General features: G+C 38.7%; 2 protein-coding genes across 2 annotated transcripts; both read right to left on the minus strand.

Moving 5' to 3' along the window:
* Positions 1-6460: 6460 nt before the first annotated feature.
* Sema3e (semaphorin 3E) lies at positions 6461-253072 on the minus strand. The gene is made up of 17 exons (XM_059256475.1): positions 252958-253072; positions 113095-113255; positions 96957-97016; positions 93743-93862; positions 59872-59965; positions 47382-47501; positions 46129-46271; positions 44484-44598; positions 44001-44070; positions 41166-41310; positions 38653-38875; positions 35744-35835; positions 30436-30477; positions 30067-30233; positions 25866-25933; positions 23587-23726; positions 6461-7990 (listed from the first exon to the last, which is right to left on the minus strand). Exons 1-17 carry the CDS (start codon positions 253070-253072, stop codon positions 7538-7540), a joined length of 2328 nt encoding a protein of 775 aa, XP_059112458.1. The 3' UTR covers positions 6461-7537.
* A 304561-nt stretch (positions 253073-557633) lies between these two features.
* LOC131905637 (non-POU domain-containing octamer-binding protein-like) lies at positions 557634-558476 on the minus strand. The gene has a single exon (XM_059256476.1). The coding sequence runs from the start codon at positions 558366-558368 to the stop codon at positions 557634-557636; it is 735 nt and encodes a 244-aa protein (XP_059112459.1). The 5' UTR covers positions 558369-558476.
* Positions 558477-576716: the final 18240 nt, after the last annotated feature.

Here is a 576716-nt window from a genome sequence, read left to right on the forward strand (position 1 = left end):
TGCTCATCCGTCATCTGTGTGTTCACACATCCTTTTCCTCAGTTTAAGCAACACACTTTCTGTCTTTAGCTTGGACTCACGGATAAATGAACTGAACACTCTATAGATTGCTACAAGTAAATGCACATTTTCATTGATTGCTGTTGTACTCAAATGCTTTGTTCATTCATTTAAAATCATTTGTGCTGTCTGACTTGATAGGATGGGACAGTGTGCCCTTTACATGAGAGAGCATCATTTATGATCTGCATTCCCTCCTCATGCTGAGTCTTCACTTTGAAAAAGTCATTTAACACCCCTGTGTTTTTGTGCTACAATCTATAATTGGATGGATTATATAATAGACTTGTTCTTGAACTTTGGGTCAATGATTCCTTTAATAATTAATAAGAGCCATGTAGACCTTACTCTAGAATAAAATTTAACTATAATTTCAGAATATTCATGAATCACTTCATGACAATTATGGTCTAATAGACTAATTTATTCACGATGCAATTAGTGAGTTAATGTCCATGACCGATGGCCACACTAAGTTCAGGGACAGGGGAGAACAAAGCATTGTTGCTGCTGTTAAGAAACTTTCACAAAAAGAGCAGTGGCCACATGTAAAGCTTGACTACAGAGGATCATGGGGTCATGCTGCACTGCTGCCTTGCTTGGTGAGAGGTGGAGTGGGGGTTTGAATAAAGATGATCCCCATAGACTCATAGGGAGTGGGGTTATTGGAAGTATAGCTTTGTTTGAGTAGATGCGGTCTTGTTGGAGGAAATGTGTCATAGGGGGTGGGCTTTGAGGTTTCAGAAGCTCAAGCCAGGCCCAGTGTCACTTTCTCTTCCAGCTGCCTGTCAATCCAGATGTAGAATTCTCAGCTACCTCACCAGCACCATATCTGCCTGCATGCTGCAGTGTCTCCTGCCATGATGATAATAGACTAAACCTCTGAACTATAAGCCAGCCCCAATTAACTATTTTCTTTTTATGAGAGTTGTTATGGTCATGGTGTCTCTTCATAGCAACAGAAATGTTAACAAAGACATGTGGGTAGAAAGGTTTATGGTAAGGCTTTGGGAAGGATAACCAAGCAGAAAGAAGAAATAGAAGGAAGGATGGGAAAGATGTGTGGAAGGAGTAAAGATTGACATGAGTTTAAATGTCATTAAGTCAGAAGAAAGGGTGAAAAGAAGTTTAGGAGTTTGAGCTTCATGTCCACAGCGTAGAAGCTATTTCATGGGCTTGGGGGCAGTGAGACAAGATCCAGTTTGTGCTCTAAAACAAAGGCTGCAGCTATGGGTAGGGAAAGCATGAGTAAAGGTCAAGGAGGAGAGGTGTGACACAAATCCAGGGAAGGGGCGGTCTGAAGGAAAAGAGCTCAGAGAAGTGGGACACACAGGACATCTCAGAGAGTTCCTGTTCTTTTGTGCAAATGTCCATGTGTAACTTCTCTCCTGGAGTCTGGAATCTATACATGATGTTGGTTTCCTCATTCAGTACCACATCAGGTAGGTAAACACAACTACCTCAAAGGGGTCTCAGGTTGTTTCATAACATTAAATGTAGCAGACTTGGAAAATACATGTAGCCTGGGAAAAAGTTGATCATGAATATAAAATATTTATTGTTTTTTTTTTGTTTTTTTTTTTTGTTTTTCGAGACAGGGTTTCTCTGTGTAGTTTTGCGCCTTTCCTGGAACTCACTTGGTAGTCCAGGCTGGCCTCGAACTCACAGAGATCCACCTGGCTCTGCCTCCCGAGTGCTGGGATTAAAGGCGTGCGCCACCACCGCCCGGCTAAAATATTTATTGTTTTGACTACTACTTATGCTTTGTTATTTATCTCCAAATTCTACCTTGACTTTACCAACTCTTGAGTCTTTCAGGAAACACACTGTGAAGTTGTGTTGCCTATAATCTTAGCACTTGGGAGGCAGAGGCAAGAGAATTAGAAGTTCAGCAGAGAGGATGAAGACTTTGAGACCAGCCTGGGGTCACCTTGTCCTGGTGCCCCCTTTTGGTGGAAACCTCCTACCCCACCAGAGGGCAAGCCAGCTCCATGAACCTCAGGTAAGACTGCTTCTCCACCTTTCCTGTGCCTGCCCAGCATGATCCCAACCTCCTGTCCCCTCCTAGTCTCCATGTCCTCTGGCAGAAACCTCCTATGCCCTTCAGAGGCCAGGCCAGTGTCCTGACCCCCAGAAGCCAGACAAGCATCCTGAACCCCACAAACCAGGCCAGCTCCCTAAAAAACAGACAGAAGCCTCTTACAACTCCAGAAGCCAGGACAGCATCCTGAACCAGACCTTTGGCCAGATCAGAAGCCATGTACATAGCCAGAACTCCAGCCTCCAACTTGGTGGCAACCCCTTGGTGGACCAGAGGTCATTCAGGACATCAGAAGTCCAGCCTCCAACTTGGGAGAAGAGCTTCTACTCAACCACAGGCCACTCCAGCCAGAAGACTAGAGTGGAAACAGAAACCGAGGAAGAAAACACCATTCCAACATAGACAAACCCGGAAACTCTCACCTAGACCCATAATCACTTCAAATCCAGATGCCTAGATATAAGTATAAGAACAAAATCAACAACAGCCAGGGCAATATGTCACCACCAGAACCCAGCTATCCCACTGCAGCAAGCCCTGAATATTCCAACACAGCTGGAGCACAAGAAAATGACCTTAAAACCGACTTGATGATGGTCACAGAGGCCCTTTAAGAAGAAATCAATAAATCTCTTTAAAAATGTCAAGAAAGTCAAGAAACAAACAGTTGAAGGAGACCAGCCTGGGCTATGTGAGACCCTGCTCCTGCCCCTATTGCCCAGGAAATGGTGTCTACCTTCATACTTTGGCATGTGGGTACCAAAAATTTACAACATTTATTTAAAAGATTGTCTTTTGTTCACACCTTCGTTAGAAATTAGTAGTATAAGGGGTGTGGCCTAACTTTATGGCTCTCTATTGTGAATTTTTGTTCTAATGTCACTGTTTTGATGGCAATGTCAGGCAAATTTGTAGACTCTAGCTTGATGTTATGTTTTGAATTAAGTAATGTATGTTTTCTTTTTTGTTTGTTTGTTTTTCTTTTGGTTCAAAATGGTTTTAGCCACCAGGAACATGATGGTTATATTTATTTGTTGTCAACATGACAGGATCTAGAGTTCACTTAGAGACAAGACTTCAGGCACACCTGTGAGAGGTTACTTAGGTTAGATAAGCCTGATGTGAGTGTTGGCTTGAGTTTCACAGCTGCAAGGGCCTTCATTGTCCTAGAAGTGCATTGAACTTACACCTAACTTGTCCTGTGTGGCTCAGGACACAACTCAGATCTGCCCCGCTGGGTTGCAGGTCTCTGCTTTGTGCTAGGGTACTTGCAGAAAACTGTCCCCCAGGACTGGCCCAGTGATAGTGTTGTAGGAGGTTGGAGGATGGATAATAATGAAGCACCTTGACTATGAAGGCTGATGTGAGACCGAGCCACATCCGAACATCACAGCAATCTACCATGACCTAAATACACTCAACTGCTATAAACATGGATTAATGATATCTTCTTCTTGGAAAAAAATGATAATTTATCAGGAAGAACATTGAATTCTACTCTAACTTGAAGAAAGCCCTTAAGCTGGGCATTGCAGCTCACATCAGGCTATATAAAAGAAATGTGTTCATCTGGGAAAGGAAGGAAGGAAGTGAGGAAGGAAAGGAAGGATGGGGGAAGAGGGGAGGAAGGGAGGGAGGGAGCAGAGGGGAGAGGGAGGAAGGAAAGGAGGGAGGGAGGGAAGGAAGAAAGAGAAAATACTACTCAGATAGCTTTTAATATTTTGGAGAATATTTATTTCTTTTTCATCTAAGCTGAACCAAATAGAAATTCCATTTAACAGTACAGACTTTGTGTAGTGTAGGGTGGTGGATCGACGTGAGGGTCATGGAGACTCACAGTCAGTCACTGGTCCCTGTAGCCCATCACCAGGTGATGATGAGTCTCGGAGCTTACCATCGGTGGAAAGAAACAATACGGCACATGCTTTATAGACTCTGCCAAAGAGACAAGAGATACCACAAGACAACGACACTCCAGGATTGTGTTCTAGCTCAGAGCTAAGTCATTCTATGTATAATGAAAGCCAATATGTAAAGCTGTCCTCCCAAGACAATAAGATAACAAAATACCAGTTTATATTAATGCTGCTACAAGCAAAAGAGAGTTTATGGTGAATATAACATTTATATCTGATTCAAATCAGCAATTATTGGCCTGAAAAATGAGGAGTAGATTTAATAGGAACCGGTGACCCCTCTTCATCACAGTGTGACATTTACCTGGGACGTAAAGGATCTATATAGCATTAAGTACTCCATATGTTTGACAGGCCAAAGATACATTTCTAAAGACAACAGCTGTTGTTTCTCTCATGCTTAAGACTAACATTCAAACTGATCTGCTATACTGCACAAATTTTTACAAGTATTCATAATTACTATGAAGATTTACAAAGCTCTACACCCTACAGCAATTGCTAAATGCCCGGTAAAAGCGCCCGACTGATTTAGCCAATTGTGAAAAGGAAGACACTTAGTGTAATGTATAGTATAGATCACATACATTCTGTTCATTGAAACTCACAAAACCAATGTAGACTTTTAATCCTCTGCTCTGCATTTATTAGAATTATTTCTATTTTTCTTTCCTGTTGCAAAATTGAAAATTTCTCCTTGAAACATTCAGTATTTAGTGCAAAAGAAAAAAGGTAGCATTGCAGAACATTAGGCATGGAAATGACTCCCAAAGTCATGACATCTCCTTTAAGTGTGGGCCTCCTGATGTGTCTGGAGCTGTCGCTAAGTAGGTAGCATTATGTTGAGGGAGAGGGCAACTCATTTTATGGTACCCTGGGCTCTGGAGAAGCAGGAGACTGGCCATACAAAGGGCCCCTTTGAAACAAGGCTGGGAGGTTAGAATCCTAGGTCAGCTGTGTGCTTTGAGGACATGTGTTCTTGGTCAAGGTCATGTCTGGGTAGCTCAAGGTTAGCTCTTATCACCTTTGACAGAGTCATACAGATAAGGTGCCTGAGTTCAAGGTAGGCATGTCGCTGTTTCTTTCAATGGAATTCTTTTCAAAGGAGAGTCTTTTTGAATTCTAACCCCGGGGCCATCAAAAGGCTAGCAATGCTTATGGCAGGCTTTAGACTTTTAAAATCACTTAGCAGATTTGTATCCTGTTGGTTTGAACTTTGAAAGGGGCTAGTGATTTGTCTTAACACTACTCAGAGGTCTATGAGCCAGGGTGGTGAACAGAGAGAACCAGAGACAGTGCTACCTGTGTTGTCCTTGGAAACTGTGCTCTCTCTCTCTCTCTCTCTCTCTCTCTCTCTCTCTCTCTCTCTCTCTCTCTCTCTCTCTAGTTGTCTTAAGCTGCTACCATAAACAGGTATGGAGAAGCATGTATAATACATGAATATAGTCCATATAAACACACATTTATATATCATAGTGTTCTCCATAAGTTTGGAGCCAGGCCCTCAACATTTTGTCAGATCTCATTTTAATCGATATATTTTAAAACTATCTTTGGATTGAACTTATTTTCCCAGAACAACCTTTAGTCATTTAATTTAATTTTTTTCTGATTAATGTCTTATTTTAGTCACATAGTCTTCATGTGCATTTAATAATTGAATTGTTTAAAAAAGTGTTTGAATTCTTAGCTCACAATGTCATCATTTTCCTCTTTAACTGCCTACCAGCGCATTAAGATTAAAATGCACTTATGTATATCTGCTTTACTTCATTTTATTATTCAACATGGATCTAAGAGAAAATCTTCCCCTTGTCTTTAATTTTCTTAGTGGAAGAATTGTCTTAAAATTTTTTACATGTATTTGTCTGTCCCCTTGGAATATTCCAGACATACATGTTCCTTAGGAACTAGTGAGCTGTGTTTATAGTTTTAATTCCCCATCTCTCTCCACTTCCTTGTATTCCTGAAATACAGTATTTTAAAAAGCTTCCAAGTCAAGCTCTTTTTCAATTACTATTGGTGGACAACAATGACCCCCAGTGGATTCTGGGGGCAATAACATGTGAACTTTTCAGAGGAGGCAAATTTTCTCTTTACATTTTAGAAATTCTGTACTTTAAAAACCACTGTGGAATATTTGTGTGAGTAATACTCATCTTAGAGTGAAAAAGAAATCCATTAGAAGTTTTCAACACTTTATATTCTTAATTATATGGCATACTGAGACAGCAGACCTCAATATTTAAATGTAATGTCTGAACAGCTATTCTTGAATGCTTTTTTATGTACTTGCTTTACTCTTATTTACCTGAAAAGTCTCCTATTTTAGAAAGGTAACTCTGTAAAATACAAAGAAGAAAGATTTCAAGAAATAAACATTCTGAAAAATATAAATTTTGGTAATATTTATAAGACAAAGATAATGATTCTCTGAAGATTTCAGTAGTTAAATGAATCAAGAAGCAATTTTTGTTCATAGAAAATGAGAGGAAAATGCTTCGACAGTTCCTTTACAGGAAAGCGCACTTCCAGTATTTCGGGTCTCAGGGAAGGGTTGGCAACAAGCGAGCCTTTTACGATTTAAAAGCTCGAATGCTGCTAATATCTTCACTGTATTGTGAAGTCATGAACTATCTACAAGCATACTATTTCCATATTAAACCATTGTATAAGCATTATGGTTTTTCTTGCTTAGTTGAGTTTTCTGAAGATGAACTAGATGTATCTGCTCGTACAATTTTTCAATTCTTTGCGGGGCGACTGCAAAAACAGCTCTATAAGCGACTATGCCTTCTTCTACCACAAGAGGGCAGCACAGACCTTTTGATTAGAATTCTACTTTCATGGTTGACATTATTTGAAATACCTTTCTGAGAGATTATCTTCCTTCCACACTGGAGTGAAAATTAAGGGCTATGTCTTGTTTATAAAACAGAAGTATTTAATACAGTTTAGTGAATGTCTCATGGAAGGAACAAGTTTCAGAACTGCGGGCCGCAGGTTGCTTTTACGGTTGGTTTATAGCAATCACAACACAACTACTCAAAACACATGACTTAAAAAAACCCGCCACAGAACAGGAAGTTCACAGGAGAATCCTAAAGTGTCTGATATTCTGAACATTCACCTTAGGGTTACAAGGAAAACTCCAGAAAGATTAAAGCTGACTTAGTTTTACATTTTTTTGATTATGAAAATCTATAACTTTTTCTTTAATATTATAATTATATTAAATATTCCAATGGTGAAATAATTTCCCTGAAAAGCAGCTCAAACTCAAAATTACAGCCACGATCATGTGTTGATAAATACAAAGTGAAGCCTTTGAAGCAATACACTCGCTTAGGTACTGGTACTGTGCGCGGTTTGTACAGGAGGATGAGGATGCAGAATAACTTAAAACAGCTTCCCGCCTCTGAAGCACGGGAAAGGCGTCCCTGCTGTCCGTCTGTCCCATACGTCTCTTCCCTTTGAAGGTCTCCGGGCTCGGCCCCTCGGCAGCCGGCAGGGGGCGCCCTCAGGAGTCCAGCGTGTGCCTGGGCAGGCGGAAGTGCTCGGGTTTGGAGCGGAGCCCCTTTTCCTGCGGGTTGGCGTACTTCCACTTGGAGGGAGACATTTTGAGCTTTTTCCTCTTCTTATCTGTGCACCACACCTTTTCGCAGTATTCTTCCACTCTCTGGAAGTTGCTGTAGCCAATCAGCTGCAAGAACTCCTTGTACCAGGGTTTCGTGCCCTGCGGCAGACTGCTTAAGGGGGGGCAGGGCATCTTGTGATGCCTTTCCTCCTCGTGGTCCTTGTGAAACATCCCCTCCACTTTCTGCTCTTCCACTACCTCCAGCGTGATTTTACGCACAGTGTGGACAAAGCTATGCTCTACTGTCTGGCAAAAATAGGTGCCCGCATCTGATTTGCGCACTCTGAGGAAGAGTAAACCCAGGTCCATCTTCACCACTCTGTCGTCTGTCTTCACCTGAAAAACACAAAAACAGACAAGTAAATAAACAGGTGGCAACGGAGTATTGTGTAGTTCAGAAAACATCAGCCTGTGTCCCTTTCATTACTTATTTCTTTTTCTCCTTCATGATCACACCACGCGATTAGGACGGTCTGCAAATGTGCTAAGTAATTAAATGAGTCCCGTGTACGTGTCCTGCCCCTATTTACATCGGAAGCTACATTTATCAGTGACATTGAGGTTATTTCTCACCAATACAATAAAGAACTATGCGCATGCGCATGAGAGAGCGTTCACCTTAATGAATCTGAGAGAAACAATCCACATCAGTATAGCAGTGGACATTACAGTGGAGTGAAAATTTGACCTTTTTTTTTTTTTTTGACATGTCAGCCAATAACACCTCCCAGGTTCCTCCGTGGGGTTCTACACTCCCATCATAGTGACTGAATACTCAGAAGGGCTCTCTGTCTAAATGCTGGGATTCTGTCATTGTCTCTTCTAAACGGCCTTAATCAAGCAGTTCAGTGAGCAACACGGCATTCCTATAAGACTGTTTATTAACAACTATTAAAAGCGCTGGGCGCTGGTGGTGCACGCCTTTAATCCCAGCACTCGGGAGGCAGAGCCAGGCGGATCTCTGTGAGTTCGAGGCCAGCCTGGGCTACCAAGTGAGTTCCAGGAGAGGCGCAAAGCTACACAGAGAAACCCTGTCTCGAAAAACCAAAAAAAAAACAAAACAAAAAAACAACTATTAAAAGCAAACAAACAAAATCCAAATTCCATTAAAGGAATCTGTAGTTTAGGGTAAGTTTTAAGATATGCTTAATGACCAAATAACTCCTTTTTATGCATTGGACATATTTAATTATGCATGTTATTTCTATAAATAGATACATACATAATTCAGAAAAGAAAGTCACAGGAAGGATTTCAATGAGTAGCTCATACTTGGTCGTCAATACCTGTATTTAATGAGTATTTTATTTGATATTGGATAGAACTAGCTTCAAATACTGGCATGGCTATTAAGTCAGTGACTGAAGGCCTTTATGTTTATTTTCTGCCTTACTTTCCTTCCTAAAAGTGGGAATAATCCAGTGACTTGAGACTGCTGTGAAGGTTGTATGGAGTTACATGGTCTCTGTTCTGTACCAGGCTGTCCACAGTTAACTCTGCCTTACATGTGTGGATGCTCCCAGGTAAGACAAACATATGTGTTCCTCTGATGTCCGTGATTTTATGATAATGGTAGATGGACAGTTCAGAGCATACCAGAAGACTTCCCCGTGATAACACCAGCTCAAAGTTGTTTCACCTTTGTTGATTCAAACAAGTTGCAGAGGCTACAACCACTGTAATGGTGACCATTTGTAGCCTAGTACAAGGTCCTAGCAGGGCTACTGGCCTCTGTTCTTCCCAGCCTTGACCAGAGTGGCATGGCAGAAGAGCATGTGGATGACTCCAGAGTGGAAACTGGGTCACTCATGCAAGAACAACATGGTGTTGGTACTTTAATCAGAATTTACACCCTGCGTACTTATGGAAATTTTAAGTTCTGAGGCTTCCAATTGGCAGTTTTTTCTAGTCATGTGTAGCAAATGAGAAGCTTCAGAGAGAAGCAGTTGAGACAAAAAAGGCTCCATATACTTTTCATCCCTGACTCTCTTCATTAGGCAGGACTGGGCTCTGGTGGGGAGGATGTAGCTGCCATTAACCCAAGGACTCCTGTGAGGCATGAGAAGACGTTCTAGCCAAAGGCGTCTTCTCTGCCTATGAATAGACTTGTTATCGTGACAGCTAGTGAGGAGAACATTCTCCGCACTGCCCCTGCCTACTGACACATTTTATATACAATTGAGACAGGGGGTTAATATCTAGAACATATTTTTAAAACTATAGAAAATAAATACCAAACATCCAACAAAGAGCCGATGAACTCTGAAGGGACTTAGTCGTGCTACTCCAATGCTAGACATGGATACAGCCTCGGTTCAGCTGTGAGTCTTCCCTCCAATGCACATCTGTTTCAGCCTGTGACTGTGGTACCCCTTGATGATACCAACCCAAAGGCAGCCTCCGTAGTTTTTAGTGTGAGTGTGTGTGTGTGTGTGTGTGTGTGTGTGTGTGTGTGCGTGTGTGTGCTATTATCCTGCCCTGATTGTCTTCAGTTCTTTTTCTGTCTTTGTCAGATGTCAGATGAGTATTTCCATGTACTTATGACCTTTCTATTTCTTTGTATCAGCCAGATTCCCTAAAATGGTACACATTATACATAGATATTCCATTGTCTTTATGTTAATTTAATTAATGCTAAGATTTATATTATTCTTTAACAACTTTGATTCACTAATTTTCCATTCAAGCAGCCCCCTCCATTTGCTATCTTTCCCAGTTCTGATAATTACATAACTATTCATACTCCTACCCTCTACTGATGAATATTTATATCTGTCTACATATCCATCATCCATCTATCTATCTATCTGTCTATCTGTCTGTCTATCTATCTATCTATCTATCTATCTATCTATCTATCTATCTATCTATCTATCTTTATCCATTGGTCTATCATCTATTTGTCGAACGATTGATCAGTCTATCATCTATCTGTCTACCCTCATAGACAACTCACCACAAACCCTCCTCAGCATCATTTCTTCAGTGGTAACCCTGACAACCATGCTTTGCCCTCACTGTTTTTGTTGCTGTGTTACCCCACACTTATCTCTCTGAGACAGACTTCCCCAAGTCTCCTTTCTCTCCATCCCTTCATCGGGTTCTCCTTGACAGCATTTTGAGACTCCTGCTCTCTTCAATGTCTAGGAGGATTTTCTAGGTCCTGTAACATCCCCTTCTGACAGACAGATGGAATTGCATACACCAGGCCTCCACCTTGTCCTGTAGCACAACATCTCTCCTTTTTTTCCATCATTTTATCTTCATCTCCTCTCTACACTTGAACACATGCAACGTTCTGTGCACATACATGGCAGTAATTTCCTTTGGCCTTCCTTCCTTCCTCCCTCCCTTCCTTCCTTCCTTCCTTCCTTCCTTCCTTCCTTCCTTCCTTCCTTCCTTCCTTCCTTCAAACCATGCACCCACAGACACCTACAGTGAGCATCATCTGCTGTCTTCCTACTGTCTCCCATGAAAGCGAATGACACATGAGGAAATACAAAATTGTCTAGCATCTATTCTGTTACTTATGAAAAATAAAGTGAAATCTAACTAGGGGTTACTTTTGTTCAATGGAACTAGGGGTGTACTTTTGTTTAATTTTTGATATATGATATTATAAAGTAGTATTTCGTTCATAATCAGAAAATCAAGTTTGAGAAGCACTACATTATAGGCATGTGAAATCCAGAATCCAAAATGAATGAAATGAAATGAATGAATGAATGAATGAAATTCAGAATGTCACAGAAACATGACAGTTACCATGGGAATTGTTCTACATCAGTTATTTGCATAACAGTAACAATTCTAGTCTCATAATTTCGTTTGCCCTTCCTGGTTACAGTGAATTCACATTTTATCCTCAGAAATAAGGGTCATTCTAAGTCCCAGTATCCATTATGTAGACTAGAGGGCCTTAAAAATTGAATTTGCCTTCTATGGATGATGGACACCTAAAACTAAAAATGACTTAAAAACTTATATTTGCATTCTTTCCAGGATTTAATCCTTCTACTTTAGTTATGTTGGGTACATCCAGCATCAAATCTTGATCACAGGATTATTTTCTACAACTGTGCCTTTTGTCTGCAGTCCATATTTTTGTGGTCAAGAAGATGGTACATAGTACATCACTCTATCAAATGCTCTCCTGGGTAATCTATATAGACACAGAATTCTTACTGAAATTGGTTTTACTATTCTTCACCATAAGGATTGATTCAGGATGTGCCATAATATCAAATAAAGAAGCAGTTGAACCGAGAACTGTGCACATCTGGGAGCTGGTCAGGAGGAAGCTGTGGCTCCCATGTGTACTAGACACACGATCCCATGCTTTGCACTGGAAAGGGACAGACATGGGCCTTGAATTGGTTTGATGCAGAATACATCTAGCAACAAAATCAATTTAGTCAAAAATCAAGACAGTCTATTATTTTATCTCACCTGTGTTTGATATAAACAGTGATTGACTAACAAAAAATATATCTGAAAAGATAAAAGTAAATATTTCTTTACTAAATCATGTTCTAATATAACCTGTTGTATGACAGAGATGGTTGCTAACTAGAGAGTGAACTGCTTATTGTCATCTCTGGGGAAGTTTAGCACTACACAGGGAACAGATGTGAAAAAGGAAAGTTTTTGTCTAACATAAGAAGACACTGAAAGTCATCAGGATTAAGAATTCGAATTTGCGGGGGGTGGTGGCACATGCCTTTAATCCTAGCACTTGGGAGGCAGAGCCAGGTGGATCTCTGTGAGTTCGAGGCCAGCCTGGGCTACAGAGTGAGTTCCAGGAAAGGCGCAAAGCTACACAGAGAAACCCTGTCTCGAAAAGCCGGAATAAAAAAAAAAGCATTTGAATTTGAATTTGAATTTGAGTGACCAACATAAAGCATCCGGGACCGGCAAAGCAGCTCAGGGAATAAAACTGCTTACCATCCGAGATCGGTGGCCTTGGTGTGAGTGCTGCCACCCAAGGTAGAAGGAGAGAAAAGACTCTCAAAATTGTCTTCTGACCACCACATACATGGTCTCACTCACACAAAGACATCATACACCATGCAATGTGGACATGCACACACACACACACACACACACACACACACACACACACACACACACATACATGGGAATGTGATGATAATTGTTGTGGGATATTTGTACACTGAGTGAAGATACATTACTCTGACAGGATTAATAAACAGCTGAACATCCAATAGCTAGGCAGGAGGTATAGGCAGGACTTCCAGGCAGAGAAAAGGAAGTAGGAGATGAATCTAGGTTCAGAAGATATGCCAAGGAGACATGGAGGGAGTTGCCAGCCAAATGTGGAAGATAGCATGAGCAGTACAGAGAGATGAGGTAACGAGCCATGTGACAGAACGTAGATTAAAATAAATGGGTTAATTTAAGTTATAAGAGCTAGTGGGACAAGCCTAAGCTATGGCTGAGCATTCATAATTAATAAGAGGTCTCCATGTTATTGTGAGCTTGCAGTTCAAGGAAAAACTCTAACTACAGATAATGATGGTAACAAATGATTTTAAAACCTCAACATATGAAGAGGAAATTCGAGACATCTGTATTAGAATAGATTGCTATCTAGAATGTGCAAATAAGCCAAGTCTACATAAGGAAAATAATAAGAAAATTCACAGAAACAGGCAATTCAAAGGAGAAACTCAAGTGTTTAGTAAGTACTCAAGTTCACATTTAACCTTACTTGGGATTTTAGAAATGCACATTTTGGGCTGGGTGTGGGACCGGCCTTTAATCCCAGCTCTCAGGAGGCATCTGCAGGAGGGTCTCCGAGTTCATGGCCAGCCTGGTCTACAGAATGAGTTCCAGGAAGCCAGGACTACACAAAGAAACCCTGTCTCAAAAAAGCATAAAATGAAGTAAACAAAGAGAAATAATTGCACATTTTAAAGATATTATATTATGTCATAAGAGAGAGAAATATTAGAGAAACAGATCATTTCAAGTATTGGTGAGATTGTGGAATCAGGAACCCTCAGTGCTCCAGAGTGCATGTGGTACAGGAACTCTGAGAGCAAGCTTTCAATAGTCACAGAAATGAACAATGCTGACAGCCTGTCATGCAGAAGCTCACACTTGGGTCTATTGGGGTTATTTGCAGAAGTGACTGTTATTATATAAATAGAAGCTACAATGGCTGGGCACTTACAAGATGTTAACTCTCCACCAGGATGAGAGATCCATCATATCAAGGATACAGTATAAATCATGGTGCAGAGTTTTCAAAGAAATAAGAATAAGACATATGCATCGATAGTTTTACTTTTAGAGTCCTTCATCCCCAAGATATCAAATAGCTGTTTATAATGCAAATGCAGAATTACACTCCTCCCAATCATTTCAATAGATACATTGGGAAGAAGGTAAGAGTGTGGAGAAAGGTGGTCCAGGAACTAAAACCAAACAAAGAAATTTTGCAGAAAATCACAGCAATCTGTCAATAGTTAAGCAGGATTAACTAAATTATCTAACTGAAGAGAAAATCAAGAATCAAAAGCAACAAAATAAAACAAGAGAGACAAGGAAAAAGAACTCTATGGTTTCTTTTTTGTAATCAGTAGTTTGCTTTGGCAAACAAATGAACGAAATTGGTTTCTGAGCTCTGTTCAGACCCCAGCATACATAAGCATAGGAACACAGGCACTTGGACACCCTGATCAAAGTAAGTCTTAAAGGGATGTCATTAACTGTCCAGAGACAAGACTATCAGAACAGAGGAAAACTAAGAGGAGAGAGGTGAAAGTTCACACATAGAAATGCTCGCTCGAAAAACCAAAAAAAAAAAAAAAAGCTCAGCCCCGGGAACTGTCCATCTGTCCTAGAAGTGCACTTAACACTGGGATTCCTAAGGGCCAAAGGAACAAGGAACATATGAGCAGTTCTAAGGTTCAGAATGTCTTTAAATACTTTGAGAATTACTCTTCTGGCAATTCTATCCTCCCTGGTATTGAGTCCTGTGGAGATCTTCCCTTCCCCATATCTCATGAAATGAGAGACGTCAGAAAATGGTGAAGAAAAACACATAGAGCCATTATTTCAATGCAGGTGAAGGTGAAATGCCCAAGTGCAGCCCAACAGAAGCAGTGCTGTGGAGCTCAAACTACATGCTCACATGTACAGCTCTCTGCAGGCTTATCTCCACACAGGTTTACTTTTCTAGACCATGTGAGCCATATTCTTGAATAGAGTGGTCAGAAAATGAAGGGAATTGGTACACTTTGCTGTTCACATGTCTGCAGAGGGCTTGCAGCATGGCCATGCTTTACTAGTCACATGTGTCTGCAGAGGGCACACTGCATGGCCATGCTTTGCTATTCACATATCTGCAGAGGACGCACTGCATGGCTATGCTTTCCTGTTCACATGTCTCCAGAGGATGCACTGCATGGTCATGCTTTCCTGTTCACATGTCTCCAGAGGGCCTGCTGCACAGCCATGCTTTGCTGTTCACATATCTGCAGAGGACGCACTGCATGGCCATGCTTTGCTGTTCACATATCTGCAGAGAACGCACTGCATGGCCATGCTTTGCTGTTCACATATCTGCAGAGGGCCTGCTGCACGGCCATGCTTTGCTGTTCACATGTGTCTCCAGAGGGCCTGCTGCACGGCCATGCTTTACTAGTCACATGTGTCTGCAGAGGGTGCACTGCACGGCCATGCTTTGCTGTTCACATGTGTCTGCAGAGGGCCTGCTGCACGGCCATGCTTTGCTGTTCACATGTGTCTCCAGAGGGCCTGCTGCATGGCCATGCTTTACTAGTCACATGTGTCTGCAGAGGGCGCACTGCACGGCCATGCTTTGCTGTTCACATGTGTCTCCAGAGGGCCTGCTGCATGGCCATGCTTTACTAGTCACATGTGTCTTCAGAGGGCCTGCTGCACGGCCATGCTTTGCTGTTCACATGTGTCTCCAGAGGGCCTGCTGCACGGCCATGCTTTGCTGTTCACACGTCTCCAGAGGGCCTGCTGAACGGCCATGCTTTGCTATTCACATATCTGCAGAGGACGCACTGCATGGCCATGCTTTCCTGTTCACATGTCTGCAGAGGGCACACTACATGGCCATGCTTTGCTATTCACATATCTGCAGAGGGCCTGCTGCATGGCCTTGCTTTGCTGTTCACATGTGTCTGCAGAGGGCCTGCAGCATGGCCATGCTTTCCTGTTCACATGTCTGCAGAGGGTGCACTACATGGCCATGCTTTGCTATTCACATATCTGCAGAGGGCCTGCAGCATGGCCATGCTTTCCTGTTCACATGTGTCTGCAGAGGGCCTGCTGCACGGGCATGTTAGCTGGTTTCATTAAATCCTGAAACATGCTGATCTGAGGGAGAAAACACACATATGTCCCTGCTTCCATAGATACAGGATGATATAGTTCATACCCAAGGATTCTCAGTGTTATCGTGGAAAATTAACGGAAAAGAGATTCCATCCAAAGCTCTGGGATGAATTTTACTTCTAGAATTCTCATTTCTATTCTTAAGAGAATCCATTCTCTATTCATAGAATGGGAACTATGTGGAGTCTTTTACCCTTTCATCAAAGTAAGCAAGCTAAACGACTAATTATGTCTGAACCAGAAAAGAGTTGGGACATTTGATATTATGAAGTTTTCTTTTTTCATTGAAATAAGTTCCCAATGTTTACTGACTGCAAACATTATTAGTTTTAAAGTGATGAATATTTTTAATAGGCTAAAAAGGAAACACCAAAATTACTAAACAAATGTTTCAAATGAGGCAATAGTTCCTGCACTTTGTGTTGTGAAAACAAGAAAAACCAAGAACCCTGATGTGGAAACAAACCCTACACGTTCCATGCATTTGTGTAAAGACAGAAGTACAGGCTTCTGGGTGCCATCGATCCCGGATATTTCTTGTCCTTGGTTAGCACTGATAAAGGTCAGAAGAATGGGTCACTTAGCAAACAAGATGGCAGACAAAAAATGGAGTCTTACTCTGTAACTGTTTCTCCTTTCAATGACATAGCTTCCATATCAAAGGTGGAACTTGTGTCCCTGTCCTCACGGGAGCAGCCATCTTTACAGGTCTTGTGCACAGTGTCCCTGTCCTCACGGGAGCAGCCATCTTTACAGGTCTTGTGTACAGTGTTCCTGTCCTCACGGGAGCAGCCATCTTTACAGGTCTGGCTGTGTAGTGTTCCTGTCCTCACGGGAGCAGCCATCTTTCAAGAGTTCATCCAATACAGGAGCAATGAACTCTTCACACAGGTGGAAGGAGCAGCTGACTGCTGGTAAGCAGGACTATTACATTTCTCAGTGGGACTGAAGTGACCTGATGAATTTGTATGGCTTAGTGGCTGTGCTTTTGGGATGATATTAAAACAATATTGGGAGTAAGGTGCAATTCTAGATTGGAGATGATATAATTTTGTGCTTTCTCTTGAAATTTACACAATAAAGACACATTTGTGCATTATTTAAAATTGACACAATGTTCACAATTAGCTATATTGAAGTCAGACTATTTCCAAAACATACTAACATGTATTTCCCTTTAAACTGAAAATTCACAATGGTAAGATCAATAAGAAGAGCAGGGGAATGCTTCCTCTATGGTCACCAACAGAGAAATTATATGAAATGTTGCATTGATCTTATGGACCAGGTGTTTGCTCTTCTGCTACATACTAAACTGGGATGAGAATGATGGGTTTATGTAGTTGGTCTTCAGAATGCCTCCAAACTTCCCCCAATAAATTTATGACAGTTCAACTCACTACTGAAAGCCAATCTCCTTACAGTATCATTCAGACATTTTATGAGTAAAGAGCAAAATCCACAAGATGGCACTTCAAACAAGTTGTTCACACTGTTGCTTAGTTCTAGTAAGAATCCATTATGATGATGTTGTAGGGTTCACCAGACAGTGAGGAGATGTTTTTTTCTAATAGGTCTTTTTCTTCAAAATACAAGGGTACCTTTCACAATGATACTTGTTGGGTAAGGTTTCAGTATATCAGAGTTTTCATCAAGCCTTTAAATCTAGAACATTTTTTTTTCCGTAAAGAGCTATGTAGTCAATACTTTGTTCCTTATGAATTATGGTCTCTGCTGTCACTATTCCTGAATTAATGAACATATAAATCTTAGTGAATAATGTATGTTAAAATATCCCCCATTTACTGAGTTCTAAAATATAATGTTTATGCATTTCAGAGAAAGACAATATTTCAATTGTACAGGTAAATATTTTAACAAGAAATACTTTTTTCCCTAATAATGTTAGGACTGAAAATTTGCAGTTATTTGGGGGCCTTATACATTCAAGTATGTAAAATTGTAGGAATTAGAAATCAATAAACTAGGGAATAGTGGTGATTTGGATTTCCTTATAGAAGTGTTGTTTTCAACCAGAAGAAAATAACAATTTACGTCCTTTTCAAGTTTGGTCTGTTGTTTTAAACAAAAATGGTATGCAAAAACATATGTGTCCACCAAATTTAATCAATGACAGCAGACCATTGGAACAGCTAGCCTTCATCTGTGGATGAAATCACACTATCCACTTAAATCAACTATTGTCCGTCCCCCATTCAGAGGAAGAGACATCTTTGTTTCTGTCTTTTTGGTTGGGATCTAGCCTTAATGGCAGAGCCATCTCACCAGCCCAGTCTTTGCCTGTTTTGGAACCCAGCTTGTCTCTTTTCTCTGGGATCAGTTTCTCTCACACATGTTCTTTATCTCGCTTCACCAGTTAGCTGCACACCCCACCCCCCTCTGGCTACTTCCTTTCAACTATAAACAGAGCCAAGCCCCATATTTCAAAAGAAACAAACTAAAACTCATGGTTAGCCTTGTCTCCCAGTTTCTCCCTCTCTCTTGTCTCAGCTTTTGGTAGAGCTCACTGCACGGACTGTTTCCCATTCACCACAGATGCACGTGTCCCTACTACCGGATGGCTTCTTCCCCAGAGATCCCACTATACTGTCCGTGCTAGAAACTGAGTGTGTGTTTTCTGCGTTTGCAAACGATGTCTCTGATTCCCATATCCTACCCAATTTCTTTTCCTAGGTTTAACCATATCCCAGTCCAGTGTTTCTGCCTCTAATTACTTAAGCTATTGTACTCTAAAAGTACTTGCAACTTAATTTCATCTCCATAATGCATGTAGTAATGCTGACTTTCTCAGAGAAATCTTGGAAGTTTTCCATTGGTTACTGTGTCTAAAAGCCTTAGAACAGCACAGGGCACACAATAAGCACTGAATGAATGATAACTATAATCACTACCTGTTTTCTGTTTCTTTTGGAATCTGTCATCTAATTTTCTCTAACATGTATGGTTTTCCTTTCTTCATAGTTTTAGCCCCCATTCGTCCTTAATTGTTCATTCAGATAAGCTATGCAAAGGGAGGGAGCACTGTCCTCTGCCCCATTCCCTCCCAAACTGGCCCCAGTCTGTACTTAAACCAGAGTAACTACACAGTCCGTGAGCTATTACAGAAATACCCATCCCTCTGCGCATCAGGGGTTTGTTTTGGTTTTTGTTGTTGTTGTTGTTGTTTTTCCTACAAGGGTTCATCACCAGACTACTGCAGGCGTTAAAAGTATTAATGGAAATAAATGCTTAGGATAGTGAAAAATACACAGGCTCACAGGACAGCAGTTTTATGGTAATGCAGAGGCCCTCTTTTACCAAAAGACATGAAGAATGAAAACCCATTACTGCATATACTGCATAGCAATGATTCCTGATATCAGAGCTCAGACTGGGGCAGATTCAAATTACAGCAAGCCTCTTAGATACGTGAACATGAAGAATAACGGCTTCGTCACCTAAGCTGAAGCTCCCTGCTTGAGTGTTTGTAAGGATTACACTGGTAGATGTCAATGTCTGAACCTCTGCTATGAGCTGTCTTCTCCCTGCTCTTCCCCCCAAGCGTTTGAAAGTGTGTTTACATTCTGATTTCAGAAGATTTTCTCATTTTTCAGAACATTTAGTAGAACGAGGCCTGGTCCTGAGTTTATTTTATTAGGTGTGAGTTATTACACATTCTGGGTTTCAATTACTTTGATTATAGAACTATGTTTTAGAATGGTTGTAATAGACTATACAGTCCTTGATACCGAGACAATGGATGACTGTAAACTGACATCAAGTCAGGGATTCCTGAGTTTAAACACAGGGTATATCATTGGCTGTGCACAAGCTATAACCTTCTCAACTTTACTTTCTGTATGCGAGAAGAGAAGAACCACATCCACTGCTCAGGTGAGAGATCCAGCAGTAACCAGGAAGGCACCTAGCATAGTCCTGTGTGTGGTGGGTTTACAATAAGGAACAACTTCTATCAAAAGAACTCCAGGGCTCTTGTCCTCAGCATACGACAACGTTATGTCTAGCAACCAATATATGTAACTGATTCACGGAATATTTAGTATGCCTATAGCAACTGTTAAAAAACATATTTAACTATGGAAAATGTCCTATGAAGTACAAAGAAGAGCATATTTTAATAAATATTTACAGATATAATAAAATGTGTAGAGATTGTTTCCACATGGTGTATTTAAGGAAACAGGAAACTCTAAGATGTAAAGTTGAGAGAACTGCCAGTACCCAGGGGTTAGAAGACAGCCAAATGAGATTTTAGATGTTGTACGGCAATCCAGGAGAATAATACGATCAGATATTTTCTCCAGATGAACATGCCATCTGTGAACACCACCACAAGATTTAGTATAGCAGGTACATATAGACACTTGAAAAAGGCATAATTCCTAGAATCAAAGATTTCAGTTTAATAGAAGGGAGAGGTTTATACCCTATGGTCTGCCAAACTTCTTACAGTTTATGAAGTGAGGAATAAATTTTGACTGTTATTGCCTAGAGTACTGTGCACAGCATCCTCAAAGGAGCTAAGAATTTGCTAAGTAGAATTAAACATCCTTCATTATGTCTACATGTGGCAATATGATTACTGTATGTCTCAAAGTAAATGAGACATAGAAATGATAATGAATGCAAATGAACCTTGAACGGAACTCAGGACTTTCTAAGTCATTCTGCTTCAGTATAGAATATATACATCTGGCCTCTGATGCAGTCAGCAATTTTCTTTTGCTTTAGCTTGTGAATAATTAAATGCATATATTGCTGTGTCTATTGAAACCATTAACAATCCGACTGTGCCGTGATTTTCATGCAGAGAGTAAATCCAGAATCCCATACATCAGTAGCTGTATCAGTCAGTGAAATTAGGATACAGTTGGCAAGAAGAGAGGCAGAAGCAGCAAGGTGGTAAAGGAGCTCAGAGCTGAGCACTGATGGATGCTCCATGTCGGAATGACTTCAAATGGGGTAGATTGCAGTCAGTTCCAAATGAGAAGCAGAGCTCACTGAGTGAAGAAACCTACTTATGGAAGAATCACTTCTGTCTTCTGAAGCCTGGGACTGCAGCGACTGTGGACTGTTCCCAGGTCCCCTCCTGCCAAGTGTCACAGTGGAATTTAAAAAGCCATTTCATGTCACATTTGAGAAGTGGAAGTGTACTGGCAATAAATAAACAGCTTAATTGAGTGCAGTATCCTGCATTAGCTTTGCTGTTACATTGCCATGAAAACTTAGGAAAGCTCTGCTTTCCTCATAAACTGCCATATTATCCCTAAGCCTTAGCGTGGTAAAGCTCTTTCCTTTTTCTGTTTTGAACTTTTTTATCATACAGTATATTTTGATCATGTTTTCCCCTCACCAGGTCTTCCCCACCTTCCTAACCACCCAACTCTATTCTTCTCTTCTCTCTCCCCCTCTCTCCCTACCCCTGCTCCTTTCCTGTCTCTCAAAAAAAAAAAAGAGAGAGAGAGAGAGAGAAATAACACAAAAAATACATTTTTTTTTGTTTTTTTGTTTTTTCCGGATCTGAGGACCAAACCCAGGGCCTTGCATTTGCTAGGCAAGTGCTCTACCACTGAGCTAAATCCCCAACCCCACAAAAAATACTTTTAAAAAATCAATTAACTAAAACAAAGCAAGGCAAAATGCCAAAACAAAGCTGGATGTAGTGGCTCAGGCCTTTAATCCCAGCACTCAGGAGGCAGAGACAGGCAGATCTCTGAGTTCCAGGCCAGCCTGGTCTACAGAGTGAGTTCCAGGACAGCCAGGACTACACAGAGAAATTTTATTTCAAAACAAAAAAGGCCAAAACAAAATAAAAAAACAAGAAACATGGATTTGGTTTTGTGTTGGCCAACTCACCCCGACCATGAGGCCTGCCGAGATTGATCTACCCAGTGACACTCCATTGGAGGAAACTGGCTTTTTTTCTGCCCATAGTTACCAACTGCAAACAGCTTCTTGGTTTGGAGTGGGTCTGTGTCCACTTCCTGCTCTCAGTGCTGGGACTCCATCTGGCTTGAACCTGTACAAGTTTTCTTATCTAATGAATATTCAAGGACCCAGGATTTATAAAATTTCATCATCTCTCAAGTGTACAATGTGACTACAGACTAAACATGTTAGATTTTTATTTTCACCAAGGCCTAAATAGAAATATTTTGGGGAATTGGTAATTTTAACTTCATGGACAGATTTAATCTCCAGTGAAAAAATGAAGTAGTCATTTCCAGTGATCATCTATCAGACACACACTTACAGCTCTCCTCTGTGCACGAGGCAGGGCTGTAGGCACCTTGTCACTTCCCCAACTTGAAAACTTCCCTTTTATCGAAGGCCATCTGTGCTATATTCAGCAAGATCTTCCTGCTGCTTTGAATAGTGTTCTTGCTACGTTACAGTTCCACTTGTGAAAATAGAATTGGAATCCTTTAATAAGTATCCATGATCTCCCTTTTCAAAGGCTCTACATCCTGGACACAGCCAGCTCCCTCATCTCTCCTTCCCATTCCTGTAATGGCCTCCAGGCCATTCCAATGTGCTTTAATGCTGCCTCTCTGTCTCTCAAAGTAGCAAAGTCACCTAATCCTTAAGTGACCTCACAAATTCAATCTTCAAAGCTCCTCAAAATGGGGAGAGTGTTGAGGTTTGCCTTTGTTCCCAGTTGATTAGAACCTGACGTCAGTGTCTTGAATTTGATTAAAAGCTTTATTAATATTGATGCCACTGTTATTCTTATATGTTAATAACTTTGCTATTTCTCAGTAATACTGCCTTGGTAGATATAGTTTAAGATTTTGCCATGGCATATACCATGAAGGTGTAAGAACTTGCAGCAGGAAATACATGAAATATCAATCTCCATAATTTAAAGTATCAATTCATATGCTCATATGAAATAATCCTTTGAAATATGAATAGGTTTATAAATATGTTTATATTATAAAATTTTATTGTATATAAATCATACTTTAAAAAGAAAACTGATTTTTTTTTTTTTTTTTTCGAGACAGGGTTTCTCTGTGTAGTTTTGCGCCTTTCCTGGAACTCACTTGGTAGTCCAGGCTGGCCTCGAACTCACAGAGATCCACCTGGCTCTGCCTCCCGAGTGCTGGGATTAAAGGCATGTGCCACCACCGCCTGGCAGAAAACTGATTTTTAAAAATTGGGTGTGTATGTGTGTCGACATGCACATCGGTATGAGTGCATATACAGGCCAGAAGACATCCTGGGTTTCTTGTCCCTCTTCATGGTGGGTTTTTGAGACAGGTACCTTCACTTGCCTGGAGACTGGCGAGCAGGCTAGGCTGGCTGGATCCTAAGCCCCAGAGAATCACCTCCCTTCCCTCCCCTCCCAGCGTTGGGATTTCAAGCCCACATCACCAAGTTTGGGTGTTTTATGTTCCAGAAATTGTAAGACATATTTAGCTCCATGTGGTTTCTTTTTAAACACCCAATTCATGCATTTTCTGCTCCCATGCTCTAGGTAAGACACCAAGTGTGAATGTGTGGCCATGTGTTACCTCTTCTCTTCTCATCTCGCGTCCTTTCTGTACAAACCATATGACTTTTGCTTGTAAGGACCGTGGGGTGCACTCCAGCAGAGTGCTGTTGCTCTCTATGCTGTAAGCCAGCCTCTCTTCAGTCCTGTCCAAAGCGTCTCCTACAGCAGAAAGGCAACAGCATCAGTCTCCAGGCTGGAATGTTATTGCTAAATGGTTTTTGTCTTTTAATTGTATTCAAGTCCTGCAGCAATGCAAATAACTCTTTCCTGGTTGCTACTTTCTGCGCAGTCATTTAAATTAATTATTTAGAAGGCCACAGGAAAACTTGGGGATTAAAAGGCAAGAAGACCATGAAGTGGGATAGGAGGTGGCCCTTGGGAACTTGGTTTCAAAATATGGAGCTGTGAGGACAGTGATTAAGTCAGTGGCAATGTTCTCTGGTAAGGCTGGGGCAAGGTGTGAGCAGCGCATGTTCAAAGAAAGCATCAGCTGATGTCCCTAAGACTTTTTGCCTTCACTTCGAAAACTGATCTATAAACTCCCTACAATTAAGAGCACACTTTCTCTTGCCAATACTTCCAGTATCTGGAGTTCTTGCACTGAATCCAAAGTTTGTTTGGATCTAAAAAGAAATAAAACAAACAAACAAAAAAACCCAAAACAACAACAAAAAACTCTGGGCTACAAGTTCTAACAGTAGGCTTATCCTCTGTTGACTTTCCACAATGGCACTCATCACCCAGCTGCTTCTCAGAGACCCCAATAACAAAACAGCTTTGTCATCGTCCATTGTGATGCAACCCAAAAGGTCATTTTTTCCCATTTTGTTTGACTTTCCTGTTTTTGCCTAAATTTGAAGATAGCTAATATCAGTTCTAAAATCACTCTGCTATAGCAGAAGAGGGGACAGTTTTCATCTGTTCTAAACCTTAGTAATTGAGATGATATATGTTAAATCATACACAGTAAAAATAAATTTGAGCTGGCAGTGGTGACACATGCCTTTAATCACAGCACTCTGAAGACAGAGTCAGGAGGAACTCTGAGTTCAAGACCAGACTGGTCTACAGAGAAGGTTCTAGGAAAGCCAGGGCTACACAGAGAAACCCTGTCTCAAAACACACACACACACACACACACACACACACACACACACACACACACACAGCAAACAAACAAACAAAAAACAAAAGGGAAAAATAAATTTGAAATAAAGAGTTATATCCTGGAAGTCACTGCCACCAACCACTGGTGGTCTTAACCTTTCTCAGCCTTTGTTGTAGAATACTATTTTAAGGTGTGCTGGGGATGTCTTTCTGTATGCTGTGAATGTGTTGGTCTGATTGATTGATAAATAAAACGCTGATTGGCCAGTATCCAGGCAGGAAGTATAGTATAGGAGGGATAAGCAGAGAAGAGGATTCTGGGAAGTAGAAGGCTGAGTCAGGAGACACTGCCAGCTACCACCATGAGAAGTAAGATTTAAGTACCAGTAAGCCGCAAGCCATGTGGCAACTTATAGATTAATAGAAATGGATTAATTTAAGATATAAGAACTAGATAACAAGAAGCCTGCCACGGCCATACAGTTTATAAGTAATATAAGTTTCTGTGTGTTTACTTGGGTCTGAGTGGCTGCAGGCCTGAGGGAGACTGGAGAAAACTCCAACTACAAAGATATGTTACTTTTATGTTGCATTTGTCTAACTCTGTGAAGCTGTATTATTGAGCCTATCTAAAACATCTCATGATCTAATAAAGAACTGTACAGCCAATAGCAAGGCAGGAGAAAGGATAGGCAGGTCCAGCAGGGAGAAAGACTATATAGAAGTAGCCAGAGAAGGAGGACTCCAGGGGCCAACCACCCAACTACACAGCAAGCCACAGAATAAGAGTAAGATTTACAGAAGTAAGGGAAAGCCCAAAAGCATAAGGTAGATGGGATGATGTAAAGTTAAGGAAAGCTGGCATGAAACAAGCTAAGCTAACGTCGGGCATTCATAAGTAAGAATAAGACTCCATGTGTGATTTACTTGGGAGCTGTGTGGCAGGCCCCCCAAAATAGAATAACAAAGAACAATAAGCCTTGATGGCTAACATCAGATTATGTTAGTGATGCTATCTGAAATCAGCTTTGCTAGTTTTGTCAATGACCATACATCTCATTTTAAATATATGGGAGAAAAATAGATACATCCAGGACAATGTTCCAGGAAGATGACACACTTAAAGAAATGTGCAGTCCATCTTCAGCATGCATTGGGTAAATCATAACAATCAATTTTTCTAAGGATTACCGACAAACTGTTGTCCAAAGCACTGCTGGGCAGCATTACCATGCCGCACATCCTGCCTGCGGAACCGTCTGTAAGAAAAAAAATTAGGATATTCTGAGATTTCAATTTCCTGGATTTTAAAATACAGCCAACCACACTAAAGATTCCAGCAAAATTCTGTTGTTGGAAAAAATCATCTGTTATATAAAAGTAGCACAAAATCCAAGCTTTACACTTTTCTTATTTCCAGAGAGTATTTTCAATGGTTAAAAGATCTATATAACACTATTCTTTAAATGTTTATATAAGTTTAAATTCCAGATCTTCAAATAGTAATTTAATAAATTTCTCTTTACAGTTTGTTAAACATGTAGTTCAACAAGAAACTTCTAGTCTGTAAAGGGATGACAAGTGGTGTGCATAGTCAAGAACAATAGGAATATTTATTTGAGTAGAAAATGTAACAAAACCCCTACACATAATGAAGTGCAATGAAGAAAAAGATATGTGAATCCAAATATTTTAACTTACTAGGTTCTCAAGTTCTCATTGTTACTCTTCTTAAGTCTCTTCACTGTCTTTAAAAATGACAGTGGAATGTTAGTCAGAGGGTGAGAGTTTTTCTCACACAGGAAAAGCAAGAGGAAAAGATGTTATCAATCAAATTTCAGGGTTATGTGCTACATACAGAATAATACTTGTTTCTTTTTGTTTTAAACGGATTAGAAAACCTTACCAAAAGATGCAAAATTTTACAAAATGAGAGTTAGAACTCCCCATGAGGATCGTTGCTCTGAGCTAGACTGAACAGAAACTTACAGTGAAGGGAAAGGTGGGAATTTCCAGGCCATGTTCTAGTCTAGTGAGGACAGCTAGTTGAGTCACCTCAACTGCCAGAGTGGATTCCACCTCAAGTGAGCATTGCTTCACTCTTGGACCCTACGTCTGCTGGACAAGGGAGCAGGGATCAAAAAGAGTAAAGGAGGAAATAGTTTTCATGTTGCAGAGATGACGTTTTATTGGAATTGTTATACTAGCCATATAAAGATAATAGAAACAGCATTCTAGATCATTCTAGATAAGCAACTTGAAAGGCACATAAACAATTCAAAATTTTATTCAAAATAATTAGAAACATGCATTTATGAGAAGGTTACATCTTCCAGCAAGCTCTCAGTTCCTCTTATAGTACTCCAATGTTGTTGTCTTTTAGGTCAGCGTTAAATAAAACATGTGTTATGATCAGGACAAGAACGCTTGATCAAAGAGGCCTTGCCCTCGTGAAGGCTGAATATTTTTCTTATATTCCTTACTTCTTAGAAATATGTAAAGAGGACACTGGAAATAGACAAAAGGAGAGCCAGGGGGAGAGGGGAGCCAGATTTGTGGATTACAGTGTATTTTGGAAGGTCATTTTAAAGAAGTGGCCAGACTGTGAACTACAGTCTTTCCCCCATTGACTCATTTTCACTCTGTGAGAGGAAAAAAAATGTTTATGTAAATGACCAGTTTTTTCTCCTGGCTTCTCTTCGGGTCTGAGGCAGAAATGATCCCTATAAAAGCAAACTGTTTCCTCTCCATGTGCTGGAACTTACCCCGGAGCTTCTCCTCCAGGAGTGATAATGGCTGAAAAGAATTTGACACGGTGAAAGATTTCTAGTACCCTGCACTGAGTTAATTCATTTATAAGCATGGCTTCATACCCTGGCATCTCATCTCTTACTGCCTATTATTTTGTACATTTTCCTATTTTTTTTGAAATTACTATTTTAACCTCTTTTGAAAAATTATCAACTTTGTGCTCTGGAAGTATCTTTGTACACTTGTGCTATTCTCCTTGGTCAATAAAAGATCTGAATAGGTAGAGGCTAGGCAGGACTTGCAGACAGAGAGAACTCTGGGAAGAAGAAGGATGGAGTGAAGGAGTCCTGAGGAGATGGAGAGAAGGAGGAGATGAAATTGCTGTAATGAGATAAGGTACTGAGCCATGTGGTAGAAAATAGATAGAAATATGGGCTAATTAACATTGTAAGAGCTAGTAAATAACAGGCCTAAGCTATCAGCTGGTCATTTATAACTAATAATATATCTCAGTGTGGTTTTGGGGAGCTGATAGAACAGAGCTGACTGCTGGGACACAGAAGTACCCCACCTACAACTTTGTTGTTGCGTACTTTTAAAAGATGCACAACAAATGAAGAAATATTAGCTCTGGAAATTGCTTAGTTAAAACAGCATTGCTGTTGTATGCCTGATAAAGAGCCTGCTAGTCAAGTATAATATCACAAAACTCATACACGTTTGGTGCAAAGTTTGAAAACATTTTTATAATGGCTAATGACAATACATCAGTAAGCCTTATATTTGTAAAATGTCCTTTTGTGATGTGACTAGAGATGACGATAAAGGAGTGTGGAGAAACATTTGATGGTCTTTGTCTATAGGTACACACCCTGATTTCAAAAGTTTAAAGGAAGAGTGTCTTTGATGAGATAAATGTATTTATCTTGATTTATTTGCTACACAGTATTTGGCATACATATTTGGCAGTATCTCGGGATAGCTCATAAGTCAGTTAAAATTAAATTTAAGCAAAAATTTAAAACCTACTAGTATTACATCTTTAAAATATTCCTTTCAGATGAGCTCCCATTCTTGCATTCACTCCTGAGCTAGTAAGTGTCATGGCTCCTCCTGAACACTGTATGCCTTTGCACAATTAATCACCTTCGTCAACTAGAGCCTCCCTCAACTCTGCTGTCACAGTAATGCTCAGCTATAGAATGCAATAAAACATTATGTACACTGCACTTGGTCAAGTACCTAAAGTGCTCAGAAATGACCTGCCACCGGCACTGTTTTCTGTTCTACTCTCCACCCGAGGCCTTGGTTTCCTGCAGACAAAGGTCTTCACACCCCAAGTACAGTGTGCACGCAGGTGAAAAAATCTTCCTCAGCATTTAAAAGAACTACAGCTATAGTCTTCAAGAATGGGTTTGAATACCGATAAACATTTGTAGAAAAATGAAATGATTTGCTCACTTGTTCCATGCAGTTGGTAAATTATTTTGCCCACACTTCTCTGAAAGACTCACTCCGTCTTTGGTTTATTATATCCTGTCTTTAAACCCTTCTTAGAATGTTAATTTGCTAGAGACAAATTAATAAAAGTTTTGAATTAATGAAGGCTTTTGTGTTTGCGTGTGTGTGTGTGTGTGTGTGTGTGTGTGTGTGAGAGAGAGAGAGAGAGAGAGAGAGAGAGAGAGAGAGAGAGAGAGAGAGAGAGATTTTGTGTGATTCCAAAGGGATTATTATACTGATTTAGATTTAATTTGATTCAAAAATATATTTGGGAAAAAATAACCCAAAATTAAATTGGAATAATTGGAATTCTTACAAATATCTTTTCTGAGGAAATTTTAGATAGTTCTGTGTACTGCTTTATGTATTCCTTGTGAGAAAAAAAAACACCCTGCTTATTATATAAGATTTTTTTTCTTATTTATTGTCCTAAAATGTGTACAGCCTCACATAGCTTGAGTGGAAAAATGGAAAAACACCCTTCAAAGTGTTTTGTGAGCCTAAACTTCTGTTTAAAGACAGCTTGGGTTTACTTTCCCTTGCAAATGGCAATGATTTCATAGAGCTATAGACATTAGAGTTCAGCGGTCTCTTGGTACCTTTCATTTGTGCTGAATTAAGTCACACATTTCATTAATTACACAGGTCATGCGTTTGCCTAGGAGTTAAAATATTCACTTTCAAAATGACACAAATGAAGACCATCTGCTGGTGAGGACATGGGAAACTACAGGATGTGTTCTAGGATTTATTTGTTTATTTTCTTTTTAAGTCTCTGAATCCTTCAAGTGTGGTGGCTTGCCATTTCCATGTTTTAAGTTTATCTGAACTTCATTATGTCTTGCAGGGAAAAAAAATAAAGGAGGGGGGAGATTTAATGCAAAGTGAGATAAAAAGCAAAAGTCCAAAAAAAGTACACCAACCAGTTCAGCTCTGGTCAGTGTACATGATAGTGCATTACAGGGATTTGCAGAAAAATTTCAAGTTGTGAATGCCTATATTTATGATCAGAATATAACTAGGGAAACTTGTTAAAAACAGCTTATTTTCGTTGAATGGGCACAAAAAGGAAAAAATAAAAGACCCCCCCCCCCCATGATAGCTTTTCTGAACAATGGAAATTCCCACCAGGATGACATACCTCTTTGCATGTGCACCTGTTGGGTAGTACCGGGAGCAGGATATGCCGTCCCAGGCACAGTAAGGGTCTCGAGCCAGGCAGCAGTCTGCACAGGCACTGCCGTACCTGTCGCAGTGATGGAATCTGACCTGAGCCACAGCCGTGGGTGAGCCAATGTAGAGCTGTTGCTGTAGGAAGCAAGGGGCTGTTAGCAGGTGTGACTTTGCAGAATTCACTAAGATAGCGCCGTGATAATATAAAATAAAAAATAGAGTGATAATATAAAATAACGAATAATAGGCTTTCCATCTATAAATCCTGTGCTAACATCCTTGAATGCTTCGGTTTCAACCAACAAACAGAAAAAACCCAGGCATGTAAGCAACTTACTCTCTTTGAAGAGATTTCCATGGAAATGATAGGAACTGGATCCTGAAATGAATCAAAATGTTTTCTTTTCAGTAAATATCAGAATAGCTGCTTAACAAGAAGTCAAATAGTTATCAGTAGTTCCATGCTTGCAGCCTATATCTTTTGCTTTAGTAAACCAACATGTAAATCCAGTTCAATTAAAACACACTTTTTAATTATTTTCTAATGACGGTGCAAAACTGCACATACAAGGAACAATGGGTAACCCACTTGACCTAGTCTTTGTCTTTGGAATAAATAGTAATTGCTTTGAATAATACTTGTGGTTCATAAACCCTTATATCTTTAAAATAATAAAGCAGAATTTTTACTGAAGTATTTAAACCCCTAGAAGGAAATTAACTACATTTTATAATATTTGTTACTCCTAGTAAAATATGTTTTTTAATTATTTGAACTCAAGCCTGTATTGTCTCCAATAGGAATGACCATAGTGAGTCACTGTACAAAGTTTGACCATGATGAAAAACCTAATTTTCTTAGGATTACAGTAGAGGACGGACAATGCATGGTACAGTACTGGGAGCCTTCAGGTTAGGTTATCAATTCTGCTTAATAGTTGAGCCTCTTTAATGAGCATACAAAACAAACACTCTAAATTAATCCTAGAAGCAGAGGAACATCAGGCAGATGGAACTCACTCAGGAAATAGCTACCCTTTGAGGAATTAATTTTTAAGATATTGGTTATTATGACAATTTTTAAGTTACTTTTCAGATTATTTATTGAGTGCATGTCCTTGTGGCATGGTGCATGTATGGAGGTGGAGGATTGTGTGAAGACCCACAGAAGTTTCTTAGTGAGAACTTATTCAGAGTCCAAGAATCTGAGCTTGCTTTACCCAGCAGGGCTGCATAAAGGGGTGATTTGACTATGGGCATGGGTATCAGGTGTTTGGAAAGGTCTATACTTGGCTGTGTGGTGTGCTTTGATCTTGCAAGTGGGAGCTCTTTTGCCCCACCCATTAGTATTGTTATAAAAAGTCCTTTTTAATAAATGGAAAAGGCTGTCAGATATTGATCCAGGCCCTCCTGAAGCTACCCTGTGTTCCTGTCTTTCTTCTTGTCAACTAGGTCTCTCTTTCTATCTAGTATTTTCCTATCCTTCTCTCATAAGAATCCCTCAAAAGGTAGGAGCTGGCCTCCCACAGATGGTGCCAGAATGTGGGATTTAGGTACAAAAGATAAGAGGGGGGGCACCATGAAACAGGGGAACATGTCCAGTTATGAATTAATGAATTAAGCTGAGGCAGTGGCATCCTGTTCTTCAGGAGTAACATTTTAAATATAAAGCAGAGTAGTTAAAGTTAGGCTGCAGCAAGTATCTCTCTCTGTCTCTGTCTATGTTTCTCTGTTTTTCTCTAAAGTTGTAAAAAAGTTTCGGTGAAGTTTAGAGAATATAAGATTTAGGTCTAGGGATATGGTGAAGGTTTAATAAGAAAGCCACTTAGGGTAAGAGTAGTTTTCCCCCAAGCACAGATGGGACCTGGGATATAGAAAGCAGGAGTCGGGCTGCCCCAGCCAGGCCTCGGCAGCTGAGACTTGCGGGGTATCATAGAGTAACAGGTGCTGAGCGAGGCAGAGCAAGCAGCAGGGTTCTGCAAGCTTTCTGCTGAAAAGAAGCCATGGTGAGGAGCAGAGCAGAGATGCTGTGGGAGAGTTGAATGGCTTCTGGCCAACAGCTTAGAGAGTGCAGCAGAGATTTTGGACCCCAGCCAGAGTCCCCTGCAGCCAGAGCTTTGCAAGAGATGCCCAAGAGAGTGCAGGCAGAGAGTCGAGCAGGGCAGCATCCCCCCAGGGTGGAACAGCAGCAGAGGTAGTGCTGTGGACCCAGGGGAAACTGATGGCTGACAGAACACCCAAGTGAGACACGCTGGAACTCAGGCTGAGCTCCCAGCGGCAGAGTGAAGTGGAGCTGTGCAGTTAGCAGCATTTGGCTATGGCTTGTAGCAGTGGGAGGAACCTTAAGCCCATGTGGCATGAGGCAATTGAAAGCCCTTTAGCCTCAGGATGCAGGGGTCCTTGGCATATGTGCTGGTTATGGGAGGTACAGACAGACCAGGACTGTGAATGCCAGGAGCCAACAGCCTTGTAGTTTCTATTTGGTGGCTATAGGAAGCTCTCTTTTGAGAGGACTCTGCACCAGCCAGCTATTGTGAAGCTAGCAGCTTTTGCCCTGGAGCAGTTTCACCTAGGGAAAAGCTAACTGAAAGAGCTTCTGTAACTGAAAATGAGGCTTCAGAGACGCTGGTTTGAACTGAGTTGATTTATTGTGTTCAGGGGATATTTGGATATGGGACTCCTCATATTTGAAACTGTTTGCCTAAGAGTCATTATGACTCTGACAGTTATATAAAGACCTCAGGGCAGCTGATGAGCCAGACTCTGATCTTGGGCTGTCAGTTGAACTTTAAAACTGGTGTCAAAACTGACTTTGAACTTCAAACTTCAGAAGTGGAACAGTTTTGATTTCACCTACAATTTTAACTATGGTGACTCATGATTCATGTACTCTCTGTCTTGTTAGAGGAAAATGTAAATAGTTCTGTTAAGAAATTGTTGAATATTTGCTAAAGTTTGTAAAGTGTAAATAATTCTACTGAGAGTTTGCTTTTGGATGTAAATTTGTAAGAATTGTAATTGTGTATAGTAATATTCATGCTAGAATTATATTAACCTGTTGATATTGATGAACCATGGTTTGGTGATGCTAAGGGAGTCTTTAGGTTTGATGCAGTTGCATCAGGAGTTTACTGGTTTATTTGATGTGGTTGCATCAAGAGTTTATTGATTTAAAAAAGGGCTTGGTGCAGCTGAGGCTGTTAGACCTCTTAGACTCACTCAAAAAGGACATTCCATCTTGGTCATCCTCTACTCCTTTACTGGGAGGTGTGGCAGCCCTAAAGACTAGGAGTATTACTGTGGTTGTTCCAGCTACTTGGAAGCTCTTAGGGGACCTGATTTAGAGCTGCATAGAGTTAAGCTCTGTACCTTCCTCTGCCAGAGACTGGTAGTCAGAGATGGGTAAGTCCTTCTTGCTAGCTGTCAACCTAACACAGAGTACACTTGATGGAAAGTGTATCTCAATGACAGGTAAGGCTGAGTAATGAAGAAGAAGATGACCTAAGACAGACACAGTATATCTGAGGGGTCTGAGAGGCCCTTTACAATATTAAGAAGGGGGAGCTATGGAGACTCACAGTGGTTTCCTTGTGAGAACTTACTCAGGCTCTGAGAATCTGAACTTGCTTTACCCAGCAGGACTGCATAAGGAGATGATTTGACCACAGGCATGGTTACCAGGTATTTGGAAGGTTCTACATTTGGCTGTGCAGTGTGCTTTGATCTTGCAAGGGGAAGATCTTTTGCCCTGCCCATTGGCATTGTTATAAAAAGCCCTTTTGAATAAATGGAAAAGGCTGTTGGGTATTGATCCAGGCCCTCCTGAAGCAATTCCTGTGTTTCTGTCTTTCTTCTTGTCAACTAGGTTTCTCTTTCTATCTAGTACATTCTTATCCCTCTCTCATAAGAATCCTTCAAAAGTTGGGAGCTGGCCTCCCACAGAACTGTTTCTGGGAATCTGTGCTCTCCTTCTACCATGTGGGTTCCTGGGATCAAACTCAGAACATGAGTCTTGGTAGCAAACTACTTTCCCGGCTGAGACATCTCTCCCACCTTATCAGTTTTTTGTCTTGTTTTGATTTCCTTCTTTCTTTGTGGTTTTTGTTTGTTTGTTTGGTTTTTTTTTTTTTTGTGTGTGTGTGTGTGTGTGTGTGTATGTAACATTTTAAACAAGGAAATACTTTGCACATGAGGGCATTATTCATTTGTTTATCTAGGTAACAAAAGAGTTAATGTGGAAAGATACATTAGTACGTACTGATAATTAGAGCTATTGTCCCAAATGTTAAATTAAATATTGCATAAAGGCCCACAATGAAAAATAACAAGTGTATCTGCTATAATTGAGACAGAAGGAAGGTTTACCCAGCACTAGGGAAATCCACTCTTAAGGATAGCAATGACAAAATATCTTACTCTCCATTAATCAATTCTTTCCACTGATATCATTTATACTCATATATGGTCAGTCATCATCATTTGTAGATTCTGATTTGCAAAATGTCTACCTGCTAAATTAGATTATAATCCTAATATTAATATCTAAAGTGTATGTTTTCTTTTTCACACAAGCACAGAAAGAGAGCACAAAGAAACTGAAGTGTCAAATGTCCACATCCCTAGCTAGGTCAGCATGGTGGCTTTCCAAATCCTTCAGTCTTATGGTTTAGATAAGTGTCCACTTCATGGACTATTTAGTACCATTTTGTTTCATTTCATTGGTAAGCTTTTTGATGATGTTTTGGTGCTTAACATGTGTTCAAGCATGGTACTGATGTGCTATGAACTGTTTCACAAACTCAAAACAGCTGCAAAACATCTTAACATCCTGGGTGATGTAAGACTTGGGCTCCATTTGGACATGAGTTACAATGATATTGACAGTGAGCTCAGTAATGTGTCATCAACAATGTAGACTGAGATGCTTTAAACAGAAACACACACAAAGCAAGGCTGGAATTATTCTGGTGAAAACACCATGATCAGAAATTTACAAGATCCTCTTAGGCAGAAATATGAGTCAAGGTTGAGGAATAGGCTTAAACGTGAGATCTGTTTCACTAATAAGACTGTATGGTATATATTTACTCATTATGTTAGAGATCCATATACATAAATATATTTTTCATAAACTTGTTTTATCTTAAATTTTGCATATGATTTTCCATTTTTTCTTTTCTTTGTTAATTTCTTTGTATAATTAATATGCTATAGTTAAACATAGTGTACACCTCCTGCCACAATGTATACTATTTGGAATGTGTCACTTAGTGTTAGTGTCAGTAACGTTTATGCAAGACATGAGTCTTCACCAGTGGTTTTGGAAGTCATGTGTGAAATACATGCTACTTCTTTATGACACAGATGTTGGATATTGACATTTTCTTCTATTACAAGCACATTGGCATTTCTGAATATTCTGACCACGAGAGAGAAGCATTAGATTTTGAATTATTCTTCACTTCAATTTTCTCTGAATTCAATACACACTTATTAGACAAAAAAATATTCTGAAACTGATATAACATTTTTTTCTCCTTACTTCTGGCTTTGATTGTCTGTGGTGGGTGAATTTGGGCTGTATCATTCAGCTAAGATTACAAATGTATGTATGTATGTATGTATGTATGTATGTATGAAATTACCTTAAATATCTGAAGTTCCTCTAGAATGACTTCTTCCATCCACTCTGTTTCTTGGTTGTAAATTGTGATCACTTTCAGCACAATTCCTGTATCTGTGAAAAAGAAAAATAGGTAATAATCAAAGTGGAGTGAGGATCCAGTCTTCAAATGGGACTGAAAATATGATGCACAAAACATGCAATCACTGTCAGCTGAAAATCACATGCCTACTTATACATTAATAGCTTCAATTAGCAAAGAGCAATTTTGCATGCCAAGCTTAATTTTTAAATGATAAACCGATTTTTTTTTCAAATAGTTTGGTCAATACAAAAAACAAAATCATAGATTCAAAAATCAAACTGCCATATTTTAGAAGTTTCTTTTGTGATGCATCAAGTAAGAAGATAACTCTGCCTAAGCCTCATGCAGGGTTAGAATTGTGATGTACTTTTAGCCACAAAAGGCGAAAATTACTGTTTTGTTTCTCTTTGATGATATTGAACACAGGGCCTACCATATTCTAGGCAAAACCCCTACCAATGGGCTATATCCCAAGACCTATGTATACTAGTTTTTCAAATATCTGGTTTGGAGTCAATATAAAAGTGCAATATATGTTAACTTAGGCCCTAAAAGATATTTTTTAGTTCCAGATATTCTCTGATATAATTTGTTCTTTTAGATCAGTGGTTTTCAATCTGTGGGTCATGACCCAATTGGGGTCACATATCGGATATCTTGTACATCAGATATTTACATTATGACTGATAACTGTAGCAAAATTACAGTTATCAAGTAGCAACAAAATAATTTTATTGCTGGGGGCTACCACAACATAAGGAACTGTATTAGACGTTATCAGCATCAAGAAGGTTGAGAACCACTGCTTCAGATTGTTTTCTCTGAATTTTTTATTTAAGGGAAATTGGCTACATCAATAAAGCAAGACTAGGTATATCCATATTGAAATTGGGAAGGATGGGCTGGGGAGATTGCTCAGTATGGAAATTGATTGCCATGTACATGGGGATGTGGATTCATCCTCAGCACCCTTGTAACAACCTGGACACAGCAGCATACCCAGAGGCCTTGTGCTGGGCATGCAAAGACAGAAAGATACCTGTGGCTTGCTGGCCAGCAAAGTCTACCCCTTACGGGAAGACTAATTGTTGGTTTTCAACTACTCAGCTTCCATAACTGCCTGTTGCTTCATAAACCTATTACTAGTTTAGATTTCCATTTTAAGTTTTGTTATTCCTGATATTCTGAGTTTGTTCTATCAGCTTATAATTAGGATAAGAAATTAATTTACACCCACACACAACTTGATATGGTTAGAAATAATAATTCACAAAATATATTAGGTTTTTGGAAGTATTAATCCATGAACTATGAGATTTGAGCAATTTATCAAAAATTATCAAATCCTATATATGAGTTAATAAAACTAGATTATAATTAACATGAGAGCAATCACCTTCATTTTTCTATTAACTAAAAAGAATAAAAATTGTTCCATTTTAGAAATTAAGCAGTTTACATGATGACATCAGACAAAAGCAAAAATGTAAGCTGATTTATTCATCTAGAAGCAGTGAGTGTGCAATAATGACTGTAGTCAAAAGTTTTCCTGTGTTCCGCCTATTCCTGTAGCCACTTGGACCCAAGTAAACACACAGAGGCTTATATTACTTACAAACTGTATGGTCTAATGGCTCAGGCTTCTTGCTAGCTAGCTCTTTCATCTTAAATTAACCCATTCCTATTAATCTATATGTTGCCACATGGCTGAGGCATTATCAGTCTGCTGGCATCTTGCTGCTCCATTGGTGGTGGGCTCCCATCTTCCCCATCTTGCCTTTCTCTTTCCTATCTCTCTCCTTGGATGTCCTGCCTGCCCCTAAGCTGCCTTGTCATAAGCCAAAGCAGCTTACTTTACTTTACTTACAAATGGGAACAACATATATTCACTGTGTACAGAAAGATATCCCCCAGCAAATGATAGCCAAATATTGCATTAGAGCCCATGCTGGGCAAATATTGGGGGGGAATTATTACTTAGCTTTTTCCAATATGTTTTTCATACATCTCTTATAGCTTAATTTGTTTTGGAAGACTGCCGCACAATATGACAATATCAATGAGTTAAATATGATGTAGATGATATTTCCTGAATGTTATAAAATAGCTTTGATAAATCAAATAAGAAAACAGTTTTCAGAGGGTTAAATGTCTACTGTTTTCTATGACATTTAATATAAAATACTTTAACCGTTTTAATCACACTTCAGTCTTGCTTTTGGAAATTCCTCTTTTTTTAATGGTCAGAGATCACCATGTGTGAACTAGTGATCAGGTAATTTTAGGTTTCTTAGAGAGCTCTGATTCTTATATAATATTGAACTCACAGAGCACATTATTAACCTTATTAACAGTGATAAAATACAGCCTACACTGTGGGTCTATTAAGTTATGTTTAATGTTTCTTTGCTTAAATTTTTCAGAAAACAAAAAGCAGTAGACCAGAGAAGCATGAATAGTTCTTAGCAATACATCCTCCTCCTGGCATACCCAGGTCAGGACCCCTGGCAATGTCCTGTTTGAAACTCCATAGGGCAGAATGCTTAAGGATGCTTCTTAAGATAATTGCTGTGGCCAGTACTGTGCTGTGCGTGCATGGAGAAGAGGATTTTAAGCTAAAGCACCACACAGAATTTGTTCTTCATAACACTGGGTGCTCCACAATTTGTAAGTTTCTTCCCACAAGTAAGACTTAATGTGGCGGCATTAATTGAATCCATAAATTCATTTGGTCATTGTATCTTTAGCAGTGTGCATATAGGCTAGTGGAACAACATGGTAATTGCTGACTGATAACAGTTACCTAAGGGCAAGCTGAAATGTATCAATGCTTTCTGTGTCTTTACCTGTCCCAATAAACAAGACATCGTACTGGCCGTCCTCAGCCTCCACCCGGTCCACCGCTAGTTGCTTCAGATTGTATTTTCCATCCGTTTTTACCAGTATTGGCTTTTTGTGAGCAGGTTTTATGGGCTGGTACATTAGTGGATGAGTTCTTGCGAATCGAATGGCATCATCAGGGTAGTCTTTGGTGGTTCCATACTTCCCTCCATTCACTTTGCTGGCACACTAAAATGCAAGTGGGTTAGTTCACTCTTTCTCTCTTCAACCTGAAGAGCAAATGCATCACCACCAACAAGAAGAGTTAGAAAAGGCAAATAGGCTTAAGCAATCAACTATGCATTCAGTAGTACATAGGAGCTCCACATCTATTGTTGCTGAAATGGATTCAGTGCTAAAATTTTCAAAAGAAAACTAAATTATTTTTAAAATGCAGCATTGAAAAGACACAGAGAACACTGAAATCCAGAAAACTAAAAATATATACAATACAGGACAATTTGAGGACAGCAAATAAATGCAACAACATGAATGATCAAAATACATTCTATGGTTTTGAATTTTGTTTTCTATTTGAAGCAAAATTTCAAACTGAAGAATCTGTCATTTGCTGTTGACATAGTTTAGTGGTAAAGTGCTTGGCTAGCATACATGAAGCCCTGGATCCAATCTATAGCACCTCAAAGAAAAAAGAAAAGAAAGGAAAAAAGGAAGAAAAAATGAGAAAAGAAAGGAGAGAAAAGAAATACAGAAGGATGTATCAATCATCAGAATAACACATTTCTTTTGGTAATAAATCTCTAAGGTTTAGGATCACAGCCTAGTAAGAGGTATGCAAGCGCTGGAGAGGTGAGACATGAAGGACTCCATGTCTAAAGACAGCCTGAGCTACAAAGTGAGACCTTGCCTTAAAAATAAATTAATTAATAAATGGACCATAATTGTACTAAATAGATCTCTCTTTATTGAAACCACCATGTTAAGTGGTGATGTCTGCTTTCTGGCTGCATAATTCCAGCATGACAGTATAGAGAGTTACTCAAATTCTATCATCACTAATTAAGTGGACAACAAAACCTCTTTGTATTGTTCTGATATAATCTGTATAAATTTGTATTCTTTCTTATGTATCTGCAACCGATCAAATGAAAAACTAGTTGCTTGCCCTCATGTGTTGCAGTTCTTAAGACACTGATGTTCAAATCACAACCACAGAGCACCCTGAGACATTCAGCCTGGAATCATCACGCTGAGCTTTGCTTTCTAACAACTGCCTCTCATTCTCACATGCGTTCCTCTAGAATCAACATCAGTTGTAACAATATCTGAATTTTTTTTTCTAGTTTGAAGTAGAAATGCAGTATTTAAGTAGCCAGGTTCTGTAAAAGGGGCATTTATAATTGTTTGTTTTCTAAAGTCGGTCCATATGCCTAAACTTGGCATGAATTGTGCACTGGGGTGCACTTGCATGGTACATTATTGGAAACGTTTTAGACTACCTTGGAAGAAATTCAACAACCAGTCACTTCCTCCGACCTCCTCTAAGGCCATGTGGTTTCAAGAAGCATTTTCAGCTAAGCCACAGGAGTGGATTTTCCCATTTAAATTGCAATTTCAAGCAAAAGAGTGAAATAAAATATACTTTATGTCTTACTGGGAGTAATAATTTTAAGCCAGTGCGAGTGATTATCACGATAAAGCTTTACACTTGCTAATGGAGGTGAGGTTTGCTTTCATTTGGAGCTTTGGCTCTACAAAAATGGTTTCTCTATGACTTTGTGGTAATCATGGAATCAGTGTAGGCTCACAATCTCACCAGATGCTTGTTAAAGTGAAGATATGGCCCTCCATGACAAGCTAAATGTTTGCACACTGTGACTCACATAAAACACACAATGGTAAACCTTTTCCAACCTAGTTGCATATGGGATCCATGATCTAAATCTACACCATCATCTTCATTATTGTCAGTTTTAGACATGTCCCAATCAAAAGCATAGAAGTTGATATAAGTTAGAGTTTTGGTAGTAACATTTCAGAGGCAAATGATAGAATTTCCTTTGCTCTGCTAATGGAACAAGTTGAGAGAAGATCTGTCCTGGGGAACACAGAAGTGAACATAGATATTAAAATATTAAAACTGGACATGACTTTATTGTTTAAAAGTGACATGTGATACTAATTCTCCTCACAAGGCTGGAAGAAAACTATATATATTATGCCCATTTTAATAAATATTTTTATGCTTTCCAGTACTCCTCAAATTGAAAGTTCAGTTGGAGCTACTTGGCTGGAGTATCAGTGGGAACATACTGTATAATGCTGCTTAGATGTGACTATTCACGGTTATATCCTTTGCATTAAATAACTAGCATAAAACTCCACATGACACTGTTCTTTCTTTACTCTTGGAACATTCTTATAGATATGAAATTCTTAAATACTCTAGCTGCAAAGATGGAACATGTGAAACAAAGACTTCAAACGTAAGAGCAATATGTCGACTGATTGTACTTACAGAACCAGGCCTCGGGTAAGGGACTTTTCCTTCATATAGTGACCAGTGGTATTCAGGGCCTTCTTTATGTGCATATGGACCATTAAAGGCTTCCCGGATACTTGACATGTGATAGACACATATAGCATGGCCTCTAAATATATTGCTGAAAAATAAAAATTACAAATCTAGACGTAACTAAGAGTTCACTTGGTCAAACGCCCCAATATATGTATATTAGAATTAAAACTTGAGTAAAAAGCAATTTCTTAAAGCATAGATAGTCTAGAAATCTTAACTATTACAATAATTTAAGTAATGAAGTTTAAAGAGTTTCTATTCCTTTATTTCCTATTTTCTAAATTTGTAAATGACATTAGAAGGATGGAATTGTGCAACTTCACTTTGTAATTGTTGGGTCCTATGGTGTGTTCTTGTGAAATACATAAATAATGAAATGAAATCTTGAATGATTTCACTTCATTATTTATGTATTTATCAATTCTTTGAGAAAGGCAGACACTACAGTGTTAGAGCAGCATCAGAGGCCAGCTTCCAAGGGTCTGTCCTCTCATTCCACCACGTGGTTCTAAAGATCAAACTTAGATCGTCAGGCTTGGCAGCAAGTTCCTTTACCTGCTGAGCCATCTTGTCAGGCCCCCTTTTTTATATCTTTTTAAAGATTATTAGCCATTTGAATTGATCACTTTAAGGGAATGTTTCTATGTCATTACATCTGGAATGCAGCCAGTGACCCTTAATCACTATGATGCTTGCTGCTAATTTTACTACACATTCTAGCTGCATTTTAGTGGGTTTGCTGGGAGCCTTTGCACTCCTTTTTAGCATGGTGTCCTTTAAATATTAGAACATTTGTTAAACTCTCCATTAAAGTCACTGAGTTCTTCAGTGATGGGAAGATTATATAAAACCTCATATGTAGCAGTGATCAAAATAATTTTTGAAATGGTAAGATATCCTTTCAGAGGATAAAGACCATTGTTGAATATGTTACTAGGGACATCTGCAATCACATTTAGTGAAAACATATTGTTATAGTTCTTGAACACAGAGCCATCATTTGAAAGAAGTATGCCCTTTCATAGCCTCCACATTATGTGAATTAAAATAAATGATGTTTGTGAAGGAGCTTTAGTAAAATGTAAAGTCTATGTAAATGTGTTTCCTGCACTCTGGGCCAGCTGTAGAACAGCAGTCATGTTACTGTCTTAGGACATCAATTCACACATTTTTATAACACACCTTGAAGCAATTGGAAATGCCTGGGATACAGGGAAAACTAGACCATCTCAGCTGAGGTGGCCATAAACCTTTGATCACCATTCTACAAATATCAACCTGCATGGCAGGTACAGCTGGGAGCTTTTTTCCCCTCTCAGATTTATATATAAATTGAACAAAGTTGAAATCATGGAAGGAAATCATGTCTTTGATTTCTCTGAATGATCCAATATGCTATCATTTAGGAGATTAGCTTTTAAACTGATCATTTTAACGAATAGAAAATACAGATTACCTCATAGATCAAATTTATCATTCAAGAATTACCACGTGATACAAAAAATCATTTGCTGGCATAAGAAAAATGAAGTAAAAGGAGGCTATCTGTGTATTGTGGTGAATACCAATATATATTAACTTTTTAAATTTATACCAGAATATAGTTAATAGAAAGAATTGTTCCCATGTTCCATTGTTCCATCTGTGGAAGAAAAGGTCTGGTTAAAACAAGATACTTGTTCATAGAGCTTTTAGGTGTTGTAATTCATTAAAAATCACCTGCTGAAAATCTAAACAAAACTGTGGGAAGACTTGAAGTAAGCACCAGCTACAGGTTAGACTGCACCTTCATGTTAACACATTGATGATGAGAACTAGTAACATCAGTCTATCTCTGCTGAAATGCTGAGGTCTTTCCTTCTTTATTCTTGGTGCTATCACTTTCCTTTTGAAAGACACTCAGGGAATTATGTATATAAACTTTCAACTGAAATCAGTCCTATGAATATTTCTTATTTCACATATCAATGCATGTAAAATATTACTTTATAGTACTCTTCCATAGATATGTAAAATGAAAAAAATGTAAAGGGGAAAGTGACATATATCTCAGCTTTAAGCTTGAACCCCACATTTCACAGCTGGGGAGCAGATGACAAGCACGTGTTCATTATGAGTCTCCTTAGGAGGAAGACACAAGAGAAAGTGTGAGGACTTATTCCTGACTAAGGGCTCAGGAGCATTTCTTGGACATAGGTGGCAAGTATCAAAGAACTGATCTAAACTGATGTTGGAAGGGCAAGTCATGTCCAGCAGTAGCAGTGAATAAAGGGGGCAGGGGAGACCCAAAGCCAAGAACTACCGAGGTAAACGCTGAGCTCTGTCAAGGTGTTATAGCCATTGGAGAAGCCAGAGAGAAAGTACCCCAAAACTAGTGCTGAAGAGTTACTAGAGCACTTTGAAAGCCTGGATTAGAAATTTTCATCTGAAAAAATCAAATAATTAACCTAGACTTGACGATATGGGAGTGCTAGCTTATAACTCAACCATTAAAAACGTCAAATAGTTGTACACGGTAATGAAAGAGATTGGGGGAGCGAGCAGTTGCAAGAGGATGGTGGGACGCTATGGACAAAACACTAAGGCTAGCCCAGGATTGTGCTCTGATGAGTGAAGGCCAGCAGCAGTCAGGGGAAGCAAGAGAGACTGGACACTTAGAAAGAACAGAGGCTGGGAATGAAGCTGGGGTCGGTCTCTGAGATATGGGCATCATGAAAGGTACTGCACTGAGACAATTTTTCTTTTATAGTGTTTTATTGACTATCAATTTCTCACCTGGTAGTGTTAAACAGTCCAAATATCACTGGATTCTTAGGATCTCTGGTAGGCAGTAAAAACACATCCTCTGAAAGATTGAAAGACCATTCCATCCGTTAGTATTTTAACCTTCTTTGCATGTGAAGAAAACATATTTACATAAAACAGTTCAGAACTATGTATTTTAAGACCTGATTTCTCATTCTACAGCTGTGATCAGAACAGAACGAACCATTGCTCTGCTCTGGGTGGAGACTTCTCTGAGCGACAGAGAAGGACCGAGCAGTGCTCCTCTACAGGAGTGAGATGAGTCTCTCTGTCATGCAACTCTTCTGTCCTACGAGGTAACTGGGTCAAAGTGAAAAGACAGAAACCTGCCTTTGGTCTGAAGAGGTCAAATACTTTCAGCAGACCTTTTCTCCACATATACCCGAGAGAGAGACAGGAATAGAGGAGTGTGCACACAGAAGAGGAAAATGTAGACCCTCCAGAAATAGTTACCCAGCTCATCAAAATATGTATCGATTCCATTCACTCCTGGTACAGAGCAAACCAGCCTCGCTTTAAGGAATGTGCTCCACTTGTTCACCAATATCCTCTGTCCTCCCACATCATTCTGGGAAAAATGAAATGGACAAATGAATACTTAAAAGAACATTTACAAAGCACGGTTTAACGTGGTAAAATGGGCAGATAGTTTTGTTGTTTGCTTGTGTGTGTGTGTGTTTGTGTGTGTGTGTGTGTGTGTGTGTGTGAACATTTAGAAAAATCCTCAGATAATATTACAAATAATTTTCTCTCACTTCTCCCTTGCATTGCTTTAACAGGGGAGTGCTTTTTGTAAAGATTATTTTAATTTTTAGTTTCCTATGTGGAGAGTGGACACCGAGCCTATGCATGAGCACCACGTGTGTGCTGTGCTGCAGAAGCCTGAAGAGGTCGTCTCATCCCCAGGGTTGGAGTCCCAGGTGGTCCTGAACTGTTTAATGTGGGTGCTGGGAATTGAACTGAGCTCCTCCTCAAGAACCACAAGTGCTCTTAGCTGCTAAGCTATTTCACCAGCCCCTCAGTGTGGTGCTTTACCCAAGCACTCTCAATATATTTTCTAGCTATTACACATATTAATATGGATGTGCCTCCTAGATGAAGTACTGGCTTTATAATGTAGTAATCTTGCTTATTACTTGTCCATACATGCTATACCTGTCTCAAGAATTTGGATGGATCATATCTTTTCTCCCCTTGGAAAGAAAGTTTATGAGGCAAAGCATGGTGGCTAATATCTGTAATCCCTGCACTTAGGGGTCAAAGGTCATTCTCAGCTGTATATGTGTATGTTTATATACTATGTGTGTTATTATTATTAAATATGTTCCTAAATCGTACTGGTTTTGCTTTTTTTTTTTTTTTTTTGTTCTTTTACTACAGAACTGATCAACTGAATTTTCATACCCAGGTATATAAAGGCCCAAATAGATTATAATAAAAATAAAAGATGAAACTAATAAAAACTTGTTAAATCAAATTTAAAAATACTATCGAATTGGGCCAATGTGATGGCTCAGAAGGTTAAGGCACCTGCAACAAAGCCAGAGGATCTAAGTTCAATCCCCAGGACCCACATGATGGCAGAAGAGAACATACATCTAACATCCATGAACATGCATGACATGCGTGAACAGTAACACACATACACAGATATGCACACATAAAAATGAGCAAATACATATAATATTTCAAAAATAGAACAAACTTCTATTCGGAAAGAAATGCTAACTGTAGACTATTTCCTAACATGGCTTTGAAAATGAGAAAACTCATCAAAGGCAAGCCTCTTTTACAGTGAAACTGTCATTAGAATGAAATTACAGACATAACACAGGAAGCTTGGTTTAGTAAATATTGTGTTAAGAAAGTCTACAGAATACTTTAAAATATTTAAAGTGGAAAATTCCTTGAGAACACATCGTCAGATAGGTAGGGAAGGGGTGCAGATTGTGGAAGAGTCCAGGGAGATGAATATGATCAAAGCATGCTGTAGGAAACTCTGAAAAGAACCAATAAGAAACATGTGTAAAACTGTAACAGAGGCCTGCTATACACTGTGAAGTGGGCAAGTGTAGAGACACAGACACGCCATCCTCACCATGCACAGCCGCCCCACGCGGGCATAGATCGTGTGGGCACTGTTCTCCGCTTCCAATGCCTTCTCAGTAAAAAAGAAGTACATTTTGTTGTCATCCCGGTCTTCATTATCAGGGATCATATACGAACCTACAAATTTTGGTTCTAAGGACAAAATATAAATGAAAAAGAAAAAAATATATATATAATGGTGTGATAACAAAGTGACTTTGATAAATTATTTATTGTTAAAGTCTCATCAGTTTGTGTAAAAAGACAAACCATCTTGAAAGTTTTATAGAATTATTGAAAATTAGATAACTTTCCTCATTGTATGGCCAAATCAATGGATATTTAGAAAATGCAATTTAAACAGAAAACAATTTTAACAGTACATGTTGCAAACCGAGTGCATTTAGTGACAGTAGAAACTGGAGGGATTACAAAAGCAATCTCTATGCAGTTCTTCTCAATCTATAGAAAATAAATGTACACTAAGTTCCATATTTAAGTTTAAAAGCATATTGTTATTTGTTTTTAATTCATGTGTAACCTTACCCAATAAACCTCATGGAAGACCTCTTATTTTTAAATGAGAAATTGAAGCTCTTATGTTTAGAGTCTAAAGAGTCCATTGATGCAGTGGCAAGCAGTTTAAAGATAACATGTGTGCATGCGGAAGCTTAAGCCCATGCTGAAAATGATGAAAACACTCACTATAACATGGTGTTTTCACTCGTAGATCTACCAGTGTGCGACAAAATAGAAAACTTACTCATGTGCATGCGTGTGTGTGTGTGTGTGTGTGTGTGTGTGTGTGTGTATGTCTGTGTCTGTGTCTGTGTGTCTGTGTGTAACTACAGTTATGTAGTATACAGACTCTGGTTAGGGAATAATGAGTGATCCTCCTAAAGTTTGATTTGTCTCTAAAGTGCGACATGACCGTATTAAAACAAGCAAGGCCCACAATGACTGCAGCAGCAAGGATGCCAGTTGTGCGTCTTTACTTTTCATATATTCAATTTGCTTGTTTCATTTAGCTCTTTATTTATTTATTTATTTATCTAAGGACGGCTGTAAATAAACTTATTGCATAATTAAGGCAAATCGTTTTATATATGAAATGACAAACACATATACGTATTTTGGACTCAAGAATGCGATAGTTACAAAGACCATTTTGTGTTTATACTTTAATTATCAAGATCGCAGACTTAGCTGCGGACTGTAGGCTTGTTTTCCGCTCTGATTTCCAAGCCCTTGTCTCATTTCTACCTTTCAGCAGTCGTTCGTCATCATGCTCTGTGCGAATATGGCCGAGCTTCCCCAGACTGCGGAAGATCGCAGAGTCTCTGCCCCAGTAGTCACTGTAGAGTCCAGTAAAGAGTTCGCTGCCTGCACAGGTGCACGGGGAAAAATAAGTCAATGTCTATTGAAGGTGAAGCAGAAGCCATTGTTACGTCAAGCATACCGCTTTAACACACATCCAACTTGAGGCCGTCAACGTTTTTAGGGGAAGAAGGGATGCAACTCCACAGCAGTGTGTCAAGTCCAGTTTGCCTCTTAGCTGTGAACTCTGAGCCTCATTTCCTTTCTGAACAGGAAAAGGAGCAATGCTCTCAGTCCTAAGAGAAAGCCACCATGGGTGGGGTGGGGGCACTAGTGGATGCTGAGACCTTCGGGGGGAGGGGGTATGACACTGTGGAGGCTGAAATGGGGGTGGGGGGCACTGCTGGATGCTGAGACCCATTTGGTGATGTAGCCGGGGTTCATCTTGTTTTACAACATTTCTTTCAACCTTGATACAACTGTGATACAACTGTGTCACGTATTACAGTGGGTCAGTTAACTCAAGTGCTTCTTAGGTCAAACTTGTTGCCTTTAACATGATTTTGCCATGGGAAGTACAAAGTCTGGTGACATCGTGTCTACTCCAATTGGTTGTCTAATGTGTAAATTTATAGCCAGTCAGAGGAGACTGGTAAAAAGAGCTCAAGAGTCTGGAGTCAGCAGAATGACTGACCTTAGCTGCAGCACCAGGAGAGGCCACAGACTTAAAACAGGTCCTGGGATTATTCAAATTTATGTAGGATCTTGAGAAATTACAATGTGTTTTTAGAGAAAGAAATAAAGACATTAGTAGCTTAGGAGGAGAGGACAAAATTCTTTTTAAACAGATAGAAACTGTGAGGGCATAACCTGAGCCTCAGAAACGTTATCACCTATGAAGCATGGGGCCTTTGAATGTTCTTTCCTGTAACTACAGAGTGTAATTGGTGTGCATCAGTGGGCCCAGGAGGCCCGCCAGGGTAATGCCCAGCCTCACTGTCCTGCTCTGTCTCTGATGAACCAGAAGTTCCCGGCAAAGAAGCAAATAGTCACAGTAGATCTCTGGAAATAGGAACCTCATTTAGAGTGGTCAACTTATTTCCTTAGTGTGTGCCCAGAACTCTAACTGGGTTTGAAAATAAATACAGAGATGATGATTCTTGAAAAAATACATTACTGTTTTTTTCTTTCTGTATGTATATGTTATATACACAAATATATACATACATATGCAAGTGTGTGTTCACTCAGGAGAGGCTGCAAATGTGTTTGCCAGTATGTGGAAGTTGGAGGTCAAATTTGAATGAGATTCCTCATGTGTCTTCCTTCCTTCTTCCTTCCTTCTTCCTTCCTTCCTTCCTTCCTTCCTTCCTTCCTTCCTTCCTTCCTTCCCTCCTTCCTTCCTCCCTCCTTCCCTCCCTCCCTCTCTTTCTTTCTTCCTTCCTCCCTCCCTCTCTTCCTCCCTTTCTTCCCTTCCTTCTTTCCTTCCTTCCTTTTTTCTTTCTGTCTTTCTTTTTTTGAGACATGTTCTTTCTCTGGGATCTGGAGCTCACTGATTCAGCTAGGCTAAATGGCTAATGAGCCCTATGGCCTCTCATCTCTGCTTCCTAGGCACCTGAATTAGAAAGAGTATGCCATGCTGGACTGTTTAGACACTGAGACTCAAACTGAGGTCCTCAAACTCGGGCATAAGCCTTTATTAACTCTACCCTCTCTTTAGGCCCTGCTGATGCTTTTCTGAATCCTGAAAATTCAGAATGTGTTCCTATGTGCAAACTTGTGATTTAAAGTCTTTCATATAAGAAAACTCACAATAATTGCCTTTCTAATTTAATGTCACTTTATGCCATCAGTTTTGGAATTAAGATGAAAATGTTACCACTATAAAAATTTGACCAAATAAATTAACTCAATTTAAGGAAAGTGGAGATACTGCTTATAACTTCATTTTTTAGATTTGTTTCAGAATCTCTAAAGTTTTTTGTCTAGCATAAAATCTTCAAAACTTTTTTTAAAAATTCAAATTATCACACACATTTGTATGGTATAAAGTTTGAAAAGTGTCAACTGAGTTATATAAAAGGGAATTTATAAAGATGTTTATTTCTAATAATAGTTAACTATTTAGTCTCAAAAATAATTGCTTTATTATACCAGTTAGAAATAGGTTAATGAGACATGCATAAATCAAATGCACATTTTTAAAAGAAGCATTTACCATTATTATTGCAATATACTAACTTTCATTTTTTTGAAAATATCAAATATAAATGAGACATTTTTCTGGTTATAAAACCCACAATGGAGGTTTAAAAACTATATAGAATATAAATAAATTATATGTCTTCTGGCAAAAGAATTCACTTTTTTGTTTAGTATGGTGATTTATTTTAAATTTCACATTTCCCGGCTGGATAGACGGCTCAGTGGTTAGGAGCACTGTCTATTCTTCCAGGGGGCCCAGGTTCAATTCCCAGAACCCACATGACAGCTCACAACTGTCTGTAATTCCAGTTCCAAAGGACATGACACCCATGGCAGAACACCAGTGCACATAAAAATCAATCAATCAATAGTTTCACATTTGCACTCTACAACAAAAGCAATATTTATTCCTTGTTATGTACTTAAAGATTCAGTTTTCAACTAGGCAAACAAACATAATTTTCAAATGCTACTTTGAAACAAACTAAGTAGAAACTTATTGTGTGGAAATTAATTTGATTATTGTCTTTTTATTAATTCATCATTTTTTAGCCAGGACTTAAGTATTCCTGTGAAATTATTTTCTTGGCCTATATGCAGGACAATAATCAAAATCCACAATAGTTGGACAAGTATTGTTGGTAATAAAAGCAGCTCCCAAATCTAGCTGAGAACTTTCTCGTTAGGACCATGCTGTTCGTTCTTGATATATATTTATAAACTTGTCAAATTTGCTTTCGATAGAAGAGCAGCTATCTTTTCTCAAAATGGTACAGCATGTTTTGCTTTATTTTCAGGGGGACAACTGTCTGTCTGTCTGTCTGTCTCTATCTATCTATCTATCTATCTATCTATCTATCTATCTATCTGTTTAATACAGCACATCTTCCCACTTTTAATTCCTTCCACCTCTCTCCCACATCCTTTCTCAAATTTATGTCATTTTCTTCTGTAATTATCATTGTTTTATATATGTGTATGAACATATGTGTGTATATGGCTTCTATTGAATACATTTATTATGGACCATATATTCATGAGTATAGGGCTGAGCATTTGAGCATAGGCAATCTATCAGGGGACTCACCCTGCACAAAACTGGCTCCCTCTCCCTCAGTAGCCATCAACTGCTTATAGCTAACCCTATAACCTACAGCAGTGACCAGCCCAACAGGATACGTCCAACAGTACAAGAGTGGCACTAATATCTTGGGGATAACTAACAGCTGTCGGATTAGACTTGAGATCTGCTCAGTTGGAGGGAGCTCATGCCTATAGATGTAAACCTTGGCAAGAACTTGTGGACAGAGAGGTCACAGACCTTAGAGAGGAAAGTGTTGTTACCATTTTGCTAAACTGACATAGTATCCAGCTGTCTCCTAAATGCTCATCCTAATCCCCGTAGATCAGCGCAGCTCTCACCCCTCACCAAAAAAAAACATCTTCCTGCCATGGACAGAGACTGTTATAGAAACGCATAACTGATCTAAGTGCAGAATTGGTGACTCTGAAGTGCCAATCCCCATTTGTGACATCTAGAAAGGATCAGAGAACATTCCCGAAACAGGGCAGAAAGATTGTAAAAGCCAGAGAACACTGAGAACTGCTGTAAAATAAAATCTTCTGGACATGACAGTGACGTTGCACATCCCTGAACTCTCTACAGCTACAGCTGCTTGGGTAAGTAAGAGCATCCCAACAGCAGCACCCCAGTCAGCATCCTACCATGGATGCAGGGAGAGCTCCCAGGACTTCACTTGGAGAGTAGACCTTTTCATAAAGCAAGCAAGAAAGGGAAAAACAAATGAGCTGAATGTTCACAGTCAGCAGATCAGGGTGAAAAGTGGCAAGTGCCCCGTTCACTCCTCTCAACTCGGCTTTCTCTTTGAACAAGAGAGCAAGTTTTAACAGTGTAGAGATCTGTTGTGTTCATATCATCTATCAACATACAAAGAATGAGAGTTATGATACTCAGGAAATAACATAAAGACAAAGATATAGAATATCCATTAAATTATAACTTGGTAAGTTTTATAAATACTTATACATATTTATGGATGGAGAAAAGAGAATTTTTGAGACAAATTCATTCAGTGGTTAGCTATGTAAACCATTTCCTGGGATTCAGTCTGCCCTGTTTAAAGGGGCTTGAGAATCATAAGCTATTATTATGGAAATGCAGTCTTCTTACTCCTGTCCACATATCTCACCTCAATCATTCCAATTTAGAGATTTGTTGCAAAGATCTGCCTGGCTTGATCTAGGCCGAACAATGCCCATGTCAGCCAGTAGATGGCAGCCGTAGGATAGCGAATAATGGCCTGTCTTGGCAGGTTGTCTACTCCAAGATGATCTATTTTCAGTTTTACCCAATTTCTCTTTTTGTAGTTAGATGAAAGAAAATACTTCATAAAAACTCAAATAACTAAATGTAAACTTTACTATTTAAACTTCAAAGGAGCTAGCCAGGTGTTAAACACCATAAGCTATGGAAACTGAACCAAATGTGTTTTGGTCGGGCATGTTAGCTGTTCCTCAGAAGAAGTTTCTGCTTTCATGTATTATTTCAGTGTGGGAGAAAAAAAAAAACAAATCAAGCTCTAATACATAGGTACTGTGTGCTTGGAAAACCATTTCTCAAAGGAAAATAAAAGGAAGATAATACACTAACAATAAACATAAATAAATTAGAATTCAGCTTTAGGTACAATTAACACCTCATAGTAGTAATTAAATGAGTGAAACTATTCCATGTCACAGTAAAGAAAATAAGTATTTAAAGAAAATAAATATTTCCTTAAAAAACACTTCTTTAAAATTATAACTATTTGGTGTCATTAAATTTTGAGTCAATATTTTGCTAAATTCCTGGAATGAAACAACAAATAACATCTTGATAAATCTTATTTCCCAGTTTTAAAAAGGAAAAAGATTCATATACAGGGTAAAATTTAGGGTTTCAACGGTAAGTGCAGACACATCCATAGCCTTATATTTCTATGAACACAAATGTATTATCTTAGACAATGTTTTAACTTGTTTCCGATATATTTTGATGTTTTGAATAAAAACAAGGTGATGTTTGTGCCAAATAATGTCTTTAATTACTATAAAACTGGATTTGAATGGTAAACAATGTTGTATTAATTTTAGGTAGCTAACTAGTTATAAATGAACATAAGATACATGTTTTTAGGGCATTTTGACAGGGGAATAAAACTTATCACACTCAATAATAAGATTATAGTTGAGATAACTCTGCACTGGAAACAAGCTGTGCCCAGCTCTGAATCTTCCACTTGACCCTGAGAAAATTGCCATTGTCTTAAAGTACTGGTTCCCTATTGGAAACAAAGGAGTCTCATCACTGCTCACTTTACTTCTGTTTGTATGGCTACTGCCCAGTTCCCCACACAAACTTCCATGGCCATCTGTTTCCACCATGGAGACCTGCTTACCTAAAATACAACAATATCATCTTGCTGTGTTTCTATTGGCTCTTTATGTACTTGACCTTATACCCTACTAAAATATGGGTTACTGAAGATGCTCAATAAGCATTTATTGAATCAATGGACAGCTAATTAATTAGTAGTCAAATGTACCTAAGCAGCCCTTCTGGTGTTAAAGATGCTGTGAAATATAATAGAAAGTACTCAGAATAAGATTGAATTTATTTTTACATTTACCTTTAAAGATGTAAATATTTTGACCATTTCATCCACAAGTGCCATATTTACATCATCCTCATCCTTTTAGCTCGAGCCTCAAATCCTCTGTGCCTCTCCTCAAATTCATTGATTAATTTTTTGAATAATCGCAGGGAAAAACTATCAATTGATAGGAACCTACCAGGCATTTATATAAATAAAGGCATCCTTGAATTTTTATTTTTATCTTAACATTAACAATAATTAAGAACACTAAATATGAATATTATAACAATGTAATTATTAATGATTACATTAATGATAACTTTATAATTATAAATCATAAATCCATAGATTCCATTTTTTTCTAGCATTTGCCCACAGTAGTTACAGCCTCAAGGCCCTGCTGCTATCACAAAGCTGTGTATATAATAAACTGCTTCCAAGAAAGAAAAAAAATGATTATTCTGAGTTATATAAAAAAGTTAACAAATCCACCCTAAGTTAATTTCAAGGTAAAATATGCAATAAACACTTTTCTATATAGCTTCATTTATATAATAGTATTCTATTTGTAGTTTTAATTAAACATAATACACCTTTAGTATTTTAGGAAACTCATCAATCACTTAGTTAATTATTATATATCCTCTGAATTTTTATTCACTCTGTAGGAATACATATTTTAACTTGTTAGTATGAGCAATTCACAATAATTATTTGTAAACTTCTTATTTTATTTTACTCAAATGTTTCTCCTATTTATGTTATGCATGCATGCTCTAGGATTTATAATAATATTAAATGCATCTGCTTTGTGAGTAAGTGAGCGTCCATACTAAAAGGACCCATAAACAGTGTGATGTCATTAGGTAGCTAGTTGTTCGGGCACTTTGCTTTCTTGTCTTGCCAGTTGACTAGCTTTAATCATTAATGTTAAGGAGGTGGTTTCTGGGGCAAAAACATAAAAGAAAAGTGTGTTCATTTGCTGACACAAATGACCATAGCTGTATTTTCTTAGTGGCCAGCCAGTGACATCAATCAATACAGTCATGGTCAATTAAATTCCTAAGGAACATGATGGGAACCCAAGCTTGGAAAGCAGGGATATTTTTTGGGAGACACTGAGTGTTTCTTTTTCCTTTTCTTTCATTTGAGGAAATAATTATAATATAAGTGAAGTATTCAAATAGCTCCTTGGAGACCCTCAGTCATGGCCAGACGCTGCAGTAAGCATGTAGACAGTGGGCATTTTGCCAATGTGAGGGAGCAGCAGTCATGAATAAGATATTCTTTAGGGATGGCAAAGTGGTAAGCGAGTAACTTGAAGTCTGTTTCTATGCAATTGGGGTGAATTTAAGAAATGAATATTCATTCCTAGCTGCCCCTGATATAAATATACTCATTTCAGGAGAAATGATTACTTATTCTTAAATGCGTTGCCACTAACAACTGGAAACAATCACTTATATTTTCCTGATATGCTCTTCAATTATTTTCTGTTCAATCAATATTTATGTTTAATTCATAGAACTAGTAATTGCGTATATATTCCCAAATAATCATTTTTTTTAAACCAAAGTTCACAAAAAATTCTAATGTTCACAGACTTTGTAGTTTTTTTTTTGCTGAAAAACTCACATGGGATCATAGATGCCTAAAAATTTTATTTTGAAAGTATCTTAAAACTTATTATTGCGTATGCTGTGTGTGTGTGTGTGTGTGTGTGTGTGTACATGGGAATGGGAATGGGAGTGTATGCTACATGTGGAGATCGGAGGGCATTTCTCTTACTATGGGATCCACAAATCAAACTAAGGTCACCAGGCTTGTGTTGCAAGCACTTAACCTGCTAAACCATCTTGCCAGGCCCAAAGTAAAATTTTTAACGGTGGCTATTTACTGAAATCAAAAATTAAGTCTTTGACTTGTATCCCTAAGAATGTTCTAATAAGAGTTAGCACATTCAGAGCTGGGAAGACGGCTCTGTGGGTTAGAGCAGTTGCTAGGCAGGCATAAGGACAGTAGTTTGGATCCTTGGCACCCATGCAAAAAGCTCTGTGTCCACACACATGCCTCGTGAACCCGAGCTGTGAAGATTGGCGACCAGTCTAACTCCAGGTAAATGAGAAACTCTCTGTCAAAGGAATAAAGTGGAAAATGTTAAAGAAGAACAACCAATCCTCCTCTGGTGCTACACATATGGGAAGAGGTGCGTGGAGGCACACACACACACACACACACACACACACATACACACACACACAGGGAGAGAGAGAGAGAGAGAGAGAGAGAGAGAGAGAGAGAGAGAGAGAGAGAGAGAGAAGGTGATCCTTTTCGAAAGAAACATGACCCAGCAAACTGGTTTCTCTAAACACTTTCTCCTTTCATCTTGCTATAGTGTAAGCATTTCTAGTGTAAGAGAATTACAATACACCAGAAATTCTATCAAAATTAATTGGAAAATAAAGTATAAAAACTTAAGTATCCAAAGGATTGAAGAGAAAGTAGAAGACAGCTAGCCTAAGGTGTATTTCATCACACATAACAGATGAAAAGAGAGAAAATATATGACACAAAGAAAATATTTCACGAATTTTGATTCCACAGACCACCAAGTAACATGCTCGCTGTTTTATTTTACTAAACAAGTCAGTGCTAAGCTCCTTCTGGCTATTAGAGAGCCACAAGGAAGTGACATAGAGTTTAGTACAAATCTCAGGGTATCCATGGCTTTTAAAGCTAGGGAGTACTTAGCAGTTATTAAAGTAGCTTTAATCGAATATTTGTGAGTACCCCAGGGGAAGAAATGGGCTAAATACACACACACAAAAATTGTACTTGAGGCATGAGCTTCTACATGTAGCACCAAAACAAATCAGGTCTCGGTGACATTGAAGGAGGAAGGTGTACTAATGTTTGACCTCAGTTTAATTGGCTTCTGATCATGGGAAATATGCCTCCATATGGCTATCACTTTGCTCTTGAATTCTTTTTAACATAGAAGCTGTTACCATTTCATTCTAAATCAGATATAAATTTAATAAAAGCATGCATATTGAGTTCTTTCATTTATTAAATATTATTATTCAGCTTTACTCCAGAGAATCTTAAATAATGTGAATTATTTAACTGAAATTATAATTGAATCCAAAGCTAAGAAATAAACAGTCATGTTGGCTCACACTAATGCCAGAACTTGGGAGGCAGAGACACAAGTGGGTCTATGTGAGTTTGAGACCAGAGTGGCCAACATATCAGCTTCCAGGCTGGCCAGGGCCACATAATGAGACTCTGACTCAGTAAATAAGGTTAAGAAATACAATAAAATATTTGCTGTTTTGGAAGAATGTTTGAGTTGGGGAGTGGAAACACAGAGTAGAGGAGGGAAGATAGGCAAGGGAAATAACACTGGAGGCCATCTGAATACATCATTGAAAGCTCCTGCTGGAGAAGCTCCCATGTATATACAGAGCACATGCTCCCGTTAGTGATTATGAGAGTATGCACAAGGCCTGTGCAAGCTCAAGGCAGACACAATCCCATCACTGAGGGAAGAGGAGGACAGGAAGTCACACCCCTAGAGGAGGAGGTATTGATGATTGATCACTTCCCAGTAGAAGATCACATATCCAAAAATATATGGGCAACACCAAATGGACTTGATAGGGACTAAAAAAGGGGGGCAAACTTGGGTGGTTTGAGCGGGGGACTGTGTTCTGGGAGGAGTTGGGGGAGGGTGAATATAATCAAAACACACTGTGTGAAATTTCTCAAAGAACTAATAACATTTTTTTCTTCTTTGAGGCCTCAGAGTCTTATGAATATTGCTATCAATGTGAGTGTTTTCTCATTAAGTTAGTCTTCATGGGAATAGGTATTATAATTTATGTGACATACAATGAACGAAGACACAAAGAATAATGATGAAAAGATGGTCAGTCATCTTTGTGGGGGGTCTTGTTTTAGCCCATGAGAACAGAACATGCATGTCTATAAAATACCACATTGATACATCCTTCTCTGTCAGAGTAGGCAACATCAAACTTGCCAAATTCCTAGTCAGGTAGCTCCATTTTCCAGCTAGCTTTTCTAGTACTTTTTCAACTGAGTGAATTATTTTGACTTCCTATCATGTAAAGAACTGTGGCTCACATAGATTATCAGGTTTCCAGTCCAGTGGCTACAGCTTTCCACAGTGAGTAAACGATTTCTCCAAAGTACTTTGGGATGAGAGAGAATGGAAAAATATGAAGAATTATATTTTCTTTTCTCTTTGGATGGATTGTTCTATAACTTTTGTGTTTAGCTTGGAGAGCCATTTTTTTTATTTGATTTCTCTTCTGAATAAATAAAACAGCCCACAGATGGCAAGCACCTCACATTTCAGCACAGGGGGATTCAATCTAGTAGTTCAATGAAATTCACTTGGCAATGTCTATCCAGTAATACTCCCCCTTACTTCAGCTTTAAATTCCAGACTCCATGAACAAACAAGCTCCAGAAAGACCGAGTCTGCAGTGACATAGACAGCTATGGAAATGACTATTTTCACCATTTAAACAAAAGGTTTAAATGATCAGTTCTTCTCTTCCAAAAGTTTGTGGATTTCACTGTACAGGAATTCATACTATGTAATATCCAAACTCCAATATCTTTCTAATAAGGAAAATATCTCAAAATTTGATTTTTGTTTGCCAAAGTTTCCCAGTCTGTACTCCATCCAGACATTCAGTTTATCAAATGTATGCATTTTAATTCAGATCCTGCCAATTTCTGTGGTGGAATGTCTAGCAATTATGGATATAGTATTCACCAAGAATGTTATTACTAATGTTGTGATTACTACTGTCTAAACTGTTTTAACAGTTCTGTTTTTATATTTAAGGTCTCTTCATACTCTACACACACACATACACACACACACACACACACACACACACACACACACTACATCTTATGCACAGATTTATAAAGGAGCTAAAATATTTTAAAATAGTCATTTTATTTTAAATTATTTATCTTTAAAAGTGCATATTTAGCCAAGTCAACTTACTCTGTGACATTTTCATTTTATAACGTTTTAAATTATAATGCTATGTCAAAGTTTACATGATCCAGAACCATAATCCAGACAGAGAAGTGTGGTGAGCAGAACACAAGACCCATCAAAATATGGGAAAACGTGAAGAAAATGAATTCTCCAGTGTACTGTCTGACTCAAACACAACATATTTTACTTTTCTTTTTCTTTTTTCTTTTTTTTTTTTTTTTGAGACAGGGTTTCTCTGTGTAGCTTTGCGCCTTTCCTGGAACTCACTTGGTAGCCCAGGCTGGCCTCGAACTCACAGAGATCCACCTGGCTCTGCCTCCCGAGTGCTGGGATTAAAGGTGTGCGCCACCACCGCCCGGCCATATTTTACTTTTTTATGCTTAATTTTAATTTTATGTGTATGGGTATTTTGTCTGCATGTGTGTCTGTTTATGTGGGTGCAGTGGCTGTGGAGGCCAGAAGAGGGTGTCAGATCCCCTGGGGCTGGCTTTAGAGAAGGTTATGGGACAATGGGAATTGAACCTCTGTGTTCTGCAAGAGTAGCCAGTGCCCTTAAACTCCAAGCCATCTCTCCAGCCCTTCAGTGTACATTTTAATTAAACATCAGCAAAGTAGTCTAAATTTTTTCAGTTTACTTAGAATATGGTCTCTACAACTTGTAGTTAGTCCTTTCTTCAAAGAGAAATGATCATTGATGAACAATTATATCGTAATAATAGTATCTTGTGCATAGAGACCCTCTGAGCTTCTCAATACTGAGAACACAGAAACACTCTTAGCACACTTGTTAGGTATCAAGAATTGCTTTCATTTATTTTATATGTAGAACGTCTCATGTATTCATATTGTCACAGTTCAGAAGTACTTCAACAAGCACATCATTTCCAATTCTAACTAATACAGAAAAGCATGCTTCTTTATTGTGGCAAGATAGCTCTCTGGGCAACTCATTTAATTAACCTGAATTAGACAGCAATGTCTTTCCGACAGTGTGGTCTTCCTGCATTGTTCCAATGCAGGAACTTAGTGCTGGTTTGAGCTGGTCAGCTCTATAGTCTATAGTCTAGCTTAAGAAGGATTTAGATGAACGGACACGAGGTGTCTCAGCAGTTAATGTGCTTGCCTCCAAACCTGATGTCCTGAGTTAGTCCTCAGCATCCACACGGTGGAAGGAGAGACTTGAGGCCTGTGTTTCGTCCTCTGACCTCTGCACACACGCATGTGTGCATGCGTACGAGCACATACACACACACACACACACACACACACAATCACTCTTTCACGTATTCACACTTTTGTTTTTCATTATGAGACATAAGTACTTATGGCATCTGTAGTTATTTTAGAGTCAAATTACCAAAGATAGCATAACTTGAAATCCAGTGTCATTTCTGTAGATATCACCTGATAGATTGGGCAAGGCAAAGTGTATAAAGAAATGTCAAAGAATGTACTGAAGTTGAAAAGTTAAAAAATACATTTCAAATCACCATGGCTACCACCTGATGTCTGTGGCAAAGATAATTACCAACTAGAGTGGAGACGAAGGAGGAGCTGGGGTCAAAAGGACATCTGCCCCTTCCTCTCTCAGACCTGTGTGCCTCCAAGTGAAACAGGGGTTCCTAGAAAGAAAACAGAAAGACACTGTGAAGGTGCCGATTGTGATAAGAGTGTAATTGCTCAGATGAAATATAGCAAAGTTCGGTGACTAACTTCATGGTCTCATCAGGACTCCAGTGACAGCACAATATTTAGTTACAAGTTTAGTTTTATACATAAGCACAGGGGCTTGGCAGATCCTAGTAGAGGCTCATGGTTTTCAGAGACTATGAGGGGATGAGAGAAATTAGCAGGTTTTATCAAGCAATTACACTGAGATGTGCTGACTAAATAATTCAAGGAAGAAACATGATGAAAAGCGGTATAAAAGAAATTCAGTGATAAGAGCAGAATTGGGGTTTATATCCCTAGTATTCCTTATTAACGTTTAAAATTTACTACCAATAGTTTAGAATATTTATTTTAATAATTTTCATCATGTTATTTTTAAGTATTCAATACTGACAATTTAAACTGATTAGTTCATAATTATTCAATGTACATGCATGAGTTAATGTCAATATCTTATTCACTATTTCATTTTTAATATCTGTTTTCACAGTAGTAAGATGCTAAATAAAAACATTTCTGCAAAAATGCTATTAGACTATTGGCCTCTATTTCATGCAGATAATCACAGAAAATTTCTCTGAACATTCCTGATTTTAAATTTCTCACTTTTTTTTTTTATATATAATCAACATTCGGCACTTCTGCAATAAGTGGTTTGGGTACAAGAAAGGAAAGCAGCAATAATAATCACTCGGAAATATCTTTTAGGAATAGGGGATTTGCAGTAGAACATTTCTGATACTGAAAGGTGTTCAGCCCAACTGAGAGCCATGGACGCCCGGCACCCGGCAGCTGCCTCCTGAGTGCTGGGATTAAAGGCGTGCGCCACCACTGCCCGGCATGGGTCTGCTTCTCTCCAGGTTGATCGTGATTTACCAGTTACCTGGTTACCTACCATGTTCTGTCCTGTACTTGACCTTTTCTCTCTTTGTGAATGTCCAACATGACTATCCTAACTTTTCCATTTCAGACCCTTCCAGTACACGCTGAGCTCATTTGACCCCTGTGACCATCTGGTTTTGTCTTTGAATTTGAACCGTTGTAGAAGAGCCCAGGGGTGTGGCTACTGTGCCCAGCATCATGGTTTCTTGTTCAGCTGCTGTACATGCTTAGAAGACAGTAGAGACGGTAGTAAGTTGAAGGGTGCCTCTGCTAAGTTTCCGTGGACAGTAATTTTCAGAGGTATGAGAAAAAAGAAAAAGAAAGGCCAGTTGAGCAGGCATTGCAGATCTAACAAACTAATGTTGCGGCTGAGAGTTTCATACAAATTTGCAGAGGAAACCAGAGCACTCCGTGCAAGAGAGCAACTGTGTGAATGTGGTCTTTGCCTGTCCCTCCAAGTCATGTCACTGGGTGAAGTGTTAGAAAACAGAGAACAAAGAGCATTTACATTTTAAAGGTTACAGAAAACAAACAAACAAAAAATAAATACTGGGTGTTTGCTAAGGTCAGACGTTTTTATAGCTTAAAAACTCTGCAATACTTATCTTCTATTCTAAAGTTGCTAATGGGGTTATTTTATCTAACAGACAGTATTAGACACCAGAACACAAATATTGAAAGTGCAAGTATAAGAAGAACAATGCTGATTTAATCTAGGAAGAATCATACAGTGAATTTAAACTTTCAAATGAGTGAAAGAAATAGAAAATGCAAAAAAAAAAAAAAAAAAAGCCATCGAGAGATTCCTAGAGTTTGTGGAATAGGAGTTACATGGAGGAAATGAAGTCAATATTTCTTTTAAAATTTGCAAGTTTTCTTTAGTGGAAATCTTTGCTTAGACTCCTGGAAGCTAACACTGAATTGTAGATTTCAGCATGTGTCTGAGGTATCAAGTTTCTGATAGATTCCTCCCTTCATAAAGATAAATTGGGTCAAAAGAAACCTAATTCCACCAAGAAGCCCAAAGCCCTGACACTTTGAAAATCATTTGGTTAACGGCTCTTCATCCTGGAATGTCAGCCCTCCTCTGTGAGGCACATGGGTACATCACATACCTCTGTCAGAGTCTGTGAAAAGGCGTACACTCATGACATCAAATTCCACATCAAGAACATGTGAACATTAACACTGAATCCTAATACAGTCTTAGATGTCAATACCTAATGTCAGACAACACTCAGGGGGACCTTGACTAAAATTCCCCCTTTCTCCTGGGGATTTCACACTATTTGATCAGTGGCTAAACCTGGATCAACAGTGTCCATTCAAAAATAATAAACAAATTAAGTTTTTTGTTAGATTTCACCTTTCTAAAAAAAGTCTATATTTTTGGTATCCTAAAAGTTGACACACTTTATCAATCCAATGTTAAAAATAGGCAGGCTTGCAGCTGCAACTTCCAGTTTGCAGTCCATCAGTGAAAATGTCATTGTTGTTTGTTTGGGGGATTTTTGTTTGTTCCTTTGCTTGCTGCTCAGAAAGTGTGAAGTATTCTTGCAGAATTATAATATGGGTGCTACCAATACTCTTTACATTAATTATAATATGTCTTTAAAAATAATATATCTGCTTTCAACTTTATTCTTGAGCTACAGAACCAGATGAAGTGGTAACAATATCTTCACTAGTCTTTTGTGATGAGGGCTATTATAATGTATTTATTAAATAATTGATAGCAAAAGCAAGCTAAGAATGGGGTTTATTAGAATGACCTGCGGTCTGAAGTGTGGCTCTGATCATAGGCAACGTTGTCTGAATTCATTATTTCAGTCCCTCATCAGTTAACATCATCAGTGGCTTCATCGCAACCTTTCAGCTGCCTGTGACAAATGTATGGGTGGCTGTCAGACATTTTGCCTAAGCAAGTTATCTGTGATCACAAGCTTTCTGACAGTTTAGAGTAGTTAACAGCTAAAGTAGGAATAAATCAGAAATAAAATTGTCACATGCAAAATCAATGATGCTTTATGACATAAAACAATTTCTGTGTGTGGTTAAGGATAAATAACCCTAGAGAGAGTTTTCCTCTTTTATGGACACACTGAAAAGAATCCAATTTTAAACTCATCAGTCTGCTGGTAAGAAGTATAAAGTTTCTAATAAATAAACCAGGAGAAAGATAATATAAGATAGCTAATCCCATTGGTTCTACTATTAATAGAAATGCCACAATTTTGTTCCAATTTTATACTTCTCTCAGACTTTTCATTATGTCTTCTGAAATAACACAGTTGCAATCAATTTGCAGTATGTGTCTCAATATCTTTGCTATAACTGAATCACAGATACTGTAACAGGCAAAAAACTAAAAATGGAGACTGAGAATTCTTGTCTTAAATCCTAGACTATAGAAGGCATTTTACAGACGGCATCAGTTTAAGGATTTTGAGATGTGGAGACTACCCCGACGATCCAGGTAGATCTAATATAATTACATAGGCCCTTACAAAGGAGATGTGATGATAAAAACAGAATTAGCCAATGAAATTCACAATAGGAAAGGCCTGCCAGTGCTTGTGTTGAAGATGGAAGAATGGGGACAGCATCAAGCGACACTGGTGATCTCTAGAAGCTCTTAATGACAATGAAGTCAGTTCCCCTTTGGGCAGTCCTCATGGCTTCTCGACTTTCACCTAGCAAGATTCATTTTAGGTTTTTCACTTAGAGAACCATGAGTTAAACAATATGGTGATTTGTGCCATGAAACACATGAATATTTGTTACAATAGCATAGAAAAGTAGTAAAGCTCCCAAGAAGACAGCGGTGCTTGCCTGTCTTTTTGTCCCCCTACACTCTGTGCTCTAAGAATTAGTCTTAATAATTTTCTCTACACCATGGACATTGCAAACCAGAACAATAAAACACATTCTTATCAAGATCCGTGTTGCTGTCTGTTCAATCCTTCAAACATCTTTGCCTCTGTTAGACAATGACATCTGTATTTTGCCAGAACTATTGCTTACCCGTGCTTTCCCATTGCTCCATTTACCTTTATGATGTCCACAATCTAGCCTGATGGTTCCTATCCCTTCAGTGGTCTGACCTGGAGGCCCAGTAACCTTCACCTACACCACAGATGCATATCTCCATCATCCTATGTAATTGTTCACATGCTCTTTTGACCTAGTTTAGCATCTCCTCCCCACGTTCTTCTGTGAAATTATCCACAATGTGAAAAGTATTCTTTGATCCACACAGTGCTCAAGATTTGGACACTTTATTATTAAAAGATAACGAAGCATTCCTTTCCCTTCTGTCTATTTATCAGCCCTTGTGTCTTTGTGTCTAGCATCCTCTTACCTATGTGTCTAGTTTCAATGTTATTAAACCTAACCTCACAATGACAGCTAAGAGATTATCATGGATGACTAGTGATACTCATGACTACAGTGACAATAGGGGAGTCAAGAAGGAGAAAATAGATCAATGGATACTAAGCCACAGTGGAATACAAGTAGTAAGTTCTGGAGTCCTATTGCACAACAGGGGACCATTGATAGTGATGATTTATAACATAGTTCAACAAAGCTAGAAGAAAGAATTTTGAATGTTCTCACCATAAAAAAACAATAAGTATTTGAGGGAATACACACCTTTATCCTGCTTTGTACAGTTCACAATGTATTGCTATGGAATGTTGTTCTGTATGCTGTGAATGTGTGTTACTCTGATCGGTTGATAAATAAAATGCTGATTGGCCCGTAGCCTAGCAGGAGGTATAGGCAGGATAAGCAGACAAGGAGAATTCTGGGACAAGGAAGGCTGAGTCAGGAGTCACCAGCCAGACACCCAAGAACCAAGATGACAAGGCAGAACCGAGAAAAGGTACCAAGCCATGTGGCTAAACATAGATAAGAATCATGGGTTAATTTAAGTGTAAGAGCTAGTCAATAATAAGCTTGAGCTAATGTCTATACAGTTTTTAATTAATATAAACCTCTGTATATTTATTGGGGTCTGAGTGGCTGCAGACCAGGTAGGACACAGAAAAACTTTCAGCTATAATGTATGGCCATATTGATATCACACGATATCCTTAAATATGTCTAATTTTACATTTATGTACATTAATACTTTAAAGAACAATAAAACAAATGTATGTGCAATCATCTACATTCAGGAAAGGAAAAGCAACGTTAATAAAGAATTTAATTTAAAAGTTTAAAACAATGAAAACAAAACTGTCACTAAAAGGCATAATTTTGGGCAAGCCCATGAAACTGGCAAGTATCTTGTTTCCCTAGCAATTTCCTTTAAAATCCTTTTGAGCAACCATTTCTCCTATCTGCCGACAACCTGACACCTTAAATACAAAATCAGCTTTCACCACTTATGTTCCTATGTAGAAGATGCTTCTTCAAGTTTTCTGCATGTTAATGCCTAAGCCTGGTACAGTGATGGAACCACACACAATGATACCACTTTATTGTCATCAAACTTAAATACAGTCATCTTCTACACTCACTGTCCCTTTCTTAGCATTCCTGCCTGCTCTCTGTCACTCACTGCTTCATTCGTTGGGTTTATCATCCGGATTTTAACACATCTTCTCAGACAGTCTACAGGACCACCTGTCCTTTCTCTGCTCGACTGAGGAACATTTCCCTCTGAAATGTGAATTTCTTCCTATCAGCTCCTAGTTTGAGCTCTCCTGTTGACTTCACACTCACTCCAGAGTACGGCCTGAAGACCTCTGGCTGGAGTCCTTCTTCTCCTCTATCATTTTCTCTTCTAGTTGTGAACCAGCTGTCCTGAAGGACTTGCCAGTTTCTAAGGATCTCTTTTTGAGCTTGACAACGTAGTTAGGGTAATAATGCCCATAATATATGTTGATCTGAAATTAGATCATCTGTACATTGGGCCATGCTTAATGTGACTGTCTATAAATGTCTAGAAATATGGCTCTATTCTTCTCTGCTTTAATAGATATTGGCTTTCATAGTGTTACTAGATTGCTAAATCAATGAAAGAACACATAGATATGTTCTCCCTTGTCCCAGGTATTGAACAAGGATAATATATTTTGCATGTGTTTTTACAACTTGTAATGGCTCTTTCCAGAATATATTGTTTCAAGTGAATAGAAAATGACCAAATTACTAATGACAGCTATTAAAATGAAATTAAAGATGTAAGATGGAAGAATTGTAGAGATTGCTTGCTTTACCCATATAGACTCTGTTGAAGACAGCAATAGTAACCAAATCTAATATGAGTGTAACTGGAGTGATTTTCACTAATGGAACCCTCCTCTCTCCTCCTTCTCCCTCTTACTTTCTCTCTCTCTTCCTCTCTCCCTCCCCAACCCTCATTCCCTCCTTCCTTTCTTTTCTCTGAGTCGAAAGCATTCTTTTAATATTGTGAGTGTTTATCAAGACTGCTGAAGACCTGCGTATATTTTTACCAGATGACTGATGTAATGGTAGTTTATGTATTTTAATTGTTCTTTTGGACCATGACCTTAAAGCAGATGCCATTTTAGCCTGGTTAAGTTCTGTATGACAGAAACACAAACAGGTATGGGTCATCTTAATTCCCTCAGACTCAGTATAATAATTTCAAAGAAAGAAAACAATAACCATAGGCCATAGAGAACTAATTGTGGTTTAAACAGGTAGTTTCCAGATTTTAATTGCTTTGCTGGTATTAGTCAAGCTTACTTCAAAATCAACTATATATAAGAATTTCTAAAAATTACATTATTTGCTATTGTTGTTGTAAAAGCAATGTTTACATATATAGCACACAATAAAAATACATACAAATAAGAAAGTAACATGATGTTCTTTTGTGAAATGGAATGTAGTCACTAAAAATACCAGAGTCCTTGGGTCATGGTGACATTGTCAGTGACCCCCAAGCAATCAGGTTCACGGTTCAAGCAATGTGTAACTCCAGAGTTTAACCTTATTGAGCACGTTGCTCACTACTTACACTGGATTTCCATTATTTTAACAGCTGGAGCTCAGCCTGAGTGGGTAGTCTAAATTTACAAGGCATCACAGTATTAACATGTGGACTATTTTGTGCTTTAGTGTGATAGGGGCAATTTTTTTTATTGAGTCTTCCCACCATTAAAAATAAGCAGGATATCTAGTTTAGTAATGTGAGCATATACACCTCAAAAAATATTTCTAAATGTAGGTGGTAGGTGTTTGCAGAACGATTTTTCTTTTTCAAACTTGCAGCAGGCCTGAAGGCTGTTTGTTCTCAATAACTGTAAGTCACTACATGACAGATGCTAAGTATAATACCAATTAAGTAAAATGGTTTCAGTTAATAATTAAGTTTTTTCAAGTCATACTATCACTTCCCTGGAGTGTCACTTGGATATTCTCAAAAAAAATGTGGGGAAAAAACTAAAGTATCACAAATACAGGAGAAAACAAACATTCTTTTCCAGTTATTGCTAATTTGGGCAGAAAGCGGTTGGATATCTGAAGTTCCTTACATACCTGCAATTTTGATTCAGTACTGCCAGTTATAAAAGTTGCAACTTGCCCTTCATGGTGAGTATTTAATAATGTGTATCACAAGTTAATTTCTATTGTGTCTCTGCCATTTGTTTTTGTCCTTTTGCCATGAAACTCAAATCCTAAGAAATATTTGAAATCTTTCCCGAGAATAAAGAAGCAAGTAGGAAAAAGAAGAAATGGAGCTGAAAGTAAATGTTTTGACTTTAAAGTTAATAGTTCTGCCTATTGATTCCTTTCTTTAATATTTTCTTCATAGGTAATTCTTGATGTTCATATAGCACTTTCAAATGCAGGAAGTGCTTTGCATACATTACCCTGTTCTTTCCTCAAAGTAAGCAATGAAGCCAGACAGAACGGCTTGTAAACAGCATTACATTTCCGCAGGAACAAGAAGCAAGGGGAGTCTCTGTAGTGACCTGGGCAGTATCTTCTAATTCTATACCCATGTGCATTTCAGTTTTACTCACTTCTGCAATTGTAAACAAGAGGGGGTGTGTGTTTGTGATGTTGAACATATGCATCAAGAGGTACTTAATGCATAATTGAAGTTAGAAATGTATATTAAGTTTTCTTTCAATGAAGAAAATATTTATCTCATTTGTCAGATGCTTCTTCAAATATCTATATTTAATTCAATATTTTGGGAAGAGCTTAGAAAGTGTGACTAAAATATTTTAAAGGCATTCATCATATACATGTAATACATCTAAGTAAATTTCCTGATTTTAAACGAATAGTCACTTAAATCCTACTGTCTGCCCAGCAAATCTAACCCCTGGGACGGCTCTCAGGTCCTTTCTTTGATTCTACGTTTTTTTCTTCCTGACTCTCCATCCAGTCAGCACAGGATCAGCATATTACAATTAACTGATAAATTCTTTCTTTGATAATATTTCCAGTTTCTGTATTACAATTTCCGTGGGAAACTGAATCATATTATTCCTTTCTCTATTGAGCCATGAGAAATTATTCATCTAAAGGACTTCCGTGGTACCCTGCAAGGCTTTTCTGGGCCACTTTCTGCAGCATCCCTGCTACCTTTCCTGTAGCATCCTTCCTACTGCTGTGTGGCTGTCCTAATGGATACGTTACCACATCTTTAACTGTTTCCTATGCTCCAAATATTCTATCAACATTGATTTTAGGAAGAAGGAGGCATGTTGGTCCTTTCAAGGTGTGTCAAGGAACAGTGACTATTTAAACACAGCAGGACCAAAGTTTTATTGGCACAATGATGTGTATATAAAGGGGTACCTTACTCAGTGAGCCTATCATAAATACTGACCTCATAAGTTTGCTGTGGAAATGAATAATGTATTCTTTGTGTATATATATATAAAAAAAAAAAACCTTGCCTTATCCCAAGTAAGCAATTAGAAACCAAATCACAATCATTATTGGATAATGATAGGGACCATGATTATTGCATTAAAAATGATATTAAAACTCAAGAAATACGTATTTGGGGAAGTTGCTTAAACTAATATAGTCATAAAGGGAGTTGATGGTCTCATAGCTTCCAGAGAAGATACAGCTGGCCCACATCTGTCCCAACTTTGACTTTTGCCCTTACCTCAGGTTTACTGATCTCAAATGCTTTCTATCAACATTCTATAAGCCCTTAAGCTTTCTTCAGCACACACAAAATATTATAGTCCTTAAAATGCTTTCCTGTTAGTTTACAAATCTTTTTTAAATTAGCAATTATAGAAGCCTTTGGACAAGAATGCTCACAGAAACTATCCACTTCCTGAAACACTCCTCTAAACATTTCTTTTTTTTTTTTAAAGATTTATTTACTTATTATGTATACAGTATTCTGCTTGCATGTATGCCTGCAGGCTAGAAGAGGGCACCAGATCTCATTACAGATAGTTGTGAGCCACCATGTGGTTGCTGGGAATTGAACTCAGGACCTCTGGAAGAACAGCCAGTGCTCTTAACCTCTGAGCCATCTCTCTAGCCCCTAAACAACTTCTTAGAGTATAAGTACCTTCTTATTTACCATGAGACACTTGGAAAAATTAAAATATTTTTATGTATTCTTCAATATGTTCACACTAATTTTCACTTCACTATCAGATACTATAAATTAATTTAACCTCTACATACACAACAGATTAGAAAAGTCACTTATAACCATAGGATTTTGCAATTTTCGAACCCAACATTAATATATATCTTATTATCTTTAATTCTAAAAACTATTTTTATCCTCATGACATTTTCATTGCATGCTAGTATTTCAGGGTGACTAAATAAACTGGGATCCCATAAGGATAATAACTGTGACAGATAGTAGTAAGAATAAACAAGCCTAGGAATATAGGCAAATATGGGTGATACTTGAGAAACTAGCCAGTAGGTCACATTTTTTAGACTTATAATTAGGGGAGGGGCTTTTCTTGGGGAGAGAGGAGGAAGGGCAGTACAGAAAGAAGAGGGAAGAAGAATAAATATATTAAGAATGTTTGAAGTAGTCATAGGCAACCATTATTCTATATTTACTAAAATTACTTAAATATATGTATATATATATATATATATATTTATGCATTTATGTGTGTACATTTTTCCCATGAAGTTGAACCACTTGAGGATATAATGTTCCTCTACAAGAACCACAGACTACCTACCAGAAACCCCTATGCTAGGCACAAGAAACCATCTTCACAGTTTTTAATAAGGAGAATCCAAGAGACTCCCCAAACAATATTAAGCTACTGCTATTACCCTGGGTTGCCTTCCTGAAGTAGTAAGTTCTTAGTGTTGAATAGACCATGCATTTTGAACTCGGGACCCAGGAATTGAGGTAGATCTGCCCTGAAAGCCTCCTTCCTGAAGATTGGCTTCATGCTACCAGGAGGTGCTACGCAAGCTGAGAAAGAGGACTGTAAGCAATCCTACCCAGCTGTGATGCCTACAAACCACAATGACGACCAGCACAACAAGATTTTCCTGATGCAGCAACAGTTGTTGTTGGTTGTTTTTGCTCTTTGGGGGGCGGGGGGGGGATGCCACCCAGCTCCCAAATAAATCACACACAGAGGGTTATTCTTATTTATAAATGCCCAGCCTTAGTTGGATTATTTCTTGCCAGCTTTTCTTAAATTATCCTGTTTACCTTTTGCCTCTGGGCTTCTTCCTTTTCCTACTTCTGTAATCTTACTGTCAGTCTTACTTTGTGGCTGGCTGGGTGGCTGGGTGGCTGGCGCCTGATGTCCTCCCCCCAGATCCCTCTTGCTCTTTCTTCTCTCTTCTTTTTTTCTTCTTGCTGCTCCCAGATTTCTCCTTCTATTTATTCTCTCTGCCTGCCACCTCTGCCTATCCTTTCTTCTGCCAGCTCTTTATCAGACCATCAGGTGTTTTAAAAGTAACACAGCTTCACAGAGCTAAACAAATGCAACAGAAAAGAATGCAACACATCTTTGCATCATTAAACGAATGTTCCACAGCACAAACGAATGTGACACACCTTACAATAGTATTCTACAACAAATGGTGGTGGTAACCAGCAGCTGTCTAATTGGGCCGATGCCTGCTCAACAAAAAGAAGACCATGTCTATAAACCTAGCCAGCTACCCAAAGCTGGTGGGAGCACAGATCTTAGAGAAGAACGAACTACGGCCACTTTTCTAAGCTAGTGGAATTTTTTCCAACATAGTATTTTTATCGATTATTTTGGAATTTCATATCATGCATCCCAATCACATTTCCCAGTCTTCCCAGGTCCACCCCACACCCTTGTGACCCCCCAAAGAAAAAGTAGAAGAAGAAAAAAGTCCAGTTTGTGTTATCCATATACTCACTGGAGCATGGTCAGACTCCCGGTGGCCAGCCCCTTAAAGAGAACTGAGTCCTTCCCACCCGCATCAACACCAGAAGCCCTCAGCTGTGGAGAGCCACACTTCAGCAGCCTCATCAGGATGTTCAAGAGTTTTCTTCAATGGTTTTCTATCTAGGCTGCTACTTGGAGGGGGAGAGGGTTGTCACAGAAGCCTTCTGTGACACTCTTTCTCAACTGTGAGTGTGCAGTCATCAATACCACCGCAGAAGTCGTTTTCTTGCCCGGTACAGTCAGCGGAAGCACTGACAACGGACATCCGTATGGTCTGTCATCAGCGTGTGCCATGGACCTCAGTGTGGATTCCAGTGGCAACACACCACGTCGATCAACACGGCTTCAGGCAGCAGCAGGCTGCAGCACAGACCACCGACATTCACGTGACCTTCGGTGGTCTCACAGGCCATGGACATCAGCACCGCCCCTGCTGCAGCAGGACCATGAACCCAGACATGGTTCTCGGCAGTAGCACTGATGTGAACATCAGAGTAGCCTCCTGCGGCAGCACGGACTGCAGACGTCCACCTGGCCTCCTTCAGTAGCAAGGGCCTCAGACATCCACATAACCTCAGGGTTCAGTACGGGGTTCACCAGAAAACAATCCACTCTCCATCTCCGACATTCTGTCCTTGCTCAGAACTAGGGAGATTGTGTGGCTGGGCAGTGTGTTCGGGGACAGAGTCTGTGCAATCTCCAAGCTCCTGCACCGCACCCCGTCAACCTTACTCAGCAAAATGTTCCCCCTTCCACTGCAGCCTTGTCTCACGCCTGTCACCGCCACAGAGTCTCCAGTTCCATTTCTCTGCACTGCGCACTCACTGCTCTGTTCCCACCTCTTTCCCACATCTCCATCGCACATTGGTTCATTGTAGTGGCGTTGGAAACTGCAGTGTGCCACACAATATATTTTTTGCCCAAACAGCACTACATGCAAATAATAATTGCAAGGAGTCGTTGGTCTGGTTCAAAGTTTCTGTTTTCTGAAGCATCATAAATACTGGACCATTGCTGAGACTGTCTCAGAGAGCCTGTTGTTGCCCAGAGTCAGGGTGATGTGGCCCGGCAGGGTATCCGGGGGCAGGTTCCGTGGAAGCTCCTGGCTGCCACACACCTTCCCACCCTGTCCATCTCCCAGCAGGGCAAGCAGAATGGGCTCCAGCCACAGCGGTTCCACAGCCCTAATCAGTATTGACCTTTTCCTGCAGGAGCTCGAGGCTGCTGCACATCTTGTCTTTGTGCCAGCAGCTCCATGCACATCAGGTATGATCTTTGTGTTTTCAGCCTGCCCCTGTGAAGGGTGCACAGTCGCCATCTCCTCTGTGGGTGCAGCTCTGCTTCACCATTTTTCTTTCCAGTTTCATAGGTCCACTTTTTGAAAGCATCTTTCAGACTTGCTTTTTTTTTTAAGGTTGCTCCGGAACTACTGAGGGCTTTGCAGACGTCTTTTCCTGTCACTATGTCACCCTTCATAGCCTCCCTGGGTCCCTCAGACCTTGTGGAGCTCCAAGGCAGGTGCTAGCAGACACCGCCATCTTCGTTTTTCTCAAATCACTGGTATAGTTCTTAACTGCAGTCTAAATACTTACCTTTATAAGCACAGATAAAACAAAAAAGTTTCTCGTTGAAGCAGAAGACAGGACTAGTGAAGATACAGAAGACATTGTATTGATTCATTTACAACACAGTCTCTACACTGAAGTTTCAGAGAACATCACAGAAGGAGTTGAAGGGAATCTCACCAGACCCCACCTCTGGATGAAGAACTGCAGACAAGTGCTGAGAGAGGGAGAATTAGCCTTTCCTGGGGAAGAGTCCTCTAAATGATTATCCAATACCAGGGATCAACCAAAAAAATATACATACAGGCAACACTAAAAGATTCAATAGTTATGTTTACATATTTATTCATGTGGGTGTGTGTGTATAACTATAATAATTAAAGAAAGGTTCATAAATTTGTGAGGGAGCAAAGTGGGGTGGTAGTAAGAGGGATTGGAGAGAATGAGGAAGAAGGGAAAATGACGTAATTATATTTTAATTAAATAAAAATAAACTTTAAAAAGTCATAATTAAATATCTAATTTTGAGATTAAGAAAATAAATACATTTTTAGTTACTTGAAACACCAACTCAGTTTTCTTTTGATTATATTACCACTATGCATCTGATTCAGTTATCTTATTATCATCTATGTTTGATTTTGGAAAATGACTAACTAATGGGATAAAAAATCCATCACATATAGCTAGCCAGTCCATAAGGACTTCTGATCTGCTGCTTGGGTTGAAACAAAAACATCATTTCACAATAAGCCTCCTACGTAGCTTATCTGGATTCCCTTTCCATAAACAAATCACTCACTATTTGAAGCAGGTCTCTATACACGCAACAGGGGAAGAAAACAAACTTTGATTATAACCAGCATCACGGTCCAATCGTCATCATTTCGTCTACTAAGTGAAATGCCAAGCACATTAGCAATTACAATGAACTGTTTTTGAAGAGTTGTAGATATATGGTTACTGTATACATAATTTTGTAGAAATTATAGTAGTTATGAGTTTTTCAATTTAGGTATTCAATTTCTCTATTGACACAGTATATTGAATAATTGAGTTATAGCATGTCTGTTTTTAACTAAACATAAGATATATAATGACATTAACATATGTATAATAAATGCATTTACATCTGCATAGCTATGTATAAGATTAAATCATTTATAGATGTTAATTTATAACATAATATAGGAGAAATATATAGGAAACTATGAATAAACACATACTTTCAAAATGCTGATGATTTGATAAAGTTATTCAGACACGTACACATGGCAAGCAAGGATTAATCTTAGCTCCAGCTGAGTTGCCAGATCTGGATATTGTCTTCTGCCTGCTTTCCCTGGGTACCTTCCCTTAGTCTGACTGCTCTGCTCTTGTTCTGGCCATGTAGAGTGGAGCAAAAATCAAAATTCTGTTTGGAGGACAAAGATGCTTTTTATAAGATGATGAATATCTGCTTCTCATGAGGTCATACCCTTTTTAGTATGCAGACAGCCTTCTGAACAGCCCCCCAGTTCTGCACTCTCTGTCCCCCTTTACTTGGGCACGTTTGAAAACTCCTCAAGTCTGTGAGTGCTACTATTGCACTGAGTCATACCCAATCACAAAAGATCACAGTCCTGTGTGGGGAAGAAAGGGCTGCTGGTAAAAGGAGAAATAAATCCGCCATCTGTGCAGTAGGCACTGGACAGCTGCATGGAAAAGCATGCTTTCTGTAACAGCCGACTCCTCATTCAGCCTGGCTGAAACCACAGAGCTTCTGGACATAATAGTGTCAACAAAGAAAATCTGAAAAAATAGGGTGAATCGACAAAGTTGTTCATAATACTCAGAGGAGCCTCGATTAAAGGCCGCCTGGCTTTTTCTCAAGGAAAGAAGAAATATATAGAACAAGACTATGCCTATATTGAGCTTTCTTATTCTTGCATCAAGAACATTATTCCTGAAGTATTCTTGATCTTGAAAAAAATTAAATAATGTTTTCTAATATTAAGATTCCCACATCACAGCCAAAGTCTGTATCTGAAGCGAAAAACTATGCTATATGGTCTGAAATTGAATCTGAGCATGTATTTCCAAACTTTCTGTTTCAATTCCTCATTTTACCAAACCATAAGTAATGTATTTTAGTACAGAGAGAGCATAATAACCTCCTTAACATACTTCATTTTAAAGATTTATGTTCTTCTATATACTTATCTCTCTATGTATTTCTGTCTCTTGCCATATGTATGTACATATATATCTCATACATCACATGTATATATAAAAGAGAACATTATATATAATGGAATTACATTACACTTTGAACAGGTGACCAGGATCTTTCAGTAGAATGGTAAGTGGTTAAAGAACAAACAGAATGCAGAGTAAACCAGAGCAGGCTTTCTTTGGGCCACCAACCAGCTCCCCAGTCATGACACAGAGACTTAATATTAGTTATGAATGCTTGGCCTTAGCTTATGCTTGTCCCACTAGCTCTTATAACTTATTAACCTGTTTCTCCTCATCTACATTTTGCCTCGGGGCTTTTTACCTTTATTTCATTCTTTATGTCTTACACCATGTCTGGCTGTCAGCTGTCCGGATGCTGGCCCCAGGAGTCTCCCTTTCCTGCTCCCTCATTCTCTTCTCCCTCTTTTCCTGCCCCTGGATTCCCCCTACGTATTCTCTCAGCCCCACCTACCCCACATCTGCCTAGCTATTGGCCGTTCAGCTTTTTATTATACCATTCAGGTGCCTTAGGCAGGTAAGGTGAAACAACAACACACCTTTACATAGTTAAAGTAATATTTCACAGCAGTAAACATCTTACCAAATGAGCTCTCCACATTAGGTTAGGTTTTCTTTTTTCTTTTTCCTTTTTTTTTTTTTTTTTTTTTTGGATTTTATTACCTCTTTCTAATTGTTTTTATTGGCCATTCAGTTCTTTATTAGACCATCAGGTGTTTTAGACAGACACAGTATCACAGCTTCACAGAGTTAAACAAATGCAATATAAACAAAAGTAACACACCTTAAAATAATAATCTACAACAGAGAAAGAAGAAAAGAAAAGAAATCCTACATTGTTACAGGGTTTTACATAATGTTGAATGCTTTCTATATTCTTGGAGGAGGTCTGGCTGGCTGTCATGGATTCTACCATGAAGTCTGGTTACTGCGTTGTAACTTGGCTTTTTTTTATTTTTTATTTTTTATGGGGTTTTTTTTTATGCCGAATGTCGTTTATTGAAGGGGGGAGGAGGTCTTACAGGCTTACAGCACAATGGGAGAACCCCGGAGGACAGAAGTTCGCTACAGATGTTTTACAATCTTGCATCTAAGCTCAATATGCAGCACACAAGGAACTTCCCTTAAGCATTCAGGAGGGTGGAACCCGGCAGGGAATTAGCATAGAGAGAATATCACAGCTTGGTGCTGATATAAAAACCTACATACGGACCAATGGAATCGAATTGAAGACCCTGACATTAATCCACGCACATATGAACACCTGATTTTTGACAAAGAAGCCAAAACTATACAATGGAAAAAAGAAAGTGTCTTCAACAAATGGTGCTGGCATAACTGGATGTCAACATATAGAAGATTGCAAATAGATCCATATCTGTCAGCATACACAAAACTCAAGTCCAAGTGGATCAAAGACCTTAACATAAATCCAGTTACACTAAACTTAACAGTAGAGAACGTAGGAAGTACTCTTGAACTCATTGGCACCAGAGATCACTTCCTAAACATAACACCAACAGCATAGACACTGAGCACAATTAATAAATGGGACCTCTTGAAACTGAGAAGCTTTTGCAGGGCAAAGGACACGGTCAATAAGACAAAAAGACAGCCTACAGAATGGGAAAAGATCTTCACCAACCCCACATCTGACAGAGGATTGATCTCCACAGTATATAAAGAACTCAAGAAACTAGACATCAAAATACTGAACAATCCAATTAAAAAAATGGGCTAAAAAGCTAAACAGAGAATTCACAAAACAAGAATCACAAATGGCTGAAAGACATTTAAAGAAATGCTCAACATCCTTAATCATCAGAGAAATGCAAATCAAAATGACTCTGAGATACCACCTTACACCTGTCAGAATGGCCATGATCAAAAACACTAATGACAGTCAATGTTGGAGAGGATATGGAGCAAAGGGAACACTCCTCCACTGTTGGTGGGAATGCAAACTTGTACAACCACTGTGGAAATCAGTATGGTGGTTTCTCAGAAAAATTGGGAATCGAACTGTCTTTCCTTAGGTTAGTTTTTCAGATCCAGTGAACTTCGCTACTCCATGCACAATACTGGACTGTTATGCAAATGAGCACTAAATTCTTTCTTCAGAGCACTTCATAAACAAAGTGCTTTCCTATTTTTTCTTTTCTTTCCTTCTTTTTTTAATTTTTTATTTTGTTGAGACAAGGTCTCCCTATGTAGACCTGGCAGGTATCGAATTACTCACAGAGACCTGTCTACCTTAGCCTCTCAAGTGCAGATATTAAAGGTGTGTGCATCTATGCCCAGGTTATCTTCCTTTATTTTTATCACAAATACTAAATATAACTATTTAAATGTACAATGATTCTGCAAAGAACATCAGAGATCAAAATTGTCCCCTGGGTTCAACAGAAACCAAATTCAAATGTTACAATGAAGGCCTCCATGTAAACAGCTCCCAAGATAAAGTATTATTTAAATAAAACTGTCATGTGAACAATAATGATTAGAAGCTATTTCTGGCCCTGAGGTTGGGTAATTTGGTTTGAAAGGAGTGGTAATATTCTAAGATGCTTTAATGAAGAAATAAAAAGGCAAGTTTGTTAAGATTCAATATTAGGAATACTTTCTGTCTGTGTGCTAAGATTTTATATACAGCATTGTTATTAAAACAAGACAAGCAATTTTATCCTGGGTTTACAAGTAAAGTTTCACAGTTTCTGATTTATTAACAAAGATATCCAAACTCACACACCTACTAAAAGGTAGTTCTTATTCACAAGTATCTTAACCACACATAAGATAGCCTAGGAGAAGAAATAAGTCATTTCACTATAAACAGAGATGAAGGATTAGAGAAGCATCAAGAAATACAGGTTGCCTACCTAGCCAAACCGTAGGACTAGATTAACAAGGGGAAGAAGAGGGAAGAAGACTGAGGAGCTGCAGGGCAACCAGCTTGGAAGGGACACGCCTGTGTGAAACAAGCATTTTTATTTCTTCCACCCAGGGCACAACAGCAAGTCCTGAATATGTGAAGAGACTTACTCATTAGCAAGGTGAATTTGACATCAGAAATAGTGCGGGAGAAAGTGTGTCAAGCTGATGGAACAGTCCAGGACAATAATGATTCTAATATGAAAAAGAAAAGAGAGATGGGTTGGCAGTCAGATTCAGTGGGCTCAGGGTCATTGTGGAAGAGGGTGTGGAAAGACTGTAGGGACAGGAGGTGGTGGATGAAAACACTGCTCCTTTAGAGAGTGTTTCCAGATATGATAAGGCCACTGAGCACATAAACTCCTAGAAGCTGTGTCCGTAGGTATTAAGATCTGCACAAGATGAAGCCAGCCAAAATCTTCACAGAGATGAGGAGGGGTTCACAAAGTCCCACCCCTAGCTGGGGAGCTATTGGCAGTTGGGGAAAGGAGAGTCAGTTTTCTTCTGGAATGTGGCCCCAGCAAAGCCATCCATGTTCAAGTAGACGGTCACGTGAGACACACACACTGAGCACTAAGAAGGCTCTCTGTTCTTGCTTTGCTTTGTTTTGAAAACTATATGAAATTTGGTTGGAGGATGATGGAGGGAATTGGAGACAAGGTAGTGGGGGACAGATTTGATTAAAACACATTGTATGTACATAGGACATTCTCAAACAATAAACAAAGCAATATATTTACAGGATGAGAGAAGAGAAACAAAAGTGATAGAAAAGATACTTGATGGATTAGAGTAGAAGAATTTTAAAGACACGACCAAGGACATGCATAGAACAGATAATCTTGAAGAATGTGGGTTTTTTTTTTTTCCTTTAAAAAGAAACACGCTGCCTCAAGAATGTAAATTTAGTTGTGGCAAACAGAAGGAAGTTTCAGACTTTTGCATTATGCACCCCCTGCCCCTCTAAGGTCCACTTGTTCATATGTGCATGCATGCATATATGCCTCCAAGCCAGACATTGACTTTGAATGTCTTCCTCTGTAATTTCCACCTTATGTCTTGAAGCAGGGTCTCTCACTGTCCCTGGATCTACTAGACTGGCTGGCCAGTGAGCTTCAGGGATTCACCTGTCTCTGCCTTCCCAGTACTGCATTATAAACATATACTGCCATACCAAGCTTTGACGGGGGTTTGGGCATCTGAATTCACGTTTCTGTGGTTTCACACAGCAAGCTCCATACCAGTTGAACCATATCCCCAACCCCTGCTTGTTTTGGGAAATGGGAATATATTCAAGTGCTCAAAGTTAATATCTGTGTAAGCAACACTGGAGACAACATAGAAAACTGAATTAACCTCTCATAAACATTTAATACATGCCAGTTTCAACACAATAGTTTCCCATATGAAACCTAAGAATCCATGCAAGTCAGGCATTAAAAAGTGGCTTCAGATTGCAAGGAGGTAAGTGAGGCTTAGCTACATAAAGTCGTGTGTCAACAATGGGTAGGTAGCAGAATCCTGAACTGAATTGCATCTTTCCAGTCCCAGAGCCTCTATTTTTTTCTACTGCATTGATCTGTTGTTACCCACCATATATAAGAGTGGTGATTAGATCAATGCCTTTTAATTCAGACTGAAACTTGTTAGGAGGACCCACTGATACCATTCCCTTACACTTTAGGACATAAAGTTTTATTCAAGAAAGAAAACTGAATTTGTACATGATAAATAATCGGTCTAGAATGCCAATTCACCAATTATATCAAATGCGTGAGAATCTGGATAGACACATGAAACCATGTTTAACATTTTAATTTTAGAGATAAATGAGGTTGTTGCTGGGCTTAAGAGAACAAGGAACATCACAGCCTCTTTATTCATTCTAAATTCAAAAAAGAAAAGCAAGATGCAAAATGAAGATAAACCTGTTCTCCAAGGCACCCGATGACGACATGAGTGCCCAGAGGTGGAAAAGAAGTCAGTTTAATACAATGTACAGTAACAATGACATAAATACCTGACAGATAATGCTTGTCCCTGCAACAGGTGAATGACATTATTCCATGACCTTTGAACTGTCTTTAAGAAAGTAATGTGATAAGCAGCTGTGGGCCTGTCTTTCTATTCAGTTCATCCACTTTTCTTCAGTGTAAACACCACAAATAACATCCACGGAGCCATATCTATGTGAAATTGTGAGACTTGACACAGCAAGTGAATAAGATCAGAGTTCAGTTATGTTTAAAATGGGCTTTATTTTCCATTCGAGAAAAAAATTACCTGACAAAATTCTGCATGCTATCGTGGAATAAGCAAATCATTTTAGTTAAGCAGATATCTAATTAGGGCACCAAATTTTCCTCTATACACATCTTCTCTATACCATGTCTAACATTTATCACTCAGGTTGTGATCTAACTTAGAACTTTTATCTGACAACTCTAAGAAGAGTCAAATTGGTGGTAAAGAGTCAGTAGTACTCATCTACCTGATAGTATTCAAATTTCTAACTGAAAATACAAAGAAAGTTTCCCCAGGATAGCATGTGTCCCCTTGATAATCACTGATTTCAAGTGAATTCAAAACATTTCAACAGAGAGTTTTCATATCTTAAGATTTACTTTTTTTTCTGAGTCTACTTAAAACCTGAATTTATCTCACATTTCCATGATAAGGTAATATAGCTAAGACAAAGTCTCCACTGCAATATGCTTTGTGAAATGAAAAGAAGTTATCATGTTGGCATAGTATTTACTACAAAGTAGAAAAGGTATAGATAGTGAAATGAGTCAGTCCTTGGCATGAGCCACTGAAGTCACATGTAGAAAGTTTCTTCTGTTTCTTTGCACAGTGTAAGTATTGTGCAGTGTCCACTGTCTACACAGTCATAGGTCCTCTTATAAAGAAAAATACTACTATATATGAAATAGTGAGAATGGAAAGGTTAAACAGGATGCCCACTTCAAAATAATAGTTACGACTATACTAATCACTAAAAAATACGTGATTTTAAATATTCATGTTTCATGATTGCATTGGTTTTATATACATTTAGAAATGTAATTAGAAGCACTGATGCTCCAAAGACAGGATTATTGCATCCTTGTAATCTACCTAATTAACTTATAGAGACCCTTTTGATGTTTTTTACCACACAGAGATACTTTCACTGGAGCTCACATGTCTGTAAATCCTAAACTTACATCCAGAACTACATAACAGGTTATTCTGAACTTACATCTATAGTGAAGCTATCAAATACCATGACTGAAAATATTGTTGCCTTAATTTTTCTTTACATTTCTATGTTTACTTATTTATTTATGTGTGTGTGTGTATGTGTGTGTGTACATGTGCATACTTGTGTGCACACCAACGCATGCATGTGGTGATTAAAAGACAACTTGTGGGAGTCAGTTGTGTCTTTTCACTGTGTGAATACCAGGGACTTACATCAGGTTGTCCCGCTTGGAAGCAGGTGCTCTCACCAGCCCAACACTGCGTTTATTTCCACTCCCTGTTACTACATTCCCAGCAACACCTTTTATACAACTCTGTCTCTTGCTTTCATTACCCCCCATCACGTTTTTAGTAGAATCTTCACCTAAGTTTTGCCTCTGTTTTAAAGGCAAATGAAAGTGCTTGTGATAGGAAGCAAATTCCACAGAGTACTTCCTGTGTACTGGGCACAGAACTGGATACTCTACATTTGCTGTTCCATAACCACATCCCCGGCAATGTTATCTGGTAAATATCAAACATTCCTTAATCATTAAACTCAAGTCTTCAAAAATGACTAAAACAATCCTAAACTTTAGCATTGGAAAATGTGCCTGTGTTTCTTAGTCATCAAAAATTAAAATCACAATGTGAGATCATTAGAAACCCATCAACATGTTGAGAATAAAGCGACAATACTAAGCACTTCTGTGGGGCACGGAGGGAAGAGAACACATAGCCACTGCCGTGAGTGTACAACTGACTGAAAACTGTGAGTGTACAACGACTGAAAGTCATCTACTGGTCTTTACGGAAAGCGGCGCACAGGCAACTGTACTCCTAGAATAGACTTAGCAAGAACGACCAACCACAAAGACAAGAATGCTCTTAGCGGCAAGATGATAGCACAACTGTCAATGACCCTCAAGGTCAGGAAAAGAAGGAAGGGTAAATGATTGAGGCATATCCAATAAAAGAAAGCAACAATGTTGTACAGTGATAGCATGTGACTACCATTATAAAGTGTGAACAAATCGCAGTATACTATTGAGTAAAAGAGGCTGAACTCAGGAGTGCATGCGCTATAGTTTGTTCATGCTGCACTCTAAAGGCAGAAAGCCACTAGCTGATAGTCAGAACAGGGCTGCTTGTGGGGACAGTGAGGAAAGGGGTGTGACACTGTGCGGCATGTGCTTCCTGGGTGCATGATGGTTACACAGATATGTTCAAATTGTGAAAACTGTTCACAGGTACTTTATAAAGAATCTTGGCCGGGCGGTGGTGGCGCACGCCTTTAATCCCAGCACTAGGGAGGCAGAGCCAGGCGGATCTCTGTGAGTTCGAGGCCAGCCTGGGCTACCAAGTGAGTTCCAGGAAAGGCACAAAGCTACACAGAGAAACCCTGTCTTGAAAAAACAAAAACAAAAAAAAAATCTCTATCCTTTTATTCATGCATTTAGCAAATTACTTAATGACTGTTTCTGTTCTTTGTGGTTTGTCAATTTATATTCTAAAGATTGAAATGAAATTAAATAAATAAACATTTATTATGTGACTACCAAAGCTTTCCAAGAGCAAGACAAACTCTACATAAGAAAGAAAAAAATATTGAGAAGATTCATATTTTATTTTTACTTTTATATATTTTATACATACTTCAGCCAATTTTTCCAAATAAGGCAATACCAAAAACAAAGCGAAATGATCCACCAAAGTTAACTGAAACTTTGTTTGTTAAGAAAACAGGACTTTCTAAATTTGAACTTCTTACAAATACAGCGTTGTTATCCAGGTACAAAAACCTGATCACTATCGTTCACTCACTCACTCATTCGTGCCTTAGTTACCCGCTAACTACTAAATCAGCAAGTGCTTAGGGTTTTAAAGTTTATTGTCCTCTAGAGCTTAAGTCACAAATGCCAATGCCAGTCAGAACCAGGTGGAGATGAAAACTGGCAGCGAGGCTGGTGTAAGCCTTTATTGTGGGTAGGAGTGATGGAGACCGTGGACTATTGGGACATTGTTAAGCACAGGCCTCTGTGTGGGGAGTGTGGCGACAAGTACCGGGCTCCCGCTGATCTTTTCATGTGGGTCCAGTGGAAATCACAATTTACTGTGTGAACCCAACCGGTTTTTTAATGTAAGCTCTGTAAAAGAAAACAAACAAGAAACGCTGGCTGGGGCAACCAGAGCACATCTGTGAGCTGAATTAGGCATATGGCCGCCAGCATAAAAAGTCTGATCAAATGAAAGAGACACAAATGCTCGCTGGGCAGCAGCCATGAGCACTCATTGCCCTTTAGATGCCCAACCAACCACACAAGCACCACTCTTCCCCTGGTTCACTGTCACCTCGGGATTTACAGTTCACGAATAAATCACAAAGTTAAGTACATCCTAGTGTATGTATTCCATGAAATAGTAGGCACCCATTTAAATGATTGAAATAGAAATATACCTCCTCCGTGTGTGTGTGTGTGTGTGTGTGTGTGTGTGTGTGTGTGTGTCTGTGTGTCTGTCTGTGTGTCTGTCTGTCTGTCTGTCTGTCTGTCTGTCTGTCGTGCGCACACCCACGAGCTGTTTTGAGTGATGATAACTCAATCAGATCTAGGAGTGCCTGGGAGGGGATGAGCATAGAGTTGGCACTGGTGCATTTCACGGTTTCATTAATTGACTCTTTCTATGCATTCATATTTTTTTTAGATTTTTTAAATTATTTTTTTCAAATGCTATGGGATTATTTATTTATTTATTTTGTCTACTTTTTATTAAGAAAATTTTTTATTCATTTTACATACTAAAGATCCCCCTCTTCCCTCCTTCTGTCTCTCTAGCCTCCCCCTCCCAACCTACCCCCTCTCCCTCCTACTAGAAGGAAAGGCCTTCTATGGGGAGGCACATTTAGTAGTAGAGGCAGGTCCAAGCCCTTCTCCCTGCCTCAAGGTTGTGCGAGGTATCCCATCATAGAAGTGACTCCAAAAGGCCTGCTCATGCACCAGGGATGGATCCTGATCCTACGCCGGGGGCCCCTAAACAGATCATGCTACACAACTGTCTCCCTGTGCAGAGGGCCTAGTCCAGTCCCATGCAGGCTCCACAGTTGTTGATCTAAAGTTCATGAGTTCCCATTAGTTTGGTTTGGTTGTCTCTGTAGGTTTCCCCATCAAGATCTTGATGCCCCTTGCTCATAGAATCCCTCTTCTCTCCCTTCCACTGGATTTCTGGATCATTCATTTTTTAAGTTAAAAAACCCTTGCAACAGAGCCCACTGTTCCCTGGGGATTATGCCTGCTAGTTCTTTAATAAGCTACGGTTCTGGTTCAACATAAGCCTCCTTGGACTTCACCAGTGACCAGTAGGAAGGCTGTTGAGCAGCCCAGGCACCAATCTCTTTCACTTTGAGATCTCAGTGCACAGACTCACTGTACAGAGCGCGGTTTCATACTGACTGCCTCACACACTGAGGATGTACAAAGTGGGATTGCCTTCCCAATAAAAAGACAATCATTCACAGGCAAAAACCTAGCAGGGGGACCCTGGTTTCCTTCCACTGGTAAGACTGGCAGGAGCTGAAGGCCTCAAGGAACAATCTCTTCTGCATCATTTTAACACAAACCTGTGGATTTTAAAAAACCACAAAAATAAAGACTATAAGTTTCACCCATGCTCTGTTTACCTTTTAATGAATTACATCTTGTGATTTTTATGTGAAAGGGTCAACTGAAACAATATAGGAGTGACTGATATCCCAATAGAGAAGATATATAATTTTTCTTAAAATAATGGCTACTGTTTAAGTCTTTCAATTGTGCTGTGGATATCGCTCTGTATGCTGTGAATATGTTGCTCTGATTGGCTAATAAATAAAGTGCTGATTGGCTGGTAGCCAAGCAGGAAGTATAGGCAGGACAAGCAGAGAAGAGAATTCTGGGAAGTGGAAGGCTGAGTGACAGCCCGCTGTCCAGGGAGCAGCATGTAATGACACACAGGTAAAGCCACAGAACACATGGCAATATCTAGATTAACAGAAATGGCGTGAGTTTAAGTGTAAGAGCTAGTCAGTGGTAGGCCTGAGCTAATGGCTGAGCAGTTTTAAATAATATTAGCCTGTGTATGTTTATTTGGGTCTGAGCGGCTGCAGGACCGGCAGGTGAGATAGATTTGTCTTGACCACGGGCCAGATGGGACACAGAAAAACTTTAGCTACAAAATTGTAACTGATAACTAATTATGTGGATATGCTGAGATTTGGAAGAGCCTACACAAAAAAATTGATCTTCTTTTTAAAGAACTAATCATAGAGCATTTATATTTAATGGCTGCTATCTTACTGTATTTTTCTTTTCTACATTTAATGTATAGCACAGTCCACTTTAAAAAATATATCATCAGATGATCACCATTTTCATTGCCGTTAAGCTCTATTATATTTTCTAGGCAAGGTAATACATAACACATAGATACCATCTACACTTGAGAATAAAACTTTCATTGATCTCAAAAATAAAATATGAGTCCAAAAATAATACTCCTTTACATTTCTGTCACGTATTTGAAAGAAAAACATAAGAAAATATGAACACTTTAAATTAACAAACCATTCCCATATACCATCTAAAATAAACAAAAAATTTCCATTTTACATACATGTATCACCATATAAGCAATCTTGGTATAAATTGTAATTTGGATATTTTTGGTTAAGCAAATGAAAGCTTAATATCTAAAAATTATAAATGTTATATAAATGTATAAATGTTAAATACAAGTGCATATTTTCATGGAACTATTACATTCTGATAGCTAATGGATATAAAAATTTACAAGTTATGTTTAATTCCATAACTTTATTTTAACCTGCTATTGAAAATTTTATCTAAACAAAAGTAAATAGTTTTAACAGAAACATATCAAAAGAATAAATTTGGAATATACTGTTTTGTAGGTTTAGAAACAATAGACAATACTCAAGAAAATACTTTGTTAAATAAGATGGGCATATTTCTTTGTAAAATGCAAAAAATATTAAGTGCATGACTATACTGACCTCAGTTGTTTAAAATAAAATACTTGCGTCAGATAAATAATGCTAATGGACAACTTTTGAAAATTTAAATGTTATGATATTGTTTTAATACTGCAATAGGATTCTTACTGTGCACTATAAACAGAAAAAAAAACTAATATATTAGGAAAACAATCATTATTGAAACACCAGTGAGAAAAACAAACTGAATTTAAAAAGCCATATTGCTAGCCAGGATGCCAAAGGTTTGCAATCCTAGACCTCGGGAGCCTGAGGCAAGAGGATCATAAGCTCTAGGCCAACCTGGGCCACATAGCAAGACCCTGTATCAAAGCAAATAAACAAACAAGCAAACAACAAAAAGTATGTATTTATAAGACACATGTTTTACACTGTTTTGGATACACATTCTTCCAGTCTCCATTAAAATTGAATTTCCAACATTAGGAGAAATGCAGGGTAATATTTAAAACACATGAATACTTAGAAAGTCTATACACAACTAGGGAAAAAATCATTTACAGTCTACAAGGTTCAAATGCACGCTGGCAAGAGTGTTACTTGGGGACTGTCCCTAACATATTTTCCAATATATTTGTACTCTTCTGGAGGTAGACATCCAGCCCTGATGATTTCAAAGCCTATAACATCCAAACTTAAATACTGAGCTGCTGTTCTTCACAGGAGGGGAAACTTATCAAAATCACATGCTGAAATTCCTAAAGTTCATTTTAAATTTTCTTTGGTGCAAAATATATTTGCATGACTAATTTAGTCTGCATATTTAAAAAGTGATATAAATATGCTTTAAATAAAATTACACTGAAAAAATATACTCTATACTTATAAAACATGACAGCAGTCTATATTTAAAAACATATGTCTTCAAGGACAATCAATTTTTTCCATATTTGGATATTCAAATTCTAGAGATGGCCCATATAGTCATCCCATAGCCTTCATTGAACTTGTAAGGAAATATTAAGCTTTCCATTAAAAACAAAAACAAAACAACAAACCCTCTAAATAAAGTTCAGAACAGAATTACTTCTTTCAAGCCTTTCATTATGTTTCTTTGCCTATTTCCCCCAGAAACTTTAAAGGCATCTGCATTAATCAAACCTTCTCTTTGTCCACAAAAGATGAAAAGAACAGGTGTAAGATGGGAACATTGCCAATGGCAGCCAGGATTTCCAATCCCAGGTAAGAACTCCCTGGGAAATTCCCTTCCTCTGTGTGTGGTGGATGGGTTCTATGAAATGGGTGGGAATCCCAAAGAGGGATATTATTACTTTCTATTGCAGAGTAGATGGAAAAGTCAGCCCCTTGAATAAGTCTTATTACATGACTTCCTCCTACTGGCCCTCCCATGCTATAATAAAACCTGTTCATAAAGGAACTGCTATGGCCTCTCTAGGGTGAGGACAGCCATCAAAAGGATAGAGACTTCAGTCTTAGAACTTAAAATCAAATGCCAACATCAACACAAACATGACTAACGAATCCAGAACCTGGGTAAGACCTTCATTTCAGTCTGGGAGACCTGAGCAAAGGGACCAGCTGAACAGTACCTGGTGTCCTGCTCCATGAAAACTATACAATAAATACATGTGTTTTCACAAGTGGCTGCAGTTTTAATAATTTGTTATGTAAAATAGAAAGCTCATACCAATAGGCATATACTAATGCTATTGTACTAAAAAACACTGTCCTAAGGGAGCTTTTACATTTTGAAAGCCATTTTAATTTTCCTAGAATCTCAAAGCTTTTGCCACTTACACATAAATTCATGTTTTATATTAGAAGTTCTGTTTTTTATTGTGAATCTCTACATTTACTGCATAGATTTTATTTTCATTGAGTTGTGAATAAATTAGATATGGACATACAAGTGTGGTTTATGTAATGCATTATATTTGTACAGAGGCATGTATTCTAGTCTCTATAAATTCCCTGCAACAGCAGAGCCAGCAGCCAGGAAAGCACAATCAGCTCACCAACACTTATCACAATTGCCTCCAAATGCTACCTACGTGCAAGGACTTCTCATACCCATAAACTACAGCAGGAGCAGAGAAAAGAAACGGGGATCCCAAGGGCTTCCTGACAGAGAAACACCATCTTAGAAAGAGCAGAAACTCTCAGCAGTTTTGCTGAATCAATCTCCAAATGATTGCAAGGGATTTGGGGGTAGGATGAAGACCATGAGACTCCAAGTTATTAAGTCCATATCACTCCAAGGAGCTGCTTCTGGAGTTTAAAAAAATGTGTCCAAGAAAAGGATAAACAGAGAATCACGGAATAAGTAATATTTAGATTGAAAGAGCTGGAATAAGAGCCAAGAGAGTACACACATACATTTATAAAACAAGAACGGTGAGTCCTACACTGGGAAGGTGGACATCTATTTGGAGCCCTACAGCCCTTCTAAAAGTCAACAAAACCAGCTATACATAAAATGAGTAACGGAAAGAGGCTCTAGGAATTCAGGTCAGTGCTACAAGAAAACAAAACCTGGAATGCAGTACTATTACCACAGGCAATGGAAGCTCACCAAAAGACAGCAGGAAACAGACAGAAATATAACAGTATTCACACAGAAGCTGAAATTAGAAAAATGGCATAGAGTCAAAGGACAACGTGGGCCGGGTTGTGGTGGGATGGTGGCACATGCCTTTAATCCTAGCACTCCAGAGGCAGAGGCAGAGGCAGGAGGATCCCCGAGTTCGAGGCCAGCCTGGTCTACAGAGCAAGTTCCAGAATAGCCAGAGCTACACAGAGAAACCTTGTCTCAAGAAACAAAAAACAAACAAACAAAGAAAACAATGTGAACCAAAAGTATAAGACACAGCATGACAGAATACAGAAAGATGTAGAAAGAGAAAGAAAAAGCATTTTAAAATAAATGAGAGGAAAAATAAATGAAGAGATAAAAGAAAGGCATAAAGGAGGAAATATTACGCTTTCTGGGGGAAAAAGGAGATAAGAAAAACTATTAGATGTTAGTTACCAGAAATATTTCATTTGTAAAAACCAGAAAACAGACAGTAATGCACTTTTTAAAGACGGTTATTTTTATTTTATGTGTATAGATGTTTTGTCTGCATGTATGTCTTTGGACCCCTTGGAACTAGCATTATAGATAGTTGTTAACACCATGGGCATAAAATTGAACCCAGGTCCTCTGGAAGAACAGCCAGTGATCATAACCAGTAAAATACCTCTGCAGTCCCAAGTAATTTGATGCTTATGATTTTTGTACTTCTCGTATTTATATAACTTACTAATTAAAAGTTAAAACTATAAAAACAAAAGGCAAGGAAAGAGGTAAACGTTCAAGACCAGGCTAGCTTCAGTCTTGTTCTAGAAGGCCAGTGTTCACACTCACACTACAGTGAGACGCCACCACTCTTGCACGTCTGGAACTCACTGTTTGTCTAGTGTGTGAACAGCAGTCCTGTGAAGCTTTAAACACTGCAATTTAATCTTGATCTTCCTTTCTCTTGTATGAGTGTGAATCTATACCAACATAATTATACCAAATCTCTACTTATTCTATGTTTCATGGATATACCTGAGACATTCTACAAGTGAGAGATGGATAGTAGAGATTTGGGGACAACCAGCATTTGTCCCTAGAGAATTCAATAATTAAACCTGTGTTAATGACTCCATCTTGCCCCAAACTTAAATTTTCATGACTGTAAATGAGAATAAGAAGATAAAAATAAGAAATTCTGAGCATTTGTGATGGCCTCAAAAAATCTACCATTTGCATAGTTGAGTATTTCTATATCAAAGGCTGCATGTCTCCCCGATTAACAAGACATACAACTGGAACTGCTTCTAGTTCCTGTTCATCTGCAACATCTGTATAAAGATGCTGAGTTCTTTACAGTCTGCTGGTGAGCAGTTTCTCACGTAAGCACCACACATCCTTCTCTGCTACTGTAGCAACGCTGTGAAACACCCTCTGATCTCCCATGATGCTTTGATAGGCTCCTCAAATGCCTCTTTGCCCTTCATTTTTTCCTGCTTGAATTAATCCAAATTCATGCCATGTCATCTGAGCACTTTGCTAAAAATTTCATCTTCTCCATTTCTTACTTCAGAAAATTTTCAAGTACCACTGTGCAGTATTGAGGTCATCCATCAGGTTTCTCAGCATTAATTCTTGCTATTCTCATGTCACATAGTTAAATATTTGCAAACACATCCCATAGTGATTCCCTGTGAGCTTTTTCATTAAAGTATTTTCCTTGACTATGATAATTGGTAACTTTTCATTTACTCAAATAGTGCTCCAAGATTCCATATGGTGCTTTGGGAGTAGATCTCTCACTGCTCTGATTGTCATGGAGCTACAGATTCCTCTTATGAGATGCAGTTTTCATACTGAACTACATGACACCAGATATTCAATGCTATGCATATTCAGCTTAATTACATAACGCTTCTGTTTTGTTAATACAGTTGTAATTTGTATTGGAATAACTTTTTCATGGTTATTAAAACAAGGGAAAAAAACTTGTACAAAAACTACTTGGAATCATTGGACGTTAACAAAGAACAAAGTGAAGACATTTTCTCTTGAGAAACCACCTAGTTCGTGTAGAGAGGAATGGTAAGTACCAATGCAGAAGACTTACTGAGAAGTCACAAGCAAAGACTTAAAGTGTTAGCTCAGTTGGAAAGTGAGAGAGGTATCTAAAACCTGAGGTTGGGCCCTGCAATTTCTACATCATGTGCATAAATAAGTTACAAATCACTCAATATAATGAGTTATACATGTGAGCAGACCCTGAGCTATGACTGAAAAGTTAAAAACATTGACAACTATGCCTTTAGGTTCAGCTGTGGCATGAAGTAATAATCCTTAGCGGAAAGGATGGGGAGCAGAGTGATGACTGCAGGAGAGTCCTCTTGAGGGATCAGATGGCATTTCACAGACTTGCTAAGACAGCAGCCAAAGGGAACGGAACAACTGAAGGGATAGTGTGCTCGGTCTTTTTCTTCCAGAACAAAAACAAGCCTCTTGGGTGAGGCGACATACTTGCCACACCAGTCTGATCACTGGATTTCAATTCCTAGGATCCTCATAGTGGTAGAAGGAGAGAAAGAGATTGAATAAAAGTGAACTGAGCTAGCGACTTGTGAGATGATACCTAGAAAACAAACAAGTATTTATCCATGCAGAGCCTCTGTAGCGAAGACACAAGTGAGTGAATGGAGCAGAAATGTTATTCAAAGAAACATTTTGTAAAACATAAACATATGTGATACCTAAACCCCATGTCTTGCTATCATAGGAAATATAACTATGTTTTTGCCAAAGACCTCTGCACTTAGAGGTACACTTCAGGTGACCTGCTTAAAACAAAGAAACAGATACTATTTTGAAAGATAAAGCCACTTCAAACAAGTTAGAATTGATGTGAATGAAGTCATACTTACATTAAGAAAATAATTAGACACAGAGACCCACAACAGCCAAGGTTTAGAAAATAACATTGTAGAATGTTCTCTCCTAAGTGGAACACATACAGCACACATCTTCCTCCCACTGTCCAGAAATCTTTGCAGGAGACAGAAAGATTGTAAGAGCCAGAGGCTGTGAATGACTACCAAGAAAAGAGTCTCTTGACACACGCAGGGCAGCTGCACGTGTGGACTCGTGGTGGCTGTGACAGCATGCACAAGACCTGTGCAAGCCCAGGCAAGACCAAGTCCCAGCATGGAGAGGGGAAGTGGGCACAGAATCCCACTCCTCACCTTGGAGCTCTCTGTTGAGAAAGGGCGAGTCCAGTTTATTTAAGTGACACATATCTAAGAGTGTTTGGGCAACACAAAGCGGTCTTGGTGGATTTTTTTGTTTTGTTTTGCGTTTTTGTTTGTTGTTTTACTGACATGAAGTTAGGTGGATGGGGACAAGGAAGAGTTGGAGGGGTGAACATGATCAAAGTACATTGTGTCAAAGTCTCAAAGAACCAGTAAAATTTAATAGAAATTAAAAGAACAGAAAAAAAAATAGAACTAACAAAGCATCTTAAAATACTGAAAAGATTAGGAGCACAGTCCTAATCCAAAATCCCCTACTCAGAGAAAGTAAGGTAGCAACAAAGATGTCATTAAATAAACAAAAACAGAGAGGCTACATGGCTAGAAGTTATGCACAGGAAATGAACGTATTCTGGCTGCTCATATGTCTGCCTGTAAACAGATTACAGACTTTCTGCTGTGCAGTTATGTGACCTGTCCTTGCACTAGCCTGATTCGCCTTCTTCTACATCTGTGCTTAAGTTCTTCAGTCTCATCCCTTGTGTCCTTTCTCTCAGATACTTCAAGCAGTGCACTGAGATATGTGTGTTATACTTACATTTAATTTACAAGTATGGGAGATTTAATTTTTAAACATGCTAATTAAAATTCTTCCTACAAGGGTAGTTAACAGCTAAAGTACCTCAATCTGAGACAGTCTCTGGAGGCAGCAACTAAGCACTTTGACGTTGCTAATTGTATTTGCACCTGAGTATGAACTAGTGAAAGGACTATCCGAAAGAAGTGTTAGTATAAATAAATGGCATTATTTATTATATGGTTGTGAGATGCATTTTATAGACACTGCTACATTTTCGTAAATGGTATGTAAATATCAAATGCCATATATAGATACATAAGCACTGATAAAAGTCAAGGAATGTGTATATTCAGTTATCCTTCTCATCTAAATAAAAAGCAGCAATTCCTGAAATCAGAATATTGTTTTGCACACTGCTGAATGAAATTGTGACGTCACATGCAACCAAGTATGTGCAAGATAAAGGAGAGTCAAGGGTTCAACTCCACTTGCAGGAACCAGTTATGATGATTAACCTTTGAGTCTCCTTGTTGGCGAACATTATCTTGTTAAAAGTAGGAGGGGGATATACAGTCATTGCTATGTACCTCTGTGCTGCCTACTGTAGTTATGTTAGGCGAGAAGATGCACGGCTTTCTCACCCTGTGATTTATCTTCTATTACTTTAAAATCTTTCCCTCTGTTGTGATTCTCACCTCACCTGGCTGGAAAGAACATAATTATAAAATCAAAAAGCTTTATTTCTTTTGTGAAGTACAGAATGCAATATTTTATTTATATAAATTGTATCTATCTTTGTTTATATGTATCTGTTTCTTAATCTGTTTATATACATACATGAAACTCTATGTTCTACTTTGGTGAATTCATAAGTAAAATATATATATAAGAGCACAGTAGACAACACACTTTGATGTTATAAAGTCTGTTTTAAGCAGACAAGTGAAGGAAATAAAATTGCTTGGTGAATATATACACAAAGTTGATTAGTTCAAAGATTGGGAGCTGACAAGGGTTTGAAAGACACTGGACATCATTCCTCTGCCTCAAGTACATTAAATAAATACAGCTCAAGTGGTTTTGTCTTTCCTGAGGGAGGCAGCGCAATCTTTTCTGTATAACAGACTCCTTACCTCTGAATGGTACCCAACTCTGATGAAGGCACAGAGTGGATCAAAGGCCCCAGTCGCACAGGTCAGAAGGTGTGTCCTGTTGTAGTGATGCAGAACCCGAACATAATTGGCACACTCGCTCTAAAGTGGAATCACAAAGGACACATGTGGTTAGAAGGAAACAAATGTTTACCTACCTTTGATCTCTGTTGTCCCTCAATCCTGGGAAAGGAGTCTGAACTGGGAGGAAGAGGGAAAGAGAATGGAATGAAGAAGCTGAGGACCTGGAAAGAAGTAGCTAGAGTGAGAGACACGTGTTTTAATGAGCAGTGAAATGTGAACTACTTTTCATAATTGTTATAATTCTGTAAATCATTTTTACAGTATTCTCACAAATGTATTCAATCATAATGATTTGCATCCAATAATACTCCCCATGTAATTAAAGTATTCCCAGTGCTGCCATTTTTAAGAACAGGATAAACAATGAACCAGCATACAATTAGAAAAGAGTCATTATTCTTAAGAAAATATATGAAAGTTTTTAACATTCAAAAAAAGTAATTCTGACAAAGACTGCACCACTATTGCCATAATACCTTAGAGTAAGCACTAAAATAGAGAATCTAATATTTATTTAAAGAAAATTAGAAAGCTACATCCTCAGACAGAGAAGTCTTCATTGGTACTACCGAGTTTCAATAGACAAAATAGTGCCCATAACCTCAAAACCATAAATTCACATAAAATGTGATTTGGGGAAGATTTTTTAAAAATATATGAAACTAACCACTAGAAACAACATCTGATTGTCAAATGCTCTGAGGTTCCTGCTGTAAAATGCTCTAGTCAAGGTCAGTTACTTTGTCTGTAAAGGGTGGTACTTAAACGTATTTAATTTGTGTGCCAACTGGTGCACACCCTCAGGGCTGCAGGGCTGGAAGCAAAGGAGCGGCAGGTGATGGGGCACGTGCGTGTGATGGGGCACACGCGCGTGCGCTGCATTCCATACCCTGTGTTCACAAGAGCGGCTACGGGCAATCTCCTGGGAGTTCTCCTCGGGCAACACTAGTTTAGTTTCCAGTTGACAGAGACGATATTAACTCAGTCATTGTTGCACTCACTCATGAGCCAAACACGGAGCCTGACACACAGAACTTGCCTGCTACTGTTCTCCCACTTTTCACTCATCCCTTTTGATTTCCGTTAATGCATAGACCCATGAGAACGAGAAAACTTACCAGAATTTCAATGAATTTGTCATAATTAAAACTATATTTTATTTTTAAAAAGTGTGCTCATTTGAACAAAATGATGGGTTTCTTTATAAATTTTCAAGGTCATAGTAGAGTCTGACTGTGTAGATATGGTGAACTTTTTCTGTCTCCACACCCTGGAAGCACTTGCTTTTTCTCTGCTGACACCACCTCTGCATTTTCACCCTTTCTTGTCCCCTCATGCTCTCTTGCAAGTGGCCCTCTCCCCAGACGGCCAATTTCTGCTCTCTTGCCACAGCATTTTTGAAAATTATTTCTTTTGTTTTTTGACATATAAGATAATTACATTTCTACATTTCTGTTACTCCCTTCAAACCATCTCATATATCCCTCCATGCTCTCTTTAAAATTCATAGCCTATATTTTCATTAACTGCTGTTACACACACACACACACACACACACACACACACACACACACACACTTTATGTGCCATTTTCATGCTCCCTCCATTCAGGCAGACTCATCATCTTCATCCACACACACTCACACACACACTTATATACTAACACTCAACTTGCTTCAAACCCAAATTTGCCAAATCAATTTTTGAAAACATCCTCTTATCAAATTGGACATTCCTATTTCATCAAAATAAATTACAAGAGTAATATTTCCCTCTCTTAGTTCTAAAGATACCTTAAAAATAATATACACAACAGTGATGAAATGAGCAGATTAAGATTTCTCCTTTAAGTTCTCTTATAAACTTCCTGGGATAGAAAGACCAGCAGACTGACTTTGCCATACAGTCTCACAGGATACTAAGCCCCTTGGGAACAGTGAGAACTGCATTCCTGAGTACATGGCCCAGGGTTCACAGATCCATCCATTCAACTCCCGAGTATGTAACATTTCACTCTGTGTGGGATCCACACAGTGAATAGAATCCGACCATGCAGACAAGGTGAAAGTTTTCTGTCCTCCCATGGCTGGATGCACCTGCTTTTTCTCTATTGACATACTGTCACTTCTTAGACAGAACCAATCAGACCACATTTTGGCTCAGCTGAGCTTAGACTGACAGAGGCTGAGAGTCTCTGGATTCTCAGCCTCACACTGCAGACTAAAGCAGGAAGAGCCTTGACTCATTTCTTGGCTCTGCTCCAGCGGCAACAGAGACTTGGGAGTTACTAATAACGTGCTAGTCATTTACATTTTTTTAGCTTAGGAGAAACAAGGATAAGTTTGCTTTCAAAGAAAGACCTACGGCCATCTTCCGAGCAATGTATTCGATCAGAGAAGGAGGATGTAGGCCGCTCATTCCATGTAGGCCTCTCACCCATGTCTCCGGGAGTCTGGAGGACAGTGTAGAGAACAGCACTTCTCACTCCTGGACCACAAGGACTCTGGGTTGAAATGGTATAGACTTTTCTTCTAATACCAGAAAAGACTCCAGAAGCATTGTTACATGAGCCAAGCCCCTGTCCTGCACCATCTCCTCAAATTGGTGACCTCATTTTGTTTCTACAATTCTAATTACTTAACCAAAGTGAAGTGAAATCTCTTAAAGAATTTGACTTCTCTTATCTATCCCCTTCATATTAAGAAAAAAACAGAACCACCTACAATTGTGGTTTTTTCCCAAATAATCAGAAGATAAATCCAATAAAATAACAGCTCCACTGGGGATTGGAGAGACGGTTCATCTTCATGAGTTTCAGAGGATCCGATGATCTCTTTGGGTCTCAGAGGGCATTGCATACACGAGGTGCACAGACATACATGTAAGCAGAAATTCCACACACACAAAATGACAACACAAGAATTTTTTTTAATACATGCTCCAGTCAGGATGGTAGTCTGTTTTCTCTCAACTCTCCATTAAATCTTCTCTCTTTATGAAAAACATTGTGTATATGTCTTTGAAGAAAAATAAAACTTTAGTGATTCAATGCTCTCTAGGTAACCAAGAATAGAATCTGTGGTGTGTTTAATCTATAATGAATAGTACTTACTGTGTCTTTTCCTTTCATTATGCATTCTTCTACTTTTGCTGCTGTACTCGGCCAGTATATCTGAAATTGAAGATAATGGATCACTATGGAGACTCCATATAGAAGTAAACCTCACTAAAACCCATAAAGCATTTCATTTTCTTCTGAAACTCAATGTACAATTTACAATCCATTTTGTACTACTTTCTGAGAAGATAAGTAAAACTTATCATCTTCAGATAATTATTTGTATGATTAAGAAACTTTGGTATGAACTCCCACTTCATGCTAAATCTTTTTAGTAATCCCTAGTCTTCCTGGGGTTCCTTTCACCTTTCACCTGCAGAGCCAGCCACTCTAGAACCTGTTCCTCTCCAGATTTCACCTGCTGGAACCTCTGCCTTCTAATTTTGATGGGGAACCAGACCAGTCATGGTGTCAAGACAAGCATCTCCTCGAATTCTTAGAGTTCCTTCTGCATTTTTACCACCAAGCACAGAAAATCGGTGTTCTGGACTCCTAATAATGTTTGGGCCACAGGAGAGTATGAAAGGATGGAGGACTCTTAAATGCATCACAGAGTAATACGTCATAGACACACTACAGCTCTGAATGGCTGTACAGCAAATTTGCAGCCAGCCTTGGCTACAGGAGACCTTGTCTCAGTACTGCCTTATGCAGCAAGACTGTTTCACCCTTCATGTTTCCACGTGGATTTGCAGAATTTGTCATGATGTCTCAAGTTTGTTGGCTTCTTTCTTTCTTTTTTTTTGTTTTTGTTTTTGTTTTTGGTTTTTCAAGACAGGGTTTCTCTGTGTAGCTTTGCGCCTCTCCTGGAACTCACTTGGTAGCCCAGGCTGGCCTCGAACTCACAGACATCCGCCTGGCTCTGCCTCCCGATTAAAGACGTGCACCACCACCACCCGGCCTAGCTTATTTCTTAAAGAGAAGGCTATATAAAATATTTTTCCCTTTTGTTAATAGTACCTAGCACTTTGCTGAGACCAAAGCAAACAAAAAAATGTTTTCCCACAATTTCTATGATATTATTTTTTAAATGGTTTTATTTATCAGTATCTTTTCCCAGCCTCCCCTTTTCTCTTGTTGCATAGACTACAGAACCAATTCACATGGGGCCACCAATTGCACTGATAATTGTAATTTATTTTCCCTTTTACATTGTAAACCTATGCACAGAGGTTTTGGTTGATTACACTACGTAAGTCACAGTGCATATCGTCAGTGGCCTGAAAAGGCCTTTCCTTTTAATTATTTATTATTTCTCTCTTTCTATCCTGGCCATCCTACTTACTACATATGAGGCAATTGTTGTAACTTGTTACTAGATTCATTTTTCATGTTTGTTTATATTCTTTTAAAGTGGGAGGAATTGCTTTTGTGCACATATTTCTAATTTATGTAATCATAACTCATCATCTATTTGTTTTAACTAAGTCTATGCAAGTAAGGCAATGTGTGTGTGTGTGTGTGTGTGTGTGTGTGTGTGTGCCTCTTATGTCTCCTCTCAATTTCTCATGGTCCCTCCATGTATTCTAAATAGAATTTGTCTGAAAAAGCATTTGGATTATCAAACTAAATATTAGACATTGCTTTTTATTTGACAGTTGGCAAACGTCAAGAATGCGAATTCCTGTTTAAAAATCCAGTTTTCTGATGCCTCTAAAGAAAATCAAAAGTCAAGCTATACTGGGTATATCTTGTATAACAAAGCTACTGCCAACTTAATCTTTGGAGTCATGTTCCAGTACTCATTGACTGATTGCTGGCTGGCTCCCTTACACCCATCATCCTTCTAAGCAGTTTAGTTTTTGGCATCTGATGTTCATCTTTGAATCCCAAGTATGTTTAAGATTTAAGTATTCCTTTAAAAGATGATGCCCCATATAAGGCGATTCTAGTCCAAAAGTGGAAGAGGCTCTCCCTGTCAGTCACACATTACACAGCCTTATCCAGGCCGAGAATTTACAAAATGGTGGCCATGGTGTTTTATTGCGTGATTAAATGTGAATGACCGTGAGGTTGAGTTTTTGCTGGGCCTTGATCTCCCAACAGTTTCTTGCTGACAGTTACTAAGCAACAGGTGTTCTCTACTTTTCAAAGTACATCATCTAAACCTTACAAGAAAGCACATGAGTTTACCATGTTGGTATACAAGAAGGAAAGACACAGAAAAAAGTAGAACTAGGAAAGAAAACCACTTTCAAAAGAAAAAAAGTTAAGGCACATGCATAAAATCGTAAAATTGTTGCTCCTAGTTTTCACCCACTCATCAGTGGGCCATATGTAATGAGTTAAGACATCACGTGAAAGTGTTGAGAGTATGGACCCTGCAAGTGAAGTTGCAGTATTTATGATCTCAATCAAGACATCTCCTGAAGGAGTCGATGGTATGTGTCCTGGAAGTGACACTGCAGTTGATGGTCTGGACCCTGGAAATAAAGCTACAGTATTTATCATCTTTATTCAATCTAGTGTTTAGATTAAAAAAAAAAAAAAAACCTTATTGCCGTGAGAGATTTTCTACAATTATTTGTAAAATCTGTTTTACCAAGTTGAGAATTATGACTTTAGAATGGATTTATATCTTATTTAAGTTCACGTGTTAAAGTAGGCTTTGTATACACATATTCATGTGCACATATATACACATTAAACAAAATAAACCTCATTTAAGGATGTCTGTAATTTTACGTCTTCATTTATTGATATGAACAAATTAGAGTACAGATCATCAATAACTCAGAATAAAGCCTTCTATCCTCAACATACTTATAAGATGTGGAATCTTCAAAATCTGCCATCTTTTGTTATTCATTTTATGTTCATTATAAAATGATGATTTCTTTAAACTGTATTCTGAGAACACAATATCACATATTCTCTTACTGTTTCATAATGATTATTTCCACACACACTGTTTTGGTGGTAAATCTCCAAGCATTTCTACTTATCTTCTGATGACTTTTATTTCAGACTATCTTTCCAAATAGCTAGGAAAGACACACACACAAATTTATGCAAGGAAAAAGGGAAATTTGTTCACTGATCAGGAAAATGAGGAGAAGATCCCTCTGGCCAGAGGTTAGTCATTTTGCAGACAGCCTCCTCCTCCCACTACTGACAGAAGGTTCTCTGAGCTTGCGATTCCTCAAATGTAAAACATCCACTGTCTAGCAGTGTCTGCTGAGGCCTCTGTGCATCTCCCCCTGTAGAATCTAATTTGGGGCTCTTGCTGCCTGCTGTTTCTGAGTAACAAGACTCCTTTGTCTATGGCCGAGGAGGGTAATGCCTTCTGACAGAGTCTATGAAACCATACTGGCTAACTTGCCTTGAATATCATGTCAAACCTCAGGCTCTTAACTGTTTGGATCAAACAAAAGAGGGTATATTATGTGGTAGTGATGGCAATAAATAACTTTTCTAGAATTTTCACATCATGCACTGGTCCTAGAACAAACCTAAGGAGGGCAATTAATCTGAAGTGACAAATCTAATCTTGCAAGCGTGTTTTGCAGAGTGATTCTCATCAGAACTTTTCAGATATCTTTTCACCAGGCACTGTTTCTCCTACTTTGATCCCCCATGGTGTTCTTGTTTGTACAAACACTACCATGATTTATATATTTAATTTTAGCTCTCTTATTAGAATACAAGGAACAAAGCTTGTCACTGTCAGTTGGACCCATGGTTTAGACAGTCTATGTATTCAGTGCCTGATGATTGGCACCTTTATCACATTCTTTATAAAGACAATCCAGCTAAAGAACTCAGTGTGAACTTTAAGTGACACAGTTCACAGACAGGAAAATGCCTCAATCAAGGTCAAATGGAAAGTAAAATTTCCCAGTTTTATCAGGGAGGAAATGCTGAGCATAATCACGATGGCCTAAGCTTTCAAAGATTGGCAGGATCACTGTAATCAGGCAAAGAGAAATTGATCAAACCATTCTAATTGGGGAAAGGGTGAGGAAATTGGGCTATAAACACTACAGCACAGTCCGACGCATGGGGAAATTTTCCTTAAAGTTCTATTGTTCTCGTTTTGCTTGGAGGGTTTTGTTCACATGTTTTACTAGTTTAACATGCTCAAGACTCTCGCCAGAAGTTACCTGGGGTGACAAAATAAGACAAAACGACTTCCATGAAAATAGAAAAGTTCTATTTTTGAAGTCATCATGTGTACATGCTCTGCCAAGCCAGTAAGGAAAATCATTTCCTTCATTTGTTTTGGCAGTGAGGATGTGTTTTGGTTCAGCTCCACAGTTTAGCATCCAAAGAAGCCATAAAACTAAGTTATTTGTTCTGCACAAACATTTTTAAAGGCAGTTAAACAACAGGGTGTAATGTTGCTTCCAAATTCTCTGTACTAAAAAAGTCCAAAAAGCAAAAGGTTAACTACACATCATTTTATGACAATCCCTCTGCTGTGTAATTCAGTCACCCAACTGCATATTAACAGCCATTTACTGTTCTTCTACATCTCAAAGGAGAAAATAAGACAAAGTATAAATTAAATTACTACGCCTTTTTTTTCTGTGCTCCCTATTGAGATTCATAATTATATCAGGATTAAGGATTTAACAACTTGCTGTTGGTAAGATGCTCAGATTTAGTGGGCCAAAACAAATTAACAAAGATGGGATAAATTAACTGTTTTAAAATGTCCTTTTTAGTTAAAAATAAATAAAACAATTCAACTAATATAAATTATCTCCATAGATCATAAGCACACAGCTATGACACTATTATAATTTCATGTAATACTATCTTCAGATTTCTAGTATTCTAATGAAAAATGCTTTATAATTTGGTTTTACTTACTATATTTTGTATCTGTGTATAATAACAGAAATCATTAATATAAACTTAAATTGCACATGTTATAAATATCATTAAAAGCAAGAAAGTATATTTGAATATAACACATTAAAATAATCCTAATGGCTTATAAATGGTAGTCCTTAACCTCACACACATTATCACTGCTAGGGTTTATGCCTTTGCACTTAATTATAATGACTGTCATTATCCAAAGTGTTTATAAGTCAGAATTATGATCTTTTAGACTCTAGGTAAAAATCAGTACTTGAAAGACTCATCCTCCAAAGCATTTGGACTCAACCAGAACTTGCACACTACACAAACATCAATGACCTGATAAATGCCCTCCTTTATGTATGAAACTTTCTCAATTGCTATCATTAATGTGAATTACCCCTAAAATTCATATGCAAATTTTATTTTAATGTTTCCCTTCCACTCAATCAAAAACTAAATTCTAAACTACAATATTCTTTTTGACCTTGAATGAATGAGGAAATCGTGTACAGTTTCCTAAATAGAATTTTCTAATGGCAGTCATATCTACAGAAATCCAAGTTAAGTGATATAATTTTAGCTCAAAATCAGCAAAAATAAGCTTAAATTTAGAAACCTAGAGAGCGAAATATGTTACCAAAGTTCCCTTAACTAAAGGTTTATTGCTAAATATTGGTTAAATTATGACCTTCTTAAAATATAGTTTGTATGAAGAAAATGTCCATTTCTGATGTTTTGTAGGAAAGAAAAATAAAAGATTTTATGCTTTAAACTAAAATTGTTGTTATCCAGAGGGTCAGTTTATTCTGGATGAATTCACAGTAATTGTCTTCCAGGCCCAGACTGCAACAGGAGTTAAGGCAGTTACAGCGGATCCTCTTACCTGGGCTTGGCTGCCAGAGCCTCCTGGGGCTGTGGGCTCCGCCCTAAGTATTGAGAGGCAGTGAAGTTCCTTTAAGTTCTTTCCACTGTCACCACCAACAAACTAGTCCTTCAGTCCTTAAACACTGCTAAACGGCAGCTCAGCAAGGCAAGCAAGAACCAAAGGAAGCTACCTCCTCCAAAAGATGCAGCCAGGAGGCCTGGTGGTACTCTGAAAACCAGCGGAGGAGACGGCAGGAAATACCAGTATATTTCCTGGGAAGAGTGGAGGCTTCTGGGATAGACGTGATGGCTTCATGTCTGATTGCAGCTTCCTAGCTTCCCAACTCCGGTGTCTTCCTCCTTGCATTTATTCAGTATGCTGCTGCTGCAGGAAACACAGCTGAACTCCGATTCTAACTCCGATTTGCTCGTGTTCAGAATGTTCCAGTCACACTAACTGCAGCCACGCAGCCAACGTTCTTTGTGAGGCAGTCTCAGTCACATGCCCATCTTCTGGGCTCGCTTTGGGCTGCCCTCATCTGTGCCTCACCCCTCACACCTCCATCTTCCTTAGAAAGGATGGCACATTCAAACCAGCTGCCTTAGATCATAATGGTGATAAGTGTTTAGATAGAGTTAACTGCGTTTGAAACGTTGTCTTAGACATGTACTAAGGCATCTAAACTCCTCAGAAAAGGCAAGAAAATGGTACTATGGTTAGTCCGTCTATGACTGAAAAGCATGGATGAGGAATAAATAGGTCCACATCAGTAATCTAATGAGAGGTAGACTTGATGGGACTCCAGACAATCTAGCTGTGGAATCAGTGGATGTGTATTATAGTGTCCAACATATTAAGAGTTTTCTATGAATTACTAAAATAAGCCTTAAAGTTTTAACAACTGATTTGAAGTTCATTGGATCAACAAAATTCAATGTATTAATGCAAAACAAAATGTCTGTCTGTTGTGTTTGAATGCTCTGGTCAGAAAATCTAACACATCATAAACTGTCACTGTCTTCCCTGGTCACATCTTGACACTACCAGAGGTATGAATACATTGGATATGAATATGAAGTGTAGGGAGAAATTATATATATACATATATATGTGTATATATATATATATATATATATATATATATATATATATATATATATTCAGACAACCTAAATTAGAATTTGTTACTAAATAGTGAATTATAATTAAAAAATGACTGACAGGAACTATTATAAGAACTGTTCCAACATCAAACATGAGGAACTATTAATTCCTGTGCATGGAAACCAATATCAATATAGGTGTAGAGTTTCATTGTAAACAACATCTAGCAAGAAGGCCAAGGGTGGGTACTGAACTCTAAGCAAATGAAATGTTGTCTCTCTTCCCATTTTCACTTTTCTATCAATGTTATCTCTTGATATTGTCAAGTCTGGATCAGAAACATCAATGCTGCAGAACATTTCACTCAGAACATGTTTTTCTCTAGTTCAGCCAAACCTTTTCTTGGAGTCAAAGATTTTAGAATTTAAAAAATAGACGGAGGGTTGTTTGCCTTTTAAATTTTTCTTAAAATGTCACTGACAAAGTGATAAGATCAGAGTGAAATCTAAAAATCTGATGTCATTTGGGGGTATTTTAGAGACTTTTAGAGGGAATGACATACAAATTTTAGCAGAGGAGAGCTCTCAAATAAAATGGAATCATAAATTGAAAGTTTTGGAATGAAGAAAAAGCTTTAGCATGAGAACTCACTTTTATTTTTCAGTGCAAGTTAAGTGTGCTCATGGATATAACAATGACAGCGGAATGGTATTTAGTGGTTAGAGACTATTATTACATGCTTTGGGAAGTGTAATGAATAAAATAGACTTTTCAAACAATGGCAATTCCTAAAAACTACTTAACAGAGTATGCCTATTAAGTGGTAGGTTCTTGTGCATTGTGAAATTGAATGGGAAAGTTCAGTGTTATGTGCGTGTGTCCACATGTTTCTGTTTAAAATATGTTTAAAAATATTTGGAGCTACATGAGAGATATAAGATCTGGAAACACATTAAAATGACCTGGGTGGATTTAAGAAGTACCACTTATTCCTCATTTCATTCCAGGGGTGGGGTCAGGAATGGACATTATTTACAAGAGCAGTAGGTGTTTATAAATGTGCAGTTAGGGCAGGAATTACTGCCACATGTTGAATCAGTATCATTTTCTTTGCCAGAAAGTGCATATGTAAGAACTGAGTAAGGTGTGGGGTGGAATTATCAGAAGGCAGACAAAATTAAAGGAAATTAGAAAATTTTCAAAAACATACTTTTTTTGTGAAAGTGTTTTGACAATAAATACTATGGGATTTGCAAGATCAGACAATGATGCTTTATGGGGAAGTTTTAGAATTAGCAATGTATGTCTTTAATTTCTTCAGTGTTTATGTGTATTAGTTACATTTCTATTTCTGTGATAAAACATCCTGACCAAAGCAACTTATAGAAGGAGCTGTTTATTTGGGGCTTACAGTTTCAGAGGTATCAAAGTCCATCACCATGGTAGGTGGGGAGCACGGCAGGGGGCAGGAATGAGAATGGAAGAGCTGTGTCTTGAGCCACAAACAGCATGAGAGAGAGAGAGAGAGAGAGAGAGAGAGAGAGAGAGAGAGAGAGAGTGTTCACACTTCCTCTAGCAAAGCCACACCTCCTAATCCTTTAGCTCCACTAACTGGAAAGCAAGTACTCAAAAACAGGAGTCTGTGGAGGCCATGTTCATTAAACCACCACACTATGCTATTTGAGATATCTATCTCTGCATAGATGAACCTAATAAAGACCTACAAGTAGGAGCATCTTCCCGCATAGACTGACAAGCACATAGTCTATTTTAACACAATATGGGAATCCAAATCAGATTCTTACAGAAGGTTAAGAAAGGCCAGGGAATCTTCTGTAAATCTAGTAAAAAGAAAGAAAGAACAATTTAAAAGGGGGGAAAGTTTGGAGATTTGGGGGAAAATGTGACTGTAGAATGATCAGCAGAATGGAAGGGTAAGTAGAAATGGTCTGATTGGCTACATTTTGGTGTGAACAAGCTGAGATTAAGTTTAAAAGGCAGGCAAGAGTAGATTATGAAGAGCTGTTAATCTGGGAAACTTACTCTAATTTTACTCAGAAATCTCAGAATGCTTTATATCTCACTAATCTTATCACTTTCCTTTGCAATTTATATGATTATTTTATACCTGTAAGTATTACTGGACTTTGGTCACAGGACCCCAAAACATTAAGAAACTCCTACACGAAAGAGCATTTATTTGATTTTTTTTCAGAGAAGGGGATAAAAATGTATAAAGAAAGATGGAAAATAACCAATTGTAACAAAAGATCAGCAAAGAGGGGTTCATATCACATACAAAAGAAATGTCATCTTATAGAAGAAGAGGGAGCATCTCTGGGTAACAAGGGAGAAAGAGCCTCACAGAGATGGTAGGTCGGCTGCTGACAAGGAGTTTGATGGTTTCAGTGTGCTAAATGAAGATTCGTAGTTACTCATCTTCCCTGAGAAACCAGCAAGGCTAATCCATTGTGACACATCCCTGTTGACTGCTAACTATAGTCACCAAGGGCAGCACTGACCCTCACCCCGGGTCAATAATCAATACTTACAGTCACATCCCATAGGGCTCGGTATGGCCCCTCATTTGACCTCACCCTTCTAAATGCCCCAAATCCTTTTGTTAAATCCTCTGGAACACCATTAACAAAATTCTTCCTAACTTCTCCTTTGTTTTCCCCTCTACCTTCTCTCTCTAATTAAAGCCAGGTCACCTCTTGAGACCACGGTTCCCTCCAGTCATGTTTAGTGATGATGGCTTTCTTACTCTGGTGAAGATGACTTCATTGATTTTTCTCCTTTTTTTTTTTACTTCTTCTGGTCTAAATTTTCAAAAATTTGCCCATTAAAATCTTAAAATATAGGAGTGGAAAAAAAACCCTGCTCAGATGTTCATGTTATAACCACGTCCATACCACCTGCTACTCTCTTGCAGTGATCTCACATCATCCCTTGGTGTTCCTTCTTCTTAATAGGAAATCTCTTTAGTTTACATTCCTGTATTTCTCTTCACAAACATGACTTATCGCCCATCACACCAGCCAACCGGTGCCTGATCCTTAACTGTTTCAATGATCTGGTTTTCCAAATCTACCTTCCCCATGCACTCTGACTTCATTCTCCAACTCTGCAGTCTAGTACAGTAGCCACAAGCCACAGCTGGTTACTGAGCCTTGACGTACAGTGTGCAACCAGGTTTTCTTCTATGAAAATAGTTTCCTGACCACCCTGCTCCCATGCCATCCTCACTACCTCCCTCCCCCAGAGAGATGCTTCATTTTCCCTGTAATACTTATCACATCTGATGTTATAAAATGTTTTTTATTTCCTACAACATGTTCTAAGTTTTACACTTTACACAATCCATACTAATGTTGCTAAAATTACAATTAAATGGATTAAAATGATTAAGATGGAAATTACTGTTCCAAAGCTAGTAATGTAGTCATGCAGAGGTACATGAATCAAGAAAAAGTGTAGAAGACTATGTTGGCAAGAATGAAGACAAATGGGGAAATGTAGGTGACTGCAGACAAACTGGCACCTCGCACATAAGGGGAGGAGGAATTTGGCAAAGTTACCCGGGTCACCACTTTCTACAAGGGGCATTCATGGATCGTTGTTAGTGCTTCGACTTTGGCATATATTCTTTGGGGTTTTCCTGCGTTTGTGTAGCAGGGGATGCTTTCTAGAATGATCTCAGCACTAGTGAAGCCAAATATTAGAATCTACCCAATATCATTTGACATGGGAATGATAAAGTATGCTCTATTTATATGATGGAAAATATTCCACAGACTCAAAGTGAATAATTAATTGTGTACCTACTATTAATTGTGTATCTAAAAACCTCACATGGTCTTTTACAAATATTAACAAGTCTTGTATATTCAAAGAGGACTAATATTTGCCTCCTACAAGTATGGAACAGACGCCCAGCAAAGTGAAGGGATTCACCCAGTGTTATATATGGAGAGTCAGGATTTGAACTTCAAACATCAGAGCTATGCTCCCTGGTTGCCAGTGCATCTCTAACAGTAAGGAACCAACAAGATGATGAATAGGATTAAATCTATATAGAAAATCACATTAAATGACAGAAAACAAGAAGCAACCCCGGAAATTGCAATAATTTTTGTATGTCATTTTTTTTCACAGCTAGTTACCTACACTAATCAATACAGTGTATACAGAATATATGATAAAATAATTCTGAAAGCTAAAAACAAAGGAAAGTATCTTCTCTTAGGAGAAGATGCATAGAGAACTAAAAAGAAGATAAATATAGTCACCCTTGTAATGGTATTGGTGATAGCTTCGTCTTGATGTGGCTAGTGGTTCTTATTATTATACAGTCTAAGGCAGTGATTCTCAATCTGTGGGCCACTACCCCTTTGGGGGTTGAACAACTCTTTCACAGGGTTCACATATCAGATATCCTGCATATCATGATTCATAACAGTAGCAAAATTAGAGTTATGAAGTAGCAATGAAATTAATTTTATAGTTGTGGGTCACCACAACATTAGGAACTGTACTAAAAGGTCACATCATTAGGAAGCTTTTAAATAACTGCTCTAAGGTTATTTGAGTTACTTTTAATTTTTTTTAAATATTTTTAAATAAGGTATTTACTTTTATTATTAAATCTATTACATCTTAAACATATTAAAACTAAAAAAAATGAAAAAGTAAGATATGATAATAAAAACAGGCCTTGACTATATTCTCCAAAGTACTTGATATAAAGAACAAAAGGAGGAATGTGGTTTGATAGGTAGATCCACAGCTAAGCTGGGTGGTAGTGGTGGTGGTGTTAATGGGAGGATCTAATCCTGCATATAGATGAGCAGATTGACTTAGGGTAATTCTTTCTCCTGGGGAATAACTGACAATATCTGGAGACATTCATTTTATTATCAAGACATTGGGGATTATTTGTGTACTATCAGAGTTAATTTTCTGTTATCACAAAACACCGTGATCAAAAGCAGCTTATAGAAAGAAAATTAATTTGGGTTTACAGTTCCAGAATGATAAGAATTCATCATGGTGATGAGTCATGCCAGCAGGCAGATATGGTATCCAGAGCAAGAAACTGAGAGATCACATCTTAAGTGCAAGCATGATACAGAGAAAGCAAGGAGATAGAGAGACAGAGACAAAGAGACAGACAGAGAGAGAGAGGGAACTGGAAGCAGAGTGTGGTAATATGAATAAAAATGGCTCCAATAGGTCCAGAGGAAGTGGCACTATTGGGAGGTGTGGCCTTGTTGGAGTAGGGAGGCGTGTCACTGGAGGTAGGGTTTGAGATCTCAGATACTCCAGCCAGGCCCAGTGTGATATTCTCTTCCTGCTACCTGCAGATCTGAATGTAGAACTCTCAGCTCCTTCTCTAGCACCATATCTGCCAGGATGCTTCCCACTATGATGACAATAGATAAACCTCTGAACTGTAAGCCAGCACTAGTTAAATTTTCTTTCATAAGAGTTGCCATGGTCATGGTGACTCCTCACAGCAACAGAAACACGTTAGAGTTCTACATCTTCTACATGTTCTCAAGTCTGTGCCAGAAACCCACTTCCTCAGGAAGCTCCAACTCCTAAGCCTTTCCAGATAACTCTACTAACTGAGGACTAAGTGCTCAAATGCCCAAGCTTATGGAAGACATTTTTCATTCAGAGTACCACACGTGCCATTGGTATCTACTGAGTAAAAACCAGAGATGCTGTTCAGCATCCTAAAACACACCTCAATCCACCCTTCCTACCAAAAGTAGTTCCAGATATCAGATGGTATTATCTGAATGTTGAGAAATCAAGGACAGAAAAGGCAAAGCAGAAAACACTGGAAATACAAGGATCAACATGTATCCAAAAAGAAAATCAGTGGGAAAGCTTGCCCAGAAGAACACCACTTAGATTTCTCAGAACTGAGACTGCTGGAGAACTCAACTCATATTAAGCCCATTCATTTTAAACAGACAGCTTGTGAAATCTCCCTTAGTCTGATACTATAGGAAGTTGACACAATCAAACAGGTTTTATTGGGTTACTGGGGGTTATATTGCTAATCATTTGAGTAAAACAGACAGGACAGATGCTGGTTAAGAAATGTAAGTGGAACATGTTACCTTAAAGTCAAGTAGGCATAAACTGTATCACAATTCCTTGGGATCTGCCCCCGCTGAGAGTCTGACAGGGCTTTTGTAATGCTGACATTTACGTTTGAAATAACTACATTGGAAAAGACTCTCGAGAACATGTAAGCTTTAGGCCCCGCAAAATCAAGATATTTCCATCAGTGCAGAGAAGACAGTCAATCTAATAGTGTTATAAGTTATTTTCACTGGCATCCTTGCTAGATGTACCCTGAAGCTCAATGGCCTCATGCTACTCTTTTGCCTCCCTGAGAGTTAGTTCATAAAACTCCACCATGCTCCGGGTCCCCTGCTCTTATATTATTTTCACGGGTCATTTCCTCCATGAAGTCTCATCTTCTGGCATTAAAGGCCTGAGGGTACAATTAGGCCAAAACAATAACTGAGAAATAAGTAGGAGATCCAATTTGCCCTACTCTGGAGGGGAATCAGATCATCGCAGGGCTGCTGCATCTTGATCTCTCTGAGGGCACAGCAGCTCAGGAAAATGGTTCAGTGAGTCTGTGCCCTAAGAAGCTGCTCAGAACTTCCAGGCCCTTTCTATGAGATGCCTTGATCCAGTCCAAAGATTACAATGTAAGAAGCATGTCTGTGTGATATTACTCACATTCCAAGAGGCTAGATTTCATGGGACATCTTCTAAATGAGGAAATTTATCTCTTATTTTAAAAAGTATTTTTATCTTGTGATGGGAGAAGGCATGTCACATAGTGTTGGAGTCAGAGGTCAGCTCTGGGAGTCAGTTCTCTCCTAGTCCTGGGTGTTCCAGAGACTAAACCCACGCTGTCAGGCTTCCTCAGCAAGTGCTTTTACCTGCTCTGCTGTCCCCTCAGTCCACACACCAGCAACTTCAACAGAGATTGATCTGGCTTGATAGTATACTGATTAATTTTGTTTTTTCACAGTTTCACACACGCACAAAATATATTATTCTAATTACTTTCGCCCATGTTGTCTTATCACTTTTCATCCCTAACACCCGCTTTCCCACCTTCATGACTTTTGGGTTGGTTCTGTGATCATTTAGTTTAGCAAGGTCCACCTATGTGCACTGAATTCCACTGGAGCCTGATGAGCTCACAGCAGGTACCTGACTGAAGGCAATGAGTGCTGCTCTCTCTGAACCTATCAGTAGCAAATGCTTCAGCCATGGGGAGTAGGGCCCCTTGAGTCCCTTATCCGTTGATGCTTAGATGTTGTTTTTTTGTTCCTACATCACATACTCCATCACCAAAAATCTAGGTAAACAGGCATATTACTACTGAGAGTGACCTGGAAAGAGAGCTTTAGATGTGAAAGAGACCATCCAATAAGTAAGAGAATAATCCATAAAATTTAACTGGAAGGTCATGTGGATATATCTGCATCCATGTACAAAAGTACTTAAAGAAGAAAAAAAAGTCAATGTGTTTATTGGAAGTCAAATGAGGACCATTGGTTATCCAATAGAAGTGGTCAGCTCTGAAATAATATAAATAACAGTAACTTTATATGGATTGAGCGAGCTGTATTTATATATAATGCATAAAGTCATTGGTTCAATCACATCTTTTCTTTCCTGCAAATATAAAAATCAACATTTGTGCTCTCTTCTGGTTTGATATATTTGGTGTTTAAATTTGGGCAGTATCTGTTAACTTTAATGAAGGGGTGTGTATGTGTGTGAGTGTGTGTGTGTATGTGTGTGTGTGTGTGTGTGTCTGTATATAATCAAAATTGACTTTATATTTTTCCTCAGAAATATGGAGGAAAGTATGATTGAGAAAAATGCTGGACTAAAGCCAGAAAGATGTGGCCCTGGACAGCTAAGCATTCCCACAGGTGAGAGGCACAGGGGATGCCCCGGTAGACAAGATCCATTACACTGAAAGAAATGCAAAGACCCCCTAGAGTACTGTGATGTAAACCCCTTAGGGGTTGGCGAGAGCGTCAGTGCAAGCAACGAAATCTAAAGCATGGCATGAGGCACAATTTTCCCTTTCACAGCAAACAGGAAAGTTACACGAAGAGAAGGAAGGAGAAAGAGGAAAGACAGAAGGAAGTGAGGAAAGGAAGGGAAGTTAAGATGTCATGAACTATCTTCACAGTTACAGTACTGTAAACACACAATTATTATTTAACCAAAACTTCCTTCTTCTATGCTGGGAAGGTGGAGGGCAGGTCAAGGGTTACAGGAAATAGGTGATGGGCAGATCCCTGAATTTCTCTACTTAAAAAGGAGGAAGCAAGTCCTCTCTTCCCTAAAGTTAACACACATACTACACAAATTCAAACACCTACGGATGGACCACAGCACACAGACACTGCCTTTCGTATTTGCAGGGGATGAGGAAGGCTGTGGTTGAACCAAGGACCTTGTAAGTGCTAATTATAATCTCTCCCAGCTCCCAGTGTGTGATTTTACATAAAAATAAAACAGCAAGAACCAGAAAAAACAGCAAAACATTTTAAACTATTTCTTCTAGGAATTACGATTTGGCAAAGACTGAGCAATGCTGCTTTTTGCCACATTTTTAAAGAATTTTGAATTTGAATACAGGAATTTTAAAAGAATTCTGGTCCATTTGGATGAACATAAAAATAAAGCATAAACAAAGTGCATTATTACATATACACACTAATGCCAAAACTCTATGATCTAAATTCCTTCATGTTTCATGTAAAACTGATACGACTCTGAGAAACTTAATCCAGTTCTGTTTGTACACACTGCTTTCGTTCCCACCGTTAACCACCTCCAACACTGATCTTACCTTACTAATGTGCTCCCAGCAAGCTGAAGCACCCATGGCAGTTAACAGTACTCCCAACAACTACACCAGGCAGCTATACTGATGTTACAGGTCCGTATTTGGATGTTGGAACAATAGAGCCCAGAGGTACTGCTATTAATCCAGGATCCTCTACCTCAGGTCTCCAGACAGCAGGTGGGTATGGTGACAAAGGTCACTACTGTGCAAGGACATCAAAGCACAAGGAAAGTGTCCCTATGCAAATCTTGATATCAGTCATGTGTTAGAAACATTCACATAGGATGCTTTATAAAATTTCCCCAAATTGTTTCCTTTTTAATGAAGATTTTACTTCTATTAAGTAATCACTCCAAATTTGAAAGCGGTAGACACAATGAAAAAAAAATGTCAGACAACACCCTTGTCATACCACCCCTCTTTCTTTCCTCCTTCCATACCTCTCTGTAGCCATCACTGACTCGTTCCAAGTTCAGGGAATAGACAAGGTCCCTGCCTCCCACGAAGAGCCGCTCTTGATACTCATCCAGCAGCATTGTGTGCAGATCAAGAAATCCCAAGGGGCTTTGAAATATTGATGTTCTGTTCAGGTCCAAGAGTTCTGAAATGCAAGGAGAGGTCTATACTAAATACATGAGAACATGTAACCCTTCCATCAAAGCCCAGTTTTTATATTTGTTTCATCGATATGAAACCTTAAATTGAATTATTCAGAGAAGATTAGAATATCCAGTTATCCTTCAGCATCCATGTGGACTTTGTCCAAGGTCTTCCAATACTATAATGTAAATAATGCAATGATGCCCAGGTCCTTTATATAAAATGGAACAATTTTTGCTTATACCTAAGCATGTTCTTCCTTATTCTTTAAGTCATCTCTAGATTCTTACGATACCCAATGCAAAGTAAATGCTTTGTGAAGTTATTACACTATTGTTTGGGGAATAATGAGAAAAGTCTTGGTATGTCCAGGATAGGCATAACACTTTAAAAAAAACATGTATGTCCATATTGAAACTGTGGAAGCAATACCCACAGATATAAGGGAGTGACTGACTATATAGTCATATGACAATACATTTTAATGTGTGAGCATTCAGATGTTTATTAATTTATTAATCTGAATACTTAAATAAAACTTAGTATGTAAGGCAAATATTCTATGATTTTAAAATATGGACAAAATCATCAATAACAATAGTTACTGTGTAGCATGATGTAAAAAAGTCACTTTAAAGCTACCTTTGCATAACAAGATGTAACATCTACACAAAACACTTGCAAGTGTATCTACTTCATTCTAATAGACATCTACTCAGGAAAACCATATTTCCACCTAAAACTAATATCGAAAATCATATCCAAAATCAAAACCCTGGCAACAGTCAAGTTTGTAATCACAACTATGATTACTCATAACAACCATTTGAGATCTGCTTTCCGCTATTGTGATTTGGTCTATCTTCATGCATTCTTGTCTGCGGTAGGAATTACAAACAATATATTTGGGGTATATATATTAAATTTAAGAAATCAGAATCTGGCAAGGTCTCATGTGTACATTTATTTGTTGGAGGTACGATCTTTAATTTCATATGTCAGTTTGGTACTTATGACTTGTAAGTTGATATATAAGAGCTTTTGGGGATGAAAAGGAATATTGTCCCTAAGACCAGGCTGTGTATGGAAGACCTGCTGAAGTCTCCTTGGGAAATAGTGAGAAGAGAAACATCTGCAGTTAACCCCCAAACCGCTCATAGGGCTGTGCAATCTTGCTGACCAGGGCACCAAAACACAAGCAGTCAATGGAAGTATGAGAAACATCCAACATTTTCTATCTGAAATAGTAAAGATAAAATCTCTTTCCCCCTCTGTTAAGAATCCAGGAGGCAGGGGGGTGAGAGTTCAAAGCCTGCTTGCGCTACTTGGTGAGACTTATTCCAAAGAAACAAAATAAAAACAATAGAGTGAAAAAGACCATGTTCTTATAGAGGTCTCTGCTCTGCAACCTTGTATGCTCAAATTCCGTGGAGTAGAATTTCCTTTAAATCTCTGGTTTAAATTAGGCAATACTGCAAACATTCTAGTATGCCATGTAGACATCACATTTGAGATACTGAACCACTGGACCTAAGTAAAAACTATGAGACTAAATCTTGAGGGTAGGCCTGAAGGAATACCACGTATTTTACTGGGAAAGGAGGAAAACTGGAAATAAAGAAAGATTAGATAGAGGCCTAGAATTGTAGAAGAAAAAGAAAAGTCACAATTAATATTTTTAGAGTTAGAAATCATACAATCATCCTTACTAGACATTCACAAATTAGAAAAACAACATTTTAGGATTCAATATCATATGAGAAATACGGAGCAAAGAGAGTTGGTGGTTTCATGGGAGCCCTGCTGAGTGGACTCTCTACTATGAAAATTTCCCAGGCAGCCTGGTAGTTTGCTGATACTTTCCATTTTCTGTGCATAACAATCTTTATCTTAAATGGGTAAGTCTGATCAAAGAATGGCCACATATTAGCATTAACACTTTTCATACGATTGAGTTGCCAAAAATGGTGAGATGCAATGCTCAGGAAATTAGATTTCTTGGAAAATTAATGAAATATATGAAGTGATTCTGATATGAGTTCCCTTGCCTGAACTATTACCAGAGTTTAATAGATAAAGCCAGGATGGTTTACTGAAAATATGGAATTGGAATAAGAACCAACAAGGTGACTTCATAAGTTAAGTTCATCTACGGAGGCTTGTGTTTGCTTTTGGATGAGGTCATTAACACCTTCCACATTATCCCTCTTGACATACAAGAAAAGAGAGCTATCAACATTGACTTGTTATCTATTTTCCACTTCTGTCAAGCTTGTTATTTCTAAAACATTATAGGTTCTTATTTATTTGTCAACAGTAACATGTTATTCACTGTATCATCAATCATCTTTTATTCCGATGGATTAAACTCTTCTCTGACCCATTTTGTCTGTCTACAGCCCTATAGAACCCAAAAGATACATGGTTTACTCATGTTACTGTGGATAGGGATTGGACAAGCAAAGCCAAGGGAAAGAACTCAGTATGCATTAATCCATGCAAATTATATACACGCTATTTTCCAATGTCTCACTTTTTTCCAGTGAGCTACCACATTGTAATAGTTAAAGTTATCATTTACTTTATTTTACTGATGAAAAATTCAGGCAACCCCAAGTTTAGTGACTCTAATAAGTAAATGCTGTTACAAGAAGAAAACACTCAGACTACCTATCAAAACATGATAATCAAAATACAGCATGCATGTGCATCACAACCAAATTTCTATATACAGAATCCGAAGAAACAAATTTTAGTCATGAGTTTGATCTTAGTAGCCTAGGTAACTTTGCACAGCCTTTAATCCTCTTTGAATTTCATTCCTTCTGTGTTTATTCTTTTCTGCTGTTATAATTTTTAATTGATTGACTCAATTGCATTTTCACAGTGAAGGGGATAGCATGGTATAAAAAAAAGCCAAACTTGTCATTGAATTATGAAGTCCCACGTATAAAGTTTTGCTTAACAAGGGATGATATGTTTAATAAATAAAGGCTAACTATTTTCCTGTATTGAACCTTGTCTAAAGAGAAATATTTAAACCACTTGTTTTATTTTTATTATTTAAAATGATTATATGATGAGATAACTGTTTTCTTCTTGTTAGTGTTACAAAAAAGTTGGAGATTATTTATCCTGACTCATTCAAATTGCCTCAGGAGAAATTGCTGCCAAAATATTTATGATACATAAAACTGAATGTCATCACCCATCTTAGGCAACAAGTCAAAGAATTTTATTTTACTTTGTTTTATTTATGTAGCTATTTCCCATAATAATTGCTAAGTGATTTTTATATTAAAAAAAACACCAAAGGGTTAAGTATAATTTAATTTAACCTTTTTTACATTCGAGAGGGGATAAGTGCTTTGAATGCTTCTGCTGCTCCTGACCATGACCAAGGCACACAGCAGAACAGCCCCAGCTGTGGCTCCCTCTGCAGCTCAGGCTGGTCAGTAGGTGTAGTATCTCAGAACTGTAACAAGAAGCACAGCATATCCCTGCAGTGGTTCCTGTCTTCTCATTCATTTTCACAGCAAACTCCCTGAATCTGGATCACTAATCTTCTAATGTTTTTACCAGGCCTTAGCCGTCCTTCCTAAAAGGTAGTCATACGTAGTCATCTTTGATTTTGTCAGGAAACCTTCACAGTATTGATTACAGGGGAGAATTTGTGCTTCAGACATGTCTATAATAATGGACACAGTCCTTTTTTATAGAGCTGTCTTTGAATGGATGTGTTTATTTAATTTTATATTTATTCCATATTAACTCCACTCTTTTACTTCATTCACATATTTAACTTACTTCTTCCCCAGAAGGATTTGAAATTCCTCATACAAATAATTTCAATTAAATTAACAAATATATATTTTAGGAGAATTAGAGTAGGACAAAACAATTTAAAAAGAGACACTTGGAATTAATATAACTTAAATATTCCTCTAGCATTTGACACATTGCTAAATCATCTCCCCCAATTGACCTTAAGCTCTCCTATACCCCCCAAAAAAAGTCATGCCAATAAAATCAACAGCAAAGTGAACTTATGCGCATGGGAGCATCACAAAGCGCCAAGGATTAATAGAAATTTCTCCTAAGGTTATCTGAAGAGGAATGCTCAAAAACACCACAGTGATCTCCACTATCACTCCAAAACTCCAAAACTGTTCCTATAATTAGAGTCCTCAATTAAAGCCAATTGGTATATATCAAAATTTAGGCCTGCAAAAGTAACTGTGTGGTCACATATGGCCATGATATGCAGAACAGTAACTTTTGGAAGAGTAAAAATTGAACTAGGTAATGTGAATCCTAGTGCAGAAAGCTAGGTCTTGTGGTAATTAGAAATCAACAGAAGTCCATATAATTGATCTCTGAGGGAATGTTCCATTTTGGCTTCTTTCTCTTCTCCCCACCCCCACTTTCTTTTTTAAAAATAAATGCCAGTGCTTCAGTGTACTGTTTCTGGGGTTTCTTCATTAATTTCCTCATGGCCAAATATGCCTGTTGGCCTCCTATTGAGAGACACTCCTCATTGTACAACAATAGTGCCTGTACTCTCAATTCAACTTCTCAAGACAAATAATATAACTAGCTCATCAATGTTTACATTTCATACATAGCTGGCTTCTTGCAGATTGCCTTAGCATCTCAATTGGATCCAATTACTCATCTGTAGTTAAGTGTGGAATCATGTGGTAAACAGCATGGTCCCTCTAGTTTTACAACACCAGAGCAGTCACCAAGAAGGCCATGCTTCAGTTGCACAGGCAAACCTACTCAATGTCAAATGTCCTATAGTCTGTATTTCTACTAGACTGAAGAAATAGACTTGATGTTTATAGATATTCAATATAATCTTATTAAATGCTGGAGAACAAACCTCTGCTAATATTGAAATTACATTTTTCTTTTATCAATTTGAGCTATCTTCTCTACAACTAACTGACTTGTCAGAGCTGTTGACTTCTGCTGTAGAGAAGAGAATGGAATGATTCCCATACCCAATCTCTGTATTTCATCGACATGTTGGATTTGTAAAGAAGGCATTCTAAGCATAAAATCAGTCAATAAGTTAAAGTGTAGAGTTTGGTAAAAAAAAAAAAAAACAATTACTAGAATTTAAAGAAAGTATTTATATAAAACACAACAAAACTCTTTATATGCAAGCAAATAAATTTGTGGTACTTTTAGTATGTTAAAAAATGCTATTTCAATCTAAGTATTATTGCTTGTTTTCTAGTAATAACATTTTAAATAATTAAATATAATTAATCTTACTAAGAAATTAGTATAAAATATCAACCTAGATGAAGAATGGATTAAGAAAATGTGGTACATATACACAATGGAGTATTACTCAGCAGAGAAAAAAATGACATCATGAAATTTGCAGGCAAATGGATGGAACTAGAAAAAATCATTCTGAGTGAGGTAACCTAGATTCAGAAGGACAAACATGGTATGTACTCACTCATAAGTGGATACTAGATGTAAAGCAAAGGACAATCAGACTACAACCCACAGATCCAAGGAGGCTACCTAGCGGGGGGACCCTAGGATGACTGTGGCTTATAATAAGCTTTGGTTTTACCCAATCATTGGGCAAGCTTTAGTGAAACATTTCACTATTAGAATAAGAATTTGTACTGTATCAAGCTGATGAAAGAAAATGCTGGCCATACTTTCAGGAGGGGAGACTAAAATGTTTTTAGAATATGGATTAGCCTATAGAAAAATGTCTGCCATAAATCAAACAGTGAAAATATCAATTTTCACAGAATTTTAAAAATTAAAAATTAGTGAAAATATGACTTGAAAAGTCCATAGAACATTTCTACTTTATTAAAATTTTCTACAGTGAACACGAATCAGTTAATTAAAATCAGAGTTATATCTCACAAGTGAAAGAGGAAGACATAAAATGCTTCCATTTTATGAAATGTCTTCATACTAGAAGGCTTGACTGTCATACTTACCTTCATACTAGAAGGTAGTAATAATAGTGGATTCACATTCATTGCACAGTCGTGTGTCATTTATTAAGTGCTAGATAAACCATACCTCATTTGATCAACATGACTGCCCCTCAGAAAAACTCCATTTTTTTATATGTAAAAAAGTGAGAAATTACAGTAATTTAGTACATAGCTCAGGTTATTTGGTTGATTTTTGTACAAAATTTGAGCAAGAGGAGTTGATTGGAGAGTTTTAAGAATACATATATTCCTGAATACATATATTTTCCTAAATATTCTTAAATACATATATATTCCTAAATACATACATATTTATGTATTTCATTATCAATTGAAGAAAAAAAAAGAGACCATAAATTTGAAAGACAGCCAGGAGGGATATATTGGGGTTGGAATGGAAGAAAGAGAAGGGAGAGAAGATATGCTCACAATATAGTCTCCAAAAATTTTAAAAATACAGATTCAAAAATGCAAATTAAATCATCACTGTGAGCTAGGACAACTCAATCACTCTGCTGTTTCCAACACCAGAAAGCAAAATGACTGATTTGTTAAAAGTTTGTTCTTTATTAATAATGAGACGATGTATGATACATACAATGTGTATTTTACAATTTACTGATAAGAAAATCCCCTATGGTGGGATCATATTGTATCAGTAACAGCAAGGGTTTTTGTCAGAGCTCATATAGAGTACTAGTTAGAGTGGAAGATCCCCCTGAGCTTAATGTTTCAATTTGATATAATTAAAATAAAACACAACAGAAAAATTCAGCTTAATATCACTTTTATTTACCTTTAATTTGTATTTTCAAACAGTCCTAAGACAATATGGGGTCTTCCACATGGCTTTTATTTATCAGTTAATGACATATTCAGTTTTATATATCTTATTTTTTATAAAATGAGTTAAGCCTTTCCTAATTAGCTACAGAGTTTCAAAATCTTTTCTGGTGCATACCAAGGCAGGTAAAGTACTGGCAAGTCGGGGCTCCCCTCCTCCTCAAGGATGGTTCTCTCTGATCTTAGCCTCAGATACGCCATGGACTTGGCATATTTACCAAGCAGTGGCTTACTCCTTTATCCCTCCCCACAGCTTCAAGCTGTCTGGAGGAAAGAAACAAATATACAGGAAGAAAGGGACAAAGGGACACTAATCCCAGTCAAGCTCACAAAATGCTATAAATAATGGACAGTGCTGACTCGGGGAGAGAGTGACATCTTGAGTTCTTTCTACCCTAAAAATAACACGAATCACTTGGGGAGAAGGACAAAGAAACAAGACAGAACGAAATGTACCAACTCTGAGTTCATCCGGAAATGTTCTAAAGAGGGAACTAATTATTATAGCTAAGCTGCATGCTAATTATCAGCTGTCAATGAAGATTTGCACAGAGGATTTAGTCATTTCCTCTCGGGCCTTTCTTGTTAACCTGCAGGGCTCACGGTGTTAAAACTCACTGACATCGATATATTAAGTCACGATTCTCTCCAGTTACAATGTACTCAAGTGCTGTACTTCTGTGTGTAAGACACAAGACTCTGGAGGAGAGCATGCATACTATCTAACCCACAAATTTAAACAACTTTTTCCCTTCTTCAATACACACTTCTTGTTCCACTGTCAACCACCAAGAACTTTGTGAGACTTGGTCCTGTAATTAAACATGTCATTATTTTCCAAATCAATGACTTTGTTGAGTGTCTCTTGAAGTTTATTCAACCAAAGTCATTATTAACAAAAATAAAATGTGGAAATAGCCATTAAAAAACTTCAACTTCACAGTTAAAATGGGAAATATTTCTTGCATCATGCTTTGATGATTTTGACAGACATGACAGATGAGTGCTAACAGCAAGTAATAATGTTGAAAACTATTGAATTGTAAAGAGTGGAAGGAATTGAGATGTGGGGAATGCAGCTTATTGACAGAGTGCTTGCTTCACATGTCTGCATGTCAAGCCGTGCAAAAAGCCAAAATACTATCAATTAACTTTTTAAACAATATAAACATGGGATTGCCATGATTTGTTAATTGTTCTTTTTATGATGGACAATGCTAGCCTTTCATACATTCACTGAACCTTTAAATTCTTTGTCCCAAGTCAAAGGCAACCACAAGACAATGCAGGGGATTAAATTTTCAATTATTTGCTACTTCCAAAGACAGTAAGATAAGAGTAGACAGTAAACAGTCTTTTATTTCTTAAAGATCAAAATGTAACTCTAAATTTAAGATTCCTTTAGCTAACTTATATACATGAATAGTATATAGTATTTTATGTGATATTCTGGCTTTCTTATCTCTGAATTCTGTGGACCAAGAAGCCACTGGGTACATGTTTACATAGAATCACTGTCTATCTAGGAATTAAACATGTATACAGATGCTTAAATTTAAATTATTTTAACTGAAGAAAATTAAACAATATAGTTAATACTCCCTAAATGCCAATTATTGAAACTGGTGTTTATGAATGCCATCTATACATTTAATGGTGACTATATTTTACTTCAGGGAGGACAAAATGAAGGAACCTGATGGGAACAGCTTCTTCAACTGAACCTGAATCTTGGTGGTGCTGTCTACTGAGATCCAGGAGGCTCTACTCCATTCCTTGAGGGCCTTGTACCTAGGGCTTGCACTCTAAACTTAGAGGGCATGTGTTCCAAGTTCTCTGATGGTATGACCAGGTTTCCTTTACAGTCATCGAGAGAAGCAACAGAGGACGAAGTGGCGTGTGAGACGGTTCTGCAGTGAGCAGATGGGGAGAATGGAGATAGCAAAGAAGCAGGCGTTGTAGGGACAGACTCTGAAGGGGTAAGTGGATGAGATAAGCGGCCAATAAACATTTTTAAAAGAGTTCAACATCTCTGCACATGAAAATTACTTACTCAAAATACCACCTAACCCAAATCGGAAAGGCTAGCATGAAGAGATTTGCCAAGAAACACTATCGGTGTGTGGGGGAGAAAGAACCCTAATTTACTGTTAGTAGCAATGTAAACTGAAGGAGAGATTAAGAAAATTAATAATTAATTTTCTAAATAAAAATAAATTTAAAATAGAACTACAATTTTAATCCAATTATACCACTCCTTGGGACATGTCCAAAGAATTTCATATCCTACCACAGAGATAATTGCATACCCATGTTTATTGGTATTGTGAAATATAAGCAGCCTAGATATGCAGCAACAGATGAATGGGGCTGATGAAATGTAGTACAGTGGAACTGTACTCAGCTGTAAAGAAAATGAAATGATGACATTTGCAGGAAAATAGATGGATTTGAAAATTAGAACATTAATCATTGTCTCTAAAGCTCAGAAACATATAAACCAAATAGCCTCTCTCATATGTGAATCCTACAATTGAAATTGTGTGTGTGTGTGTGTGTGTGTGTGTGTGTGTGTGTGTGTGTCTATAAATTCACATAAATGAGTCAAAGCAAAAAAAAAAAAAAGGAGAAAAGAGACCAAGAGAGCTAAGGAATTTCATGAACAATATGTCACATGGGACGTGAAAGCAGAAAGGACAACAACGGGGGAGGGGACATTACAAGGACTAAAATGAAGTGTGGGGGAATATTAGGGGAGAGGAGAATCTACAAAAACCTACTTTGTTTGGAAATACCATGATGTGGTATGTACTCACTCCTAAGTGGATAATAGGTGTAAAGCAAAGGATACTCAGACTACAACCCACAGCTCCAGAGAAGCTAGCTAACAAGGAGGAAGGACCCTAAGAGGGATGCATGGATCGCCCTGGGAAGGGGAAACAGATGAGATCTCCATGAGTAAACTGGGGATGAGGGAGCAATAGAGGGGAGGGGACGGGGGATGAGAACACAAGGGAACAGGATGGTCGAGCTGGGGGAGGGACAGAGTGGGAAAGCGATGAAAGAGACATCTTGATAGAGAAAGACACGTTCTGGGGTAATGGAGAAACCTGGTGCTAGGGAAATTTCCAGGAATCCACAAGGATGACCCCAGCTTAGACTACTAGCAATCGTGGAGAGGGTGCCTGAACTGGCCTACCCTGGTAATCAGATTGGTGACAACTCTAACTGTCATCATAGAGCCTTCATCCAGTAACTGATGGAAGCAGATGTAGAGATCCACAGCCAAGCACCAGGCCAAGCTCCAGAAATCTAGTCTAAGAGAGGGAAGAGGGATTATATGAGCAAGGGGGGATCGAGATCATGATGGGAAAATCTACAGAGACAACTGAACCAAGCTCATAGGAACTCATGAACTTTAGACCAACAGCTGTGGAACCTGCGTGGGACCGGACTAGACCCTCTGCATATGGAAGATAGTTGTATAGCTGGGTCTGTTTGAGGGGCTCCTGGCAGTAGGATCAGGATTGATCCCTGTTGCATGAACTGGCTTTCTGGAGCCCATTATCTCTGGTGGGATGCCTTACTCAGCCTTGATGCAGTGGGGAGGGGCTTGGACCTGCCTCAGCTCTATGTACCAGGCTTTGCTGACTCCCCAAGGGGGCCTTACTTTTTTGGAGGAGGAGATGTGAGGTGGGGGAGGAGGGAGGCTGGGGAGAGTGGGAGGAGGAATGAGAGGGGGAATCTGTGGTTGGTATGCAAAATGAGTAAAAAAAAAATTTGTAAATAAAATAAAAAAAGGAAAATGCCATGATGATATCTAATTGATTGAAAAATTATTAAACTTATTAAAAATTATCTAACTTATTAAAAATTAAAACACATATAAACAACAGACAGTCCTCACACAATATTCAGATCACTAATGGCAGGCATCAATTGTTTTTTTGCTTTTAAAAATAATATATGTACACAAATAGGCAATGCCTGTGAATTCACATATATGTCGGAACACAGTCCAAGCTATATGCAGAATGGCTGTGCCTCCAAGTCACCTTAAAACAAAAACATTGACTAGAGTTTAAATACATTTTTTTCTGATCTGACCTGGGTTATATAATTTTATTTTCAATTTATCTTCTAGAAGAAATTAAACATATTGTCATACACCTTGGGGTGCTCTGTCTGCACTTCCTGTGATTTTTTTCCTCATTGTGCACATTGCCTGCTGTTCACTGATTGTGTCATACTTAAGGGACTGGATCTTCAAACTCCTCTGTTTCATGGAGATCACAACTGAGCAGAAAAGGAAGGTGTTTCCCTAAATGTCAAAATTTGCATTCTGGCAGTGGTAGAATGGTGTTTTAATGTGATATTTCTTTACTTCAGTAAATAGAATGATTTTCTCCTCGATTCTGCTTTTCAAGTGGTGACTATGATCAGGCATAACCAGCCTGTTCAGCAATGAACTCTCAAACCCAGGCTGTAGTAGGAAAGCCTTAGACACAAATGATCTGGCCATGAGGGCAGACAAAGAGCCTCAGCCTCTGGAACCTAATACTAGGCACACATGTTCAGCAGTGCCATTAACTGGAAGTGAGAAAGGCGGAGTTTTGTCCACATGGAGCCTCATTATTCAATGCAGAGGGAAAGATGACTCAAAGTCTATATTTAACCTACTCCTGACAATTCATTAGACACAGTCAGAGTTCCAGAATTCTAAGGAAAGATGTACAATAAAGTGTTAAATAATCAAAACATAGATCAAGGAAGCCCGGAACATATGCGAAAAGCTAGAACATTTTCTATAAAGACAGTATTTCGTGCTTTCTGGGAGAAGACTTAGAAGTTTAGAACACTTACAAAATTTTCTCTGTGGGAAAGAGAGAAAGCCCTTAGTGAGGGTCTGAGTGAATATGTGCTAACATGGGCACCACTACATCAAGCGGCCCCCATACCCCGCAATACCTGGGCCCAGTGAGAATGGCAAAGACACTCCCTACCCAGTGAGGTGCTCAGAGGGAGGGCAAAGCTTTGCTTAGCATCCTGGTACACACATTGACAGTGCGGATGATGCCCAGAACAGCTTTATCCCCTTCTACGTTTACAGTTTCCACAGCAGCTCTCTGACCCACCTCTTTGGTCAGCTGTACTGAACAACCTGCCTCCACGTTCTACCGTATGCAGTGACCTGTCCACCCGTGCACACACACACACACACACACACACACACACACACACACACACGTCCTACTGATAAAACTTCAGTTTTTCTTTGTACAATCTGTATTCTTGAATTTAAGTCATGCTAAGATATCAAATAAGTTTAAAAGTATTAAATATTTCTTTATTTTGCATTTGATCATTTTAGTCATTAAAATAATGTATCTAATTTAACAGGATATAGTAAGTTTGAATGCTTTTATTGAAATTCCACACCTCTCTAACAATAGCTATATTGATCTTTTCTACAAGCTTTGTTTTTCTAATAAATAATGTTAATAAAAAACAAATATTTGCTTTTTTAAAACAGGCTTAATTCACTTTATTTTTCTTATATAAAAACCCTTACATGGCAACCACAGCTGGAGCCTGGGTCCTCTGAACAGAAATTGTGGTGTGGGTTTTCACAAGACGGTGAGTGAATTCCTGAACACAGTCCTCTTTCCAGAGGTCGGGGCTCAGGTAGCTGTAGGTCTTAGAGATGGCATCACAGGTGGCCTTGGCAAGTTGCCCAGGGTGGCAGTGCAGCCCCTGGGTGATGTGTAGCAGTCATCAATACCTGTACTTTCATTAGCAGCTTCTTGGGCACAGGAACAGAGACCATGCCAGTGCCTCTGGGGGCAGGGATGAGATGCACCAGCACAGAGCCACAGCGGCCTGTCACTCCGCATGGAACAGTGTGGGGCTTGCCAATCTTGTTCCCCCAGTAGCCTCTCCGCACGGGGACAATGGACAGCTTGACCGAGATGATGGCTCCTTGGATGGCAGTGGCTACCTCCTTGGGGCACTTAACACCAAGATCAACATGACCACTATAGCCCTCAACAGTGACAAAAGCCTTTAACCTGGTCCACTGGTGAGCTGGAGTGTGCTTCTGCACTGGCATGATCTTTAGAACCTCATCCTTTAGGGATGCGCCAGGGAGATTCCTTAATGGGCAGGGAGAACAGGTAGATCTCCTCCAGGGACTTGCTCTTCATGTCCTTAAACAGGCGGTCCACTCTTTATCTTTGGCTTTACCTCCCCGAGCTCTGCTGTCTTGACCACAGCCATGGCCCCTAAAAACCTCTGCCCAATCCTCCAAAAAAGCCTCCACCACCTCCTAATCCTGGGCCCAGGTCCTCAGGACGCTTCCTTTGCGCCCGCATCATCTGCCATTTGGTGTTTTCCCGAAGGAGGAGGAGGAGGAGGAGGAGGAGGAGGAGGAGGAGGAGGAGGAACTAAATATTTGATTCTTGAAGTTCATTCATACTTAAAGTTGAAATCCCTGTAGTGAGTTCCAGATCTGTACTGAGTTACGCAACTTCATCCTGCAGTCTTCTCTGACTGGTCTCAGAGGACTCCTATGTTTATCAAATGCAGAACAAGCTCTGGTTGCTCTTAATTTTCTTACATTTTTTTCTCTCTTCTAATATAAAACAAGCTCCAAAGGAAGGGCATACCCCTCCATTTGGACCCTGTGATAACCCCCAGGCTTAAACCACTGCATACATTTTATTTAGATACTGGAAATGTTCAAATGAATGAATGTCTTCATGACTCAACTTCCCTATTGTGAAGTGGTAATAACTAACTGGCAAACTTGCTGTAAGAATCCCATTATCTATATCTAAAGGGCAGCCAATATAAACAGGCTTCTTTTTCCTGTCTTTGATGTTGATAAACTGTAAGACAAGGGAAACAATGGCAAATTCCCTTGTAGAAACAGACATTTCTTATTAGAGTCTGTCATGAAGATACAGTTACATTAATTTTTTTTAAAGATTTTTTTATTTATTTAATTTTATATTATGTGCATTGGTGTTCTGCCATGGGTGTCGGGTCCGCTGGAACAGGAGTTACAGACAGTTATGAGCTCCCGTGTGGGTACTAGGAATTGAACCCAGGTCCTCTGGAAGAGCAGTTGGTGCTCTTAACTGCTGAGCCATCTCTCCAGCCCATTTACTCTCATTATTTAAGTTAAACATTGGATAGGAAATTCTGTAACTATCTAATCACTGTGATCAGTGAAAATACCTTACCTATTTGTAAATTAAAATAAAACACTTGATTTGTTGTAAAGGAATGTTTAGGTTAACTCTAGTTTTTCTTTTCCCCCACACCCATCTCAGCTTACAAGAAGAAATACGCTTTATTTTCTCAGGAAATTTGCTTTATTTTTATTATCTGTTTGTGAAATTCTAACTAAAGTCAATTACACAGAGCTATTTCCAACCTATCCATGAAATTTCAATTCTGAGTACAAGAAAAGAGGCCAAATATTCCTTAAACTTTTTTTACTATTGCTATTAAACCTTGAATTTTTATTGATTTTCCACATATAACTGGGTACTTGGGTTTTTTGTAAGAACAGGAGCAGAGTCCATTTCCATGCAGGTGGATGGTTTGATGAGGCTTTTGGCATCAACACAATACCACCTCTTAGCCCTGTTTCTTTACCTCCAGTAAAAACCCATACTTTCACCTGTATGAAAACAAATCATTCCTCAACCCATGCGCTTTAATCCTGAAGAAAATATCTTTCTGTGAATGGCTTCCAGATGTATTAAGAGTCTTGCATTTGTGTCTTTAAATATCTGTAAGTTTTAAATTGGTATAATACCATATGGTAATGACTGGTGTACAACTTGGATACCGTCTACAGTAACAACACTTCATTCTCAGAGTTACACACGGGTGATGGAATTATAACCAAACTTCAAATCCATGAAGACTGAGGAACAACTTGATAATCTTGAATATCCTGGTAACTAAATGGAAATTGAACCTACTTGTCCACAGTACAATAAGGAAGAAAAAATCATACTGCTGGTGGATATATATATATATATATATATATATATATATATATATATATATATTGCATCCAGATATATATATGCAAAATAAGGTTGTGGGGTATTTGTATTTACTTGCTTGATTTGGAAATGCTATTCAGCCACAGAAACCTTATTCCCTGTGAAATCACATGCCTTTCAATTACACTAGCTGCCTCCCAGTAGGTAGTCAGCCCCCTGGGTGGGTGGGTTCTCCTCAGCTGAGGCCGGGAACAACAATGTGAAGAGAGAGGACAAGCAGCTGCTATGTGCACAATTCACTGATGACTTTCTTCCACAAAAGTTACCTTAGTAACTAAGCTGTTAACAAATTCCTGTTTTCCTCTTCTGGAAGTTTTCAATTAGCACTGATTTCCCTCCCCGAAAGCCCTGTTGTTTATAACCTGTCCCAAGGCAAACAGTAGCTAACAAGACCACCCATGCATTCTGCGGACTCCAGGAGTGTGGGAGAGTTATGCTCATAGAAAGTCTCCTGTGTGTTGTGAGGTACTGTGAGAGCACACAATCTGCACGGGTTCGTGACCCTTCCCATCTCTCCATCAGTGGTCACAGTCCCAGTTCATACACACTCACTCACAGAGAAACTCACCAACTTCTTCAACTCATACATCATTCAAGGTAAGGTGTTTCAGGATCTGAATGAATCACCAGTTTTCATATTACAATAAGCCTAACAGAAGAATTATAAATTACAGGCTGGTCTCCTGTGTATGAAACATTCATTAGTTTGCATATAGCAGAATTCCTGGAAATGCATGTGTTTTGCATATTTCCTGTACTTATCCAATAATATTCATGCTTTATACACATTCATAGATGCTGTTAGAAGTGGACATTTAAAACTAGCTCTTTCTCCTGACAAGTCTAATGTCTTAAAGACAGTTGGGTTGTAAAATCAGATCAATACAACAACAACAACATAAAGACAGAGGGGGGGGGGGGCAGGGGAAGAAAGAGTATGTGAAGTACCACACAACACAGAGTCAGAAGAAAATAAAATGAATTAAAACATCTGCCTATATTCATTCCCAATAAATAAAGGAGATAATAAATATATCCTTGAAAACAAACACTAATCTGCCAAATATGCCAAGACATTGGTTTCTTTTCCAATGTTACCACTGAACTTCGCAATTGAATTTCTGAAAATATTGCTCCTGCCAGATGGAGACAGGAGTAATACACTTTAACACATCGCTACCCAATTCCCAGCCCAGGACTTTGTCTGAACAGATGTGTGCAACCAGGTAGCTGGCCATCCATCATGGAGTCAAATGTGATTTTCAAAGTTCTTGGATCCCTCTGGCAAGGTCATTGATCCTATCTGGGAAAAGAAATTCCACATGGAATTGAGAACAACAAAGTCAATTTTCTTTTTCTGCCATTGTCAAGAACAAAGAGCAGATGAATCAGCTCCCCGTGCCTGAGGGTTGCCCATCAAGATGACCATGCAATGAAGCAATTCTCTGTGGTCCTTGGTAGTTAAGGACTAGGACTTACCATCTTCATGAAGGGGTGTGAGAGAGACAGAGACAGAGTCACAGAGAGACAAACAATGGAGACAGACAGAACAACTGAAAGGGTACACTTTGGTGGGACAGCCATCAGGAGCAAGCAGCTAGCATAGAAGCTTTCATGTTAAATTTTTCTTAAATTTTGAGTCAGGAAAATGAAGATGGCAGGTAAAACTACTGTAAATATTACAGAGAAATGGGTTTTTAGATTCAGTCCCTACTACCAATACAATCTAATGTGAATTAAGTATCAAGATACTGCCATTTCAAAATGATCAAGTCTCAGCCTGCTTGGTAAAGCACTAATTACAATATCAAAGACTCTTGATATTCCATGTATATATTGACAAAATTCTGTACTTAAAGTAGTAAATGCTCCAACTGTTAAAACAGTGATAGTGAAAGCATTGAACAATTTGAAAACATTAACTAATATCTGATTGACTAAATGATACAGTTCTCTTTGGCCAAAGCATGGGGACTCATTGAAGGTTTCACGTCTCTAAAGCAAATTCTGACAATTATAGTATTTACTTTATTATGTCTTTAATATTTCATATAGCTAATATATGTGATATCACAGAGAAATTTTGTGTCACCTTGTTTACAATACAGACTCTTGCAAGATGACAACTAATTTGCATTTGGTGTCACTAGTAGAGTTATTTTAATGTATTAGTGGCGTAGTAAGCATATGGTCTTGGAAAGGGCAGAGCCACCCATGAGATAAGATTTAAGATCAATTGTTTAATTATTTAGTCATTTCGGAGTTATGCCTGTCACTAAAGCTTTGCTGCTTTGACATAATATAAAATCAGATGAACATGTGGGATGGTGATTCTCACATGAGAAGCAAATGATGACAATGGGGTAGAAGTTCGTCTACACAGAACGAACGGGAGATTGCAGAAGCTGACACAAATGTGGGGCTTGTGAGATTGCCCCAAAGGCCCAGCTCCTGGATCCTGATGTATGTATTAGCTACATTGCCACCCCAGGGAGGTAAAAAGCCAACTGAACTGCTTACCTGCATCTCGTGTTCTGGTGGCAATCGAGCACTACTGTGACACATGAATGTCAAAATCCTACACGATATGGTAGACATTTTACTTGGTTCCCTGTCAATCCAGCAGGAAGACATGTTATATTCTGCATTGGTTGTGTGGAGGTGATTATTGTTGTTAATTTTGATCTTGTCTTCATTAATTCTAGAACAATGTCTACTTCAGGATGCATACTGGAGTGCACCAGAAGCCCCCAAATGCTGATTCCTGAGTTGCTTCCCATGAATGTTAAGTGTGTTTGGTCTAACACTGAGATTTTTAAAAAATCTCATGCCCCAGTAATTACAATATGACATAAAGATGTTGTAGGTTGTTGTTTGGCTCTTTTGGGGGGCCCACAACCCAGATCCCAAATAAATCATACACGGAGGCTGATTATTAATTATGAATGCTTGGTCTTAGCTTGGCTTAGTTTCTAGCCAGCTTTCCTTAACTTACCCTGTCTTTCTTTTGCCTCTGGGCTTTTCCCATTCTCTTACTTCTGTAAATCCTACTCTTGTTTTTTTTTGTTTTTTGTTTTTGTTTTGTTTTTTGTTTGTTTGTTTTTGGTTTTTCGAGACAGGGTTTCTCTGTGTAGCTTTGCGTCTCTCCTGGAACTCACTTGGTAGCCCAGGCTGGCCTCGAACTCACAGAGATCCGCCAGGCTCTGCCTCGCGAGTGCTGGGATAAATGGCATGGGCCACCACCGCCCGGCTTAAATCCTACTCTTACTCCATGGCTTGCTGTGTAGCTTGGTGGCTGGCCCCTGGAGTCCTGCTCCTTCTCTGGCCCTTCTTCTTGATCTCTCTCTCCCTCCTCCCAGATTTCTCCTTCTATATATTCTCTCTGCCTGCCAGTCCTTCCTATCCTGTCTCCTGCCTTGCTATTGGCCATTCAGCTCTTTATTAGACCATGTCTTTATTAGATAGCTTCACAGAGTTAAACAAATGCAACATAAACAAAAGTAACACATACTGTGGATACGGCTCTGTATGCTGTGAATGTGTTGCTCTGATTGATAAATAAAACTCTGATTGGCCAGTAGCCAGGCAGGAAATATAGTATAGGATGGATAAAGAGAGAGGAGAATTCTGGAAAGTGGAAGGCTGAGTCAGGAGAAGCTGTCAGCTGCCGCTGCCGTAAAAAGTAAGATGTAAAGTACCGGTAAGCCACAAGCCACGTGGCAACTTATAGATTAATAGAAATGGGTTAATTTAAGATATAAGAACTAGATGGCAAGAGTCTTGCCATGGCCATACAGTTTATAAGTGATATAAGTCTCTGTGTGTTTACTTGGATCTGAGCAGCTGTGGGCCCCAGCTGGACTGGAGAAAACTCCAGCTACAAACACACCTTAAAATAATATTCTACAACAAAGATTTAGAGCTTCTATTATAGAAAAATTCTGTTAGACGAGGGCAAATACTTATTCACACAATTACAGGACCCACGAGCTTGACCATAAGGTACACAGAATTGCCAGGATGCCAGACATGGTAAAATATTCTAACTACTATCTAATCCCAAGTCAATACTCGTTGGAAAATAAAGCTGATCTCTCTTTGAAATTGCATAGAAGATCAAGAATGGGTTATATCAACATAGTAATATGAGGAGAAAAAAATGTTAAGAAGCGCATTCCTGAGAGGTGCTATCAGTATTCTGAATGAATGTTAAGATAGCTTTTAACAATTCAAACAGAAACTTATTCATGAGATATGCTCCTGCCAAATCATTCCATCTTTAATTAAGAAAGCAATAAATACTTGTTTTAGAGAAATAAAAATAAGTCATTCCTTTTATTATAGTAAATATTTACAAAGAATAAAGTGTCAACTTAAGCAACAATGTCTAATATTTATCAATTTCTTTTGATGTATATATTTTCTAAGGGATATTCTAGCATAATTTTATGTTTTAACTTAATTAGGGATTACCGTTACTTGGCGAGTCATGCACTTGTTTGATTTTAACATGTCATTTTTACATGGTTCTCTTTTGAATTTTGTGGGGAGGAGGTTGCAAGTGCTGAGGGTGAATGTGAAGGGAGCAGGGGGTTGGGGGTGATAGATGTGATCAGGACATGTGATGTGAAACCCACAAAGAATCAATTAAAAATTGCTTTAAAAATCTAAAATAATGCTGCAAAGTACATGTACTAATTACAACTTTTAAAGCTTTAATAAAAAAAAAGAATTACTGAGCAAATATGCTTTACAGGGTACAAATACTTCCTGGTACCCATTTCACTAATTAAGGACTTTAAAAAAGCTTTTTTAGGGTAAACGAATGAGGTGAAGAATTGTATGTTTTTAGCTCTGGCTTTGCTGATACATTGTTGGATTGAGAACTCATGGGGGTTTTTCCCATCCAGTTTTGCATGTTCACTGGAGTCCTCCTTGTTGGGCTCATGTTTGGGCAGTCATGCTGGTGAGACTTTATGTCCCTGCTGTGGCTAAGAAACAATCTCACAGCAGAGTGCCTGATCCTCTTAAAATTTTCCTTCCCCTCTTTCCCACTATTCCCTAGGAGTCTTCTGTAGATGTATCTGTTGCAGCTATTGCCCACTAATTCTTACGTTTAAATTCTCAGGGCTACTCAGATCCAGTGGCTGCTGAGGTGGGTGATGAAAGTGACTGATAGTCACTGAGGTGGCCAGTGGTTACTGGGGTGGCCTTCCCCTTTCCAAGTTCATCCTAATATAATAACCTCCATCAGATCCCATGCTTGGAGGAATCATGCACAGACACTCCGCATCAAAGAAGGAAGAATCTTTGGAAAAGAAGGTGGGCTGGCAACCTCAGAAAACATTTGTTAAATTACTTATGACACATATTTAAAATTTAATCCATATCTAGAAGAATTCATGAACTAGAAAATTCTTGAAATGCAGGCTGAATTGAATACTAGCTCATTCACTACTTAGTGCATTAGATATGGCATAGCAAAGACATGGCTAGCACATCCCAAAAATGAATTGTATTTTACTTCTATATTATATAACTTTAAAGCAAGGAAAGGAAAAGAATCAGTTAATTATGTTTTAAATATAGCTGGGCTTGGCATTAATTTGAGATGAAGAAGTAAGCCTAAAATACATGTCTCTTTTGAAGCCACCACAAATTATTTTAATTGCAAACTTAGTCTTATTTAATAGCATCTGAAATTAGCACTTTGTTATCTGAGGTTTGTACATACAAGAGAATGTGGCAAAAAAAAGAGCTGGATCCATCAAAAGGCACTTACTCTGCTAAGTAAGATGTTCTAAATGCTACAGTGTGCCTACTGCTGTGCTTTGGATGAGAACAGAACACACTACATACATTTTCCTGGCTTTTAATTCTGTTGCAATATAGCAATAAAAGGAATATGGTATGCTAAATTTTTAAATGTATTTGATAGATACAAAATACCTTCAACGGAAAGTTCTCCATCACTAATGAAAAAGATTTCTTTCATCCTAGGGCAATACTGAAGCTAAGGTCAAGGTTAAACTAATAGTGCACATGCCTTTGAGAAAGAGTTAGTGAGGAGTTCATATTTTTGAGATATAAAAAGGAAAGCTCCACATCAATTACAGTCTGCAAAACTGCACATTTGCTTTAATGAACTGCCATTCATATTTGGCTGCTCTGAGTCTTTGTTCCCGGAAGAAGCCTGTGATCGCTCATTTCCAATTAGTGAGCCATGTCTTCTTTGGTAATAGGTGGCCACCACATCATAGCCTTTGAGTTTTCAGGCTCAATTAAAACAGTGATAGTAAGTCTTGGCTCAAAATCAAGGCTGCGACCCCTACAACCATCACATCTACTTTAATCGGCTTCAGCTCTGTTCCTTGACAAATCCTCTGAACAACATAATTGCCCCTTCCGATTGCACTCCCATACACCTATGCGCAGTTCCCAGGGGAATTAGACCAGAGGTGCCACAAATGTTGTACATTAGAAGCAAAGCAAAATTACATATTTACAAAAAAATTAACAAAAAATTACAAGTACAGTTTTTGTTGAAGATATAATACACAAACATCCTTTTAAAGTTCTATGAATTTAATGACGCCCTCTCTAAATGAAGACAACTTGTGAAAATACCTGAAAATCATCCTAGCCACACTTAAGTTATATTGTATCATTAAAGGTACAATATTGGTGAGTGTTATTTAAAAATGCAAACATGAATCTGGACAGCTGTATGCACAGTCGGCATAAGATTTTTTTCTTAGGAACTACTAGAGTGTGTACTGTAAGGAAACCAGTCATTCCATGTGCTTTTAGGTCTTATAAAATAAGGGTTTGAACTCCCATTAACCAATTATATGTATTTCCAATAACTGTCATGCTATTTTGATCCAAATCTCTTCAAAGCTGTCAAAATCTCCTCTAGGCATTTCGTGTAAATGTACCACAGCTTCAAGGTCGGGATGATCTTAGCTTCTAGTATTTCTACTGGTATTTTCCTCTTTAAAGGTTTGGATTTCATAAAACACAAAGAACAAAACCTTTCTTGGGAGAGTGACTATTGCAGTAAATATACAGCCTTGCTCTGGCTGCAAAAAAAAAAGAAGAAAAACAACAAAAACCTAATCTTATCCTAAGTGGGAAAAAAAGATTAATGAAGCAAAACTGGATTGCATGACAAATTAACTAGATATTCTACAACAAGTTATAATGAAGTGGAAATATGATGTTTTACCTGCATCTGTTAAGACATTGTGTTTTAATCAGAAGAGCTATGGAATGGAAAGGACAAATCAATCCTTATTTCAGTAATCAATTAGTATCAGTCCCATATTTTTCTTTGTTTGTGTATATGTACCTTTTCCTTTATGAGTACATACAATGAGCAAAAAAAAAAATCTATCTTTCCATTCAGTGTTTTTTTTTTTTCCCTTGAAACAACTTCTGTTACCAGCAGAAGCTGTGCTAATTGAATTGTGTTCTACCCTAGCCCAGGCCGAAAGGAGATAATTAAACTAAGCAGCAACCTTGGTCAGAAGCAGGTGAGGATGCTCGCTCACTCTGTGTACCGCCCTCCCCCCACCCCCCCACCCCCCCCACGCCCCCCCCCCACACACACTCCTCATCCTCTCCTCCCTTCCTCCTCCCTTCCTTCTCCCCTCCAGGCAGCTGAGCTGAGGCATCTAGGGAAACCTGCCCTGCAGGTGTTTGAAAACTAAACAAAGGGCTTCACTTAGGGAAGAAAAAAAGAAGATTTTGCCCAACTACATGGGCAGTTAAGCAGGGCTTGGATACTTTTTTTTTTTTTTTAAAGATTTATTTATTACGTATACAGCATGTATGCCTGCAGGCCAGAAGAGGGTGCTAGATCTCATTACAGATGGTTGTGAGCCACCATGTGGTTGCTGGGAATCGAACTCAGGACCTCTGGAAGAACAGTCAGTGCTCTTAACCTCTGAGCCATCTCTCCAGCCCCTTGGATACTTTTTTAACCAATTATTTAAAACCCTGGTGCCACATATCAAGGGAAATAGCTGAAAATCATCCTGGTTGCCTTGATCCTTCCTTCCTGCTCTGAGAGGAAAAGGGAGAGCTGACGTATTCCTGCCCTGAGCCATCCTCCCTCAGTCCACGAAACTGCAGGAGTACATACATGGTTTGCCAACTTCCCTATCACAAAAACTACATCTGAACATGTGCTTTTATCCACACACAGATCTTTGTACCAAGCTTTTTTTTCTCAATGATTCGCTCAGGTTATTAAATATATATTAATGTATAAGACTCCACAGTTTCATTCATTAATTTTAAGAGCATTTTCATTCTTTGATTTTCTGGCACTCTGATTTATATGTAGTCATACTGGCTCCACAACCTTTCTCCTTTAAAGCAAAGCCTGCTTTCTTCTTTAAAAGATAGAACTTCTTTCTCAATAAGCACTTAAGTAGGTGTGTTTAACATTGTTGGCTAGAAACAAGAAACAAACTTTTTTTTTTAACTTTATGGTCCACTTTTTCCAACTTAATTTAACCCTGTCAAAATCCTAGGGTTGATACTAGCTTCCTTAGGAAGAAGTGGGCATTTCAAATAAAGACAAAGCAAAGCTGCAACACTTCAGAGTGGAAATGATACTCGGCAAATCTTAGCAAATATGTGTTTTATCATTCGGCTGTAGAGTTGTCAAAGGATAATGTTAGTTATGTGACTGAAGATGATACATCAGTATTATGTAAACTTTTAAGAATTATGGATTGTGAAGGGGTTAGAACAGAGAGAATACACATACTACAACGATGAGGCCAATTTGTTCTGATATCTCCAGCACATAATTTAACACTCAACATCAATGCAGGCAAAAGAGTCTGTTGAAGCAGAAATAGGGTGCTCCCTCTTTACCAGCCCACTGTGCTTTATCTCAGTCACAGATGCTAGGAATGCTTGAGAAAGTTTGTTTTCACTCATTCCTTCCAGTGAAGCTTGAATACTTAATTTAGAAATAGAACTAAGGATGTGTAATCATAGGCGTGACCTAAGTGTGCCTTGGGTGTTCACACAGTGTGGAATAAGTCATGTGGTCTATACAAAAGAGCTTGCTATGGCCAGAGAAATGTGTCTGTTCCACAGAACACTCGACTTCCCGGAACACACTTTAGCCTGTGACTGCAAGAATAAAGGAACACACTTCTTCAGTGTTCCTATAGCAGCCCGACCTCGTGCTTTCAGGGTCTACAAGCCCATGCATTTAAACTGCACATCTGCGTCTTTGGAGAAAGACATCAGCAATAGCTTTGGTCCTCCAAATCATGTGTTTTTGCAGCTGCCTTATGCTAGACAGAGCATGAAAGCCTCTGCTCTGTGGCCTTCATGCACTCCATACAAGTTGTGTTTGCAGCCACAGAGAGAAAGCAAAGCAGTGAAGTAATATCACTTTAAGAGCTGGGACTCATCTCCACAACACTGAAACCTTTTCTTCACCCAGAAGTTTTAGAAAAGGAAAGAATATTCACATTTTTTAAATTTCCCTGCAAATTATAAACCCAGAAATGATGCCTTTGCTACATTTCTTCAAAAGACGTCAATCACTAAGTAAAATTTTTGCAATGTGTTAGCTACGGACATCTCCCTATTCCTTTTCTGAGAGATCGGATATTTTATTTGCCTAGTCACAACCTTTGTGCTGAAGAATAGGGTAAAGATTAGAGAGAGGATAGAAAAAGCCTAAACCAGCCAATTGTCCACAAATAGAAGAGATGGAAAAGAAAAGGCAGGGATAAGGAAAAGAGAATAAAAGGATGAAGGGACTGTCTTTAGAGAGCAGACTCAGCTCAGCGCCATGCCCTGCACACACACAGGAAGTTGCCAGGGCGCAGAAGGATGCCCGTACATAGGCATGCAGTGAAAGTGAGCATTCAAGTTTCTCAAACACGAGTCGGATCAAAGCAAGAACACACATTTTGGTTTGGTGTGAGATGAATGAGAACAAGTCTGTACAGTGAGGATCACGGTGGAAAAGAATGGGTCTGGACGATGAGAAAAATAGAGTAGTTAATTCCATTCGAGGTTGGGAATTCCCAACGTTATCTTTTTTGTTAGAGACAGGAAGACATGAAGGGGAAGTGTGGGCAATGAGAGAAGAGTATCTATAGGAGGAACAAAAATATAAAGAAATACATGTGGGAAAAAAGGCAAAAACAATATGAAAGTTGGGAGTTTGGGGTTAGGACAGATACAAGTCTCCATGTAAGAGGTCACAGGAGAGGAAAGAGGTGGGCAGAAAGCTTATGGGAAACAGCAAGGACTGGACTGAAATTGGAGAAAGCAAATTAACAGTATGATTTTTAAATTTTTATTATTATTTTTCCTAAATATCTCCATTGGTCCAGAAGTAAGAGGCAGCAAGTAAGAGAGTCGATGAAGCAGAGGCTAGGAGAGCAAAAAAACAAGGGAATTTGCAGAGATTGGAAATCAGTGGTTGGTGAAGTGAAGAGAGACACACAGCCAGGTTGCCTGGAAAAGCGGGAGAGAGATGAATATTCGTTTTAGTCTGACCTCGTCGCGAAGTAATTTCATCTTCTTAGAAGTGATCTGATCTTAGGCAGTGGTTTAATCTTAGAAGTGATTAACCTTCTCAGTTTGCTCCATTTCTTATTCATACCACGAAGAAACTGCCAGATAGGACTTTATAAAAGACTCAGTTTACTGATTTATATAAAGAACAAAATAATCACCTCTATGTTCATGACTAATGTGACAGAGTTCCTTCCCTTCCTCAGTGATGTCCAGACATCCCCATTGTCCAGACACTAACACTGCCCGTGGTCCCCGGCAAGCGCCACCCCTCAGCTCTCTGGTACCTCTATCACAGAGCTCTAACCAGGGGTTGTCCTCACGGTGTCTAAGGCCTTGCTCACAGCATGCTGAGGCTGCCCCACTGCATTTCTTATTTCCTCATGAATACCTGTCTGGCCTGGACTTCAACTTATCAACTCTAATATACATATACATATACATATACATACATACATATATATAAGTCTTCCCAGATAAGACTTACTGTGGTGATATTGTGTTCCCCAAAATATTGTGCACCCTAATAAACTTATCGGGGGTCAGAGAACAGAACAGCCACTAGATATAGAGGCCAGAAAAATGGGGCACACACGCCTTTAATCCTAGCATTCCAGAGGCAGAGATCCATGTGGATCTCTGTGAGTTCAAAGCCACACTGGAAACTGCCAGGCATATTAACAAGAGCCTTTAATCCCAGGAAGTGATGGCAGGAATCAGAAAGGTATATGAGGCGTGAGGACCAGGAACTAAGCTGGTTAAGCTTTTAGGCTTTTGAGCAGCACAGTTCAGCTGAGAGGCATCCAGTCTGAGGAAACAGGATCAGCTGAGGAATTGGTAAGGGGAGGAAGCTGTGGCTTGTTCTGCTTCTCTGATCTTCCAGTATTCACCCCAATACCTGGCATCAGGTTTGATTTTATTAATAAGACCTGTTAAGATTTGTGCTACAACTTACCTTTTCTTACATTTTCTGCAAAATTGCATATAGTTTTAGCATGAATTGGACTTTCCAGCAAGTGAATTCCAAGCTCTATGACAGTGATTCTCAACCTGTGGAAGTCCAATGACTGTTTTACAGGGGTCACCTAAGACCATCTGAAAACAGATGTTTACATTATGATTCATAACAATAACAAGTTACAGTTATGAAGCAGCAAGGAAATATATTTACAGTTGGGGGTCACCCAGGATCTCAGCATCAGGAAGGTTGAGAACCCCTGCTCTGAAGTGACAGCGGAGCACCAAACACTGACATCAGAGCTGTCTCTAAGTGGAGCCGCACTAAGTCATTTTCCATTCCCAGAAGCACCCTGGTTCCTCATGTCTCTGTATCTTTTCCAGGATGTTTATTCTTTTCTTGTCTTGATGATGAATTTCTCAGGACACATACCAAACCCTGAAACTCTTCATCCAGAGCTGGGGAAATAGTTTAGCTGGGAAGACCTAGCTGGTCAAGAATGAAGCTCTGAGTCTGCTTCACAGCACCCATGTGAAAGCCAGATCTGTCTGTGCACTTTTAACTGCAGTGCTGGGACCGGGGGAACAGTGGTTATCTGGGGTTTGCTGGACATCCAGTTAGCCTAGGAAGTGATTTCAAACCCAGAGATAACCTTTCTCAAAAAACAATGGAGGAGTCTCTTAGGAACAACTCCTGAGGTTGGCCTCTGGCCTCCAAAAGCATCCAAACACATGAACATACAATGCACGCAGACACACACACACACACACACACACACACACACACACAGAGAGAGAGAGAGACAGAGAGACAGAGAGACAGAGAGACAGAGAGAGAGTGAGAGAGAGACAGAGACAGAGAGAGACAGAGAGAGAGAGAAAGAGAGGGAGAGAGAGAGAGAGAGAGAGAGAGAGAGAGAGAGAGAGAGAGAGAGAGAGATTATATCTCTCTTCTTAGACTGAATAATATCAACCGGGTAGTGGTGGTGCACTCACTCGGGAGGCAGAAGCAGGTGGATTGCTGTGGGATATTCTGCATGTTAAATGTGTTGCTCTGATTGGTTAATAAATAAAACACTGATTGGCCAGTAGCCAGGCAGGAAGTATAGGCAGGACAAGGAGAGAGGAGAATTCTGGGAACAGGAAGGCTGGGGAAGAGGAGATGCTGCCAGCTGCCACCATGAGAAGATGTTAAGATACTGGTAAGTCACGAGCCACGTGACAACTTATAGATTAATAGAAATGGGTTAATTTAAGATATAAGAACAGTTAGCAAGAAGCCTGCCACAGCCATACAGTTTATAAGTAATATAAGTCTCTGTGTGTTGACTTGGTTGGATTTGAGCAGCTGCGGGACTGGTGGGTGAGAGAGATTTGTCCTGACCATGGGCCAGGCAGAACTGGAGAAAACTCTAGCTACAGGCAGATCTCTGTGAGTTTGAGGCCAGCCTGGGCCACAGAGTGAGTTCCAGGAAAGGAGCAAAGCTACACAGAGAAACCCTGTCTTGAAAGAAGAAGAAGGAGGAGGAGGAGGAGGAGGAGGAGGAGGAGGAGGAGGAGGAGGAGGAGGAGGAGGAGGAGGAGGAGGAGAAGAGAAGAAGAAGAAGAAGAAGAAGAAGAAGAAGAAGAAGAAGAAGAAGAAGAAGAAGAAGAAGAAGAAGAAGAAGAAGAAGGAGAAGATCTGCGATAAATGCCATAGCTCTGAGAACAGCACACATTATGTCTCATTGTTACTTTTTATTATTGTTAGACCCTACTAAAGTATTTGAAATTTGGGTATACTCATATTGGTTTCCATATGCATAGGACCTAACCTGGAACAATCCGTGATAGTAATAACTACTTCATTGAAGATGTGTTACTACATGCCTGATACAACTTACCTGAAAGCAATGAGCAGACACATCTTTCTTAAGTGTACCAGCCATTTACATAAGGTGAATTTGAGACATGGAGGCAAATTACAAAAGTTCCCCCAAGGTCACTGTCATTGGCATTCTTCCTGGAGAGGTGTGCACAAATGTGTACTCACTCAGATAGGAAACCAGCTATGGAGCAGTACAAATGCCACCAAAGTCCAATTTGGTGAACCAATAAACTTTGAGGTGACTTGCAAGAATATGGGTGAGGGGATACTTACAGGAGCAGAAATGACTCAGATAGCTACATGGCCAAAGTCCTTCCCAGCATGGGTGACAAGCTTGAGATCTGAAGCATAGTACACAACCTGAGGGCCCTGCAACAGGCTGGAGTGTGTCTTTTTCCAGAGAGCTCAGCTGGTCTATGTCTCTTCGTGGTAGCTCAGCTTGTCTCAGTGACTTTCAACAGTCCTTATAACATATATGTTTGGGGATGGGAGAGCCTAATGTATGTGGTCAGTTTCAGGGACTTCCTTCTAAGTTATTTACTTTTTTAAAAAAACTATTTGAATATCTACTATTTTAGTATTTACTATTTGAGTATTTACTATTTTAATACTTTAATGCTTAAAATATTAAACTATTTTATTTAATATTTAAAATTTTTTATTTAAATACTCAAATCTACTATTTGAGTATTTACTATTTTAATTATCTCCTGAGCTTAACTAGCTTCCCTGAGGAATGGAATGTTTCACTTCCTCTTAGAACATCCTGTGCCTTAGGAACTTCCTGGATGCAGGGAAGGCATTACTCCTCTTTAACATCCTGTATGGTAATGAGCTTCTCTCCAAGATAGAGGGTTTATCTTGGACACAATTGCCACTCAACTATCACAGATATATTCAGGACAGAGAAATGAATGAGGTGATCTAACCTAGCCACTCATTTCTAAATACCGCACAAGCCTCCCAAACCCAGACCTTGCCTTGTTCTCATTAATTGCATCGGTGACAAATTAGTGAATTAGCCATATTTAGAGAGCCTTATATTATAAGTTCAGGCCTTATATTCACTGCCTTTGGTACTGCCAAGATGGTTTCCTTCTTCAGAAAAATGTCTTATCTATGTTCTGTGTAGAATAAGCTCCCAAACCATCATGCACTAGAGAGCTCACATTCATGTACACATTTATTGTCAACTACAGCTCTCCTTTCAAGTCATTAGAAAATAGGGAATTTCAAGAATGGGACTGGCAAGCCAGCTACTTCTGTCTCACTTAGCAAGATCCCTCACCAGCAGGGCTCTTTGGAAACAAACACTTGGCAGTAGAATCAATGTTGGCTTTTCTCATTCTTTCCTCCCTCTTTATCAAGCATGATGTAAGTTCACCTAAATTCCTCAACACCTGCCATTAAACCACTAAGACCAGTGGGAACGGAACAGAATGAGAAGATCCAATGTACAGGACAGTGTTGGCAAGAGACTTGAAAACAAGCTCAATGCTGTCCATGGTAATAGAGGCATAGATATTAAGGAACCAATCCTTTCTGTCATCAGGACTAGACTGTAAACTACAACTTAAGAAATGGATACAAATATCATTTTTATAATACAGAAACCGTTTACAGGGATAAATGGTATAGAAGTTATTGTTGAGTTTGCATAAAGACATCACCACCAAAACCAATTCTAAATCCAATATAGGACTTGCTTTTTGATAACAACAAATTTGCCAGTTGACATTCTGGGTAATCGGTCAGTCACAGGCACCAGATTTAGGAGCAAACTGGAATGTTTCCAGCATTGCTGGCTGGTCCCCAACAGAATGTTGCCTTACTCTGTCTTACACTCTACGAGTATGAGGCATGAGGTGAGTAGTGAACCTATCAGCCATATGGCTAACACCCTCTTCTACAGTGTGCCTGTAAACACAATGTTCTCATTGCAGTGAGCAGACATTTCAGTTCCTTTTTTTTTTTTTTCCAGAAGCATCTGGACTTTTTAAGACTTTTAGGGCCTGTGTATCAATATTCAAAATTTCAATGAAAGTTTAATAGGGACCTGTCCAGTAGTTCTTGTTAATCATTTTCTTTTTCTGTTTTGTAAATTATAGTCCTTCCTTGGAGAGTCCTGAAGACAATCTCCACTAGAATACATTAAAATAACAATATGTAGCATTCAGATTCAACCCGGCAAGGCAAAATACACACATCATTATCCCACTGTTTATACAACTTATAACAACAAATATATTAAAATTATATAGAAAATAACCTAAATTTGCATTACTGTTCACGTGGGAGAACAAACACAGTAACTAGAAGATTGTGAGACTTTTGTTTCAAGTTTTATTTTATCTTAAATTTAAAAAAAAAGTCATGTTTAAAGATGAATGCTCAGGCTTTTCCAACAAGCTAACATGAACAAGATAAATAAAACAACAGAAATTTAGTTCTTACAATTTCTGATCCTAGAAAATCCAAGATCCAAGACCAAAGATGTCAGCTAATGTATTTCCCAGTGAAGGATATCTTCCTGGCCTCAAATATCTCCTTGAGAGAGCCTCACATAACATAGAAACTGAGCAAGCTCTCACCTCTTCTACAAAGGGTACTAATCCAATCAAGATCCCACACAGCCTTCATATTTTCTCACCCTAAATATTTTCACACTGCAGACCTAGGACTTTTATATATGAATTTGGAGTATACCATTCAGTCTACTGCTGACACTTTTATAAATCATTAAGCTCCCTGTTATCTAAGGTACTGAAGGCATGAGGACCTTCAAGACAGACAAGAAATGTGTATATGTGTTTGTGTGTGTGTGTATGTGTATGTGTGTGTGTGCATATACATTCTATTACTGAGTACACATATCATTTTTCCCACAGAATAGTTAAAGGAAACGCTCAAAAGTATAACTCAGATGTATCATACAGCTGACTCATGGTTGCTCTGAGAAATTAAGAATCAGATTTCTCTAAATTTCCAACGTTATCTTGATCAATAATATTAGCCCAAGTTCCTGTCAGTGCTGCATATTTATTGACTCAAGTCATTGTTCATTCTTCTATGTGTGTCCGTACCTGTTTCTCTAACACAGTGGGCCTTCATGTCTGTGTTCTCAGATTTGTGTCTGTTCAAGTCACTGCTCTCAGTTACCAAGCTATTTTGCCAATAGGAAAAAGAACTAGAGGACCCAGGAATGTATTTCAGTCAGTAACTAAGATGTGATCAGCTTATGGGTACAAAGGGCCAAATCCCTTTCCTTAATCACACACGTTTAGTACTTAATTTGTATCCTACAGTCTCTCACAGGAAGGTAGGAAATTAAAGCCTTTTTGCCTGTGGTCACATCTTTATCTGTCTTTTATCATTTTCTTGAACTGATCCTCCCACTTGACCTGCTTCTCCTGGAAGGTTTCCTGATGATTCACTTGCACATCCTAACACATGCCACGGTCTCCCTTAGTGCATTTCCTGTTGCTATAAGAGAATGCTTAAAAATGAGCACTCAGAAGAGAAGTATGTTTTGCTCATGATGGTGGAGGCCTAAGTCCAAGAATGAGCAATGTTATCTTGTCTATCTCCAGTCAGGCCACTTTGTTGGGTCACAACACAGAACTATAAGAGGAAATCAGTGCATACTCATGTGTGTAGCTTCAATTTATAGTCCATTCTTCTGAGAATGAATTAACTTGGGTACCTAGAAAACTACTGTAAACTTTTCCAAGGGCAGATGTCCCAGTGACCTAACCATTGACTCTAGGCCTAACATCTTAAAGATTCTTCTACCTTTAAAACTGTCATTTTGGTGATCAAGACTTCAGTATATGGATCTAGTGGAGACAAACCACATCCCAGTCTTAGCAGGATCTTCTGGGGAATACAGCCTACCACAGAAATTAAGATTGCATAGCCAACATCAATAAAGAGATAAAATGGGAAGGATAGCATAATACACTACATGCTACTGTCTTTTAGAGCATTTTTTGTTGTTAATTTGAAAAATTTTCCTCCAGTCTCTGCTTTAAACTCTCACCCTCCTGCACTTTGTATGATGCTTTGTCTCATATGACACCCAATCTTTTACTAACATTCCACAATAGATTCCAAAGCACATTCTCTGAATTGATGGAAATGCAGTTAGGACATGGGGAAATGTAAATCTGCAACTTTTAATCCACTAAGTACAGACACTTGAAAAGCATGGGATGACAACACCATCAGCATAGAAAACGGACAGATACAATAAAATAGAGGCAGCATAGCAGAACGAAGAGCTGAGGAGAGAATGTCATAGGAGACAGACTCGGGTTTCAGATCCGCAACCTCCCTCCAGTGCATTCCGTGTGGCTCTGCCCATTCTTCACTATGCTTAGCAGTGAGAGGTCTATCTGCCCTCTCTAACCTTGTCTTCTGTTGAGTTAGGTATTGAACCATTTCTAGTTGTATTTGGAGACTACATAGTTAGTTACATAAGGAAATATTCAAGGAACAGATCAGTCCATATGGCTGGTGAAGAGACTGAGGAGTACAAAGAAATTCCAATATGAGCAAAAAGTCTCAGTTGGTATCAGTACTTGAAAATTGCATCTAGGAAGATAATTCAGTTTTTCCTTAGATTTAGTAACCTGTGTGTCATCAGCTCTCTCATCCTGCTACCTTGAAGTCTGCATTTTCTCAATTACCTAATGTATCTTTGTATGTGCTTTTCTCTCTCACACACACCAATCACTCCCTAGCAGAATTTGCTTGCTTAATTTTACCATAAATTATTATATTGTTAAGAACTTTCTCATTCAGTGTGCTTTCCTTTAGCATCTTATGGATTTAAGTGTACTTTATGAAATTTCAGGAAACCCTGATAATATTGTAAACAAACAAATATCTGACACTTCTGGAGGGAGAGCCCGTTTCTTCAGGGAAGCGATCCCTGGTAGGTGGCCTATGCTCCAATGGGTGGTCCTACAACCATGCATATATAGAAAACACTGATGGACACAGTGGGTGATGAAAAAAGGGACATGATATTGGGAAAGGATTTGGCAGGAGTTGAGAAGAGGCAGCGACTGGGTGGTAAGTGATACAATCAAAACACACTGAATATATTCATGAAATTCTCAAGAACAAACAGAAGATCTCACTAAGACCTGGAATACTAAGTACTTCATGGCTATTTGAGGACGTAGACAGTCTTGCTTTTAAGACTTCCTGTTGCTCAATATCTACAAGACAACCAGAAAGTGAATTTTGAATAAAAACATGGTTATTATAAATGGTCTATCAAAAATAGTTCACATATTCTTCTTGAAAAAGTCTTTAAATTTATTTTTAAAAATCTACATTTAAAAGTTATTTTTGCTTAATTTCATTTGGGAATTATGAAACCACTTTCTGTACTAATTAAAAGACTGTTATCTAACATTTCATGAACTATACAAAACAACAAAATTAGCTCAGTAAAAACAGAAAACTGAAAAAGTTTATCTTTTACTGATATTTCCTGCATGAATTGTATGCCAGCTTTCTTCTTGTTTGAGGGGAATTCAAACCACTAAGACATTTACTTCCTGCACTGGTGTTCTGTGAACCCACCTCAGAGACTAAAGCAATGATATCCATCAAGTGTTCATAGCAGACGGGGAGAAAGAGAAACTGTTGAAAAGGTGAAACTCAAAGGCAAAATTTCTCTGTGGAGAGTGGACTAATTCCTTGAAAGCTCAGACATTTCTGCTGCTTGAGTATTAGTCAAAGGAGAAGGAAATTCTAAATTGTCACATTACTCACCAAGTTAGTAATTCTAGGAATCTGGAGAGGACATTTGTGAGGGGCTAGCCACATTCCGAGAAGCAGGTGGCATGTTTAATGAATTTAAACAATCAGTGTGTGTCATGTATGGACTCCTGGCTGCTTATGATAGTGTGAGTTTTTAAAGTTATCTCTGAATGGAGTTATATATAAGGTGAAAATAAGGTTTCTCCTGAACTTTCAGTCCTGGAATTCTATATTCTCTCTCTTTCTGTCCCCTCACCCTATGCCTCCCTCATACCCCATACTTTCTGGCTGCTTAGTTTCTGTGTTCTTCTCATATCATGGATCCAACTTCCAACTCTCCACCTGCTGCCTAATGCCTTTTGTCAGTAATTCCAAATGGATTGGGTGGTCCCTCAGCTTCACTGAGAACTCTCTACGGGAACCACGCTCTGCTGGTCACACACTCTGCTCCAAACCTCCTCTCTCTCTCTCTCTCTCTCTCTCTCTCTCTCTCTCTCTCTCTCTCTCTCTCTCTCTCTCTCTCTCTCTCTCTCTCTCTCTGTCTCTCTCTGAGATTCTCTTAAGTCCTTCCTGGCCCAGAAGCTCTTTTGCTGTAGTTATTGTCTTGTATTGGCAGGGTACATCATCTGACAGCTCTCTATGAAATGGCTCATGAAAGTGATGTCCTTGATGACAGCAATTTTGGACTATGTATTCTGTTTATTCCTTCCCTTGGGTTAATTAATAATTCGACTTTATGAAGAATTCACATCAGAAATCATTTCTCTCTGAATTTTGAAGATAATTTTTGTTGTCTCTTGCATCCGGGTTAAATCTACAGGAAAAACAAACAAAGCAACTTTGAACTCTGAAAAGTTTGTACTATTTATTTTCCCTGGTACCCCAAGGAATCTCTCTTTCTAAAGGTCACACTGATAACCTTTGCTAGAACTTCGGTGAACTGGGCTATCTCGGTGCAACATATCCCTTCCAGTATGAGGAGGAAACCTCCTTGGGTGACCTTGTGCTAACTGCTCTAACACATCATGCCTTCCTTCTACATTTTCTCCTCTTGGAACTTTTCAATCGGCCTTCATTTTTCACAGTTTTCTCACTTACTTCTTTTGGTTCTTTTCCACACTTATGGGCTATCTCATCAATTTTAATTTTTAAAACAGCCCTGGGGATATTAGTCTTCTTTTATTTTAAAATTCAAGGCGCTGTTTGCTTTTCAGCTCCTGTTTGAAACACCAAGTTGAACTTGGTTCCTGGATGTTGTAGCTTCTCTAAGTTTTACGAAGTCCTTTCTTCTAACAGAATGGATTCTGCTTCCTCTAAGTTCCTCTATTCAAATCATCTCTGGATTTTATTTTAGAAGGCCCTCTCCATTTTCCATCCATCTGGAGACACATGCTTAAGGTTAAGAAGGGCTTAAGAACATTAGTTTTGAAAACCCTGGATCAAGACCTGACAATGGAAAGAATTGCTGAGAGAGCTCTAGCAGAATATTCCAGTCAGGAAGCCAGGCAAGATGATACTCTGTTAACCAGTAAGTCCACTCTGAGTAGCCTACCGGTGTTTCTGGAGGACAGCTAACATTCGGAATCCTTAGGAGGAGAAAGCTAGGTGGTCCTTAATTCGTGATTGACTGAACCTGACATGTGCTTCATCCTAAAGGTAGATGATGTGCATTTCTTCCCAACTTCACCGTCAGAGGCATGTGCTCACTTTGAGGGTGGGAGAGCTTGAACGAAAGGGCTATCAGTCTAAACGTCAGTCTAGATGACAATCATGCCAGCATCAGCCTTCCGAAACACCTCCACCATGCCTCCATACACCTGCACAGATCCCCTAGCTCCTGAAATGCACTGCCTCGACCACAGCTCTTTGGCACTGTGTGCACCAGAGTTTTTGCTCTCCTCTGCCTAGAGAAACCATTTCCAACCTCACCAAAAAGGGAGCCCATTCCCTGCTGGAGAGACTGTTGGTTATAAGGACAGGGCCATGACTGGCCCAAATCACAAATCTGACTGTGAGTGATGATAGCAATAAATCCAGAATTGGCCCAAAAAGTGGCTGAGATCAGCCCAAACATCCCTTCAGTGCTGTATAAACAGGCCTCTCGGGCTTCCAGGGGCTGCTTCCCTGGTGTTTCAACACTGGGCCCAGTCTAGACGTCTCTTGTGTGTTCTCTCGAGCCTCCTTTCAGTCCAACAGGCCACGACGGTAACATGAATGAAGAAGCAGAAGCAGCAGAGGCACCGAGAGGCAGAGCTGGCAGAGGAGGAAGGGACAGTGGCAGTGGTGGCTTGAAGCTGAAGCACTGATGGCCTGACTTGAGAAAAGAAGCAATCTCTGCGCTGGATTTACAACATCAGCTGACGGAGAGGCTGTTGACAGCTGACAATGGGCTCCTCTGCCTTTGTGACGTCAGCTGAGCCCAGTGTCCGGTTACTGGGTAGCCCTTAATTCCTGAGCAGCAGCACCGTGCCAGGGTTTTCAGTTCAGCTGCTGACTGCCTTCCTAGCAAAGGCAGGCTTCCCGGTCATCCTGAAAGCAGCAGCAGCAACTGAGCATAGAAGTACTCAATCAGCCAGCTTCCCAAAGAGGGGAAGAAGCAGCTCGACATCTCAAGAGGAGCCAGGGCGTGTTGAAAAAGGAAAATGGAAATAGATGCAAGAGAAAATGGAGAGCTAATAAAAGGCTGTGAAGACTCATAAAGAGAGTACAAAGGGGTTGACAGCCACGGAGTTGTCACGTCTTTAGAGCAAGTGTCAGGATGCAGGCTGAGAGCTGTAGCTTTGACTCCTACCAATGGCCAAGTTGTTAGGATACCTGAGGCACTCCCTCCTAGGGACTGAGACACTTGTAGGGCAAAGGAGTCGACATGCCTCAGTCATTCAAGCACACTCCGACATTGAACAGCACCACTCTATTGCTCTCTCGTGCCTAATGCTATTGCTCACTGTTGTTAAACACTCAGGAAACAAAAGCCACCATTCAAGACTTTTGCCGCCCCCCACCCCACATACACCCATGTTTTCTGCAGACGTACAGGAAAAGAACCATGGGTCAGCAGATTGGTGACATCTGGATATATTGTCTTTGCATAAATAATCAAGGTAATGAAAGCATATTGGATTAGGGTGAGCTCACAGGATCAGGGAAATCTGAAATTCAGACATAGCAGAGAAGCCCACGTGACTGGATTTAAAAAAAAAGGAGTGATGCAGCCGCAAGTAGCAAGGAAGCATGCTTCCCTGGACCCTCCAGAAGGAGCCTGGCCCTCTAGGCACCTTGACTTCCGCCTTGTAACCTCAAGAATCATGAGGGGACAGATTTCTATTGTTCAATGGAATTGAATCTATGGAGCATTTTTGTGCCATCCCTAGGGACTGAGAACAAGGCTCTGATTTCAAGGCTCCACTTTTTCCCTGGAGCAGGTAAGCATAGAGGGAGAAAGATTTACTGGTCAATCAGTACTAATGTAAGCGTCTTATAAATAAACCAAGGTCCAATTGGGTATAATGTTAAATTCTTGCATATTTCACCTCAATTATTTAATCTATTAAATAAATAGTACTACAGATTCTAGTCCTAGAGTGACTGACCAAATGCAAAATTTAATTTGTTACTGTCAAAACCATAAAGATTGACATAGATAAACTTCATTGTCAAGCTTCCTCTACAAGTTAAATCACTATTCACTTTCATGTAAGCATGCATACAATTATGGATATTGGCACCGAAAGTGTGAATGAAACTGAAGACCTTATTATCAAGGTGGCCACTCCGGTACAAACCAGTTGCTTAAACATTTTCAGTTACTAACCTCATTAGCAAAATGTTTTGACTAAAATAAAATTATTTAAATATTCATTCTCAAGTTAATTTTAATATTTAAGAGAAATACATTTCAGAAGGACATATGAGAACAACAACAAAAAAATATAATGAAATCCCATGAAAATGCAATGATTTATTAGTCTTCTACGCTGTGAGTCTTCTGAGGGGGCGGCTTAATGTACTGTACTATACTGTAAAAGGTTTAAGTATCTGGGAAATATGCTCTGAAGTGATGAAGTAAATACTTTTTAGATAATGAGTCCTTTGTGTCTCTACAAAAAATCTCCCAGACAAAGCTTGAGATTAAAAGAATATTCAAGTTGCCCATTCTACCCCTTGTGAAAGGCTATCATTCTAACAGAGTATTTGAAATGGTTCACATAGTGATCACTGGAATGTGACATAAGTGCTTTCAGCATCAGCTAAAGAATGTGATAACCCCTGGGAAGTAGCCCTTCAGGTGCTTAGAAGCTGTGCACTTGTTAAACGATAGAAACGCCATTTCTCCTCTATCCAACGGTCCTGTAGCTAGACATACTGAGGGGAGAGCATCTGCCTAACTCTCCTGCAGTGACTGTATCGATGCATTTGACTATGCCTTTGCCTTCTTGTTAACGCTGAGGGAACCAGGGAGACAACAGACAAATAGAAGAGCTGAGAGCTATCATTGCATACTCTTGATAATTAGTGGAAAATCATACTGTCAAAAATTAGTAATACATAAATTATACATGACAAGTATGGTAAAGTAAAAATTCTCATTAGCATGAAACCTTGCTTTCAAGAAATTTATCAAACATTTTGTGAACCCCAGATAATCTATGCATACAAGTTTTCATTCTAAATTTATCATGTCTAGGTAAGTAACTATTGTAATCCCACGAGTACAGAACATTCACTATTAAATATTGACTGGTTAAGGGTCTGTTGTGACCATGAAGAGGGCTGGACAAAGCTAAGGAATGATGGAAACCCAGGATAGTAACTGTAAGTCACAGAGCACAAATGTGGGGTGGGATCACTGAAGCAGAAAGCTGGGATAGAACCACTTCTCTAATTGGGCTGAGCATTAAAAGGGAAACTTGGAGGGTTCCTCTATACTTCCTTCCCTTTTTCCTCTCCTCCCCTAATTTTGTATTTGATTATATTTTCTTATTTTTATCTATGGATAGGAGGCTCAATGTGACAAAAATCAGCTGTCAAATAGCCAAAAACTATACTTGGACAGACAGATCTCTTTCCATGTCAGAGAATTTAAGGGTTACAACTCTGATTACCCTCACATAGATTCACATTCATCTCGAGTCTAATTTTATATTCCAGAGCACTGCTGTGGGATGTTCTGTATGGCAAATGTGCTGCTGATTAGTCAATAAATAAAACACTGATTGGCCATTGGCTAGGCAGGAAGTGTAGGCGGGACAAGGAGGAGAATAAAGCTGGGAAGTGGAAGGCTGAGTCAGAGAGACACTGCCAGCCGCCATGATGATAAACAGCATGTGAAGATGCCGGTAAGCCACGAGCCATGTGGCAAGGTATAGATTAGTGGAAATGGATTAATTTAAGCTGTAAGAACAGTTAGCAAGAAGCCATCCACGGCCATACAGTTTGTAACCAATGTAAGTCTCTGTGTTTACTTGGTTGGGTCTGAGGCTGTGGGACTGGCAGGCGACAGATTTATTCTGACTGTGGGCCAGGCAGGAAAACTCTAGCTACAAAACACCATTATGTATGACTGACAAACCTGTCAAGAATAGGAGGGAAAGTTAGAGTAAGGCTTCAAGGGTGGCTCTCCTGCTAGCCTTGGCTGAGAAAGGTAATTGGACAAATAACATAAAGTAAAATAATCTTACCACATTTCAGAATGTTCCAAGCACGGAACTAGAGTAAACAAGGTGTCTGGAAGAAAATGGTTCCTAACTGAAAATGATCTACATGTCCAGACCATTCCTGGTCAACTAAAAGCTGGCATTCTTACAAAAAAGATGAATTCACAACAGCTATGTGCTTGTAGGCACTATCTAGGGATTGTGTCAAAGTCTCGGAATAAGTAATGTCTAAAATTCTTCAAGAACTTGAGTTTGAAGATGGTAGGATGTATTAATTATTCCATCACTGAAACTATTCACATTTTTTTTTTATATAAAACGTGCTATTCTTAGGATGTGTCCTTCAAAGGCTCTGTACCTTTGGTCTCCCCATACCTAGCCCTGTCACCTAGTGTCATGATGAGGCCAAACTCTGCAGATCCTTTTTTACCACATCCCAGCTGTGGTTTCTTCACTAGTTGACTTGCTAAACTGTCCGTCACCTTGGACGATGGGAGTACCTTGAACAACTAGAGCATTTGTTCACAGTTGTTTTTCTTACACTGAGATTCATGGATGGGAAGTGGGCATTGGCATGCTTGTTAGATGTTTGTAAAATCAGTCACCAAATGTTTTCAGGAGATAGACAAAGGAAAATAATAATAAATATAGTATTTATGAAGAATTATAAATTGAGTTAAGTGTCTTGAATAAATGAAAACAAAAAAGCAATAAATCAGGATTAATGGATAAAAACACTATGCATATAGATGAATATTACCAATGAAATATTACTTATGTTCCCCAGACTGTTTTCATTGTATACTGGCAAAGAGCACAGGAAGTAAAGGTATAGACCTGTGGATGCTACAGTTTGGAGGTGGGTTTTTCCCCAGTGTTCATGGTTTGGGAACTGTGTTATCAGGTAACTCTTTACAATAGTCTGTGGGTAGGTAACATCATTTTCTTCAATTTAGAAATTATGAAGTTAAATAAAAGTTCTCTTTACAAAAGTTCTCAAGTAACTATAAGGGAATTTTGGCTCAAAATGTTTCTTCTGAATAAGTTTACAAAAAATGCCTTTTATCACAAACAAACACCAGAAGTGACTTTTTCTTTCTTTCTTTCTTTCTTTCTTTCTTTCTTTCTTTCTTTCTTTCTTTCTTTCTTTTTTCTTTTTGGTTTTTTGAGACAGAGGTTCTCTGTGTAACAACTCTAGCTGGGCCTTGAACTCACAAAGATCCTCCTGCCTCTGCCTTCTGACTGCTGGGATTAAAAATGTGTACCATCACCACCCAATGTTATACACACTGACATGAAGTATAAATGGGTAATCTCTTGATTATGAACAAATAATAGGAATTGTTCCTTTAGAAAGTATTTATTAGTGTCTGGAGTGGATAAGTATAGAATCCAGTGCTACAAAAATCCTTCACCTCTGATCTGCCATTCTCTTAACAAAATTTCTGTTTCTTAGCTGGACTTCTGGGGTCATTCTTTCCATCTGATGACAGTAACTGTGATATGCTATAGACAACATCCTATGGGAATAAAAAAATTTATTCCCATAGCTTTTGAGAGGATTGCCAACGAAGTTCAGCTGTCAAAACTTTCATCTGGTGTCTGTGCAGTAGTGTAGAGAGGCTCTTTGCCCTAGGTCAACTCCTCCCCTAGGTAGCCCACATCTGGGACTGGTCCGTGGAAGGGTAAAAGCCAGAATCAGGTGAACCCAAAGGATCATCGCAGCCTCAGAGCTCTCCCTGCGGGATGTAATGGCTGGAACCACATGCGTGCATCACCCCATTTCTCATCACCTAACCTTCCCGTGGACTCTAAGATCCCTCTTCAAACTCATCACTTCCCCAAACACCATTTCTCTGGGAATTCTACATTCATTGCCTCCCAATATTAATTCTAATCAGGTAAAATATAATTTGTCCAAAAAAATTCCCTTATAAATACAATGAAATATGTAAGGTTATGAACAGTGTCAGGGAGAAGCAGTCGGCAGTATCTTTCTCTCTCTTGTCAAGCTAAGGAGGAGGGGAAAATCAGAACAAGAACTCTTTGTTTGGTATTGATTCTGCGCCTACTCTTGTTTATTTACATGACTGTATGAAGCATCATTTAATCCCAGTAAAACATTGCGCTATCTTAACACTAATCTTTAAGATATCCATTCTCCATGTATCAAAATCATATCAGAAGTCCAAAAGCAGTTCACACCATAGATTTAGGCATAAGAATTGTTCTTCCAGAGGTTTTTTTTTTTTTTTTTTTGCTTATTCCTAACGAATGAGTACCAGAAGCATAATCACTAACCATATCAGTTTTCACTACCAAACACAATGCTCATGCTGCTTTAAGCATTTATTTTGGATAAATGTTTTTAATATTTGCAAACTTCTTTATTCAGGGAAATGATAACATTATGATAGTAGTTTAGGTTATAGCTTCCACAGAAAACATTGCAACATTAAGCTGAAACTAAAAGAACATTATCTATATTTTTAGTTTTTCAAAGAATAATCAAAATATTTTCATATGGGATTATATGTTTTTATTTCCTAAACTTTCAAAAGAGTACTAATTAAAATGGCCTTGGTACAATTATGAAATAAAACAGCATTGTCAAAATATTTAGCATAAGACTTAAAAAAAAATCTAAGAAGACATTGATTGCTACAGAGGCATGCATTATTAAAACATCGCCAACTTTTTCCTCATGATCTTTACTAATCCTAACCCTGATGTATTTTAACTGGCGGCTCATCCACCTCATCTGTCACTTTGGGACTCCAGTTTACACTGTGTCATAAGCAATCCAATATAGAACATGTGATGTTTTTATAAGGGCTTCAAGAATATGCTAAAATATTAATATTTTGTATAAATAAATGCATAATTAATTTAATTGAAAAGGATAGTGGTTCACACACACCATGAATGTGTCACACAAAACTGTATGATGAATTACTTGCCTAAATATATTTAAAATGAATCTGGAAGTCACTTAGTTTGGGGTATGGGTACCATTGCACAAATCTGCCTCCTTTGAAGCCCTATGTGCTTCAGTTTCTCAGTACAGTGATGTGTTCACAAGATTCCAATCAGGAGATCACAAGATTCCAGGTGAGCACATGCTGTCGCTTTACTGACACAGTGTACAAACCTTCACATGTGTAGTCTGGATTTCCTTTCCTAAGCTGTAAATCTACTGATTACATGTAAGTCTTAGGGGGATCTTCTGATCAGGAAACACTACACAGCCATTGAAAGGCAGAACTAAGTTTTATTTGTTCTGCTTGAAATGATTTCTAAGATACATTAAGACAAATAAGTGTTCATGCATTCAGTCAGCAGCAGGAGTCTATTATGTTTTGTTTTATACATGTATATATATATATATACATATACACATATATATGTAATACATATATATCACATAGGCACACATCTGTTTATACACAGAGTTGTTTTTCATTCAAACTATTATTCATCTTATGATGAAGAATGTTTGCAATCCAGTAAAAAGTTTTATCTTTGCACTCACTATAATATAATAAATTTATAACATAAGCGAAGCCTGACCTAATGTCTACTTGATGCTATAACAACTCATTGAAATGAGCAGTGAAGGACACTATTTGTTATTTATTATTATTTTTGCAACAAAAACAAAACAAGGAAAAAAGGTCTGGAGGAAATTTATAAATTTTAGTCTATATTATTCTTATTTTTTTGACATGCTGCACATCAGAACCAAACTATTCAATTTTTAAACAGTAAGTTAGTTTTGTGTGGTTGTATTTCACTGGAATAATCATTACGTAGACATACCCAACAAATCTGTATTAACCTAATGAAATTTTAATTTCCAGTAGATACTAAGTACAAAAATGCATAAATTTCAAGATGTCAAAATATTTTACTTAACAAGTATTTTACTTTTAGCACTGCAAAAATTATGACAGGAAAGTTGTGCTGCATTGTATATTTTTTCTTTATTAATTTGAACCATCTTAAGACAAAAGGTTGGCACCTATGAAAATATCTTGAGTCTAAATATTTGCATTCCACTGTTACATCCAGGGATTTGCAAGAGCTGGGACATGTGGCTGTGGGCCCTCAACCAGTGGAATGAATGTGAGTTTTGAAAACTGGCGTATGTTGCTGTCCGCTATTTCTTCCCAGTAAAAACATGCACAGATTAGGGAAGGCTGACAGAGATACATCAATGCAAAAATTTAAGATATTTGAGGACAAAGCTCATTTCAGAGTTTAATGGTCTTCATTTCACTTGACTATTTTTCTTGTTAAATTGATGACATATTTTCTTGGAACTTGAAAACATAAATGAAGATAAAGAGCTGTCCTCATATTCTTAACAGTCAGATTCAATTAATATCCAGATACACAACAGTGGAAAGCTACACTCAACAATCTTTGTGTATGGAATGGTGACTTACTATTTCTCTCCCCTGCAAGAGTATGAACTTAAGAGAGCAGACACCAAGTGTATCTAACTTTTAGGAGAGGGCCTTGCATGTATTACAAACTGATTATTAATGCACAGATAATATGACTTCTTTGAAACAAGGTTTCAAAATGCAGCCCTGCAGACATGTGCATGTGCAAACCCCCCCACACACACACACATACACACATGTATTTATCTCCAAGGTATATAATTAGTTTTTCCACGGATTCCACATTTATCCTCTAGAAGTCTGCATGCTTTCTCCTTCCCCAAAGCACAAATGTTGCATCTTAGTGAGCCATGTACAGTCACTTCCTACATATATTCTCTCCTTGATCCGTCCAATTTCCTTAGGGAATCATATACAGTCCAGTAGCTACAACCTAAAGAGATCCTACCCATTCTTATCCTAAAGCATCTTTGAACCACACATACAGAAAGGGAATGAACAAGGCTATGTAGCTTGAGAAAAGAAATAAATAGAACTGAGTGCCACGGAGCTCCTGAGAAAAGACAGTGAGATGGAGGTTTCGGTATTTTTTATATCCCAAACAAGGATGTTGATTCTTTATGTGGGAAAAGTTGCTTCCCAAACTTCCTTTGGTTTTACCAGTCTAGCTACATGAGAACCAGGTACCTGAAAAGGAGGTGATATAAAACAAACAAACAAAAAAACTGCTGAGCCCTGGCTAGCTGGCCTGGGCAGTGTAGATGGGGACCAGACATGCCTATCTGCCCAGCTGTGCTTTAAGCTATGGTTCTAAAGTGGATCTCAATCAGAGCTCATCAAGACCTACAGTGGCCTTTCTAGAAGGGCTTCTTTTCTCTGGGATGCCCTTTATCACACTTATATTAGCAACTCAAGTTTTGCTCTGTGCTGTATAGCATGGGAAGACAATCCTCTCCCTCTCCCTCTCCCACTTTCTCTGTTTGTGTGTGCAACTGTGTGTGTGTGTGTGTGTGTGTAACTTAGAACTTCCTCCTGTTCACCCCACACCCAGAAGCAGCAAATAGATTCAGTTTAGCAACCAGTATACACACTTGTGTGTGATAAAAATCCAAAACAAGGTTTCACAAAACAGTGCTTGCTCAGTCTACTTATGTACAAGGATGTTTTCTATCCTATTTGAATTTTTTTTTAAATGCCAACTAGATCAGTTCTGTGACTGTATAATGATGATAACACTGCAGTGGTTCCTGTTTGTAAGTAGCTTTGGGTGTAGGGTGAAAAACACCCTGCCCCTGACTGGACCTGAGTCCTGGGCCAAGTAAAAACACCCTGACCCTGACTTGACCCCCGGGCCGGGCTGGAAATTATACCAATCCCTGAGCTTGCCCCAGGGTCAGGCTGCAGAATCCCACCAATCCCTGAGGTCCCTGCCACCTATCTCTGAGCATGAAGGGCCACCAATCCCTGAGCTTGCCCCAGAATCGTACCACAAAATTCCACCAATCCAAAGCCACCCTGGAAAGCTCCACCCCCCACTACCACCACCACAATGGAACCCTATATAAGGTCTGTACCCTGTTCAGTTTGCTGCTGTTTCTCACCTGAGGCAGCCACCCTCCGGGATTCTTCCTTCCCAATAAATCTCTTCAGTGAGGTTTGTTGTGTGATGGGACACTGTCCCCTGAGCTGAGCCCAGCTGTAATATCTGTCATAAGAGCTGGAGCAAAGAGGAGCAGAGCAGAACCGTAACACTTCCGCTGGGAAAACTTTCTCCTAGGGGAGCAGAGCTGTAACAACTTCACGGGGGAAACCCTCCCCTGCACGAGCAGTCTTGCTTTTGCATTGGAGAGACCTTTCTCTGGAGCAGAGCTGCAAGCTGCTATGCTTACAGTAACTTTGTGGCATTCATTGGCTCCCTACTGCCAGGGTACTTTTCCATCCAAGCTGCAATGCTTATATGGGGTACTATTATTCTAGAGACATTTCAGGGGATTGTCTTTCAGTTTGGAGGATTGTGGTCTTCTAAATTGTAACTTCCAATAATTTTATGTTTTCATTTCCAATCAATATACATTTTATTTCTGTCTGTTGTTTAGTGTATCCTGAAACTTTTCAAAATGATGTAGTGGTAATTATATTAAGCACCTATTTAAAACAGTACAAACAACCAAATGCTGGCTGTCATAGAAGACTGACTGTACATATACCACCAAATAGTCACAATTTGCAAATCAACTGGCCGAGAGCAGGAATCTGTAAAGTGATGAAAGTAGGTTTTCCACCTGTTCTTGTAAATAAAGCTGTACTGGTGTCAGGTAGATTGCTAATGTATGATCCACCATCCATTTCTTGAAAGGATGGCAAGGTTAAGTATAACAACTGTGTAGCCTCAAAGCCTAAGCTGTTTAGTACTAGGTTCTATAGAAATTGTCTAGCTATTGTTTAAATGAAGGATTTCAACTTGGAGGGTCAGGTTTAAGGTAAGGATAATAAGGTTGCACAGGAGAGAGGATCCAGTCATCAAGTGGTATTCTAAACCCGGGGGCAGGTGTTCTCAGGGTGATGATGAAGTGTCCCTTCATTGGTGTGGAGTTCTGTTTCATTCAGCAGTTTCCCATGGGTTCTGAAGCCCTGACAAGGGAGCTCATTAAGTAACAATGCAGTTATAACTTGTTTCTGTGCATTTCCAGGTTCCAGCAATTGACCCTCCTGTGAATCCACAAAATGTGAACTTAGCCTTTTCGTAATTTTAAATATGAACCTCCTAAAATTCATGACTTCTTTCCTATTTGTAACAAGTCCTGAGTCTCATTAAGTGGTTCATAACCTTGGCCTATGTCCAGCAGACATATTGGATCTTCCTAGAGATGGTTTCTATTTGTTCCCTTAGAGATGGCATTGGTGGTCAATCATTCCCTGCCTGAACCTATGTCTATAAACTCATTAAATTAAAAGTGGGGAAAATCTACTTGCATTTTTTCAGTGAATCACTCATTAGCAGAGTCACTAAACATTCCCATCATTTGGGTAGCCATGACATTGTTCTACTGTAGATAATTATGGCTGACACCACATCGTTTCATGGTGATTTAGGCTCTGTTCATATTTGTTTCAAAAATTACTTTCAAGAACTTGCCACTGGCCTTGTGAGGGCTACTAAAATGACTGCTATTCTGATATTAAAATTTAAAGCTTCATTATAGCTTTACATATTCTGAACTGTGGCCAGCAATATATGCTTGAGGTCATAGCTCCAGATAATTATTTAAATATGTGATTGGCCAGGAGGGTTTTATTAATAAAAGGTTGGAGAAATAGATAGCTATTTATAATATGCAGTAGGGCAGGTAGATGTATTTAACATAGGAATAAAGGTCTCATAAGACGTGTGTTTTAAAAATTCAAGGAAAAATTCCAAACCTACATTTTTATTAAATATACATTAAACATTCAGAAAATAAAGATGGTTTCCAATATGAGAGATTATGTGAAAAGAGTTGGATGTCAAGAATTCAGGAAGATTAATAAAACCAAGCATGTTCCCATTAATCATGTGTCCCCAAATGGCACACAGGATTTGATTTGAATTTGCCTCTCTATACACCAGTGATAAAATCTGCTGTTTTTGTGAAGCAGCCAAGGAGTCAGCTTGATAAATGGGGTAATTCTTTCAAATGTACCTGCTCGGGTATTTCTCATATATGTTGATGAATGTATATAGTAAAAAAGAAGATGAATTATTTGCTAAAAATATAAATGAAGCTTTGATCACTTGGACCAAGAGGCTTTGATTTTTACAATGAATTGATGAAATAACAACTTTTAACAGAATCCTTGTTTAAAGGATTGAATGTATATGTAAATATCATTACATCAAATGACTTTAGTTTGCAAGAAGAGGGTCCTGGGTTAACTGAACTATTGTGTGATTAACACCAAATGTGAAGTTTTTGAGTAATAGATAGCAATGCATGTTTTAAGTCTGCCATAAATTGCTGGAGGTAGAATATTGGGGCAAATATTTCATTTATGGCATCTTTTCTAGTGAAGCTCTTGAAAAGTATCATACTGATTTGTGTCCAAATATATCTTAACCCCAATAAAGCAAATAAATTAAAAATGAGTTTCATGTCACTGATACACCCCAGGTAAGAAAAAAACAGCCCAGATAAATTGAGATAGTTTTTTTTAATTCATCACAAACTTTGAAATAAAAAACTATGAAGATTAAGCCAAAATAAAAGTGAAAAATGGGGATAAATTCCTAACATTTTTAATGATGTCCCAATGACAGTAAGATCTTTCTATCTATGCACTGATGTCCTCATAAGGAATTCTAGAGGAGTAACTTCTATGACATTTTCTTCATAGGATTTCTTCTTTTAAAAAACAATCAAAGCTTTATGTTTTATTTTATTCAGTATTAACATCTTACTATAGACTAAACTGAATTACTATTGCGGAAACAATTATTCTACGAAAAGCAATTCACAGATTCTTTGCAATCTCAATACAAAAACTGTTGTGGAATATTATTTTAAGGTGTGTTACTTTTGTTTATGTTGCAGTTGTTTAATCCCATGAACCTGTATTATTTTGCCTATCTAAAACACCTGATGGTCTAATAAAGAGATGAATGAACAATAGTGAGGCAGGAGAAAGAAACCGGTGTGGTTGGCAGGCAGAGAGAATAAATAAAAGGAGAAATCTGGGAGAAGAGATAGAAAGGAGTAGCCAAAGAAGGAGGATTCCAGGGGCCAGCCACCCAGCTACACAGAAGCCATGGAGTAAGTAAGATTTACAGAAGTAAGAGAACGAGAAAAGCCCAGAGGCAAAAGTTAGATGGGATAATTTTAAGTTAAGAAAGGCTGCCTAGAAACTAACCTAAGCTAAGGCTGGGTATTTCATAATTAAGAATACACCTCCATGAGTGATTTGTTTGGGAGTTGGGTGGTGGGGCTCCAAAAAGAGCAAAAACAACAAAAAACTCCACAACATTTTTCACAGAAATAAAACAAAACATTCTAAAACTCATATGTAATCACAAATGACCTCAGGTAGGCAAAGCAACCCTTAGCCCAACTGGTAATTGATTCTAACTCCACATTTCAAGAAAAACCAGAGGATACTGGGACAAAATCAAACTTGTTGACCGATGGAACAAAATGGAAGACCCAATGGTAAATGTGTGTAACAATTACTGTCTAGTAGTTGACAAAAATGCAAAAACACATGCTGGAGAAAAAAAAGAATTTCCAGCTGAAGGTGCTGGAAAAACTGGACATCCACATGTGGATGGATGAAATTACACCCAAATCTATCTCCCTGCACAAAAAATTAACTCCAAATGGATCAAAGATTTCAAGATGAAAAGGAAAGTGCTGAAATGGCTAGAAGAAAATATGGGCAGTTCCCTACATGGTATAGGTATTGGAAAGCAGCTTCTGAACAGGACTCCATTTGCCCAAGGATAGTTAAAACCACCTATTGACAACTGGGACAGCACAACACTCAAAAGCTTCTATAAAGCAAATGAAAGAGGTAATTAATAAATTGAATAATAAATTGAGTAATAAATAAATTGAAGAGGAAGTTCATACAGTGGGTGAGAATCATTGCCAGCTTTACATGTGAAAGATGATTAATGTCCAGATTATATTAAAATGTTAAAAATCAAGGTATCAAAGATACAAATAACCAAACTTTTAAAATGAGCTATGGTTCTGAACAGAGAGTTCCATAAGGAAGAAATAAAAATGGCAGAGAAATATCTCAGAAAGTGTTTATCATCCTTAGCAATTCGGGAAATGCAAATGGAAGCAGCTTTGGGATTTCATCTTAACCCAGCCAGGATGCGAAGATGAACCCCCAACAGCAAATGCTGATGAGGATATGATGAAAGGGACACTCATTCACTGTTGGTGGCTGTGCAAACTACTGCAGCCACTCTGGAAATCAGTATGGAGAATTCTCAGAAAGCTAAAAATAAATTTACTATATGACCCAGCAATATCACCCCTTGACATATGCTCAAAAGACTCACATCCTACTCCACAGAGCCTTGCTAGCCATGTCATTGATGCTGCACTCACAGGAGCTAGGACAGAGAAGCATTCTAAATGGTTTACAGCTGACAAATTGATAATGAAAATGTAGTACATGTAGACAATGGAGCCATAAAGAAAATGAAATCAAGAAATCTACAGGTAAATGGATGGATCTAAAAAGTATTATACTGATCTTGTAACCCAGAACTATAAAGCCAAATGCCACATTATCTTTCTTCTTTGCAGTCCAGAGCTCCAACTCTTTAGATGTAACTATATAGCCTGAAGTAAATGACAGAAAACAGGAAGATAAAAAGGGACCATGTGGAGTGGAGGAAAAGCCCTAGAGAGGGGAACAGCAGGATACAGTGGATATGAAAAGGAGGTAGAGAATCCAGCGTGGTTCACAGGATACTACAGAGGGACAGGGAGGAGGAAGGAACAGCAGGAAGGATGTCGATCAAAGCCATGGGGAATTGTGTTGTTTTATATCTCACACACACACACACACACACACACACACACACACACACACACACATCTTAATGAAGGTTATTCTTTAATTCTCAATGTGACTATTCAGAGATAAGAATTATAGGAAGTAATTATGATTGTTAGGGTGGGGCTCCAGCCCGACAGGAAAAGAGCTATCTCTTCCCTACTTTCCTCCTTTTGGGAATCTTGGAGTCCACCTTCCAGAGTGGTGGGAAACATTTTTGCTACTTAAGATAAGCCATTATAATATCTTATTATAGTTAGCCCCAGCTGACTCAGACATACCTGTCATGGTTTAAATAGTCAAACATCCAAGAAAATTCTTCAGTATTTCTTTTGAAAAATAGCTAGGCAGAAGGAAAAACATAGTGTGTACTCACTCATAAGTGGTTAGTAGATGTAAAGCCAAGGATAACCAGACTGCAACTCAGAGCCCCAGGGAGGCTACTAGTAAAGAGGACCCTAGGAAAGACACAGGGATTGTCCAACGACAGAGAAATGGATGAGATCTACATGAGCAAACTGGATTTGAGGCGGGGTAATGAAGGGCAAGGGTCAGGAGAAAGAGAGCTTAGAGGAGCGGGAGGTCCCAGCTGGATTGGGAACAGAGAGGGAGAACAAGGAAGGAGAACAAGGAAATGAAGACCCCATGGGAATAGGAAGAAACAAAGTGCTAGAGAGGTCCCCAGAAATCCACAAAGATACCCCTACAATAGACTGCTGGCAATGGTCGAGAGACAGCCCGAACTGACCTACTCTGGTAATCGGATGGCTGAACACCCTAACTGTCATGACAGAACTCTCATCCAGTGGCTGGTGGAAGCAGATGCAGAGATCCACGGTCAAACCCCAGGTGGAGCTCCAGGAGTCCAACCGGTGAGAGAGAAGAGGGATTGTATGAGCAAGAACTGTTGAAACCATGATTAGAAAAAGCACAGGGACAAATAGCCAAACTAGTGGAAACACATGAACTGTGAATCAATAGCTGAGGAGCCCCCATGGAACTGGATCAGGCCCTCTGGATAAGTGAGACAGTTGATTAGCTTGAACTATTTAGGAGGCCCCCAGGCAGTGGGACCAGGACCTGTCCTTAGTGCATGAGCTGACTTTTTGGAACAAAGGGCCTATGCTGGGACATTTTGCTCAGCCTTGGTGCAGGGAGGAGGGGACTGGACCTGCCTCAGCTGAATCTACCAGGCTGGGCTGACTCCCCAGGGGAGACCTTGTCTTGGAGGAGGTGGGAATGGGCAGTGGATTGGCGGGCAGGGGTGGGGGGGTGGGAAGAGGGAGGAAAGGGAAATCCGTGGCTGATATGTAAAATTAAATTATTTATAAAATTTTTAAAAAGAAAACAAATTTAATAACAAAAAAGAAATGAGTAACTAAAAACAATGAAATTAATTTTAAAAAAGAACAAAATTATTTATAATATTTACCACTCTGGAATAACTGCCATGTTACTTTGTTTAATTTTCTGTGTACTTCTCACTACCCTATATCTGAGCTCTTTCTTAGTTATACTAATCTCCCATAACATCAAAGGCAATTTTATTTTCTTGTGAGTAAATATCTTCTAGAGTCGTGTGGTCTGACATACTTTGATATCTCCGGTTGACAAGTCCATGACGATCCTCTTCTGTCCTTACAGTGGGAACTGGCTTCCTACGCCCCAAATCCTTTTGTAGTCCTTGCCTCTCAAAGGTTCGGCCCCTCCCAGTGGTTCCAGGGATGGTTTTTGTCAAGCTCCTAAAATGTGTCTCTGGGAGATATTCAAGATCCAAGACACCATCCGATACTGTAGTGCGCACATTTGATAACAGTACTCAAAACAAAGAAGGGAGAGGTTCTTTGTGAGTTCAAGTTCATCTTGATCTACAAAGCAAGTTCCAGGCCAGCCATGGAGATTCTGTGTCCCAAAAATACTGAAGCCATAATTGTAGAATATTGACATAAAGATTATGTCTGGTGAAATAGTTCTCATCTACAGTGATTTTGGTGTGATGGCTGGGTGGAGAAAGCACTCACCACACTAGTCTATTTACTAAACAAATAGAAAAGGGTTCTCCCATCCTTCTCTATGAGCAGCTACCCATTGTTTTCTGTATCCTCAGAAAATTTAGGTTTATTACACAGGATGAAGCATGGCTTTCTAGACAACACACACAATCGAGTGGAAGCCGAGCTTCTCTGAAATCTAGAGGTTAAGGGAAATTTTACCCACACTGGATGGAATTCTCCTATGTACACACACAACTGGACATCTCACTGTTTCTAACATAAGGAAGACTAAAATCATGCATCTTGAGGAATGGAAACAGATCAAAGTTGAGATCTCAGACAGCTGGCTAGTGAGGCAGCTCAGGTGCCTGCTGTCAAGCCTGATGACCTGGGTTTACATCCCAGTACTCACCTGGGGAAAAGAGAAAATGGACTTCTGCAAGTTATCCCTTGACCTCCATACCTTCCCAGCAGCGTGTGCAAACCCACACACATATACACAATAAGTAAATCTATGAATATTTTAAAGCTCCATTTATCTTCACGTATTTCAAAGAAAGAACCAATCTGTGCAGCAGTGTATCCTCACCACTGGAGCCTTCCCTGTTTCCCAGCAACACTACGTAGTGTTGCCTGCCACACAACCCTCCCACAGTGTTCTGTGCACCAATGGGTCCCGAAACCAGAGAGTCGGGTCACCGCAGACCTCTGAAACAGTGACTCCAAATACCTTTTCCTCCTTTTAAATTGAGTGTGTCATGTATTAGTTACAGCAGTGGAAAGTGGATGAACACATCTACCAACTATTAATTTATGGGGTTTTCTCATTTGAAAAGTTCAATGGCACCACTGGTTTGGGACTGAGAATAAGCCAATATATATTAAACTATGATAACTCATTAAGAATATATATGATTAGCATATTTTAACAACATTTCTTCTTTAAACTCTATCTTACTTTATTTCAAAAGTTTAAAGTAAGAATGTTCCATTAATTCAAAATAGATCAGTAGAAAGCATATACTGTTGTAATAGGTGAATCTATCTGCTGGTGTCCTACCAGACACTCTGCCTCTGTAATTTAAGAATGGATAGGGAAATGTTACTTAAAATAACATTTCTCAAGGTTGTTCCACGGATAATTTTCAGTTTAAAAACGAAACTGTAAAATACAAACACAGTCTCTTTAGCACCATCCAAAAACTTCTGTGCAGGGAGTTTAGGGTGAAGTTAGAAGATTGGACCAGATGGATAGTCAATGTTCCGGGGAACACGACAAAAGAGACAGAATTCTGCTGAAATCAAACCACATTTACCAAAGCTACAGACTTAATTTTATATTAAGGTATTAATCAACTTTTAGTAGACCAAATCACCTAAAGCATAGAGGTTTTGTTTAAATATAACAACTTTTTTTTTCCTGGAAGAAAGGATGGGTCAAGGCTCAATTTCTACAGAATGGATATAACATAAGAGTTACAGGAAAGAGGTGAGTTGCTTGTGTTCTAAGTGAAGAGCCAGTTATTTTCAGATGAACAAATCCATAAGAAAAAATTAATATATACTTTTGATTAATTTGATCATAGGGAGATAGGTAAAGACATTGTGGATATTACTTACTTCACTGGTTTAGAGACAGTAAGTACTAGAGTTTCAGAACTCTAGGTATATCTTTGAGTTTCTTGCTGAAGGGCCTGGGCTGGGCTCATTTCTCAGCTGCTCAGAAGGGCTTTGAAGTGGCATGAGGGTGGTAATTAACATTTCTGTGGGTGGGGGGAGCTGGGCCCACGTCTATCAAATGCCTTGTCTTGTCTGCAGCATTCAGCAGAGTAGCCAGCTGCCACATAGAGCAGGGGCCGGTGATGAGTGACTAAGCAACTGAACCACACCAGAGCGTGGGAAGCCGCATTATCAAGAAAGCAAGAGTGCGAACACTCCAAAGGGAAGACGCCACTGCATTCCGTCAGTGAGCACTAGGAGCCCTGTTCACCAGGTCTGCCCCTCTGCTGGGCAGAGGGGCAGAATACTGGTTACTTCCGGCATCCTTCCGTTTCCTCAGAGAAAGAAGAGACAGCTGCACTCTGGCATAAATCCGGAGAGTGCCAAAAACACACAGAGTACAGGCGGCTTGCATCTTCTTCTAAGCTAGGGAAGAAGAAACATTTCCCCGAAGAGCTCTCCTAGAGGGGACTGCATGAAAACAGACTGCAGAAGAGGCCCCTCAGGGAGAAAATGGGAGGGAGTAGATTCTATGGAGAGCAGATTGGAAGAGCTTGGCAAAGTCTGCTGCAGTCAGCCACACCCCGCAGGGGTTAGCTCTCCAGAAAACCTCCTTCGGAGGGACTCCCTGACAGCTAGGGATGAAGCAGCACTTTCAAAGCCAGGATCAGACGAAGCAACAGAAAACCCTGAGGATGTTTAGAGAATTAGTAGTTGTTGAGATATTATGTTTTCTCTGTTAACTCTATTTTATATTTACAAAGCCTCAAAATGCAAGCACACAGAAATCAATGTCTTTGTTGTATAATTTTGGATAGCTGGATAGGCAAAGTAAACGCATAGAGAAAAACAGACCACTTCCAAAGCAAAACTAAAAATAAGATGTAACAATTCACCCTAGAGAGCGAGTGGAAGATACAATAATTTTATTGCTGTCAAGGATTATAGTCTTAATTTTATCTTCTCTCCCTCCAGAGACAGTGTATTCCCATACAACCCTGGCTGAAATGAAACTTATGATTCTCCCGATTTCTCATTTCCAAAGCTGTGATTATATGTCTGTACCACCGTGCATGCCCAGCTTTGCCTTTTTCCTATAGAAATTGCAGTTATCAACTGCTTAAAAACATGTCTCTCCCTAGACTGTAAACTACTAAATGATAAGGTTTTATGGTTTATGTATCTGTTTACAATATAGACTTCTGCTGGTACATAATAGATATGAAATTTTTTAAACTAAGTTATAAATTTAAAACATGATAAGAGACAATGGAAATTTTAATAAAAACAATTTTGTGGCTTATACTTTCAAAATATCCAATGTTTTAAATCTGGCTGGACTATTTTTTTTTACAGAAATAAAAAGGTTACTCATCTTAAGACTTTGGGAAATTACCTTGTGTGTTGACATGCCTCTCCATTTATCCCAACCCATAAAGCTTATACAATTTATAATGTATTTGCATATAGTACATGTTCAATAAGTAGCTGCCATTGTTAACAATATTTCACCAACAGCAATACCTGAATGAACTGAATTTGATGTGTAGCTAACTGACCCAAACAAATGTAAAGATACTTGAATGAGTCAGTCAAAAAGGGTCTGGGGTACTAGCTAGATGGATCAGAGGGCAAATACAACTTGCTACCATGCCTGGCAAATTTAGGTTGATCACTGATACCTACATTCTGGAAAAAGAGAACTCTCTCTACCCCTACGTGCATGCTATGGAATACACACACACACACACACACACACACACACACACACACAAATCACAAAATAAAAATGCTTCAACAAACACCAAAAAATGTAAACCGTGCAATTTTACTTTAAAGAAAGAAAAAAAAACCATTCATTTCATTCATACTCTAACATATGTGACATATTATGCCAAAAGTATCAATGGCATAAAATTTAAAGATTTCTCTGTGATACATAATTGAAAGGGGCAAATGTATTTAAAAGTTACAAGCACTTAAATATCTCTACTGTGATTCTGTGGGGCCTGTTGTGATGTGTCCAGACTCATATTAATTCGTCTCCATTTTTGGCTTCTCAGTACGGTAAAATGGTAAAGTTCCAGCTCATATCATCTTAACAAGCTCCTTTTTAACGAGAAGTTTGTGATTTAATGGGTGGCAAAGTTAAAGGTGATATATGCTTGTAAAAATGCTTGTAGGAAACCAACAAGCTAAGGCAGCTCTTTTGTAACGAAAACAGTAAAGTGAATCCCTGCTGGTCCAAAGAGAATGGCACAGACAAAAAGAGGTGGGGAAACTGGGCAGATGAATAACTGTTTTCCTTGTTCTGCATGCCTATAAAATGATGTACTGGGAATGCTGCCTTCAGCACTGAGAACACCATTGTGTTAGGTGTAGGGCAAAGAGGAAACACGATCAAACCTCCCATTCAGAGTGGCTCCTGGACCAGCCAGGTGAAATGTGTTCTGATCCCTTTACTGTCACCCTTAAACTTTACTTAGGTCAAAAATTCCTTGTTCATTATACGTTCTATTTAATCTTTCACCCTAAACTCCATTTCAATTGTTACTTTCCCTTTTCTACTTCATAGAGCAGGTTCATTTAGAATGAAGACATTAACCAAAAATGTTGTAAAGTGCCAATTAAATTATTTCCTGTGATTTCATAAGACATCTTAGAAACAGACATCTGCATAATTGCCTTGTAGAAAATAGTAACTCTTTATGGGCTTTTAATGACAGGAAGGTTAAAACATGCTTAAGAGGGATCTGTAAATTCTTCGTATTGTTTCCGTCCTCCGCCATTTATTTAAAACCTTAATTGAAGATAATTGAAAATCATAGTGCTTGAACAAATCCAGTGTATATTATATCAAATAATGGTATCACTTAGAAGCCATGTTAATTCCTCATTTGAACAGCTGCACACATAAATAATAATCATCTCTAAACTCCAGGCTGATTACTATTTACCTGTGGGATTTGTGGAAGATTGTTCCACTTGGGAAGGTGTGAAAGCGTCAATGATGAAAGAGAAAATGTCCCCTGTACAGTGCTCTGAACACCAGATAACATAACAAATGTCAGGTATTAAATCTGCATGCATCAACACACGCACTTCTTTCTAAGTATTCTTTATGTGTTGCCTCTCTAATGCCAGGACAAACTCAACCTTGTAGATTCTGTTTGTAAGGGAAACTGACACAGGATTTCACTCGTTTCACCAAAGACATACTGCTAATACACAGCAGAACTGAGATGACAACGTAAGAAGCCTGGAATCTAAGCCTTCTAGTTCTCTTTAGTAACCATTAACTGGAAGGATTTGCATGGCATCATTTTACAGTACCTGTGTCTTATCTGAGTGGAGCACTTTATATCATTGTTTCATGGCACCTTAGATGATTGGTTGCTCTTTTTAATTAATTAATTAGTTCATTTATTTTATGTGCATGTGTGTTTTGCCTGCATTTATTTGTGTTCACCACATGCATGGTTGCCTAGTGTCCCCATGGAGGGCAGATTCCCTGCGAGAGGAGTTACAGGAAGTCACAAGCCACCACGCAGTTCCTGTGAATTGAACCCAGATTCTCTGAAGTACAGCTTAACCACCAAGCTGTCGTTTTAGCCCTAGTCACTTCTTTTTGAAAAATCGAGATTCAGTGACTCTTTGACTTGAACAAATAGCAATTGATGAAAAAAAAATTCAGTGCTTAACTTTGTTTTCTAAGTTCACAGATACTCAGGTTGATGAAGAAGACGTTCTCTATCCTAAGTCTTTGCTATCATCTAACAAATGCTATCAACTGAAGAAATGAGAACCATAAGTGCATTAATAGGAAACATAGTTTCCAGACCTTGCTGGATTTAGTATATTTATGTTATATATCAATAGAGAGACAGCTTGTTTGCATGGGAGTCACCATGAAAAACAGGTAAAATCTGTTATAAAGTCTAGGCCAATATTCTTTGATGACACCAGAGTTACTTTTTTAAAAAGTGAGTGGTAAAATTAATTGAAGAAGCAAGAAGCAAACATAATGCTTCATCTCAGAAGAATAGCAACAATTGGAAGCTATGGGCAGCTCAATCACCTCTGTGTGTGTGTGTGTGTGTGTGTGTATACACCAATGATTGAAAAACCTAAAAACATCAACTGGGTCCAAATAATCTTATAAGAATTCTGAATTCTAATAAACATTAAAATTAAATATTTTATAATTATTAGTCCATTGCCAGTTACTACGTATTAATGATTAGACAGTCACAGCTACTAGAAATGTGCCTCATTCACCCTCATGCACAACATAAAGTCCCACTCTGAGAGATGCCATCAGCACAACCATTGATCTATGTTTCCTTATTTCTGATCCAGCATGCCAAACTGCTGTTAGCATTTTAACACAGTCTACACTGTATGCAGCAATGCCATTAGCTCCAATTAGTATATGAATTTTCATCTTCACAATAGTCGTCCTCTGTGGCCTAAATAAGGAAGGCAACTTAAGGTACAAAAGTTGGCCTGGTCTGCTAAGATCAGACTTGTGTTGTTTTAAATGCTCCCCAAATGAAGAATGCATGGTATTATATTCTTATCAAATCATATTTAAAGATTTATATTTAACCTTTGGAAATTGGCTGCTTGCCCAAACTTCTTGGTTGCTGCTAGAAATGGTGGTTAGTGGGTTTCTCTAAGGCAAACACGGGCCAAGGCAAATTTTCTTCCACCCACAGAGTTTCAGTAGGGTATATCCTGCCTCTTAGCTGCCAGGTGAGGCAAGCTGCCAGACCCCAGTAGGCTTACTGCAGCAGACATATGAAAAAGTCCACCCACTCAGATGCTAAAGTAGTCATCAATCTCTCAACAGAAAATAAACTACAGAGGAATGAGGAATTGGTAGCATTTCTCAGTCTGGAGGAAGCAGCCAGATTAGGGGATTGAACTTTGCTACCCTCTGTAGAGTATCCCTTCCTTCGGTATGTGGCTCCAGCGTGGCTCACAGACCAGAGCTGAAGTCTCACCTTCTCCTGTCTTTGTTCCTGGATCAATCTTTCTTTACTTAGTTATAGCACTGTCTGTCCCCAGGCCTTTCCCTTCTCCGTTCTCACAGCAACATGGAAGAGTGTTTAAAGAAACAGAATTGAGATGAACTAGATCACAACTATCCCTCATATTGATGCTGTAATTTTTAGGTGGATGAAAATATGTAATGACTTTGTTTCCTCCACTTTAGACTTGACTTCATTAGGAAAAAATGACTTTAAGTTATAAACATGTATAATTTATTATTATCTAAGACTTGTCTTTTCATAAGAAGTCAAACACATTTACATCAATCTATTTATGACTAAGACTCTATTAAAGAATGTGGGGTTTTAACATGGTGGATTATTCAGACACATTCTCCTGATAGACAGTCTTGAGAAAGTCCCTAAGTCTTTCACATCTATACTTATAGTTAGTGAAAAGATGCTTTGATCTCTGGTCCTGAGCTCTGATCTCTGGTCCTAGGTACATCTGGCCACTTCTAATATGTTTGTGGCCTCAAATATGCATACTACCCTATAAGGCTATGACCCTCTGGTAGCCACCAACCTTGGGCACTTGGGTTCTTACTAAAACTGAGAATTGTAGTCCCTGGTGCCATAGGCACTGATGCATTGTCTCCAGATGCACTAGGACAATGTCCCTACCTAGACTATCCACTGTTTTCTGAGTATAGAACCCAGCTCACATTCCCAGAGCAAGAAACTATAAGGGTGATCCTCCCCATTACTTGCTTATGCCTCAAGGCCTTGACCCACTCTATCCTATGGATGTGGCTCAACCACATGTTTGATTCTCACCTCTCTCCTTCTGTATCTCAACAGGATTGGAAATAAACCCAGGAAGAGGGTTTGCTTCTGTCAGGCAACTGCTAACATAGTGTGTGCCTCCTAGAAAGTCTGGATCCCTTCAGAATTGGCAAGTAAGAAACATATTAATATCTCAATTTAATAGATTTTTTACAGCCTAAGACAAAATTTTTATATTGGAATTTATCTTTTGTCACACAATAAAAATTCATATGGAAGTCATATGGAAACATTCACACCAATATTATAACTTTTCTAATCCCTACTTTTCTTCTATGCATACGTTGTCTTGCAAATTTCAGCTTAGCACTGAATCATAAATAATCATATGTAAGAATTTTACTTTTGCAAGTGGCTTTATTTATGTTTTAACGTTTAATCTTACTTAATGCCTCAACAAACTAAGGCAATTCTCACTTTCTATAAATACTGTGATAATGCTGTTTTATACTATAAGGCTACAGCTAAGAATCAAGGGCATCAGCTGACAGAGAACTCTGAATTGGAATCTTCACTACTTATTAGTCTGATTATTAAATGCACCAAAATATTTCCCCTCTTTTAAGTGTGTCAACACGTAATTTCCTCGACATAAAAGTATGAATGTTCAAATAATTTCATTTTCATCATTGGATACTTTCTTTATCACTGAAAAGAGGGGAAATTCTGCTCTTGTTAAACTTTCCTCCAGTTTCCATCGAAGTTTTATCTTCTGTATGTACTACTCCTCTTTCTTTACACCCAAATCCATGAGCTGTGGTCACAATACCAAAGGTAAAATAGTGTTTTTAAATGACCAGTCCTCCTTTATCCATTTTCTTTTAGACCCCAGACAAATGCTTCACAAGGTCTTGTCTTCAGCACCAATGCCAGAAACATGAGTGATGATCACTTATTTTCCCAAAATGTGATCATCATGGGATCATTAGAAGAAATTTATCCTTCCTGACTCCATTTCTGCTATGTATTCACTGCCTTGCCAATTTCAGTTCAACACTGAATTGTAAATAATCATATTTAGCCATTTTCATTTTCAAAATCAAGGGTATCCTAGTTTAAATCAAACAACCTCAACCATCTATGTTATTAACATTGACATGTCTGAGCACCCTCTCCCTACTCTGCAGTATATTTACCCTAGTCCATTAGTTTTGCAAAGTAAAGACCACAGTTTTATTTACATTGTTTGAGGTTACACAAATCATTCCACAGAAAATATGCTAAAGAAACATTCATTGCCAAGGAAATCAACCATCTCCGTTTATCTAGTTCCTGGTAATATTAAACACACATGGGACTGACTCTGAAGGTCACCTATAAATTAGAGAAATGGAGCACCTATATTCACAACTGAATATGACATGTGATACTTTATGTGAATCAACACCTCTGATTTAAAGATCGGATCAAACTATTTTGTTATTTTTTTCAATTCCAGTAGGTGAATTTCCTATCTCTGTGTACATGTTGGGTACCTAACAAACATCAATGGGGTGCTTATATATGGAAAAGGAATTAGACCTCTCACCATGTTAGAGACATCAGAGTTGTTAGTCTCTTTACTGTGTTCATTGTTCAAATTGCTTAAACAATTGTTTGTCACAAGTACACATCATAATATATTCTAAGTTTAAAGAAGAAATTATGTGAGAAGCATACAGGTAGCATTCATAGAATGAGAGATATTCTATTTATTTATTAAGGAGACACATGACCTTTAAAAGGCATTTTGTATGCATGCATTTCAAATCAAAGAATAACAAACAGATTGGATATCTCATTCTATTATTGCATATATTTTTCTATGATACATTCATCAGAGAACTTATTCATTCATTAAAGGTCTCTGATGAAACTGAGAAGTAGGAACCATTGATATTTCTTGGGATAATTAATCCTTGACATTACACAAGAAGATTGGTAAATATATAAGAAATATAATAAGTCAATAATAAAATCCAAATATCCCAATGTCAAAGACAAGAAATTTGGCTCGACTTTTACTACAAAAATATTCAAATGGGTAGGAATAAACTTATAAAAATGTACAACCTCAAAAAATAACATACTTAAGACCTCAGCGAGATTTTATCTGAGACATAACAAATCAGCAAAACTAATGAAATCAGATCATTCAAAGTGTTAGTGAATATATGGATCAAGGGAACACTCACACATACATATAGGTGGCCTTAAGAATGAGGATAACCTTTGGAAAAATATTGTTCATAACATTCATTCATATGACCTATGGATTAGAAATTCTATTTGGAAGTATATACCCTAAAGAAGAGCTGCGTGTGGTGATTCATGCTTCTAATCATAACACTTGAGAAGTATAGACAGGAGAATCAGGAATTACAGTTCATCCTGAGCTACATCACAAGTTCAAGGCCAGCCTGGCCTACATGAGATGCCACAGCAAGCATCTGCTTCAAAGAGAGAAAGAAAGGATGAGAAAGAGAAACATAGACAGAGAGAGGACACATAGAGAGATACATAGATACTTGCAATCTTACGGAACTTAAAACCAATGTCACCATGTCACACACAAAAGTGCATATATTGATAAAAATCAAGTTCCTTGCCCCAGAAATTTCTGAAACCAGCCCAGATGTCCATCAAAAGAATAGGTCTGAGGCTTATAAAGTTAATATGGCCTGCTTCGTACAGTAATATACAGTAGTGAAAACAACAAAATATGGCTATTTACACCAGTGTGAGAGAATCTTAAAACTCAAGCAGACCATCATAAAGACATACAGTGGAAGAACATATAGATTATACTTCCTTATTAAAGTGTAATGTAAGCAACAGCAGTAAGAACGAAAAACATAAATCCTGCCTAATGAGAATGTTTAAATAGAGATAAGAAGATGAGGAGCGTATAGGTAGAGGACTCACATAAGAGAGGCTAGCTCTTAAACTGAAACAGATGCTCAGGAACATGAATAATTATGATACATAGAAGATACTCACAAATATGAATAATAAATGTCCAGGCGTTTTATAAGACATATTCCTCAGTAATTTCATAGCAGGCTTTCTCATTTCAACACTACTGATATATTCATTGGGCTGGGCAAATTTTTATGGTGTGAGTGTTTTTTACACATTGTCAGACACTGGCAGGCATGTTTGACTCTGTTCCTCATACTAGAAGCAAGCATTCAGTTGTGAACCCACAAATGTCTGTATACAATACCAAGCATCTCATTGAGGGCAAAACTGTATCTACTAGAGATCCACTGTTTTGTATAAATAGGTTGTGTGAAATTTCCAAGAATTTATATTGCATTCATTCAAGCAAATATTAGGATCTAAAAACCCTGATATGGTCACTGTTTCACAGATACACATGTATGTGCATATGCACATCGCCTGTAATATTAAAATACTGTTTTTTACTTATCAGATGCTTTTCATTGTACATAAAATATTATGACTCAGAGTCAGCAATGCATGTGTACAAAGGCTCTGCAAGAATTTGGACCTTGAAAAAGTCTTACCTTTACATGAAATTGTACATATTATTCTTTCAGGAATGCTTCTATCTCTGACTAAATTATAGTCATTCTGACTCACAAGGAATTCATCCTTTTTCCTGCTTTGTGCATTCTCCTACCTCCTCTAGTCCCCAGTACAGCCCATACATGCTGTTGCAATCTGATACACACACACACACACACACACACACACACACACACACACACACACACACACACTGAATTCCATCCACTTACTCTCCTCGAGGCTAGCTCCATGCTTTCTTCATTTTAATAAACGAAGCTGAGCTTGTTGAGTGTTCTCAGCAAGTAATCAATAACTGCACGGTGAAAGCTTAAAATCAATGAATTAGTTTGAGAGCTTTGTTAACTTCAAAACAAGTAACAAAGTTAATCAGTTCTGTTACTAACTCATGGCTGAAACTGTAAGTCAAATACAGTTTGAATTATTTTGGTCAAAACTTAGAACATTTTATAAGATTTAAGTTTCTTATCATACAGACCAAGTAAACTTTATCTTTTTAAATACAGGAGGTGACAGAATAGTTTCACAGGTATTCAAGGCTTGCTAATCCAAAGATTTTCAAGTTTAGCATTAATTGGTTTTTCCCTTTTCTGTGGTGATATACTGTGCACCTCAATAAAACTTACCTGGGGAACAGAGGACAGAGCTAGCCACTAGATTAGACACAGAAGCCAGACAGTGGTGGCACACACCTTTAATCCTATCACTCAGGAGGCAGAGATCCTCCTGGATCTCTGTGAGTTCAAAGCCACACTGAGAACAGAGCTAGGCAGTGGTGGCACACACCTTTAATCCCAGCACTTGAGATCTCACGCCTTTGCTTGGAAAGCACACATGCCTTTGATCCCAGGAAGTGATGTGGCTGGGTGGAGAATGGTATATAAGGAGTGAAGAGACAGGAACTAAGCAGCAGTTCAACTGAGACCCTCAGGGAGCATCCTTCTGTCAGCCTTGCTTTTCCGCCTGTGGGCTGACAGAAGACAGTGGAGCAGCCGACACACAAGACTACCGTTTGTGCAAGGCTGAAGACCGTGGTGATCTTGCAGCATCCTGGGCATTTCACATCCATAAAGTAGGAATTGGGGCTCTGCACCAGGCGCTTTTTCTGTGTTTCCTCTTTTCCTCTTCTGGAGAGGGATGAAGGAGATCCTTTGTGAGAGGCATGTTCTCCTAGGGAGGTTGTCACCGCCGGAAAGGCATACTTAAATTTTAATTAACATATTCTTATGAAACTTTTTGTAAGAAATTAAGACACAAATATGATCTTTTTAATGACATAATTTTGTTAAAATCATGTATTCATTTTCAGTTTTTGACCAAAGTAGTGACTACTGGGTTTTTACTTGAAATGTTAAAAATAGCTACATTATTCAATTAGCATAAGTGCCCATGAATAAAGAAAACATGATTCATCACAATTTATTCAACAGGAAAATGAATGGAACAAGAGAAACCATCCTGTTAAGTGTATGAGCCAGAATGAGAAACTCAGGTGGCACATGCTTTTTCTCAGGTGGGGAATCTACATGGGGAAAAGGTATAAAAGTAGAAAGGGGACTAGGGAGGGAAAGAGATAAGCAGTAGGGAAGAGAGAGACACATACTGTGGAATAATTCTTTTCTACACTGCAGAGATTTATCACTCAGACTGGTTTAATAAAAAGCTGACAGCCTGGTTGCCAGGCAGGAATTACAGGTGGGAAAATCAAACTAGGCGAATAATGGGAGAAGAAGGGCAGATTCAGAGGAGATGCTAGCCAGCCACCAAGGAAGCAAGACATGTAGAAAATGAGGTAACAAGCCATGAGCCACATGGCAAAGCGTAGATAAGAAATATGGGTTAATTTAAGAGTAAGAGTTAGGTAGTAATAAGCCTGAGCTATCGGCAGAGCATTTATCTTAAGTCTCCCAGTAGGCTATTTGGGAGCAGGCAGTCAGGAAAGGAAAACTCCACCTACAGACACAGGTGGGTAGTAGGGGCTAAGTGAAATCATTACAATATACAGATGTATAAAAATGTCAAAATGAATCACTATTTTGTTTAACATTTAATACTAATTTAAGGCTTAAGTGTAAAATCCCATAATGTCCTTTTAAAATTCAACAGTCATCTCAAATCTAAGCTGTCAATTTACAAATAATATTAATAATAATAAATCCACAGAGAAATAATTAAATCAAATCACCTCTGACATGAGAGTAACCACACATCCCCAGGCATCAGCTGCAGATATGTGCACACAATAATGCTTCCAATATCTACACAGAGCTGAGCCAATAGTTCTTACTGCTCTAAAAATTCACAAACATTCAAGAAACATATACAAAATAAGGTGCTGGATAGTTTAAAATTTTTATTTACGATAAAAAAAAATTAACAGACTGCCAACAACCCCAAATCCATTAATGTAAGAGCAATTACCACGATAGAAGTTAAAAGAAAGAAACCCCCACTCTTGTGCATTGTGTTTTTCCTATTTCCAGAACCTTCACTTTACAGCCAGATTAAGAATACTTTATAAAGATGAGCTTTTATCAAAAAACAACTCAGGTAAATGGAAACTGCTTAGATTGAAGTGCAGAAATTATTCTTCCCCTACAGTACATGCAGTCTGAAATTTTGTGAATAGGCAATGATATTTCTCTTGTATTTTTCATCAGTCAAATGCTTTGTCCTGATGAGTACAGAGTAAATCTCCTTAGCCTTGATTTTCTTTCTATGTCAAAGAGGTAAAAAAGATTGATGGGTTACTTTGCCCTGATTAATTTATCTCACTTGAATGCACCTAAAGATCAAGGATCATGTTAGAAGACATAGTGTTTCCCATAATTAATATAAAATATGTGCTTCATTAGCTGAAATGACTGTGTTCTAAATGATTCCCATTATCTTTGCAGTTTCTATACTCCTTTCTCCAACTGGAGGCAAACATATTTCCCTTGTGAAGAATGAGACCTAAGTCAACTGACATACAGTATCATGATGATAGTCTCAACTGAAATGTGGCATCACCATGACTGTCTACATCTCACTGAAAATCAGTAAATGAATCTACTGGTAATTTGGAGTGTTAAAAGGCCCCTACTGAAACAATAGCTTACCCATTTTGAAAATTGGATTTCTGATTCTCATCCTCATGATGCCTTCTAATTTTTGCACCTCAGAGGATGCTAATTTCACTATACATTAGTGAAGCCTATTTGCTTGTTTGTACTCAGGTTTGATAGTATGGGTCAATTTATTCCAAATTGATCACTCACTGAAATAGGAGAATCACAAAGTGAAGAACTTGCCAAGAAACTGCTTTACTAGGAGTGTGTGTGTTAGGTTTCCAGAATTTTCTTTGATATTTTTGTTCTCATTTTTCAAACTAAAATGTTAATTTTAATTACATCATTTGCCCCCTTCCCTTTCCTTCCTCCAACCCCTTTTCACACACACACTCTTTACCCATTGTTTCCATTCAAATTCATGGCCTTTTTTTCTGTAATTGTAGGTGTGTGTGTGCGTGTGTACATGCGTGCATGTATGTGTGTGTTCTTATCTGTAGATAAAGAAAGACAAATAGCTATAGTCAGACTTTTCTCTGGGCCACTACCTCACAAAAAATGACATGGAGAGTTATTTTTAATTATGAAAGCTTGGCCTATAGCTTAGGCTTGTCCCACTTGCTCTTCCAACTTAAATTAACCCATTTACACTCATCTGCATATTGACTTATAACTTTTTACCCCTCTTCCATCTTGTGCCTCCTGTTTCCTCTCTGTGTCCTCTGGTGTAATTTCCCCACTTTGATTCACCTCCACTTCCTCTCTCTGTCCCAGAAGTCCAACATAACTTCCTCCTACCTAGCCATTGGCCATTCAGCTCTTTATTAAACCAATCAGAAGGCACCTTTGCAAAGACACATCTTCACAGAGTACAAAAAGATTATTCCACAACAAGCAAAGAAGGCATGCTGAAAGTGGGACAGTCTTCCTCGGGGAAGAAACTCCAGTTCATTATCCAATACTAAGTGGTCAGCCCTGAACTTGATTGATTGATTGATTGATTGATTGACTGGCTGATTGTTATTTTTCTTTGAGATAGGGTCTTGCTGTGTAGCTTCCTGGCCTGGACTTCACTATGTAGACCATATTGGCCTGGAACTCACAGAGATCCACCTGATATTGCTTCCAGAGTTCTGGGGTTAAAGATGGGCAACACCACACCCAGCCTAATGTCCTCTATTTTAAATCACAAGATTCAGTGTTTCTGCTTTGCTTCTTATAACACTCCTGGCTGAACCTCTTACAGCAAACAAGGAAGACATATCTGGAGCTTTTATGATGTATTTTAGCAATTACAGAACAGGAAAAAAATCAACTTATTTATCCCCAAAGGTCATTTTTCCTTCTGTCCTTCCTTGCGCATTTTCTTCTCTTCCTTAATTATTTACAATAATGGGGTAAGTATTCAGGCAGAAATGGGATCCAATCTGTCAGTTTGCAAAGATATTCAATCTGTATTACCTACCATAATGGCTACCAATAATATTCATTAATTCAACTGTTATTTATTTAGGCTATTGTTAAATGCCAGGCAGTGTTGAGAATCGCAATATACCAAGAAGGGAATACATAGTGATTCATGGTTCACACACATTACACTTTCTCCAAGATTTATGTATTTTTGCCTTATGTCTATGACTGTTTGCCTGCATGTACATTTGTGCACCACATGCATGTTTGATACTTCTAGAGGCCAGAAAAGGATGTCAGATCTGCTAGATCTAGAAAGTTCTGAGCCTTTGTGTGAGTTCTTGGAACTGAATTCAGGTTCTCTGCAATAGCAGCAAGTGCTCTTAGTTGCTAAGCTCTCTCAGATCTTAGACGTTTATGAGAAAACTGTTTATCATGAAAGCCTAAATGTTGAGGGGAGGACTTTCTATTTAGCACAATAGGGTATATGTCCTCAAAGCATTTGTAGATACAAGCAGCATACAGATGACATGGACTGTCATCTGGAGATCTTTAAAGAGTTATCACATGATACAAACTTGTAGCTTTGTTGATGAATTACTCAAGTTCTGAAGTTTGTATGCTTTTGTCTTTTCCAAAATTTCTGTTGCTCCTTAATGCCCAGGGCAACACTATTAAGATGCACAGCCATTAACAAGTTATTAAACCTTGAGGACTCAGTACTTATGAGCAACTTGAAGAGTTATAACAGGCAGGAGAGAATTAACTTTATGGTTTGTGGCCTTTTGTTTTTCCATCCCTTCAGCATATATCAAGTTGTCGTCTTGGTAAAAGAGGCCACACTGTCCTTAGGCACAGAATTCACTGAAACCATAATACTGAACACCAACCTCTGGAACTGTGAGAAATACTTTCCTGTTACTTACAAATTGCCCAGTATCAACTATTGTTTTATAACAATAAACTAAATCAATTACTAACTTAATAAATTAGGGAATAAATGTAAGGCATATAATATATAAAAGATCAAAGTCTTATGTCAATATATTTTATTTTAAAGTGTATTTGCTTTAGTTACAAAATTTATTTAACAAATATGATTTTCTTCAATTATATGATGTATTTTTAAGAATAGTTTATTGACTACATTACAAAGAGGCAGCAGACTGGCAAATATCTAAAGTACTGTCTGCAGCCCAGTTAGATGATTTAAAATAAAATTAACGTTCTCATTTTTATTGCATAAGTAAAAGTTAATTTTTGTAAATCTATAAACAGAACATAATGAAAATTACCACTAGTTAGTACACATAGACTAAGAGTCTACGTCAATACAGTATAGCAAAACAGAATTTGAATGTAATCAACATCATTAATTAAACTTCACTCCATTTCACATTATAATAATTTCAGTATTCATTATTATGTAAATTAACACTAATAAGCAGTGGTCATTAATTTTAGTGTTACTAGTTATCAAGGAACTATGAAGTGACAGAGAAAGATATGGAAAATGAGCATTAATTATTATTTGACAAGTTATTCAAATCCTTTCAGAATATTTTATAAATTAACATGAATTTAATTCTATATGTTATGGAAATAAAGATGATCTTGACAACTGCATAAACAAAATAAGCTTCTTCCCATGTCTTACCTGATTTTCTGAAGAATGAGATGATGATTGCTAGTATCTTATGTTAGCCTTCATCAAACAGTAAGCTATGTCAAAGAGCACTGCTCTGGGACTCCCTTGCTCTAAGAATTGCTTGGTAGGTAAGTGAAGTACAAACTCCAATTCTAGCCACAGGAACAGAGCACTGGGGTTAGTTTGGAATGCCCAAAACGTATTTCCAGTATATCTACCTTCTTACTTGCACATATGCTCAAATGGGTTATAAAACAAAGAAACAGGAAAAATATGTTCTTTAGGTATTGAGGTTATAGGAGAAAACTGAGACTACTATCCAATTGCATTCTGCACTTATTTGTTATTTAAAATATATTCTCAGTAACTACTATTACATTTATAAGTTAACAACTAGAAAAGAGATGGAATGAGGTAGACAAATTCAGTAACAAGAACGTGGCTTAAGCAACCTTGAAACATCTAAAAATATTTTTATACAAACAAACATTTGAAGAAATCGCCAGAGCTCTCCTATTATGACCTCTACTCATATTATGAGTAACAATTCAAGTGATTATGAATATGAAAAAAACCACCAAACTTGATTTTTGAAAGCAACATATTTTCCATATTGCTTTAATTTATAGAGACTGGTCCCAATACTTTACTAAATAGCTTATGTTCTTCTGTGCTACTGGCATTTGATTTCAAAAGATAAATACTGACGTGGAATAATCTTCTTGTACACTGTAAAGATTTGTCACTTGAACTGGTTTAATAAAATGTTGATTGGCCAGTAGCCAGGCAGGAAATATAGGCAGGGCAACCAAACTAAGAATGCTGGGAGGAGGAAGGACAGAGTTAGGGAGTCGCCAGACAGACACAAAGGAAGCAAGATGAGAATGTTATATCGTACCGAGAAAAGGTACCAAGCCATGTGGATAAACATAGATAAGAATAATTTAAGTGAAAGAGCTAGTTATTAATAAGCCTGAGCTACTGGCTGAGCATTTATAATTAATGTATGGCTCTGTGTGGTAATTTGGGAAGCATCTGCTGGGTATTTGGGAGTTGCTGGTGGGACAGATACTTCTGCCTAAAAAAATACAGATGGAGCATTTATTTAGTAATTTCCCTTTAAAATTGGAAATGTAGCTTATTTGTTTTGTTTGATTTTGTTTTTCAAGACAGGGTTTCTCTGTGCAATAGCTCTGACTGACCTGGAACTCACTTTGTAGACCTGGCTGGCCTTGAACTACTTATAGAGATCCACTTGCCTCTGCCTCTCAAGTGCTGATATTACAGGCATGTGCCACCATCACCCAGCTTGAAATGTAGCTTTTAAAAAGGGGAAAATGTTATAGAACTATGTATTTATATACCTTTCAAACTCTATAGTTGTTAAATTATGCTGATTAAAAAAAACAGGCAACTAATATTATCAGAGATATATTCCAAATGGGTGTCTTAAATTATGGCTATATTTCAGAGATTAAGTATTTTAATAAAAACATACTTGAGAATCAGTGCTATGATAGAACACAATAAAATGAGATAATAACTCTTGTATTCCAATGGCCTAAGATTGGAAGATTAGCAGTCTTACACTTAACTTCATTAAGAATGGCTAATAGCATGTCATGTCACCACCAAATCACACTTTCAAGACATGCAAAACACTTTCTTTATTAAAAAAAAAAAAAACTATGAAATACAGGCTGGAGAGTTGTCCAGTAGTTAAGAGCACTGACTGCTCTTCCAGAGGACCTTGGTTCAGTTCCCAGCACCCACATGGCGGCTCAAAATTGTCTGTAACTCTAGTTCCAGTGTATCTGACACCCTCACACAGACATACATGTAGGCAAAACACCAATGCATATGAAATAAAATAAAGACATTTTTAAAAAATATTAAACACAGCATTAGTGAAACATAAACTACCAGTCTATGAGCTCTTTCCTGAGTTTTCTTTGAAGTTAGTCTACTTGTCTCTGTAGTTGAAAATCAAAGTTATCTGCTACATTGAAAGAAAACAGAACTTATATTTTATTTGTATTATATTATATTATATTATATTATATTATATTATATTATAATATTACATTATATAATCTTATATCTCAAAGAAAATAGAACTCAAACCAGGTATATGGTAATAAGCCAATTGTGGTGTTTAATAATAACAATTTAATAACCACAGGTAACTACGGCTCCACTTTGGGTCAATCTTGGTGGGACAGAAATATCAAATGACACAGAGCAGAAGAATGAGCCCAAATCCTTTCTGGAACATTTGTTAACTTTAGGATTTCAGGAAATTGACATGTTTATGCCTAGTTTTCCTGTTCCTCAAAATAATCCCTTCCCTTAACACTATTTAACAAGATTAGATAATGGTGTACATACAAGAGACTAGTATTAGGCAAAAATCAAAGGCAATCAGTAATGAAAGCTGAGCCTTAAGCCTTCAGTTAGAATCATATTTGTTTAAATATTCTAAGTATTACAACTTTCAGGAAATGATACTTGTAAAATAAAAAAAAAAAAATTTAGTCAGCCATGTTGGTTCAACTCAGAACTGGAAAGGAAGATTACAGAAAGTTCAAGGCCATCCTAGACTATGTAGTGAGTTTTAGGATAATCTGTGCTACACAGTAAGACCATGCCTCACAAACAAAAATAACTAATTACAAAAAAAAAAAAAAAATGGTGGTGTTAGGAGTCTCATAAAGGAAGACATTCAAATGGAAACTAAGCAGATTGTCATTCATGGCCTGAATGTTTGCCACTCAAAATCATGTTGAAACTGGCTTGTCACTGTAGCATTTTATCAGGCGATTAGTCACGAGGGATTGTGCCTCATGCATGGACTAGCATTATCAGGGCAAGGAACTGACTATGAAATCTCCGTCTCTTGTACTTTTCCCATGTCATCATACTTTTCTTGTTGCTGTGATGTCATCTATGATGTCATCTTCTGGCAAAAGCTACAGCCAAGAAAGGTTGATTTGGGCAATTCCAGGGTAAAGTCTATCTTGGCAGGGAAATCACAGAGGCAAGAGCTTGAAACTTCTGGTCACATTGTGTCTACAGTCGGAAAGATGGCAGGAACAACTTTAGTGCCCAGCTCATCTTCTCCTTTGTAATCAGCCCAGGACCTTCCATGCATAAAATGATGTCTCCCATAGAGACTGAGTCTTCTCACCTCAAATTACCTAATTTAAAAAATTCTTCACTGGTATGTCCAGAAGTTTCTCTCCTGGGTGTTTCTAGACTCCAACATCAGTGGTCAATCAACTTCAAGCATCAGAGTCCTATGACTAAAAGCTAGAACTTAGTCCTTATTCGTATCTGTTGCCAGTTTTCTAAGCTAATGTCTCTATATCCCAATGTCTACCTATGTTACTATAGGAGCACTGAGGCCACATGTGGGAGGAATGTGGCTTGTGAAAATAGCTTTGTCGTGGTATACTGGGCACATGCTAAATGTTTCATTGCCATATTTTGCCTCTTTTGAATTACTCTAATAATGAAAATTATTATATTTATTATAATATTATATGCTCCTAGACTAATACATTTAATAAATTTTAGCTTTATATCACATATATATCAGTACATGTACAAATATACAACAGCTTAATTCATATGTAAAAGTGATACTAGTTGAAATTGATAGTGTTTAAGAATATTCCAGGTTCCGAGGAACAGTGCCATCGAACTATCTGGTCAATTAATATAACAAGAGGATAAATTATTTTTACTGATGCATAAGTTATGTATATACAGTTATAATTTCTTTTTTCCTTGAAATTAAATACTATATTTAAAGTTAGGAAATTTTTCATTGCTTAACATCTATTGCGTTGCCATACATGCTTTTGAATGCCCTTTAGTTTATGGAATAATAAAAATAGATACTAGGTCATATACACAACGTTATACTATATTCTTCTTGGTTTCTTAATTTTGTTTAAAAAATACTTAATCATTTGGTGTTTTATAAACAAAATAATCTTAAGAACCCTAATTAATTTATTACTCCCTACTAGAAACCAATTTTTAAGCTACTTGAAGTTTCCTGAAAAGCTTTTAGAAATGAACTACAATTCTGAATTTTAAAGTTTCTTGTGACCAATGTTTTTTCAAGTAAATGCTAAACCTGCAGCTTAATCGGTTTTTCAGTGTTAACCGTGATTTCTCCAGGTTCTTCAGGAACCAAACAAGTATTAACTCAACTCAGGTTCCACAGAGTTAGAACTGAAAAACCCTAATGCGGAATTTGTGTCACTGATAACAAGTTCTGCCAAGGGACCCTCAAGTTTGTCCCCAAAACTACTTAGAATTGAAGAACAAAGCTATCAAACGGGAAAGTTCTGTTCTTAGGATCCAAAGATTTCAGTAGAATTAGGGAAAAGGAAGAAAGAACAAAGGAATGGGATCATGAGAAAGAAATCTCTGTTACACAAAGATACCAAAGGCAAAAATCCAAACAATTCAATACTCAGAGTAGAGGAGAGGAAGAAGTAAAAATAATAAACACAAAGCCACAGCCAGACATCACACAGAGAGTGAGAGACCTTGGAACACAGCCCTACATGGGATGTCTCCATCAAACTCCTCATCTCAGAGTTCAGGGAACCCATCTGAAAGAGGAGGTAGAAAGTGTAAGGACTGGAGAATATGGAGGGCACCAGGAGAACACGTTCCTCTAAATCAACATGAGCAAGGCACACATGAACTCACAGAGACTGAGGGAGCACGCACAGGGTCTGCACAGGTAGGCAGACTGTGTGTATAGTATACTATGTGTATAGTATGGCTTCCAGTTTCCTATTTTTATGGGATTCCTGAGTGTGCAAAAGGGTGGGTCTCTGTTTCTTGTACCTTCTCTTGGACCCTTTTCCTTCGGTTGGTTTGTCTTGTCCAACATGGATGTGATAGCTTTTATTTTATCTTATTATATTTTATTTTCTTGTATGTTTAAAAAAATGAATGAATGAAAACCTAGCCACTAGGGTAGAGGTTAACAACTGAACTGTCCTTTATATCTTCTGGGAGAGGGGAAATCAGTTTTCTCCATTAGAATGACCTGGGCATATCAATCACTCCAGGACAGGTCTCATGTTCAAGAGTAGTTACCAACATATAATACAGCCCACAGTTTTATTGTATGTGTATTTTTATTTGGTTACAGTTTGGTGTGGGGGGTGTGTGCGGGAGGATATTATTTTATTTTGTTTTGGGTTTTTTGAGGGGTTGTTTTTATTGGTTTTTTTTTTTAGAAAGAACTTCAAGTTGGATAAGTAGAGAGGGGATGAGAATCTCGAAGGACTTGGGGGTGGGGAAGAATGTGATCAGAATCTGTTTAAATTTAAAAATTATTTTAAATAATAAAAAATACACACACACACACACACACACACACACACACACAGAAGATGGAAGAAAGTAAGAGATGCAAGTGAAGTAAATTACTCACGAAAAAGGCTCAGTAATCCACTGCCTGGTATCTGCAGTCTTGAACTAGTTTACCTACCCAAACGTAAGCTTAATCATGTGGTTTTCTAAGTCAATGGGGGAGAGCACATTTTACAAGCAGTCTTCAAAAGCATAAGTCTGTGTGGCACCCTTCTTTCTTTCTGTGTTCTCATCTTTAGTGACCACTTTGAAGGCAAACCTGCATTAACCTGTTGCAGAACCGGTTGCTGTGTTCAGAACTGAAGCACCTGAGTTAACAGACACCAGTCCACAGAAAACAACAGCCAGACATGCTTCAGGCCACCTGGGACATCAATGCCAGCCAACCTGGCAGCTGACCAGACACAGGGCCACCAAACACAGGTGAGGTTCTAATCAAATAAATGTACGGCTCGTCTCAAATACAGAACCATGAACTTCAACCATAGAAGCCAAGTGTTTTCAGTCAGTACACTTGGGAGAAGGGATGCTTTATAACAAAAGCTGACTGATACAAGGAATAATAAACTGAACTAGGGAGAAGTAACTGGATGAGACATAAAAGATCCAACTCTTTTATTTCTCTAGTAAGTGGTTCATTGTATTTGATGAGTACGGTACAGGTAGTCATTTCACTTCCCTTAGAAACGGGCATTAGTTTCATAAATTTTATTTATATATTTTTTACCCTGAAAAAAAATACCTTTGCTATGAAAGCTAGAAACAAGAATGTATCTTCACCATGCCACAAGCACTTTAGAATAGTAGCACAAGCAATGGTGGAATGCCTTAAAATTTTTCTTTGGAGAGAGGTGTATCACAGTGTGATCAACTCCATGCAGGGCAGGATCGAATCAAAGATGGCAGCTTCCAGTACATAACTACAGTGCATTACCATATAGAGAAGAACTAATAGGAAATCATTTTATAATATTTAGTATCATAACATTTGTTGATTTTACTTACATATGCTACAAGATACAAGTTTTGTTTCCAAAATTAATTGGAAAGATAATTGTCAAAAAAATTTCAATATACTCAGCAATTTACTATTTATGTTTTCTACTTTCTCAAATATTTAAGTATAAATCACTCAAGTGAAAATACTTATTGTAAGTTATATAATTCCTTAGGGCCATAATTAATGGCACAGTTGCAGCAGGATCTGCTGTGAGTGATGGGTAAGTGTTACTACACATTGTGTTTTCACTTTCTTACTGAATGCCAAATACAGCACTATGTCCTTTGATTTTTCTACCCTTTGATTAATTGAAAGGGGGGAGCTAGTTTGCCACACTGCTATGTGTGAGAAGGAAAGTACACCAACTTATAACTCTTTCATGGAACAACAAGGTAGATTCCATGATTTTCAGAGAAAGAGTACATCCCAGCCATAGACAATCAAATAGAATTCCGTATCACAAAGCTCTGAAATATTCTTCATGTAGCAGGTGTTTAAGTGTTTTTTTTCAGTTGCACAGCTTTATGCATGTCCTGGATTAATGGCTATGTCATGTTTACATTGTTGATATTACTCTGCCAGTTATCTTTTCTTCTTTGTTTATTAAAATACAGAATTCATAGCTTGGTCTATTACAAGATACCATCCAATGCAGAGAAAGGCTTGAAAGACTCATAAGTTCATAAAACATGTGCAATACTGCTTATTAAATGAAAGTAAAACATTTTATTTCTTCCAAAACTATTCCAGAATAAACTCCTTTCTCAAAAAGAAAAAAAAAAAACCTAGAAACTGAGGATCCACTATAACAAAAAGCAGATGACTTCAGTTTAGACAGATCCATGTATAAATTTGATTAAATGTAGACATAACGAAAGTGAACTTATTCAAATATTGGCACATTAGGTTTGTGAAACTTTGTAACTCCATAGAATAATACAGTATTAGCTTTTCCCCTAGAGCCTAAAGCCTAGCCAGCCCTGGCTTTTGTCCCAGTACCTGGTACCAGACATGAGTTGCATCTTAGGGTGCAAGCTTTAAATCTGATTAGAGAGTAGGCAACTACATTCAGTACAGTCAGATCATTATTGCATCAGCTGGCATATCTTGCCAGGACAGTAGTGACTGTAGCTTACAAGGTCCACAGTTGGGTAAGACTTGATTATTTTTCTCCCCCAGTAGTGTGCATAGTACCTTCCAGGACTATGATAGCTAGCCAAAAGCGATAAAGCTTCCAGGTCCATACCAGTTTGCTTTCTTCATGCCCTATGACTCAAGCACATGATGTCTTTAGAAATAACATCTTGCCATCAAGTTGAAGAGTAACTAAGAGCAAGGGCAATACTCTGTAATGTCTAGGAGTTTTTTGAGACTAATAACTCAAGAAAGGGAAACCCATTCCTGGACCTTGGCTTTTTATTTGATATCACATTGTGTCTTGAGGAAACATTGTTCCTCAGTTATAGGGAAACATCACTCAAATGTCTTTCATATATGTGCATGTGTACATTTTAGGAAACTTCTAAAGTAGTAGGTTTTTATATTAACTTGGATTTTAAGAAGGGTTAAATTAGTATTCAGTAGAGTTTTATAAATTTAACTTTGTAAATATCAACTTTGAAATTCTTCTCTGAGTGGGGGTAGTGAAGGGTGAGGGTCGAGGGAAAGAGAGCTTGGGGGAGCAGGAGATCCCAGCTGGATCAACAACAGAGAGGGAGAACAAGGAATAGGAGACCATGGTAAATGAAGACCACATGAGAATAGGAAGAAGCAAAGTGCTAGAGAGGCCCACAGAAATACACAAAGATACCCCCACAACAGACTGCTGGCAATGGTCGAGAGACAGCCCGAACTGACCTACTCTGGCGATGGGATGGCCAAACACCCTAATTGTCATGCTAGAAACCTCATCCAACTACTGAGGGATCTGGAGGCAGAGATCCATGGCTAGGCCCCGGATGGATCTCTGGGAGTCCAATTATCGAGAATGAGGAGAGTTTATATGAGTGAGAATTGTTGAGACCAAGGTTGGATAAAGCACAGGGACAAATAGCCAAATGAATGGAAACACATGAACTATGAACCAATGGCTGAGGGGCCCCCAACTGGATCAGGCCCTCTGAATGGGTGAGACAGTTGATTGGCTTGATCTGTTTGGGAGGCATCCAGGCAGTGGGACTGGGTCTTGTGCTCATTGCATGAGTTGGCTGTTTGAAACCTGGGGCCTATGCAGGATCGCTTGGCTCGGCCTGGGAGGAGGGGACTGGACCTACCTGGACTGAGTCTACCAGGTTGATCTCAGTCAGTGGGGGAGGCTTTGCCCTGGAGGAGGTGGGAATGGGAGGTGGGCTGGGGGGAAGATGAGGGGGGCCGGAGGGGGGAGAACAATGGAATCTGTGGCTGATATGTAGAACTGAATTGTATTGCAAAAAAAATTAAAAAAAAAAAAAGCATTAGAACCTGATGATCATCAGGGACTGTAGGGAAGAAAACTGAAAGCCTGCTTGAGTTAAGAATTTAGAAATCTGTAACTTCATTGAGGATTAATAAATTGCCCCTGGGGATTTGTGTTGTGGTCAATCCAAATTGAAAGCAAAAGCAATAATTAATGGAATATCTATAATAAACTTTAAAAAAATCAAAAAAAAAGAAATTGTTCTCTTAACTTTTCTTTTTTTTTTTTTTTTTTTTTTTTTTTTTTGGTTTTTCAAGACAGGGTTTCTCTGTGTAGCTTTGTGCCTTTCCTGGAACTTGCTTTGGAGACCAAGCTGGCCTCGAACTCACAGAGATCCGCCTGCCTCTGCATCCCGAGTGCTGGGATTAAAGGCGTGCACCACCACCGCCTGGCCTCTTAACCTTTCAAAAACAATATGAGAATACTAAGTCATTTTATAGCATAAGTAGGATAAAGGCTTAGAACATCACACGATTCAGCATCTCTCTGGGAAATCACAACAAAGTTAATATGTCTAACTTCTCAGGTGCCTTTAAAGATAAAACTCCACATGTATCATCTATGCTCCCATACAGTGTGCATTATACTACCAATAAGACTGTAAACTTCTTTGTAAAAGCTTTCTACACACAGTCTACTGAAACATATTGCTCATGCAAATATTTACTGTTAACGGTCCAGAGACAGTCTTCTTGCAATTCAGAGTTCTATGTTGCAAGAACAGAGGTGAGTTCATCTCATGTGAGGGACTTGTTTTCATACTGCCGTCTGCTTTTTAACATCAAATGTCTTTGGTTCATTTTATGCTAATATGTTTGTTTGCTTAATTAGATTAACAATTTTTAAATAATTTTTTTCAAATTACTCCTTTTAGCTAGGTGGTGGTGGCACACACCTTTAATCCCAGCTCTCAGGAGGCAGAGGCAGGCGGATCCCTGAGTTCAAGTACAGCGTGGTCTACCAAGTGAGTTCCAGGATGGCCAGGGCTACACAGAGAAAATCTGGCTCCAAAAACCAGAAAAGCAAAAACAAAAACAAATTACCCTTTTTAGGATTTTTGATTTAATAAACAGGGAACTTCTCAGACACTGAACTTTTCAGCATACAAAAAAAAAACCCTGTAAACATCATTAACTTATATCTAAATGCAAATAAGATATAAGATGACATTACTTCTTCATATCATTGCTGGAATTTGTAAGTAGGACTAGCCAACTAATCTGGAAACTGCTACTGGAGTAGAAAGCTCAGGCCATGCACTGAAATCCCATGTGACATCATCTGTGTGGGAGTAGACATGAGTTGGCATTTTTTATTTCATTCACAAGCTTTGTCCATAATGCTCATAAAAGATAATAGTTGGAGGACTTTCACAGTAATAGGAAATTCTATCACCATTTCAAAGTGGAAACTAATTAAATTAACTGCAAAAACTAATACTATTATTAAAATGTGCTGAGAAAAGGAAGAGAATTACAGTCTAAAAAAAATGCTGACTTGTTAAAAGGAAGTCTAATGAGGGTTAGAACTTTCTGGGAACCCTTAATGCCCCAGTAGTGCAGAGAATATTGCTTCCTTTTTCAATTTCCATCACAATTGCAATTAAATGTTAAAGGATAAAAAACAGAAACAACAGAAAAAAAACCCAGTAAAGTTAAATTTTAAATCATGGGCTAAAATCAGGCGTCTAAATAAGATTATATACATAACAAATAAAAATCAATAATCACAAATTAATAAAATAATAAAATCTGTAACATAAAAGATGGATTTGGAAGCAAACCACAGCTCGATGCGAGGCTGTTGGAGTGAGGGTGATAACAGCTTCTGCTTGCTACCAGTTGGATGGAGTTCAGAGGACCAGACCGTGCTGGAGAGAATGAATCAATTCTACTAAATCTTGCCAGCAGCATAGACAGGACATCACTAAGGGTATCCTTCAATGATTAGATTCTACTTGTTGGATGACGTTGGAAAAGAATGGAATTATCTTGTTCTGAAAAGAATGCCAACCCTTCTCCTGAAATTACTTTTAGATAGTCTTCAATCATTCTATAAAAATAAATTACATTATTTCTCACTTACATTGTGTATATACCTATACACATGAATGTATATGAACAATGAAAAATAAAATACCTCAATTTTAATTTCAATGTGTATAGGTACATTTATATTAAAAAACAAATTACCCTTTCCTTGTGATGACTTCGTTTAATGGGATGACTATATTAATGTAAATAATTTTTCTGATCTTGACATTAAAATATGATTAAACATTTATTACTGTTTAATAAGGTCACACAGTATTTATGTGCAATGTTTATATAGTCTTAATAACAGGCTGCATGCTGTTCATGTGATGTATTTTTTAAAACCTTCAGCTATAATCTTTGGAATTCCATGTGTTCCTGGATACTGAAAATGGCTCATCTCAGATAGACAAAAAGCAGTGCTAAAACTGAAAGGGAAGAACGAATGCACAGGAGGAGGGGCCCCTCCGTCGAGATGCTGCTTTCCGTCTGTCATGGGCACCCCTGCCTGCCTTCCCCATGTTTGTTGAGTCACCTCATCTTGTTCCAAGCTCTGCAGTCAAATGTCGACTGCTGCCTCCCTTGTCAATGACGTTCTTCCTCAGTGACTCACCTAAATTTGGGCATGTCAGACTATGAGACAGTAATTTGCTGGTAGACACTGAAATCTCCTATTATAAGGAGCCCTGCAAGAAGAGGTATATCATATCTTCTTTGTTATGTCTGAGTGCTAGGGTGGCTACAAGGCACTTGTGAGTAGGAGAATCAGATCTAAGAAGTGAGCTTGGACTCTAGATTAGGAAATGAGATAGATAATGAGTTTGATCACATTGTTGATCCTTTCCAATTAATATTCACAAAGTCACACTAGGATATGAGCCTTTGGAGTTTCCTAGCTCTGAATTTTGTTCTTAAACTGACTTAAGAAATATAGTTGTGACACAGGCCATGCCTGCCAGAAAAGCAAATAGACTGGTGTACCTTCTCCACTCTGTTCCCCTGACCTAATCCCTCAGGTTTGTCCCCAGCACTGTAACAAACCCTCTCCCACACCCCACACCCTACCCCTCACCCACCAAAAATCTCCTGAAGATCCCACAGACTGTCCCCTCCTAACATCCCTCCCCACACTGGTCGCTGTATCCTGGCCCCAACTAAAGCAGATGTGCCCTGCTAAAGTGCAGGTCATGCCTTCCAGAAAAGCAGGTGGACTGCCCTAGGACCTTCTCCAGTCTCTAAATTCCCCTAGACCCAATCCCTCAGTCTCCTCCTTAGTGCTGCAACAATCACTAGCTGTGCCCTCCTGCTCCCCCCACCCCATGTCTCCTGCGGATCCCACAAACCATCTCCTCCTGGACTTCCACCCATCTCTGTGTCCCAGCCCCTAGTTGGTGGACACACCCTGCTCACCCACAGACCACACCTGCCAGAAGATCAGGCAGCCTGCCCACAGGCCTTCTCTGATCTCTGTTCCTCTAGGCCAGTGGTTTTGAACCTTCTTAATGCTGCATCCCTTTAATACAGTTGCTCATGTTGTGGTGACCCAAACAGTAGAATTCCTTTTGTTACTACCTCTTAACTGTAATTTTGTTACTGTTATGAATTCTAATGCAAATACATGATTTGCAGTATACCTGATATGTGATGCCTGTGAAAGGGTCCTTCCACCCCTAAAGGATCAAGACCCACAGGTTGAGAATCACTGCCATAGACCCACTTCTTCATGCTCAGTGGCTAACTGCAACACAGTCATTTGTTCCTTGTGAACACGTCAGTTGAGCAGGCCAATATAACAGGCAAGATGCAGCCATCACACTCTCTGAAAAAACAGAAAGGAAATAGAAACCAAGGAACAAAAAGACCCACCCAACAAAGACAAACCCAGAAGTCATCACCTGGACCTATAATAACCCCAAACCCAGATGCCTAGACACCAGTGTAAGAACACAGCCAGTAACAGCAGGACACTGTGTCTCCACCAGACCTCAGTTATCCTACCACAACAGGCTGTGAATATTCCAACATAGCCAAAGAATAAGAAAATACTTTAAAATCAACTATATGAAGATGATAGAGGTTCTTCAAGAGGAAATGAATAAACCAAATGGACCTAACAGATATTAACAGAGCATTTCACCCAACCACAAAAGAGAATATACCTTCTTCTCAGCACCTCATGGAACTTTCTCCAAAACTGACCATAAACTAGGCCACAAAGCAAGTCTCAACAGATAAAAGAAAAGTAAAATCACTCCTTGAATCTCATCAGATCATCACAAATCAAAGCTGGATATCAACAACAAAAACAAAAGAAAGTTTACAAAACTATGACAACTGAACAACTCTGCTGAATGAAAAATTAGGCAAGACAGAAATCAAAGACTTTCTAGAATTCAATGGAAATGAATACACAGCTTGCCCAAACTCATGGGATGCAATGAAAGCAGTGCTATGGGAAAGTTCGTAGCACTAAATGCCTGTATAAAAAAAGTTCAAAAGATCTCATGCTAGTAACCAATAGCATACCTGAAAACTCTAGAGCAAAAAGAAGTAGCATATCCAAGACTAGTAGAGAGCAGGAATAATAAAAGTGAGGGGTGAAGTTAATAAAATAGAAACAAAGAGAATAATACAAAGATTCAATGAAATGAAGACTTGGTTCTTTGACAAAGTCAACAAGATAGACAAAACCTTATCAAAACTAACTAAAAGGGAGAGAGAATATCCAAATTAACAAAATCAGAAACAAAAAGGGGAGACATAAGCACAGACTCCTAGAAAATCCAGAGAATCATAAGGACATATTTTAAAAACCTAAACTCCACCAAATTGGAAAAAAAAATTTAAATAGATAATTTTCTTGATAAGTATGACTTTATTTTCAAAAGTTAATCAAGAACAGATAAAAATTAATTAGACCTGTAACCCTTAGTGAAATAGAAGCAGTCATTAAAAGTCTCCAAGCACAGAGCCATATGGTTCTAGCACAGAATTCTACCAGACTTTCAAAGAAGATTAAGGTCAATATTCCTCAAATTGTTCCACAAAATAGAAACAGAAAGAACACTGCCCAATTCATTTTATGAGTCCACAGTTATCCTGATACCCAAACCACACAAAGACTAAATAAAGGGAAATTACAAATTTTCTCATGAAATTGTTGCAAAGATACTCAATAAAATATTCACAAACCAAATCCGAGAACATATCAAAAAGATCATCTACCATGATCAAGTAGGCTCCCTCCCAGAGACTCAAGGATGCTTCAATATATGGAAATAGTAAATGGAATTCACCATATAAACAAACCAAAACAAAAACAGAAACAAGCCATGATCATCTCATTAGATACAGAATGGGCCTTTGATAAAATGTAACACTCCTTTATGATAAAAGTCCTGGAGAGATTAGGGATACAAGAGACATACCTAAACATAATAAAGGCAATGTATAGCAAGCTTATAGCCAACATCCAGTTAAATGGAGAGAAACTCAAAGCAATTCCACTTAAATCAGGAACAAGCCAAGGTTGTCCACTCTCTCCATATCTATTCAATTTAGTGCTTGAAGTTTTAACTAGAGCAATAAAACAAGTGAAGGAGATCATGGGGATACAAATTAGAAAGGAAGAAGTCAAAGTATCATTCTTTGCAGATGATATGAGAGTATACATAAGTGACCCTAAAAAATTCCACAAGAAAACTCCTACAGCTAGTAAACACCTTCAGTGAAGCGATACATGATTAACTCAAAAAATTCAGTATCCCTCCTATACAACAAATAGATTGAGAAAGAAACCAGGGAAAACATTTTTTACAATAGCCTCACATAATACAAAATATCTTGGGGAAACTCTAATCAAGCAAATGAAAGACTTATATGATAAGAACTTCAAGTCTTGGAAGAAAGAAATTGGATATATCAGAAAATGGAAAGATCCTCCCATGATCATTGATTGGTAGGACTAATACAGTAAAAAATGGTCATTCTACCAAAAGCAATTCAGAGATTCAGTGCAATCCTTATAAAAAATCCAACACAATTCTTTACAATCCTTGAAAGGACAAGTCTCATCTTCATATGGGGAGGGGAGGTGGGGGCATGATAGCTAAAACAATCCTGAACAATAAAAGAACTACTAGAGGTATTACTATTTCTGATTTTAAGTTGTACTACAGAGCTATAGTAAAACAAAACAAAATAAAATGTATTGGCATAAAAAACAGATACACTGTCCAATGCAATTGAATTGTAGACCTAGACATAAATCAACACACCTATAGACACCTTATTTGTTGATCTTATTTTTGATAAAGAATACAAACGTGCACACTAAAAAAAAGAAACTATCTTCAATAAATGATGCTGGTCAGAATTGTTGCATGGAGAAGAATTCAAATAAATTTATATTTAAAGCCTACATAAACCTCAAGTTCAAGTGGATCAAAGACCTCAACATAAAACCAGAGACACCAAACCTGATAGAGGAAAAAGTGGGGAATAGCCTTGAGCAGAGACAACTTTCTAAATAGAACACAGAATGAAGATCAACAAATAATATATGGACCTCATGAAACTGAAAAGCTTCTGCAGGGCAAAGGACACTGTCAATCAGACAAACTGGCATCCTAGAGAATGAGAAAAATTTTTTACCAACTCCACATCTGATAGAGGACTAATATTCAAAACATATAAAGAACTCAATAAACTAGATGTCAAAAAGCCAAATAATTCAATTTAAAAATGGGATACAGATCTAAACAGAGAATTCTCAATAGAGAAATCTCAAATGACTGAGAAACACTTAAAAAAATGTTTAACACCTTAGCCATCAGGGAAATGCAAATCAAAACTACTTTGAGATTCCGTCTTACACCTGTCAGAATGGTAAAGATCAATAACACAAGTAAGTGAGAGCTCATGCTAATGAAGATGTAAAGCAAGGGGAACACTCCTCCATTGCTGGTTGGAGTGTAAACTTACACAGTCACTATTTAAATCAGCATGGTGTTTCCTCAGTAAGTTGGGAATTGACCTACCTCAAGATCTAGATATACCGCCCTTGGGCATATACCCAAAAGAGTCTCCATTCTACCACGAGGACACTTGTTCAACCATTTTCATTGTGACTTTACTCATAATAGCCAGAAATTAGAAACAACCTAGATACCCCTCAACCATAGAATGGATAAACAAAATGTGGTACATTTACACAATGGAGTATTACTTAGCGTTTTTTTTTTTTTAAATGGCATCATGAAATATTCAGGTAAAGGGATTAAACTAGAAAAAATCATCCTGAGTGAGGTAACACAGACCAAGAAAGATAAACATGGCATGTATTTTCTTATACGTGTATACTAGCCATTAAATAAATGATAATCAAGCTACAATCCGTAGACCCAGAGAGGTTAGGTAAATGGGGGAGGGGAGTCTAGGGGATGCATGGATCTCTCTGTGAAGGAGAAATAGAATAGATTTTGTAGGTGGGATGGGAGCAGGAGATATCAGGTGAGAAAAGGTGAAATGGAGGGAAAGAGTGTGGGGAGACAATGCTAGGCTTGGGGGCCATTTGAGGAGCAGTGTGGAAACCTAGTGTAATGGAAACTACCAGAAATCTATGAGTGTGGATCCTTAGTAAGGGAGGATACCGAGTCTCAACTGGCCAGCTCTTATAGCCAGACAACTCTACCAGTGGCAGGACTGGGTTGCATTCAGTTGAGCTGTTGGCCAAGGGGGTCCTGAGGAGATTCCCTAAACAACCCATGCTGATGCTAAGATAGAGGGTTTCTCTCCACAAACTGACAGTAGGGCCCCATTGCCAAGGACAACATCCACATAGCTCACTGAACATACAGAGTTCAAGCTGGTGCAGGCTTGGAACCTTCATCCCTATGTTCTAGTCCCTTTTGGTGAGGAAAGTTTCCCTGCAGGCTATGGAAAAAGAAACCTGGACACAAACCCATCCATAAAACCATTGAGCAACAATCTGTCCAGCCTGCAAGTTGTGCTCGGGTAATGGTGGCACAGAAATTGTGGGAGTGGCCAACGAATGTTTTATTTAACTTGAGATTCACTCCACAATACGGTACCCATTCCTACACTACCTGCATGGCTAGGAACTAAAGCCTGGATAGCCCAGCGACCTAGAGTAGAACCAAACATAACTAGTCTAAAAAATATAATAATAATAACGAATTAAAATAAAAATTAGTGAAATAATTTCTAATGATATTCTGCTATACTCATAGATCATTTCTTCATCCAGTCATCATCATCAGAGATATTTTTTCCAGCAGCAGATAGGAGTGGGTGCAGAGACCCACAGCCAGACGTTATGTGAAAAAGGAATCTAAATTGGAGGTCTCCATGGGCTCCTTCCCCTTGGAGATGGGGAACCCCACAGAAAATGGAGTGGAAAGAATATAGCAGTCAGATGGGATGGAGGACACCAAAAGATGGTGGCCCATTGAATCAACTAAGCAGGGATCACATGGACTCACAGAAACTGAAGCGGTAAGAAAAGGGCCAGCTAGGGTCTGCTCCAGGTCCTCTGCATATATGCTGTGGCTGTTAGCTTTGTGGTTTTGTGGGACTCCTAACTATGGAAGCAGGTGTGTCTCTGACTCTTTTGTCTGCTCTTGAGACCCTTTTCCTCCTATTGGGTTGCATTGTCCAACCTTGGTGTGAGGGCTTCTGCTTTGTGTTATTGAGTCTTGTTTTGTAGTATTTGGTTGTTGCCTTTTGAAGACCTGTTCCTTTCTGAAGAAGAAATGGAGGAGGAATCAATCCAGGAGAAAGCAAAGTAGGGGACCTGAGAGAAGAGGAGGGAGGGGAACCTGTGGTAGGGATGTATTGTATGAGAGGAGAATCTATTTCCAATTTTTAAAAAATGTACTTGCTTTTGTGTTTATGAGACTTTCTGTTATTTACATATATTTGCATTTTAACTTATGGTTAGGCAAAACAAGAATTGAAACCAAAGGGAATTACTATATATGATCAATATTTGTGTTATTTACGTAGTAGAAAGCTCATTATATTCCTTTCTGTAAGATACTATGATATATTTGCAAATGAGGTAACTGGATATATTAGGAAAAAGTTGTGTGCCCAATTTACACAGCCCATAAGAGTAAGGACTATGCTCTGGAAGTTCAGAAGGCAAGTATCTCACATCCTTAATGACTTTGTGTAAAGCTTTAGAACTACAATTTGATGTATTTATTGCCAAAACAAAAATTTGACAGGTTCATAAATGATTTGGATTTGATGACTAAATTCATGAAAACACCATTGTAAAGGAGGAAATGTGCAATGGATCTGAGTTTGTTAGTCATTTTTTAAAGGAGGTATTGGACCCCGACTCAGAAACAGTAGAAACACCAGCTCTGAACTTTCCAAACAGTTCAGAAATATAAAGCAAAGAAAAATGTCTATGTCCCTCTCACTTTTTTTCTGTCAAAGTCCCTCCCCAGAGTACCCACAGTTATCAGTTCCTACTGTTGAATATACAATGCACTCTTCACATACCAGTGACAGGGCATGATTTAAGTGAAGTTAGATTACTGAAATATACTCAAATTGCATAATCTGTCTTTTGGTTCTTCTTCCTTCCATCTGGACACCCTCCAATCCATTTTTCAAGGAACAGCAAGCACATTGTTTTCAGAAATAACTCAGTGAAGTCACTTTTGCATTTCCAGTATACCTGACAATAATCTTCCCTGCTTATCTAATGAAAGACCTGTCTCACAGTGTCCGATGCTCCTGAACCAAGCATTGTTTTAGAGTTTCTGGAACCAGGCCACACGGACATGTTGCTCTCCTAGTCTGCACTGATCTTTCCTCTATCTCTCCTCTTAGGTAAGTTGCTCTCTGTGTTTATATCTCTGCTGTGATGCTCCATTCAGAGTGATCTTCTCTGATGTCCACATGCTCACAAGGCCCTTCTGCACTAATCCTCCATGGTTTTCACTATACCAACCAGAACTACCCATCACTTCGTACATTAGTCTTCTCTTGTCTTGGCTGTTTTGCTCTGGCACTGCAATGTACAGTCCATGATGACACAGCTGGCATTTATCTTCTTGTTAACCAGTATGCCCTCTGATTTTGTAACAGTATAGGGTACTCCATTAATGAGTGCACATATACTTTTTCCTGGTAATTGTGTTGATGTATTTTCTATTTCAGTAAATCATGAGGTTCTAGAGGATGTTTGTTATACTTTGGAACAGCATTTGAGTTCTTCATTCTTAAGCAGTTATGAACACAGGGCCAGAACAACTCTACCACCAACTACAGCTAACTAGAGGATTTGGACAAAATATATAGAAATTACACATTTGATGCCTTGTATCTGGCAAATGATTCGTAAATGGTAATCATATGTTAAATGGTGTACCTCCTCTAAAAACTTTCTCATATACTAGAGCACATGAAGACGACTTAGTGGGAAAGGATCTTTGTAGATGTAATTGTTTCCAGGATGGCATTGCCTTAAATTCAATTATCAAGTCATTCCAATAAGAAGTAAGTTTATCTGTGAAATTGGGAGGCAGAGGCTGGATTGCCAGGACACAATTTACATAATAAGCAAATATATTACTATACATATTTATGCAAATAGATATTGGCATTGTGGAGGTATTTGTATTTATGTCCTGTGTCCTCAAATCTATCTTATTGGATCATTTTATTATCTATGAAACTGTGACTTTGAGCCAGATTAGAAGTTATGGATCTAACATTAACAGACTTTGAAGGACGCCTGAGGGTCTTGAAGCACTGCCTATCCAGGAAATGTTACATTTATATTCCAATGTCTCTCTTTCTGGGGAGAATGTGACTTTCATCTGATGTCAGATGGGTCTGGGACCTTAGGACCTCAGATCTGAAGAAACATGAATGTCCTTTCTAATTGTGGTGTTGATATAGTATTTCAGGTTTCTATCATTTTGAAGCAACCAAGGAGGCTTGGCATGCTATTTTAATCAGTCTGATCCTTCCTCTGCACACAAAGGACAAGGGAAAGAAAGGGCTATAATAGAGGTTGGTTTAAGTAAACCTATCTCCCTCTAAACATTATAATGAAAATCGACAGGTTTCCGTTTTCTTGTGTATGGTCTGTCATTACCCACCATGCTCCAGCAAAGGAAGTAATCGCTATAGTCAACAGCATAAATACAGAGTCCAGGTTTCCTTGAGCTCTGAAATTGCTATATTCGAGTTGAAGGGTCAGAGACTCATGAAGACAAAGCAAGGCAAGCAAATGACAAACACACAGCTTCCTTCTTTCTTTCAGCACAGGAGGCTTCAAGGTTCTCCTTACTGGATCAGCCATATCTTTCCATTGTATCCTCAAGCTCATAAAACATGGCTTAGAATGGAAATCTATCTGAGAAGGGTTAGATGCTATGATGTTCTTAGAAATTACTCTTTCTCTTTACTCCTTCCTAAAGTAACAAACAGAAACTAGGCACTTTCTGTACAGTTCTATCACATTAAGCAAATATCAACAGTACAAATATGCCATGAATTGTATGGTAAACATTCTTGTAAACACATTATCTATACACAAAGATCCTTTCAATTTAATAGAATTGTATCTATTAGGGCTTATTAGAAAAAATATAGAATGGATTTCTTAGCAGTACCTCCTGAAAATTAAAACGAACTGAATTTCCAATTTATTCCCTACAAGTATACTAATGTGTGAAGAGAATGATGGTCACCTGGGTTACTGGATGAGGGCCACATGCAGTAAATCTGCAGACCAGGAGGACAGTTTATGGCATATGGAGAGTAATGCGGCTTATTGTCTGACAAATAGCAAACCATATGGATAAAGACCATCGCAGTAAAATGGATCAAATACATTTAAAATGGTGTGTGCTTGAAGTGATTGCTCTCTCCAACAACAACGTTACTGGGCTTGTAAAACTAGCTGAATTAAGGCCAGAGAGCCTCCTTGGTGCACGGTGACTAGCAGTGCAAACTCTTAAAAACAATGGCCTGGATGCAAATCTCTCCACCATGTACTACTGGATTCTGTTTCAGTCTTGTGATCTTAGAAGCAACAGAGGGAATGAGAAGGAAGTCACTGTACATTTGTTTGCCCAGCCTTCTGCAAAACAAGTGGAGATTTCTTCCCCTATTTTTAGATCTGTGTGCTTTTACCTGAAAGGTAGTGGTTGGTCCATACATCTGTGTGGTATGGAGTGCTACTGGAATACTGCTGCAGTCACCTAGGCGTTTGGGATTTCATTATTCACACAACCACAATCTACATTTCACAATATCTAGTGAGAATTTTCTTCAGTTGTAAATAGTTATTTATCATAGCTGTTTATGCAGCTTGGAAGTCTGTCCTTTGCCCACATCCTTCGTTCTATGTATTTTGTTCTAATCCCATAGACAAAAACGAAAGGTTACGAAGGAGATTCGGATGCCAGAGTGGCACTTTCTGACTGATCTGAGCTAACATTGCTGGACAGTGTTTCCTTATTTGTAAATGGAGATGATAGCAGACATCAGCCTCTCAAATCCAAAATTATACACGAACAGGAGTAAAACTGTAGTTTATTCATTCATAAGTAAAGTAGATGGCTTCCCTCAAATGTTGTTGAAGTACATTCTAAATATTTGTACATACTAAATAACACAAGTAACTTTCCATAGAATGAAATAGATGTATATGTGCTAAAACGGAATAATCTCACACACATTGTATATTGAAAATCAAGCTCCTAAATACTGTATTATTATACAATGTGATAAAATTTAGGGAAAAAAATGCAGAAATTTGAAAAATACCCAAAACACACTGAAATATGTCTAAAAACTTAGTTATCTGGTTGTGCTGATACACACATACTTATATGTATATCTACATATATGTGATTTTATATGCAAATAGAAAATTATAAGGAATATAGTCATTTCTTATATTTTACATGAAAGCCTGTAAAATGTTTCAAAGTGTACTTACTTTTCTCACAATTTAATACTTAACACTAATTTTTACATGAGAGAAATGGAGTTGAATATCAGTGTCAAGATATGCAACCCAGAGCTGGTTAAGAGCCCTGGCTACATTTGCAGGAATAGGGTTCAATTCATAGCACCCACATGGCCCCCCACAACTACCTGTAGCCCAGTTCCAGGGGTGCTGAGGCCCTTTTCTGGATTCCTCCAGCGATACACTCACATGTACATTGAAATACAAGCAATACTTACATATAAAATAAAAATAAATTATTTTTAAAAATGTATGCAAACATGTTATAAATACTTTCATCCAAGCAAGGAATCCTATGAAATTCTTAATAACATCTATATTTTCCTAAGAGCTATATATTTAAGTAACCACTGTATTCATGTGATTTTTATTGTATGTAACCTATATACAAACAGACAGTATTTATACTAAAAGCCTTTTATGTACTTTATTACATTTAGTGTTAAAATTCAAATATTTTGATTTTCAAATGTGTAAAGATGAAAAAATTACAAATTTAATAAAGAATATAATATTGTATCCTTGAGTGTGCTGCTGATATTTTTGTCAACTTGGACACTAACACTGACTAGTGTCAGCTGGGAAGAGGGAACTTAGATAGAAAAATTGTTTCCCTCGGATTGGCCTGTGGGCATGTCTATGGGATATGTTCTTGTTTAATGATCGATATGGAAGGGTCGACCTACTGGAGGCATTGCTTCTCTTGGGCAGGTGATCTTGGGTTGTATAAAGTAACAAGCTGAGGAAGCCATGAGGAGCAAGCCCATGGGCGACTTTCCTTCATGGTCTCTGCTTCAGTTCTCCAGGTTCCTGTCCTGAGTTCCTGCCCTGGCTTCCTAATGATGGGCTATGAAATGGAAGTGTAAGCAAAGTAAACCCTTTCCTCCCCGGTTGCTTTTGGTTAAGGTGTTTGCCATAGCAACAAGAAGTAAACTAGTACACTGGGCAATGGGCATTAAGAAGCTGGTATTAAAAGCAGCAGAAAATGTTTGGTGTTTTTTTGTTTTTGTTTTTGGAGGGAGTGGAAGTATTAGTTGATCTCAGAGAGTGTTGAAGAGGGGTGCTCAATCCTGAATGTACACATTGAATAGTCAATGTTCTTTGTTCCTGATTACTGCCAAGCGCATCCCTCAAGTCATTCCCACATGGTCTAAATTGTAGTCTACATTGGCTTTAGATGCCATTAGCATGAAAAATAAGTGAAGATCATAATGACAGAAGAGGAAAGCATAAAATCTTAGCTATGGTCCAGTAGGCCGAGTCAAATATGTATCTTCACATCTTTTAGGACTAACATAAACAAGTGAATAAATAAATAATAAGCAGAAACATATCAATATAATTTTAGTAATATATTAGAATAGCCTACTTCTACAGATAGCTCACTCTGAAATTCCCACAGCTACTTTCTGAGGTTCCCAGGATATCTTCAGTCATAGAATCCTGCTCCTCGGGTATCCCTCATAAGGCCCAACAAGACTGTGTGTCTCTATTGTTATATTCTCAGAAATTTCCAATCAAAGTGTCTTTCTATTTTCTAGTAAACATGGGGCCTCAATAAACTTACAGTTTTTGAATTGAAGAGAAGTAGGAATTCCGTCCACTGCTAAGCTCAATGTCATCACTAGGTCATAATCAAATGCAGTGGAGTATAACACACTGACTTATCCAATTACCACTTTGGTAAGTTAATTGCATTTGGATCCATCCTTTTTATCATGCCCAGAAGTTAATATGATTGACAGAATCCTGTGGTATTCTTAATAACATCTCTTTATTCAGATTTTTAAAAGTCACCCTTCTTGTTTCTTTAGAGTAAGTTTCTTCCCTACCTGTAATTATCTTCCTAATTTCTATTAGATCACATCTATCTAGATTCTAATTATCTGTGCAATTAAAATGGATACTGCTTCTAAGAGATCTAGCAGTTTCTACTGGTGTTAACATGAGGCCAGTCATTCTTTACAAGCTCATTCAATCACCTCATGAAACCTCTAGACATGTAGTTCTCAGCCTGCGGGTCACAACCCCCTTTGGGGATTGCATATCACATATTCTGCATATAAGATATTTATATTATGATTCATAACAGTAGCAAAATGACAGTTATGAAGTAGCAATGATAATAATTTTATGGTTAGGAGTCACCACAACATGAGGAACAGTATAAGGGTCACAGTCCATGACATTAGGATTTTAGCATTAGGAAGGTTAAGAACCACTGCTCTAGACTGACACAATGGCATGGATACAGGGTGAGTCGTTTGTGTACCTTCACATCTTTAGGAGCTAAAATAAATGAATAAATCAATAAATAGTAAGTAAATAAATAGAAGCAGATAAATAAAATTTTAGTACTGTATTTGAGTAGCCAAATATATCCAGAATACTGTGTGAAGACACGCTTTATCTATGTTGAAACTGAGTATGTTTCTCATACTGTTAGCACATCTTGATTCAACTATCCATACTCCAAGTGTCCAAGTGGCCAATGGCTGCTCTACTGGTTGGCAAAGAACTAATTGGCCCAGAAATGCCTGGTTTTAAAGTGTTTCGGTGGCTTACACTGGTATAAACCCTTTAATATTTTTAAATATCAAACCTCTCTCCATTGTATTCAATAATTACCCTCCTACACCTTGAAAAATTGCTTTCTTGGATGACTGTATAACAGAATGGTATCTGCCATTATGCTTTATTCTATCTTTTGAATTGCAGAAAGAATATTTTAATCTAGGAACTTTTATATTTTAATATACAGCTAAGGAACACCATAATTATTGTTTCTAATTTACAAGACTAATGATACATTCTCACTGTAAAAACCTGACACACAAAAATACATAAATTTAAAGAACGCAAATGCAGGCCCTCCATATCATCTCTCCTGCCCTTTTCCTCAGAGGTTCCCTGTGTACCATCCTGTAACTTTTCTAAAAATGTGCAGAAAATGCACTTAAAACCTAGATGCATTTACAACACTCTGTGTGGGTTTTCCTTCCTTGGTGGAGACTTGTAGGCTCATTAGCAAGGTCTAGCGAATAAACATGTCTGATGACTATCAGAACTGCAGCCTGCTAACCTAAGGCACTGATTTCTCTGCTGATGACAAAGCCACCATTGAAGCGTACTGCTCACTTTCCAATTACCATGTGCAAAAAGAAACACTAAACGGAGAATATCAACTAGTCTAAGTCAATTAGGTATTACTTTTTCCTAGCCAATGACTGACTTGCCAGAGGTGTGTGCTATAGTTCTGTCCAGTAAAAACAAAAGACTAGGAAATGATTCGGTTTTGCTCCAAACACCAAAACACAGCTGTATGAAAGAAATAGTCTTTTTGTCTTCAACCTATTATGCCTGAAGCCATGGTGGAGTTCTTAAGTAATCAACTTAACAGTCCAAGTGAATGAATCAAGACTTGGAAGGGAAAGAAATGGCAAGAAATTGGATCCTTGATACTGATGAAAACTGGCATCTTCTTGAGGTAAGAGCCTTCTCATTAACAGACTGAGTCCTGTTTGAGTTTTCTGAAACTTGAAGTGTCTTAACAGATACAAGAAGCAGGGATGTAGTAAAGACTTTCCATTAAAAAATATCAGCACTGGGCAGCGGTGACCCACACCTTTAACCCCAGCATTCCAGAGGCAGAGGCAGGTGGATCTCTGAGTTCGAGACCAGTCTGGTTTACAGAGTGAGTTCCAGGACAGCCAGAACTACACAGAGAAACCCTATCTGGAAAAAAAAATACTTTGAGAGAGGAAGCAAACTATAATTACATTCAACCTGACAACTTTAACATAGAAAATGGAACAGGAGTGAAATAAGGATTTCTGTAGAATTTAATGGCTCAAATCACTTTTCCTACATTAACTCCCAGCTATGATATTAGCCCATTCTTATATACAAAGTCATAAGAAAATGCAATCTTAACTTTACTGTGTTCTGTTCTCCTTGAAGTATTTGCACTTCAACGTATCATGCCATTAATTAATGTCTTTTAGCATTCTGTAAACAGCATAGTAAAAATATATTTGCCATAAACTTAGAAATGCTAACAATAATGTTTTTATTTTAATGTATCATTTTCATGCAAAATAATAAAATTAGGGGATGGGAATGATGATGCACACCTGCAGTTCTTTATTTGGGAGACACAGGCTGGAAGATTGTGTATTCTAGGCAATCCTTAATTCTTCCCTATGTAATACAGTGAGAACCTGCCTCAAAAATAAGGAGGGCAAGAGAAGGCTGGGGAAACATCTCAGTGGTTAAGCATTTCCCATTCAAGCATGAGTACTGAGGTCTTATCCAAAAATGGCACATATAGACAAAGTAGTCTTGGTAGACTGACTGTAATTCCATAGAGTCAGGGGATCCCCAGAACAATCTGGCCAGCAAGACAAGTTATTTCTGTGAGCTCTAGGTTCTGGGTTCAATTGAGAGACACCACCTCAATCAGTAAGTGGAAGAGCAACCAAAGATCATCCCAACATCAACCTCTACCCAAACGTACAGGCATGCACACGATGTACCCACACAAACGCAAAAATATGTGGACACACTTGTATACATATAAAAAATGGAAACAGGAACAAGGAATATAGCAGCAATTTAGGATTTAGTTACTTTGCATCTTTATTTGAGTATTAATGTTCCACAGCAAACATCTACCTCATATTATACACGGACAGTTGCTAGGTAGAGTAAATTTATACTTAAGATTATGCCAATGGTTATATTGGAATGAAAATGTTCTTGTTTACTTACAAGATGTGAAGATATTAAAGTGCTTTTAGTCTATTCTGGAGTCTTTATGTTTTCTCTATGAGGTGTAGTTTTCAAACAATAAACCCAAAGGAACTTTTTTTATACTGTCTCTTCTCCCATTCTCCCAGTGGCCATTGGTTGGATCAAGCTAAAGGCCTTGACACTTTCATACACCACTATATCATTTATGAGTTGGACTTGTTGAAACATGGGTGATTGGACATAAAGGGACATACTAAATGCGTGACGGAATGGTAGGTTGGATTTGATGTCCAAGAGCATATATTTAGTAGTTGGTGGTTGTTGTGTAGGTTTGAATTTCATGGAAGTTACTCAGCTGATGGTACAAAATCTGGAAGCAATTTCCATGGAGGCACTGGCGGAAATTAGAGGAGCAGATGGAATGATCAAAATAAGTCCTAATCAAATGGGGAACTGAAATAGGAAAGAAAGCTATCTGGAAGATGAAAGAAGATGTTTGCCAACAATGGCAAGTCAAGATGAGATTTTAAAAAAAAAGTATCTGTAAGATGGAAAGGTATCTGGGATATGATAGAAGCAGACGTTTTCCATAATTAAAAACCAAGACTGTTTGGGCCCAAATTTGGGGGTAGTTTGTTGATTGCATTTACTTCCTAGCCAGTAGTGAACCATCAAATATGAAATGAGGAATAGTAAAATCTTAATTATGTGCCATCTACAGGCTTAGAAGAAGAGTAAGAGGACAAATGGTGGGGGAAAGAGGAGGAAAAGAAGAAAATGAGGAGGAGAGGTGAGGAGAAAGGGAAGAGGAGGAGGAGAGGGAGGTGAGTGTACTTAGGGAACGAGGGGATAAGTTTAGACTCTGGAGTCAGCTAGGAGTACATAGTCCACACTAAATGTAGGAACTGAGGGACTGAACAGGACAGCACGGGTTGGCAGAATACTAGATACATAACCAATAGCACTTGGTAACTAGATGTTGAAGCTAAGCAGCAGCAGGAAGTGATTGACTGCCTTGGAGTCTTCATCAGCACTTAAACATACAGATACAGAAGAGGTTGTGTTATAACTAATTACATTTGAAAAATCCAGTTCATCAGGGTTTGTCCACATGGAGAAATGTAACAACCAAGAAAGACAACTGTATCTCAAAACAAGGATCAAAGCAGAGCTACAGATACACACACAACCACTCCACGCCACAGTAGGGACACTCATGTTGTAAAACATGTCAAAACAGACTATGGAAGTCCATAGGATAAAATGTACTATGTAGGTGGGAGTTGTACAAATGCAATGACTTGCAAATAATTCGAAAAATTGTATTTCAGTGATTAAAGCAGATGCAAGTAAAATCCGTTTCATTTCACAGTCATGAAAAAACCATTTTTGTGTTTAAAGGTCCACAAGGCAGCTGTGTCTTTGGACAGAGAATACACACTGGCCACTTTGGTGGCTGAGGTTTGTTCCTCATGTTGAACCATGCTAAAAATGGAAAGAACTTCACCAGCTCATTCCAGTTACACAGAGTTTTCCTCTGGACAGCATGGAGCATTTCTGCCCTTTACCAAAAGGCACCATGTTGTTGTGTTTTTTACCGAACATTTTGTATGTAGGAAAGCAGGGTGTTTATGTGAGAACAATTCAAATTTGTTCAGCCAGCATTTATGTAACGCTTTGTTCCTTAATGAGGGCACCTGAATTGTCAAATGAAATTACCAGTTTTTCCAGGTGCAGATGATCAAATTAGGAGGTGGGAATTGTGCCAAATGTGTGTAAACAAAGGAACTATTTCCATGGGTAGTGACTGAAATACATGGAAAGGGATCAGGCTAATCAGTGATGGAATTTCAAAGATTAATAAATTAACCCCCTAGGTTAATGAAATAATTGTAGCACTAAGGTGCAGCAGGGTTAGCACAGCCTTCCCAGTTGTCTAGAAGGCTATGTAACTTAAACTAGCTTTTTATGTCACATCAACATATTTATTACCATCAGATGACTTCCATAAATTTAATTTGAAAATGTTTTAAAATAGGTAGTGGACATTATTTCCTAACACATTTCTCCTTCCTAGGACTCACACACACACACACACACACACGCATATAATTATGGCACTGCTAGAATCACATCTGAGTTTAGACAGTCACCTGCCAGTGGGTTTGTCTCCTATGTCTACTTAAGAACTGGACAATGTGAAATTGGTTCAAATGCACAGATGAACATAAGACATTAATATCAGAAGAGATATTAATATCAGAAGAGATATCAGTAACTCTCTAGATGAGTTACTGATCAGTGTCTAGCTGCTCATTCCAGTTCATGATTCCACCAGTCTCTCTTCTGTGAACTTCTGGTGACTTTCAATCTCATTTGTGACATTTGGGCCTTGCTCTGTTTTCTGACCTGTGAAAATCTTTTGGCTGCTCCCCTAAAATTATCCTAGACACAGTAGAGAACTATCCATAGAGTCAAATAATCTAACTAGCTGAAACAACAGCTGACAAGCAGGGATGTAGCAACCTCTCTCAGTGACATTTTCTTCTTCAGCAGTCGCTTGATTTGCCCTGATTCTAACTTGCCCACCACAGGCCACAGCCAAGCATCTCAGTGAATGAACAAATCAATGGGTAGACCAACTTGGTTACTGACTGATAATACAAGACAGAATGATGATACTCAATTTATAAAGAGTCATCAGTACCATCATTTACGTTACATTCCTTGCTAGAGATGCATTCATCTCTTCTGATATTAATGTCTTATGTTCACATAAGCAAGAACACAACTAAGACCTCTGAAGTCATACTGTAACCCCAATTAAGACTTGATCATGGAGGGCTCTTTTTATTATAGATTTAAGTTCTTATATTAAAAAGAAAGTCTTATACTTTTTGTTTTGTGTTTAGTTTTCTGAGCTAGGTTCCTCATCGTAGCCCAAGTTGGCCTTGACCTCAGGATCCTCTTACTGGCTCATACTTCTTTGTGATCATTGTCTGTGCTAGTGTAAATGTATCACAGCCAAAAAGGACTTCTGTAGTACTTAGTATATCCGTCTAGTACTGGCACTCCCTGAGGAAATCCTCACTGGCTTCTTTCTGTTTTAGTACACTGTTCATCACAGGAAACCATTCTACTCTCTTGCTTGTTGTTTGGACAACACAACTTCTGTAGTGGGTAGCCGGTCCAGCCTGACCCTTTGAGGCTTCAGTAACTGTCACACCTACAAGGCGGAGCTGAGAGAGAACCCCTGCAGACCCGAGATCCGGATGGGGGAGCTCTCTTGGTTCTTGGGCCCTGGACGCTGGAGGTAGACCGATCAGAGTTCTCCAGAGAACACTGCCGGACTGCGCTTCACCTTTCCCAGACCCTGTAACCTATCCCTTCATTTGTGAGTTACCCCACAAAATAAACCTCCCTTTTAACTACGTGGAGTTGCCTTAATAATTTCACCAATAACTTCCTTTACTATCTGCTCTCTCACTAGTTGTGGGTTGCACGAACTATCTCAATATATCCTTATCAAGATTTCTAATTTACTCATTTCCTATAAGCAACTGGTGTTACCTTTCATTGGATCCATATTCATGTTTGCTTAAACACAGATTAAGCATATTTTAAATAGCCTAACACAACTATAATATTCTTGACTATTTGTGTCTATTCTTTGACTATTGTGAAAAAATTAATATGGAATCATGGAAATTCACTATGAAGGTAGGACAGAGGCTAGTAATTATTAGCTAATATGATACTCAGTTCTAACACAATCATTAATTTTGCTATTCCTTTATAAATAATAGTCTATAATTTTGAAATAATGATAGAATTATCACAATGTCAAATATATCAAGTAATTTGAGTTTAAAACACTGATCAGTGGTTAATTTCTGGAAAGAAAAGACACTGTCCTCTAATTTTGCACTTTTATAGATTCTAGGGTTACCATATTATTTCTAAAGGCTCTATCACAAAATATCTTTTCACCTGCATATGGATGGATACTTAGGACATTTGGCCTCGATGAAACTGAGAAGGCTGGAGCAGCAGTAATATCACTTTCGGAGCAGTGTTAAATCTTGGGTGCACAGCAGACAGAGGCACCAGTACCATGCTCATAAATTCAGCGAGAACCTAGAACTAGCAATTCTCTATCTTTGAATATACCTTAAATTTTCATACCAAACTGCAGTCATTTTACAGTTTCAAAAAAACTGTTAGCCATGCAGTGGTGGCTCACTCCTTTAATCTCAGCATTTGGGAGGCAGAGGCAGGTGGATCTTTGAGCTTGAGGCCAGCCTGGTCTACAGAACAAGTTCAGAACAGACAGGACTACATTGAAAGTCTCTGTCTTGAAAACCCCAAAAGAGAAAGAAAGAAAAAACCCTATAAAATTCCATTGTAATGAATGAGGCCATTTTATTATTCTGATGGCCAATTTTAGTAAATGGCTTATTGAGAGAAAACGTTGAAATGCCTTTTGTAAAGTGATTTTGTGTTTTATTCATCCATGCATTGCTTGACCATATAGACAATCTGCTCATCGTTTCTGTATCCTTTATTAATGGTAAGATGATACTATTATAGAGCCTAGTCTCCTCTCCTTGGGAGAACACTCTGCTAAGAACACTTGCAGATGGATAGGCAGGATTAACATAGTAAAAATGGCAGTCTTACTAAAAGCAATCTACAGATTCAATGCAATCCCCATCAAAATCCCAACACAATTCTTCACAGACCTGGAAAGAACAATACTCAACTTCATATGGAAAAACAAAAAACCCAGGATAGCCAAAAGAATCCTGCACAATAAAACAACCTCTGGAGGCATCATGATCTCTGACTTTAAGCTCTACTCTAGAGCTACAGTAATAAAAACAGCTTGATACTGGCATAAAAACCAACATGTGAACCAATGGAACTGAACTGAAGACCCCAACATAAATCAGCACACTTATGAACATATGATTTTCGACAAAGAAGTCAAAACTATACAATGGAAGAAAGAAAGCATCTTCAACAAATGGTGCTGGCATAACATAACTGGATGTCAATATATAGAAGAATGCAAATAGATCCATATCTGTCACTGTGCACAAAACTTAAGTCCAAGTGGATCAAAGACCTCAATATAAATCCAGTAACTCTGAACCTGATAGAAGAGAAAGTAGGAAGTAGTCTTGAATGCATTGGCACAGGAGATCACTTCCTAAATAGAACACCAGTAGCACAGACACTGAGAGCAACAATTAATAAATGGGACCTCTTGAAACTGAGAAGCTTTTGTAGGGCAAAGGATACGGTCAACAAGGCAAAACAACAGCCGACAGAATGGGAAAAGATCTTCACCAACCCCACATCTGACAGAGGACTGATATCCAGAACATGTAAAGAACTCAAGAAATTAGACATCAAAATGCCCAACAGCCCAATTAAAAAATGGGCTATAGAGCTAAACAGAATTCTCAACAGAAGAAGCTCAAATGGCTGAAAGACATTTAAGGAATTGCTCAACATCCTTAGTCATCAGGGAAATGAAAATCAAAACAACTCTAAGATACCATCTTACACCGTTAGAATGGCTAAAATCAAAAACACTGAAAACACCTTATGCTGGAGAGGATGTGGAGCTAGGGGAACTCTCCTCCACTGCTGGTGGGAATGCAAATTTTTACAGCCACTTTGGAAATCAATATGGCGCTTTCTTAGAAAATTGGGAATCAATCTCCCTCAAGACCCAGCTATACCACTCTTGGGCATATACCCAAGGAATGATCAATCATACCACAAGGACACATGCTCAACTATGCTCATAGAAGCATTATTTGTAACAGCCAGAACCTGGAAACAACCTAGATGCCCTTCAACTGAAGAATGGATAAATAAAATGTGGTACATATACACAATGGAGTACTACTCAGCAGAGAAAAATAATGACATCATGAGGTTTGCAGGCAAATGGATGGAACTAGAAAAAAAATCATTCTGAGTGAGGTAACCCATACTCAGAAAGACAAACATGATATGCACTCACTCATAAGTGGATACTAGATGTAAAGCCAAGGATAACCAGACTGCAACTCACAACTCCAGGGAGGCTACCTAGTAAAGAGGACCCTAAGAAAGACACAGGGATCGCCCAACGACAGAGAAATGGATGAGGTCTACATGAGGAAACTGGGGGTGGGGGTAATGGATGGCAAGGGTCGGGGGGAAAAGAGGACTTAGGGGAGAGGGAGGTCCCAGCTGGATAAGGAGCAGAGTGGGAGAACGGGGAAGGAGATACCATGATGAATGAAGACCCCGGGGAATAGGAAGAAGCAAAGTGCTGGAGAGGTCCCCAGAAATCCACACAGATACCTCCACTATAGACTACTGGCAATGGTCGAGAGAGTGCCTGAGCTGACCTGCTCTGGTGATCGGATGGCTGAACATCCTGGCTGTCATGATAGAACTTTCATCCAGTGACTGGTGGAAGCAGATGCAGAGATCCACGGCCGAGTCCCAGGTGGAGCTCCAGGAGTCCAATCAGCGAGAGAGAGGAGGGATTATATGAGCAAGAGATATCGAGACCATGACTGGAAAAAGCACAGGGACAAATAGCCAAACTAGTGGAAACACATGAACTGTGAACCAATGGCTGAGGAGTCCCCAACTGGACCAGGCCCTCTGGATAAGTGAGACAGTAGATTAGCTTGAACTGTTTGGGAGGCCCCCAGGCAGTGGGACTGGGTCCTGTCCTTGGTGCATGGGCTGGCTTTTTTGGAGCCTGGGGCCTATGCTGGGACACTTTGCTCAGCCTTGGTGTAGGGAGGAGGGGACTGGACCTGCCTTGGCTGAGTCTGCCAGGCTGGGCTGACTCCCCGGGGGAGACCTTGCCTTGGAGGAGATGGAAATGGGGGGGGGGTGCATTGGGGGGTAGGGCTAGAAGGTGGGAGGAGGGAGGATGGGGGAATCTGTGGCTGATATGTGAAAGTAAGTTAATTATAAAATAAAAATATTTAATAAAAAATAAAAAAAAATACTTAAAAAAAAGAACACTTGCAGGATGCTACTTCAAACATTGCAGAACTTAAACAGGGAAAAGGCCAACCTTTCTTAAAGGGACCAACGGCATGAAGAAGGTCTGAACAGAAAGTCTCTGAGAACTATTGATGATGCTGGGTCTATGTCAGTGTCTTTCAGCTCTGGTTCTACCATGTGCCATGTTTAATTCTATGTCAGTTTTTTCCTCGTGTCCTGTATCTTTCTAGTCATGTGACCTAAAGTATGTTAAATAATGTGTAGGAAACAATGTGAATCTCCAAAAATAAAATTTATGCAAGGTATTTTTGAGTTGAATTTACCTAAATATTTTGAGTTGCCTTTCATTAGACTTCAGAAAATGTGTCAAATATGAAAATTTAAAAGTTTAAATTAAAAGAAGTGTAATTTAAAAAAATTAAGTAAAATTAGATAAAGATCTTTGGTTTGAATACCTTGGTGAAATATTAAGTACACATTTTTAATTAAACACAGTGATGTCATTGTAAGTTGCTAATGCTTAACATTTTCCACTGCTAGGCCTTTTCTAAAACAGTAAACCTAGAGGGAACATTAAGGAACCTAACAATGTTCCTCTCATTAAGAAGCTGTGGAACTTCAGTGTTTTTGATCTTAGCCATTCTGACAGGCGTAAGGTGGTATCTCAGAGTTGTTTTGATTTGCATTTCCCTGATGATTAGGGATGTTGAGCAATTCCTTAAATGTCTTTCAGCCATTTGAGTTTCCTCTGTTGAGAATTCTCTGTTTAGTTCTATAGCCCATTTCTTAATTGGACTGTTGGGCATTTTGATGTCTAATTTCTTGAGTTCCTTATATATTCTGGATATCAGTCCTCTGTCAGATGTGGGATTGGTGAAGATCTTTTCCCATTCTGTAGGCTGTCGCTTTGCTTTGTTGACCGTATCCTTTGCCCTACAAAAGCTTCTCAGTTTCAAGAGGTCCCATTGATTGATTGTTTCTCTCAGTGTCTGTGCTACTGGTGTTCTATTTAGAAAGTGGTCTCCTATGCCAATGTGTTCAAGACTACTTCCTACTTTCTCTTCTAGCAGGTTCAGAGTAGCTGGATTTATGTTGAGGTCCTTGATCCACTTGGACTTAAGTTTTGTGCACGGTGATAGATATGGATCTATTTGCAGCCTTCTACATGTTGATATCCAGTTTTGCCAGCACCATTTGTTGAAGATGCTTTCTTTTTTCCATTGTGCACTTTTGGCTTCTTTGTCAAAAATTATTTGTTCATAGGTGTGCGGATTAATATCAGGGTCTTCAATTCGATTCCATTGGTCCACATGTCGGTTTTTATGCCAGTACCAAGCTGTTTTTATTACTGTAGCTCTATAGTACAGCTTGAAGTCAGGGATCGTGATGCCTCCAGAGGTTGTTTTATTGTACAGGATTCTTTTGGCTATCCTGGGTTTTTTGTTTTTCCATATGAAGTTGAGTATTATTCTTTCCAGGTCTGTGAAGAATTGTGTTGGGATTTTGATGGGGATTGCATTGAATCTGTAGATTGCTTTTGGTAAGATTGCCATTTTTACTATGTTAGTTCTGCCTATCCATGAGCATGGGAGATCTTTCCATTTTCTGACATCTTCTTCAATTTCTTTTTTCAGGGACTTAAAGTTCTTGTCATATAGGTCCTTCACTTGCTTGGTTAGTATTACCCCAAGGTATTTTATGTCATTTGTGGCTATAGTAAAGGGTGATGTGTCTCTGATTTCCTTCTCCGCTTTTTTGTCCATTGTATATAGGAGGGCTACTGATTTTTTGGAGTTGATCTTGTATCCTGCTATGTTGCTGAAGGTGTTTATAAGCTGTATCAGTTCCTTGGTGGAATCTTTGGGGTTGCTCAAGTATACTATCATGTCATCTGCAAATAGGGAAAGCTTGACTTCTTCCTTTCCAATTTGTATCCCCTTAATCTCCTTACGTTGTCTTATTGCTCTGGCTAGAATGCTGGAGAGGATGTGGAGCTAGGGGAACTCTCCTCCACTGCTGGTGGGAATGCAAGCTTGTACAACCACTTTGGAAATCAATATGGCGATTTCTTAGAAAATTGGGAATCCATCTCCCCCAAGATCCAGCTATACCACTCTTGGGCATATACCCAAGGAATGCTCAACCACACCACAAGAGCACTTGTTCAGCTATGTTCATATCAGCATTGTTTGTAATAGCCAGAACATGGAAACAACCTAGATGCCCTTCAACTGAAGAATGGATAAACAAAATGTGGTACATATACACAATGGAATACTACTCAGCAGAGAAAAACAATGACATCATGAGGTTTGCAGACAAATGGATGGATCTAGAAAAAATCATCCTGAGTGAGGTATCCCAGACTCAGAAAGACAAACATGGTATGTACTCACTCATAACAGGATACTAGATGTGGAACAAGGATGACTGGACTGCTACTCACATCACCAGGCAGGCTACCTGGAAAACAGGACCCCAAGAAAGACACAGGGATCGCCCAACGACAGAGAAATGGAATGAGATCTACATGAACAGCCTGGACAGGAGTGGGGGTAGTGAAGGGCGAGGGTCGAGGGAAAGAGAGCTTGGGTGAGTGGGAGATCCCAGCTGGATCAAAAACAGAGAGGGAGAACAAGGAATAGGAGACCATGGTAAATGAAGACCACATGAGAATAGGAAGAAACAAAGTGCTAGAGAGGCCCACAGAAATCCACAAAGATACCCCCACAACAGACTGCTGGCAATGGTCGAGCGACAATCCGAACTGACCTACTCTGGTGTTGGGATGGCCAAACACCCTAATTGTCGTGCTAGAAACCTCATCCAACTACTGATGGACCTGGAGGCAGAGATCCATGACTAGGCCCCAGGTGGATCTCTGGGAGTCCAATTAGCGAGAATGAGGAGGGTTTATATGAGAGAGAATTGTTGAGACCAAGGTCGGATAAAGCACAGAGACAAATAGCCAAACAAACGGAAACACATGAAATATGAACCAATGGCTGAGGGGTCACCAACTGGATCAGGCCCTCTGAGTGGGTGAGACAGTTGATTGGCCTGATCTGTTTGGGAGGCATCCAGGCAGTGGGACCGGGTCCTGTGCTCATTGCATGAGTTGGCTGTTTGAAACCTGGGGCCTATGCAAGGTCCCTTGGCTCAGCATGGGAGGAGGGGACTGGACCTACCTGGACTGAGTCCACCAGGTTGATCTCAGTCTGTGGGGAAGGCTTTGCCCTGGAGGAGATTGGAATGGGGGGCGGGCTGGGGGGAAGGTGAGGGGGGCGGGAGGGGGGAGAACAAGGGAATCTGTGGCTGATATGTAGAACTGAATTGTATTGCAAAATAAAAATTAAAAAAAAAAAAATTAAATAAAAAGAAGCTGTGGAACTATTTTTCCCCTACTAGAGGGTAAAGTATTTTTCAGTTAAACAAAAGTACAAAAGTTACTATGTGAATATGAGACACAGGAGAGAAGCAATTGAATCATTTTAATCTAACAAATGCCAAAATAGTTCATTTATACTGAGAGTTCAAATTCAAATAACCTAACTTTGCTCCAGACCTGACATAGGGCATTAAATGCTTACATAGTTAGTCCTTCATGAAAGTCATTGGATTTAAATTGCTTTTTTTTTTTTCATGTCAACATAGACATGAATAGTTCTATGCAAGTTGAATCAAATTAAAACAAGTATACATTCTGGCTATTGACTGCTTGCTGCCTGACAATGTGCACCGTTGCTAAGATTCACACAACCAGCCAATGCTATGAAAAATCAGAACTACTGAATGAGATAAACCAAATCAAATAAATCTCTCCTCAAAGGTATATATCTATGATTTTTCAAATACCATTTTGCACAGAATTTCGTGAAGTCTTGTCAGTGTTGGTAGCTGTGTGTGTTTCCCAGTAATAAATGATTAGTATAACAATTTTTAATTATCTCTAAATTTGAAGAGTAAACCCATGATTATATAATAGACATTTTCAAAACAACTGTAAACATTATAAAGATAAATTTATAAAATGTTGATACCATGACAAGAATCAGTTTTACATCAATCTTATGTTATTACATTGTATATTCATTTGATAACTCCTATAATGTGGATCTCATCTTACTTTTCTTTTTTTTAATCTTTCCAACAAAGGCTCTTATTAATTATATAGTGAACTATTTACTATGCCTATTTCATATTATCTTGTTTGGAGATTTTTTTAAATAAAAATTCTTCATAATGAAATGTCATCAGTGCCCCTATGTCTGTCTATCAAAACTAGAATTTTGCTTCAAAAACCACTTCAAATAATGGGTAAATAACCTTAAAAATTAATGGCCAGGGCAGGGCAGTGGTGGCACAGGCCTTTAATCTTAGCACTCAAGAGAAAGAAGCAGGCTGTTTTCTGTGAGGTCAAAGCTAGCCTGTTCTACAGAGTGAGTTCCAGGACAGCTAGGGCTGTTACACAGAGAAACCCTGTCTCGGGGAGCGGGGGGTGGGGGAGTAGTGGCCTAGGAACTATCAAGACCAGAATATATGAATTATTGGAAACGTAACAGACAGTCTCAAAAAATGTACATCTTAAACAAACAAATAAACCAAAAAACGACTTTTGCTAAATAGAGGTATTTTGTAGAAACACAGACAAGTAGAAATGAGTAGAATGTGAGGTTGCAAGATGATGGTGAGATGCTTCAGAAGGCAATGTAAAGGAAGTGCAGGCTAGACCATGGGTAGTGGTGCCAGACAGAGTAACAGCCTCTCCATGTAGTATATCTCTTCAGTGAGTAGAGATACCAAGAGAGGCCATTTTTTCTAGAATAATCTTTATATCTAAAAATGTTTAATCATTTTTATTACTACTTTTTTTGAAATTATAATTACATAATTTCCCCTTTCCTTTCTCTCCCAACAAATCTTCCCATACACCTGTCCTTACCCTTTTTCAAATGCATGGCCTCTTTTTCCATTAATTGCTGTTACAGCCTTATATGTTTATGTATATACATGTATTCGGAAAGACATAAATACAACCTGTCGAATCTATAATGTTACTTGTATGTGTGTTTTCAAGGTTGACCATCACTAAGGCATAGTCAAGGCTAGCTCCAGGTTCACGAGAGACCTTGTCTCAAAAAAAATAAAAAATAACAAAGAAGTGATTGAAGAAGACAGCTCCATGTCAGCCACTGGACTTCACACTCACCTATTGTGCAAACACCTGAAAAACACATGCACGTAAACATATACCACACACACCCGCGCAATCAAGCAATTAATCATTCAATCTTTTAAAGCCCTTGCTGTGGGATGTTATGTATGGCAAATGTGTTGATGATTAATCAATAAAACACTGATTGGCCGTTGGCTAGGCAGGAAGTATAGGCGGGGCAAGGAGGAGAATAAAGCTGGGAAGTGGAAGGCTGAGTCAGAGAGACACTGCCAGCCGCCACAATGACAAACAGCATGTGAAGATGCCGGTAAGCCACAAGCCATGTGGCAAGGTATAGATTAATGGAAATGGATTAATTTAAGCTGTAAGAACAGTTAGCAAGAAGCCTGACACGGCCATACAGTTTGTAACCAATATAAGTCTCTGTGTTTACTTGGTCGGGTCTGAGCAGCTGTGGGACTGGCAGGTAAGAGAGATTTGTCCTGACCGTGGGCCAGGCAGGAAAAATCTAGCTACAAGCCCTTGATTTGGTGATGTGATATTGCTATGTTAGAAATATAGTATTTTCAAAAATGTATTTGAAATTCTTTTTTTTTTTTTGGTTTTTCAAGACAAAGGTTTCTCTGTGTAGTTTTAGTGTCAGTCCTGGAACTCACTCTGTAGCCCAGGCTGGCCTCGAACTCACAGAGATCCACCTGCCTCTGCCTCCCAAGTGCTGGCATTAAAGGTGTGCACCACAACCGCCCGGCTGAAATTCTTGTTTAAAAACATATACATTCTCTTGCATTTTATTTCACTAATATTAGATTACAGAGTAGGATTCATTAAACTGAGATTCCACAAACTTCGTGAAGTTAAAGATTAAAAAGCACACACTTTTGTCATCTTTGTGCTGAAGTGAGGCTGTGAGAAATGCAATGTAGGAGGTACTGTTCTCAGTTCTTTATTAAGTCTTAAGTGCACTGGTAACATGATGTCCAATTAGATCATCATTTTCTTCTTGCTGCAACTGAAAATAGTTCAGGAGGTCTGTGCTTCAGAGTGAGCAGAAGTGAGTGCTGTACCCACAACTGAGAAGATGCCGAGAGGCTTGCAGGGAGCTCAATGTTTCTGTATTTGAACAATTCTCACGTGGCATGACTAAAACTGCATATGCATTACCTTAAAAATACAGGTGCAGTCAACTACTATGTCCACATGATAACAAATAATACACTTCACTCCTCTTTTTCAATGCAATTCAGTTTCTCTTTCTCTGAATATATAAAAATCACAATCACTAGAAAGATTGGGGTCATGCTGTCAGTCTAAACCTCAAAATATAAATAAATACTAAATGTTTGAAGTATCTTCCAAATCATTGAGTATTTTTCCTTGCATTTTCTTAAGATTTGTTTTGTTTTTAAGTATCTGTGTTTGTAGTGTGTGTGTGTGTGTGTGTGTGTGTGTGTGTGTGTGTGTGCATGAATACAAGTACCTATGGAGGACAAAAGAAAGTGATGGAATACCTGGATCTGGAGTTATGGACAGTTTGTGAGCCTCCTGATGTTGATGCTAGGAACTGAACTTGAGTCTTTGGCAATAATAGTATGTGTTCTTAATGGCTGAGCCACCAACCAACCCGCAAATTGTGTTACCGTATTATCCTGCAGAGCTTTACATATAAACAGAGGTAGCGGGAAAGGAGAGAGTCTAGATGGAGTAAATGAAATAACATCAATGGTCCACCCTTGGTTTTATCTATATGTAGAAAACTCCAGCTCCATAGTTTTAGAGTTTGCTATGAAATATAAACTAGTTCATTGGCTTATTATTCATTTATATTTATTTGTTCAATCAAAAAACTATGAATTATATATATATAATTACATATAATATATATAAAACACTAGTGAACATGACGGTGTAGGCCTTTAATCCTAGCACTCCAGAGGTAGAGGCAGAGGGAACTCTGTGAGTTCAAGGCCAGTCTGGTCTACATTGTAAGTTTCAGGCCAGATAGGAATACATTGTGAGACCCTGTTTCAAAACAAACAAATAAACAAAAATGGAAGGCTGTCAGTGATCTGAGAGGGAAAATCCACAGGATGTTTCCTGAGAAACTGACTTTGAAGTTAAATTCAAAGATTAAGTGGGATCTGAGGAAAGAGAAAAGGGTGGCAAAGGAGTGAATGTGTAAAATCACAAGTCTAAGCAGAGAATAGCGCCCCCAGGGTACAGTGCAGACTGTAGGGAAGGGTGGGGAATGGCACAAGGCATCCATCCCAGCAAGCGGAATCTCAGAGGTGGCGTTAGGGGTTTTATCTGAAGTCCTTGAGAGTGTTATTCAGAAGTACAGACAAGCAGACAGACACTTTCAAAAAGACTGGTTCAGCTGCATTCAAGGGCACAGAAAAGAGTGAAAGAATAAGGGCTTGATGAGCAATTAGGGGACGGTGACATTTGTCAGGCTATAAATTGTCACTCTTTCTTGAGGCTCCTATCACTGTGTTATTTTAATCTGTACTACCGTATCACTTTAACAGCACTAACAATAATGTCTGAAGAGCCGGAAGGGACAGTCTGGTGGCTAAAAGCACTTGTTGCTTTTTCAGAGGGCCTGGGTTCTGTTCCCAGTACCCTCCCCAGCTTCAGGGGATCCCATGCCTTCTTCAGAACCCTATGAGCAGCAGACACATGGTGTATAGACATTCATACAGGCAAAACACCAGTACACATAAAATAAAGTAAAGAAGTCTAAAACAAACCAAAAGAAGAGCACCAAAGTATCTATAATCTCATTACCCTTCAAAAGCTAATTTGTGTACATGAGCGTTTGCATGTTTTTTCTAAAGGATGCACCTTTCTTTTCCGTATAGTGCACATACAATACTGCAGGAACTTTTGCATTACATTCACTCTATGTTAAACACAGCCTTCCTATTTCTTCTATTATATTATATAATCCATCATGATAATATACCCAAATCGGCATCACTCAACTTTTATTTCGATGAACAGCACTGTAACTTACAGTCTAGGAATATTCATGTTGTCCCTCAGAAACACATGAATTGTTCGACTTTTCATGTTATACTTTCAGTGTATATACAATGTTTTGAATCTTTCTGCAGAACCTCTATATAGTGTTGATCATATTTTCAATTGATATCAACCCAAAATGGTTATGGACCCAAAATGCTTTCACAGTTAGGAGAAATCTTACCTCATTGTTTGATAAATCACATGAGAGGTAACAGCTGATGGTACAATTTGATCTTAAAATTTCTTTCATTTGAAGAACTCAAGGAAGGCTTGCCAATACATAAAAATAACGGCCTAGAATTCATTTTCAGGTGTTGAGAAAGTATATAACTACCACTGATAGATTTGTGAGTATTGTATATGACCATTTAAACATTATGCTTTCATTTTTATACATTTTCCTTCTCATTAGAACAATGCTTTGACCACTACTGTATATTTTATACCATAGCACCACCATGAAAGTCAAAATTGCTACACCAACAACACAAACATGTTATGTCAAAATCATGTACATCAGTCCCTAGTTTATGAAATAGGATGATGATCCTGTCTAAATATATAAATTCTATTTAATAAGGGGGAAAGCGTGTTTACGTTTACTGAGAAACAAAGAGCTGTGTCTTGGGGTGCAGTGTATCTTTTAACAACTGTATGCCCCTAACTTTTCTGTTTCTTTATGTCTTCAGAGACAAGTGACCACATCGTATGGCTCCTGGGTTATGTAGAGTATTTTAGATAATTGATTCTCACTGAGTTTTAAAACTTCACTGAAGTAGACTGTTCTAAATACGTGAATTATTTTGTCCTGGAGGAGAGTACCGGCATTCTCCCTTACAGAGCTCACAAAAGCACGTGAACCTGTTACTCCTTCACTGCAATGCGCTGTGTCCTTCACATTATGGCCACGGGTGACAAACAACAGTGACATGACCGGTTTCACTTAGCCAGTCACAAGTTCTCTGTCACACAAAAATCATGGCCAACCATCCGGCATGACAGGTCTTTATTTCTTCACGAAATAAAATAAATACACCAAATTAATCTCAAAACAATGAAATATTTTTAGGTGGTTGATAAATAAAATGCTATAATAGGTTTTTCAATACCACCATGTAAATGCTTTACAGTGAACTAAAAAATAAAGTAAAAACATTTTTTGCAAAGTTTTCTAAACGTGACTAAAATCGAAACAAACCACAAGTTATGAAAAAAATGCATTTTTTTTTCTTGGCAGGGAATTTTTTATTATGACAGCAAAACAAGGAAAACAAAAGCAAAAATAAGCCATAGAGACTACTCCAAACCAAAATGTTTCTGCTCGCATCCATGGCTGGCCACTCTTGCTTCCTTGTACAAGGTACCGATTCTGCTGGACGTCTGTTTGTTGTTCGGTTTTGTTCCTTTTCCTTTTCTTAATTGGTTGTTTTTGTTACTGCATTGTGTGAATTCTGTGTCCATTCTGGATAGTAACCAACCCCTAGTTTTAAGTACCTGACATGAAGGCTTCTGTTTAGGGGGGTAAGACAGTAATGGACACTCGCAGCAATGACTTTATCCTGAAGGTTAGAGGACGACAGATGTGGAGAGCACTCACTTACAGCTCTCCCACCCATGGGTCACTTCCCTTCCTTATCTATGTAAGCATCTTTTTACCAGAGGCATTCTCCCTGGCCACACCATGTGTGAGAGAATCCTCGACGTATTCTGCCTGAAACTGCTTTATTTAATTTTTACTTTAATTCAGAGTACTATTCAGCAAGTAGAGTGGGAGACGGAGCAGGGTGGAGAAGAGAGAGAAGTGAAGAGATGAGGGGAGGGGAGGGGAAGGGAGGGGAATGGAGGGGAGGGGAGGGGAGGGGAGGGGAATGGAGGGGAGGGGAGGGGAGGGGAGGGGAATGGAGGGGAGGGGAAGGGAGGGGAGGGGAATGGAGGGGAGGGGAGGGGAGAAGAGGGAAGAAAGAGCCTCTTCCTCCCTTTAAACAGGGCAGAAATTCTGTTGGGTTTTCTGTAGATCCTCACAATCAAACAATTCCTTTCTTAACTATGCTTTCGTGTTCCTGGGAAATTATTACTATTTTAAGGTTTTGTTATGCCAGACTCTGTAACACAAACATTAAATGTAATATTTAAATTAGTCCAAAGAAGGATTCTAGTAGCAGACTGAAGCATGGGTATTATAAGTCAATGTTCATGGTGACACTGCCATGACTCTTCTTTCAATTAACCAGAAAAATAAGCAAGCGGAATGCCCTCCCCAACCCCCACTGCCTTTCTAATGCTGAGCAAGCTTGGATAACGTTTGCTTGCCCTGCGGAAACCTTATTTATATAATGTTACCAACCTGAGTGCTCCAAGTGCTCCTATGAGCCTGCAAGTCCCATAAACTTTATTTCTGGGATAGACACACTCCGAGCCTGAGGAACAAGCTACAGAATCAATGCTTTGGAGTTCATACAGTAACCTAACCAGTAAGAGTTCTCCCTCCTTGAAACATTTACCATATCTAATGCTTCATTCAGAAAAACACACTCTCCCTGCCACCGGAGGAGGTATTCTGATATATTAAAGGTGAATAATCTTTTGAAGCTTCACCTATTAACCCAATGATCTCAGTGTACAGATAAACAATGTCGTCTGTTGGCTACATGTCTTTATAAAACAATTGATCTTCTTTTAGTTGATACGTGAATAATACAAAGTGCGGTGGCTTACCACTGGTCATTTGGAGTTCTAACCACAGAACAGATTTGAATGACGGTTACTTTTATTCAGATGGGAAAACTGTCCTAGTTCAGTCGCTCTTCCCCAATCTGAAGGCAGCGGAGACTTGAGCTTTCTTTGTATTCACTGGGTGTCTGTTTCACCCATCCTGCCTTCCTACTAATAAGAAAGTAACATAAAGGAAAATAACTAATGATATACAGAAATAATACATAGGAAAGAATTACCAGTGCTGCTTTCTGAATGAAACCTTATGACAGCTAACCACAAGCCTAACAATACGGCACTGTTTTAAGCAGACCACTGTAAAACCACAATACAATATGAATCGGTTACTGCTTTATAAAGTACTCTTTCTTTACCCATTTCATCCGACGCTGAACCAACAAGGAGCCCTATTTACCGTCTGCATAGAGCATCAGGCTTACAGTAACCAAGCATTCAGATCTAAAAATAATCAGATGAATATGATTAGCAGTGCTTTGGGAGTAAGATTATCAGTAGTTTTCTGTTAATTATTCTTTTGTCTATTACAGCCCCTATTTCAACTGTTTAGATCAAGAATTCTTATTCCTAACACCAAAGTAGTCAAATTAATGTAGTTCAGAGAAAGACAGGAAGAGCTGGAAAGTTCGTTCCCTTTACTAGTGTACCTTTCAGATAATTCTGCTTGCTAAAGACACCTTCCTCTCTTGCTCCAAAAACTAAAGACTTCATCTTAGTTTCCTACTGATTTCCATTCAAAACTGAAGGCAAGTTTCTTTATAAGCACTTACCCAAAATTCCAATCAAATGATTTCTAAGGATAAGGCATCCTTTAAAGAATTCAAGATACAAAATATTCATATAGTAAAAGGAAGAAAAGGAGAATTCCATAAATATCATCGAATGTCTAAGCAAAGCACCAAGAATATGAGGGAGACAAATGGGAATGGGGGGGGCGTCACTTCCTCTACACTTCAGTTTCTCTTGTGAAGGGAGAAAAATGGCTGTGTTTGCTCAGCAAAGTCCCCAAGGACTCATATCGTACCTGCTGATAGGCAAGTTACTGCAGAGAGGAGTTGTTCTCTCCCTCTTACTCACGCTGTTGTTTTGTTTTCTGTTTGTTTGTTGGTTACTGCTGGGGAAGAATCCGGGGGTAGGGAGTGCTAAGTCAATGCTGTCCTACTAAGCTACACACTTCTGCCCTGGATAATGCATGACACTGAAATAATTTTTTTAAAAAAGATCATGTAGGTAAGTCTCACTGAGTCATAAAAATAAGCAATAATAGTACAAAGTGAAGAAGGGGGGAATAAAAGCTGCAGCAGCGGGACTTTATTCCTGATTCAGCACTGTGGACAGCCAGCCAGAAGCAGCTTCCCGGTGCAAACACAGCATCTGCTGTTTCTTTGCTTTAAGGGACGAATTCTGCCACATTTTGAGTAGGAAAGTTGGTGTGAGACAATTACGCAGAGTAACACCTGAGCATAATTTATCTGTGTGCCGAGAGAATAGTTTGCTTGGTCGTGTTTAATTGCAAAAATATTGTCTTCCTGTGAACAAGTGTATCACAAGCTGTCAGTCAAGAGCGGATGATTTATGTTGAAGAAAATAGCAGGACCATGAAGGCTTCAGACACACTTCTATGTCTATCTCATTTGCTGTATTCAAACAGGCCCTCAAGTGAACCCTGCTTTGCCGGTAACTCCAAGACAGCGGCGACAAAGACTCTTTCTTGGCAAATGTGTTTGTGACTGTTGGGGTAGGAAAGGGAAATGGAACAATAACTCTCTCAAAATAAAGCTCTCAGGTTCTGTTCACAATGGCATTTATCAAGTTTGTCTTCAGTCATTTGTCAAAGCTAGTCACAAAGCTATACTACCCTCCAAATGACAGAAGGTTGTTAGAAAGGATGCCCATGAAGCAGGACGAGATTCAGGAGGAGAAGTAACTTTCCAACATATTGCTGGTACATAAAAATTATCTTGGTTAAATCAACAAGAGCAAACACACATCCTAAATAGAAGAAAGCATTATAGTCCAAGGGAGAAAGCAGTGGAAAAGGCACAGTTCTTGTCATGACATTTTAAACAACGTTACGGCAGGGTCCGCCTCATAGCCAATAAGCTACAGCTGGAGTGAGTTGGACATTATCTTTGTCTTGTGGCTCTTGTGTGTTCATCACTATTTTCCTTAATTTTCATCATGAAGGTTGGCTTTTCAAAATAGTTCCAAAACACAAATATGCTAAGTATACCATTTAAAAATAGCATTCAATTTTTATGAGAGGTTTTGTGGATTCTTTAATGAGAAGAAAGTATGGCATTGAGGGACCTGAAAATAGTGTAAAAGAATGATAAGAAAAACATAGAAACTTGGGTTTGCCAAAGAAGAAGAAGAAGGAGGAGGAGGAGGAGGAGGAGGAGAAGGAGGAGAAGGAGAAGGAGAAGGAAGGAGAAGGAGAAGGAGAAGAAGGAGAAGGAGAAGAAGACGAAGACGAAGACGAAGACGAAGACGAAGACGAAGACGAAGAAGAAGAAGAAGAAGAAGAAGAAGAAGAAGAAGAAGAAGAAGAAGAAGAAGAAGAAGAAGAAAGAAGAAGAAAAGAGCTCACTAGCTACATGTGAGTGGAGTGGCCACTGGAAGTTGGGCAGAAAGGCAGATGTTTGAGTTTGTGAAAGGGGGGTAACAGAAGACTGGTCTTAATACTGTCACTCACTTTGTACCTTCCCTTTCATTGCTTTTAAAACAGAGGAGAATTTTCGGTGTCTACCACACTTTCCCACCTAAAGGCACATCCTAGCAATTATGAAGTAGTTCTTCTGTTATCATGCATGAGCCATACAGTGCTGGGGAGAATGGGTTTCAGTGGATGAAACAGGAGAGCTACACTAAATATCATGAACAATTGGTTCTGTGAGCTTGGGTAAACAAAGGCAGAGGTCAACACGAAAAGCTACTGCAAACGACCTCCGGTGTCTATTGTAAGCCGTCTCCAGTGTCTACACGCACTAAAGGGAACGTTTCTCATCAGAAGACGTTCTGCACAGCCCTCCTTAAAGGTAGCCTAGTAGATCCACTTGACAAGAAGAGAAAAGGCACTTACGCTGTGGGGCTTAGAGACTGCCTTGGAAAATATACAGACCACAACCTGCACAACCTACTGGGGCCTTCTGAATCTGGGTTTCCATCATTTAAATAATTATATCCAGTTGGGGGTAAACTGTACCTGATACCTGGATATGAGCCACCTCATCTTTAGGGAAATGGAATATATGTGTACAAAAGCCATGTCCAAGTGGGGTATCCATTATAATGAATAATGTAGAAACTTTGATTATTACAGTAATCTAGCTAAGGTCATTAGCTGTCATTAGAGAGATGTCTTTTTAAAACTACATGTGCCCTTTTGTATTTCCTACTTTTGTATAAGTAAATTATTCATCACGTAGAATAACAAACTTCTAGGCCTTTTGGCTGGTTTTCTCTTCATTCAAATCCAGCCAAGCCATCCAGGTCTAGAAAAGATCCCACCCATGCCAAGAAACAGTCTTCATGTACCCTAACTCATAACTTACCTCCTCTGCTTTAATAATTAATATGATTGAAATTTCAAGATATCATTAGAACCGTTCTTTTCCATGAAAAACACAATATACAAATATATTTTAGGATTTAAAGTGTTTGATGGCCATAAATTATCTTTACAATCTTCCTTTTATATTCTTAATGCTTTACATTCCTGTATCATGCTCACTTTGCAAGAGTGATTTTGCATAGCCCTCCTTTGAGAGTGACTGCTTCACATTTCCTATATGAAGGTTAATGTATGCTCTAAGGAGGTTAACTACAGAGCGATAAAACTCACCCCGAAGTATTCTCCATAACCAAGTTCACAGAGTATAAATGGCTTCCATTTCATTTGTGGAATTTTATAATTTGAATATGTTAGTAACTAAGTGATTTTGTGAAAGAGGAAATTGTAAATCACTGACGGCTTTTGAAAAGCTTTCTTTACATACTAGTTCTTGCCAAAGTGCTGATCTGGAATTCAGACAGAGTAAAGTCTGGAATTCACACAAAGTAGTGCCTGAAAAGTACTTGTTCACAATAAAAAAAAAAGTCATATCAACCTAGAGATGATTAAGTATATGGACACGTAATTGTGGGTAATTTTGAAGTAATTTATGAATAGGCTGTTTATCTCCTTGGCTGGAGAAAAGATTCTTTTGTGTAAAATGTGGATACTTCTCTGCATGTTTCTTGTGTCGAATTAAAAGACCAGTTCACCCTGCTCAGCACATTCAATGACTCCATGTGTTTATTGAATTGTTGTTTCTCATAGCTCTTCTGGTAAGTGCTTGTCTGTACTAGTGAATCTAATACTGCCCCTATACCAAGCGAGTCTACTCTAGGGCACTGAACAGGTAAACATGATTGCAATGTAGTACTCGGTTTACAATGTTTGTTGGAGTACAACTTAGGTACAACCAGCACTCGTGGTGTCTACATTAAGTCCAAATGGTGGGAAGGTGTTAATATAGGGCAGAGTGGCCAGGGAGTGTGGAGGGGAAAGAAAGAGGCATTCTGAGGAGTAAAAGCAGAAAATACAGAAGCCTGGAGGCAAGACATGCTTGACAGGTCTCCTGAATGGCTGAGATCAAGATAGTCAGAGTGAGGCTGAAAAAAAGCAGCACAGCAAGTTGGGTGTGGTGGCACATGACATCATCTCAGCTACGTGATATCTGGATACAGGAGGTTTCCTTGGCCTATGAGCTTGAGAACTGCCTGAGCAACAGAATGAGTTGTTCTGTCTAAAAATCAAACCAAATGAAATACTAGGACAGACAAGAAGGAGAGGTGTAAACAGGTCTTAGATCTTCAAAAGCACCATACATTGTGCTTAGTGTGCATTTGTCTAAAAATGTATTATGTATTCCTCCATTAGTGTTATTTTCAGGAATGGAATCAGAATGGTTTGAATTTTTAATAATCACTCTGCTTATAATATGCAGAGTAGACTGGATTGCTGGTAAGAAAGATATAAATCATGAGACAACTTCGATAATGCTCACCTTCCAAAACATTGATGGAACTAGAGAGTTACAAAAGGATTTGAGAGCAATGCAATGGTGAACTGTATGGCTGCCTCACTCTGCATAAGCAGATGGACTGTTGGTGGTAAGGGTTAGTGAGAAAGAGGTGGAGATTAATGAGCCCCAGTCCTTTGGGACGGGGCAAGGTGAGTTAATGCAGGTGCAATTCACTGGGCTTCGAAACAGGAGGCACGGTGACCAGCGTGGAAGACAACACCCGATTTTGAATACACTGACTTTGGAGGCACGGTGACCAGCGTGGAAGACAACACCCGATTTTGCATACACTGACTTTGACCGAGCTAAAGGAAGACAGGCTAGTCTCTGACTCTTCGGCTCAAGTTTAACAATTTTTATGATAAAAATAAAATACTTTTGTAGGTATTCTAATTATAAATATCAATAAAAAGATAGTACAGCTGTGTACTAAGGAGAAAGAAAAAATAAGTCATATGCTGCTTCCAATGGATAAATAAAGTTAAACACTAGATTTATGAAAAATATTCTTTATATGCAATGACTCATTTAAAATATGTGCTATGGATTTGAACAGAGAGTTTTCAAAATAAGAAATTAAAATGGCCAAGAAATACCTGTAAAAGTATTCATAATCCTTAGTAATTACTGAAATACAAATTAGAGCAACTTTGAAATTTCGTATGACCTCAGTCAGAATGGCTAAGATCAAGAAACAACTACAAATGCTGGTGAGGATTCCAGGAACAAAGAGTTCTCATCACTGTTAGCAGGATGGGAGTTAGTGCAGATGTGTAGAAATCAGTGTGGGAAAGTCTCAAAAGCTGAAAGTGGACCTTCTCTACTGCCCAGCCATACACACTGTTCCTCAACATCCTGCTCAGTTCTGTACCTTGCCACTTCCTTCACACCAGCCAGAAAATTCAAACTACCTAAAAGTCTCTCAACAGATGAATGAATAATACAAATGTGGTACACGTACATAATGGAATACTGTTTGAGTATAAAGAAAAAATGTAATCACGAAATTTGCCGGCAAATGGATGGAACTGGAAAGCATAATGTAACCCAGACCCACAAAGGCCAATGCCACACATTCTCTCTCATCTGCAGTTCCTAAATCCTCAACTGTGAATCTACAACAGAGACAGCACAGGAACCAGAAAAGTAGGTCAGGACCATGTGGGAGAAGAAGCCCAAGAGAGAGGATCTTATATTGGTGCTACAAAGGAAAAATTGGGGGGGAGGGGGCTTTAATTAGGAAGGGGGGTTGAGAGTAATATAGACAGGGGGGAGAAAGGAGACATAAGTAACACTAAGGGTATTAGGAAAAGCCATAGGGAATGTTATTTTTATAACTTTATTTAATATATATAAATATATATGCTTGTGAATATACTTTAAGTGGAATTGTGTTACCCAATGTGATAATGTTCCTCCCAATAGCAATAGACTATAAAAAAAAAAAAGTGTCATGCATGAGCAATCTCCCTTATACTTGTTGGTCAGAGGTCCAGGAGACTCCAAACACATCACAGGACATTGCACTGCCTTGATTGCTTCCTAGACTGATGGTAAATCTCTTTCTATTTCTGAAGATGCCATACTTGAACTCAAAACTTGGAGGAACCTAGCTGGAACTGGCCTAAAAGCCCCTACCCTGAGGATTGGATCTCCTAATATTAGAAGGTGATATGCAAGATGCCAAGGGAGCCCTACCCAACTATAAAACCTATGAACTATGACTGGCCCAGCAAGACATCCCCAACAGTGAAGAAAGTAGCTCTCCCATTACCTGCACAGCTTATAGTGGATAAAATGAAGTGATAGAAGAGAAGCTTTTGTTCTCTATCCTGGAAGAGTTTCTGCAGACTCCCATACTGAAAGTAATCCAGATGATGAATGTAATATAATATTTTGCAAGGTAATTTTGCTCACTAACTTTGATATATTTATGGATTATATTATATTATACTACCCACATAAATCAAAACTGACGTATACTAAACATTGACCATTGAATACATTTTGCTCATAAAAGATAGGCATATTGGGGCTGGAGAGATGGCTCAGAGGTTAAGAGCACTAGCTGCTCTTCCAAAGGTCCTGAGTTCAATTCCCAGCAACCACATGGTGGCTCACAACTATCTGTAATGAGATCTGGTGCCCTCTTCTGGCCTGCAGGGATGCGTGCAGGACACTGTATACATAATAAATAAATAAATCTTAAAAAAAAAAAAAAGATAGGCATATTAAAGTGACTTGGTATTGAGGAGACACTTGGATAGAATGTGGAGAAATGGTATTATTCTGAGTTTACACCAGGACATGGCAAAAACATCATGTCACCTAATAATAAGTTTGATGTTGGGAGATAAAGAAACAAGGACATAAGAGTAGTTATACTATAAGAGGAAAATAGAACAACTTAGATGATCCATAGAAATAAAATTGCCTGCATAAACTATAGTATTTTCAGAAAAAAGGAACTATTTCTATACTAAAATAAATGTATGTAATTATTTTTCCATTTCTTTAAATTGATATGACTATCACATTGAAAAAAGTAGAAGGAGTTCCAAAGACCTAATCTTCTCATCAATGCATATAATTTGGAGGGAAGAAATACAGTCAAATAGACTGGAACACGTCTAAGGGCTGCTTACTATTAGTGAGTGTAAAGCAACCCCAACTTCTGAAACAAATGTGAATTACTGCAGATGGGTGGGTCTGTCACATGACACCTTCAAGGACTGGTCAAGTGATCTCTTTTATCACAATGTAGAATTTTGAAACCCTCTCAATAATTTATTAATATAAAAATGACAGTGTGAGAATGAACACATAGTATGTGAAATATGCATTATCATGATGATGTTTGATTATTAATAGTATATTCCTTTGGCATTTCTCCTGTATATTAAAACAAGGAAAGTTACATGCAGAGTGTAGACTAGTAATATAGAAACCCAACATTGGTGAAGCAAATATTATAAGGAAAAAAGAGTCAAAACTACAGGGAAATTTGGTTAGACTAGACATTTTTTAATTCAGAAGAAATGAAGAATACTTTAGACATGTGAAACATCCTCAAGGATGATTTCCTTCAGCTTCCTGTCTGACTTACAAGGAGTTAATGAAAAAACATTTTTTTTCTGAAAAAAATCATATGCCTCTTTTTAAAACACGGGACTTGCTACAAATACCCAGAGAGACTGGCAAATCTACAAAATGACAGCAAATTGAAGTTATGAAATTAAGCGATCACAGCTACTGTGGTATTTTAATTCTGCCATTCTGTTGTGGTGACCATTCCAGATTCTTTTTACATAAAAATTTGTTCAGACATTTTTAAAGTCTCCTGTTTATTTTAGCTATGAAGAAAGATTCTGTGTCTTTTAACTAATTTCAAATTCTTATTTCATTAGATATAATTATATAAATAATTTTACAATATTTACTTAAAAAACAGCAGTGACATTTATTGGTCTTCATGTTCCATAAAAGCCAAAAACATATATGCTATATAATCTAATGAAAAAAATGTCTCAACTCTCTTTCCAAATACTGGTATTTAAATAGAGCCACGATCTGTGTATTTTATATTAGATTTCTAACTTCTAAAGCATTTTTATAACTAGTGCAATGTCATTTCTAACTAGGCTTTCTGAAGATAATAAATGTGGAAACTGATGTTAAGGAGATTAAGGAAAATCTACGATTTGGATGAGGGGATGTCTCCCGGAACCTCGTGTCCTGCCTTGGGTATCATGAGCTGTTACTATGCTGAGGCTCTACACAGCTTGACAAGAGAGGAAGAGGTGTAGCTAGAGTTTTCCTCCTGGCCCACAGTCAGGACAAATCTCTCTCACCTGCCAGTCCCACAGCCGCTCAGACCCAATCAAGTAAACACAGAGACTTATATTGCTTACAAACTGTATGGCCGTGGCAGGCTTCTTGCTAACTGTTCTTATATCTTAAATTAACCCATTTCTATAAATCTATACCTTGCCACGTGGCTCATGGCTTACAGGCATCATCACATGCTGTTTCTCATCGTGGCGGCTGGCAGTGTCTCTGACTCAGCCTTCCACTTCCCAGCTTTATTCTCCTCTTTGTCCCACCTATACTTCCTCCTGCCTGACTACTGGCCAATCAGTGTTTTATTTACTAACCAATCAGAGCAACACATTTGTCATATAGAACATCCCACAGCAAAGAGGGCTTCCTTTAGTGTCAACTAAGAACCACACATATGAAATAAAGAAAAGGGTTGGTTTCACTGAGGCAATGCCAAGCCCTTAGAAGGGCTGACAGCCATCTCAGTTGAAATGAATAGAAAGCATATTTGACAAACATGTGAACCCAAGGGCCTTGATAATAAAGGTCGCTGGTTAAAAGCATGTTCTGTGAGCATGGTAGACATCTCTGGATGAGGAAACCATGGTGTACAAACTTGAAGAGGAACACTGGCCAACAGGAACATGACCAGAGCATGGACAATGTCTTTATAATCTCCACGGAAAGAGAAATATATATTCACCTACAACAGAAGGACACAGCAACTAACTAACTATTTATTGATCTGCGGTGGCTCCTATCCTGGAGGCATTAGATGAAAAAGTTAAGGTGGAGGGAGATGAGGGAAGATGCAGTAAATCAGACTGGAGATTATGTAGACAATTGCTTTTTCTCCACTCGACTATTAAAAGCTACACTGAACAAGTGCTACATGGCAGATGTGTGGCCACCTGACCACTTGTTTAGAAGCCACAAGTGATTCCTAAGAAAGTTGGGCAGTAATCAATGAGTTTCACATATTCAAAAACTTTCTTGATATGAATAAAAGTATAAAAGCTTTCCTAACCCATGCCTTTTTTTTTTCACTTGTGATTTTATTTTATTTTGTATTTTGAGATAGATAAAATGCTAAGTTCACCATGCTGGTTTTAGTTGCCTAAGTACAATTAGGTTTTCAATTCAGCAGCTATTACTCAGCATTCCATCCCTACATAGCTCCTTCCTCCCTCCTTCCCTCACGTCCTCCCTCCTCCCCACCCCTTCCCCACTCTGTTTCCTTCCTATCAAATACCAACGTAGCAATAACTATGTGCCAAGCCCTATTCTGAAGACATTAAAAAGTTCTTCCATTTAATCCTTATCCAACCAATGAAATAAATGCTGTTTATTATGTCTAAAAAAAATCACATCAATAAAATTTTCCTTATTTTATTTGTTTTCTAAATAGTCTTTAAAATAGGGATGAAAACAAAGATTTGTAAAATGCAATAATTTTCCTGACTTGAATGGACAGATATAAAAAAGAAGGGCAGATAAGAGCAATATTTTAGAAAAATATCATTTATATCTGTTCCGTAAAGATCAACAGAAGGAAAGATTATAAAACTGAATGAAATAAAATTAGGAACGGACCCACCCAAATTATTTGGATGCCAGAGGAAGCCAGTCCCAGCTGCTGTTCTTTACTCTGGCTGCCATGCTCTCGGAGAGCAGGACGGAGGAGTACCAGCAAACAAGCTGCGGCCGGAGCAGCTGGGCTTCTGTGTAAAGGAGGAAACAGTCTGCAAGACAAAGGGCGGTTGCAGGGGCTAGCACTGTGAGTGGGAGTCCGGGAGGCAGGCTGTGGGTGGGCTCGGGAGCGAGCTGCACAGTGACCTTACAGCACACCGCCTACTGACAAGCCATTCTCGTGGAGCATACCCAGGAGGCCTTTGCTGGCCAGGGCTTTCCCCACCTATCACAGAGCTAAACCAATAGCAGTTCCTTACTGATCACTATGTGGACATCCAACACCAAAGCAACTCCAAGGTCTGTTCTCATGATCCAGTGGAAATAAATTGACAGTAAAAGGCAAAAAAGCATTCCTAAACCAGAACAACGTGCTGTGGTTATTACATGTTGACTAATACAGAAATGTAGTTGTCTAGCACAGGCAGTTATGTACTCGGAAATAAAACTGCACATAATGAAATCCTAGTATAGTAGTTATTTTACAGCATCTGACACTATAAAGAATTGGATGTGTTTTAAGAAAGTATTCCCTTATTGGCCTAAAGGCATTGGTATAGATTTTCCTATTTTCTTTCTTTCTTTCTTTCTTTCTTTCTTTCTTTCTTTCTTTCTTTCTTTCTTTCTTTCTTTCCTTCCTTCCTTCCTTCCTTCCTTCCTTCCTTCCTTCCTTCTCTCTCTCTCTCTCTCTCTCTCTCTCTCTCTCTCTCTCTCTCTCTCTCTCTCTTCTCTCTTTCTTTTTCTTTTAAGACAGGGTTTATCTGCCTAGCCCTAGCTGTCCTGGAACTTTCTCTGTAGATTAGGACGCACAGAGATGAACCTGCCCTTATCTCCTGAGTGCTAGGATTAAAGGTGTGTGCTACCATACCCGGCTTATTTATTAAGAGTTAGATCAGGCCGGGCGGTGGTGGCGCACGCCTTTAATCCCAGCACTCGGGAGGCAGAGCCAGGCGAATCTCTGTGAGTTCGAGGCCAGCCTGGACTACCAAGTGAGTTCCAGGAAAGGCGCAAAGCTACACAGAGAAACCCTGTCTCGAAAAACCAAAAAAAAAAAAAAAAAAAAAAAGAGTTAGATCATTCTTTCTGCAATCCTAAAATATATCTGACCCCAATTTGAGACTATCCATTGTGCAGTGAGAAAAAAAAAAAAGAAAAGAAAAAACTGGCAAAAAGAAAATCTGTCCAAAGCAATGCCCAACTCATAACCTTTTCCTTCATCTGAGGGATATAATGATAGAGATAAAATTTATTTCTGTTAAATGGAGTTATAATTAACTGAACAATGATATTTCCTTCTTCCTATAGTTCTTTGAATTTTGCTGTAGAAATTTATAAGAAAATTAAAGGATATTAATGTCATAGAAGCTTAAGCACTCATTTCTCATGACTTTAACAAATTAGTATTGACACTGATATTTTAGTGGCTGTTAAATCCATTCCACTATTTCATATCTTTTTTCTTTTCTTTTTTTTCTTTCTGGACATAATACAAGAGAAATAGTTTGGGTTCCCATAGTAGTGAAAACATGCAATGATACAGATAATTAAATATTCTGATAAGCAAAACTTTTAACATTTGATTGTGAAAATCGATTTTGTTTTCTTTTGAATTTACATTTTAAATATTAGTGATGCAGCTCTTCTAAGAATAAGCCATATGATTATTTCACATTCATCCAGACCCTAAGCTGACAGCAGGCTCAATGTTTGGTATTCAGTTTAAGCAATTCTGAGTATGTGGCCTATACTTCTCATCCAGCCAAAACTGTGTATAACATATAAAGTTACAGTACTGAGTTTGAAAAATCTTTTACCTTTCTTTTTTTTTTTACTGTTGTTGCTTATGGATTTTGTGGGTTTGCCTGAGATGAGGAAATACATATATATGTGGATAGATAGATAGATAGATGGATAGATAGATAGTATGTGTATATATACATAAATATGTATGTATACACTATAGTTTCATAGGGGGTGTGTGTGTGTGTGTGTGTGTGTGTGTGTGTGTGTGTTTTCTCACTATATAGCCCTGGTTGGCCTGGAACTGGCTATGTATGTAGACCAGGAAGGATCTCAAACTGACAGAGATCCACATGCTTCTGCCTCCTGAGTGCCGGCATTATAAAGACACCACTCCTCACCTAAATATAATTTTTGTCTTGCTTGAATTGTAGAAGGGGTGTTAGGAGATAACTCAGTCAGTAAGGAGCTTGCTCTTTGAGGTCAAGAACCTGAGCATAATCACCAGAATTTACCAGGTGTGGTGTGTGGATTGGTAACACCTGTGCGGAGAAGCCCGGGACAGGAAGGTCATTGCAATCCACCAGGCTGTCATTGTAGACATATGCAAGCTCCAGGCAAATGACAGCCCCTGTCTCAGAAATGAGGAAGGTGGCTCCTGAGGACACAAGCAAGGATGACCTCTGGCCTCCCTGTCGCACGTGTGTACTCACACGAGCACCAGTCCACACATTCACCCACAGGATCGGACAGTTCTCTCCAGGACATCCCGCCACACACAAACAGTTTAGAAATGAAATGATCCTGTCATCTAATTATTTGTTTTAAAATCTTTATTCTGGTTTCTCAAACTAATCAAATAATTCTATGTTTATTCTTTATACGATGGTAAAAATGAATACTTTTTCTTCATTGTTTGTATCCATTACTTTCCATCTGTATTGAAGTATATTGTACTTATCAATCTGATAACAAAATGAAAAAGAAAAGATTATGGGTAACAAAATGCATTCTCAGTTGACTTTGATGAATTAAGTACAATTTTATTTAATGGCATATTATTTTATACAATCTTAGAAAATTTTGTCTAAGTTCTAAAATATAGATCAGAAATAAGTTACATTTCCCAGCTATTAGCTGGTAAAAAAAACAGTACACTGATCAACCATAATCATTACTTTTCCTTCTCATTATCTTATTTCTTAACAGCCAGATATTTAGAATGATAAGTCAAAGACAGCTTGATCCAATAACTTCTCACATGGACAAACTGATAAAAAAAAAAAAAAAAAAAAGGCTTTGCTCTGGTCCATGAAGGCCACGGCTTCCAAACCAGAGTGCTGGACCAGTTGTTGTCCTTTCACAGCACCTTCTCTGGTGCAGAGGTCACCGTGGCCGTTTATGGCTTCCGTGTGTCTGTTGCTTCAGGAGTTATCAGTGGGGAAATCAACAGGATGTTGCATTGGAATCGGCAGCCCAAGACGGGATGACGTAACTGCTGTAACCAGGTGTCTAGCCCGCATGTGCTCAGACCCCTTCTGTGGAAACTTCGAACTCCAGTGCATCCTGGATTGTTTTAAAGTGCTTTGGGTTCCTGTCCAGCACTTTCAAAATGGAGAAGCTGAAGGCATCGAGACCTTCTGAAGAAGCAGTAAAAAATAAATGCTCTTTCCTTCCTGTTTTTGGTGTTGTCCTTACCCAATTGCTTCATTTTCCTCGATGTCTGTTAGGAACATATTTATAAGTGGCCTCCAGCCAAAATTTAAATAGGTAATACTAATGTCATTATGTAGAGAAAATATATTATAGACATTAAAATAAGTAACAAATTATATTATGTAACTAACATTCATTAGGGTCAAAATAAGCAATAAATACTGTAACTGCTACAAAAAATTTCAGAATCTGTACAGGCAAGATTGCTCCAGGATAAAGTGGTGAATGTTAATGACCTGAGTTAGATTCCCAGAGCCACATTATAGAAGGAGAAAATTGGGCCCAAAAGCTGTCCTCCATTCTCCACACACAGGTCATGGCACATAAGCCCACACACATACACAAATAAATAAATATAACAAAAGACGTTTTTAATTTCCAAATCTATTTGAATTTTCAGTAATTATATATCATTCATACTAAATAAATGACAAGTCCTCAAATTAACACAGGAATTGGGGGGTGGATAACTGAGCAAAAGACATGTGTGATACTATTGTTTACAGTAAGCTTACCAAGTAGAAAATGGTTAAGTAGAGATCTAGTAGAGTGTATCTCTGACAGGATCATTGAATAGAATTGGAGGACTGTGGGCGCACAGCAGGATGGTCGAAGGTAGAGGTCTAGTAGAGTGTTTCTCTGACAGGATCATTGAATAGAAGGGGAGAGCGGAGGGCGCACAGCAGGAGGGCCGAAGGTAGAGAAAAGATACAGATGACTGGCTCATGGCTTCTGCCTCACCACCCACTAGTCATTCAGACTAATCAAGTTCTAGTTCCCCTTTCCATCAAAACTTTATACTTCCTTAGACCTTATCCCAACATCTAGTACATAAAAATGCCTTGCTTTATCATGGTAAGCCTCTTTACAAATACATCTTGGGAGCTCTCTTTCTCTCTTTTTCTTTGTGTGTGTGTGTGTGTGTGTGTGTGTGTGTGTGAGAGAGAGAGAGAGAGAGAGAGAGAGAGAGAGAGAGAGAGAGAGAGAGAGAGAGAGATTGGAGAGAGGAGAGAAAGAACTTTATCTTAGAATAACTTTAGATTCAAGGTTCATAGGAAGATTGTGAAGTTAATACAGAAGGTTCCCATATCCCTAGACCCAGTATTCCATTTTTTTTTTTTTTTTTTTTTTTTTAGTTTTTTGAGACAGGGTTTCTCTGTGTAGTTTGGTGCCTGTCCTGGAGCTCGCTCTGTAGACCAGGCTGGCCTCAAACTCACAGAGATCCGCCTGTCTCTGCCTTCCCAGTGCTGGGATTAAAGGCGTGCACCACTGGCGCCCAGCCAGTTTTCCATTTATTAACAGTTTACCTAATGGTAACATTATCACAGCTAATAAACCAACATTGATGCATAATTATGAACTAAAATTTGTACTGATTTAGATTTTCTTAGTTTTTACCTGATGAACCTTGCTACTCCCAAAATTCCATTCAGAATATCATTTATATTTATAAAACTGTTTTCTTGCATTCTAAAATCCTAGCTTCATGCTCACTCTCTAAACATTGATAAAGCTCAACAAATATTCAAAGAATAAGACATTGTTGAATGATCCCATCTTTTTGAAAAGCTAAAAACTTCTAAATTCCCAAGGTGGGAGATAAGATTCAGCGCACAGGAATTAAACAGTAATGACATCATTCTGTCCATTGATCCAGGGAAAATTCCCTATGTGAGATGTACATGTTCTGGAATTTCACAGAATGCTTCTCCACAATTGACCAAACTTCTGAACTTAATGCAGAAATGTATGTCCAATTTACAACATCATTAATGAATAAAACATATATAAATGCTAAATTGCAATCAATAAGTGCATACACACCACGTTCAATTAAAACTAATCAGGGAATGGTACCATAGTTCGACTTCTATACCATGTTATCCAGACCAATCCTATAATTTGGACCTTAAGATACTGTATTTAGCAGTAGCTCTAGATCAAGCTGGCCTTTATTTGACCATACTGTAGAAGCCAACTAAACATGCTTCCATTTGAAATTCAGTAGATAGTAAACACCCAGTCCATAACTACAGGCTTTAGACATGACTTGAGTAAGTCATTTTATTCCCTACACAATGGCACCACAAAAAATTCTCCCATGACTTCAAGGAACTTAAAGACAGTTCTATATACTAAGGAACAGTATAAACGTCACAATATCAAGTTATATGTCTAGGTTGTGGTACATTTTTCTGTAGCAATCACTTGGGACAGAATAGCTTCATTAGCTTCTTTTTAACCCCGAGAAAGTGAGTCTCAGAGTTCAGTGGCTCACAAGAATCATGAAGTAAAAATAAGATACACTGTGGACCCAAATCCAAAAATTTAAAAATTGTTCATCTGTACACTTTCCACTACAGCATACGGCTCCCCAAGTGCGGCATTTTTAAAGAATCTGGAGAAATCAGACGCACAGGGGGGTCTATCAGAAGAAAGGAATCTATGCTTTTGTGGAATTGGAAGGGGCCTGAGACAGCACGTGGTCCACAGTAAACTTTTCACTCAGGAAACAAGCAATCAGGAGCAGTAAATAGCTGCAAGTGATGTTGTGAATGCATTTTCTTTGGCCTTTTGATCTACAGTATGTTTTGAGCTCAGAATTTAAAGCCCACTTCAGTCCCCTCATTTCCAGGAGAGGATGGGTCAGGAGAGGAGGAGTCGGCGTCCCCAGCTGAGTGCTATTCTCTCCCTCTTTTATCCTCATTCTCTTTACTGCTGTTCTATCTGGCTGTGGAGCAATGGCCACTAGAAATCACCAGTGGAACTTATTCTTAGAGATTTCGTGACCCCACAGTAACCTATAAATAAAAACCTCTTTTTATTCTGGCTTTCCCAAGCTAAAGCTCAAAACACTGAGAGCATACAAGTCAGGAGGTTTGCATTGATAATTGTCTTTCTTTTTCTTTTTCTCAAGTTTAGCTACAGATTATATCAATTAACAGGTTCGGCTCCCCCATGCTCCCACTGCCAAAGTCTCATGGTACCTTTGAGTTACCAGCCTGAAAAAAACAGGCTAGAGAAAAGAGATTAGATTTCTGGTTGTTCCGTGAGCTATTCATCTAAGATTTCATTATAGGATGAGTTTCAATGAATTTTGAGTACCTAATAATTGTAATTTTTTTCTAATCTAAAGATCTTGCTTTCTGATCATCAAATTAGATAACAAAAATAAAATGAAGTTTGGAGGTAAACTGAGGATGAATGAATACATTTCATTCACTACAAGTTGTTTGCTTTTCATCTTTTGGCCTGAAGTGAGGAAAAGATAAGGAGAGATGGGAGAGAGATGGTACGAACTGCACATTGAGTAGCACCGGACCCAAGTAACAAAAAAAAGAGGAAGCCTGTGATTACCCAAGAAATGGCATGTGCATGCAAAGTAGTGTTTTAAAAATGGAAGATTACACATAGATGGGAAAGTGAGTGATGCCTCCAAGGGACTTCCTGAAGCCCTGCTGCTTCACTCACCAAGGAGAAAAGCGTTGAATACCCAGGCCAGGCTAAGCCCTTCTTCTAAAGTGGGCTTTACTGAAGGAGCCATAAACAGTTGCTAAGGATGCCTTAGTCTCTTTGGAACCTTTCACAAGCCAGCCCATCACACTCCCCTTTGGAAATCACAGTGTCCAAGATGTTTAGCTTTGCTCCTATGGCAATGGGCACTTACTGAAGTCCAACTAAGTGTTGGGGGTCAGTCCTATCCCAGCCATCTTACCTTGTTTGTCCCGAGAAAGGCAGAGCAGAAGGTTCTTTCACTTTCAAAGCAAACAACACATGCTGAGCTGATAGCCGCCTACCGGACACTGTTTAGACTAACATTGCTCAGTGTGGTCTGGCTTTTGTAATATCAGCCCTATTGTGCTTTACAATGTTGAGCCTACAATTACCTTTGTTAAGTAGGCATTTTGAGGATTTGATCAGTTGCCTTCAAGGTGCCAATGATAAAGTTGCAACTTCTTTTAAATTATTAACAAAGAAATTCTGCCGTGGCTTCTAAATACAAGATACACCAGCACCCCATAGTATTTGTGGTCATCTACAGCAATCAGAACTGGCTTTAATGAAAAATCTTTGGCTTTTAGTGAAAACCTGTGACAAGCAGCGTCTCTTAATTTAAATTAGAAGCTAAGAGTTTGCTCACGATTACTTTTACAATTAAAAAGGAAAAGCAGCATAGATGATACTCTCTGTCTTCTGGTTCACTGAGTCACTTTTGAAATGCTTCCTAAGGGTAGCGTATTGGGCTCCATCAATTTCTGTCTTCACTGGTCCTTCACAATCTGCAAATTAAATGCTACACTGCTTTAAAACTGAGAAGACTCGTGCTCACAAAACGTAAGTTATTTGCTCAAGCCATGCAACCAGAAGCTAGGTTTAAATTAGACATGCTTCATCAAAAACTAGGGGGATTGAGGCCATCAAAATCAGAATGGAAGAACGTTTTTTAGTGTCTCGGCCTTAAGCATGTGTTCTGTTTACCATTCCTGCACTGCTAAGCCCCTGGGCAAAGAGCATTGATGGCTGAAAATTTAGTTACCAAGGATCGATGTGGAAATTCATTTTTCTGTTTTAAAAACTTCAAGCAGTGGGCCGGGAGTGGTGGCAAGAGCCTTTAATCCCAGCACTCAGGAGGCAGAGGCAGGCACATCTGAGTTTGAGGCTAGCCTGGGTTACATAATGAGCTCCAGGACAGCTGGGAAGCTAGATGTTCCAGTACTACACAGTGAAACCCTGTCTCAAAAAACAAAGGAAAAAAAAAAAAAAAAACTTCTGGTAAATCAGTGATTTTCTCTTGTATTTTTTTATAGGCCATTGAAAGGCAAGATTACCAGGTCAGAGAATAATGATATAGGTGTAAACACTATGATCTACACGACAGAATTCCAATAGGCAGAGCTGGTTTTGAGTCATCAATTGCCTTGACCACCCCAGGCTTACAGGAAGGCAAGTTATCAGTCCGGAAGAGACTTCTTAAAATCATTAGTCATGAAAAAAAATGCTCCCTCAACAGCAGAAACTATAACCTTTGGTTTACATGTGGCATTGACATTTTTTCATTATAAATTTAGAATATCTCATCTAAAAATGTATTGTCATTATCATCTTTGTGATGTATACAGAGAACAATGTTTGCTCATGTCTAAGGAATATCTTAAAGACTTTGCTATTTTTCTTATGTTTCAAATCCTGCACTATGGAAACCATTATTTAATATAACCAACCATTTTCTTATATAATTTATTGAGTATTCTGAAGCATCAGGTGTGAACTAGCAACACCAGTATCGGAACTGAAAAGGTAATCTAAATCTTCACTATGCACCCTTAGAAAATATTCTGGGTGATTTCACTTCAGCATTGTTTTGCTCTGAACTGTAAAATCGAATGGATAGAGGGAGCCACTTCACCACTGCAGTGACAGTGTCTGAAGGGGTGTGCATGCATGCAACATGCACTTCTGGATTCCTGCTGACCAGATTCCTCTACTAAACCACAGGACAGTTTAAGATAAAGGAGCAAATTTTACACACTCTCCTATTAAGAAACCTGTGATGAACCCTTTAGATATCATTAAGGAAACACAACTGACTCAACAGCTTGTTAACAATTTCTCCCAGTAACAATTAATTTAATTACTTAGTGGTTTATTATGTGAACACAGAACTGAAGCATGGAATTGAGAAGTGATGTCATCTCAGGGAGAGAAGAAGAAACAGAAAGATCCTTCTATGAAATACGCTGAGGCTAAATGACAGATACAGCATGACTAGTGAGACAACAATATGGCAAAATCAAGGTTTAAAAGAATACTTCATTATGATATCCTAATTCTTATTGTATGTATTTATTAATCAAGACCAGGTATAGATCATGTTTTACATACAGAAAATTGCCCTCACAAGGATTTTAAGATGGTGTGAACACATAAATTAACGTCTAGTTCATTTATAAACTCCTTTTATGGCTTTTTCTAACCCTGACCCTCATGACCCTTAAAGTCTATAAGAAGGAATAGCTGTTTTTCTACTGTGATCTTCAACATCTATGTAAGAACTGAATGATTCATAGAATGACTGACACTTTTGTATATAAGATGTACTGATATGATATCCATGTAGTATCCAATCAATATAAAAATAAAAGCTCAATAAATAACACTCTTACATAGACTTACTCTACAGAAAGCGTTTTTTGTGTAAGCCCAACTCAACAAAACATCTAATTCTTCACATTTTGTTCCATGTTTATTTCTTAACATAAACTGTTGGTTACTAAAGTCATCCCTTCATTCTCACCAACACTCCCTGATAGTCTGGCATGTAGGTTAATGTTTACTCCGAAGTTCTATTTAACTACTGTGATTATGAATCATGCCTTATGACCAGTTTTTATTTATTAACACCCAGAGATGTGTGACTAATATCACCACTGATAATGCTTAGTTACTGGCTGAAACCAAAACTTTGAGCTGGGTCAGAAAATAGCAGCTTCATTACTGCCTTGTTTCATTTCATTTAATTTTTTATTTACTCAGGATAGAAAATAAACATCACTCTCCAGGACAGTCATGCAAAGTTTTTCTTACATTGTATTTTAGTGTCCTGGTTTTATAAATATAAAAAAAAGATGTGAGAGGTAAATTACTGTAGCAATCAGAGCAAATATTGGCCATGAAAAGTTGACAATGAAGATGGAGTAGTGGTCCTCTAAGTTGGCATAACTAAGGGACAAAGGTGTGGAAGGGGGCACTTAGAATGAGTGGTTCATGAGGATCAGTCATAACATTTTTATATTACTTGAGACCAAATTCTTCCTTATATGGCAGCAAAGTTTTAACACTTGTCCATATCTAAGTTCCTTCCATTCCCAAGGGTTATTTCCCTTAGAACATGCTGCCTTCCAAAATAACCAATACAGTAGTTTTTAAGAACTATTAATAATATACACAGTTTTAGATTACAAAGTACATTCACAAGTATTGTAGTGACAGTGGGTCCTCTCTACCCCTCAGAGAAATATTCGAGAAAGGCACCGCAGCAACCAGTATCTTCCACACTGATGCACAAATTGCCATTATGAGCAAGAGTAGGACATAGAATGGATACTACTGATGTCAAATCCTGAGCTCTCTGAACTATGACAGATCTGTGTGTAAATAGTTAGAATGCCTAAATGCTTAATGCTGCTTAACACTTTCTAGGGCAAAGTTTATGTGTACGGGTATCTCCTCAAAGTCTTCATTTATAATGTCAACATATCCTGACTTAACTGCCTCTTCTCCAAACATCCTAGGAGAACATTGTTTTGCTGTGTCTTCAGTGACCCTCCTTCCTCCTGGGGACTTTGAACTCCTATCTTCCAGACTCCCTGATTGACTGTCCTTGATTGGATGCTCAGTTGATGGGGCCTTTCTACAGTTACTATGATTGCTTCTTTGCTAATTTGTTTTTTGTTTTTTCCTTCTCTCAACTCCATTATCGAGAAGGTTATTTTTATCTTCCCAGTAACCTCATTAATGCAGGATGGTGACAGATAAGGAAAGAACAGACACCAACGTGGAACATCTCAGTTCTTCAGGACTCCTCCTCATTCTTCTCATTTGTTATCACAAACACTGTTTTTAAGAAAACCCTTTGAACAGAAAGTTCGTTCTTTATTAATCTCTTCAACATCATCCTCATTAGCTCAAATAAACACCTAAATGCACATGGTGCATGAAGACTCTTCAGCTTTCAAATTTTTGCCTTATATAGTCAACCTCAACTCACCTCAAATCCTGACTGAAAATTCCTTCAGGCTGAGATAGCATCTTGCCACCTTTTCGTTTTGTTTTGTTTTTCAAGACAGGATTTCCGGGTAGCACTGGCTGTCCTGGAATTCACTGTAGACCAGGCTGGCTTCGAACTCAGAGATGCGACTGCTTCTGCCTCCCAAGTGGTGGCATGTGCCACCACCTCCCAGCTGTGTTTTCATTTGTTAATTAAACTTATTTGTTCTTATAAAATTTATCAAGAGATACGTGTATTTTCTGAATAGGAGTTGCCTTGTCTTTTCATGTCCTCTACTTGCCCCCAATTGACACATTTTCTGAATAATAAGATGTGATGAGATAGTAATAAGATCAAAGGAATGAATACCTTCCCATCACAGGTGAAGAATGCTTGGAAATAAGCTAGAAGGTGCTCTCTATCCCACGCTTCCTTTCTACTTAGTAGCTGTACTTTTTCCTTAGTAGTAGAAAGGTCTGTTTAAGAACAGGCCATTTCCGGAAGTAGAGAATAACAGAAGGGATTGGTGGGTCTCTGGATATTTTTTCTGGACATACTTTTATATAAATTAACTCAAGCTTTGTATATGTCCTTCTTCTCAGAAAAAGGGTTTTTTTTCCTTTGATCTTGGAAGTGGAGGTTATAAGAAAAATGACTGCCCTTCTCCCACATGACATAGACCACTGCCAGGAGAAGAATGATGGATGAACACCACAGGCCACCTCTAGGGAGCTGACAGTGTTACCCTGTGGGGCCAGGCAGTAACACAGAGGTGCTGTGTCACATACACTCATATATCTTACTTGGAAAGACTGACCATCCATTGGGAATAGTAATTGCTTAAATCCTCTTGCTACTGAAAAACCAACATTACTGTCACCATTCAATACTTCAGAAGATTAACCTGCAATGCACTCTTCCTAATATTTGAAGACTCTTCAAACATCTACTGAATTCCAGAGTGTGAAGGAGGAAATGGTTCATGTTGTGTTGGCTGAACTGGATGTCTCTGCTCTGACATTCTCTGCTTTTCCTGTCACTGAGGCACCTGTGGTACAACAAGCATTTGCTGCTTCAGGTTGTCTCTCTAGTGTGATTTCATAACTGGATTTCCTAACTAAATTGCACAAGTAAGAACATTTTATTTGCAGACATCTCTACATTGTCTTTGTATAAAATCATCATCATGAAAGTGTCTGTTTAGCTAGTCTCAATAAAAGGTGAAGAAATGCCAAAGAGAAATCGTGTGACAGTTTTCAGTCTAGTACATACAAATACTTGCAGATCCTCTCGACAACATATGACATAGCTCATAAAATCAGTGACAATCATTTCTCTGATTAAGAGAGACATCTTGAAGACGAGCTTGATAAAAATAAAAAAATGAGATCGACTCTGCCATGTAATTTTGGTACACTGACCAAATTATAAGCTCTCCTGTTCAAAATCAAATGAAACAGTTTGGAAAACGTACTGATGTTGAGCTATCAAAAGCCAAGTATTGCGAGGTATTAAGGTTAATAGAAGGCATAACAGAATAGCAGCGTGTTAAGACTGACAGCTTATCCACTTTTTTTTTCTATATATTTTTATTCAGTTATCCACCACAGAAAAGAAAAAAGGAAAACTATGGCAGAGTTGAAATTAGAAGGAAAAAACTAGCTTTAAATCCTCTTCTGTGACTCATGTGTCCTTTTACCTGCATTCCAACCTTCTTCATCACCTAATATCACCCTTCCTTGGTCTGCTTTCTAAATGTTACCCTACACCTACAGTTAGTTACACGTCACACAGTACACATGACAGGCAGCTAGGAGCCACATATCAGGGAGAATATACAGTGTTTTTCTGCCTGTTTGGGTCACCTCACTTAACAGTATGCTTTCCGAATCCATTCATTTTCCTGCAAATTTTGTGATTTTATTTTTTTCATAAAACCGGTATGAAAAACAGTAGGATTCATATATTTTACCAACAATGCACACTCAGAAAAAGAAATTAGGAAAAAATAATTCATTAACAACAGCTCCAAGATAAACACCCCTTGTAAGAAACAGAATCAATTTATTTATCTCTGGCATTCTCATTTTTCCATATTCTATTCCATCCATTTTGCACCTTGATATATTTGGTTATAACTTCTTATAGAGACTTAGATACCTATCATGTTGTATCGTCCTAAATCAAAAAGCATGTGCTAATGCAGGACACCACATTTTAAATACTTTTTGGTACTGATTGCATAATTTAACAAGACAATTATTTAAATCAAGAAGATATCCATAATTTTAAGTATTAAGATGAGGAATTTTTACAATCACTATACATATCCTACTGTCCAATAAGAAGACAAAAAGAGCAATTATGTCATATAAAACTCAGACTTTTGTGCTTCCGGCTTCTACCTTGTACCCAAAAGTACAGGTTCTGTTCTTTCTGTAGTAAAAGACAACTTAAGCTTACTCAGTTGAAAAAAAAAATGACTCTTATGTAATCCTTATTATTGCATCTGTTCTCTGTCTTAACTGGTGGTGGTTATGAATACTTCATTCCCAATAATTTATTCCAAATTCCTTTTAAGTCAACAAAATCACTTCCTCTCAAAACAGGTTTTGTTCCTTGTTTATTTGATTGATTTTGACTGGTCCTGATGCAAAACCTATCATCTTTTGATCATTTATTTATGAATATGATATAGCTCTGTAAGACCTAAGTGCAGAATAAAATAAACACTCTGCTAGACTTTCAGTAAAAATAGGATTAATGCACATTTAAAAGAAACAGCTAGTGCATACTAATATATAATCAATCACTATAAGTCAATTTACCATGATTGCCAAAAAAACTGCTTTATTTTGCCACACATTAAAATATTCTAATAACCAACTCAGTGTGAAGGCTAATTTGTATTAGTTGTTAGTGATTTTAATTACACAGGATGGTATCATTTTTTTCCCTCGGGAATTTTCTCCTCCTCTCAATCTCATAATAAAGAAAACAAACAAAATACTCAACAACAACAACAAAAGTGAACCTCTATTTTTAAAGCCTGTCCCACATACCTCCCATAATGCAAGTGGTGGTATTTCAATACCTACTGCTCACTTGGCGGATTTAGCCTTTCCAGCTATTAGCAACTGCGCCCCACCTTCTCAGTTCAGCACAGTGGCGAGTGAACTTCTCAAGAATAATATCTGATATTTCTAGGGCAAAAATAACACCTCCAAATTGGCATAATATTTAACACTTTTTCCAGATGAGGTAAGATATGTTAACTCGAGGTGCTTATGATCCTGGGTGAGTTTTGCGATATGTTTCAGGTGCACTTTGGAGGTCTTGGAAGATCATGGACCTGTGTTAAGTGACTTCCCATTTGGGCATTTTCCTAACAAAAGGATACGAAAAGGTAACCTACCTTTATGTGACAGGCGTAGCCTGGGGTAGGCGGGGTCCGCGGTGTGACCTGGGGTCCAAAGCTCCAGCAGGTGACCCCAGAGCAGCAAGGTGAGGATGCGTCCGGCGGGTGCCATGGTGCGTGCTGGCTCTCCCGTAGCCCCAGCAGCCACACTTTAAGGCAGGATTGAGTTCTAGTTAGGACTTCCCTCCAGGGCCAACTGCGGGCGACAGGCTTTGTCACAAACAGAAGGGGCTGTCATCAGAAAACACCATCCCCAAGTGCCATTTGCCGGGCAATCTTTGGATCCGCAAAGCCTTTCTTTTCCTCGGGACCGGTGGTTCAGAAGCGCGGAGCAAGAGAGCATTCCAAGGAGCGCGTCTGGTGAGCCAGTCCCGGCTGGAGCTGTCGCCGTCACCCAGCCGCGGGCGTGAGGAGGAGGCTGTGGCTGCCTTCAGTCTCCCCGCCAGCTATTCATTGAGAAAACAGCCGGAGCAGACCAGCAGCCTCCCCCGGCTCTTCCCCCAGCCTCCCCCAAGCCTCCCAGAAGTCAGCCTCCTGCACCGACTTGCCGAGCAGCTAGTTCTTATTCGCCTCTCCCCTCGCTAATTAAAAGCAAGAAGTGCCACTTGCGCCAGGAGCGCGGGATCCACCCAGCGGGGATGCCGCCTGTCAGCGCGCTGTTTACAGGAAAGTTCAGGCAGGGTTGAGCCCGCGCGCGTTTCTAGGAAGTGTCTCCAGCCCACGTGCCCCGCTGCATCTCCGCGGCCGTGACGCGCCCGCCGGGCTCGGAGACAGGTCCTCACCCTGACGGGGCGTGGCCAGAAAACCTGCATAATACCCTGATTATTTAAGAATGTGAAAGGCTGGGACGTGGCCTGGGGAAGGACTTTTAAATGCTCCCTCGCCAAGAGTGGTCCTTGAACACATCCACTTTTTAAATCCTCTGCCACCATCCAGTAGCCAAATTAATTTGTTCACTCTTTCCACAGACTCTGGTTCACAATTCAAGCTTTCTGTATTGCTTCCATCTTACAAATGTTACTTTTGACTCTTTTGAGGATTTTTTTTTCAAGAGCCTGGGGGGTCAAGGGGAGGGTGTCATTTCCTCCACCCCCCCCCATCGTTTCATAAATGGGTTAGTGTGAAAGAAAGGATTTGCCTTAGATTCACTTTTATAAAGCGAAAAATACACTTCACTTCAAATTTAAGAAAAATTAAACGTTGAGGTATTGGTTCTTTGCGTGAGGTGTCCATGGTAAAGTTGAGACTCTACCTGGTGGGTCTGCATAAGACAGGCGTTAGTTAGAGAAGGCAGGATGTCAACGCCTTAGAACTCAGTGTTGTGTACTCTCAGAGTTTATTTTCCTGACACCATGTTTGTGTAAATAAGATTAACACAACAGGTCAACTACTCCGTGTACTTTCAATCAGTTTCAAAAACTACACCAGACATTCTAGAGCTGCTGGCATGGAAATGAATTGTATTATTTCAAGATAGCAGTAAGCTGCAATAGATGTTTGGTCTGACAGCCGAGAGTTAAATGGTAAACAAATGATAGCAGCCGTGGGGACTTGTTCTTAGTCTTTATCCTGCATAGCAATGGCTGTGGACAGGCTTTCAGAATGATGTGCTTAGGAATCATGTGATTATAACAAAAAGGTAACTTAGGTCATTCCAATACCCTACATCACATAGAAGCAAAGAGTACAACCAAGCATTCTTTACCCATGTTTAAAGGATGATATGTTCTTATACAAGCAGAGTATGTTTAGCCAAATGTAAATGTCACTGGAGATTATAAATAATTATATTTCCCAGGTTTACAAAAGATAACAAACCCTAAACAGTATTTAACACTGAAACAACATGAAGTATGCAGAGACTTTTAACACAGGGTGGTCTCCATAGGCAATTGCATATTTTAAAAGCCAGGCTGATGAGCTACAGACCTAATTGTGATACATTGTAACTTCACAATCCTCTTTCATTTTATTACAGAATTGGAGTAACCAGAGCATAGATAACTTTATCAGCATTATCTAAGGGCAGAATTCTAGAGAAAGAAAGTAAATGGAGGGTCTGTGCCTTTTACTAAAATGAATACCCTTATTCAACTGACATCTACTTAAGAATGCAGTCTGTCCTCGGTTTGCATGGATAAAAGCAATACTAACCATCACAGCCATTTCCTTAGGACACAAAGTCATGGGGGGGGGGGCGGTAAACACTATTGATGTTAAAATTTTTCTTCAGATTTACATATCACCCTCAAAGTGACTACAGAGCAATTTCAAAACATATACCACATTAACCAATTCCATGAGCACCACAAATTGTGCTCTGGTTCATCATGTTTCCATTGTGTGTTCCTTCTAATCTTCTATATGGCCTTCTACCTTTCTCTGTATGTGATAGAAAACATACAGATAATGCAAAATAAACAAACAAACTAAATAAATAAATAATGACTGCTAAACTAAACATCCAGAACTTCTGAAGTTCTCAGATTCCTCTATGTGTTTTTAGATACTCCTTTGGAATAGTCTTTGAGACAAAATTGGCCATTCATATTGTGAAAGAAACTAAGAATAATCCTCAGAAGTGGGTTTGCAATTCAAATTATCATTTCAGTATGACATTTTGGGCAGTGGATTTTTCTTTTTTTAGTAATTACATATAAAGAATAATCTAGACATACCAGGGCATAAATGTTATGATATTTGGGACGATTACCATTTACTTTGGAAAATATTGGATTGGGGAAAAAAAGTGAAGAAATAAAATAAAATCAACACTGAGTGAAGCGTCTTTGTTGATCTCTGGTCTCCTGGATAAACATCAGTATCTGGTGATTCCAGGTTTGATTGGAGATGCTGTAGGCTGTCAGTCTAAACAATAGAAATACGTGTGGAACAAAACAGGTAACCAATGCCAGTAATAAGGTTATTCTTGTCAAGTCAAATATCTCACTCTAAATCCCCCATTGATGTTAATCTTACTATATGAACAATCTCAATCTGGAAATAAGGGTAATCTGGAAATAAGGCAGAGGGAAAATTAAAAAGACCACAAGTTCCAGGTCCTTCCAATTGGTGTAGACACATTAATCACTGGATCCCCAACTTTATGAGTAGAAGAGAAACTGACTTCTAACACAATCCTTCCCAGTAGGTACTCCTGCCCAGCTTGTGAATCATGTGGAATATTTGTTAAAAGGACAGGTTCCTATGTTACAGCCCAGGCTTTCAATCTGGTTGAAGTTTTACATATTAAATTTAGTTTACAGAAATTCCTTTCACCAGTATTATCTAAACATTAGATATGAGTATGCTTCATTCACCATTTTATTATTATAACATAGGTAATTAAAACACAACAAATTTACATAAAATAAAACAATTACCTCATATTAAGTTCTTTCAAGTATATGCCAGACCAAATACAAATCATGAACAGGTATTTCTGTACAGTTTAACATTATCTTGTATACTTTGAGAGATTAGGCTTCATTGATGCTACCAGGAATATCCCATCTTTCTTTCTGGGCATATGGAACACAATTTTCCTAGTCTCTTGGCAATTTGTGAAGCCATTTGCCTAATTCTGACCAAAGAAAGATGAACAGAAGTGATAGGTATTGTATCTAGCCTGAGACAGTGGAATAGGTACTCCTAAGTCATTCTGCTTCCTCATGTCTTCTGAGCAGAGGACTAAACAGTGAATGCTGGGTAGGAGACTGAAGCATCTTGGATTATTGAATCATCGTATTGGAGGCAGTTTCCAGAGAAAGTTACTCAGTGACACAACAGATGTTATATGAGCAGGAATCGAAAACTTATGCTAAGCTATTTGGGTGGTTGTGTGTGTGTGTGTGTGTGTGTGTGTGTGTGTGTGTGTGCCCATGTGCGTGTAACATACCATATAACACAAACTATATGCTTTACCTTCTCTGCTTTGAGAATCTGGCTCTCAGACAATGTATCACAAAGTTGTCACCTCTCCTTCCTGTGTGTCACTGGCGTCAAGAAGTCACTAGTAAAGCCGGAGAGTGATACGGACACTTGGAGGCTAAATAGGAGGTAAACTGATTGCTGGAGTCACTGTGAGAATGGCGGGAAATGTCTTTAGCTTTTCTGGTTGAGTACTGGGTACAGAAATCACGTCATTAGCACCACTTACCCATGAACAATGTGGAACCACACCTCAAGGACATCATGATGAAAACTATTCATAGGCCACAGTATCGCAATAGCAATAGTGCTGAGCCTTTTTAGAACTAAAGATAAAATTTCTTTATGGTAGCCATGGAATTCTGGTTTCACTAATCCCTCTTCTGCTTGAGCTGGCCATGCTATGTCAAGGATCTCCAGGCCGGAGCATCTCAAGTGTCCCATCAATGCTGCAGCTGCTGCTTCCTATGGCTCAGGCTGAATGTTACAGACAAAAACCTGTTGGGTCTTCTACTGGCCTTTCTTTTTCTTTTCTTTTTTTTTTTTTTTTTTTTTTTTTTTTTTTGGTTTTTTGAGACAGGGTTTCTCTGTGTAGCTGTGCGCCTTTCCTGGAACTCACTCAGGCTGGCCTTTGAACTCACAAAGACACTCTGCCTCCCGAGTGCTGGGATTAAAGGCGTGCGCCACCACCGCCCAGCCTCTACTGGCCTTTCAACTAAACTGCCTTATCTCACAAGATTTGCCTCTGCATTACCTATCTCCCCATCTTGTAACTTAAAAAGTAGAGGACAAACAGCCCCTGAATTATTTTCCATTTATGCTTACATTGGTAGTAAACTTGCAAGAAACTAGTCCCACTCAGGGTGCGAAATCTACTTCCCCACATGAAAGAGGTTGACTGGTTGACCACCTCCCCCCACCTTTTTTTTTTTTTTTTTTTTTTTTTTTTTTTGGCTGTCCTGGAACTAGCTCTGTAGACCAGGCTGGCCTCAAACTCATAGAGATCTGCCTGCCTCTGACTCCTGAGTGCTGGGATTAAAGGCATGCGCCACCACTGGCAACTGGTACCATTCTAATGTCACCATTTAGATGAAAAGTCAATTAGTCAACCTTCATTGAGGAGGAGCCATTCCAGGAGGAGAAGGCAGAGGAGGAGGGAGAGGAGGAAAGGGGAAAGGAATAAGAAATTTCCTTTATAAAAATTTTCAAATTCTAGCCTGGCGGTGTTGGTGCATGTCTTTAATCCAGCACTGGAGAGGCAGAGTCAGGTGGATCTCATTGAGTTCAAGGACAGCCTGGGCTACAAAGCAGTTTCCAGGAGAGCCAGAAATATTACACAAAGAAACCCTGTCTCCAAAAAAATTTCACATTCTTTGTTTATGACATAATCTTTATTCTCATCTTCATTGAGGTTTTTCATAATTTAAAATGTCTTTAATGGGTTTTTAATCAAAGAACAATGCATGCCACTTTTTTTGGCAAAATGAAATTACTATGGATGCTAGTCACTCTGAAACCCTTTAATTTTTAGGTACCAGTTCTATTTCCTTTTCTGTATGGGTTACAGAGAATTGTTTTTAAATGACAGAGTTCTGCATTTAAAAGCTACATAGTGACTTTTATAGACTATTGCACTGTTTTCCACGCATGCTGTGGTACCTGTTTGTGACCTTGTGAGCTCTGGTGCTGTCTCTGCTGAGTTAAACCCAATGCTTTGCTAATATTCTCAGCACACAGTGTGGTGCTTCATAGTGATTTCACTTTCACAGAATAAAAATACTGATTACTGTTAATGTGCTGTTTCCTGTGTCCTGGACACTCTCGGACATTTGTGTGGAATCTAGTTAGCATCTGAGAGCAGCCTTTGCAGGGCATTGCCTTTTCATTGGCACTTATACACAGAGAGGCTCTAGGACACAGGTGCCCAGGACTTGTCTATGATGATGCTCCATTGAAAGGAATGACTCCCGTATTAAACTCGATTCCAGAGTCTGAGTTGCAACTAGGACACTCAGTTTTCAGAGAATACGACTGAGGCAAAATTACATCACGGTTCTGTCAAGCACCCCATGTAATGTATCATTAAGAAGTATTAGTAACACTGCATTAAGTTTTAAATAAAAAGTTCTTCAGGGACTTGCTACTTTAGTCAACAGTTGTTACCTGGGATTGACATCATTGGCTACGCTCCTCCATCCCCGGGTGAGTCAGAAGGCAGAAAATTGACCATTTTAGGTGGACATGTTTTGACTAGTTATCTTGACTTAGGAATCACTGGAGCTAAATATGGAAGTGAAAACTATTAAAGAAAACATTCTAAAGTAACTAAGATAGTTAACATTTTATGGAGAATCATGAGGTGTAATGGTTATTCTGGTTTCTGGATACATTTTTGTTTATATTTATAATGATATCCATATACTAATAGACACACAGATATATGTATGCATTGTTAGAATTATAAGGAGATAAAGATGTCTTCAAGAAAGGCTTTAAAGATAATAAGTCATTTATAAAGAGTTACTGATATTTATTTTATAGAAGAGATCTCAAAAATTTCAAACAATGTTATTGCTAAAATAGCTAAACAAAAGACAGTATTTTATATTCTACCTGTGTAAAAGTAAATTCAGTGTGAAACCAATATTAAATGCTGTAAAATGTAGCAAAAGCTTTCCCTAATCCTGAAATCTCATAGTAGACTTAAAAACCACTCACAATTTTTTTAATCATGGAAACAAATGGTCTAAGTTTTTCCACTGTCAGGCACCCTGTCATATGTTCACTCTGTAAAAGGGGGGAAGAAAGGGAAGAGGGAAGATGTAAATGAGAGAAAAATGACAATTCAGTGGTTATTTTTTAAATTTTCCATTTTTATTTCCAGGCTCCAAGTCTTTCATTTCTGTATTGGTACTTAACTACAACTATTAAAGTTACCCAAACTCACTGGCATGAAATGATTGACTTCTTCCACACATATTTATGAGAGTGACGTTTTGTGTTATTTTGTTTTGTTTTCTGAGACAGGGTTTCTCTGTGTAACAGACCCAGCTGTGGCGGAACTCTCTCTGTAGACCAGGCTGGCCTCAAACTAATAGATCTGAGTGCCTCTGCCTCCCAAGTGCTGGAATTAAAGGCACGTGCCACCACAGCTCAGCATTTTGCAAGATTCTATCTCTGCATGCATTTAAAGATATTTAGAAAATTCTTGTTTTCTTCCTATAAATAATTTGGATCTCATATGTAGTTGTCCACCCTGTCTTAACAGACATTGGTCATTATGTAAGTATTAAGTGAAAAAAACCTAATCCGTCTCCTCATAAAAGAAGGATCTAAATAGTGCAGTTACCCTTCAGTGGGTTGGCAAGAAACTAAGAAAAGCTGCCAAAAATATTTTATTGTTTTAGCGTCTTCAGTTGTCATATAACTGAGAAATAGATACAAAATGGATACAGAGTTCCATAAAGCTGCCATCAACTCTATAAATGTACCTGTTTCACATTAAATAAATGGAAACAAACACTAAACTTAAAGTTGCAAAGACAACAATGGAAAATCAAGATATTTTAAATAAACCATGTTTTGGCTTAGATAGTAAATTTTATTGTTCAAAACCATTACAATAACCAATAACAGAATACACATACATACACACACATACACAGAGCCATGTGAAAATCTGAGACTTCTTTCCCTGCAAAGACTGGTTTTCTTAATATATTCCAAATAACTGTGCAGTGAAGAGAGAAAGCAATGGATGAATAAACGAAAGTACAGTGAACCCATTAGTGAGAGCCAAAGACGGGACAGGAAATCTCAAATAGCTATCGCGTGTCACCTTTGCTTGGCTTCACTTTATTTCTACAAATGACTTAGAAAAACCATTTCTATCCATAATCCAGATCTCACATACGGCAGGATCTCAGCTATATCGCTGCGGCTGTAGTCAAATCTGTTGTACTGTCGAGGTCCTTTTAGATGGTGCTGAGTGGGAATTTTGCACTGCCAGGCAGGTCTTACTTGTTACGTCTGAAGGCATAGCACTAGCGCCATGTGGAGGCAGAGCCTGGTACTGCGTGTTTTAGCTATCGAGGAAATTTATAATTACAAACTTATTTACACTCACAGTATTTATGTTTTTCTTGTTAAAAATTTTTAAAAAGTGCATTGTCCAATGATAATGTGAACTTTTATGTTTTGAACATAACCGTGTTTCATGGTTTGTGGAATGGGTGATAACTGGTTAAGAAGAAAAACATTTAAATATTTTCAGTAGAATATTTAAAATTCAAGAACACTAAAACTTCTCAAGAAATACTTTTTACCAAACATCTTAGAATTTTAAAAGATGATCATAGATATGTCATAAACAGATGTTATGGATAAAAGTATACCTCGTGAAGATGTGGTGGGTTAACACTTTAACACCAACAAGCCCAGCTGAGATGTTAACAATTTGAAAAACTCTATTTAAGTAGGCTTGGTTCATGAGTCCAATGCCCATATCTACATCTTCTCTAATATGACTCTTATTATGGGACAATTATGCAATTCCTGTGTGTGTATTCTGTATGCACTCTGATTTACAGTAGGAAATAAATAATGTAAAACTAAAATTAGAAAACATCAAGTACCCTAAACTTCAGCATAATTCCACTCACTTGCCAAATAATAAAAACAAAAACCAAATAGTATCTTTCTCCAGTGTTCTTAACACAGAGACTATCTCAACTTATAGTTTGACTTTGTGCTACTTGAGGTTAAAAATTAGCATGTTCCCAGCGATTTGTGCACATGCATAGAGCTGTGGAGAGAATTAATGACAAAGATTTTAACATATTGTTTAATCATCTGAAAGTGGATCATTTATCATGACTAAGAAAAGCTGTTAAAAAAAACCTGCCATATGAAATTTTAATACTTAAATAAGAAAAAGTAACGAGTGCATTATGTTCCTGCAATAACCTAGATAAACTCTGAAATACAAGAAACAATGTGTTTCAAAAATAAAGTTAAAAGTTAAATTAAATATTTACTGTATGTTATAAATTTTAAAGCAAAAGTGTCCACTTTACCAATTGTTTTCAACAAAGCCAACTTTATAGCATTAAAATGTGACATACCATTTACTTTTCTCATAATCTAACAAAATTTCTCAGAAGCTTGTGTGGTATAGTTTTCTTTAAAGTGCAACAATATTACCATTGACCTAAGATCTAAATAATTCAAGTATAAATTTCCCTGTTCTGCATACATTTTCAGCTTAATATTTCTCCTAGAATGTCCTGTTTCCCCCACAATGCACTGCATAATTCTTTGCATTAATTCTTTTTATAGAATAAAATAATTCTTCTCTTGGAAATCCTCAGCTTCACAAATGTTACATTTTCTATCTTAAAAATAAATCATTCCTGGGACTGGAGAGATGGCTTAGTGATTAAGAGCACTGACTGCTCTTCCAGAGGACCCAGGTTCAGTTCCCAGCACCCACGTGGCAGGTGGTGGAATGGGTGATACACTTTGCCTTAAGTCCATTCTGTGAGAACTTTGTATTGAGTGCAGGCAGTAAACAAAAAATCACAAATAAACAAACAAATCCATCAGATACATAGACCAACAAAAAAGGTGATTTCATTATGACAAATTTGATTTCTTATAAATACATCCTGAGGTGGGTTCAGGAACTCTGTGGCAGAGTGATGATTGTTAGTGATGTGAACTCAGTGTTCTCTACCAACATACAAAAATCCTACAAAGTAAGAGTTGCGTTACGACGTTTCCTTATATGCATATGCTGTACTTGGGCCATCTTCACCTCCTGTACTTGGGGATGTGCCCACCTTCTCCCCCTACCTTTGCCTTTCTCCCTCCATGTTTTTAATCATCCCCTTTTCATGACCTTCAGTTTGTTTTCCCCTGATTTCCACCTGTGAGAGAGAAGATACTGTCATTTGTGAGACATTTTGACACATTTTCGTCACTTGATGGACTCCAGTCCTATCTTTTTGCTACAGACGGCTTAATTCTTCTTCATGGCTGAATGAAGCTCTGTTGTGTGCACATGACATATTCTTTATCTACTCATCCATTGACGGCACCTAGGCTGATTCTGTAACCTGATAATGCAGCAATGACATGGAGGTGCAGGTGTCTGATGAGAGCACTTTCTATCCGGAAGTTCATTGCCCTCCATGGATCATCTCTATATATCACAGTCCAGACTCCAAGCATCGCATCTTCTTTTCAAGCAGTAATAATTAGAAGGTAGTGAAGAGGATGCATTCTTAATTTTTGAAGATGTCTCTTAGATGCTTTTGTCTTCTTCACATCTAAATGTTTTAGTAACAGGAGTTTAGAATTCAGGATTGAGAGCCTTGCCTGTTCTCCATCTATACAGGACCCTTTGGATAGACCTACAATCTGCCACCTTGCCAAACTGATCTACCTTTCCAAGACTTCTATTTCTTATCTATTTCTGGTTACACTTGAATCAAAACGGAGATTCCTAAGAGGCCTGGAGCGTGGAAGTGGGGAACCGATGGGTTAATTACACAGCAGCTGCTGTTTCTACAATTGTTCCACCCTTTCAGCTTTTCCATTTCCTGGGCCAGGTATGTGTCTTCAGTTCTGTGATGAAGGGCCGCTGAAGCCTCTGCAAAACATTGACAGTACTGAGGTCAGAGGCAACAGAACCAGGCTGGTTTCCATCTGTCTTCCTCTCATTCTTGTTCATGCTTGTGGGTCCCAGCTTGCTTTCTCCCTCCACACTTTCCATTCTCTTCTCGCTGGCCTGTGTCCTCCAAAATCCAAGCACCAGGCATGAAGAAAACCACCGAACAAAGATTTATGAACCAGTTTTCACAAATGCTTCAGGTTAAATCCCTGTAACAAATCCATGTTTATCCAAAGATATACTGATTCTTTGACTTGACGGAATGGTAATCTCAAGTAAGACTAAGTCTTTTCATCATATCTAAGAGATGAGATAGCAATCTATATCAGTAAACTCACTCAGCTCTTTAACTAAAGTTCAGATCTTTATATCCAACACCTTCCAGACATCACTGCTTAGATGCTCAATCAACAACTTTGCCTTAACATGTTCAAAGCACAAGTTTGGTTTCTAACCTTCCTTCTGTAAATCTTCTCTGTCTATGAAATGTTTACATCTCTCCTCATCTCGATGTCAACCAGAAGAGGAAAATCCTTACGATAGTCTATGAACTCTACCTTGATCCAGGCCTCTGCAGTGTTGTTACTTTATCTTGACGTCCCTTTCTTCTGCTTCTCCAGGCACACTGAAGGCTTCCTGGAAATACTCTGCCTCACTAAGCACATTCCTGCTTCAAGGCTGGTGTTCTCACTGTTTCCATGTCCATACGAAAATACTTCTTCTTATTAAAAGCAAAAGCCTTGGGAATACATAATCACCAAAACAACATTAAACATAATTATTCTTTGTGATGATGAACATTAATTTATTATATTTAAATGATATAAAATATTTATAGTGATGTTTTTAACCGAAAAAAATTCCTATACCGATATTTGAAGTAAAAGCGTGGGTATGAATTCTGCTTTAATATCATGCAGCTGGATGGTGGCCTTAATCAAAATATTTATCTGTTTGGAGCATTACAATCTAGCATATGTAAGATGGACTGAAGAGCTTAAGCGTTCCTAGACTGATAGGATTCAATTTAAATATTTATTCTTAGATGCTATTATGTCTATGTTCTATTTTACAGTTAGGATGTTGAAGTATTTAGATAAGCTTGCCTTCTTCAGTTTTTGAAGTATGAAAGTATCTGAATGGACAAAATGGTTCAGTGAGGAAGTGTTTGACTTGTAAACCTGACCACTAGAGTCTGATTCACGGAACCAAAGCAAACAGAATAAACAATTCCTGAAAAGTTCCTCTGACTTCTGAGTGCATAATGGGAACAAGTAGTAATAATAATAATGATAATAATAATAATAAATACAATTTCAAAAGAAGGAGGAGATCTTCCTGTGTGTAAACGTAACAGGGTTTATTCCTACCTTGTGAACAATGGGATAAAATAATGTTTTCTCTTAAAAACTACCTCTTATCAAGCCCTTCTGAAAATAGCCCTATGAGAAGCATAACTGATTTTTCAGGATTCAAACACCGTAGTTCTTGTGCCATTGCAAATGTCTTATATTTTCAGAGGCATTACTACAGATGTAGAGTAACTTTCCTGGAGTGATGAAGAGATCTATGCATCAGGCAACTCAGTACCTCTTCATCCCATTAATGAAATGGATGACCTTTATAGCAAGACAATACACCTCTCAGAATGAAAGGCAGCTCGTATCCCACAATTAATAGAAAAATTACCTTAGCATATTTCTGTGTGGTCAGAATATCAAAGGTATAAAATGTTTTTGAAAAATTTGCTAAATAACTACATCTGCAAAAGAGAACGTATTTTATAAAGTCAGTCTCTTAAAGGATTTTTCTAAAGATTTGACTAAAAACAGATCAATTAAGATATTTTAAAAAAATATCAATTACCTACATGTTGGGCAAATATTAATTACTGTTAGATCTACGTTGTTTGATTACTTGACCTTATCATTAAAATCTAGGCACTTACATATCTCAGTGTGAAATATAAACTTATTAAAATGGAAAGAATGAATAAAATAAAACATATCAATATACCAATTTAAAGTTAGACTATGTTAGAGTGAAGAGATGGCAAAATGGCATTTTCTGTTCTTGCAGAGGACCAGAGTTAAGTTCCTGGAACCCACATCTAATGACTCACAACCCATTGTAAGTCCAACCTCAAGGGATCCAACACCCTTTTCCGGCCTCCAAGGTCACCCAAGTACACAATATGCACACTCACCCACACCCATACACATACAAACATACACACACACACACACACACACACACACACACACGCACACGCGCGCGCGCGCGCGCGCGAGCACACACACACACACACACACACACACACGCACGCACACGCACACACACACACACATATACACCACACACAAATTTAAAAAATAATACATTCTAAAAATCAGGCTGTTACTAATATAAGAAATTATAAACAAAATTTTATAGATGATGAATGTAATCACTCTTTAATTTTTCTTACTCCTTTTATTTTATGTGAATGAGCATTTTGCCTACATGTATGTACGTGCACCATATGTGTGCCTGTGGATGGTTGTGATGTGGGTATTGAGAACTGAACCTGGATTCTCCAAAAGAACAAGTGTTCTTTACTCCTGAGCCTTATCTCCAGACCCCCAATCTTGCTTATAGAGATTTTCCTGTGTAATATTTATCAAATTATATATACTCAGTATATTTTATTGCATGCCATCTAGGCCTCAGTAAAAGTTAAAGAAAATAGAATATCAGGTACAAATTGAGCTTCTTATTTTTTAGAATTGTATCAGTGTAGTCCTGTAATGGAAAAATTTGGAAAGAAAATCATGTTAAGTCATCATGTTCTGTTCAAAAACTTGGCTTTTCCACAGCTTACTAGAATTATTTTTTTCCTTTTCAGAGAAGAAAATACAAAGTAACAAAATGTCAAGATAGACTCAATGGCATTTCTGATCATCTGTAACATCAGTCTACAAGTTCCATCAATTAAAAAATTTAAAAACTTAAATTTTTTGGACACTTGAGTTGATACAAAAAAAATCTCCTCTTCCAGGAGGAAATTAACTTTTCACCTGTAAGAAGGAAATATTCTGGAGGGTAACAAAGGCATTCCTCTTGATTACTCTCCAGAATTTAATGGCATGACTCTCTTGCTCTAGATTCCACATGCTTGAGTCATAGAACATAAGAAGTAAAGCTGGTACTAATCTAGAAACTCCATCCCTCCGGCTAGCTTTCGCAGTGCTGCAATGTGGATATATGCTACCGGAGGAGGGAAAAGATAATCATTATTCTTACCTAACTGTGAACCTGTGAGCTACAGTGAAGACTGTCCTGGCAAGATATGACCACTGTTGACATAGTGGCGCAACTGTTATGGGAGCAACAAACTACTCTGTGATTGGATTTAAGGCCAGCTTGATGAGATGGAACCCACAGCTGACACCAATTTAGGGCCAAGTTGTGGCCAGAAAGGTCATGGGACCTAGGAGAGAACCTGGTAATATTACTCAGCTAAATGGGTAGAGTATTAAAACAAGTATTAAATGCTAATAACTTACTGTTATACCCACAGATTAGTACATATCTTACCCCTTTTCAGAGATGTTTATTGTTGCTGTAGATGCCAATTAACACAGGCTCCCAACTGGTTAACGTGTAGAGAATAATAGAGTGTAGAGTGCTCAGCTCTAATTGTGGCTTCCATGTCAAACTCCTATTTTCAAGATTCAAGGATCTCAGAGAAGAGAGGGGCAGAGATATTATAAGAGCCAAAGATGGTGATGGCTACAAAGAAACAGGGATTTCCAGACATTACAGACCAGATTCATGTATGAACTCAAAGACGCTGTGACAGCATGCACAATACGCATACAAGCTCAAGCCTTTCCAAATCTGGAAGGTGGGCATAATTCCCTATTTCTAGCTGTGAAGCTATCTATATGCATTTGATAGCTGCTGATAGAGGAAAAGTCAATTGTCTTAAGGGTGTGATCCCTGATAGGTTATCATGCTCAGGCAGGCAACACAAATTTGACTTCATGGGTTTAAAAGAAAGAGAGTGAACAAGAAGTTGAGTAGGTATCAAAGTGGGGATGGATCTGGAAAGACCTGGGAGGCTGAGGCAAATATAATCAGAATATACTGTACACAATTTTACAAGAATTAATTAAAAATATTACTCTAATAAAAAGAAAGCAATTCATCCTAGGTCTTGTAAGGAGCATTTTCATTATAAAAAAGAGTATTTCATATTATCTGTGTATTCTCCTATTCAGTGTTCATACGTTAATTTGCTATATTGAAATAATATATCACTTGAGTTATACTTTGCTCTTAAGATAATTTATATTATTAGTAACACTTTGATTCAAATTAAAACAGTTAAGACTTTATATACACTAAAATATTAGCTTTGTTATATTCAAATTAGTTATATTTTTAAGCTTTAAAATCAACACAATAGCCAGTTTTTTTTTCTTTTTAGTGTTTTACAGGAACTCTAAGTTATAACAATTGTAGTTGGTCTAATAATTTGTCCATTTCATAAATAAAATTGTCTCTTATGAAATTGTGGAGAATTACATCTTGGATATTATATGTTGTTGGCTTATCTTGTCATATACAGACCTTTAATAATGCTTCAACTATGAATTATAAGCACCCAAAGTAGCTTTATGTTAAGGAACAAACAATAGCGCATATATACTCCCACATGAGCACACTGTGTCTCTTCACGAATTCAGATAATATGAAGAAAACTTTGAAGAAATGTTGTGGTGATATATTGTATCCCCCAATATACTGTGCATCCTGATAAACTTATCTGGGGTCAGAGAACAGAACAGCCACTAGATATAGAGGCCAGAAAAAAGCACACGCCTTTAATCCTAGCATTCCAGAGGCAGAGATCCACCTGAATCTCTGTGAGTTTAAAGCCACACTAGAAACAGCCAGGCATGGTGACACGAGCCTTTAATCCCAGGAAGTGATGGCAGGAAGCAGAAAGGTATATAAGGTGTGAGGACCAGGAACTAGAGCCTGGTTAAGCTTTTAGGCTCTTAGCAGCAGTTCAGCTGAGATTCATTCTGGATGAGGACTCAGAGGCTTCCAGTCTAAGGAAACAGGATCAGCTGAGAAATTGGCAAGGTGAGGTGGCTGTGGCTTGTTCTGCTTCTCTGATCTTCCAGCATTCACCCATCTCCAGGTTTGTTTTTCTTAATAAGAACTTTTAAGATTTGTGCTACAAAATGTTTACAACCTGTTAGATTAAAATCAAATTTAATTATATAAAATAATCACATTTTTAAAATTCAGATTTGAAACTGTGTAAAATTTACCTAACCTCCTACTAGTCAGCTCTTTTCGTCTCTGACTTAGAAGGAAAGACATTATTTCTCTAAAGAAGACTCACCTCACTTTCTTGTTCATGATGAGTTAAGGTAATAAATGGTGCAGCTTTTCCCACACAGCTACAAAAGTCATTTTGGTGCATCAGTGTTTGCTGCCTTCACTTTGTCATTGCTTCTCTGTAAAGAAGTTTTATTGTAGCACATACTTCTCTTTGTCCTCAGGACACAGTGTACAGTGCCTCTGTTAGCAGACATTCTGGATGGTGTTAGCATGCTTATTGTCTTCATTCTCTTGGTTACATTACTCATTCCCCTAACATATAGTCATTCTTGCATTTTCTGCAGGTCTTTTTAAGTACCAAGGCCTAATAAAACATGGCACATTGTTATTTAGAACATCAGCCTGTCATTAAAGATCAGGATTTTTGAAAGTAGCCTAAAATTATAACTATACTAATATTTGTATGAGTATAAAATACCTTGCAGTTGGAAACAATGTTCATAGTCAATTTTTTCCTCCATACTTCTCAATATTTTTATCATAAGCATATAGTACATGCATGACTTACTGTATAATAAGGGACATATTATTTTCTTTACCTAGTCTTCTTACAGTCACCTCTTTGTAAATAACCATCTTCTAGAAGATGGTTGTGCTTCAGTTTAAAGGTCATCAACTAGAAGACACAAGCTCAATCAGGAAGTGCAGAATGAACTCAGGAATTTTAAAGTTTTAAATAGTGAAAAAGAACTGAACAAAGATAGTTTTTAAAATACCTGTAAAAATTAAGTTTTAATGCTCATAAAGTAGAGTTAGAGAATGGGTCATAGGTTGCCTCTTTGTTTACCTGTGATCAATGGCTGCTCTTCTGGTACAAATTTCAGGTTGAGTAGTTTAGACAGAGAGTGGCTCATAGAACCTACTATATTCACTTAAGCCATTGGGAGAAATATGATGGCCATGTTCACTGTCACTGATTCTTAAACTTGTGTATAAGAAAATTGTAGAGAAACATTCATAAAATTCTGATTCGGAGTCTGGAGTTTGGACTTGAGCAATTCAATCAAACTCCAAGTGTGTCAATGCTGTTAAAATATCATCAATGATGACATCAAAGCTGTTAAAGCTTCTGTGAACTACACTGTAGTGAGCAAAGCTTGAGAATCATGTTGATGTATCACTCCCAGGACTGTTGTCCAGACTGTGTGTGTGTTCACTTGTGTGTGTGTATGCGTGTGTGTGTGTGTGTGTGTGTGTGGTGTGTTGAGACAGGGTTTTCCTGTGTAACAGCTCTGGATGGCCTGGAAATTATTTTATTTTTATTCCATAGAAGCTGGTTTGTTTTCCAATGAGAAATAACAAGGTAGATCTGGATGTAGGGGATGTGGTGAGGAACCTGGAGGAGTAGAAGAACAAGAAACCATAACCAGGAATATTACATGAAAAATACTCTTTTTTTTTTTTTTTTTTTTTTTTTTTTGAGAAACAATCTCACTATGTAGCTCTGACTGTCCTGTCCTGGAACTTAACTCTGTAGACCAGGCTAGCCTCAAACTCACAGATCCTCCTGCCTCTGCCTCTCAAGTGCTGGGATTAAAGATATGTGCCACACCACTAAACCCATTCAATAAAATGTAAAAATAAAAAAAAAAATTTAAAGTTCAATATGCTGACATATACAAGCATTGAGTTTTCTAATACAGTAATTCATGTCATAATAAAAATGTGTGCTATGCATCTACAAAGTCATTAACATGTTCATTGATAACAAAGTAATGACACATATACTTATAAAATGTATAATAATAAAATACGGTTACTGAGATTTATCCCTTTTATGAGAAATTCTCTCCAAGCTCTTTTGCAAAACAGCCAAAGTAGCTCTTTTGAGTGGCCTTCTGCTCCAGACGCTCTCCAGCCCCTCTCCAGCCGCTCTGCTAGGTCTCTGGTCCTCACCACTGAGACACAAAGCAGACAATTGTGTTAGAAAACGCTGGGGGAAGAACAAAGGAGTTGCAAACTTTGCTGATTGGACTCTCCACACAGTTGAAATGACTTTCTTTCCCCCCAGGCTGGAAGATGTTAGGATGAGTTTGCAATTACTTCTCCCTGGGAGGTCCTTTAGAAAAGCTGGGGAAGGGAGGCGGCCGAGCCCAGCTTATGATAGCCTTGCAAGAAATATTCTTTCCCCTGGGCCAGGATTCCTTGCCTCTGGTTAACAAAAATGGTTGTTCTGAGGAAGAAGGTCCAGAAAGAGACCAGTGTGTCAAATCCCAGCTTAAACTATACAAAGAACGTCGATGCTGCGTCTGTAGATCACAAAACAAGTAAATACATGCGTGAATAAACTTTCAATTCATTTACTCTGTAGTTGCATTCCTGGAAAGTCTGGCACAGCTAAAATATTCAAAGAATGTTTGTGTGTAAAATGCAATGAGATTCTAGATTAAGATAATTAGAAGGCTCTTGAGTACATGAAATTTAAGAAAAATATTACAAAGTGATGTAAGAAATTATTCTTGTGATAATGTATCTCTAATGTGGGTTGATCATCATCTCAGGCTAATAGTGTTCTCCAGTAACTATAAAGTCAGAATGATATTTGTTAGTATATTTTCAAAACAGTGTTCTCGTAGCAACTCTCTAGCTACTAGTAGTCTGTTTCCCATTTTAATTGATTTAAAAACTGAAGACTGACTCTGGGACACATGGCTTTAATTAATCCCAGCACTGGGGAAGCAGAGGCAGGGGGATCTCCAAGATCGACGCCAGCCTGGTCTATGAGTGAGTTCCAGGACAGCCAGCGCTACACAGACAAACCCCGTCTGAAACAAAACAAAGACCACAGACTGGACTTTGAAATTAAATATTTGAATAGGAATGTGGAATTATCTTCCCATTCAACTAATTTTAGACATTTTTGCTGACTTCTCAAAAGGTCTTGAGTGTTAACAAAGTTTGATTTGCTTCACAGGTACTTTTCTCACTTATTCATTCAATGTCTATGAGGCACATTTTTTTTTCAATAATATAATATCTTATTAGTTTTTTGAGAATTCTGTGCCCAATTGCTTCCATACCTACTCCATCCACCCTACACGCCTCCACGTTGTGTTCTTCTTACGACCCCTCCCTCTCCCCAAGCGATCCCTTAACCTGTGTAGTTGTGTTGGAGATGCTTCCTCTGGGGCTGGTTCTCCCGCAGCCACACCTTCTGTGCATATGGCCAATATGACCACTTGATTGGGCACACTGTAATGGTCTCCATCTAATGCGAAAAGAAGCCATGTTGCTAAGTGGTGAGAGCTACAGTATCTGCAGATATAAACATAAGTATTGAGAATTTGTTAGAGATTGTATCGGTTTAGGAAAATGGCACTAGCAGGTTCTCCTCCAGCTTCCAGACCATGAGGAACTGGCTAAGTTTACAATGCCAGCCTGAGTTCCCTGTAATTCAGGGGACCTTTAGTCTGCTGTTGGAGTCTTATTCCCGTGTCCCCCAACAAGACTGCAGTGCCACTGCGTCGATGAAGGACACAGAAATACACTCCAGAGATGGTTTCAGGGAACAGCGTTTGCTTTATTGCGTGTGAGCAACCACTTACACAGTGGAAGCCTATGACTGTGATTAGTTAGCACATTAGTTGGACAGTGAGCGCTCAGACCACCATGGTCTCCATGCCGAAGAAGTACATAAAAGGAGTCGTGGATAGTGCAGACAAGTCAGCAGGCCAGCTACCGGCTACTCACACTACTTCAGAATTCCGTGTTCTGACTTCTGGGAATTCTCAGGAGCACGGTATGCCATGCTTCTTATTCAGAAGCGCAGTGTGCCAGGTAGTCTGACCTCCAGGTCATGCCTGCATTTAGGTCGACATAAGTCCAATAAGGTAACTGTTGGTTACCCGAAGGATGCAAATGCCGCATTACCCTACTGGTCATTGTGATTCACAGGTGCCGGACGGCACTATTGATTCTTTTTCCTCTTGGCAGCTTGCATAGCCCCTTTTGACACTATGGGAGATACTTTATCAGGAAGTATGCTTCCAGGTCACACGCAGAGCAAACCCTTTTAAGTCTTCCGCCAACAGCGTGTGGTGCTTCCAGCAAAAGGGTCTGAACCTTTTTCTGAAAGACAGCCCAGGGCAACAGCAATGGCCTACATTTGGTTGAGTGTACAGTCTCCTGGACTCCCCTGACCCACAACGGGAAAGGAGTTTTCCCATGCCTGGCGCTGGAGTTTTTTTTCATAGTCTAACCTCGAGTAACCACAGATACCAGGAAACTAAAAATGGACCGTGGCAGGGGTGGGGAGTGGAGAGGAATTCTAGAGAAGGACATAGAAGGACAGGCTGCTATGTAAATAGGACAAATGCGTCTCCAACACTTACCTGGGGAGGAGGGAGGGAGATCAAGGCAGAGGGAGAGGGGAGGATGAGGGATCAATAACACTAAGGGTGTGTGGAAAAGCCACAGGGAATCATCTTATTTTATGTTTTCTTAGAATTATATATATGTGTGTGTGTGTACATATATATGTATATATATATATAGATAGATAGATAGATAGATAGATAGATAGATAGTGTGTGTGTGTGTGTGTGTGTGTGTGTGTGCAAATCTACCCAGTTTAGTTGAATTTACATTACCTGGGATGATACTGCCTCCCTCAAACAAGGCACATTTCTACTAGGATGGGATTAGAAGTTCAGTAGTCTGGTTGAATTCAGTGAAGAGTTATTTGATAATGTTGTTTTAGGAGGTAAAATTGACTTTTTGTTCATCTTTGAGAATTTGCTTTTGTTTAAGAATTCTAGTGATATTCTTTCCTTTTCTTTTTTTTTAAAGATGTATTTATGTATTTTATGTATGAGTGCTCTATCTGCATGTATCACTTTTGCAAGAAGAGGGCATCAGATGGTTGTGAGCCACCATGTGGTTGCTGGGAATCTAACTCAGAACCTCTGGAAGAGCAGTCAAGGCTCTTAACCACTGAGCCATCTTTCTAGCCCACAATATTATTTTCAGTTTCTTTCCACAAACTCCATGACAATTATATATTTCATGCTTTGAAACTTCTTGTCCCAAAAACATTGTTCAACTATAGTAGGCATTTGGTTATTTCTTTACATTTTAGGTACATTTCTTTTTTAGTATCTGGTTTAAATTTGCACTACACACAAGACACCTGAATGGGTAGCATAAGAAACTGATTATTCTGCTTTCCTTTACAGAATATTGTATTTTCTGGGAAATAAGCCAGAATCTGATCTCGCTCATCTCAGTACTTTGAACACTTCACTGCCTAGTGCCCTGCAAACTCATCCACAAACAGCAATAAAATCTCTTCTTCCTAAATAATGTGGACCCATTCAACTATATTTACAGACCATAGCAATCCTACAAAAATAAATGTTAGACCTGCAGATTAACTCTTTTGACTTGTATATTGTGAGCAAAGGTGTTTTTGAAATGTGATCATTTTACTTTTAACTGTTCTCCCTTTTCTTTTCCTTCAGGTTAGACTGTGCTGTTAAATCAAATCAGAGCCTGAATGGTTTCTAAGTGGAGAGTTAGAGTAATCATTTTCTTCCACTTTTTGTAATTGAGGATTGGATTCTTGGTAGATTCACAAATCCAACAAGAGTTCAGAATTATGTTTTCCTTTTTAAAGGCAGAAGTCACTTCATCAACATAAAATGATGACTCTGACAGCCTGACACCAAGGAGGTTCCTGCAGCCTTGCAAATGGAAACAGTTGGGCTAGTTAAGTTAAGCTGTGGTGATTCAACCTGAGTCACAGGCCAACACCCAGATGGAAAGTGAACACCCTGAAGGCCTCTGGGGAGCTCTAGAGCCAAGAATCCACACAACAAGGGATCCCCACTATTCCTGAACTGCCCAAGGTTTCAGAAAGAATTTACTTATAACACTGTTTTATTTCTATCATGTCCCCCATCATATTGATCAGAATGAATAATATTCTTTGTTTATGTTTCTAGTAAGTTCTGGTGAGTACCAGTAACTAGAACACAGAGTATGACATGTCCAGTGAGCACTTGCCATGGCACTGTCCCAGGTAAAACAGCAATCGTGCCCTTCCCTCCTTGAATCTGGGGGAGTTCAGGTATTTGTGAAGGCTCCAGAGGCAACAGCATTTCATGTCTTATTTGTAGGCAAGAAGACTTAGAGTCATCACGTAAGATTAAGGCACATTTACCCACCCACGCTCATTTCTTTAATGAAAGCAATGGTAAAGTGACCAGGAACTTTACAGAACATCTTGCCTTGATTGATTTCTGTCAACACAATTACATCATGCCATGAGGTGGGCATTTTATTTAATCATATAGATATATAGCTTATAACTCAAGGAGTGAAATAACTTGAACACAAGATCTTTTGTTTCTGGATTCCAAAGTCATTCTGATTATTAAGGTTAAAAAAAAATATACATTTTTCCTGAATAAACACTTCAAATTTTAATCAAGTAAAAGAATAATCAACACAAAAACTTCATAATATTTGACAAACATATATTAAACCAAAACAAAGTTGAAAAATTGTTCTAGTTACTGAGAAGTCAACAATAGCCTCAAGGGACAATGTTCTAAAAGACCTTCTATGCTGGTAGGAGAACAAAACAATAAGCAAGATAAATAAGATTATATTGTTAGTGAAATACAGGGAAAAAATCAGGGAGAGAAATTGGGTTGTTAGGCCAAGCTTGTTGGTGCATGCCTGTAATCTCAGCACTTATAAAAAAGAGACAAGGACAATCATGAGTTCAAAGCCATCTTCAACTATGTAGGGAGTTCGGAGTCATCCTATGTACTTGAGGCCTTGTCTACAAAAAGAAAACAAATATATGTGGGTTATCAAGATTGCAAACAAACAAACAAACAAGAACATCCTCCAGACAGTAAAGATGTCCCTGAGGGGATAGTTACAGGCAAATCTGAAGGAAGAAAGAGAAAAAAGCCTTCTATCCTATGCTCACTCTGCCTCCTGGGGAACAGCAGGGTAAACTCTGCTGCAAGGAGACCTGAGGCAGGGAGCTGACTGAGAAAGGGGAAAGCATGAAGGAAGACATTTCTGGGGTGATAATGAGGTAGAGAAGTAGAAACTGCTGCTCAGATTAAAGCAAAAGTGATTTTGTTGTAAATAGAGAGTAATTCTAATTTAGATAATTCCTCCTCCGCTTTGGAGAACAAATGGGAGAGAGTAGAGAGCAAGGAAAGACTAGCCCAGCTAGGAAACCAAACTCTAGGACTGGAAAAAGGTGATGTTTTCCTGGCCTAGAGAAAGAGAGAGAGTATTGAAAATGATGAAAACCAGCTTGGATTCTGGACCTAATTTTGAACTGTCAGAATTTGCTAATCAACTGGATATGGGTGTAAGGTAAACAGCTGGGATAGCATGAACATCTGGAAGAACAGATTTATTTGCTAAGACATTTAAAGGGGTAGGGATGGCAGGTGTAGAGTTTTTACTAAGCAAATAGAGAGAGAGGAAGAAAGAAGCAAAAGAATTGGAACGTAAAACTGACCATATGATTTTCGACATGATGTAACTGGCTGCTGTACCTCCTGGGATGGGAGAAGGAGAGTAAGCTAGGAAAGGCAGGGTGTATGCCTCTTGGAGTCAGTACTGGAAAGATGGCTGACTTCACCAATACAAACTCTGGTTCCTCAAGTGAATATTTTTATTAGAACTATCCCAGTTTCTAAGAGAAGGTACTGGACCTGTCAAAGGTTCCATCTCAACACTACCTCCAGATAAGTTTTGATTTCTTAAAATTATTCATTGCAGAACAACATGGTTTTCAAGTGATCTAAAATATAAATTCCTCAGCCCTTAACATTTAGTCTTTATTGAGTAGTAGTTGGCTTTTGGAATATATTTGACAATTCCTGAACTAAAATAGACTGTTCCATGTAACTGTTGAAATAAATCCACTGAACCATGATTCACTGAATTTCAAAAAAAGAATTTGAAACTGAGAAATAGAATATTACAAACTTATTCAGAGAGCCATTGGAGATAGACAGAGCTGAGGCACAAGGTCATAGTGTCAAGCTGAGCTACAGAAGCACAGGACCATCCAGGCAAGGTGTATGAGTGGACAACGGCAAGCACAGTGAGCTGAACTGAACAGTGGGTAACAAGGGAAAACTTCATGGAGAATGGAAGGTGGGCTGAGCCTAAGGAGTCAAACCCACATTTACAGGGGCTTACTTTTTCTCTATAAATATTAAGCTGAAGTAATCAAAATGTGATAGAAGGTAATAATATGGATAGGGTGATGTTAGTGGCTATAGCTATAAAGAGATTAATTACTTTCTTCTAGATTTATGCTAGATCTAACTGATTGGAAGTCAGTTGTACTGACTATGCTACGAAAGCATGATACTCATCAATAGATAGCTATTTATAGGAAATGCCATACTATGTCTACAAAGTGTCAGTATCATGCTGTTGCTTCAGTCTGAAGTGATATTTTGATGTAAAGTGGAATTTTAGTTGTCATAGAAGGTACATGATAAGAAATGTTGATCCAATAATTACGTTGAGGCCTTGGAATCCAGTATCTTGATGAGCTGAGGTCATAGGTAGGGGATAGTGGAAAGTTCTCTATCTGACAGTCTCTACACTAGATGGTAACCTGATTAGGTGTTTAGATGACCAGTTGATGAGGCTGTTGTCATGGCAATGTTATTAAACTGCAATGTGTGTGCTAGGAACTGAACCAGGTTCTTTGACAGAATACAAAGTACTCTTAACTGCTGGGCCATCTCTCCGGCCTTCTCATGCAATTTCATAATTAACTGGTCTGCCCATGTGTGTCTAATCTGCTTTGATAAATTCATAGGTGTTGCCTTTTTACTTGTATGAATAAGTAATTTATCGGTCTGTGCTTTATGTTTGGTGCTGAACAAATGGTGGTGTATATGTGTAAAAGGGAACATATCATTCTGCCTCTGCATGTAGAATCAAAATGGAGTCAAATATTGTTTTGTAAAATGTAGTCACCCAAAGCAAGACACAGACTGAAAGCCACTGTTTGTCACCATGTAGGATAACTTGGAACAGGGCAGTGTCTGATAAACACAACAGCCCAAGATAATTTTGGCTCTGGATCAGAGGCATTTCAAACTCTCCATGATCACAAAGTTTCAATTAGTCAATCAGTCTGCAGAATCTTCAATAAAAAATGCTGCTTTATGGAACTTTAGTTCGTAGGCTCATAGACCTTAGACACATCCCCTTCTTTTTTAGCATGGAAAATAACTTAGGAGGTGACATCTTCAAATCAGTGGAACAGCACAGCGACATAGTGTCTTCCTATCTGCTGTCCCAACTTGGGGTTAAACACAACTTCACTATAATGGCTAAATTCAATTATCAGCTTGATGGAATTAAAGCATATAAAGCATTGATGAGGCCCAGCTTTAGATGTGTTTGTGTGGGCATTATCAGAAAGCAGAAAAGAAAAGTGAAAACTCACACCAAAGGGGGCAGACCATCACATGAGCTGAGATCTTGAACTTAACAAATAGGAGGAAAAGGCAAGTTGCAGTAAGACTAAGCACCTCTCATGTATTAAGGCTGGGCAAGGCAATCGAGTATGAGGAATAGGTTCCCAAGAGGCAGCCAAAGTGTTAGAGACAGCCCCTGCTCCACTGTTAGGAGGCCCACAAGTAGAACAAGCTACACAACTGTCAGATGTATATAGAGGGCCTCGGTCAGTCCCATGCAGGCTCCCTGGTTGTTGGTTCAGAGTCTATGAGCTCCTATGAGCCAGATCAGTTGCTTCTGTGGGTTTTCTTGTGATGTCCTTGATTCTACTGGAACTGCAATCCTTCCTCCCACTCGTCAGCAGGATTCCGTGAACTTAGCCTAATGTTTGGCTATGGATCTGTGCATCTCTTTCCATCAGTTACTGGATGAAGGATCTCTGATGACAATTGGGGTAGTCACCAATGTGATCAGAGGAGAAGGCCAGTTTAGCTATCTTAGCTGGGGTCATACTTGTAGATTTGTGGGAGTTTCCCTTGCATCAGATTTCTTTCTGATCTCCAAATGCCTCCCCCCCCCCCCCCCGCCTTTCCAGTCTTCTCTTTCAGTATTCTCTCCCTCCATCCACCCCCCCCCCCTACACACACCCAATCCCTCAAGTTCTCATCCCCTCCCACCCCTAGGATATTTCTTCTATTTCTCCTTCGTAGGGAAATCCATATACACACACACACACACACACACACACACACACACACACACACACGTTGGGCCCTCCTTGTTACCTAGCCTCTCTGGGTCTGTGGATTGTAGCCTGGTTATTCTTTACTTTACAGCTAATATCCACTTATGAGTGAGTACACACCATGTTTGTCTTTCTGAGTCTTGGTTACCTCACTCAGGATGATTTTTTCTAATTCCTTCCATTTGCCTTCAGATTTCCTGGTGTCAGTATTTTTAACAGCTGAGTAATACTAGGTGGGCCAACGGAATAGAATCAAAGATTCAGACATAAATCCACACACCTATGGACACCTGATTTTTGACAAAGAAGCCAAAATTATACAATGGAAAAAAGAAAGCATCTTCAACAATTGATGGTGCTGATATAACTGGATGTCAGCATGCAGAATATAAATAGATGCATGTCTATCACCCTGCACAAAACTCAAGTCCAAGTAGATCCAAGATCTTAACATAAAACCAGACACACTGAACCTGATAGATGAGAAAGTGGGGAATAGCCTTGAGTGTACTGGCACAAGAAACAACTTCCTGAACAGGACACCAATACCAGACACTAAGATCAACACTTAATAAATGGGACATCGTGAAACTGAAAAGCTTCTGTAAGAAAAAGGACACAGTCTATAAGACGAAATGGCAGCCTACAAAATGGGAAGACATCTTCACCAACCTCACATCTGACAGAAGGCTGACTTCCAAAATATATAAAGAACTTAAGAAACTAGACATCAAAAAAACAAATAATCCCATCTAAAAATGGGGTGTAGACTGAAACAGAGAATTCTCAATAGAAGAACTTCAAATGACACAGAAACACTCAAAGAAATGTTCAATATCCTTAGCCATCAGGGAAATGCAAATCAAAATGATTCTGAGATTCCATCTTATATCTGTCAGGATGGCTAAGATCAAAACCACAAGTGACAGCTCATGCTGGTAAGGATGTTTGAACACTCCTCCATTGCTGGTGGGAGTACAGAGTTGGATAGCCTCTTCGGAAACCAATATGGCAGTTTCTCAGAATATTGGGAATTAGTCTACCTCAAGATCTAGCTATACAAATCTTGGGCATATACCTAAAGGATGCCCAATCACACCACAAGGACACTTGTTGAACTGTGTTCATAGCTGCTTTATTAGTGACCCGTCCCGCGGGCCAGGTTATTCGAGGGTCTTGAGGAGGGTCCACCTGTAAACCAAAGCGGGGAGAGGGAAAGGAGACCAGGCGCATAAAGAAAGACAGAGTCAGTCTGAGTCGTGTCGGGGTCTCGTTTATTGACTGGGTATTGAGGCTTATAAGCAGGGCTTCAGGCAGGGAGGGGAAGCAGGGGAAGCAAGGATGGAAAATTCCTAAGGAAGGATGAGGTTGCTTTGGTCCCAGGCCCCTGCAGCTGGCTGATTAGCACGTACTCCAGGAAGTTGTACAGCCCGAGGTTAGGCCAGGAACTTCCTGATTTTGTAAGGTTTGATAAAGCAAGGAAGGTCACACAAAGTTCAGGACACAGCTGTCCGGAGTCGGTCCACAACAGTTCCCCCTCTTTTCTCAAAAATGGACCAAGTCCATGTGATCGGGGTGGCTAAGGTCCGAGAGAGTCCCTGTCTTAGGCTACACAGGGGGCCGGTCTCGTGTTGAGCCGGTCTCGGGCGACCTCTGTACGTTGTTGTCTCCGGCGTGGGCCCTGTACTATTCCGGTCATTGAGTACCCTCTAGCAGGACCGTGGGGACGTTAGGGCCTTAGGACACTGAATCTGAGTCCTTGATGGGGCTCCTGGCTGGCCTCCTCGGAATCTACTCTATGATAATGAATTGAGATGTGTTGTGGTAAGGCCGAATCAATCTGATTTTTGATAAACCGAGTCAACCACTGAAAGGCCCAGGGACCAAAGGTAATGAGAAGGAGAAAAACAATTAAGGGGGCTAGAATGGTAGGTAGCAAGGTGGAGAGCCAGGGGGACCCTTGCAGCCAATTTTCAAACCACCCGCGCTGATTTTCAAACTCCCTTTTTCTTTGAGCCAGCCTTTCCCTTATTTTTTCCATCGATTCCCTGACAATACCAGTATGGTCAGCATAAAAGCAGCATTCTAGCCGGGCGGAGGTGGCGCACGCCTTTAATCCCAGCACTCGGGAGGCAGAGGCAGGCGGATCTCTGTGAGTTCGAGGCCAGCCTGGGCTACCAAGTGAGTTCCAGGAAAGGCTCAAAGCTACACAGAGAAACCCTGTCTCGAAAAACCAAAAAATAAATAAATAAATAAATAAATAAATAAATAAATAAATAAATAAATAAATAAATAAAAGCAGCATTCTTCCTCAAAGGCGGCACATAGGCCCCCTTCCCTCAGGAACAACAGATCCAGGCCCCTTCTATTTTGCAGCACTACTTCTGATAGTGAGGTAAGTGACTTCTCAAGGGCGGAAATAGATCTTTCTATTGCCTCCAGATCGGTGGTCATGGCCATCTGTAACTGCATCAAGTGATTATTTTGTACAAGGGCGGTGGTCCCTGTACCAATTCCCGCAGCAATGCCTTCAACACCCAACAAGAAGGCTATGGTCAATGACACAAGTTCTCGAGTGTATCTACTCCTTTGCTCGAAGAATTCCATAACCGAGCTTTCTTCATGATAGGTGACACGAGGCCACAACTGAACCAGTACACAGAATTCATGGGAACCATTAAATATCTGAGCAGACACACAGGGGGTTAACCCGGTGTTGCAGGCCCAATAGGACCCATTGGGTGCCTCAAGATAATATCCTCCTTTATAGGGTGTCGAGGTTTCATTACAGAGATGCCTATGGGTCGGTGGGACTTTGCCCAAACAGGAACCTTGTCCAGAAACCTCAGAGAGTGTCAGTCTATGAGGCTTAGTCTGACAACCTACTGCTCGGGGAAGTGAGGTTGCTGGCAGCAGACTGGAAGGCGATTCCCTCATAGTAAGGAGGGCTGGAGGTAAGGCAAAGCCAGCAGTCCAAGGTCTTATCTGGGCTTGTGGCATTTAGGGCCATATAAGCTCCCTGTACTAACCTGAATAACCTGTTGCCTGTACTTTGCAGAATGATGGGGGAAGTACTATGCAGGGAGGGGGTGGAAGCGCTACCAGGTGTGGGTCCTGGTGTGATCGCTCCTTTGGCTAGGGCCAGGATTTTGCTTTGAGAATCAGGGAGGACAGGATTGGGTCCAATGGAGACGGCACTAACGGGTTCGATTTTCAGTAGTATCTTAAAGCTGACTCCTTTATCCTTGCCATCAAGACGCCATCTAAGTCCCCATGTCTTTCCCGAAGTCCAGCCCGTATTGGACTTGCCCTGTGCGGTAAAGGTGATATTGAGGGGCAGCGACAACCCAGGGGCCTGGGGCTTCCACGTCGCTGAAGAATGGCAGGGGCGGCCAGAGGGCTTTAAGTAGCCCCTGGTGACTGTAATGAGGTCCCAGGAGGAGGATGGGTGCCAGTAAGCTGCACTGGTAGTCTCACAGCCCCATTGAGCGCAAAAGAATTCCTCATAACCCCGCATCTGGCTGCCATGGCCCGACTTCTGCCATCTTTGGGGCAAACGTAAAAATCGGATTTGGCCAACCTGCACCGAGAGGTGGGGCTAACACACCCGGGGGCGGTCATGGTGGCAGGATTTGTACCATGGAAAGTTCCACAAGGGCTCGTCCAAGTAACGGGGCCCTTGTTGGATCCAGGGAAGGTTTTGCAGTTAGAATAATTATTTATCTTGGTCCCGTTTAGGGCACCCAACTCTATGGTGGAGATATCCCAAGAGTCGAGCCCTGCAGCCAGCTGGCAGAAATCAGGGGTAAGAGATGGCCACCATGAAAAGGGGGCATGATTGGCAGCCGTCTGCCAGACCGTTTCCCCAGTTTGTGAGATGACTTGCCAAGTGAGTTTCTTAATAGCGTGGGGACTGGCCCGGGCCATAGAGATGGCAGGCAAAATTAAAAGAAAAGGAATAGCATAGAGACGGGTTTTCCAGATACCGGGACGCGCCGGAAGAGCGATGAGGGCACTCATGGTTCTTTTCCTTCCTCGGGCCGCGGGAGGCACCTGCAAAAGAAAGAATCCATGTCTCACGGCTAATCCCTGGACCCAAAATTATTATTTACTGCTGTGGGGCATTTCCTGCAGAGTAGGGTTTAATTAACCTTGCTGGTAACCAGCGGGCCCCATTTTCCTTGGAGTCATAGATGCATGCGGACCCTTTTCGCCATTTTCCAGTGATGGGATCTTTCCAAAGGACCTGGGCGTGTCCCTGGCCGGTCTCTGGGTGCCAGTGCCATTCAGCTGCAGATTTTCCTGAGCCATCCAAAGTTAAGAAGTTTAGCACAAAGAGGGCATGGGCAAGTAACGTCTTTTGGTTTCCCTTGATAGGGAACAAGGTTTCCTGTGAGCTGAGTTTATTAATGGTATTTTTTAGGGTTTGGTGAGCCCGTTCCACAATGCCTTGTCCCTGCGGATTATAGGGTATTCCAGTGACATGCTTTATCCCTAATTGCAAGCAGAATTGTTTAAACCTGTTGCTGGTGTACCCCGGGCCATTATCTGTTTTTATGCATTTTGGCTGTCCCAGCACAGTGAAGACATGTAGCATATGATTGATGACATCCTTAGCGGCCTCCCGGCTGTGAGCGGAGGCGCTGATAAACCTGCTGAAGGTATCGATGGTGACATGTACATATTTTAATTTTCCAAAGGAAGTGACATGGGTGACATCCATCTGCCAAATCTGTCCTGGAACAAGCCCCCTAGGATTTACCCCATAATGGGGCTCGGGCAAAAATATCAGGCAATTTTTACAGCTTTTGACAATTTCCCTAGCCTGTTCTCTAGTGAGTGAGTACCTTTGTCTCAAGGTCTGGGCATTAAGGTGGTGTAATCGGTGGGCCTCGCGGGCGGCCGCGATCTGGTCTTGTTCTAGAAGCAAAATCAGGGGGGCCCGTGTAGCGGCGTCTGCAAGTTCGTTCCCCAGTGCTAGGGGTCCGGGCAGGCCAGTGTGGGCACGAATGTGGCCAATAAAAAAGGGGAGCGGCCTCTGACGGATCAGCTTTTGTATCTTTGAGAACATTTTGAAGGTTGGAGTGTGGGGCTGGATCACCAGCACCATTTCTAAAACTCGCAAAGCTCCCACCACATATCGGCCTCACCCTGTCTGCGGGCTTCGTTTGTTTAAAGCAGCCTGTGTTTCGGCTCTGTCTATGAATTCAGCCTTCCAGGTCAAAAACTGACTGCGAGTCAAGACTGATTGGACAATTTTATTCCATTCATGGGGGAGGAGACTGCCTCCTTGCCCAAGTCCTTCCAGGACAGAAATTGTAAACGGGGCATTAACACCATAATTTTTAACAGCCGGTCCTTCAAATGTTTAAGCTTTAATTTAACACGGGCTCGTCTATTAAAGAAGGAGTACGGGAGCCAGCCTCCCCTGTTGCCTCGTTGACGAGACCATTTTTACTTTCATCTTTGCCATCGGTTCTGCCCTGTCTGTCCGTGTTGGCTACAGCGCTAGTTTCCTTATTCTCTTGACCTGCCTTATTTGAAGCTATTTCACCCTTTTTTTCTTCTGGATAGGACACATCATTTAATAGATCCTCTGCGAGTGCCAGTAAATGTGACATCCTGTCATCCTTTTCTGAATCTTTTAGGATATCTCTTATTACTCCATAGAAACTAAAAAATGCATCGGGGATGTTTTCCCCATCTTTAAGCATGCTATTGATGTCCTTTCCAACTTTGTTCCATGTCAGGGGATGAATGCCCGGGCCATTGATGACCAACCAAGGACATTTCTCCTCCACGAAACAAAAAAATTCTATTAAGTCTTTCTTTTTTACTCTTATTCCCCTCTCCCTAAGACTGTCCTTCATTTCCTTTATGAAGAGAGCTTCTTTAGAGAGAACCTTGCCCATGGTTATGGGATGACAAGTCTTACCTCAAGGTCGCCTGCGGTGCACGAGTGATGCTGTCCGGGCGCCTCTACCCGAATTTTGTCCGGACCTCTATCTCGGCTGTCATCCGGTGGGTCACCGTGCCTCGAGCCCCACGTGTGGGCGCCACTTGACCCGTCCTGCGGGCCAGGTTATTCGAGGGTCTCGAGGAGGGTCCACCTGTAAACCAAAGGGGGGAGAGGGAAAGGAGACCAGGCGCGTAAAGGAAGACAGAGTCAGTCTGAGTCGGTCGAGGTCTCGTTTATTGACTGGGTATTGAGGCTTATAAGCAGGGCTTCAGGCAGGGAGGGGAAGCAGGGGAAGCAAGGATGGAAAATTCCTAAGGGAGGGTGAGGTCACTTTGGTCCCAGGCCCCTGCAGCTGGCTGATTAGCACATACTCCAGGAAGTTGTACAGCCCGAGGTTAGGCCAGGAACTTCCTGATTTTGTAAGGTTTGATAAAGCAAGGAAGGTCACACAAAGTTCAGGACAGAGCTGTCCGGAGTCGGTCCCCAACATATTTGTAGCAGCCAGAGCCTGGAAACAATATGGATGACCCTGAACTGAAGAATGGATAAATAAAATGTGGTACAAATAATTATTTTTATATCCAGATAGCTCATAAGTAAGTGGGTCCTTTCCCATTGGCATAAAAGTTTTATGTAACAAATCATCATACTTTAAGATTTACACGTGATTCATTACAAAGAATGGGGAATATCTGTAAGACTATTCTCTGGGAATGAAATTTAATCTTCTAAAAGTATCAGTATGCTCAACTTGAAAGTTTTTTATATAATGGAATACTATAGGGGAAAAAACTAGCTTTTTCTATGTATAAAAACATACTGCCTTTAAGTATTTTTATAATTTTAATTAATCATAGTATAGACTTTATGTGGTCAGTGTTTGCTTTAAGGCAATCATTGCTATTTTTTGTTAGTGGTTGTATTTGGTTTCTATCACTCTGTTTCAAAGCTATTTCACTTCTCACCATCCTACTGACTCATCATAGAAGCAAATGTAAAGATATGCATATGTTGTCCATGCTTTTCTCATCTACACCAAGAAAAATGTTCTAGATAATTTCTATGTAAAAGTGGTTACCCAGTAGTATCTGATATTTGTCAGGTGTATGTAGAAAAGCTTTATTCTTTTGCTCTTATTGTTATAAAACACAGTGAAAACATTTGTATTAACAGGTCCAAGTTCATATAAGAGGGCTTGAGTTCTTACTTTCACATATTCTCCAAACCTTTAAGTTTGCGAAGCAATGTAATTCAAATTTTAAAATAAGACCATCCTCACCCACAAAATATATGTGTCTTTACCCATCTGTTATGAGTCCAAAGCCCTTAGCTTAAAATCTTCACTGTATTTTGGGGTTTAAGATACTGATTCTGAAGTGATTATACAGTGCCAGAAAAGCCAAGGACAACATACGAACCAATCAGGTACATTTTGTCAAAGAACATGGGAAAGTAAAGACTTAGAGAAAGAGAAATGACTGGTCCAAGTGAGATGACAAAGAGACAATGTTCTGGTGCTATACATCAATCAGATAATGTACTCATTCAGGAGAAAAAAACCATTAGAGACTTTTACTCTTGAGTAACAAATCATTCCAGCATTAGTACCAGTATTTGATGTAAACACAGGAGACACCTTTCTCAATATGTGATTAAGCTTTTGCTTTTCTCAATCCTTTGAGAAAACCAGAGTAATTATAAAATGATAGTAGTTGCCTGACTTATCTTTCTGGGACAATATTTCTTATTCTTTTATGGAAATGATCCTATTTTTCTACAGATTAAATTTTGTGAATAAGAAATACAGCTCAAAGGAGAAGAAAATTGGGTATCATATATAAAAATCTGTGTACTTCATTATTACTATAATTATTATTATGATAATTAAAATGCTGTGGCTCATTCTATAACCCCAGGAGAAGCAGGGCAACTGAAGCAGGAGATTCCAGGTAAGCCTCAATTACCAAGAGAGTCCCAAGCCTGTGTGGGCTACAGAGTGAGAATATGTTTCAAAAATTCAAAAAAATCCATGAGTAAATAAGCAATTAGGAATGTATTTAAGATGGACAAGAAAGGGTACATTTCATATTTTAGATGGCTGAATTTCTTTGTCTTTATATAGGACATTAAAGGCATTGTTTATCTGTATTATTTTATTATATTCCAAGATTCTGACTATATTATTGTTCTTTGATGACAGTTTGATTCAAAAAGAAAACTGTCATATCAGGTTCTATAATATGTCTGTTATGTGCCCACTAGGAATAGTTCTTCAGCATAAGACAAGTCATTCCTCATGGGTAAACTTTCATACTTACATATACATTTAGTGTTTGTATCCATCTCTAATAATAATTTTCAAGATTACCATGGGTTAAAATTTAAGCAGTTTATATGTATGAACACATACATTTATGGTTATTATACAAACTTTATGATTGAGTAGTCTAAAATATGATCACAAATAATTTGCTGGTACAAAGGTCTTAGTTCATATCTAAAAAGATTAATAATTCTTCATTGGCTTTTCCACTACCTTCAATGGAGTGAACGGCAAATTTGGGGCGAGTTAATAAACTAGAAATAGGAAAGTAAAGAAGTTTGATTTAAATAAATGGTAGGTTAGTAAAGATTATTGATTGTCAAAGTTGTTAACTCTTGCTGTGAAAGGAAGTGAGGCTAGAAGGAAGATCAGAGGAAGCTTTCAAGAGGAGGTCAAATATGCATCAAACTTAAGAGAAAACCCAGGAATTTTGCAAAACATGAATTTTTTGGAGGTAGGGCAGTTATCTGTGCTGAGAGAACAGGTTGATTCAAGAAGGAAGGCAGGACTTTAAAGTGGAAGGGAAACAGGAACAAATGAAGTTGGATACCGTAGAAAATTGGAGATTAGGGAGGCTCTATCCTTCCGGTCCCAATAGCCCTGCATGGAACAGGAATACCACTAATTGCATGCAGACATACATCTGGGCTTGTGCGTTATGTGTCACACATTGACAACTTTGAGGGGGATATATTTGAGCAAAGGAAATTAGTTCTTAAAAGGTTGCTACAAAGATCTAGAAAAAAATGGTTTGGGAAAATTGGAATGGTGATTGGAGAAAGAGAACACAGATAAAAACAGGCAAAACCTGCAGGGCCTGGTTGTTGTCGTTAGAGCAGAAAGTAAGAAGAAGAAAAAAGAGAGGAGTTAGCTCCTGATTTTCTTTCTTGGCTTTTGTTGTTGTTGTCAAAAAAAAAAAATAAGACAAAGCACTACGACTATAGAAAGACTCCTGCAGTTCAGTCTAAGGTCCTTGCAGGTCCTACAGTGGAGGTGGAGGCAGGGAACAGGATGTAGAAGAATGGACCAGGAAGGTACTCCCTGGAGGGTGTTGGATGAAAGAGACTAGTCTGTGAATTCTGTACCCAACTTGAGACTGGGGCTGTGAGGTTTGAAATAAATATTCAGTAAGAGGAAATGCAAGAATGCTGGCTGAAGGAAGAAGGAATACTTAGTTTTATACAGAACTCTGGAGGACCAAAGGAAGAAAAATCAATATTGAACATAGAAGATCCAAGGGAAGAATGAAAGAGTTCAAGAAAGTAGTATAAGCCAATATTAAACAGAAAATCCAAACCACACCAGGAGCTTTGGCATTGGCAATCACTCGGGGGCAGTCACTGGTCTGCTTAATGGTACAGGCATTTAGTAGACACACAACCACATTGTGACTGCTGAAAAGGTAATATAACATTAGGATCATATGAATTCCTTGTTTCCCAAATGACCTCTCACCTTGAATTTACTCTTTGAAGAGCTTTTTCTCATCTGTGAGATGAATAAGGATCATAAATCATATCACTGTTCTCAACAGTTTCAAAATCAAAGCTTTTGAACTCAAAATATATTCAATATATATCAAAATAAATTAAGGCTGTTGGTGTAATGTGACAATTTCTAATTAATATATGAAAGGCTAAGAAGTTGTTTTCATTACATAGACTTTTTTGTTTCATTATACTTCAGCTTTATTTAAATTTACATAGAGGCTTTTATTTAGAAACATTCTCTGTAATTTCTACCAGCTAGAGAAAAACTTTTAATATTTGTAACTGAAGAGATTTTAATTAATAAGTAAAATGTAAAGTTATAACAAAATATTTCTCACTGTTAGGAACGGTAAGCCTGTAGGTTTTTTCCTTAAACATAAACTGAAGAATGGGCTGAAAAGATGGCTTAGTGGTTAAGAACACTGGATGTTCTTCCAGAGGACCAGAGAGAGGTTTGATTCTCAGTACCCACATAGCAGCTTATAGCAATCTTAACACCAGTTCCAAGGGCCGCAAAGCCTTCTTCTGGCCTCCAAGTTGATCAGGCATACACAGAGTTCGCAGACCTACATTCAGGCAAACCCACCAAAAACATAAAAATAAGTGAATTGAAGATGATTATAACTATGAATACAGTGTCAATACATAAACTTTTGTGGACAGAAAGGGAAACATAAAATGCACCAGTGCTGAAAACTAAACAGCTCCATAGGCCACATTTTTGAAGATTTGGGCATGAAGAAATGGCTCAAAGGTTGAGAGAGCAATTAGTTCTTCCATAGCACCCATGTCAGCTGACTAGCAAGCACCTGTCACTCCAGTCAGGGGATGCAATGCGTCTGGCCTCGGCAGGCATATGAGACACATGTGGCTTACTAAACTTACACTGACACACCAACACACGTGCACCCCCCCACACACACACATGTGCACCCTCCCCCCCCCACCAAATTAAAAATAAAATAAGTCTTCATTTTCTCTTAATATAGTATCTGTAAACACTTGTTTTACTGCTTGATGCTCTCACAAACATTTTGGGACCTTTAGCTAGAATCGTGGTGTTTGTTAATATACATCTCTGTATCAAAACTGTTGTATTGATATATTTATTTATTATTGAAATAATATCACTGAACTGACAAGGTTTATAATTTGTCAGAGTCTGTAAATTAAAAATTAGAATTTCAAGTAGATTTAATAGAACTAATTGTTATTTGCGTGTTTTCTCAAGAAATATTTTAAACTGATCTTAGCTATCAAATAATTTAAGTTCTATTGGGTTTTCAGCATAGTGTGAAAAGCTATTGGCTTTCTTTTTAAAAGATCTCAAGGATATATTAAGAGTTACAGAAAATCATGCTTTTTAATTACATATTTTTGGTTCCATTGTTACTTTCTTAACTTCAGATTTCTGTAAGTTGACCATACTGAAATTCTAAGGGTGTGGCAAGTTTAAGTAAGTGTGAGAAAGTTTACAGAGCACCGGGGGGCTTGTATCTGATTTGCCGGAGGTGGAAGGTGCAGGTACCCAGGTGTGATCTACAGAAATACTGGGCAGGGCTTCAGGATTAATAAAACCTGGGGTTGTGGGAATCGCTTTGGCGGTTTCAGCTGCCACTGGTTCTGAAGCCCTGACAGACTCCCTCTCAGGGAGGAATGGATGGAATGTGGACTCTCCACTTTACCTAAGGCTTTGAAACAGCAGGCAGATCGCCACCATCTCTCAGACCTCAACAGACAGAAAGAGGTATTCAAGACTCACCAGGAGCGGGGCCAGCGTTAGCCCATAAATCAAAGCAAAGACGATACTCTTGAAATCATAGTGCTTGTGTCCTCTTGGAATTATTTCCACACACATTTCTGAAATGAAACCAAGCAAACAACAAATTGAGGGACAGGGAGGCTGTTAAAGAGTGTGTTATCTGAAAGCGCATCTACAGATTTGGCATGGACCAGGCAGCTTCACTCAGATTACAGTATTGCTTAAAATTGTGGCGTAATCTTTATGATGGCCATAAATAATCGAAACCTCTGTAACATCTACCTAATTATGCAATGAAGAAAGTAAACTTGAGGGCTTTATAGGATCGGAGGACAGGCATGTGTTCTCAGTAGATAACAGGAACTGTGTAACCTCAGGAGATAACTTCACCACTCTGGGCTTCAGTTCAGTGTTTGAAAATGTGGAGGTTACACTAGGTATTCAAAATTCTATTAGTTGAGCATCTTAAATTTTCAATTAGAAGTTGGTTTTAAATATCGTAAGTATTGCAGAAGTCACAGATTGTAATTTCATTATTTTAGCTGTTAGTATATATACTTTTGAAGTATACAGTCATTTATGCTTAACAAAAAACAATTCAGGAACAATTTAATAGACTGGGAAAATTGTATTTTGTTAGAAGACAAGTTTTTTAGAAGAGACTAGTCTAGAGTGCAACCCTAGGTCTCACCCAGTGATTAGGAGACGTGCATCTGGCAGGAGTGGCTAAGGCTGCAAAGGGCCTTGGATCTCTGTCTCTGCTCCTCTAGGGATGTAGTTTTCCTTCTTTTTCATACTCTTTGAGTAAGATAAAGAATTTTAGTGTCTTAAGTATAGGGAATGAATCAGTTCAATGCTAACTGACACCAACTTAGTAAATTATCCTTAGGCACGAATTAGTAAAATCTGTAACCAAATATGGTCAATGCCAAGCTAATAAATACAACCAGATAAATAAATAAATAAATAAATAAATAAATAAATAAATAAATAAATAAATAAATAAATAAAGGAAGGTTTGCTGCATCAAAAGGAATTATTCTGAGCTCAGGGGCCACGCTTGAACAAAGGACACATAGGAGTTTTATTCAAGGAGCCCATACAGTCCCCAGAAAAAATCATGTTGAGGTCACATTTCTGAGTGTATTCAATTGGAGTTGTACATTACTAAGCATGATCTGTCTCAGGTCAGGGTTCAAAAGAGAAAGCTCCCGGACTCATTCATGAGCATGGCTAGCTCGAGGTAATGGAGAGGTTAAAGCAGTGAACGGAAGTACTTCACCACATACTTCACAATATGTAGTCATAACTACAGCAGACAAGAAAAGTTCTGGGTAGATTCAGTTCCTTTAACCAAAGAGGTGTTAGCTGGAACCAAAGGAAAAGATGATTTGAAGAGGTGTTCACAAATAAGACAGCTTGTCCTTCAAGACACTGCCTCACTTGACGGCTAAGAGAACTAGCATTTTAAAGTACCTTTAAAAGCACCACGTACACATTTTCATTCAACCCACATCAACTAAAAAAGAAAGCAAGACTCCTGCGCTCCAGGTTCTGTTACACCTATGTAGAGATGTATTCTTGGTGATATTACTCTCTAGCAGACATGTCAGTCACAGAAAGATAAGCACATCTTTACACTTACACAAGCTTCCTAACATAGCCAAAATCATGTTGACAAAGGACTGAATGGTAGCTAACCGAGTGTGGTATGGAATATTAATGATTTATAGGCATAAAATTTCTATTAAGCAAAGTCGATGGATAGAGATATAATCTATAGCACCCCCACATAGTCAACATTAATGCACAGCATACCTAAAAAAGTAAGAAAATCATCATGTTTAGTATTCTTAGAGCTATGTTTTTAAATGTGAAAGCTGAGATATAAGATTTTAAAACAATATTCCCAGAGTTAAAAAGCTAATAAATGAAGCACAAAGTTAGGTCTGGGGCTCTTGGACTATTATCTCATCATTTCTCTTAATTCATAGTGTTTTCTTTAGAGCAAGTTTATTTGATAAATTCATCTCAATACAAGGGTCGTCTGAAACTTAACAGTTAACCAAATCAAGAGCTATAGACTCACACATCAGATAATTCGTAATAGTGGCTAATCTTATACATTTGAATCCTAAAATAAAAATGCATGAGATGAATCCTGTCTCTCACCATTTTCCATCAAACTAATAATGGGTAAATTGGTCAATTTTGCTAATTTTCCAATACCTTAGTTGTGTGATTTTTCAAATAATGTAATTTTACCTATCCCACTCCCATGAATTCATTTTCTTTTTTATTGTTGATACTTGTTTGTTTTGGTCAATAATTAAGAGATGATCTCTTTCCTGTAAGATTTCAAGCACATCTAACACTATTAATAGTCAGCCAGCTATTTTCCCTCTGAAAATTAATGGGGAATTTGAGGGGCTACTAATAAGATTCCCCTTATTTTATATTAGATGCATAAGTGCTTCACCACTCTGTAAATGGTTCAGAGCAATGGATCTGGAAAGTATTCTGTGACTCCCTAGTGTTACTCAGCAAGCCAACTACAGAACTGAACTATTTAATTTAAATGCCTAAAACCTAAATACGATCCTTTTTAAATACTAAAATTGGAACAGCTTTAAATGTATTGGGTTGACTGAAACTATTTGCTGCATGCTACGCAATCAGATTGTCTTACGTACTTACCAAAAATTTTTAGTCTACATTCGTATAACTAAAACTGATCTGAAAGCTATTGAATTTTCAATCATAAAATAACCTTCAGTAAGTAGGGTGTAGGTCAAGGATTGAATTTCTTCAGTCCTGCGCAAGGCCAAGGAGTGAGTATAGTGAGAGACATTTAAGCGTGCGCTGCAGTGGGCCATTTCCATCTTATCTTGATGGCTCTTTATCTCTTGGGGGTGCTTGGCTCAGTTTTGGTGTCGGCTGGGCCTTTTCTTTGTTTTGTTTTGCTTTCTAAGTTTCCTTTCCCTCTGTGCTTGTCTGCCTGCCCTCACAACAACTCCCGTGTAATATTCATTCCAAAGTGTATTTTGTGTACTCTTTGTTTAAATAGTTAGCTCCAGAAATATTTAAGACATTTTCTTTACTTAAACATGTTGAAGAACCATTTAGAAGAAAGAGAGATGATGAGTAGTGTGTTTTATGTTAAGCATAACACTGGCTCCAAGGGTGAAATTTTGTTACATTGTAAAAATAGTCTCAATCCCTCATTAAAGCAAATAATGTGGTTGCCTGAAAGTCTAAAATACCCATTTCCTTCAAACAGAAATCAAAGGGCTGAGATAAGTGTGGAGTTTGTTATTTGAATTCCTACACCTTTCTGAGATGGTGTGCTACACAGAGAGCAAATTGTGAAATGCAAAGCTTAAAATAAACTCGGGTCATAGGTTGAAATATTTACAATCCAATGTAATATTAACATTTCTTGCTGGACTTTTATGACATTTATTTAATGCAGAGAGAAACCTGTGTTCCACCGAATAGCCTCTGATTAAAGTCTGCTCCTTTAGTGTCTACTTGATCACCTGAAGAATTCTAAAAGAGCAGGAAGCACACAGCATTGAGCCGATTGAGGTCAAGGAAAAATCAATCTAAAGATTTAAAAGATCTGGCTTATTAATGCTAGTTATACTGGCATGAATGCTTGATGATCCTAAATGAGCACAAATTCATTCTGGAGCAATGTAGCCACAATCCACAATCTTTCTGCACTCCCATTCCTTGACATGGTTCAATATGAAAAGAAACACCATGTAAAAACTTTTATAATTTTTTTGTTCAAGATATTTAAGTGAGTAAAGTGTGTGTGTGTGTGTGTGTGTGTGTGTGTGTGTGTGTGTGTGTGTTTTGCTAATTTGGATTTGTAGTCTCTCTTAGGGAAAAGCTATAAACTCAAGCCCTTCTCTGATGGGACTTAGGGGATTTTGTCATAGATGTTTATAGTGTTTCTTTCATGGGATGTTTCTTTATCCTGGCAGACAGCCTAAGCTTAATTGTTTGACCTGTGACCAGGTATCCCTTTAACAAGAAAATTGCTTATACTGGCAAACACCTCTGTGGCTCTCATCTGACCTGTGTCCACTTTATTGGTATCAAAATGCCCCCTGTGTAGAAAAATGCTGACTGGGAAAAATGTTTTCCTGTGTCAGATAGGTGAGACGTGGAAGAGGTGACATAGCGGAACACAGGAAGCAATAGCAACAGTTTTTGATTTGCAGAGCCCAGAGAAGACAGCAGTGTGTTTCACAGGCCCATGTGGAGAGGAAGGCATCATGGATACATATGTTCAACCCATGAGAAGGGAACAAGGTGAGTGGAAAGGGGACCTAGCATATAGGGTGTTAGTCAGCATAGCTGTGTGATCTGTACAGGATGTGGGGTCAGCAGGGCAAATTACAGATTACAGCTAGTTCTATTACAAGGAGAAGAGCAACAGGAAGAGATTGGATAAGGTAAGCAGAGAGGTTAATCTTACTCATAAGTGAGAAGAGGTAAAAAACTGGAAACTGAGTCATGAGTGCTAGACATTTCTTTTGTATGAGGAAGACAAATTTACACTTATCTTCATATTGGGTGGGTAGGAATCATTAAACTGTAGACAAGCATTACATTGCTATACAAATTTGGAAACTTCAGGGTTAATTTTAATCTAAAAAGGGAGCTACTTTACAAAAAAAAAAAGAGCTGTAGTACATACAGTGTATATAGTAATGAAGGGAAAATAAAATAAGAACTATATTATTTCACATATTTATAATTTGGATAGGTTTGGATCATAAACTATTATATTGACAATCAACTTTGCAAAAATAAAATAAAAGCAGGTTATATTTTATATCACCATTTATCAAAATAATGTTTGACATCGTCTTTTCCAAAGAAAATAAAAATAAACAGTTACTATGAAAAATTAATAGTATATAATATGAAATTAATATCTCTAGAGTTTTTACAAAACCTCTGAAACTCTTGGAGTATAGCTAAAATTTTCATAAGGCAAAAAATTACAGCTGGCACTAATAGCATAATTTCCAGCTGTGGTGTAAAATTACCAATTTCTGTGTGGCTGCAAAATTTCACACCATTATATGTTCTGTAAAAGTGTATCTTTTCAAATAAATGTAATACACTATTACCTCACTAAGTTAGAAATGTACAGAAATTCTTGAAGTCAAAATTTTTGTTCAGTCATCAAATGTGAATAAAAATTATTCTTTGTGTTGATGTTAATCTCAAATTAATTTAAACATGTTAGATTTAATTTTCTCAGAAAATCATATTTTCAGGATTTTTATCTTCCTTACTATAAAGTCATTTTACCTTATGAACCATCAGTTGAAAGATAATATGCATCAAACATGTTTAAGCATTTGTTATTTTTCCAAATGCTGTGTGGAGATGTGTATTACTTTGAATCCTAAGATAGAGGACTTGGTTTGCTTTTCAGTCTCTTTCTAATCTGCCCATTATGCTTTCTCTGCTTCCCTGTCTTCATCTATAAAGAAGACCATGGTTTGGAGTTTTCCTCTATGTTGCAGCGATTCCTAAAATCTCTGCTATGAACTTGATGCAGTTGCTGCTCCGAGTAAATTCAGAACTGATAGGAGAGAAGGTGGTAGTAGAATATCACCTGTGTTACACTATCAAGATGATCGGGGTTTGCTTGGGGGTTCCTTTTGAAAATGAGAAAGCCAGCCAGGCGGTGATGGCAGCGCATGCCTTTAATCCCAGCACTCCAGAGGCAGAAGCAGGAGGATCTCAGTGAGTTCGAGGTCAGCCTGGTCTACAAATTGAGTTCCAGGACAGCCAGGACTGTTACACAGAGAAACCCTGTCCCAAAAAACCAAAAACCAAAAAACAGAAAGAAAAGAAAAAGAAAATTAAAATGCCTTCTTACAAGAGTGAGCATTTGAAATTAAATATGAAAATTGGTAGTTTGTATAATGCACACTTTTCAGGCTATATTCCTTGAGGATTGGGCAGCTCCATTAGTACCACCAAGAACCACAAAACACTAGCTAGAGTAAAAAAGCATTCAGCATGTCGTGTCCAAAGGAAGCTCTGGTCTCCTAACTCCAAAAGGCAGTGCTGGACTATAGGAGGATTTCTGGTGGTTAGATTGTTTTATGCTTTCTCTGCTTCCCTGTCTTCATCTATAAAGAAGACCATGGTTTGGTCATGCTGACATCTCACCTGGGTTCCAACCTCAGCAACCAATGGCATTCATGACTAACATGTGCTAGGATATGCTAAGGAAGTGTTTCGTGTCTGCTTTTGTTTATGTGGCTTTGTTCTGTCCAATTTTTATTAGTCTGTTATTACCACATGATCTTTATGCAATTAAAATTCTAATGAAAGCCAGGCTAAGAATGTGCTGACTAGCATGTAAACATTATCTAGAAATTCATGTGAAAACAGCTTATTCTTTGGTGCCTGATGCTGTCTCCTGGAGTAAGATAAATGAATGTTCCTTGAAATCTTTGAAACTAAATTCTTCTTTACTCCCTCTACCTCCAGTAATTTTCAAATACTAAATTTCAAAAAAAAAAATCACAAACATGGATGTGGTTGAGATCCAGGCTTAGTATTGCCAAATATAGACACATGTCACTTAATGACAGGGATGTATTCTGAGAAAAACATGTTAGTGAGCAATTTTGTCTTTGAGGGAATACCATGCAGGATACTTTCAGGTTCTCAGAAGGCTACTATGTTCTTTGGTCACAGAATCTCCTGGGGCTCACCACATACAGTCTGTCCTTCACTGAAACAGTACTGTGCAGCATGTGGCTATACTCAAGGAAAGGAATCGTATAGGTCCAAAGGAGCATCTCTTACTTTTCCTTCTATCCTGTTTGCACCTCTTTTTACCCCAACAAGAATTTAAAAATTAAAAGTAAAATTCACACTAGCTAAATGACTCAGCAGGCAAGGGCTTTTGCGCCTACTCTGATGTCGAGTTTGATCCTGGAACATACACGATGGAAGGAAAGAACCGACTCCCACAACTGATCCTCTGACCTCTTCTACTTCTCCAAAGTGGATCTTATAAAGTAGAACTCATCTACCCTAAACCACACAGAAAGAGCTTCTCCTTTCTCCATACAAGACATCCAGAAGGCTCCTGACCGACATCTGGGACAAATGCTGTAGACAAGTCAGGAAGAATCTGGACAGAGGGCCTTGCTTGCTTTCCTGCTTCAGTCTATTAAAGGGGGAGCTCTAGCCCTTTATTCCATACCATGTCTACAGTGCTGTGCTTTCTTCATGAAACTGAAGTGTAAAAGTAGATAGTTTCCCTTGGGTGCTTGGGTCTCCATTTTTGCAAGATCTTGTGTCATGTAAAACAATCTAACCACCAGAAATCCTCCTATAGTCCAGGACTGCCTTTTGGAGTTAGGAGACCAGAGCTTCCTTTGGACACGACATGCTGAATGCTTTTTATTCTAGCTAGTGTTTTGTGGTAGAATTATAGGTGTTGTCTGTAGGACGGCAGTGGTCACTTGTGTCCCTCCATTTTGTTCCTCCCTTGCCTTCTTAACCTTTCCCCTTTGAGCCACCTTGAATTAAGAGCAGCAGAACTGATTGATAAACATCTTTTTGCCATCTAACTCAAACTACCCCCAAGCCATCAGAGGCCAGCAGGACAGACTGCATCCAAATAGGGGCAATTATCCACCATACAAGGAGGCTGTATCCTGGAGCAGAAGTCATCATCTCAAAAGAAGCAGATTGTTTCCCTCCTGCAATGACTGTGATAACAGCTTCCTCAGGACCACCTTGCAGAACCAGACCACACGTTGCCTGGGATTGCTTAATGAGCATACCTCTGGCCCCACCTCTCCCAATTTTTAACATCAACAAGTGTGAAGCCCATATTAGTACCCAGAAGATAGACATGGGGTCTGTGGACCACTTTCTTTGTTCTTCTTCACACTGTGGCCACAGTGAATAACTCTCCCTGCCTTTCAACACTACTCACTTGATTAATTGTTCTGTTAGGACAGATAATCACGCCTAGCCTTTTGTGGCTGCTGGATTCGGAGCTTTTACAAGAATTGCAAAAACATCCATATATTAGCAAGACAACAGATGAAAAAAAGGACACACCAGAAACAGAACCATTAGTAAAGCAGAACCAAAGTAAAGATAAGACGGGGCCGGGGCGGGGCGGGGCGGGGGGGGGGGGGCAAAATGCACAGGTTAATCACTCTTTTCTCACTTTCCCTGTGTTCTCTCATTTCCCAAACCTTCAAGAGGTTCTCTCTGTCTCTGTCATCTCTCACTCTCTCTGTTCACCGCCTTCCCAGTCGTTCACTTTTTTCTTTTTCTTTCCTTTTCCTCATTCTTTCCTATCACCACTGCATAGTTCAGAGTCAACTCATAATGCTCCTGTCTCAGTTGCTGTGTTTAATGCAAGAATGGCAGGCTTTCTTTTTAATTTTTCCATATCAAGATAATTTCTATTAATTCTCTAATCCTGTCTTTTTCTATATTTCCTGAAATGCCTATGGAAATCTTTACTTGGCCTAAAAAAAAGTCTTCTATTTAGAAATTTAAATGGAGAACAAATGAATTAATATTAGAATTTAAAGTCATTTTCTTTCAATGCCCATGTTCTTCTCAGTCTTAGAAGTGTCGTTTGGATTCTGAGTTCTTTGCCAGCAGATACTTGAGACACAAGTTAAAAAATGCTAAGCCTACTCAATGTTTTCAGTTGTCTAAAGATAAACATTGGCTTCAGCCCAAGAGAACTATTGTTTTTAAACACCAACAGATCAGAGCACAGTCACTAAGACAAACCCACTTGTTATCCTCTACACTCCATGGAGACAGATGCAGGGACTTGAGGCCTCCTCTTGAACTCTGCATTGGCTTGGGGTGGGGGCGGGGGTGGGGGCGGGGGTGGGGGCGGGGGTGGGAGTCCCTTGACCAAGAAAGGAAAATGGAATCCCAGTCCCCAGGACCTTGCTAGTTGTTCTACAAGGGAGAAGCATATGCCTCTGCTGCCACTTCCCACAGCTCTGGAAGATGACCCTGAGGTGGTCCTTGGCTCTGACGCTCAGGGCATTCATCCTTGTTTATAGAGAAGCAGCTCAGTAGCCATTCTCTCTTCCTCAGCCTTATTGCTTTAACAATGGTAGGAATTCAGGGAGTCCACGGGTGGGAGTTTATCTAGAGAACCAAGGCAAAGCCTCAACCATTCATGTACAAATCTGGGTCACCCATCTTTACTAGCAAAGCAGTCCTGCAGGCCTCTGGGGAAAACACTGTTGCAGTAGTTCTTTGAGACCTACCATAGACATGCTAATTGCAGTTACAGTTTAAACTTCATCTCCCATCCCATTACCACATGATTTTAGTGGAATACTGAGACAGTCCTCCAGCAGAAAGGGTGGCCTTTTTGAGTCAAAGCTGTAGATTTTCTCTCCTGCTGAGTGTTCTCACACAAACCTGCTTATTTCCTCCTTCCCCTATCAAAGCAAACCTTTTGCCCACCCATGGTATGACACCTTCCTTTCCCCAACTCCTTTTCTGGCATAATTCCTCAAAATTTAAATCACAATACATCCAGATGAGCAGCTGGCAAGGATAAAACCTTTGGAAGGCAAGGAGGATTGTAAAGCATGGAGGACAAAAGGAAAATTCACTGAAAGGAGAAAACAAGGGCCTGGGGGATGCTCTGAACAGGGGAGGCTCTGTCATTTATAACCGTGTAAATTTGGGAGGGTCTTTGGTCTGGGCCTAGAAAGAAGATGTCCAGCGGCAGGCCGAGGCAGTTAGCTTTCTTCTGAAAACAGTAACAAATATTAGGTATTATGATCAAGCTTGAGGGGACAGGTTGCAGGAAGGAATGCATGGGAGATAATATAAGCTGGAACAGAGGTAAAGCCAGCACGAAGATAATAAATACACAGTGGACCAACAAAGGCCTGCTTCTAGCTGGTGATAGCAAATATGGAAACAAAGTTAGAAGAGTAAAACGGATGGCAGGGGGCAGAAGTAAACTCCAGAACACGGAATTTTCAGGTAGAAACTCGGAGGGATATTAATTTCAGGTTTAAAGTTGTAAGCCTCATTGACTTACAATTGAGAGTAATATGGAGGGTCAAAGCTTGAGGCCAAAGCCTTCCCTACATTGTTAATTAGCCCTCCACACCGCTGGGCTCCTACTCATCCTCATTGTTCTGTTCTTCTTCCTTTAACTCCATCCTTGATCCTGCCGCTACTCTGTACCCCCCACCCAAGTCCCCTTCTTGTCAGCTCCTAGGTCACAGTCCCTTCATTTATAAAGATTTTAAATTCAGGGCTTATTAAAGCTCAATATCCCATTATTCTCCCTGCCCTAGTATTCAGACATTTCAGCAGCTTCTGGGAAAAGTCACTACGATGTGGTGTGTCTTAGGTGTTTTGTGTGTATGATTCAGTTAACTCTTACAGCAACCTGTATCTTTTAGCAGAAGGGGGCCTGAGGTGGAGAGTAAGATTGTTGAGGAGCAGAAAAAATACCTAGATACCAATTTTTCAGAACATAGAGTTTAGAGTTTATGTCTTAATGCTTGGAAGGAAATTAAGTAGACTTCTACCTATCTCACTACAAGAAATGTATTTTCTTCATGTGAGTAGGATTCTTGTTTTAGATTTGTTTGTTTTTAAATTAGTTTACTATAGTGTTTATTCCATTACCTACAGAGGGACCCGACAATAGATGAAGTTTAAAAATATTTACTTTAGTTATTTGTGTGTGTGTACGCACACACACATGCGTTCATGCACATGTCTGTGTGTTTGTGTGTGTGTGTGTGTGTGTGTGTGTGTGTGTGTACGTGCGATAGTACATGTGTCTCCCTGGGGGGAGATTAGGCAACCTAAGTAAAGATGTCAATAATCATCTTGCATCATGTTCAAGACTGGTTCCCTCTGTCGAGACCATGAGGGGAAGAAGTGCAGAGATGACCGGCCACACTAGTGGAAGCCCATGAACTGTGGACTGGTGGCTGTGGAGCCCCCACGGAACTGGACTAGGCCCTCCGAATACGGAATAGGGTTGTTTGGCTCGAACTGTTTGGGGGGCACCCAGGCAGGGGGATCGGGATCTGTCCCTGGTGCATGGGTAGGCTTCTGGGAATCCGATGCTTGTGGTGTGACGCCTTGCACAGCCTTGGTGCAGTGAGAAGGGGCTTGGACCTGCCTAGGCTCAGTGAGCTGGGCTCTGCTGACTCCCCATGGGAGACCTTGATTTGGGGGAAGTGGAGATGTGGGGTGGCTTGAGAAAGAGGGCTGGGGGGTGGGAGGAGGGAGGAGATGGGATCTGTGGGTAGTATGTAGAGTGAGTAGAAAATTTCTTAATAAAGAAAAATGGAAAAACAACAACAACAACAAAAAATACAAAAGACTGGTTCCCTCACTGAAGGCTCCAGGCTAGCTGTGATGGGTTCACAACACGCACCCACAGTTGGGCGTGTTTGCATATGCCCGGTGGACCTGGACACTTCCGCCTAGCCAGTTCCAGGTCAAGATAGCCATTTCCGGGTCAAGGCGTCTCGCATGGTTACGTAAGAGTGCGCAACGTAACCATGCGTGGAGTAGTTACGTCGACCTGTGTACGCACCTACGCCACCCAGCCTTTATAAGCTGGCGCCATATTCCCGGCTTTCTCTCTCTCCTCTTCTTCTTCTCTACACATGTGTCTTCCACAGGCCTGGGCACTCTCTGTCCCTTTCATCTTAATAAAACTCTTATTAGCGGATTCTGTCGTGTTTTGTGACATTTCCTCGCAGGGTAAGAGCGCTGCAAAATAACTAACAAGCTGGGCTACAAGCTTCCAGGGAATTCTGACTGACTCCACAAACCCACAGGAGTCCTGGGATCTTGACAAGCACCAGTGTAACTCGCTTTTGCAAAGGTTTCAGTAACACAAATTCCGCTGACCAAGCTTGTTTGGTAAGCATTTCACCTTTCAGCCATATCCCATCCCCAAATACGTATTTTAAAGTGATGAACCTATTAAGCATTCATGACGGTCTATTGTATATAGGCCATATGTCAGACCCTGGGGACAAAATGATCAGGAGAACCTAGACACTAAATATAGAGCCCAGAGGACAGGTGCAGAGATAGAGAAGATAAAAGGGAAAGGGAGGAGGGGTTACATTAGACTCTGTACATGTAACTTTATTAATGCCCCAAATTTATGTTTGCCTAAATAACATTATGTGGTAACTTTTATTAAAAGAAAATAGATCTGTTTATTTTATTTTGTGTGAATGTTTGCCTGAATGCGTTTATGTGCAGCACTGTAGGTCTGCTCACTGTGGAAGTGAGAAGACCATGTGTGACTCCCTGGGACTGGAGCAAGATTGATGTGAGCCACCATGTGGATGCTGAGAACAGAACCTGTGTCCTCAGCAAGAGCAGTGATTGTTTTAACTACTGGGCCATCTCTCCAGCCTCAAGTGATAAACATGTTTGAGTGAAGTCCATTACCATACTTCAGGAAAAGTTGTGATCATTTTTAACAAGCAGAATCATGTTAATAAAATTATATAAGTGATTTTATAATAGATTTGCTTATGGAAGAGTACACTGACAGCATCACCTCAGTTAGAGCTATAATACAGGTATGAAAATTAGCAATTAAACTAGCCACATCTCTCAGCCTTGATCATATATAAATGTTCCTATTTGGAAAAATAGCATAGATGACACATAACTCAAAATTATATATAAGTTACGTTTGCAAGCAAAAATGACTTGGTGTAAGAATTAAATTCTGTCCTCTTTTCCTCATTCTACGTCATGCCAGCTGTGGGACTGTAGTGGCACAAGGCACTTGGACCTACTCTTGTGAGCCCACCTTGAGGAGTGTATGGGGGACTAAGACAAATGACACAGAGTCATGCTCTTTGCTAAATTCTTCTGAATGATAACAGGAAAAAGAAGTTGAATATTAATTAAAATGCATATGGATCAATCCAAGCAAAAAGATATTGGGCAAAGTTTCAGATAATAAAATGAACTGCAAGATTTTCATTCTTGGCTAGAAGTCTATGGAAGTGGTAAGCAAATTTTAAGAAAGTTATTAATGTTATTGTGTTTCTTCCTATTCATACTACCTAATACAGGCTCTGAAAATCTTTCTGCATATTCTCATGTAATTTTTCAAATCCGTGTTCAATTTAAGTATTTTAATTGGACTGCATCCTTATCAGTTCTCACTTCTAAAGCTTTTTAAATTAAAATTTCTAATATGTATATGGGTTGAATGCTAACTATTTTTAAGCATTGCTCTGAACATTGAGAGAAACAAAACCTGAGCCTCAAATTTAAATGAATTTTCACTAAAATTTAAGAAGTATTTTGTAGGGGACCAGCCCCCACAATAATTTACCCCAAGGACTCTTGAGGAATGAGGAATAATAGACTTAGTTAGAAATAGAGGGGAGAGAAACAGAGAGAAAACACAGGACAGACTCGGGTGGGCCTGGATCCTTACCCACCAGACCAGAACTTTATTCCAAATGCTAAGGGGTGGAGCAAAAGACCTCCCCCTTGTTAACCTTACAAACACCTGGTACCCAGGCCTGTGGTCCAATCATCCTCTTATGCAGTCCTGCCGGGTACAGACATTAGGAAACCTAGTGGGCTACAAGAGTATCCAAGTATTTGTCATTATTGTATGCATAAATACCATGCACGTGTGTGTGTGTGTGTGTGTGTGTGTGTGTGTGTGTGTGTGTGTGTGTATTTTCTGGCAATGAATTCAGGTAGTCAAAAGTGTTTACCTCATTTACCTCTGATCATCTTCCCTAGCCAGTAGCTAGGGATTTCTGTGGCCTGTTTTCATATCACATCAATTGATGTTTGTAAGTTTCTGTATAGGAAAAAAAAAAAAGGATTCTAATGGATCTGAATGAATTTTGTTAGATATTATCTAATGACAGCATATTATTTGGTAGGGAATGATTAAATCTACTATTCTAATATTAGGGTAAACAATCATAATATAAAGACATGAAATGTATTTGAACAAGTATAATATTGCTTCATCTCAAACTTCTGTGGTTTTGCCATACTAACTACTTAGGAAGAAATATTCCAGCCCCACACTCTATCCCTTTTTTTTATCTACTTTTCCCAAAGATAATTTTGTTGGAGGACTTTTGGAGTAGCTAACATAATTGAGGAATCACTACTTACATCTGGAAGCAGGATCAAAAGAGCCCTCTGTATCCAAGTAGTGACTGCTTTTCATATCTTGTCTCTGGGTACCAGTTTTTAACATCAATCTTCCCAGACTGGCTTTCTTGGCCTCTCCATATAGATAACAGATGATGGCAGACACATAATTCTTACACTTACAGCCCTCAGTTCATGTTCCACCTACCTATGCTGATTAAGTCCGAATTCTCAGGTCCTGGGAGAGAGCATCCAGAGCAGCTTGGGCCAGGGATTTATTTATGGTTTAGTCAATTGTGGCCAGCAGTGGATCTAATAATAACAATATGCCTATCAATGGTAAATCCTTGCTGGAGGTTGTAGGGAAGGGAAGGGTGTGGCTCTGTAGTATGCTATAACCTCTTACTTGGCTGGGCTCCTGTGATGGATGCCTTGAGGCTAATTTGAGTGCCATCTCTTCTGGCTGGAATTTTTCTACCTCATCAGCATCTCAACATCTAGAAATAATGTGCCACAGTCAAGTTCCAGTAGCTCAGCACTCATTTTGTCTCTCCCATTAATCACACACCTCGATGCTCAGATTTACCTCTCTAGCTATTCCTCTACGTGTCACAGTACATCATCTCAAAAGGAACATGACAGGTATAAATGTATTTTTGAGACAAGGTCTTGCTATGTTGTCCAGCTGACTACAAAGTAAGGAACTTAAGATGACACCAGAGCAGCTAGGTGCATGTACATGGGTAGGCCCAATTCTAGTCATGGGCAAAAGACTCTGTGTTTTCTCTTTTGCAAAAACAGGTTTCCTGTGATCCAATTTTCATTCCATATAAACTATTCATTGAAATAGTACAATTTGGTGGTTCTTATTAATAGTCCCGATTGTATAGCTATAACAGCGGTTTACCTTTTCATTACATTTATTTTTGTGTGCATGTGCACATGTATATGTGGACAAATGTGTGGCATATCATGTATGTGGAGGTCTAAGAATAACATGCACAAGTCAGTCCTCTCCATCTACTATGTAGATCCTAGATGTCAACTTTTCAGCTGACCTGTGCAGATCTTGTCTGCTAGACCTGGGATCTGAAGACCTGAAAGAATGGGGTAGACTACAGTCTAATGCTGTAGACAATCTTACTTCACTTTCAATGTGCTTTCATTGTGTACCCTAATAAAATTTGCCTGAAGATCAGAGGACAGAACAAGCCACCAGATTAAATAAAGAGGCCAGGCAGTGGTGGCACACACCTTTAATCCTAGCACTTGGGAGGTAGAGATCTGTCTGGATCTCTGAGAGTTCAAAGCCACCCTGGATCACATGAGATTGACTCAGTCTAGGAGAGAACCAAAGCCAGGTAGTGGTGGCACACACCTTTAATCCCAGGATTTGGAAGTCATAGGCCTTTAATGCCAGCATTAGGAAGGTTGAGACAGGAAGTGATGTGGTGGGCAGACAAAGGTGTATAAGGCATGAGGAGACATGAACTAAAGTCTTTAGGCTAAAGCCTTTTCAGCTGAGGAAGCTCATTTGGCTAGAGGCCTATCATTTGAAGCTTTTTCAGACTGAGGAGTTGGTGAGGTAAGAACCTCTTTCAAAGGTCCCAAAGGCGTTGTTCACCATGAGTCTTTCTTTTGACCATGTCTGACATTAGGGGAACTCAGATCAACAGCCTGATGGTAAGCACCTTAACCTGATAAACCATCTCACAGGCCCATTTTTTTTTTTTTATTAAGAAATTTTTTATTTATTTTACCTACCAATCACAGATTCCCTCTCTTCCCTTCTGCCATTCCCTCCTCCAAAAAGGTAAGGCTTCCCATGGGGAGTTAGCAGAGCCTGTATGTTCAGTTGAGGCAGGTCCAAGCCCCTCCCCTGGCATCAAGTCTGTGCATGGTGTCCCACCATAAGTAATGGGCTCCAAAAATCCAGCTCATGCACCAGGCATGGATCCTGATCCTACTGCCAGGGCGCCCCTTAAGCAGATCAAGCTACACAACTGTCTCACTTATGCAGAGGGCCGAGTCCTGTCCTATGGAGATTCTACAGCTGTTGGTCTAAAGTTCATGAGTTCCCATTAGCTTGGTTTAGTTGTCTCTGTAGGTCTCCTCATCATAATCTTTTTTGTTGTTGTTTTTGTTTTTGTTTTTTTGAGACAGGGTTTCTCTTTGTAGTTTTGGTGCCTGTCCTGGATCTTGCTCTGTAGATCAGGCTGGCCTGGAACTCACAGAGATCTGCCTGACTCTGCCTCCAAGTGCTGGGATTAAAGGTGTGGGCAGGCCTAATTTTGATGCCCCTTGCTCATAGAATCACCAATCTGATGACTGGAGTAAGCCAGCTCAGGCACCCTCTCCATTATTGCTAGTTATCTAAGCTGGGGTCATTCTTGTGGATTCCTGGGAATTTCCCTAGCACCAGGTTTCTCCCTGTACCCATAATGTCTCCCTCTATCATGGTATCTCTTTCATTGCTCTCCCACTCTGTCTCTGTTCCAGTTTGACCATCTTGTTCCCTTATGTTCTCATCCCCCATTCCCTACCCTCTTTTGCCCCACCTCACTCCCAGTTTACTCATGAAGATCTCATTTATTTTCCCTTCCCAGGGTGATCCATGAATCCCTCTTAGGGTCCTCTTTGTTACCTAGCTTCTCTGGAGCTGTGGGTTGTAGTCTGGTTATCCTTTGCTTTACATTTAGTATCCACTTTTGAGTGAGTACACACCATGTTTGTCTTTCTGAGTCTAGGTTACGTCACTCAGGATATTTTCTAGTTCTATCCATTTGCCTGCAAATTTCATGACATCATTGTTTTTTTTATTGCTGAGTAGTACTCCATTGTGTGTATGTGCTATATTTTCTTTATCCATTCTTCAGTTGAAAGGCAACTAGATTGTTTCCAGGTTCTGGCTATTACAAACAAAGCTGCTATGAACATATTTGAGCATGTGTCCTTGTGGTATGATTGATCATTCCTTGGGTATGTGCCCAAGAGTGGTATAGCTGGGTCTTGAGGAAGACTGATTCTCAATTTTCTGAGAAACTGCTATACTAATTTCCAAAGGGGCTGTACAAGTTTGCACTCCCACCAACAGTGGAGGAGTGTTCCCCTTGCTCCACATCCTCTCCAACATAAGCTGTCTTCATTGTTTTTGATCTTAGCCATTATGGCAGGTGTAAGATGGTATCTCAAGGTCATTTTTATTTACATTTTCCTTATGGCTAAGGATGTTGAGTAATACCTTAAATGTCTTTCGGCCATTTGAAATTCTTCTGTTTAGAATTCTGTTTAGCTCTGTAGTCCATTTTTTAAATTGGATTGTTTGATATTTTGATGTCTAATTTCTTGAGTTCTTTATATATTTTGGAGATCAGCCCTCTGTCAGATGTGGGGTTGGTGAAGATCTTTCCCCATTCTGTAGGCTGTCGTTTTGTCTTATTTACTGTGTCCTTTCACAGACCCAAGTTTTAAGGTATTTTTATCAATGCCCTCAAAGACTTCATATGCATTAGCTACCACTCCCCATTTGCTCCACTGAAAAAGTCCTTTTCAGTCTTTATTTATGACCTTTCACATCAGTGGAATCATTCAATGTCTGGCTTGGTGTGACTGCCTTCTTCCTTATGGCAGAATTTTTCCAGGCTTTACTTATGTCTATGACATCTATCAGCCAGTCATTCTTTTTAATGGTGGAATGCTTTTCAGTACTATAGTTATTACTTTATTCATCCACTTATCACTTGATGGGCATTTCAGTTGCTACTCTTTAGACTATTATCAGTGATGGCACTATGTGCATGCACATACAAGTGTCTCTTGTTTTCATTTCTTTTGAGTATACCTGTAGAAGCCTGGAAGTAGAACAATGGATCATACAGTAATTTTCTTAACTTTTTCAAGAAATCACAGGCTTCTTTTCAGTTCATAAATGGATTTGAGTTGACATTTGCCTAAGAATAGTCCAGCAAGCATATGGAAAGTACTTAACATTATTATTATTATTGTTCATTAAGGAAATGGAGGTAAAATTTATACTGAAATAATACTTCACATGAATTAGAATATTTAATATTCAAAATACAAATAACAATAAGTGTTGGCTAATTGTGGAGAAATTGTGGTGTTGGAGTGATGGATCAGAGGTTAAGAGTACTTACTGTCTTGTAAGGGACCTGGGTTTGGTTCCCAGCACTTTCACAGAAGCTCACAATGGCCCACAACTACAGTTCCTAGGGCTTCAATATCCTCTTCAGGCCTGCCTTCCGTTGATACACACACACACACACACACACACACACACACACACACACACACACGATGCACACACAAATACACATAAATAAAAATTTGTTTAAATGCAGAGAAATTAGAACCTTCTGCTTTTATAGCATTCTTCATGGAATTCACATTCTGAAACTATCAGTTTATTTATGAGCTGGTAGGTCCTGTAATACTGTAAGTTATAATGTTATTTAAGTTTTAAATTTAATACTTTAAGTGATACAACCTATAAATATTATAAACAAAGGTGAACAATATAGAATCAAAATTTAAATTCTTAGAAATCATTTTTGAAAAAATAATACTTGTGCTTAATTTTATAATGAGAGTGAAATGGTATACAATCTAACTGCTGAAATATCTTTCCATTTCTCATCTGCAGCCTCTTAATTCCCTCCTTAGAAAAAAATTCATTCTAATTTCTTACTTTCCAAAACTATTTTAGCCTTATGAGTTTCTTTGTATGTTCACATACCCTTATAATAATAATAATAATAATATTTATATGTAATATAATATTATATTATAATAATTTCACAGTAGAGATATTCTACTCATTATACTGCACAAGGAGTTCAATTTTTAAACAAATACAAAAATTTTTTTATTAACATGAAGAATACAAGGCTGACTACGTTTAGAAATTCTAAAAAGAAATTACATGTAGGATAGCAGATTTGGTCATATTTAAATGAGACACAATAAAGAAAGGACAGACTATTTTACAAACACTTGGAAATATTTGTGTTTTGCCTTTTCTCTCTGGTATTTTTTTCTTGACAGTTTTCTTCATAATTTGTTTCTTATCCATTGTTCTGTCTGCAAGATATTCTTTTATGATTGCACATAATAAACCCGAAATTTCAAAGCTGTTATATGACTCATCCTGAGAAATAGTCTAGATATATATTCTGTGTGTTGTAGTTTCCTTATTAAAACCTATATATAAGGTTTTACTTTTAGTCTGATCAAAATGGGATGAAACATCTTGAAAATGGTAGAATACAAATTTTTCTTTCTTTTCTTGAAAATCTAGGAAATAATTTATAAATTTATATACTATATTTTATATAGATATGTTATAATTTCACATTAATATAATTTATGTAATTTGATTTCATAATTTATGAAATTGTTTAAAAATATTATGATTGTTTTTGAGTCTTAAGACTTCTAAAAACCTTAGGTATAGCTACATATTTTGCCTGTTTACCAACTTTCCTTGAAGTTTATGCACAAATTCTATTGAGTTTTTGCCAGAGGCCAGGATGCCAGAAGCCATATCAGAGGAGCAGCAGGTGGCAATTGAGGTTCAGGGAGTTGAGCCACCAGGAGGCAACCCCCGGGGACTCCAGACCCCCGACTGTCTCTTGCTCCTACTATTACCTTGCATGCTTGCGGTTGCTATCTCTCTCTTTCTGATATCTGGCATGGCTGGATTGGGTGTGGGGAAATTCCCCACTGACTATAAGGTAATGTGTTTATCTCATGGAAACTTCCCATTCTACTGGGCAGTTTTACCTTCTAGTCATTATGAAGATGACTTCCTCCCTAAGCTGTACTGTCTAATTGATAATAATAATGTTAGCCTATACAGAGCCTTGATGAACAAAAGTATATACAAAGATATGTTTTTCATCCAAGACCTTTGAGTTCCACCTAAAGAGTTGCTTTAGATCGCAGCTCAGGTTAATGATTAAGGAGAACAAGAGAATTATCTGGAAGTCAGACGTAAAAAGATACGTCACAGATCTCAGTGTGTGTCATTTGGCTGAAACAAGCCTTGTAATAACTTCAGGTTAGATCAGATGCTTTGACAACAATTTTAAGATGAAAAATCCACAGAGAACAACCTAATATCCATAAGGACATGTAGCTGAGGTTAAGAAATACAAAGCAGCCCAACTGTTAAAGTTGGTTGTTGATCAAAGGTGATGATTAACTCCTTGTACCCATTCCTCCCTTCAGTCCCCTGATCTAAGAAACTAGTGATAGATGGGTATACACCCTGAAGATCTAAAGTACAGCCCACTGATTGTCTTTTTTGTACAGAAGTTTAGGTTTGTGATTCCTTTAGGATTCCTTGTAAGATTAACTTTCAAGATAGATAGTAGAATGATTGTTTCTTTCTTTGTAGCTACGCCCTGCCAGCAAGGGAGTTGTCTGTGAAAAAATGCTTTCTGTCTGCTCATGCTCTGTTGATCTGCAATAAATTACTTAGACTTAAATGTACATGGGATATTGGGATGACTTTATTTTTAATCATGTAAGGGAGATCCAAAGCATGTTACCTGTACTCTGCAGGAATTTACTAAAATCACTGTATGAGAGAGAGATTAGAATGAACAGATGGTTTTTAGAAGTACTTTGACTTTAAAGAATCCTTGTGGAAAACAATGACTGTTTTGCTGAGGGAGATCTTGTGGCCATCCCATGACCTTGGTCACAGGACACCTCAGGCACATCTGGGGATTTTGTACTATTGTGTATTGCACACAATATTTAATGATGGACTAGAGTCACGGAGGCATGTGATGGTCTCCTTCAGTAAGACATGTAAATTAAGGTTAGGGACCTTGGTATGAGGAAATACTTTATGTAGCAATTGATAAATACGCTTCCAGCTGGGCGGTGGTGGCGCATGCCTTTGATCCCTGCACTAGGAGGCAGAGCCAGGCAGATCTCTGTGAGTCTGTGATCTACAGAGTGAGATCCAGGATAGGCACCAAAACTATACAGAGAAACTCTGTCTTGAAAAAAAAAAATACCCTTCCATAGGGCTGGAAGCAGCCAACTGAATCCAGCCTGGTCAGTCCATCAGGAGAGGCTGATGAATAAAGAAAGAAATGATCAAGAGACTGTATGAGTGTTTTTTTCCTAACCCCATCTTGGATAGAAAGAGTCCAGTGTGCACCAACGCTGTGGATTTTCCCTTCTAGCCCTGAGTGCTGCCTAAGAGGCTGGTTCCCAAGGCAGAGATACGTTTTTATTGGGAAAAAAGAGTCCTATAGATACCACCCAAAGAGGTCACTTAAAAGGAAGGAGAGGAAAAGATGGCGCATGGGATGCTGGGGAAGACAGAATGACCATGACCACCTGGAGAAACACAAGCCAGTGGGAAAGCCAGTGCAGTGACTCCAGCAACACGAGCCTGGCACAGTCTCTGGATCACTGGCCTCGGTGCCTTTTACCGGTAGCATACTCCACATTCCCTCGTGCTGGCCTGACCCCTCAAATCAGCACAGGTCCTTCCCCATTCTTTCAGGACCTTAACAATGTCAAATCAACCCATCTTGAATTTCATTACCTCCGTGACTCACTGGATGAATGGGTAAATGAATGTCTTCAAGAAACTTAAGCTACTGGGTTAACTATACGCCAGATAGTACTTTCATTGTAAAAATTGCTTTTCCTCAAAGGAACATTAATGTCAGAATCCAAGTTCCCTCAGCAGGGTGCCTTGGCATGAGGGCATAGCTTGACCTTTCTCATTGGAGCATATGGCACAGTATGCTACTCTGTCTTCCATTAAATTTCATATACTCTCATCGTTTTCTTCCTACGAAAATGTTTCTCAGTAAATTTATGTTGAGAAGTTTCATAATATCTGAAAGATACTACAACTTGGCCCTTACAGTCGATGCTTGATTTTCTCCTTCTTAGTGTCTCATTTACTTAATTCACAGTAGAAGTCCTTTGTTTTAAGAATCTCAAACCTTTGAAAAAGCTGTTAAAATCATTCTTAGAAAAGTCTAAGTAAATTCATGACAAATATTCCTGAATTTTTTTTTGTTTGTTTGTTTTTTTTTGAGACAGGGTTTCTCTGTGTAGCTTTGCGCCTTTCCTGGATCTCGCTCTGTAGACCACGCTGGCTTTGAACTCACAGAGATCCACCTGCCTCTGCCTCCCCAGTGCTGGGATTAAAGGAGTGCGCCACCACCACTCGGCTCCTGAATTTTTTTTTTTTTTGGTTTTTCGAGACAGGGTTTCTCTGTGTAGCTTTGCGCCTTTCCTGGGACTCACTTGGTAGCCCAGGCTGGCCTCGAACTCACAGAGATCCGCCTGGCTCTGCCTCCCGAGTGCTGGGATTAAAGGCATGCGCCACCACCGCCCGGCCGGCTCCTGAATTTTTAAAACAAGATATACTACCATTATTTAACTGAAAATACAAATGATTATGTCTACCTCGTGATTCACATTTTCATATTAACTTACTGCTTTGGCTTGCTAAACTATGTATTTTAAAAAAATGGAAAACTTTTTTTGATGGAGATGTTTAAGGACAATTCCTTTCAAGTGCTAGTGAATTACCTTCTTTCTTCCTTGAGATCTGAGATAGCAAAGCTTCTGATAAAGTGTCAATTCACATACAGATTTCTTCTTCTTCTTCTTCTTCTTCTTCTTCTTCTTCTTCTTCTTCTTCTTCTTCTTCTTTGTTTTTTTTTTTGAGACAGAGTTTGTCTGTGCTGTCTTTGCTGTCCTAGAACTTATTCTGTAGACCAGATTGGCCTCAAACTAATAGAAACCCACCTCTGCCCCCAGAGTGCTAGGATTAAAGGTGTGTGCCACCACCTCTTGGCCACATACAGTTTTCTATTTCAAAATATCTCCCTAAAAATGGTGCTTTTCTAAAGTGACTTTTTCAATCTATTAAAAGCAACCTTAAAATAATAAATAAATCCTCACTTAGGATTCACTTAGGAGGAGGCTTGTTTGACACATTCTCTTGAATCTGTGACAGAATCTTCTCTCCAGGATGCTATTGTTTATACGGTTGACAGACAAGGCTGTTTTGTGAAATTTTGTCCTGCTTTTGGTCAAACTTCATTGACCTTTTCACCTTTCTGTCTAGCCCTGAAACTTCATTTACTAAGGTATGTCAATAATTACTTTGACATTAACAAAATGAAAATGTTATTTAGGTGCTAACATAAAACTCCTTTTAAAAAAGATTTATTTATTTTAAAATGACTTTTTCCCATTATTTTTAACATTGCTTATTTTATATGTATATCTGTGTGCCTGAGTATGTGAGTGTATATACACTATATGTATATAGATCCCCAAATACTTGTATAACATATAAATAAATTAGGATGTGTTATGGAATAATCTTTTTGTACACTGTGATAATGTGTCTTTGCCAAGGCATCTTCTGATTGGTTTAATAAAAGAACTGACTGGCCAGTAACTAGGCAGGAGGTATAGGTGGGACAGCCAGACAGAGGACGTTGGGAGAAGGGCAGAGGCTCCGGAGTCCCTAGAGATGTAGAGAGAAGCAAAATGAATGTGCTGTGTTAAAAGAAGTTACCACCGCATGGCAGAGGGTAGATAAAAAATATGGGTTAATTTAAAATGTAAGAGCTAGTAACCAGCCTGAGCTATTGGCTGAACATTTATAATTAATAATAAGTCTTTGAATGGTTATTTGGAAGTGGCTGTTGAGACACAGAGAAACTTCTCCTATAAGGATGTACATCATACATGAACATATAAGAAAAAGGCAAATTATAATATTACTTAACATTATCTGATAAAATGTTTAGCATGTATATATGTATATGCAGAGGTGTGTGTATATATAAATACATATATGCACCTTTTAAATTAGAAGATTTATGCTTTACTTGAATGGTATAATCCTTAAAATTTATTGTTTTGAATAAAAGCCCTTATGCATTTTATTTTTCTAGTAGGTGAAAGATGGATTTTGGAGCTTCTCAATCTATTTTCTGTACCTTCATTTACCATCAACCTTTTTCTTCTCTACTTGACATTTCCTGAATAATTTCTCCCCTTCTCTCTCCCATTTCCCTGATTTTCTCCTAATCCTTTTCTCTACTCTTTAGTTTTAACTCTATCATTATCACCATATCATTTAACATATAATGAAGCTCAGAAATGTCATCTTTCAGGTAAGACAGAGATTTACATTTGGTATGTTATTGTGGAGATGCCATTAGTATAACTTATCTCTGCCCCGGCCAGCAGGGTCTTCAACAGGGACCTGAAGGGAGGGCCGGTGAATGAGAAGGACAAGAGACACAAAGAATGATAGCAAGACAGGATGTCTGATCAAGCTCCAAAATTTTATTTTCCTCTTAAGGCATATATAGGCAAGGGCAAAAGAGGGGGTGCAAGCAGGGAGGGGACTTTAATCATGGGTTGTTCAGCCAACAGGGAATGTTGCTATGAGGATTATCTATTCTTGCCTAACTGCCTAACTGCTGCTCAGTCACCTGATTTCTGTGAAGAGGTTCTGGTATCTGTGAGAAGAGGTTCTGGTGCTTTGGAGACTTAAACAAGGCCTAGATCTAAGAAAAGAAGAGAGAAGCCCAAATATGGCGGCATGTGTGTCAAGGGTCACTTAGGCTTATGGCTCCCATCATATCTCCTTATTTTCTTCCTTTCCGGACTGGAGACTAAACCCAAGTCCTCAAGCAGAGTAGGTAAACATTCTACCACTGACCTACATTCTCAGACCCTGATCATCCATATTTTCATCTGTATATGTGGGGTAGGTTTAATAATTATTTATACTTGGTGTTTCCTCAAGCCCAGCTTACTCTGCAAATGGTGTTACACAGCATGTGTAAGAGATACATTTCCTCTAGTCATCACTGGTGTCTATTTTGGATACTTGGGATTTCTTATGAGCTCTTCAAGTGTTGTGCTCCATGGGACATTTTTTAAAAAGATTTATTTATTTATTATGTATACATCAAACTGTCTGCATGTATGCCTGCAGGCCAGAAGAGGGTGCCAGTGTAGATGTAACCAACCGTCTTATTAAATAAGAAACACAGAGCCGATTCAGAGAAGAAAGCCAAGAGGTCAGAGCTAAGAGCCTTACCCTTCCTGCTTCAGCGATCCTCTTCAGCCAAGAAAGCTCTCCGAAAGGGGGCCTACTTCCTGTGTGTTTGTCTTTATATAGTCTTTCTGTTCAGCCTTCTCATTGGTTGTAAACCCAAACACATGACTGCCTCCTCACTGCCTGTCTGTAGAGACTTCCAGGTCTTCTATGGTTGGGACTGAGATTAAAGGCGTGTGTCTCCAATGCTGGCTGTATCCTTGAACACACAGAGATCTACCTAGCTCTGTCTACCTAGCTGGGATTAAAGGTGTGTGCCACCACCGCCATGCTCTTGCTATGGCTCTAATAGCACTGACCCCCAGGCAACTTTATTTATTAACATACAATTAAAATCACATTTCAGTACAAATAAAATACCACCATATGCCAGATTTCATTACAGGTTGTTGTGAGCCACCATGTGGTTGCTGGGAATTGAATTCAGGACCTCTGGAAGAACAGCAAGTGCTCTGAGCTGCTGACTCATCTTCCAGCCTTCATAGGGCATTTTATCCTGACACATTTAAAACTAGCCTTCAGCAGCTCTAACACTGATGTCTACCCACTGAGTTGAACTTTGTGTCTATGTTATTATTGAAGTACAAACCTCCCACTACTTTAGATTTAGTTGTCCAAAAGCAACTACTACTCTACTTCAGTAGCACCCACACTGAAGACATGAAGGCTCACCACCAAATGTTGTCATGTATGCATGAATGTGAGGCTGTGATATCTCTACGCAAAGTCACACTGCATTATTCATCAGTTGTCAGGTTGTGACTCTCACTGGCAGTGTTTTAAGCTTCCAGATAGCTCACTTTGGCTTTGTTTGAAAATAATTGCTGAACCTTTACATCTTAGAGGTACAAATAATATTGCTTAGTGCAGATGCAAAGTGGAGCATTTGTTTCCATGAAAAGTCTATTTGTTGAATAGCCAATAAAGTTCAAAGAACTTGATTTTTGCAGCTCAACACTTTCTCTATGGAGAAAGGTGTTTACTGCAAACTGCTCTCTCTTTTGCCAATTAGCACCTGCTAGGGATTCACAGTGAGAAGACCCTTGCCAGGGGAAGTGTTTGCTGAGACCTTCCTTCTTGCTGTGAAATGGAAAAAGGTTACATCAATATTCTGTTGCGTTGTTTTTGAAAATGATTAGATGGAGCAATAATACTTCAGCAAGAATAAATAATGGTTGAAAAGAAGTCATTTTTTTGCAATTTGCATTGTTTATATATAAATAAACTAAATTATTGTACATTTTGGGGACATGAGTTTTTATTTATTTACTTATTTATCACTTTAGCACAACAATCTCTTATGAATGCATTGTTTTTCTGTGTTGATACCTTACACACGTTACAGCTCTGTGTCAATTAAAACTGTAAGCGAAAGTTTGCCATGATGTGGATTCTTTCATCTGGGCCTCTTAAAAAAGTTTTCACAGTTCATCTCTGATAAAACAAGATTTCCTCTTCTTTTTTTCTGGGGTCTGAGTTTTTGTTTTGTTACAATCACAATGTACAGTAGACAGTGTGCACAATTCTGTGTCAAGATAATAGTAATGTCACATAACATTAAATCAGATGTCATGGTCTGAAAGTTCAGGTCCATGATGTGCAGTTACATCTTGAGTTAGTAACTGAATCTGTTTAAGAATGAGCAATTAGAACTGTTTCACTATTTCATATTCACTTGGGACCACACTGCAGTTATCATTTCTTGCTTCAGAGATTGATGGTTTCCATTTGGAAATGAGTTTTAACATTAAGCACTTTTTTTTTTCAGGTAGACACAAAAATTGACCAAAAAAAAGTCAATATATTTTGGAAAGATTTGAAATTAAAGCAATCAAAAGGGATAATGGCTTATAAAATAGACTAATTTTAAAGTTATGTGCATTTTCTTCTGAAAGAACTTGATTTTATCAACTGTATTGCTATGCTTCAGTGAAATATATTACAAATATAATCATATCTCAGCAACACAGCAAATATATCATAGTCCAGTATTTAGTATCTCTCATAGTAAACACATTTTTTATTCAAATGTTACTCTGTTAAAAGATTAGCTATTTTGCTTTGTTTTATAGCTCATTGGTTTTCTTTGATTTTTGGCTTTCATATATATATCACTAACCATTATTTTCATTTTGAGTGATCTTATAGCATTATCAATATGAGATTAATGGGTTTCTTATAAAAGAAAACAAAAATAATTTGACAGAATAAAAATATGATCTTGATTATTGCAATTGTTTTCTCGGATTTCAATGAGTGAGCTGTCTTCTACAGAGCATTGATCTGACACATTTTGAGTATTTTTTTGAGCAAGTAGTATGTTGCAACTTCATCATACTAAAACCTTTTAACCTGAAATCTAGCCATAGCATACTTCAGTATTGGCTTCTGCCTTTAACATGAAGTGTTAAGAGATAGAACTACAGTAGATCAAGTCTTTATTCCTCAATTGACTTTTATCCACAATCTTGGAACTGTGAAGTGGTTTGCACCATGTGTGCAGGCTAAGTCTGTGTAGTGAGCTACAGACGGCAGGTTAGGTGTAGCTGGCCATTGCCTTATATGAAAGTGATGTGAACAGTTGGCTGATTGTGCCCGGCTGAAGCTCCACTTCAGTTATTGGCTGAACCGCTGCTGTTAATTGCAAAGGCCAATTAACAACAGTTCCCAAGTTAGGGTTCCATTTCCTGATTTGCAGGTTGCAGTTGATTGAGTGATGACAGAGACTTTCTTAGTTCAAGGTTAGTTTGAATAGTGTAATACATTTGTATTTCTATTTTTAGAACTGTCAAGAGCTGATATTTTCTGCTATCTATCTATTATGAGTTAATCAGTTTGTTCAACAAATATGTACATGTGTCTGTCAACATTTTAAGCACTAAGAATCTGAAAACAAAGGATCCTTTGTTCAATTCCCACATAAACTGGAAGGGAAGGCAAATATTAGGCATATAATTATAAAGTGAGCATGCCATCTATAATAATGATGTGCATAAATTGGGAAACATAGAGAAGGAGATAATAAAAGTCAGGCATGAGAAGAGCTAAGGTGTCAAAGGCAGTCTGGTATGACATGTCAGACATAAGGAAAACTGTGAAGCAGTGTTCTTGGATACAATTCACATACTTTATAATTCACCCATTCCAAGTCTATGATTCAAACTTTTAAAAAATACACATGAAGCTGTAAAACCATGACCTCAATCTAATTTTAGAACATGGTAAAGAATATTTGAAACTCATTAAAATAAACAAGTTTTTAAGATTTAAATAGTTTTCTGAAAAAGAAGTAATATTTGATTTACATGTTGAGCTACCTAACAGCTCTGGTGCAGGTTACTTCGCATATATCACTTGACATATACAGTCATAAAAGACATGCAATTTGAAAATTATTCTGTTTATACTAATGCTTTCTACATAGATCAGCTTTAAAAAAGTTTTCTAACTTTAGTAACATTCAGTGTCCAACTGGGTAAAAATGAAATCAAACATGGCAGCAGGATTAGAATTAAAACTTCATTCTACTTTAGTTCCAATAGACACAATTATTATATCTAAAAAATAGTATACTTGGGCTGGAAAGATGGCTCAGCTATTAAGAGCACTGGCTGCTCTTCCAGAGGACCCAGGTTGAATTCCCAGCACCTATATGGCAGCTCACAACTGTCTGTAACTTCAGTTCTTGGGGATCTGACCCCCTCATATAGACATACATGCAGGTGAGACACTAATGCACATAAAATTAAAAATAAAACTTAAAAAATTTAAAAATTAGTATACTCAAAAAATGGAAAAAAAAGTGAATTGGAGAAGAAAGCTTTGGAATTTGAATTGTCTTAATGAATCACTTGTATGTAATGTGCCACATACCACTTAAATCACAATTCATTGTGTGAAGAGATTTGGATGGAATTTCACCAGTGTCCACAGATGCCAAGTGATATGGAGATTCTACTAAACTCACAAGATCATATTTTATACACCATCTATTGTCTATCTGCTAGCTTTTCACTAATACTAGGTTAACTAAAGAAAGTGTATAATGAAAATAAAATACATAAAGAGAAAGCAGTTTACTTGAGAAATGTAAAAAGCACCAAATGTTTGTGTAATCATAAACTTTAATTTAGGAACTTACTGTTAATAAAGCAAATTTAAGGAACCACAATACATTCCTAAAAATTTCTTATGCATGAAATATATCAATTTATATTAGTAACTTCTACATTAAAATTACAGGTGTTTCAAAGTATCCCTAGACAACAGTAAAATACTAGAATTTGAATTTTACAATGGATCTTTGCATTTATTCATGAATATTGGAATTCCATGTACTCCTCTTTGGCAAGCATTTGCCCTACCTCTCCTTGAGTGCTTTTAGTTGTGTGGTAATGTGTGACTACTGGTCCATTACAATCATTCTTACTTTGAGTAGAAACCTAATGCTTTAAAAGCATTGTGCTTAGGACTAAAGGACTTACTCCATATCACTCATGTCATTATAATCTGTCATCCATGCTTGCATTGGTCCACAAGTTTTCTTACTAAATATATCACCAGAGAAAAAATCTACTTCTGCTATCCATTTCCAAATAGTTGAGAAAATGTTCATTTTCATTGTCCGAGCTATATGTCTACTAATGGCATTATACAATGATTTAGATGATTTATGGAGTTATTATTTTCTGTTAATCAGGTTTAAGTGGTCATATAATTTAGAAGCAAAAGCTAACACATCTTACATTTTATTTCACATCATTGTGTAGGATAATATTCAATTAGGGTTTAATTTTAAGGACTGAGTCAATTTACAGGGAAACAGTGTTAGTGCAGGTGATTCTCATGCCTGAATGGATCTGAGTAAATGAATTTTGGCTGAATAGGCCTGCTTTCAACTCTAGTCCACTTGTGAGAGAAGTGACTGTGTGGGTAGTATCTTTCTCTTGAGCAAAGTGCAATGTCAGAGTAGGAGAAAATTAATTGTCTAAAGAAATATTTAGTTCATTGATCTAAACACAGAACCCCTCCCATGTGTTTTCCTCCCTCAGGAATTCAGGAACATGGTATGAAAGCAGAGTTTTTAGAGCAGAATAAATCTTGGCCAATGAGGAATGCTCGCTCCCTAGCCAATTCACAGTGGCATCTTTCATAAAACTTAAATGAGCAGTAAGGCCCACAGAAGAAAGCTTTTTAGAAAAAAATTGCTGCAGATGATGGAAAGCATCCAAGAGAAGCAACCTGCTCTTTGAAGTTTCTTCATTTAATGACTTACTTACAGCTTTTTTCCTTGTTTCTGTTGAATACTTGCTTTTTATGGACAGTGGCTAAGGGATTCCAGAGGAGGGTGACTCTTCTTTTGCATTCACAGTATCTTGGAATAGGTTATTCTGTTTATTTGGATAACTCTCAAGATGTCAACTCAATTAACTTGTCAGGATTCCTTTCTCCCCCAAACTGACTGGAGATCAACTTTTCCTGAATTGATCATTTCTCAAGTAAATATGTAAGAAACATCACACTGTAGGCTGCGTGTGTGTGGTTTTTATTGATCAATCAAAACTGGCCCAAATAATCAAAGGAAAATGTACAATAACACCTGGAGTTTCAGTTAGAATTAGGTCCAAGTGTAAAACTGTAAATCCTTGGCAGTATATCTGTATAGATATAAAAGAAAGCAAATGTTCATTTCAAACTGTGCCTAAATTAAGAAAATAAAACTATGATCAAGGAAGGTAACGGCTGTCATAGAAAGATGGGAATCTTTAAAGCCACCATTTAATGGAGAAATAACATTATGTAGAGTAAGTTGATAGAAATCATAACAATGACACACATATATAACTTTCCTAGTAAAGTTATAATTGTAGTTAAGCTAAAAGCGTCCAAAACACTATTCTTTTCTGTTTGTATCCAGTTCTTTTGTTAATTTTACGATGAAACATCTTTAGATTGCTGTTCAACAAACCACACTCTCACGGTAGCTTGAAGGAACAGCAATGTTTTGGCTTTCTCACATTGGACTTCATCAGATAGTGGGTGGAGCTATGTCAGGATAAGTGGGGAAGGCTGAGCGAAGAATGACAGCTCTATTGGTTTGTGTCTTTCTCCTGTGAGGTGGTGTATGTGGCTTCTCCATTGGGGAGCCAAAGGTTCTCAAAGTAAAGGATGCTGGAAAGACTAGCAGACGTTACATAGCCCTTCCTAACCTTGTTTCACATTATGCTGCTCATCAGGACCAAAGTAAAGTTCATATAACTTCAAGGAGAGGAGACAGTGTCTCATGAAGACCAGGTTAGCCTCTAATTTACTGTAGCCTTGAACTTTTCAGGTCCTCTTGCCTCAACCTTCCAAGTGTTTGGATTATAGGTTGTACTTGGGACTGAATACAGGGCTTATGCAGGCTAGGTAAGTACTCTAACTATCTAAGCTGTATCCCCAGACACAAACTATACTTCTTGATGGGGTGGTTGTAAGATAACTGGAGACTCTGTTTTATACTGTTATCTACTTATATTTCTGTTTCTATTTGCTATCTTCCTATTTTCTTACAGAATTTGCCAATATACACACTACAGGGTTTCTAAACACACCCCTCCCACTTATATAGGGTCATTGATTCCTTTGAACTTATTATTTTTGTTGTATGTATGTGTGTGTGTCTGTGTGTGTGTGTGTCTGTGTGTGTGTGTGTGAGAGAGAGAGAGAGAGAGAGAGAGAGAGAGAGAGAGAGAGAGAGAGAGAGAGAGAGAGAGAGGAGAGAGAGCACATGCCATGAGAAGCATGTGGAGACAGAAGAAAACCCGGAGATTCAGTTCTCCCTTCCATTCAGGCAGTCAGACTTACATGGCAAGTGCTTTACCACTTTACCAGGCCTTACACTGTTTTTCTTTAATATTATATGAGACTTTTGTTTTTCTTCTGTGACTTTTTAAAAGTTACTGAACATACCTTTGTAAAATGGGCCATCCCATTATGCATGTCCAAATTTTCTGAAACGTTTAAGAATAATTTGTTTTACTTTCCCAAATGTTCTGTGAAATGTATGAGTTTGCAAAACATAAATGAGTGTATTTTTCTTTATAAATGTAGTGATCACTGGGAATTTAAGAAGGGAAACAAGTGTTGTCTTAGAGAAAAGGAATCCTTACTTTTATGTCAAATAGAGTCAAAAGCTTGTCGGTTGTGAAAGCGAAAATGCAGCAGTTTGTAAGTGTGTGATCATTATGACTAATTAGATTGTGATTTCAAAGTTCACATGTTCCTGATTCCAAAGCTTCCTTGAAGTCTTTCTTTGCTGCGATGCACTCTTGATAGCTTTCGTTGCTACTTCTTTTTCTTGCCTAAAATTGAGTAAATAATTCATGACTCATCTAATAAGGAAGTATATCTAACAACAGAACATAGTTTTACCTAACAATGGAGTTGTTTTAAATTTCATTATAAACTTGTACTGAGGTCAGTCAAACTTTAAGATACCAACTTGGGGAGATAATCTTTCTTCTGCTTCATTGTACTCCATAGTTCCTAACAAAACTTTGGAAACAAGCAACTATTTTACAAGTGAGACTATTTCTCTAGTTAACTGGCAGGCAGATAATATCCCAGTTTCTGTAATATAAATATTGTATTCAAGTTAATAGCCATAATGAGAATGACAGAAAAAGGTGATGAGTTACTGCTTCATATTTGCAGTTTGCCCAGGCTGCACGACTGCTTACCTGTGAGTAACACACTTTTAGGGAAAGACACAAATTTCTACATGTAAAGAACTTGGCTGAGAAAAGATTAGTGTAAATGTGGCATTTTTAGGGTGTAGGGATAAATGGATGGATAGATAAACAGAGATTAATACTGCTTTGTGGACAGGAAGATAATCTTTTTATTTTTCCAAACCCTCATGCAATAGCATCACACACAGAGGTATGTAGGCCTCATAATGGAGTGTCAGCTGCAGATACTTGGGCTTAGTCAGGCTTAGCTTGTAAGCGTTCACTAACCCTGTCCTGTTCTGGAACACTCTGCATCTTCTGTCTGTGTCTCATCCCCTTTAGTAATCTCCATTGATGAATCCTGAGTTCTAAGTTTTACAAGCTCTAGTCAGGTCATACTCTGTCTTTAGTGATGTGATTAGTTGGTTAATGTAAGATTATAAAAACCTTAATAATGTAAGAGCTATGTGTGTTCTGCTTACCCTGTAAGTGCATTTCCTGGTACTGTGTCTGGAATAGAGCAGGTCTTCAATAAATAATGTTTGAATTCAATAGTATTGGTTCTCAGACAGTGTGAACCCCAGGGAAAAGCAATAAGCAGCTTCTCGAGTGTATAAATTCAGCCATATCATAAGAAGAATGAAAGACACCATAAGGGTGGGAGAGAAGGAGAAAAGGCAAAGAAGGAGGGAAAAAGAAGGGAACAAAGCCAAAAGAAAGGCTAGTTAGGGATAGGAAGGCTCATTGTTGAAGACAATAGTTATATATCTCATTGAATACGGAGAAGTCGAGCTGGTGCCTAGCTCGAGATTTCGTCTCTCCTGACTAGTGTTTATGGTCCTGGAAGTTATTCTCTATACTAGCAGAGGAGAAAAGTGAATACCAACACACCTATAAACCCACTGATCTACAACTGTGACCTGCCTGCATGATGTGCTGGTGCACTTGGGGCACAGTAGTTGTAAGAGTAACCCAGCACTAAGTCATCGGTCGTAAGGCCCACTCATACCCAACACTGCTCATGTCTAAGACCCTGAGACAAGACAGTCCATGACTCCCAGTGACATTCTGCTATGCCCATAGATCAGTGTCTCACTCAACCGCTACCTGGGAAGCTTCCATTAGCACTAGATGGAAACTAGTATGTAGAGCTACAGTTGGACAATGTACACAGGGTAATAGACCTTAGAACCCTCAGTCCTAAATGGTATGTCTTCACCAAACCCTTCTACTCAGGGCTCAGGGAGCTTTATGGAAGAGGAGGCAGAAAGATGGTAAGAGCCAGGGGGGATGGATGAAACTGAGGAAACAGTGTTTTTGTGTTTTTATAGGTGGTGTGTATGCTCGCACAAGTATGTGTGCTCAAGTGTTTCCCATACTTTTGCTTTGTTTTTGTTTTGTTTTGTTGTATTTTTACTGTTTTGATTTTTAAATTGCCTGTTTGCGTTCTTAAAAAGAAAGACTTGGAATTGGAAGGGTGGAGAAACCGGGAGCATCTGATAGAGGGGAACCTGTCATCGGAATATCAAAATATAGTGTAGGAAAAATTGTTTTCAAGAAAAAAGAAAGAAGAGAGAGAGAGCAAAGGAGGGTTAGAGAGAGACAGAGACAGACACAGAGAGAGCGACATAGATGCATAGTCTTCTTTCCACCCGTCTCCCATTCCAAATACTTTTCTAGTCTTCCCAACCTGAGTTCCTTTTGTAATTTGGAGGCACATGTCATCTGCAGAAGTTAGATCTCCTTCCTTCAAGGAAGACTCAGCTAAATTCCTCATCTTGACTCAAGGTTATATTTTAAAGGTTTAAGTGCCAGCTTCTTAAGAAAGATCCTCTTGGGGGTGTTAAAATAGAGTGGAGGCTGTAAAAAGATTCCCATATCAAGAAAAGCAACTGCTCAAAGAACAACCCATCTCTTTCCCCAAGGCCAAGGCGAGTATGTGGAGTCAGAAGCCCCGAGATCAGTGCAGGTGGGAGCAGCCTCAGGCTATCCTGATCACCCGCATTGATGGGTTTTCTTGGTGAAGCTGATCTAACTCCTCAAGCATTCCCTGAGCCTGTCCCACAGCTGCTCCGCTCACCATTAAACAGACAGTTGAGGGAGGTGATCTGCCATTCTCCTGTGGGAGCCAGGGCTGCATTCCTGGGAGTAACTGTCAAAAAGACTTTCAGTTCCTTCCAGGGAAATCTTCTACATTAACAAAGCCTCAAATGAAGGGGTATTTTGGTCCTGTAGAAATGCTTATAGGACTCAACTGTCTCTGCAAACAGTCCCCGGGCAACAGGATTTCAGTACCACCCTGAGAGGGAGAACATTAGAAATTTCCTAAGAGCACAAGCTCTTCACCTGACCTTGAACCCTTCAGCAGTCTCACTCAAGACTAGACAGTCCCAAGCCAAGTTTCCCTAGATTGTTTGGTCTCTCAGCTCTTCTTTTCTACCAGCCCAAGCAAGTCTGTTCTTTGCAGCTGAAGTCTCAGTTCATTCCTTAGCCTCTGGAGAGAGCGGGATCCTTTTCCTGCTCTTTTGTGATGTCTGTGTGGCCTGCTGTGTGGGCTCAGAGCCTGGGATCTCTGTGTGACACAGGCAGTGGACCTGTTTGCTTATCTGAGCCCCGCCTTTACTGGGAAACTGAGGTGGCAGCCTGGGTGGTAAGAGTGAAGCCTAAAGATCAGTAAGGATCTCCTGACTCGTGTTTGCTCTGCCTTCCGCTTGCTGTGAGCATAGCATTGCTCACGCCTCCCTGCCGTGAGCTACCCTGTGCAAACAGAAAGGCATGACCCAGCCATTCTGTGGCCACCAGTCCCTCACCTTTACTAAATCATCTCTTCTAAAGTGTGTATGTCTGTACAGAGTGAGGAGTAGTATAGACAATGGCTGACAGATTGCACAAGTTGCTTATTACTTGATATGAAGCATTACTAAATTGAATTTAATGTATGCAATGGCATTATGATAATTTGTCCAAAAGTTCTGTGGTTTGTAAATGAAATGTCCCCTGTTGAATCATGTATTGAGGGCTTGTCCTTAGTAAAGATGTGTTCAGAAGTGGAGTGTTGAGAAATGTGGGGACTGTGAGGACACGAACTTCATCAGTGGGTTAATCCATCAATGAACTCACAGCTAGATGGGCTTGTAGGAGGAAGTAGTCCATGGCTCCTTGTCTCCATCTGCTTTCTGGTCACATGATGTTCTGCCAGACCATAAGCAAAGCAGTGAACACAGTCAGCCAAGGACTAAATTTTCAACAACCATGAACCTAAATAAAGCTTTACTTCTTGTAACTGATATCTCAGTCATTTTATCACAGAGGAAAAAAAATGGACTAGTGAAAATGTATTTTAAAGTACAGGCTTGTATAGTGTGTGTGTGTGTGTGTGTGTGTGTGTGTGTGTGCGCGCGCGCATGCACATGTGCAGTTAAAAATTCATATGGACCTTTAAAGCAAGCTAGAATGGCTTCTATGTCTTTTGACTATGATCAAATGTAGAGTTATATCAGTTATTTGATATTTCGAAAACTAACAGCAAATGGATATTTGATAAGCAATTTAAATAGACTTTTCTCCACTTAATGAGATTGAATTTCATTATCATATTAGTTTCAAACACTGCAATAATTCTAGGGCTATTTCCATTTAAGTAAATGATTCCCTGAGCCATCTGTGTCCCTTGAGGATTAAAGATGAATGGAGATCTCTACAACTTTCCATCAAAATCCATTAAGGGCCATGCAGCCTCCAGAGCTTCTGTTTCGTGTGACATTGGTTAATGTGCTTTCAGAGTTAAGTGCATATGCCACAGCCAAGCTCTAATTTGTTACAGAGAGATCACCTGCGTCAATTTTCATTTTCTTGCCTCTGCCTCTTTATCATGCAGTTCATTAGAACCTACACAGCTAATGTCTTTTTAATTGTCAATATTTTAATTGGGATTACAAATTAATCACTAAAGGGACATTTTGTTTTGATAATTTTTTTTCTGTCTAAACATTTAGGTTGAGGAGTATCTATCACTTCTGTCTGTGCCTCCCAGTTAAATCTTTTTAGTTCATTAGGGAAGTAGTCACTTCATGGGGTGCTTCTGGTGATGTGGGTTTGTCCATAAAACCTGAAAATCATTGCTGAGAATTTATTGGAAATACAGTGTTTGAGATCATTCACCTCTCATTCTCTCTCAGGAAGGAGCACCATTTTCACTCCAGTGACCCCTGGATAAAATTGGATCTGATCTGCTTACAGAGGAAGCTTAGGAATCCTAGAGGGCCTTCAAAAATAGGGAGAGTGCTCCCCAGAGGCCCTGACTTAACTCTAAGGGCTTGCTCCCAGTACTGTTTTCTGGTGGCTGATGCCTACAAAATTCTTCCTTTTGCTGACTCAGAACCTCAATAGTTTTTTTTTTTTTCTCTCCACGAACAAGGAAAACATCCAAGAAGCACTTGAAGCTTGAAGATTTGATCAAGATGAAAACCTTCTGCTTTTACTGAGAAGAAAATGCCTTCCCTGTACATTCCAGCTGGATCTCTGCTTCAGAAAGAAGGTTCCCTTTGGCCTTCTTTCTTGACTGTGGACTTGCAGGCCCTTGCCAGCCTCTCTATCATTGTCCCCCAGACTTATTTACACCTGAGGAAATAGTGGGATTCTCTTAGACAGGCAGGACATGTTGCCAATTTGAACCTTTTAAGTAAAAAAGATGTGGAAAGATGTAGAGAGAGAGAGCATGATTACTTGGTTAAACATGGACTCTTCAACTCCTGTACCTATGGCTCAGGAACCATGAAGGAGGGAGTGAAAAGTTTGTATGAGCCAGAGGATCATAGAACTGGTTGTGAGATTGTGTCTCCTAGTAATGTCACAAGCTACACCAAAAAAAAAAAAATCTCACCAACATGACTGTCTAAACATGAGTTGAATAAGGACAATAAACATGCCAGTGGTGGGTCGGGGAAAGCCCATGAGGCCTGAACCCTACACAAAGAACTGCAGACAAATAAGGGATGTGAGAGTGGGAGAAATAGTCTTCCCCAGCGAAGAGCACACCACCTGGTTACTTGCTTCCAAATAGCCAGCCCGTAAAACATGCATGGAAGTAATATTATACAAATTGCAGGTTATATTTAGGAATGTATATGTATATACACATACATATATCCATGTAACAGCAATTAATGAACAAAGAGGCCATGAATTTGAAAGAGAAAAAGGGGGAGGCATATGGGAAGCTTTGCAGGAAGGAAAGGGAAGGGGGTGATTATGTAATTATATTATAATCCCCAAAATAAAATAAAAATAAACAAATTTGGCACAAATCAGCATCTGAGAACACATATTTGGAAATTTAGCAAGATTCCAGGTGCACACTAATCTTGAGTTTAATGTCATTGTTTCAGTGTGGTTCAGGCATGTGCTGGATAAAAACTCCTTTAAAAAAAACAAGAGACCAACAACATTGGGAACGTAAAAGATTTTCAACATCATTATAATATTAGTCAGTAATACTTGCTGACAACTAATAATGCTTAATTTAACTAAAGCTTCTGTATCCGTGTAATGGGCACTTTACAAACAGCATCTCAGGTAACTATCAAAACAGTTTTGTGAGACAGGTATGTGGTTCAGAGTGGAAATCCCAACACCTCCTAAGTGAGGCAGGAGGAAGTATGAACTTGAGGAGAACTGGGCTATATAATGAATTCCAGGGCTACAGAATGAGTTCCTGTCTTAAGGAAACCAAAAGTCAAACAGAAATGAAAAACCTGTTCTTCGAGGTGAGTTCTATGCTGCTTGATGTGGGTTCAGATTTTCTCTCAGAGGTAAACTATCCTATAGATTAACAGTACTCTAATTTTACAAACGTCCGAAGGGAAGTTTTAATTAATGATTTTGAAATACCTTTTCACTCCTGAGCTGCTCCAACTAAACATTAAAAACACACTATTTATATATGACATAAATATTAAAACACATGTATATGATCCATACACACATATTTTAACTGTATATGCATATATGAAGTCAAAATGGATGTTGTGAAAAGCTTGAAGTTCTGGGGAGTGAAGAGATGAAAGAGTGACTTGGGCCCTCTGAGAAACAGCTTTGCAGATGTATGCCAGCATCACCTTTCCTTTGCTTGGAAAGGATTCAGTTTTCTCAAAGCGTGGCATGGCCCTTTGATCTAGTTAGGGAGCCCGAGGGAGAGACATCAGGGAGGAATCCTGCACCTTCAGTGCTTACATTTGTACAGACACAGGACAGAGGCACACCCTCGACCAAGGAAAACAGCCCTAGAGAATGATGCATCCTGAAGAACATTCAATGTATTTTGGATTCATTAATTAATATGAATGTCTCTTCTGCTTCCATAGATCTGAGATATGACAGAGCCCAAAGCTATTCAACTGCAGGGAATTTATTTCTTCACCCCAATTAGTTGGCTATTGTTTTCTGATAGCAGCAGACATTCCTAAATGAGTTTTGGTTGGGTTAATTACCTTCCTACTTCAAGATCTTATTGTTAGCTTCTGAGAACCTTTGTCTATCAGCTCAAATGTAAACTGAATAAATAAATAATGCTCCTTTAATTACTGTGCTAAATATAGGGACACATTGTTAGAGAATAGTTAAACTTCTTTTCTGTCTCTTCTACATTCTCTTCCATTTTTCCTTGAGTTAATCAAAACTTACATGGAATTCATTCCATATACTTTTAGAATAAGCATATTTTTCTAAGTCTGAATCCGGGTAAAGCATTAGGGTCATCCTCATATGGCACTTTGCACGCTGGTTTTCAGCATAAGCCTGGGGATTGCATGTGTACTCATATGTTAGCTCTGTGTCGAACTAAAAGCTGTATGGAAAGTGCAAAAGCAAATACCTAAGTTTCACTTCAATAGCAACATTTCCAGAAAACTTGTACTTACAGAGTCAGTTTTATTAGTGACTATGAAGCTACATTCACTGTAATCGGAAAACTAGTACACCTCACTATGGACTTTACATTTTAATGTTTTAAGTCACCGTGTCTGCAGTTAAGGAAATGAGAGAGCAGTGGAGGAAATGGGGTTAATCAGGTTGCCTTGGAATCTAGAAGGACAAATTTGGTAATGGCTTTCAGGCATATGAGACTGATCTCCATCTCCCCTGAGGTTAGAAAAGGAAAGAGGAGCCCTAAACCACAGCCTAAGAGGATTATACTGGATATGTAACCATGATAGATCAGAAGTGGAAAAGTCCATAAAAATCATCTAGTGTAACCCTCCTTTTCAGCGAGAAGAAACTGAAGTCTACCTTGGGGGGTTACTGTACAAGTTCCAAAACCATGTGGGACTTGGATCAAAGGATTCCACCTGCTGTCGGTGGTGGCAGTTAGGTGTGGGGTGGCTTACCAAGAAGGATGTTGGGCTTTTCTTCTGACAATGACAAGACCTTTTTATTTTTTATTTTTTATTTATTTTAAAGATTTATTTATTTATTATGTATACAGTGTTGTGTCTGCATGTATGCCTGCTGGCCAGAAGAGGGTGCCAGATCTCATTACAGATGGCTGTGAGCCACCATGTGGTTGCTGGGAATTGAACTCAGGACCTTTAGAAGAGCAACCAGTGCCCTTAACTGCTGAGCCATATCTCCAGCCTGACAAGACCTTTTCATAACGAATAAGTTACTTAGTTTCTAAGCTAGCCATGGAACCCTTTAAATATTTTTACATAGCCCCTCTAAATGAATAAAATAAACTTTTATTTCCTTTTCTCTTGTGAATGAAAATTTATTTTCATGATACAATCATTCAGGAAATCTATATTGAGCATTGCATTAAGTAGTGTGCCAAGGGAAAAAAAATACAGTAGTTTTTCTCTAAGAAATGTACAGATTAGAGCAACTACAGCCAAATAATGGAGCAAACATTAAGGAGAAGTTTGGTTTTTATATTTAATTATTGTATTTAATTTGTTTGCTTGTGTATGCACATTCCTGTATGGATATGGTTGTACATGCAGGTTCACGTGCATAGATGTCCACAGACAGAGGACAACTCGGGAGGACAGAGGTTGAAGCTGGTAGTTTCCTCAAGGACTCTCTACTTTATTTACTGATGAAAGCAGGGCTTTCCATGGAACCTAGAGCTTATCAATTTAACCAGTCTCTCTCCCTGCTTCTGCACTAGAATTGCAGGCATGCTACTATGACCACTGGGAACTTATGTGGGTGTTGAAGATGTAACAAGTCCTTGTGCTTGTACAGAAATAGTTTTACCCATTGAGCTATCTCTCCACCCAAGAAAACACTTAAGAAAATCTGCAAAGACAGTGTAGCACATGTTTTATAAAATTCCATTCTTAAAAAAAGGACCATACCTATTATTTATTAATTATTATTTTTGAGAATGTATCTTACTTATCCTTGGCTGGCTTTGAAATTCCGATCCTCTCTCTTCCATCTCCCTAGCACCAAAATTACAGATATCTGTTAACACATCCAGTTCATTATTATTTCAAGTCTAAATTTTAATTTATTGAAGTGTCCAATGAAAGTTGAATGAATAAGTAATCATAATCCTGAAAAACCTGTCGTGGCAGAGGTGCAGCATTATGGACAGGAGTTAGAGCAGCACATCTGATTTAGCTGCTTGAGATAGAAAGCCCAGTATTAAACACAAGTGCTGCCTGCCAGGCTCTTTTCATACCACTCATACTCTAGACGGTTGGTTGGGGGCGTTAAAGAAGGGCATGACTCCCCTTTATGAGAATATTTTCCTGGAATCATTACACTCATAGGTTTGCAGTCTTACGGAGTTAAAGGCAGGCTAAAGTGTGTACCCTTTTCCTCAGCAGCTTACTACGACACTAAAAATGAGGATTAATTAATTAATTATTTATTTCCATGTATTATTTACTTGTGTGCATGTGTGTTTGTGCCATGGCACATGTGGTGAGCAGAGCACACATTGAGGGAGTCGGTTCTTTCCTCACACTCTGTGGGGCCTCAGGAGTCTTTGCCTGCTGAGCCATCTCACCAGCCCAAGTGGGTTAATCATTCAGGCTTAGGACAGTGTGGATAATGTGAGGTCACCTTGATCTCTACCTGAGCATTCACTCTCCTTAATTTGGAGAGTGAACAAACTGTATTGTGAGGTTTCTGAAGACAACTGTATATAAAACAAAAGTGATGAGAAGCAAGTGAAAAAGCTACTTCAGGAAGAATTTAGAGAGGATTTGATGACCCCAGGTACTGTAGTGATAAAATACAGTTTTAAAAATGGAAATGAAAGAGGATGAAGGGTAAATAATTTAAACAACAGATTATTGTGTACACTGCAAGAATCTCAGAATTTACTCATGGTCTTCAGTACTCTGTTAATGTTTTAGGGGACCGTGTGGCGCTGTAATCTATTTTTGATTCATCATTATAGTTGCTATAATAGGCCTGTAGATTTTAACACAACTGATGCCATGTTAGAGGCACCATTCTGACCTTAAAACCCAGCATGTAGGCCCCAACACCTGCCCAAACAGGATCAGTTCCTGCCATGGCTCCAGTAGAGTCCATGAGTAGTCAAGAGTCCCTATACGTAGTCATTTTGCCTTTAGCTTCTTGCTAACTGAAGTGTGACAACCAGGATGGGGTTTTTGTGCATAGAAGACAGAGATCTGCAAAGGCTCAGAGCTGTGTGATTTGGACAAGGTCCCTGTGAAGCAATCAGCTCGTAATAAAGACTTTGTTTGGCTCTAGAAGTGTGGGTGTGGTGGGCTCTGGTGTGCTTACCTCACAGTACTGTTTCATTGTGATTGGCTGGAAAGGAGCAAGCTAAGACTCAGAGCAGCAGGGACTATTTGCTAAGTCAAACAGAGCTTTGAGGGGTTTTTCTAGGAAAAGTGTGGCACCAGGTCCTGCTAGATGCAAGTAAAATTCAGACATTTAGACAAATGACTTAGTATATGTACATGTCTTTACATAGCAAATAAAAAATAGATCATACTAACGTGGCTCCTTAGTTTCTGTTTTAGATGACTGAGTGCACAGGAAACCTTCATTTCATTGTGGACACATAGCTTTAGAAACTGATAATCTAGTGAATGCATTTGATAGATTGGTACACATTGTATGTGGGCCCCTGATAAGAGTTTGTTTTGGAGATATGTTCTGTATTAGACTATTAGGTGATAAAAAACCAATTATTCCTTTCTTTAAGAAAAATAGGAAGCTCAATATGATTAGTTGGAGAAAACACAAGTAAAAATTGGTTCATGACTTTGTCTTTGATAGAAATAAATGTTGCAAACTGCTCATTGTCCTCTCCAAGTGGCTATCTGTGATTTGGCCAGAACATTTCAGTAGAGTGCTGTGAGGGATTCTGACAGAAATGGGAGGCAAGCTAAGTGTACACGTGCGTGGTTAAGTATGTCGAGGTAGGGAAAGAAGATGGAGATGGTGTGGGTAATGAAACAGGCACATGAAGTTGAGAGAAGGATTTCAGATCTTATCAGGAAGAGCTTGAAGCTACAAGAGAGAACTCTAACAGAAGAAGAGAAGCAATGCTCTGAGAAGGAAATCCAGTGTTGACTTGCATGGAATGCTCCTTTATTTTGATTTTTAAGTTTTTTGTTTTGTTTTTGAAATTAAAAATCATATCATTTCCCCATTCCCTCCAACCCCTTCTAAACATTTATACTTATACCCAACGATAAACATAGGTCTCGTCTCTCACCAAAGAACAGGGAGAATTATAGAAAACTCCAACCAATCAAAATCAGAGAACAAGTGAGCATGTGGTGCCCAGTCCCAGTAGACACATTCAGAGCACAGTCCCTGCAGGGAAACCTCAGGGATCATGAGAAGGAAAGACTTTAGGAGCCAGAGAAACAGGACATTCGCTGTGAGATTGTGTCTCCTAAGAATGCCAGAGAGACTATACCTATGAAGTCTCATCAACATGGCTGCATAATTAAGAACCAAATGAGAAGGTCATCAACACGGCACAGCTGGAGACCCATACCCTGAGAGGAAACTCCCTCATGAGGGCCAGGACCCAGGAGCGTGACACCCCAGAGACCTAGGATAGATCCAAACACGAATGGCAAATACAAAGTCAATTAAATGATTCCTAATGATATTCTGCTGTACTCATAGACTGGTGATTAGCCCGATTGTCATCAGAGAGGCTTCACCAGCAACTGTTAGAAGCAGATGCAGACCCACAGCCTAACATTAGGCAGAGCTCAGGGAATCCTAAGGAAGATGGGGAGGAAGGATTGTAGGACGCAGTGGTGTCAAGGGCACCACAAGAAAACCCACAGAACAAGCTAATTTGGGCTCATAGGGCCTTAAAGAGACTGAACCGACAACCAGGGAGCCTGCATGGGACTGACCTAGGCCCTCAGCATATATGTTGCAGTTGTGTAACTTGGTCTTCTTGGGGGACTCCTAGCAGTGAGAGCAGGGGATGTCTCTGGCTCTTTTACTGGCCTTTGGGGCCCATTCTTACTGCAGGATTACCACATCCAACCGTGGTGGAGGAGCGGAGTTGCCTGGTCTCACTGAAGCTTGCTGATATCCATGAGATGCCTGCCTTTATCTGAAGAGAAACAGTGGAGGAGGAGTGGATGGGGCTGGGGGTAGGAGTGTAGGGAAACTGGGAAGAGGGGAGGGAGGAGAAGCTTTGGTTAGGACGTAAAAACAAGAAAAAAAAAGCCATTAACAGACATGCTCATGTGGAAGGGGGGAATCTCTTGAAGCCTCAGTTCTAGACAAGGAACTACAGAGAACTAAGGCATGTTAAAAACAGGAGACATAGTCCTCAGAAAAGCCCCCAAATTGGTTATCTAATAACACACACACACACACACACACACACACACACACACACACACACACACGCATATGTAACAACGATTAAAGAAATCGAGGCCATGAATTTGATCGAAAGGAAGATCTTCTGTTTCAATAGGAAGAGAGAAATCATGGGCCTAAATATAAACTTTCCATTTGGGGAGGAAATTGTGTTTTTCCGTCATGCTCATGTGGTCTGATGGACAAGGGAGGGCGAGGCAAATGGCTCATTATAGGAAACATGCATCCGGCGGTTCCTTCTTCCAGTCAGCTCACACTGCATTCATCTGGAAGTTACTCATAGTTAACTGATTGCTGAAAGGAGGAGCTGGCTTTCTCATGTGAACAAAAGGACACAGACGCACCTTCCAGAGCTATCACTGCTGCTCCCGATGCCACCCTGCCCTTCCCTCCATCCTTCGCAGATGTTGTTCATCCTTGTGGTCCAAGATCGATATCTACCCCTAATGTGAGGGAAAGAAGGCAAGAAGGAGAAAGCGGAAAATAACAGCATCAATATCAAAGCAAACATCACCCGAGATGCTCTGTATCTTCTGACATCAGACCTCTGTCTCTCAGAAGTCCCACTAGCCTGTCACCCTGTGGACAGAGCTGTGCCACATGTTCAGCTGTGGGTGTAAGACAATTTGAAGAACCGATGACTTTTGTCTTGTCCTGGGGCAATGACAAATAAGACTTGTGGTTCCTATATATCACGACAAGGCACAATTAAAGTAGTTGTGTCAGTTAATCAGTTATGAAATAAGGTATTTTGAGCAGAGAAGAGAAAAAAAGGACTTGACATAGCTGTCCCCAAAGAAGGGTATATGTTATTTTAAAAAATGATTGAGTGGTGTTTGTTGTTTTTAGGAATAATTTTTTTTGCGTGCTCTCCCAGGAAAATCAGAGTGTGTGTGTGTGTGTGTGTGTGTGTGTATATATATATATATGGATGACAATTCTTGCTCGATCAACCTATATCAGGCGGGATTAGAAATCTAGTTAAGAAAAAAAAAAAGAAGATGCTTTGAGTTCACTTCAGAAAAAATGCTAGTTCAGTGCATTCTTATGTGAAGTACTTGGCAGAATTCATGTTCATATTCTTGAAAACCAAATCATTTAAATCCACATCAGTTAGCAGTGGCCTGCATAGAGTTATCTATTTTGGTATATATTTAAGTGTAGTTCCACTTTTACATTTGTGATTAAAGAAGACAGTTACAGAAAATCTCCTTTGGCATTGTTTGTAACAACTGTGTGTATTATAATCTTAAAAAGAAGCAGTGTGTCAGGAGGACAGAGTGTTCCGAGGCTCCAGATCCAAAAAGAGAGAATCAGCCCTCTCTAATAAGAAGCTCAGGTTTTGCGTATGTGCTATGGCTCCCGTTGTTTTGTGTTTGAATGAGACTCGTGAAAGTGTGAACAGGTATGTCTCTGCGGCTGTATCGGCTTTGCCTGTCCTTTCTCCACTCTTTTTCATCTCTTTGTTTTGTCCTATTCCAATTCATTTGTCTTTGTTTTGTCCTATTATTTTATTATTGTCCTTTAGATGCCTGTTTGTTTTCTAACTAGAGACAGAAAGGGAGTGGATCTGAATAGGAGGGGAGCTGGGGAGCAATTGGGGGTGTAGAAGGAGGTGAAACCTAATCAGAATTCATTGTATGAAAAACAACATATCTATTTCAATAGAAGTAAAACAACACAACACAAAAACTCAGCGAGATCTCATATTCATCTTTTTGTTACACGTAGATAAGTGCAGACAGCTGTGATATCACTTCAGCTTAGAAGTCATGTTTAAACTTGAAATTCAATGATTGCAACAATTCTCTGGAAGGTTAACAGGACGCGCTGCTTCACAGCAGCAAACTACTACTACAAGCGGTGTTTACTTCTGCTCTCCTGTTTCAGGCTGGTGCATATGAAAACAGCGTCACTAGTATGAAATTCCTTTAAGAAATACAATGCCGTGTTTTAGTACAGTCTTACAACTTTAAAGGGTTAAGAGGAAACATCAATATTGCTAATCTCTCTCTGCTTTTTTTAAAAAAAAATATATATATTTTAAGATTTATTTATTTATTATGTATACAGCATGTATGACTGCAGGCCAGAAGAAGGCACCAGATCTCGTTACAGGTGGTTGTGAGCCACCATGTGGTTGCTGGGAATTGAACTCAGGACCTCTGGAAGAGCAGTCAGTGCTCTTAACCTCTGAGCCATCTCTCCAGCCCCCTCTCTCTGCTTTTTAAGTTTGAAGCACCCATGCATATAAGACGTCAAAACTGGATGAGCTTTGTTACCTATTTCCTTAGATTTTATCACTAGACTATGTATAATGACTCTGTCAATCTCCACATTATCAATATGCTGCTTCACAAGCTTTCAATGGCAGTTTTAAAATTAGCTGAGAAAACACTAGTTCTCTTTAATAATCCGAGGTTCATTACTGACATTTAGAAATATCTAAATCCATATTGTTCAGCCTTGCTTTGCTTGCTTTCTTTTTCTCTTTTATTTAAGAATAAGTCCTTGGAATCACAGAGAGATAATCGAAATGCATTCTGGCAGGATGTGTGTCCTTCTGGCTATGTTTGTGGTTTCAGTTACAGCAGAGTAAACCCTTAATTTTTTTGCCACAAGCTCCCAAAACCCTACTTGGCTCTCATTTCATGGGTCATTCTGTGGAGGAAAGGGTAAATAGTAGTGAGGAGGAGTCATGTTGTTCAAGGTAAACTCCTTCCTGTTTTTAGAAAGAGACAAATCTGCCTTTCCTTCTTAGAGAGTGGATGCAGTCTGTAAGTCAGTCTGCATTCCGTTCTCCTGTTTAAGCCACAGGTTTGCACAGGACTGTCGCATGGAAAATCCAGCTTGCATTTTGATTGGCAGGTGAAAAAAAATACATCTTTTGATATTAAGGGGTTTAGTAAAGTGTAGTACAAAGACCAAAAATCTAAGGATTAAAAATGTTTTCATGAACAATTGTACCTTTTTTAAAAAGGAGGATATTTTTATAGTTATATTATGTGGTAAACAATTGGCCTTTGAAAAGAAATACTTTTTAATGTAATAAGTACTAAGGATGACTTTTACTATGGGATACATACACCTAATTTAAAAATAATAAACTGTAGATACACACACAGTGAACTTTGTCTGCATATAAACATCATCCACCTTTGTGCTGGAGAGATTGCCCCCCAAATAAAGCATTTGCCTCACAGGCTTGAAGACTGATCCAAATTCCCAGACCTTTCAAAGGTGGAAGGAGAGAATTGATTCTACTAAGTTGTCCCTTGTCTCCTACACACATGCTGTGGAACATACACTAACATATACACATCATACACACTTACACAGACAATAAAAGAACAATTAAATATTATCTACCTCATTCTTATCCATACATTTTTCACATAAATTTACAGATAATTATTAAATTCTTATCTTTTTTGGATTTCTTTAGGCATATACAAGCAAACATACATAGGTATTTTTTATCTCCTTCTGGTTACACAAAATGTAGCATTCATGTTGTTTTTATAGTGTACATTCTATGTTTGTTTGTTTTTTGGTTGTTGTTGTTTTCAGGTGATAGTGTTTCTTCAGTCTTTGACTTAGCTCCTTACCAGGCTTTGGGAGGGTATGGGCTGCCTTTAATGGGTCTGCTGGGATGTTCCATCATTTCTTGTTTTGCCGAGTGATTCCTGACTACTTTGGTGTGAAAGGAACAGTGCACATAATATAGCTTCACCTCCAGCTTGGGAAGTGTGCAGGGCATGTTCCTGCTGGGCTTGGGATGTTGTTGTCTATTGCTATAACCATTGCTCATTTACATTTCCTTATGTGTTTGTTTGCTTGCTTACTCACCTGTTTATTTGTGACATCTTTGAAGTGAAGACCCAGACATATTGTTTGGAACACTGATTGTTTTGTCTCCTAAGGGTATATGTCACTGAAAGGCTTTTTTATGGAACTCAGTGGAAAGTTGTTAAGTACATAGTTTAGTACTCTGGCTCCAAAGGAGTGAAACCAGTATTGTCCCCAAGCCATGAATAGAGATGGTGTTGAAATTATTGGTCCATGGGAATAAACTCATTTGTTATTCCTGAGTTTAAAGGAAGGTGAGGCATCAGTAGATTTTTTACTGGCCTGTGGTATAATCATAAAAGTTAAGCTCTAACAAATATTACAATTAGCTAAATAATAATAAATGTACATTTAATTGTTATTTTTATTACTTTCATAAGTATGATTTAATAAACAAGTAATTTCTATGACTTTCTGAAAATTACTTCATATAAAATAAGATCCTGAGAAAGGTTTACAATAGCATATCTTGTAAAATGGCTATCTGTGACATTGAAAGTCAACTTCTGGTGTCTGAATATGTCCTCTAAAATTCATGTGCAGAAAGGCCTAGGCCCAGTGCAGCAGTGTTGGAAGGAAGGGCCTGTGCTGGCAAGTTTTTATGTCAAGTTGACGTGAGCTACCTTCATCTGGGAAGAAGGAATCTTAATGGAGAAAATGTCTCCATAGGATTGGTCTGTGGGCAAGTCTGTAGAACCTTTTGTTGACTGATAATTGAAGTGGGAAGGCCTAGCTCACCGAAGGCTTTACCACTTCTGGGCAAGTGGTCCTGGCTGCTGTAAGAAAGCAGGAAGACAAGGCCATGGGGAGCAAGCCAGTGAACAGCATTCCTTCACAGCCTTTGCTTCAGTTTCTGCCTCGTACCCATAGGTTTCTGCTCTGACTTCTTGTGATGGTGGACTGTATTGTGGAAGTATAGGCAAAATAATTTGTAGCTAGAGTTTTCCTGCCTGGCCTGGGGTCAGGACAAATCTCTCTCACCTGCCAGTCCCACAGCCGCTCAGACCCAACCAAGTAAACACAGAGACTTATATTGCTTACAAACTGTATGGCCATGGCAGGCTTCTTGCTAACTGTTCTTATATCTTAAATTAATCCATTTCCATAAATCTATACCTTGCGACGTGGATCGTGGCTTACCGGCATCTTCACATGCTGCTTGTCATGGCGGCAGCTGGCAATGTCTCCTTCCGCCTTCCTCTTCTCTCAATTCTCCTCTCTGTTAGTCTTGCCTATACTTCCTGCCTGGCCACTGGCCAATCAGTGTTTTATTTATTGACCAATCAGAGCAACAGATTTGACATACAGACCATCCCACAGCAATAATCCTTCTCCCCAACAAGTTGCTTTTGGTCACAGTATTTTATCACAGCAAAAGAAACCTAATAGGACAGGGTTTACTGGGAAATGCTTAGGTATTATGAATATTATGAGTACTATTATATATTATGAGTATTATGAGAAATGCTTAGGTAAATGAGTAGATGAATGCCATACTTGAAAGTGCTGCCTTCTCTGCAGGCACATGAGGACATGTGCCTTGGACACAGCCTTGCTCCTTCTCATTTGTACCCAGGATACTGTAATAAAGTGCCATCTAAAAACATGAGATTGATACTGGCTCCTTGATTACAGACTTCCCAGTATCCATAACAGTGAGAGATAAAGTTATGTGCTTTATACATTAGCCAGTTATGTGAATTTTCTTGGGGTGATAGAAACAAACCTGTATCTGTTGCAGATAGGATATCCATAACAGAACAAGTAAACAATTATACTCAAGCCTACTTTGATGAACTCATGAGTTTATTAGGTTACTTACAGGAGCATAGCTAAGGTATTATTTTTATGATCATTCAAAGGCAGTCACATTACAAACAACAGAAACCCAACATAAATGATGTCTCAAAAAAGATGCATCCCTTGCCCAACCTGTAGGCAGGTCCCACAAAAATCTCCTGTCCCCATCAATAATTTACTACTTGTGACCTTGGGGAAGGGCCCTGGTTATCTTGTAACTTTCTGAGCTTCTCTGTAAGACTGGGTGGTTAGATCTTCCCCTTTCTCTCTTAAATCAGTGGATAATGACAGTGCTCAGTGGACTCAGGTACTGGATTACCTTAACATGAAGCAACAAAATGTGTGGATTGGAGAGATAGCATGGTTGACAATGAACCTGTCTTGCAAGAATGAAGACCTGATTTTGATTCTAAGAACCAACATTATACAGCTGACATGGTGGTGGGTACGTTTTTTGTAATTCCAGAACCACAGACACAAACTCAAGTGGATCCTTGGGGCTCTCAGGTCTGCCTCTCTAGCCTTCTTGTTAAGTTCTAGGCCAGAGAGAAAACCTGTCTCAAAACACAAAATGGACGGCTCTGGAGGAACAGTACCTAAGGTTGTCCTCTGGCTTCTAAATGCATGTGTATATGACACACATGTCCATGCCTATATACATGTGTACCTACACACACACACACACACACACACACACACACACACACACACCACTCCAAAAATGTATTAATAAATACAAATTCACAAAGAATACTTGAGAAGAATGAAGGTACATATGGTTTAATGAACTCAGAGCAAAGAGAAAAGCAAAGTGGATGCAGATCACTATGTTGATCATTTATCTGCATAACACAATGAGAAGGAATGGTACAGGGGAACTTTCTGTACATCTTTATGGGAAACTGATGCAAAAGTGCTGACATTTTTTGGACAATCTTTAAATATTTTTGTAGACAATAGCAGGCAAGACCAACATTTCCCAGCATTTCTTCCCTGAAACATCAACCCTGCAGTTTTCAGAGCTCATTGCTTTAGGGGTGGGGTGACCCTACATTGGGTCATTGGTGTTATCAGGATTTTAGTTTCATTTTGCCTTGCTGCCTTTAACTAAGAAATTTTTTTTCAAAAGGTAGGTTTCTTTTTTAAAGAGCAACGAGGCCTGCATGACTTATCCACACTGCTGGATGATTTTAGAAAATAGTCCTGACTTAGAAATCAAAGTCTAACATCATTGATCAGGTCAAGCCTCACAACACAAGAGATATTTAAAGTAGAGAGATTTTAATTATAGACATGAAAGTTTGGTTTCAGTGCTATCATTAGAAATGTCTGCTGGAAAATCTGAGACAGGAAGAAAAAGGAATGAAGCACACAAAGGAGGAGATTATGTTTATCACTTCTTTGTCTCCATCCCTTCCTTTGGGCATTCACTCATGTTTTCATTTATGTTTCAGTGGTCACTTGACTGTAGCTAGAGTTTTCCTGCCTGGCCCACAGTCAGGACAAATCTCTCTCACCTGCCAGTCCCACAGCTGCTCAGACCCAACCAAGTAAACACAGAGACTTATATTGATTACAAACTGTATGGCCATGGCAGGCTTCTTGCTAACTGTTCTTAAAGCTTAAATTAATCCATTTCTATTAACCTATACCTTGCCACGTGGCTCGTGGCTTACCGGCATCTTCACATGCTGCTTGTCATGATGGCGGCTGGCAGTGTCTCTCTGACTCAGCCTTCCACTTCCCAGCTTTATTCTCCTCCTTGTCCCGCCTATACTTCCTGCCTGGCCACTGGCCAATCAGTGATTTATTTATTGACCAATCAGAGCAACACATTTGACATACAGAACATCCCACAGCACTTGACTTCATTTTGAGCTTCATTCAATGTTCTATAATTTGTTCTCTTAATTTTAGGTTTATTTCTTTCTTTGAAATAACTAAAAGTAATATTAAAAACATGAAATTTAGCTTAAGTAGAAAGTGTTGATATGTATTCTCTATTAATAAACTTATCTTTTAATAATTCTGTCTCTTCAAGTCATAAAAAACATATGTAAAAATTTATGAAATGATATATTAAACATTATATACAAAATGCATGTTTCATAAAATAATACAAACTGTGCTTTAAATTAAGTTTTCAGAGGGAACAATTTGATTCCTCCACTGAGTCCATTTGTACAGCTGCAGCCGAGTACTGTGCAGCTGCAGCAGAGTACTGTGCAGTTACAGCAGACTACTGTGCATCTACAGCAGAGTACTGTGCAGCTACAGCAGAGTACTCTGCATCTACAGCAGACTATTATATAGATACAGCAGACTACTGTGCATCTACAGCAGACTATTATATAGATATAGCAGACTACTGTGCAGCTACAGCAGACTACTGTGCAGCTGCAGCAGACTACTATGCAGTTACAGCAGAGTACTGTACCGTTACAGCAGAGTACTGTGCATCTACAGCAGAGTACTGTACAGTTACAGCAGAGTACTGTGCATCTACAGCAGAGTACTGTGCATCTACAGCAGAGTACTGTGCAGCTGCAGCAGACTACTGTGCAGCTGCAGCAGAGTACTGTGCATCTATAGCAGAGTACTGTGCATCTATCTACAGCAGAGTACTGTGCGGCTACAACAGACTACTGTGCAGCTACAGCAGAGTACTGTGCATCTACAGCAGACTACTGTGCATCTACAGCAGAGTACTGTGCAGCTACAGCAGAGTACTGTGCATCTACAGCAGACTATTATATAGATATAGCAGACTACTGTGCTGCTACACTTTCCTCTTGTTTTGATTTGTCTTGTTTTATTTTTCCTCCCTGCTCCTCTTATTCTTTCTACATAAGCATTTCATATGTTTCTATGTATCTTTAAAAATAATTGTCAGAAAATAAACAGTATTTCCTTCTTTTTCATTTATATACTTTTTTAAAGTATTCTCTGTGACTTTTCTGGATATATTTATGCTGCTGTCATGTATCTCTTCCCTATAAGTCATCGAACTTCCTAACATGATTCTAGGCTTTATTATCCCATTTCCCCTAGGTGCCTCCAACTTTCATACCAGTAACATTGTCATGAAAATTTGTACAAGTCTCCTTCTATGTGAAAAGCTTGTTATCATTTTGTTAGCCTTTAATGCATTTTCTGTGTATTTCAGAAGTGCACTAGGCCATTTCTTATTCTCATATCATGTGAAAAGTATATTGACTATGACTCTCCTGGCTTTCCACCAGGGCATATGAGCAGTGGGCAGAATTGGACTGAAAGGAAGTACATCTGGTCCGGATGTAAGGACGACTATAAACAACCGGTCTTTGAGCCTGACGCTTTTACCAGATGAGACATTTGGATCGTATGTAGTGTGTGTAGCCAGGAGAATAAGCCAAATGACCAGAAATACAAACCTACTTTCACTGATACTGCTCGTGAAATATCTCTGGCTTCTGACTTTTGGGAAAATGATAGAATAGGACTATGTGACAGCTGTTTTTCCTGGTCAGCCCTTGAACTATTAATGCGGCATCTCTGGAATACTCTTTCCATTTACCTCATGACCAGTTATCACTGATCATGTTGAACAGTGTACATGTAGATGTGAGGACAATCTAGAAAGCTTGTCACAGAAACCATGATAGACAATCAGTGTGAGTAAAATAAATCTGTGATGAATGAAATACACTCAGGTTTTGAAAACTTTTGTTCACAGAGAATAATAGTCTAACCTTATAGACATCAGATTACACATAATATCCATATGTATGTATCTCTTTGTATAGATGTGCAAGTACACCCAATGTTTTTATTCTGTCTCATATCAGGTGGCTCTTTTGATATGAGACAGAGATTTTGGATTTTACTTCAACAAGCATGCTTGGGCTTAGAGAAGGGAAGAGCTAAATTCCAACTCTAAAGCCTGTTTTAATTTTTAATTGGACTGGGACTACAAAAAGACTATTTGCAATGTTTGTCTGTAGAGAACAGCAGAAACAAATATTTGGGAAGATTTATGAAATTTTATCCTGTTGAAAATGTGGTATATCAATAGGCCAATTTACTCTTTTTCTTGAGACATTTTCCTGGAAGATTTGTCCTTTTTCTTCAGATGTCTCTTTTCTCCAGTGGTCTTCAGATTCCTCAGCTGGATATTTTCATTCTCCTGAAAAGACAAAAACAAAACCCTGCCCTAACCCTAACTTTGGGGAGTTTCCCTTTTGGCAAGTTATATCTGATCAAATGAAAAGTATTTGTTAGTCTTATTAGTTAGTTTAGATTGAGTGGTGATGCTGGTTGATGAACTATCACCTCTTCTAATTAAGAGGTCTCTTTTGTTCTGGTTTCTCCTGAAATTTTAATTTTATTTTCTAAAGCTTTTCTATCATCCAGATCAGTGTGGTTTTTTTTATAATAGTCATTAGGTCCTTTAATTGCTCTGGGAAGGAGTTTCCTCTGTAAGGTTAAAAAAGACTGAATCTGCGAGAGGCCCCTCAAGTTGTTTCCTCAATGGCAAAGGGTTACCTTGACTGTCCCTTGTTGATTTACATTCATTAGTCCATTGTCTGCCTTTGTCACATCTTCTGCTTACTCCAGAAGGGAGGGGCATTCTGTTGGGATTATTCTTAGAAAAAACATTGTTTCTAGGAAAACCCCCTTTACAATCCCTTTTTATTGCAATTGAAACACCTGACATTTTGATTTTTCTTCAAACATCTGGAAATCACCTCTCCTATGTAGCTGAAAGTTTTTCTGTGTCCTGCTTGGCCTGTGGTCAGTACAAATCTCTCTCACCTGCCAGTCCTGCAGCTACTCAGACCCAAGTAAACACACAGAGGTTTACATTAATTAAAACTGCTTGGCCATTAGCTCAGGCTAACTATTGACTAGTTCTTACAGTTAAACTTAGCCCATTTCTGTTAATCTATATGTTGCCACATTTTCCGTGGCTTTACCTGTGTGCCATTACATGCTGCTCCTTGGACGGTGGGCTGGCATCTCTCTCGGCCTTCTTCCTGTCTCTCTCTGAATTTCCTGCCTGCCTCTAAGCTGCCTTGCCATAGGCCAAACTGCTTTATTTATTAACCAGTCAGAGCAACACATATTTGCAGCATACAGAAAGATCTTCCCTCATCATTTCCCCTTTTCTGTCTAAACAAAAGGAAGGTTTTAACTTTAACATAGTAAAATTACATGTATCAAGCAAGAATTACAGATATAATATCTAGTCTATTTATATTTTGTAAAATTAAAGAAAATATTTTATCTGTCCTATATTTGTGAGTCTAAAATTTCATATTTACCTTATCTCTTATCATAACCAATGAAAACCATAATTATAACTATCTAGTCTTCAACTACATGAAAGACCTCAAAAGGATTACCTAAGGAAACAGGAAGAACATTATAAGCAACTTCCAAAACTCTGGAAATGACAGAGACAGCTCCCTGCCTGGAGAGTTATCCAAAATTCCTCTGCAGTGTTGGGGCATCCATCTTCAGCCCATAGGCCTAGTCTCTCAATCACTTCTCTCTGTGTTCTGTAGAATATCTGGCAGTTTCCTCTGGGAAGTAGGAACCTGAAAGACCATCTGGCCTTGCAAAGTTCAGTAGTCACCTTCCTATGGGTCCTGCATTTCCAGTTGATATATTTTGTCAAGCAGTCCAGGCAAGAACAGTGTCTTGTCCAAATGGTTATTTTTGCCAAGAAGAAGATAAACTCCACATGGAGTGTCTTCAGTGTCCATCTTTCTCTTTGAAATAAATCAGTGTTGCCAGGAGCAGACACGTGTTACTATCCAGAAAGTCTAAGTTTTTAGAACATTTTAAATGCCATATTCTGTAGGTCTTTGAAGTATTTGAAGATTACCTACCTAATTGAAATATGTCTATGTATATCTAGAAAACTTAACTAACATGACTACATGTTTGATTATCATAGATGACTAATTATTGATCTCTATTTTTCAACTATACACTACAATTTAGATATTGTAACTGTAATTCTTGCTTGATATATGTAATTTTACTAGGTTAAAGCTTAGACAGAAAGGGGAAGTGATGGGGGAATGTCTTTCTGTATGCTGCAAATATGTGTTGCTCCGATTGGTTGATAAATAAAGCAGTTTGGCCTATGGCAAGGCAGCTTAGAGGCAGGTGGGAAATTCAAAAGGAGAGACAGGAAGAAGGCTGAGAGAGATGCCAACCTGCTGTCCAGGGAGCAGCATGTAATGATACACAGGTAAAGCCATGGAAAATGTGGCGACATATAGATTAACAGAAATGCATGTAGACAAATTTCTAAATAGTCTTATAAAATAAGAAACACAGAGCCAAATACAGGGGTGAAAGCCGTAGAGATCAGAGAGATAGTAATAGTCACCAAACTAACCTTAGCTCACCACTCCGCCATAGCTTCCCAAAAGAACCAGCCTCTTCCTGTCTAACCTGCACCTTTATTGCCTTGCTGTTCTGCCTTCTCATTGGCTCTTAGCCCAGCCACCTCACTTCCTCATCACTAGCTGTCTGTACAGACCTGCAGATCTCTATGGTTGGTACTGGGATTAAAGGTGTGTATCACCATGCTTGGCTGTGTCCTTGAACTCACAGAGACTCTGCCTGCCATGTGATCAGATTAAGGTTGTGAGCTACCACCACCTGACTTTTGTTTATAGCTGGCTATCTATGTCCTCTGATTTCTAGGCAAATTTTACTTACTAATGTACAAATAAAATATCACCACAAATGGGCTGAGTTTAAGTATAAGAGCTAGTCAGTAGTTAGTCTGAGCTAATGGACAAGCAGTTTTAATTTGTGCAGGTATACCCATGATGGTCATAATTTCCAGCAAATGCGTGATTACAGAATCAGCTTTTTCAGAACTCAAAGCAGTTGCCCATTGAAATTCTGAATAAGTATCAATGGTATGGTGTACATATTTCAATTTTCCAAACTCTGCAAAGTGAAACACATTCATCTGCTAGACTCCTATCCAAGTATCTTCATGGTTATGAGATTCAATATTGATTATATCTTGAATCCATTCCTGTAAGGGTGATGATTTTGCCTTTAACAGCCTAATTACCCTTTTGCATTGTACATTAGTATTTTAAAAAGCCAGAGATTCAATTATTATTTGTTTAGCTTCTGAATTTGGTATCATTCTATTTACTGCTAAAGTCAGTCTTTGTAAGAAATCAGTAAGGTTTTTTACTGATATAACTTTGTATAACTGTATAACTTTAGTAAATGACTCAATTTTCTTTCCTACTTCTTCAGTTCTGTCTCAAGCATTCAAGGCTGCTGTGTGGCAGAAAGCCAGGGTGTGGTCATCATATAGAGATTGCCTTCCTACATTAGCATAATCTCCCTCTTGAACAAGTTGATTTTGGGAGATTTCCATACCTCTAGCCCTACATCATTGTTTAATGGTCTTAGCCTCATCTTTCCACCAGGTCCTCCACTGTAATTGAGGACCAGGCTCCAAGACTACTGTAACCAGGTGTCCCCAGTTTTGAGGGATAATTCTATTACATGTTGACCATGAGTTTAACGTCTGCTCACAAAAGGTGAATGCATGCCATATGAAACTATTGCTTCCTTGAATCTCCTCAAATCTAACATTTCCACAGGCATCCATTCAGCTCTTACACAGCCTTGGGGATATCTATCACTTGGCAGTTCCCGTAAGGTTACTGGATAAATTAAGGTTGGCTGTTTGAAAACCTTAGGCTGTTCCTCTGTAACCTTATAATGCAATGCTGAGATTGGTTCTCCTTTAAATTCCTCTGTCTGGGTCTGAATATCTCTGTGATCTGTTTTAATAAGTTTTCCTAAAACTTGTATCTTAACACTCATATTAACCAACATTTTTAGTGATAAAACAAAAATGATAAAACAGATAATATTTATAATTGACATTATGTAAATCCAATCTAAATTATGCTGTCATTTAATCACTCCACTTTCAAATCATCCAGCATATTATCACACGGAGAGCTAACTCTTCCATTGTTGAGAAATAGTGTTTCCCATTCTTTAATGTGGGGGGAAAAAACCTCTCTTTTTAAACTAATTCCTTCTTTTAAGAATTCCCAATTGTCTCACTAAATCTGCCTATAACGATGATTCAGATGATGGTGAAGATGTGAGACTGACTGCTGCTGGGTAGAACAGTAGAAGCCCAAGCAGGTTTGCAAGGCAGCTACCTAGTATGGCAACAGCCTGAGAAGGGGGTCCAAGCAGAGCCCACAATCCACAGCGAGAGAAAGAGCCAAAGAGCCAGCCATCTGCATGGGGGAACATGTCAAAGTGGCTAACTCCTGTAGTTTTTGGAGCCCAAAAGCCTATGGAGTTGTAATGACTCTGGCCACGTGCAGCTCCAGCCTGTGCCAGTGGCTGCAAAGCCACAAACACGCGGCTTTTCTTGTGAATTCATTTCCCATAGTTGGATGCCAGATGTAGTAGAAATTCTACTTGGTCTTAATAATCAAAAGCCAGAGCCAGATATCCAGGTAAACTCTGAAAAATTAGTAAAGGAGCCAGCCATTAGAGAGACTTCTTACCTCTACTGAATCCTCCACCTGAAAGGGCCAAGCTCCTATCTCCACTCCACCTTATCACTTCCTTTCTCCACCCAGCCATATCACTTCCTGGTTTTTCCTCCCAAGTGCTGGGATTAAAGGAATATGCCACCACTGGCCGGCCTCTAGTATCTAGCTCCACATCCTGATCTCCAGCACAAACAAAATATCACCGCAACTGTAAAATTCTGACATACTAAAGTGTGGCCAGGACTTAGCTCCTAAATTGAGTGAGAATGAGTCTTAACTTTGTTCATTACTTTTCCTTTTGCCAATATGCTCTTCAAATTGAAAACTAGGAGTTGGAGTTCATAAACTTCTTTCTCCAGTTTAATTTATTAGCATGCTAAATTATAGCAAAAGAATTGTAACCGATCCTGGAAACATTTGCACTGCTTGAGCAATGAACTGCTTCTCTTTGGAGGCAGCAATTTTCCAGCATACTGTTGGACTTAATTATATAGTGCTTCGTATAAAGTTTGATATCTACATTTATAATAAATGAAATCTATTATTTTCTGATCCTCCTTTTATAGTTTTGAAACTCATAATTTGTTCATTAGAATTGATAAAATTCATTTACAAAATGAGGGCTTTTGGAAGCCTTTTAAGACAGAGGCTAACATTAGTTTTTGTTCTAGAGGATATTTATCTACTCAAGTTTCCTAGTTATTGTGGCAATATCCATGTTTTGTATAATTTTATTTATGCTGTTTAATTCTTAAATTAATTAATATCTATTTCTTTGACTTTTTGGTTCACTTTACTATCTATTTTATAGACATATTTGCCCTTTTCCCATGTTATTTATATCTTTTACCTATCTCTAAAATTTTATTTTTGCTGAATGTTTATATATATATTTTATCTATTATTTCAGCATCTCTGTTTTTTACCTTGTATTTTGTAAAAACAAGTTTTAGTTTGTTCTTTGGCAATTTAATACATGTATACAATGTATTTTGATTATATATAATCCCTTTCCCTTTCTCTTTTCCTCCCTTCCCTCACACACTCTACCTGGAACCCTTTGCTTTCCAGCACACCCTTCCTACTTTGTTCTTTAACAACCCACTGAGTTTAATTGGTGTTGCTTGCATGTGCATGGCTATTGAATTATTTATAGGGTCATGGGCAACTTTGCAGTAAATTTGTAGTTGAAGTTAGGAAAACATAAAAGGTGCATGCTTTAGAAACACTGAAAGTTTTAAGTAGTTACTGTGGCCTATGAGAAAAAAATAAAGCTCTCTTAGGGCCCATATACATATTTCTCAATGCAGGTTAAGGCCCATTTTTAGTTGGAGCAGGGGGCCTTCTAGCAATCACTGTACCACAGGTGGGATTCTTCTAAAATATTGAGCATATAAATAAATCATCCACTGGGTGGTCATGAATTAGTTTTTCCAGATGGATGAGGCTATTGGGTTAAAAAGTCAGTGATGCTAAATGTTGACAAGAGAGTCAATTAGAGACACAGATCAATTTCTCAGAAGCAGGCAGCTTTGTGGAGGTCACAGGAAAATCTTAGATAAAGCAATGTTACTCCACCCCCCAAGTCACGGCGAAATGTATGTGTGCTCACACTCATGTGAGTTTTCCTGCTGTGCAGGAAGCCTTTTTGTGTGTGCTTTCCATAATAGAGGGCTGCATTACCAGTCAGGTTGACTCAGGCCCTAGTTGGGAAGGCAAATCTCTTTGCTTTGTCACAGGGTCTGGCTTGCTCATGGCTCGTTTTACTGGACTTAAAAGCAAACCTGTTTTGTATTGTTAAGAATAGGGTTCAGCTTTTAAAAATGTCCTATCAAGTCTAGCAGTTACAGGACATTTCCAGATGCTTCTTTTGGATCTCCACAAGCTAAGTAGTACGGAAAAAAATTAGATGAGGCTGGAGATAAGGGAGAGCAGGGATCATGGTGGCTCTTGTATCCCATTTTGATAAGGTGTGGTATATGGTGCTGGTGATGGTGGTGGATAGCATCTAGTTGGCTGGCCCAGATGTCTGACTTCACAACTGCTGACAAATCTCTACACCAAGTGCTCTGTCATATGATAAAAGATGGGATAATTTCCGGTAGCTTAGTGTCCACCCATCAAATTAGTAGGTTCAGCAGCCTTTCTTCACATGGAGACCACACATACCAGGTTGTAATCACATTAAAATCTTTGGGGATATAGTTTTTTAAAAAGAATACCATTAAATACAAATATTTACCAGTTACAGTACACTGATTGAAAAAATAATATAATATCAAATTATTTTTATGATTTTCTTTAATTATTGAAATAAATTAAAATATAAAATGTAAAGCAAGTCAATTAAATTTATTGGGAGCTACTAACTGAGTTGTTAATATGGAATATAAAGGAATATGTCTCCATTCAAATATAGATGTGTAGTTCTTTTTCCTAAATATGCCAATATAAATAAAATAATTATATACAATTATTTTATAAATAGATATATTAATATTTATCAATAGTAGTTCATAATTCACTAATCTTGGCTTGGGGATAGGTTGATCCTTGCAGTAGTCAAAGGTCAGCTTTCCTCAGCATTCCACTTCTATTTCAGGTAGCTGCTACAGTCAACAAATTACTCACAACTTGAATCTTCTTAGTGAAAGAGACATTATGATGAAAATAAATGATTGCCAGATAGATCAGAAGTAGAACCTAATTCTTGAAGAATTTACTAGGATTCACAAGACTTATGTGATAATTTGTATTTTGGAGGCTTTCTTTTTTTAACTTTTGCAAATAGCTCTTTAATAAAGTCTATTCTTCAAAAAGTCTTTCTCTTTCTCTGTCTCTGTCTCTGTCTCTGTCTCTCTCTCTCTCTCTCTCTCTCTCTCTCTCTCTCTCTCTCTCTCTCTCTCTCTGTGTGTGTGTGTGTGTGGGTGTATCCAGGACAATCCATGTCAACTTGAATCTTATTCCTTTAGCGTTTGATAGGTTCTATTTTGGGGCTGTGTTCTTTTGGAAAATGACTTTTTTTTCTAGTTTATATATTTAATTGAAACCATCTACCTGGTAATGGCTTATGCTTGCAAAAAATATTCAATCTAAAATTGCCAGCTAAAGTGATAAACTTTTATTAATAACCTTTATCAATAGCACATTCTGCTTCTGTATTTAACAGAGAAACCAAGACTGTAGCTTATAAAGTTCATTCCAGTGCCACTGGCTTATACTTGAGGTTGACTTGTGTATAAACAAGTATTCTAAAATAGAAGAATGATGACTAAGACATCCATTTGGGGATTTATGCTAACAATGTTACAAATTTGATGTATTTGTTACAATATTATTAAAAATATTATGGTTTGTAAACAACTTGTTGATTATTAAATAAACAACTAAATAGCATATGAAAAGACATCAAAAGGGTTCTGGAATAATTGAATGTCCTTATTAAGATGCTAATGCCCAAATGACCTTTTAGAATTCCTTTTCCTTGTATGATACAAGTGAGATTTCAACAAATTGACATTAATTTCATATGTTCTCTTTCTACCATAATAATACTTTGCAATAAAAGCTGTAACTGGCCAGAAATTAAGCCAATTAAATCTATGTATTTTTTTATGAAGTTTTAGATTTAGACTTTTCTTTTTAAATTGAAAAGTCACATGTAGCACTTAGACTATTACGGGTGTTAAAGTATAATTGTAAAAATATCTGTGAATATCTCAACCTTTACATTTGTGAAAAGATGAAAAATATGGTAATGAATAATAGGCTACATGTTCTGCTTTGGATCCATATTAATGCAGAAAGCCTTTTATGTGTTTTATTAAAGAAAGTGATATTCCTATGTTTTTCAGAGGTATTGATTTAAATGAAGATTTAAGTACCTTTGATGCTTGAATCAACTCATTTCTTAGGACTTATATAGAATTTTAAAATAATCTTGTTAAAACTTCCACTCATTTACAGTGATTATATGAATATAATGATCAATTTTGTATTGGACTTGCTTTAACTTTTTTAAGTGGATATACTTTGGACTTATCATTGAAAATCCCTCTTGCCTCAATGAACCTAAAGTTTCTAAGGGTCCTGAAGAGCACTTTGAAGCTGCTTCTTCTAAAATACAGATCTTAAATTTTCATGAGGCATCACACAGTATATAGACGTACCGTAGGCTTGCTGTTCTTACACGTGGGTCCATCAAACTCTACCACTACTGATTTTATGTGGATTTACCAATAATAACAAGTAGCTCACATGTTCGTTTTACACAACACATTATAGGTTGTTATGTCTGTACTACATAACACATTGTAGGTTGTTATATTAGTTTCCTGGGGCCTCAGGAAAGTCCTCTAAGGTAGGTGGTCTGCAACAGCGGCCATCTATTTGCTCATAATTCAGAAGGCAGCAAGGTGTTGGCAAAGTTGGTCCTTTGTGATGGCTTTAGGAGAGAAGCTCTGTCTGGCGTGTCTTCTAGCATCTGGTGGCTGCCAAGTGCATCTAGCCCGCCATACTTACATACCTCTTGCTTCAGTTCCCGCTTTCAGCTTCCTGTTGATTTCTTTTGTGTTCAGATACATTCTTTTCCAAATTGTAGAACAACTCCCCCTTGGATTTAGATCTACTTGAATACAGTGTGGTCTTCATTCTTTTCTTAATTCTACTAACAAAACTCCAAAATTCTCCGTCCCATGGTAGATGTGATTGTTTTGGGGAGTGGCATTATTTAACCCATGACAGGTATGACAAATCCTTTTTCACATTAGAAATTATAGGAAAAAAGAATCACTTTTCTAGGTTTTAAGATAGAATAAAATTTAAGACTGTCTCAGTCACTCTTCTATTGTTGTGAAGGGACACTATGACCAAGGCAACTCTCATAAAAAAAAAAATATAATTGGGGGCTTACTCACTGTTTCAGAAGTTTAGCTCATCATTAGCATACCTGGGATCATCACAGCAGGGAGCATGGCAGCAGGCAGGCATGGTGCTGGAGGAGTCCTTGAGAGCCATATCCTGATCCACAGATTGATGGTAAAAGAGAGAGAGAGAGAGAGCCTTGGCCTGGGCTTTTGAACCTCAAAGCCCACCCCCAATGACATACTTCCTCCAACAGACCACACTTCCAAATCCTTCTAATTCTATCAGAGATCCACTCTCTTGTGACTAAGCACTTGAATATATGATCCTATGGGGACCATCCTTATTCAAACTGTACCAAGGATCCCTACTACTGATCAAGCCTTACTCATTAAATATGGGTTTCTATTATACCTGGAAAACCTCATGAATTAGTGTTGATATTATCACCACCATGTATAGATGAGTAAGTGTAAGCACATAAGAGGTAACGGTGTTTAGTAAGTTTTTAAATATTAGAAGTACATTTCTATGCAAGTATTCTAGCCCAGCACTCTCAACTGTTGGCATGTTACTAAGGAGAAGGGTAACGAAGCAGACACACTACAATTCCTGTGTTAAGAAACTTTAATTTAATAAAAAACCACTCTGGTGTTTTCAAAAAGATTATTTTTCATTTTCCTGATTAAAGATTGGAAGACAGGAAATAGAAATTTCCCCAGGCTTACATTAATTGTGATGTTCAAATCTTGTGGCTGCTTCAAAACACTCTCTATTTTATGCCTTCCAAGTCCTAAGGGTAATGGAATTTGATAATTTTCTAGGATTCAGTAACAGTATTTGTAGAGTAACCTCTCAATTTCTAAAAGTAATCTTTAGTAGAATTGTGAAATAAATTAACTTCATTTATCTTCAATTTATGTTATCTAATCATACTTTCTAAAGCATACGTGGACATTAAATATCTTATAGGAAATGCTATAAAGTAATGTCACTAGTTGTAATAAAGAAAAAAAAATTAATATCTTGTAGCTTGTGGGAAATATATAATCAATAGAACTAAATTGATTTGGAAAACTGTATGTATTTATAAAGTTTGAATATTTTGTTACTGTACTTACCATGTATACAGAAACGGATGCTTGTCTGCTGTCTATTATCATCTACCTATCATCTAATATATCTACTCATCTCTCTGCTTATGTTTTATCTACCTGTCTATAACTCTGTTTTCACATATGTTTGCCTATGTGTACATGTGTGCATGTGTGTGGGAGTGGACTGGGTGGTAAAGACATTTCAGCACTGAAAACATGAATATGCAATGAAGCCAATTTGTAGTTTAATTCTCATGGACTTAAAATTGAAAATAAGTGCTCACAGATATTTTCAGATTGACCATTTTAAAAGCCAAAGGCAAAATATGGAAGCTGAAATGAAGTTTGATAATGAGGAACAGTGGCAAATAGAAACACCCAGAAATATTTTTCTGTCAGACATTTGTATCTCATGATTCAGAGGGAAAAAAAGAAAACCCTCTATCTCCTAAATTATCCTAAAAGATTTTTTTTCCTACTTTGCATTTCGTATCTAATTGGAAGAATTACCATACATATTATTCTATCTTTGCATTTTTGGCATACAAAACTCTTTCATATATTTTGTAGAGAATGGTATATTATTAATAGAAGCAGTACAATTAACTTGACAAAAAAATAGCCATTAAATTCAGTTTGAAAGTTCCAAAGAAACATGCCAATTATTATAAAAGATTAAGTGAAAATACCAATTTTATCAAGAAAATTAGATAGAAGGGTATATTAATAGTTGCTACTCTGTCTTTAAGTAGTACATACTTGTATTAGATGCTCCTAAATTAAAAAATTGTCATAAATTCAATATACAAATTAAAGACTAAAGGTACATGCAATATTGTGGTCATTTATACAAATAATAGACCCATTCAAGGCTTTAGGAAAAAATCATGTACATACTAAATTGTGCTCACAAAGAAGACATATAAGCACACCTAAATTCTTTTTTGTCATATGACGATTTTTCACGTCAATACTATTAAAGGTTTTATAACATTAATAACACCAGAATAAGCCATCTGCCATTTTTCTGACTCACCACTTCATTCTTCTCAGATTTAACTGCTTGTCAATATAGACTTTTGTTCAATACCATGTGTTTGGGGGATTTGGCCAATGTTCTAATGAAAGACCAGTCCATAGAACAATGCATTAATCACTACTTAATGTAAACCTAACAAATGCAAAATTAAGTAATATTTTTAATTTGACAAGACAGAATGAATCATTACTTGATTTATGGGATTAAAATATTAATATGTGTTCACAGAAAAAGTTCTTGATTTTCATAGGATATGGAATTAATTCAACTGAAATTTCATGTAAAAATATTTAGGTATGTTACATTTATGCCTTTTTCTATCTCATGACAAGAAAGAAAGAGTATGGAGAGATGCCTTTGACTGAGTTAATTTGAAGATAGTTGTCAAAAGATTTTTGCATATTTGAAAGAAGTTTCCGTTGGAGTCAGTGTTTTCAGAAGGAAGGACAAGTGTTGAAATGGACAGAGCATGAGGTGCCATCAGCCATTGACATTCCTTTGCTGATTCCACAAGGAGCTCTAAGGTAAGATAGCCTATGAGATTTGCTCCGAGCTAGACTAACATTGTGAGTTTTTGTTTTGTTTCTGTTTTTCTACACACATGCTCAAGTTCATTATCAGTCGGTCATTGGATTCTGGCCATGATGAGAGGAGAATGATCTTGACGGAAGCATTCTGCTGCAACCTAGACAATACTGAAGGAACTAATACATAAACTAGACTACCGATCACACTACCATCTATCTCTCTCTTTGAGAGGGTACATGAAAAAGATTCCCAATGTTACTAACCATCAGAGAAATGCAAATCAAAACTACCAAGAGGTACCATCTCATCCTAGTAGTAATGGCTTTTATCAAAATGATATGTTATAAGATGAACCTATTGGGAAAAGGGACTGCTTGTACTTTATTATTGGGAATGTAAATTAGTGCAACCATTATGGAAAACAATAGTGAGGTTTACTTGCTTTCAAAAGTTAAAAATGCAGTTGTCCTGTGACCCAACAATTCCACTACACTATCTAAATATGTGTATACATACTGTATATATATATACATATGTATATATATGTATATAGTGTACAAACATACATGTGTATGTATTTGTGTGTGTGTGTGTGTGTGTGTGTGTGTGTATGTGTGTGTGTAATGAAATCAGCAGGTAGAAGAAACCTATGCATCCCCATTCCTACTGTTCAGAATGTGAATGGGAAAATAAGTATCCATTAGCTGACTAACAGATAAAAAAATGTAGTACACATATGCACAGGGATATTATTCACCATGAAATAATGAAATGATATATCTGGCATCCACATAAATGAATCTGGTAGTCGTTAGGTTACGCAAAATTAGTCAGGCGTGGAAAGGCAACACCACATAATCTTATTCATCAGCAGAGTCCATGAAAGTTTATCATTTAGAAGCTGAAAAGAAATTGTCAAAACACTACAAGATAACTCATCAAGGTGTAAAATCTTTTGTGGAACTACTAAAAACAAATGAGTAAGGTTTTATAAGTGGGACTTTTGTCCTCTATGGGAGCTTCAATGCTGTGGGATGTCATTCTGTATGCTGTGAATATGTGTTGCTCTGATTGGTTGATAAATAAAATGCTGATTGGCCAGTAGCCAGGCAGGAAGTATAGATGGGGTGAGCAGATGAGGAGAATTCTGGGAAGAGGAAGGGCTGAGTCAGGAGTCACCAGCCAGACACAGAGGAAGCAAGATGACAAGGCAGAACTGAGAAAAGGTACCAAGACACATGGCTAAACATAGATAGGAATTATGGGTTAATTTAAGTGTAAGAGCTAGTCAGTAATGAGCCTGAGCTAATGACCAAGCAGTTATAATTAATATAACCCTCTATACGCTTACTTGGGGAATGCAAGTGGGAGAGATTTGTCCTGACCCCCAGCTGGCCAGCACACAGGAAAACTTCCAACTGCACTTCAATATATATATGCGCCTGTGTTGTTTCAAGAAACAATTCAAATATTGAATAATTTGACAAGGCAAGGTAAACATTTAACAAAATGTGTGTTGAAGCCAGGAGATGGTAGCTCATGCCTTTAATCTCAGAACTTGGAAGGCAGAGGCTGGTGGATCTTTGAGTTCAAGGACAGCCTGGTCTACACAGCAAGTTTCATGACAGCCAGGGATACACAGAGGAACCCTGTCTTGAATAACTAAAGAAAAAAAGCTTATTGATATATGAAAAACAAATGAATATTTTTTCTTGAATGAACTCAATATTTTAAATGACACTGATTTGAGAAAACAGACTTTCGAATTGTATCCATTTTATGTAACAGCTAGAGATAAATTCATCTTATAAACTTAGGGAGTTTGATTTTTAAACCAGTTCAGAGAACTTGTAGCATAAAAATGAGATTTTTTGTTCATTTTGACTCTTAGAAAATAATTTTAATTCTAGTTTTGTTAAATGATCTTTCAAGATTTATGGTTCAGCTGGTGTTTTAGAAGGCCACTAAGTCTATTTATGGACTTCTTATTTTCCTCTTTCCCAGAGAATATTTTGGGATTATAGGATAAAAGCTGCAATCAAGGATTTGTTTCAGTGATCAAAGTCCATCAACCATAAGATTTAAGAATTAGAATTTAGGGGGCTGGAGAGATGGCTCAGTGATTAATAGCACTGGCTATTCTTCCAAAAAATCTGGGTTCAACTCCCAGTACCCACATAGCAGCTTACAACTGTCTGTAACTACAGTTCCAGGGGATCTGACCCCCTCACACAGACATGCACACAGGCGGAACACCAAGGTACATATACAACAACAACAAAAAAAATTAGAATTAGGATTTAGAGTTAAGGAGCACAAAAGAAACTGAGTGGTGGTGGCACATGCCTTTAATCCCAGCACTCAGGAGGTAGAAGCAGGCAGATCTCTGAGTTTGAGGCCACCCTGGTCTTCAGAGCTATTAGGGTTTCTTTGCCACACTTGAAGCTCATATCAGTTATGAACTAATTGCTATACAATGAGTTAGTTAGTACTCTCAATGCTATTTTGTGGGTGAATTCTAATGCTGGACCTCACAGACTGGAATATGACTACTTGGGCATAAGGAATGCAGTTGCCATGCTTAGATTTTCACAACAACTGAGTGGTCACATGAGATTTTTGTCTTAAAACAACAACATTATGTTCCCAAAAGATATAAGCTCATTTTTTTGTTTGTTTTTTGTTAACTCATGGTTGACATCTCTAATGCTTTGGCTTCTTTTTGCTACTTTGGTTGCAATTAAATGGAGAAATTCCCCAATAGTAGTTAGTAAGTGTTTGAGAAGTGGGCTGAATTGCAGACCTCTGTTTTTCATAATTCTCTGTCCTAGTGCTTATATTGTAGGCTCACAGTTTATATTTGTTGGTTCCTCCTAGGAAACATTTGAATGTGTTTGGTGACAAAATATCTTCGAACTAAAATAAATTAGGGAAAATGTGACTGAAAACTTTGACTTTAACTGCCACTGCTGCGAATACTGAGTCATATTTTAAAATATTCAAGGAAAGTTTCCGACATTGCCAAGGAAGTAAATATAGTGTTAGCATAAAATCATTTCTGGGTTCTGAAGAGTGACACCTCATTATAAAATGTAGCTCTAAGTCAGAAAGCAAGCTCATTTCCATTCCTTTCTACAAAAGCACTATTTACTGGCAAAGTAGAAGTTTATAAATGGTTTCATCTCATCTCACTGTATCAAAGAGGAGGTAAGAGCTAATTTTCAGTTTAATTCAATATAACTAAGAATCTAATCAAAAGCCAATTTTCAATTTTCCGTGATACTAAGAAAAAATAAGACACGGGTTTATCGTCTCCAAATCAGCTATTTTCTGTGAAAGTAATAGTGTAATTTGAATCTGAATGCAGTTTAGTCTAAGCACTTGGTTTTCTACCAATACATAGTCTACATTTCAGCTGTGGTCTAGTGAGCTGGGGATATAGCTCAGTGAAGTGCCTGCCCTGCAAGAGTGAAGACCGAGTGTGGGTCCTGTGATGGCTTTAGTGAGAAATGGCTCCGATAGGCACAGGTATCTGAATATTTGGTCCCCCGTGGGTGGGAGGTCATGGAACCTATAAGAGGAAGCATAGCACTGGAGATGGGTTTTGGGAATGTATAGCTTCTTCTAGTTCATTCTTTCTGCTTCATGGTTGTGGCTGAAGATGCGTTCTTTCAACTTCATGAGCTTGCCCTCTGTTACCATGTTCCCTCCACCATTAGGGACTGTCCCTCTGAAACGGTAAGTTCAATAAGCTCTCTAAAGTAACTAAGGTGGATCACAGAAAAGTGAAATTTGGTAATGATTCTTTCATTCCAGCACTCCTACCATGAGATGAGAAGCAGAGGTTGGAGAAACCTGAAAAGAATGTAGGACGTCTAATATGACAGTATTCAGTGCTGAATGAAGTAAGATTGTGTCTCAAACAAGGTAGAATGTGAGCAGACACAGTACTCTGACTTCCACATATGTGGCTGCACTCACCCTCACCCACCCATGTACCGCCCAATGGTAAAACATAAAAATTCTTATTCAGAGAAAGAATAGACACAGTGAATGCTTGTCCACTGCAATTCTGAAATCCCACTAGGAAAATATGGTGTCTCTGAAAATGCCACCACCATGGAAGTCAAGAAAGAAATTCAGTTCAACATCACTCCGTAGTTCCTGTTGGTTCAAATACCTAGAGCCTAACACCAGGCAGTATTTTAGGCACATTTAAATATAGTACAATTTGGAAAAAAAGTTTCCTGGTATAACACAATTCCCATGCATAAGGAGGCATAACTACAATGAAAATCTTCTCAAAGTACATGTCACTTCTTCTATGAAGATGGATTCTCAAGATAGGCTACATGAGTTATCTTAAGGGCCCAAGGGAGGATCTGGCATGGTCTTGGTCATACAGATATTGCAGAGGTTATCTTGGCTATAAACTACCTCTGGTCCTGTTTATGGCAGCCTGGAGGAAGTCCCTGGCCATACAGATAGTGCGAGGATCACCTAGGCTATTAGTCACTTTCATTCTCAACCTTCTGGGAAGAAAAAAGGTGACACATCTCTTCTGCTGAAGAGACAATCCAACATATCTAACATTCCTGGTTTCCCTAGTGCTATCTGTGAGTGCAAGTATCTCTGTGCTCTCAACAGAGAAATTGAATAAATCTCCAATCAAGTGCATGACATTTATGATGTGATTGTCTTAAACTTAATTTATTGACTTGAAGGAATTAATGTATTTATTTTCCTCTGTGGTTTATTAGTTCATCCCTGTAATCTCATCATACTTCTTTACCCTCCTTGCCTATAACCAAAGTGACTGTTAGAGTACATACCTCCTTTGCGTTAAAAAAAAAAAACAACTCAGACCCTCAGCCTGGTGGGAAACTGAGTACTCCAAGTTTATTCTTCTTGTTATTGTTATTAGTTTATTTGGTACAAATTGAAAATATTCGAAGTCTCCTTCAATTTAGATATCTTGGAGATAAAAGCATCATAAACCCTCAGAGTACTGATTTACTCTGTTCTCATTTTGTGTGTGCCAATACTCACAAACCCAAGGCTCTTCTTGAGATGTAGTTCTCTTGTTACTTTAGGTCATTGCTTTTCACCAAATTGTTTTTCCACTGATTTAATGGTAACACTAACTACCTGGTAAATTCCATGGGAAGCTCATGCTCACACCTATTGGTTTCAGCCTTGGCTCCGTTTGGTTCAATACTCTCAGCATTCTCTCACGACTGTATGGACCTAAAATCAGCCAGCTGTTTAACCTCTGGATTGCTAGAACTCCAGTGCTTTGTCCAGTTTTATTCTTGTTGAAGATGTCCTCTTCATTCCCGAGTTAATTTCTTTAACTCTAATGCCTTGGTAAAATTAGGTCACAATGCTATGCATAGATGAGCAAAAGGATAGTGTTTGGAGAGGACCATGGGGAAGAGCATGTTATGAGAGCACAGACCTCACAGAAAGGTCAGAGATCTGTCTCGTTCCCTGCTCACCAAGTGTGGGTTAAAAAAAGAATACATTTTTCTATCTTACAACCCCGCAGAAGTTGCTCCTTAGTGCACAGTGAGAGTCACCCTCACCTCTGTCTTCTGGCATCCAGAAACATGGGAAATATAAAGTCTCTTGTGATGCAGTCCACGGTACTCAGAGTTGCCTACACCAAGTGCATAGCATTTACTTTCTTTTATTTTTTAAATTAATTTATTTATTTTACATCCCGGCTACAGTTTCCCCATCCTCCTCTCCTTCTAGTCCCTCCACCCACCCCCTTCTGTTCCCACCCCCTAATCCACTCCTCCGTTTCTGTTTAGAAAATGGCAGCTCTCCCATGAGTATCAACAAAACATGACTTACCAAGCTGCAGGAAGACTAAGCCCCTCCCCTGGTATTAACACTGGGCAAGGCCACCCAGTACAAGGAGTAGGGTCACAAAAGCCAGTAAATGAGTCAGAGACAGCCCCTGGTCTCACTGTTAGGATTCCCACAAGAGGACCAAGTTACACAACTGTCACATATATGCAGAGTGTCTATGTCAGTCCCCTGTAGGCTTTTTGATTGTAGGTTCAGTCTCTGTGAACCCCTATGAGCCCAGGTTAGTTGATTCTGTGGATTTTCTTGTGGCTCCCACAGTCCTTCCTCCCTCTCTTCTTCAGGATTTCCAGAACTCTGTCTAATTTTTGGCTGTGGATCTGCATATGTTTCCGTAAGTTGTTGGATGAAGCCCTCTTTGATGACAATTGTTCTAGGTATCAATCTCTGCGTATAAGAGAAGATCATTAGACATCATTACATTAGCATTTTTTTTTTCAGTCATGTTTAGTTCTATTCTAAGTCTCTGGGCCATCCAGCCTAAGGGTCTTGGTGCTCCGGGCAGTGTCTGGGCTGGGCTTACTCTCCTTGCATTGGTTTTAGGTTAGATTGGTAATTGGTTAGCCACTCCCTCATTTTCTAGGCCACTCTTACCCCAGCACATCCCATAGGCAGGACCTGCTTTCCAGGGAGATCTGGGCTTCCCCACTTGAACCCTCCTTTTTACCTAGTCTCTCTGAATCTGTGGATTGTAGCACAGTTATCCTTTATTTTAAAGCTAATGTCCATTTATGAGTGAGTACATGCCATGTTTGTCTTTCTACAAACATTCAAGGCTATTTTCCACTTTCACTTCTATTAGTTTCATCTGGATTTATGTTGAGGTTTTTGATTCACTTGGACTTGAGTTTTGTTCAGGGTGATAGATATGGATTGAATTGCATTTTTCTACATGCTGACATCCAGGTAGACCTACACCATTTGCTGAAGATGTTTTCTTTTTTCCATTGTATAATTTTGGCTTCTTTGTCAAAAATCAGATGTTCGGCTGGGCGGTGGTGGCGCACGCCTTTAATCCCAGCACTCGGGAGGCAGAGCCAGGCGGATCTCTGTGAGTTCAAGGCCAGCCTGGACTATCAAGTGAGTCCCAGGAAAGGCGCAAAGCTATACAGAGAAACCCTGTCTCGAAAAACCAAAAAAAAAAAAAAAAAAAAACAGATGTTCATAGGTGTGTGATTTACATTAGGATCTTCAATTAGATTCTATTGATTCACCAGTCTGTTTTTATGCCAATACCATGCACTTTTTATTACTATTGCTCTATAGTAGTATATCATATCTCCAGAAGTTCTCTTATTGTACAGGATTGTTTTAGCTATCCTGGATTTTTTCTTTTTCCATGTGAAATTGAGCATTGTTCTTTCAAAGTCTATAAAGAATTGTGTTGGGATTTTAGTGGAGATTGCATTGAATCTCTAGATTACTTTTGGTAAGATGGCCACTATTTTTATTTTCCATTTTTTATTAAGAAAATTTCTACTCACTTTACATACCACCTACAGATGCCATCTCCTTCCTCCTCCCATCCTCCAGCCCTCCCTACCAAGCCACCCCACATCCCCATATCCCCCAAATCAAGGTCTCCCATGGGAGTCAGCAGAGCCCAGCACACTGAGCCTAGGCAGGTCCAAGCCCCTTCCCACTGCACCAAGGCTGCGCAAGACATCACACCACCGGCACTGAGCTCCTAAAAGCCTGCCCATGCACCAGGGACGGATCCTGATCCCCCTGCCTGGGTGCCCCCCAAACAGTTCTAGCCAAACAACCATCTTTCATATCCAGAGGGCCTAGTCCAGTCCCATGGGGGCTCCACAGCCACCAGTCCATAGTTCATGGGCTTCCACCAGTGTGGCCAGTCATCTCATCATGATCTCTACGTCCCCGCCTGCAGAATCCCTCCTCTCTCTCATGGATTGGATTCCTGGAGCTCAGCCTGGCTCCTGGAAGATGGCCACTTTTACTATGTTAATTCTACTAATTTGTGAGCATGAGAGATCTTTCCCTCTTCTGATATCTTCTCCAATTTCTTGATGTTTACTTGAAGTTCTTGTCATATAGGTCTTTCACTTGCTTGGTTAGAGTTACTACAAGATATTTTATATAATTTGTGGCTGTTGTGAAGGGTATGTTTTCCCTGATTTCTTTCTCAGCTCATTTATCATTTGTATATAGGAGGGTTACTGATTTTTTTTGAGTTAATCTTGTAAAAATTAACTTGACTAAAGGTGTTTATCAACTGTAGGTGTTCCCTGATAGAATTTTCAGGTTTTTATGTATACTATCATATCATTTGTGAATAATGATACTTTGACTTCTTCCTTTCCTGTTTGCATCTCCTTGATTTCTCTTAATTGTCATATTGTTCTAGCTAATATTTCAAGTACTATATTGAATAGGCATGGAGGGAGTGGACAACCTTGTCTTGTTTCTGATTTTAGTGGAATTGCTTTGAGCTTCTCTCCATTTAATATAGAAATTAGCTTGCTATAAATTGCTTTTATTATGTTTAGGTATGTCCCTTGTATCCCTGTTATCTCTAAGACTTTTATCATGAAAGGGTGTTGGGTCTTATCAAAGGCTCTTTCAGCATCTGATGAGATGATTATGTGTTTTTTTTCTTTCAGTTTATTTATATGGTGGGTTACCTTGACAGAGTTTCATATGTTGAACCATCCCTGCACCTCTGGGATGAAGCCCACTTGGTCATGGTGGATAATCTTTTTGATGTGTTCTTGGATTCTGTTGGCTAGTATTTTACTGAATATTTTTTGTATCAATGTTCATGAGTGAAATTGGCCTATAATTTTCTTTCTTTGTTGCATCTTGTGTGGGTTGGGTATCAGGGTGACTGTGGTCTCATAGGAAGAATTTGGCAATGTTCCTTCTGTTTCTATTTTGTAGAATAATTTGAAGAGTTAGTTTTTCTTTGAAAGTTAGTTCTTCTCTAGCTCTTCTTTGAAAGCCTGGTAGAAATCTTTGTTAAAACTATCTGACCTTGGGATTTTTTTGGTTGGGAGACTTTTAATGATTGCTTTTATTTCCTTAGGGGTTATCAATCTACATAAATTGTTTACCTGGTCTTTATTTAACTTTATTAAGTGGTATCTATCCAAAATTGTCTAATTCTTTTAGATTTTTCCAATTTTGTGGAGTACAGGTTTTTGAAGTATGACCTGGTAATTCTCTGGATTTCCTTGGAGTCTATTTTTAATTTCCCCCTTTTTGTTTCTGATTTTTATATTTGTATATTCTCTCTCTGCCTTTTAGTTAGTTTGGATGAGGGTTTATCTATTTTATTACTTTTCTCAAAGGACTAACTCTTCGTTTCATTGATTCTTTGTATTGTTCTCTTTGTTTTGAATCTATTGATGTCAGCCCTGAGTTTGATTATTTCCTGCCATCTACCTTTTGGGTGTGCTTGCTTCTTTTTATTCTAGAAATTTCAGGTGTGCTGTTAAGTCACTAGTATGAGATCTCTGTAGATTCTTCATAAAGGCACTTAGTGCTATGAACTTTTCTCTTAGCACTGCTTTCTTTGCGTCCCATAAGTTAGGGTATGTTGTACGTTCATTTTCATTGAATTCTAGGATGTCTTTAATTTCTCTCTTTATTTCTTCTTTGAACCAGTGCTATCTCAGTAGAGAGTTGCTCAGTTTCCATGAATTTTAAGGCTTTCTCTTGTTTCTGTTGGTGTAGAAATCCAACTTTCATCCATGTAGTCTGATAAGATACAGGGGGTTATTTCAATTCTTTTGTATCTGTTGAGACTTGATTTGTGGCCTAGTATATGTTCAATTTTGGAGACAGTTCCATGAGGTGCTCAGAAGAAGGTATGTTCTTTTGTGTTTGGGTGAAATGTTTTGCAGATATCTGTTAAGTCCATTTGAGTCATAACGTCTCTTAGTTCCATTATTTATGTGTTTAGTTTCTGTCTGGCAGACCTGTCCATTGGTGGAAGTAGGGTGTTAAAGTTTCCTGTTATTTTTGTGTAGGATTTGGTGTGTGACTTAAGCTTTAGTAATATTTCTTTTACAAATGTAAGTGCCCTCATATTTGGAACATAGATGTTCAGAATGGAGACATCATCTTGTTGGATTTTTCCTTTGATGAGTATGAAAAAACCCTTCTCCATCTTTTGGATTCATTTTAGTTTGAAGTCTGTTTTGTTAGATATTAAGACAGTTATACCAGCTTCCTTCTTAGGCCTGTTTGATTGGAAAATCTTTTTCCAACTCTTTACTCTGAGGTAATGTCTATCTTTGATGTTGAGGTGTGTTTCTTGTATGCATCAGAATGATGGATTTTGTTTTCATATTCATTCTGTTTGTAGCAGGAATCTTAACAGGTCTTATTAATAAAAATCAAACCTGGAGCCAGATATTGGGGTGAATGCTGAATGATCAGAGAGACAGAACCAACCACAGCTTCCTCACCTTGCCAGTTCCTCAGCTGATCTTATTTCCTCAGACTGGAAGCCTCTGTGTCCTTATCTGAATGGATCTCAGCTGAACTGCTTCTCAAAAGCCTGAAAGCTTAACCGGCTCTAGTTCCTGGTCCCTATGCCTTATATACCTTTCTGCTTCCTGCCATCAGTTCCTGGGGTTAAAGGCTCACTTCCTGGGATTAAAGGCATGAGTCACCATTCCTGGCTGTGTCTTTTTATTGGTGAATTGAGTCCATTGATATTGAGGGATATTAATGAACGATGAATGTTAATTCCTTTTTTTTTCGTTATTGTTGGTGGTAGTGGCAGTGTGTATGTATTCCTTTTTTGGGTATTGCTGGTGTGAGATTATCTATTGCCTGTGTTTTTGTGGATATAGTTAACCTCCTGTTTTTTCTTCTAGTGCATTTTGTAGTGCTGGATTTGTGGGGAGATATTATTTTAATTTGACTTTGTGAAATGAAATATCTTGTTTTCTCCATCTCTGGTGATTGACAGTTTTGCTGGGTATAGTAGTCTGGGCTGGTATCCAAGTTCTCTTAGAGTCTGCAAGATATCAGTCCAGGCTCTTCTGGATTTTAGTGTTTTTGTTGAGAAGTTAGATGAGATTCCACTATATCGGTCATTATATGTTACTTGGCCTTTTTCCCTTGCTGCTTTTAAAATGCTTTGTTCTGTATGTTTAGTGTTTTGATTATTATGTAGCAATGGGATTTTCTTTCCTGATTCAATCTATTTGGTGTTTTGTAAGCTTCTTGTATCTTTATAGGCTTTTCCTTTAACTTAAAATTTCCTTCTATGATTTTGTTGAATATATTATCTGGGGTTTTGAGCTGGGTTTCTTCTCCGTCTTCTAGTCTTATTATTCTTGTGTTTGGTCTTTTCCTAGTGTCCCAGATTTCCTGATGTTTTGTGTTAGGGATTTTTTAGGTTTAACATTTTCTTTGACTGTTGTATCTATTTCCTCTTTTTATGTCTTCAACACCTGAGATTCTCGTTTCCATCTCTTGTATTCTGTTGGTGATGTTTGCATCTGTTGTTCCTGTTTGCTTACCCAAAATTTCCATTTCCAGGATTCCCTCCATTTGTGTTTTCTTTATTGTTTCTATTTCCATTTTCAGATATTGAACAGTTTCCTTCACCTATTGGTTTACTTTTTTTTCTTGCTTTCTTGGCATTCTTTTAGGGAATTATTGATTTTCTCCAATTTTTTGTTTGTCTTTTCCTCAATTTCTTTAAAGACTTTTTTCCATATCCTCTTAAAGGCATCTATCATCTTTATAAAGTCATTTTAAGGTCACTTTCTTGTGCTTCAGCTGCATTGGAATGTTCAGAACTTGCCATCATAGGATACTGGGGCTCTGGTGGTGTCATATTGTGCTTTCTGTTATTGTGTTTTTACACTGGCATTTAGGCATCTGGATTTGGAATGATTATAAGTCTAGGTATTGATTCTTAAGTTTGTCTTTGTGGGGTAGGTGTTTTGTTCCTTGGTTTCTTTCGCTTTCCTCTCTGGTCTTCTGGCCTAAATGACCAAAGGTTCTGGTGACTAGCAAGTCTTCCAGTTCAGTAGGGTATCCTTTTTGGGGTTTTTGAGATCTGGTGCCCCTAGGTCCAACTTGGCCTCTGGTAAAGTAGAAGTCTTCTCTGAAGTTGTAGGCCCAGGGAAAAGGGTACAGTTTAGGGTTGTTGAGTGTGTTTTAAGGACTATTAGTAGGTGGTGGGCAGTGTCTCACTTGGGATTCCTAGATCAGGCCTGGCCTCTGGTAAATCGGAAGTCTTCTTCAGAAGTTGTAGGCTGGGATATGAAGTCCAGGGGAGGACATGCAGTTTGGGTTGGTTGGGCAGTCTTAAAGGGGTTGAGTGGGCAGTGGGTGGTGCCTTACCTGAGGTACCTAGGACCACTCTAGCTTCTGGTAAAGCTGCTGGTGCTGTGGTCCTTAGCGTCAGCATTTACTTTCAAGCAAGATTGATCTTGTTTCATTTTTCAAGGTTAAGGTTAAACTCATGGTTCCTAAAAGGATCAAAGACAGAGCATGAAGATAAGCTAGAAATACACATTTACTTTTAGCTACTTCCATTATTCAGAAGTGTAAAACCTAAAAATAAAAGTCTTTAAACACTTAGTGTTGTAAATACTTAATATAGACTACGCAATAACTTCTGAAAACAGCCTTCTTTATTGTTCAGTTTCATTGAGATAACATTTTCTTCAAGTTTTCTAAAAATGAAACCTCTATCTATCTCAGACATCACTTTCATGTTTTGTATTCCTCTATTTTCAGTATTATTTTGAGTATTTACTTGGCTTTATTGCCTAATCATTTGCATGTGAAAGAAAGGAACTATTCCAATTTATTCATTTGTATAAAACTTCAGACTTTCAAGCAGAAAGTTCTGAGGGATAAAGCACATTTCTTTAGGAGGTCCTTAGCCTCTTGATCACTCTTCCTGTTCCATAGAGAGCTGTATGATAGCAACAGCAGTAATACTGACAACGCACTGAACTGCCAAAGCCAAAGCAAATGCTGGACCACACTGAGGTTCCAAGGGTTTGAGGTTATGGGAGGATCACTTAGGTGTGGTTGTTGGGTTTATCTTACTCCCACTTACTCTGAGATCTGACAATATGAGCTGAACTTTTGTCAGTTCCATAGGATAGTAAAAGTTGCCAGAAGAAGGTGGGAAGCTCATATTATACTTCAGTAATTGGCAAGCCCCTAGACCTGTTCAGAAGGGAGGAGTTATTCTGTCTCTGAATCTGCCAAGGTTTTTGTAGGGTTTGTTTTTGTTTTTGTTTTTTTTGAGGCAGAGTTTCTCAGTGTTACCCTGGCTGTTCTGGAACTTGCTCTGGCCTTGAACTCACAGAGTTCCACTTGCCTCTGCTTCCCAAGTGCTGGGATTAAAGGCATGTGCCATCCCTGCCCAGCAGCTTTGGGATTTTGACTGTGTATGTTAACAGCATGAAAGTTTCTAGATTTGGTCTTTTGGAGTGAAGTTCTCAAGAGTTCTCCCCTCTTCTGAGGTAGCAGTTTCTCTATGGCTGCTGTGCCAAGCTTTCCTATTCATAGCCACTTATCAGGAGATTGGGTTTCAAGTGCTGACACAGGACAGAGTGTTGGAAGTGATAAGTCACAGTTGCACTGACCCTTCATTTCCCAAAGGACTCTGTGTATACAACTTAGTTACTGAAGACTGGTATGAAATTTAATCCACAGTTTACAATTACAAGGGGGACTATTTAAAATGGGCTTAAAATTCTGAATTCTCTCATTCTTGATTGGCATAATCTTATATCAAACATTATAGTTTTCACTAATTTAGTAACATATACTTTGTTGTCAGTGAAAGTTCTCTCTGCATCTTAATGTTCTTCCTAGAGTAAGACTGACATTACTTTAACTATATATTATATAGATATACACTTGTTTGTTTAAATATGCAAATACGTGAATAGATATACATACATACATACATATATATATATATATACATTTTGCCAACAGATTGGAAATGACAGTAAAATCTGAAGTGATCATTAAACCATAAACCCATCCTAGATCACTCCTAAAAATAAAACTATTTCTAAGAAACATAATTACAAATATATAAAGTAAGAATAAATAAATAAATGCTGTTATAGAGCAAGAAGTTCTGAGTCAGTTTTTAAAATAATAAAAGCTTTAATATATAGCTAGTTAATTCAAAATAATAAATTTTTATTATCATTCAAAAATATAATAAAAAGAAAGTCTGTTTTATCCTTGATCTGAGCAACCATAGCACATACACTGAGTTTTCCATTACATAATTAATTGCTTATCAAAACTGAGAGCTTTTAATATATTTAAGGAAAGTGTTTTTTCCTATTTTCTGTTTTTACTCTTGCTTTTATAATGTTTAACTTATGTGACATATTTTAATTGCATTGTTTTGTAGTGTAGGTAACTGAGACATATATTTGGAGACTATGAAAACTTTTGAAACCACTTTTATTGTAGATTGTAATTCTTCAGTGATCTGGAATTTTCTGTTAGGAAAGAAAGTCCCCATTCCTCTATACTAGCAAAGTATATGGGGTTTTGCAAATTTAACTGCATGTATCATCTATTAAGAAAGAGCTGCAAAAGATAGTGAGAAAGCGCTCTCCTGTTAACATTGCTCCCGAATAATAAGAAGTATAAAACCTTGGCCAGTGAGATGACTTTGTACGTAAAAGCCCTTTTCTGCTGAACCTCACAGCCTGAGTTCAATCCCCAGGATAAAGATGGTAGAAAGAGCAAAACAATACCCAAAGTTGTCCTTTGACGTCTGCATGTGCTCTGTTGCACACACGCATGAGCGCGCGCGCACACACACACACACACACACACACACACACACTCACACAAATAAAGAAATGAAGCAGGAAAGAATCTTAAAATGTAAAACCAAGAAGCAGTATCACTGTAGCAATAGACTCTGGAGGCCCATTTCAGTGAGCTTGGTGGTCAGCTTCAGCAGCACTGCAGACCTCTTTCGATACCTTGAACTTGACACCAGCTTCTCTTTAATAACATTAAATCTAAGTACCTCAAGGGTGATTTTCAGTGGTCAAATCTGCTGACTTTTAGATCACTGATGTTGAAAAGCAGCATATTCCCTGGGGGATTGCCTTTTGCTGTGCAAGTGTGGGCATGGCCTGGGAGTCAATGTTAATATTATTCTTTCAAGTGTTCCTAACGTATATAAACATGACCTTTTATTGACTCTTTTAAGAGTCTTAGTGGAAATCTTCCAGTTCGTGTTACCATAACTGATCTTTAGTGAGTACTGTGGGCAACTATTCAACTAAATAAAGTGATTGCTTTTCTAATCTGCTCTTGTGATGTTTAGTTAACATGGTCAAAACAAAGCTCATGGTGACACTTATCATTTGCCTCCTTTTTTTATGAGTCATGTGGGAATATCAATGAATCTTGCAGTGCCCTTATAAACTGGATTTTAGTACTGCATTATGTTTGAAGTTCTGTGCAAATATCACAAATGTGAAGGAAAGAACAAAATCGGAAAATGTTATTTTAATATTCCAATTGGCATAGCACATTTTTCAAGACTAGATGGAACATATTTCCCTCATGATTTTAAATTTATAATTATAATCTAGGTTTTTCCCTGTTAGACCAAGGAAACATGAAATACTCAATTTGGGAACTCATCCATCCCAGATACATTTCATGAATGTTTGAGACACAGATATATTCATGGGATAAGAATCTGAGTGTGGAAATTTTAAGGGAATAGCCTGGAAATATATCCCCACAGTCACTGAAGATACAAAGGAGAGATATGAGTTTCCTGAGAAACTAGAGAGCTTAGATCATGGACCAGAGTAAAGGACACTCGAGGGGAGGTTTTAAATATGTTTGACATGGTTTCAAGACATATATTGTAAAGTAAGAAGTTTAATATGTAAACTTCAGACAGATGGTAACATTTAACCCACCAAAGTAGGGAAGATACTGTGTACAAGTCTCAGGACACCTAAAATAGGGGTTCCTGCTCAAAGTTACCCAGAAAACTTGAGAATTAATTAATTGTCTTGTTAATTAACATTACTCTTATGCCTCAAGTAGAAGATGCTCAAGGAATCAGTTTGCATGGTTTGGGGACTTGTGATGTATGTGTGAAAAGTCCTACTTGCTCATGTGATTTTCACTAACTGGTGACTTTTAAGCCTTTATCCTTCTCCAAACCCCAGACAAGCCCTTTTGCTTTGTACTTTATCTCACAGCAACAGGACTGTGTCCCAGACTGAATGATTTTTCCTCACATCTGCATCATGCCAAGTTTCCTATTACTTTTTAGCACTCAGGTTTTCTGCCTCTTCTATAGTACCATATTTCGAAGGTAGTGTATCCATTTTCAGAGTTATTTAAGTAGAAATATTTGAAATATATCAACAAAAAATTCTGAGTCTGTAGAAATCTATAAGAAGTGATTGCTTTGGTACATAACGAAGATAAATTTTGTTTCTATAGGAGATAATCATTTTATGGATAGAGATTCTGTGGTAATATATGTAGGATATATTAAAACAATGTGCTTTAAGCTCTACTGAAACCTGTTCTAGCAGCTATTCATGCAAATGAAATATTGTGAGATACCCACCAGAGAAGACTACTCAGACACGGGTTTAAGCCAATAGAAAGGCTTTGTTAACAGGCTGGAGACTACACCGGATTTTGGGAAGCAGGTACAGTCCCAAGCCTTTCTTTTTTTTTTTTTTTTAAAGATTTATTTATTAATTATGTATACAGTGCTCTGTCTGCGTGTATCCCTGCAGGCCAGAAGAGGGCACCAGATCTCATGATAGATGGTTGTGAGCCACCATGTGGTTGCTGGGAATTGAACTCAGGACCTTTGGAAGAACAGTCAGTGCTCTTAACCTCTGAGCCATCTCTCCAGCCCCCAAGCCTTTCTTAAGGTAAGCTTTTAAGCACAAAAGCCATATCCTGGGTTGACACATCTCACTAAGCAAGAACAGTTAGCCAGAAGCAGAACTACAGGAACCAAAAAGCAATGTTAGTATATTCAGGGGTGTTCCCAGAACTGTGGACTTTGATGGATTATGTCTTTTCAGTCAACACTTAGAGTCTTTGGTGGATTTAGGGAAACTTTGCCTGTGAAAACTGAGCCATTGTCTGATGCCATGGGGAAGGGATCCCAAATTCATTGTAAACTCTGGCCCCATATAACTTAGCAGTTACCCTGAGTAACTCTGGGTTTTTAGTTGCCCTCAGAGGGATGGCCTGGTGGCGTTTTGTGATTATCTGTCTCCCAATAACGGCAGGGAGTATGCGTCTGTTGCCCATGAAGAACCACCACCCATTTGCCTCCTGCTTGGCATCTTCCCCTTTTACTCACTTGGTTTCTAAGTGTATAGGTTGGACTCTGGTGCAATTCAGGCTTAGGCAGGGCAACCAAGACCTGGAGAGGCCCCATTGGTGGGTGGTCAAGTTGGCTGTCCTGTTGCCTTGGGGGTCAATGCTTCAGGACCATGTCTGCATCCACTGCATCATCACAGAATCATACCCTGCTGTGCCACCACGCATCTGGTTGCTAGAGTCTAATGACTCTAACATGGCTGCCATCTTGGAGAGGTTCTGTTGTGTTATTGTCTTGCACCAAGCTGGCTGGGTCAATGGGTGAAGTTTTACAGAATTGGGTTGGTCTATGAGAAGTGCCTAACAATGTGTTATTTGGGTATTGCACACCCATCTCTCTGGGATACCCTTCAGGAGGGCCACTACAGGGTGCAGGGTGATTAGGAACAGTTCCTGGCCCTAAAGCAGTTGGTTAACTTTTTTTTTAAGTAGCATGTCTGTGGTGGCAATTGTCTCAACACAAGCTGGTCAACCAGCAGAAACAGGATCAAGTCTTCAGGACATACAGGCCACTGGCCTCTTCCAGGTCCCCAGTGCCTGGACAAAGACCTCCTTTGTTATCACTTAGGGTAGGGCATGGATTTTTATTCTTCCCTTCTCAGTGTCTCTGGCTTTCACCTATGGGATCTCTTTTATTTGTTTATTCATTTTATTTCTAGAGTCATAGTTATTATAAACCCGTTGAGCAATCTCCAATAATTGGGACTTATTTGTATTCTCAAAACTTTCTAACTTCTGAATTTAAAAAAAATCTTTTCCAATTGCATAACAAAAGTAATATTTTCTACCAACTTTCTTTACTTCTTTAAGAAGGGCCTTGTAAAAACTTTCCAGAGCATCCTCACCTTGGTCATTATTGGGGGTGCCAGTCACGTTAGTCCCAGTGAGGGAAAATCCTCTCTATCTAGGCAGCTATCCCCTTCCTAGCGAAGCGGACAGATTTTTTACTCTTTTCAGAGAATGGTGGGTTCTAAGTTTTCCAATTTTACAGGGTACAGATTGAAAAGGAAACACTGATCAAACTATTGGAGTGGGAATAGAGAGGGAAGGTCATTTCCTCTAGTGGAGAAAAAAGAATGAGTAGAAGTTTTGGGTTTCTCTGGGCAAGCTGCCTGAGACAAAAAGATTTGGATCTCCAACAAAGGGCCACAGGTCTTAAGGCAGGGGGTGGGGGTGGGGAGCTTCACATTAAAGAAAGCTACTGGTCAGTACATGGAAACTGTTTGGGTGGCTGGAATCTTCTGGTCATCATTTAGATGGCCTGAATTGTCACAGGGCCACCAAACTACAAAATATCCAATAGATTTCAAAAAGGGTCTGGATTTCTTGTGCGAGAAACCTATTATATTCATTCTCACCTGCAAAACTCCCCTTGTGCCACAGTGGCCACTGCCAGCTGTCATTGCTTGGGAACTTCAGCTGGCATTGCCATAGCAACAGCAGCAGCTGCTGCTGCAGCTGGAGTTGCCTCTTGAAGGGGGATACTTTGCTGGGGGCAGCCATGCAGGACCTGTGAGCCATCAGCAAGTTGTGCTCTTGCTGGCTGAGGTCCTTGTTTGGCTCACTACCTTTGGCATTTTAGATCTGTTTGTCCAAGCAACAGAACTGACAGAAACACTCAGAGAGACACAGAGAGAGACACATTGTAAAGGCAACCAGAGGTGGCCACCACATATCCATTAACTAAGAACAGACCAGGGGAGTCCAGTGTCATCTCATATAGATCATAGACACTGGATCAGCAGCAGCATTGACCTCTCTTCTGTATCCTAAATAGAATTACTTAACCAAATTTACTTCCAGAGGTGACAGAACAGGAACATTTTGAGTTTGTTCCCTTTGTGCTGGAGGTGTCGGATTTCTCTCAGGCGTTAGGCAGCAATTGGTCAAAGGGAGTACTGGCACCCTGGAACATCTCAGGTTGTATACCCACTAGAAATCCCTTGACCACTTCACTTTTCCTCCAAGGGACTCTGAGACCTCTGGTGTTTCAGGGTCTGGTTTCTGGGGATCTTGCTGGGGCCTCCAAAAGTGTTGTGAAGTATCCACCAGAGAAAATTACTAGGTCATGGGTTTAAGCCAATAGAAATGCTTTATTTTCCAGATGTCAACTCTATTGGGTATTTAGGATTCAAGGACAGTCCTGAGCCTTTCTTACAGTTGAATTTTAAGCATGGTTATATCCTGGGTTGACAAACCTCAGTTATCAAGAACTGTTAGCCAGAAGCAGAACCACAGAAGGCAAGAAGCAAGGTTAATACATTTAACAATTTTCACAGAATGATGAACTGGAGGATGAGGTTTTTGGTTTATTTTTGGCAGATGTTGGTGCCTAGGTACTGGATTTCCAGGCCTGCATGGTACTTCCATCCTCTCCCAATTGTGCTGAGGTCTTGGGCCTTACGAAGGTCTCTAGGCCTGTTACAACAAATGTTGGTAAACAGAGAGCTCCCCAGAGCTAGAGTGACACACATGTGACCATTCTGGCTAAGCAGACAGCCTTCAAGCCACACTCTTCTTCAGAGGATTTTCTAAACCCAACCTCTTCTTTCTCAGAATTTTAAAGGCTGAACGTGAAATGTTCACCTAACAGCATTTTCCCATGTTATAAAAAAGATACCGTTGAATCTAAGGCTTTCTCTTCTAGTTAGGAAGTGAGGTATGTGAAAGGCTGCTCTGATCAAAGGGACTGGTGAGGAAAAGAGGACTGTGACGGAGATTCAGTTCTCATGTCCTTAAAGCTGTTTATCTGTCACATGGATTTTGTTGTTGTTGAGAAAAAGGCTCAGCAGTGGGGCCAGTACTGTGAGTCCCTGGGCATCAGTCAGCAGTGGGACCAGTGCTATGTGTCTGTGGGCATCAGTCAGGACTGGGACCAGTGCTATGTGTCTGTGGGCGTCAGTCAGGACTGGGACCAGTGCTATGTGTCTGTGGGCATCAGTTAGGACTGGGCCTAGTGCTATGTGTCTGTGGGCGTCAGTCAGGACTGGGCCCAGTGTTATGTGTCTGTGGGCGTCAGTCAGGACTGGGCCTAGTGCTATGTGTCTGTGGGCGTCAGTCAGGACTGGGCCCAGTGTTATGTGTCTGTGGGCATCAGTCAGGACTGCGACCAGTGCTATGTATCTGTGGGCGTCAGTTAGGACTGGGCCCAGTGCTATGTGTCTGTGGGCATCTGGGAGCAAGTTTGAGAGTGGTCCAAAGCCCAAGTTGCCACTCTTGCTGTGGAGCAGATCCCCTACCAAATACCCTTACTAATTACAAAGACCGTGCCAAGTTTCAATGTGTCTCTGAGTCATTGCTTTGGTTTCCTTGTAAATTGCAAGTTGACTAAAGAAGGTAATCATATATTCCTGCAGGAATGCTATGGAGCCCCATTCTATGCCCCACACTCTTTGGACAAATACCGTTGTGTGTATGACATGTGACTTCTGCCTCTGCAGGGCATGAGCACGCAAAACTGATCGACTGTGGTTTGTCTCATCCATCTAGTGCTGAGTGTGGTGTGTCCAATCATCCCATAATCTGTCAAAAAACTCTCTTCATCACCAAAGGAAGGAGGAGGCTGGAGTGAAGGAAAGCAATATGTTTGATTTTTCTGAAGACTGGAACGCAGAGTTTTATTTTGTTATGGCTTTGAAAGTCATCCTTAAAGAAAAACAAAGTGCCTCAGAGTGAGCTTGGTGGCCTCACTAGGGTGAATCATTGAGTTTCTGGTGATACTAAGACAAAGGACAGCTTCTTTGCCTGACACTAAACCTCCTGGTCCCCGGGCTGCCCTCTTTAACTGAAGTGCATCATTCAAGAGTTGTAGATTGCAGTGTGTACTATGACATGAACCCCAGGGCAGCACTGGAGCGCAGTACTCAGTGCTTTGATTTGTCAGTACTACATTCTTCTTGCTGTTGTTGCTGTCTCTCATTGTTTGTTCTCTCCATTTCCATGGTATCATCCACTTAGCTTTTCTCCTGCCTTTCCTTTTTTACTCTCCTTTCTTGGATTTCCTCCTATAATGAATATAGTAGCGGCTCTCATCATGCATTTTAGACTGTTTACTGCTCTCATTCACTCCAATGGCTTCAATTTTCTACCTTAGAATAATTTCTCTTTAATATCTCTCTGCCTCAGATCTTATTCTAAGCTTCAGACCTTACATCCCAGTGTGCACTGAACGCAACGTGTTCGATGTTTCACAGGTACATCAAATTCAGTGTTAGCATGCTTGCATAGTCTCAGACTCCCTTCATAAGACGTGTTAGATATTTCACAGGTACATCAAATTCAGTGTTAGCGTGCTTGCATAGTCTCAGACTCCCTTCATAAGACGCCCCCAATTCTATTCCTGAATATATCACATGTCAATTTGCTTCCTTGTATCTCCACTATCCCAGTACTTGCTCAAGCTACAAAATTCATCTCAAGTTACTGTATTTGCCACTTTCCTAAGCTCCCTGAATCTGTCCGCTCCTGTCCAGTTTGTCCAGTCTTCACACAGTACCAGAATTCTTTGTAAAATTGCATATCTTATCACACTTCTCCACAGCTATAGCCCTGGTCGGTTGCTAATGGCCTCAGACTAGCTTCTTGCTGTGCATCGTTTCTCCACCCTCTGTAATTTGGACTCCCTCTCCTTACCGACCTCACATTCATTTTCTTCCTCTTTCACCCCAGGTGTTAACATGTCTTTTGATTTGTTGAGCAAACTATTTTTTCCCTTCCAATCTTTGGGATGTAATCTCCCCTCTTCACCTTTATTACAAATGATGCGATTAATGTTTACTTCTCTGTCAGGACTCAGAGATGTGGACAGTGATTAGGAAAGTATGATGCATCACTCTAAGTCAGACTGCTTGACCGAACACCACTAAAGCCTTTAGTCCACATTTCCAAGACATTTACTAGATTTGATATTTTTTGGGGGGAGGGTTGTATTTTCATGCTTTCCTATTGAGATTTAAAGTCACAAATCAAAAGACAAGCAATGTCTCTTGTTTCTCATTATACACCCAATCACTTCCGTATAATAAATCTTCAGAATTTAATACTTACTGAATGAATTCTTGAAAGAATATATGACATACAATGAGTTGAAGGAAATGAAATGACCAGTATTTAGGAGCTTAATTAAGGTAACAGACCATAATGGACAGCTGATGACAAAGCTTAAAGAATTGCCAGGGAGTGTCCCAGCATTCACAGGCACAGCTCGGGCTGAGGACAATACACTTTTCATCCTTCTCAGCAGATGCACAGCTTGCTTGCTTCCTTCTTTTCTCCGTCCCTCCCTCTCTCCCTTCTTCCCTCCCTCCCTCCCTCCCTCTCTCTTTCTTTCTTTCTTTCTTTCTTTTTTCTTCCTTCCTTTCTTTTCTTTTATTCTTTACATGTATTACATCTGGATCACAGTTTCCCCTCCCTCCTTTTCTCTCAACCCTTCCCACATTGTCTCTCCCCCAGATTCATTCCTCCTCCCTTTCCCTTCAAAAAAAGAGCCAGACTCCCAGGGATATCAGTCAGACATGGTGTGACAAATTACAATAAGACTAGGCACAAACCTTTATATCAAGGCTGGATGAAGCAACCCAGTAGGGAAAAGAAGGTCCCAAGCGTGGGCAAAAGAGACAGAAACACCCCCTACTCCCACTGTTGGGAGTCCTTCAGGAACGAGCTGTACAACCGTGCAGAGGACTTAGCTCAGACCCATCCAGGCTCCCTGGTTGTCTCTTCGGTCTCTGTGAGCCTTGCTCAGTTGACTCTGTGGGCCAAATACACAGGCTTCTAAACCATCCCCTTCCTACAAACTTACTTTTTTCTTGGCATTTTCAGTAACAACTTTTGCAGTAAGAAAGTAAGCAAAATTTCCTCATTAAAATAATTCTTAAAAACAAACAACTTTTAAATATGCTCTTTTATTTCTTCCCTCCTCCCTATCCTAGCTACATAAACCTATTAGTTGGCCTGCTATTTGTCACTGTTTTGCATATTTAATTGGTGACATTCATTAAGAAGTTATTGGAGTGTGTTAATCCTGGTCTATTCTTATGTAAATTATTATTTATTACCCACTTTACATATAATTGGATAAAATATATGTTCACACTGAAAATTAAAAATTAAGAAAAAGTTCAGCTCCTTATGTGCTAACTTTATAATGCACTTTAATCAACTTAGAGAAATGTTGTATATAACACTGCCCAATAGTATAGTTTTAATTGCTATTCATTATAGTTGTGGGAGCTATAACTTATTAATCACATAGCTATATTTCTTCATACTTCTAATTAAATCTTTATGAAAGCCATGTAAGAAAAGCAGGGCAAGATTTCCACAAGAACAGCAATGTTTCTGGAGTCCAGATGATATTATTTTCTCCGTAATACATCAAATCAGAAGTAGTCTCAGTACTCTTTAACATAATCACATAGAAAATCTTTTCTATTCAAACAAGACAATAAACCCACCATAATATAAGTGAATATAATGGGAAGATTTTAGAAAACTGAAGTAAATGTGTATTCTGGTGATCACACATTTCATATTATGCTAGATATAAAGAGCTTCTTCAAAGCTCTTGTCAGTACAGGCAAGAATGACTCACAACTCTCATGAGAACACACTTCTGGATACAGCAGATTAATTCTACAAGGAGAAAATGAGGAAACATCATAGATATTTTCTAATTTTTCCTTTTAGAAGCAAATTTAGGAGAAAAATTAGTTTAAGATGGATACAAAGCACTGAGGAAGAAACATTTTGAATTCACCTCAATTGTTTCTAGTTTGCATTTTTCCCCATATTTGGTAACCTTCAGATTTAACTATTAAAAAAATCTTACAGAAATGAGATAGAACCAATAAGAAATGATGACTGAATCCTCAAGCTGAGGCAGACTCCCTGCATCCTGAAATTGCTGTGCCATTTAGTGTTTACATGGAAGAACCCGTTGACTCTCTAAGGGCAGTTCTTTTCTCTTTTGCTCTTTTTTTTCTGCTCTTGCTTTTCTGTCCTTGGCTCTGCTTCATGTCCACAGGTTGTGTAGCAATGTACCATCTCCACTCCTCCTGTAATGATGCTGTCATTAGATGCTGCAACTGCCACTCACCATCCACCACACCTAGAGGTGAAACAGGAGCTTCATCTCAGAACGTTTGCTGTGATGCTCCTTCACTCTTGAGATTTCTAGGAAATTACATCATCTTCTTATGACACAAGTATTATCCATGGAGTTAAATGACAAACTCTTTTAGGTGTTTGTCTTTCTTTTTGATCTTGCAAATATTTAACCACCAGTCAAAAAACAAAAACAAAACAAACAAACAAAAACCATAAGGAAACAGATAAAATCATCCCATACCTGATGTGAATATGTGTTGCTCTCATTGGTTGATAAATAAAGCTGCTTTGGCCTATGGCAAGGCAGAATAGAGCCAGGTGGGAAATCCAAGCAGAGATACAGGAGAAGAAGGGCAGAGTCTGGGAGACCCCATCCAGCTGCCCAAGGAACAACATGCCAGCAGACCAATAATGCCACAGCCACATGGCAATACATAGATTAATAGAAATTGGTTAATTTAAAAGTAAGAGCTAGCTAGTAATAAGACTGAGCTAGCAGCCAAACATTTATAATTAATATTAAGCCTCTGAGTGATTATTTTGAAATGGCTACAGGACTGGGCAGAAAAGAAAAAACCTCCAGTTACACACACCAGCTCATGTTCATGGCTTTTTGTTGGAAGCATGTTGAATGAGCAGAACTTTAGACTGGGTGCTTCATTGCTTCTTGTAAACTTAGTCAAGTCAACCTCATGATTATGCTTTAGATCAATACAGCAGTGTACCAGGTTGGTACTCTAGCTAGCATAGATATGTTTTGAAGTTGTCTGGGGAGCAGAAATCTCAGATGTATCTATGTAAATGTAAAGATTATTTGTCCTATGGAAATGTTGATGATGATCACAAATTAACATCTGATCTCAGAAGGTAGTGGTAGAGGGCACCTGAGGAATTTTAAGCATCAAGTTTTATATTCCAGTGTAGATTAGGACAGACAGACAAAAAAAAAAAATCAAATAAACAAACTGAAAAAACCCAACTGTGTAGGTGTAATGAAGATAAGGAATAAAGTTGACAGTACTGTCTACACTCAAGACAATTAAAGACGATTACTCCCCTTACAGGCACCCAGTTAAGTATCCTTAGCTTTCAGTGTTTCCTGTATTGGGAAGCAATAAACTTTTGTAAGAATAAATATGTACACATATGTATATGTATATTTATATAGCTATACATATGTTTTGTTTGTTTGATTTTTGAGATAGGGTTTCTTTGAATGAAGCCTTGGCTGTACTGGAACTTGCTCTGTAGACCAGGCTGGTCTTGAATTCACAGAGATCCATCTGCCTCTGCCTCTGCCTCCCCAGTGCTGGGATTAAAGGCATGTATCACCACTTCCCGGCTAAGTTGTACATATTTAAATTTGAAACATTTATTCCTGTTTATGTGAAAGTACTGTCCAACATTGTTCTCTGAATGAATTTATACAAAAATATATATTAACATAATGCTATTTCAGTTTTTATAAGGTAGTTTTTAAAGAACATTGGTTCATGTATTTTTATCTACAGTTCCCTGGAAATAAAACTTAAATGAAGATTATAATGATAATTTTTAGGCACCAACTGTTTGAACTGGTCAATAAGGCCATCCTAATATCCTACACTAACTGACAGGCAAGTGCTAACGTGTTCATTCAGTCTTTGTACTCTGTAGTCATTCGTCACAGTAAATGTATGATTTAGAATATCTGTTTCCTTTGTGAAGAAGAGAAAGCTGAGGATGAATAGTAAATAGAGCCCGGCTCCATGTCACTCTGCAGCACATGGCAAAGCCTGGCTCCATGTCACTCTGTAGCATGTGGCAGAGCCTGGATCCAAGTCAATCTGCAGCACGTGACAGTCTAGCTACACCCAGGCTCTAGATTTTGACTCTGATCTGTGGAAGGAGCCCCCAAATGTTCTGGACTGTGTGTCCCTAGACATTTAGAGGATATATACATAACACTAGTCTCTCCCAAGTTCATATAATGTGGGCCTTTCTCTATTCTTTGTTCATTAGAAGAAGCTCAGGTAAGTGAAGGCTTCCAGTCTTCCTCTGCTAACTGGCTTCTTTAAGTTAATTTTCATCCTCAGTACATGACTCATCTCCTGCCTGATTGGTAAGTGCCAAGCACATAATACAAGAGGAAACCCATAGATACACTTTGTGCATTTCATTGAATCTTGGAAGCTTAATTTTATGTTCAAGTATGCTGTAAACTCGAGAATAAAGTCCATTCTTTCTGAAACAGCAGTACCTTGTTTTGATTTCCTTGTGCTCTATCTTTGAAAGTCACATGGTGGCCCTTCAGTCCACTTGTTTCTGAGCCCACGCAACTTTCATCGTTAACCACAAAGGAGAGCTAGAGCCTGGTGTTTAATTTTTACATTAAGTTATAGTTGGATGTAAATACACTGAGAGCTAATTGCTTTAAATATAAATAAATGGCTATGAGATTTAATTAAATTCTCTTGCTTTACTAATTTCATCTTTATTATAGATAGCAATCTGAGATTTTTTAAGAACCTTAACCCTTGTACTGTACTTAATTCACTAACTCAGTACATAACTTGTGTTTACACAGACTTCTTGCTTTTCCTTGTCATAAAGAAAAAATAATTATCATAGTTTCTGACAGTTCACCTCTCTCACTAATAAATATGGGATTTTCAAGGTTGTGCCTGCAGATATTTATCCTGAAAGTACACTGGAGGGTTTAATGAAGGTTGATTTGTGAGTTTCTCTTGGTACGTTGTTACCCCTTGTCATTCTTCTTTTGCGTCGCCCTTTTGTTCAGACTACCTGGCCAAGCACGATAGGATTCACAAAAGGTAATCTCCTCTCTTGGGAGACAGACTCTTTCAGTGCCGGTCTGATGGCTGTGTCAGTACTGATGAGCCCAGGAGAAGGGACCAAGGAAATGCCGCTCCATCCGAAGCCACTGCTGAATGGAGCCTGTGTAATGGCCAGCAGATGTTGTGAGTAAATCATTGAGAGGTCTGCTGTCGGCCACCTGAGCATTTCTCAGTTGCCACCGAGCAGCTATAAATTATCAGGGGTGCTGAAAAGTCTGTCGACCATGTCACATGCCTGCAGTGACCAGGCTTTCATCTTTCCTTAGATACACCAAATAAAAATCCATCTTAATGGGTTAGTTTAAAGGCATGATGCTATTCTTTGGCTTACAAAGCCAATGGAGGCAACCTTTATAGGAAACGAAACTGAAAATCCTATGTGTGCCAAAAATGTTAAGATCTGTATTCAAAATAATACATAAATGATTGAAATATTTCTTAAAAAGTCAGATTATTGGCCTAAGCAATAAAGAAGAATATATATATATATATATATATATATATATATATATATAATAAGCATTACTTATAGAAATAAAATGTAGAATACAAGCTGTGCTTATTAGTGAAAACGATATAGCTCAGTTTGTTAATGTTGAACTGTAAAGGGTTCCTTAGGTGTATTTCTTATACAGCATCCAACAGTGCCACCCTCCCACCTTCTTTTGATTGCCAGCAGTTTGTTTTGAACTTTTATTGATCAAGAGACAGCTGTGCTATTACTCACATGTCAGCTTAATATATTACAAGCATAAACTACCTCTAATGGATGGAATTGGCTTCCTAAGACGTTATCCGCATGCTAACTTTCGGAATTTGTTTACCAGGAGCTATTGCTGCTACACCAGCCCCTTCCCCACTCTTTATCTCTGCTCTTCTGATTGTCACAGACCTGTTCTGCTGATATTAGTCTCGAAGGCCCAATAAGGATGTTATACTCTGGGTCCAGGAGCAGAAAGCTCTTTCGGACATTGCATTTACCTAGGGTCAGCCTGGTTTCTGTTTCGACTTAGAATCTTCTTGAGGGCTGCCCTCCAGTATGATATTTCCCCCAAGGCAGGGCAAATATTCTTTGGTCAACAACATTCTCTGTGTAATTTTGTAATTTCAGTGTTGTGAGCTTTGGCTTTCTGGAGACTGCCCTACTTATCCACTGCCCTCAGGTGCCCTTCATGCTCCACAGCACATATCCATCTTTATTATGTTTGTATTTACGCTGTTGAATCATTTAGGGTCAAGATCACAGAAAGAAATAGCATGTTCCCCTCCTCTCTTTAACTTTTTGAAAATATGAATTAAATATTTCTCACTTTCATTTTACTTTAGATAGTAAGTGTAATTCTGAGAATCCCAATGTTAGTGTTCATTACCTTTAGTGTTCCAGCTGTCTTTTACTTAACACTCCTACCCTTAATTACAATGTGATTGCTTGTTTCCCCAATTTCCTGCCTAAGGTTTGTGTGTCTGTGATAGACTACACTGATCTACACATGGAAGTGATCCCATATTACACTGTTTTTTTAAAGCATACCCTAAGGTGCTTCACAGAGGTTTTATAATTATCATGGCTATTGTGTTTTGAGACAAATATTGTTGTGGGGTTGAGCAAAAGTAAAACATTTATAAGGATCAATGAGTTGAAGCTAGAAGGATTTTTGCTTTGGGCATATTGAGAAATAACTGGGAGGTTATGGTCAGAGCTGAGAGTGTCTCAGGTTATGACCATGGAGGCACGTAGCTGAGATGGAATGGAGAGATCAAGGGACAGGAAGAGTTTAAGGGACTCGGTAGTCAGATAAGTGAGAAGCATGACCCTCAGGGATATTCAAACTACATAGAAACGTAACAAGAGTCATGTGGGCAAGAGTGAAGCAGGACATAGGTGAGAGTCTTCACAGAATGAGTAATAGTGATCAAGAGATACTCTGTTTCCTAGGTTCCAGAGAGGAAGTTTAAATGGTTTTGTATGAAATAAGGTTTTTGTTTTGTTTGGTTTTGCATGATTTTGGAGAAACCAGGGAGTGAGTTTTGTGTAAGAAAGAAAAAAGACAAGAGAAAATGAATATATTCTAACACTGTGTTCAATAAAGGCAAGTGAGTAGTCTGTGATCTGTGTCTGGTCATGAAGAGTCTGGGAAACATGACTCTCTGAGCTATGCTGTTGTGGCCCACTGACCCTTGAAATCTGGGTGCAGTCCATAATGGCCAGCTTTGGAGTAAAATGTAGCAGACTTACAAATGCTTAAATGCCCACAGAGAAACATAATAGAACTGGATGGAATCTTTTGAAGTCACATCCATTCATATTTTGGCTAATAACAGGGTTCAGAGAAGATCCAGAGAATGCAGGATTCAGAAATCCAAAAGTTGGAGGAGAGTTTTGGAGATCTCAAGGTTGGAAATATGGTAGGCTGTGGGTGTTGGAGATGCCAGTAAGAGTCTGGGATCAGATCTGCTCACTTATTGGGCTATATCTCTCTGTGTACGTGTTATTGATTACCTAAAATCATGCTTCTTAATTTTTAATTGTGTTTTTCCCCATAAGGAAAGCTTATGTATATGTTTTTTCCTAATTGCTTCCAAGCCCACAAAACTGACTGACTGATACACAATACAATAGTTCATATCCTTGGAATGCCATGGGCCATTCGTGTGTGTGTGTGTGTGTGTGTGTGTGTGTGTGTGTGTATGCCATGTGTGTGCAGGTACTCATGGAAGGCACAAAAAGGTGTCAGTACTGAACTTACTGGAAGTTGTAGGCCATCAGACAGAGTGCTAAGATTCTAACTCAGGTCCTCCAATGGAGCAGGAAGTACCCTTAACTACTGAGCCATCTCTCCAACCTCCTTTATCTAAGTTTTTGTTTTTGTTTGTTTTTTAAACTTCACTTCAGAACCAACTCCATCCAAGGACCTGGTATCTAACGATCCACATTTCTATATGACACATTTCACTGTCTGGTAATCATTTTATTTTAACTGTATTTCCTTACTCAAGGTAAACTTACTATTTTCTAACCATATCTCTTCATGGAGAGTGTTCTGAAAACACAGATCCTAATTACAAGTCCTTGCCTTTAATGTGATTTTTTTTCTTTACTGTATTTGGTAAGGGTTTCCCAGTAGAATTTCCAAAGCAATTAACTCATTAGTTGTGTTGAATCATGCCCACTTAAGCCAGTTTTCATTTTTCTTGGGGGTCCAGGGACATGTTAAATGGTTTGGTATCATCCTGGTCTAATCCTTAGTAGTAAAACATGATCCAGCAACAGCTGGTTAAATGACTTGGCCTCCTGGTACACATTTCAGTTTTTTTCTAGGACTATAAACCTGCATCAATTTATAGTAAATGTTCTCTTTTCACACCAGATGTGGACTGGGGGAATAAGATGAAGAAAAGGTAAATACAATGATTGCATATTGTTGGTCTTTTTTGTTTTTGTTTTTAACAAAAGGACAAATTCCAGAAATAATGTTATCTTATCCCCTTGTGTAATGAGTTAAGGTAGAAACTTCTACCTGAACATTATAAATGGTATGCTGTCTTTTATTAAATAAAATGATACTGTGTAATGTAATCTTATATATTTCTCAGTGGTTGTATATGCACATAGTTATATTTGGAATGTCCCTCAAAGATGTCAAACAATTATATGAATATATTTATACAAAATATTAGTATATGGTATACTTGCTAAGTATATACACACATATTTGTATATGTATGTACATATCTATACACAATATATGTGCATGTTACACACATCTACACACACACACACATATATATATATATATATATATATATAAAATTTGTTATGGTTTATAAAACATACATTTAGTTTCTCACAGTTATTGAAAAGGCTAAGGTGTAGCCAGGCTTGGTAAACAGCCTTGGTTCACCTGCAGGCTTGCCATCACCTGGAAGAAAGATGTTTTCTCACTATGTCTTCACATGGCTTTATCCTTGTATGTTTATCCTTTTAGTTCTCTGTTCTTGTAAAGAAATAGTAATTTTGTAGTAGTGGTCCAAACTCAGGACTGTATCTGTGGAATTTTGAATGAAAATGGCCTCCATAGCCCATAGGGAGTGGTACTATTAGGAGGTGTGGCCTTGTTGGAGTAGGTGTGGCCTTGTTGGAGGGAGTGTGTCACTGGAGATGGGCTTGAGGTTTCAGAAGCTCAAGTCAAGCCCAGTGTCGATTTCTCTTCCTGCTGCCTGCCAATCCAGATGTAGAGCTCTTGACTCCTCTCCAGTAACATGTCTGCCTGTAGGCCACCATGTTTTCCATCAAGATAATGAACTACACCTCTGAACTTAAGCCAGCCCCAGTTAAATGTTTTCCTTTATAACAGTTGCTGAGGTCATGGTGTCTCTCCACAGCACTAGAAACCCAAACATTATCTAATCTTTATTATTCACTTTGAGATATTTTCTTTAAATATCATCACATTGGGGATTAATGCTTCAATATGAACTTGGAGAGAACATGTAGTTCATTCCTTCACTTACTCATTTAAAGTTTGGTTGCATAGTTATCTGACTTACTAAGCCTATAAATGGCCAGATAATAATGCCATACATAAGACCCGTAATATGTTTATTTCTTGAAAATGCATTAAATATGCATTAGAAAAGCTATCAGCTTGCAAGATGAAAGTGGTGTTTATTTACTGGAGGTTATGTAATTATCCTAACACTCTAAACCACAGTTAATCTTTCCTAAGGACATAAAGGTAGTAGGATGTCAAGGGACACACAAGGATGTGAAACAATCTCACTGTGCAGGTGCATGCTACCCTTCTTAGCTACTTAGCATTTGGTTAGAAACATTAGTGAAGACATGTATAACTGAATGTCAGGAAGTACCTTTAATTCTATATGACTATTTTGATTCTCGAGTTTCATTTAAAAAACAAAAAACCCCACTGCATTCTAAAAGTAAATAACTTCCTCTGGCTCCTTCCTAAAAGATTACCTAAATGAAACATTAGTATGCCAACATAAAGTGTTAAACCTAATCTATGCTGAGAATGTCTATAAATGATTTCACTTAAATTCAAACTGAAGTAGCATAATCTCGCCTTCACTCACAGCTCGGAACACTATTATGTATTGCCTCCAGCCTTGTTTTTGCAAAATGTCACCACACTGCACACACTAAATAGCAATTTTCCGGTTTTCCTCTCTCTCTGACACATTGTAACTGTGGGTTTTGAAGGTCAAGTTTGAGAAATCTTTCTAATTTTTTAGTGCAATAGCTGCATATTATGGTTATTACATGTCATATCTGATTTCTATAGCCATCACTATTATTTCACATATTTGTCAATCTAAATAATATCCCAGTAAGTACTATAAATATTAATACAGTATGTTCTAGTTCACTGTTGGCATTACTTCTTATATGCACAGGCTTAGAATTAGGGCTGCTGTGTTCTACTATGTCATATTATGTTTAGAAAACTGCATTTTTTTGTTATTGCAATTTTTTAGTGCTGGAAGATATATTTACCAGGAATATTTTAGCAAAATTACACATACTTACACCAGTGTTTTAAAAATAACCAGCATTTTCTTCCACATCAATGCTGTATTGTATTGTATTGTATTGTATTGTATTGTATTGTATTGTATTGTTTCAAGATTTGTCCTCTATTACATTAAAAGAGGTATCAGGCAATCTGCAACTTTATTCCTATGATTGACTATTTTCATAGATTTTTTATCAGATTATTTTTGCCTACTAAACTCATTTGTTAAAAAACCACTTTCTAATTTAATTGAGTTGTGGCACTTATTGCATAATAAATGCAAAAATTGTCTATGTATCTTCTATCATCTATTTAAGCTGTTTATTGCTATATTCTAGTCTGTCAACATTTCTGTGGAGTCATGGATATACAAGTGTGTGTCTATCCAGTACTGTTTTAATTATGAGCACCCAATAGGACTTCAGAAGCTTCTTATTTAATACTCTATTATAAGATAACTTTTTTACTGCTGTAATTAATTAGAAACAGTAACCATACCTGGATAATTTATTAAAATATGCTCATGTGTGTGGTAATTATTTTAAAGTTTCAAGCCTTCAATGGTACTAATTTATTTGGAATATATGGGAAGTCATTTTTTTTTCCCATTTTGCTATGATGACATTATACAAAATCCTGCCTGTCTCTTTCAAGAACAGTGTTATAAACTGCAGTGTAAATAGGTTTGCTTAGGCTAAAAACTTTTCTATCTCAACACAGAAAAAATTCTTCCTAAACATTTAACTAGATTTATTTTAACCGAACATGTTCACAACAACTCAACTTGGGCAAGCAAAGGCCCACATCATCCTGACAGAAGGACCACTCATCTTTTCCCAAACAGGGCAGCTGTCCTGTCAGAGGCACTTGGCTCTGCTGGGGAATTTGATGATGGCTTTAAAAACCTTGAAGTTTCTAAAGAAATTCAAACGTGATCTTTAATGACACTGGAGTGGATTAGCTCTTGACCTTTCTGTTCCAGTGGGATTTTACTCATCTAGCTTTGACATATGTAAGAGAAAATTGTGCTCTTCAGATTACTTTGAAACTTCCAATTATGTCAAGTGGCTTGATTTGATTTTTGATTGACTTATAAGGGCAGGAGCTGATCTCTGGAGGGGGTCACAGAGGCACATTAGCATGCTTGGAGCCTGTGTTATTAGCCACACTTACACTAGTACAAAAAAGAGACACGTGAAAACATATATGCATGTAACAAAAGTAGTCAGAGGAAAAGAAGCTGTCCGCTTGAGAGTGGGGGCCACGGGAGATGTTGAAGGGTGGGTCGCTGGGAGGGGCTGGAGATAGGGAAAGTGATGTAATTCTATTAAATGCATATTAAAAATAGATGTAGAAAAAGCTCACAATGGTAAGCAGAAACAAATAAAACCTCCACCGAAATACTTTTAGGTTCATATTCACTTTACACTAACATTGTTGAAGAGAGAAAAGAGATATTTTTAGAGAAAATGTATATAAATATTTTCTTTTTTTTTTGCACATTGGTAGAGAAAAAGATTATAGGTTCTGAAAGTGAATAATTTATATTAAAATGTAGATTCTGAAGGCATTAATAATGAATAAGATGTTTACGCTCAAGCTTATGCCTTGAGTGTAACTCTAAATCCTCACTTCTTAAACTCTTTTATGTGTAACTGAACATGGGGCTGTGAAAGAATTTGACAGTAGTGAAATGTTGTTTCTGAACATCCAGTGACCAAGAAATCACTCAGTATCAAATCTATAGTAATATCAGGTGTTTCTGACAATTCATTCATGTTGAGGACATAAAAGGAGAGAGCAGGGAGCGGGGAAGAGGGAGGGAGGAAGAAAGGGAGAGAGAGAGAGAGAGAGAGAGAGAGAGAGAGAGAGAGAGAGAGAGAGATTACCAAATTCACTTTCTCACTTTTTTAACAAATTGCCATGATGATAATAGCTCTGCTTTTACTACTGGCCCAGGAGTAACCCATGGGCTGATTCCTCTTAACAGCCCCCCAGTGCTGCTGTCTCAGGGATTAAGTTTCTACACCTGAACACCAAGAGAAACATTCAAACCACAGCCAGGTCATAAAACACTTCACAACAGATTGCTATTAACACTGCTTTCTGTGTGATACATTTAAAACTATTGAGATAGAAATAGTGATGAGTGAACCACTAATCTTAGAATAGACAAAACATGAGTTCTCGTACTACTACAAAGGAAAAAGCATGTATAAACAAATCAAATGAGTATCAATCCTTTTTGTAAAAATAGATTATTAAGCAGCTACACATACTATGTAAAGACCACATTCATATTCATACTTCCTTAGCACAGGAGTTCATTACTCAATAACTGAATTATCATTTCTCAGTAGTCTTTTGTTAAATTCTGCAGTGCAATCTATAATCTGCCTATTGTTCTTTAGTTACTGGTTTCCCCCACCAACACTGGAAATACTAAATTCTGCCATAATTGGGTGAATGTGTTATAGACACATTACTTTAACCTAAGATTTTGGGGACACACACACACAGACACACACACAGACACCCCCCCCACACACACACACACAGTGTCAGAGTAGAATGATTTCATTCCAAAAGAAGGAAGGCAGGAAAGAAGGAAGAAAAAGGGGAGAGGGTAAGAAATATTTTGAAAAGAAACAGAGCTTTATTTAAATCTTTGGAGGAAAAAGTAAAATTTAACCATCATTTCCCCAAATGTCTTTGAAGTATTGTGTTTTGGAGATTTTTTTTAGATTTACTTGGCTGTGTTCTGGTATCAAGATGTTGGTCCAAGCATTTGCTTTAATTTTCTCAGGATGAAGGGGGAAATGAAAAATCTGGAAAGTTAAGACAGCTTCTTTAGCTTGCATCGTGGTGTGAATACTAACAATAGCACACAGAGCCCTTCTGCTATAGGTCACTGACTGAATCATCGAGCTGACTCAACTTTCTCTTCCCCTTCAGTCTCACCCCCCCTTTTCAGAGTGAAGCTACTGTTCTATCCAGTTCTAACACTTCCTCATTAATCAGTTCCTCGGGACCCCTCTGTGCTCACTCCCCACTGGCCCACTTATGACTACCACACTGAAGTTGTTTCTGTTTCAGTCATGGCCTTACTCAATTGTGCAATCTCACACTTAAGCCAAGCCCTTGAAGCCGTGGCATCTCCTAAGCATCTTTTGCCAGATCTCATTCAACTGCTTCTTGCCTGGTGATACTATTCCAAGCCTAGGCAAGGTTTTGATGTAATCATTGATATTATCATAGTTTAGGGTTGTATCTCCCCTGGGTCTTCCTTTATTGCTGTCTGGTCAAAGGTCTCCCTAAAGTAACAGGCCTTAATAGCTTCTCTAACTACTTCATTCACTAATTGAATAGGAAAGGTAATGCTTAGATGGGGATGCATACCTTTGCCATTGGAATAAAGACCAAGATCAAGACCAAGAAGGGTTACAACATTATTCCCAAGAAGTACCAGTAGCACAGCTCTTAAGAGAGACATGACTCCTGTCTTAATTACTTTTCTACTACTGTGAGGGGATACTATGACCAGGGAAACTTATAGAAGAAAGAGTTTACTGGGGAGTTGCTTACAGTTTTGGAGGGGTAGAGTCCATGACTACCATAGTGGAGAGCAAGTCAGCAGACAAGCAGGCATGCCACTGGAGCAGTAGCTGAGACTTTGCATCCCTCTCCATAAGCATCAAGCATGAGACAGAGAAGGGTAGGTAAAGGAGTGATGGAGAGAGGGAGGGAGGAAGGGAGAGAGAGAAAGAGACAGAGAGAAAGACAGAGAGAGACAGAGAGAGATAGTGAGAGAGAGAGCACTCATTTATAATATATAGCTTCTGAATGCTCAAATCCCACCCTCAGTGACACACCTCCTTCAACAAGCCCACACTTCCCAATTCTTCCCAAACAAAAGCACTAACTGAGAATCAAACACTCAAATATATGAGCTTATAAAGTTATTCTTATTAAAACCACCCATTCTACTCCCAGGCCCCAAAGCATTTAGTCCAATTTCAACACAGTTTAAAAGTCCAGCATCTCTTCTGAGACTTGAAGCAATCTCTTAATTGTAACCTCCTGTAAAATAAAAAAACAAATTACATACTTCAAACAAACAATGGCACAGAATATACTGGAGTCATAGTGACGAAATACTGGACCAAAGCAACTTCAAATCCCAGCAGGGCAATTTTCAAATCTGTAGTTTTATGTCAGACATCCAAAAGCTTAGGTAGCTCTTCTATTTCAGCTTTGCCCATTGTAACAGATTCTTTCTCTTCAGTTGGTCCCACACCCTGATTTTAGCTCCCCTTGGCTAGTGTCCCACAGCTCTGGCATCTCCAACACCTCTGGGTCTTGAACACAACTATGCTTTGCTTTCAAAGTGTCATACAATGGCCTCTCAGTGCCTCCACACAAGGACTCTCCTATCCCACACCTGGCTTGAGCGGCTTTCCTTAATCATGGAGGAAGATTGTACAACTTCTTTACTTCTGCATCTTTCTTCCCTCTAAAGCCAGAACCATGTGGACAATGCTGCTAAGTTCTGCTGCCTACTTGGGATGAAATTTGGCCCCATCTTTTAACTTTCATGAGCTTGAATTTGTTGTTGGCCTTTGGAACTGGTAGTTCCTTAGGCCTTTATTTTCCACAGGTTTCAGGGTGATCTGGATGGGGTCTTGTTCAGAAGGTACCACTCCCCGTATTCCGTTTTTCCTTGGCTCTTTTAGCACACACCATGGCTCCAACACTAAATTCCGGGTGCTCCAGTGGCACACTCTCTTCAACAAGTCCACATTTCCTAATCTTTCCCAAATAGTTCTGTCTACTGGGTACTAATAATTCAAATATCTTATGGGGGCTATTCTCATTCAAACCACCACAACTTACTCTTGTAGAATATAGGCAAACTGTGTTTACTGACAAAAGGCCCTGGAATTCTCTCTAGTTCAGAATATTAAGGATTTCAAATTTGAGGCTGCAACATTGTCTTCAAGCAGTAATGAGACTCTTCACTCTAAATCCTTGGACCCTGGCATTTACTTTGCCTCTTTATGGTTGAAAGTCCTCTCAGACATCAATTTCTAGAACAAGGACGTTTTATCCCCATGGAACACTTATACTGGCAGATAATCTTCCTCCATAACAAACTTATATAAAGCTTGCATTAGTTTTAATTGCTTTAACATCAAAAAATGTTAAGAACCATGAATGTATATTTTCTGTGTATGATATTTAAGACTAAGCACATTCAGTTTAATATAGATCTTATATTAATGAGTATACTATTTTTTAAACTAATCTTTTACAATTTCATTATATATATGTAATGTTCTTTCATCATGATTTTCCTATTGATCTTATCTTCTGCTTATTTGGAACCCCCTTTCAGCAATTTTCTTCTTATTTTCATGTTTGTGGCCTCCTTTATTCAACTAGAATTTTTTCCATGAGCATCAAGGTCTGTGTGCTGTGCATATTGACTTCAGCAAGGGCAAGTTACCACTGGTTAACCAAAATGAGAAATGTGACACCCAAGAAACCATTATTTACCTATAGCTTCCAGGGAGGCTTCCCTCCCTCCAAGACAGAATGTTGACTAGCCAAGTCTTATACAGGTAAACACTGCTGTTGTGTGTTCATGGATGCAACAGACATGTCCTGTCTAAAAGACAGCTTTTCACAGAACTCCTTCTCATCCTGTGGCTCTTAGATTCATCCTGCCTTATCTAAGAATGCTCCCTGAACTGTGAAGGGGATAATGCAGACATCCTGTGCAGAGCAGAGCACTTAAACAAATATCATGTACTCCCAGCACTTTCACTAGTTAGGGGTCTCTTCCATGACTACCTCCTACTTCAGGTAGAAGCTTCTTTGATCAGGCTTAGAGCAACACTAACCTAAAGGAATAAGCATAAATATTAGAAGGTGACTTGATATCATGTCCATATATGAAAACAAACAAACAAGTTGAAAAAACAGTGGCAGACCTCTCACTTAGGACCTGTGATCCCCAGCTATGGACTTTTGACCAGCTTAACAGTACCAGACCTCAAATCAATAAGAAAATGGTTGATTACACCCGTAATAGTATTATTCTTTCTTGAATGACACTTTTTTATTTGCTTCTAAATAAATTTGTGAGAGTTCAATAGCTGACTTATGCTGTGGATATCACTCTGTATGCTGCGAATGTGTTGCTCTGATTGGTTAATAAATAAAATGCTGATTGGCCTGTAGCCAGGCAGGAAGTATAGGTGGGACAAGCAGAGAGGAGAATTCTGGAAATAGGAAGGCTGAGTCAGGAGTCTTTAGCCAGACACAGAGGAAGCAAAATGTGAAGGCAGAACTGAGAAAAGGTACCAAGCCACATGGCTAAATATAAATAAGAATTACAGGTTAATTTAAGTGTAAGAGCTAGTCAATAGTTAGCCTGAGGTAATGGCCAAGCAGTTTTAATTAATATAAGCCTCTCTGTGTTTACTTGGGTTCAAGTAGCTGCTGGGTGAGAGAAGTTTTTCCTGACCATGGGTCAGATGGGGCATAAGAAAACTTCAGCTACAGACTTAATTATTACATATTAACCAATTAATAGTATAATGCAGCATATATGCATGGCCTGATATAGTGAAACTCCTGAAGGTGAATTGAATATGATTACAGCTTGGGCAATGTAAGAATACAAATAAGGAGATTTCCTTTTTTTTTTTTAAAAACCACTGCTCTCCCACGGAAAACTTACTGATCCTGAATATAAGTCATTTAATACTCAAAATGAAAGAAACAGATGCTTGCTTTCTATGTTGGACTTGGAACAAGATCATCTATGCTCCACAATGGATAATGGTTAACACTGGTATTAGCTGTCAAGAAATAAATAATTGCTAAACCACTAACTCTTTGTTGTAAGAATAGCAATCCTAGTCCAGTTTGGTAATTAAGCTGCCTAGAGAGCCAGATGACTACGGAGAGCAGCCGTGCTCAGTGGTGTGAAGAGGGCAGAAGTGTGCCATGGTGGAGCTGATGTTGAAAGTCAAAAAAATGCTAGAAAAATGAGAAATGAACAAGTAAAGAAGGCCTGAGTAACTTGGCTTCTTGTCAAGATGTTTTGTTGGTATCTGTATTGTAAGAAAATATAACGCTGTCTTGCTCTTCAAACTCAAATTAGCCATATTAGTCTTCAATTTTATTGTGTTGGTGAGGATAAATGACAGTCATTGAATATTATTTATGCATGTTTGCCTAACTATAAATCCCTGAGAAATAGTTTTCATTGGGTATACATACTTCTTCCTCTGAAAATGTTTCAATTGTAAACAAATATTCATGTAGTCTTTCTAGCCTGTTAAATAACTTTGTGTACATCCCTGTGATGTTTTAATAATTGATAATAAATAAAAGGTAAGTTGTCTTTAAAAATAACATGGTTGATAAATACAGGTTTAACAAATATATGTTTCCTTTGTGTGAAGGCATAAATCATTTAGGTAGCAAACCCGAAGAGTTACAGAAACTATGAGAAAAAAACAGGGGACTGAAGTTAAAGGCAACCTTCTCATTCACAACCTCGGTGTGTGTGCTGTATTACACTATGTGGCAGTGGCAGCCTCAGCTGTATCTTATTTACTGATAGTATTATGGTATACATGTTGTATTAACACTATGTGGCAGCATTTGTTTCTAAATTCTAAATCTTACAATAAATAGCCTAACCAATTAGATAATCTTCTTTTAAATTCAAACTATGAGCCTTAAAACGATCACCATAGTATCCACTGAGAATTTAACTGATAAAATATTTATACTTCACGTAAGTTATTATGGTACAAAAAAGTGAAACAATAATTGACAAACAATGTGTTGCAGTTTGGAACATGTAAGGAAATCTTATGTCTAAAACATGATTTGGAAGTAAAGTATTTTTAATTTTTAAATAGATTCTCATTATTTCTGTTTTCTATCCTGTCCTTAGATTCTTTTTGAACAAAAACAGAAAATTAAACACCAGAAACTATGTTTCAAAGATAATAAGAAAGAAAAACTTTAATGTCAAAAATTAAACACCAAAAGCTATATTTAAAAAATAAGAAAAAAATTTCATGTCTTAGAAAATAGCTTGTACCTATATTCACACACTCAAACACATACACACTCGCACACACAAACACACACACATACACATATTATACAAACATACACATTATTTTCCATGTGCGTGTATGTTTTGATGCATGCTCGCATATATGCATGTTCACATATATGTGGTCACATGTCTGCGTGTGCTCATGTGTGCATATATGTGTGTATGTAGACCTGGGAGTCTGTATTGATTATTCTCCACTGTATTTATTGAGGCAGAGTCTCTTACTTAAGCCTAGAGCTCACCCTTTCTACTAGGATGGCTAGTCTACTAGCCTTAGGGTTCCCTTGACTCCCTTTCTGAAGGAATGGAATCGTCATCATTTGCATGAGTTTTGGGCCACAAGTGCTTTATTGTCCCATTCACTGCCTTTATATTTTTCCTGTGAATGTCTGATTTGAACTAGATGTTACTGAACATGTAAAAGAATATAAAAGGTCTGCTTAATTTATGGAAAGAGTTAGGACTGTATTTTAGGGGGCAAATGACAGGAAAGTACTTTATACTGACATGCCATTATCAGAAGACAGTTCAGACACTGCTCCTTCAATAATATTAAAATTGAATGAAAAATGTGGCTGAAATTTTCCTGGTCCCACCCGGCTCCTGTGGTCCCTCACTCCTGCAGCCGCTCAGAACCAAATGAACATACAGAGGCTTAATATTATTTGTTAGCTCAATCTAATTACTGACTATCTCTTACACTTAAACTCAGTCCATTTCTGTTAATCTATATGTCGCCATGTGTTCCATGACTTTACCTGTATGCCATTACATGCTGCTCTCCTGACTCAGTTTTCCTCTACTAGAATTCTCCTTCTCTGCTTATCTCACCTATACTTTCTGCCTGGCTACTGGCCAATCAGCATTTTATTTAACAACCAATCAGAGCAACACATTCACAGCATACAGAGCAACATCACCCATCAGAAAAAAAAAATACTTAAGAGAGACTATTGAGATTTCAGGATCAATGTTTATTACTCTGAAATAAATAATGTATATGTAGGTGTATCTTAGACATGTATTTGGTGTAGTTTAAGTTTTAATATTCTTTGTGAAAAGATCTATTAGGTCAAAAAGATGGAAACGTATCTACAGTGTTCTATTCTAATCAAGTGTTCATCAATACATGTCACTGGATTTTCTCTTATCAAGAGAAGCAAAAATCTTCATGTTTTGAAATATCATCTTAATTTATAATTTCATATTAGTTTGCTGCCAGTAACAACTGAAATGCATTTATTAAAATGGGCCACAAGCTCTTTCACATTCAATGAAGGTTGGGTTTGGTGTTCTTTACACTACTTCATGTGGTTCACATTGTTTCTGGACATGAATATTAAGGCATAGGCTTCTTAATACAGATGTTCTTGAGGCCAGAAGCCAGTGTGTAAGATGTCTAATTATACTCAGATTGCTACAGTGGAGATGTCATTCATATATGATTATGGAATGCTCCTAGCTCAGCCTTCCAGACATAAGATTCTTCTATGTTGAGATTCCAGACATATAATAAAAACTGTTCCGCCACATGGATCCTACCTCCAGAAGCCCTGTGCCATGAGAATCCACATCAGTGGTGTAGGGAACAAAACAATTGCTCAAGTGAGTCCTGACTGAATTCTTGATTCAATAAGTTATAACATATAATGATTTCAATACTCTCTTGCTCCTACCTCATTGCTGACTTATTTTCTCTTTTTAGCTCTCTATGTTCAGTCATTGACTCTTTCTTCTTTTTAATGGCATTTAAATTTTTTATTATCTAAAGTAGTCTCATAACTTTAAATAGCATCTCTGTACCAGTGAGTCAAAAGTGTGATGGTAGGAGATAGAGAAATGATGCTTCCATCAGTATTTACCATAGACAAAACATTGTAAGAGATCCTCAAACACAATAATCTAAATTCCCATTCCTTGACAACACCTTTATTTAAATAACTGTAGACTAGCCATGCAGGTTATCCTTTAGATTTGGTGTTTTTAAAGTAAGAAATATGCTGTATTAAATTATAGACACCAGTTGTCACTGACAAAATTGAAATGCAGGACCACTGAGGAAATTTCATTCTTAGATATTCAGATAAAAAAGTAAATGCATGAAATGTGGTCACTGTTGTAGAATATTATTTTAAGATGTGTTACATTTGTTTATGCTGTGGAACATTTGTTTAATGATGCAAAGATGTGTTGTATTCCTTTATGCTGCATTTGTTTACTCCATGAGGCTGTGTTACTGTGCCTGTTTAAAACACCTAATGGTACAACAAAAAGCTGAACAGCCAATAGTGAGTCAGGAGAAAGGATAGACAGGGCTGGCAGGCAGAGAGAATAAATATAAGGAGAAATCTGGGAGAAAAAGAAGAAAGAGCAAGAGAACAAGGAGAGGAGAACATCAGGGGCCAGCTACCCAGCTCCACCGCCAGCCTTGGAGTAATAAGTAATGAAAGGTATACAGAAATAGAGAAAAGGTAAAAGCCCAGAGGCAAAAGATAGATGGTGTTGTGGGAATTCATTCTGCTAATGGCTTTGGGGGTACAAACTCTAGGCTCCCAGACTGTGGCTTTCTGTCTACATACATGACCCCTTAAGAGGGGAGGGAGTCAAGTTGTGTGCTCTCTTGGAGGTGATTGAAGACTGGAAGGCCAGATCCATTGGCTCCCAGGCAGCATGGAGGTCAACTACTGCTGTTTACTTGGTTCTGTATCTGTGAGTGCATTTTTCCCCATTTTATATCTTAATAAATCCTTGATAACCTTTTAACAGACTCTCATGGCTTTGCTTACAAGACAGGATAATTTAAGTTAAGAAACACTGGTTACCCTCTTCCACACCTTTCTTTTCAGTAGGCCTATCCACATCTACCCCTCTTTCACTTACCTAATAAAAACTCTATAGTGAAAGAAAAAAGAAAGAAACACTGGCTAGAAACAAGCCAAGCTAAGGCAGGGCATTTATTATAATTAAGTGATTTATCTGGAATCTGGGTGGCAGGCCCCCAAAAGAGTGAAAGTGTCAAAAACAAACAACAATAGGTCACCATTGATGTAAATGTGTGTCTTGACAGGTGTGTGGGTTCACATGGGTCCATGGAATGAAGACTCAGAGGCATTTTAAGAATGAATATAGCCTTTTATGGCTGCAGGGGGCCAGTCTAGAAGTACTGAAGCACTTTCCCTTCACCTAGGGCATTTTTATTTACTCTCTATTTACAGTTTAGTCGGTTAATTTCCATACCTTCAAAGCAACCTAAAAGGAGTTCCCAGAGACCAAATGCCAAGTTTTCTGGGTTTCCTGAACCAAGTTTTGCATAGGACTTTGATCCTTGGGGGACTCTCTGATCCTTGGCTCTCAGACAAGATTCTCATAGGGCAAAAAGAGAAACAAAAGGTAAAAGAAACAAAACGTGTGGTTAAACAAAGGAAGGATTATGGTTAGGTGCTACTCTCTGGAACCAGGCCAGAAGCTCAGCAGGAATGCACTACACATTGATGCAGACAAATGGAACACAATGGAAGACTCAGAGATAAACATACAAAGCATGAAAACGAACTTTTGACAAAGATGTCAAATATTCACTAGAAGAAAGAGTTTGTTCAAATTATTTTCACTTAATGGCATTCTACATATTTTATTCAATTATTACTTTTTTGTTTGTTTTTGTTTTTTTGAGACAGTGTTTCTCTGTGTAATTTTGGTGCCTGTTCCAGATCTCGCTCTGTAGATCAGGCTGGCCTCAAACTCACAGAGATCCACCTGATGCTGCCTCCCAAGTGCTGGGACTAAAGGCATGCGCCACCACCACCTGGCTCAATTATTACTTTTACTTTGTTTTATTTGCCTACTGACAAGTGCAGGCTGTGAATATTTCTCAATACCCTCAGGTGCTTAGTGTAAGTCTCATATAGCAACACTAAATACTCATTTCTAAATCAAAACATTGCGTGATGATGGAATTTTGTGCTGCAGATGGAGCCCCAGTAACTGCACTGATCAGGTATATTATGAAATTGTGTTAGGGCTATTTAATAACTGAGCCAATTTTAATTTTCTCATATAATTGATATTTTCATATGTAGGAATGCTCTTTACATTTACAAATGCTTATATTTTGTTTTAAACAATATTTTATATTTGTTTTCATCAAGGACATCTCTATGAATAAAATTATTGGTAGCACAAAGCAAGAAGCCAGAGAGCTATGCAATCTGCTACATTATGCTTCCAACTTGACAGTTATGAGCTTAGCATTTCTAGACACATACCATTTCTTTAAATGATGCATTGGACAATATTTTTCTTTTTTACTCAATATAAAAATCAAAAGTAATGATGTCAAAACTAAGTTTATTAAAAAATCATAAACTACAGTATCTTTAAAACAGAACCTAAGGTCTTATTTTAATGGGGGTATGAATCAATACTGTCCTGATTTCTCCCAAACAAGGGAGGGTCAGATATGGCCATATCATAGCAACTGTTACAATTTCATAACAGATTGACTAATATGCAGCTGGGTAATTTCTTAGTCATTATTTTAAATAGAATCTTATCTGAAAAACTTCTGAATTCTGATTAAGATAATGTATTACTATGTGAAAAGAAAACAGTTTATTAGAGAGGCAAATAATGAGGGTTTCAGAATTGATTTCTCTTTCAGGTTTTATATTTAATTAAAAATAATAAAGTTCTTGAATTTATTTGTGATATGGTTTTAAAGGATTCTTGGATTCATTGTCATGCCAGTGTTCAATTTTATGTTAGGGTTTTCCCTTTAAAAATTAATGGTGTCTTTATTTTAATTTTAAATTTTATTTTACTTATATATTTTTCTCTTCATTTACCCTTCAGGTCTGTTGTGTATATATTATGGCTTCTAGTTTATTGTTTTGATGGAGTTTTTTAGTGTATGAGTGAGTGGGTTTCTCTGTCTCTATCTGGTTTTTTGTTTTTTTTTTTTTTTTGTCTTTTCTTTGGCTCCTTCCCTTTCTTCCATTTGTTTGTTTTGTCCTATTCAGATATGTTAGATTTTGTTTTATTTCATTTTGTTCTATTTTATTATTATCCTGTAGAAGTCTGCTTAGTTTCTAATGAAAGACAAAAGGTATGAGAAGGGAGGGACTAAAAAAGAGTATAGGGAGGGGAAACTGTACTCTGGATTGTAGATGTAACCAACCGTCTTATTAAATAAGAAACATAGAACTAATGCAAAGAAGAAAGCCAAGACGTCAGAGCTAAGAGCAAAAACCTTACCCTTCCTCCTACCGTGGTCCTACCTCTCTGAAAGAGAGCTACTTCCTGTGTTTAAGTCTTTATAAAGACTTTTGGTTCTGCCTTCTCATTGGTTGTAAACCCAACCACTTTGACCGCCTCATCACTGCCTGTCTGTACAGACCTCCAGCTCTTAGGTTGGTATTGAGATTAAAGGTGTGTATATCCATTGCTGGCTGTATCCCTGAACACACAAAGATCTACCTAGCTCTGCCTACCAAGTGCTGGGATTAAAGGCGTGCGCCACCACCTATGGCTTGCTAATAGCTCTGACCCCCGGGCAACTTTATTTATTAACATACAAATAACATTTTAGTACAAAATAAAATATCACCATACTGGATATATTTTGTGAGTATAAAAAATTATTTTCAATAAAAGGAAAAAATAAATAAAATTAAAAGTATATTGATTCATGTACTATAGGTACTTAGAAATGCTCACTAAGTTAATATGTTATTTAGTAGTGTTTGTGAAAAAAATGCAAAATGCATTAGCCATGTTCCCCAAATAGAAAACTCATATGTATAAAGGAATATATAGTCAAACATTTCTATATACAGAGTTAATGATAGAAGACTTAGACAAAGAAATACAAACTAAGTGGTTCTATTCATATAAATTAATGACAAACAAAACTGATGTGAGGTGGGGAAAAACAAAACAGTGCTCTTCTACTAAGAAATGAGGCAAAGACTATGTGGAAAGGGGCATGTTGAGAGTCTTCCTTATGCCCGATGACTTACACAATATTTGTACCATATAATTAATCATATATATTTGTTCCAATTTGTGGAATGATGCTATCAAATATATACTTTTTAAAAGTTTTTTATTTATTTATTATGTATACAATATTCCTCCTGCATGTTGCCTGCAGGCCAGAAGAGGGCATCAGATCTCATTATCGATGGTTGTGAGCCACCATGTGGTTGCTGGGAATTGAACTCAGGACCTCTGGAAGAGCAGCCACTGCTCTTAACCTCTGAGCCACCTCACCAGCCCCAAATATATACTTAAATGCATGTACTTTTTGCTTTATAATTACTACAGAAAAAATACATACTTGCTATTAAGATGCATGTTTAATGTACAGCAGTTATCACAACATACACAAGACATACATCATCATATCTGGCTACCTGAAATTCCAGCCAATGGTGTCCTGCTCCTACCTAAGAAGCTATTGTCCTTTAGTGGGATTTGAGGGAGCTGGAGTCCTTTGTTTCTCAGGAATATGTCTCTGGAGAGGCCACTATGCTCCACTAGGTGGACATGCACTATGTACATATCAGCAACATTAAGTGGATTTAGTGGGTTTGAAAGAGAACACAAGAAGTTAAGAAGAAAGGCTGATGGTGGTGTTTAGGATAAGAATTGGAGGAAAAGAAATAGGGGGTGGATTTGATTAAAATCCATATATTACCTACATGCATGAAACCCTCAAACCAAAATACATTAATTAAAATACAACAAATAAAACTCTTTTTCATAATAGTATTTTTAAAAACATCAGCATGTGAACATAATATAAAACTACACAAATCTAACAAAATCAGCAACACAAGAAAGTGTTTATCATTTAAAATGTATTTAAATAAGGTCCTCCCATGGAAGAACTTACCCTCTCTGAGGAATGGATCGGTGTGGGGTCAGGGGAGTTGGGGGAGGAGTAGGGGGAGGGAGGGAATGGGAACTGTGGTTGGTTTGTAAAATGAAAAGAAATTTAAAATAAAATCATATACATACACATATATATATATATGATTGTACCTATGCTATACTAGAAATAATATAATGGACACATACCTTTAAAATCTCTGAATGCCACTTTTGGGGATGTTTAAATTTATGATATAAAACATCAAACATCTCTACATCAATTGTTTGTATTACATTGTCCAAACTTAAAAATTACAACTGACCCATTCCTTTAGACTAGTCAGCTAAGAGAGGACCTGCTGTATGGGTTAAAATTGAGTCTGTAATACATGATATAAATAAGCTTACATAATCCTTAGAATATATGTTTAAAAAAAATAAAAAGTATGGGGTTAGAGATTTAGCTCAATGGTAGAGCACTTGCCTAACAAGTGCAAGGCCCTGGGTTCGGTCCTCAGCTCTGAAAAAAAAAAACATAAGCATTGCTTTCCAGTTTTATTTTGCTTTGCATTTTCCACACTAGTGTAAATCTTAAGACATATCACAGGTGTGCACTGAACAAGAAGCCATTCTAAGACTGGGCAAAAGTATTAACCCAGGTCTTAGGACTATTGAATCATAGAGAGTTGGTACTCCACAGTAAGAAGGAGGGAAAAGAGGGCGAATTCCAACAGTAACTTACTAGATACTAATCTGGCCTAACTAAATAGGATCGTTTTCATTGTCATGATGACAAAAGCTTACTTGTGACTGTGTGCCTGCCACTGAACATTTCAAAGTGTGTTCCACCCTGAAATCAGTGCTTGTTTTTATATTTTATCATGCGTTTCACTCTTATTTCCTGATATATAAATAAAAGCATCAAATCTCATAAATCCATTTTTGTTGATGAAGTAAAATTTTATTGCCTGTTGAAAAAAGATGCATGTTAAGTGTTTATAGTACTGTAATTGGTAAGTTTGGGTATCAACAAGATTCAAAATGAGCTAGAGAGGTAGAAAAGAGTACTTCTAAAGGAAGGTTCAGAGAACCTTGGTGTGTGCTGGACTGAAGAGGGATGGTCTGTTCTCAGTGTGGGGAACACCATCCAGTAGCTGGGCTGAGGATCCATATAAAACAAAAAGGAAAAAATCAGCTCTTTCTCTCTGTATCTCCTGCACTCAGCTTCTCTCTCTCTCTCTCTCTGTATCTCATGTACTCAGCTTCTCTTCCCAGCCCTTGAATATCTTTGGATTCTAGAAGCTTTAACAATGGTCCCTTAGGTTCTTGGGGCTTTAAGTGGCACACTGACTCTCATATCATGGGGCTCCTTGGTTCTGAGGCCCTTGGACTCAACTAAGCAGTGTTAGCAACACTTCTCAGCTTCCATAATGATATTAAGTCACTATACCTAACAAACATCCCCACCCCTTCCTTTCTGCCCCTCACTCTCTCTTCTTCTTTCTCTTTTTATTTAGATATTTATACATCTAAGCCACTTTTTCTTTTGGTGTTATCTTTCTTAGAACTTTAACCTTTAAAAAAGTTTGAGAATTTTTATAGAAAAATAAGAACATTTTATGTATTAGTTTTTTTCAAATTGTTTTCTGAAAGATTTTTTTTAACAAAATTATACTTTTTTAGATATTGGATAAACCATAATACTAATGTTACTAATGGTTTGATAATATTCTAAATTCCGGAGTTCAGTTGATGAAATGTCTGTCATGCAAACACCCATGTAAAAACATGTGCATGTTCTTATAGTGCAAGAGAAGTGGGTGTTGTAAAAAAGACGAGAGAGAGACCTTGGTGGGTCAGAGCCAAGGAGCCCCACAGTGGGTGAGAAAGAGACATGCCATGCAGACACATCAGGTGGTGGTCATGGCAGTTGGGAGCTGTGGGAAAGACATGTCATGCAGGCAGCACTCATGTGAAAAATTTTATTATTAAAGGAGGAAAGGAGAAGGGAAGGGAAAGGAGGGAAGGAGAAGGAGAGAAGGAGAGAGAGTGTTCCCACTTTGTGGGAACAGGGCAGGGGAGGAGTTTTCTCTTAAAGGGGACTTTGCATAGGATGTTGTCAGGATGCTGGGTGGGCCAGGGGAGGGTCTGAATGCTAACATTCCTCCCTTTTTGATAATTATAAAAGGTGGATTATGAATAACAAGTAGGAGAGAATGAGTTTTCAAGACTACTTTTTGTTGATTCGGGACCAAGTGAGGAGGGGGAGTTGGGAGTCAGAGTCATGGGCAGTGGGAGGTGTGAGTGAAGATGTTAGTTGTCATTGTGGAGGCCCCAGGAATCTGTTCCTTGAGGGAGCTGAGAAGGCAAGTGGCTAGTAGAAAAAATAGATTATTGGCACTGGCCCTATGAACAGGGCTAGCCATGGGAAGAGTGATGTGGCTGCCAGAAAGAATGGAATGGAGAGGTACCTTGGTTGTATAGAAGAGGCAAGGGTGAATGAGCCAGATGGAAGAGCAGATATGCCCTTGAGTCTGGAATGCTGGTACCAGCAGTGATGGATTATGTGTTCTCCAGGAGTACCTGAGCCATCACATCTGCTGTTTCTCTGGAGGTGAAAATGCCTCTATCCATCCTGTAAAAGTGTCAATGAATTGGGAGGTAACAGAGTTTTTATGAGTAGGCATGTGGGTGAAGTTAATCTGTTAGTATTCACCCAGTTGGTGTCCTCAGTTGGTGCAGTGGCTGGTGGTGTATCTTGAGGGTCTCTGAGGGTTTGGTCTTGGCTTGAGTCTGGAGGGAGAGGTAGATCTGTGAAGGAACCTGCAAGTTTCTGTAAAACCTTTACATCTTGGTATCATAGCAAAAGCTATGGCTTTGGGTTATAAGGCATGAAGATATTCTAGGGACTGGTTTCAGCCCAATGAAACACATCTTTAAATCTCTAATCAGAGGGAATTTACTGAATAGAAGTGGTTGAGTGAGTGAAGGAGGAGGAGGGAGGCTTCCCTACCATCTCTAATGCTAGCCTGTCTCTAAAAGCTGGGACCAGTAAAGTTCACAGAAATTTAAGGACTCCAAAGACTGTAGTCAGAGCTCTATCAGTTTATCAAAACTACATTTACCAGTGTTAAAACTCTGAACCTCTGAAGTTATATCTGAAACCAGTTTATCCTGTACCATGAAGTCTATGAATGAGGCACACCTGTTTGTACTTTTAATAGAAAACTTACTAATGAGCTACCAAGGCGCTTGTAGCCTTGGGGTTGGGGGAAGATTTGTAAAACTGGCAAATTTGTTAGTATCCTGGTCATCAAAGAGCATCAGATCTGAGAAGGATAAGAAAATGAATAGACGTGAGACAGCTTTCCATCTTCCCATAAACAAACCTTAAAGCAGCTCCTTTTTATCTAATTCACCAGGAGACACTGAGAGCTGTCATTGCAAAGTGAGTTTATCCTGTTTTTGAGTTTGGTAACAAGGTGAACTGTGTCTAGACTTAGCATTAGCTCTAAGAGAATGAGACCTGTGAATTTTACATAGAGAACTGAGAAGGCAGCTGTAGCCTCATAGTAGGTAGCTGTTCCAGCTTTGACCTAGAAGTACTACTACCTGCATTGAGGCTTCTGGTAGCAGTCAAGCTTATGAGGTGGGGCTGAGAGGGGAGCCCATAAGACCTGAGGTCTGGATGTGCCGGTCTCTTGGTTTCTGCATCCTGGATACTGGATGTAGAGCGAGCAAAGTTCTCCAGAGAACACCATTGGACTGTACTTCACCTCTCCTGGACCCTGTAACCTATCCCTTTACTTGTAAGTTACACCCCAAAATAAACCTCCCTTTTAGCTTCGGGGAGCTGCCTTAATATTTCCACAAATATAGCCTTGGTCGCTGCTCTTGAACTGACAAAGCCTGGTTTTCAAACAACATCATAGATCTGAGAAGGACAAATTTTACCTGAGTTAGCAATTGAAAATGACATTGACTTACTTGCTGGATACCTATCCAGCAACCCCAGGATCCTTCAAGGTCATTGAGGGCAGGGGCCTTGGCAACATCAGTCTTTGGCTGCCAGGCCTAGGCCTGCCAGGCCTCAGAAGATTGAATAGTTGTGGGGTAGGAGCTCATGGGGAGGACCAGCCTTCCTTGTCTAGGCAAAAATGAGGCAATGGATTCCCCAAAGCCCTGTTGTCCACGGTCTGAAGCAGGCCTTGGCAGTAGTCAAGGTGAAAGGGAGTAGTTGAGGTAAAAGGCAGTTTTTGCTCAGTGGCTGGTGCTGCCACTCCAGAGTTTCAGGTGGTGGTTCTTCTGTGCCTATACATCTTCTTTTGAGGAAATAAAGGTGATGCCAGGAGCCAGCTTGGCTCTCTATCATGAAAACCTTTTTTTTTTAAATTTTTATGAAAAGCTTTTAAATTAAACACTTAAAATGCCATATTCTGCAGATCTCTGTATTTGAGGATTGTCTGACTATTAGGTATGAATGACTATCAATTTATGTTCCCTACGAGTCTTTAATATGTTAGCAGCTTTCACAGGACTAAGAAAAGGGACTTGAGAGTTGAGTTCGAGTGTGGCCGAAATCTGAAAAAAGGACCCTCTTCAGGGACCAGAAACTCCATTATAGAATATATATCTTGTTTCTTAAATATATTATTTATCAAACCTATTCCATCATTTATTTAAATTCTCTAGAAGCTTGGTGTTAAAAATTTGGCAAAGACATAGGTGTAAATCCTTAAGTTAGCTTTTGTTAATCTGAATATACTCTTATAACTTTCAATTTCTATTATCATATAGAGTATATTATAAACCAGAGTTGAATCAAATATAGCTTTACATTTCTGTCATCATACACAAAGTCCATACTAGTCTAAAATATTTAAGGCTTATTGCTATTTCATAACTGCAGTTTTGTCATTGTTGTGAATCTCAATGCAAACATCTGACATGTGGGTGGTGCTAGGCTAGCCCTGTAAAAAGGCTCAAAAGAAGCAAGATCATTAAGGGGCTAGTTAAGGCAGACACCAGGGAGGTTTCCTTGTTGCCACTGCCTTTCTCTGTCATGGCTCTGTTTCTTCAGCTGGGTCATGGAGTTCCTAATGATCCCCGAGCAGTTAACATAAAAACAGTATTGATCTCCTAAGGCCTTGCATAGGCCCGATGTTGAAGGAATGATAACCAGGGGGGTCAGTTGAACAAATTTTAGGTAAAGCCTCTTCTATCCTGGAGAACTATTTCAGCTAAAGAGGAGAGCAATTCCTCTAAATGTGTAACATTTTTATAGGGCAGCTATATCTGCATCTGCCATTTTTAAGGCCCTGTAGTTCTGATCTTTGAGTATAGCCAGATTATAATCCTGGGTGATTTATATAGCAATAATAATCTCTTAAAGCCATATAATACCTCTTTGGTTCTGCATAAAGAAGGTCAAATGTCTTGCTGCAGAACCGTTTTAGTTAACACATCTACCAGTTGACAGCTCTGGGCCAAGTTTCCTAGTATGTCAATGGGCATTAGAGGTAGACATTGTGTCCTCTATGCTAGGGAGTTTCTCTTTGACTTAGCCTTTTTAGGTTGTTTCAGGGATAGGGACAATGTGCTCTCTGATATAGCTGCTTTAAGCTAAAATAGGGCATAGATGATCAGAGCCCAATAAGGCTGTCAAGGCTAGTCAAAGGTAAGGAGGAAATTTAGGCAATGAGGCATTTATCAGAAGCATCTGATTTGATCTGGCTGGAAAAAAGGAACATTTATGTCAGCTGAGTCAGTCCATATCAGCTTTTAGTAAGCCCAGAACTCACAGATTGAAGTCAGCAGGTTGCAGTTAGCAATTGATACTTGGATGTGTCTGCCAGCCAAATGGAAACCTGTTGGGACAAGTTCAAACTAGGAACAGAAGTTAAAATTTATGAACTTATTTGGAACTTTTAGGCCCATAGTCTTAGCAGTTGAGAAGAGGACACAAAGAGAGAGAAAAATACCATCTTCAGGAATAGACAGGTAGGGAAAACTCAAGCTGTATTGCTGTACTTATCTGGAGTTCTTTTGACCTCTGTGAAGTGGATCCAAGTTTTGTGACTTCTTTTGATCCTCTGAAGCTTGTATGAATTCTTATTTTATAAAAGGACATAAAAGTTTTACATAGATTAGTATTACCAATCAGTATTAAAATCCAAATTGTAGAAAAGCAGATAATGGTTATCTGTAAAATAGCAAGAGTAGATTCATCCTCTGAATCCTAGCAAAATTACAGATTTGGGTTAAAAGTATGTACTTTTTTGTTTGTTTGTTTGGTTAGAGAGCCAGGTACAGATTGGACAGAGATGTCTTTGGCCTGATGAGAAGTTTAAGTTTACATTTAGAAGACAACCAAAGAAAATCTAAAATCTTGAGCTTATGACCCAAACAGTATCAGAATTAATGTTAAATTCTGAACTTTTGAAATCTTAGTATAACAATATCATAGAAGGGGAAAATAATCTGAAGTATTTAAATCATCCATTTATAGCTTTGTAACTGGTATTTCTATTTTAAATTATTTTTGAGACCCTCTAAGTTTGTATAGACTTTTAAATCTTAGAACATTTTCTTATCAAGAGACCTAGTATCTTTAGAAAAAGTAAGGCTTGGTTTTTATATATAAAATGAACTGACAAGTTGGCTATAGCCTTATAAATTTAAATATCTTAAACACTATTCTTAATAAAAGGTTTAAAATCTCTCAAATGTCTTCCTGTAATATCAAAAATAAAGTACCCTCTTATTTTAAGAGAGAGAAAAACCAAGTTCTAATAGTGCAATCAATTCCAAAGTTTAATAACTGGGCTGTTCTGTTTTTCTTCTTCCTGTCGCCGTGCCAGGGGGTCAGACTGACAGAGTGACTTTTAAATAAGCATGCCTGGGTCTAGTGAGGGAAGAGCCATAATCCAACCCTAGAGTCAGCATAGAACAATTTTAACATTGTCTATATCCAAGCCATTTTTATTTTAGCTCCATGCTTGCAACAAAACTTAATGAACACACCAGAAAATATCGACAAAATATTCAACAAAACAAGGGTACATAACTTTGTTGAGAAATAGACAAAACCACTCAATAAGACAAATAAAACTTTCGAACTGGAATCAGAACCAGATGGGTGGGCAAGTTACCGTAACTACCACTTGCAACAGTTAGTGCAAGAGGTTTGAGAGCAAAAGAATGAAATAGTGAAAAACTGAGTCAGAGTGGAGAATTGGGAGAGGCAGACCCCAACCCCATCAAATATGGTGGTAAAGCCATATGACCTGTCTGTCTTTAACCTTAGTCAAGATAACGCCTGCCCGTAGTATGTTCATGTTTTTTTTTTCTTTTCTAAGAGACACAGGACAGATAATCCCAAGAATTCAGAAATCAGTCAGAAACACAGTTATGTGGCCATGTCATTCAGACATTTTCATTCACACATACAAAATAAATTTTTTAGCAGAACAATGGACAAAACTTGCGGGGAAACTTTCATGCTTCATGTAGCAGAATGAGAAGGTGTGGGTAGCAGCAGTGGCCACCACAGAGGAGTGGGGAATTGAGAAATGGAGAAGCAGCTGGCTCTGCAGACTGGAAGTGGGACAGTCAAGCTCATGTCTTTCAATTCTGCTGGCCACAGGAGGGAGGGATAGAGTAGATAAGAGATAGAACAGAAGAGTGGGACAGACTAAGTCATAGACAGGGTGGGAGGCAGCAAGAAACCAATTACCACAGCAGGTGGAAGGGAGGGAAGAAGGGACGGGAATGCATAGCCCAAGAATCCTTGGATCTACTGGATTGCTGGTAGGCTTATTTTCCATGACTGAAGCAGAGAGAATTAGATTCAATGGTTTTAATCTCTGGCTTCCCAGAAACTAAGCAAGGATCGATTTAAATGGCACAAGCTGTTGAATGATTCATCAAATAGAGAGCAGGGGCCAGGACAAAGTCCGTGGGACACGTGGTCACCTGGTCCCAGGGCTTATAAATGGAGACAAAAGCTGAGAAACCGCGGTGGAGACAAGATGAATCCTTATTTGTGGGAAGTGGCCAGAAGGGGCTTATTGATTATGAGGTGAGTGCTGAAGGTTCCAGAGATTCCAGTGTGTCTCAGACTGCCCTCAGGCAGGAGAAAGTGCCGGGAGTCCCTCTCCCAAGTCACAAAGCACCAATGTTGTAAAAACGGTGGGAGAGAGACCTTGGTTGGTTGGAGCTGAGGAGCCCCACAGCCAGTGAGAAAGAGACAAGCCATGTAGACATGGTTGACGGTCATGTTGGAAGCCGTGGGAAAGACATACAATGCAGGTGACACTCATGTGAAAAGTTTTATTATTAAAGGGTGAAGGGAGAAGGGAAGGGAGGGAAGGAGGAGAGAAAGAGAGAGGGAGAGAGAGAGCAGAGATGTGCACCTCATGAGAATGGGGGGAGAAGTTTTCTCTTAAAGGGGACTTAAAGTAGGATGACATTGTCAGTATGCTGGGCAGACCAGGGGTGGATCTGAATGCTAACAATAGGACAGGAGGATCCCTCCAGCTTGCTGGCTGGATAGTCTTGCTGAATCTTAGAGCTCTAGGTTCAGTGAGAGACCCTGTCTCCAAAACAAAAGAAAACACAAACAAATAGGTGGAGAGGGAGGGTGATAGAATAAAATGCTTGACATCAACCTCTGACTTCCACATTCACATGCATGTAGATTTATGTGCACCTAGACACACACCAAGTACACACATACACACAACCACCCATCAATGGTTTTGATCTCTAGCTTCCCAGAAACTAAGCAAGGATCGATTTAAATGGCACAAGCTGTTGAATGATTCATCAAATAGAGAGCAGGGGCCAGGACAAAGTCTGTGGGACACGTGGTCACCTGGTCCCAGGGCTTATAAATGGAGAGCAGGGGCCAGGACAAAGTCCGTGGGACACGTGGTCACCCATCCACACCACAAACTAGATTGTTACTACATAATTACAGTATAAATTATATTGGTATTTATCATTTCAATCTCAGTTAAACAAGTGGATAGCATAGAATACAATTAGGAATTTTTGCTATGATTTGTAAAATAATTTTCAACTTAATTGCTATTTTTAATTTTATTTCAGAAAACTATTGGTTTTTGCATAGTCTTAGAATTGCATATGGTCCAAAGTGTTTCATGTAATCCTCAAATGTCATGTAAAGAGTTGGCATGGAGGAAGAAATCTCTGGAGTCTCAGGTAACTATTGACATACCACTTTTTAAATAAAAAACACAAAATGTGAGTTTGTTTGGACAAGTCCAATGCATGATTTTGGTCTCTGATGAGAAAGAATGTCTGCATTGTTATCGCCTTTGCACCGGCTTGTTAGAAAGCCCAGGGAACTTACGCAGATCTATAATTAACTTATCATTTGTCTCTGGAATGAAAGTGAATCCGTGTCACTAAACCAGTGGGTGGACATAAAGGAAGACGTGATGGTTCATTTTATGTGAACTTAGCTGGGCTCTGGGGCAGCTACTTGTTTAAACACTCTTCTAGATATAGAGATTTTTAAAAACGTAATTAACCTTGAAATCAACATATCTTGTGGAAAACAAATCATTCTGTGGAATATGTAGTCCTCAATTCAATCAGTCTGAGGCAGTAAACTATGAGATGGACACCTCTGAGAAGAAAGAAATTCTGCCTGCAGATTGCTTCCAACACTGCCGTGTTAACCTTTGGGATTCCAGCCATGATGGCTATTGGAACCATGAAGGTCAAGTTCTTAACCGCTTTCTGTCTTTTTCAAACATGCATAGATAATAGATTCTACATTTTTAATGTTCATTTAATGCACATTTTAAAAATCTATTTTGGCCTCTAATTTTTGACTCAAAGCATTTGTTACATTCTTGCCAAATCCTGCCTTTTCACTCCATATTTATCAAAATGAAAAATTCTACCGATAATATATTTTAAATGATTTTTATTATTTCCCCCATCACTCCTTGTAGCCACAACTCTACTTTGGACTTCCACACATGTGACTTCAATTGTCATTCTTTTCTCTGGTTTTATTGTAGGATTAAGTCTATTCAGAGAGAACAGTGTTCTCTCATTATTCAGATGACTACTTTTCCATTATTAGCATTATTCTATTTCTGTAGTCTCAGAAGTAGAAATTTTTAGTAGATCATTTGTTGAATTATATACTAAGTTAAAAACTGAATTAGAATTAGAAACATTTTTTCCAATTGTGTTGTATGTGGCAGTTTCACCACATATGACTTCAGATTGAAAATAAGGGAGATATGTCAATGCTCACTGTCACTTTGTTTCCTCACCTAAGAGACCCAGGTAAGATTGAGTTTGCCTTTAAGTCTTAGATTCCTCATCTCCAGACAACAGATGATGAAAGTCTCTACTTCCTGTTACTATAAAGAGGATCTCATCCTATAGAGGCATAAGAAATGTAAGTTGTTCATTAACATCAGCTCCTGCCACCACAGCAGAACAGCACAGAGTGGTTAAATTAGTTAGTGAGCCTCTGCACTGACTATTGCCCACTGGTAAAGATATTTCATTAAAATTCTATGGGAATGAATGTTAATATTTAGAAGTCAGTTTGACAAGATGACATTTAGTAAAATAACAGCTGTAGGCTTCCATCATGGCCTTCCCAGCCATGAATTTTTAACAAGGTTTACAGCAAAAAGTTATGAATTTCCTCCTGTGTAGCAGGCCTCAAACCAAATCAGAAAGTAGTCCATTACCTTGTCAACAGCTGTGCCTCTATTGTCCAAGGAGGATGTCACATTTTGCCTTGATGGTTAATATTATAACTTTCAGGATCCAGCACTGCATAAGGCCATTGGTTACTTTTTTCACCTAGTGTCCCACAAAGCACCTCCAATACTATGAAAACTAGCCAGCAGGGAGGAAGGTTCCTGGTTAGGTCCAGATTCAATTGTTTATATCCTAGATCAAACTGTGTGGTGTTTTTAGCAATAGGGTCTTACCCATCTGGCTTTAGTAGGCAACCAAGGGAAATGCAATAATATCTATTGCTTTGGGGCTGTCTGTGGTCTCCCTGACTAATAATTTACACTGAGGTAACTGTTGGAGCCCATTTTTAGGTTTCCTAGTGGCTTTACCCAGCAGGTTTGCTTAGAGAAGATGATTGGACCATGGGCCTGAGTGCAGGCATCTGAGATGGTCTGCACTTGGCTGTGCTGGAGGGAGGTCTTTTGCTCCACCCCTTGGCATTCTTTAAATACCCTAGGGCAAAGACAGTCAGAGCCTGATGGATTAAGATCCAAGCTATCTTGTATTTTCTATCTTTTTCTCTCCCCTCTATTCTTCTAACTAATATTTTCTGCTGCTTCTACTCAAGAGTACTCTGGGGAAATGTGGGGATGAGGGATGGCCCCTCACTGAACAGAGACAAAGACTCTCTCTCTCTCTCTCTCTCTCTCTCTCTCTCTCTCTCTATATATATATATATATATATATATATATATATATTCTCCAGAGTATTTGGTGAAAGTAGAAGCTTAGGACCTGCCAGTTAAAGCAGTTGGATCGGTCCAGTTTTTGTAATAAAAAATGTTAAATGAGGCAAGGGGTTTTATCCTTGAGAGAAAAAGAAAAGAAAAAAAATGGACTGGAAGGATATCTGAGTATAAGGCTTTAGCATAGAATCTTCTCTATCAAAATTTCTCTCTTTCTGTCTCTATCTTAATTTCTATGTATGAAAAATAGGAAAGTAGGAAATAGATACATAGTGTAGGAAAAACATAGAAGAGTAAAGTAGAGTAGGAATGAAGGAAATAGCATAAAGAAAACTGAGAATATGTCAAGCTACAAGATAGAGAAACTGGGTCTTTAATTTTCTAACTTTGGGGCTAGGAATGCAAGCTGGGAAAAATCAGAGGAAAAGAAAAAATGCACAGAAAAGATTCCTGTGGAAGCTTTTGGTGTGGGGACAGCTAACATGCAAAGTCCAAGCAGCAGAGAAAAGAGATTTCCCCTGCAGCGGTTGCAGATGAAAGAAACAAAAATCCTCTGCTGCATCAGCAGTGCCTGAGAAAACTTGTACAACACCTTACCCTCAAAATTAGTTCCTTCTTGGACATCAAAGCCAAAGTTTAGAGAACAGAAGTTTTGGAAAAACGTGGTGGTCTTTCTTCTGGGAAAAACTTAATCTTTCTCTCTCAGAAGCTAAAACACTTTCAGAATTTTCTGTCTCAGATTCTCTTTCCGTAAGTGCAAAAATAAGAATCACCTGGAGATATTAGTATGGGAAATCACATGTGATTTGCTCTAAGAAAAAATAACAAACCTCTTAGAATGGGGCAAAAACGTCTCTAAGTTCTGTCTTTCTTTCAAACCAAAAAAAGAAAAAAAAAAAAAAACAAACAAAACAGCAGCCAGAAGTTCTCTATGGTTATAGCCTAGCAAAAAAAGTGCAGGCAGAAAGCTGAAGCAGGAACAGCTTTCCCAAAAGATGAAAAGATGAGGTAGGGGCTGCTGGTGAGAAGGAAGCAATGGTAGCTTCAAAATCCTCCCTGAAATGAGGGAGGCAAAGCTTGAGTTCCCCAAAATCTCTCTTCTAAGCTCTGTCTCTTCAGGCTCGTAGAAAATTTCCCTACAGCTAGAACCTAGCCATAGACGTGGAAAAGTGCAGGTGGGAAGCCACAGAGAGCCCAGTGGGGCACGAAAGTGCTGGCTCAGAGGAAACAGTAAAGCTGAGCCTTTCAGTGCACTGAGGCATCAAGGGCTTTGTTTCTGGGTAGGCATCTATCAGAATGAAAAGGTCGCTCATAATCGCCCTAATGCAAAGATCCCCTGAAGCAATACAAACTCTCTCTTTTAGCATTGTATCTTCACTTCTAACCAACAACTGAGGAGTGATTAGCCAGCACCTCCAAGTTGGAGTGCATTTTGGGGATACTAGGGTTTCTGCAGTTTTCAATAGCTTCCTTGAGCTTGGAGCTGAGGCAGAAAGGTGCATGACCCAGTGACAAACTGCTATAGTACAAGCAAAGTCAAAGCATGTGGGAATGGCACAGTCACCCCCCTTCCTGTAATCCCCGAGTTGGTGGGGCTATGCAGTATCCACGAATGCAAAAAGAAATCTCCCAATCTTCCGTGGTGAAAAAGGAAAAAGCTTGACTCAAACCTCCTGGGCTAAAAGCATGAAAACAAACCCAGTAAAAGGGAACTGGAAATTAACTCCCAGACCCAAAAAGACCTGTGAGAAATGGAGCCCAAAAGGTAGCTCATAACAGTGGGCTGAAATAGAGAAATGCATTCTGGGAAAGGTAGTTTTCCTGCTAAAGATGGTGACACTGCCCAGAAAAACTTTTTTTTTTTTTTTAAAAACTCAAAATGAGGTTTCTTTTCTAAGCATTGCTAGAAAGATTTGCTTCCCAAATAGTTGAGAGCAAATGAACAGCTTGCCTCACAGGAGATAATTTATAAAAGCTTATGAGATTGAGTTGTGTTTAAGATTCCAGAGAAACATTGATAACCTTAAATGATGCTCATGGTAAACTTAAAAAAAAAAAAACAGCTTTTAAAAAATTAAGAAGAAGGAAAATTGAGAATTTGTTGAATGTCAGCTCCTATAAAAAACTGTAAGGATACGGAGCTCAGAGCTATGCCACTTTTGGCTTTACAGGCTCCTTTGAGAGAATGCCTTATGTTGCCTAATAGCTGTGCAGAGTGTTTTTTATGGTAGCTGGATGACAAACAGTTACCTATAAGAGCAATGAAGTCGCTTAGAAATACATTAAGCTTTAAAGACAAATATTCTGGCATGGGAACCTGTTGAATGATGCAGGTCTGCAACCCTACTCCAACATAGACAATTATCTTCTCCTGATGGGAAATAGACTGTTATGAAATGACTAGTGGAACAATTCAAAAACAAAATATCCCTTATAAGTTTTTTCTTCTTATTATTTTTTCATATTTTCTTTTTGTGTTTGAAGTGAAGTCCAAAGAAAATTACTCGCTGTCTTGTTGGAAGATAATGTAACACCTCTTCTAAATGTTAAGAAATCTTTTTTAAATCTCTTCTAGGTGTTAAGAAATCTTTAGGTGTTTTCTAAGTTAGATATTTGCTAAGGGTAGCCCTATAGAGACTTTGCTAAGAGATTCTTCCTAAAGTAAGTTAGTTCTGTTAAGAGTAAGAAGTACTTTGCTAAGATAGTCCTATAGAGTTTTCTTAAGAATATAAGCTTGTAAGAAGTATAAATAAGTATATGTTGAATAATGTAAATACATGTAGTAAATGGCCGTGCTAGCTGTAGATAAGAAGTGTAAATAAAGTAAGTCAGAGAAATGTATGTTTAGAATATATAGGCTTTAGGTCTAATGTAGCTGGAGATTTCTCCAGTCCCACTGGGGCCTGCAGCCACACAGACCCAAGTAAACACACAGAGATTTATATTACTTACAAACTATAAGGCCGTGGCAGACTTCTTGCTATCTAGTTTTTATATCTTAAATTAACCCATTTCTATTAATCTATAAGTTGCCACATGGCTTGTGGCTTACCAGTACTTTACATCTTACTTCTCATGGTGGGAACGGCTGGCAGCATCCCCTGACTCAGCCTTCCTCTTCCCAGAATTCTCATCTCTGCTTATCCCACCTATACTATACTATCTGCCTGGCTACTGGCCAATCAGCATTTTATTTATCAATGAATCAGAGCAACACTTTCACAGCATACAGAAAGACATCCCCAGCAGTCTAAGGATATGGTGAAGGTTTAATAAAGGGATTATATGGTGAAGGTTTAATAAAGTAATTTAGAGTAGAGTAGGAACCTGGGATGTAGAAAACAGTGTCCATAGCAGACTGCCATCTTGGCAGTTCCAAAAGCTACCAATAACAACAAAGAACAGCTTCAGAGACTGCCAGCTTCAGAAAGTAGCAGCCAGGTGTCCATGACCGAGACCAGTGGAACATCAAAGCTTCCCAACAGCAGATGCCAAGAGCCAGCAAAATGGCGTGGGTCTACAAGTTTTCAGCCATGAAGAAGCTGCAGTGAGAAGTGAACATGCTAAACTATGAGGAAGATTAACAGCAAGCAGCAGTTTGGAAAGTCCATCTGAAATGCTATACCATGAGAAAGGTAAACAGCAGACAGTGGCTTGGAGAGCCTAGTGGCTTGTATTTGTGGGAAAGGTGTAAAAGCAAGCAGCAATGAGTAGAGACTGAGGAAACAAGACTGCTTCCAGGAGCAGAAAAGCAGTGTCAGTACTGGACAAGCAGTCCAGACACACAGGAAGTGCTGAGTGCTCCAGGCTGGACAGCCAGATTGGGATTCTGCAGAAACTATTGAATTCTACAGAGGGTTCCTAGACCTGGGGTGCTGAGTACTTGGACTATCAGTGAGGCAGGTAGTGGGACCCTCCAAGGGCCAGGGTTGCTGTGAGAGGGCCACAGTTCAGCTTGTGGCAGCTGAAGGAGCCTTGAGCTCATGTGGCTGTGAGGTAAAGCTCTCTACCCTCAGGACACAGAGGCCCAGAAACGACCTGGTTACAGAAGGCTACAGACTGCAAAGTACAGTGGTAGCTGAGTACAAAAGTTGCAGAAAGTCTCGTTTGACCTAAAATTGTTAACTGCAAAAGTTTTGTTTATGGGACTCCTCATATTTGGAGCTGTTTGCTCTACACAGACTTAAGGGCATCTGACAAGCCAGGTCCTGATTTCAAGCATTCACAGGAAATTTTAGGAATGGTACCAGAACTCTTTTTGAACTTTTGAACTTAAGAAATGAAATGGATAGTAATGATTTCATTACGATGGGACAATTTTGAATTTACTTATGTATATATACTCTATCAATGCTGATGATTTATGGAACTGTTTATGTAAAAATGGAACTGTTTAAAAATAGAACTGTTTAAATAGAGAAGTTTTTGTTCTAAAAAATTATAAAGAAAAGGGGGAGTGTTAATATACCTCTGTCTGTTTAATTTAAAAAATATTTTAGTGTTACTTGAGAGAATTAATGTTATGTTTTGTATAGTTCTACTAAGAAATTGTTTTTGAATGTAGGTTTGTAAAAAAGTGTTAACAGTTATATTGAGAGTAGGTTTGCAGGAATTATAATTGTGCATAGTAATGTTTATGTTAGTATTATCATGTTAACCTATTGATATTGATGCACCATGGTTTGGTGAAGTTAAGGAAGTGTTTAAGTTTGATGTAACTACATCAGAAGTTTATCCTATGTTTTGTTAGCAAGAAATTCAAATGGTTCTATTAAGAGTTTGCTTTAAGTTGTAAGATTGAGAGAATTGTAACTATGTATGGCAATATTTATGTTAGAAATATGTTAACCTGTTAATGTTAATGATGAAGCTAAGGCAGTTTTTAAGTTTGATGCAGTTGCATCAGGTTTTTTTTTTTTTAATTTAAAGGGCTTGATGCAGCTAAGACTGCTGCAGTCACCTTAGACCCATTCCAAAAAAGTAATGCCATCTTTATCATCCTCTACTCCCATACTGGGAGGTGTGACAGCTATGAAGATTGCTGTGAGCTCTTAATGGGGACTTGTTTTTCATATATTAAGAAGGGGGGACCTATTGGAGCCTATTTTTAGGTTTCCTAGTGACTTTACTCAGCAAGCCTGCATAGAGAGGATGATTAGACCACAGGCCTGAGTGCAGGTGTCTGAGATGGTCTGCACTTGGCTGTGCTGAGAAGAGGCCTTTTGATCCACTCCTTGGCATTCCTTTAAATACCCTGGGCAAAGACAGTCAGAGCCTGATAGATTAAGATCCAGGCTACCTTGTATTTTCCATCTTTTTCTCTCCCCTCTATTCTTCTAACTAATATTTCCTGCTGCTTCTACTCAAGAGTACTCTGAAGAAATGTGGGAGTGAGAGATGGCCCCCCCCACAGGTAACCCATACCTGCTCCTGAGATTTCATTAATAAGATTTCACATGGATTGTGCAAGCAGTATTGCCCATCCATGAAGGGTACCTCCATTCAAACTCTTTCATATTTAGAAAAAACTATGCTAAAAGCAGAGACAAATTCTGTGCAATTAAGTATAGTGTACTTTTTAAAAGCATGTCAAATGCACTTACATTGTGTATTTCATTATTGGAGGTCAAAATTTTTCACATTTGGCAATATTATGAGAAACTGATTTCAAATTTTACTAAATATTATTCTAGGATTCAAAATTGGCTTATTATGATTCACTTTTTTACATTTAGCTTCTTAAAGTTTATTATCAATTTAAACTACATAGATTTACAATTGCTCAGTATTTAATAGACCACATTTAGTTCACAAGCATATTCAACTATAAATAAAGGTACATTTTTTCAAATTTTATATAAATAAAGTAGTTGTAAATAAGCAGCCAAAAAGTCAATGCATGTTGATTAAAATGTGATCTATGAGTTGAGCAAGATTATTTCATCAAGCTACCAATTCACCACAAAAGTAATAATATTAAAAGAAGTGTTTTCAACCTACTAAGTGATTACTGTTAATGACTTACATAGGTAATTATTATGTAAGCTCCATAATATCTAAATTTCAACAAGTTAATTATGTGCCCCATAGGACAATAGAATGGTATGTAGAGTAATGTGACATTTGGTCTATATGGTAAGAAGAGATTTTGTTAAGTCTCATATTTAGAATGGAGAAGGACCCACCCCCTACTTTGTAGACAGAGTAATTTACCACAGCTCACAGCAGCCAAGCTACTTGTAGTATTTGTGTTTGTACTATAACAGATGTTTTACTATAAGAAAGATCATTTGGGGCCAGGTGGCAGTGGTGCATGCCTTTAATCTCAGCACTTAGGAGACAGAGCCATGTGGATTTCTGTGAGTTTGAGGCCAGAAAGATCTACAGAGCAAGATCCAGGACAGGCACCAAAACTACACAGAGAACCCTGTCTCAAGAAAAACAAAAACAGAAACAAATAAACCAAAAAAGGATCATTTGGTTGATTCATCACATTATTCTCTTAAATTAAATCAGTACAACTTTTTATATTTTTTAATATAGAAAATTATCAACCTCATGAGTTATGGATTTCTATAATATGGAAATTTGTGTATTTTTAATAGAAAAAGCATTCAATTTCCTGGATTCTATATTTTTCTATATGAATAAAATTAGCAATGAATAAACATTGCTATTTTTTGAGATACTGATACTACTACAACAATTAATGGCTTATATTTTAAATGGATTTTGAAAAGTCCATAACTGACACCATTATTGAAGCCAAGAACCTATGAAGATATATGTCCTAGTCTCTAGGAAAGAACCTGCTGATATTATTCTACTAAATGGCCACAGTATTAAACTGACTCTGAATGACTTCACATCATGTCCATAGATTAATACATCTCACAACCTTCATTGAGAAGTCATTTTGTCCCCAGTAGATGACAGTTAACACAGAGATGGATGACTGGTTAAAGTGCAGACAAGAAAGAATTGCAGAGTACTTAGCCCCAAATGGGGCATCTTTGTCATACTTCCTTCTCTCAAGGTTCAGGGATCATTGCAGAAGAGGGGAAAGAAAGATTGAAGAGTTACAGGTGAGGATGACTATAACAGAACACTATTTTCTGGGCATAACAGGGCAGTTGTACACATGCACTCATAGAGTTTGTGACAGACTGCACAAGTCCACGCAAGCCAGGTGAAATTCCAAAGCTGAGAGGGAGATGAGCTGAAGTCCTACCCCTACCTGAGGAGTCACTGTTAATTGACAGCTGTTGTGAAAAGGAGAGTCAGTTTTCATTAAGGGTGTGGCCTCTGTTGGTTCAGCTATGCTCAGTGGATAGTCCTATCCCTAAGATTATGTGAGCAACATAAACTGACCTCATTGGGATTAAAAATAAAGAAAGAAAGAAAAAAGAGCATCCCAAGTTGGGTGGATAGGCAAGGGAGGTCAGTCGTGGAGGATTTGGGCATGAAGATGAATATGATTGAAATACATTGTATGAAATTCTTAAAGAATTAAATATTTTAAAAATTGACTTTTAATTGATGAATCATCACTAAATTTAGTTAGTAAAATATATTCAGAACATCACAACCAAAATTTCAGACAGGAAAGTAATGATTAATTAAAAATGTGGGGATTAGACATGTTAAACCTGTTTTCTTTTTCTATTGTAAAATTTTAAAAATATTTCAGAGTTTAATTTTCCTCATTTAGAAAGTAATTATAAAAATTATGCTTCATAAGATTAATTTTTAAATAAAGTATTATGTTAAGTGTTTTATGAATATTTATACATTATTTTATAGTAATAATTCAGTAAAGTTATGTTTTTCTCCCTACCAATGGACCAATATTAAAAGAAAGCAACAGACAAATCTTTGAATACAAGCCACTTTAGATTGTTTTTTACCATTTGGAAGTTTGATTAGATGTTTTTATTTACTCTCAAAGATTGTGACTTTTTTACTAAGGTAAGTTAAGAAGAGACAATTTGAACAAATTTTTGTTCAAAACCAATTCAAATATACATAAATGCATCAGTTTCCAGTGCATAGACTGATTAGCCTGTGTCTCCAATTATCACCCTGCAGAATAAGCATCAGGACCTGGGTGTGACATACATACTCATGAAAGACACCTCCAACATGCTCTCAGTACCACCTATGGCAGTTAAGATAGATAAGTCTCAGTTGGACTTACTGTAGATTCTGCAGCCAGTCTCAGAGTAATGGGTAAGATTGTCTGAGATTCTGGCTAGAAGTGTAGTATAATGATGAATACTACAACTCCAAAGCCAGCTTGGTATATAATTAAATCAGAACCACAACTTTTCTAGGTCAAAAGAGATATAGATATTAGGCAGTGAGATTTTACCTTGTGTAGATTGATTGGTACCAACAGATTCTTTCTTTCTGCTGTAGACATCCAGATATCCAAGGCCTTATGAATTTTGGAAGATGGGTATTTCCATTATCCTGGAAAGACAAAAACAGAACCATATACTAACCTTTGTTTGTTAAGTTTCTCTTATGACTTGTAGAGATGTCACATTGTTGTATGAGCTTTTACTTCTCATCAAAGGATTTCTCCTGTTTAAATAGAATTTTTATTAATTTTTTTTTTAGTATCCATAGCTTTTCTTCTCCTGCAGAAACAAAAGCAAAACCCCTTCCCCAATGTAGGACATATCCTGGTTTCCATTCTGAGGTCAACACATCTTTGAAATAAACCAGTTGATTTAGCTCAGAAGTTTTGTCTGTTGTCCAATGTCTTTCCAAAGCTGTTGTTCCTTTCTCATCAGCATTGAGAAAATTCAAGGTTAATAAAGCACTATGCAATCTATTTCTAGGAGTCATTGTTACCTGTTGCTGTTTATTTAGCATATCCTTTAAAGTTCGACTGGATCTTTCAATGATGGCTTGACCTGTGGGTTTGTGTAATATACCTGTAACATGCTTTATATTGTAATAAGCAAAAAACTGTCTCATTTAATTGGAGACATATGCTGGGGCATTGTCTGTCTTAATTTGTACAAGTATTCCCATGATGTCCATAACTTCTAATAGGTGTGTAATCACAGAATCAGCCTTTTCAGAACTCATAGGAGTTGTCCACTGAAATCCTGAATAGGTGTCAATGGTATGGTGTATATAATTTAATCTTCCAAATTCTGTGAAATGAAACACATCCATCTGCCAAATTTCATTTCTTTGTATACCTTTTGGATTGCTCCCTGCAGGTAATGGAGTTTGGTTATAGATGGAACAAGTAGGACTTTTTTTTTTCACAATATCCTTGGTTTGCTGCCAAGTGATGGAGAAATCCTTCCTCAAACCTTTGCTATTTACATGGTTTTTCTTATGAAATTCTGAGGCTTCTATTCAGTTCTACTCAGTTCACTATTAGTAACTGATCAATCTCATCATTACCTTGTGCTAGAGGTCCTGGCAGACCTGTATGGGATCTGATATGTGTTATATATATAGGATGTTCTCTATTTCTGATGATTTCCTGCAATTGTATGAATAATAAAGTTAATTCTGTATTATCAGGAATAAATTCAGCAGTTTCAATATGTAAAACAACTCTCTCTGCATATTGAGAGTCAGTGACTATATTGACGGGTTCTGTGAAGCCCATCAGTACCATAAGAATGGCATACAGTTCTGCCTTTTGTACAGAGGTGTATGGACTTTGAACCACTTTACTTAAGTCTCTTGATTTGTATCCTGCTTTCCCTCATTTATTTGCATCAGTATAGAATGTGAGGACTCCAGAAGTTGGCTTTTGTCATACAGTGTGAGGAAGGACCCATCCAGTCTTCTTTATGAATTCTATTCTCTTGCTTTTGGGAAAACGGTTGTTAATCTCTCCCAAAAAGTTACTGCAGGCTCTCTGCCAGTAATCATTATCTTTCCATAGTGAGGAAATTTCCTCATTAGTTAAAGGTACTACAATTTCTGCTGGATCCATTCCTGTCAACTGGCGAAGTCTTAGTTTAACCTTTTGAATCAAATCAGAGATCTTTTCTATATAAGTCTTTAATTTCTTATTTGGTTTATGTGGTAGAAATATCCATTCTAATATAATATCTTCCCTCTGCATCAAAATACCTGTGGGGGAATGTCTGGAGTGGAATATGACCAGAATGCATTTAAGTTCTGGATCCACACAATCCACATGTGCTTCTCGAATTGTCTTTTCTACTAGGGCCAGTTCCTTTTCAGCTTCAGCTGATCATTCTCTTGGACTATTTAATTCTTTGTCTCCTTTTAGAGTATTAGTCAAATTTTGTAGTCCATCTTTGGGTATTCCTATGATACCCAGTAAGTTGGGAATGCTTCCTAATAACTTTTGAAAATCATTAAGAGTCTGCAATTGATCTTGCCTTAGTTGTACCTTTTGGGGTCTAATTTTTTTGTAGCTCTATCTTATGTCCTAAGTAATTAATAGAATCTCCTCTTTGTATTTTTTCAGGAGCAATTTGCAGTCTCCAGCGAGGCAAAACTTGTTTTACTTCTTCAAACATGCTTTCTAATGTGCCTAACTTTGGATCAGCTAATAAGATATCATCCATATAATCATAAATTATGGACTGTGGAAATGTCACATGAATTATCTCCAATGGTTTTTGCACAAAGTATTGGCACAGGTTATGGGGTTTTTTAACATTCCCCGTGGAAGGACCTTCCATTGATATCTCTTGGATGGCTGGGAATTGTTATAATTAGGTACTGTGTAGGCAAATTTTTCTCTATCATTTTCTTGTAAGGGTATGGTAAAGAAACAGTCTTTTAAGTCAATAACTATTATAGGCCATTCTTTGGGTAGCAGAGAGGGCAAGGGCATCCCAGTCTGTAGGGAGCCCATTGGCTGAATTACTTTATTAATAGCTCTCAGATCTGTCAGCATTCTCCAATTACCAGACTTTTTAAAAATAACAAATACTGGAGAATTCCAAGGGCTGGTAGATTCTTCAATGTGTTGAGCATTTAACTGCTTTTGAACCAGCTGTTCTAAAGCTTGTAGCTTTTCTTTTGTCAAAGGCCATTGTCCAACCCAGACAGGTTTATTAGTTAGCCATTTTAAAGGTAAGGCTGTTGGTACTTCTGAGAGTTCAACAGCAGTTTTGCTCTATTTATGTACAGCCTGAATGGTTGGTGACTGTTTTTTTTTTATAGCATATTATGATATTATTTCTAGAAACACGCATTGGTCTGTATTTCTTTTCTGAGAGTGTAGGGATTTTAATCTGAGTATTCCACTGTTGTAACAGATCTCGGCCCCAAAGATTCACTGTTACATTTGCTACATATGGCTTCAGCCTTCCTCTCTGTCCTTCTGGCCCTATGCATTCAACCCATCTGGAACTCTGTTTTATCTGAGATAGGGTTCTAATCCCTAGAAATTAAACATCTACCTCTTGAAGAGGCCATGATTCAGGTGTAATTATAGTCACATCCACACCCATGTCTACAGGTCCTCCAGAATAGGCCACTAATTTGAATTCTAAGCTTGGTTGTTTTTTTTTAGTTAATTTATGGAAGTCTGCCAAAACATTCATTTTATTGTGTTCTTTGGAATTTTTGATTCATCTATCAGAGCTGTTCTATCACCCATTTAATTGTCCTGGAGAGGATTTTCCTCCACAGTGGCTGGAAATGTTTGGACCATGTTTGATTTGGGGGCCTGCAAGAAGCCCCCTGAGGCATTTCCTACCAGTAAAGGGTTGCCTCGTATATCTATTATTGATCTGCACTCATTGGTCCAATGTCGACCTTTGCCACATCTTCTACACAATCCAGAATTTTGGGGTCTCCTGTTTGTGTTATTTCTAGAAGGAATATTACTTCTAGGAGTACCCCATGTACAGTTTTTACTTATATGACCTGGTGTACCACATTTAAAACATTTGGTACCACGGGGCCTTCTTTACCTCTGGGATTTGCCTCTCCTATCCAAGCCTCATTACTATTGTTAAGAGACAACACCATTTCTATATTGAATCCATTCTTCCAAAGGAGCTGATCTGACCTTTACTGGTATAAGTATTCTTTTGCATTCTGTATTAGCATTGTCAAACATCAAGGACTCAATTAATACTTTTATTAATTCTTTATCTGACACAGCTTTTGTTATAGCTGTGGCCAGCCTTTGTAAAAAATCAGTGAACAGTTCTTGTAGTCCCTGGAATATCTTTGTGTATATCTCAGTTGTTTTTCCTGGTTCTGGAATTTCCCCCCAAGCATTTAGAGCTGCTGTACAGTATAGGGATAGTGTATGTTCATCATAAGTGGCTTGTACATGCCTGTCAGTGAAACGTCCCTCACCAAGTATTTGATCTTGGAAGATCCTTTTACCTTGTTGCTCTAAATTTCTTGTTTCTTCTCTCAACCAGCTTTTCCATTGTAACTGCTGGCTATAGTCTAGAACAGCTGAAATTAACTGATGCCAGTCATCTGGAATGATTCTATGTGAGGTAGACCATGAATTTAACATTTGTCTTACATATGTCGAGTGTATTCTATATGTAACTATCGCTTCCTTAATATTTTTAAAGTCCCTCATAGAAATTGGTTGTAATGTATATGTCACATATGACTCAGGGTGTGTGTCATCTGCTGGCCTCTCATGGATATGGCAGGATAAGCCATTGTATGAGAGCCATTTGGAGATGATACAACCTGTATGGTCTTTCCTTTCTGCTTATTAGGTCCCTTGTCGTGTTTACTGAGAGTTTCTTCCAGGGCTTGCAAACAAGCACCTAGGGTCTGTTCTAGGGATTGAACTTCCTCTCTTGCAAAGGATTCCAGCTTTCTCATGAAATCATGCAACTTTTTATGTTCTTCTGAAACACATGATTTCATAGACCTTATCGTATCAGTTAATGATAATCTTTCTTCCTTACATATTGTCTGAGTAGCTATAACTTCACCCTGGAGAGTTAGTGCTCTATCACTAAATATTCATATTTATTATCAATAAAATCAATCTTGGCTATACATCTATTATTAATGGACTGAAGTTCTTGAATTAAGTTAGCATATTTCAAACTAAGAAGCCTGTTTTGTAAATTTTTAGTACTATCTTGTAAATCCTGGTTAGCAGATTCCAGAGAAAGAATCTTTTTATGTAAGCCTTCATTGCTATTTTTTAAATCCTGTATCAGTCACAATAATGATTCATCTTAGTTATTGTTATTAAACCAGTATTTGAATACTTTGTGAATTATTACGATGAATGCCAAAATGGTACAGGCCAGATATACCTTAGTAAAGTTGTATATTTCCAGGAAAATGCCATTTATCGTACAGTCAAAAAAGTTTTTAAATCCTTGTGACATAATTTTTTCAGCCATATTATAGGAATTACTCAAAATTTATTAGTCAGTTTCAAGGTGTAAAATTATCAAGTACACTTACCTGAAGTAAAACACTGGCTTGCTTGTCTTACTGTTCTTTCAACTGTTTTTGGCATGTAGTAGTGTTTTTCGGCCAGCAGGTGTCGCTGGTGTTTCTCTAAAGCAGGTTCCTCTAAAGGCTTTGGCTGGAGGCTGCTGCAGGTGGGCGGTGTGAGCATGAGGCAGGAAGCAGCATAGGCAGTTCTTCCTGTGACTCCCTGGAGCTTCAGGGTGTGGAGAGTTCCATGTCACTGCAAGCCGCTCTCAGTGCCTCTGCAGGTGGCAAGGAGGTCGTCTGGCTGCCTTGGCTCCAAGCGCCTCTCAGCACCTTTGTAGCTGCGGAAGCAGCACCCTGAGGGAGCTGGCCAGCGGAAGGTGCAGTGTCTATTTTAACCAGGTGAGACTGTGGCAGCCTTGGGCTCGGGTGGGGGTGGGGTGGGGTGGGGTGGGGAGTGATGGTGGTGTGGGGTGGGCTCACAGTGTTTTTCGTCAGTCTTGGGGCTAAGCTTGCCCAGGGAAACTGAGACCAGGCTCAGCTGCTCCCTTTCTTAGGGAATGGAACTGTGGAGGTGGTCCCTGGTTATGCAGAACTCGGCAGGTGGGTGCCTGTGCCCTCCAGCAGGGAAGGAGGAAGCAAAGGAAGGGAAGAAACAGTACCAGGAGGTTAAGGGCTGAATGGTTAAGCATTTGGTCCCAGGAGGGGTGGGAATTTTAAAAGAAACAGGGAAGAAGAGACAGGGAAGTGTGGTAAGTGTTTAAAGCATGCCACAGCAGCCACAGAGGAGGCTGAGGGTGGAAGCCACCCAAGGCCTTTGGAGTTTGCCTCATGTGAGCATCAGGTATTGGTGGAAGTATTAAAGTAACTCAACATAGTTAAAAGGGAGGTTTATTTTTGGGGTAACTTATAAGTAAAGGGATAGGTTACAGGAGAGGTGAGGTGCAGTCCAGTGGTGTTCTCTGGAGAACTCTGCTCGGTCTATCATGCAACATCCAGGATTACCAGAAACAAGAGAGCTGGCAAATTCAGATCTTGGGTCTTAAGGGCTCCTGTCTCAGCCTGCCTCAGGGGCAGGCCATAGGTAGGCGTGGCAGTTATTAGAAGCCTCAATGGGGGTAGTACTTCCAGGTCAAAGTTGGAACAGCTACCCGCTGCAATTGGCTCTACTTTTTTTCTTCCCTGAGACCTTTCTGTCCCCAGAAGTCCTATCTAACCTCTTTCTGCCTAGCTATTAGCCATTCAGCCTTTTATTAAATCAATCACAGTGGCACATTTTCACACAGTATAAAGGAATATTCTGCAACAATAGTCTGTCATGGTTTGCACTAAAGTTCCCTCCTTGAGGTATTGGCCCAGGCTATCATCCCATGCTGATGCCCTGGACAACTTACTAAATTCACATTCAGTGATATTTCCCAAAGTCAGATTCCTCTCAGGATTCACATCTGTCTTTTCTCCTTCAGTTATCTTGCAATATCACCTGTGAGCATCCTGCCCAGTTGGCGTAGGATCATGTCTGTCTTCTCTATGATTTGAAATATTGGGGTATTGAACTTGGATGCACAGTGCTATCACCCAGGAAGGTTGAAAGTATGCATGAACGCTGGGATTTCTAAAAACTCCCCAGATAATTTTCATGATTAGTTAAGACTGATTTAAAGTGCTGACCCTTGCCTTCCCAGCCTGCCTCACTGTTGTGTTTCCTCTCTTGCTTTGATTTTCTCCTGCCTTGTCTTAGAGATCCCAGTGGGTTCGATAGAAAAGAACATGAGAGTAGTGAATAACAGCTGAATTCTGGTTTTCTGTGGCTGTTCAGCTGAGAGCCATTCGGATATGAGAACACAGAGGCTTCCAGTCTGAGAAAACAAGACCAGCTGAGAAGTTGGCCAGGTGAGGTTAGCTGTGGCTTGCTCTGTCTCTCTGACCTTCTAGCATTCACCCCAATAACTGGCCCCGGGTTTGATTTTATTAATAAGAACTTTTAAGATTCCTGCTACATCTGGCGCCCAATGTTTGTGGCATGAATTCATGAAAAAGTGCTTGCCTGTGGCCTTGTAGGTCCCAGCTCAGGCCCAAGCTACACTCGGCCGGTTGTGGTGGTGCATGCCGGTAGGATTTACTGAAGGAGGCAGAGGCAGGAGGATCCTGAGTTTAAGGCCGGCGTAGGAGGCTTGCTCAGGAGAAGCTTCAGCCAGGGCCGAGCCGCAAACACTGGTGGGACCATGGAGGCAGTGGCTGCTGCTCCGAGTTGCTGGCTTCTTCTCATCGTGTTGGTGACTACAATGATGCTGCTACCTGGGACAAAGGGTTTACCACTGCTTGTTCAGAGAAGAATTGCCAGGACCATCATGTTACAAGAAAGCATCGGCAAAGGTCAGTTTGGAAAAGTTTGGCAAGACAAATGGTGGGAGAAATTGCTGTGAAGATATTCTCTTCCAGGGAAGAACATTCATGGTTTCCAGAGACAGACAGACATCAGACTGTGATTGATCCAAACCACAGAGGAGGCACACACACACAAAAAAAGTCTTCAGGGAACCATGACCACACCTAACAGCGACTTTGAAATCTTCAAAAAGACGTCAGGACTCCACAATGATGATTCCACAAGGACTATGGTAAAGCCATTAAGCTGATTAACACCACCAAAAGATTGACTTTGGACTAAAAACTGCTCAGGACAATTTTGAGATGGCTAACTGAGATTATCCAGTCTGACAGACTACTTGAACAAGGACTTGAAACAAGCCCTGCACTTTCTCATTATGCAGCAGCTGGACAAATGATATAGTACTTGACAATTAACCCAAAATTTTTCTTTTCAGGATCCCCTAAAGATGGAAGTAATTTTAAGAAAATGATGCCCACATTCCCAAGAGGTAGGATGGGAGGCTTTTGGTCATTTAATGAGTTATGGATATTGTCATTGTTTATGATGGTTGGTTACAAGTTGTTAATTGTTAATGGTCAGGAAAAAAGCTGAACATGGAGATTAGATTCAGAGGTTTTGTTTAAAAAAGAAAGAAAAAAGAGAAAAGAATATAGATATGAGATAGATCACTGAATCTATTCTGAGAAAAAAGATAAAGAATAATAGGATAAATGGGTAGATCACTGAATCTACACTAAAAAGAAAAAGAGGAAGATATAAAAATGACAAAAGGTAGATTACTGAATCTATTATGAAAAGAAAAAATACTTTTAAAAAGGAATTACTTGTTTTAAATAAGATAAGTAATGAAAATTTTTTGTCTGAATTTGTCAAATGTTACTGGACTGGACATTGTTATATATTAATGGAGTTTTTTGTCTGAATCTGTCAAATGTTGATGGACTAGACATCGTTAATATAATCTTGACTGTTTATATTGTATATACTTATTGGACATAATTTTTCTTGTATTAGTTATAAGTTAATTTTAGACAAAAAAGGGGAAATATGGTGACATTATGTTTCCCCAAAATATTGTGCACCCTAATAAACTTATTTGAGGTCAGAGACAGAACAGCCACTAGACACAAAGGCTAGAAAATGGTGGCAATCACACCTTTAATCCTAGCACTCCAGAGGTAGAAATCCCTCTGGATCTCTGTGAGTTCAAGACCACATTGGAAATGGCCAGGCATGGTGACACACGCCTTTAATCCCAGAAAGCGAGCCTTTAATCCCAGGGAGTGGTGATAGAAAGCAAAAAGGTATATAAGGCATGAGGACCAGAAACTAGAAGCATTTGGCTGGTTAAGCATTCAGGCTTTTGAGCAACAGTTCAGCTGAGAGCCATTCGGATATGAGGACACAAAGGCTTCCAGTCTGAGGAAACAAGGCCAGCTGAGAAGTTGGCCAGGTGAGGTTAGCTGTGGCTTGTTCTATCTCTCTGACCTTCCAGCATTCACCCCAATAACTGGCCCTGGGTTTGATTTTATTAATAAAAACTTTTAAGATTCCTGCTACATGTTGATACTGCTCTTGTTTGTTTGAGTTCATTCATTTATCTTTGAAAGATTAGTGCGAGATGGGCAACAGGAAGAACAAGGTTATTTCAACAGAATTGTGACCAAAAGATCACCACTACTTCTTTGCAGAAAATGAATAAAACATATTTTACCAGTTCATCAGTGAAGGACATATAATTTGATGAACAACCTCCAAAGTAGCATGCAGAGAAGTTCACAAGATGATTTACTAGCATATTATATGTATTATAGTAATGCTTTATAGAAAAAGCAAGCACTGATAATAACTCGGGCATGGCTTGACATCATGCTCACATGCTTCATTACTCAATCACAGGCAAGCTAGGTAAGATGAGAAGCCTACAATGTTTTTCAACATTTTTGTGTCTGATGAGACTCATTTCAATATCATTTTTAACAGTTTAATCAATGCCCCCAGAGACAGACATGATATACAACAAATCTATACAACAAGTTGCAGGTAAATTAAACTGTGAATTGAAAATAATAACAATCAGAAGAAGAACATACTAATTTTGACTTGTAGAATGGGTGTTGTCTATAAATTCAATCATTTTTTTCATCATTTTTATTTTATAAAAACAAAATAAAGAAGGCTCATGAAAGCAGAGCTTATTTTAAGAACTTGGATTTCTTATTTAATATCATATTACTCATAAATGAAAGAAATAATAGTTTATTGGGTACCAATAAATGAGATGCTCTCTGATAAGGATGTCACATGTAATCTCAGAATATATATTTGGTTCACAAATAGAAAGGACACCTTTTTTGGTAACTCTATGTTGAGAAGCCCATTCTAGGTCAGACATGATTGTCCTTTGTTTATATGCTTCCCTCTCCTTCATGATGTCCATAAATAGTAACAACAACAACAAAAACTTTTAAGCCTGGGCTACCAAGTAAGTTCCTGGACAGCCAGGGCTACACAAAGAAAGCATGTCTCGAAAGACCAAAACCAAAACCAACCAAACAAAAGCAAAACAAACAAGCAGACAAAAATGAACAAAACAAAACAAACAAATGAATAAACCAAACACTCATCCCCTCCAAAAATTTTATGGCATCCTTTTCTTAATAAATGACAATTTTGCTTTTTAAGAAAAGATCCTTCTCAGTTTAGTGGTCTCAATATTTCTGAGGTACACAACAGCTTCCTAGAGAGTGCCCAGTTATCCCTGAGTCATAGAATCCATGTGCATGTGTTGTTGTAGCCCAGGGTCTCCCTGTGTAGATGTTGGTCTAGTACCAGTACCTTTGCATGGAGGTGATGGAATCCACTTGAAGGTTTAGGTTGTATAAACACAGTGGTTTTCATCTTGGGCAGTCTCTGAGCATCCTTTGACCCATAAGCCAAGGAACTGAGGAAGGCCTCTAGCCAATAGACAGAGAAACTGTAGTTCTTCTTAACAGCCCATAATTAAATGAGGCTTTTGACAAACACAGACATGATCTTAGAGGCTGATCATGGACTCTTGCCAATGATCTCCATTCAGAGCATTTATTAGCATGCTTTCCTACTTTTTCATATTAATAAATGAGAAAAATGATTCATCTTCATAGTGAATCTCTCTCTCTCTCATTTAACCTTAGACACAGATGGTTTGGAATCTATGACCTTGATAAGTATATAATGTAAGTCCCTATTATCTCTTTCTTTCTTTTTTATTTTCTTCTATGTTTTATGTTATAAGAATTTCTTTTATTCATTTTACCAACTGCAGATTCCTCTCACATCCCACCCCCAGCCTTTGCCTACAACCTACCTCCATCTCCTCCTCCAAAAGGGTATGGCCTCCCAGGGGGAGGCAGCAAAGCCTGGTACATTCAGTTGAGGCAGGACCAATCCCCTCCCCCTGAGCAAGGTATCCCACCATAGATAATGAGCTCCAGAGGCCAGATCATGCAACAGGGATAGATCCTGATCCCACTGCTAGGGGCTTCTCAAACAGACCAAGCTATACAACTCTCTCCTGTATGCAGAGGGCCTAGTCCATTTCCATGCAGGTTCCACAGCTGTCAGTCTAGTTTGTAAGTCCCTACGAGCTTGGTTCAGTTGTCTCTATACATTTCCCCATCATTATCTTGACCTCCCTTGCTCTTATAATCCCTCTTCCCTCTCTGACTGGACTACTGGAGCTTGGCCTGGTGCTTGGCTGTGGGTCTCTGCATCTACTTCCATCTGTTACTGAGTGAAGGCTCTATGACTACAGTTTATCTCTTTCTTTAGAAGGGTCTTTCATGGTAGCTGTTAATTGAGTCATGACATATTTAGCACCTACCAAGTACTGTATCATTTACCTCACAAGAAGATGTTTGGTGGCTCTGTTTTGAATAGATAATCTCCACTTTGCATTTTATTCTTTTTTAAAAAATTTGTTTTCTTAATTGAAATTAGAAATTTTTCTTTTTTTTTGTTTTTTTTTGAGACAGGGTTTCTCTGTGTAGTTTTGGTGCCTCTCCTGGATCTAATTCTGTAGACTAGGCTGGCCTTGAACTCACAGAGATCTATCTGCCTCTGCCTCCTGAGTGCTGGGATTAAAGGCATGCACCACCACCGCCCGGCAAAATTAGAATTTTAAAAAATACACTATATTCTGATTATGGTTTCTCTTCCCTCAACACTTCTCAGGTCCTTCCCACTTCCTTACCTGCCCACATTATCTTTCTCTCTTTCTCATTAAGATACAGTTATACAAAATAATAATAATAATAATAACATAACATTAGATAAAATTTTTAAAAAACAGAATAGGACAAAACACACAAGGAAAGAGAAAAATAGAGCCAAATAAAGAGCTCAGGAAACATGTAGAAGACATATAGACACACGTATTTGCACACACAGAAACTTTAAAGAACTGAGGCACAATGATTGCTTTCTTTGTCCAGTAAATTGAGACTAACAATCCCATGTGTTTAGGACTACACTTCCTTGTTTTGTATATTCTTAATGAGATGTCTTATTTCACTTAGAAAATTTGAATAATTAATTAATTGTTGTCTTTTCTAAAGTAGAATGGATACTCTCAGGTAACAAACAGTAGATGTCTAAGTAGAGGAAAATCAGCCATGTGTCTTGGAAACATCTTCTCATTGACTGTAGTCAAGGACAGGGGCTGGGAAGTGTAGCTCAGTTACAGCAGTCCTTGTCTAGCAATGTGTTTCCCTGGGTTGTAGCCTTAGTACATCGTAACCTGGATGTAGTGGAACAAACTGAGTATGTGGAAAGTAGAGGCAGGAGACTCTGGTGGTCAGAGTTATCCTCAGATACATAGTGAGTACATCCTGGGCTACATAGCACCATGTCAGAAGGAAGAGGGAGAGAGAGTCACTGTATACAATTGTTTTCAAGCTTTGATGCTTTGTATAAATGTAGTGATTTTCCTTTTTCCTAACAATGTAGGAAAAGGTTTGGGGATTTTCTAACTCTTAATTTGATAATACATAAAATGTTACTTGAGCCGGGTGGTGGTGGCGCACGCCTTTAATCCCAGCACTCGGGAGGCAGAGCCAGGTGGATCTCTGTGAGTTCGAGGCCAGCCTGGGCTACCAAGTGAGTTCCAGGAAAGGCGCAAAGCTACACAGAGAAACCCTGTCTCGAAAAACAAAAAAAAATTAAAAAAAAAAAATGTTACTTGAATTCACACTCTCTTTTTGTTTATCTTTTCTGGGGAGTTTGAGTCTGTAGAAAGATCACAAAGCAAGAATCACTCAATAAGGCTTGGATCAGCAAGTACCATGTTTGATATGAAATTCAGTTTCCTCATTTTAAAGGTGTGGCTAAAAACCCCAGCATATAGCTACACAGAATTATATGGGACTTAACAAATGGTAAACAATGATGTATAAAAATGGTAAATGTCATAGGTTCTGATATTCAAAATGTTTTAAAAATAACAAACCACTAGAATGTGAAGGAAATGGCATACACATACATATCTATACATACATGTCAATGTTGGCTTTCTGATGTGCATGGTTATGATTATGGCCTCATACAAAGCTGATATGTAACAAAAATATAATATAACATTTAATGCTCTTACAACTTAAAATCCTTAGTTTAAAATAACATGGTCACAGACTTTCAAAAAAAGTATAACATAATAATGATATTAAATATAATTAAAATCTGTATTCAAACACCTATATAAAACAAAAAACTCCTATTGGTAATGATAGTATTTATTAAGTTTTATACTGAGCTCTCAAGAGCTATTGTACAGTACAATTGGCTTAAAATGAAAAACAATCTTTGTAAGTGGCAATTGACAAAATTAATATGACCTTTTAAAAACGGAAGCAACTAAATTACATAAAGATAGATGTAATGTAGGTGAAATTATGTTAAAAATTAAGATCACAGTTGGGACTAAGAGTGCTTAATTTGCTTGCTTTGTGTTTGGTTCCTTGATTGCACACGCCATCCTGCAGCTCAAGTACTTCAGGAAATGAACAGTTCTGCAAAAGTTTCTCCAAGCTAATGATACAAAAGAAGATGAGATAAAACCTGCTTTTTCCATGTGCTCTTTTTGAAATCCAGACACTTAACTTCTGGGTAGAGGAGGCAATGGCTGTACATGACCATTAAATTTACAATTTATCCCTATGAGTTACCTGAAACAAAAAACTTGAGAAATTGAATGGTATGTAGCAACATTGAGTGTATATTATAATACACAAACTTATGCTGCTCAGTCATTTATGGACCTTGAAAATAGATTCATAGCAAATGTAGAAAATATTGTGTTATTTTAGCTGATACTGTGGGATATTTGTTATTTAAATCACAGTATTTTTAACGTTTACATATAATAATTTACATACGTTGTAAAAGTCAAGTTTTGCTTATCAAACCCTGCTGTGGATGATTGATTGATACATAAAACACTGATTGTCCAGTAGCCAGGCAGCAAGTATAGACGGGACTAGTAGAGAGGAAAATTGAGAGAACAGGAAGGCAGAGAGGAGGAGACGCCAGCCTGCCATCCAGGGAGCAGCATGTAAAGGCAGCAGGTAAAGCCACAGAACACATGGCAACACATAGATTAACAGAAATGGGCTGAGTATAAGAGTAAGAGCTAGACAATGGTAGGCCTGAGCTAATGACTGAGCAGTTTAAATAATATAAGCGTCTGTGTGTTTATTTTATAAGTGGGCTATGGGACTGCTGGGGCTTGGCGAGACCTGGAGAGAAAAACTCTAGCAGCAAAACTCTGCTTTCTAACTTTTGTGAATCATCCTCTCACTTTATAAATGGCATTTCATTGATAAAGCAACTTTTGAATCACCTGTCCCTTTAATTTATTTTACTCTGTATGGACATTTATATATATGATAGAGAAAATTTGGGTCTTTTAATCTTTTGTCGGAAGATTTGTCTTTCTTGGCAAAGTATCACTGTAGAAGAGAAGAGCCAAACTTCATGCTTTGCTACGATGGGGCCCTAAGGCTATGATGCAGCCATAAGCCATAAAGCCACAGTGGAGCTATAAGGCTATGGTGCGGCCATAAGGCTATGATGGGGCCTTAAGGCTATGATACAGCTGTAAGGCAGAGCATGCTTTACAATTGTTATGTTCTACCCACATCAGGATTCTCAGTGTAAAAAAGAGAGTCTCACCCATTGTCCAGTGTATACAATGGACTATACAGCTTTATATACATTGTGACTTCAAAATTATGTTAAAATGTCATATATATATATATATATATATATATATATATATATATATATATACATAAGTTATCTGGAATTCTTCATCTATTGTTGAGCTGTGCTTACCTAGGTAAAATTGTTAAATCCATATTTCTTATTGTGTGTTTTATTAGGCTTTTGGGTCAGCATACATACATATATATAATATATATATATTATATTATGTGTGTGTGTGTGTGTGCTTTTTATGAAGTGACAGGTATATTTAGTTAAAGATGGAAGGAGGTAGAAACCATGAAATTTATTAAATATTTGTACATTTTCCCATTTTTTTTTTACAATTGTGGAAGAACTGTACTTAGTATGTCTATGAAAATGACAGATGATTACTAAAACATTTGTTTTGGTGTAAAGTCATTTATTTATGAAATTAATTTATCTCTAATGAGCCAGATTAAATATTGTGGCAAAATGTTGACATGTAAAGTGGTAATTTGTAAGTTTTAATTTATTTCTAAGGCATTTTCTTTTGGAATTGCTGATAGCTACTTTCTAATGGGCATCTGGTGTAGTCAACTCTGGACATCACTAAGCTTCCTTGACTTAAATACAGTACACATGTACGAAACTCTCAAAAAGCTTAAATAAAAAAAAATATTTTGTAGAAAGTGTAGAAAGTGGAAGTACTGATTCAAATCAATTACAAAAACTAAAATTCCACTGAAAAACAGTTATGATCATTCCATTTTCCTATCAATGGCTACTTATGGAAGAATTATTTATTCCATTAACAACCTCATACATTATTCTCTCTACACAGGGGTCCTGGACCGTGGCTGTCAGTGATACTCTTATGAAATGATAGTTCTTGGTAGTGGTTTGAACGAGAATGATGCCACAGGTTAATATGTTCCAATACTTGATTCCCAGTTAGTGGAACTATTTGGGAAGGCCTAGAAGGTGTGACCTTGTTGGAGGAGATGTGTCAATGAGGGTGAGCTTTGAGGTTTTGAAAGGCTTACCCCCTTCCCAGTATTGCCCCCCCCCCCCCGCCTTGTGGTTGTAGATCAAAATGTAAGCTTTAAGCTATTCCTGCCACATGACTTGACTTTGCCAATGTGGAGTCTAAACACCTAAAACTGTAAGCCTTAATTTAACACATTATTTTATAGGTTGCCTTGATCATAGTGTCATATAGCAATAGAAATATAACTAAGACAGTGTACTAGTCAGGGTTTCCTAGAGGAATAGAGCAGGTAGAATGAATATGTATTAAAGGAGATTTATTAGATTGACTTTCGCCAGGAGGTTTTGGGTAGTTCATAATAACTATCTGTAGCACGAATCTTAAAAGTTCTTATTAATAAAATTAATCCTGAAGCCAGGTATTGGGGTGAATGCTGGAAGATTAGAGAAGCAGAGCAAGCTACAGCTTCCTCACCTTGCCAATTCCTCAGCTGATCCTGTTTCCTCAGACTGGATGCCTCTCAGCTGAACTGTTCTGCTCCAAAGCCTAAAAGCTTAACCAGCTCTAGTTCCTGGTCCTCACACCTTAAATACCTTTCTGCTTTCTGCCATCACTTCCTGGGATTAAAAGCTCACTTCTTGGGATTAAAGGCATGAGTCACCATGCTGGCAGTTTCCAGTGTGGCCTTGAACTCACAGAGATCCAGAAGGATCTCTGCCTCTGGAATGCTAGGATTAAAGGTGTGTGTGCCACCATTTTATGGCTTCTATATCTAGTGGCTGTTCTGTTCTCTGACCCTAGATAAGTTTATTAGGGTGCACAATATTTTGGGGAAACATAATATCATCACATTTCCCCTTTTTTGTCTAAAATTTAAAAAAGCTTATAACTAATACAAGAAAAACTATATCTAGTAAGTATATACAATATATACAGTCAAAAATTACATTAACAATGTCTAGTCCATTAACATTTGACAAATTCACACAAAAATTTTTAATTCTTATCCTATTTAAAACAAGTAGTTCCTTTTTAAAAGTAGATTCAATAATCTCCCTTTTTCTTATATCCATATTCTCTCTTTTTCTTTTCATAATAGATTCAATAATCTACCTTTTGTCATTTTTATATCTTCCCCTTTTTCTTTTTAGAGTAGATTCAATGATCTATCCATTTATCCTCTTATTCCTTTATCTTTTTTCTCAGATTCAATGATCTACTTCATATCTATATTCTCTTCTTTCTTTTTTCTTTTTTTTTAAACAAAAACTCTGAATCTAATCTCCATGTTCAGCTTTTTCCCTGACGATTAACAATTATCAACTTGTAACCAACCAACATAAACCATGACAATATCCATAACTCATTAAACAACCAAAAACCTCCCATCCCACCTCTTGGGAATATGGGCATCGTTTTCTTAAAATTATCTCCTGCTTTCTGGGGGTGAAGACATCTTTAGGCAATTCTAGAAAGAAAATATTTGGGTTAAAGGTCAAGTCCTGAGAGAGTTAGTTGTATCATTTGTCCAGTATCTGCATAATGAGAAAGTGCAGGGCTTGTTTCAAGTCCTTGTTCAAGTAGTCTGTCAGACTGGATCATCTCAGCTAGCTATCTCAAATTGTCCTGAGTAGTTTGTAGTCCAAAGTTGATCTTTCTGTGGTGTTAACTTGTAGTGGGTAGCCATTCCAGCTTTGATCTGAAAGTTCCAACCCCCATTGAGGCTTCGGTAACTATCATGCCTACAAGGCGGGGCCAAGGGAGGGCCCTGAAGACCAGAGATCGGGATGCGCCGTGCTCTCTTGTTTTCTGGACCTGGACGCTAGAGGTAGACAAAGGGGGAGTTCTCCAGAGAACACCGCTGGACTAAGCTGCATCTTTTCCAGAACCCGCCACCTACCTATCCCTTCATTTGTAAGTTATCCACTAAATAAATCTTCCTTTTAACTATGTGGAGTGGCCTTAATAATTTCATCAATATCAACCAGCTTAATGGCTTTACCATAGTCTTTGTGGGGTCCTGTCATCCTTTTGAAGATTTCAGAGTTGCTGTTAGGTTAGGTGTGGTCATGGTTCCCTGCAGGCTTTTTTTTTTTTTTTTTTTTTTTTTTGTGCCTCCTCTGTGGTTTGAAGCAATCACAGTCTGATAAGTGTCTGTCTCTCGGAACAATGAATGTTCTTCCCTAGAAGAGAAAATCTTCACAGCAATTTCTCCCCACCATTTGTCTTGCCAAACTTTACCAAACTGACCTTTGCCGATGCTTTCTTGTAACATGATGGTCCAGGTAATTCTTCTCTGAACAAGCAGCAGTAAGCCCTTTGTCCCAGGTAGCAGCATCACCACAGTCACCAACACAATGAGAAGGAGCCAGCAATGTGGAGCAGCAGCCACTGCCTCCATGGTCCCACTGCCACCGTTTGTGGCTGGGCCCCTGCTGAAGCTTCTCCTTAGCAAGTCTCCTAGGCCGGCCTCAAACTCAGGATCCTCCTGCCTCTGCCCCCATTAAATCCTACCAACGTGTAGCTCTGGCCTCAGTTGGGGCCCACAAGGCCATAGGCAAGCGCCTTTTTCGTGAATTCATACCACGAATGTTTGGTGCCAGATATAGCACAAATTGTTAGAAGGTCTTGTTAATAAAATCAAACCTGAAGCCAGGTATTGGGATGAATGCTGGAAGATTAGAGAAGCAGAACAAGCCACAGACTCCTCACCTCACCAATTCCTCAGCTGATCCTGTTTTCTCAGACTGGAAGTCTCTGAGTCCTCATCCAGAATGAATCTCAGCTGAACTGCTGCTCCAAAGCCTAAAAGCTTAACCAGCTCTAGTTCCTGGTTTTCACACCTTATACACCTTAAATACCTTTCTGCTTTCCGCCATCACTTCCTGTGATTAAAGGCTTACTTCTTGGGATTAAAGGCGTGAGTCACCATGCCTGGCTGTTTCCAGTGTGGCCTTGAACTCACAGAGATCCAGATGGATTTCTGCCTATGGAATGCTAGGATTAAAGGCGTGTATGCTACCATTTTCTGGCCTCTATATCTAGTGGCTGTTCTGTTCTCTGACTCCAGATAAGTTTATTAGGGTGTACAATATTTTGGAGAACATAATATCACCACAGAGGCTTTTCTCTGTCCTACACTGTTCTGCAGTCACTTCCAAATAATCACTCAGAGGCTTATATTAATTATAAAGGTTTGGCCAATGCCTCAGGTTTATTACTAACTAGCTCTTACATTTAAATTAACCCATATCCATTAATCTATATATTGCCACATGGCCTGTGGCTTACCAGTTCTCTGGCTTCTTGTGTCATGGGCATCTCTCAACTCTATCCTTTTTCCTCCCCTCCTTAGTTTGGTTTTTCTGCCTAAACTTATCCTGCCTTGCCATATGACAAAACAGCTTTATTATCAATCAGTGATAGCAATGCACATTCACAGCATACAGAAGGACCATCCAATAGCAGACTGTCTCACACCAGAGAGCTGAGCCCAGATGTTGCTCCGTCCATAAGGCTGGCTGGCTCTGCAGTCACATTCTGGTGCTAGAGTTCCTAGAGAGCCACTGGTCTTCAGTCTACATGGGAAAGCTAAAGCTGGGTCTTAGTGTCAGCTTCATTTAGGATGTGTCTTCACATTTCACATAATCTGGTCAAGAAGATTCTTCACAGTAGTGCACAGTGGACACTCTACTCACAGTAGTACACAGCTTATACTTTATTCATAATAGTTCAGTTTACACTTTATTCACAGTAGTTCACAGCATACACTCTTTTCACAGTAGCACACACCTTACACTTTACTCACAGTAGTGTACAACTTACTCTTTATTTGATTTTAGATCCAGTCAAGGTGACAAGGTTGAGGACCAGAATAGACAGCAGAATTGAATACTTGTTTCACTTGCTTTAACATTCCAGACAGTGAGTGCTATCTTCTTTACTTTTTTTCTAATTTTGCATTATCCTATGTGAAGGCTGTGTTTATTTTTTTTAAGAAAGTTAATGCTTTCATTTTCTTGTCTAAGAATCTATAATAGAAACATTTTTTATTGATGATCATTCTGCAACACAAAGAAAACATGGTCTGTGGATCTGTGACACTTTTTTCCTAGGATGATATTTTTTTTTTATTTTATGGTATGTTTTTATTCTTCTCTCATACATTACATCACAACCACAATTTCCCCTCTCTCCAACCCTCCCAGCCCTCCTTCCTCTCATCTCTCCCAGATCCCATTCTGAAAAGAGTGATATATGTTTTAGATGGTAGTTGAAAAACTAGATAAACAGACAGATATGTTTCAATGGTAAAATAAAACCCATCTCTTTAAGAAAATGTTTGCTTATGTATGTGTATATATGCATCTGCACGAATTTACATGCATCTCCTGCACACTAGTGCCCTAGGAGGACAGTGAGCATGGATTACCTTGCAACTAGAATTACAGGCAGTTGTGAGGCACTTGATATGTGTGCTGGGAACTGACCTTAGATTAGCCACAAGAGCACTAAGTGCTTTTAACTACTGAGCCATCTCTCTAGCCTATAAAAGAGACTTCTTTTAATGCCATTGTGGATATAATTCATACTTACAAATTGCATAATAACATTTTAATTTTTATATCTCGATTTAAATTAGTTTTAAATATATATAAAACACATTTAAAAGTTGGAAGCCCTGTAAAGCCTATATTACAGATTTTCCTATTTAAATTATTTAAATCTCTTTCTACACATGACTTGTGAGTCATTTCTTGAAATTCTACTGCCTGTGAGCTTATTACATAAATTAGATATTTGTGCTCATGGACCATGACTTTCAGTGTAATATTCAAATAGAATTATGCCTGAAGTTTGAGAAAACTTATACATAGGCAACAGGCTTAAAAACAATCTCACTAGTCAGATAGGGCAGAGCACAATAAACTGTTTCTTTGCAGATGAGTGAAATGGTTCAGGAGCTAAGACACTTACTGAGAAAAAATAAAAACTTTAAAGTAACCCCCTTAGAAGGAATCCTCTATGTCTGTCAGCATGTGAGGCTCTGTATTTATTTACAGGAAAAGAAAAGGAGAAAGAAAGAAAATTTGCAAGTAATCCAGGATTTTGTGGCAAAAGAAAAAATAAAATGTCTACCTCTTTGAGATGAATTGGAATAACTTTGGACACAATTTACCAGTTATAGCCAGTTGATATTGTTAGTGGCATACTGATTGGCAGAGGCAGAGTTACAAGGCGTTTGGTGCTATGTGCTCCTGCGGAGCTCATTAGCCCACTTCCATGCTTTACCCGAGGCTGCATTTTCTGCAAAAGGATGAATCCAGGTCTCTGTACCACTTGATTACTCGGTGTTCAAAGACTGAAGTGCATAGCTCAGCACTGAATTGCACGGAATTGACAGCAATTATTACATATTTCTCATATCCTCTTCCATCAAGTACAATAATCCCATCAACTCTAAATGCTAGAGTGACAGCTGGTAACAGACTGTCAGTGCTATCATTTGGGCATTAAAATAATCAACTGACTTATATCAGCTTTAATTAGCTGATTTTCCTACTGTAACACCAGCTGAAATTTGGAATATAAGACAAAAGATGATACCAAATTCTGTTAGTATCCGTCTGTTTTTCTCCTCGGTGAACTGAGCTGTGGGAAGCGACTTTGCCGCTGTCACGCATTTCTTAGCAGCAAGAGCATGGTCTGAAAGTGCACTGTTAGGCATTTTCTTGTGTAAACAATGTAAAGTATACCTATAAAAACATAGATAGGACATTCTACATAGACTGTAGAATATAGATGCATGTGCATATAACAATTTATACATGGTCATTATTAGAGTTAAATGTATGATATAGGGGAATATGGTATTTATTAGATTTGCTTCTTTTCAGTAAATTGTATGTCTTAAGCATATTACATACTAAGTACATCAGTGCTCCAAGTAAACAGTAAATTGTGTAACTACAAATGTTCTGACTGTGCATTCAGAGGACACGGAATGTCTAAAATACAAAGAAAAGATGAAACATGTTTTTGGAACATAATGTTTTCTTTCTTCTTTTTTTAAAAAATTAAAAGATAATTATGTAATTTCCCACTTCTTTTTCTTCCCCCAACTTCACCAATATATCCTACTTTTTAGCTTCTTCTAAAATTTATGACCTTTCTTATTTATTATGGATAGACACAGACTCACGCATATACATAAACATATATAGATATATGTATATATGTCATGTATAAATAGAACCAACTGAGTCCTCTTAATGCTGCTTGTCTGTACATGATTTCAAGGCTGACCACTTGGCATTGGATGACCAAGCTGGGGTTTCGTCCCTGGGAAGATGATTTCTCCCACTCCCAGCATTTCTTGGTTGCCGGTAGCTCTTTGACTGTCTGGGTGGGGTCCCAAGAGATTTCCCATTCTATATTAGATTGTCTTCTGGTGTCGTCCTTGATTGAACCTAATTTACACAACCATCTTGTTGAGACATCCTGGGTGAAGCTTCCTTGTCATTTCTAGGAGATACAATCTCCCAGTGGATTTCTCTGTTCTCTGGTTCCCACAATCTTTTCTTCCCTCTCCCTCAGTGCTCCCGAGCCTTAAGTGCAAGCTTTGGGTTCCCGGCATATTTCTTGGGGCTTAAAACCCTGTGCTCAGCTGTTGTCTGCATTTTGACCAGTCATGGTTTTCTGCACTGGTCTATCTCCTGCAAAGAGAAGCTTCTTTGATGCGGGTGGGAGAAACATTACTTTTTGAAGATTGACTTAAATACACAGGCCTGCTACGGCCTCCACAAGCCCAGACTTGATATAAAATTCATAATTTCCTCTGTGTATTTTGATGGTAATTGTAGTTAGCTCCTTGGGAGAATTGGGACAAGAAGGTATAGTCTGAATGAGGACAGATGTTCCCTGAGGAGATTTCTATTCTGCAAAGCAGGATTTTCCCTTTTTTTGGATGTCATTATTTTTATTTATGTAAAACTTGGCTCTGAACTTTCTTTCTTTCTTTCTTTCTTTCTTTCTTTCTTTCTTTCTTTCTTTCTTTCTTTCTTTCTTTTTCTTTCTTTTTTTTTTTTTTTTGACACAGGGTTTCTCTGTGTAGCCCTGGCCATTCTGGACCTCACTCTGTAGACCAGGCCAACCTTGAACTGAGAGTTTCACCTGCCTCTGTCTCCTGAGTGCTGGGATTAAAGGCATGCGCCACCACCGCTAGTATGTAATATTAATTTCACTATCTTATATTGTTTTCTGAGCTCATACACTAAACCAATTAGTATCCTTTCAATAGTTGGTACATCTGAAATACAAAGCACTAATAATCAACACAGTAAGACTGTAATATTGGCAGATCTGAGGGTACATTGTTCTGTTTTTTTAAACAGAGGCCATGAATTTTCAGAAGAGTGGTGAGAAATATCCAAGAGAGTTTGGAAAGAGGAAAGGGAAGTGACAAATATAATAAATTATAATATAAAAAAAATGAAAAAACCTTTTCGGGTAGTGTCACAAACCTTGACTTTTGGAATAATTATCTGAAAATAATGGCAAGTATATATAGAAGGAAATAGTGTTTCTATTCATAATTCCTTTTCAGTAAATATGTAATTGTCTTTCACTCTGAGTGACTTTCTCAGGAATCCATTCTCACAAAGAGAAGTGGAAAACAGCTATCAGCAGTCTGTCCTGTGACTGCATTGGTTACTTCTCCACACGGTTCCTCATCAAGAGATAATTCATCCTATAAGCACAATATCTTACACATTTAGCAGTTTAGTTAAACAGTTAAACGTTAAAGCACCATTTTCATGACACCACTGTATTCGGCAAAGTTTCATCTGGATTCGGGTTTAGTCAACAATATAATTTGCAGGACAGTGGAAGTCATGTTAGCTATGACCTAAAAAATTACAGAATAAGGTTTAGGAACCTAAAATTTGATTTAGAGAAGGCTATTGAGTAATCACAGAAGGCTAAGACTATCTGAATGGGTGAGAGTTTCAAGCTGAGGAAAAATTTCCTAAGGCTGCATAGATCTGACATGGATTTATGGTCAGTATTTTGTCTAGTGTGCCTTCAGCAACATACAATCTTCCTCCACAAGGAAGTTGATCAGAATAAAGAGCTGGCAAAGTGTATCAGGAGTCTTATATTCCCAACAAGCATATAATGGTAGTAAGAGATGCATTGTGTGTGCCATGGATTCTGCTAGTTTTTGATGTTTGTTCTTCAGTAAGAAAACTATTTTGTCTCATTTATAATCTACTGAGTTGGTCTTGTGGAATTTCTGTCTACTTTGGTCCTCAAACACTTAAAAGTTGTTGCTTATTAAAAAACAAAGTTTTTCAAATGAGTAGCATCATAAAACTAAAATATATAGTAATATGAAATATAATTATAGATATTACTAAACTTATTTTTTAGTTATTTCTCATTTAATCCAGGACAGGTAGAAACATTTTAAGTAAGAAATGAATTTAATCCCTCTAATTTAGAAAACATAATAGCTCAACAAGACTGTTCACTGTCAGATTATTTTTAAGCCTCATGATAGGTACAAGAAGCCTAGAAAGAATACAGACATCTGTATTGTTTTCCCTTACAAACAACACATCCTACTTATAATTGTGTGTATGTGTGTGTACACACATGTGCCTGTGTGTCTGTGTGTGTGTGTGTGCTAGTGCACATGTGTGCGTGTGCCATGGCAACTCTGTGGAGGTCAGAGGACAACTCTTGGGAGTCAATTCTCTCCTTCCATCATGTGGGTCCAGGAAACAAACATATTGCCAGGAATGGAAGCAAGTATTCCATCAACTGAAACATTTCATCAGACATGGTGTTCTCTTTTAACATTAGTAAGTCAATTTTATAAAATAAAATCAAGGCATATTGTAATTTTGAACATTATAATTTTTATATTAGAAAAAAAAGAATTGAAGACCTTCATACATTTTAGGTCTTGAGGACATGCAAGTCTGTCAAAACGTATTCAACCTAATCTTGACTGTGATGTGATTCTGGGTTTTATTATCCTAAATGTGAATGAGGTGAAGGATGTTTCATTGATGAGGGACAAATAGCATCATAACTTGAGATCATTATGCCAAAAGTCTTCTAATTTGGCTTTGATTACAAGATAATTGTGATCTCATTGTTTCACATAAGATGTCCTACTTAAAAGTAACTTGCTGCTAATTGAACAACATAAAAATTTTAAGTTGATTGTCAAGGCAAATGACGGAATGTTATCTTTTCAAGGTTTGATGCTATGAGCTCCATTCATTCATGTAGTAAGGGTGTATACACACACACCCTGACACTCAGGAAAGTTTCAAACACAAGGGCAAAACTTAGATAAACAAAATTAATTATAAGTAATATAATGTCATTTTCATAATGAGATTAAAAATTTAATAAAGCCAATAGTGCAGGCTAAATACATTTCAGGAAATAGTCACAATGAAATACACAGGAGTAAAACAATAAGTATCTACAAATTGTATCAAACTAATGAGATCTCCACTTGTGAAAACCAATAATAAAAAATCATTTTATCCCCTTTACATAGAGATAAAGTTGTACATTGTTATAATAAAATAAAATATTATTCCATATTCACAGAATTTGTTCTGTTTTACTTTTTGCTATCACCAGAGTAACCTCAGATATTTGAGCTAATGCCAAATATATGTTTGACAAGTGAAACTATAAGCAATTGTTAACCAAGCTACATAGTATAGAAGATATTGAACAAAGATCCTGATACAAAAGAAAAAAATTGCATCATTTGTCTTAATAACCAAGTCTTTCACATGAATTAATCAGATAGCTTCAGTAACTACAGATATGTACATAATGACAGATTATAATATTTAATTATAAATAAATATCACAGCTGGGAATATTTACTCAAATAATAAAATATGACATTTATTTGCTATGCTTGTTGAATATCTTTTATCAATAAAGTTGTTCAGACTTGTATGTAGCATTAAACTGTGATGGTAATAAAATTTGTTTTTAAAGCTCTTTGAGGAACAAATATACTTTATTACACCCTGCAGAATTTTGAGCTGCTGTGAGTCATTTTGATTATCTGACAGATGGAAAAATAAAAAGCTTGGAGAAGAAGTAAATCACTTGATGTTACAACAGAAACACTGTAAATACAGGGCATGGTATGAAAGCCCTTTCAGCAGACACGTGAGCTCACATTTCCTTCAACAAATTTCTCCTGGAAACTGCAGCAAATATTAAAAAAATTAAGTAGTGACATTTAGGATATTTTTTTTTGTTTTGATAGTCATGAATAATTTTCCCATGATTGCTCCTGTTCATGTCTTTTATCTATCTCTCTTTGTATGTGTGTGCAGTGCCTATGTATATGTATATGTATGTATATGCAGAAGCCAGAAAGTTAACCTTGGGTATTATTTCTCTCTTGCCTTTACCTTTTATGAGAAAGGGTCTTTCACTGGCTCAGGGCTCACTCACTTGGCTAGGCTGGCCAGTGAGTGCCAGGGGTCTGTCTGTTTCATCTCTTCAATGCTGGGATTACAAGTGAGTACCACCTTGTCTGGCTTTATATTTGGATTCTTGGGGTTGAAATCAGGTCCTGTGCCTGCAAGGTAAGCACTTTACTGACTAAGATATTTAGGATATTTTTTTTTTAATTTTTGCACTTCTCATATTTTCACTTTGGTCACTGATTTTGACTCTCAAATACAGTTGTCTTTACTATTTATTTTTTACATTTTCTTTTACTCTTCTCTCATACATTACATACCAACTGCGGTTTCCCCTCCGCCAACTCCTTTCATCGTTCTCCTCCTCCCCTCTTCTCCAGATCCAGTTCTCCTCTGCTTCCTTTAAAAAAAAAAGAAAAGAAAAAGAAAAGAGACCTTCCAGGGATAACAACCAAACATGGCATAACAAATTACTATAAGACTAGGGACAAACTCACATGTCAAGTCTAGATAAGGCAACCCAGTAGAAGGAAAATGGTCCCAAGAGCAGGCAAAAGAGCCGAGACACCCCCACTCCAACTGTTAGGAGTCCCACATGAATACCCAGCTACACAACAACAGCATAAATGCAGAGGATCGAATGCAGACCCATGCAGGCTCCATGATTGTTACTTCAGTCTCTCTGAGCCCATGTGAGCCCTGCTTAGTTGATTCTGTGGGCTGTGTTCTCCTGGTGTCCTCAACCCTTCTGCTTCCTACAATCATTTGTCCCTGTCTTCTATAGGGTTTCCTGAGCTCCACCTAATGTTTGACTGTATGTGTCTCTGCATCTGCTCCTCTCAGTTGCTGGATGACCCAATTGGGCTAGGTACCAACCTGTAGATGTAACCAACCATCTTATTAAATAAGAAACACAGAGCCGATTCAGAGAAGAAAGCCAAGAGGTCAGAACTAAGAGCCTTACCCTTCCTGCTTCAGCTATCCTGCTTCAGCCAAGAGAGCTCTCCGAAAAAAGGGCCTACTTCCTGTGTGTATGCCTTTTTATAGTCTAGCTGTTCTGCCTTCTCATTGGTTGTAAACCTAAACACGTGACTGCCTTGTCATTGCCTGTATGTACCGCCCTCCAGGTCCTTAAAGGCGTGCCCTACCACCGCCACGCACTTGCTATGGCTCTAAAACTCTGACCCCCAGGCAACTTTATTTATTAACATACAATTAAAATCACATTTCAGTACAAGTAAAATACCACCACACCAACCTATCAACAAAGCAGAATATCATTAGGAATCATTTCATTGACTTTCTTTTTTTGTCAGTCCTGTTTGGTTTTATCCTGGGTATCTGGGGTGTCCAGCTTCTGGTTCCTGGCATCCAGGCAGTTTCAGGAGTGGGCTCCTGAAGTGTGATCATAATTAGTCTTCTCAATAAAAACCAGGAGTCAAATATGGGGTAATATCCTGAAAGATCAGAGAAACAAAGGAGCAGCCTCTAGAGACTTCTTACCTCTACGAATACTCAGATGGAAAGGAGGCTGCAGATCCTGTCTCCACCCACCTTATATTCTTGTCTCCACCTCCGAATTGTACTGGGATTAAAGATGTGAATCTCCCAAATGCTGAGATTAAAGGTGTGAGCCACTAATTCCTGCCCCTATGGTCAACTAGTGGCTAGTCCTGCCCTCTGATTTCCAGGCAAGCTTTATTTCTCAGAACACAAACAAAATATCACACAACATTTCCTCCTTTTTGTCTAAATAAAAAGCAAAGGTTTTAACTAACATAGATAAACTATATGTAATAAGTACAATAACTATATACAAATGTATACAGGCAATAATTACATCATGTCTAGTCCATTAGTATTTAACAAATTCAGAGAAAATACTCCATTATCTATCCTATCTTGGTGAGTCCAAAGTGTTGTACCTAATTCACTTTTTATCCTAACTTGAATTACCAACTCTAAACTATCTTTTGATGTCCCTCAATCTTATACACTTTATACCTCTTTTATGAGTGTCCTTTTTTGATCTGATAACAAAGAAAACTATAAATATGAAGTCTTCCACTCCATCAGCGATCTGAGAAAGATTACCTTAATATACAGGAAGTGGAGAGCAAACAACTTCCAAAATTAAGAAATGACAGAAACAGCTGGCTGTCTGGACAGTCACCCAAAGTTCTTATGCAATACTGCAGCATCCATCTTCAGTCTAGAGGCCTAGAATATCTGACAGATTTTTCTGTGAAGCAGGATTTTTAAAGACTGCCCTGCCTTGTCTTGACAAGGTTCAACAGTCACTTTCTTTTGTGTCCTGCTTGACTAATTTGGACAGCATAATGTCAGCAGTCAAGGCCAGGGTAGTTTCTTGCTCACTGGTTAAATTTTGTCACAAAGAAAGCAAACTCCTTATGGAGTTTCTTCAATGTCCATCATCTTCTCTAAAGTAGATTGGTGCTGCCAGGAGCAGACATGTCTCATTGTCATAAAAAAAAACACATTATGTTATTAAAATATCTAAATACTATATTCTGTAGATCTCTGAATTATTTGAAGACCACTTGCCTATCTAATATATGTCTCTGTTTGACTTTGAAAACATACCTAACATGACTACAAGTTTGATTGATGACTAACCTGCATTTCTTTATTATCCTAAATGGTTTTTTAATAATAACTTTAAAGGACTAGAAATTACATTACATCATTAGATGAGCTGTATAGGTACAATACCTCAAATGAGAGTAGAAATGTATGTGTAGTATGTTCTAATCAACATAACCTTAAATTTGTATCAATTATACAAAAGTCCATGTCAATGTAAAATATTTAAAACTAGTAGTTGCTTTTTTGGTTTAAAATTAGATTTAATAATCTACCTTTTTATCCTATCATTTCTATAACATATATAAAGTATAACAAAAATAACCTCAAATTTGTATCAATATACAAAAATCCAAGCAAATGAAAATTATTTAAAACTAGTAGTTGCTTTTTTTCATCTAAAAGTAGATTCACTAATCTACCTTTTTATCTGAAGCCTATATTCCCCTTTTTTCTTTTTAGAACAAGATCCATTGTTCTAAGGAATCTAATCTCCTTTGTTCAGCTCTTTTCCTGACCATTAACAATAACATTTTGTAACCAACCCACTAAATAATGGCAAATATACATAACCCACTGAACAACCAAAAACCAATTACCCCATCTCTTAGGAATACAAGTGTCATGTTCTTAAAATTACTTCCTACTGTCTGGTGGTGATGGCCTCTTTAGGGGGCCCTAAAAAAATTGGGATAATTGTCTAGTTCTGGGAGAGCTAGCTATATCATTTGTTGTCTAGTCTCTGTGTAATGGGAAAGTGCAGGGCTTGTCTCAAGTTTTGGCTAGAGTGGTCTATGAGGCTGGACCATGTCAGCAAGCCACCTTGAAATTGTCCTGAGAAGTTTGTAGTCCAAATCTGATCTTTAGGTGGTATTTGCCAGCTTAGTGGCATTACCATAGTCCAAGTGAAATTGTCATTGTAGGACCCCATCCTCCTTTTTGAGACTTCAAAGGTTGCTGTTAGGAATGGTCATAGTTCACTACAGAAAACTTAAAAATTTTAAATGTCATACACAGAAGATCTCAAAGAGGTTAAAGGACCATAATTTGTTATGTACATCCAGAGTACAAAATCTTAATTCCTAGTTACCTGATAGAGACTCAAACTCAAAATCATGTACAGAAGCTAGATGGAGTCTTTTTCTAGAGTTAGTACTCCACATGACTATTAATATCATGACAAAAAGTTTAAAAAATATATAAATCTTATAAATTTTGATATAATGTTCATACCTTAAGTAAAGTTTTAAAGAGTCAAAGTATCATGGTATTAGTAGCAATAGAAGTTCTTTAATTTTGGTTTTTCTTCTCTCCCATAGCAGGTGGCTTCTCTGACATAAGACAGATTTTGTATGTTCCTTTTAACAAGGTCTAGAGAAGGAGAGAGCAACATTAAAACTCCAAAGCCAGCTTTAATTTTTAGTTGAACTGGGACTACAAAAAGACCATTTGTATTATGTGTCTGTAGAGAATGGTAGAAACAAACATTTGGGAAGATTTATATAATTTTATCCTGTTGGGAATGTGATATACCAATAGGCAAATTTACTCCTTTTCTTGGGTTATTTTCTCAAATGATTCATCCTTTTTCTTCAGATGTCACATTTTTGTTCAGTGTTCTTCAGATTCCTTAGCTCAGTGCCTTCATTTTCCTGGAAAGACAAAAACAAAACCCTGCACCAACCTTAGCTTGAAGAGTTTCCCTTTTGGCAAGTTGTATCTGATCAAATGAAAAGCATTTGTTAGTCTTATAAGTTAGTTTAGCTTGAACAGTTATACTGGTTGATGAACTATCACTTTTTCTAATCAAGAGGTCTTTCTTATTCAAATCTAATCTTTATTTTATTTGATTTATGGTTTCTCCTGAAATTTTTGTTTTATCTTCTAAAGCTGTTCTATCATCCAAAGCAGTATGTTTTTTTACAATAGGCATTAGGTCCTTTTATTGCTCTGGGGAGGAGTTTTCCCTATGGTGACCAGGAATGACTGAACCAAATTTGACATGGGCAGCCTTTGAGAGGCCCCTGAAGGCATTTCCTGATGACAAAGAGTTATCCTGTCTGTCCCTTGCTGTTCTTCATTCATTGGTCCAATGTCAGTCTTTGCAGCACCTTCTACATACTCCAGAAGGGAGGGGCCTTCTGTTTGAATTATTCCTAGAGAAAACATTGTTTCTAGGAACACCCTGTCTACAATCCCTTTTTAGGTGACCTTGTTTGCCACAATTAAAACACCTGATGTTTTGCTTTTTCTTTCAAGCCCCTGGAAATCACCTCTCCTAACCAAGCATCATCATGGTTATGAGATTCAATATTGACTTTGTCTCAGATCCATTCATCTTGCCTTTAAAGGCCTAATTACTTTTTGCATTGTGAATTAGCATTTTTGAAAGCCAAAGATTCAATTATTATTTACATAGCTTCTGAATTTGGTATCTTTTTATTTACAGCTGAAGTCAATCTTTGTAAAACATCAATGACAGCTTCTTTAGGGCTCTGTATAACTATAGTAAGTGACTCAGTTCTCTTTCTGACTCCTTCAATTCTGTCTCAAGCATTCAAAGCTGCTGTATAGCATAGAGTCAGGGTGTGGTCATCATATAGAGACTGGCTTTGTATGTCAGCATAATCTCCCTCTCCAAGAAGTTGGTCCTGGGAGATTACAATACCTCTAGTCCACTACAGACTTGTTACCTCTACAAATTCTCAAATGGAAAGGGGGCCGGAGATCCTGTCCCCACTTGCCTTATATTCCTGTCTCTACTTCAGGTTGTGCTAGAATTAAAGGTATGAGACTCCCAAGTCCTGGGACTAAAGGTGTGAGTCACGACCACCTGGCCCCTGTGGTTAACTAGTGGCTAGCTCTGTCCTCTGATCTCCAGGCCCTGAGAGCTGCTGGTAGCAATGGCTTTAACAGAGGTCATGTGAGTATACAGTGGGTGACAACTATATTCAACAGGTCAGCTCACCAGACAAATAACTCTCTGATGAGAGCCCCACCTGGCAAAGACCATGAGGTCACTGACTGTAAATTACTGGTTGTTTCTGTCTGCTGTTCTCATGTGCCACTACATTTCTTTCCTAAAACTGCTATGGGTGTTTTCTTACTGCTTGTGTATTTATCTCATTTATATATTGAATCTATTGTGTATGCTTATATCTGTGGATGGTCAGGAAAATGATTTTTGCTTTTAAGCTGTATAATTCTGATGAATAGAAACAATACTAGGATATGTTTCATAACTGACATAGGAAAGTAACAGTACTCTCAGTCACAAAGAGAGCTAATTTTAGATTTCAGAACAAATTCAAAACAGACTAGCTGCCTCGGCAAAAACAAACAAACAAACAAACAAACAAACAAACAAACAAACACATAAGGACAAGTTCCCAAGTGTCTGTTAAACCAAGGTCAGGAGCACAGCAACTTTAGCAGACATAATTTTCTCAGCAATTGACTTTCTGTGCATACTCCTAGCCTCAAGGTTCAGCCAACTAACTGTTTATTGTTTAAGTCCTGAATTTCAATGTCACTCTTTGTCCGAAAATGCTATCCACTTAGAGATACATTTATTTACCTACTTTATTTACCATGCCTGGTCAGTGTGACTTCCCTAGCCTGAGAGAAACTCTGTGATTTATCATGATTTTGTCTCTTATTGTTTATTCAAGAAATGCTTTGTAACCCTGAAAATGTACCTCATATATGTCCAGAGTTTTTGCTGTGGAGTCAGAGATGTGTGTGTAGGGCAGAAATGTGTGTGTAGAGGAGAGAGTGAGTGAACGAGAGAGTGAGTGAGTGATAAAGTAGTGTGTGAAGGAATGTAGCAGGGTAGAGAGAAGAAAGAGATACACCTGCATGAAAAGAGTTGTAACTGTATATAGAAATATATAGCTGTGCAGGAGAGAGATGTATGTATGTAAAGAGAGCTATATAGCTGTATGTAAAGAATGTAGCTGTGTGGAAAGAGAGATTATCAGAGAGAGGATTTTTTAAAGATGAAGCAGAAGAGAAAGTTACCATCAGAAAACATGTGTGCTTCCTTATTTTGCCCTCAGATAGAAAAGCCTAGCCCTTGCCACATTTGTGGATTTTTTTTTTTTTTGCATCCTAGGTACTGCCTGGAGGCTGGACCTCCCAGGCAGCTGATATCAAGGCAAGCTTTATTTGTCAGAGCACAAACCAAGTATCATACAGCAGTCTCCCTCTTGTAGTGGGCTTCAAGTTGGACCAGTCATTGGTTGGCAAGAAACAGCACTCTTCTATAAACAGGAAAGACTTCTGACAGTGGGGCTGGGACACCAACCCAGCCACAAAATCTTTGACCTACAATCTTTCTAGGCTGCAAGATGTGCTGAGATAATGGTGTCTTTAGTATTAATACTAAGTTCTTCTCTATAATCACTTCTAGTTAAATGTTTTCTTAAATTGCTTAAAAGTAAATTGCTTTAGTATTGCTCACATGTTGTGCTGCTCCTGTCTGTAGTTCCTCTCCCTCTCTGAGTCAGTAACTAGCTTTACATAATTTGTGTGATTAATCTAAAACAGAAGTAGAAATTGATAGCATGTTATCTTTATGGCAAATAAGACATCTACCTTTTTCTTAGTTTATCAAACATTTTCCTCAAAAGCAACTGAAGTCCTCTTTTAATCATGTTATTTTTTTCAGTCTGTTATGTAGGCTGTTGAAAGGGTGTATATATTTTATTCTTAACCCAAATGGTTCCTAACCAAAACACAATTCTGAATTTATCCTCTTATGTACTAATAAGGACTTGATAAAGTGCATTGCCTCTTGTCATGACAAAGAGCTCTCATCCTTGCTCTGAAGGCATTTATCTCTACCCTCAAAAGAAAAAAGTCTATTAATTTTCCATGTCACATAAGCACTGTGGTCATATTTGTAATTATCAGCTCTAGGGAAATAGCCAGGAATGTTATGAATTCAACTTGATAATATAGATTCAGTAAAATGATACCCTCTGTAAGAAATGGAATTTTTAATAATTGACAAACTTGAAAAAGCAAGGTTCAAAATATATAGATCCTTTACTAGGTTCCATCTTCTGACTATTAATATGCCATCTACTTCATTGGTAAAGTCTTTCTTGACTTATTTTGCAAAAGTTTTTGTTTGATTTTTGAGTTCTGTAGGTAAGTATTGATTTCACAATAGTTACTTCAGCTACCTACAATATTTAAAGAACAACTTTAAAAAATTAAGAGTCTCAAATAAGATTGTGTTGTCTACAGAATGATCTCTAAAGTCAACACACTTGGGTTTCTATCTACCCAAATTCTATTGTACAACACATTTTCTAGTATTGATTGGTTTTTCTCCTCATCTGGAAAATGGACACAGTCAGTTAGTGAATCACAGCCCTGTTCTCAGGAATGACTCAGTGAATGTGAAGGGATCAGCCTAAAACATATTAATTATTAATTAAGTATTAGTCTTAATAATGTATTAATTCTTGATGATTTCAATGTACAACATTCATAGTAATCCTTAGAATACTTTGGCTTCTAACTTGGCTCACTTTTTCTCTAATTATCTTGTATTCTAACCTGTTTCAGTCACACAGTCTCCTAATGACATTACTCTTTCCAACATAGTTGACATAAATGGCTACTTGTCTTTTATTTAAATTCAAATAATTAAGTAAAACTACAATTCTGTTCTTCAGTAATGTCAACTATTTTTCCAGTGCTTACTAGCTACACATGGTAGAGTGTGGTGGTATTTTATTTGTACTGAAATGTGATTTTAATTGTATGTTAATAAATAAAGTTGCCCAGGGGTCAGAGCTATTAGAGCCATAGCAAGAGCATAGCGGTGGTGGCGCACGCCTTATTCCCAGCACTTGGTAGACAGAGCTAGGTAGATCTCTGTGTGTTCAAGGATACAGCCAACATTGGAGACACACACCTTTAATCTCAATACCATAGAGGACCTGGAGGGCTGTACATACAGGCAGTGACGAGGCAGTCATGTGTTTGGGTTTACAACCAATGAGAAGGCAGAACAGAAAGACTATTTAAAGACATACACACAGGAAGTAGGTCCCTTTGGGAGAGCTCTCTTGGCTGAAGCAGGAAGGGTAAGGCTCTTAGCTCTGACCTCTTGGCTTTCTTCTCTGAATCGGCTCTGTGTTTCTTATTTAATAAGATGGTTGGTTACATCTACAGTAGAGACTAATTTATTGGCTGGAAACAATATAAAATATTTTTATTTTCTCACAAAATTATCCCAGATAACACAGCTGTGCATATTCCATTCAAGAACTTTAACCCTTCCCTGAGTGTAATTCTATATATGAGATGTATCAAGTAGCCACTGAGTGGACACACAGAATGTACCTCTTATAAATAAATGAAAAGATAGATTTAAAAATTTGTTGCTTTTCTGTGTGAATTCTACCTTTTTCCATGTTTCTGAAATTAATGTATATATCACAACTTCTGAAGATATCATCTCTTAAAAATATTTTTTAAAAATTTCATTTATAGGTTCTGTATTTACATCATTCTACTCTCTCTTCTCTTTCCAATTTCTCCAGTGTCTTTTCAATACTTCTCAAATTCATGGCCTTTTATTCTTTAATTGTAACTGCCATACACACATGTACATTTGTATGCATATATGTACATTTTATAAACAAAGCATGTTGAAATTATTTAGTTTCTTTTTTGTGTGGCTAGAGCTGAAATCTTGATATTGGCTATCACCTATCAGAAGGATTATCTTGAGAAAAGACTAATTTTTTCCCTCTCAGAAACAATTAATTATCTGAGGCTTTTCTTTTAGAGGTTTTGTGAGAATTTTATGCTAACGTGGCTGAAAGAATCCTCAGCATCATTTTGTGCAATGTATACTTTGAAAATGTATTAGTTACTTTTCTATTACCATGGTAAGACCTCATGACCAAGGCAACTTGTAGAAGAAAGAGTTTACTGAGAGCTTGCTTACAGTTTCAGAGGGTAGAGTCCATGATTCTCATGATGGAGAGCAAGGTAACAGGCAGGAGGGCATGACACTAGAGCTCTCATTTGATCCATAAACACTAGGCAGAGAAGGAGAGAGCTAACAACTAATGACGTGGGCTTTTGAAACCTCCAAGCCCACCTCCAGAGACATACCTCCTGCAAGACCACACCTCCCAATCCTTCCCCAACAGTTCCACCAACTGGAAACAAAGCATTCAAGCATATGAGTCTACTGAGGTAGTTCTGATTTAAACCACTGTAATGACATACCATCATTTTTAATTACTGTGTGAAAAAATTTATTTTTAGATGTTGGAAATTCTCCCATTTATTGTTCTCCTAACATAGAGGGATTTTTTTTTTCTTTTAGCTATTAACATGTTACCCACATAAAAAGTACTTTGCTATCATTGGCTTTTGGACTACTGCTTTGCACAGAGAATGCTTTCTGAATTTGTGGAGAGAAACTACATTTCACACTTTATGTTAAGCAAAAGACAGAGCAGAGATACAAGCTAAAATTGAAATACATTAGACACATGATTTTATACTCATGTACCTTTCTCTGACAAAAAGCATTAAAGTTAGTAGAATTTATACTTCCTATCATTTTACAAGTAAATATTTCTCTCACTTAGAAGGAACTGATCCTAATGTTTTCTGTGGCTTGAGTATGATGAATTTTATTTTATTTTAAAGGCTTTATGCTAAGATAAAAGCTATATTATCAAAAAACAGTTCTGCTTATTTCAAAACTTAAATCTGGTGACCATGTAAGACAGAGTAAAAAATTCTAAGAAGATTACGTGGTTGAGATATTGTGCACCCCAATAAACTTTTCTGCAGGGCAGAGAACAGAATAGCCTCTATATTAAACATAGGTTTAATCCTAGCATGCAGGAGGCAGAGATCCATCTGGATCTCTGTGAGTTCAAAGCCACACTGGAAACAGCCAGGCATGGAGACACACGCCTTTAATCCCAGGAAGTGATGGCAGGAAGCAGAAAGTTATATAAGGCATGGGAATCAGGAACTAGAGGCATTTAAGCTTTCAGCTTTTAGCAGTAGTTCAGCTGAGATCCATTCGGATGAGGATTCAGAGGCTTTCAGTCTGAGGAAACAAGATCAGCCGAGGAATTGGCAAGGTGAGGTTGGATGTGGCTTGTTCTGTTTCTCTGATCTTTTAGCATTCACCCCAATACCTGGCTTTGGGATTTTTATTAATAAGATCTTTTAAGATTCGTGTTACAAGATTATGTGGTTTCATTCATTAATATACAGATTTCAGGGAAACATCCTGTTCTCTTGTATGTCAACATTCAGATGGATTTTTATTGACACATTTAAAAATGTTGGAAATATTGTGTGTTGCAATACAAACCCAAATTAAAAGTTTTCAATAATAACCTGTAATTATTTAATTATCTGAATAATATGTATGCAAATGTATAGTTTGTTACACTATAAATCATCTTCCTTTGCACTCTAAATAAACTTTTTCTATGCTTCCTGACTCTTTTTTATATTTGGATACTAAAAATTAGCATTTTCATGAAGAAGATCTTAAAATCAATCTTTAAAATTCAGTAAATTTTAAGGAAATAGAATTAGATTTATTTTTATTCAGACTTGCTTTCTTGGTTCACTAAAACACTCCCAAAGGGATCTGACTCTTAAATTCTTTTACATAAATACATGATAATCATCTCTCTCTCTCTCTCCCATACATATATATATACATATATATGTATATATATATATAATCTATGTTTGTGTGTGTGTATAATATAGTTTTGTATGTACATTGTCCACCTACCTTCTATCATCTGATTATCTATTACTATCTATGTCTATGAAGTGCTTACTCTAAAGTGAAGAAAACTAACCCATCTAAAATATACTCTTTAATTGCATTCAACATCAGATCCAAAATTACTTGAAGAAAATGTAGATTATATATTAGAGAACAGATTAATAGATTTAATTTCTTTTTAATATAAATAAATTTAAGGACTTTCAAATGTAAACGTCTTCAAGATGGAACACATCTTCTGGGGTGTAAATTATTCTCAATAAAATAAAATTAAGTTGTACTGAAATAAAATCAAGGTTTACTTTATAACCCACTTATTCATCCTATGAGACAATTAAGAGTGATTTTCTTCTTGTTCCTTTATGAAAACTTTAGAATTACTTTTATAGTCACAATGCATACAAGTTCAAAGGGAAATTTCTTCTTTGTAACACTATCATGTTCAATTCTTGTTTAACTTTTTAAAAACTTCTTGGTACCTTTCTGTAATTCATATTAATTCACTTTGTTATATTTCTTGCAAATTTTAGCAAGCATAATGAATTCCTCCATTGTGAACAGTATGGATTCTTGAATGGACTTGGGTATGATGATGTTGCTATGCTGACAACCATTAGGAAACAGCCATTGCTGGCTTTGGGGCAGAAATTTTGCAACTATGATTCCATACATATTCACTCCTGTCCTTCTGATCTCTTAGGAAGTCTAATTTCTTTAGCCTTACTCATGTCTTATTTAAAATAGACATGTAAAAGGAAACTTGGAGCCCGAATTTAACTTTCTTGTTTATGGAATAAGTGAATAGGCTATTAAAATAAGGCTAATTGAAGCACAGATGCTTGCAAGCCTAAATAGAAATTTAGCAAATACATCAACATACATTTTTAAAAACCATTAGGATCTCTTCTTTCAGTGGATTTATAGATCTCAGAATAAAACTGCATATTGTGTTTTAATCAAAAGTAGATCAAAGCAAGTGAGAAACAGTCCAAGTCATGGTTCAGAGAAAACCTTTTAGGTCATGGTCTGTTTTAGGTGTCACTTCTTACATCATATCTACAAAAGAGAAAGCATTAGATGACACTGACCGGGGAAATGACATCATATAAAACTAAGTCATGTTTTCATTTATTTGAAGATCTTTTTTCTATTTTATCACACATCTGTTTTGAAGTCACTAATATATATGTAAAAGGTGAAAATAAGATAGTGATTCGAAGGAAGAATGTGGAAAGATGGCTCATTGGTAAAGAGCACTGGGTACTCTTTCAGAAGACCTAGGTTCAATTCCTTGTACCAACATGGCATCTCACAACCATCTGTGACTTTAGTTTCATGGGATCCTACACTCCTGTCTAACACTCTGGGGCATTAGACACATACATGGTGCACGATTATACAAGCAGGCAAAACACCCATACACAGATAAGTGATAAAATAATTTTTAAAAATGAAAGAAAGCAGGAAGAGGCTGAGAACATGCAATGAGCATGTTGTGGTGCAAGTTTAATGCCTGTGTATAGAGGTGTGGATGCATGGTTTTGAGAACTCCAGAGCTGCTAGGCACCATTTAGAAAATATGGTTATTAATCTGACTCACACTGTCTCAAAATATAAATGAAATATATGCACAACACTCAGATTCTTCCTGGAATGAAGCCTGAAAGAAGTAAGTCACATGGTTCTCCATGTTGGAAACATTGAGTAATGTAGAAAACATTCTCAACAGCATCTCTCCAGTAAATACAATGATATGTTCCATATGCTGCCCATGGTGCTTTCTACTGTATAAGACCTGGAAGAAAAACTCCATGAAAACGACTTCAGGAGCCCAGTCCATCCTCTATGACTACAGCATTTTCTACCTTTAGCTGGATTCAGGAACTATGAAACATGGGATATTTGAGGATAAGTCACTAGGGTAAAGAAAGAAAGAAAGAAAGAAAGAAAGAAAGAAAGAAAGAAAGAAAGAAAGAAAGAAAGAAAGAAAGAAAGAAAGAAAGAAAACACTTCAATTAAGATACATGCAGTTAGACCCTACTCACTGACTTAGTATTTTAAATTATTTTTCCTAAAATTTATGTATAAATCTAAACCAGTAGTCAAAATGCAATGGTAATAGTTTATGAGGAAGGGAACATACACAGAAGGATGAAAATTACAGTTGTCAGACAATATTCTCATTGGAGTTCACAAAGCCACACAATACCTCCTGGTTTTATAATACAAGGAATGATTGCTGTATTATAATACATTTTATAATACAACAATTGATCTTTTCTAATTCTTACCATAGTTTCTATGTATTATTTTTTCTTTTTTTCTCATTGTCCCCTCTTCTCCCAGTCTCCCTGGCCCCGCTATCTCCCACAGATAATATCTCAGTTGTCTCAAGCACTCCTTATATAGCCAACGGTAATCTAGACCTTGACATCTGACCTTCCTGATTCCATATCAGGAATGCTGGGACTTCAGGTTTGGGTCAGCACACCTAGTTTTATGTAATTTGGGCTTTGCTAGTGATGTGCTATTGAAGATGGCCCCAAGTCTAGTGTGGAATTGCGGTCTGGTGTCCCTGTGTAAGACGGCTGGGAGGTACTTTCGGAAGAAAGAGCCCTGGGAAGAACAAATGAATCAAACAGGTACAACAAAAATCTGAGTTTGGATGCTTTAGGAGTGACCGTAACTGTGGTGATAAAATGATCATATAGAATGATCATTTATTTATCCCTAGTTATGTAGGCAGGAAGTGGGCAAGATGCACATTTTAGGAATGATTCTCATTTATGTGTGAAAAATTAAAATTAAGTATGGAACACAATTATTTGCTCAAAGTGAAGAAGAAACTGGAGAATCATAAAATACTTAAGAATAAATCCTTTTATTTTAATTATTCTTGAAAGTTTGGATGAAACTGCATTTTCCCCATTGTTTTGTCACGACTACTACTGAGTTTTTTTTGTATTTATGTTGGTCATTGTGTCGGGCAAGGGGAGTTTGCCAGATTTTACACTCAATACAACAAACTTTAACTTAACAATGTCTTCACGTTTATTTTGTTTAACCCAACCTGGTATACTTACCAAAGTCATGAAGTCAAATAACGTTTACTGAGCTTGCTGAGAAATATTTGCTGGTAGATGAAGCACTGGTTTTGTTGAGAAGGGCGAATTATTAAAGTATATAAACACGTGCTACACGTGTGCTTCTACACCTCCTTAGTAGGTTGCAGTTTACACATGCGCAAGACTGGCTCTTCCTTTGCGACTGTTCCCTCTTTATCTCTTAAACTCTTAAAGAAAACATGGTGTGTTTTTATAACTCGCAATCCCTGTGTGCTCGTAAGATTGCTTCTCTAGCTTGCCAGAATCCCTTCTTTTGAAAAGAAATTTTAACGAGGGCTCGAGGGTCTGCAGGAGTGACATCTACCCCCTTTGTTAGAAATACATTCCTGATAGTTCAAAGAAACATGGGATCATTGTTTACAGCAATTTTTCAAAGTAAATTTATTTTCTCCCTCTCTACTGGTTCTATAAAAATATTATTGCAGATAATTTAGGGGAGACCAATTCAGTTCAACTTTGAATCAAGTCCAGTTACTTTTCAAAAACAAGGAACATTCTCAGATGAGGGAGACGAACAGTACAACACGCAACACCCAGCTCTGCGCTGGAAAGCTCCTCAGCCCTAAGGCCCAGCATTTGTCTGCATGGGCTTCCACGTGCCATTTTGTTTTCTCACATTCTGACTTGGGAGCTCTCATTTCCTTTTCCCAGCCCCTTTAATTTTTCACTTGGTTAAATGTTTTTTATAAACATATGCGTGTAGAAATAACTTATGTGTTGTTAATTTTATTTTCTTAGTGTTCATTAAACAAACTATCTGATTGCTTACTACACCTCAAATATATTTCTGATATTATTCTGTGTTATAGGTAGCAAGAGTTCATTTATTTTGTTGAATGATTTCAATAATGTCTGCAGAATATGATGCTTATATATCACAATTTATCCAATCAGATACATGAGTAATTCTGTGCTTGTTCAAATTATGAGTCGTGCAAATGGACATATTTGTCTCTCAAAGGCAATGGTATTGTTATGCCCAGATCATGACCCCAAAGAGACGATCGAAGACCTTGGATGTCCAGAATGCAACAGTAAGGTTTATTCTGTAGATACAAGTCTAGACAGGGAACTCATTCCTACACCCAATACAGTGAGGCAGGGAGGAGTTGCTCTTTCTTTGTGTGGCTAGCTTTTTAAAGGCAAAAACTACGGGGGGTTTTGCACGGGTGCAGCATGGATTGGTTTATTTTTATCTCTGTTCTCTTTTAATTGGGTGAGGGTATGTAACCTTTGAATTTACTGGTTGGTAGTTACAATTATCACTTTTGGGGCAGTCCAGCACAAGTCCCAGGCTTTGTCCTTGAGCCACCATGGGGGCTGGCTGGCCAAGCATGTACTGACTGTGGGGGCTGGCTCAGTGGTCTAGGCTCTGTCCTTGACTCATAACTCTAAGTTGGTGAGGGGTCCCAGACAGTAAACATCTGGCTGAACTTTGAGCAGTCAGAGTACATTCAGAAAGGGAGCTACTGCAAGGACTATGTCTTTTGTTCATGGCCCTCCCAGAGACTGCTTGCTCAAGTCTCAGGAAACTGAAATTGAGGCCTGATCTTTGAGAGAAGACTGAGCAGCCTGTTATGACATCTGCTTGGTCCTTTCAGTATGTTGGCCTTTAAAGTAATTGTACCATTTCCTATTCCTACCAGCTTTATTAGATTTCCAGTGATCCACGAGCACACTCAGAATCAGATTCATCAGGAATATAGTGTTAGCTCATCTGCTGTTACAAGTAGAAATGGTGATGGTGTGTGCTAATGTCTTAGAAGTGTTTTTGTGTGAAGGTTTATATTTCATTCTGAGGTAAAAAGAAATGCCTTTTTATAATTAAAAACAAGACTTGACATTTTAGAGCATGTTTAGGTTCACAGAAAATTTTGAGAACATACAGAATGTACCCACCCCACCATCAGCATTCTGCCTGTTCATGGGTCTCAGGAACTTCACTGGATCAAGTTCTCTATGGGTTGTCATGTACATCTTAGTTCTCAGCTTGCCAATTCAGTTTAAAGGTATTAATTGCAGAAGTATAATTTATCAATTCTTTCACTTATAGTTCTCTTTCTGTTTTGTTTATAAACCCAATTTTACCCTAAGAAGATGCAAATATCTGCCAGAATAGTCTTAGCTCAGGTTTTCTGTTTTTCCTTTTCACATAAAGAGTTTCAAATCCTACTAGAACTGGTTATCATAAAACATTGTTAAGCTCTGGTAAATTATTTTTCATCTCACTCAGAATAGAAAGGCTTTTGTAAACGGTGATTACTGTCTCCTTATGTACATCCAATATTTTTGCCCATTATTTTACTTATGTATATATCGAGAACCTCTAATATTTAGGTAAATTAGACATTTAATTAATTAATTAATTAATTTTTTTGAGACAGGGTTTCTCTGTGTAGCTTTGCGCCTTTTCCTGGATCTCGCTCTGTAGACCAGGCTGGCCTTGAACTCACAAAGATCCACCTGCCTCTGCCTCCCGAGTGCTGGGACTAGAGGTGTGCGCCACCACCACCAGGCTATTTTTATAAATCTATTTTTAGAAATGCATATGTTAGTATGTACATAGGTGTGTATGTATCTGTGTGTGAAAATGTGTGTGTGTGTGTGTGTGTGCGCGCGCGTACGCGCATATGTGTTTGTGTATGTGAGTGTGTGGGCAGATACATGAAGAGGAGATCATAGGATGTCATCTGACCCTCAACACCACACATTTTTTTTTTTGAAACAGGATAGCTCACAGGTATGGAGCTCACCAATGAAGCTAGGTTGGTTGGTTAGCAAATGCGAGGGATCCTCCTGCCTCTGTTCCTTAGCCCTAGAGTTCTGAACACATACCACCATGACAGGACTTTCGTGTGAATTGTGGGGATCACTCTCAGGGTCTCATGCCTGTGTGACAACACTTTATTAACTGAGGTGTTTCCTCAGCCCCATAAATGCTTATAAAAATATGAAATTTATTTTGTGTGAGTGTGTGTGTGTGTGTGTGTGTGTGTGTGTGTGTGTGTGTGTATGTGTACATGGGTGGAAGTCAGAAGAAAGTAATAGGGATATTGGTCTCTGATTCTACCATGTAGATCTGGTGATTGAACTCAGGTAGTCAGGGTTGGCAACAGTGCCTTTATTCACTGAGACATCTCACTGGCCCCGTGGGAAACTTTTAATTGCTTTGTTTTATGCTACTCTATCTCAATGCTTGCTTTTATAACACTTTTCATTTTTCTTGTAGATTATAATTAGACAATGTAGAATATTTTTTATTTCATTTTTGTTCTCAGTGAGAATAAAGGTCTTGGCTTTTTTGTAGATAAATAATATTATCAATTTAAGAAATAGAACTGATGCATATATTAATAGATGAACTGTGCTCTCAGTCAGCTACAGTGTGAGTGAGCTACAAAGACACTCTTGTCTCAAAGCCATGTCCTTGCAGTCTCACCAGGATGGACTGAAATCCTCAGAAACTGTAAGACAAAACAAATATTTTCTTCCTTAAAAAAGGAATCTAAGAAAAATCAAAATGGTAGTTCTGCTGCAAAGCACAGAATAAGTAATGATAAGTGGAGAGTCAAATTGGCAGCTGTCAGAGAGAGAAATTATTTGCACTTAAATGAGGCATATAAGGACAGAAATATGGAGGAATGGATTGATTTGAAGGTAGAAACTAACAGAATTTAAACATTTGTTATCTGTTTACTTTCATATACTAAGCTATAAAAAAGTAAAGAATATTTAATTTTCATCAAAAATACCATGAGCTTTATTTTAGCATAAAAATCTATAATGAAAACATTCTTTTTGTCTTATCTGGGTATAATAATAATAATTTATTATTTCATATGTTCCATGTATCTCTTGGCATTGTGTTGATCATTCGGTCTTACTCCAAAACATACTGTTCTATTTATGTTTCTGTTATCTAGAAAAATATGGCTTGAATAATTTTTGATAAAGACTCACATGATATACAGTCTTTGATTTTCAGGTGACCTAAATATTTAGGAAGTCCATGATGTGAGTAAATTTTGCACCACATTGTCAGGGCTAAGATTTATGTTGCTTTGATTAATAGGGTAAATTATCAGCTGTGCTGAACAGAGATGGAGACAAAAATTGTATTTCTAGTATAACAATGGATTAATAAGTTTGAAAAACAAGGACTTTCTGTAGTAAGGTGATTCATAGGTAAATGGAAAAAAATGGAAGCAATTAGATTATCACAAAAGATTACAAAACTTAATTTACATAAATTTCCATTTCTAAACTAAGATGCACACACATGTGAGCATTCAGGCACACACTCACACAATTCTGTTCCATCTAGCTGCTACAAAACTATTACAAGCTATAAGCCTATGTTGTTAGGCTAGGCTGAAATTTAGGCAGACTTTTAATTCTTTCTCTAAGAATTCTTTATTTTTACTTTTTTCTTTTTTAATGAAGGAAAGATTAGTTTTGCCTTATAGTTTCTGAGGATGGCTGTCCATCCTGGAGAATCCAAGGGAGTACCTTTGAGACCAAGGTGTATCCTTGTACCATATTCACACTATTGCTGACTGGGAGCAGAGTTTGGTTATTAATATATGCATCTGTTCTATTAATATTAGGAGAGATTATTGTGAATTCTATGAGCCCATTTTGAAAAGTATAATGATACTCCTTTAAAAAACAAACCCAATGTTGTAGAACTTTCAGTTCTTCCATCTTTAGGAAAAATAAAAAACCATTTACTGGTGTTACTATGAAACTATGGGGTAGTTGACACTAAATAAGCAGGGGATTATTAGTTGCTAAGCAAAGAATCATAGGACAGAAAGAATTCCCTGGGGTTAAAACTCACAAGGTTAATGAAGAGTAAATAAACTTATGTATAAGGCAAGCAAGAAAAACTGTAAAGAATAACTGCCACATCACAAATGTGACTCAGTTGTGAAAGTCGAAGAATCAATATAGAGAATTGGGTATACAACCATGGAGATGTTAGAAGAGAAAAGATCAGGGTCCCAAACCTAATTCAAGACAAAGGTAAGATTTTGCACAGAAAAAGTACTACATACACTTCTATTTGGCCAACAGGTAGGCTGATTTTGCAGCCTTTTACTTTTTGTTGGGCATTTTCATCCCTGGACTCTATGAGTTCAACACTTTTGATACGTGCTAAATCATAGCTTTTAAATTTCAAATGCTTTTTACAGTGTAGGTGCTAGGTAAATATTTATTTACTTAGACACATATCTAAAGGTATACACTGTAACATGTATCTAAATAAGAAGTATGTATTTTTGATTAACACATAATAGATTTGAAGCTAAGAAAAGGGAAAGGAAGAAAAAGAGAAAGAGGAGTAGATAGGGAAGGGAGAAAGAGAAAGAAAGAATGAAAAGAAATCAGATATTTTATGTTCAAAGTCTTATGCTACATGTCACACATTTGAGTTAAATAAGCAGAGAATTTTTGTGTGTGTGAGAGACAGTAGATAGAAAGATCTCATAAAAAGGGTGATATATATATATATATATATATATATGTGTGTGTGTGTGTGTGTGTGTGTGTGTGTGTGTGTATTGTGGAATATTATTTTAAGGTGTGTTACTTTTGCTCATGTTGCATTTGTTTAACACTGTGAAGCTGTGTTACTAAGCCTGTCTAAAACACCTGATGGTCTAATAAAGAACTGAATGGCCAATAGCAAGGCAGGAGGAAGGACAGGCAGGGCTGACAGGCAGAGAGAATAAATAGAAGGAGAAATCTGGGAGGAAAAGGAAGAAGGAGCTAGAGAAGGAGGAGGACTCCTGGGGCCAGCCACCCAGCTACATAGCAAGCAATGGAGTAAAAGTAAGATTTACAGAAGTAAGAGAATGGAAAAAGCCCAGAGGCAAAAGGTAGATAAGATAATTTTAAGTTAAGAAAAGCTGGCTAGCAACAAGCCAAACTAAGGCCAGGCATTTATAAGTAATAATAAGCCTCCATGTATGAGTTATTTGGGAGCTGGTTGGTGGGCCCCCCAAAAGAAAGAAAACAAACATGTGTGTCTATGTGTCTGTGTTGTCTTGGTTACTTTTCCACTGCTATGATAAAACACCATGATCAAGGTAACTCCAGAAGGAAGGGTTTATTTGGAACTTACAGCTCTAGAGGGATAGGAGTCCATCACCATCTTGTCAGGGGGCATGGCATCAGGAAGGCAGGCATGGTGCTGGAGCAGCTGCTGAGAGCTCACATTTCTGTCCACAAGCAGGAAGTTGAGAGCACAATGGAAATGGCAGGAGGATTTTGAAACATCAAGCTGGCTCCTAGTGACACATATTTTCTAACAATGCCACACCTCCCAATCCTTCCCAAACAGTTTCACCAACTGGGCACCAAGTGTTCAAACATATAATCATGGGGCCATTCTCATTCATACCACTATATTATACTCCCTGCCCCCCTCATAGGCTTGTGGCAGATCATAACACAAAATGCAGTTAGTTCAAATTCAAAAGTCCACATAATTTCAGTCTCAACACTTTAAAAGGCCAAACTCTCTTCTGAGACAGAGGACAATTTCTTAACTACAGCTCTGTGTAATGAAAAAGCAAATTCCAGACTTCCAACATACAGTTGTGCTAACATACATTACCACGCCAAATGGGAAGAATGGGGGCATAATGAGGAAGGGCTGAGCCAGAGCAAGACTGAAACACGAGCAATGCCAAAGGGCTCAGCTGGCTGTATCCAGCTTCACTGCCTTTACTTTTGGTCGTGATCCTCTCGTTTGCAGCTCTCCTTGGCAGATATCCCTTGGTTCTGGTACCTTTAACATCTCAAGGGCTCCAAGTCAACCCAGGATTTACTTCATATCCCTAAGCAATGACCTCTCAAGGCCTCTTGCTCTCTCAGGGCCTTCATTCAAGGACTTCCCTGCCACACATTGCCTGTCATTGGTGGCTCTCCTTAACTCAGAGAAAGACAACAAAACCCTTGTACTTACATGCCTTTAAAGCCAGAACCACTTGTACAATCTTCCAAGTTCAGCTGCCCACTTGGGAGGGACCCTGACCTCCTTGAATCACATTTGCAGAAGCTTTTGTTTGTTGTGTCTTTCTAGGAACAGGAAATTACTTAGGCTTTTTCTTTTCATAATTTGGAAATTTAGTTGGATGGGGTCTTGTCCTGAGAACATCCTTCCAGTTATTCCAATGCAGTTCAGGAATAGTCTTAATCCTATCTCTTTCAGCACAAACCATGGGCATGGTGTTCTTTTTCTCTTCAAACTGCACAGTGTGTATATCTTTCTTGCCCCACTTGCTTCTTTTCATTGTAGACATGTATAAGAGTGATTATTTATAACCATGTGACAGAGTTAATATTAAGCTGTCTTGAAATCTTCTCTACCAAAAAAATATTTCATTACTCTTTAATTTAGCCACAGGCAGAATTGTGGGACAAGGGCAAAAAGCAGCCACACTCTTTGCCAAAATATCACAAGAATGCTATCTAGCCCAATTGCTAGTATTGATTCTCTTTGAAAATTTTTGAGCTAGGCCTCCATAGTTACTTCACATTGCTCTCAGCACTATTGTCTTCCAAGCTCCTACTTGGATGGCCCATTAAACCCCACTTACAGTGAGGAATCATTTTCCAGTCCACAGTCCCAAAGTCTTCCACATTTCTCTATGTGAAGATCAATCCACATGAGTCTGTTTAATGGGTAACTGAGATTTATTAAGATAAAAATTGGGGAAATACACTCATGAATACAGAACTGAGTAAACAAAGTCATCCTCTGTTCTGCCCAGGAGTGAACGCACCTGGCCAGCTGGTATTCGATCTCACCAAGAAGAAGAACATGACCCCTCTCTCTTTCCTTTTAAGAGGTCATGTACACAGGCAAGACATCAAGAAGTCATGTAGTCAGGCAAAACACACTGCCTCTTTTGGGCTGGATAGCCCAAGGTCATGGGTAGGGCAAATACCACTACATCTCTAAAAACCAGCATGGCCAGGCCTGTCACAGCAATATCCCACTCCTCTGTACTAACTCTGACTTAGTTTTCTATCACTGTGATAAAACACCATGACCAAGGTAACTCATAGATGTCAGGTTTATGTGGGGCTTACAGTTCCAGGGGGATAGAAGTCCATCACCACCATGGCAGGGGTCACAGCAGAAGGCAAGCAGGTATGGTGCTAGAGCAGCAGCTGAGAACTCACGTTTCATTCCACAAACATGAAGCTGAGAGCACTCTGTGAAGGACAGGAGTCTTTGGAAACCTTAAGCCAGCTCCTAGTGACACATCTTCTCCAACAAGGCTTTCCCTCTAGTCCTTCTCCAACAGTTCCACCATCTGAGGAGTAAGTATTTAAACATATGAGCCTGTGGGGACAATTCTCATTCAAACTAAGAGAGGAAGTGGGTGTAGAGGAGAAGGAAGGGGACAGGGACAGAGTGGTGATCTGGTAGCTAACAGGGGAATGCAAACATAAGAAGCATGAGGATGAATGACTACTCATGCTGCATGTGAAGCATGCTCATCATTACTAGTTAGCAACTTTTCTGTTCTTAATGAAGCCGACATCTGTATAATAATAACAGTAAATTCACTACTTACTTATAATCAGCAAGGGACAAGGGAAGCAGAGGATTCATTATCACCTAGTCCCCCAGGTTCTGAAAAGTTGCTGGGGATGGATAGAATCTTACCTTTCCATTTTCTGTTTGCACTGAAGCCCAGTGAACTCAGAAGTTGCTCACTCTGATGTGTACTAGAATAACAGGAAAAGATCTCAAATGCAGTACCGAGGGAAAGAACAGAGCCAGGGTTCTTCAAGCCTGTTTCTTTCTGCAGGTGCTGCATTCCATACATCCTGCCTCTTCTACAATTATTTTTGAGAGTTACAAGAGAGAAAGAAAGATGACAGAAGTGGATTCATTGATCTATAGACGTAAGATATCACTAAAATGTACTTAAAACGTAATAGCAAAATTTAAAAGAAGGGTACAAGGGATGTGCATGTTTCTGTGGTCACAGATCAAGGAAACATGGTCAGTTTAGCAGATATCCATGCATTCAATAAGTTGGGCTTTCAAGTAACAGTGATGCATGAGGATAATACTTTCCATCTGATATCAGAAAGCAAAGAATCAAAGGGAGAGCCATACAGATGTGGCAGTAGAAATCAAATTTCTAGTATACAACTTAAAACTAGTCAAACTTCTAGTAAATAACTTAAAATTAAGGATTAAGATAGAAGAAAATGTTTAAATTTTGCAAGGTATCCTGTGTTGATTGACTTGCCTTAAGTGATTATATGTTCATGATTACATAGAATTTAATTCAATGTTCTTAATTTTTGATGATTTTTTATATTATTTCTTTTAAAAATTGTGTTTCTCTTTGTCTGTGTGTGGGTGATGCACATGAGGAGGCCAGAGACTGATGACAAGTGTTGTCTCTATTATTCTCCACCTTAGGTAAAGTCTTCCACTGAACCTGGAGCTCAGCACTTTGTCTAGACTTGCTGGCTGGTAGCCCTGGAATCTCCCGGTCTGTTCCTTACTGCCACCTCTAGCACTAGGCCTGGAGATGCCTGTTGCTGCTCCTGACTTTTAGGAGGGTATGGAGAATGAGCTTCAAGGCCTCAAGCTTGCTCAGCCACTGAGCAATTTCCATGGCCTCATTTGTTCCTTGTGTGTGAGTATTGTTTGGAGGGGGGACCACAGAGACTCCATAGTGTGGTCTTATTCCATCTTGACTCCATCAAGGTCAGGGAGTCTGAGCTTGTTTTGCCCAAAAAAGCTATATAATAGGATGTTTTGGCCTAAGGCGTGGTTACCAGGTGTTTTTTTTACTTCAAGGCCTAATTACAGGATGTTTTGCTGTAAGGTGTGGCTACTAGACGTTTTGAGAATTAGGGGAGTATTTACACTTGTCTGTATTTTGTACCTTGAACCATGGTGACTTGAGAGGGGAAGGTCTTTTGCCTCTCTCCTTGCTGGTATAGAAAAAAGCCCATGAGGAATAAACTTGGGGCAACTGTGGTATTGACTCAGAGCCCTCCTGACCTATTCTGTATCTGTCTTTTACTTTTACATCTACATTTCTATTTTGCATATCTATTATTTCTTGGTACACACTCCCCTGTACCAAGGACTATCCAAAGGCCAGGCTGGACTCAGCAGATGGTGCCCAATGTGGGGCCTGGTATACAGGGGATTCCAGTGATGGACACCGCAAGCAGATGTGAGTGCTCAGATAAGAAATGGTAGTGTGGTGATTTGTTCTCAGGAGTCGATTGTAAATATAGAACAAGGTAATAGTAGACAGCTGTTTAAAGATACGTTAAAAGCCAGAGAAGCTAAAGTTAGGGCTGCAGCAAGTATCTAAGTCCTGAAGGTTTGCGTTTGTCATTTTTTTTGAAAGTGTGAACATCTGGGTATGTCCTGTGGGTGTGAATGAATGATGGCGTGAGTCTGAGTGAACGATCTGGATGTGCTGAGGATGCAGGCCTGAGTTGCATCTAGAGTTGTTGGAGCCACTAGATGCAGATGCCTTTATAAATTGTTTGATGATCAGTTCAATCCTGACTATGAAGCTGAGTTTGAGGAGCAGAAACCTTGTGATGAGACTAAGGAGGAGGTTCAGGGCTCGAGAGATTTAGTAGTTTCCCTTTCACAAAAATTGGGAGACTCTGCAGGTCTCCTCTTCTCGGAAGGGCACTCCTCTTCCTACTGCATGGTTGGATTAGAATGGCCTAGGAGACCTGCTGGCACAGCTGGAGTCTCTGTTTCTCTGTGTTCAATTGCTAGAAGATGCTCCAGAGAGACCAGGCTATGGTGGAGGAGGTAGCAGTGGCCAAGCCCCCTCCCTCCTGTCTCCCATGGGCAAAGAGGCAGCAGTGGCAGGGTTGCATATGGGGCGGGAGCCTAGGGCTTCTGGGCAGAGAACCTAGGCCCACAGCCTGGGCTGCGCTGTCACTGTGCAGGGACTGCTTGGCTGGCACACTCCTTACACACACATACACATACACATACACACACACACACACACACACACACACACACACACACACACGTGTGCAGGCATGCCCGACCCAAGTGGGTGCTCACTGTGGGCCTTTGGCATGGTGCTGGGGCTCTTGCCTGGGGCAAGGGTGGTGGTGGCAGCATGGGAACTATTGACCCTGGCAGAGCCGGGGCTCCCAGTGGAGAGGTGAGGCAAAGCCACGCTCTAGGCTGAAGGGTGACCTAGCTAGATCCACAAGTTTATATTATTCATTATATGGATGATATTTTGCTTGCCCCTGAAAACAAAGGAATATCGCTTGCAATATACAGACAGCTTCAGCAGGACCTTGCCCATGCAGGGTTAGTCATTGCCCCAGAGAAAGTGCAAAGGCAACTGCCTTTTCAATAATTTGTGTTCTAAAGAAGTTAAACCTCAGAAATTGGAAATTAGGAACGATAGCTTGCAAACTTTGAATTGTTTTCAAAAATTATTGGGCAATATTCAGTGGCTGTGGCCCTATTTGAAGTTGTCTACCGGAGATTCTTAAGGGGAATAGTGATCCTAGTTCCCTAGGTATCTTACAGATGCTGCTAGACAAGTACTGGCTCAGGTGGAGCACACCATTCCACATCAGCAAGTTCACTATGTTGACTCTGAGAACCCACGGGAAACCTGTGTGCTTCCTACACAACATAACTCCAATAGCTGTGTTATGGCAAGACGGGCCATTACTGTGGTTACATCTGCCTGTTTCCTTGCCTGAGTTTTGAACCCTTATTGTGAAGCAGCAGCTTGTTTAGTACAGAAAAGCCAGATAGAATCTAGGTGATATTTTGGTCACGGATATGGTCAGTGTTCCTTTAGCTGGGCAAAAAGTTGATTGGTTGTTTCAGGATGATGACTCTTGGGCAACTGCTTTTTCTCAGTTTTTGGACCAAATTGATAATTGTTTTCCAATTGATCAATTGTTGCAATTTACCCAAATGCATTCCTTTATATTTCCTAAGGGTGTGATGAAAAATCCTGTAAAGGATGCTATGCTAGTTTTTAACCGATGGTTCTTCCAATGGGAGAGCTGCTTATGTTATCAATGGTAAAGGTTACATAGTACAAACAACTCCAGCTTCAGCTCAGATAGTAGAATTGCGAGCTGTGACTATTGTTTTCAGCTTCTTGTAAATAGTTCATTTAATTTGTATACAGATAGTCATCATATTTTCAGAGCCCTTCAAGTTATAGAAACTGTTCACTGCTTTGTGACTAGTAATGGTCAGGTTAGGCTGCTGTTTCAGCAAATTCAAGATGCCATTCATCAAAGAAATGGGTCATGCTTTGTGGGTCATATTTGAGCTCATTCCAATCTTCCTGGTCCTTTAGCTGATGGTAATGCATCAGCTGATAAATTATCATGGATGGTCACCTTATCCCAGGTAGAAATGGCTCAGCAGTCACATGCCCTTCATCATCAAAATAGCAGAAGTTCAAGAAAACAATTTGGCCTTACCAAGGAAGTTGCTCATCAGATTGTTAAGTAATTAGATGTGTGCCCACAGTATTTGCCTGTGCTTCACTTTAGGGTAAATCCTCCAGGCTTTCTTCCTAATTATTTATGACAAATAGATGTTACTCATATTGAGGAATTTGGCAAATTAAAATATGTACATGTGACAATAGATACTTATTCAAGGTTTTTGATGGCCACTGTGCAAAATGGGGAAGCCACCAAAAATGTTATAGCTCATTGCTTAAAATGTTTTTCATATATGGGGATTCCTAAATTTATAAAAATGGATAATGGGCCTGGGTATATTAGTAAAGCATTTCATCAATTTTGTTCCAAATGGCAAATTGAGCATAAAACAGGCATTCCTTATAATCTTCAAGGACAATCCATACTCGAGCAAGCACACAGCAGTCTTAAGATACAACTTCCAAAAATTTAGAGAGGGGAGTTATACCTACAGTCATTACATAAAGCATTGAATCATGCCCTCTTCATTTTGAATTTTTTGAATGTCTGTGAGCAATCTGCCATGGGTAGATTTTGGCATGATGGTGTCTGAGTGACTTTTGCTCAGGTGAAATGGAAGGATCCTTGCACTATATTATGGAAGGGTCCTGGCCCTGTTTTAATATGGGGTCAAGGACATGTTTTGCTTTTTCTCAGGAAGAAAATAAAGCTCAATGGCTGCCTGAGCACTTGTTGCAGTGTGTGGAACAGAGGAATGCCTGCCTTGATGACACTGTAGCTGCTGGTGTGAGACCAAAATGAGCCATCTTAGAAATAAGACCGAAACGCTTTCACCCTAAAACTAAGGCCTGATATTTCTCCTTTTAGGTACAGGCCATGAGTTACTAAAACCAGTCAGTTCAGATTCCAGAAACCAGGAAGTATAAAAGTACAGAGTCACAAGGTAGTCACGAGGTAATGACTGCCAGACTATGGAATGTCCTCTCCTTGGTTTCCAGGGTAACTGACCACAGAAGTGTTCCCACCTGAGGGCAGCCAATGAGAAATGGTGGTGTGTAACCACTCCCTTAGAAGTAAGATTAAGCCATGATTTCTAGAAAGCCCTTAGAAGTGAGCCATTCAGAATTGTACCCATACTAGCACCCCTTGTGGTTTTTGCCTTTAAAAACTGAGCTTGCAAGAGGTGGGCACTTCCTCCAGCCTCCGCTGTGTTGGATCTGTTGGACGAAGTCCCTGCCTAGGCTTGTATTTGGATATCCTGAATTAAACATTCCAGCATGCTCGTCTTCGGTGGTCTCTCTGGGGGGTCACAATCTGGGCACAACATTGGCACTCCTCCAGAGGAATTGGAATGAGATTTGCTGAACCTGTGTTCTTGATCCTCCAATGTTATATCCTGCAGTCTGGGAAGGAAAGGAATGGTTCCTGGCTTCCTGATAGACCTGATAGACCTCTGTGAGTTCTAATTATTCTGAATCTGGCCGAGGAATGCCTCTCTGTTTGTGACTGGTGTTTGGCCATTTATCCACACTACATCTTGGGACACAGAGGTCACCTCTGCCAGTACAGTGTTCATCTGCTGATTTTCCAAAGGAAAGAGAAGGCCTGGAGAACAGCTTCCTCAGATATTTGCCCCCTGTGGGAAAGAGACTCATTGGAGCAATTGAACACTATTATAGAGGCATGGAGGCAATGTGCTAGACTGGTCAGGACATCAGATTGGAGGTACAGAAGAGGCCCCCAGATTGATAAGGAGGAGTTGAGACAAAAGTTTTGCTGCCATTTGGTATTTGTGGACTGGAGCAACTCAAAGGCAAGAATATTTTCTTGTCCCTTGAATGGATCAAGTTTAAGAGAATTATAATTTAGCCAATTGTGTGTTCATTGCTAATAATCATACTAGAATTGTGGTGTTCACCTGATAATGCTTATGTCCACTCCTATTTACAATGAAAGTGTTACTTGATGAGAAAAAGGTTAGGGCTCGTCTGAGAGGAATTTGATATGATACTATTGAGTCCTTATTACTTATTACTGATTTAAAAGACTTGATGCAGCTAAAACTGCTGTAGACATCCTGGACCAATTTAAAAAGACCATTCCATTCTTGGTCATCCTTTACTCCTTTATTAGGAGGTATTGCAGCCATAGGAGCATGTGTATTGCTAGGCATTATTTGCTTGCCTATGTTTCAAGCTACTTGTGAACTCAATGGAAAGTTGATTCAGAGCTGCATAGAGTTTAGCTCCGCACCTCACTTGTGATTTTCCAGAGGCTGGTAGTCAAAGATGGGTAAGTGCTTTTTACCACCTTTCAAACTAAGACAGGGCATGAATGAGGAATTCATCTGCCAATGATGAGTAAGATTGGATGGTTGAAGATGAACTAAGACAGGCACAGTCAATGAGGGGTCTGAGGTATCCTTTATATTATAAAGAATGGGAATCTGTGGAGGCCCACAGAGACTCCATAGTGTGGCCTTATTCCATCTTGACTCAAGGTCAGAGAGTCTGTGCTTGTTTTGCCCTGCAAGGCTGCACAATAAGGATGTTTTGGCCTAAGGCATGGTTACCAGGTGTCTTATACTTCAAGGCCTAATTATAGGATGCTTTGTGTTAAAGCATGGCTACTAGATGTTTTGAGAATTAGGGAAGTGTTTACACTTGTCTGTACTTTGTACCTTAAACCATGGTGTCCTTGAAAGAGGGAGGTTTTGCCTCTCTCCTTACTGGTGTATAAAAAGCCCATGAGGAATAAACTTGGGGCAACTGTGGTATTGACTCAGAGCCTTCCTGAACCTATTCTGTGTCTCTGTGTTTTGTTTTGTTTTTTTACATCTAGGTTTCTATTTTTCATATCTATTATTTCTCAATACACACTCTTCTGTACCAAGGACTGTCCAAAGGTTGGGCTGGACTCAGCAGTTGTTTATTTTGGGTGTGTGTGTGTTTGTGTGTGTATGTGTGTGTTGTGCTGCATCGTAGCAAAATACACCATAATAAGCCAAAATAGTAGTTTAAATAATTGTACTATGCAATACTGCAGTGTTTACAAATATTAGATATTTACAATATTAAATATCTAATATGTAGCACAGAAAAAGGCATATCTCATATATAAAGATATCTTGAAATCAATGAAGATATACAGTACAATAACAGATAAAAAACTAAGTATGATAGTAATTTTTGAAAATATGTTCAGCATAATAATATAAATGTCATTATAATCCCAACATTTGGAAACATATTTTGTTGATGAAGCTGTTTAAAAATAAATACTCTAAGATATTACTGGGTTTGAAATGGATATTTATCAGCTCTGAAAAATTAGCCTAAATGCATTATAATTGCAACTTTCTTTTCATCTTATGTGAACCTTTTAAAATGTGAACAATAAATATATTTATTTTAAGAAGTTAATGTTTACAATATCAAATGATTGCAAGAATTTCCATGTTCAGCAATGGATGACTGATTACGTAAGTGAGAGCAAATTAACAAAATGCAATGGTTATAAGTCTACATATACAAAAAGAATCAGTAAATGCTTTGGGTGCCAATGTAGAAAATTTTCTTGAATGAAAGTTTACTATAAAATTTGAAATTTTTGTTTCAAATATTTTCATACTCTTTTTTTTTTCACAAATTTAAAAAAAGCAATACTGCTCATGTAAAACCAATAAAACTAATTTCAGAGTAGCTTTCATTTGAGAGATAGTAAAAATATATTTATTTCCTTTATTATAAGAAAACTGGAAGGTAAAAGCCTTTGAATAGTAACTGTTTTTTTGTTTTGTTTTGTTTTTCAAGACAAGATTTCTCTGTGTAACCACTCTGACCTTCTTGGTCCTGGAATTCACTTTGTAGACCAGGCTGGCATCAAACTCACAGAGATCTGCCTGCCTCTGCTTCCCAAGTGCTGATATTAAAGGCATTTGCTACCATCACCCAGGGAGTGGTGACATTTTTCATCTCTGAAATAAATATAATCCAAAAGTTGACAACACAGTGTGAGGAAGGCTCTCAGTACATATACGACCACACACATAGCTGTTTCTTCAGTTCTGTAGAACAATAAACATCATCTTCTTTTTGCCTAATTAGGTTTCCGACTGTAACACAGGGAAATTCTAGCTATTTGCTTTCCCATTCTATGGCTCACATGTGTGCATGCAAATCTGAAAAAAAAATCAGAATGTGATAGAGCTTCTGAATTTGTGTTTGTTTCTAACAGAAGGAATGCTTGTGATTGTAGCAACCATGTTGGAATATATAGCAACTAGCCCAAATACCTGCGCATTAGCTTTCTGCAGTCTATAAATATGATACACCTGCCGCTTTAGCTACAGGTAGTGTGGGCAATTGTTTGCAGCTGTATGCATTCTAACTGACACCTAAATCTGTACCAGACAATGGGACAAACAGATCACAGAGAGCAACTTTAAGCAATTTTCCTATTTTTCACAGGTAAAGTAGAATGTAGAGGAATAGAATGATCAGGGAAAATGAAGCACTCCACATTTCTACTTTCTAATTAGGTGCATTTGCTTTGCTTTGGCACTAGTGGTCATACTTATGTGGTATGGGGACATCTGGTTTTACTCTCACCATCAGATTCAATTTTCATGCATAACAAACATGACTATAATTTACTGAATCCACGTACAACCCCCGAAAGTAGCTTTTCAGTGAACAGTGATAATACTGATGGTGCTCTCATTATACCTTGGCTGATTTTTTATCTATTTCAGATGTCAACACTGCTTTGCGATTTGTTTCCCACAAAACAGCAATCACTCAAAGAGAGTTTCATGTTACTGTCCTCTCAAGCTCAGCAGTGGTGAGCAATTGCCTTATAAAACTGCATCTATCCATCTATGATTGTACAGGACCTCTGCAAAATTACTGATCTCTTAGAAAACTCAGGAATTTACCTTGCATGCCAATCTTTTCTTCAGCTTCTCAAGCCTATGTTGTAGAATATTGCAACAATTTTTCCCCAAAGGAAGTCACATGAACAAAACTGATCAATGATAAAGTTATTTGTCTGAAATACAGACATCAATAGACTCTAAAACAGTGGTTCTCAACCTTCTTAATGCTTCAACCCTTTTATACACTTCCCCACACTGTGATGACCCCCCAACCATAAAGTTATTTTGATTGCTACTTCATAAGTGTAAGTTTGTTACTGTTATGAATCATAATGTAAATATCTGATATACAGTGCTCAAAAGGGTCTTGACCTACAGGTTGAGAATCACTGCTCTGAAAGACAAATTGAAGTATTTCTACTAGCAGTGACTGAATCAATTTTATGTTGCTGAATTAATTATCTATTTAGTAGACCGTAAATGACCTCTCTAATGATATTTCTGGTAAACTACTAATTTTCAATGAAAGTATAATTATGCTCCCAACTAAGAAATTTCACCTACCATAATACAAAATCTACATAGAAAATTTTTGAATTCATGGAGAAATAAAGACATTGATTTCTTTCTTTTCCCATTATATCTATAATAAAATTACTTTGAAAATAAATACATTTGTTTTCATGTTGGATACAGTGCAATGCAGTTTGAAATTAGATTTTCCAAACTTTGTAAAACTTAGGCCAAATCTCACTCATTCCATTTGCAACAGAAACAACACACAAGACAGAGTAAAACTTAATACTTCATTTTCTCTCTCGGAATTACATGACTACTTAACATAGAGTTTAGTAGTTCAATGAATTTTAATTCTATACTGTGCATTCAAAATATTTCCCTTGGGTCCTGGCATATAACTCATTCTGGAGTACTTGCCTAGCATTTCCAAAGATAGGCAGGGGAAGCAGTATTTAATCTATTGTTTTTAAAGATTTATCTCCTTTTCTCTATAACTGTAAGTTTTAATTAGTATGAAATATGTGTTGTATCCTCAAGAGGAGCAGGAGCTTATACAGTGTATTGCAAAAATGGTTGTTTTTCTGTGTTAAGGAAACTCACAGAGCATGTGTTCTTAAGGGGGCATCTATGGATTAAAGACATGAAGGAAGATGAGAAGAAGCAGTATGCATGAGAATTTATGATCCGTCCCAGACTGTAACGGATGGGGGGGGCAAACAACAAAAGAACTAAATAAAACAACAACACAGCAATGGCAGAGCCATAACAGTAAAATTATTGTAGATTGTTCTGAACAGTTCCTGGAATCACTGTGATGGCAGCTCTTACATTGCATCAAATACCATGAGCACTATATTTCCTTAAAACTCTCTTGTGCAGTTCTCATCCATGATAACTTCTGTAGCCAAAAGCAAGCAGTACCTGACCTGTTACACTTCCCTCCTTCTCTCCAAATGTTTAACCTAAATCCCTTTCTATCAAATTCCTCTTTCTTTCCTCCCTTGTTTCCTTGTTTCTGCTTTTTCTACCATTTAAAACAAAACAGGGCTGTGACACAACCCTAATATTTCCTTGTAGCAAGAGTTTTGGAAGAGTGTATATTTGTGGGTGGGTAAGAGAAATTTTAATGCTTTCTTGTATATAGTACTGCATGCTGTATTATAAGATACATGATTTATGATATATTAGACATGCTTTTGTGTATATCTGTTGTACCTCTGCTGGTTTAGCACCATTAAGCAATAGAGATTCCCAGATATAGTAGCACACACATACATACACACACACATACATACACACAAACACGTCCCCACTTCCAGATTGAATTTCTAGGACTTTTTAAGGATAAATTTTATGTATTGTCTGTGTGGTTCAATTCCTTTAGATCACTATTTTGATAAGCTTTAAGAATAATTTTGTTGATATTCTGTCTGACAACACTTCATTGCACCATTATTCCTGATTTTTATTAGACTTTCTTTCCTTCTGCCTTTTGAACATTATTATGGTCATATGGAGAAGAGCCTCCAAGTGTTGTATGCAAAGAGATAGCATTGTAGAAAGGATGTGTTTACTCTTACCCACAGCTGTTTTCATTTCCTAAAGCTCTGTCCTTCATATCTAATGCTGAGCAATAGTATGACTCCTCCCACTTTGACTTACCTATTACCATCTTCTGGCAGTTGCTCATTCAGTGAACAAAGGAAACTTGTACAATTTCACCATCTTCCACTGGGGAGAAGAGTCAAACTTGGTTTTAGTAAATTCTTATTATTCTTTTATCTGTCAACTACATATTTCATTATATGTGTCATGTAAATTGTGAAATAATTAGAGTGAGTTAATTAACATGCTCATGCTTTTATGGTAGAAAGGCAGTCTCTAATAATGATACTAGGCAAATACTGAGAACTTTATAATAAATGAAATAAGATAGTAAATGAAAGACAGTGCTATATGATGACACTGACATGGGACATTAGAAAGAGCTGAACTCAAGAGCTAAAAATCAAATTGAACGGAAGTGATCAAGGCATCCATGAATAAAGTGATGTTGGGTAGATATTTGACAAGGGATATGAGATTTCTACTAAAGAGTAGAAATAAGTTCTAAAAATTCATTATAAACTATGGTTACTATAATCAATAAGATTCATTTTCACATTTATGTCCTTACTAAATTCATCTTACTAAAATGAATACTTGCTCATATTTTACTTTCTTCATTTCAACTAAGAAAATTATATATTAATTTTCTGTATTATATTTGATTTCAACTGAAATTTTTCCTCAAACTTTAAGAACACATTTCAGCTAAGATAGGTTTAACTATATTTTAGATATTAATATCACAAAATTTCCAAAGTAACCTAATTTTAAACAGCCAATTCTATCCATAGATGTTGTACCAAGTGTTTTCTCATTCTGAAACATTGCTTCCCCTTAGACATCTGTTTTATCCACTTTCACATGCAGAGCCTTGCTGTGCTCATGACAAGCAGAGTACCTGACCAGAATGAAGCTTTGTTTTGCCAACAAGAACAAGAGGCTTCTTCAGTCTTAACAGCCTCCACCCCCCATTGTCTCATCTCCCTCAATTAGAAACATTAGGAAAATGTGATACATACTATTTAGGTGCTCTAAACATCTTTCTAACTGAGGCATTAGCAGAAAGGAGGCTTTTTATCTACAACTCAGTAAAAATAGTTGATGAAGAATTTTTAAGTAATGTTATACAGAGACACATCTAATTACAATGCTTGTATCATAATTGGCAATGCAGCTGATGATTGCAATTATTTTTAGCTCCTTCAAATCATTAGCACTAATCACTTAAATGCTATACCCATCTTGGTGGGGAAAATAGAGCAAATGGCTATCATCTGATGGAAGATTACTTGTAGAAAGTCAGTTTCCTATCCCAGTAACACTGTTTCGATGCAAAGGAGGAAAAATCTCATTAGTAGTCATGGAACATTCATTGCTAAGTCATTCTCATTCCCTTGAGGTGGAAAAAGACATTTAAAATATCATTAGGAGTAATGATAGACAAACAACCATTGAATGGACTCACAGTCCACAGGAGCACAGGAGGAATGTGCATCAAAACAACCAGGAATTGCTTGAAATAGTTTCAGCAGTGTGTCTATTTGTGTATATATCAATCAAGAATGACTCTACAGACCTAGGTTTGGTGTTTTTTTGGTTAACTATTTTGTTTCCCAGTAAGGAATAGTCAAAATTCAATCATTCTATTGTATTGCTCAACTATAAACATTTTATTTTATTTCTTATATTTCAACCACTTTCCATTTCTTTGTATACTTATGTTTTGATTATTTAGGCCTCAAATTTTCATATCTGCTAGGCTATTCCATTATCAGAATTTCTCCCCTTAGCTATAATTTAAATTTTTTCCATTGTGAAATTTAGGTAATTAAATAATTTTCCAAATTTGACTTTCAAAAGTTAACATCATATGACTTTAAACAAATGAATACACATGTAAAATTTGCACACAAAATAAATGAATACTTTCATAGTAGATTTCTCCCCTTTATTTCTGCCTGGTGTGGATTGAACAGCCATGTTTCTGTAACGTTAATAAGCTGAAATCCACACCTAATGCTAATTGTGACTTTTTTTTGAAGACCAGAAAGTGAATTAGATCATGAATATATATCCCACACAAGTGGTATTAGTGTACTCATAACAATTGAAATGAAAAAAAAATTACATTCTTTCAGCCATGTGAATGTGAACTTGGAGGCCTGCAAACCAGGAAGAGGATCTTCATCTAAACCCCAAACAGCTGGTGTCCTTACTGTAGAGATCATCTGAACCCCAAACAGCTAGTTTTCTTACCATATAGATCATATCTTTAGGAAATCTAAGAGCCTGTTGCTTTAATCACTAAATCTACAGCATTTGTTATAGCAGCTCAAGATGGTTAAGACTCTTAAAAAAATGTTTGTTTGGTTTTTTGTTGTTGTTGTTGTTGTGAGGTTTGTGGTTTACTTAATAATTTTACAGTTCTACAAAGAAAAAGAACATGTTGCTGAGTTTTACCTCTACCATCTCTGTAGAAGGGAACATACAAGGGTGCATCTTAAGCTCCTTACCTGCTCAGCCATGCCTACCTGGAGCCAAGGTGTCAGGTGGGGGCTGTCACTTCCTCTATACTTTTAGTTAAAAGATCTGCTAAGATTTAAGGATTGTTCATTTGTGGATGGAGGAAGGTCCTGTTTTTCTCAGCTGAGCTGGACAATGAATTAGCTCAGTGGCAAAGCATCCACTTAACCAACTGAAAGTGTTGGGTTCCAACCCACAGCATCACACTGGAAAGAGAAGTGCAAACAAAAAATAACAGCAAATAAGAAAAATAAATTTAAAAGCAAGTGAAACTTGCAAAGTAACAACTATGGTACTGATACCACCAGAGGAAAGCAATAAGCACATTATTGTGTATGTTAGATTATCATGAAAAATAAAAATAAAAACAAACTCTAATATTGTCTTAGTCACTTTTTTGTTTTTTATAAGACATCATGATCAAGGCAACTTTCCTAAGGCAGAGTTGACTGGAGGCTTGCTTACAGTTTCAGACAGAATCCATGATCATCATGGCAGGAACATGGCAGCAGGCAAGCAGGCCAGGTCCTAGAGCAGTAGCTGAGAGCTCACATCTTGAGACACAACAACAAGGCAGAGAGAGTTGACTTGGAATGGCGTGGGAACCGTTTGAAACCTGAAGCCCTGCTGCCAGGAACATACCTCTTCCAACAAGGACACACCATCTAACCCTTCCCAAACAGTTCAATGGGTGGGCACCAGGCATTCAATTTTATGCACATTTGGGGACCATTCTCTTTCAAGCCAACCACAGTCCTGTGAAGAAGTGGGGGCTCTAAGCTACCATTTTTTCACTCCCTGATTTTGAGTTTTGGATTGTGCATATTTAATTAAATTGCAGAAGCACAGAATGATCTTCAAGAAGATTATTAAATGTGTAGAGGCATCTGTAGAAGCCAATGTATCAAATATAATACTATTATTTACTATGCAAATACATACAAACATATATACATATGTAATATATGTACATATATTACATTATATACAAAATAACTATGACATAGATGACTTCATTTAAGCATGAGCATCTCTACTAAATTTGTGTTGGACATATGGGACTGTTTTTGCTATTTTAAAAACTTCTTGATATTCTTCGTCTTGTCTTTCCATTTGAGGAGCTTAAAATGAACTGAGTCAAGAAAGTGCGATGAATTCTTGGCTTCTTTCCAGGATCTCATGCTTTGCAAGAGGCCTCTTAAAAATGGCGTTCTTAGTGTCTACTATCCCGGGGACTATTTTCTAGTGGTACACTACAATATCTAAGATGCAAAAATGTGCACTGAATTGATTTGATTGACAGTGCCAGGTACATGGAATGCCCTGCAGAACTCTAGCTTGCCAAACCACTGTCTTTTCATCATTTGAAAATTAAATCTCAGATGTTTTGATTTCACTTCCAGATGTGACCAAAACTAGCTCATAATCTTCCTCCTGTTTCTTTTCTCCTCATCACTTTTAGTGATGTGGGTCTTCTTCAGCAACACATGTGGGCTTGAAGTAAGTAATGCATTCTTTGGTATGTTATAAAAACCTACAAATATTCTAGTACCTTTATTATTTCATTATTTTTAAGGATTATTGATTAGTAAAGGATTTAACTTAGCATCACTTTTTAGTATATTTTCATAAACAGTCAGGAAATCAACAAATAATTTGGCATGATATTGAGGATTTTTTTTTATGTGGATGGGTGTTTTGTCTGCATCTAAGTCTGTGCACCACATGCATGCCTGGTGCCTGTCTTTGGACTGCAGAAGAAGGTGTTGGATCTTCTGGCACTGGGGTTACAGATGATTGTGATTTCCCAAATGGGTGCTAGAAATCCAACCCCAGTCCTCTGGAAGAGCAGCCAAAGCTCCTAACAACTGAGCCTTCTCTCCACCCTAGTAATTGGGATTTGTATAAGGGTAAAGTGAGTGTGTCACCCCTCATCTATTCCCTGTTTGAGTTTTTCTGCTTTAGATACATTTAAGTTTTACATGCTATAGTCTTATTGACAACTAATGGAGAGTTAAATAAAAATCTGAAATTCACTTTTAATGTATATTTTCTTAGTTCCTAAATGTGTATACAACTTAAGGAAATTCGATCCACATGGATTCATTCATTCCTATTTAAAATGTGAAAATGTTCACTTTAAAAGCTCTTTGAAGTTCAAGGAGATTTTAACAGCCCATTTAAGCCTTTTTATCTTTAAACTAGTGTTACATTTTGCCAAGAATAAACAAAGACAAACACCTAAAGGTTATGGTTCAGCTGAAATTTCCAAGTGCTCATATTTTCCTCTATGTTTTCTAAACTTCATTCAAATGAAAGCCCTTCTTCTCTAGCTCCAATCAGAAAATGAGCAAATGGAATATATTAAGTGACAGCCATCCACATCTCTATTCATTGACAGAGTTCTTAAAGATTTGGCTAGTCTATTTGTCAATAGAATTTTGCATACAAGATATGTCCTTAGATGAATTAAGCACTACTAATATTTTATATGAGATAATGACATGACTGACAAGAACATAATCCATGATTTTATTTACTTGTTTTATCTCACAGCTTAATTTGCCTTGTCAAAACAATTATTTTAATTTCCTTGGCACTAAGTCCCAAGATTGAAGAAAGAAGACTCTACTTAAGAACAAATAGAACCAAAAAAGTCTGTAGGATCCCTTAGTCCAACAAACAGAAACAGAGCAGGATAACCAGAAAGCTAATGGATTGGAAAACCTTGCTAGAGAAAGCACAGCATTTCTTTTTTAGGAATCAAGTACCTAAAAATCAGACTTCTAAGGATGTATTGTCCAGTTTATTAACATGCTTCTTCACATGTGTAGATGGACTTTTCTTTTGGGGCTGCCAGCTCACAAAAAAAAATGACATGGAGACTAATTATTAATTATAAAAGCTCAGCACATGAAGGGACCTGACCCACAGACTCAAAGCTGCAGGATACCCACAACACTGGATGCCAGTAGGATGTCCAGGAAGAGTCCTAGTGGGGGCCCAGCATCAAACATGCAGTGGAGGCCAGGGGCCTTGAACCAGACCAATGACCATTTGCAATGAACACTTGTAATTAGAAGTGTATGGGCAAAGGGGTTCACAGTGTGACTTGTTGAGATTTTAAATTCCTTCTCCCACCCCCTTTTTTCCCATTTTATTTTCTTCATTGTTTTGTCTCTTGAATTTTTTTTTATTTGTGCAGGGTGTGTTGCAGGGGTGGAGGGCAGATATGAAGCAACAGAGAATGAATGAGATCAAGATACACGATGTGAAAAACACATAGAATTAATACATTTTATTAAATGAAAAGGAAAGAAAGAAAGCTTGGCTTAGCTTAAGCTTATAATCTTAGCTCTTATAACTTACATTAACCCACATTTTTAAATCTACATTCTTCCACATGTTCGTTACCTCATCTCAATCATGCCCATCCTGGTTATTCCTCATCTGGCTGGTGACCCTGCTTTTCTTCTTCTCCCGACACCTCTCTGTCCCTAGATGTCCACCTAACCTCTCCCTGTGTAGCTATTGACCATTCAGCTCTTTACTAAACCAATCGCAGGGACACATCTTCACACAGTATAAAGGAATATGCCACAACACACCTGCCCCTTGCTTTTTCTGATACTTACATGTCAATCTACATACCTAGCCAAGTTGTTCATTAGTTTTCTCTAAATCGGTCATGGGAGCAGCAGAGATTGCATGGCATGTCTCGTCACGAGTAGTGTTCATTCTATGACAAGACACATGGGTAGGTAGGAAGCCTGGTGTCCTCAGCATGCCAAAAGCCAGCACCATGGTGCCTATCTCAGCCATTCAAGTGTAAAGTTAGCAAGGAAGTCAAATAACTACTTCAAGTTGTTATATTGATTTCCGTCATCATCACAAGGTATTGAGTTATAAAACATACCCAAGGTGAGAACATTTGATTACAAAACAGAATAAAATGTGCATAGTAAAATACGTTACCTTTTAAGTAACAGTGGGTTTCAACATTACATAGTGTACATGGCTATGTAACAGATTGAGAACAACTGGTAAACTGTGTCATATCTATAATTTTTTGAGTTATAATTTTTTATTCTGATTGAAACAGTTTTCTTGGTATTGTAATAAAGACCTCACAACATTATGAGTATGAATAAAACATATAGTGTGCAGATGTGACAGCTTTGTGTGACATTTCATAAGATACACCTTTAAAAAGATGTATTTACTTTAATTGATGTTTATTAATGCTTTGCCTGCACATATGTTTGTGCACCACATGTGTACAGGTACCTCAGAGGCAAGATGAGGGCATCAAATCCCCTAGAGCTATAGTTACCGGCAGTTATGAGCTGCAGTGTTGGTGCAGCACCAGTGTTGGTGCTGGGAACCGATCCTGGGTCATCTGTAAGAGCAGCAAGCGCTCTTGACCACTGAAGTGTCTCTATAGCTCCTACACTTTTAAAGAAAGGTTTATTTTTATTTTATGTGTTTGTTGAGCATCTGCACATATGTATTTGTACCAGGTTTGCACAGTGCCCCTGGAATCCAGAAAAGGGTGTCTGATCTCCTAGAACTGGAGTCACAAAGGATGGTGAGTTGCCATGCAGGTGCTGATAACTACAATTTGGGTTCTTTGCAAGAGCAAGTGCTCTTGACCACTGAACTATCTCTACAGCTTCTAAACTTTTAAAGAAAGGGTAATCTTTCACATATAGCATATTAACATGTAAGTATATGTGTATTTATTGGCAGGGAAATGAAACAGTGAACGTTAAGATTTGCCATTAGGAAACAGTTGAATGTAGTAAAGCTACCTGTGAAGGGTCACCTTGCTTATGTCCTTGACTGGAGCTGGAATCAATTAAAGTTAAGCAAGCTGGAATTTTCCTGATTGGATGATTTGATGTGAGAAGACACACCTTACATGTGGACAGTATCTTCTGACGGAGATGCCACCCAAATAAAAGACCAAAGAAAGAAGCTTGCCTTTTGCACGCTTACCTTTGCTCTTATTGGCAAGGTCTTATAATGTGGACTGAAGACCAGTGATTCTCCAGACCTTTAGCACCAGATGACCCTGCTTAGGCATCCAGAATTTTGGAATGAGCATCTGCTGAGTTCTCAGCTCCACAGCCAACGTTGAACTACTCAGGTTTTATTCTGTAAGCCAATCTAGTGAATGCCCCTTTAAACATGTACTCATTCCATTGGTTATGTTTCTTCAGAGAACACTGACTATGATACCATGTTTGTGAAAGTGTTTATGTGATTTAACAGAGAAGCTATTACCCCATACTTTCTATAAGAAAGTTACTTGTTATTGATGAAGAAGCTTGTGAGGACAAAGATGGTGCTCTCTGAGAGAACCAACATTTCTAACTTCCCATTAAGCAGAGAAAAAAAAATGACCCCACTGTGAAAACTAGTGTAATATACCTTGATGCCTTATCAACTACTTACAACCTAACAATTTCGTGAGGCCAGAAGGATCTATAAGACATTTTAAATGGATTCTAAGTAGGATGATTCTCTGCTAGAAATGGAAAATACGTGGTGCATTTCTATGTTCACAAGAAGCAAAATATTAAATTAAGAATTTTCTAATCTCAGTTTATCCAGGACAACATGCTTTTGTTCCAAAGTGTGACAAACATGTACATCTTTAAAATTTGCCTTTAAATTTAAAAATTGAAGGTAGATCTTAAAACAAAATTAGACAATTCTTAAATTTTATACTTCCAGAAGGCCTCTAGAATTTAGACTTGACAATAAAAAACAGTGACGTACCAGTATGATTTACAATAAAAGCTACTACCATGTTGTATGCCTCAGTACCCACTTCTCCATATCACTCAAAGGGCTAATGATAGTGGCCCCAATGGATGCTCTCAGGGAGCATGATATACATTCACCTATACTAGAACTATGGTGGGGTACTTAGAACTGGTACCAGGCAAAGATATTTAAATTGTTAGATAGAACTTCATTACATGCCACTGGTCCAGTTGGAAGACACTTCATCAGCCATACAGATAGTTCTGGCACTCAGGGGACTGTCTCGGTGGACTGTCAGGACAGAATCTTGATATGATTATAATGAAGTGAGGAGGATTGGGGAGAGTTTAGAGGGTGAGAATGAACACACTTCTAGAAGAGGTTTCTTTTAAAGAGATGAAGAGAAAGGGACCGAAAATATGGTCTTATCATGAATGGTCCTTTATTTTTAATTTTTCAATTTGTATGGATGTAACTTTTAATGATACTGTGTAATTAATATGTAAAATTTGAGATTTGTATTTCTGTTTTATTCAGGAATTATGCAGTAGAAATAAAATGACAAACTGGGTAGCAGAGAGTTCTTGACTAAGGAGCCAAGGTTAAAGTCTGCTGGAGGAGCTAGGATGCTGTCTTCAGTCACGTGAATGGGCTGTGATTGCTGCAGAGAACATGCGTCTTTTGAAAGAGAGAATGGTAGAGTTTCTAGGATCAAGGCCCAAATCCTGTAGCCTAGAAGAAGACATTTCCCTGTCTTGTCATTATCTACTGTCAGATGGGTTCTATTTTTGTCTTCTCTGCAAGAAAATACACTGGCTTTTCCTACAGATCCCCACTATTGCTTCATCTAAATCCCCATACATGATTCTACTGCCAGGTCACGTCTCTACCTTACTTGCTCTGCTTACCCAGCGAATACTGACTTGTGTTTTAACACTCAGCTTGCCAGTTTCATGTGGACAGTGATTAGAGCTTTCACGTGGAATGGCTAAGTCCACAACAGCTAGCCTTAGCACATGGGTATGCATTAACTGGAGTTCTACCTTTAGTTATGTCGGCAGGAACCTTTATATTCAGAGAGCCTTGCGGACCATGGGTTGAACACAAGGGAAGCCGTTATACTGATAACTGCTCACACTAAACTTCAGCTGTGAAAAGTCTCAGCTGACAGCAACATGAGGCTGGAAAATGAATCAAGGTATAAATAAGCCTAATGAAAGCAGAAGGAATTGGGAAAGATCTGAAGCGCAGAGGATTTGGGCACAAAACTGACTCAATGGAGAGAAGAAAATCACTGTTACTGATGAAAAAATACAAATTTTCCCACTCTGTTTTCAATTCAGTCAACACAACACTGGTCTTTTCTTTTTGGTTAACCTGATCATGCTTCAGCCTTCCGCTCAGTTTAGAGAACTTGATTATTCCCAAGCATGGTTTGGCAAGTAGCAGTTCCCAGCTTGCTCCCATCAACTGAGTATCTGCTTTGTATTATTTTTTTTTTCCAAATTTGCTTTTGAAAACTTGAATGCCAACCAACTTTCCAACGTAAATTTTAGTTTTTGTTTTCCTTCTGTATTTTGGACATGGCTACCTTTCATTCAACTTGTCCTTGAGGAGCCAGCATACTTTCCAGGCATGTTTTTTGCAGCTGATACATATTTACTAAAATGTTACTCCATTACAGGAGCTGTTCTTAGGACACAAGGGCTAAGTGGCATTTCCTTCCTACAAAATGGCAGACGAGTATAAATCAAAGTAGGAAACAGATAAGAGGTGATTAAATGGTTTTTGGTATATTGTGACTAGTGCCTGTTCAGACCCAGATGAACCCATGCATTTTCACGAGAGAACTGAAAGGGCTTCTTTAAATTTTTCTAGATTTATTTATTTTATATGCATAAATATTTTGCCTGAATGTATATATAAGGTCAGAAGAATGTGTAGGATCCCCTGGAACTGGAGTTACAGACAGTTCTGAAGTGTCAGATGGGTGCTGGGAACCGAACCTTCCAGGTCACTTAATGCAGTCTCAGACTTCTTTGGATCAGAGCGCTAGGTGAGAATTGTAGCTCACCAGGGTGTTCCAAGCTGAAGCTGTGCAGAAACATCAGGATATTTGGATAAATGACTTCTATGACTTGGCAGGAGCACAGTGCACTTAAATGGAGAGCAGGAACACGAGGCAAGAAAAGCAAGCCTGTCCAAAAGGCCACAGGATATTGAATGCTGTTATTCAAATTTTGCTTTCTTCATGATATAAAGTAATTCAAACTTAAATTCTCAGTTACATATAGCTGATTTTCAGAATTGTTTTAGAGTTGTGAAATGAATTGAATTATCTGTATTCTGGGAAAAGAGAAACAGACTGAATTTTGGAGGGAACAGATTCCATTTCCTACCTGAACATCTACCAGGTGCTTGAGGATGACTGTAGACAGTCTGTGGACTTCATACAGTGTCTGAATTAAAGTCCTACACTTTATGAATGCTTAGCCGGAGCCTTCATGCAGTTCTCCATGGAACTCAATGGAGGTGCTGATAGAATAAGTAACTTGTATGCAGTTGGATGATTTGTAGGTAGCAGAGAAAGATATCGACTTAAAAGAGTTCAGCTACAGGACTTTTGGTGTTTGTACAAACTATTAAGTCAGTTAACACTAAAGAAGAGCTTACAATATTGTCTTGGTTATGTTGCAATTGGCATTATATAAATACTGGTTTTAAAAGTTAAACTCCAAAGTCAACTGAAGCCCTAGCAGTTGATTCAATTAAGTCATACTTTACTAAGAGCAAAACAAACAAACAAACAAACAAACAAACCCCAGAGCACTCTTCACTGATGCACCGAATTCATTGGTGTATGAATGCATGTGTGTATCTATGTATATTTGCATATTTGTGTCTTGGTAGTATATATTTATATCTTGAAAATTTAAGGGAAAGTCCCACATGGTGATATTCCTGTCTGCTTTGTTGTCACATCCTCTGGGAAGAATAGGGACTGATCTTCCTAGTTATCAAAGGATTATCACACAGAAAAACCTTTACATAAACTATTTTCCAGTGAAGTAATAAACATCTAATTGATTTCTGCAACTTCCTTTCACAAAATGAACTGAATAAAGTCATCAAGGATTTAAAAAATGTATTATCTGATAATTTTCATCTATGAAATAATTGAATGTGCTTCAGTGTCGGCATGTGGGAGAAATAGTCACATATAGGAAATAGTCCAGTGGAATTTTAAGAAAGATTTTTGCTCCAGAGAGTTTGCCCTTTGGCTCTGACAAACCAATCAGCATCACAATTGATCCTTCAGGCTGTTAGAAGTCTACCCCGCAATCATACTTCAAGATGAATGTTTTCGCTGCATTTCAGTGTAGTATTTTGCAGCATCACCAAAGTTAGTATAAATGCAGTGAATCACGTACAAAGCACCCCGGTGTAGTATAAAATGATGGTGGAATTCATCAGGAAAGTACTTCATTACTCATGTTCCCTTTCTTCAATGTAACCCCCTGCAATGCTGAGCTGGCTTTGGATTGCTAAGTAAAAGTAAAACCTGGTGGGAGTCCCAGGAAGGGCCGAAGCAGCTTATAGTAGCATCGAAAAGAGAGAAAATTGCCTCTGAGAAATCCTCAGAGACACCTGATGGGCAGTCTCCAGTTATCTATTTTCACATTAGCTCACATGATTGCGTCTCACATGGGGTGTTTATGTTTCAGCATTCCCCATTTCATTTTTTGAATAAAATTATATATAATCTTATCTATAGGTCAATAATTCTTATGAATATTATTTTATAAACATGATAACATGTAGAGTTTGATAATAGTTTTAAAGCACACAAAGGAGTAGGTGTTATTCTCATTTACCACCATCTTTTGAAGTAGAGTTTTTGTATGAGTTACTGCAGTATCTGTTATCTAATTAAAACATACACACAGATGAGCATTGGTGCATGCAGGCACACTTGAAAACACAGACCCTCACACAAGAGTGCAGTCAATTTTTCTCAGAATATTTTGATATAAATTTTCTTTAAATATTATTAATTCTTGCCTTACATTTGTTAAAATATTCTAAGTTAATTTTTTCTCCTGAGGATTAAGTTTTTAAAACTTCCTACTAAATCCAGTCAAAAAACTGAATCATTTGGTTAGAGTTATATTGATGAATTCTGACTTGTATTCTTTATCATAATAATCATTATTGATTATTTTGTTTATTAATGATTATTGAATATTTTGAAATACCAAAGTGTTTCACTTCAATAGTGGTGAAATTTGATAGATGTGATTAGCATAGGCGAATGTGGAGTGTGCGATGGTAAGTGTAAAGGATCGGCAATCTTCAGCCATTATTCCCACAGTAGACAGTGGGAGAGTTCTAAACTGACTCCTGTTTAGTAGACAGACAAACCAATGCCCTGCAAACCACAGATGCTCAGACCAAACTCACCTTAGTAAGAAACAGTAGGCAGGAAATACACACGGGGATCCGAAGGGAGAACACTGCCCATGGTGGTCCTGGGAAAACTCTCTCAGGCTACAGACTGTGTAAGTAAGGGTGTAGAAGAGACATAGGGACTGCCATCAAAGTGGAATATTTAATGAAAATATTGTTTTAAAGTTTCATTTTAAATTCTCTGAACTTCCGTTTTTATGAAACATTCAGAAGTCTTTATTCTTTTTTAATATAGATTTTTTTTTTTATTTTCTCACCCAGGAGTTTAATTCCTTTCTCATTTGGTTAGTATGGTGATTTCCACACATTAATTAAATTGAAGGTAATGTTTGGATGGATGTTGGTAACTCACATGATTATATAACCATAGCTACCTTGACACATCAAAATACATTTTTCTTATCCCTTTCCCTGTCCTGTCTGCTCCCTCAATCCTGCCCCCAGCCCCTCACAGTTCTATTTTCTGTGAGTATTGTTTGCTTTACTGGGTTTCATATGTGACATTGTACAATTAAATGTTAAGATAATCTGTTTGCTATCTTCACTTACCTCAGGCTTTCCCAGACTTACATTTCTCTGGTCTTTTTTCTCTCAGTTCATTATCTCTTCCTTTCATTTTGCTTTGCTGTGAATTTCTTTCTTGTTTCTATTTTCTTTTTTTTTTTTTTATTTTGGTTTTTCGAGACAGGGTTTCTCTGTGTAGCTTTGTGCCTCTCCTGGAACTCACTTGGTAGCCCAGGCTGGCCTTGAACTCACAGAGATCCGCCTGGCTCTGCCTCCCGAGTGCTGGGATTAAAGACGTGCACCACCACCGCCCGGCTGTTTCTATTTTCTTAATGAAAAAACTTAGCTACTGAAATATTTCTGATACTCAGTGGCAAGAGGAAGTCTAGTCAATTAACATGCATTTTTAATTTTATGCATTTTCTTTGCATTTTTAAAATTTCAAAGCAAATGAAAAGGTAAGCAACTTTAAATTGATAGTGAATTTATTTTAATTCCTAAACTGGACTAGCTTTTTGTTGAATTGTTATGTGAGGGGTGAGTTTTATTAATTTTTATTTAAAAGCCATCATTTTTTTCTACACAACTAGGGCTAGCATTTTTCCATTAGCCATTAGCCATTATTAGTATTACATTCCTATCTGAAAATTGCCCGTGGTGAGTTGTGTATGCTCCATTCAATCCTATTCACATTTTCCTGGGATAATCCACCCCGGCAACATGAAGTTGGGGGAGTATGCATAGAAGAAGGAGATGGTGTTGAAGAAAAGGGTATAGTAAGTCTTTCTTTGTACCACCAGCTCCCAAATAATGACACACAGATTTCTTATTAATTATGAAATCTCAACCTTTAGCTTAGGCTTGTTCCTAACTAGCTCTTATAACTTAAATTAGCCCATATTTTTATTAATCTATGCTCTACCATGTGGCTTTTACTTCTGTCCCATTCTTTGTGTCTGACTTGCTACATGTATTGCTGGTTTCTCTGCCTCTCTTCTTCCCAGAGTCCTCTCTGTGCCTGGAAGTCCCACCTATACTTCCTGCCTAGCTATTGGACATTTAGATATTTATTAACCCAATCAGAATGCATGTTGGCAAAGACATATCTTCACAATGTAAAATAGGATTATTCCACAATAAAAGGGCTTTACCACTTTGCCTTAAATTTGGGCGATTGTAAAGGCCCAAGGTAGCTATCAATTTCCTATGGGTCATTTGAAATATTGTAATCACAGTAGAAGTTAACTAATTTTCTTTTCTCACTACTGTATTCTCTGCCAAATTCTTTGACTTCATAGTATGTAAATAGAATGTTCTATCAACGTATTTTCTATGTATAAGTTTCTACCTCAAATCTTATTTCTGGAAAACCTCAATGAATAGAGTTGGTTCTATGAGCACTTCTAAGAAGCAGAGTATTATAAATGAGAATTAAAGTGTGGATTGCATTTCAATCAGATGTTAATTAGCATTCTAGCCTCTGATGATTGGTGATATATCTCCTAATAGTCAATAGAGATGCAACTGAGAAAACTCTCACAGATAACTAGGGAGGTTTAATTGTGGAAGGAATATATAACCTGATGAAATTTTTCAAGTTTTTCAAAGAGACTGGAGTAGTCATTTTAAGGGCTACTAAGTTAGTTGTTGCTGGAAGCTACTGATGCATTAAAGAAAGAAAAAAAAAATGAACAGAAGAAGGTGAATGATCTCCATTTAAGGTGGTTGAAAATATCAGAATATTTATTTGGCCACATAGACAATGCCATGTTGTGGTGATATTTTATTTGTGCTGAAATATGGTGATATTTTATTTATATGTTAATAAAGTTTGCCTGGAGATCAGAGGAAATAGTAAGCCAGTAAACACAAAAGTCAGGCAGTGGTAGCACACACCCTTAATCCCATCACGTGGCAGGCAGAGTTTCTGTGTGTTCAAGGACACACTAGGGAACAGCCAAGTGGTGACACACACCTTTAATCCCAGTACCAACCATAGAGACCTGGAGGTCTGTATAGACAGGAAGGGACAAGGAAGATGAGGCAACTGGGCTAAAAGCCAATGAGAGGGCAGAACAGCAAGGCAATAAAGGCGCAGTTAGACAGGAAGTAGCTCACTTTTGGTAGCTGCAGAGCTGGAGAGGTAAAGTTGGTGGCTATTCCTATTTCCCTGATCTCTAAGACTTTCCCCCCGTATTTGACTCTGTGTTCTTTATTTAATAAGACCGCTCAGAAATTCATCTACACCATGTTGATTAACAAAGAGTTCAATGTAAGCCAGATGGTGGTGGATCTCTGTGAGTTTGAGGCCAGCCTGGTCCACAGAGTAAGTTCCAGGACAGCCAGGGCTACAAATTTTAATAGCCTGGCAGGGATGAAATGAGACAAAGTTTGCAGTCTCCTTGGGTAGCATTGGAAGCATGGAAAAGTGAGAGCCTGAAGTGAGAAGCTCACAGAGGCATTCTTGCTGGTGCAGCTAGCTGCCTTAGGTAAGGCAGGAAAATATACCAACCACCTATGACTCATGAGAGGCCCATCGGGCACTCTAATTATCACAGAAAAATGTTAGTAGATGAAATGGACATCACAAAGAAGCCTGTAGTTGTTTATCTAGGTAGGCCAGGCTCATGGAGAGCAGAGCTGATTCAGAGCAGAACTCCATGAAAGTAAGAAGGACCCTGATATAACGCAGGCCGGCTGGCAGCACTTAGCCACCAGAACTCAGGTGGGAGCAATTACCATAATGAGTAGCACAGTCTGAGTGGCAGATTTTGACCCATAAAGAGTTATACAGAAATACAGAACAGAGTGTTCCAATGTACCAGATAGAAGCCAATATGGCTACTGTTTTTCCAATAAAAGGACAAAATTAAAATTAAAATAAAAAATTAAAAATGGATGATGAGGAATCTGAAAGCATCATGCCACATAAAATGTCACCTCCTTAGCCATGTGTTCCAAGTAGAAGGAAGTTTCATGACTGGAATCAACTAAAGGACAGGCCGAGTAGCCATGAGCACAGACCAATAAAGTTCCTACAAGTGTGTTTAGTAATGGTGCTCCTGGAATAGGTCTAAGAAATTTTATCACCATCCACATTGCAGTACACAGAGAGGAAAGTAACAATTTTGGAAGTAGGGCTGAGTTGACAAAGATGGTCCGAACTCTAATGTCATTGTGGTATTACTGTTAATGTATAGACATGGAATAACTTAGTAACACATGAATTTCTTTCCTAAAGTTCCTGCTTTGATATTGCCACTTTGCCCACAGGACCAAAAGATGGTTTTTTTTCCCCATGGTTTCTGAATTTCCCAGTAGCTTTAGACAAATAGGCTACAAAAAGAAGGGTGGTCTTTTTGAAGTTGCAAAGCCATATGACCACCAAAGAAGGATACCTATAAGGATGGGCCCATTTCTCCACAGGAATATAGTTTATGCTTTCAATTAATTAACATTGATTTGTATTGTTTATTATATAATAACATGCACGGCCCCTGAAACACAGAGGCAGAAGTATCCTTCCCAATGACAAGTAAAGAGACGGATTTGTGCTCCTCATTCTTTGGATTTTGGGCTTTGCAGGCCTTGAGGGATTGGAGAGATCCCCTCTCCAATAGCTCAGGCTGGAAATGTCTACAGATGTTGTCAAAAGTCTACATTGCTATCAGTAACTCATGGTTAGAGGTCAAGGTTGATGTTAGACCATTTCATGTGCATGAAGCTCCAACCTGTAGAACAATTACCAGGACTTATGTTAATAGTTGTAAAGAAATGCTGTTCTGATCCAAATATGCTCCCACTAAGTACAGAGTAGGAGCTCAAATGGAATTTGATTTACAGGTGCTATTCCATCCTGTGGTGGTATTGTGTTCCCTGAAATATTGTGCATGCTAATAAATTTATCTGGGGTCAGAGACAGAACAGCTACTACATACAGAGGCTAGCAAATGGTGGCACTCACACCTTTAATCCTAGCATTCCAGGGGCAGAAATCCCTCTGGATCTCTGTGAGTTCAAGACCACATTGGAAACAGCCAGGCATGGTGACACACGCCTTTAATCCCAAGAAGTGAGCCTTAATCCTAGGGACTGATGGCAGAAAGCAGAAAGGTATATAAGGTGTGAAGACCAGAAACTAGAAGCTTTGGCTGGTTAAGCTTTTAGGCTTTGAGCAGCACAAGTCAGCTGAGATCCATTCGGATAAGGACACAGAGGCTTCCAGTCTGAGGAAACAGGATCAGCTGAGGAATTGGCGAGGTGAGGAAGCTGTGGCTTGTTCTGCTTCTCTGATCTTCCAGCGTTGACCCCAGTACCTGGCTCCAGGTTTGATTTTATTAATAAGACCTGTTAAGAGTCCTGCTACACCATCCCTTCAGGATTCTGAGCCCATTAGTCATACATGCAACCAAGGGAGTCATCATTATTGATGAAGTAATTAATCCTGATCAACAGGAAGAAGTGGGGCTGCTGTCATGTCATAGGTTGCAAAGGTTTACCTCTGACGCTTAGGTAATCCAGGGCTTTGTGGTTGCTATTTTTTTGTACAAACTAAATGGTAAGTGGAAGAGTATAGCACTACAACTTAATGTGTTCGAATGTCTTGGGGCTCAGACTGGTCTTCCTTCTTGAGGAAAACCACAATATAGCGGAGATTTTTTTTTTCTGTACACATGGGGGCCACGGGGAGTCTCGAGGAAGAAGGAGATGCTGATCGTCTAGATGAGCTGCATCAACAGAACCCATCATCTGTTTCCAGCTGACCTGGGTGGTTGGTGTGGGTCGGAGGATAATTTGACTGTTCTAGGCCTAAAGAAGTTAAAATTGAAGGTTTGGACAGCAAAAGTGCTTATTCCTTTAAGCATTATTAAGTAAATGAGATAACCAAGAATCTTAACCAAGTAATTACCGAATGGGTTGAACATAAGGAGCAAACAGGTTTGAGTGGTGTTAGCTGATCCATTGATCATTGTCAATAAGAAGTAGAATATTTATTTTCCCAGATGGTAGAACCTGAGAATTTCAATCCTCACCAGGAATAAGTCCCACTTATTAATGGAGATGTGGAACACAAACCTGGCACCCATGCTTCATCTTTAAATCATTCTCCAGGTAAATTATGGGGCAGCCAATGTCTAATCTATCATATCACTGCAATTAAATAATACCTCGTGCAACCTTCTTCATTCTTCTAAGTGATATTCCTATGTGATCTCTTTGGTAATCCTCCATATGAAAATCTACATCACAGAGTTTACTTATGGGAGTAACTGTCCCCCAAATACATAAGTGCTCTGTCAACCAACCAACCAAGCAAACACACAATGAACAAAGTGAAGTTCTGTGTGTGTAACAAACAACATAAGGAAATAGACTCAACATAAAACTCCACACTCAGAGGAACCAAATGGGTACCTTTGAACAAACAGGAGCGTGCACAGCAGCTCAAGGGCCAACAGCAGAATCCGGAGGACATGCGCCAGCAATGCTGACAGTCAAGTGCAGCTGCTCCATGCTAACTTGCTTAAACTATCAACTAACGTCTGAAGCTCTAGGAGAAATTAAGATAAAGTGAGAAAAAAGAAAAGTTAAATAGGACGTGGAAGACACATGAACAGAAGGTGAACACTGAGCCAAGAACATTATCAAAAGGAGAAAGCATAACTAAACATTATCATTCGCTTTACAGCTAATATCCACTTAGTAAGTGAGCACATACCATATTTATCTTTCTGGGCCTGGGTTACCTAACTCAGGATGATTTTTTTTCCAGTTCCAGACATTTATGGCCTACAAAGTTCATGATATCAAGTTATAAATAGACTCCATTGTGTAAATGTACCATGATTTCTTTATCAGAGAGGTTTCTTCTGGTAGCTGATGGGAGCAGATGCAGAGACCCACAGACAAACATTAGGTGGAACTCGGGGAACCCCACAGAAGAAGAGGAGGAAGGATTTAAGAGCCAGAGGGTTCAAGGACAGCAGGAGATCATGGCCCAGGATCAACTCAACAGGGCTCACAGGGGCTCACAGAGACTGAAGCAGCAAACAAAAGCCTGCATGGGTCTGTGCTAGGTTCTCTGCATATATGTTATGGTTATGTAGCTTGGTGTTTTTGTGGAACTCCTAACAGTGGGAGAGGGAGGATCTCTGACTCTTTTGCCTGCTCTTGGGACCCTTTTCCTCCTACTATGTTGCCTTGTCCAGCCTTAATATGAGGTTTGTGCCTAGTCTTATTGTAACTTGTTATGCTGTCTTTAGTTGATATTTCTGGGAGGGCTGCTCTTTTTTGAAGGAAAACAGAGAAGCAGTGGATCTGGGAGGGGGTGGGGTGAGTTGAGAGAGGGGAAACCACAGTTGGGATTGTATTATATGAGAGAATAAAGGAAAAAAAAGAAATCATACTTATGGTTTATTCTGAAATGATTGATTAGTTAAAAAAATGATGAGTGGGGCTACAGAGATGGCTCAAGATTATCAGTGACTACTGCACAGGCCAGCTAAGCAAGCCTAAGGACAGGAGTTCAGATCCCAGTGTGCTCACTAAAACCTGGACACTCCTGTGCATGTGTGTTACCCCAGCTCTGTGAGGGGCAGAGACAGGAGGATTGCTGTGTATTTGAAATTCCTGGCCTCCAGCTTGGCTCCATGTTAAGTAAGAAAGCCACCCTATCTCAAAGGAATAAAGCAAAGAGTGATAAAGCAGAACATCCGTGTATAGCTCTGACCACCACACATGGTTATCCTGAGGGTGCGGAGAGGAGAGGGAGAAGAGAGAAGAAAGGAGAGGGGAGGGGAGGAGAGGGGAGGGGAGGGTGATTATTAACTTAGAAAAGAGGTTAGAAAAGAAAGTTTCAAACAAGAAAAGAAAACATGATGCCCTAGAGGTAAAGAGAGCATTTTCATCACAGTCAACAGGGAGTTTGGAACACAAAGCCACTCTCCACAGCACAGCCTTAGGTGTCACAGAGGGTGTACTCCACTCTACTATAAAGGGCATATGAGGATCAGCACTGTGGATCTGCTCTCCCTGTGAGTACATTCCCCTAGGGAAGTGTTCAGCACCCCATGAGTGTGAGGCAAGTTGGTCTGCATTAGCAGGTCTGACCTCAGACATGCCCTTGCTCTTATTGTCACAGTCTACACAAGTGGATCAGTGAACTTATATTGAACAATTACAGTTGTTCCAAACAGACAGACAAGGTACACAAGCAAAACAGTGAAAACAGCAAGGTATTAGGTGAAGTCATGGAGTTTATATGCAGAAATTAGAAATTAATTTTGGTTAGAAAAACACAATGTAAAAAATATAAACAGTCTAGGAAAAGTGTTTACTATACACTTCGTAGGACACAGTAAGAGCAGGTTCTGTGTGAAAGTTCTCCCTATGCTTCAACTACCATTCTGGCTTGTGACAGGTCCACCGCTCCTGCAAGTGTCTGTGCACTTATCTGTGGAATAGAGATGATGACATCAACTGCCATAACATTATTATTACTATTTAGTTTTTTTTTTTTTTTAATTTTTATTTTGCAATACAATTCAGTTCCACATATCAGCCACAGATTCCCCTGCTCTCCCCCCTCCCGCCCCCCTCACCTTCCCCACAGCCCGCCTCCCATTCCAATCTCCTCCAGGGCAAAGCCTTCCCCACAGACTGAGATCAACCTGGTGGACTCAGTCCAGGCAGGTCCAGTCCCCTCCTCCCATGCTGAGCCAAGGGACCCTGCATAGGCCCCAGGTTTCAAACAGCCAACTCATGCAATGAGCACAGGACCCGGTCCCACTGCCTGGATGCCTCCCAAACAGATCAGGCCAATCAACTGTCTCACCCACTCAGAGGGCCTGATCCAGTTGGTGACCCCCCAGCCATTGGTTCATATTTCATGTGTTTCCGTTTGTTTGGCTATTTGTCTCTGTGCTTTATCCGACCTTGGTCTCAACAATTCTCTCTCATATAAACCCTCCTCATTCTCGCCAACTGGACTCCCAGAGATCCACCTGGGGCCCAGTCATGGATCTCTGCCTCCAGATCCATCAGTAGTTGGATGAGGTTTCTAGCACGACAATTAGGGTGTTTGGCCATCCCATCACCAGAGTAGGTCAGTTCGGATTGTCTCTCGACCATTGCCAGCAGTCTGTTGTGGGGGTATCTTTGTGGATTTCTGTGGGCCTCTCTAGCACTTTGTTTCTTCCTATTCTCATGTGGTCTTCATTTACCATGGTCTCCTATTCCTTGTTCTCCCTCTCTGTTTTTGATCCAGCTGGGATCTCCCACTCACCCAAGCTCTCTTTCCCTCGACCCTCGCCCTTCACTACCCCCACTCATGTCCAGGCTGTTCATGTAGATCTCATTCCATTTCTCTGTCGTTGGGCGATCCCTGTGTCTTTCTTGGGGTCCTGTTTTCCAGGTAGCCTGCCTGGTGATGTGAGTAGCAGTCCAGTCATCCTTGTTCCACATCTAGTATCCTGTTATGAGTGAGTACATACCATGTTTGTCTTTCTGAGTCTGGGATACCTCACTCAGGATGATTTTTTCTAGATCCATCCATTTGTCTGCAAACCTCATGATGTCATTGTTTTTCTCTGCTGAGTAGTATTCCATTGTGTATATGTACCACATTTTGTTTATCCATTCTTCAGTTGAAGGGCATCTAGGTTGTTTCCATGTTCTGGCTATTACAAACAACGCTGATATGAACATAGCTGAACAAGTGCTCTTGTGGTGTGGTTGAGCATTCCTTGGGTATATGCCCAAGAGTGGTATAGCTGGATCTTGGGGGAGATGGATTCCCAATTTTCTAAGAAATCGCCATATTGATTTCCAAAGTGGTTGTACAAGCTTGCATTCCCACCAGCAGTGGAGGAGAGTTCCCCTAGCTCCACATCCTCTCCAGCATAAGGTGTCTTCAGTGTTTTTGATCTTAGCCATTCTGACAGGCGTAAGGTGGTATCTCAGAGTTGTTTTGATTTGCATTTCCCTGATGATTAGGGATGTTGAGCAATTCCTTAAATGTCTTTCAGCCATTTGAGTTTCCTCTGTTGAGAATTCTCTGTTTAGTTCTATAGCCCATTTCTTAATTGGACTGTTGGGCATTTTGATGTCTAATTTCTTGAGTTCCTTATATATTCTGGATATCAGTCCTCTGTCAGATGTGGGATTGGTGAAGATCTTTTCCCATTCTGTAGGCTGTCGCTTTGCTTTGTTGACCGTATCCTTTGCCCTACAAAAGCTTCTCAGTTTCAAGAGGTCCCATTGATTGATTGTTTCTCTCAGTGTCTGTGCTACTGGTGTTCTATTTAGAAAGTGGTCTCCTATGCCAATGTGTTCAAGACTACTTCCTACTTTCTCTTCTAGCAGATTCAGAGTAGCTGGATTTATGTTGAGGTCCTTGATCCACTTGGACTTAAGTTTTGTGCACGGTGATAGATATGGATCTATTTGCAGCCTTCTACATGTTGATATCCAGTTTTGCCAGCACCATTTGTTGAAGATGCTTTCTTTTTTCCATTGTGCACTTTTGGCTTCTTTGTCAAAAATTATTTGTTCATAGGTGTGCGGATTAATATCAGGGTCTTCAATTCGATTCCATTGGTCCACATGTCAGTTTTTATGCCAGTACCAAGCTGTTTTTATTACTGTAGCTCTATAGTACAGCTTGAAGTCAGGGATCGTGATGCCTCCAGAGGTTGTTTTATTGTACAGGATTCTTTTGGCTATCCTGGGTTTTTTGTTTTTCCATATGAAGTTGAGTATTATTCTTTCCAGGTCTGTGAAGAATTGTGTTGGTATTTTGATGGGGATTGCATTGAATCTGTAGATTGCTTTTGGTAAGATTGCCATTTTTACTATGTTAGTTCTGCCTATCCATGAGCATGGGAGATCTTTCCATTTTCTGACATCTTCTTCAATTTCTTTTTTCAGGGACTTAAAGTTCTTGTCATATAGGTCCTTCACTTGCTTGGTTAGTATTACCCCAAGATATTTTATGTCATTTGTGGCTATAGTAAAGGGTGATGTATCTCTGATTTCCTTCTCCGCTTTTTTGTCCATTGTATATAGGAGGGCTACTGATTTTTTGGAGTTGATCTTGTATCCTGCTATGTTGCTGAAGGTGTTTATAAGCTGTATCAGTTCCTTGGTGGAATCTTTGGGGTTGCTCAAGTATACGATCATGTCATCTGCAAATAGGGAAAGCTTGACTTCTTCCTTTCCAATTTGTATCCCCTTAATCTCCTTATGTTGTCTTATTGCTCTGGCTAGAACTTCAAGTACTATATTGAATAAGTATGGGGAGAGCGGACAGCCTTGCCTCGTTCCTGATTTTAGTGGAATTGCTTTGAGTTTCTCTCCATTTAATTTGATGTTGGCTGTTGGCTTGCTGTAAATTGCCTTTATTATGTTTAGGTATGTTCCCTGTATTCCTGATCGCTCCAAGACCTTTATCATGAAGGGGTGTTGGATTTTGTCAAATGCCTTTTCAGCATCTAGTGAGATGATCATGTGGTTTTTTTCTTTGAGTTTGTTTATATGGTGTATCACATTGACAGACTTTCGTATGTTGAACCATCCTTGCATCCCTGGAATGAATCCTACTTGATCATGGTGGATAATTGTTTTGATGTGGTCTTGGAGTCTGTTTGCCAGTATTTTATTGAGTATTTTTGCATCAATGTTCATGAGGGAGATCGGTCTGTAGTTCTCTTTCTTTGTTGTATCCTTGTTTGGTTTGGGAATCAGGGTAATTGTAGCCTCATAGAAGGAGTTTGGTAATGTTCCTTCTGTTTCTATTGTATGGAACAATTTAGAGAGTATTGGTATTAACTCTTCTTTGAAGATCTGGTAGAATTCTGCACTGAAACCATCTGGTCCTGGGCTTTTTTTGGTTGGGAGACTTTTAATGACTGTTTCTATTTCGTTAGGGGTTATTGGACTATTTAAATAGTTTATCTGGTCTTGATTTAATTTAGGTATGTGGTACCTATCCAGAAAATTATCCATTTCTTTTAGGTTTTCCAGTTTTGTGGAATAGAGGTTTTTGAAGTATGACCTGATGATTCTCTGGATTTCCTCAATGTCTGTTGTTATGTCCCCCTTTTCATTTCTGATTTTGTTGATTTGGATGCTCTCTCTCTGTCTTTTGGTTAGTTTGGATAAGGGCTTGTCTATCTTGTTGATTTTCTCAAAGAACCAACTCTTTGTTTCATTAATTTTTTGTATTGTTCTCTTTGTTTCTATTTTATTGATTTCAGCTCTCACTTTGATAATTTCCTGGCATCTATTTTTCCTGGGAGACTTTGCTTCTTCCTGTTCTAGAACTTTCAGGTGTGCTGTTAAGTCACTAGTGTGAGATTTCTCCAGCTTATTTATGTGGGCGTTTAGTGCTATGAATTTCCCTCTTAGTACTGCTTTCATAGTGTCCCATAGGTTTGGATATGTGGTGTCTTCATTTTCGTTGATCTCTAGGAAGTCTTTAATTTCTTTCTTTATTTCTTCCTTAACCCATTGGTGATTCAGGTGGGTATTGTTCAGTTTCCATGAGATTGTAGGTTTTCTGTAATTTTTGTTGTTGTTGAAATCCAACTTTAGACCATGGTGGTCTGATAGAACACAGGAGGTTATTCTAATTGTTTTGTATCTGTTTAGATTTGCTTTGTGACCAAGTATGTGGTCGATTTTAGAGAAGGTTCCATGGGGTGCTGAGAAGAAGGTATATTCTTTTTTGTTAGGATGGAATGTTCTGTAGATGTCGATTAAGTCCATTTGAGTCATGACATCAATTAAGTCCTTTATTTCTCTGTTAAGTTTCGATTTGGGGGATCTGTCCAGTGGTGAAAGTGGGGTGTTGAGGTCTCCCACTATTAATGTGTGGGGTTTTATATGTGATTTAAGCTTTAATAATGTTTCTTTTACATATGTGGGTGCCCTTGTGTTTGGGGCATAAATGTTCAGAATTGAGACTTCATCTTGGTGGATCTTTCCTGTGATGAGTATGTAATGCCCTTCTTGATCTCTTTTGATTGATTTTAGTTTGAAGTCTATTTTGCTGGATATCAGGATGGCTACACCCGCTTGTTTCTTAAGACCGTTTGATTGGAAAGTCTTTTCCCAGCCTTTTATTTTTAGGTAGTGTCTATCTTTGAATTTGAGATGTGTTTCTTGTATGCAGCAGAAAGATGGGTCCTGCTTTCGTATCCATTCTGTAAGCCTATGTCTTTTTATAGGTGAATTAAGTCCATTGATATTGAGGGATATTAATGTCCAGTGATTGTTCATTCCTGTTATTTTTTGGTGGTGATGTGTGTGTACTTTTCTTCGTTGGGGTCTACTGCTGTGGCTTTATCTATTGCCTGTGTTTTCGAGGTTGTATCTGACTTCCTTAGGTTGGAATTTTCCTTCTAGTGCTTTCTGTAGGGCTGGGTTTGTGGATAAATATTGTTTAAATCTGGCTTTGTCATGGAATGTCTTGTTCACTCCATCTATGACGATTGAAAGTTTTGCTGGGTATATTAGTCTAGGCTGACATCCATGGTCTCTTAATGTCTGCATTACATCTGTCCAGGACCTTCTGGCTTTCAAAGTCTCCATTGAGAAATCGGGTGTTATTCTGATAGGTTTGCCTTTATATGTCACTTGGCCTTTTTCCTTTGCTGCTCTTAATATTCTTTCTTTATTCTGTACGTTTAATTGTTTAATTATTATGTGGCGAGGGGACTTTTTTTGGGGGTCTAGTCTGTTTGGTGTTCTATAGGCTTCCTGTATCTTCATAGGTATTTCCTTCTTTAAGTTGGGAAAGTTTTCTTCTATGATCTTGTTGAATATATTTTCTGTGCCCTTGAGTTGGTATTCTTCTCCTTCTTCTACCCCTATTATTCGTAGGTTTGGTCTTTTCATGGTGTCCCAAATTTCTTGGACATTTTGGTTCATGACTTTGTTGACTTTAGTGTTTTCTTTGACTGATGAATCCATTTCTTCTATTGTATCTTCAACGCTAGAGATCCTCTCTTCCATCTCTTGCATTCTGTTGATTATACTTGCATCTGAAGTTCCCAATCGTTTTCTCAGATTTTCTATTTCCAGCATTCCCTCTGTTTGTGTCTTCTTCATTTTTTCTATTTCCCTTTTCAGGTCTTGGACTGTTTCCTTCATTTGTTTCATTGATTTTTCTTGATTTTCTTTCAGTATTTTATTGTTCTCTTCCAGGACTTTATTGATTTCTTCTAATTTGTTTGCCCTTTCCTCTAGTTGTTTACAGCGTTCTTCACATTTTTTTGTCTTTTCCTCTACACGAGCCTCTAGCTTCTTCATGATGACATTCATAAGGCTATTTTCTTCTGCTTCTTCCAATTTCTGATGTTCAGGTCTAGGTGTTGGAGGAGGGCTAGGGCCTGGTGATGGTGTATTACTATTCATTTTGTTGTATGTGTTTCTGCCTTGACGTCTGCCCATCTCCTTGTGGTTCGTTCCTGGCCTTATTCGCACACTTGGTTCAGAGCTGACAGATTCAGGAAGTCTCTCTCTCTTGTCCAGATGGGAGCTCTCTTGTCCAAATTGGAAGTCCGGGACAGGATGGAAGCTCTTGTTCAGAAGGGAAGTCGGGGGGAGGATGGGTGCTCTCCTCTCTCTCTCTCTCTCTCTCTCTCTCTCTCTCTCTCTCTCTCTCCTCCAGATGGGAAATCCACGGCAAGATGGGAGCTGGGGGCCAGCCTCTAAGTCTCAAGAAGAGGCTTGGGGCTCAGGCAGATGGGCGTGGGGGCAGGGCGTGGAGACTACAGGGTCTGCCAGGGGTCTTGGAGAAGGGGATCCTTCCCGGTTGTGGTAGAAGGGCACCTGCCCGGGGACCAGAACCTGGGCCCAAGTTGGGCAGGTCTTCCCTGGAGTTGCTGGTGCCCAGGGATGGGGTCCGGGGCAAGCTAGGGCACTCACCTGTGCTTCAGAAGGGAAGTCCTGGGCAAGATGGGAGCTGGGGGGCCTGGCCTCTAAGTCTCAGGAAGAGGCTTGGGGCTCAGGCGGATGGGCGTGGGGGCAGGGCGTGGAGACTGCAGGGTCTGCCAGGGGTCTTGGAGAAGGGGATCCTTCCCGGATGTGGTAGAAGGGCACCTGCCCGGGGACCAGAACCTGGGCCCAAGTTGGGCAGGTCTTCCCCGGAGTGGCTGGTGCCCAGGGATGGGGTCGGGGGCAAGCTAGGGCACTCACCTGTGCTTCAGAAGGGAAGTCCTGGGCAAGATGGGAGCTGGGGGCTGGCCTCTAAGTCTCAGGAAGAGGCTTGGGGCTCAGGCAGATGGGCGTGGGGGCAGGGCGTGGAGACTGCAGGGTTTGCCAAGGGTCTTGGAGAAGGGGATCCTTCCCGGTTGTGGTAGAAGGGCACCTGCCCGGGGACCAGAACCTGGGGCCAAGTTGGGCAGGTCTTCCCCGGAGTGGCTGGTGCCCAGGGATGGGGTCGGGGGCAAGCTAGGGCACTCACCTGTGCTTCAGAAGGGAAGTCCTGGGCAAGATGGGAGCTGGGGGCTGGCCTCTAAGTCTCAGGAAGAGGCTTGGGGCTCAGGCAGATGGGCGTGGGGGCAGGGCGTGGAGACTGCAGGGTCTGCCAGGGGTCTTGGAGAAGGGGATCTTTCCCGGTTGGGGTAGAAGGGCACCTGCCCGGGGACCAGAACCTGGGCCCAAGTTGGGCAGGTCTTCCCCGGAGTGGCTGGTGCCCAGGGATGGGGTCTGGGGCAAGCTAGGGCACTCACCTGTGCTTCAGAAGGGAAGTCCTGGGCAAGATGGCTACTATTTAGTTTTAAATCTGTAGTGCTATAGTAAGAATTTAGGTTTCATTGAAATGTTTTTCAAACAAAGCTTGTTTTCACTGTTTCTGTCCCCCTCTTTTCCCTAACCCCACTTGTTCCGGTGTACCGCCCACCAGGGGCCTCCTTTCTTACTTCATGTCACAGGTGACCTTTTGCATACTCCTCTCCCTTCTCAACACCTCTTCTTTGCTCTCTCAGCCTTTTATACAGTTTCATAGTCTAGACTCACTATCATTACTTATTTACATGCATGTGACCTTTATCTTTGAGTCTGAGTTGAATTAATATGTCAGGGTATCATCGTGAGGATGAAATCAAATGGAAAGTGGAAAGGTCTTGGCACAATTCCTAGCTATGTCTGTTAGCAATTACTAAAATAGAAGGAATTGATCCACAGGCTGGCCTGGTGCCCCTCGGCTCAAGCAGGTGAAAGACATCCGCAGGCTAGCCTGGGTCCTCACTGCTTGGGCTGACTGAAGGCATCCACAGGTCCATGTGACATGCAAGGTAGGTGCCATGATGATGAACAGATATGGTGGAGAACTGTGAAAGAAAGAGAAGCAGATGGTTCACGTGCTGTGGAAAGAGGAAGAACTAAAGAAGCGAAGTTGGTTAGGAACAGGTTGATGGGGGTGGCCTGCTTGCCACCTGGGGCCAGGATGAAGTCCAGGCCCCAGGCTGCTGCCAAGGGCCATGTCTGGGTTCGTGATCCTATGGCAGCCAGGGTCTGTGTTGACATCCACAACCAAGCCACAAGGATGCCCGGGTCTGGACCCCTACCTGTGGCCATGTTGGTGTTCAAGGGCTAAGCCACCACCAACGCCATGCCAATCTGGCTAACCTACCCTGCCACCGGGGACCATGGTGATATCTGGATCAGTGGTCCTGCTGCAGCTGGGGTCTGTGTTGATGTCCATGGCTGGTGTTACCACAGGGGCCATAGGAACCATTTGTGTTGAAATATGAGGGCTGTGCTGAGATGGCCCGCCCCTCACTGGACACTGCAGCAGGAGAGCTGCCCCCCACCCACTCACACACTCAAGAGAGATGACCACAGCCCTCACCATGGCTGTGGGAGAGCTGGCCCCAATGGCATGGGCCTAAGAGAGCTAGCTCTCCCCCTCATCTGAGGAGGGCAGTCCCAGTGGCCCAGACTGACCAGTTCAGCTTCTACCCAGACCCACATCCTGGGACTTGAGTTGGCCCACACTAATAGCTACCCCATCTATGACCTGCTGGAGCACGGAAAGGGACTGGTTCTACAGAACAATACTCACAGGATCCCCATGACTTGGGGCAACAGCAGAATGTCTGAGAGCAGTTATGGTGAGGGTCCAGTGATGATGTTGTACCAGAGGCCAGAGGCCTTGAACAAGAACCCATTGCAATGAATATTTGCGGGTGGGGTTGATGGTTACAAAAGGGTAGACTGCGTAACATACTGCAGCTCCTGATGCCACTAGGACGAATGAGGAGGTGTTGGAGAGATGGGAAAGATAGAGGAGTGAGGTGGTTTTCTTTTGTTTTGTTTTTTACTAATTTTGGGGGGTCCCTTTTGGGGGGACGCTGGTGGGTGAGGGGCAGATATGGAGGAACAGGAAAGGAATGAGATTGGGGTGCATGATGTGAAATTCCCAAAGAATCAATGAAGAATTATGTTATAAAATTTAAATTAAAAGATAAAAAAATATATTAATCCTTTATATAGCATATGGATGACAATAAAGTAGTAATAAAAGCTTTTGAAAAGAAGACAGGAAACAAAAGTATATAGGACAATATCGTGTAATAAAAGATTTACATATAATATATGAAAATATTATAACCTTATCATTTTGTACAATGAACCTATGATAATAATAAATATCAGGATTTTCAAAAATTATTAATTTAATCACTAGTAGGCATTTAAATAAAATATGAAAAATATCTCTGGAATTAAAATAACAAAAGGAATTAATGAAAACAAACACAAACACATACAGCAAATAATGTATTAAATTTTTTAAAGCAGAAATTTACATATTTATTAAAATCTTGAATATTGATGATTCTATAAGAAATACAATTTATGATACACAATTACTGCATTAGCAAAGTTCAAAACTTCATGATATAGCTTAAAATGGCAGCTTGGTATTACCAAAGGTGAAGTAATAAAATTTTTATAGTTCTTTCCAGAAAGAAACTGACTTACCTTTCTGTAATTCTATTTGAAAATATATAATAAACTTAACCTCTATGTACTAAAAACCTCTTGTTAGAATATATTTTAATGAAAAGGTAAGGAAAAATATGTGTATAAATGTATTCATTGTGGAATAAATGGAGTGGGGTGTTTAGGAAAGTATTAGAAATAAGTTCTTGGCATTAGGGCATTGGTATTCAGTTTCAAAGCTCTGTTTACAGTTTTCATTTCAATTAAGAATCATGTGGCTTGCTTTCATGTAATTTCAATGCATTCAGTGTAGTGCACATTTTCGTAGTATTAAGGCTTTATTAAACAGTCAATTTTCCATATAGGTGAGACTCCTCATACATTAACATATTACTTTTTGTTCTCATAATGAGAACAAATGTAAATTGAGGAATATTTATATAAAAAGATTTAAATTTTCACTAAACTGCTATGGATTAACACTTCAGTTGCCAAAGATCTTTTTTTTTTTATACATACATGCATGGCAGTTACTAGATATCCATTTTGAGATCATTAAAAAATGAGTAAGCCATGTATTACTTTTAAAAGACTTTTAAAATACCTTCTGACAATTTTGAAATATTGAAATACATAGTTTCAGTTCTTAAATACAGTTTGAATTTCTCTGATTATTAAAGCTATTGATGGTTTTATTTATAAATATTAAATTCTATCATCTGCCATTGTATTTCTTATTCATTTAAATGTATTTTTCTTATGTGTCTTATAAAAACATTTAATGTCCTCGTAAAGAAATATTTTTATATTTTAAGTGATCAAAAAATAAATTATTTAACAAAAAGAAAGTATGCATGATGGTGCTATTCACCTTCAGAACACTGCCTCAAATCTAAGGCTGCTTTCAATGCTATGGAAGGTGGTATTGACAAGGGATCGGTGAACTTTCATTCACTCTTCTTCCATGGCAATGTCCATGGGTTCGGAATCCAATCTGAGCAAATTCTGCCTCAAGTTAAAAGAACACCTAGAGATGTATTTGGAGAATTTCTCTCTAGCTCCTGCCAAGTCCCGCCAGTCCCGGAGTCCACTTATAAAATAAACACACAGACTCTTATATTATTTAAACTGCTTGACCATTAGCTCAAGCCTATCATTGTCTAGCTCTTACTCTTATATTTAGCCCATTTCTATTAATCTATACTTTGCCACGTGGTTCGTGGCTTACCGGCATCTTCACATGCTGCTTGTCATGGCGGCGGCTGGCAGTGTCTCTTTCTCTCAGCCTTCTACTTCCCAGAATTCTCTTTTCTGCTTGTCCCGCCTATACTTCCTGCCTGGCCACTGGCCAATCAGTGTTTTATTTATATAGAGCGATATCCACAGCATAGAGAAACTACGCTTGATGATTTAACATTGCATTTTCTTTTTTGATTTTTCGAGACAGGGTTTCTCTGTGTAGCTTTGCGCCTTTCCTGGATCTCGCTCTGTAGACCAGGCTGGCCTCAAACTCACAAAGATCCACCTGCCTCTGCCTCCCAAGTGCTGGGATTAAAGGTGTGCACCACCACCGCCCGGCAACATTGCATTTTCTATCTGGCTTCCATTTTAAGTGTTGGCTCTGAGAAGTTCTTAATTTTATGGTCTTCCCAGAAGATTTAGAAGAAAATTAGGTTGGAGAACCATCTATTGGTCATTGGACATTGCTTGTGACTGAATGCATTGAGGCTGCCATATTATACCTTGGGGGCTATTATTTATAATGGCAACTTATCAGAACTGATAGAGGAACTAAGAGAAGATAATTAGAATTTGGTGGAGATTCTGACATAGCTAGACAGTGCAAGGCACAAAGCTGCCTTACAAGCCTTGTTCTAGTTCCTTCCTTTGGTTAGCATGTCCACGGAAAAGGAAGATTGGCACTACTGGGCACTCTGAAGAAGGAAAATACAGGGTCTGCCTGTGCCATCTGGACCATAATCTATATTTTGTCAGATCATCAAATACCTTAAACAGATGTTAAAATGAACATTTGTCTGTCAGGACTAAGAAACACACAAGCTTCTTAACTTGATGATGGAAGATCTTAAACCTTGGGCATTGGAAAACAGCAAGATATTAACAGAGTGGACAGGAATGCACTAAGTGGAGACCCTAAATCACACCATTTATCAATATTACTACAACAGAACTCCTCTGAGTAATGAGTCTTAACTTTGTTGTGCTTGGCGGCAGCAGCAGCAACAGAACCAACTGATGGGAGACTGCTTGTGCCCTACACATGTGAAATAACAGGGAGCCAAGAGCAACAGAATTTGAGTCTTCTACAATAACCTTCAATATGGTCTATTCGTGTTTACATACTGTTAAAAGGAACATTTATCACGTATCCCCAAATCATGACCAAATACTAAGCCAGTTTTCTATTGAAAACTACTAAATAACACTATAAGAAGTAGGAAGAGTGGGATGGAATCAATTTTTAAGATCATTTATACAGAAGCACACTTTGCCATTACATGATCAAAGGCTAGAATTTCTCAGGGGAGCAATTAGCACAATCAATCCAGACCCATAACAACATCATAAAGTCTGACAAATCACAGCTGGAATTCCAGTGGGATGACAGGAAGAAAAAGCTGAGAATCAAATTGCTTAGAAGTTTTACTTGCACCATGGAAAAGCTTAAAAATGCTGTAGCTGAATCTGGAGGCAACTAGTTCATGAGCTTTTTGCATGTCCAGCCATGTTCTTGTATTCAAGGCTCTTAATCACTGTTGTGGCACATTTATTTACAGAGTAATTTAAATTGGATTTGATCCTTTCTACCATAAAGAAATCCACAAGCTATGTGGACTTTAGACTTATTATTTTAGACTTTAGTCTTATTATTTTAGACTCCTAAAGGATTTGCTTACTGTTTGGCAGGGTTTGTCTCCACCACTGCTGGAGTTGAAAGAGAGTTAATGAGTTGGTTTTGTCAGAAGAGTGGAAGAAATACAGAAAGAAGGGAAAGATTTTTCTTCTCTTTTAGAAATCCCTTTCTACTCATGAAGAAGGAAAGAGACATGGCATTGGGCATTGGATACAGGTATAGCTGTCACCACTGGCATATGAACATCTGCTTTTGAATATTTAATAATCATCATAAAGAAAATCCTTAAAAAAATAAGCCTATAGAAAACATGTTTAGTAAGAAATAGTGATGTAAATATATAGTAGATAAATGAGAAATTAGTTTAAGTGACTCAGAAATGACTTTAAATAATAGTTGCATATTAACTTTTGAGTTTATGCTCCATTTTTTTCAGAAAACAAATTTGTTCACATATATAATTATGGTTTTAAAATAGGAACAACTTTTAGTCAGAAGTCAATTTGCATATTTTTTTGTTTTTAACTAACTTTAAGAGGGTCCTCTGAAATATTAGGCTACATAATTACTTCGTTATACCAAATTGTAACAGGGCACAAAGGATTTTGTATATGTATATTAAAACAAAAAAATCACCATGTGTATTTTTAGTACTGTAATCCTTACAGCCTATAATTAACAACCCCACCATATACATGTACACACATACACATAAACATGAATGCATATACTCTTATGTAGATACCTGGCTTAGGAAAATACTTAAAGGAACATAAGTTTACAAAATACTAGAATGGTTTAGAATCTCTTATGAACATCTGGATCAGCTGGAGGACTTTGAAACATTAGTTAAGGTTCATTCTCCTCAGAGAGGTTGATTTCATTATTAAGGGATACAGTTAAATGCTTGGGAATTTTAAAAAATGCTCCACATGCTGTTCAAAAGTACACAGAATGAATCAATAGTTGTTAAGCTAATAATGGTCGGAATAGTGCTTTGAATAAATCCACCATTTCCCATTTATATCCTGCAGTTTATCCATTCTTTGCTTAGTTGTTGGTTGTAAACAAGAAACATAGACACGTGCCAGTGAAAACACAGCTGAAGTTTGATATGCAAGGGTTTCCACTAGAGCTTCTGCACTACTACTGACTGAAGACTATTTCTTCACACCGTCCCTGCATCTGCCTCCTCCTTGGGCTCTGGGTCTCTAAAACCTTTGGAGTTCCACAGTACTCATACCTTGTGTCACCATAATTGAAAAGAAGGTAAAGGTAATCAAATGAATTATCTTTGTCCTTTTGGAGTGGTAGCTAAGATTAGAAGCCTAGGATGTGGCTTAATTACATAACCTTTGAAAGAAGAGCATATGTAGTATTTTAAACAACACATGGATGGATTATTATGTGAGCCATGCTCATCAGTGCTGTGTTCCTGACATTCTGGTTTAACCATTTCACTTATGTCACAAGTTAGATAATTCCTCAACCATCTCCAACTTTTCAAAGGAAAGTCAGACTTTGAATAAAATCTGAAATTCCAATATGTTGTACAATGTCCTGCAGACCTTGCTCCCTTTCTGATTGTTTACATGATGTCAGAACCCCTGATATTAAGTCATCATAACAGACTCTTTTGTAGGTCTTTGGACTCTGGTAATCCTTCCTAAATTATTAGACAAGTGACTTTCTTAATTCAAGTCTCTTCTCAAACATAGCTTCATTTTAGTGTTCTTTCCTAAAATTTCTCTGTATCACCGCCAATCATCATTTCTCTCTATCCCTGCACCACTGCTTTCAACAATTTGACCTCTTACATATTTACTTGTTGACTCTTGCCTGACAGATACATACACGTAATCTTTCTCTCTCTCTCTCTCTCTCTCTCTCTCTCTCTCTCTCTCTCTCTCTCTCTCTCTCTCTGTCTCTCTCTCCAAAACAGTATGCAATATAAATACCAATCAAAAGGCTTTTGTTTCATTGAGCTATTTCATGCATTTACAATTATTAGTACATTGTGAATAAATTACCAATGGTGATAGAGGATTACTATGTATGAACTGTTGCTAATACTTAGGAGCTTTTCTTGTCCATGTTACTTGAATCCTTTATTTTGCAACTGAAGGACTTCAATTAAGATTAATGAAATTGTGCAACCAGGAGACTGAATATCTTGATTCTGTTTTTACTGCCAGGTGAGGTTTTTATCTAGATTGTCAATCATGTTTGCAGAATATATAACTAATGCATATTTGAAAAAAATGTAAATACAAGAAATTGACCCTATTTTCTTGGGCTGTGGGTAAATTAGAGCATGAAATCACAAATGATAAGTTTTAAATCCTTCAGTGTCCTATCAGTACCTTACCTGCATCATCAGGATATATACCAAGTACAAAAACAGAGCAAGACACACTGAAAAATCATGTTGTATACTGACAAGTTACAAGTCAAAGGAGGCTGGAGAGACGGTTCAGTCACTGAAGAGCTTGTACAAATGTAAGTACTTTAGTTTAGATTCTGAGCATCCCAAATAAAAACAAAACACACAGCCCTTGAGAAGGGCAGTGCATGGTGCATCAATATAACTTAGCTCTGGGAGACAGGTAAATCTGTGGACTAGGAAGTGCGAGTCTAGCTAGTAAATTAGTGAGCACCTGATTCAGTGAGAGATCCCGTCTCCAACTCCAAGGCAGACAGCCTTAAGAGAAGAAATCCAATCTCAATAGCTGGCCTTCACATACACAAGCTCATTATGTGTACACACACACACACACACACACACACACACACACACACACACAAACACACCACACACAAACTGAACTCGTTAATAACTAGAGAGAAACGCTCAACTTAAAATCCGTTATCAGAAATAATATACGTTTAATGCAAAGGCATCTCAGAGCAAGATAAAATGTGAATGTGAATAACTCATGGTAATATAAACAAAGCAGGAAGATCTGAGGTTCTGGTAAGAACTTACAGTCAAAAAAAAAAGCCTTGATAAAGATGCAGTAATATCTATGCTAATCATGAAATAGAAACACTTCCTTATATTACCCAAGCAAAAGCTAATTTAACCAATTAAGATTAGATTAGTTATATAAAGATGAAATAGAATAATGAATAAGAATTAAGCTCTCTGCACTGGACAGAAGCATATGGAAAGCACTGAATAACTAACTAACTACATAATACAATAATAATGTCTACCTACCCTAGGCGTAAGTTTCTGCTTGTGTAGTTTTTTCCTTTGAGAAGGAACAAACTCCTTTAATGTTTTAAACACCTGCTCAATTAACTATAATTCACAGTTATACAACATGTTTGTCTTTCTAATGAACCCAGAAAAGTGAAGGCATGCCAGAGTAGAGAGAACAAACAGCCCTTTTGATACTCACGATAGTGAATGGTCTGAACAATTCCAGATCAAACCGGAGAAGAAGGCAATCAAAAGGGCTTGGATCAGTACTGTCAATAAGATTCTAAAGCTGACCTTTGTTCTTCAGAGACTCTGAAATGTGTTAGTCAAGCATGTTCCACTTCTCACGCCACTAAAATCCCCAGTGCCTACGTTAAAAAGGATGCTCTTCAGGAAACTCGTTATTATGTACCCTCCCCAGTCAACTCGTTGTGTCATTTCTACAAACATTGCTTTCACCTGCTATAATGTAACTTTTAAGTTGCACCCCTTTCATCTTCCCTGATCTGAGAATCTCTCATTGCTAACTAAACACACTCCAACACAAGTACACATGTATACTATACAAATACACATAGAGCATAATCTAGCTTGAGAGATGAGGTCATTTTCCTTATACTATGGATTAGCCAAAGGCAAAGGCTGCCCCATGAGAGCAAAATAAATATAACATTTTTCATTGAAATATAAGTGAGTAGAAACGAAGTGGTCAGAAAAACTGGCCTTTGCTCAGTTCTCTCCAAGTGGTATTTGTGTATAAAACACTCCATATGATTGATTTTTTTCTTTTGTCTGTCTTTTAGAGTTTTAAACATAATTCTTACCTGACTATAATTTTAAATCATAGAAAATAAGAGATAATAAACAGGTGGGAATGAAAAGGCTAAAACTAGAACAGAGAAAATTAAATAAAAATAGAATAAATTAAATGAGGATGAGAACTATGTGAAAGAGAAATACTATCATGAGATCATTCACTCAATCAAATATTTAATTCTTTCATATATGCAAAATAAAGTGCTACTACTAACTACATGTAGAGTTACTCTACCAATCAAATTCCCCACCTTTTTGAATCTTATCTTTTTTAGCCCTTAATCATAGCCTTATGATCTGCTAGTGTTTTCTGACAGATTATTAACACATACACTTCTCCTAAAAGGTATTTTTTTAAATCAATAGAATTTGTACTAGTAAAATAAAATTCAAAATATATTTTTTAATTATATTTTCATTAAAAATTAATCTTCTTGATGTTTCTCTTAATAAGCTTGAATTATTTTTAAGATTTATTTATTTATTATGTATACAGTATTCTGTCTGTATGTATGCCTGCAGGCCAGAAGAGGGCAACAGATTTCATTACAGGATGGTTGTGAGCCACCTAGAAATAGTGGAGAGGGTGCCTGAACTGGTATACCCTGGTAATCAGATCGGTGAATACCCTAACTGTCAACATAGAGCCTTCATCTAGTAATAGATGGAAGCATATGCAGAGATCCACAACCAAGTACTAGGCCGAGTTCCAGGAGTCCAGTTGAAGAGAGGGAAGAGGGATTAAATTATGAGCAAGGGAAGTCAAGATCATGATGGGGAAATCTACAGAGACAACTGAACCAAGCTCAAAGGAATTCACGAACTTTGGACTGACAGCTGTGGAACCTGCATGGGATCAGACTAGACCCTCTGCATATGGGAGACAGTTGAGTAGCTGGGTCTGTTTGAGGGGCTTCTGGCAGTGGGATCTAGATCAATCCCTGGTGCATGAGCTGGTTTTCTGGAGCCCATTACTTGTGGTGGGACACCTTACTCACCCTTGATGCAGGGGGGGGGAGGGGCTTTCTCCTGCCTCAGTTGAATGTACCAGGCTTAGCTGTCCCCCCATGGGAGAATTTACCCTGTTGGAGGAGGAGATGAGGGTAGGTGGGAAGCTGGCGGTGAGGGGAGTGTGAGAAGGGATGAGAGGGGAATCTATGGTTGGTATGTAAAATGAGTTAAAAAAAATTAAAAAAATAAAAATTAATCTTCTTATATTAAAATGAAAATTCTAAGTGATTTCTATACTTAGCCTAATCTAAAACTGAAACTTGATAGTCTGAATAAGTAATTTCAAGGTTTATATAATTCACTTCCTGTAGCACAGAAGTTTCTTTCCATATTGAAATATCCCTTCTGTAGTGAAGCTGCTTGATACAAGAAGTAAACAACTCAAAAACAGTTTCAGGAAGTCCCTGAAACTGAGCAGATTCACAAGGCCCCTCCCTTCTCAAAAGTGTATAAACAGTAATGGTAGCTGAGAGTCACTCTGACACAAGCCAAGCTGCAAAGAAGACTCTCAACCACCTGGAAGAAGGAGAGACCAGCCATGCTTCCTGGAAGAGGCTCAGACAAACTGAGTCACCTGAAAAGAACACTCTCCAACCTGTGGGGCCACCTGGTGGCTGTGCAGTGTGCCCCAGGTTCTTAGCTTTAGTGAGCATCAGCTATACTGGGGTAGCCTTTGGTGTTACTCCTGTAAGTAACCCCTAACACATATTTCTGTAACCCCAATGAACTCATGGGTTCTGCAAGTCAGACTTCAGTGATATCTGTACTTGGGCTGTTGGCATTTTGCTATTCAAGGTGAGTAGAAGTGTGTGTGTGTGTGTGTGTGTGTGTGTGTGTGTGTGTGTGTGTGTACGCACATGTATGTGCATGTTTCATCTTTCCAGGAAAAGTCTGTCACACAGTACATCCATGAAAACTTCTGGCCCATGTTCATATGAAGGACCTAACTGCTTTCCAAAAAGACAGGAACTTTAAATTACTGAATTCAATTTGTTGGCTCTTTCTAGTTTTCACACAAGTGGTTCAGCTTTCATTTCATAGAACCCTTTCCAGGTTATCCTGTATTTTTGACCAGCACAGGACAGACGTTGCTCTTTAACTCCTTGGGAAGACTTTGTTGAGAGGCATAAAAATAAGGAAGTGCATTTCTATAAACTCATTCGAAACTTGAAGCTTTAGAGAAGCAAAATCAGTTCTCTTTAAATAACCACTATTGTGGTAATTCAGAAAGCTTTTTAAAAATAATTTTGTGGATCATAATGCTTCAAGACAAGCTTTTAGATTTGGGAGACTGCTGTAAATGTAACATATGGATTGCACTCAAGATATTTAGATGTTACAAAAAGTGTAGCACATTATGAATTAGAAAATCTGGTTTCAAGCATTGGAATATTGTTGTGTTCTCCACACCCAGAACGTTTGAAGCTTTCACTGAGATAGTGGTAGGGCAAAGTGGCAGTGACTAAGGAATTACTTGAATTTTGTTTCAAACAGGAGAGATCTATGCGATGATGTCCAATATTGTGACTCCGTCTTTAGTTCAAAGGAACAAATGGATGTCTTTTTTGAATTTCTGCAAATCAGTCATTAAAGTGTGACTTGGAGAATAAGATATTGATTTTGGGAAATACCTGTAGGAGACATAAGAGATAAAGAATAAGGATGATTGTGTCTGAATCCTCAGGGAAACATGACAATATGAACTTAAAAACATCAACATTTTGTCTGAGGCCCAGGCCATAGGAAGGAGTTTATGGTCAGTATTGTGGACATCACAGAAGGTTTGTCTTAGTCGCTGTCCTATTGATGTGGATAGACACTAAGACTAAGACAACCCTTAGGAAAGAAAGCATTTAAGTGGGAATTTGCTTATAGTTTCAGAGGTTCAGTCCATTGTCACCATGGTGAGGAGTATGGCGTCACTTATGCCACGTATGGAGCAGTAGCTGAGAATTGCATCCTGGTCTACAGGCTGAGAGAAAGGAGCGGCACTGGGTTTGCTGTGGGCTTTTGAGACCTAAAATCCCACCCCCAGTGACCCACTTCCTCCAAGAAGGTTACACTTACTCCACCAAAGCTATAATACTTCTAATCCTTTCAGATAGTGCCACTCCTTGGTAACTAAGTGTTGAAATATATGAGCCTATGGGGGCCATCTTTATTCAAACCATCAAGAGGCCCATATCTGGGGAGATCATGGTCACAGAATGATCTTCCTATTTTTATTTGGCTAAAGAAATAGATTGCTAAGCTACATCTTAAATATTTATGTTTATAGCCATAGATTAATGCTGTCCTGAGCCTTTATCAAAGAACCTTCTCTTTGCAGGGACTGGAGGATTAATACATAGACTTGTTAACATGCATTAAACTAGCTACCTGTATTACCTCCAAGGCTCAAGGAACATTGCAGAAGAGGGGGTATAAAATAAAAGTAAGACATAAAAGATAAGGAAGAGGGCTGTGTAATATTTTCTTATGTTAAAGGCATGTCTGTCATATATATGAATCCACAACTGTGCTTGCCTGTGTTAGGGTCCACGAGAAGTCCCATAAAAGACCACCAGTCATGATGAAATTGGCAAGAGCATTTATTAAAAATTACCAACATGTTGGGGTCTAACCATCTGACAAAGTGGCAAATGGTGACCCTGAGAGAAGCTCACACACTCCTTCTAAGCAGGATTAGGGGAATTCCAGGAAGGGGAGGTTAGGCTGGGTGTTGATTGGTAGGTTTAAACAAAAAGTCTACGGGTTGTTATAGGATTGGTAGGTGGCTCTAGAGGTCAGGGACTTTCCAGTGGCAGGGTAGGGAAAGCTATCTTTAGCCAGCAGAAGGTGGTAGGGCACCTGCTGATCGGTTGTCCCTGAGTTATGGTTTTCCCGGGAATTGCTTGCTCAGCTCCAGCCAGCTACAGTAAACTGAAACTAAGGTCTGGTCTCTGGCAGTGCTACTAGGAGCCTGTCGTGGCTCTTGTCTGGCTCCCTGGGCCTCTCACCTGCACAAAATCTGCACAGCTATGAAGATGAAACATTCAGTCACAGATGGTGGAGTGGATCATGGACTCATGGGTCTCCAGTCTTCTCAGAGGAGTTAATGGTAATCAGTAGAGGGCTGCTGGAGAAGAGAAAGTCAGTATAATGTTGCTAATGGTGAGTCACTCACAGTGTAGAGGATATTATCAAAGTGTTTCCCATTCAAATGACACTGGTTAAAGCCAGTAAATCACAAAGCAAAAAAGCTCAAGGCCAGATGGTTTTAATGCAGAATTCTACCAGACTTTCAAAGAAGAGCTAATACCAATACTCTTCAAATTATTACACAAAATAGAAACAGAAGAAACATTGCCATTTTTTTCCTATGAGGCCATAGTCACCCTGACACCCAAACCACACACAGATTCAACAAAGAAAGAGAATTACAGACCGATTTCACTCATGAACACTGATGCAAAACAATCAATAAAACACTGGTAAACTGAATCCAAGAACACATCAAAAGGGTTATCCACCATGACCAAAATAAAATAACAGAAGACATGAACATGGGATAGGGACATAGTCAGAGGAAGGCGAGAGAAATGATAGATGTGGAAGGTGGATAGGAGAGAGTGTATTATCAAAATAAATTGTGTACATGTATAAATTATCAAAGAATAAATGAATAGAACGAATTAGGATATCACAAAATAAACAACAATGTGAAGGGAAACGGGAGACAGAAGTTCAGAACAGTTGTCAAAACGTGACAGAGGGAGGTCTTAATGGAAGCATCTCAGACCATGTAAAACCTACAAGAGAGTCAACAAGGCCTCCAGAGCTGTTAAATGCAGAGGACAGAGGCATCCCATAACTGCCAAGGGCTGCTGTAGCACTCTTCGTGATGCAGACATTTGCAAGATTCATCCAATGGAAAGTATATTCTTATTACAAATCTGGCAATGCCTGTGGAGTTACTGGTCCATTCTTAAAGGTGGAGTTTGTTCTCTTAGCTGCCACATGAAAGCCTGGTACCACAAGGCTGATTAGATACCATGTAAGAAAAAGGCAGAAGAAAAATAACTGAATGGGAAAGTCCTCAAATTAGAGCGCTTCAGAGCGCTTCAGAGGCTGCTGGTGGGTGCGGTGGATTGAATGAAAATGCCCCCATAGGCCCGTAGAGAGTGGCACTATTAGGAGGTGTGGCCTTGTTGGAGTAGGTGTGGCTTTGTTGGAGTAGGTGTGGCTTTGTTGGAGTAAGTGTGGCTTTGTTGGAGTAGGTGTGGCTTTGTTGGAGTAGGTGTGGCCTTGTTGGAGTAGGTGTGGCCTTGTTGGAGTAGGTGTGGCTTTGTTGGAGTAGGTGTGGCTTTGTTGGAGTAAGTGTGGCTTTGTTGGAGTAGGTGTGGCTTTGTTGGAGTAGGTGTGGCTTTGTTGGAGTAGGTGTGGCTTTGTTGGAGGAAGTGTGTTACTAGGGGGTGGGCTTTGATATCTCCTATGCTCAAGCCAGCTAGTGTTTCACGATCTTCCTGCTGCCTGCCTATCTGGACATAGAATTTTAGCTCCCTTTCCAGCACTCGCCTGCCTGTGTGCTGCCATGTTTCCTGCTGTGATGATAATGGACTAAACCTCTGAACCTGTAAGCAAGCCCAGTGAAATGTTTTCCTTTATAAGAATTGCCAGGTTCAAGGTGTCTCTTCACAACAATAGAAACCCTGACTAAGACAGTGGGCCACAGGGAAACATTCTTCAACGAAGAAAATCATGAGCACCCCGTTAAAGCGGTAAAGTTTTTGTAGTCAAAGTGCTTTTAGGTCGCTGGGACTACCTGATGAGGGTAGGGGAGTGGGCTGAAATAAACACACCAACTTCTGCAGACAGCAGCTAGTGCCTCTCAGCTACACAAATTCTTCGGAGAAAGTTCTGTCCTGTAGAAAAGAATTGTTAGCTATATCTTCATGAATGCAAACAGATTTCACACAATCTTTTTTCACAAAATTGATTTTTTACAAAAATTCAAGTTTGTAAAAAGTCAGAAAACAAAAAATGAAACATATTGCTAGTTCTTTTAGATCTAAAGATAAAACAAAATCGATGCCTTTATTCCCTCCCCAGAATTATTTCTATAGTACTTCTGTGCACTGCAAACATTTAGTTATAGAATATCAGAATGTTTATTTCTGTTTTTCATATACACCACTAATTACAAGGAGAAATTACATTATTGACTTGTAATTCGATGTAACATGTCTTTTATTTCTTTATAAATTTGGAATTGCTACTGAAAATCTGAGAGAATTATAAAGCAATAAGTTAAGGATGGAGTAGTTGCTGATTGGTCGATTGAATTCAAACTAATTTCAATATGTCAAAGCATCTGTGTTTAGAAATGGATGGACGAAAGAAGGTCCCTCACCCTTAGTAATGAGCTGGTCTTACTAACTTTGTCACAGTGAGACCAGGTCACAAACACCATTCTTAGATTCTGCCCACAGACTTTTATACTGTTTTTTACAATTAAAATATTTTTGATATATAACTAATGCCTTATAATATTTACCAACTTAAATTGCATAATTCAGGAGCTTTTGTATATTCCTAGAATTGTGAAATTATCACTAAAGTATGTCTGGAATGTTTTCATAATACACAAAGTATTCCTGTATCTGTGAATAGTGTATTCAGTTCATTTATTTGTACTTTTCTTTTTTTGTACTGAACACTTTTATTTTCAAATAGGCAAATAAAAAATAATGGTGAAGATCAGATTGCCTGGCCTGTCTGGGCATCAGGAGACAAGGATGACCATCTACTCCTCTCAGCGAGAGAACATCATGCACAAGACCTACACAAGCTCTAGGCAGCAAAGTCCCAGCATGGAGAAGGGGAGATGGAAATGGAGTCTGTGCTCTTGCTGAAGAGCTATTGGCACTGATTGTGACTTTGAGAGGGAAAATCAGTTTTCTTCAGTAGTGTTAATACTTGGTATATCCATCACACTCTTAGTTGGCCACAAGAGTGCTTAGATAACACACAAACTGGATTCTATGGGTTTAAATAACACACATATACACACATGCATGGAGTGGGGCAGGAAGACAGAAAGATATTGAGAGAGACAGAGACACAGAGAGAGAACATGAAATTGGGTAGGAGGTGGGAGAGGATCTGGAGGGGTGTTCAGGTAGAGGGACAAACACAATGATGATATATAAAACTCTTAAGAATTTATAAAAACAGTGTTTTGTTTTACATTACAGCATTTATCACCATGGTCTCATATCTAGTATAAATTTATAGATTGCATAATTCAATATTTTCCTGTGCCTTAGTCTAAAGTATATTCAGTAAATTGCAACCATTTGAGTCAAAATATCTGTATTGATGGACAATACTTTCATTGTCTTGGCACAGTTATCTAATCTACTAATTGCATTCACCATTTGTGAAGCTACTGAACAAATGTGTTTTAATTACTTTGCCTGTGTTAAAGTAGTTTAATATTAATGGTGATTCTAATGCCTCTACATATAGCCTGAATATACACTGTTATAAATTCCTTTTAAAATTAAGTATTTTGTGTCTGTGGATTTCCACATAGCCCAATGTCATTAAGAGTCTTGTCTAAAGGAAGCATATTTATAAGACAGTAGTTTTTGTTTTCTTGCCTGCTTTATAAATCAAGATCTTGGTGAGAATAAGAGATGAAAAGTTGTCAAATCCTTGAGGCTCCAGAGTGAAATCTATGGGGGATAGCAGTGGAAAGGACACAAGGGATGAGCTTTAAAAATTCAAGAAACTGATAATTAGATTTAATTGGGTCATCTCTTTACTCACAACAGCGACTATTCTCTCTGTAGTGTTATTGCACTTCCCAGGGGAAATGATGAGAACAATTTTGTAGGGTACAAGATGAATGTCCATAAACAGAAATTTTAAAAAGAAAGAAAGAAAATAGCACCTGTGGTGGTTTGAATGAGAACGGCTCCCTTTGGCCCGTTTGTTTGAATGCTTGGTCCTTAGCTTGTGGAACTGTTTTGGGATGTATTAAGAGATGCGGCCTTATTGGAAGAGACATGTCACTTGGACAGGCCCAGTCTTTCTTTCTCATGCTTTTGGATCAGATGTAAGCTCTCAGACACTGCTGCAACAATATGACTGCCTGCTGCCATGCTCTCCTCCATGATGGCCATGGACTCACCCTCTGAAACTCTAAACAAGCCCCCAATTAAATCCTGTCTTTTATAAGTTGCCTTGGTCATTGTGTCTCTTCATAGGAAATAAAAAAGTAACTAAGACATAGTACCTAAGATTTTGTCTTTAAAATTAGTTTATATTTATCATTCAGGAATCCCAGCTTCCTTTTTTTAAATATTTGAATACAAAAACTAACAATGATAAACAGGACTTTACAATTCTAAGTAGAAGATCAAACGAGAATTTGGATTTATTCTTTTTGTTCAAAGTTTTAAATTTTATCTTAAAGAATATGATTTGTATCTAAGTTGTACAGAAATTAAATCAAATGTTACTAATAAAACTTCTAAAATCCAAGGTCCAGTTTGCTAGGCTACCATGACAACCCTTTGCTAATTGACTATTTAGAATCAGGTTTAGGAAGAATGTTCTATAAAATTTACAGTGGATGTAGACACACCATTTATAGTCTGAAGCAACCATGCAGTGTTATACTACACAAATTTCTCTCAATTTTGTATTTTTGCCATATATTATTTTTTAAGATGGTACAATGAATCATTTTATATCTCTATTACTTGTACTTCATCCTACATAATTCAAAGTTTATTCTGTTTTTAAATAATTTTTATTTATGTTTTAAATATGTGTGTGGGTAGGTCTTTAAGTATGTATGTGCACACAGGTACAAGTGCCTGCAGAGGTCTGAAGTTGGTGTTGTATTCCCTGGAGCTGATGTTAGAAGTTTCAGACTTACAGCTTTCCTAGTTCTGGGATCACAGCTTGTTTCTTTGTGTATTTGCTTATTTATTATCCATTTAGGTTTTGGGGATAGAATTCAGGGGCTCCTTCATGAAAGGGCATCTTTCCCATCCCTAATATCAATTCTGTGATTTTTTTTTTTTTTTGGTTTTTCGAGACAGGGTTTCTCTGTGTAGCTTTGCGCCTTTCCTGGATCTCGCTCTGTAGACCAGGCTGGCCTCGAACTCACAAAGATCCACCCAGCTCTGCCTCCCGAGTGCTGGGATTAAAGGCGTGCGTCACCACCGCCCGGCAATTCTGTGATTTTTTTACAAGCAATTATTGATAAAATATTTTGCACCTTACTGACTAATAAACAACTGATTCAAGAATTATGCAGACTACAAAATTCTCTTTTTCCTCTTTCCTCTTATTTCCCCCTCACTTTTCTTTCTTAACTATATCCTTTTCCCACAACTCCACATAGAAGAGATCCTAAAATCCATTTCTTTAGTGTTGTGGAATACTATTTTAAGATGTGTTATATTTGTTTATGCTGTGGAACATTTGTTTAATGATGCAAAGATGTGTTGCATTCTTTTATGTTGCATTTGTTTAACTCTGTGAAGCTGTGTTACTGTGCCTGTCTAAAACACCTGATGGTCTAATAAAGAGCTAAATGGCTAATAGCGAGGCAGGAGAAAGGATAGGAGGGGCTGGCAAGCAAAGAGAATAAATAAAAGGAGAAATCTGGGAGGAGCAAGAAGAAAGAACAAGAGAACGATGAGAGGAGGGCATCAGGAGCCAGCCACCCAGCTACACAGCCAGCAATGGAGTAAGAGTGAAAGTAAGATTTATAGAAGTAGAAGAAAGGTAAAAGCCAAGAGGCAAAAGGTAGATGGGATAATTTAAAGTTAAAAAAAGCTAGCTAATAACAAGCCAAGTTAAGGCTGGGCATTTATAATTAAGAATAAGTCTTTGTGTGTGAGAGCTGGGTGGTGGGCCCCCAAAAGAGCCAAAAGAGCAAAAGAATAAAAAACAACAACAACAACATTTTATTACAGAGAACAAAGCATTTTATTTTAGTTATATGTTAATTGAAACATGCCCAAATCTTCATGGCCTCTCAAAAGAAAAACAAACAGCAAACAAAAACTCTTACATGTGAGTACAATTTTGGCAATGATACTCAAATCTCAGTTTCAAAGTATTTTTTTCTTTCTTTTTGGCTCTGATTCTCAATTTTTATTTATTATTTCCATATTTTTTACTTTTTTTTAGTTCATAATATAATTATATTTCTAGCTTTCACTTTCCTCCCTCCAGCATCTCCCATGTTGATCTCAATCCAGTTTATGACGTGTGTGTGTGTGTGTGAGAGAGAGAGAGAGAGAGAGAGAGAGAGAGAGAGAGACAGAGACAGAGACAGAGAGAGAGAGACAGAGAGAGAGAGAGAGAGACAGAGACAGAGAGAGACAGAGACAGAGAGAGAGAGAGAGAGAGATTTACTTTCTAGGTGGTCTCAATGCAGCACAATGGTTTTATTCTAAGGCTGTTTTGCTTCATTACTATTGTGTCATCATATCTAGGAGGCAGTTTGTAGATGAACTGGTGTGTACTTTTCTCCTTTGGTAGCATGCAGAGTGCCTTACAGCATCATAAACATTAGTCCATAGGGTGGAGGTTCTAGGTATACCAGCTTGACTTCTCCATGTTCAATGAGTTATGTAGGTGTTGTCCTCAGCAATAGGGCCTTACTGTCAGTTTATGGAAAACAACTAATAGTCCTATCAATAACCTGGGTTGTTTGGGGTTCACAGAGACTTCTTTGGCCCCAAACCACAGCTCTATGTAACCCATGCCCCAGTACTGGAAGCTTCATTTGGTGACAAGAGATTGTCCAGTTGGGACTCTGTCTCCCCTGTTACCTGCAATTTAATTTAGATCACCTTCATATGTGTATATATTATAGGAAGTTTCTATTGTATTAGGTTTCCAATCAACCCTTGAAATGAACCTTAATTTTATCTGTCTTTCCTTGTATTCCTTCTCTCAGCCCACTCTCTCCCTTCCCCATTTGATTCTCCCATCCCTGGCCCTTACATTCCTAACTACCTATTCTATTCCCCCTTCCTGGGAAGATCTATTGGAAGAGGAAATTTCTTTCCCACCAGCAACTCCCAAACACCCAGCAGCCACTCAAATAATCACTCAGGGGCTTAATATTAATTATAAATGCTTGGCTGGTAGCTCAAGCTTATTACTAACTAGCTCTTATACTTAAATTAACCCATAATTCTTATCTATGTTTAGCCACATGGCTTGGTACCTTTTCTCAGGATGACATTCTCATCTTGCTTCCTTTGTGTCTGGCTGGTGACTCCTGACTCCACCCTTCTCCTTCCCAGCATTCTTAGTTTGGTTGCCCTACATATACTTCCTGCCTGGCTACTGGCCAATCAGTGTTTTATTAAACCAATTCAAGTGGCAAATCTTTACAGTGTACAAGAGGATTATTCCATAGCAATCCATTCCTCTTCTCCACTTCCTTACTCTATACCTGACCCTTATGGTTTTAAAGGCTGTAGCTTGCTTATTAATGGTTTAATAGCTAACATCCACATATAAGCAATTACATTCCATATTGTTCTTTCTAGGTTTATGTACTTTACTCAGTGTTTTATCTAGTTACATCCAAATACCTGTGAATTTTATGAATTCACTTTTTAAATAGCTGAGTAATATTCTATTATGTAAATGTACCACATTTTCTTTATCTGTTCATCTGTTGATGGAGTTCTAGGCCTTTCTCAATTTTTGGCTATTATGAATAGAGCATCAATGAATGTGTTTGAGCAAGTGTCTCTGTAGTAGGATATAGAGTCATCTGAGTATATGCCCAAGAGTGACATAGCTGGATTCTGAGGTAGATCAGTTTGTATCTCCATGAGGAAGCTCCACACTGATTTCTATGCTGGCTATATAAGTTGGCACTTCCACTAGCAGTGGGTGAATGTTTCCCTTACTCTACATCTGTGCCAACATGGGTTTCTATTTGGTGTTATGTATGCTTCTTGTATCTTAATAGGCATCTCATTTTTAGGTTAGTGAAATATTCTATGATTTTATTGAAGATGTTTTTTGTGACTTAAGGCAGAATTTCCTCTCCTTCAATTACCTTTATTCTTTTATTTGGTCTTTTCATAGTGCCCCAGATTCTTGGATTTGCCTGATTTTTTTTTTTTAAGATTGAACATTTTCTTTGACCTAGGTATTCATTTTTTCTAACTTGTCTTCAATGCCTGAAATTCTATTTAGTATTTCTTGTGTTCTGTTGGTGAGGCTTGCCTCAGAGGTTTCTGTTTGAGTTTCTAAATTTTTTATTTCCTGTTTTCCCTCAGTTTGGTTATATTTTTTTTATTGAGTCTATTTACACATTAAAATCTTGAACTGTTTTTGTATTTCATCCAAATTTTGTTTGTTTGTTTTAATGAATTTATTCATTTGCTGTTTAAGGACCTCTAGTATATACATAATGGCTATTTTGAAGCCTTTGTCTTGTGCTTCAGCTATATTGCACTTCTCAGGGCTTGTTGTGCTAGGGTTGTTTGTCTCTAATGGAGACATACTGTCCTGGCTACTATTGATTGTGTTTTTACACTGACATCTAAGGCATCTGGGTTTGGGCTGATTGTAATTCTAGGTGTTGATACCTGGTGTTGTCTTTGTTGAGTGTGTGTTCTGTTTCTTGGTTTCTGTTGCCCTCTCTGGTTCTGAGGAGAGTGCGGTGGTTGTGTGTTTCCTGGTATCAGATTCTTCTGGGATCTTGATAGATGTGACTACTAGGAGTTCTGGGTAAAATGTTTCTAAATGTTGAGAGATGACGCTTAGAAATGGAGATGGCCCACTAGTGTAGAATACAGAGCAAAGACTGAGTGGTTTGGGGCTTTGTGTTATCAGGATGGCTTTTCCTTTTTCTTTTTTTCTTTTTCATTTTTCTTTATTAAGCAATTTTCTACTCACTCTACAAACCACCCACAGATCCCACCTCCTCCCTCTTCCCACCCCCCAGCCTTCTCTCCCAAGCCACCCCACATCCCCACATCTCTCAAATCAAGGTCTCCCACAGGGAGTCAGCAGAGCCCGGCACACTGAGCCTAGGCAGGTCCAAGCCCCTTCCCATTGCACCAAGGCTGCACAAGGCATGACCCCACAGGCACCAGATTATCAAAAGCCTGCCCATGCACCAAGGATGGATCCCGATCCCCCTGCCTGGGTGCCCCCCAAACAGTTCGAGCCAAACAACTGTCTTCCGTATCCAGAGGGCCTAGTCCAGTCTCATGGGGGCTCCATAGCCACTAGTCTACAGTTCATGGGCTTCCACTAGTGTGGCCAATCATCTCTGCATGTTTTCCCATCATGATCTTGATGTCCCTCACCTGCAGAGTCCCTCCTCTCTCTCTCATCAATTGGATTCCCAGAGCTCAGCCTGGTGCCTGGCCATGGATCTCTGCATCTGCCTCCATCAGTCACTGGACAGAGGCTCTGTGATGACAATGGGGTTATTTGCTAGACCAGTCACCAGAGTAGACCAGTCCAGGCACCTTCTGGACCACTGCCAGTAGTCCAAGGTGGGGTCCTCCTTGTGGATTCCTGAGAGCTTTCCCAGTACCCTGCCTCTTCCTATTCCCACGATATCCTCATCTATCATGGTATCTCCTTCCCTGCCCTCCCACTCTGTCCCTGTTCCAGCTTGACCCTCCCATTTCCCTATGTTCTCATCACCCACTCCTCAGGCTCTGACACCCCCCCACACCCAGTCCACTCATGTAGATCTCATCCACTTCTCCTTCGCAGGGTCATCCATGTGTCCCTCCTAGGGTCTTTCCCTGTTAGCTAGCCTCTCTGGAGCTGTGGCCTGCAGTCTGGCCATCCCTTCCCTCACATCCAGTATCCACTTATGAGTGAGTACATACTATGTTTCAATTCTTACACTCTATTTTCTTAGGGGTTATACTAACTCCTTTCTTCAACACAGTATTATCATTCACCTTTTGTCTTCTTCCTTTTAGGCTTCAAACTCATATTTTTGATGATATCCCTAGTTATAGGTGGCTTGTTTTTATCTTTTATGATATGGGTCTTTTAGAGCAGACATCCACAATTCCTTGCCACAGAACCTTTCCTCTGTCCCTGATTACTTGGGATTTTGCAATGACTTCATGATGTTTGACCACAAAGTCATCTTGGATGTAAGGCACTAAGGATGCCAAAAGTTCTGGGGCCCTTCAGTTGGGCTATGTGTTCTATGGTCACTGGGAGCACTTATCATGTGATTTCACTCGAGTTTATTAGATATTTTGAGTTGCCTTTGCCTTCATGACTCTGAAACTTCAACAGTACCTTAAAGTGTTTCCACAAAGGTAGATTTCCATTTTCCCTGACTTTTATAGTTCTGTGTTTAATAGTTTTTAATTTATCAAAATTCAAAATGTCATGTAAAAAAATAGAAATGGAGATGGCTTTGAAGAGGTTGCTGAGGGTATCCACAGGAGACCTCAGGGTGTGCCACCAGGATCTAGGTAGTCCCTGGGAGTCGAGGTGGAAAGGAAGGAGAGGCCACAGCAGGTAGTCTGCTTCAGAGTTGTAAGTAAGCCTGAAGTCTGAATTGGTACAGAGGAGGGAGAATGAAGTTCTCTACATGATCCCCTGGCTGATATATTAGGTGGGTTTCCAGGCAGTGCCTCTGGGCATTGGTAGCTGAGACAAAGGGATGGGGTGGTGGATGAAGGCTGTAGAAGATCCAGGTCTTCCACTGAGGATGGGGCAGACAGAGAGGGGAGTCTGGAGTAGATTGCATGTATGCTACAGAGCTGGGAATAAGACTAGTAGGGATTGGAAATGGAGCAGAAGAGGGAGAAGAAGGATCTCTTATTTGGTTCCCTGGCCACTGTGGCCAGTGGGTTTCCAGGGAGTACCTGTGGAATTTGGCTGCCAAGTCAAAAGTCTTTGTCTCAATATTAATATCTCAGAAGATGATGCCCAGGTAGTTGGTGGAGAGCAATGATACACAATGATAGTCTTTCCATTTGGTAAGTTTGTCATTTTGGAAATTTCTATGAAATTTTGTAAAATGAAATTCTATTTAATCAACTCCATAATACTGCTAAAGCAAAAATATTAGCTATAATTGCCAGACATGTAAAATATATACTGTCTATTTTCTAAGATGCTTTTGTTAAAAATGTATTGTTTGCCAGTCATGGGCGTACCTGCCTGACATCCCAGTACCCTGTAGGCTGAGATATAGGAATCCTGACTGTCAGGACAGCCTGGGCTACATAAAGAGCATCTGTATCAATATGAAAGAACCACCCTCACAAAAAGTTCATGAAACAGATGTTTCTTGTTGCTTCACACTTTTATTTTTCATGTTTTAAACTCATAACTTTACTTTGGTTACTGCTATTATCAGTACTATAAATACCAAGTATTTACTGATTTTTTTTAATTCTAAATTTTGATTTTGCTAGTCATTGATTTCTTGCAACTGTATTAATGTGGTAAAATGATTTCCCCATTGACACGTAGCAAGCAAAGAAAGAAGCCGTGGTTGGGGAGAAGGCATTCATGTTGCTAGCAAATAACCAACATCTCTTCTAAGAAGATGCTGGGAGATTTTAGTGAATCCCAGAGGGAAAGGAATTTTCATTTGTGACTGAAGCCAAACATGTTGTCTTTTCAAAGAGGATATTTAATTCCTCTTACAATGTACCTGTATCACATAGCTTTGCTGATAAAATTTCTATAAATTCCCTATTACCAGTGCTGAGCAGTTCTGACACTTATGAGCATAATGTATTCAATAATTCTAACACTAAATACTTTGTGAAACATAAAACAAAAATTCATTTATGAATAGAAATGCTAATGTGATCTACACATGTATATGTTTACTCTATTAAATACTTATTTATACCAAAAATAACTTTTAATTATGTGGTAACTTCCTGTGTAAATACTGTGACTCAACCGTGATAAAACAAGAAAGCACTGCTCTTTGTGAATTTTTATCTTGATAATTCATTGCTGTCTAGCTAAAGTAGATCATGCCATCTGGTGTAGAGTGGGTGCTACTGTGAATAGTGGGAAAGAATCCCCTGAACAAAGAAATCTACAACTTCAGAATTTTGTTTATATGTTACATTTATTGATGAGATTAAAAGTAAAGATGGGATATTCAGCTTTTGTTCAGACAGGGAATGAAAGTTTATAGCTATTTTTCATAAAAGTGTAGATAATTGCTCATAATCATAGTCTACACATTATTTTCCTTCTGTTCTTTCTTTTACACCAAGCATAGACTTCATAATATCATCTCAAAATCTTGTACAAATGTTTTCCACTTGTATATGCTCTTTCTACATTGTATCAAATAATATACTTGTAATAGTAGAAACTAATTATATAAAATAATATTTGATCTCTGTAAGAGAAAAATCATGAAACAACTGAAAAGTAAATGAAGGAAACATCACAAAAACTTTCTTATAAGCAGGAGTATAAATACTTGGGGACATTTTTCATAATACATGTAACAAATGAAGTATTAAGGGATATTAAAGAGAATAGCAAACAGTTACAACCTGAGTCTAAGGTCAAATTTGTGCTTTATCTTTCACCGTACATCTCAAAACTCACTGTACCCCCACTGTTAAATGGTGGTATTTGTGACACTCAATCCCAAAGAAAGGATTAATGAAATATTTTCATGACACTGTCTCATTGGATCTCCTTAGATCACATACATGAAGCAATAGCTGACTGGAGAAGGTGAGGTGGCCTGAGGGAATTCCCGATTGAGCTTTCCCTCCATGGACAAGTTTCCTGTGGCTTAACCTAAGGCTTCACATTCCTACTGAAGGACTTCTTACTTCATCAAATGTCATGTTATTACCTTGGTTGGAAATGATTTGCTTTCTAGATGGTCGGTCTCAATACAACACAATGTTTTTACGCTAGGGCTGTTGTCTGCTTCCCTCAATGCCGTGGAGTGAGGAGAGAGGCTACCCCTGGAAGGGAGTTTTGGGGGAGTACACTGAGGCAAACATGCATGTTCTGAAGTGGGGAGGGGGAGGAACCAGGATTAACTTCTCATTTAAATCAAGCAGCACATGACAATCTACTAATATAATGTACACTGTAAATGCTCACAGAAATTGGATGGATAATACCAGCCCGGAAGGATTGCTCTAGCCAGAGTCTCTGACTCAATTTTTTACCATCTGTAGGATGTAATTCATTGCCCAGAACTTGGTCTCATAGTGCAATAATCTTAAAATGGGCTGTGAAATGCAACCAACACATGTTTTTTTGTAAAAAAGAAGAAAAAATGTTCATCGAAGTAGGCAACTATCAATGTTATTATAAATGTGTTGCTCTTTAAGTCTGAATTTGAACAGAATCAGCCATTTAGTAATATTATCATTAATAGTAGTGGATTGTGTATTTAACTACATATGGGTTTTCCATAAATAGTAAAATACAATTTTATATGATGTTTAACACTTGAGATCACTATTTAAAGCAAAAGTACTAGATCAACACTCACAATTGCTTTTTCCACAGTTACCCAATTTTCACCCAAATTAACAAGAATAATCTGTCTTACTCTCTGGAAAAGAACAGGGAGCCACTCGTTTCCTGAGTAATAAATCCTGCCTTAACAGAGCAAAAGTCAATAAATTCACTTACCAAGTAAAAAAATAAAATAAAATAAAATTCATAAATTTTTCTGCACTCTATAAATTTATCAAACACTATTCTATAAAAATATCCACTTTCCTTTAGTTGGAACACATGTGTCCTTCTCCGTAAATATTCTCAGAGAAAATTGTAGAGCCTAGTAAAATACCTGAGCTTTCCAGTTAAGATGAGAACAGATGAAAAGACACCACGAAATAAGTGCTTGGTGAGTGACAGGAAGAGAATGTAGTGAAGGTGTGGAAAGATGAATGCTTGGTACCGTCTGGTACCTTTATCAAGAAGTTTTCGGATAATAACTTTTTCCCTGATGGCAATCTCATGATTTAGGAATATTGGGAAATCTTGGAGAGTGATGGACTCTTGTGCTTGGCTTGGGGAAGAAAATGGAAGGATGCCTACAGCAGCTGCTTTCACGTTCTTGTCTTGCAAATTCAAAGAATGACATTCATGTACCAGACAGTAGAGGGTTTTAGAAAGAAGTATATTATTATAGGGAGCTCAAGAGAAAGAAAGACAGCACCATTCCTGTACAGTAGGAAGGGTCCTTTGGAGTGTGATAGCATTGAGTCTTCTTGCCTTTGATTTAATAGGGCATTACTGGATGGAGGGAGTAGAGGATGAACTAGCAGCCCCAGGTCCCTTTCCAGGTGTCCATCTGCCTTACAGATCAGTCATGTCTTAGTATGGTTTCCAGAAAAGAAGTAAACTGCTTTAGGGGAAGGAGATTAAAACAAAAAAACAAAACAAAACAAAACAAAACAAAAAACTAGCCCTCTTTTCTTGCATCTCCCATCTCTGACCATGGCAGAACCAGAGATATTTTTAGATTAAATACTTCTGGCATTTCTGGCTTCCAGGAAGAAACTGGTCATCTTTTTCTTTCTTTCTTTTTTTTTCAAATTTATTTTTCTCTCATATATCACATCCTGACCACGTGATCATTTTTCTTTGAGGTCTTTTTTATCCTAAACTATGTAGCCAGTTTCCACCTCCTGGTCTCATCATAACTGGTCTTTGAATCATACTTTACATTTGGGAGTTATCCACTCCCATCTGGACACCTTGAGGTATGGGCATATGTTCCCTGATTCAGTGAGTCACCTACCAGGTGACTCAGCATGCCTGGGAACTCCTTTAAAATGCCAATGATACAAGTTCAGTCAGAATCATGGTTTGCAAGCTCCTTCAATACTACATATTAATATATAATGTTATTATATATTATATAATTATATATTAAGATATAATACATATTATATATAATATATTACTACATTGTGTTAAGTTTATCTGTCATCTATATCAATCATCTGTTATCTATCTATCTACTATCTCTATCAATCATCTATCTCTCTGTCTGTCTGTTTATCTATTATCTATCTACCTATCTGTGCTGTGGATTGGTCTTGGGGGCTTACACACACTGGAGTATTAAAGTGATGTCTCAGGACAGGGAAAATGCAGCATTCATGAACAGATGCACATGCAACAAGATCAACAGCTCTGAGTAAGAGGCTTTTAGAAAAGCGATAAAGAGAAGAAGGCTGGAGGTGGAAAAACAAGGCCTGTGGAATTGTGTCCCCAGTGGACCTTTCCATGGAGAGCTGAAGTTGCTCATAAACCAGGCAATTCCCCTAAGGCCAGGTAGGCTGCAAAAGAGAATCAAGATGCTAGTGGTTATGGTATCTATGTATTCAGTGATAGTGGCAGAAAAATGGAAAAATACCTCCTTGTTTTGATTAGGTATCTTAGTGTACTCACAGTGCTACCAAAAAAGAAAAAGCCACAGACTCTGTAGATAATAGAAATATCTTTCCCACAGTTCTAACATCTGGGGAGTGCAAGATCAAGGATCAAAGTGTTGGTACATGCAGGCCCTGGAGAATGTCCACTTCCGGGCTTCTGGAGAGCAGATTTACTGCTATGTCACCACGTGGTCCTCCACAGTGAGCACACATGGAGAGAGAGAGAAGTGGTCTGTCTTTTTCTCCTCATAAGGATGCTATGTCCTTCATGTAAGCCCAGCCCTGATAACTTTACTTAAGTCTAGTTGGGACCCAAAAGCTTCGCTTCCAAATATGGCATTTCAAATTAGGGCACTGATGACTGATTTGGGGGGGCATAAGCATTCAACAGGAGCATTCACCCAGAAACTACTACTACTACTACACACACACACACACACACACACACACACACACACACACACACACTTACAGGCTCAGTGTGCCCTGAACACTTACAAAAAATGTGGAAATTTTTATTTTATGTAAGTCCCATCAATTTACCTGTAAACTATCAAGACTTGTTTTCTGGTCTAGCATTTCTTCTCATTATTGCTTTACATCCCCTTCACTGGAGTTTGCAGAATGTCAGTTGTCATAGGTTAGCTTCATATTTTCTCCTCTTGGTGACTATCGTTGAAAATCAGAAAGATAAGATGACTGAGTATTGAGAATTCAGGGGCTATAATTGGATGAACAGATACAATCTCAACAAATCAACTGCATCCAGGTGTTTTGAGACTGGCATCACTAAGAGCTCAGAATAATCTCAAAGGTCCTATAGCCAGAGATGATGTTAAGGAGGTTCTGAGGTATGAGTGAAAGTCCTCTTTCCACTTTGGAGAGACTAGGAGACTTTATGCAGGTGTTTCAGGGCAGAGGAGGAAATGACAATATCATACACATTAGTTATAATGATCTGGTTGTCCATTTACCAATATGACTGAGAATTCAAAGTAAAAAGGCCATTCAATGCTTCAAGCAGATTCTATTTGCTTTATGTTGCAACTTTTTTGTTGTTCTTATTTGTTTTGTTTCCCTAGAAATTACACATGCCTTTTAATGTCATGTTGGAGTAAAATGTCAAGTGAGTGGGTTTTTTTTTATTTATTTTTATTTTGCAATACAATTCAGTTCTACATATCAGCCACGGATTCCCTTGTTCTGCCCCCTCCCGCCCCCCTCACCTTCCCCCCAGCCCACCCCCCATTCCCACCTCCTCCAGGGTGTGAGTGGGTTTTTAAAGTTAACAGACAGGGACAACTTTGTTATATTCATAAGTAACTTACTTACAGTGTAGGCTGGAGACCTTTTCCACTAAAAGATACTTTCAATCAATGGACTGTGCATGGCTATAATGGAGCGGCCATTTCAGGTGCTAGGGCTATAGTCTATAAAGCTGGCATGGCCAGAGCCAGGGCTTCCTAAAAACTCCAGATCAGGGAGCTTTTTAAATTATAAATTCTAAGTAAAACACTATGATTTCTGAAGATATGCTTATGTCAGTTTCTAAAGCAATTTGTTTAATAGAAATCATAGGGTTTGTGTTGTTTTACATGTTGTTGCATGGGTAGAGTACATTCCAAAGTTTACTTTAAATATTTTATATACTATTTTGAGTACAATTTATTGAAACAATCATATTTTACCTATAAACTGCAGGGTATTTTTATGATCATGTGCATATCCTCACAAAAAAGGATTTCTAGTTGGCTTATCTATTGAAACTTTACTACCTGTGCTGAAATACAGCCAAGTCCTACAAGATGCTTTCTCTTTAAACCTTGTATTGCCTGATTCAGATTCTTTTTTCATTAATTAAATTTATTCATTTACTTTACCATCCAGACTGTAGTTTCCCTTCCTTGCTCTACTCCCTTTCCTCCCCCCACCTCTTTTCTGTGCCCTCCTCCCTACCCCCAATCCATTCCTCCTCTGTTACTGTTTAGAAAGGGGCAGGCCTCCCATGGGTTTCAATAAAATATGGCATATCAAATTGAAGTAGGACTAAGTTTCTCCCTTTGTATTATTGTATTAAGGTTGAGCAAAGCAACTCCGTATGAGGAATAGGTTCCCAAATGCCAGCCAAAGTGTTAGGGGCAGCCCCTGCTCCTAACTACTAGGAATCCCTCAAGTAGACCAAGCTAAACACATATGTAATGAGCCTAGGATGGTCCCATGCAGGCTCCCTGGCTGTCAGACCAGACTCTGTGAGTTCCTATGAGCCCAGTTTAGTTTTTTTTGTGGGCTCCTTTGTGATGACCTTGATCCCCCTAGCTCATACAATCCTCCCTCCCTCTCTTCAGCAGGATTCCTGTAGCTTGGTCCAATGTTTGACTGTGGGTCTCTGCATCTGCTTCCTTATGTTACTAGATGAAGTATCTCTAGTGACGATTGGGCTAGGCACCAGTCTATGAGTATAACAAAATATTGTTAGGCATCATTATGTTGACATTTTTTTCCTCCAATCATGATTGGTTCTATCCTAGGTCTCTGTTCCATCCAGCTTCTGGGTCCTGGGCCTCCAAGCAGTGTCAGGCCATCACTCTTATGGAATGGGTCTGAGGCTGGACCTGGACCACTCATTGGTTGGCCAGTCCCACAATCTCCCTACCACCCTTACTTCCCACACTTCCCATAAGCAGGGCAGACTGTAGGTCAAAGTTATATGTATGGCTTGGCTCACATCACAATCCCTTCACTTGAAGTCACATCCAGTCACAGGAGATGGCCAATTCAGGCTACAAATCTACCACTGTTAGGAATCTTAGTTGAGATCATCCTGGAAGTTTCCCTTGCACCAGGTTTCTACCTGACCTGGAAATGCCCCCATTTCTTTTCATCTCTTTCAGTACTCTCCCCTTCCATCTACCCACCCAATCTGATCTCTCATGTTCCCATACCCACCCACCCTTCAGACCACCCATAAGATCTCTTCTATTTCCCCTTCCCTGGGGAGATCCATGTGTCCCTCCTTGGGACTTCCTTGTTACCTAGCCTTTCTGGGTCTTTGGATTATAGCATGGTTATCCTTTACTTTACAGCTAATAACCTTATCAGTGAGTGCACTCTATGTTTGTCTCTCTGGGTCTGGGTTACCTTACTCAAGATGCTTTCTCTAGTTCCATCCATTTGCTTTCAAATCTCATGATGTTGTTTTTAATAGCTGATTAATACTACATTGTGTAAATGTACCACATTTTTTTAACCCGTTATTCAGTTAAGGGGCATTTAGGTTGTTTCTAGTTTCTGGCTATTACAAATAAAGCTGCTATGAACATTGTTGAGCAAGTGTCCTTGTGGAATGATGGGGCATCCTTTGAGTATATGCTCAAGAGTAGTATAGCTGGGTCTTGAGGTATATGGAATCCCAATTTTCTGAAAAACTGCCATATTGATTTCTAGAGTGGCTGTACAAGTTTGCACCCCCCCCACTAGCAATGGAGGAGTGTTCCCCTTACTACACATCATCTCCAGCATGAGCTGTCACTTGTGTTTTTGATCTTAGCCATTCTGACAGGTATAAGATAGAATCTCAGAGTTGTTTTGATTTGCATTTTCCTGATGGCTAAGGATGCTGAACATTTCTTTAAGTGTATCTTGGTCATTTGAGATTCTTCTGTTGAAAAATTCTCTGTTTAGGTCTGTGTACCATTTTTTTTAATTGGATTATTTGAGTTTTTTAATGTATAGCTTCCTGAGTTCTTTATATATTTTAGAGATCAGTCTTCTGTCAGATGTGGGGTTAGTGAAGATCTTTTCCCATTCTGTAGGCTGCTGTTTTGTGCTATTGGCAGTATCCTTTGCCTTACTGAAGTTTCTCAGTTTCATGAAGTCCAATTTATTAAGAGTTGATCTTAGTGTCTGTATTACTGGTATCCTGTTCAGGAAGTTCTTTCCTGTGCCAATACATTCAAGATTATTCCTTGCTTTCTCTTTTATCAGGTTCAGTGTAACTGGATTTATGTTGAGGTCTTTGATCCACTTGGACTTGAGTTTTGTGCATGATAATAGCTATGGATCTATTTGCATTTTCTACATGGTGACATCCCACTGTGCCAGGACCATATGTTGAATATGCTTTCTTTTTTCCATTGCATAATTTTGGCTTCTTTGTCAAATATTAGATTTCCATAGGTGTGCAGATTTATGTCTGAGTCTTCTATTGTATTCCATTGACCCACTTGTCTGTTTTTATGCCAATACCAAGCTGTTTTTATTACTATAGCTCTATAGTAGAACTTGAAATCAAGGATGGTGATGCCTCCAGAAGTTCTTTTATTGTACAGGGCTGTTTTAACTATCCTGATTTTGTTTTGTTTTGTTTTCTAGATGAAGTTGAGTATTGTTTTTTCAAGGTCTGTGAGGAATTGTGTCGGGATTTTGGTGGAGATTGCATTGAATCTGTAGATTCCTTTTGGTAAGATGGCCATTTTTAATATGTTGATTCTACTAATTTATGAGCATGGAAGTTCTTTTCATCTTCTGATATTTTCTCCAAATTCTTGAAGTTCTTGCCATACAGGCCTGTCATTTCCTTGTTTAGAGTTACCCCAAAATATTTTATGTTGTTTGTGGCTATTCTGGAGGTTGTTGTTTCCATGATTAACATATCATCTGCAAATATTGATGCTTTAACTTCTTCCTTTCCAGTTTGCATCCTTTTGATCTCCTTTTGCTGTCTTATTGCTCTAGCTAAAAATTCAAGTACTATATTGAATAGATAGGGAGCGAGTGGATAGCCTTGTCTTGTTCCTGATATCAGTGTCATTGCTTGAGTTTCTCTCCATTTAATTTGATGTTGGCTATTGCCTTGCCGTACTTTACTTTTATTATGTCTAGGTATGTTCCTTGTATCCCTGATCTTTCCAATTCTTTTATCATGAAGAGGTGTTGGATTTTGTCAAAGGCTTTTTCAGCACCTAATGAAAACTGAACTAGGTTCTTAACGCTTCCTCAAGATTATGTCACTTTGTTCTCTGCCTCACACACACATACACACACACACACACACACACACACACGCATGCACACACACACATACACACACACACACACACACACACACACACACACGTTCACTTGGTATTAAAGCTATAGATGACTTTGAGAGGGCAGCATTGAGTTTTTCTGTCCATGTGTGTCCCCGAACACACAGAACACACCCTCTGTTTACTAATATTGACAAGCTCAGGGGCAAACACACCTTTGCAGTGACAGCAGCTAACGCTGTGAATTTGTAAATCATATTGTTTCTCGCGTCTCCTTGTTTATTGGCCATTTAGATTTTTTTCTTAAATTTCTTAATACTAATATTTTATAAATTATACTGAATTAAGTAGGTGTATTTGTATCATATATGATAGATTTTTTCTCTTTATCCTTCTAATTTTAATTGGCTTAATTATTTTCTCTTGCATTTTATTGGCTAATTTTTTTCCTCAAAAATTTGAAAAGAAGTAATAAAACTGTGTACCCACATATTTTTTAACCTTAAGGAGAAATTCAGAATTTTACTTTTTATTATGATGTTACCTGTAGATTAATATATATTCACTTATTTTCATATGTATGGGTGTTTTGTCTTCATGAATGTCTGTGCCACATATTTATTCAGTGTCCTCATTAGCTGTAAGAGGTCACTAATCCCATAGGACTGGAGTTACAGAAGGTGAGGTGATGTCTGGGTGCTGTGACTCAACTGGGATCCTCTGAAAAAGCAGCCGGTGCTCCTAAGCTCTCAGCCATCTTTCCAGCTAGAACCTCTAGATTTGGGATGGTTGCCATTTAAAAGACGAAGGACAATCTCATGTAATCATGCTTCTTGGAGAATGTATTTTATAAGTAGTGTTTAAATGTTATCAAATGCTTTTTCTTCTGTTGCAGAGGGCCATTGTGTCAGTTTCTTTCCTGTTGCTGTAATAAAATACAAATGTAATTTAAGGGAGAAAGATGTCACTCTGACCATAGTTCTAGAGTAGAGTTTGTCTTGGTTGGGAAGCCAAGGCTGCAGTCAAGGAAGGCATGGCAGCAGGGCAGGCTTGCTGACTACATGACATCTGCACTCAGGCTTGCTGGTCACATGACATCTACACTCAGGCTTGCTGACTACATGACATCTGCATTCCTGGAACAGAGGAAACACAAAATGCAGGACCTGGAACTAGAGCCTCAATGCCCATGCCCAGTGTCTCACTTCCTCTACTGAGCCTTTACTTCCTAAAGTTCCCACAACCTTCCCAAATAGCTGGTAACCAAGTGTTCAAATACATGAGCCTATGCAGGAAAGGGGGTGTGGGGGGCATTTCATGTTCAAACCACAATACTTACATTTTTAATCTTTACTAATTATGTGATAAAGATCAATGAATGATTTTTGTATGATGATCAGTTTCATGTAGAAGCTCCTATTAGGGCATAGTGATATAATAATATGCATTTTTAACTTTTTAGAGATATATGAGAAATATTACAATTTACAATTTGTGTAAAGGTTGTATCTCATATTGTTATTGTAAATATTCTGGTTGCAAGAATGAACCAGGAACTATTGCCTCCTTTAGAGTTCCTTATACTAATTTGTACAAAAATTACACAATGTATTACTGAAATATTTAGAGAAGTGTATCAGTAAAGATATATACATGGATTTTTATTTGTGGGGAGATTGCAAATTAACCTTCTAATATCCTTTAATGACTTGCTAGATTTACTTTTATGGTTCCTCTTCCAGGATAACTGAGGTCTGGACATCAGCACATCCTGATGATTGGTGAAATCGAGAACCTGCTCTTCAGAATCTGTAGGAAGTATGAGTGCATGCAGAAGTTCAAGTGAGTGATGATAGGAAATGCAGAAGGGGGGATGTATGAATACAGATGTTCCCGTTATAGCTAAGGATGAGAACCTCCATTCACCTGTGCTGCCATCCCTCCAGACTTCTCTCCATTCACCTGTGCTGCCATCCCTCCAGACTTCTCTCCATTCACCTGTGCTGCCATCCCTCCAGACTTCTCTCCATTCACCTGTGCTGCCATCTCTCCAGACTGTCCTCCATTTACCTGTGCTGCCATCCCTCCAGACTGACCTCCATTCACCTGTGCTGCCATCCCTCAAGACTTCTCCCCATTCACCTGTGCTGCCATCTCTCCAGACTGTCCTCCATTTACCTGTGCTGCCATCCCTCCAGACTGACCTCCATTCACCTGTGCTGCCATCCCTCAAGACTTCTCCCCATTCACCTGTGCTGCCATCCCTCCAGACTGACCTCCATTCACCTGTGCTGCCATCCCTCCAGACTTCTCCCCATTCACCTGTGCTGCCATCTCTCCAGACTGACCTCCATTCACCTGTGCTGCCATCCCTCCAGACTGTCCTCCATTCACCTGTACTGCCATCCCTCCAGACTGTCCTCCATTCACCTGTGCTGCCATCCCTCCAGACTTCTCTCCATTCACCTGTGCTGCCATCCCTCCAGACTTCTCTCCATTCACCTGTGCTGCCATCTCTCCAGACTGTCCTCCATTTACCTGTGCTGCCATCCCTCCAGACTGACCTCCATTCACCTGTGCTGCCATCCCTCAAGACTTCTCCCCATTCACCTGTGCTGCCATCCCTCCAGACTGACCTCCATTCACCTGTGCTGCCATCCCTCCAGACTTCTCCCCATTCACCTGTGCTGCCATCTCTCCAGACTGACCTCCATTCACCTGTGCTGCCATCCCTCCAGACTGTCCTCTATTCACCTGTACTGCCATCCCTCCAGACTGTCCTCCATTCACCTGTGCTGCCATCTCTCCAGACTTCTCTCCATTCACCTGTGCTGCCATCCCTCCAGACTTCTCTCCATTCACCTGTGCTGCCATCTCTCCAGACTGACCTCCATTCACCTGTGCTGCCATCCCTCCAGACTGACCTCCATTCACCTGTGCTGCCATCCCTCCAGACTTCTCCCCATTCACCTGTGCTGCCATCCCTCCAGACTGTCCTCCATTCACCTGTCCTGCCATCCCTCCAGACTTCTCTCCTTTCACCTGTGCTGCCATCTCTCCAGACTTCTCTCCATTCACCTGTGCTGCCATCTCTCCAGACTTCTCTCCATTCACCTGTGCTGCCATCTCTCCAGACTTCTCTCCATTCACCTGTGCTGCCATCCCTCCAGACTTCTCCCCATTCACCTGTGCTGCCATCCCTCCAGACTGTCCTCCATTTACCTGTGCTGCCATCCCTCCAGACTTCTCTCCATTCACCTGTGCTGCCATCCCTCCAGACTTCTCCCCATTCACCTGTGCTGCCATCCCTCCAGACTGACCTCCATTCACCTGTGCTGCCATCCCTCCAGACTTCTCCCCATTCACCTGTGCTGCCATCCCTCCAGACTGTCCTCCATTCACCTGTACTGCCATCCCTCCAGACTTCTCCCCATTCACCTGTGCTGCCATCTCTCCAGACTGTCCTCCATTCACCTGTACTGCCATCCCTCCAGACTGTCCTCCATTCACCTGTGCTGCCATCCCTCCAGACTTCTCCCCATTCACCTGTGCTGCCATCCCTCCAGACTGTCCTCCATTCACCTGTACTGCCATCCCTCCAGACTTCTCCCCATTCACCTGTGCTGCCATCCCTCCAGACTGTCCTCCATTCACCTGTACTGCCATCCCTCCAGACTTCTCCCCATTCACCTGTGCTGCCATCCCTCCAGACTGACCTCCATTCACCTGTGCTGCCATCCCTCCAGACTTCTCTCCATTCACCTGTGCTGCCATCCCTCCAGACTTCTCCCCATTCACCTGTGCTGCCATCCCTCCAGACTGACCTCCATTCACCTGTGCTGCCATCCCTCCAGACTTCTCCCCATTCACCTGTGCTGCCATCCCTCCAGACTTCTCTCCATTCACCTGTGCTGCCATCCCTCCAGACTTCTCCCCATTCACCTGTACTGCCATCCCTCCAGACTTCTCTCCATTCACCTGTGCTGCCATCCCTCCAGACTTCTCCCCATTCACCTGTGCTGCCATCCCTCCAGACTGTCCTCCATTCACCTGTGCTGCCATCCCTCCAGACTGTCCTCCATTCACCTGTGCTGCCATCCCTCCAGACTGTCCTCCATTCACCTGTACTGCCATCCCTCCAGACTGTCCTCCATTCACCTGTGCTGCCATCTCTCCAGACTTCTCCCCATTCACCTGTGCTGCCATCCCTCCAGACTTCTCCCCATTCACCTGTGCTGCCATCCCTCCAGACTTCTCCCCATTCACCTGTGCTGCCATCCCTCCAGACTGTCCTCCATTCACCTGTGCTGCCATCCCTCCAGACTGTCCTCCATTCACCTGTACTGCCATCCCTCCAGACTGTCCTCCATTCACCTGTGCTGCCATCCCTCCAGACTTCTCCCCATTCACCTGTGCTGCCATCCCTCCAGACTTCTCCCCATTCACCTGTGCTGCCATCCCTCCAGACTGACCTCCATTCACCTGTGCTGCCATCCCTCCAGACTGACCTCCATTCACCTGTGCTGCCATCCCTCCAGACTTCTCCCCATTCACCTGTGCTGCCATCCCTCCAGACTTCTCTCCATTCATCTGTGCTGCCATCCCTCCAGACTTCTCCCCATTCACCTGTACTGCCATCCCTCCAGACTTCTCTCCATTCACCTGTGCTGCCATCCCTCCAGACTGTCCTCCATTCACCTGTGCTGCCATCTCTCCAGACTTCTCTCCATTCACCTGTGCTGCCATCCCTCCAGACTTCTCTCCATTCACCTGTACTGCCATCCCTCCAGACTGACCTCCATTCACCTGTGCTGCCATCCCTCCAGACTGTCCTCCATTCACCTGTGCTGCCATCTCTCCAGACTGTCCTCCATTCACCTGTGCTGCCATCCCTCCAGACTGTTCTCCATTCACCTGTGCTGCCATCCCTCCAGACTGTCCTCCATTCACCTGTGCTGCCATCCCTCCAGACTTCTCCCCATTCACCTGTGCTGCCATCCCTCCAGACTTCTCCCCATTCACCTGTGCTGCCATCCCTCCAGACTGTCCTCCATTCACCTGTGCTGCCATCCCTCCAGACTGTCCTCCATTCACCTGTGCTGCCATCCCTCCAGACTTCTCCCCATTCACCTGTGCTGCCATCCCTCCAGACTTCTCTCCATTCACCTGTACTGCCATCCCTCCAGACTTCTCTCCATTCACCTGTGCTGCCATCTCTCCAGACTTCTCTCCATTCACCTGTACTGCCATCCCTCCAGACTTCTCCCCATTCACCTGTGCTGCCATCCCTCCAGACTGTCCTCCATTCACCTGTGCTGCCATCCCTCCAGACTGTCCTCCATTCACCTGTGCTGCCATCCCTCCAGACTGTCCTCCATTCACCTGTGCTGCCATCCCTCCAGACTGTCCTCCATTAACCTGTGCTGCCATCTCTCACTTGCCTCCAGACTTTCCTTCTCTGCTCTCCTGACACATGGAAATAGCCTCTCTGCTTTGGTGAGTAGACATTTAACATTTGGTTTTAATTATGTCCCCAGGTTTGCTCATCTCTGTCTGAAGATTAAGGATTTCCCCTTTCAAAAAGATTCCTCAATTTGCCTGATAAAAAAAAAGATACCCACCATAAGTTTGCTTGCTTTTCTTTGGAAATATTCATGCCTTTTTAATTTAAAATGGCATGGGATGGGAGGAGCATATTTGTGCTTCATTTTTGAATTCAGGTTTTGAAAAAACAAGATCATGCATAAAACAGTTCCATATGCCAAGTATAAAATAATATGTTTATATCAAATTACCTAGTTTCTTATATATAGTGATATGGCATGAGCAGTCACTTCCTTTCAGAAAAGGAAGAAAGAAAGAGACAAAATGTAGAGCAGTTATTTATGTTGGTGTCCACTGTCACATCCCTACCACTTATATAATGTTGACATAAAATAATCTAATATAGTTGTAAACACATTTTAAAGTATGATTTTTCTAGGGCTTAGCTCATATATATCTATGCTTATCATAACAGCCTTGGTGATGATAAACATAAAGGTGCTATGTTTGCATAAATTATGTCTATAAAGTTAATGACCAACCAGTCAATGAGTTTGAATCATGCATATGATACTGGTTATTGAGCATGAAAAATTACTACTGTCATTATCACTCTGGTTGGTAGTATCACTTACTACAAAATGTATGAGGCAACTATCTTTGAAGATTATTTGTTACCAAGTTTTATATGCCAATCAAACATGGTCAATCATTTTCTTCTGGCTTTTCTAAAAGTAAGGCTTAAAAATCTAACTCAAACTTCATTAATTTTTTCTAAAGCTTATTAATCATTTACACATTGGGAAAATCCTATCCTAAGTTGAAATCAACGTAAAAATTAGGTCTTTTCATCATACAAAATCTTGCACTTTCAAAGCCAACTCAATTGCACTCACCATCTAGGATCTTCTTTTTTTCATGCTATATCATAATCTTGATGAATATTGTAGGATACTGCAAGTTTATCTTAGGGTGAAAGAATTGATTTAACCTTTTTTTACTTTTATGGATATTTTAAATAAAATTGGACTGTCTTAAAGAAGAAAAAATTTAAAATTTATGTCAACCATGTTCGAGTATGTTTTTACGGGTTAAATATTTGACTGTTGCTAAGGAAATGCACTTTTTAAAACAGTGAACTTCTAATTTGAGTTACGCTTTCATTAGTTAATGTTGATCACAGATTCTACATTTTCAAATATGTTTGCTATGTTCTTGAAGAGAGAAGATAGAAATCATGAGAATGTACTGAATACATTTAAAGACGATAGACATCAATTTTTTACACAACCTTCATGGCTATTTAACAAGAACAGTATACATGAGTAAACTATGAATCAAGCATGCACATAAATTCTAAAAGCAGAACACCCTTTCTGTTGAGATAATTCATATTGTGGCGACTCTTGACTTGCTTCAAATCTTGGTGCTATATAAATATTTATATCATAAGTGCAAATCAAGAGGAAGGTCTTTTTTAGATTAGTGTTAAAACTGAGAATACATGGCAGCTCAAAATCTGGAAAAAGAACTTTCTCTGCTGCCTCCAATCTTCTTTCCAAGGATGGCAGTCTTCAGGCCTGCTTCTGAACTCCTTCCAGATGGGGTTGCTTGGCTAGGCAGCTGGGTGAAACCTGGCAAGACATTGACATTCTTTGGCTAGCTGCTCATCCTTGGTCAGAGGATTATTAAACAAATACACCGGAAACTTTATATTTATGTTGATGATAGTAGTTCAAGTGGGGATGGTAGAGAGAAGAATTGCCTTTCAGTTTTACAGAAGCTCAGATACTTTACCATTCCCCCAAAATTGGACAAAATTAGCTATAAATATTTAAAAAACAAATAACCTCAACCAGACACACTCTCTCTGTGTGTCTCTGTGTCTCTGTCTCTCTCTGTCTCCTCTCTCTCTTTCTGCTCACACTCTCTGTCTCCCTCTTTCTCTGCCCTCTCTTTTTCTTCCATCTCTCCCCTCCTCTCTTTATTTCTCTGTTCCCTTTCCCCCTTCTCTTTCCATTTCTGTCCTCTCTGCACATCTTTTAGCTCTGTCCATAGATTGGGCCATGCACTAAGACACAATAATATTCTCACAGAATGTACTTTTGCTGAACTGATTGCATCAACTGAACAAAACAAAACAAAACAAAAACGTAGTCAAAGAAAAGATCTAACAATATTGTGTTATATTGATATTTCTATTTCCATAATAAAAGTCCAGTTTTTTGTTGCAATTTAGCGAGTTAGAAAGTAATGAATTCCATTATTATCTCTGTTCATTATAAAATATTTTCCTGATAGTAGTACATTATTTGAGAAAAAAATTAGCTACATATTATTTTCTGTAGAAATGAGGTTAAATAGAACCTAATGGAACAGCCAATTACACCTTTTACTTACTAATGTTTTATGGAATAATTTATTGGATCCTTATTGAAAAGAAATAAACATTTAATTTGAAATTCTGGATGATGAAGATATAACTTAGAGTCATGAGTTCCAAATGAGAAGCAACTTGTTGCTAATTCTTCATTCATTCTTTCAATGAATCTTCACATAACACCATGCTAAAGTGTTATTGGGAATTGAATTAAGTCATTCAAAATATACAGAGGAGAAATGTATGTATATGCTTAGTAAGAATGTATTAATACAAAATTAATGTGGTAAGGAAATATACAGAGCTGAAGAAAGTAATGAATGGATGCTTTGAATCTTCAATTGAGAAAGAAAGTGTTGTTTTAAATGCTTGATGTTGTTAAAGTATGAGCACTTCTGAAATCTGCTCTTGGGGCCAGGATTACTGTAATATTTGTATTCAATTAAAAGGTCAGAGTTGATGACCAGATGTAACAAATCTGGAAGAAAGAGTTTATGCTAAAAGTAAAGTAAATTCTAAGCATATACAAACACATTATATTTTTACAGTATATTTTCAGAGGGCTTGAATTTTGTTCCTTCTTTAGTTAATCATAATCACTGGATCTATTTTCTAAGTTTAATCTTTAAAAAGCAATGGCATTAATTTAGAGAGAAGTACCAGTTATAGACTTTTGTTGAAGAGAATATTAAAATTTAGCCTGTCGGAATGATTCAGCAAGTAAAGACACTTGCCACCAACACTACAACCTGAATTCAATCCCCAGAACCCATATGGTGGAATAAAGATCTAACTCTCACAAGTTTTCTCCTGCTCTTCCCATGTGCACATTGTGCACATATGTGTTTGCTCACATGGACACACACACACACACACACACACACACACACACGTGCGCATGCACACACACAGAAAATAAAAATGAATATAAGCAAGCACAGAACTTGATTTATGCTTTAAAATGTAGCATACTACCTTAATTGTTAATCATGGGAAGTAACAGTAAATGCTGAGACATCAGTATTGATAACCTCGTATTAAATTCTTTTATATTACAAACATATTTAGAAAATGTGTCCCCATCTCTATTTCTTTCCTCTCTGTTGAGACAACTGATCTTTAGTTTTCCCTCAGTCCACCTTAGATCACATTGTAGATCTGTGTTATTATGATGCTTCTCTTTATCAAATGGCCAAGTCAAAATTCTCTGCAGTGTCTTTTCCTGTGCCTCCTGTAGTCTTCGATATCTGAAGGATTGTCATTAAATAAAACAACAAGATCTAAGTCAACAACAACTCTAACAGTTAATTTTGTAAAGGAATCTCAAAAAAGAGAATGAAATAACCAACATATACTAAAGAAATAAAAATCACAAAAACAAACTAAGCCATGTAAAGGCATACTTATTTTATTACTATTGAGTACATATGTATGCATGTATGTATGGTGTGTGTGTGTGTGTGTGTGTGTGTGTGTGTGTGTGTGTGGCTGCACATGTCCATGGCATGGGTGTGGAGGTCAGATGACAACTTTTGAGAGTCATTTCTCTTTTTCTATTGTGTGTTTTTGGAATGGAACTTAGATAATCAGGCTTCTGCAGTAAGTGCTCTTACTGGGCCATCTTGCCAGCCCATATTTAAACAAGGATTTACACCAATGCATTTGCAGCAGGTAATTTCCATCAGGTAAGGAAAAGAGAAGAACAGAAATGCACATAGGAATCACAGGCAAAGATACAAGTAGATATGTAAATAAATTGAAAAGTGTGTTTCCATGTGAGGTAATGGATGACAGTGTGGTCTTGTTTGTAGGATTAATGAAAACAGCAACAAAGTTGTAGACACATGTAATTGAGATACTATGTGTTGGAAAATAGTTATTGTGTGTATCAATTTCAAAGGTTTGATGTCCAAAGAGAAAATTTTCAAATGTCACAACAGACTAAAATATTAGAGAAATACAAATATAGGGAAATGTAAGTAAGCAGAGTAAAGGAGGTGAAACTGTATCAGTTGCCACAGCAGATGTATACGGGCCAAAGGACACTGTCTCTACATACAGTGCAGATGACATAGACATGCCAGGTGTTCAAGGACACAATGGTCAGTGTGCAGTGTAGTCCAAAGGTAACTGCATAAACCAGTGACCTGAATGAAGATGGTAGCGGCGGTGAAGAGCCACTCAAGAGTCCCTACATCGTGGTGTGCCTTCGGAGACAGGCTGTCCCATTGAACCTAACTATTATATCACGTTTCAATCATAATGTAAGCAATCAGCTTGGAAAGACACATATTAGGCAACATGCGAAAATTACTCCAGCAGAGAAGTGGTGTTGTTACGACATGTGAGACACGGTAAGCTCTGAGGCTTGAGTTATTCGAAACTCAAGGAAGGACTAGTTTAGATGGTGGGACTGTGTGTGCTTCCTTGGTGCCACAACTACAGTCTTGGCCTGGACTACTAGTATCAGAAGACCCCAACCCAAGAGGTCAGTTCTCCACGACATGAAGCATTTAATCTACCGCTTTGGCAGTATGCTGGTTTATGATATCTTAACTCAATTTTAGTCTTTCTGAGCAATCTTTTTCTAAACTACATTAGAAATATTGCAAAATTGAAGTAGAAAGCCTGTATTTCATAAGGTAAATCTCTAAAATCAATATATTTTGCCCTTAAATGCTTCTTTCTCACGCACAAAATAAACCACTGACACTCATTACCATTTTAGTTGTTCTCAGCCCTCGTTCTGTGTGTCTTTCCCAGCTCAAATCCAGCATCCTGGTTGTTCCTGCACCTCTGCTCATGATACATTCTATATCTTTCACTGATTGGTAGCTGCTACTAAAGTGATCCATTTATGTTCATGTGTCACCAATACCAAGTGTCTCTTACTAGGCAATACTATCATTTGTTGTATTTTCCACTGTCCTGGAAGACCCTGCCCCTTATTTATCTTAATCAATATCTGTCAAAGATCATAGATTCAGTATATATTATGTGTACCATAAATAATGTGTTCAAAGTGTGAATGAATACACAACGGAAAAATGTTTGCAGCTTATATCCATACTACTGTTTTTTTTTGTTTGTTTGTTTGTTTGTTTTTTATCTAGTATCGGCGGCGTTTATTTGGAGCAAATTCAGTTCCAGGAGCTGGGCGGTTGGATGCAGGAAGAGTTCCACCAATTGCTCCAATTCCTTCCATTGTAGCAGCTTGGCCGAAACGTTCAGTTGTTGGTGGGGTCAATCCCAAGGTTCCATCTGGCATCATAGTGGCAGGTCCTGGAGGAGCTGGGGTACCAGTTGGCACAGGAGCAGGGGGCATAGCGCCTCTATTGTTTATGCCCATAGCACCTCCCATAGCCATTTGGCCCATCCGTAACTCTTGTTCTCTCGCATCAGGGAAGGTTCCCTTGAATCCTTCTTGCTGTTGCCGTATCATTTCTTCTTGTTGCCGCCGCATTTCTTCCTCACGGCGCCTGCGCTCCTCTTCCTGCCTGAGCTCTAGCTGCTTTCTTTTCTGAACCTCTTGGTTATGCAGCTCCTCCATTCTCCGAAGCTCTTCTCGACGCCTCATATCCTGGCTTATTAGCATAACCTGGTGCTCATGGCGTGCTGCCTCCATCTCCATCTCCAGCTTTTCACGAGCCTCCTTGATGTTGAGGTCCACTTGATCCGGCTGTTGCTTCTCCATCTCAATGAGTGCCTTCCAGGGCATGGCATACTCATACTCAAAGGATCCAGGCTGTGCAGATCTGGGTGGCTGTTTTCGCTCCTTGTGAAATTGCTGGTTTTTTATAACCAGCTTCTCTGGAAGTCCTTCCTCATCATCTAACTGGTCCATAGGCTCCACAGTTACAGGCCGAGGAAATGTGGTAAGCAAACAGGAACCTTCACTGCATCTATCCAGAGCTTTCCGAGCAGCTGGCTTCCCTGAGAACTCAACAATGCCTTTCCCTTTTGTTCTTCAGTTGTGCTGAGTTTAGAGACCCTGTCCAGGGGTCATCAAGTTTCCCTCCTTTGGGTAACTGAGTAAATCCATAATTCATACCACTTCCCTTTATACTATTCTTTGTGCCACCAGAAAGTCAGCTATAGCATACAAGGCTGAGGGACTAAATGATTAGAGATCTCTCCTATGCCCCAGAGATCACAGTCATTCAACTGAGTCAACGCGGAGGGAGGCGGAGCTGGAGAAATTTGTCAGGCCCCACTCCACTCTGTAGCTGCTCCTTACAGCTCAGGTCACGGTTGCCATGTTCCAGCGGCAGCCCTCACCCGCACCTGTTTAACAGCTCCTCCTTTGGAGCTGCACGTTGGAAAGGCTCTGCCTCTTTTCTGCCACATACTTATCTTCTTGTTTCTTGTCACCCCCAAAACCTTAACTCTTTGATAAAAATACACACCAATGCTCAACTAAAACTTGAGGGTGTCCCATGGATGTAAATGCATACAGGGTACCATTTTTTTCAGAATTTGAAAAATAATTATCTTCATAATCAGAAACCTTGAAATGATCCCATAGACTGGATTAAAAAAATGAAGCTAGCTACCACTTCAGTATGTTTTATAAATCCTTAAAGGACCAGTTATATCTTATTTTACACCCATGCTCAGCACAAATCTATGTGCACAGTAGGAAATGAGACAGTTACCGATGGATAGAGTTCTAGACATGTTATATACTTTCCTTTTTATACTTTCCTTTCCAAGGAAACACTTTTCAATGTTTCTTTCATTCTCTGTGAATGATTTAATACAATCTAATTACATGCACTGAGGCTGGGCTTGATAGAACCTGAGATCAAATAACAGAGACCATAATTGCAATCAAATTAAGACACAAATAGTATCTCATTAGTTCAGAGTAAGCTAGCTATAACTAGTCGTCTTTTCAGTTTCCAGCATCTGTCAAGCTTACTCTATAGGTGGTATTGTCCTCAGATTTTGGCAGGAACATAAGAGAGAACATATTTTCCTTACTGCCCCTCATACTGTTGGACTGGAAGGTTCCACTACTTTATTTGGACATTTTCCATTATGCATCTTATAGCATCCATATGCTAGCTTTTTATGCCTATTAATGCTTTCTTTACTCTGGGCACTCTTCCAAACACACTACTTTGAAATATGGCTCTCCTTATTTAGTTATATAGCCAATATCTCTGAAAGCTTCAACGAGGACAAGATTTCCACCACAATTTTTGAAAGATCTGTTAAGATCAATCAACGCAGCTACTCAATGAGTGTGGAAAGAGTCTCTTCTCAGCCCCGGAAACCAGCCCATAAAGCATCCACCCAAGAGAGAGTATTAGAAGACAGAAAATACAAACCACCAAATGGACCACTGTAGCCAAACTCTGCTGCAGCAGATGTAGACTCACCAAGCTTATCGACTGACTTCCACATACTGCTATATTTATGTTTCTACTCACTGGGTGCATGCAGATTGCACTTTCCTGCCAATGGTAAATGCTATTGATTTAATACGCGAGACAGGTCTACACACAATTGCAAGCTTATGAAATATAGGGATGGGATTGAAGCACTCACTGCACTCTCTAAGACAGAGACAGTAACCCAGGGAATGCACAAGCATTTTTGCTGAGAGGCTCAAGACTAAGAGGAACTTATGTATTATCTTTTGGGGGAATAAACATACAGACATAAAGTAAAAATACATTTTGGATGGGGCTAAGCAATGCTGTTTCTCTTCCAGATGTCAGGCTAATTTCCTTGCCAGAAATTTCAGAGATTTGTATAAAATTTTCCCTAAAATGCTTCCCAGTCTTCTGTGAAAGAGAAAGCAAGGCACATAATGCCTTCATTATCTCAGAGTGAATCATAACGGGCCAGAGACTACATCACTAGCAAGAAAGTAAGAGTTCTGAGGAATTGGAGCCCAGGGCTCTAGCCATTGGCACAATCATGATAGCTAACCGGAGTCCAGGCTTTTGATCTCACTGCATGGTTTCTCTTCTGTGAGAATGACAGTGTCTCTGGTGTTTAGAGGTAAACATTTTAAAGGAATTAGTTATGTCACTTGAAAATCACATCCCAGAGATGCAATTGGAAGCCAGAGAGCTGGCCTGAGAGCCTAAGAGCATGGCTGCAGGACATAATTAGGTTAACGCTGATGATCTGCTGTTGATGAATTGGCAGCACCCTGCCTGTGGTACTTTAAGTGTGCCGGTTAGTACGTGGGACAAGAGAGACACAGCAGAGAGCCACTGGATTCCACAAACATTTGAAATAACAGATTCACAGAACACAAAGGTCATCACCCAAGCACCTGAGAAACTGGTTGAGTTTTTAGACAGAAAAATAAAATTTGGTCTACATATTCACTTATGTCTCCAAAAAGATGATACTACTACATTCTTCAGTGATGGATTGAAAATGTAATAGAGTAAGAGTTCCTCCCCATGTCACTTTATCTTGTCGTATGCAAACAACACTAGTTTTTCACATCTTTTAAGACCATTATAATGCCTTCATATTAGCAGTTCCAATATTTATACCTTATACACCTTGAAATGTAATTTCTCAGTTATTCAAATATGATCACAAAATAAAAAGATGTGATCCAATTCTGGTAGGGGAACTGTTATTCATCAGTTTTCACTCATTTTTATTTACATTATGTATACTTTCAAAGAACAGCATGTTATAGATTGTTTTTGTGAGAGCTAACATAAAGGAGACTTACTGCAAAAATGCACATGATACCAAGTGGGTAAGTTAATTTAAAAATTTTATTTGTATCTACTTTGTGTGTGTGTGTGTGTGTGTGTGTGTGTGTGTGTGTGTGTGTGTGTGTGTTAGAGTGCATGCACCACAGGATATACATGGAGCTAAGATGAGAACTTGTAGGTATCAGTTCTCTACTTCCATGTGTGGATTTCAGCGTGTAACTCAGGTTTTCAGGCTTGGGGACAGGTACTTTACTGAAGAAGCCATCTCAATGGCCCCCAGAGAGTTAAATTTCACGAAAGTTGAGAAAGAAAGAAAAAGAAATCTCTCTAAAAAATTACCACATAGTTTTACTTTTATTCTTTTGAAATTATTGAAGTCTAAATGAAATTCAGTAACAAACATTTCCAACTGTTATTAAAAATTATGTATTGTTAGATGAATGTTATGGCTATTAATGTAAAAAATTACATAAAGATTCAAGCTACAACATAGAGGATGGGTCGGGGTGAGGGCACCCACCAGTTGATGTCTCCTAGGAAAAGTGCCAGGATAACTGGACAGTGGCGGGTAGTTATGGGAAGGCACTCAAGTTTCAAAAGAATAGGCAGGGTCGTATTTAACATGTTTAAATAAATAGAAAGTTGAAAGATTACCTGCAAACTAATAAAAAAAAGTAGAATTCGGTGAGTAGGAGAAAGAGAGAGTGACCAGCCTGAGAGAGAGAGAGAGAGAGAGAGAGAGAGAGAGAGAGAGAGAGAGAAGCCGTTGAGAAGCTTAAAGGCAAAAGAGTGTAAAGTGGGAGAGAAAATAAAAGCACACTCAGAAGACTCACTTAACACTGATTTCAGCACACTGTACAGTGTCTATCCAGACAGGAGTTTGAATAGCCCAGCACTGAGGGAGTGTTCCCTTTTTCCCAGCATGCCCTCGCCATGCAGTAGTGGGAAATATTGTTGAGTAGGTCCCATCTGAGTTTGTGACTTAAGAATGAAACATTCCTGTATTATTCAGTCATCAGGAACCCACAACAAGGGTTTGTAGATCAGTTGAGTGCTGGTCTGGAGAACTAGTCTAGTTACAGCAAAAAAAAAAAAAAAAAAAAAAAAAAAAAAAAAAAAAAAAAAAAAAATTGAGGTGGGAAATAATATGGAAGGGGGTGGGACTTTCACAACTAAGGCTATCCATTAGAAAAGGAGAGCTTCAGGTGTGGAACAGTCATTGTGGAAGGAACCATAAGCAGGAGCCTACTTATAGAAAGCTAGAGACCAGTGATGATTCCTGGGGTGGAATGGTCAGGCATTCCATAGCTGATACCCTCTAAGAACATATTGCTGCAAAACATAATTCTTCACACCCTATAACCAGCCAGCTTCCTAGGGTCAGTGCACGTCACGGACATGAGAAAAGAATCTTCTACAGTCACGATGCTGGATCAGCATATTCCTTACTGCATTCTAAATCTTATCCTTATGACAGAGAAGTGTAGCTATCACCTCTCATCAAAGAAGCCTTTCTTCAGAGCAAATAGGGATCATTACAGAGAATCACGACTGGATACAATTCAGCTGTCAACAGAGCATGGGAGTTCAGCCACAAAGGATGCATCCCCTTCACAGTTCCTGTGTCTATGACTTAGGGGACATAGAGGAAGAGGAGGTCAGTTCCAAGGGAGGATTCTGAGAGCCAGAACAGCAGGAAGGCTTCCTGTGAAACAGTCTTTCCTGTAAATAGCTGCATTAACAAGACTAGAAGAATAGCAATCAATGGATGTGTAAATGTGGAAGGGTAGCATTTTTCAGGGGGCCCATTCATAGCCAAATAGCTAGTGGCAGCTAATGATTGCTGGGAGAAGAAGAATTAGCCTCTGCTAAGGATGAGCTCCCTTATTGGTTAGTCTTGAAACAATATAAACACCTTCAACAAGAGTGAACTCACCAGGTAGAGGTGGTGCTGGTGGTGGTGGTGGTGGTGGTGCTGGTGGTGCTGGTGCTGGTGGTGCTGGTGCTGGTGCTAGAGTGTGTGTGTGTGTGTGTGTGTGTGTGTGTGTGTGTGTAACACACATATATTGATATTAATAATAAAAAGGGGATATAATTTGAGAAATAAGGAAATGAGTTGAGGGAGAATAGCAGGGAGGGTCTGGAAGGTGGGAAGGGAAGATGGAAAATGATGTAATACTATTTCAATCAAAAATATATTTGAAAAAAAAAACAAGAAAGAAAAACCAGCCCTATCCCACCCTAAGAAGAAGCCACAAGCCACGGGAGCCCAGTGACCAGAGCCAGGAAGGACCAGGCCAAATAACAGCTCTGCTTTCTCTAGCTGGCACATGACGCAGGTGGCACACAGCCTGAGATCTTTCCCTGCTGCCCACGGGATTGTCCTCTTGGGAGGGAACCTGCCACTCCCCTTTGGTGTCATATTTTTAGTTTGTTTTTCTATATTTTTTAAAACCAAATCTGATCCCTTAAATATTTGCATATAAAAGTTTTATTCTACTTAAAAATATTTTTTTTCTGTCTGTATTATCTTTCTCTTTTAAACATGTGTTATTGTTTGTCGGATTTTCTTTTTCCAAGTCAGGCTTTCACTGTAGAGCTCGGGCTGGCCTCTGCCTGGCTGGCCTCTCCCTCAGCCTCCCTAGTGTTTTAACATTGAACTTTTCCTCCTTTCTTCTCCTTATCCCTTTTGTGTTTTTTTCTTTTTCAAACTAGGTTGGCTCTTTTCTTTCTCTTGTTTCTGCTTTTACAACTAACTTTTAAATTTTCTTTTTTCTTTTTGCTCTTACTTTGTTTTCCCTTGTGAATATACTTGAGTCCTTTCCATCTGGTTCATTCTGTCACAGCACCAGTTCCTAGTTTCACTCTCCCATTCCTTCCAACCCAACTTTTAGATGATTTCTTCTCCTCCTCTTCTTTTCCTTCTTCAAGACTTTCCCCATAGAGTGTAGTTTGTGTTGCCCAGGTAATTTTGGGAATTGGGTATAGGACCATTATGCTAAATGGTCTTATTAATTTAAAAGTTGGAGCCAGGTATTGGGGTGAAAACTGAGAGATCAGAGAAACAGAACAAGCCACAGCTAACCTCACTTTGCCAACTCCTCAGCCGATCTGTTTCCACAGATCTTCAGACTGAAAGCCTTTGAGTTCTAACCCCTGAGGGTCTCAGTTGAACTGCTGATAAAAGCCTCTAGTTCCTGGTCCTCAGCCTCAAGAGAGTGAGTGAATTCCTGTTTTCTCTTGCTTTATATACCTTTCTGTGTCCTGCCATTTTACTTCCTGGGATTAAAGGCATGTGTGCTTCCCAGTACTGGGATTAAAGGTGTGTGCCACCATGCCTGGCTCTGTTCCCAGTGTGGCTTTGAACTTACAGACAGCCAGAAAGATCCTTGTCTCCCAAGTGATAGGATTAAAGGTGTGTGTGCCACCACTGTCTGGCCTCTATGTCTTACCTGGTGGCTGTTCTGTTCTCTGACCCCCAGATAGGTTTATTGGGGTGCACAATATATAAACCACAATTGGGTCTGCTCTAGAATGTGGCCCACCTGTGAAGGATCACGTCATTAAAAACAACTGTCTCTTTCTCCCAACATCTATCAAATGGCAATAGCTCATCAGTGGTGGAATTTTGTGCCCACCTTCCCACTTCTTTGCAGGGAATTTGTCTGACTAGAGCTTGCAAAGTGCTTGAACATAATCTCAAAAACACTGTGATTTATTATGTGCAACTTCCCTGTTGTCTGCTAAACAGTTTCCTTGATGTCATTCCTGACATCTGGCTCTTACAATGTCTCTGCTCCTTCTACAAAAATATCAAAGCCTTGGAGAACAAGAGACTACCTGCTCATCCCCAAATGGGACATGCATGTCTCAGAGCTGGTTAGTTTTTATGTGGTTGCTGCTTCAGCTTTCTTTCATTTGATGCCATGGGCCAGCCAGGTGCCTTGGACATACTGGGTGGGTGGGTAGCTGTCCTCCCACCACTGGTTGTGGGAAATTACTTCAGTCGTACTACCCTCTAGTGCTGCCTGGGTCTTGGTGAACACTTCAACAGAAAGCATATATGAGACCAATACTTCCAGCCCATGACTCAGCCCCACAAATGCAAACTTCAATACAAGAAAAACAAAAGAAGAAAGCAACAAAACATGATTCTTATAAAAGAACAATAACTTCCAATGTTAGGAAAGCCCAGAGACTCCAAGGAAATAAGCAAGGCAGGTAGGCTAAGGAAGGGCTATGCCAGGAGGAACAGTTATAAAAAAAATTATGTAAAAGTTTGGAGATGAAAATCTCAGTAAGTCAAATAAGAAAACCCAAACTCATTGTAGAGAGTATAATTGAAATAAGAATGCACCAGGCCAGCTCAAAGGATGAGCCAGAAAAAAACATTCTACTTTATTTAGAAATAATGAAAACCATTTCACTGATACAATTTTAGGTGAAATGTATTTGCCATTAGTGAATAAAATGAAATAGATGTTCTTAAACATCATGGGCATTGTCAAGAAATGCTAAGCATGGTCAACTCTGTAGATGTAACCAACTGTCTTATTAAATAAGAAATACAGAACCAATGCAAAGAAGAAAGCCAAGAGGTCAGAGCTAAGAGCAAAAACCTTACCTTTCCTCCTGCGATGGTCCTAGCTCTCTGAAAGAGAGCTACTTCCTGTGTTAAAGTCTTTATATAGAGTTCCTGTTCTGCCTTCTCATTGGTTGTAAACCCAAACAAATGACCACCTCGTCACTGCCTGTCTGTACAGACCTCCAGATCTTCTATGGTTGGTATTGAGATTAAAGGCGTGTATATCCATTGCTGGCTGTATCCCTGAACACACAGAGATCTACCTAGCTCTGCCTACCAAGTGCTGGGATTACAAGTGTACGCCACCACCACCCGGCTTTCCTATGGCTTGCTAATAGCTCTGACCCCCAGGCAACTCAACTCATTGTTTTTCATGTGCACTTAGAGAACATCAAAATGAAAATATTCTTGTGCTGCCCAAAAATGTTTTAAGTTGAGTAAAAATAATGAGAAATGAAAAGAAAATGAGTTTGAAACAAAATTATAAAAGAATTCCTATTCCTAGCTGTATACTTTATATACTACAACAAATGGCACCCATTTGGCAATTTGTCTTGTTACAGTGGAAAAAATCTTCCAAGTCATGTTTTAACATGATTTTAACAGAAAATCAATTGCACATACACACATTTTTCTTCAAAAAATTTTTAAAAATTCATTTTATATACTAACTACAGATCCTCTTCTCATCCCATCTTCTGTTCCCCCTCAGCCTCCCTTCCCAGTCACCCCCCATCCCCTCCTCCAAATGGTGAGACCTCCCATGGGGAGTCCACAAAGCCTGATACATTCAGTTGAGACAGGACCAAGTCCCTCCCCACTGCCTCAAGTGTGAACAAGGCATCCCACAACAAGGAATGGGCTCTAGAAAGCCAGCTTATGCATCAGAGATAGATCCTGATCCCATTGCCAGGGGCCCCTCAAATAGACCATGTCTCCCACATGCAGAGGGCCTAGTCCAGTCCCATGCAGGCCCCACAGCTGCCAGTCTAAAGTTAGTGAGTTCCTCTGAGCTTGGTTCAGTTGTCTCTGTAGATTTCCCCATCATGATCTTGATCCCCCCTTGCTCATATAATCCCTCTTCCTTCTCTTTGACTGGACTCCTGGAGCTCAGCCTGGATACACAGCCTGGATTTATAAAGCTGTATCTAACACAGAATGATTGTCACCTGCTCATGAATCACTTTCTCATTATGTGACAATGTTTATATCTGGAAGCATTCCAGAACAACACCAGTGAGTGGACAGGACACATTCCACCAGCAGTTCCTAACTATGCCATTAAACTGAAAGTCACTGCTTGGTATTAAAAGCACTACTTTGAAATTCTGCCACAATTGCCGATCTTCTCCTTGTTTTTTTCCTAAATCCAACTGACAAGTTGGGTTTTCTAAAGGAGACAGTCTGTTCCCTGTTATAAAATGGTAAAATATTTGTGAAGATCTGAGAGTGAACTCAGAACATAAGCAAAGTATAAAATGCATTTACAAGTTGGAAAAAAACCTACTTATACTATTTTAATTTCACATATGGAAAATGGTTAGGAATGCTTAATAAAAGAAAAAACTTTGATTTGAATATTGTGATGTTCATTTTAATTTTTCAACCTGACACAACCTTGATTCATCTTTAGAAGAGCCACTGAGTCTATCTGTGAAGGATTCTCCTCATTACATTAATTGTAGGAATTGTGATGTAGAAAGACCTAGCCACTTTGGGTATCATGATTTCTTTGTCTTGAAGTCCTGGACTGAATAAAATGGAGAAAGCTAGTTGTGTACTAACATATTTGCATTAATTTATTCCTTTGTACTTCTTGACTATAGATGCCATATGACCTGCTTATTCATACTCCTCTACTGTTATGCCCCTGGAATGGTGATCTGTAAGTCAGAACTATGAATTAAAATAAGCCCTATCTCCCTAAGCTGCTTTTACTTCATGGCAACAGAAACAAGCAAGAGAAGCATGTTTGAAGGGTAATTTCTCTGGGTACTTTAAAACTTTCTAATCAATAATGACACAGATTCAAACTTATGATGGAATGTATAAAATGTGATGCACAATAACATCCAGGAATTCTGATTATCTGGAAGTGTGAAAGGACAAAACACTGGAATAGTCTTTTTAAAGCAGCAACTTAAAAGAAGATATAAATCTTGAGTTTCGGTTATATGTGGGCTTTTTGAGTCCATGGTGATCAACTTACTGAAAGAAAATTAGTAATATAAACAAAATTGTTAATTTAAAATATCAAATACATAATACACAAATCCAAAGTTATCATGGAATTTAAGAAAAGCCATCTCTGAAATGACTTGTGTAGAGAAAAAATTTAGTTGATCATTTACTTAAATCAGTAACAATTATAACTTCCCATAAAATCCACTGGTTGAAAGGAAAATGTTTTCTAGTCTATTAATAAACTGAATGTATTTTTTTATTGTCTCTATAGAAAATGCTACTAAAGTCATTATAGTTAAGTGTGATCAGAAGTTCAGTTGAATGTAAGAGAAGTCATTTAGAAAGGGGTGAAGCACTGTTCATTAGATTTTGCAATATTTGTGTTCTTTGTAACATTAAATGGTTCATTTATTACAATTTCATTTCCTATTTTAATGAAAAATTCACTTTAAGTTTAAATTTGTGTTTTTGATTTTGTGTTTTCTGAAAAAGTATATTGAAAAATATTTAAGTTTCAGGCCTATATAACCTGGCTGTATACCAATGATGAGCCTGTATTATAAATGTAGACAGGGAGTGGTGAGTTAAAAAGAATATGCTATGCATGATTATTTTCTTTTATATTTGTTTCAGCATAAGATAAATCTACATTAATTTTTTCTTTTCATTAAAATCAAAAATAATCTTTTGCACCATATATATGTATATATATATGTACACACACACACACATATTATATATATATATATATATATATAGTATGTGTGTGTGTGTTTGTGCATTTTTTTACTCTATCTCTAAGTTTGATGTTTATTTCTTCTCGAATATAATTTGCTTTGGTTCATAAATTTTATTACGAATCAAAGGTAGGACCCTTCTCTATCTTTCATAGTATTGGTACTGCTGATGTGAAAATATGAGAGAAATGGTTTTAACTAAAAATTCTGAAATAATTTTTCAAGTCAGACCTATATACTTAGCTTAGCTTATTATTATGCTTAGCTATTTTACCACTAAATGCAATTATTATATTAATTATGCATCCCTTTATGTCTCCTTTCACATGAGCAGATTAAGATCTATTTTATTCTTCCACAGGGAATGGCACCATCTTTGCAAAGGACCAGTTTCTAATACTGTAAAAACTGAATCAAAGAGCTCATCTTTGCTTTCTTTTTTCTTTTTCTTTTTTCTTTTCTTTTTTTTTTTTTCTTTTTTTTTTTTTTTTAGTTTTTTGAGACAGGGTTTCTTTTCTCTGTGTAGCTTTGCGCCTTTCCTGGAACTCACTTTGGAGACCAGGCTGGCCTCGAACTCACAGAGATCCACCTGGCTCTGCCTCCCAAGTGCTGGGATTAAAGGCGTGTGCCACCACTGCCCGGCTCATCTTTTCTTGAGTACTAGAAAATGAATACCTACTTCTAATGATGCAATGCTATTTTTTTTTTTGGCAAATATTTCTAGAATGCCTATTCTTTTGTAAATCAAGACTTTATGGCTGTTTCTAAGTCCTCTATGTGTTTCTTTTGGTCATTACAGCAAATTACCAAAATGTTGAGGCTAAAAACAGCATTCACCTTATTATCTCTCATTAGTCCAGACACCACACACCATCATTGCTTCTCTCCCCCGAGTCTCACAATAACATCAAGTGTTAGGACACTGTTCTCCATGAAGGCTCCACTCATTTCCAAACTCCCTGTAGTAGTAGCAAAACTGAGTTCTGATAGTAGCATATTACTTTTTTACACATTATTATGATGTGTGGCCATAGAAAATAGCTGCATTCTTCCAATAGCTTATTTGGTAATATTGAACATGTCAGGAGTTTCTGAAAAGTTCCATTTAATCCTTAGGAGTGAATTGAAGTTTTCCTGTGTCCCACCTAGCCCTTGGTCAGGACAAATCTTTCTCACCCACTAGTCTTACAGCTGCTCGGACCCAAGTAAAAACACAGAGGTTTATATTATTTACGAACTGTATGGCTATTAGCTCAAGCTTATTATTGACTAGCTCTTACACTTAAATTAACCCATAATTTTTATCTATGTTTAGCCACGTGGCTTAGTACCTTTCCTCAGTTCTACCTTCACATCTTGGTTCTTCTGTGTCTGGCTGGTGACTCCTGACCCAGCCTTCCTCTGCCCAGAATTCTCCTTGTCTGCTTATCCTACCTATACTTCCTGCCTGGCTACTGGCTAATCAGTATTTTATTTATCAACCAATCAGAGCAACACACATTCACAGCATACTGAGCGACATTCCACAGCAGTGAATTAAAGAGAAAAATTACGTAACACACAAGTATTACTATTAGTATGTGACTGATCTCATGGGACTTCTAACTGGACTCAGGATCCTTGATGGATCCAGAGGAAATAACAGGAAAATCACTGTAAAAGTGAAAGGATAAGCTAGAGCAGATAATGGAGTGACAAACAAATACATCTGTTTATAACAACCTCTCTAGCTTTCTGGGACTCTCCCAACCTAACCAGGGCAGGAGGGCAGAGAGCATCAGCTCCAGTATCTACCTTGATGCTCTACAGAGCGGTTTCAGAGCAACTCACTGTAGAAAGAAATGCATTAAAGCTATGTTTTTTCCTTTCCCAGTTCTGTTTTTTTGTGAATTATTCCTCAGTAAGTACTTTGAGAGGCGTGTTGCCATGTGGCCATTCCTTTTTCTTTGTGAAAACAAAATAGTAATATTGGACATCCAAGTAGGATCCTTTGATGGGTCTGCATTTAAAATAATGTATTCTCATTACAAGCAAACTGCTTTCTACTCTTGCTCTGTCTGCGTCCTAATAGTGTTTAGCTCCTGAATATGATTACCTAAGTCCAGAGAAACAAAAGTCAGTTAAAAGAATATAATAGCCACATACATTTCATTTCTGCTTCCCCCTTGTATTACTGGTTTTCAGGCTTTTTGCTTCAGAATTTTGTATTAGCCTATAACAAGGGGCATAGAATTACTAGCTCACCCTACTTAAGAGTCAGAATTATCTATTCATTAATTGCTTTCTAAGCTAGTCAATCAGAAGCTGTTTAATATCTTTGGTGAATCATTAAGAATATGATGTGTTTATTCACAGCAGATGGTAAAAGAGTAAACTTAGGAAATATTCATAGATACATGATATCAGATAAAAATGCTCCAAAAAATAAATAAAATAATTCTTTTGATATAGTAGTAAATACTTTCCCATAATTTTCATTAGTTCACCATTAATTCACTTATTAGCAGTCCTTGAAGCTGGATTCTGGGTACTAAGGTCTTATAAATCTTCCTTGATCAAAGGCATTCCCAGCCTACAGTACGTAGCCTTGATCCAATCTAAAGGCATATCAAAACAATGTGCTTTGTTTTGTGTTTTGATGTATCTGTATGTGAGCATGTCCTCTCCCTCCATACTAAGTGTGACGCCCCTTAACTAGCAATACTGGCACAAGCTGGGAGCTTGTTAGAGACGCAGGCTCTCAGACCCCATTCCAGATCTCTTGACTCAGAACACACGTTCTAACAAGCCCCACAAGTGATTTGCATGTGCATTCAATTTGGGAAACACTGGACCGATTCACTAGACGCTTATAAACATTTCAAGTGTCTCCCTGATCCGGTCCACGTGTGTCTCATTCCTAAGCCAAACAATGCGCTACTTGGCAAAACAGGCGCAGCACAAAGCGGTTTTCTTGCAATCTCCCTTTGAACTGGGGAAGGTGAGCAAAGGTGGAAAGCCACTGTCAGTTGTGTGGAAACACCATCAAGGAGACTAGTTCTTGGGTGGCAGAATGTTATAAGGAATTTCTTGGGAAGCAGATGGAGCTAAAATAGTAAAGATAAAGATAAGCATAAAAATATTTCCTGGGGACTCATGAAGGATTCACAGTGCACTTAGTAGAACACTAGTCATTATGTATGAAAAGAGACTCTTGTCCTCTATAGGAAACTAAAGAGAATGGAGTAGCTGGCCGTGAAGTAAAGGAGACAGAGTTTGCAATCTTTTAGTATATACTAAGCTATACAGAGGATGATCGGGAAAATTATAAACATGGGTCTTTCATATTTTAGGATTCATTAAAATGCATAGAAGCAGCAATGCTATGATCAATAGTGTGCAATGTATAAATCAACCAACTGGATACCGTTGTCACACTGAAAACTCTTCTAATTTCAGGGCTGGGGCATCACTTCAATCTGCAAAGTGCTTGCCTTGAAAGCACAAGGACTTGGGTTTGGTACCCAAAATACACATTAAAAAGGTGTGTGTGTGGGGGGGGGGGACACACAGTGGCATGCTCTTGTGATTGCAGCACTTGGAGAACAGAGACGGGCTGTTCCCTGGAGCTCACTGGTGAGTCACCCTAGTCTACTTGGTGAGTTCCAGATCAGTGAGAGACACTGTTTCAAAAAACAAAGTGGGTGGTTTCTTAGGAATATCTGAGGTTGTCTGTCTTCTGGCTTCTATACCTACCCACACCCACACACATGCATGCACAGACACACACACACAGACAGACAGGCACACACACACACACACACACACACACACACACACACACACACACACATACACATACACATACATAGTCTTAAGACACATGCAATATTTGAGTTAGTCTGTAAGATGTGTTTGTCTACAGAATCAGGTATTCAGCTCTCTGTTCTCCATGGCCAAGCCCTAAGTACAAGGCAGGTCAGGACTCTGGGTTCTGTTTCAATACTAGAACACATCTGAACCAATCTCTGCAAACCTGTTTCTGCCTGAGCCAAGTACCTACAGTGGTCTGTATAATGTTATCCCAACTGATCTGACACCACGTGTTGAATACCTGAATTGAGAGACTGCATTTTATATTATTACAGTTAAAAGTATAAAATGTGTTAGGGCTGGAGATGGCATAGAGGTTTGAAGCTCTTAACTGAGTCAGCTGAAGACCCAAGTTCAATCCCTGGATCTCACACAGGAAAGAGGACCAACTCCTAAAATTTGTCAGTGTGGCACATGCACTCTTACACACACACACACACACACACACACACACACACACATACACACACAATAATAATAATAATAATAATAATAATAATAATAACAAATAAAAGTAAAAACTTAAAAAATATGCAGCTAGAGACCAGGTCAGATGAGTCAGTTGGTAAAGTGATTGACACATGAGCATGAGGACCGGAATACAATACCCAACACCCACATAAATCACACACCTGTGACAACAGAGCTGTGGAGGTGAGAACAGGTAGTTCTCCGGGGCTTGCTGTCCAGCCAGTCTGGCTAAATCTTTTAGCTCTAGGATCAGTGAGAGACCCTGTCTCAAAAGTAAGGTAGAGAACAGTTGAGAAAGAAATCCAGGAGCAACTGGCACAGAAACACACACACAAACATGCACAGGCATGCACATGAACACACATTAATTCCTACAGTCACACAAACACACACATTGATTCCTACTGAACACATGCCAGTGTGGTACACGGAGGGACAACACATTGATCTTAGTAGATAATGATCCCAGGGTAGATTATTTAATCAAATCACTTAAGTATCTAAGGTAGACGTATAGTTTAGGTAGAGTATTTGGGAGCATGCACTAGGCTCTGGGTTTAGTCTCTAGCACTGTAATCTATTTATAACAGCCACTAAGGAGGGCATTGGTGGTTGGTAACATTGTTTATGGCTAGACAACACAATTTCAAACTTCAAACTAAATGTTTTATTAAAAATACAAGATAACAGAGTCACTTTCATATAAATTGCTTTTATTAACTGTGAACATGCCTTGGAATGAAAGTTTTCTTAAGTTCATTTTCTGTTTCAGGAAAATGAGATTTGAAGTTCTGCTGCTTCTGTATTACAAATCTAACAACAAACTATATTTCTGAAATATTATGACAACAAGGTAGTGTTTGCTGGTCCTGTTTCCCTTACTGTCTGAGGAAAATGCATGGCACATTTCTCACATGTCTTCTGCAGGAGAGTGTGGCATGTGAATGGCTTCTGGTCGGAGAAAATGACTGTGCGAACTCTGCAGTGTGATGTCCTGGTTCTCCCGACAAAGCATGAATTTAAGGCGTTGCAGCCTCCATGCCCTAGTGCCCTGCCATGCTTTCCTGAACAGACTCCTTCCCTACTCCTCCTCTGCTTAACGGCAGTCTCCGATTGCTCTTCTTCATGGGCAGTCGACAGACACACACCCATTATTGAAGGTACTGAAATCGCAGGAGCTATCCCTCACAGCATCCATCCTTCTCCTGCGCTGACATTCCAGAACGGTAGGTGTTGTTGGTGAGAATCAAGTTGCCAAAGAGAACCAAGCAAGAGGCCGAATCTAATCTAACTGAATTTAGACTTTGATGGAGCAGTGAGATCTCGGAGGGTCTCAGTTCTCAAAGTTCATTTTCTCTTGTTGGATGCTCATCTGATCAGAATGTGGAGACTTCCCTGATGCTGTTGCTTCCTAGTAGTAACCAGATTACGCTCTTAGAGAGAAGGGAAGGCTCGGAAATGTCATGTGCTTTTAAATCCATCTTACTTTAATACAATGAATTTCTTCTCTGTTGTTTCTCAAAGCTGGCAAAGTTGAATACAAAACTTTCTATTGTGTGCATTGCTCAGCATTGTAAGATACCTCTCAAAAGGGTTCTGAGCTTTCTAGTGGAAATTTTAATTCCATGCACTCTTACTCTTTGAGGATTTAAACAAATTGACAGCAAAGAAGACAATCACTTAGTCTACAAAAATGCAGATCTAAATACAGATACTGGAATGAAGGACTTGAGAACATCCATATAGATAAATACAGTAAATTATCCACTATTCTTCTCTAAGAGTCATCACTGTGTTGTTACTTCATCCATTAAACATGGAATTATTTTGTTGTTTTCTTTATTGGATCTATCTAATTAAAACTACAATGTCGCATCGAAGGGGCCTCGCACTTACACACTGTCCACCACCGTGTACTGGCCAGACAGAGATCCTAGAGTAAGATATATACTTTATTCTTTTACACCTGGCAAATGAGTTTAATATTTTAAAAGCAAAACTTACCTTATTAAAATCTTCACCACTAGAGGGCATGTTCCTTCCATTTTGAAATCCGTATTTTCTCCCTTTCTTTCTTTCTTTTTCTTTCTTTCTTTCTTTCTTTCTTTCTTTCTTTCTTTCTTTCTTTCTTTCTTCCTTCCTTCCTTCCTTCCTTCCTTCCTTCCTTCCTTCCTCCCTCCCTCCCTCTCTCTCTTCCTCCCTCCCCTCTCTCCCTCCCTTTCTATTGAGTCACCATGTCAGTAAATCATTTAAAATTATTCAGAGCATAGTTTCCTTCGTGACACATAATACTTTTGTGGCACATATTTTAGACATCCACAGTCTATAGTTACACTAAACAGAAGTTAAAACATTGATTAATAAAATAGATCAAATATAAGTGAATCAATATACACATATGCACATATATAGGATTGTGTAAAATATTCAAATTATATAAATTACAACTGAAGAACAAATATTATGCATTTTGTAGCATTTTCCTTTTTAAAAATTCTACAATTTATTTGATTGTATTTGCTAGGAGATGAAAACATTTGGATGAAATTAAGGAAAGATACTTTTTCCTAGAAGAAGGTAGATCCAAGTGAGGTGGTCTTGACTCGTTGGCTAAAGCTGTCAGGGTTCCCTAAGGTGGCATTAACTGCAGGAGCTGCTGGGGAGATGGCTCTTAGCATTCACAGGGCCACAGACCTGGAGGGAGGGGGAGCAGGGACAGACAGAGAGTGAATTCTGGCTAAGAGAACCGAAAGGACTTCGAAAGCTCGGATAGCCTATGAATGGTGCCTTAAGAAAACTTTGCCTTCGCAGTTCTGTCTCAGACCATTCTTTGTCCTGGGTTAATGTGGTGGTATTGTGTTCCCCAAAATATTGTGAACCCTAATAAACTTATCTGGGGTCAGAGACAGAACAGCCACAATATTAAACATAGAATTTAGGCCGTGGTAGCACACGCCTTTAATCCTAGCATTCCAGAGGTAGAAATCCATGTGTTCAAGGGTATAGCTAAGCATGGTGACACACCCCTTTAATCCCAGAAAGCAAGCCTTTAATCCCAGGGAGTGGTGGTAGAAAGCAGAAAGGTATATAAGGCATGAGGACCAGAAACTAAAGGCATTTGGCTGGTTAAGCTTTCAGGCTTTGGAGCACAGTTCAGCTGAGAGCCATTCGGATATGAGGACACAGAAGCTTCCAGTCTGAGGAAACAGGACCAGCTGAGGATCCGGCCAGGTGAGGTTAGCTGTGGCTTGTTCTGGTTCTCTGACCTTCCAGCATTCACCCCAATAACTGGCTCAGGTTTGATTTTATTAGTAAGAACTTCTAAGATTCCTGCTACAGGTTAATGTCAGGCTGGGAAAGTGTGGGGATGGTCAGGGAGCTGCAGCTGAAAGGCTGCTGAAGAGGCAGGCAGCTGAGTGTGGAAGAAGTCCATGAGGGAGTCTGGGAAGGTCTGGCCCATCCATCACAGCTTAGCAGTCACAAAAGATTTAACTACTCCTTAAGTCAGCATAGAATGAGTAAAATACATGTAGATTATGCAGAAATGTGTCAAGATAATTATTAAAAAGCATTTTTCAAATATGTGGATACTCAAAGTATATTACTAAAGACTCCAGCTCAAGAAATTAAAAATAAAGCATGAAAACTACCTTACATAAGTATAATAT

Source organism: Peromyscus eremicus, chromosome 3 (genome assembly GCF_949786415.1).
Source record: "Peromyscus eremicus chromosome 3, PerEre_H2_v1, whole genome shotgun sequence".
In the NCBI taxonomy this organism is placed as follows: domain Eukaryota; kingdom Metazoa; phylum Chordata; class Mammalia; order Rodentia; family Cricetidae; genus Peromyscus; species Peromyscus eremicus.

Coding starts and splice junctions, on each gene's coding strand:
- LOC131905637 (XM_059256476.1), bottom strand. CDS start 558,368: ATGGACCAGTTAGATGATGAGGAAGGACTTCCAGAGAAGCTGGTTATA.
- Sema3e (XM_059256475.1), bottom strand. CDS start 253,072: ATGGCACCCGCCGGACGCATCCTCACCTTGCTGCTCTGGGGTCACCTG. Junction 93,863..96,956: donor TAATGAAAGGAAAAGACACA/GTAAGTACTATT, acceptor ATTCCACTTTAG/AGCGAGTGTGCCAATTATGT. Junction 38,876..41,165: donor CTTACCCGAGGCCTGGTTCT/GTAAGTACAATC, acceptor CTTGCATTTTAG/TGTGCCAGCAAAGTGAATGG.